This window comes from Lithobates pipiens, unplaced genomic scaffold (genome assembly GCF_037356315.1).
Source record: "Lithobates pipiens isolate NorthernLeopardFrog02 unplaced genomic scaffold, aLitPip1_a1.2 Scaffold_25, whole genome shotgun sequence".
Lineage (NCBI taxonomy): Eukaryota > Metazoa > Chordata > Amphibia > Anura > Ranidae > Lithobates > Lithobates pipiens.
The window spans coordinates 29,936,842-30,513,557 of NW_027507787.1; the positions used below are offsets into that span (position 1 = coordinate 29,936,842).

The window sequence follows — 576,716 nt, forward strand, 5'->3', positions numbered from 1 at the left end:
CTCTGGAGAAGTCTTGAAGGCGAGCATGAGAGGTGGTAACAAGGGATCTAGAGAGCAGGAGGTCCTGGGAGGAGCGGAGGGGACGATTTGGGTTATTTGTGCAGATGAGATTGGTGATGTAGATTGGGTGATGTTGTGGATGGCCTTGTATGTTATGGTTAGCATTTTGAATTTTTTTTATATTTTTTTTTGAATAAAATTTTATTGAAAGAGTTAGAACAGTACATAATATCATCATCAGCAGGTATAAGTATATATTTTTGTATAAAGTACAGTATACAAGGCAAAATAAGACAATAAGACGAGCCTCGCATCATCTTAAAAAGGCATAAAAAAGAAGGAAAAGGATAAAAGGAACTTAATCGAGAGCGGACACTAATCCCCTCCCAAGTATGACTAGAAAAATATGAGGAGGCTATAGCTGGATGGATCTAATGACCATAAGGCTCTAAACTAACCTCATATGGCTAACAAAAAATGCAGTACATAACAAAAGGAAGGATGGGAGAGGGGTGGGGAAGGAAAGGGGGGGGGGGCCTAAATCCAATACTCCATTTGAAGGGAAAACATCCAGTAGTAGAAAGGGTCATGTTCGACAAGGATCTTTGTAGACAAAGGAGAGTTTGTCAAGGTGAGTTCGGTCGTGTGGAGAGAGCTGCGCCCTAATAAAGAGGTCCCATCTGTCGTGGAAGCGTTTGGAAGCCTTCTGTTGGTCCAGGTTGGTATTGATCTTGTCCCGAAAAAGGAGCTGTAGGAGGTCTCTGTCGACCTGGGAGATGGAAGGCTTGGCTGTAGAGGTCCAGTTGGCCAGTATGGCCCTTCTTGCTAACAGGAGGCAGATCAAGGACCAATCTTTCCCCGGAGGGCTGGGAGCGGTGGACCAGGGGAGTAGTGTGGGGTCCCAGTGTCCAAAGATGAGGAGGAGCGGGTTCTTGGGGAGCTTCAACAACGTAATCCGGAATATATAAGCCAGAACCTGGTCCCAGAAAGTAGCAATATAGGTGCAAGTCCAGTATCGGTGTACGAGAGAAGGCTTCGGTTGCTGGCACAATGGGCACATTGAGGGCAAGGTTGAGGCTGAGGAAAGTTTAGAAGTAGGAAGAAAAGGAATATGGGCGCGGTGTGTGATTTTCAGCTGTGTTTCCCTCCACGATTCGTTAGGAACCAGATTGTATACTGAATTGAGGCCTTGCAAGATTTTGTCCACTATGTCTTCTTCTGGAAAGTCTTTTGCCCAATTTGACACAGAGGACGAGGCTAAAGAGGGAGTAGTAAAAAGTAAAGGTTTGTATATGTCAGAAATTTTGCAGGTGTAATTTTGTACGAGTGATTTAAAGGAACGAAGGCGCGAACCTTGTGGGTTCGTTCCTGCAGGTTTTCTGAAGGAAGCTAACACATTGACCATAATGGAAGGCTGAGGCATCCGGGAGAGAGAATCTTGCGGCTAAGGACCTGAATGATGCTACCCGACCAGATTCCGGATCACACAGGGAGAAGAAAGTAACGAGTCCATTTTGGCGCCATTCATCATAAGGCTGTCGTTCCAGACCCGGAGTGAAATTTGGGTTCCCTTGTATCGGGAGGAATTTGGAGATGAAAGGAGACAGATGGAGGCTTTTCCTCACCTCCCTCCAGGCTACGGCAGTGTCTCTCAGCAAGAGGTTGTGTTGGTGCGGAGTTGGTATAGATTTCCACTTGCAGTGAAGAAGGGCAGTAAGGGAGTAGGGATGGACCATTGCTGTCTCCAGACGAAAGTTAGAACATTGGGACTTTTGGGCAATCCAATCTAGGCTTACCCGCAGAAGACAAGCTAAATTATACAGTCTAAGATTAGGAAGACTAATACCGCCCTCGGTCCTGGGAAGATGTAGTTTCTAAAAAGCGATGCGCGGTCTTTTGTTTCGCCAAAGAAATTTTGATATTGCAGAGTTCAAAATTTGGATGTCTTTGTGTCTGATAACTAAAGGTATCGTTTGTAGAGGGTATAGTAGGCGTGCGAAACTGACCATTTTTACCAAGTGGCATCTTCCCAGGAGCGAGAGAGGCAGATCCATCCAGTTTTCCAGTTCCAAAATGATCTTGGCAAAGAGGGGGGGTAGTTCAGATAATAGAGGGAGGAAGGGAGTTTCCCTATCTTGATACCCAGGTAAGTGATATGTGACTTTGCTATCGAGAAGATGGAATTTTGAGTCCAGGCCGGAGGTGGGAGGGGACCGAGGGGCAATATCTCGCTCTTAGAATAGTTAATGCGTAAACCGGAACATTTTCTGAATAGATCGAATGTGTTCTTTATCGTGGGCATATCTGCGGAAGGATTTGCGGAAAATATGAGGACGTCATCTGCAAAGAGTGACGTCTTCAAATGTTGCTCCCCTATCTTAATGCCATGAATTGGGGCTACTGTTAACAAGTACCTAGAAAGTGGTTCCAGGGCCAAATTAAAGAGGAGTGGGGATAAAGGGCAGCCTTGCCTCGTACCCTTATGTAGGCGAAATTCATTTGAGAGCAAGCCAGCTGCAACCAATCTGGCTGCCGGAGAGGTGTACATAGATTTTATGAGCTGTAGAAAAGGACCGGTGAAACCCATTTTGTTCAGAACCAGAGACAGCCATTCGATACTAACATTGTCAAAGGCCTTTTCGGCATCAAGAGTAATAATGGCAAAATCCCCGTTCGGGTTACATCTAGCGTGCTCTAGTGCCATCATCACTTTTCTGATGTTGATCGTGGCCGTTCTGCCCTTCACAAAGCCTGACTGGGCAGGGTGAATCAGAAAAGGGATGACGTCAGCTAGCCTTGTGGCTATTATTTTGGATAAAATCTTGACATCAAGATTTAGAAGCGAGATGGGCCTATAGGAGCCTGGTTCTAAAGGATCCTTCCCCTTTTTTTCCAGAAGTTTTACTATTGCCTGATTGCCCGTAGGTAGGGGCCACCCATCCATATGTGTTGGTAAACCTTTTCAAGCGTGGGTGCTAGGAGCGAGTTCAGGGATTTATAAAATTCGCCCGTTAGTCCATCTGGGCCAGGGGCTTTCGAGGATGCTAGAGTCCGGATCGTGTTGGTTATTTCCGCGAGAGATATGGGGGCATTAAGAGAGTCTAGTTGCGAGGGGGATATTTGGGTCAGAGTCACTTTGTCTATAAATTTGTGTGCCGTGCACTCGTCGATGGGGTCGGCCGCATACAACGAAGTATAATAGCGCAGCATGGCCGAATTTATGCCCTTTTGCGACGTCGTTATAGAGCCATCTGGCTCCCGGATAGCTGGGATAATAGTTGGGCGGTAGGGACCCCTACATAGTCGGGCTAGCAGTTTGCCGGCCTTGTTCCCAAATTTATGAAGAGTGGCATCAAAGTGAGCTCTCTTAATCGATTCCAGGTTGTCGGCCCAAGTGTCAAATGACTGCTTGGCTATTCGCCAAGCTATCCGGTTCTCAGGTGTGTCATGGGTATAGAGTGTTCGTTGAGCCTGGTGAAGTCTGGAACTGGCTGTGTTGTAATTAAGGTGTGCGTTCTTTTTGAAGGAGGATGCGTAGGAGATAATGCGTCCCCGAAGGAAAGCTTTCCCTGCGTCCCATAGCAGATTAGGGTTATCCGTATGATCCGCGTTCGTTTGTGTGTACAGTCGCCATTCTTTTGTGATATAGGTGTGGAAATCCGCGTTGTGTTGGAGGAAAGCGGGGAAATGCCAGAGTTTGGGATTTGGATGGATATCAGGAGTCTCTAGAGACACAGAAATAGGGGCATGATCGGAGATAGCAATATCATGTATCTCTGCGTCCGGGATTAATGGGAGTAGATCATGTGAGCTAAATATGTAGTCAATCCTGGTGAATACATTGTGTGGATGTGAGTAAAAGGAGAACTCCCTATCAGTCGGGTGGTGTAAGCGCCATATGTCATGGAGACGAAGGGATTCCATTGTGTCCGCTAGCAAGGTGACATTGGTAGGAGTCAGTGAAGAGTCAAGTCGTCGTTTCAGTGATTTGTCATCAAGTGGGTGGAACACGGTGTTAAAGTCTCCCCCAACGACTTGGGGTAATGATGGGTAGCGCAGGAGCCAAGTGGTCAGTGTGTTGAAGAACTGTTTCGTGGGACTATTAGGGGCGTAAATGTTGGATATCACTATTTCTTTTGTCCCTATGCGGACACGAATAGAGAGCAATCTGCCCTGAGTATCCGTGTCCGTTGACAATATGGTACATGGGAGATGCTTGTGTACAAGGATAAGGACTCCCGCTTTACGGCCTAAAGCTTCTGAGCCAGCTACCGCTCCCACCCAGAGTTTCTTCATCCGAACAAAGTCGGGTGAAGAAAGGTGTGTCTCCTGAAGCAAAGCTATATCTGCTTTGAGCCGTTTGAGATGTCGAAGAACCTTCATTCTCTTAGAAGGAGAACGAAGGCCCTTCCCATTCCACGAAATTATTCGCAGCATAATGGGATTAGGACTGGGGTATGGTGAGCAAATAGTAAAATCATTGGGATACAGGAAGTTGAGCGCAGAGAGTAGTGGTCGTCTACACTGGAGCATATGTGTAAGGCCCTAGGAGGGGGGAAGTGTGTACTATTAGTACATTTAGGGAGTAGAGGGGGAGGAGTAGAGGGGAAGGGGTAGAACTGAAGCATTAACCAAAGATAGGGTAAGCAGAAGTGAACATTATAGCTAACCAACTTCGCTTTTTTCCGCATGGGGATCACTGTGAAGACCAGTTCCCATAACCAGCCCAGTATCATGTCAGGGGCTCCCGCCCCTCGGAGATGGGGTATAAGATAACAGCTGGGCATGCGGGATAACAGTGTGTGGAAGCAGGTCTGCACAAAGAAACCCAGGGGGAAGAGGGCATAGCTGTATACACAAAAAGATACCATCAAGTATGGTATCATACAGTCATACCATACAGTCATTGAACATAGCATACTACGTTAAGCAATATAACTGTATAGCTATGAACCATTGAAGGATGGTAAAGAGTATAAATAAAATAGAACATAAGGAAATAGTGCAACAGGCAAAAAAAGAAAGAAAAAAGTCAAATCGGTATGTAGGCAAACAGAATCGCAAATCCGATCAAGTAGTAACGGATATTACCTGAGAGGTGTGGACTGTCCAGGAGGGAGAGTCCAAAGTCAGAGCACCTAACCCAGGTATGGAGGAAGGCCAAACAGTGCCTTAAAGAAGGAAGCACTTGTGTGTGGAAACATCGGGGCCAGGCTTCGCCCCTCAGCGCGCGGTCAGGCCGTGTTGAGTTGGACCCGAAGCCCTGAAACGTTTGGGAGAGTCTTTTCGCGGGCTTCTCTGATCCAGGGCTCGGTTGATTGGTGGGGCCTTGGGCATGGGGCTGTGGTGGGAGCCTGAGCGTGACGATTTCAAGTAAGAAGATGCCTCATCCGGGTCTTGAAAGGACAGTTGTTCACCGGAGGGCGTTTTGATCCGGAGGGTAGCCGGGAATGCCAGTGTGAACTTGATTTGCCGCTGGTGAAGTTCTGCACAAATATGCTGAAAGGCTTTGCGTCTTTTGGAGACGTCCACCGAATAGTCGGCAAAAATCTGAATGCAGACTCCGTCTATCTGCAGAGATCTGGATTGCCGGTATTGTTGCAGTATGGTGGCTTTGTCCGAGTAATTAAGATACTTGGCTATGATCGGGCATGGTGATTTGCGTTCCGAGTTGAAGGCACCCACGCGGTGCGCGCGTTCCACGGTGCATGGGCCTCCCAGAGCTTCAGGAATGCGACGAGCGCAAAGTTCCATTAAGGCAGATTGATGAAGCGATTCAGGCAAACCTACAAAACGCAGGTTGCTCCTCCTGGACCTGTTCTCGAGGTCGTCGAGTTTTTCCAGAATGAATTTGTTCGTTCTGTCCTGTGCATGTTCCAGAGATTGCGTCTGGTAAAGTTCCTCTTCAATGGTGGATATGCGATGCTCTGCTTCATTCAGCCTGGATGCATGTTCCCCCAGCTGGGCTTGGACTTTCTGCATGCCTGAGCTGACAGCCTTCTCCACTGATGCAGCTATCATAGGGGAGAGGAGAGCAGCCACAGCCTGTGCCAGGAGTTCCGTGTGGTGGTCCTGTGTCAGTGAAGGCATGAGAGGTTGCTGTATGAAGGTAGAAGTGTCAGGGCTGGATGGAGGAGGGGGGGCCTGGAGCTGTGGCAGTAGTGTGTCTCTGATAGTGGGCTGATGATTGAGCCTTTCTCCTACCTCCATCGCTGGTGCCATCTCCTCAGGCTGGGCCGCACATGCCGGTTCCACGTAGGCCAAAGCCGGGGCCTCGATTTGCGTCGCGGGGCCGGCCGCGCGGCGGCGGCCGCGTACGATCGCGGCCCGGTTTTTTCAACAAACCGGTCCATCTCGTGGCCGGGGTCGTGGGGGAGGCTGCTGTATCGATCGGGGCGGAAACACGCTGATTTTTTAGGCCGATGTGGCGGGCGGTTTGCGGGAGCTGTGAGGAGGACAGCTACTCCATGCGGCGCCGGAACCGGAAGTTCCAGCATTTTGAATTTTACACGGTGGGGTAGGGGAAGCCAGTGAAGGGATTGGCAGAGAGGGGCAGCAGTCACGGATCAATTAGTGAGGCGTATTAGTCTAGCAGCATTCATAATAGACTGAAGGGGAGATAGCCTGCTTAAGGGTAGGCCATTAAGGAGAGAGTTGCAGTAGTCAAGGCGGGAAATAATCAAGGAGTGAACAGGTTGCTTTGTGGTGTCATTAGTCAGGAAGGGTCAAATTCTGGAGATGCTGCGGAGGTGAAGACGGCAGGATTTAGCCAGTGATTGTATATGGGGGCTGAAGGAGAGGTCAGAGTCAAGGATTACACCCAGGACCCTGGCATGTGTGGAGGGAACAATGGTTGTGTTGTTGATATTAATGGTGAAGTCACGGGGGGGGGGGGGGGGGGGGGAATCGTGAAGGAGGAAATATAACAAGCTCAGTTTTAGAAAGATTGAGTTTGAGGAAGTGGTGTGACATCCATACTGATATGTCATTCAATAAGTTTGAGATCTGTGAGGAGAATTCTGAATAAATTCCGAATGTCCATTTTGCTTTGTGGATAAGGTGAAGCTGCATTCTTTTCAGTTATCTAATCCAGTGTTTCTCAACTCCAGTCCTCAAGGCGCACCAACAGATCATGATTTTAGACTTTCCTCCAGATGAAACGGCTGTGGTAATTACTAAGGCAATGAAACTGATAAAATCGCCTGTGGAAAATAATGGAAATCCTGAAAACATGACCTGTTGGTGCTCCTTGCGGACTGGAGTTGAGAAGCACTGATCTAATCACATGCCAGGCAAAATCCTGTGGAGCTGATTTACTAAAACTGGAAAGTGCAAAATCAAGTGCAACTGTGCATGGTAGCCAATCAGCTTCTAATTTTAGCTTGTTCCATTAAGCGTTGCCCCCAACGGCCAAGTGTGAAAGTGCTCTGTGCACACTGCACTTTGAAAGGCCCTGTATGCTGCATCTTTCATGCAGTTTTTTCAAAAGGGCACAAAAACGGCACCTTTCATTATAAGTGGGAAGATGGGAACGCATCAGTGTGCGAGACCTTAGGCTGCACAAAAGCGCATCAGTGTGCAAGGGCCCAATTAGTGAGAGGATAGTTTGTTGTCCTATGAGCAAAAAAATAATAATATTATTCTATTTGAATGAAATTGTAGTATTATTTTCTGTGAAACTTTGTTTTGCCACTACAGGAGCTGTCATCTACATGTGCAGTTAGTGGAAAATGTTATTTTTCCTGTTAAAATAAAGAATATATGATTTGTGAGTACAGCCATTATATCCTTCAGAAAAAATTGACCCAGTATATTACATTTGGTCTCCTTTGTCTAAAGCTTTTAGCCCAGAACAATATGCAGTCTTTTTCTGGATGAAATTATGCCACCTTTGAGAATGAAATGGTAGAAATTCAGCACGTTATCTAATATCACCTTCAATGGAAAACTAATTTTGGTCACTAAACTTAATTTTAAATTGACATAATTGAACTAAAGATTCTGTATAATATGAATTTTGTGCCTAGGAACACAATGTGATAGATCAAGCTAATTATATAAGAGATACACCTATTTATGAAAAAAAAAACTCATACAGATAAAATGTAATTAAAACTATAACATGTATATCTGCTGGGGAAAGGCCACAATTTGCATAGCCTAAAAAGAAGCTAAACTGGATTCTGTCTGCATAGAATCAGTACAATTTCAGGAGAGGTAAAACTTTTTATGAGAAATAGCATACATACAGGATCCCTTTCCTTACACCACTAATTTAGGTGCAAACCTTTATTTTAACATTACACAGCGTGGAACTTTTACCCTGTATAACGCTTCAGAGAGAAAAAAAAATCTCTCTTTGTCATTCCTGTAACTGCTCAAGATCAAGAAAATAGCAAAGAATCACTAAATGGTGGACCAAGTGGTAGTCTTGTCAGGATTGCTGCAGCCCCAAATAGCAAGCTGGGTGTCCTCTCCTTCCTGCCATCAGCTTGTGATATGAAGGAAGGACTGGGATTTAAAGGGTGGGACTATAATTTGGGGAGGGGGGAATGTGAAATGAAAGAGGGAGCACTGTGATGTGGGGGGGCTGGCTATAATATGGGGAGGGGGAGTGTGATATGAAAGGAAGAATATGATGTAAGGGAGGGGAGCTATAATATGGGGTGGGGGGTGATATGAAGGGAGGACTATGATGTAAAGGGGAGGGCTATAATACCGTATGGGGAGAGGTGAATGTGATCTGAAAGGAGGACTGTGATGTAAGGTGGGTGAGCTATAATGTAAGGGGGTTGAAATGTGATATAAAGTGAGGACTGTGATGTAAGGGGGTGGTGGGCTGTGATATGAAAAATTAGGACACTGATGTAAAGTGGGACTGTGATGTAAAAGGGAGAGTAAGGACAATGACTTGAAGAGGGAACTGTGTTGTATGTTGGGACTGTGATGTGTAGGGGAAACTGAGATGTATATTGGGGACTGTGATATCTAGGGTAAACTGGGGTGTATATTGGGGACTGTGATGTGTAGGGGGAGCTGTGATGTATATTGGGGACTGTGATGTTTAGGGGAAACTGTGATGTATGTTGGGACTGTGATGTACAGGTGACACTGGGATGTATATTGGGGATTGTGATGTGTAGGGGAAACTGGGATGTATATTGGGGACTGGGATGTGTAGGGGAACTGGGATGTAGCACAAACATGGAGATTTAGGTCTCTGCTGAAAGAATTTTTTACTGACCATATCTTTGAGAATTTTAATTCAATACCTCTGGCTTAAAGGATGAACATAAACAAGCTCTTGCCCAGGTAGATTTAATGAAACCATAAAAACGTAGTTACTTAACTGGAGCTGCGGTATTTCCCTTTTATAATACTGAGGCTGATCCTGTAATTATAGTAAAGGCAGTTTCTACCACTAAGCTCTCACTTTCATGGGATTGGGATTGTTTTTATTTTTTTTTATTTTGTTTTAGTATATGCAAAATCTAAAATATGCAGTGGTAGCTTGCCTTTCCATGTTTTTGGGCAGTTATATTGTTTTGGATCCTGCCAATTTTAACATTTCTGTTAACTACCCTTTCTTGGCTGACACCACCTTTGTGTGTGCCCATGGAGGTGCAGTGTTGTCACCCTATAATATGCATCTCTGTTGCAATACACTGCAGTCTGATGTGCCAGTGCACATTTAGTTGACAGAAGCTTGACTGAATCACGGTTCAATGCAGGTGCAGTATCAGGACTGCTCCCAGCTCAGGTAAGTTGGATCATTTTTAAAAAATCCAGTTGGTGGTCCAAACGTCAATGGCACCTGTTGTTGTGTAATTAGAAAAGCATTAGGGTCATCTTGTTTATTGTACAGCGAATTGCTGTATTTCACCATAAAAAGGAGTTTTGTGGCTTTAAATTGACACTTTCTCAGTTTTTTTGAATGTGATACACTTACTATCCTGATCTGCTTTGCTGCCAAGTTGAAACAGTGGAAGAGAAAGAGAGCCTTCCAGGAAGGTTGTCTGTATTTACCCTACAGGGTCACCACAACCTCAGCAGCTAAAGTACTTCTGGAGTAAAGATTGTGAGGTAAAAGGCCACATTTTTGCATGCTCATTTGCGTGTCTGTCATTAACACATTATATTAGCCAGAAATTTGGCTATGAAAATGGATTAACACAGGATTTCGGGGATGCACATAAATACATCTAGTGTTAATGTATGTTTAGGTGCTTTTGAGCATTTTTTTTCTTCTAAACACACAAGTTTTTTTGCTTTTTCTTTCTGCCTCTAAATGCTCTTGCCTCTTGCATGGAGGGGCGTTTAGAGGCAAAAAAAAGCTCAAATGCTGGTAAAAGTAGTGTTTTTCTTGTCAATTTTGTATATTGAATTTTAACAATTAGTATACATAAGTACATATGGTGGCAGCAAAAGAAAAGATCACATATATGGTAATAATATTGAGTTGTAGTTCCAACATAAACTAAAAGTAGTTTAACTAAAACAATTTTAGCATGGATTTAACTACTCAAAAAGATTACATCATACGTTGTATAAGAGAGACTAAAACCAACTTAGACCAGGTTAATATAAGTTGACCTCAGATTAAAAAAAAAGGTCTTAATTATTATCAAGAGTATAGTTTTAAAATAAATAAATAAATAAGTTACTATAGAATCTAAAGTCATATACTACATATTGGAACTATGTACAATTGGTATAATGATAACCAAGGAAATAAAAGTTCTGCTACCAGAACTATATACATTAAATTGAAAGAGGAGAGAGAGAATAGGGGGAAAAGCAGAAGAGAGAAAGAATATAAAATAAAATGTAATCTTAGTTTGGAAAAAAATAGATAGGGAAGAAAGAAATGAGAGGTAGTAGGGGTCCCCAGGGTAGTATATGGTAATAAATATATACCATAAATGCAAAGAATGGAAGTATAAATCCAGATTACCAAGGTCTTAGTAGGGAAGCATCAAAATTGGAAGGCAAAAAGTGAGTCACCCAGGATTCCATATATTTTCAAAGTTCGATATTTTATCTTGAGTTATAGCCTCTGTTTTGGCAACGATTATTGCTTGATTGAATATATTGTTTTTTCAGCAATTATTAAGGAAGGGGATTTCCAAGCTTTGGCAATTGTTTGTTTTGCGGCTGTAGTGATCTGTAATAGGAGTTTGAATTGGTGGTAGGAGAGAGTGGCTGTTTTTCAGTTTTAAAAGCACGATTGTAGGATCAGGATTGATAGAGATTTCAAAGTGTTGAAATCATAACAAATACATCTTACCAGACATTTTTTGCTACTGGGCAATCCCACCACGTATGAAGATGTGACCCAAAATCACCACAACCACGAAAACAAGATGGGGACAATCTTGGAGCATATTTCTGGAGCAATTCTGACAGGGACCAAATACCACCGTGTGAGTACTTTGTAATTTGTCTCTAAGGCAGCTATGTTTTGTCAAAATTACCTGGTTGTGATCCAAATCTTATCCCAATTGGCTGCTTCCAATGAAAACCCAAGATTAATCCCACAAATGATGGTGGGTCTGAGTTGGGTTTAGTAATAAGGTGAGTGTAAAGAGTTTAAATAAGTCCCTTAGTGTGTGGGTCACGTTTACATAGATTTTCAAAGCACGTTAATGTATCTAAATTAATTCTTTCTTGTATATAGGGCAAAAAAATGTAATCCGATGATATCGGAAGAGCTCTGAATTAGGAAGTTTGTGACTTTCAGTCAGGGAAAGTTTTGAATGAAGTAGAGAATGCTAGTTCGCAGAGTTGGGTTAAATTAGTGGAGGTCCATGCTTTAAAAGATTTAGGGGAAGACCAAGGAGGAAAGAAAAGTGGATTTTTAAAAAATGATAAAAGGGGAAAAGTAGTGTTTTTAAACTCCAGCATGCACAAGGCCTTTTTCCCTTTTCCAAGGGTCTGCATCTGACCTTTTTGTGGCTGAACCCTTTGGATCCCCTTGGACCACCACACTCCTGTTCCCAGCTCTGCCTACACATTATGGCCACTTTACTGTGCAACAAAATGCACCTACAGTGTGCACAGATTGGAAAGTCAGCTTAAGACTTGCAAAAAATATGTGCATAGTGCAAGGCAAACAAATATCAAGTACATTTAGAAGATCATTAACAAATATCTGTATTAATTAAATATTCCATGCATATATGACGTTTTACCAGGAACTTGATTATATTTTAATTATGATATTGATGCCACACTCAAATACTAAGAAATTAAGATACTTTTTGTGTACATTTCCTCTGCAACCAAATTACTTCTGTTGATGCAAAATCTTTGGATTGGTTCAAATACCCAATCTGTAAATTACACAGTACTAAATGTCTTTAAATAACATGTATCTTCTGGCCTTATTTCAATAGTTTATTACGTTGTGACACATTCTTTTGCTAGAAGGAATACATTTGTTTGTCATGTTTTAATAAAACATTCAGATTCTCTGATACAGGATATTATTTCTCATTGTATCACTGCACCGCCCCAGTTCTGGATTCTATTTTAATTTTGATTTCACAGCTATATCTTATTTTTATATTCCTAAACTAGACCCTGTGTTTCCCTGGTAGTGGTAATAGTGGATTATGCACGTTGCTATGCAAACTAAAGAAACACCAATTAATTTGGTAAAAATGAGAGATACTTAGGTTATATTCATTCTTTTTATTCTTGCATACTCTCCCTAGAAAAAAACAAAAAAGGTTATATAGAAGCAGTAAGAGATTAATGAAAATAAAGCAGCATTTCAATATACATATATATATATATATATATATATATATATATATATATATATATATATATATATATATATATATATATATATATATATTCATGTTCATGTAAAAAAAATGACACAAAGAAAACACTGCATTAAACTCAAATGTGCACATTAATGAATGAAAAAGTAAGCAAGCATAAAGTCCATAAGTGAATGAATCCCAACACCAAAACTGAATACTCTGAGATAAAACCTCTAGATCTTCAACCACGAGTGCTCCAATGGCCACTCAGGAAGGAGCTAGAATGTAAAAAATTACTCCACAGGAGACACGGATGAAAGTTTCATAGGGGGTTATTTACTAAAGGAAAATCCACTTTGTACTGCAAGTGAGTGCACTTGGAAGTAAAGTTGCTGTGGATCCGAGGGGGAACTGCAAGGAAAATAAAAAACAGCATTTTAGCTCAGGATTGGATGGTAAAATCAGCAGAGCTTCCACTCATTTCAGATCTACCCCTTAGATTGAGAGCGACTGCACTTGCAAGTGCACTTGCAGTGCAAAGTGGATTTGCCTTTCATAAATAACCCCTATAGTGTAGTGTTTTTTAATAAAGTAAAAACAGCAGCAATGATAGCAGTTACACTCACATGTAATAGTGCTTGACCTGGCACTAGGTGTAAACAGTGTGTGAGTGGACTTCCTGAAGAACCATTCACAGCAAAACATATGTCAGAGTGGAGGATCCGTCATTTCCACATTCATATTTGATACCCCACACCAGGCTTTGCACCTTCGGAGCGGGACTTGGAACACACACGCTACCCCCAGGGATGAGCTGAATCACATACGCTGTTTACACCTAGTGCCAGTACATGTAAGTGTAACTTCTATCATTGCTGCTGTTTTTACTTTATAAAAAAATACTACACTATGAGACTTTCATCCGTGTTTCCTGTGGAGTCATTTTTTTACATTCTAACCCCTTCCTGAGTGGCCATTGGAGTGAATCTATTGCAGTAGTGGAACCAATCTGATGTTCCAAAGCATTTTTGAGCATCCTGTACAAAGGGGTCAAACAGCTCTGGTGAGTGGCCATCTTCATACTGAGCACTTGTGGTGGAAGATCTAAAAGTTATCTCAGCGTATCCCATTTTGGTGTTGGGATTCATTCACTTATGGACGTTATGTTTGCTTATTTTTTCATTCATTAACCTCCCTGGCGGTATGATTCAGTCTGGAATAAGGTGCTGAAAGCGGTACAATTATTTTGCATGGAAATCTGGCTTTTATTTTGTAGTCCTGTAATTCTTAGGAATAACGCTCTGAAATCTCTTCAAACCAGAGTCTAGCGGACATCCCGGGTATGATAAAGTTTATAATATAATAAAGAATAATAAAAATTCTTCAATAATGTAATCAAATCCAAAAAAAACTGAAAAAGGGACATGTGTTGGTTGCTATGGACAATCTCCAAATTCCAGGCAGAAAAAACAGTATTTATAATATAAAAGTGCATGCAGGGCCTTGCACAGACCACTAGGGACAAAGGGGGTGTGTATTTTTTAATACAGCACTGTAATCTGTAAGATTACAGTGCTGTGTGTGTTTTGTGTGTTTTTACTTTTTTGAATTTGCCGCCGTTCTCTGCTCCCGTGCGTCGTAACGTCGCAGGGAACGGAGCTCGGCGGCATTCGGCACTGTGAATCGAGCGGAGGACAGCTCGATCACACAGCGCGGCGGACATCGCTGGATCCAGGGGACAAGGTGAGTAAGTCTCCCTGTGTCCTCCCCTGCATCGAGTGATGCGATCCCGAGTCTGGCTCGGGGGTTACCGCTCCTGTAATTAAAATCCAAACCCGAGCCAGACTCAGGATTACCGCTAGGAAGGTTAACCTCCCTGGGGGTATGATTCAGTCTGGATTTAGGTGCTGAAAGCGGTACAATTATTTTGCATGAAAATTTGGCGTCTTATGTTGTAGTCCTGTAATTCTTAGGAATAACTCTCTTAAATATGTTCAAACCAGAGTCTAGCAGACATCCCGAGTATGATAAAGTTTATAATATAATAAAGAATAATAAAAAATATTCAATAATGTAATCAAATCCTAAAACACTGAAAAAGGGACAGTTTCTGGTTGCTATGGACAATCTCCAAATTTCAGGCAGAAAAAACAGCATTTATAATATAAAAGTGTATGCAGAGCATTGCACAGACCACTAGGGACAAAGGGTGTGTGTAATTTTGTAATACAGCGCTGTAATCTGTAAGATTACAGTGCTGTGTGTGTTTTGTGTACTTTTACTTTTTTGAATTTGCTGCAGTTCTCCGCTCCCGTGCGCCGTAACGTCGCAGGGAACGGAGCTCGGCGGCATTTGGCACTGTGAATCGAGCGGAGGACAGCTCGCTCACACAGCGCGGAGGACATCGCTGGATCCGGGTGACAAGGTAAGTAAGTCTCACTGTGTCCTCCCTGCATCCAGTGAAGCGTTCCCAAGTCTGGCTCGGGGTTACCGCTCCTACCAGTAAATTCCTAACCCGAGCCAGACTCGGGATTACCGCTAGGGGGCTTAATGTGCACATTTAAGTTTGATGCAGTGTTTTCTTTGTGTCAGTTTTTTTACATGAACATGTATAGTGCCTTATTCTTTATTTTATAATTTTGCACAGTTTAGTGATTTGTTCAATTTAAAGGAGGCAGCTGTTTGTCTACATGTTCTCATTCCTACAAGACGCCATTTTTTTTGGTACGCATTTTTGCATACATAACTTCAATAATATTTGTACACGTCTGCATTTGATTTCTTTCTAGCTGGGCCTGTCATGGGGATCAGCATAGACAGATCACAAGGGGTATGATTGCTGAGCTAAACAGTATTTTTCTCTTTTCATTATGGAAGGGTCAGAACTGTACCTGATGACAATCACTTAGGTAGGAGTAAATCAATGTACAGTTTTAGTGACTCTTCTGGAGTAAAAGTCTCTTATGTCAAATATATCTCAGTGATGAGTCCATGATACCATACTGTGAATACAATCAGCACAGAGGATTCCGTTAAAACCACCAATTTTTCCTAGGACACTTTTGTTGTACTGCACTACTACAGCTGTTTCTATGAAAGCAATCTGCAGAATATTACACCAGATAAGAACCACCATAATTGGCTACCATTTGTGGGGAGAAGAAATACATTTAACAAGAGAAGCTAGTTTTAGATCTGCTATTTGGCTGTCAGTTTACATTTTGGTTCATGTTGCAATACTATTTGACTAAGATACACGCAAACAAGCTTAATTTACAAGAATGATCAAATTTACAACAACCAAACAAATCTTAATTAGAATTCATCTTTCATCAATTTGGTTACAAAAATAGCATCCGATTGATTGCTATGTTTTATTACATGTTATCTACCATCATTTTTATTTGTCCTATTAAAGGGTAATTCCAGTTTCTGCACAAAATATGTCTCTTAAGAGATAATAAATATCATTTTGCTTTTTTTAAGAGCTTTTTATTGATTTTCTTGTATTGTGTATCTGTACTCTGTTTCAAAACAACTATCCTTTACAGCAGTTTTTCTCAACCTTTTTTCGGCCAAGGCACCCTTTAAAATTCAGCACAGTCTTCAGGCACCCCATTCTAACATGTAAAAACTGAACTAATAGTTTACATCGTTAGAGGTGATTTATTTTTGCAAAGCAAATACACCATTGCACACTGATACTGACTAGTATTCCAATCAGTTTCTCTCCCTAGCTCTAACTAATGTGACCCCAATGCTGATGGAAAGGGGCAGGGGTGGAGGAAACAAGGATAGTACACCCAACATCCTCCTTAATAACCGATGATGTCATTGATAGTTAGGACACTGGTGGCTAGAAGGTTGTAATGGTGTACATCAAAAACCTGTGGCTTTGTGTAGCATAAGCAGATTCCCACCCACTGGCTTGTACACAATTTTTAAAGCAATTTTTGGCATTTTGCTAAGGCACCCTGAAGAAACCTAAAGGCACCCTGGTTGAAAAAGGCTGCTTTACAGCCTGGAATCTCATGGTAATGTGGCCTTATTCAGCATCATCTGTGCCTTCTATTGCACAAATGAGAGCAAAGAACAAAGAGAATGAGTATAAGTATAAATCTTGAATAATAATAATAATGCAGCAGCAGGTCAATTATGGTCAGCAGATATAGGGCAGAAACTGCAAGTCAGTATATAGAAAGAGGTAAAGGGGTTGTAAACCTTACACTTGAAATATGAACAAAGCATATCCTTCTATTGTGTATACTTGTCTTAATTAAGATCACTAAGGGTCATTTCTGTCTGCTGCTTCATTCCTCTGCTGCCACGTGAATCACTTTTGACAGGTTTTCCTGACACCGAGAAAAAAGGTGACAGGGGAGGGATCTTCATCTGATTGACAGCTTCGGCTAAGTTCCTGTCTGTTGTGTTCAGGAGGTGTGATGGACGAGGTGTCAGACCTCCCCTCCCCCTTTCTCCAAACTTATGACAAATGACTGGTCAACCTCACACTGCACTGTCACTGGTATGCAACAATGACACTCTCAGCCCCACCCTGTACAAAGATTTTGAAGCTTTAAGTCTTTTAGGCCTATCAACCCTTCACAGTATCAGCTATTACAATTATGAATTTAAAATAGATGTCTGAACACACACTGTCACCACAGACGGGTATATTCAGAGATTTATCATGTAGTAGCCTTTCATGTAGTAGCGTTCTTCAAGAAACAATGATTCTTTAACTTTGCGTTAGGGCAATAGAGACAGTTTTAACACTTTCCAAAATAAGGTTTAATCATGAAACATAGAGAAAATAATGCAACAGAGAAATATAAAGGAGTTGAAAATGAAAATACTTGCAAGTGCTGGTTTCAGCAGACTTCAGTCACTGAACAAAATAATATATTGGCTCTCATAACTTGACAGATTTTCCTTTGTTTGATGGTATATGGGAGCTGTACAAATGTTCTTGCAGTCCACTTGTCTTTGGCATCAAGGGATGTTGACAGAGACCATCTCACCAATTAAGTGGCTGAGGAGGAGTGTCCATGGGATGTCACTGTGTTTATGACTGTATCTCTGCATAGGTACAGGGTACAGTCTGCTAACATGCATATTATCATCCTGCATGAAGTTAGCTTTGAAATGGATAAAAAAGATGGCAGGTTTGGGATGTCTACTTTACCCAGGAGGGATAAGGTGGTACAGTAGTTCCCCACAGACATTTATATAGGCGAGTTTGGACTTAAAAAAAAAATGTCCTTTGGTAAATATGTCCTTATTCCGGCTGTGCTGTTTTTATTTCATGAGTTATGAAATATACTGAAGTTTTAGAGTCTTGGCTGATAACCAGTCTATCAGTCAATGTGTATTGCTACTTTATTTACTATAGGGGGAGAGATAGTGAGTATCTGTTAAAACTCCAGTCACTCAAGGGGGCAAGTGAGATATCTTTATTAACCCCCCTGACGGTATTCCCGAGTCTGGCTCGGGGTGTAATTATTATACCAAGAGCGGTAACCCCGAGCCAGACTCGGAACTGCATCGCTGGATCCAGGAGAAGGTTTACTTACCTTCTCCCTCGGATCCAGCGTTGTCTCCCCGCTGTACAAGTGAGCCGTGTCTCGCTCGATCTATCACGGAGCCGATCTCCGTTCCCTGCGAGCGTTCAAAAAGTGAAACACACAGTATACATACAGTATAATGTAATCTTACAGATTACATTGCTGTATGTAAATATTTCACATCCCCTTTGTCCCTAGTGGTCTGCCCAGTGTCCTGCATGCAGTTTTATATTATGAAAACTGTTCTTTATGCCTGGAAACTGGAGATTGTCCATAGCAACCAAACTGTCACTTTACATCAAAAATGGTTTTAGACCAGCTAGAAAACAGTGGTAATAAATTGGAATCACTCGCAGAATTGAGCGATAGTGATTTGTGGGGAGATCTGTCATCAAATACTGAAAAGTAATGACAGCGACAATTCTGCAACTGAGCAAATTTCAGTGTTTTTGATTTGATTACATTATTGAATAATTTTTATTATTGTTATATTATTATTTGGTACAATTATTTATAGTTATTTATTATATTATAATTTATGATTTCATTTTTCAAACTTTATCATACCCGGGATGTCTGCTAGATTTAAGAGAGTTATTCCTAAGAATTACAGGACTACAATATAAAACGCCAAATTTTCATGCAAAATAATGGTACCGCTTTTAGCACCTAAAATCCAAAATAATCGTACCGCCAGGGAGGTTAAGGTTTCCAGACTGAAGTGTGGATTTGGCTAATAGGCATCTGTCCCAATCTGATAAGGAGGTTCTGGCATGGCTAACAGTTTATGTATTGGATGAACTAAAAGGAGGAGGGAGGGGGAAGGTCACTGCAGCTGTGTCTCTGATTCAATACAGAAAAGACAATGGCAAATAAAATGTAATGGCTGAATTCTGAACAATATGGTTGCCACACACACAGCCTTTTGTATGCCCCATATGCACGATCATTACATGGGATTGTGCTTCTTCCTTCCAATCATCTGTCAGAGCTCCCCTCACTGAGCAATGCAGATTGTAACTTCTATACTTCATCCCTTTTTTTCCTGACAGCTCAGACAAGCTTTATAAATTCTGTACTTTGAATGGATGCAGAGAAGAGAAAACGGCAGATAAACAGTTACAATTTATGTAGTAGGATTTGTTTAATCTTTGTGTGTCACCTAAGACCAGTCAATTTACTGGGTATATGAAGGGATTTACAACCACTTTAAGCAGTAGGTAAGTGGACAAAAAAGGAGCAGGGGAGCAGAAAAAGATTCAGCTGCAGATTAGAGGATAGAATACAGTTGAGGAGGAAGAAGAGGACCAGACAAAGATTCAGGCACAGATTAGAGAGGCAGACATATGCAGGGAATGAGCAAATGAACAAACAGGTTCAGGCATGGATGAAAGGTTCAGATACAAACAAGTGAACCAGACATACAGTACTGTACAAAGGTGTAAAAAAGAAATGCAGAAAAGCAGCCCCAGATGTGCAAGGGAACCTACACCTTGGTTCCCTGTTGCCTGCAGACACTCATTATTGTACCACTCTCCAGCCCTTTGGCAAACAAACAAGTAAGCATGATGCGTCTTTCATCTGCTGTATTAAGTTTTCTTGGCTGACTAATGCATCTACGGTCCTCAACATTGCCCATTTCTTTGTGCTTCTTTAAAAGAGCTTGAACAGCACACCTTGAAACCTTTGTTTCGGAGGCACCTTGCTGATGAAGTATAACTACCTTGTGTCTTCTTGCTGTACTCAGTCTTTCCATGGTGTATGACCTCTGACATGAAACGGTCTTCCACAACCTCACCTTAGTAGCAGAGTTTGAATGTTCCTCACCCAGTCTTATGCTTGCTAAACAGCTGTTTTTGCTTCAGTTAATCACTGTCTTTCAACCTACATATGAAATAGATGACCATTAGCACCTGCTTGGTATAATTGGTTAATCATACAACTGACTCCAACTCTACAAAATCCCTAACTTTGCGTAAGTGTAAGAATTGACGCTGGTTTGAAGCCAAAGGTTAATCGCAGCAAATATTGATTTGGTTTAGATTTTTCATCTCTTCTCTCACTTTACATTTTGTAAATGGATAGAAATAAACAGTTAAAATATATATTTTTGAAAGCATTCTTACTTTACAGCTTTTCCTGCCTAAAATGTTTGCACAGTACTTTATATGCAGATAAGCAGATAAAGGTTCAAGTACAGATGAAAGAAGAAGGCATATGGGAAAGCAACAGGTGAGCAGATGGAACTACATGCACAGACAAGTGAAGGAGACATATGTGGGGCAGTGGCGGCCTGGACATAGACCCCCTGCTGTAGTCACAAAATAAATAAATAAAAAAATCATTTTTTTTTAAACTGCCCCTTTAAGAAAAAAAAAATAAAAAAAATAAATGTCCTTTAACTAATTGCACTGTGTTCAGGCGCTGGACACAGTGCACTATGAGTAGCACCATGTCAATGCAATTACGAAATTGCAGACGCGGAGCATCATTGGCGGGGTTTGGAGATGCTTTGCAGTGCAATGGATCGCGATGAACAGCATCCGCCCGGCCGGGTGCTTTGTTGTGTGAGAACAAAGCCACTTCCGGCGGGCTACAAAAAGATGGCCGCCGTAAGAACTAATCCCCTTGTGTTCAGTGGAGAGGGGAGGCCCCTCCCCTCTCCACTGAGCACACAGAGAAAACCAGGAAGGAATGGACGGGCCGCCACTGATACCTGGTATGGAGAAAACACATGTACCACTGTTGTAATGGACGTCATTCCTGTCTGTTGTGTACAGGTGAAGTCTGGGCTTTATGCAGGAGCTGGTAGCTGTAATAAGATTTTTGCTATTTTGTATTAAAGCCCATTACTTGGTATGGAGAAAACACATGTACCTCTGTTGTAATCAATGTCGTTTCTGTCTGTTGTGTACAGGTGAAGTCTGGGCTTTATGCAGGAGCTTAAAAAACAAGAGCAACCAGTTGGGAGTTAGTGTGAGAACGCAAGGCTGACACCGCTAAGCGTCTCCATCCCTATTAATTGATAAGAAGGAAGGAAAGTGGGACTTTATATGAAGCATACACCCCTGGAGATATCACGATAGACATGAAGATGGGTGGTACTAAGCATATTAGAACTATGGACATTCCATGACAGCATTGCAAAGCAACAATTGGCATTCATTGGTTTATTGATATAAAAATAACAATAATAGTAATACCATGATAAAAAAACATTAAATAGAACAAAGTTGGAATATATAAATAATGACATAATATACTAGTAACATAATGAGTTCATATTGTACACATTGTATAGAACCATTTTCATGAAAGCGTGTCTCCCTGGTAAAAACCTATATATCAAATTCATTGGTAAAATCCAATTGGTAAGTATAGTAATTGATGGTGTTGCAAAATTGAGCAAAAAAGGCATCTATTGGCTTGACGTGTTTCATGGCGACTGCCACTCTTCAGGAGCAAGTGTGGGCTAAATGTCTATAAGTATTGAAACACACAGTTAATTTGTAAAAATAAAATAAAATAATAGGTATTTTATGTAGGAAAAAGTGAGGGGAGATAACCCGAATTTACCAAGACTACTTACAGGAATGCCAATGAAACTGGGTGCAGGCATGGAGGGCCAGAAGTCCGACCAGAAACAGTGTCAGTTAGCATTCCTGTAAGTAGTCTTGGAAAATGGGGGTTATTTCCCCATATAAAGTCCCACTTTCCTTCCTTCTTAAAAATGATTGCAGGAGCTGCTAGCTGTAATTAATCTAGCTGAGCTGTGTAATGTTTTATAGCCAGTTTCCATAGGTGGAATTAAAGAGCAAAGATCCATGGGTTCTGTCTGCTGCCATGTTACTCACATTTCTAAAACTGCATTGCTTGTCATTTTAAAATTTCGATAGTCTGCTTTTTTTATAGCTTTGTAGTAATGTGAAACATGTCTTTTATATATCAGCCACTTTTCATGGTGTTTTATATTTTGTGATAATTTACTATATACAATACTGCTGTATTTAATTTTACATTAAAAAGTGTACAAATAATATAAATTGCTGCAGACAGACCTTTTCGTAAAATCTGAAGATCTCTCTCTCTCTTGCCACACTAGAATAAGTCAACTCTGCTGGGGACACAGATGTAAGAAGAGGCTCCGCTGACGGGGACACAGATGTAAGGAGGGACTCCACTGATGGGGATACAGATGTAAAGAGGGACTCCGCTGACGGGGACACAGGTGTAAAGAGGGACTCTGCTGACGGGGACACAGATGTAAAGAGGGACTCCACTGACAGGGACACCTGATGTAAGGCGGGAATCTGCTGTGGGCACCTGATGTAAGAACAGACTCCGCTGGGGGCACCTGATGTAAGGACGGACTCCGCTGGTGGCAGGCGACGTGGCAAGTGACACGCTCTGGGCTCCCACTGATTCTGCATTATGGTGAATTAAATGATTTAATTTTATATTACAATGTAATAATAGAAATATTGCGCTTCAATCAACCTGACACCATAACAACCATGGTGCCGGGATGATTGAAGTGTTAACGCCAGGTGTTTGGAGTATATTTATCTGTTGATTGTTAAACTTTCTAGAATACACATATTACTATTGCTCTGTAGGATCTGGGCCTGTTGTCCCTCCCTCCCTCCCTCCATCCCTCGTTTATCTCAGATGATAACCACACCACCTTAGAGCCACGTCCACTATTTTTCTGAAACCACAGCCATTTTCACCAAAAAGGAAGGATGGGGTTTGCCACCCCCCATCCTAATAACTTCACCAGCCGCCACTGATGTGGGAATGCAGCAGGTGAGCAGATAGAAGTTCAGGTGCAGACAACTGTGAAACAGACATATGTTAGGAAGCAGCGGGTGAGTAGATGGCTGTTCAAGTACAGGTAAGAGGAGAACGCATGTTAAGAAGCAGAAGGTGAGCAGGCAGATGTTTAGGCACAGACAGGTGAAGCAGACATATGTGGGGAAGCAGAAGGTGAGCAGACAGAGGTTGAGATACATAAAAGTGAAGCAGACATATATAGGAAAGCAGAAGGTGAGAAGATGGAGGATCACATGCAGGTAAGAGAATGCGACATATGTAGAAAGAAGCAGCAGGTGAGCAGACAGAGGATCAGATACAGAGAATTGTAGCAGACATAATATGTGGGGAAGCAGCAGGTGAGCAGACAAAGGTTCAGGTACAAACAAGAGAAGCAGGCATATGTAGGGAAGCAGCGGGTGAGCAGATGGAGGTTCATGTACAGATGAGAGAAGAAGACATCTGGAGAAGCAGCAGGTGAGGCGACAGATGTTCAGGCACAGATGAAAGGAGCATAAAAATGTAGGGAAACACACTCTCCACTGAGCACACAGAGAAAACCAGGAAGGAATGGACGGGCCGCCACTGATACCTGGTATGGAGAAAACACATGTACCACTGTTGTAATGGACGTCATTCCTGTCTGTTGTGTACAGGTGAAGTCTGGGCTTTATGCAGGAGCTGGTAGCTGTAATAAGATTTTTGCTATTTTGTATTAAAGCCCATTACTTGGTATGGAGAAAACACATGTACCTCTGTTGTAATCAATGTCGTTTCTGTCTGTTGTGTACAGGTGAAGTCTGGGCTTTATGCAGGAGCTTAAAAAACAAGAGCAACCAGTTGGGAGTTAGTGTGAGAATGCAAGGCTGACACCGCTAAGCGTCTCCATCCCTATTAATTGATAAGAAGGAAGGAAAGTGGGACTTTATATGAAGCATACACCCCTGGAGATATCACGATAGACATGAAGATGGGTGGTACTAAGCATATTAGAACTATGGACATTCCATGACAGCATTGCAAAGCAACAATTGGCATTCATTGGTTTATTGATATAAAAATAACAATAATAGTAATACCAGGAAGCAGCAGGTGAGCAGATGGAGGTTCATGTACAGATGAGAGAAGAAGACATCTGGAGAAGCAGCAGGTGAGGCGACAGATGTTCAGGCACAGATGAAAGGAGCATAAAAATGTAGGGAAACAGCAAGTACGGTAAGCAGAGAAAAACCTGAACACAAATATGAGAAACACAGCAATGCTGCTGAGCAACCAGAAGTTCAGGAAAAGTTTGGGGGAGCAAACATGGGGGATACAGCAGATATATAAACAGGACTGGACAACAATAAGACAAGTAGAAAAGATGACAATAATGAAGAAAATCATTTAAGCGCTTAAGCCCCAGACCACTTGGCTGGCCAAAGACCAGACCACTTTTTGCGATTCGGCACTGTGTCGCTTTAACTGACAATTGCGTGGTCGGGTCATGCGACGTGGCTCCCAAACAAAATTGATGTCCTTTTTTCCCACAAATAGAGCTTTCTTTTGGTGGTATTTGATCACCTCTGCGTTTTTTATTTTTTGCGCTATAAACAAAAAAAGAGCGACAATTTTGAAAAGAGCGCATAATTTTTTACTTTTTGCTATAATAAATATCCCCCAAAAATATAGGCTCGATATGTATTCTTCTACATATTTTTGGGAAAAAAAATCACAATGAGCATTTATTGATTGGTTTGCGCAAAAGTTATAGCATCTACAAAATAGGCGATAGTTTATGGCATTTTTATTAATATATATATTTTTTTACTAGTAATGGCAGTGATCAGCGCTTTTTATCGGGACTGCGACATTATGGCGGACACGTCGGACAATTTTGACACGTTTTTGGGACCATTGGCATTCATACAGCAATCAGTGCGATTAAAAATGCATTGATTACTGTAAAAATGTCACTGGCAATAAAGGGGTTAACACTTGGGGCAGCGAAGGGGTTAATGTGTGTCCTAGGAAGTGTTCTAACTGAAGGGGGGATGGGACTGTGCAGGGAAACTAACAGATCGCTGTTCATACTCTGTATGAACAGACAATCTGTCAGTTCACGCCTCAGAGAACCGGAAACTGTGTGTTTACAAACACAGCTCCCAGTTCTCCGTGTTCCCCGAGCGATCGCAGCTCGTATCGGCTCGGGGAGCAAGAGGGTGTGCTTGCACGCCGCCGGAGTGGCTGTTTATGTTACCGACATAACATAATGGCGATTCACACAGCCGAGCAATGCTGCTGCAGTACAGCTGCGGCGGCTGGTCGGCTAGCGGTTAAGAATCAGCGGTTTAATCAGTTAAACATCTTGTAATTTTAAGTTTTGAGAAGTGATGGTCAGTGTAGCTTTAAACCTATGTGTAATTCATGCTGTTGTTTTTTTTACTTTCAATTATAGGACAAATGTGTAGCACTGTCCCCGTAGGGCTTGTGTTGAGTGTTGATTTCATTGGTCTCTCCCTGGTAAACTGCAGCTGGTTACCAATGTTTCCCACTTAGGTGCAGATGGTTCCAATTCAGGTGCAGAGGTATTCCCGTTGTTGCTGTTGGCTCCTACTTGTCCCACCCCTTACTCCCGTTTTGCTCATTACTCAAAGGGTTTTTATATTTATTTGGAACTTGGATGGGAGAAGGGATGAGTGGGATACTCCAACAAGAAGTATTCACAAGGGACAACTCTTACTTTGCCTCACCAGATTGGTAGTAGAAGCAGTCACACTGCTTTGATCATACCGCCACATATATGGAAGGGTTAAGTCTTCTTGCTCTCACTAGTAGCAGACTTGATGCACTAAATTATGTTCAGGACACTTTCTAGCATCTCCTTTACTGACACCCGTCCACTTACTGTTCTAGTTAAAGGGGGCAGCCCTCACTCAACGGGCCCCAAAGACACAGAGCTGTGCTCACAATAGGCAGAATCAGATCCTTCTTGGTGTCTCTCTTTCAGTCAGCTTTGCAGGACCTATGGGTTCAGGTTCTCTCTGGCAGTCTAGGCCCCTGGGTCGTACACCCAGGGTGGTACACCTCTGCAGAGGAGAGGGCAACCGCCCCTCTCCCTCCTAGGCTCTGTTTCCTGGCTCAACTCACTCTGAGCACATGTACTTTGGCCTTATATACAGTATCCCACAATGTAATGCAGCACTTTCCTTCTGCCAATTGCCAGGGCTGTAACAAAGCCTGTCCATTCCCACTGTCCAATATGCCTCCCTATTGGACTGGGGGTGGGTGGCACAGTCCAAACAAGATGAACTGCACCTGAGTACAAATGAGTAGACCTAACCAATAGATCCTGCTCCCTGGTAAGCAGAAAGCACACTAAGTTTTACCTAACCATCTTCCTGGTAAGCAGAAAGATTTACTAAAACTGGAGAGTACAAAATCTGGTGCAGCTCTACTTAGAAATCAATCAGCTTCCAGATTTATTTTATGAACGCTTAATTGAACAAGCTGAAGTAAGAAGCTTATTGGCTACTATGCACCAGATTTTGCACAATCCAATTTTTGTAAATCAATACAAGTGTGTCACACCACAAATTCACCTGAAAGACTTCGAAAAAAAAGTTTACCTAGTTTTGTTTATAGACATGGATGAATTGGCACATCAAGTAGCAACAAAATGAGGCTGATATACTAAGGAAGTGGAATCTTCACTGAAACATTTGTGTAAATGTGTACTTCAATTATTCAGTTATATGAAAAGCATCTTCACATGATTGGCTATTCAAATAAACAGGAATTTACTTCCCATGTGATTGGATGAATGAATTGAATATTTAACTTTTTTTTTTACAGTGAAGACTCTCAAGTCTTTAGTAAATCAGCCTAATTGTGTTTGATGATAAATGCGGTTCATGAATAGTCCTTGTTCTAACTAAATATTTAGAAACCAATGTTAAAAAATGTTTGCAATGGGTAACTGTGTTTCTACCATTAGAAGAATCCTTACTTCATTTCCGGTACCAAAAGAGTTTATTGAGGAATAGACAAAAGGCATACAGTATAAAATATAAAATCATAATACATATTAGCTTCGAAAGAGTCTTTTTTTACTTTTAAACTTGGACTACAAAATGTCAGGTTAGATGCTGACTGGTAGGGATGAGCTGAACACTCCCTGGTTCAGTGCGCAGCAGAACAAGCAAACAGGCAAAAAATGCGAACGCCGTTAAAGTCTATGGGACGCAAACATGAAAAATCAAAAGTGCTCATTTTAAAGGCTTATATGCAATGTATTGCCATAAAAAGTGTTTGGGGACCCGGGTCCTGCCCCAGGGGTCATGTATCAATGCAAAAAAACTTTTAAATCTGACTTTTTTTGGGAGTAGTGATTTTAACAATACTTAAAGTGAAACAATAAAAATGAAATATTTCTTTAAATATCATGCCTGGGGGGTGTCTATAGTATGCCTGTAAAGTGGCACAGTTTTCCCGTGTTTAGAACAATACCACAACAAAATGACATTTCTAAAGGAAAAAAGGTAATTGTAGTGTCGGGTCCCAGCAATATAGATGAAAATCATTGAAAAACCCATCAGGGGTTCCTGCCCCCAATCCATTACCAGGCCCTTTGGGTCTGGCATGGATACTAAGGGGAACCTCGCACCCAAATAAAAAAAAGTCCCCCAGGCACTATATACTGTGAACAGCAGTATATATACTATACGGCCTGCCCTATATACTCTGCAGAAAATTGGGCCTTAGGTGCTGGTAAGCCCTCACAGTTACTCTTGGTGAGTGCAGGAATGGGCCCTGCTGTGAAATACAGCAGGCATACCCCACTTTTAAGTACACAATGGGGTTTATTTACTAAAACTGGAAAATGCAAAATCAGGCTCACTTCTGCATAGAAACCAATGAGCTTCCAGGTTTTATTACCAAAGCTTAATTGAACAAGCTGGGGTTAGAAGCTCATTGGTTTCTATGCACAAGTGAGCCTGATTTTGCACTTTCCAGCTTTAGTAAATAAACGCCATTGTGTACTTAAAAGGGGGGCATGCCTGTATATCAGAAATTATAATTACATGCCCCGAAAACAAATTGGGCCTTTGGTGGTGGTGGTGGTACCAGAACACTGTAAGCCCCCACACTTACTCTTGGTGAGCGCAAGGATGGGCCCTCCTTTGAAATATTATATCAAAAATTGTAATTACATGCCAGGGCAGACAAATTGGGCCTTTGGTGGTGGTGGTGGTGGTACCAGAACACTGTAAGCCCTCACAGTTAATCTTGATGGGCGCAGGAACAGGGCACTGTTGTGAAATATTTGAAAATTTGGAATCGCATGCCCCTGTCAAACAGGGGCAGAAAAATTGGGCCTTTGGTGGTGGTGGTGCCACTATAAGTCCTCACATTTATGCTTGTTGGGCACAGAAACGGCCCGTTATGAAATATTATATCAAGAATTGTAATTACATGCCCCTGTTAAACAGGGGTAGAAAAAATGGGCCTTGGTGGTGGTGCCACACTGCAACCCCTCACAGATTCTCTTGTTGGGCGCAGGAATGGACTCTGCGTTGAAATATATCAAAAAATGTAATTATATGCCCCTGTAAGACAGGGGCAGAAAAATTGGCCTTGGATGGTGGTGCCACAACACTGTACCCCTCACAGATACTCTTGTTGGGTGCAGGAATGGGCCCTGCGTTGAAATATATAAAAAATTGTAATTATATGCCCCTGTTATACAGGGGCAGAAAAATTGGGCCTTGGGCGGTAGTGGTGGTACCCTAAACCAAAAATATTGTTGGAAGCTAGCATAATCAAGATTGAGCAGGAATAGGATAGTCACTAAGCACAGGCAGTCTTCAAGGGGTCCCACATCAATAGAAAATTCAATCAGTTATTTCAGCATCAGGTGCTTGATAGCTGCTGATCCAAGACTGATTCATTTTCATGAATATGAGCCTATCAACCGAGTCTGTGGACAGACGCACTCTATAATCCATTACAGACCCTCCAGCAGCACTGAATATGCATTCAGAAAGAACGCTGGATGCTTGAAAAAGGATTGCTGCTATTTTCTTCATCTATAGCGTGAATACTTGGAAATGTGTTGCACATCTCTGATGTCATGGCCCGGCACCACGTTCTACTGTGATTCTCAAGCCTCGTTCTGGCTTCCCATACACGGCCATGCCATACCAACAGCACAGAGGCAATTCAGGCTATACAGATACCACAACACAGCTGGTGGCAGGTTGTGGCGTCAGATGCCCCTCACTCCCGGAATCCACACCCGGCCGGACGAACTCACTGCTGACTTCACTCAAACCTGGTGTGTTACTTTTGGAAGAATTAAAGGAGCAACCGCTGTGCTTTACCACCTCACCTCATCCGATCTGATGTGCTGCCAGCTACATACGGACTTGCTGTGACTTGTAGTCCATCTCCTCTCTTCCAGTCCAGAGACGTGTTTGAACACAATCTTGCAGTCTTTCATGTGAGTGGATATTTTCTGTTTAATAAATGCTATGTTGATATATATTCAGAGGCGCCCCTTTCCTTGTTTTTTCCTCTGACTGAACGAAGCCTCAGCAACATGTTGTCCAGCACCAGGAAATTTTAACCTCCCAGGGTCTGGCAGTCCTATTGCTGTAAGGATGTTAGTCCTGGTTGTTTTAGCAGCTAGTCCGTGTTGTACATGGTGTGGAAAGCTCCACGCGAACCACCCTGGAGCTTCCCACACCATGTACAACACGGACTAGCTGCTTAACCTTTGATGGACATCACCACTTTATGAACCTGCAAACCAGTAAGTTAAAAAAACAATATATATTTATGTGATAGAACTACTGGAGTTGGCACCTCCAAAAACCCCCCTTACTGTCTTCAAGGCCTCCTGAAGATGTTTCACCCTCTGCTCCCTCTGCAAAGGCAGGATGAGTTCAGCAACCTTACCCTTGTAAAGTGGATCAAGAATGGTTGCCAGCCAGTAATGATCCCTCTCCTTTGTACCATGAATCTTAGGGTCCTTTTGCAGGCTTTGCAGAATCAGGGAGGCCATGCAGCGTAAGTTTGCAGAGGCATTCAATTCTGAGTCCTCAAGGTCACTAAGGTTCACATGATCCATAACAACCTCCTCCCAGCCACGTACCGTACAACTCCTTGGGTTTCTGGGAACTGAAAATCATCCCTTTTGAAGACTGCTGCTGAGTGTTATCCTCCACGTCCATGCTGACACAATCCTCCTCCTCTTCCTCTTCTTCCTGTGTGTTTGGTGAACCAGCAGGAATACTATCTGGATAAAGGGGGCCTTGAGAGGTAAGAAAGTCCTCCTCTTCCTCCTACTGTTCAAGTGCCCTGTCCTTTCTTCCATGAAGTGTGTGCTCCAACAGGAAGACAAGAGGGACAGTGTCACTGATGCATACATTGTCGCTGCTTACCATCCTTGTGGCTTCATCAAATGGTGACAGGACAGTGCATGCATCCTTGATCAGTAGCCACTGGCCTGGCGAAAAGAAGCCAAGCTCCTTTGACCCTGTTCTAGTGCCATACTCGCACAGGTACACATTGATGGCCCTCTGCTGCGTGTGCAGCCGCTGCAGCATTGCCAACGTTGAGTTCCACCTGGTGGGCATGTCACAAATGAGGCAGTTGGTGGGCAGGTTGCATTCCCTTTGAATGTCAGCCAGCTGAGCACTGGCATTGTATGACTGGCGGAAATGACCACAGACATTTCTGGCCTGCCTCAGGAGATCCTTTAAGCTTTGGTACCTGCTCAAGAACCGCAGTATCACAAAATTCAGGATGTGCGCCAAACATGGAACATGGGTCAAGTGTCCCTGTCGGAGTGCAGAGGGAAGGTTGGTGCCATTGTCACATACAACCATTCCTGGCTGAGGCTGGCATGGCGTTAACCACCTCTGAGCCTGTCCCTGCAGAGCTGACAGAATCTCTGGCCCAGTGCGGCTCCTGTCCCCTAAGCAGACCAACTCAAGCACCACAAGGTATCTTTTTGCCTGACTATTTCTGGAGCCCCTTGAACGCTTACGGAGCACTGCTGGTTCAGATGATAAATCTGCAGAAGAGGCCATAAAGGAAGAAGAGGAGGGGGTAGAGGAGAGGTAGAGGGTAGAGGAGAGGAGAGGTAGAGGGTAGAGGAGAGGAGAGAGCTGTGGCAGAATCCCCACTAGCATTTTGAAGACATGGTGGCGGAACAAGCTCCAACAATACTGAACCCTGTCCTGCATCCTTCCCAGCTGCCAGCAGAGTTACCCAGTGCGCCATGAAGGAAAGGTAACATGCCTGCTGAACCATGAGTCAGCGGTAATATGCACCTTGCTGCTGAGCGCCTGGTCCAACAAGGCCAAAACATTGCATTCCACATGCCGGTAGAGAGCTGGAATGGCCTTCCGTGAAAATAAATTACGTTTTGGAACCTGCCTCTGAGGTACAGCACATTCCACAAATTCATGAAAGGGGGCAGAGTCTACCAGACAAAAAGGCAGCAGTTGCAGTGCTAGCAATTTGGCCAAGTTAGCATTCAGATGCTGAACATATGGATGGCTGGGACCACATTTTTTTTACAGTTCAGCAACTAGGGTAGGGAGATTTGCCTGCTAAAATCAGATGGTGGTGTACTGATAGCAGATTGGCTGCTCCTCTCTGTGTGGATTTTTTACAGGACTGGAGGTATAGTGGGGTTGGAGAGATGAGGAGCAAGGAGAAGTCAGCGTATTTCATTGATGTGGGTCTTTCAAGTGCTGTTGCCAATGGACTGCATGGCAGGTCGTCGTATGGGCCCTGGCATTTGTGGGAATGGTGCTCTTTGTTATCTGTATGCCTGGGGACCCTTGAGGTGGTGTTACTTTAGATTCAGGTCCATGCTGTCCCCCAAGACACACAGACACATCAGCCATATTATGAATAGTGACTGATTCATAAAGTTGTGGGCTCTCAAATTCAAAAAGTGAAGCACACACATTACATACATCTTACAGATTACATTACTATATGAAATTATTTCACATCCCTTTTGTCCCTAGTAGTCTTTGTCCAGTGCCCTGCATGTAGTTTTATATTATAAAAACTGTTCTCTCTACCTGAAAACTGGAGATTGTCCATAGCAACCAAAACTGTCCCTTTACATCAAAAGTGGTTTTAGACCAGCTAGAAAACAGCGATAATAAATTATAATCACTCGCAGAATTGAGTGATAATGATTTGTGGGAAGATCCGTCATCAACTACTGAAAAGTAATGACAGTGACAATTCTGCAACTGAGCACATTTCAGTGTTTTTGATTTGATTACATTATTGAATATTTTTTATTATTATTATTTGTTATAATTATTTAAAGTTATTTATTATATTTTAATTTATGATTTTGTTTTTCAAATTTTATCATATCCCCGATGTCTACTAGACTCTGGTTTGGACAGATTTAAGTGAGTTATTCCTAAGAATTACAGGCCTACAATATAAAATGCCAAATTTCCATGCAAAATAATTGTACCACTTTAAGCATCAAAAATCTGAAATAATCATACCGCCAGGGAGGTTAAGTGCTGTGTTAATTAACATGTTAATGATCCATGAGACAGCCCTACCTCATTACCCAACCCCTTGTGTTAAAAGTGTATAAAAAAGCTGTATTCTGTCCAATAAACCATTCAAGATTCTAGAAGCTATTTTTGGCTATTCTTGTATTTATTGCAGCTATGATAATATACCTCTCTGATTGTCAGACTGGAGGCAGTGGTATTACTGATGAAAGCACTCAGCGGAGTGTGGGATAGGATCTGTCACACCCACATCAAGGAGCTTTTAAAAGTCAGCAGAGAGTCAGCAGAGCTCTGCACCTCCGGAGTTCTGCAATGTGATGCAATAGGGTGGCTGCCCTTAAGCTGCCCCCTAAAGGACATCTTGCCTCATTGGAGTCATGCCTCCTCCTCTCTTCTCTCAGGCACCCAAGTAGAGTCAGTGACCTCATCATCCCCTCCCTCCTCATCACTGGAGCAACCTTGGCAGTATGCTGCAGCTGGAGGGACATGAATCCCAGTTTCTTGTTCTTCTTTGGCACCCCCTCTCTCTAGGCTCATGTTACTCCCTTCCTCAACCTGGGAACCAACATTGGAGCATTCAAATCGCTGCGCATCCTCCAGCAGCATGTACCAGACATTGTGGTCAAATAGTAACGGGGAGTACTCCCTGCATGATGGTGGGGCTACAGAAGGAGTGACTATGGACAAGGAGCCAGTGGAATAGGCTGCATTGGCAGCTGTGTTGGAAGGCAAACTACTCTGAGCCTGGGTGACAGAGGATGATGAGTATGAGCACGAATTTGTTATCCACTCCACTAATTCTTCTGCATGTTCTGGCTCAATAACATGGCCAGCAGCAGAAAAAAAGGACAAGCGTGCCCCACGGACACCTGGAGAGGATGCACCATGTCCATGACCACCACTGTATTAGAAACTGTACTATGGCTGCACTGTATTGTGTACACCACAAGACGTGTAGTAGAAACTGTATACACTGTATTAGATACTGTGTACACCACCTGCACTGTATTAACAACTATGCTATGGCTGCACTGTATTGTGTATTGTGTACACACCCAGAAGTGTAGTAGAAACTGTACACACTGTACTTGATACCGTGTACACCACCAGAAAAGTAGTAGAAACTGTACTACGGCTGCACTGTACTGTGTAGACCACCAGAAGGGTAGTAGAAATGGTACACTGCCTGCGCTGTATTAGCAACTGTATTATGGCTGCACTGTATTGTGTACTGTGTACACCTCCAGAAGTGTAGTAGAAACTGTACACACTGTATTAGATACTGTGTACACCACCTGTACTGTATTAGCAGCTGTACTATGGCTGCACGATATTTTATACTGTGTACACCACCAGAAGTGTAGTAGTAACTTTACTACGGCTGCAAAGTATTGTGTACTGTGTACACCACCAGAAGTGTAGTAGAAACCATACACACTGTATTAGATACTGTGTACACCACCTGCACTGTATTAACAACTGTACTATGGCTGCACTGTATTGTGTACTGTGCACATTACCAGAAGTGTAGTAAAAACTGTACACACTGTGTTAGATACTGTGTACACCACCTGCACTGTATTAACAACTGTGCTATAGCTGCACTGTATTGTGTACTGTGTACACTACCAGAAGTGTAGTAGAAACTGTACACATTGTTTTACATACTGTGTACACCACCAGAAAAGAAATAGAAACTGTACTACGGCTGCACTGTATTGTGTACTGTGTACACTTCCAGTGTACACAAGTGTAGTAGAAACTGTACACACTGTATTAGATACGGTGTACACCGCCTGCACTGTATTAGCAAATGTACTATGAATGCACTGTATTATATGCTGTGTACACCACCAGAAGTGTAGTAAAAACTGTACTACAGCTGCACTAAATTATGTACTGTGTACACCACCAGAAGTGTAGTAGAAACTGTACACACTGTATTAGATACTGTGTACACCACCTGCACTGTATTAACATCTGTACTACGGCTGCACTGTATTGTGTACTGTGTACACCACCATAAGTGTAGTAGAAACTGTACACACTGTATTTGATACTGTGCACACCACCAGAAGTGTAGTGGAAACTGTACACACTGTTTTAGATACTGTGTACACCACCAGAAAAGTATTAGAAACCATACTACAGCTGCACTGTATTGTGTACACCTCCAGAAGTGTAGTAGAAACTGTACACACTGTATTAGATACTGTGTACACTGCTTACACTGTATTAACAACTGTACTATGGCTGCACTCTATTGTGTACTGTGTACACTACCAGAAGTGTAGTAGAAACTTTACACACTGTATTAGATACTGTGTACACTGCCTGCACTGTATTAACAACTGTACAATGACTGCACTGTATTGTGTACTGTGTATACCACAAGAAGTGTAGTAGAAACTGTACATAGAGAAGGCCTTGCGGTTCGCCCAGCGGTCGGTTTGCAGTGAATTTTGCTTGTTCGCGATTCGCCAAACGGGCGGACTTCTGCCACTGTTCGCGGTGGCCATATTTTTTTACATTGTGAAGAACTTTGACCCATGACACATCCATCATGGGGTACAGGACAGCCAATTGAGACATTTCAGCACAATTGGACATACCCCCTACCTTAAGCCCCATACACACTATCAGATTATCTGCAGAGTTTTTCCTTCAGATTTACCAAAACCATGTAGTAGAAGGGCCTGCCTGATTGCATACACATTGAAACTCCTAAGGTTTGTCCTCATATTATATGGTTTTGGAAAATCTGAAGGAGAAACTCAGCAGATAATCTGATAGTGTGTATGGGGCTTAATAAATACACCTGATCTGGCGGCCATTTTACATTCTGTCTTTTGTCAGTGTAGGGACAGGACGCTGTGTGGAGCAGGGACAGTCAGTCTATCACTAGCTATTACTATTAGGTCCACAAAAGTCCTTTTAAGGACTGGTATAGATGTACAGTATATAGGGTTGTCATACACCTATAATATACTTTCTTTCAAGTATATTATGATGCACTGCTGACTGCTGTGCTGCTGAGTGCTTGCTGACTGATTCTGCAGCTGTCTTTTATCAGTGTAGGGAGGGACAGTTTGGTGTTTGGAGCAGGGACAGTCTGCAAATCACTAGCTACTAGGTCCACAAAGGTCCTTTTAAGGACTGGTATAGGTATACAGTATATAGGGTTGAACACGTATAATATACTTTCTTTCAAATATAGAAAGCATATTATACTTGACTGCTGTGCTGCTGAGCTGATTGCTGACCGATTCTGCAGCTATCTTTTATCAGTGTAGGGACTGAGGGATAGTTTGGTGTTTGGAGCAGGGACAGTCTGCAAATCACTAGCTACTAGGTCCACAAAGGTCCTTTTATAGGTGTACAGTATATAGGGTTGTACATGTATAATATACTTTCTTTCAAATATAGAAAGCATATTATAGTGCACTGCATGTAGTGCTGCTGACCGATTCTGCATCTGTCATAGGGAGGGACAGTTTGGTTTTTGGAGCAGGGACAGTCTGCAATTCACTAGATACTAGCTAGCTATTATTAGGTCCACAAAGGTCCTTTTAAGGACTGGTATAGGTGTACTATTTGGTGTGCAGCATATAGGGGTGTAATACATGTATAGAAAACTTGCACATATAGAAAGCATAGTTTAGTGCATTTCCACTGTGCAGCATTGTGACTGCTGAGCGGTTCTGCAGCGATACTACAAAGAGTGACAAACCCAATAAAAAAAAAGTATTATAACTGGTGTGATAGACCAGTGGCCCCCAAAAACGACAGATTGAAGCAGGGTGTTATATACCTTCTTCCACATACATACTGCACTTCTCTAGAGACTTTTGTCACAGGATCATTTAAAAAATTACAGGCAGAGGAAGAGGCAGGCCTTCCGCAGGGATGGTAGGGGTAGGGCAGGAGCAAAAGACTTGAGCCAAAGTGGTCAAAGGACGCACTAGACTTGATTGAGTGGCTTACTCAGCCTTACTCTTCTGCACCCTCCTCATCCTCTCGATCTGCACCCTCTTCTTCACTCTCTGCTGTGTGCAACCCCAAAGACACTATCACCAACACCACCACCATATACCCTCCGCTTGAGTCACAGGAATTATTTTCCGATCCATCACAAGACATTGCAGATGCACAGCCACTCTTGGATCAGGAAGAGGAGGTAGCAACAACCGCCACTCAGCAGTCTGACGACAGTACCCAGATCAGCCCAAGGAGGAGGTTGGTCCCCGGTGTTGCTGCCTACTCTGAGATCTCTAATTATAGCGGTGGGGAAGGTGACGTTGATGATGACGTGTCTAGTGATGTCATGTGGGTGCCCACAAGAGAGGAAGAGGAGGGGAGTTCAGAGGGAGATATGGACCAGCAGATAGGGAGGAGAAGCAGGCGGAACTTAGATTGCACAGGAGGGACAAAGCAGACTGCTAATGTATCAGGAGTGAGGCATCAACCATGTACGGTCACATCTGGCGCTCCCAGGACGCCGGCACATGGCTCCGCAGTGTGGGCTTTTTTTAACGTGTCCACTGCTGACAATAGTGTTGCCATCTGCAGCCTTTGCAGTCAACGCATAAGTCGCAGTAAGCCCAACACTCACCTAGGGACGACCGCCTTAAGAAGGCACATGAGCTGCCATCACCGAGCCCAGTGGGAGCAACGGAACCCACAAAGCCACACTCTCACCGTCCAGCCTCGTCTTCTGCTTCTCCTCTCTCCTCACAATTGTCCTCCACTCCACCTTCCATCATGCCATCATGCCGTCCTCACGTTTTTGTGGTAAAAGGCAGGCTTCCGTTGGCCAAATGTTCAAGCGTAAAAAAATGATGACGCTGGATAACCCTCTTGCCCAATGGTTGACGGCTGGCTTGTCAGAACTGATAGCCCGCCAACTACTGCCATATAAACTGGCGGACTCGGAGGTCTTTCAAAAATTTGTGGCCATTGGAACACTGCAATGGAAGATCCCAGGAAGGAAGTATTTCTCACAGAAGGGCATCCCAGAGCTATATGGCCATGTTCAGCGGCAAGTGAATTAGGGTGGCACAGTGGCACAGTGGTGTAGTGGTTAGCACTCTCACCTAGCAGTAAAAAAGGTCGCTGGTTCCAATCCCAACCATTACACTACCTGCCATGTTCTCCTTGTGCCTGTGTGGGTTTCCTCTCCTCCGAGTACTCCAGTTTCCTCCCACACTCCAAAGACATGCAGGTAGGTTAATTGGCTTCTGTCCAAAATTGGCCCTAGTATATGAATGGGGACCTTAGATTGTGGGCTCCTTGAGTGTAGGGACCAATGTGAGTGTGCAATGTACAGGGATAGGGGTAGACACTCACTCAGGTTGAACTGGATGGACTGGTGTCTTTATTCAACCTTACTAACTATGAAATGAATGTATCTCTGGCACACAGTGTCGGTGCCAAGATACATCTGACCACAAGCACGGGCAGGGAAGGTATATAACTTTTACTGCCCACTGGGTGAACCTTCTGACGGCCGTCAAGCATGTAACCCATGTAGATTTGGTTTTACCGCCATGGATTGCATGCAGGCCTGGCTCTTCTTCTCCTCCTCCTACTCCAACCTCCTCCCTCTCCTCCTCGGCTGACTCCTCCTTTTCTGCTGCTAGCGTCTCTTCCGCTGCGCCGCCCAAGATCCCCAGAACCTATTCGACATGCCAGGTGAGATGTTGCCATGCTATGCTGCGTCTGTTGTGCCTGGAAGCCAAGAGCCACACTGGCCTTGCACTTCTTTCAGCTTTGCGTTCAGAGGCAGATCCGTGGCTAACACCGCTCAATTTGACAGTTGGTAAAGTGGTGTGTGACAACGGTACCAATCTGCTTAGTGCATTGAATCAGGGCAAAATTACGCACTTGCCATGCATGGCACACATCTTAAACTTGGTTGTGCAGCGATTCGTTGTCAAATACCCTGGGGTCCAGGACATCTTGCGGCAGGCAAGGAAAATCTCGCCCCATTTCAGAAGATCTTACACGGCCATGGCTCGCCTTGCTGACATTCAGCGGCGACACAATCTGCCGGTCAGATGTCTTTTTTGCGATTGCCCGATGCAATGGAACTCAACCTTCTATATGCTTGATAGGCTTCTCCAGCAGAAACGTGCAGTTAACGACTACCTGTACGAACTCTGTGGCAGAACAGGTTCTGAGGAGCTTGGTTTTTTTTCACCGCGCCAGTGGCTGCTCATGCGCGATGCATGCAGACTTCTGCGGCCATTTGATGAGATCACCAAACTGGTCAGTCGCAGCCATGGCGCCATCAGTGAAATCATACCTTATGCCTTCTTTATGGAGCGTGCATTGCATCGTGTCATTGATCAAGCCCTGGAGGAGCAGGAGCAGGAAGATGAGGAAGTCGCAATGCTGGATGAATTTCCAGGGGGGGCTACTCTATCTGAGACAAGTCAACAACAGTAGTCTGAAGAGGAGTCAGAGGAGGATGGTGCCAGGGCGGATGAGGAGGAGCAAGAAGAGCATGCTTTAAACCTTTCTGGGATCCCTGTTGTTGTGCGTGGATGGGGAGAGGAGAACGAGGAGGACGACATTATCCTGGATGATGAGCAGGAGCCAGGCCACCACACCGCTCCCAGTTTAGTGCAAATGGGGGCCTTCATGCTCTAGTGTCTTAACAGGGACCCCCGTTTAAAAAGCATAAGGGTCAAGGACCAGTACTGGGTGGCAAGGTACTTAGACCCCCGGCACAAACACAAAATGACGGAAATGTTATCACCATCACAGAGGGCTGTCAGAATGGAGCACTTACAGACCTTGCTTCGAGAAATGCTGTATTCTGCTTTTGCGTGCGCTGGCAGAGGAGGAATTTCCACTCCCAGAGAAAGAGTTGCGGGTACCAATCCAACAGCGCCTGCAAGAAGAGGCCGGTTTGAAGATGTGTTGGTGACTTCTGATATGAGGTCATTCTTTCAGCCGACCCATCGACAGGTGTCATTCGGATCCAGCATCAGCGAATGCCTAGACCAGTGATGGCGAACCTTGGCACTCCTGATGTTTTGAAACTACATTTCCCATGATGCTCCACTGCACTGCAGAGTGCATGAGCATCATGGGAAATGTAGTTCCAAAACATCTGGGGTGCCAAGGTTCGCCATCACTGGCCTAGACCGACAGGTGTCCGACTACATCGGGTTAACGGCCGATGTGGACGCTCTGAGAAGTGATGAACCCCTGGACTACTGGGTGGGCAGGCTTGACCTCTGGCCAGAGCTTGCCCAATTTGCAATGGAACTGTTGGCTTGCCCCTCCTCCAGTGTCCTGTCCGAAAGGACGTTCAGTGCAGCAGGGGGGATCGTGACCGATAAGCGCACTCGCCTAGCTCACGACAGTGTTGGCTACCTCACATTTCTGAAAATGAATGAGGCATGGATCTCGGAGGAATTCAACACATGTGACCAGTAGACCATGTATATGCATAACTCTATAAACAATTTATTTAATCGAGCACACTGACCTTTTTTCTACCTTTGGCTCACTTCCTTGTACAAAAAAAGCACACCGTACTATATGCCCATACCCTCCTGTTTGAAGAGGTTGAGCGGTGTCCTATTTTTGGGTCCCGCAGTGAGTTGCTGGTATCAGTGCTGCTGTCAGTGCTCGGTGCTGGTGTGGTGTCAATGCTCTCTATCTCGGTGCTGGTGTGGTCACAGTGCTCTCTATCATGGTGCTGGTGTCAGTGCTCTCTATCACGGTGCTGGTGTCAGTGCTCTCTATCTCGGTGCTGGTGTCAGTGCACTCTATCACAGTGCTGGTGTCAGTGCTCTCTATCACGGTGCTGATGTCAGTGCTCTCTATCTCGATGCTGGTGTGGTGTCAGTGCTCTCTATCATGGTACTGGTGTCAGTGCTCTCTATCACGGTACTGGTGTCAGTGCTCTCTATCACGGTGCTGGTGCTCAAGCACAGGTTGGCACACTGGGACACTGGCACAGGACTGCGCTGCCCTAACTGTGGCACTGATCATCTCCTGCACTCCAAAAGCGCTGCAAAGAAGCTGCTTGCAGGACTTTTTTTGACGCCCTGCCAGCGCAGCGCTTTGGTGTGAAAGCACTCGGGCGTTTACATTGGGATTGCAGTTGCAGCTTCTTTCAGGCGTATTTTTTAACGCTGAAGCGCCTGAAAAACGCCCCAGTATGAAAGGGATCTCGGTGTGAAAGCACTCGGGCTTTTACATTGGGATTGCAGTTGCGGCTTCTTTCAGGCGTATTTTTTAACGCTAAAGCGCATGAAAAACGCCTGAAAAACGCCCCAGTGTGAAAGGGGTCTTAGAATTATCCAATCTTCTTGAAATTTAGCATATATATATTTTACAGACTCGGTGCGTAAGTAAAGCAAAAATTTTACAGTTTATTTTTTTTCCATTAGAAAATGAAACACCCATATATATATATATATATATATATATATATATATATATATATATATATATATGTATATATATATATATATATATATATATATCAAATACACTGCCACTAACTGAATAACCTGCCTGCTTAATCCAAATCAAGCTATCTCTCCGTCCACACCAACAACACTACACAGGGCTGCTGTGTAGGCAGCCTTATACAGTGTGGGGCGGGCGTGGACTTAGTCCCCCTGAGCCATGATTGTCCAAATGCCTTTGGCCAATTAGGGCTCTCTTAGCAGAGGGCGCTGGGATTGGCCAAAGCATGCAGGTCAGGTGCATGCTTTGCCCAATCATCATACAGCAATGCGATCTCGCAGTGCATTATAGGGCAATCTGCTGCACTTGATTTTGCTGCGAACACCTCGTACTGTTCGGTCTTCAGCAAACGGACGAACACCCGATGTTCGAGTCAAACGTATGTTTGACCCAAACATCAAGCTCATCCCTACTGAATGGATATTATGGACAACACAAATCTTTAACACTTGTCTTTTTTAGAAGTTAATGTTTTATCAGTAAGATAAAACAATTTCTCTTTGAAGTACTCTTGGTAATTATAAATTAAGCTGTGCTAAAGGGAAGTTTGACTACAGGATACATTATGTACACTGAAAATATGGCAGTGAGAGATCCAAGAATGTCACACTGTAGGCGTCCCATCCATTAATTCATTTCATAGTCTGTCTTTTATCTGAATCCCACAGTATTTGTTATTCAAACAGAATACTGAAAAATATTTAATTCATCCTTCAAATAGATATTGTTCCTGCTCCTTTATTTTACATGAATTCCATCACCCTGAAAAAAGTGCTGTATTGTCATTAGGTGTGTCATTTCTATGCTACATCTCTGTGCTCAAAACTCATAAGAGGTAAACATTTTCATATTATCCTTGAGAATGTCAATTTAGATTTTCTAAAAAAAAAATGCAAAGTGTGAGATGTAGTGAGTCATTATCAATTCAAACATGTTTTTCAAGAGTATCAATTTTAAAATAGTATGATATAAAATATGTTGTAAAAAAAGCCAAAAGTGCATTAAGGAAGCACATATTTCACCTGCTTTGTGTATTATAGTTATCATTGCAGTGTGTATCTAATGCCGCATACACACGATCAAACAATCCGGTGGACAATCCCCCCGTGTGTGGGCTCCGACGGACTTTTTTTACCCGGACTTAGAAAGTAGTTTTGCACCAAAATTTGTCCGCCGGACACAATATGGCCGTGTGTGTGCTAGTCCGCCGTACTTTTGAAATGAAGGGACTTTCCCACGCACGGAGAAAAGTCCGTTCATTTTGAGCTCAGCTCCAGGTAGCCGGGACTAGCGAAGGAAACGTTGCTGGTCCCGTCACCTGGTATGGACTTAAAGGGGAAGCCCTATGCTGAAAAAACAGCATGGGGGCTCCCCCTAGGTCCATATCAGATCCTTATCCGAGCACGATACCCGGCCGGTCAGGAAAGGGGGTGGGGACGCGCGGGGTCTGCGGGTGGGGGGCTTATTTAATAATGGGGCCCCCGGATACCGGCCCCCCACCCTATGTGAATGAGTATGGGGTACAATGTACCCCTACCCATTCACCTGTGAAAAAAATGTAAATAAAACACAACACATAAGGGTTAAAAATAGTTTATTGCACAGCTCAGGGGGTCTTCTTCCGTCTTGGGAGGTCTTCTCGCCGGACTCCTCCGCTATCTTCTGCTCTTTTTCTAGCTCTTTTAGTAGCGGAGGAGCCCGGCTTTCTTCTTCACCGCCATCCGGGGCTCTTCTTTCTGACTTCGGGAGTCTTGTCCCCCTCTTCAGGGGTCTTGTCCCCCTCTTCGGTTCTTCTTGCCGGGCCTCCGTGCCTTCTTCTAGCTCTTTTACAAGCGGTGGCCTGGTCTTCTATAACCGCTGTCTTCGCCGCCTTCTGTTCTTCTCTTCTTCTCTTCTTGAGCTGTTGACTCGTCGCTGTCTCTGGCCATAATGACAGGGACGCTGTGTGCGGCGACTTATATAGGGACATCGCCGGGTGATGTCCCCGCCCATTATGATGTCACAGTCCCAGCATCCAGACATAATGTTTAGGGGGTCTAAAACTTTCTTTTGTCAGATAAGAACTTATGTGGCATGAATGTGAAGCAGATGAACACTGATGTAGCATGGATAAGCATGGATGAGAACTGCTGTGGCATGGACGAGTACTGCTGTGGCAAGGATGAGCATTGCTGTGGCATGGATGAGGCAAGGATGAGCACAGATGAGGCATGAATGAGCATGGATGGACCATGGATGAGCACGGATGGAGATGGATGAGCATGGATGGAGAATGGATGGAGCATGAATGAGCAAGGATAGAGCATGGATGGAGCAGGGATTGAGCATGATAAGTACAGATGGAGCATAGATGAGCTTGGATGGTGCATGGGTGAGCTAGGGATGGATGAGCCAGGGATTGATGGAGCACGGATGAGCCAGGGATGGATGGAGCATTGATGAGCATGGATGGAGCATGAATGAGGCATAGTTGGAGCATGGTTGAACCTGGGATGGATGGAGCATGGGTGGGCACAGATGGAGCATGGCTGAGCCACGGATGGCTAGAGCATGGATGGGCACAGATGGAGCATAGATGAGCCAGGGGTGGATGGGGAACGGATCAGCCAAGGATGGATGGATCATAGATAAGCCAGGGATGGATGGAGCATAGATGAGCCAGGGATGGATGGAGCATGGATGAGCCAGGGATGGATGGAGCATGGATGAGCCAGGGATGGATGGAGCATTGATGAGCAATGGATGGAACATGAATGAGGCATAGTTAGAGCATAGTTGAGCCAGGGATGGATGGAGCATGGATGAGCCAGGGATGGATAGAGCATGGATGGCCACAGATGGAGCATAGATGAGCCAGGGATGGATGGGCACAGATGAGCACCAGGGGCACTGCAGATCCAGTCCACAGCTCTTCTGCACCTGGCTCTCCCCCTCTTCTCGCACACTGTACTGATTGGTGCGAGGGGAGGGGGGGAGCTGCATCAGACCTGCTGCGGTTTGTTTAGAACTGATCATTGAACATCATTGGATGGAGCGATCACGCGGTCACGTGGTAAAGGGCTGCTGTCATTGGCCCTTTACCCCATTCCGTGACACTGGGTCCGGAGCAACAGACAGTTACAGACATTCCTGGGTGGGCACCCCATGGGGTGCATATGAGCACAATTCTGGGAGGGCGTCCATGGACGTCTTTCCAGAATAAGCCAACCACGCTGAAGCCGTCTTTCATCTATGGCCCGGTCGGCAAGTGGTTAAGTTAATGGATGGATTTTTTTTATTAGTAGTGATCTGGAGTATATGAATACATGCATTTCTAAAGTTATCACTGGATTTTTCAATCATGTACACGGATGTGTTATACTTTACCTATATGCACTGGTTTTGAAATTGGTCTCCATTTACTGGGATAGCGTTTTTTTTAATTTATAGTGTTTTATTGGGTCTTCAAGATATTCATGATCAAGTTGCAGCAGTACCATAGCCCCAATTAACTTAGCACAAGTATATATATATATATATATATATATATATATATATATATATATATATATGTATATATATATATTTAACCAATATGTATGTTCCCACAGTCACAGTAATATATGTCCCCAAGGTTACATTTACTTAATATAAGATCTCTTTACACCCCATAATAATAATTTGGATCTCATTCCATAAACTTGGATGCTAAATATTTTATCAATGGCACAAAATACAGACATAATGTTTAGGGAGTCTAAAACTGCACTAAAACAAAACTTAAAGCAGGATTAAACCCAAAACCAAAAAAGTTATATATTGCAGCTTTGGACGGCATTGTCAGTCTCTGATAAGGGAGTGTTGGATGCACTAGCAGATTTAGATACACTAACCAATTGAAGTCAAACTCCAGCTAATACTTTATAAGAAGTTACAGCAAACAGTTTCTTTCCTTTTGGGATAAAGATTTTACATAATATTGTAAGCAGCCCATTTAGTGTTAAATGGTTTGTCTCGTCTCTGTAACTCATACATTCTGCTGGAGAGCTTGTTCTGTTGAAAAATAACAGACTTACTGGCTGGGTTACCAGATGAAAGAAAGCCTAAAAAAGAAAATGAATGCAGCCCTCACATCTAATAAAATTGTATGCTGCAATATAAATAATGTTTGCTTTTGGGTTTAATACCACTTTAGATAACAATAAGAAACACCAGTTATAGTAAGATACAAACAGCTGAGCAAACTAGTCATAGGCATGACCTCTATAAATCACAGTAATTATGGTTGCCATGTAGATGTAGCACCCTGATGTCTAGGCAGGGTTGCTCTTAAATTTACCTTCCAAGTGATAGTTGCCTTGGCCCATTGCTAGGAGGTCAATTGATTTTGCCCTAATTCTGGAATTGCTGCACTTCTCTCTTCTGTCACGAGATGACCGGGTATTTGGTGGCATTAGATAAGACATAGGCAATGCAAGGACAGATTAAGAATGAACGGGGTGTCTCAGCCAATGGGCAGGGATTTTATTAGGTCCCTTGGCCTGCTTGGAGAGCCTATGTATTTGGGTGGGGTCAGGTTATCAGGGTTCTGTGCCACCTGGACAGCTGTATGGGAGGATGTGTGTTTCATGACACCAGATGCATGGCTTTCTATGGTGGGGGAGGGAGGGGTGGTACTTTTTGAAGCACCTGATTAGAGCCAGAGGCTCTAATATGCTTCAAAATAGGGTGGGCTCAGGGTGCAGAAAGTGCACCCTGATCCCACCCAATAGTGTGACGATTTTCACACTAATGCTCCTCCTTGCCAATCAGGGAGTCAGGTTATCAGACCTGTTTCCCGACTGGCCAAAGCACCAGGGCATCCTATTGGATGCCTGCCGCTTAGGAAGAGATGGCACAGAGGAGACATGAGGACGGACATCAGGACTGGCAGTAAGTGACCACCCGTGGGGGGTTCTGCCACGAGCGGAGGGTTTCAGAGCCACGAGGGGGTCGGTGGGCACAGTGGCTGCATATACTGGGCACAAGTAGCTGCATTTTGATGGGCAAAAGTGGCTGCATTTGATGGGCACAGTGAGGCTGCGTTTGATGGGCACAACGGCTACATTTGATGGGTATAAGTGGCTGCATATGATGGGCACAAGTGGCTGCATTTGATGGGCATAAATGTTAATAGGCACAAGAGGCTGCATATGATTGGCACAAGTGGCTACATTTGGGCTGCATATGATGGGCACACGTGGCTGCATTTGATGGGCACAAGTGGCTGCATATACTGGGCACAAGTGGATGCATTTGATGGGCACAAGTAACTGCATATGATGGGCACAAGTGGCTGCATTTGATGGGCACAAGTGGCTGCATTTGATGGGCACAGTAAGGCTGCAATTGATTGACACAGTGAGTATGAAATTGATGGGTGTTCAGTATTTTTTTAGTTTGTTTGCACCCCCGAAAAAAATTTGAGCATCAGCCCCCACTGCTGCACAGGTGCACCAGAATCAACATGGCTCAATCAAGTGAGGACAGCTATCTATATGTTGCAAAACACTAATGCCGTGTACACACGATCGGACTTTTCAACGGACTTGGTCCGGTGGACAATCCGACAGCCTTTGCAGCTGAGGTCCGCCGGACTTTCAAACGAATGAACTTGGCCACACACGATTACTCCAAAAGTCCGACGGATTCGAACGTGATGACGTAGAATAAGGAAGTTCATAGCCAGTAGCCAATAGCTGCCCTAGGTAAGATGTGAACCAAGTTTTATTTCTAGGTCCACCAGACTTTTGGGAAGAAAAAGTCCGCTGGAGCCCACATACGATCGAATTGTCTGACGGATTCCAGTCCGCCGGACCAAGTCCGTCTAAAAGTCCGGTCGTGTGCACGCGGCATAAGGGCCAGTTCACACCAGATGCAGTTCAGTGCAGTTCCGTTTTTTCTGCACCAATACAGTCAGTTCCCGTCAGTTTCCGGTCAGTTTCTGCACCGGAAACTGAATTCATGGTGTGAACTAGAGCCTTTGAAATACATGGAAAACCCTGTGCATGCATTTATAATGCAGAAAATAAGCACACGGAACTGAACCGAACAGCGTCTGGTGTGAACTGGCCCTAATAGCATTTCTTAACGAGCCTACTGGGTATAAATATACACTATCACCATTGGGCAATCCTATTTTTCTTGAAGAATACGTATTGCCTTTCTTTCATGTTTTTCTGAGTAGATAGCTTTGAAGTATGCAATTTTAACAGACTTTGGAGGTTTGGGAGCATGGTAGCTAGGGATGAGCCGAACACCCCCCGGTTCGGTTCGCATCAGAACTTTCGAACGGACCGCAAATTCGTACGAACTAAAGAACCCCATTGAAGTCTATGGGACTCGAACGTTCGAAATAAAAAGTGCTAATTTTAATGGCTAATATGCAAGATACTGTCCTAAAAAGGGTTTGGGGACCTGGCTCCTGCCCCAGGGGACATGAGTCAATGCCTAAAATGTTTTTAAAAATTGCAGTTTTGGCGGGAGCACTGATTTTAATGACGATTAAAGTGGAAAAAAAGTGAAATATTCCTTTAAATATCGTGCCTGGGGGGTGTCTATAGTATGCCTGTGAAGTGCCACGTGTTTCCCGTGTTTAGAACAGTCCCTGCACAAAATGACATTTAACGGAAATAACGTCATTTAAAACTGCCTGCGGTTTTAATGTTATATCTGGTTCCGGCAATATGGATGAAAATCATTGAGAAAAATAGCATGGGTAGCCCCCCCTGCCCATTACCAGCCCCTTTGGGTCTTGTACGGATATTAAGGGGAACCCTGTACCCATATTAAAAAAGGAAATACGTGTGGCCCCCAGGCCCTATATACTCAGAACAGCAGTATACAGGCGGTGCAAACAAGACAGGGACTGTGTAGATTAGTTGTGTTAAGTAGAATCTGTTTGTAATTTTCAACTGGTACATTTTTAAAGTGTAGCTCCAGTCAAAAAATCTATTTTTAAGCTTTTTGGAAAACATAGGGAAGGGTTATCACCCCTGTATAATTTGTTTTGCCGTCCGTCTTTTTTCATCTCACTTCCTGTTGTCTCCTTCCGTTTGCAAGTAGGAGACGTTTGTAAGTTGGATGTTTGAAAGTAGGGGCCTGCCCTATATGCTCTGCAGAAATGGCGGAACAAGGTGTTGGTGTTGCCACAACATTGTAAGCCCTCAAAGTGACTCTTGGTGGGCGCTGGAGCGCCCTGCTGTGAACGATTATATCAAGAATTGTAATTACATGCCATTGTTGAACAGTGGTAGAAAAATTTACCTTTGGTGGTTGTGGTGCTGGTGCCACAACACTATAAGTCTTCACAGTTACTATGGGTGGGCACAGGAACGGGTCCTCCTGTGAACTATTATATCAAGAATTGTAATTACATGCGGGCTGAAAAATTGGGCCTTTGGCACTGGTGTTGGTGCCACAACACTGTAAACTCTCCCATATACTGTAGTTGTAGTGCAGGAATGAGTCCTGCTGCAAAGCATTGCATCAAAACTTGTAATTAAACGCCCCTGTTAAACAGGGGCATAAAAATTGGGCCTTAGGCACTGGTGCTGGTGCCACCACACTGCAACCTCTCCCATATACTCTAGTTGTGGTGCAGGAATGAGCCCTGCTGCAAAGCATTGCATCAAAAATTGTAATTAAACGCCCCTGTTAAACAGGGGCAGAAAAATTGGGCCTTAGGCACTGGTGCTGGTGCCACGACACTGCAACCTCTCCCATATACTGTAGTTGTGGTGCAGGAATGAGCCCTGCTGCAAAGCATTGCATCAAAAATTGTAATTAAACGCCCCTGTTAAACAGGGGCAGAAAAATTGGGCCTTAGACACTGGTGCTGGTGCCATGACACTGCAACCTCTCCCATATACTCTAGTTGTGGCGCAAGAATGAGCCCTGCTGCAAAGCATTGCATCAAAAATTGTAATTAAATGCCCCTGTTAAACAGGGGCTGAAAAAATGGGCTGGTGGCATCACCCAGAACCAAAAATGTTCTTCCAACATATCAGCGGAGGAGGAAGAGGATAGACAATCAACATAACAGGACAGTCACTCAGCATCAGCATAGGCAGTCTTGAAGGGATGTGATATTTCAAAAAAAATTATTCGGTTACATCAGCTTCAGGTGCTTGGTAGCTGTGGGTGATCCAAGACTGATTCATCTTGAGGAAGGTCAGTCGATCAACTGAGTCGGTGGACAGGCGCACCCTGTGATCGGTAACAAAGCCACCCGCAGCACTGAAGGTGCGTTCCGAAAGAACGCTGGATGCAGGACAGGCCAGTAGCTCAATTGCATACTGTGCAAGCTCTGGCCAGTGATCCATCCTCAAGACCCAGAAAGCCAGAGGATTTTTTGTGGGAAAGGTGTCCAAGTCTGACCTTGCCCCTAGGTATTCCTGCACCATGTAAATCAGACGCTGGCAATGGTTGCTGGAACCGATCATACCTTGGGGCTGCAGACTAAAAAATTGTCTGAACGCATCGGACAGACGACCACCTTATCCACCGCTCCTTCTGACCAATGCCTCAGCAACACCTTGTCCAGGACCAGGAGTTTCTAACCTCCCAGTCTCTGGGAACGCGTTGCACAGACCTTTCTGCAAGGCCTCCCGTAGATGTCTCGTCCTCTGCTCCCTCTGCGACGGCAAGATAAGGTCGGCAACCTTACCCTTGTACCATGGATCAAGGAGAGTGGCCAGCCAGTAATGGTCCCTCCCCTCGATCCGAAGAATACGAGGATCCTTCTGCAGGCTTTGCAGGATCAAGGAGGCCTGCAGTGTAGGTTAGCTGAGGCATTCGGTCCGGATTCCTCTGGGTCACTAAGGACAACATGATCCGCAGCTACCTCCTCCCAGCCACGTACAAGTCCACGGGTTTCTTGGGACTGTAAATCATCCCTACAAGACTGCTGCTGCTGTTGATGTTGAGTGCCAGCCTCCACCTCCATGCTGACACAATCATCCTCCTCCTCCTCTTCCTCCTCCTCTTCCTGTGTGATGGGTGGCACAGCAGGAACACTGTCTGGATAAAGGGGGCCTTGAGAGGCAAGGAAGTCCTCCTCCTACTGCCTCTGTTCTGCCCCAAGTGCCCTGTCCATTATTCCACGCAGCCTATGCTCCAAGAGGTGGACAAGAGGTACAGTGTCACTGATGCATGCACTGTCACTGCTCACCATCCTTGTGGCCTCCTCAAACGGTGACAGGACAGTGCATGCATCCCTGATCATGCCCCACTGGTGTTGTGAGAAAAAACCGAGCTCCCCTTACCCTGTCCTGGTGCCGTAGTCGCACAGGTACTCATTGATGGCCCTCTGCTGCGTGTGCAGCCGCTGCAGCATGGCCAACGTTGAGTTCCACCTGGTGGGCATGTCACATATAAGGCAGTTCTTGGGCAGGTTCAACTCCTTTTGGAGCTCAGCCAGCCGAGCACAGGCATTAAATGATCGGCGGAAATGCACACAGACTTTCCTGGCCTGCTTCAGGACATCCTGTAAGCCCGGGTACCTGCCCAAGAACCGCTGCACCACCAGATTAAAGACGTGAGCCACACAGGGCACATGGGTCAGTTGTCCCTGTCAGAGGGTGGAGAGGAGGTTGGTGCCATTGTCGCAAACCACCATTCCTGGCTTAAGCTGGCATGGCGTCAACCACCTCTCGGCCTGCCCCTGCAGAGCTGACAAAACATCTGCCCCAGTGTGGCTCCTGTCCCCCAAACAAACCAGCGCAAGCACGGCATGGCATCGTTTTGCCTGCGTACTTGCGTAGCCTCTGGAACGCCTACAGAGCACCGCTGGTTCTGAGGACAGAGCACTGGAAGAGGCCATGGAGGAAGAAGAAGAGGAGGGGGTGGAGGAGAGAGGTGTGTCACAACCAATAGTAGCATTTTGGAGGCGTGGTGGCGGAACAACCTCCAACACTACTGGTCTTGTCCTGCATCCTTCCCAGCTGCCAGAAGAGTGACCCAATAGGCCATGAAAGACAGGTAACATCCCTGTCCATGCCTGCTGGACTATGAGTCAGCGGTAATATGCACCTTACCGCTGACCGCCCTGTCCAGCGAGGCAAGGACACATGCCGGTAGAGAGCCGGAATCGCCTTCCGTGTGAAAAAGTGGCGTTTGGGGACCTGCCACTGAGGAACCGCACATTGTACAAACTCACAAAAGGGGGCCGAGTCTACAAACTGAAAAGGCAGCAGTTGAAGTGCTAGCAATTTAGCCAAGCTAGCATTCAACCGCTGGGCATGTGGATGGCATGGGGAGTGAACTTCTTTCGACGGTCCAGCAGCTGGGGCAGGGACATTTGCCTGCTATAATCGGACGTGGGCGTACTGCTAGCAGAGTGCCCGGAAGCACTTGGCTGTGACACACCTAATTCTACACCTTCATTCCTCTCAGAGCAGGTTTCAGAAAGGACTGAAGGTCTAGTGGGGTTGGAGATCCCAGCTGATGAGGAGCAAGGAGAGGTCCGCTTTGTTCTTTGGTGTGAGTCTTTGAGGTACGCTTGCCAACGACCTGCATAGCAGGTCAACATATGTCTGGTCAAGCATGTGGTGCCCCACACTGTGCTCAAAGAGTTCAGGAGAGTCCTCAGGAGGATGTGGTGGGTCTAGGGAAGGAGTCACTGATGATGACATTGAGAGGAGGGAAGACAATGCGTTGGCAGCTGCTTTGCTAGTACCCTGAGCCTGGGTGAGAGAGGATGAGGAGGATGAAGGGGGCTTGGTCATCCACTCTACCAAGTCTTCGGCATATTGCAGCTCAACATGTCCACCTGCCAAAAAGAAGCACAAGCGTGTCCCATGGCCACGTGCTGATGATGACGATGCACCGCGTCCACGACCAGCACTGTTGTCTCTAGACACAGAGCCTGCTTGCCCTCTTTTATTGGCTCGTGCCTGTCTGCCTCTCCTTGTTGGCCTTCCAGACATGGTAATGGCCTGAAGGGAGATGGAAAAACCAGCAATTGGTTAGTGTATATTGTACTAGAGGCACACACAACACCCACGAACTCCTGCAGATGGCAGATGGCTCAATTAGAGAAGAGCTATGTAGGTGGATATGACAGTGTATACTGCGGTCAGGGCAGGCAGACAGCACGCACAATCTCCTACAACTGACTGCAAGCTCTATTAAAAAAGAGCAATATAGCTAGATATATAGGTGGATATAACGGTGTATACTGCGGTCAGGGCATGCAGACAGCACGCACAATCTCCTACAACTGACTGCAAACTCTATTTAAAAAGAGCAAGATAGCTAGCTATGTAGGTGGATATAACGGTGTATACTGCGGTCAGGGCACGCAGACAGCACGCACAATCTCCTACAACTGACTGCAAGCTCTATTTAAAAAGAGCAAGATAGCTAGCTATATAGGTGGATATAGCGGTGTATACTGCGGTCAGGGCATGCAGACAGCACGCACAATCTCCTACAACTGACTGCAAGCTCTATTTAAAAAGAGCAATATAGCTAGCTATATACATGGATATAATGGTGTATACTGCGGTCAGGGCACGCAGACAGCACGCACAATCTCCTACAACTGACTGCAAGCTCTATTTAAAAAGAGCAAGATAGCTAGCTATGTAGGTGGATATAACGGTGTATACTGTGGTCAGGGCACGCAGACAGCACGCACAATCTCCTACAACTGACTGCAAGCTCTATTTAAAAAGAGCAAGATAGCTAGCTATATAGGTGGATATAACGGTGTATACTGCGGTCAGGGCACGCAGACAGCACGCACCATCTCCTACAACTGACTGCAAGCTCTATTTAAAAAGAGCAAGATAGCTAGCTATATAGGTGGATATTTTTTTAATGGTTATCTGCTACCGAACATACAAATTTTTCATTACAAATCAAATATCAGTTAACATACACTTTGCAATTTAACAGATAATAAACTATACAAACAAAAGGGAAAAAACAACTTACATGTCATCTTCCCCCTCCTCCTCCCCAGAAGAAAAATTTATAAGTAGAGCATCACCCCTACTGCTAGGCCCTTCTGGTGGCCCAGGATCCACCTCAGGTAACGGGGCCCTTTTTTTCTTCTTCTTCCCCTGCTTTTTCCTAATCGTGACCCAAGCCACTTCACCTTCCTCATCCGATACTTCTTTTGGGCGTTTCTGAGCCCCCTTAACCGAGACTTCCATCTCCTCCTCCCCAGACCTGTCATCCCCAGCCGAAGAATCGGATGAGGAGACAGTGACCAGACGTCTGCCCGGCCTACATCTCCGAGGAAGGGGAGTGGGAGCAGTAACCTGGGAAACAGAACCCTGTGCCCCCCCCTTATCCAAAAAGGGAGGCCCAACTACCTCCACCTGACCAATATCTGGACCGGGCACCTGAACTTCAGTGACAGGGGCCTGGGCAACATCTGCATGCCGTACCCCCTTTTCTCTTTGAGGGACCCTACTTGCCTTTTGGGTTCGAGGTGCACCCTGTGGCTCCGCCGTAGGAGCGCTTCCCTGCCTTTCCCCTCCAGAACTCTGCCCAGCAGGAGGAGGTGCACTATCCCCTCCTGGCCCACCACCTGCTGCAGCTTCACCCCTGTAGGCTCTGGGGCATCTGCTAAAGGGATGCCCCATTTGACCGCAAAGGTTGCAGCAGATCAACCCACACGTGTCACCTGAGTGACCAAACTTATTGCACTTAGTGCAGCGCACAACTGTGCAATCTGCACTCATGTGGGTTGGACACCCACACCTGAAACACCTACGGGGCTGGCCTGGGTAAAACACCAGGATTCTATCTCGTCCCAGGAAAGCACTTCCTGGGACATGTGCAACCGTGTTGCCAGATCTTCTCAAACGAATCCTGGTGTTCCATGCTCCAGTCCATACCCCACGCTCGTCTAAGCATTTATTTAGAGGACACTGCAACTGGCCGTGTCTCCCCAGCCAAGTTGCTATGTCCTCCGGGGGCAGGCTCTCGTTCCTTACTAACACCGTCAGGTTTTTGATCTCCTCCTGCCTACTCAAAGGAATCAGGCGGAACCCTTTCCAGGGATCAGCCCCTTTAACCAACCCAAAAGCGGTTATAAAACGCTCCATAGTCACAGCGTTGGTGAAACTGACATCAAAGTCAGGGGTGCCAGCTGGGTGGATCACAGCAAATAGCTCAGCCACCCTGAACCCCAACGCCAGGACCATGTCAACCACTTGGCCCCTCGTGGGGCACTGACCTTCACCCTCCCATCTCAGCTGGACCACATTCCTACGCTTGCGCTCCGGACCACCTGTCCCCCTAGACCAAGTACTGGCCCCAGGGGTCTGACCAGCCGGGGGTACCCGAAAGTTACTGGCCCCAAACTGGTGGTACAGGTGGTCCAGAGGCACACTGGACCCAGCCACATTGGCGTAGGAACGCCTTTCACCAAGTGCCGTCAGCAACTTTACCTCCGGTGTCCCCCTTAGTACGGGTCCCGGAGGAGGAGCCTCTGCCACAGACACTGGGGGTACAACATGAGAAGCAGCCCCCCCACTCACGGCATGGGAAGTCACACTCCCCACATCGTTTACCCCAGCCTGAACTTTAGGATAGGTCTCATCCTCAGAGCTATAAAGCAAAGCCTCCCAGGCTTCCTGCCACTCCACCTCCATATGGGCCCCGCAGGAATCCACTGACACTTGGCTCGGCCCTGATTGAGAACCCTCCAAGCCGCGAATGAACGTCATTGCAGGGTTCTCACCATCAAGCTCGCCCATTGGGCAGTCACCCCAGGCCGTAGCTTGTTCTGGCACTATACAATTAGACATTTCAACATTACTGTTACTGTTACTGTTTACACTCTCTTGACCAGAAAGCAGACCGGAAGTCCTTTGAAAACGACCCTCGGGGTCAACTTCCGGACCCGCCACCGTCACTTCAGGCCGCGGGCTATTCTCGCCATGAACCAGCTCGCGCACCGGAAGTGCGTCATCACCCCTTCCCGCGCTACTATTGGCCTCGCGGTCAGTAGCACCACCCCTCCTCCCGCGGGAAGACGGCGTTCTCTTATTCACGGCCGCCATTCCCGAACTGTCAGATGCCATGCCGCCGGCCGACACTGCACCGCTGCCCACAGCGGCAGCCAAGCTGGCTTGACTCTCATATACCCTAGTCCCCTTACCCTGAGACCGGCTTGCAGCAGTGGCAGCCGACAACGCAACTGACGGCGTGCCCTGCTTGCAACCACCGGCTGGGATCACTGGGGACTGTACAGGTAAGTCCATTTTTCCTTTGCTTACTATCCTAGCAAGCTGCACCACTGGTATCTTCTTAACAACACTCCTGTCTTTAATGTCCTTTTGCTGCCTCCTTCCCACTTCACCGGGGTCTAACCTGCCCTCTGGGGACACAGCCTCATTCATAGGCTGGCAACCCTTAGGCTTACCTGACCCCTCTGCAGGATTAGTGGAGTTAGCAGGGCTAGCAGTCTTTTCACCAGGAATGCTCTTCACATTTTCAGCCTTCACAGCACTCTCTCTCTCCAAAACTGTTTCTTTACACACCGCTGGCTTTCTTTCCACCACAGTCTTTCCCTCTGGTTTGTCACTGGCCACCTTTCTTTCCACCGCACTTTCCTTTTCTTCATGGCTGGCTTCCACAGAGGGACCCGCCATTTCCTCCTCCTGCGTTGTGTTCGGGGCTGGATACAGTCTACGGCGTCTCCCTGCCTGGGTCCCCTCGTCACACGCAATTCTCATCGCTTTGTCCACGTTAGATAGAAAGTCTTTCTCACCAGAAGCACTGTCAATCAGGTTGGATAACAGCTCACCCAATATGTTGCACTGCTTCTTCAATCCGTCTATCACCGTCTTATACTCCTGTCTCTTTACAACGCCTGATCTGTCTCTCCGGTTCCTTAGCTCCGCCAGGACCTTCATTTTCTTGCAGTAGCTGCGGGAAGCCTTTACAATTAAGCTTTTAGCTTTCTTTCTTCTGTCTGCAGATTTCTCCACATCCTCTCCTGGCTGTCTCAGAGACCAATCTGCAAGATCCAGCTGGTTCTCCAAAAACAACCTCTCCTCCTTGACGAGCTCCAGGAGCTTAGGGGCTCCACGTCCTTCATTAGGCTGAGAAACAGGCACCTGGCCTGGGCTGACTGAAGTCATCAGCTCCCTCTCTTTCTCCACCACTCTGGAAGTCCTCAGAGATCAGAGCACGCAGCCAGCACACACAAGCTCCTACAACTGACTGCAAGCTCTATTTAAAAAGAGCAAGATAGCTAGCTATATAGGTGGATATTTTTTTAATGGTTATCTGCTACCGAACATACAAATTTTTCATTACAAATCAAATATCAGTTAACATACACTTTGCAATTTAACAGATAATAAACTATACAAACAAAAGGGAAAAAACAACTTACATGTCATCTTCCCCCTCCTCCTCCCCAGAAGAAAAATTTATAAGTAGAGCATCACCCCTACTGCTAGGCCCTTCTGGTGGCCCAGGATCCACCTCAGGTAACGGGGCCCTTTTTTTCTTCTTCTTCCCCTGCTTTTTCCTAATCGTGACCCAAGCCACTTCACCTTCCTCATCCGATACTTCTTTTGGGCGTTTCTGAGCCCCCTTAACCGAGACTTCCATCTCCTCCTCCCCAGACCTGTCATCCCCAGCCGAAGAATCGGATGAGGAGACAGTGACCAGACGTCTGCCCGGCCTACATCTCCGAGGAAGGGGAGTGGGAGCAGTAACCTGGGAAACAGAACCCTGTGCCCCCCCCTTATCCAAAAAGGGAGGCCCAACTACCTCCACCTGACCAATATCTGGACCGGGCACCTGAACTTCAGTGACAGGGGCCTGGGCAACATCTGCATGCCGTACCCCCTTTTCTCTTTGAGGGACCCTACTTGCCTTTTGGGTTCGAGGTGCACCCTGTGGCTCCGCCGTAGGAGCGCTTCCCTGCCTTTCCCCTCCAGAACTCTGCCCAGCAGGAGGAGGTGCACTATCCCCTCCTGGCCCACCACCTGCTGCAGCTTCACCCCTGTAGGCTCTGGGGCATCTGCTAAAGGGATGCCCCATTTGACCGCAAAGGTTGCAGCAGATCAACCCACACGTGTCACCTGAGTGTCCAAACTTATTGCACTTAGTGCAGCGCACAACTGTGCAATCTGCACTCATGTGGGTTGGACACCCACACCTGAAACACCTACGGGGCTGGCCTGGGTAGAACACCAGGATTCTATCTCGTCCCAGGAAAGCACTTCCTGGGACATGTGCAACCGTGTTGCCAGATCTTCTCAAACGAATCCTGGTGTTCCATGCTCCAGTCCATACCCCACGCTCGTCTAAGCATTTATTTAGAGGACACTGCAACTGGCCGTGTCTCCCCAGCCAAGTTGCTATGTCCTCCGGGGGCAGGCTCTCGTTCCTTACTAACACCGTCAGGTTTTTGATCTCCTCCTGCCTACTCAAAGGAATCAGGCGGAACCCTTTCCAGGGATCAGCCCCTTTAACCAACCCAAAAGCGGTTATAAAACGCTCCATAGTCACAGCGTTGGTGAAACTGACATCAAAGTCAGGGGTGCCAGCTGGGTGGATCACAGCAAATAGCTCAGCCACCCTGAACCCCAACGCCAGGACCATGTCAACCACTTGGCCCCTCGTGGGGCACTGACCTTCACCCTCCCATCTCAGCTGGACCACATTCCTACGCTTGCGCTCCGGACCACCTGTCCCCCTAGACCAAGTACTGGCCCCAGGGGTCTGACCAGCCGGGGGTACCCGAAAGTTACTGGCCCCAAACTGGTGGTACAGGTGGTCCAGAGGCACACTGGACCCAGCCACATTGGCGTAGGAACGCCTTTCACCAAGTGCCGTCAGCAACTTTACCTCCGGTGTCCCCCTTAGTACGGGTCCCGGAGGAGGAGCCTCTGCCACAGACACTGGGGGTACAACATGAGAAGCAGCCCCCCCACTCACGGCATGGGAAGTCACACTCCCCACATCGTTTACCCCAGCCTGAACTTTAGGATAGGTCTCATCCTCAGAGCTATAAAGCAAAGCCTCCCAGGCTTCCTGCCACTCCACCTCCATATGGGCCCCGCAGGAATCCACTGACACTTGGCTCGGCCCTGATTGAGAACCCTCCAAGCCGCGAATGAACGTCATTGCAGGGTTCTCACCATCAAGCTCGCCCATTGGGCAGTCACCCCAGGCCGTAGCTTGTTCTGGCACTATACAATTAGACATTTCAACATTACTGTTACTGTTACTGTTTACACTCTCTTGACCAGAAAGCAGACCGGAAGTCCTTTGAAAACGACCCTCGGGGTCAACTTCCGGACCCGCCACCGTCACTTCAGGCCGCGGGCTATTCTCGCCATGAACCAGCTCGCGCACCGGAAGTGCGTCATCACCCCTTCCCGCGCTACTATTGGCCTCGCGGTCAGTAGCACCACCCCTCCTCCCGCGGGAAGACGGCGTTCTCTTATTCACGGCCGCCATTCCCGAACTGTCAGATGCCATGCCGCCGGCCGACACTGCACCGCTGCCCACAGCGGCAGCCAAGCTGGCTTGACTCTCATATACCCTAGTCCCCTTACCCTGAGACCGGCTTGCAGCAGTGGCAGCCGACAACGCAACTGACGGCGTGCCCTGCTTGCAACCACCGGCTGGGATCACTGGGGACTGTACAGGTAACTCCATTTTTCCTTTGCTTACTATCCTAGCAAGCTGCACCACTGGTATCTTCTTAACAACACTCCTGTCTTTAATGTCCTTTTGCTGCCTCCTTCCCACTTCACCGGGGTCTAACCTGCCCTCTGGGGACACAGCCTCATTCATAGGCTGGCAACCCTTAGGCTTACCTGACCCCTCTGCAGGATTAGTGGAGTTAGCAGGGCTAGCAGTCTTTTCACCAGGAATGCTCTTCACATTTTCAGCCTTCACAGCACTCTCTCTCTCCAAAACTGTTTCTTTACACACCGCTGGCTTTCTTTCCACCACAGTCTTTCCCTCTGGTTTGTCACTGGCCACCTTTCTTTCCACCGCACTTTCCTTTTCTTCATGGCTGGCTTCCACAGAGGGACCCACCATTTCCTCCTCCTGCGTTGTGTTCGGGGCTGGATACAGTCTACGGCGTCTCCCTGCCTGGGTCCCCTCGTCACACGCAATTCTCATCGCTTTGTCCACGTTAGATAGAAAGTCTTTCTCACCAGAAGCACTGTCAATCAGGTTGGATAACAGCTCACCCAATATGTTGCACTGCTTCTTCAATCCGTCTATCACCGTCTTATACTCCTGTCTCTTTACAACGCCTGATCTGTCTCTCCGGTTCCTTAGCTCCGCCAGGACCTTCATTTTCTCGCAGTAGCTGCGGGAAGCCTTTACAATTAAGCTTTTAGCTTTCTTTCTTCTGTCTGCAGATTTCTCCACATCCTCTCCTGGCTGTCTCAGAGACCAATCTGCAAGATCCAGCTGGTTCTCCAAAAACAACCTCTCCTCCTTGACGAGCTCCAGGAGCTTAGGGGCTCCACGTCCTTCATTAGGCTGAGAAACAGGCACCTGGCCTGGGCTGACTGAAGTCATCAGCTCCCTCTCTTTCTCCACCACTCTGGAAGTCCTCAGAGATCAGAGCACGCAGCCAGCACACACAAGCTCCTACAACTGACTGCAAGCTCTATTTAAAAAGAGCAAGATAGCTAGCTATATAGGTGGATATAGCGGTGTATACTGCTGTCAGGGCACGCAGACAGCACGCACAATCTCCTACAACTGACTGCAAGCTCTATTTAAAAAGAGCAAGATAGCTAGCTATATAGGTGGATATAGCAGTGTATACTGCGGTCAGGGCACGCAGACAACACGCACAATCTACTACAACTGACTGCAAGCTCTATTAAAAAAGAGAAATATAGCTAGCTATATAGGTGGATATAATGGTGTATACTGCGGTCAGGGCACGCAGACAAAAACCACTACAGAAGAGCAAGAACACAAAATCGGCCAATAACGAATGGTGTATACTGTGTTGAAGGTACACAGAACACCCACTAACTACTACAGACACCAACACACTACACAAGGCTGCCACGCTGGCGGCCTTATATAGTGTGGGGCGTGTACTACACAGCCTGAGCTATGATTTGCCACAGGCATCCTGCCTTTGGCCAATCATGGCTCTCCTCGCTGCTTGCGCTGTGGTTGGCCAAGCATGCGGGGTCACAGTGCATGCTTGGCCAGTCATGAGCCAGCAATGCACTGCGATGGCGCAGTGCATTGTGGGTCGTGAGCTCCACACAAATTTGGCACGAACGGCCCATAACGTTCGGTATTCGCCGAACGGACGAAGAGCCGTTTGAGTCGAACGTATGTTCGACTCGAACACGAAGCTCATCCCTAATGGTAGCAAATACTAAACATGATATTGTATGTCAGTGGGTATGTAGGACAGGGATGTGCAGTCATGGGAGGCAGGTGAGTCAGAGCCATGCCTGCTTTGAGCGTAAAAAAAGAAAAACAATCAGCTTCAAGGGTTGTAGCTTGGTGACCAGGGGTCACAGAATCCTGAAATTTGGGGTCATGTGGTGGTTCCTATGGTTCCGGAGATACGGGGCTCCTTGCGCAGCCTGTCAGAAGCTAAATACAGAGCAGCCAGTTTAAATGCAAGCTGGCACACTGTTTGCAGCAGACTGAGAGGATGAGATCATAATGCCTCTCCTCACTTCTTGTCATAAGCACAGAGCCTCTCCAGCCACTGACCTCACCACATGTCCCTGATGTAGGATAAATTGAAATTAAACTCTCAATGCTTGAAGGTAATGATTGCATCAATAAATTATCACCCAGACTTCAGATGTAGCATCAGTACAATGCTAGACTCTGCTGCCAGACTTCTTCAGGATAAATAATACAAAGTTTATGAATTACAATGAATATTAAAAACATTTTAGGGTTGTGCAAAATGTGATAATTTGTATTTGCTTAGCTAATGGTATTCTTTTTCCTCTCTCCCCTTTGTGGTTGACATAACTTCCTTTTTGCTGATTTTTACCTTAAAGAGGAAGTAAACCCCTTCAAACCACTTTGACCTACAGGTAAGCCTAGATTAAGGCTTACCTGTAGGTCCAAGCAATATCTCCTAAACCTATATGGTTTAGGAGATATTTGCCCGAAAATGGGCACCGCTGTCTACGGCGCATGCGCCGTAGACAGCGGCGCGCAGGCGCACTAAATGCGGCAAGTCCAAGAATGGATTTGCCTAATTTGTCGACTCCCGTGCGCATGCGCGGGAGTGACGTCATCGCGGCTTCGCCGAATGGCAGCGGCGGAGCTGCGAGACGCGACTCCCGTGCGCATGCGCGGGAGTAACGTCATCGCGGCTTCGCCGCTGTCATTGGTCGGAGCTGCGAGACGCCACCAGCAAGATGGATGCGGCGGACTACAGGGATCAGCGGCGACTTCGCTGGCTCCTGTGTCAGGTAAGTGACACATAATTAGCTACTATGCGATGCATAGTAGTCCATTATGCTTTACCTTTGCAGGGAAAAAAAGAGGAAGTAAACCCATCAGGGTTTACTTCCTCTTTAAGTCCCCTTACAGACTTGGGTCTTTTGCAGGCGCTACAGTGCAAAAAATTGCACCTGCAAACCGACCAGAAACAGCCGCTGCTGTCTCTCCAATGTGAAAGCCCCGAGCGTTGTGCTAGCAGGATGGTAAAAAAAAGTCCTGCTAGCAGCATCTTGAAATCAATGGGGCATCGCGGCTATACAGAGGCGCTTTGCAGTGGTTCTTAACCCTTTCTTGGCCGCTAGCGGGGGATAAAACCTGAATAGCGCCACAAATCTGACAGTAAAGTGCTGCTATAAATAGAGGCGCTTTACCGCCAACGCTCCTCAGTGTGAAAGGGCCTAACTTATGCCTCGTACACACGTTCCGATTATCGGACCACAAAAGTCGCTTTCGGACAGATCGTGCGATAATCTGATCGTTAGTACGCAGCTTTCGACAGCCGATCGCGACAGTCCGTCCAACCAAATCCGAAGGGACAAACAGGAAAACTTTGGTCGGATGACAGCCCGTCGTACGACAATCGTATAGCCAGTACAGTATGCGTCCGATAAATGTCATTCGACAGACACCACGCATGATCGGAAGCACGAAAATAAACCAGAAGGACACACAGGTCACACGTATTTGACATCATTTAAAATACGTAGCTACGCACGACGGAAGATTGTTCCAGAATCGTACGACAAAAATCTTACACACATTTTGCACTGTTGTATTCGATCTTAGTTGTATGCAACAAAATGTGAACGATCGGTCGTACGATAATCGGAACGTGTGTACGAGGCATTAGTCTTTGCTGTGTTCTTTCTTCAATTAGGCACCTGCTGCTTGTTATCTAACTTTAATCTGCAAGTCTTTCACAGTTGCTCATGGTTGATCCAAAATAGTTCACCTGTTGTTGCTTTTTTTAATCTGGATCAAAAGCATGAATTTCACTTGTTTTGGGGCTTTTACACGGGTGGCAATATTTCCATTCAAGCTTGCCCACAAAGAGATATTATTATTTGCTGTAAAAGTGTTCTATTTTGTGATGATGGGATAACATGATGATTCTCATGCAATTATGACCTGATATTGTTGATCATCCAGCTGGCTAGGATATCTTCTTGTTGTTTAAATTGCCAGCTAAAATAAATGCATTCTCTTAAGCTGTGTATGGACTGATAATTTAGCACAGTTATTTTTTTATATCCCTAAGCTGTGCTGTCAAAAGCTATTAAAAAAAAAGCAAAGAAGTACCCGGAGTGCAGTGCAGGAGGGGGGGGGGGGGTGGAAACATGTAGGTGTTCTGTTGAAGTGGGGAGTAATGGTTTGTAAAGGTATGAAGTGAGAGGTGGGTCTACAGGTGACATGGTGGTAGTAATGGCAAATTGGTGAGAGCAGAGGTAAAGAGTGCAGTGGTGAAAGGGGGTGGTAAGATTGGAAATAGGTGACAGGTGAGAGCATGGAGATGCAGCGTAGCGAGGGTGAACTTGTGCAAGCAAGGATAAGCATGTGTGTGCAGGTTGCCTACAGGGTATGGTTTTAGTTAGTGGCTGGCCCAGTCTGAGTAGAAAAGAGTTAATGTATGTGCTAAAGTTCCCCGGCTTTTTTGATCCAGCCTACCCACCAGTAGTATAAATATGGGGGAAGGCTGGGTTTGGGGTCTTCAGACGGGCCACATCAAGAAGGACATGCCCTAAGTACTGTGGAGGAGGACTGCTGTGCATTTCAGTCCATCAGAGACCCCAGTATTAGACATGTGCATTCGCTTTCGTCCGAATGCATTTTCGTCCGAATTTCAGCTATTTTCGTTTTCGTTTTGACAAACGATAACGAAAGCACAGAATCCGAAAAACGAAAGATCCGACATAAATAAATGCATTATTTTCGTTTTCGTTGTTACAACAGTTCGATATAGAATAGGAGATTCGACGTGACTTTGACAATAACAATCTGTGTCTATAGAACCTGTGGTCGAATGTGCCTAACCTTACCTCTATTAGTCCAAGATTATATAGAGAAAATATTCGACAGAGAAAAAAGATTTGACACAGAGAAAAGATTCTGCAAGTTACTGTCCTAAAAAGTGTTTGGGGACCCGGGTCCTGCCCCAGGGGACATGCATCAATGCAAAAAAAAGTTTTAAAAACGGCATTTTTTTCGGGAGCAGTGATTTTAATAATGATTAAAGTGAAACAATAAAAGTGTAATATTCCTTTAAATTTCGTACGGGGGGGTGTCTATAGTATGCCTGTGAAGGGGCGCATGTTTCTGGTGCTTAGAACTGTCCCTGCACAAAGTGTCATTTATGCAGGAAAAAAAGTCCTTTAAAATCACTCGCAGCTATTATGAATTGTCGGCTCCGTAATACAGAGAGCACTCATTGAAAGTCATTGATAAATAAATAAATAAATAAAAAAAAGCGTGGGGGTCCCCCAAATTCAATTACCAGGCCCTTCATGTCTGGTATGGATATTAAGGGGAACCCTGTGTCAAATTTTTAAAAAAATTGACGTGGTGTCCCCCTAAAAATCCATACCAGACCCTTTATCCGAGCCGCGCAACCTGGCAGGCTACAGGAAAAGAGGGGGGACAAGAGAGCAGCCCCCTCTCCCTCCTGAACCATACCAGGCCACATGCCCTCAACATTGGAAGGATGCTTTGGGGGTCTGTAAGCAGCTTGTCCCCATGTTGATGTGGAGAAGGGCCTCATCCCCACAACCCTGGCCAGTGGTTGTGGGGGTCTGCAGGCGGGGGGCTTATTAGAATCTGGAAGCCCCCTTTAACAAGGGGACCCCCAGATCCCGCCCCCCCCCTGTTTGAAATGGTAAGGGGGTACAAAAGTGCCTCTACCATTTCACAAAGAAAGTGTAAAAAATTGTTAAATAAGACAAACCTTTGAAAAATTCCTTTATTAAAAATAAAAAAAAAATAAAAAAAAGATTCCAGCGGTGGTAATCCACTCTTGCTATCCAGGCAACAATGTAACACAGGCAGGTTTCCATTAAATCAGAGGGGGGCGGGGTCACCCATACGTCACGGGGAAGCCCGGGTTTCCCCTTGCGTCAGAGGAGGGCGGGTCAGGTGATGGGTGGCCCCGCCCTCCGCATATAACAAACGTCAGGCCGCCGGGATCCCGCAGTGTCTCCTCTGTGGAGACAGAAGATGGATAGCAAGAGTGGATTACCATCGATGGAATCTTCTTTTAATTTTTTTTATTTTTAATAAAGGAATTTTTCAAAAGTGTGTTTGTCTTATTTAACTATTTTTTACACTTTCTTTGTGAAATGGTAGGGGTACTTTTGTACCCCCTTACCATTTCAAACAGGGGGAGGGCCAGGATCTGGGGGTCCCCTTGTTAAAGGGGGCTTCCAGATTCTGATAAGCCCCCTGCCCGCAGACCCCCACAACCACCTGCCAGGGTTGTGGGGATTAGGCCCTTCTCCACATCAACATGGGGACAAGGTGCTTTGAGGGGTCCCAGACCCCCAAAGCATCCTCCCAATGTTGAGGGCATGTGGCCTGGTACGGTTAAGAAGGGAGGGGGGCAGCTCTCTCGTCCCCCCTCTTTTCCTGTGGCCTGCCAGGTTGCGTGCTCGGAAAAAGGGTCTGATATGGATTTTTAGGGGGGCCCCCACGTAAAAAAAAAATTTAATTTGACGCGGGGTTCCCTTAATATCCATACCAGACCTGAAGGGTCTGGTATGGATATTTAGGGGGAACCCCTCATCAATTTTTTTTTAATTTGACGCAGGGTTCCCCTTAATATCCATACCAGACCTGAAGGGCCTGGTAATTGAATTTGGGGGACCCCCACGCTTTTTTTTTTAATTTTATTTTATTTTTTTACAATGACTTTCAATGAGTGTTCTCTGTATTACGGAGCCGACAATTTATAATAGCTGCGAGTGATTTTAAAGGACTTTTTTTCCTGCATAAATGACAGTTTGTGCAGGGACAGTTCTAAGCTCCAGAAACAGGCGCCCCTTCACAGGCATACTATAGACACCCCCCCCCCCCCGTAAAAAATTTAAAGGAATATTACACTTTTATTGTTTCACTTTAATCATTAAAATCACTGCTCCCAAAAAAACGGCCGTTTTTAAAACTTTTTTTTGCATTGATACATGTCCCCTGGGGCAGGACCCGGGTCCCCAAACACTTTTTAGGACAGTAACTTGCAGAATCTTTTCTCTCTGTCAAATCTTTTTTCTCTGTCAAACTTTTTTTTGCATTGATACATGTCCCCTGGGACAGGACCCGGGTCCCCAAACACTTTTTAGGACAGTAACTTGCATATTAGCCTTTAAAATTAGCACTTTAGATTTTAAACATTGGAGTCCCATAGACTTTAATAGGGTTCTAAAGTTCACACGAAGTATGCTATATACTAGCTCCATCAAATCTTCTTTATACATTCGACAGACACCATAAGCCTTCAAAGACAGATTCGACCGTAATTCATGTGGATTTTCGGACGAATGCAATTTTTGAATGAAAAACTAAATAAATAAAAACGAATTTCGGGAGTAACTAAATAAATTAATCGGACGAAAACGAAATTCTGAAAAAAATATTTTACTCTGCACATGTCTACCCAGTATCTGGAGATCTACCAGCACTTGGAGGAAGCCAATATGGACTGCTACTTTTTAGAGGTATGCCTGGGAAGTCAATCAGTCTTAATTAGGGTCAGGATATGGACATTGTTCATGTTGATCTGTATTGCAGAGATTCCTTAAGCAAAAGTTGATCTAAGCCTGGTCTGAAGTTACTTAAAGGGGTTCATGTTGGTCCTGGCATATTCCAAAAAACTTGGGTCAGTACGGCACATGTGTGGTATGATGCAAAACTACAACCAGAGGTCTACTTGGCAAAACAAACAGGAGGAGTAAAGCGGTTGCTCTGGGTAACCAAGAACTAGCACAAAGTACATCGCAGCCAGTCATAAAGCATGGTACCTGGTATAGGTGGCGGTTCCTCCTGTTACAAGGGGATAGATATTCTGGCTCCCTCCCAAGCGATTCCTTTTCAGTAGCAATTTAAACTGTACTCATGTTATAGAGCTCCATGACTTGGTCATGTGGCATGGGAGTGAAGGAGCTAACATGAGGTCTGTGTTAGGTGCATGGCGGGACTCCATTCTGTTACTGGGAGTAAGGTAACAGAAGTATGCTGGACTGGTGGAGGGGTTGCAAGCACAGCTGCGTCCCTCCAAATGCAAACATACATTGTGTTACAGTGTGTAGTGACATGGTACAGCACTTTTCAGTGTTTTATCACTGCACAAACTGTTACGGCTCATCTCTAAATTGGGTAACTGCCTTAATGTTAGACTTTCACATGACCACAGTCTCAGGTCCCTGCATTGGTGAGCATGTGCACAGCAAGAGGTACTCCCACGTGTAGGGCAAATAGGCCCCGCCCATACTTGCACTAGTGCAGTTATCAGAGGAGGGTTCAAGCACAGTGGGTGCTGAGAGAAAGGGGGCTAAAGGTGTATTGGGTCCCGAGAAGAGGAAGGGAGTGCAGACACAATAGGTGGTAACAGAAGAGGAGCAGCAGGTGTGGTGGTAGGTGAGAACAGTGAGGTGTAGGCATGGTGGGTGCTGAAAGAAGGGGGTGTAGGTGCAATGAGTGGTGAGAGAAGGGGGCTGCGGGCAAAGTTTGTCGTGAGAAAAACATACTGTATCTGCAACTGCAGTTGATGTTGAGGGAAGAGTGGCTGCAGGCACAGAAGGTGGTGAAAGAAAAATAACTGTAGGCGTTGTTGTGATATGGCTGAACCAGAGTGACTCCATCTTTGTAAGTTCATATAAGATTAACTTGGGTAACTTTGCTAGTTAGCTTAGACTCTGTATCTGCAGACTATGGCAGTTTTTCTGTGGACATGCACATAAGAAAATATAGCTTGCATAGGCAGTTTTGTTCTGTACTGTCTAAATAAAGAAATTGTGTCACAATATGTCTGAGCCACATATCCCATGACTGTGATTCAGAAGCAGATGACATGAGTAATGATATGTAATGATATGTAATGATGATGTGTAATGTACGCCTCTGTATTAACCACACCCATGTTCTATGCAATGATTGGCTGATAAGGGTGCATATAAAATGCAGCCCCTCCCACAATACACCAGACAACTGCTGAACTGTAATCTTGACTCATCACCTTCTTGTGTAGGCCAAGATGTTGTCTCCTTAATACTGCAGTGTTAAGTAAAGGGTTTTGTGAGTATTGTAATTGCGTTAGTTATACCTCTAGCTGGTCTTTGTCAGGTATATAGAAATACCATTTTAATCACAACAGAATGGAGGCACTTGCTGAGATTTTGGAATTTAGGGATTTAGGAATTTAGGACTTGGCAGGGTGTGGTCAATCGTTGAAGCTTTGACAGACACAACCCTGGCCAGATAAATTTTAGTTAAGAAGAGAACTGTGAGACGGACCAGGCTGTTAAGAAGAGGCTCTTGGGAAGCCTGTGTCCTGTGGGACTGTGTGTAAAACGTAATATTACGCTCTTTTTGGGAAAGAGAATAAGAAAAGGATAATGGGGCAATTACCAATTACTACCGGAACCCACAAAACTTTTGCTCTATCTGGCTTTTCTTGTCTATCGCATTTGCATTAAAGTAATAAGATATTTGTTGTGTGAAACATGGTTGTGAGGTAAGGCAGCCCCTGTTTTCACTGTTATATGATGTCTCAAGAGGGGAAAATTAGATTAGAGTGAAGTAAATTTCCCTTGTTATGTTTAGGTATCGTGGAAAGGGTGAGTACTGTTATATGCATGTTCATATAAGTTTGCTAAGGTATTCTTTGAAGAGACAATGGTATAGTATAAGAATAATATGACTTCTCCCCTTTGCTAGTATGTTGGTTATAGAGCTCTGGAATGATAGGTGCTTGATTCTGCTTGAAAAGTGCATAATTTGTTTGGGCATATTTAACATGTGTTTTGGTAACTCTTGGAAGGGTATCGGAATGGTATTTTTTGCAGGTTGTAAAGGGTATGTGTTAGGAAGACAGGTGGTTGATTTGACAGGTGGGTATTTGGTATGCCCAGGAGTGATGAGATTTAAGTAAGTGAGTAGGGTGTTAATTAAGAACATCCTACAATTGTTGAGGGTAAAGTAAGTCAAGTAAGAAGGTAAAGGAGAGATTTGAGTTATTTATTAAAGGAAGGTGTGCATTTTGCAAGGTTTTTCAGTGCATTGTTCTTTTTAGACAAGCCGGGTTTCAAAGCCATTTTAGAACTGACACAGAGAAAGGAAAAAAAAAGTGAAGGAAAGTACATTTAAAAACGGGAAGTTAGCAGAGTTTGTTTTGAGATTTAAAGGGGACATTTTACTTGCGTTGAGGAAACGATTTTAAAGGATAGCTGGGATAGGAGGTCTTGGGCAGGTAAGGAAATTAACACAGAGAGAGTTTTGTTTAGAATAAGGATTTTTAAAGTGTCACAGCTAGTTTCATTTGGATTATCAGATACAAGGTGTTGTTAAAATAGGGATTTTTAGTGTAGACTTACCCTGTTACCTTGTTTGTCTGTTTGTTTGTCTGTTTGTTTGTTTGTTTGTTTGTTGATTTTTTTTTATTGTTGTTTGCTGAAGTTTTAATGAGTCGGTACAGGTGGGTTGGTAGAATGTGCAGATCCCTGTTTGGCAACGGGCACGGGGAAAAGGGTCAACCAAGGGTAAAAAGAGAGAGAGCTGGTGGGGAGGCTAGAAACCTTGTTGAAAGCACCCCACCTCGTGAAATGAGCAGCCCTGGTGCGGGGGTCTCGTGTTTTTTTTGCGGGATTACGGTACCAGAGATTCATGGAGACACCAAAATGTTGGTTTATTGGGCAGTGATTAGATTGCTGCTGGATGCACTGACAGGGGGACATGGTTACTGTTTTGGGGGGTCTGAATGAGGTAGAGGGAGATTATGAATCTTCCTCCTTCGCCCTCGGATTCCCCCAGATTCCCTCATCGCTTCCCGATTCTCCATCTCTGAGCTGGTGGGTTTGAGGGTGTGAATTCTGACATGGATCTCGGTGAGGCGCTAGGGTCGCAGCTTCATGGACTGACTGTTTCTGTGTTGATCAGTGAGGATTCTCAGAGTGCAGCGATCATCGGAGGAAGAACATGTTTAAACACTTCTCCCACGACTGTCTCTGTTTCATGGACTGTTTGTGGACTGTGGTCAGTGGCAATCCTTGGGGTCGCCGCTGTTCGCAGTTTCATAAGACGGACACCTGGGTAGAGGAAACTGATTAATAGAGAGAAATGCTTAATTTTATGTGTATGTGAATTTTTGTCTTGTCTTGGAATTCCAATTTAGAGTATAAGATTGTTTTTGTTTTCTGAATTCAGATAAATTGTTGGGTAAGTTGATATATGTCCTATGATCCTGCCAAGACAGAGAGCTTTGCTAAAGTGGGCAGGTGAAAGGGTCAGAGTAGGGTACTCATCTGTATGTGGTGCTTTAAGAGGATTGAATCGCAGATTTGGACAAGGACAGATTACTATTTGAGTGATCCCTCCTGTCCAAAATACTGTTTAGCACAGTGCAGAGATCTGGTGTTTTGTTTCGGATGGAAGAGGGGAACAAACTATCAACCATACTTTCACCACGGTTTTTGTGGGGAGCATACTTCTATATTTGCATTCCATAGTCAGCCAGTCAGACTTGCTGGGGTGGAAAGTGAATGTTAAAGAAGGATCTGATTCAGAAAAGTTATCTATAAAAGGTGCATGTTTATTGTTAAAATGTTGCAACTAGTGTCAGTCTATTCATGAAATGTGTTGGGCACATATTAAGCCCATATCCACTCCATAGTAAATGTTTAGTTAAATATATTGAAGCTATATAATGAAAACCCTTGCTGAGAAACATTTTCATTCCTGCATGTTTCACTTATGTTTGAGTCAATTAAGAATATTATTTTTAATATCTCCAATGGTTAAGGCCTGAATTGATCAGGTTGATTCTGTGACTACTCATGTCAGATGGGGAGTATCTGCCCCAGCCAGCCTGCATTCACCCACAGCCCTATTCACATGAAGAAATGCCCACCCCAGTCATATCCTACACCCCATCCATACCCTGCCCTATATCCTATCCGGATGAAGTGACGACTGCAGCTTTAACATGGAAATCTTTGTTGTTCATCTTTGTTGTTCAAATACCATAGGAGGTGCTCAGATGACTAAAGGTGGACTCCGGACGGAAAATGTTCCTGCGAATGATACCTCAAGGGGGAGCCACATGACGCAAACCTGGGGTACAAAATTCCTGTGAGCACCACATGAAAAAGATCCAGATGTGCCAGCCGAAAGTCCTCGGTCTCGCCCAACGCATCAGTTCCAGTCTGTCTGTGGATATCAAGTTCTGTCCTTACAAAGAGGCAGTGTTTTGGGGTAGAGAATTCATGTCTGTACATATGAGTGATCACAGAATTGAACTAAAAGGTTTTGGGAAAAGTTGAGCAGAATGAGAGTTATAATGTGGACATTTCCTTTTCCTTCCTTTTCTGCGAATCTAATGGACATTCAGAAGCCATCCAAGAGACTTTTCTTTTTGCGTTTTTCTTTGGGACTATTTTTATTTGGCCTAAAGGCTGTGATGCCCCTCTCACTTGTTTCTATGGACTGTCACTCCCCTTCCTCCCTTTTGCACTCCATGGACAATTGCTATGCAGCTGAGATTACATATTTGTTGTTTTTCTATTTTTGCATGCTTAGAAGGTGGTCCGGGTGAGGGTCAGGGGGTAATACTGGGATTGTTGTTGTAGTGTGCCCAGTACACGCTCGCCATTTCAGTGTATACTGTTTGAAGGGATGCTGGCATAGGCACTGTATTATATATGTACTGTATTGGTTCACATGTCATCTACCAGCCTCTGTGTTTTAGGGGGAGCCTTAAGGTTATATGTGGCCCACCCGATAAAATCACTAGTAACACACTCATTGGACATAGAGGGGATGTGCATTCAGAGTCTGCAGGAACTCTACAGTGTTTGACACCTTAGATCATGCCCTACATCACACTTCATGCATGCCTCTGACCCCAATACTGAGATGGCCAAGCTACTTTCACAGCTTGCTTTTGCAGGATTCTCTGACGGTGCCCAAAGCAGACAGCCACTGGCCTTGGACAACAGCACATACATTTGTTGTGGAAGAGCATGCCATCCATGGATTATGAATGATTCCAAGGGATGGTGTTACTTGGCCTCATTGGTTCCGATAGTGGTTATTCTCGGGGACAGTGAGGAACATCACTTGCTCAAGGCTAGTGTTCATCCTGGATGCCCCCTCAAACACCATTATGCTGGGTCATTGTTTCTGGAAAAGAACATGACCTGGGCATGGTTCCTCTCTAGAGCCTGAGGGGGTATTGACATGATGAAAAAGCAAAATAATTGCTTGAGAGCCCCCTGGGTAACATGGGGGGTTTGATCTCAATGCTGAATCCTGGATTAATCCCGGATTAGGGATATTGCAATGTGTGTTGTACTGATTTTGCTTATGGTATTACTTTTATATGCCTGCTTCAAGTTTATTATGTGCATGGTTTCCGATGTACTTGACCTTCCAACCCAGCTGCAGCTAATAGGATATATCTTAACTTTTACTATGGCCATCGGGATGAGTATGTCACAGTGAGAAGAAGTAAGTCATGTACATGGTTTGATTTCATGACTTAGAGGGGATTGTTGTGATATGGCTGAACCAGAGTGACTCCATCTTTGTAAGTTCATATAAGATTAACTTGGGTAACTTTGCTAGTTAGCTTAGACTCTGTATCTGCAGACTATGGCAGTTTTTCTGTGGACATGCACATAAGAAAATATAGCTTGCATAGGCAGTTTTGTTCTGTACTGTCTAAATAAAGAAATTGTGTCACAATATGTCTGAGCCACATATCCCATGACTGTGATTCAGAAGCAGATGACATGAGTAATGATATGTAATGATATGTAATAAAATGTAATGATTATGTGTAATGTACGCCTCTGTATTAACCACACCCATGTTCTATGCAATGATTGGCTGATAAGGGTGCATATAAAATGCAGCCCCTCCCACAATACACCAGACAACTGCTGAACTGTAATCTTGACTCATCACCTTCTTGTGTAGGCCAAGATGTTGTCTCCTTAATACTGCAGTGTTAAGTAAAGGGTTTTGTGAGTATTGTAATTGCGTTAGTTATACCTCTAGCTGGTCTTTGTCAGGTATATAGAAATACCATTTTAATCACAACAGGCATGATGAGTAGTGGTGAGAAAAGCAAGGTTGCAGGCATGGTTTTGGGTGCAGGTACAGAATGGTAAAGGGCAATAGTGTGTGTTTATGGGGGGGTGGGGCTGGATGACATTGTAGGAGGGGGGTCGGGTGAAAGTGGGGAAGAGAACTGACATTGCCTGAAAAGGGTGGTTGATAGTGTAACATGGGGCTGTCTGACCTTGCAGAAGGGGAAGTTGGGTGATAGTATGGGGGCCTGGCTTTATGACCCAGATAGCAAGCAATTATGCTGCAAGTTTGAAAATGACTTGCTAAGTTTTTGCTAGACTTGCAAAGCTTCACAAGTTTGTTGCACAATTGAAGAAAGTCTGCATTGCATAATTCCAGATTAACTTTCTTTGCAAATATTCTACTGCAAGTTCTGGTTCAGTAATGTTGTGCAATAGTCATCCCCCCACAGGGTCACTGTGGCAGAATTTTCATGCTTTAGACTTACAGAGCTCTTGTTTTTTGTTTCAACATTTTCGGTCCTTTTTTGTTTTATTTATCAAAAACTAAAAAAAACAGCAGCAATTAAATAGCACCAAAAGAAAGCTCTATATGTGTGAAAAAATGATAAAAATTTAATTTGGGTACACTATAGCATGAATGTGTAATTGTCATTCAAAGAATGACAGCACTGAAAGCTGAAAATTGGTCTGGGCAGGAAGGGGATTTAAGTGCCTAGTAATCAAGTGGTTAAATCAAATCCACCCTGGCTTTAAGTGCACAGCAAGCAGGGCCGTCTTTAAGGTAAGGCAAAGGGGGCAGCTGCCCTGGGCCCTGTCATTGTTGTAGGGCCCAAAACAGCTGCCTCATACTTGCCAACTATCCAGGTTTAAATTCCCTTGTCCCTTGAAGTTGTAGTCCTGTGCTGTGTCCCAATATCTCAGTGTGAAGTGATGGTACTAATGCTGCCCAGCTCTGCCCTATTGTTGTGTGCAGATGACTCACCTGCATACCTGTGTTTACATGTAAATAACCCAGCATTCATATGTAAATAGAAGCGTCAATACTAAGTAAATAGCTGCGGCCCACGGCATTGATATGTAAATAAAGGCAGCATTCATATGTATATCATGCTCCCCTGCTGTGAGGAGATGATGTGCTGTAACCTCTAGCAACTAATCAGTGAGCCGTAATGTGTGCTGTAACCTCTAGCAACCAGTCAGTAAGCAGTAATGAAATGCTGTAACTGCTGGCAACCAATCACAATTGCTGCCTGATCTGATACAGTAAACTGATTTAAAGTCTAGCTGCTATTTATTGTATTTCTCAGAGCAGGTGGAGAGTGAAATTGCATGAGGGGGCCCCAAGAAAAATTTTGCCCAGGGTCCAATCTATATTAAAGACGGCCCTGTCAGCAAGTGTAGAACTTGCCAGTGAAAATGTTCAGCAAGTTAACAGACTTCCAATTCAACACTGCCACAAATTTGAGGCAAGTTATTCTTGCTATCTGGGGAGGGTGATCAGGAATTAGTGGGGGAGGGTGCTGGTTAACATTGGAGCAAACGGGGTTGGTTATAGTGGAAGAAGGGGCAGACTGACATTGCAAGTGAGTGGTGTTTGGGTATGAATATTTTTCAACAAAATGGATACATTATAAGTAGTGTGTAAGGTGGTTGGATGTCCCAGAGTAAAAGAAGTAGTTATTTCTACTACCATAGCACAGGATTCCAAATCTCTGAGACACGACGGCATGCCCTGTACTGGCATTGGCACTACTCTTGAAAAAAATGCAATAGGGCAGGGTTTTCCTCCATGTTCCTGCGCCAGAACTCCCGCCATTGTTTTACAATTGTCCCTGGAAAACAAGTGAAACATCTTGGGATAATCAGGGAATCCGAGGCCAGGGGCCGTTACCATTGCTGTCTTAAGGTACAAAAATGCATTACACATTTTATATATCCATTTTATACAATCTGGCATGTCTGAGCCTGTGGCTTGCCTCAGGAGGTTATCATAAAAAGAGCAGTCAAATATTCACTGGCAGCAGTAACCAATCATACCAAGAAAAGATAGCATATCTTTCTTTGTCAGTGGGTGGGGCAGACACACGAGAACTGCAGCTCTCTTGTGACTGCCTCTTTTTTCTCCTTTTGTGAAGGTATTCAACAGTCTCTTGACACCATTGCAATTTCTTTTTAGAGACTTTGGGTCCATTTTCTTCTAACCAGTACAATGCATCTTTACCATCCTCCCTGCTGGCAACCTGGCTCGGACTGCATAACAACAAATCCTCAACAGGGTTGCCTATAGTACAACTGAATAGACTACAGGGGAATCTACATACCCTTTGGCAGTCTGTACCAGGTCACCTGGCCATTTCTAAAACAAAATGCAAGAATAGGCTGTGTGCTAAAAACTGCATTGCACTGCTAAATCAATTACCGTGATACTGTGAAATATTCTACATTGGATGGTATGGACGTCAGGAGTGATGGAACATCAGGTACTATAGGTGCTATGGGCACTACAAGATTATTAAGAAAAGGAACATTTCTCCAAAATTGGGTTTTTAGGCAGCAAAGTAAAATAATTGATGCATGGTTAAATGAAAAAAGTAATTATTTATGACAAGATAGTTAAAACAACATGAGCTCCAGTAGGAAATTAAAACTAAACCGAAAATACACTTGCAGACAAGGAATTTTGTTCATAGCAACATTAATGATAGAAATGTTGACAACTTGAAAAAAAAATGCTGACGCGTGTCAACCCAAAATGCAAGAGGTTTAGTCTGCTAAAAGAGATATATTATAGGTACACATGTCAAAATTATATTCACACAGTAACAGAAAAAGTAGTGCAAGCATGTGATATAGTTACCCAATAGTGTATGTTCCACCGGAAGAGTACTTCCTACATGGAGATCCTTTAAAAACTTTTCCTCTCCTCGGGTAGCTCCAAAGCACTCCACACCCACACGAATCAGACCGGGGTGGTAATTGTGCAATATGGCTTCGGAGAAGTCACACTAGAAATGACCCCCCAGAAAAACAGATCGAGCGGCGATCGAGTGGGGAGCAAATTCCATCTGTGGCAGAGATCCAGGATGAATTAGTCAGCCTGCCCACAGTATGTGTAGCCAGTCAGAGAAAAAATTCACATGGCAGCAACACACTAATTATTTAAAATGGAGGATGCGATAAACGCATGTCCCCACGCATGTAATGCGCATGCGTGTATGGCACTCCATTCATCCAAAAAAGTATATATACTGTAATCTGGGGGACAGGTAGCAGGTATTAAACTCCCTGGGATGAGCAGTTTCTCAGGCACAGATACCAAGTCCAGAAATGAAGTGACCAACAGTGCTGTGTTTATTTGTGGTATATACAAGTCCATATACAGGTGCTGTACAGTGCTCCAAAAAAAAACAACATAAAGGGCAAAGTAGAAAAACACAAAACCTAGCCGTGTCACGGCTCTAGCTATACAGTCTGCAGGCCCTCACTACCAGGCTGAACAAGCCTACTGCTTGTCAGTCTCTACAAAGAACTGCTTAACAGGTTTTACCAACCTTACTCTCTTCACAGACCAACTGTGTGTGAATGTCCCAGGCAGAGAGCCAAGGCTGTCTGCTCAGGTGAGCCTAAATTAGCCTGGGGAAGAGGACCAAGACCCGAACTGGATCACAGATTCCTGAATGTGTATGAGAGGAGCCTGGGAGAAGTATAAACCCCGAACAGGACTTTCCCAGGCTCTCTCTGGGACTCTCTGCTACAATACATATAATAATAAATAAAAAATTAATATGAATAAATAAAATAGGTACATGGAGGGTCAGAGTGACATTATGCGTTAGCTCTAATCCCTTAAAAATATATAGTCTACATAGTGAAAAACAGGTGAAAAGTGGCGAAATTAGATAAAAGTGAGAAAAAAATAAATCAAGGGAAGGTGAAACCTAAAACATGTAACCAAGATACATAAAAATGTGGTAAAGATGTGATGAATAGTGTGTGGGAAGGTGAAAAAATGTGTATGTTAGAATGAAATGACCTCAAGGTTGTGTAACATATAACTATAAGTGAAAAAACGGAGCGGGATCATGTGAGTAACAGCTTGACTGTAAGAGGTTCAGACAGAGAGATCAGAATACAAACGGGTGTAGAGTGAAAGGGACGAGGAATAAGGTGACAAACAATGACCAAGTGGGAGTGATGATCAGTGGAGCATGCAGTAAAAAAGTGAGAGGTATGTGTACATTGTGTGCCCAAAGCACAACAGTGCACCATAAAAAGTGTGTAAACACAGCAATGCCAAATCAAAACAGCAGCAGAAAAACAGCAGAAAAAAAATAAATCAATAAATAAATACATTTTGAGAAAAGGTAGAAGATATAAAGAAAGGGAACATAGATTACCTTAGATATTATTAAGGACATGTATGGCTGCACTTTACTGTCCAATATGAGGAGACTGTGGTCTGTGATCTAACCTAGGATGGGCCAGAGACACTGATAGGCTCTATGGATTAAAATCCAAAAGAAGTCAACCAGTCTAAAAAAAGATTAATTATAACAATAAATAAAATTTAACAAAAGGAAATAATTATTAGATGGTCAGTTTGATAAAACTGACTAATTGTTAAATGTATTCGATCTGACAAGGACGGTACTGAGCCATAGTCCTGTAATGTGTACTTACTGTGCAAGAGCTGCATGTGTCACTAGCCCTCTCAATGGAGATAAACTAACACTCCATTATCACTCTTATTTATACCCAAAAATTTGGGAGTGTGTACCAATCAATATGGATTCCCCATAGGTGTGTGACCCCCCCCCCCCCCCGACCAAGTATACCCCGCCCAACCGATCCGCCATAGGGACCTTGGCCACCTGTCGGCTTGCCTCTTGTGGCTTCCCCGGTGTTCGTGAGGACCTGGCGATCCTGCGATAGCGTCATTCTCGTCACAATAGGGTAACATCCTGTATCACGTGCACGCATGGGGCCCTGCACATGCGCAGTGAGCGGGAAAGGACGAGAATGCTCAGGGACGCCGCCGGCAAGGGAAAACTTCCCCAAAAATGTAACCGGAACCAGCCCGAGTGCCTGGTGGGAAAACCATGGAGAGGCCTAGATGGATGCTGGCTCCTCCCTCCCTTGCCGGGAAGACATATCACGAGAAACCCCTGATTCAAAAACAGCAGGTGCGGAGATGCCAGGAGCCTCCAGGGAGAAAAAAAATAAAAGGAACAACTGCATTTAACCAGTTCCCGACCAGCGCACACCTATGTACGTCGGCAGAATGGCATGGGCAGGCATATTTGCGTACAGGTACGTCCATTCTTTAATGCCGCCCTGCCATTTTTATAGCAGTGATTGCTGTATAAATGACAATGGTCCCAAAAATGTGTCAAAAATGTCCGATGTGTCCGCCATAATGACGCAGTCACAATAAAAATTGCTGATCGCCGCCATTACTAGTATAAAAAAATGATTAATAAAAATGCCATAAAACTATCCCCTATTTTATAAACGCTATAACTTTTGCGCAAACCAATTAATAATCGCTTATTGCGATTTTTTTTTACCAAACATATGTAGAAGAATACGTATCAGCCTAAACTGAGGGAAAAAAATTTTTTTATATATTTTTGGGGGATATTTATTATAACAAAAAGTAAAAAATAATGCGTTTTTTTTTTCAAAATTGTCGCTCTATTTTTGTTTATAGCGCAGAAAATAAAAACCCCAGGGGTAATCAAATACCACCAAAAGAAAGCTCTATTTGTGGGAAAAAAAGGACATCAATTTTGTTTGGGAGCCACGTTGCATGACTGCGCAATTGTCAGTTAAATCGACGCAGTGCCGAATCGCAAAAAGTGGTCTGGTCTTTGGCCAGCAAAATGGTCCGGGGCTGAAGTGGTTAATATCAAGGAAGAAAAAAAAGTAATTTCAATGACATTACAGGATCATGCATATATGAAATAATACATAGCTTACATGGGTAAGGATACCCCAATTTACATAATTAGTAAATACCAATACTGGTCACTATGCATCAGTAAAAAATATTTGATTAGAACATTGCATACAGTAAGTATAGACATAGAATATCAGAAAGCGCAAAATCATCAGTTATACCTAATAGAACTGCATGGTTCATTCAAGCAACAGCAGAGGGGGGGGAAAAGGATATCCAAACACATCTACTTGTATCATTTGTTCTGGGAAAAATTGTATTACTGTGTTTTCCCAGATACAAAGCCCCTCAAGAAGGGAGCAAAAGAAATGGACTCATTAAGGCCTGGGGAGGAGGTGGCCTGTAATTTAAATATCCACCTCTGCTCACGTTGCAATAGAGTTTTGTTCCAATCAACGCCTCGGTCTGGAATGTGAGTCTGGTCGAGCGCAGTGAAGGATACCATGTGCATCTTATAGTTATGCATTTGTACCACATGTCGGCCTAATGGTAGGTAGTGATTCCCAATTTGCATACTGTAGATGTGTTTGGATATCTGGCAATAAAATTCCTGCTTCGTCTAACCGACGTAGTATGCCCCACATTCGCATGACATGAGGTATACCACTCCCCTTGTCTGGCAATTAGCAAAATGTGAGGGCTTATATAAAGGTCTCCCCATTTGGAAGACGAAAGGTTTTTTCATGTCTTATATATCTGGAAAAAGAACAATGTCCACAGGGAAATGACACGCCTGAAAGTAATAGATGGACTGGCTGAGATAAACCCTACATGAGGAGATCCTCGTTGCCTTGGAGGGATTTCTCCCACTCCCCCAGGTACAAATTGGCATAGGCCGGAGCACAGCAAGTGCCCATGGCCACGCCTTGCACCTGGTGGTAGTGGGAGTTATTGAAAACAAAGAAATTATGATACAAAATATAATCAAGCCCATCCACGATAAATTTGTTCAATGCCCAATCAAGCCCATCGACGAATTTATCGTTGATGGGTTTCAGTATATTTTGCATCATAATTTCTTTGTTTTCAATAACTCCCACTACCTACCTAGAGCGGTCACGGGTGGGTGTGCGCCACCGGCAGACCGGGGGATTGATTGTTTGCCACCCCCCCAAAAAAAACAGCCGCCACTGGGGGGGTGGAGCTTGGGAGAGGACTTGGATGTACAGCACACCTTTCAATATTGCACTCTGCACTTAGCACACCCCTCTATTCTGCACTTAGCACACCCTTCAATTCTTCAATTCAATTTCTTGGGGCCCAAGAAAATGTTTGCCAGGGTTTAATCACTATTAAAGATGGCCCTGATCATAGTCCTATAAAACACTAAACTAGTTACCATAACACAAACTGGGTCTATTATCTCACTTTTTCATATACATTCATTCCATTCTTTGGACTGCATCCAACATATATGTAATTCTAAACAATTTCAGGACCTGGTATATTTAAAAATATATAAAATATTTCCAATATTGTCATGCTGCTAATCAGTGGTGGCTGGTGGTATATTTTTTGAGGGGGCGGCAAACAATGCACTCACGGCCACCCCCTCCCCGGTCAGTCGGGTCACCCGCAAACCCCCCCCCCCCCCACTTCAGCCAATCAGGTGATGGATCTCAGGACCCACTTCCTGAATGGCCAGGAGGAGAGTCAGGAAAAAAGCCAATGTTCATTCACTATTGTCACACAAATGGTTGCTCTGCGCCCCAAACCCACCATTATTTGAAGCCTATTAAAACATCTGGCTCTAATCACGTGCTTCAAAAAAAAAACATTGGAATCCATGCATCCAGTACCTGCATGTAGATTAGGGGGCCGGACACATGGATATAGCCTGCATTATAGGCCGCCACTACTGCAAATTTATTAATATGTCAATAGTGGGTACACAGGGGAATGACGGGGGCACTACATACAGAGTACAGGGTTGAGGGGTGAGCTATGTACAGAGTGCAGGGTTGAGGGGTGCACTACCTACAGAGTGTAGGTTGAGGGGTGAGCTACATACAGAGTGCAAGGTGGAGGGGTGAGCTAAATACAGAGTGTAGAGATGAGGGGTGTGCTCTGTATGGAGTGCAGGTTTGAATGGTGAGCTACATACAGAGTGCAGGGTTGAGGGGTGAGCTACGTACAGAGTGCAGGGTTGAGGGATGTGCATTGTATGGAGTGCAGCGTTGAGGGGTATGCTACATTCAGAGTGCAGGGTTGAGGGGTGAGCTACGTACAGAGTGCAGGGTTGAGGGATGTGCATTGTATGGAGTGCAGAGTTGAGGGGTGAGCTACATACAGAATGCAGAGTGCAGGGTTGAGGGGTGAGCTATGTACAAAGTTCAGGGTTGAGGGGTGCACTACGTACAGAGTATAGGGTTGAGTGGTGAGCTACATACAGAGTGCAGGGTTGAGGGGTGAGCTAAATACAGAGTGCAGGGATAAGGGGTGTGCTTTGTATGGAGTGCAGGGTTGAATGGTGAGCTACATACAGAGTGCAGGGTTGAGGGGTGAGCTACGTACAGAGTGCAGGGTTGAGGGATGTGCATTGTATGGAGTGCAGAGTTGAGGGGTGAGCTACATACAGAATGCAGGATTGAGGGGTGCACTATGTGTAGAGTGCAGGATTGAGAGGTGTGCTGTACATCCACATTCTCTCCCCCCCAGTACAAAGCTCTTCTCCCCACGGATTCCAGTTCAGAGCCCTCCCCCCCAGTAAAGAGCTTTCCTCCAAATCCCCTCCACTAGCTAGAAAACAACAGAAGGGTGCTGCAGAAGCTCCTATTGTCCCTGGAGGACAATAGGAGCAGTCAGTGTGACCAGTGTCGGAGAAGGCAGAACTCCGAGCATGGGCTCAAGGGGAAGCTGCTTTGGGCCCCCCAACAATGACTGGACAGAGGGCGGCTGCCCCTTTTGCCCCGCGTTAAAAATGGCCCTGTCTGCAAATTTGGACCATCTCCTGTAGCATGTCTGCAGTCTTTGACCATCTCCTGTAGCATGTCTGCAGTCTCTGACCATATTGTGCAGCATGCTTACAGTCTCTGACCATTTCCTGTAGCATGTCTGCAATCTCTGGCCATCTCTTGTAGCAAATCTTCATTTTCTAATCATCTTCTGTAGCATGTATGGCAGTTTTCTGTAGCATGTTACATGTGTAGCCACTGTGCCATATTCAAGTCTCTTTAAATTTAGTCTTCATGGCTGCAGTTAGCTAATGCAAATTTATAGTTTGTTCTGTTCAGCTTCCCTTAAATCCAGCCTGGCTGCCAGTTTTCTGGCAGTAGGTGACATTGTCATCTCTGGCATTATTGGGATGGGTTCTGAATATCCATTACATTTATCAGCTAACCACTAGGAGATTCTTTCCTAGTGGAGCATCATGCTAAAGGGTATAAATATTTGGGATGAGCTGAAGCAAGCTCTCTTTCCCCCACGCTGTGGCCTGAGAAAGGTACATGTGATGGAGCTACTTCTTTAGGCCTGCTACCTGAGAGGCCTGGAGCTTAGGCCTGGAGCTTTTCCTGTCGGGATACAGGGTCCCATATAAGCTGTGTGAGTCTCCTGGAGAAGACTTGACACAGGACAGAGTCCCAGAGGAGGGGGTTTTGTGCTGGAACCTTGTGAGTTGGAGCTGGTTGACTGTCATAAAGAAAGATGGCTCAGGTTCATGTTTATGGAAAAAAACAAAATACAGGAGTGCCCGATTCAATTGAAAGGTACCCTATTCTGTGTTATGTCATGTAATTTACTGGAGTTCTGCATTTCCTCCTCTCTCCCATGGTGTTGAGAGCAATAAACTCCCTTTTTTGTTTTACCTAAAGTGACTGTTGTCTATCTGTTCACCTTTTCCACTATTGCCTGAGAACTACACCCTGAGGCCCGCCCTGTCTCTAATGGTGCCTCCAGGGGTCTGGGCAGTGCTACATATACAGGACCACACTTGAAGCCCCCTTCATCAAGTAAGTTGACCACTACTGTTCAGCAACTCTAGGATTAAAACAAATAATATGTAAATATTAAAGTGAATTGTCTGAAAAATGTATAATGTAATTGTTTCTGCTTTCCAATCTACATCAAAATGTTGATGGAACAGGTTATTCTTCCAGGTAATATGAAATTAAATAACGCTGCATTCATAAACTCAATCCAGTATGCTTTTCACTATTCGCTTTTCCCATACATTTCCATGTGTTAACCTGCTCCATAGATGAAGAATGACTTTCAAACAAAAGCCTCTTTTTCTATTATGGTGAAATTAGCTTTGCATTCAAATGACTTTTTCAATCAGTAAATTGCCATCAAGAGGCATTAAATTTGTAAATGTTTCAATAAAGCTGCCTTCATCACATACACGATAAAAAATGACCTTTTGGACAAATAATGAAAGAAAGTTTAATGAAAATATTTGAGGAATTCTTTCAGTTTCATTTAAGCACCTTATTCAGCCTTTTGTTATGGACTAAACCTTTTCTAAGGAACTAAAATGATTAAATGTTTCAGGTGGGTAACAAGCGACAAGAGTTTTGAAAGAAATAGATATAGTGAGTGAACAGTTCATTTTCTTTATATATATATATATATATATATATATATATATATATATATATATATATATATATATATATATATATATATATATATATATATATATATATATATATATATATGTAACGGCGGCTCCTGAAGAGCACGCGCTATGCGTTTTTTCAAAAGTTAAAATTGCCTAAACTGCAGTTTGGTTTGGGTACAATTATCTAAATTAGACTTCAGCATCAGTCTGACTGGATTGAGAAATGTTCAGCCTGGCCACAAGGGGCATTGACTCTTCTGGCAGACATGGAACTATGGTCTGGTTAGCTGCTTAAGTTACTCCCTCTCGGAGCCCGCCCAGTGGGAGGGGGGTTCTCACTGTGCTTTCTGGGAGAGGGTATTTAAGATGCGGACGTCACGTGGTTTGGAGTTCCGGTCCAGAATGATGTACTGACCTCCTGACCAGCCCCCAGGAAGGCTATGGCCTGGGGTGTGGATTCACCCGACTTTGATGTCTCGGGGGTTGGCTAGCCCGAGGCAAGGAAACTAAAGGAAGGATTCTGAGGTGGTTGGGTGCCGTCTCCGGTTCGGGAGAGACCCAGTGACTTCAAGCATTCCAGGGGAGGACTCTTCAGAAGAAGGCCACGTACGGGTTGGTTTCTTAGTAAGATCCTGGAAGGGCTGAAGTAACCAAGAGAATCCGGTCTTGTGGATATCGCCAAGCTGGCTGAAAGATCCAGGTATCCTACAAGTGTTTTCAAGCTTAGTTTCCGTACGTGTTCTTGTCAGTACTAGAATCCCTTTAGGACCCAGCACAACTCACCTGACACAGCCTGTGTCTGGGAAACAACAGTGATTGGCCAGCTCACGTTTAAATCACCTGTATCAGCATTCAGTCAGCGCTCGTGTTAGAGTTCACTTGTGTTTGATCCAGCTGATACTTGCTCTGTGACTTTCTTGTTTGACCCGGCTTGTTTGACCTTCCTTGCTTGCTTCTGATTCTGTACCGTTTGGATTCTGATCTACCTGTGTATGACCCAGCTTGCCTAGACTACGCTTTGCCTGATTCTACTAGTACCCACATCTGCAGCAGTGAACCACAAGGTCCAGCAATCATCTATCCTCATCTACAACAGTGAACTACAAGGTCCAGCACTCATCTACCCTCATCTACAGCAGTGAACTACAAGGTCCAGCAATCATCTATCCTCATCTACAGCAGTGAACTACAAGGTCCAGCAATCACCTACCTTCGTCTGCAGCGGTGTACTACAAGTCCCAGCTGACCTGCTCTGCTTAGACCTGCTCATGGTATGTGCTTTGAACTCTTTGTATAATCAGCACACCTGAACTGTTACTTGTTATCTGCACCTAGCCTGACAGTTCTACAACAACGTCTGTGGCAGAGACATTATCTTGTACATTCTACAACAACGTCTGTGACAGAGACTTGTTCTTGAGTAAACAACTTGTTGGCTGCTAGGCCTTGTGAGAGAGAGACTGTCCAACCTGAGTGATCATCCAGTTGCGAATGGCTATTCTCTGGATGCAGTCAAAGTAAGCAAGTTCTTTAACATTTTTGACTTTGACACTAAGCCCTTGTACACACGGTCGGACATTCCAACGGAAAATGTCTGATCGGACCGTGTTGTTGGATAATTCGACCGTGTGTGGGCTCCATCGTTTGTAGAGAATTCCGATCGGACAAAGTGCCACACATGCTCAGATCAAATTACGAGACCAAAGCTATTGGCTGCTAGCCTGAACGTAGTCCCGTCATAATGAATGAACGCCATCACGTTCTGAATGATCGTATTTTCCGACAATTTTGTCCAACTGTGTGTATGCAACACCAGTTTCGGACAAAATCCGCACTAGGGGTCTGATCCTTTTTCTAACACCTTGTGGCTCTTTTTGGCCATCTCCGCTGGGGCGACCACACTAGGAGTCCCTGGAGGGAGAATAGCCATCGGCGATATCTATCCTGTTCTTCTGTCATGTTTTTAACTACAAGTTTCTTGGAATGCCTATTTAACACACTATTTTGAATATACCTTCTTTAAAAATATACATACCCCTGAAGAAGGAGATTCAGTCTCTCCGAAACACGTAGGGTAGTCTAATTAATGAGTGTGTATACAGATCATTAGTGTACTTATGCATTCCTTGTTTTATATGTTTTTCTTTTAACATTATTTCAATAAAAAAAATCTTTTGTACTTTATATACTTGATACTCAGTGTATGTGCCTAAAAAGTCCACCATTAGGGGTGTTCTAACTTTTGGTTTACAATTTTGGATGTGGCACACAAAATAGTAAAATGATTGCCTTCCACTCATATTTTGTTCAGCAGAGACTGGTAGAATTTCGATCAGTGTGTGGCCATTCCAACTCCACAATTTTCAATAATTTGATTGCCACATTTTCAAACAGTTTATTGACCATTGACTGCAGCCATTTAGCTTCAGACATTGATTAGTCTCAGTGGCGGCTGGTGCTCAAAATTTTTGTGGGGGGGGGGGGGGGCGCAAACAAACTGAAAAATTCTGAAAAAAAACCCCATCAATTGCAGCCACTGTGCCATCAAACCAGCCACTGCGCCCATCAAATGCTGCCACTGTGCCATCTAATGCTGCCACTGTGCCATCAAACACACCCACTTTGCCAATTAAATGCTACCAGTGTGCCATCAAACAGCTACTGTGCCATTTAAATGCTGCCAGTGTGCCAATCAATTGGAGCCAGTGTGCCCATCAAAGTCTGCCAGCAGGCCCATTAAATGCTGCCACTGTGCCATCGAATGTGCTCGCAGATCACCGTTTTTGACACCTATTAGAGCATATGGTTCTAATCAGGTGGTTCAAAACACCCCTAGCCACTGTAATTCAGGCCTCCGGTGCCCGAAAAGGGGTCGGACGCCTGAATGGGGGTGGGGGTGGCCACAGCAGCCATGGATAGATTCATGCAATGCACAAATCTATCCATAGTGCACAGAAGGGGTGGCAGGAGAGGGTGAAGAGCCTGTGAGCCCTTAATGCACGGGGCCGCCACTGATTAGTGCATTCTGACAAGCTCCTGGGAAGGGGTGGGGAATCCCTCAATCCACCTCATTTGTGTGGATGGAGAATCTGTGAATGAGCCCGCTGACTGATCAAAAAGAAAAAAACTAACCACACTGTTTTGGTTTTGAAGCTCATTCATTCTTTGATCGTCCTCTCCCCAGAGATCCTTTGTATGTCTTATTACACTCTAAAGGGTAACTCCACATTTGTGGGGAAAATAATAGCAAATAAAAAAAAATAATATAGCGTATGCAATTGCAACAATATTATAATTGAATGCTATTAAAAATGATCTCTCCTATTTTGCAGCTCTGTAATTTTCTGTAAAATGCAATGCAGTATGGCTACATAATTTCCTGCCTGTGTGATTAACTCACCAATTTTCCCAGAAGTCCACCCTAAGATTCAAGTCACATTTCAGGCATCCCCTGCAACAAACATTTTATTTTTGGTGAGATACTTCCAATAGTAAATCACGTCTAAAAGAATGCAGGCCCAGCATCTTTCTTCATTCGAGTCCTGCAGGTGCATAGCCTGATAATTATGAAATCGCTCCCATTAGACTCACTTTCCCACATGGATACAAACAAACAGGGATTTCTTCAGAATAACAAAAGGTAGGCATCTGCAACAAAGTTTGGTAAAATCCTTGAAATATTTTTTATTTTTTGCTATAATAAATATCCCCAATTTTTTTTTTTTTTTAAACAAATTTCTTCTTCAGTTTAGACCTACCGTATATATATACTTCTACATATTTTTGGTAAAAAAAAATCACAATAAGCATATATTGATTGATTTGTGCAAAAATGATAGTGTCTACAAACTATGGGAAAGATTTATGGCATTTTTAGAATTATAATTTTTTTTTTACTAGTAATGGTGATGATCTGTGATTTTTAGTGGTACTGCGACGTTGCGACAGACATATGAGAGACTTTTGACACTTTTTTGGGACCATAGGCATTTGTACAGAGATCAGTGCTATAAAAATGTACTTACTGTGTAAATGTCACTGGCAGGGAAGAGGTTAACACCAGAGAGCGATCAAGGGGTTCATTGTGTGTTCCCTCAGTGTGTTCTAACTGTGGGGGGATAGAATTGACTAGGAGAGGAGACATATAATTTTTCCTCCTCTACAGTGGCGTGCGCACGCCCTCTGGCGGCCACTAAAGGAATGGAAGTACCCATATGGGATTTCACCCAGGGGAGCCATTCTGCCTCAGTATATCTGCGTGAGGCAGTCGGAAACAGGTTAAACCCCATGATTTTACTAAAGCCCAACTCACATTGGTGACCTACATTTTGTTAGCGGTAAAACAGACCACCACTAAAGCCTGGAAGAAACAATTTGTTTCCTTTGAGGAAGTTTGTCAGCGGATTGACAGGTTGTTTAAAAATGAGAAACTAACCGGCATTCTGCTAGACACGCAGAATAAATTCTCCCAGATATGAACCCCATTGATACAATATGCCCATCCGTCACTGTCAATGGAGAGATATAACTCATTATAGTAGTCCAGAATTGGGGTGCTGGCTTTGGGCATTTCTGATGCTTACGCCCCTCCTCCTTACCCTACCTCTCTCTCCCACCTTGCTACTGTGGACATCCTTCCTTTCTCTTATCTTCATTCTTATTTCTATCTTGCAGATATTGATGATTGAGACTTAATGTCTTGATCTGCTTATTGTTTCGCGGCCTGTGGAAATATTACCTGGCTCATCGATACCTACTCTAACTTATAGGCTACAGATTTTGTTCATTATTATGTCATTTATACTGTTGGATGCTTTTACATTATCATTCTAGCTGTTTACTATCTTCTTGGCAATTTCAAAAAGTTCTCATATGCCATGTTTTGTACCTTTAATTTAAATTTTTTAATTTTTAATAAAAATCTATTAAAAGTGGGGGCGTGGCTTGCCGCGAGTGAAGATGGCAGCATAACTCCTGAGCTCCTTCACACCGCAGCTTACAATCAGCCATACGAGAGACAATTACTGCTCTTATTGCTCCCTCAGATGATGGGTACAGCTTCAAGGGGCTCTTCTACCTCCAGATCGAGATCTCCGAGGGAAAAAAACGGCCGAGGAACACAGAATATCTCGGATCTGTTCAGAGCTCAGAGATCCAATATGGCGACGACCGCCCCAGCTCCCTCACAGGACGGGATAATTCTAACTCCCACTTCCGCACCTCCCGCTGCTTCTACACCCTCACCAGCGGCCTTACAATCGCCAAGCCTGCTGGATCTACGCACGGTGGCGGCTGACATTAAGGACACCCTCTTCGCAGCCATCACAGACCTCAGGCATGAAATTCAGGCCATAGCGGGAAGAGTGCTTGAGGTAGAGAAAAGAACCGCCATCCATCAAGCAACGATTTCCACGATGCACCGCGCCATCGATACCCACACAGCTCAACTCAGAGATGTCCAGAGACACGTCAAACTTGGACAACAGGGGACGGAGACACAACCTCCGGGTGAGAGGACTCCCCGAAAGTGTCGACAATGACCACCTACTCCCTGTGATTACAACACTATTTAATCAACTCCTCGATGACACCAGTACGTCCACCATAGCGATGGAACGCATTCATCGTGCTCTCAGACCCCGAGGCCGCGATACAGATCCACCCAGGGATGTCGTCTGCTGCCTTTGTGATTTTCAGATCAAAGAGCAAGTACTAAAACAAGCCAGACTCAAAAAGCACCTGGAATATGAAGGTCACCCCATTTCAATCTACCAGGACCTTTCAGCCATAACGCTTCGTAACAGAAGAGATCTACGCCCTCTATTAGAGGTATTGAAAAATTATGGAATCCCTTATCGTTGGCGCTTTCCGTTCGGGCTCACAGCCTCTTACCAAGGCAGGTCGGCCATCCTAAGAGTCCCAGAAGAGTTAACGGCATTCTGCCGCACATTGGATATCCCACTGGTATCTCTTCCCGATTGGTATGCGGAATTCAATGGCTTTTCCTCCCGCTCGGACCAGAGAATAGAAGACCAGATGGAAACTCTGCCATCACCATATAGGAGACAACGCTCCCCATCTCCTCGACGTTCACTTATGGAGTCCTATCCTCAACAGCAGCTGCGCAGCCCCACGGCTGCACCAAACTCCCGCAGAGCTCGCCGTGACCGTTGATGAGGACATGTCGTCCACACGACCGGTTTGTCCGTCCTCGTTTTAATTACCCAACCTACGCTTTGGATACCCGGATCACAGCACGATCGCAGCTTTACGATACACCCGCTTCATTTACATGGTATCGGAAAGTCGAACACTGATGATGCCTATAGCAGCGATAAACTTCAACCTCTCTACACCGGTACCTTTTCAGTTCGCACGGTATGACCTCCCTTGCCTTTTATGGGCCTGCTACAGGTACGTCTCGCATTCCACGGCGCCCTACTCCTTCCACTGCCTATGGGATTGACTGAGTCCCTACCTGCACACCCCATCCTCGGATTAATTGTTGTGAGCATCACCTCCTCCTCATCAAACTGTCTGCCCCCCCTCTTCTGCCTCTTGGCTTCCATACCCTCCTTCTACTCCAGCAGAGCTGTGCCTATTAATTCGAACGAAATGTATTCATAGCGGAACGAGCTTTCTTCTTTCTCACGCAGGGTCCCTCGACTGATAAGCCAAGATGTTTAACTCTCTGTTACTCCACCGAACCTCCTCCCTTTACAGTTTATGATAAGTTGCAGAGGCACACGCTTCTAAAGGTTAATAATGGTATTACTCAACCTCATGAGTAGGTTCCCGGTTACTGGGTAATTTTGTTTTGTTCTATATTGTTTTTTCTTTTTTTCTTTCAATACTGGATCGATCTGTCAGTTAGCACTGTTGTTGTATTTATTATAATGTGCGCCGAAGGCGAGGGGGAGGTGGTCTGATGCCTTGGCCGAGAACCTTCCTGTCCAACCCTGAGGTATGACATGGGTGACCTGATATCCAGGGGGACACGCCCCTCTAGCTTGTGAGGCTTACACTTGCACTCGTTTCCACCCTGGTATGAGCCTCGCCATCTTGGACGATGCGCCGGCATCGCCACCCCACCACCCTCTTGGTTACGCCAACACAGGCATTTCTTACAACACATGCTCCGGATTATACTTCCGGCCCTTTTGCTTAATGTTCCTAGGTTTAACTTTTAGTGTCTATGTGTTTTCAAGTAAACATGCCGTCTCACCGACAATGATGTTTCAATTGATCTCCTTTCTTGTAGTCATTTCGCATTTGAAAGGAATGTGTTCCCGTTTTTACACATAACACACCCCCTCACTTGGCCACATAAGAGAATACACTCACCCTACATTTTAAGACAAGTATTTTCTTTGTTTTGAAATCTATGACTCTGTCCTCTCTTTCTGTAAGAAGCTGTTGGTGTGTAGGACGTTACCCTTCAAACTCTTGACGACCGACAACCTCTTCCCACTCAGTGGTTTGTAAGACTCTCCTGTGTTTAGTACACAGGCAGTAGCTTACAGACCCCTAACATTATCCGGCTCCCCTCTCCCTATCTTCTACACACACAGGTGAGCGGGTTCTTACCTGTGGCCGGAATACCCACCTCCCACTTCTTAAAACTTTGCTTCCTTGCCAACTTCCTTGTTTCCTCATCACCTCCTGCTTACATATTCTACCCTCAGGACATACTTGTGCTAAATTTTTTACTAATCGGTCATGCCCTCTATGGACAAAGTAACCAACCTTGAGCATCTCAAAATTACATCACTAAACGCTAAGGGCTTAAATATTCCAGAGAAAAGATCGAAACTTTTAGCAGCCATGCAAAAACATAAGACTGACATTCTATTCCTACAAGAGACCCATTTCCGCACATTGAATATACCGAAACTCCGAAGTAATTATTAACCTATTGTCTACCACTCCACCACCGCCTCGGCTAAAACAAAAGGTGTCGCTATCTTACTATCACGCCACTGTCCCCTCCAGATTACCGATACCATGGTAGATGACGATGGCAGGTTTCTATTCCTAAAAGGCTCCCTCAGGAACAAAACCATCACCCTAGCAAATATTTATGCACCCAACACACACCAGGTACAGTTTTTCAAAGATATCACTTCTAAACTGTCCCCATTTCAAGAAGGCACTCTCATTCTCGGAGGGGACTTCAATGTCCCGTTAAATCCCATCCTCGATACCTCTAACGGGGCGTCTTCCCTCACCTACGCTGCCCTGCGCTCGATCAAAACTCAACTACAATCATTGCTTCTACATGACGCTTGGCGTACTCTATTCCCAGACACGAAAGACTTTACTTTCTATTCGGCACCACACGGAAAACACTCTAGAATCGATTTCCTCTTTATCTCCCAAGAGGCCCTACCCTCCCTCACACAGGCATCCATCGACCCAATGTTCTTATCAGATCACAATCCGGTCTCTCTCATGATATCCACCCCTGCATTAAGCCCGCGCACACACTCATGGAGACTTGATCCTTCCCTTTTGACCGATCCAATCATAGCATCTGAAGTGGAGCAAGCTTTAAGACATTACTTCCTTGATAACAAAGTTGAAGATATCTCCCCACTCATTAACTGGGAAGCTCACAAGTGCGTAGTTCGGGGGGTGCTCATAGGAGCAGCTGCTAGAAAAAGGAAAGCACATAAAGCCCAGTTCAACGATTTGGCTTCCAAAATCAGGAGCCTAGAACGTGCACACAATCTTAAAAACACCACTGAACTTCTCGCTGCCCTCACTCAAGCGAGAAAAGACATGCTTGAATTATTAGGAAAACAGACTAGACGCAAATACATACTCTCTCGAAAAACATTTTACGAATATGGAAATAAGTCTGGAAAACTATTAGCAAGGGCACTTCATTCTAAGAAAGCATTGCAGACCATTCACAGCATCTCTGCTCCAACAGGTAAAAAACTGACTTCCACTCCCGACATTGCAGATCAATTTGTTACATACTACTCAAAATTATATAATTTACCCTCAACCAGCACGACACACAACAACCCTACCCAGCAGAGGGAAAAACTGTTAACCGAATTTCTAGACACACACTGCCCGACCCCTATTTCCCCATCCACATACAAAGCACTGGACGCATCGCTATCCCAGGAAGAAGCCACTCGGGTACTTGCCTCCATGCACACAGGCAAGAGCCCGGGCCCAGATGGCTTGACAGTCGGCTATTATAAAGCTTACGAACACATTTTAACGCCCCACTTTCTAGCCTCATTTAACAAGTGTGATTCACCCGGTTCTCCCCCGCGCGACATGCTAACTGCCCATATAACTGTAATTCCAAAACCAAATAAGGACGCCACGCAGGTAACCAATTATAGACCTATTTCCCTCCTAAATGTAGACCTTAAATGGTTCGCAAAAATTTTAGCGAACAGACTCCTGCCCCTTCTCCCCGACCTCGTCCACCCTGACCAGGTAGGCTTCATACCTGGCAGGGAGGCGAGGGATAACACTCTCAAAGCGCTCAATATTCATCACTGGCTTTCGTCCCAAAACCAAAAGGGTTTCTTCCTTTCCTTAGACGCAGAGAAGGCATTCGACAGGGTGGCCTGGGATTATATGTCAGCTACATTGCAAGCCATTGGACTACCACATAGAATGCTTAATTTTATTAATACGCTATACTCAGGTCCCACGGCAAGGGTGAAAGTCAATGGCCACCTGTCGAATGCCTTCAAGATCTCCAATGGCACCCGTCAAGGGTGCCCATTATCCCCGATCATATTTATCCTCACTCTCGAACCGTTACTAAGACAAATAAGAGCACATCCAGATGTTAAAGGTGTGGATGTGAAAGGGAGAACGTTTAAGGTCGCTGCTTTCGCGGACGACGTCCTTCTATCTCTGACGGAGCCCTTAACGTCCATACCTAAATTACTTAAACTCCTTGATCAATTTCACACAATTTCCAACTTAAAAATTAACTTTAATAAATCCCTTGCTCTAAACATCTCCCTGACTGAAAATCAATGCTCCCAATGCCAAGTGAATTTCCCCTTCAAATGGAATCCCTCCAGTATACCTTACTTAGGAATACAACTCCCAAAATCCCTAGCTAACCTATATTCTCTCAACTTCCAACCACTACTACAAACAGTATCTGCCGATCTCCAGAAGTGGTTCAAAGGCCTATTCTCTTGGTTTGGTAGAGCAGCTATCATTAAAATGAATATTCTTCCACGAATCCTTTACTTACTCCAAACTATACCTATCTCGCTCCCTCGATCGTTTTTTGCTTCCTTTCGAAAACTTTGCTCAACGTTTATCTGGGGTGCCAAGAGACCTAGACTGAGTCATGTTAGACTTACAACACCAAAGATGCAGGGGGGTATAGGTCTACCAGACATACACAAATATTATCTAGCGTGCCACCTCACCAGAATAATAGACTGGAATGTCCACCTAAAAACCAAAGATTGGGTCCAACTTGAATCATCCCTAGATCTTATTCCGGTAGCCCAAACCCCGTGGCTACTTCCCACCCATGTCCCTCGCAATTACTCTTCTCACCCGTTGATCGCCACATCACTTTCTGCATTCCGATACGCCTGCAATAAATTTCAGATATCCTCGGTCATTGGCTCACTGACACCTTTGAAACTTAACCCGGCCTTTACACCTGGCATGCCTCACTCTTTCCTGCAAGGGCTATGGCCCCATCCCACAATCCTGGCCAAAGACTTCTATACTCGCAAGCGCCTCTTATCCTTCATGGAATTATCTAATAACATGCTCAACAGCGGATTGTCTCTTTGGACGTATAATCAAATGCGACATTTCCTAACCTCAAATCCGTACGCCCTAGAGGGAACTCGTACCTTAACCCCTTTCGAACATATGTGCACACTTAATGAACCGCAGAGACACTTGGTCTCCTTCTCATATAATCTACTGACCCCAGCTCATCCTACACATGAACACTGGTCCATTAAAGCTTGGAATAGAAACCTGCCATCGACCCTCACTCCCAAAGAATGGGAATTTGCATACTCTGTCGCACACAAGGGTTCCCGAAATGTTTGCGTTCAAGAAAACGCGTTCAAACTACTCTCCAGATGGTACAACACACCTCTCAAGCTGCATCATATCTACCCGTCCGTCTCCCCTCAATGTTGGAGATGTCAGGCAAACCCTGGTACCCTGGAACACATTTTGTGGTCGTGCCCCTTAAAGCGGGAGTCCACCGGGACTCCGCGTTTTTTTTTTTTTTTTTTAAAAGCCAGCAGCTACAAATACTGCAGCTGCTGACTTTTAAATAGTGACACTTACCTGTCCAGCGCGCCCGCGATGTCGGCACCCGAAGCCGATCGCTCGCTCGGCTGCCGGGTCCCGCCGCCATCTTGGGTATGGGAATCAGGAAATGGAGCCTTTCGGCTTCATTTCCCGGTTCCCTACTGCGCATGCGCGAGCCGCGCGGCGCAATCCGGACGGTCCCCGCTGCCTCTGGGAGCTGTGTGTTTCCCAGCAGGCAGCGGGGCACTTGCTGAAGGGGGCGGGCGCTTGCGGAACGGGGGCGTAACCTACGCTCGTTCCGCAGAGAGCTAGCCCGGAAGTGGGTGCAGTTACCTGGATTATCCAGGTAACTGCACCCCCCTCCCCCCTGAAAGGTGCCGATTGTGGCGCCGGAGGGGGGGGGGATTCCGATGAGCGGAGGTCCATTTTAGGGTGGACCTCCGCTTTAATTCAACCTTTTTGGCAGGAAGTTCACAAAATCACCCAAAAATTCTCAACTCGCCCATTGACGTTTTCCCCCACTCAATTCCTCTTTCATGTGTCGGCCCACCCTAAAAAAGCTTACATTGGCTCTTTACCCATGCACATGATCATGGCCGCGAATATGTGCATACCTGCAAAATGGAAAACAAAAAACCCTCCCTCACTAGCGGATTGGTTCCACCGCATAAACAAAACAGCCGAGATGGAGGAATTGATACATCAGGCAAATGATACCCCTTCCATCTTTACTTGCATTTGGTCATCTTGGTTACTTTTCCGTTCATCCCCAGAATACTGTCTTTTGAATCCCTGACCCGATGAATATGTCTGACACTGGCATGAGGCCTGGCTGGTCCAGGTCAGTTCTTTCTTTTTCTTTAACTAGCCCCTTTTTATTTTTATTTTTTTTTACGACTTAATACCTTAGTCCACTTTTTCCTTTTTCTTTTTTTCTTTTTACAGATCACATTACACTATACTTGCACAACTCCCTCCACATATCTCTATCTCTGAAAACGCTTACTTTAGGACGACTCTAACAGACTGGCAAGGATAGATTTACCCAACACCATGTACTGCCTATAAGTTACATGGTGCTGTGTCTACAAACAACATATCTGCTGTTAATTGACGGTTACGATATTTAAACTTATGCTTTTTGGAACTGCTCTTCCTTCTGCCATAGTTTACTCACGTGACGATGCTTCTGTTCTAGTTTTATGTTGTGTATTAGACCATGCTTGTTTCCTTTTTTCGCAGCACTGTACTGCTCAGCAATGTTTCTTCTCAAATTGCTTTGTGCTTGTCATTGACTTAATGTCTGTATACCTTTCATTATTCAATAAAATGTCTTTAACAAAAATCTAATAAAAGTGAAAAATAACTAACCATGTATAGCCAGATAAAATGAAACTAGAAAAATTGTATCCCTCAAAAGTTCTTTTTCCATCTGACTTTGCTGCAAATACCAGTTCAGCAACAATCTGTCAACATAAGCCACCCCATATTTCTTTATTTTTATTCTTATTTCTCCTTTAAGAATAGAAAGAATTTCTGTGGTTGTTTAAAAATTGTTAGTGAGTGTCTTATAAGTAAATCCTCTTAATTCTGTTTATTATATTTATTTTGCTTTGTGTAACCTCCCACATTTTTAGGAAAAAGTAAGCCAGAAATTAAATTTCTGTCTAAAATCTTTATTTGGTACATGGACATTATGAATAGAGAGCCACATGAAAAAAAAAAAAAAAATCTTTATAAATTATAATATTAAACGTGGCAGGGTTTTCATATTCTGAGATTTGTAAGAATGATGTGCTGTAGCCCAGAGTATCATTAAACAGTGGAAAATATAATTTAAAGATTAAAAAGATTACACAGGCCTGAAAGAAAAGGCATAGAATATAAACCAAGATTAGGAGTGTAGCCTGTTGATAAACTGCTCATGTAGGAGATCTTCCCGCAAACAATTTTTCCTGAAAAACACAAATAAAATAAAAGTGGAATGACATCTCAGCGAAATTCAAGTGCATGCAGATATTTCATATTAATATTCCTTTTATTATAAAGAAAATTAAAACTGACCTTCCCAAGTGTTTGTTTTTAAATGTGCTAAGATAATAAATATAATATGATAGAAAAACAAGTTAACGTAACCACTTGAGTACTAGCCTATATATACCCCCTCATTACCTGGCTGATTTTCAATTTTCAAGTGCTGTGATAGTTTGACTGACAATTACTTGGGGACCTCTGAAGATGCATATTGATGCAAAACTGGTCAGTTGGAGCTTACCTGTGATGTCACTGCAGACCCTTGGCAGTTGCGCCATGTTTTTGGTATAATTCTTATCTATGTCTCCTCTTTGTGAGTATAATTGCTGATTGAAAATATGTGCAATCTGTGATACGGGTCATGGAGTTATTTCTGTGTTTCTTTCATGTTATAATGTCATGAAGATTTTGTTGATAGTCCACTGGAGGTGTGGCGAAGTTGCTGGAGCCATTATATCAGACCAGTTTGCTTTGGGATTTCTTCATGCTAGATCAACCGCCTAGAACAGGGATATGCAATTAGCGAACCTCCGGCTGTTGCAGAACTACAAGTCCCATGAGGCACAGCAAGACTCTGACAGTCACAAGCATGACGCCCAGAGGCAGAGGCATGATGGGACTTCCGCTAATTGCATATCCCTGGCCTAGAACATATAATGTGAAGCTGAATAACTATATTACTTTATATTTAGTTGTAGGGCTGCTGCGGTACTGGGGGCTCTCTCTCTCTTTTTTTACTTGCCATAAGGGGCTAACTTAATCATCTGAAGGCTACAAAACAAGTGCAGCAGATAGAGTATACAGGTATTATATTATCAATCATTAATGCTACTAATATTTTCTTAGTTTGCACTGCACTTTCTATCACTAATACTATCACAGTCACATCACCATATGCAGATGGGGTCAGTGGTTTAAGCACACTCCTATGTCAGTTTTTTCAGTCTTTTTAATTTTTTTGTCATCCACAACCTACACATTTTGGTTCGCTCGCACCACTTGTTAATCATTTACGAATAATAGTAACACCACTTCACAATAACGATAATCATCATACTCGTGACTCCACACTTTTTTACTAAATTGCTTTTGTATAAACATATATTATTTGGGCAACTAAGCATTACTTGTAATCCACTTTCTATTTCTTATTTATATATGCACTTATATAATAGTATAATATTGTAACACAACATTTATATATTCACTTAGAATATCTTTACGTGGAACACTTATTTTATATTTTATTATATTTCATTAATTTTAGGTGTGGCCACCTAGGGTGTGCCAAGAACCACCTCTTCTGTTCCTCTGGTTCCCCTGGATAAACTCCAGATACTGTCAATTCTTGCAAGTCAGCGATCGATGCCCCTGTGAAGTCATTTTCCTCTTCCCCCCCCCCCCCCCTTCTTTCCCCCAGTTTGGTGGGTGGATGAAGTGGGTTAGAACAGCAGGGCAGCGGTACCAGGATGACCCTTTGAGAGAAGGCACTAATTTCATTTTCAGATTTTAATAAAAGTCTCTGGTTGAACAGTAACGGTTTGGTGAAAATGGTAAATATTACTGAAATAAGGTATAATAATTAGCTAATTTTTAGGCAAAACTTTTCTATTGAAAGTCTTTTTTCTTTTGACTATTTGCAGAATATACGATATAATCACCCCTTCTGCTTGGGTTTTGTTCCCCCCCCCCGAAGAAGACCCTGACTCCCTGAAGGTCGAAATGCATTGGGGTAGCATGGGTGCTATTTGTAGCTTTTGAAATATTGATGTATTTGTAAATTGTTCCTGTAACTATTTCTGTACCAAATGTTGCATATATCTTTTACCCATCGATATGCTGTAATAACATATATCAGAGTCCGTATTTTAAATTTATGACGGCGATTAAGCCTTTGAACTAATAAAATAAATATATTTTTATAAATTTATTTCTGCTTCTTGTCGCTGCCTGAAAACCCCAAGGGGAACCTGTCCTTTCATTCTTTTTAGAACATAGAGGTCTTATCATTCCAGCAAGAAGTGCTTCTATGAGTGATGGGATATTTCACAAGATTTTGATGGAATTTATCATCACATAAATTGTTGAATACATTGATGAACTTTGGACTTTTTATTTTTTAATTTTGTTTACATTTTTTAAATCCTACTTTTTGGGTATGACCTGCACATTTCACTTTAAGCATTATTTTGCACAATTATTTATTGCACCATATGAGCACATTAATGCATATGAATTTTGGTGATGAATTAGGCAAATATTGTACACTGTTTGCATTTTCTCAGCTTAGAAATTGCACCTATTTTATGAACTGATCATGTATTTATTGATTTATCAATGTATTTTTGATATGACTTAAGGAGACAACACATTCACTTCCAGACAGTTATAAGAATATCCCTTGCCTTCTCTTGGCAACAGATGCTAAGAAGGTTTTTGAAAGAATGAACTGGCATGTCATCTTTTTTGGTCATGAAATTTATGTGTATATTTTATATATATTTATTTATATGCTCGGATAAGGGTCTGGTATAGATTTTTGGGGGGGACCACGTCAATTTTTTTTACATTTTAGCGTAGGGTTCCCCTTAACATCCTTACCAGAGTAGAAGGGCATGGTATGGACTGGGGGGGGGGGGGGACGCACGCCGTTTTTTTAAAATCTATATTGCCAGTTATTATCACTGCAGTATGTTCTAGACATGTGCACCACTTTAGACATACATATGCACCACTTTACAGGCAGACTAAGGGGACCCCCAAGCACGATATTTCAAGGAAGTTTTCATTTTTATTGTTTCACTTTAAATAAGCATCATTAAAATCACTGCTCCTTTCATTTAAAACGACTGTTTTAAAAAACTTTTTTTGCATTGATATGTCCCCCAGGGCAGGATCTAGGTCCCATACACTTTTTATGGCAAATAACTTGCATACAAGCCTTGAATGAGGACTTTTGATTTTGCAAGCTCGAGCCACATTGACTTCAACTATTCCTGCTTATGACGATTTGACAGGCATGTTCGCTGGCAGTGAGATTTTTCCATTTGCATGTCTGCCCAGTTGAAGTCTTAATTGGCTTAATTGGGTACTATTATCAGGTACCACGTGTATCGCCACCCCTGGGGCTGCTGAATTATTGTGGCCCACTTGTCACCCTGCCCAGCCCGACATTCACTTCCAGACAGTCCAAGATAATGAAAAGTCAATCAGCTTTGTTTTTTGTATTTTACTGAGGGATGAGAACTTGGATTCCGCCGGGAGTCCGCGTTTTTTATTTTTTTAAAAGCCAGCAGCTACAAATACTGCAGCTGCTGACTTTTAAAATAGTGACACTTACCTGTCCAGCGCGCCCGCGATGTCGGCAACCGAAGCCGATCTCTCGATCGTCTCTCGGGTGCTGCCGCCGCCATCTTGGGTATGGGAATCAGGAAGTGGAGCCTTTCGGCTTCATTTCCCGGTTCCCTACTGTGCATGCGCGAGTCGCGCTGTGCAATAAGGATGGACCCGCTGCCTCTGGGATCTGTGTGTTTCCCAGCAGGCAGCGGGGGACTTTCGGAAAGGGGCGTAATCTACGCCCCTTTCCGCAGAGAGCTATCCCGGAAGTGGGTGCAGATACCTGTACTGTACAGGTACCTGCACCCCCCTCCCCCCTGAAAGGTGCCAATTGTGGCACCGGAGGGGGGGAGGATTCCAATGAGCGGAAGGTCCACTTTAGGGTGGACCTCCGCTTTAAGAAAGTTCTTCAGGAGCAGCTAGCACATGGTTAGGCCTGGCACTGGTTTCAGCCAAGCCTTAGCAAAAGTGCCTTATTACAGGCAGAGACCGTGGGCCCCTATGGCGTAGAAAAGAAAGTTCTGGTGCTAGTTGCCCTCTTTGGTGGACAACTGATCCCAGTCAGCCCTTTGCAGACCCTGACAGCCCTCCCTGCTGCAGCGGCCGACTTCACTGCCAGTAAAATCACAGTCTCTCCCTCTTGCTCTACATCCATCTCAGAATGCACACTCCCAGTCCATTCCGGCATGCCTCTCCCAGCTCTCCCAACTTTGCCTGTCACTCACCGACATCTGATGGATACCTCCTGGAGACTTGCCCAGCAGTATTCCCCTGCTGTCCTCTCCTGCTCCTGTTTAGAACACCCCTTGGGTTGTGTGGGGTTCCTGTACAGCTCCAAGCCCCTGGCCCAAGGTCAACTCCCCCCCCAGACTGGGGAGCTTCCTTAAAGGCCCCCGACAGCCTAATTAATACTCCATATCCAGCAATGGCAACTGGCGCTCAAATATTTTGGGGGGGCGCAAACAAAAAAAAGCATCAATTGCAGCCTCACTGTGCCCATCAAATGCAGCCACAGTACCCATCAAATGCAGCCTCTGTGCCCATCAAACACAGCCACTGTGCCCATCAATTGCAGCCACTGTGCCATCAAACGCAGCCACTGTGCCCATCAAACGCAGCTACTCTGCCATCAAACGCAGCCACTGTGCCCATCAAACGCAGCCACTGTGCCCATCAAACACAGCTACTGTGCTATCAAACGCAGCCACTGTGCCCATTAAACGCAGCCACTGTGCCATCAAACGCAGCCACTCTGCTCATGAAATGCAGCCACTGTGCCAAAAAACGCTACCACTGTGCCCATCAAATGCTGCCACTGTGCCTCATCAAATGCTGCCACTGCGCATCAAACGCAGCCACTGTGCCCATCAAACGCAGCCACTGTGCCATCAAACGCAGCCACTGTGTCCATCAATTGCAGTCCCTGAGCCATCAAACGCAGACACTGTGCCCATCAATTGCAGCCACTGTGCCATCAAATGCTGCCACTGTGCCCATCAAATAGTGCCATTGTGCCTCATCAAATGCTGCCACTGTGCCCATCAAATGCTACCACTGTGCCACATCAAATGCTGCCACTGTGCCCATCAAATAGTGTCACTGTGCCCCAACAAATACTGCCACTGGGTCCATCAAATGCTGCCATTGTGCCTATCAAATAGTGCCACTGTGCCCCATCAAATGCTGCCACTGCACCCCTCCGCCCACTCGCCGTCTGCCCGGCACTTACCCTGTCTTGGTGGCAGGTCAGGAATGCGGGTGATGGTGGCGAGCGGTGGGACCTTGCAGCAGGTCAGACAGCAACTCCTGTGTCCTCCATGCGTCTCCTCCCCTCTTCCTGATAGGCGTCTAATCGCAGCGCCTGTCCTTTCAGCCAATCAGGTGACGGTAACAGACCCGTGCACCTGATTGGAGGAGAGGTGGTTCAGTGTTAGGAAAGCGAATATTCATTATACACAGAGGGGCTGGCTGGAGAGAGGGGTGGTGCCCATGCACGCTTAATGAACACACCACCACTGATCTCCAGTTCTTCCACCCGAAAAACTCCTCTCTAGCTGGCTGACTCTAGGTATTTAAGGAGGCCTGCCCTCTGGCAATCCAGGTTGGGGATTTTCCAGGGCTCCTTAGAACACCCCAGACAGCTCCACCCTTCTTCCCCACCTTCCTTCTAGAAGCTTCTAGAAGCAGAAAGGAGGTAACCAAAGAGTGAAGCTAGCTGTGAGCCACCAGCATACTCTAAGCCACTCCCACTCCTTAGAGGAAAACAAACATGCCTAGCTTTCAGCTAGGCCTGCCTAAATCTACCCGCACTGACAAAAATCTCGACTCTATCACCTACTTAAGTAGAGGGTGCTACACTCGCAATCGCATATTTGAGCTATAGTATATGACCCCCAAAATGTCTGCATATGCAGATAACATGTTGTTCTCACTCACCAACCCAACTGTTTCCCCACCCAACCTACTTAATGAGTTTGATAACTTTGGCTCCTTATCCAAACGGAAAATGTATTTCACTAAATCCAAGGCGATGAGGGTGGCCATGTACTACAAATGCATTGAAAGACTTGGAGACTCATTTCTCCCACATTGAAACACATTTACTCGCTTATTTCTTACCTCCCCTTGCTGTTGTGAAGAGAATGTTTCAAAAGTCACAATCAGGCCTTTTCTCCTGGTTCTAGGGATTATTATCATTAAAATGTCTGTTTTCCTGAAGTTTCTAAACCTATTCCAAGCACCTCTGATCTTTGTTTTCTTACATTTTTTTTAACTACTTCAGCTCGGATAGGTTTACCCCTTTTCATGACCAGGCCATTTGTTTTGCGATACGGCACTGTGCTACTTTAACTGACAATTGCGCGGTCTTGCAATGCTGCACCCAAATATGTCCTTTTTTCCCACAAATAGAGCTTTACTTTAGCGGTATTTGATCACTTCTGTGTTTTTAATTTTTTTTGCGCTATAAACAAAAAAAGACAGACAGTTTTGAAAAAAAAAACAAATATTCTTTACTTTCTGTTATAAAACCTATCTAATAAAAAAATGGTAAACATCAATTTTCTTCATCAATTTAGGACAATATGTATTCTGCTACATATTTTTGGTAAAAAAAATCCCATTAAGCATATATTGATTGGTTTTTCAAAAATGATAGCGTCTACAAACGATGGGATATGTTTATGGAATTTTTATGTATTTTCTTTTAAATAGTAATGGTGGCGATCAGTTACTTATAGCAGGACGGTGATATTGTGGCAGGCACTAAGTGATACTTTTTTGGGGGACAAGGGACACTAATACCGTGATCAGTGCTAAAAATATGCACTGTCACTGTACTAATGACACTGGCATGGAAGGGGTTAACATCAGGGGCGATCAAAGGGTTAAATGTGTGTCTAGGGAGGATTTTCTAACTATGGGGGTGGTGATTGTACTATAGGAAGGTAAAAATCTGTGTTACTGCTTAGCATAAGCACAAGATCACTACCTTTCCTACTGACAGAATGGCGATCTGCCTTGTTCACATAAGCAGACTGCCGTTCTGCTTCTTTCCTGAATGATCGCAGCCAATTATAGCGGAAGCAGGCCGCCGGTGGCACGCATGCGCGCCCCAGACTCAGAAGTGCAGAATCATATACATGTATGTGATTTTTCCGCAATAAATGTACGTGCGGCGGTCGGCAAGAGGTTAAGCAAGTTATCCTTCTCTTTACCAGTTTTGTTTGTGCATTCTGGAGACCTATATTGCCTTCCTATCCTTACCTAAACAGTTGGGAGAATCTGTCCACAGGACAACTACTAGTTGTGCACTGCACAAATCTGGCCTTCATGGAAGAGTGGCAAGAAGAAAGCCATTGTTGAAAGAAAGCCATAAGAAGTCCCGTTTGCAATTTGGAGAAGCCATGTGGGAGACACAGCAAACATGTTTTAGAAGGGGGGGGGGCAGACTCCGTCCTTCCTTTTTGACCCCTACTACTTCTCATAAGCCTCACCCTTTATATAATCCACCCACTCCGTCCCTTGTATTCCACCCATAGTGTCAGGTGTATACAGCTCAGCATCACAGGACAGAGTATACACAGAGGCGGCTCTAGGCTTTGTGGGGCCTTAGGCAAAACTTAGGCATGAGGCCCCACTCACACCCATAATGGGAAAAATAATTAAAGTGATAAAAAATAACTGTATAAGGAGGGTAATTGGACACAGTACAGGGGGGAGCAGGACACAGCACAGGGGAAGGGTAAGCGGGCACAATACAGGGGGCAGGAGGGTACAGCACGGGGAGGGTAAGTGGGCACATTACAGGGGGTAGGAGGGCACAGCACAGGGGGAGGGTAAGTGGGCACAGTACAGGGGCAGGAGGGTACAGTACAGGGGGAGCAGAAAGGCACAGCACAGGGGGAGGGTAAGTGGGCACAGTACAGGGGGCAGGAGGGCACAGCACAGGGGAGGGTAAGTGGGCACAGTACAGGGGGCAGGAGTGCACAGCACAGGGAGGGAATGCAAGTGGGCACAGTACAGGGGGCAGGAGAGTATAGTAAAGGAGGGAGCAGGAGGGCACAGCACAGGGGGAGGGTAAGTGGGCACAGTACAGAGGAAGGTAAGTGGGCAGGAGGGTACAGTAAAGGGGGAGCAGGAAGGCACAGAACGTGGGAAGTAAGTGGACAGAGTACGGGGGGCAGGAGGGAACAGTACAGGGGGAGCAGGAGGGCACGGCACAGGGGGGATAAGTGGGCACAGTACAGGGGACAGGAGGGCACATTACAGGGGGCAGGATGGCACAGCACAGAGAGGGCAAGTGGGCACAGTACAGGGGGCAGGAGGGTATAGTAAAAGAGGGCACAGCACAGGGGGAGAGTAGGTTGGCACAGTACAGTGGAAGGTAAGTGGACATAGTACAGGGGGCAGGAGGGTACAGTACAGGGGGAGCAGGAAGGCACAGAACAGGGGAGGTAAGTGGGAACAGTACAGGGGCAGGAGGGTACAGAACAGGGGGAGCAGGAAGGCACAGCACAGGAGGGAGGGTAAGTGGGCATAGTACAGAGGGTAGGAGGGTACAGCACAAGGGGAAGGTAAGTGGGCACAGTACAGGGGCAGGATGGGACAGTACAGGGGGAGCAGGAAGGCACAGCACAGAGGGGAGGGTAAGTGGGCACAGTACAGGGGACAGGAGGGCACAGCATAGGGGGAGGGTAAGTGGGTACAGTACAGGGGGTAGGAGGGTACAGTACAGGGGGAGGGTAAGTGGACAATACAGGGGGCAGGAGGGTACAGTACCAGGGGAGCAGGAGGGCACAGAAGAGGGGGAGGATAAGTGGGCACAGTACAGAGGGCAGGAGGGCACAGCACAGGGGGAGGGTAAGTGGGCACAGTACAGGGGGCAGGAGGGCACAGCACAGGGGGAGATTAAGTGGGCACAGTACAGGGGGAGGAGGGCACAGCACAGGAGGAGGGTAAGTGGGCACAGTACAGGGGGCAGGAGGGTAAAGTACAGGGGGAGGGTGAGTGGGCACAGCACAGGAGGGAGGGTAAGTGGTCACAGTACAGGGGGGAGGAGGGCACAGCACAGGGGGAGGGTAAGTGGGCACATGACCGGGGCAGGAGGGTACAGTACAGGGGAGGGTAAGTGGGCACAGGACAAGAGAGTAAGGTAAAGGAGAGAGCTGCAGGGCACAGCACAGAGGGAGGATAAGTGGTTAAGGTACAGGGGGAGTGGAAGGAAAGAAAGATACCCAATTCATCAGAGTGCCCCCCCCCAGAGACCCCTCTTAGAGACCCCCCTTGTCCTCTTTAAGATCCACATCATTTATATTGCCTTACCGGCAGGAATAAGGTACCGTGAGAGCCGAAGTTGGAGGGGGGCGGAGCTGAGAGGTGGAGCGGTTCTACAGAATTCTCCTGTGTTTACAGCAGCTGAGCAGCAGATCCAAAAAGGGTTACCAAGGCAGGCGGGGAGAGAGGCACCGAGCGGAGGAACAGACTGGCACAGCTAAGAATCCTCCTTGAGTGGAGCGCAGTGCCGGAAGTTCGGGACTTGGTCCGACACTGGCTTCATCCCCTGATGGGTCAGCGGGGCAGACAGGAGAAGTGGGCGGAAGGAGGAGGAGCAGCAGCATTAGCAGCTCTCTCTCCTCTCTTGCTTGTGAAGGGAGGATGGAAGTGTCAGCGCTGGCTCTGAGCGGCTGTCCCTGGCTGTGATCCGGAGCTATCAGTGAGCTCCGATCAATCGGTAAACAACCCGCTATCTCTCCATGTAGCGGTAAGTGGAGTAAGCACTGTGCTTATGGCGGGGGAGATCCGCCATCAACACAGCTCTTTAATTAGGCAAACTAGGCAGCCGCGAGGCCCCTGTCAGTGCAAGGCCTTAGGCGACCGCCTAATATGCCTAATTAGAGAGCCGCCTCTGAGTATACAGCCCCAGAATGAAAGGACAGAGTATATAGCTCAGCCTCACAGATCAGGGTATATAGCTCAGCATTACAGATAAGGTATATAGGGCAGCTTTACAGATAAGGTATATAGGGCAGCATTACAGACAGGGTATATAGGTCTGCATTACAGATATGGTATATAGGTCAGCATTACAGATATAGTATATAGAGCAGCATTACAGATCCAGTATATAGGGCAGCATTACAGATAGGGTATATAGGTCAGCATTACAGATAGGGTATGAAGGGCAGCATTACAGATAGGGTATATAGGTCAGCATTACAGATAGGGTATAAAGGGCAGCATTACAGATACGGTATATAGGTCAGCATCACAGATAATGTATATAGGGCAGCATTACAGACAGGGTATATAGGTCTGCATTACAGATATGGTATATAGGTCAGCATTACAGATATAGTATATAGAGCAGCATTACAGATCCAGTATATAGGGCAGCATTACAGATAGGGTATATAGGTCAGCATTACAGATAGGGTATGAAGGGCAGCATTACAGATAGGGTATGTAGGTCAGCATTACAGATAGAGTATAAAGGGCAGCATTACAGATACGGTATATAGGTCAGCATTACAGATAATGTATATACGGCAGCATTACAGATACAGTATATAGGGCAGAATTAAACCTCCCTGGCATGTGTGACTGGCAGTACAACCACTTCCCCCTCGCGGGTAGCTTGCGGCACTGGTTGTACTGGCAGCACCCACCCCCCCCCCATGGTTGGCTCGCGGCACTGGCAGCACACAACCCCCCTCAGGTGGCTCGCAGCACTGGCAGCACTGACCCCCCTCCCCATGTGGGTGGCTCGTGGCACTGGTGGCACTGCAGTTACTGTGCTGTGGAGAGGATCCTGCTCTGGCTCCACTCTCCTCTCCTCCACAGTGCTGGCAGCAGCGGCGGCAGAGGTGTCCGCTCCTCATGTTTCCTCCGCTTGCCAAAGCGCCGCTAGGCATCCAATAGGACCACCTGGTGCTTTGGCCAGTCAGGAACAGGTCTCACTGACCTGTCTCTTGATTGGCAGGGAGTCACTGAAGTGTGAAAAATTGTGAAAATTCATTCGCTATGGTCACACAATTGGGTGGGAGAGAGTGTGCGCCCGAGCCCACACTTCTTTGAAGCCTATTAGAGCCTCTGGCTCTAATCAGGTGCTTAAAAAAAACCTGCCTGCCCCCACCATAGTAATCCATGTATCTGGCGTCCTGAAAGGGGCTGGGTGCATGGATAAGGGAGCGGCGGCTGGGATAGGGGGGTGGCACCCATGCCCCCACAATGCATGGGCCCCCACTGTAAGGTACGCTAGTCACATGAGACCCAAATTGAACTTTGTTGGCCTAAAAGCAAAACACTATGTGTAGCAGAAAATGAACACTGCACATCACCCTGAACACACCATCCCCACCGTGAAACATAGTGGTGGCAGCATCATGTTGTGGTTATACTTTTCTTCAGCAGGGACAGGGAAGCTGGTCAGAGAAGACGGATGGAGCCAATTACAGGACAATCTTACTAGAAAACCTGCAAAGGACTTGAGACTGGGGTGGAGGTTCACCTCCCAGCAGAACAACGATCCTAAACATACTACCAGAGCTGCAATGGAATGGTTTAGATGAAAGCATATTTATGTGTTAAAATGGCCCTGCCATAGTTCGAACCAAAATCCAATTGAGAATCTGTGGGAAGACTTGAAAATTGCTGTTCACAGACGCTCTTCATCCAATCTGACAGAGCTTGAGCTATTTTGCAAAGCAGAATGGGCAAAAATTTCACTCTCTAGATGTGCAAAGCTGGTAGAGACATAACCAAAAAGACTTGCAGCTGTAATTGCAGCGAAAGGTGGTTCTATACAGTATTGACTCAGGGAGGGCGAATACAAATCCACGCCACACTTCACAGATTTATTTGGAAAAAATGTTAAAAATTTTTTTTATCATTTTCCTTCCTCTTCACAATTATGTGCCACTTTGTGTTGGTCTATCACATAAAATCCCAATAAAATACATTTACATTTTTGGTTGTAACATGACGAAATGTGGAAAATTTCAAGTGGTATGAATACTTTTTCAAGGCACTGTATATTCTGGTCCTGCTTAATATTGGCAGAGTAAGAAGGATTTTTTTTTTAAATTACAGATTTTACAGATCCCTCTATCTACCTACCCCATAACTCTTGTATCTCGCTGAATACTTACAGTAGATTGATTCTTCGTCATTTTTATACCGCCAAAGCCTGCATCCCTCTGAAATGGAAAAACTCACAAACCCAATCCCTGTCCATGTGGGTTACAGAGGGGAAGTAACTGAACATAAGGTACTCAGTGCTCTCTTTGCAAAACATTTATGATGTTTATTTTGAAAACTTGGTTCTACTAAATGCATTCCATTTCTCAGATGAAGGTAAGACCCTTTTTGACAGACCTGGGCTGAACATTTTTATTCTCACCATCCTGTGGTCTCAAAAGCTCCCTGTTCATGTTCTTTTATTTTCCTCTGATTTACCACTGTTTGTTTTGCATTCTTCTTCTTTTACCCCCCTGCGTTCTTTTCCACTGTGTTCATAAGGTTAAAGTATTTTTCCCCTTATAATTGAAAATGTTTCTGCTTTCTGATATGCAATGCTTGTGGTTGATATTTCCCAACAGAGGTCACAATGGCGTTATGAAACCATTCAAACTTTATCATGTGGTGTTTTTGTTGCAATTCCACCTAGGTTCCATTTTATTTTAATTTTCTAACTTTGCCAATAAAGAAATGTTAACCTGTCCATTCTTATTGATGGTCTCTTGTGAATGTTGATTACATCACCTGTCTACACTGTGTCCTGTTTGTTGTAGGAGCCACTACTGTTGAATGCAGTCCTATTTCCACTTAAACTACATACAGCACCTGGCATTTTTCTCACTAGGGGTTCTTTTTGGGGTTTTTGTTGGGAACAATGAACTGGGATAGGGAGGGGGAGCATGGGATACCCCAGAAAACTGTAGAACTGAATAACTTGAGGAGACTTCACTTTCTAGCTGCAAAGTTCAAAAATAAAAGTCCCACAGAATCTTTATGTTGATAGTGGTTAGTATTAGCCCTTGTACACACGGTCGGAGATTCCGACGGAATGTTTCCTATCGGCCCGTTTTGTCGGATATTCCAACTGTGTGTGGTCTGCATTGGACTGTTTCCATCGGAATATCCGACGGACCAACTTTTCCAACTTGCCGGTAAAATTTTCAGACAAAATGCTCCGATCAGACATACTCCGATCATGTGTAGCCTACTCCGACGGACAAAGTGCCACGCATGCTCAGATCAAATTCCTAGACCAAAGCTATTGGCTACTAGCCTGAACGTAGTCCCGTCGTAACGAAATAACGTCATCACGTTATGTACAATCGGTTTTTCCGATAACTTAGTCCGACCGTGTGTATGCAACATCACTTCTTGACCTCTTCCAGAATGAATCTGTCGGAATTACTCTGACGGATTTGGGTGTCGGAATCTCCGACCGTGTGTACAAGGGCTTAGAGTTTAACAACTACACACAGGCACTAAAACCTCAGCAATAGGGTTGCTTACTCACTTAGTCACAGGATCATCGTTTGCCTCCTGCTGATGTTCATCTGGCTCTTCCTAGTCAGGGAAACATAGGCTCACACCACCTTAAGACAGCTGGACTCTTTCCCCACCAACTTCCTCCTTGCTCTCTTCAGTGAACTTCTCTAGACCTCAACTTGATCCCTAGACTCAAGCTTCTGAATAGGTCCCCCAGCTTGGCCTAGTTGGGACATTGATGTCTTCCTGGCAGACTGTTTCTTCCACCACCTCCTGGGCACACCTTCCCAGGGATTGGCTGGGGTCCCATACATATTCAGGCTGCTTACTCTGTTCCTCCTCCCACTATAATTCTAGAATTCTCTGGAATACTGGGGGAAGCAATCCAGAGCAGCAGCCTGTGAGACACTAAGCAAGCCTAAACAATCAGCAGTTGCTACACTGATTACAAATGAGTTAATTAAATTTACCTAACAGCCTACACTACTTCAGGAGGATGCTACATATGATACTTGGCATATCTGAAATAAATAATAATAAAAAAAAGCTATGGAGTTTTGGAATAATCAACGTGCTTCACTTATCTTAACACAATTAAATTGAATTTTGAATTAGAATTTTTGCTCACCCATAGTTTTTTAGAGGTAGTGGATCTCCATCTTATAATCTTAAGAAACACAGGTGTTGGGCGCTAACACTTCAGCAAGTGCAATTACACAAACTTCGTGCTGCTAGCAATCCACTGGAGTGTGTCGAAGACTAATTTGAAGAAAAGAGAAGAGACAGCACACTTAAGTTCTGTAGATAAACCCTTCTGAGTTCAGTCTAAAGGGAAGATTAAAACTGTTTTATTTAGTAAAATCAGTAACAACACCTGCAATCAAGAGGATAAATGACAAGCACTATGATGCATTCATGGAAGTTTCACCAAGCCTTTGCACCGCAATGTGTATTACAGCTTTTGGCGTGATAAGGAGGCTGCGATTGGTAAATTCACATACCCATCCATGCAGCAGTGGGATGGACAGGGAGCCGTAAATGTGCCGGGAGAAAGGGAAGCACAGGTCCAAGGTAAGTGATGTAGCAGGGCTCTCGCTCTCGGCACAGCTCTATCTGCGCTTTCGCACACAAATACGAGGCCTCTCAGCTGCAAGGCCTCAGCTCCAAGGCCCAGAGGCCGCATATTTGCGTGTGCTTGACGCCAAGAGGTTAACTATACAAATCTGAAGGGTTTGTCTACAGGACTTTAGTTCTCTTTTCTCCATCTTATAATCTTACATATCATATAATTAAATGCCATTGCTATGTATTTTTTTATGTGAAATTGTATTTAGCAAGATTTGGAATGATTTGTATGTCTCAATCAGAATATATTTAATTTGAGGTTTATATTATTAAATAGGATTTATTAAACATAAGTAGGTCTGCCATTATTGAACGTTATTGTCCCCCTAGATGTATTACCCACTGAAGTACTGGAGTGGATACAAGCAAGAAAACATGATATAAATATACGTATGTGGTACATTAAACATACCCTTTTCTATATACAGATATAGTAGGAAAGTCACAGCACACCTTTTTTCAACATAAATGTTTACAAATTTGCAAGAATGCAAGCACTCAAAGATGTGTAAATGAATGCTCCACCTAATCCAATGGCATCAAAATTGAAAAAAGGTGAAAAGCACCCAAAAAATCTGTAATTCCCTCTTCGTTCTGAAAGTTCCAACAAGTGGTAACTCTTTAGATTCTTCAAGTGATTAAACATCAATATACTGTAAATACTTTTTTTCTAAAGCTGAATAAATGAAGGTTAAAGAACTGGGAAAGGAACTATTGTGCTTCTTGATCTATCCTATTGTTGCACTGAGTTGCTTATGCGACTTTCAGACTCTGAAATCTATACACCTTTACTCAGTCATTTGGGTGTTCAATACATTGGAATTGTTGATTCCCTAATTTCTAAAGCCTTTACACATGGCAGGGACCCCCATTTTTGACAGTGCAATGCCTCAAGTGTCCTATTATTTACACAGTACTGAAAATACACAATAACTACACCCATCCACCTGAATGACCTTTTATTTCAACACGTGGCTCATTGTTACCATTGCCGTCAATGATTATCATATTTACAACCAGTTGTAACAAATATGACTTAATTTCTCTGTGACTCCACTTCAATAATACATTCACTACATGACTGAGGTCCAATCCAATTCCTTCTGCTGCATACCTGTCCACCCTGTGGCCACCAAACCAGTTACCTCCTGTTAAATTTCTAATTGACATACACTGTGCTATACTGCCACTTAAAGAGGAGTTCCACCCAAAAATGGAACTTCTGCTTTAAGCACTCCTAGCCCCCTTACATGCCACATTTGGCATGTCATTTTTTTTTGGGGGGGGGGGGGAGTGGGGGCTTTGTTAGGAGAGGGACTTCCTGTCCCATTTCCTCCTTCCTCCCAGGGACCGCCAAGATGTCTCCTCCTTTGGCCTTAGGCTACCCCTCCCTCTAGGTGATCTCCTGGGACACGTCCCAGGAGATCACCTGTCCCCCCCGGGAGTGCAGCACGACTCGGGCATGCACCGTGCATGCCCGGCCATGAAGCCGAAAGCTGTCATGGCCGGGGCTCAACGTGGCAATGGAGGCGCCGGAGGAGAGGAGGGGTAGAGGAGCGACCCTCCGTTCAGCTGCATCGCTGGACTGTGGTACAGGTAAGTGTCTGTTTATTAAAAGTCAGCAACTACACTTTTTGTAGCTGCTGACTTTTAATAAACATATAAAGCCTGGAACTCCGCTTTAACTACATCTAATCCAAAAATATTTTTTTTTTATCCAAACCTCCTGGACCACCAGAGGCTCCAGTGTTGCTCCTCCCTCCCTCAATTAGGCCAATGCGTCTATTACTCCAGTTGCATTGCCTGTCGTCTGCTCCAACAAAGGTAAACTATCTTGACCTAAATATTTACAAACTATGCATAGGTATTGAAACCATTTTGGAAACATGGCTATACTGTAAGGCAGGGGTGTTTAACCTTTTGAAGAGCGAGGGCCATTTAAGTGACTTGGTAACTGGTCGTGGGCCACAATGGGTGGAGCGGGCGGATGACAGGTCTACGTCTACTCTGCATATGCAGACCGGACATGGACACGGCCCATTCCACTCTATGGGCTCCCTGATCCGATCCACCCAGACGGAAGGGGACAGATCCCCTTTTGTTTTTTTTTAATTGGAGGTAGGTGGGTGTAAATGGACAGAAGTCATAAATCATCATAAAACAGATATGCCCATATATACACTGTGGTTTTAGTAATAAACTTAACTTTAAGAACCTTATTTCATTCAAGTATCACCGGCTGTTGTTGTCCCAGGCAGAGTGCATTTGGTAGCATTCCGTCTGTGACAGAAGGGCTTATGTGGCTCTGCTCCACAGCCACTTGCTTCCTCTATTGCTGGCTTCAATCACAACACTGATGCTCTGGGATAGAGGGTCGGCAACCCGCAATCTGGGCTTGCCGACCTGCCATCCCAGAGCAGGAGGTCGCAGGACACATCAGAGGGCTCTGTGGGCCACATGTGGCCCCTGGGCCCCTGGTTGGGCATCACTGCTGTAAGGAGACTTTAAAACCCTCCTCCATGCCAGGAGCCCACATCCTCCTCTCATTTGTGGGATTCCTCTTGCATAAATGCTCAGAATAAAATGGTACAATTTGCCTACCACTACTGCCAAAAAACAACTGGATGAGATGGTGGACAGATTCAGACAACAAGGTTATTCTTCACAACATCACCAAGTTGCAATTGTGACCTCACATGAATCATTTCTGATAAAAGACAAATTGGTAACCAGCGACCCTTCATTGCAAACTATGCCACTGCCAGCTCCAGGACAGAAAATGTGATAGAAGCATTCTGCCCTTTTAAGTGTAGTGACCAACAAATACTTTTTGCCAATTCCAATCTCTATTATGGGATAGCAACAGGGTCACAATCATTTTGACCTTCTGGTATGTACAAAGTTTTCATTGCCTCGCCTCAACGGTACATTGTTTATTACAGGTCCTGTTCCTAGTTTAAACTCATCTGTAGTACTAAATATGTCACCTATATACTTTGTGCTCTGTGTGCACTGTGCTACATTAGAAAAATGAAGACCCCCGTTGTGTTTATGTCTCTGCAATCACAACTCTGCAATTAGTAAGGCCCTCACCTCTGGTGCACTGGACCAATATGTTACACAACACTTTCTGCAATTCAATCATTCACTTCTGATTCTCTGCTGTATGCTCATTGGATTTAGTCCTCCATTAACTTGTTGCTGTGTTACACACTGTCTTTTACTGCAAAAAAAAGCCTGCTTGATCTACACTTTACAAACTATTGCTCCCAGAAGGCTAAATTGACAAATAAGTTTTAAGCCTCATCAGATTTTCTGCTGATTTTTGTCTTCAGATTTACTAAAACCATGTAGTGCAAGTGCCTGCCTGATTGCATACAAATTGAACCTCCTAAGGTTTGACCTCATATTATATGGTTTTGGTAAATCTGAAGGAAAAACTCAGCAGAAAAACTGATAGTATGTAAGAGTACATGATTATATAATGGCTATCTGTGCACATAAATGTAGTTCAGATGGTGGTACGCCTAATGCTCAGAGTGAGGTGAGTACATATTCATTTGGTTTCCTTCAGTGTTGTTCATACCTCTCATTTATTCCGAGGCTGGGGTGCCTTCAGGTTTCTTCAGGGGTGCCTTGGCAAAATGCCTAAAAATTGCCCCAAAATTGTAAACAAGCCAGTGGGTGGATCAAGGCTGCCTTTTAATTACACAAAGCCACAGGCTTTTATTGTGCACCGTTACAACCTTCCAGGTGTTGGGTGCCTGTACAGCATTCTTGTTTACCCCTTCCCTGTTCCTCTCCATCAGCACTGGGGTCATACTAGCTGAGTGAGGGAGAAGAGAAACATTGGAATACTAGTCCGTGCCAGTGTGCTTTGGAAGAATAAATTACCTCTAACATTAGATGTGTGAATGTTGCTGAGTTATGTAAACTTTTTAGTTTAGTTTTTTTTACATTTTAGAATAGGGTGCCTCAAAAGTCTCCATAATTTTTAAGGGTGACTTGACTCTAAAAAGGTTGAGAAATACTGCCTTATACATTGCACTCTGTGCTACTCATTTCTGTACTGCTATGAGGTTTTGCTTTTGTTATGGTGTAAGCTCTATATATTATCTGTGGTTTAATATCTGCTCTTGACAGTATATATCTCTTGTGATATATTATAGTTATTATTCTATATTTTGCCTTTTTTTATTTCTCATGTTATTTTCCATGATTTGTATTGCTGTTATGATTATTTTCCCCTTTTATTGCTTTTATTGTTTTGTTTTTTTTTGTATAGTTAATTGTTCCACTCAATGTCGCTCTTCTATTTTCTTTTCTTGGGGTTTCTGATATATTGTTTACCACTATGCCTTTGCTATTAAACATTTTCTGTATCTGTGCTCTCTGATTTATCCCCTCCTTGTTCTTTTTGTCTGTTCAACTAAACGTTATCCTTAGTTCATTTATTGCCTCTTTTGCATCACAGTGTATTGCTGTCTACTTACTGGCACTCTGCCTCATTCACACTTATCTCAGCTCTCATTTGTTCGCACCTGCATTTTTTTTCCTGGTTGCTGTCTCTGTTGCTCAGCAACGTCAGGGTACCTTTCTTCACCAATATAAACACTACTGCGCAAAAGATTTAGAAAGGTGTGAAAAAATTCTGTAAATAAAGAATGCTTTCAGAAACAGAAATGTTAATAGTTGATTTTTTATCAATTAACAGAATGGAAAGTGAACAGAATAGAAATCCAAATCAATATTTGGTGTGACCGCCCTTTCCCTTCATAACAACATCAATTCTTTTAGGTACACTTGCACACAGTTTTTGAAGGAACTCGGCTAGTAGGTTGTTCCAAACATCTTAGAAAGCTAACCATAGATCTTCTGTGGATGAGGGCTTCTTCAAATCTGTAGTACCCTCCTAGGTGGCTGCTAGAAGATCGTATCATTTTTGGTCTTTCTGCTTACCAGAAAGATGGTTAGTTAAAACTTAGTGTGCTCTCTGCCTACCAGGGAGCAGGATCTATTGGTTAGGTCTGCTCATTTGTACTCAGGTGCAGCTCATCTTGTCCTGACTGTCCCCCACTGGTCCATAAGGGAGGCATATTGGACAGTGGGAATAGACCTGGCAATTGTGAGTGTACAGGCTTTGTTACAGCCCTGGCAATTGGCAGAAGAAAAGTGCTGCATTGCATTGTGGGATACTGTGTATAAGGTCAGAGTACATGTGCTCAGGGTTAGCTGAGCTAGGGAACAGAGCCTAGGAGGGAGAGGGGCGGCTGCCCTCTCCTCTGCAGAGGCCACGTGGCCCTGGGTAGTCAACCCAGGGGCCTAGAGTGCCAGAGAGAAGAGTGAGCCAAAGTGAGAGTTGTCCTCATTCCTTGTGAATAGTTCTTGTTGGAGTATCCCACTCATGCTTTCTCCCATCCAAGTTCCAAATAAATATAAAATAAATATAAAAACCCAAATCCCTTGGACTGGTCTTTGAGTAATGAGCAAACAGGAGTAAGGGGTGGAACAAGTAGGAGCCAAGAACAACAGCAGGAATCCCTAGCAACATAGTGGGAAAATCCTTAGCAATCCCCCTAGCCACAGCGGAAACTCTCAGCAACCAAGCAGGCAATCCTCTGCACCTAAGTGAGAATCCTTTGCACCTAAGTGGGAACCACTGGCAACCAGCTGCAGGTAACCAGGGAGAGACCTATTGAGCCAACACTCAGCAAGTCCTACGGGGACTGCTACATTTGGTGGACTCATCTGGGATGTCTTTCTGAGTAAAAGACAGTAAGGAAGTCTTGAGGAACTTGGTTCCTCGATTCTTATCTGCAGTCTCCTGGGGAACCTTGGGTTAGGGCAGTGTCTATTTAAGACTCTGGCTCCCGAGTTTGGTGCGCTTTTGATGTTTTGATGAGTGGCTAGTGAGGAGACAGGTTCTCTATCTGTCAGGGACAAAGCATCACGGCAGGGAGAGATTACAGGAGTATGGAAGGTGCAAGAACTATACCATCTCCATGTAGGAAGCCTCCCATTTGGGTGTGGACCAGCCAGGCTGCATTCCCGCTCCTCATTGCAGGAGCTGTTGGCATCATCCCAAGACAACGCTCCACTGCTACAGATTGCAAGTGGCTCTTGTTGACTGTGCCTACCCATTGGGTCTAATTTTGTATTTTTTGGAATTTCTTAATACACTGTTCCCCTTCACCTGAGCCTCTGTGTGGTCTCTGCGTGCCAACACACCATGCTGCACCCTGCTCACATACACTTGACTATAATCCTACAAAATCCCTGACTTGTGTAAGTGTACAAGTGTAAGAATTGATGCTGGTTATTTCATATATATATATATATATATGTATATATATATATATATATATATATATATATACAGTGCCTTGCGAAAGTATTCGGCCCCCTTGAACTTTTCAACCTTTTGCCACATTCCAGGCTTCAAACATAAAGATATAACATTTTTATTTTTTGTGAAGAATCACCAACAAGTGGGACACAATTGTGAAGTGGAACGAAATCTATTGGATTTTTGAAACTTTTTTAACTAATAAAAAATGAAAAGTGGGGCGTGCAAAATTATTCGGCCCCCTTGCGTTAATACTTTGTAGAGCCACCTTTTGCTGCGATTACAGCTGCAAGTCGCTTGGGGTATGTCTCTATCAGTTTTGCACATCGAGATACTGAAATTCTTGCCCATTCTTCCTTGCAAAACAGCTGGAGCTCAGTGAGGTTGGATGGAGAGCGTTTGTGAACAGCAGTTTTCAGCTCTTTCCACAGATTCTCGATTGGATTCAGGTCTGGACTTTGACTTGGCCATTCTAACACCTGGATACGTTTATTTGTGAACCATTCCTTTGTAGATTTTGCTGTATGTTTGGGATCATTGTCTTGTTGGAAGATAAATCTCCATCCCAGTTTAAGGTCTTTTGCAGACTCCAACAGGTTTTCATCCAGAATGGTCCTGTATTTGGCTGCATCCATCTTCCCCTCAATTTTAACCATCTTCCCTGTCCCTGCTGAAGAAAAGCAGGCCCAAACCATGATGCTGCCACCACCATGTTTGACAGCGGGGATGGTGTGTTGAGGGTGATGAGCTGTGTGGCTTTTACGCCAAACATATCGTTTTGCATTGTGGGCAAAAAGTTCGAATTTGGTTTCATCAGACCAGAGCACCTTCTTCCACATGTTTGGTGTGTCTCCCAGGTGGCTTGTGGCAAACTTTAGAGGAGACTTTTTATGGATATTTTTGAGAAATGGCTTTCTTCTTGCCACTCTTCCATAAAGGCCAGATTTGTGCAGTGTACGACTGATTGTTGTCCTATGGACAGACTCTCCCACCTCAGCTGTAGTTCTCTGCAGTTCATCCAGAGTGATCATGGGCCTCTTGGCTGCATCTCTGATCAGTCTTCTCCTTGTCTGAGCTGAAAGTTTAGAGGGACGGCCAGGTCTTGGTAGATTTGCAGTGGTCTGATGCTCCTTCCATTTCAAAATGATCGCTTGCACAGTGCTCCTTGGGATGTTTAAAGCTTGGGAAATCTTTTTGTATCCAAATCCGGCTTTAAACTTCTCCACAACAGTATTACGGATCTGCCTGGTGTGTTCCTTGGTCTTCATGATGCTCTCTGCGCTTTCAACAGAACCCTGAGACTATCACAGAGCAGGTGCATTTATACAGAGACTTGATTACACACAGGTGGATTCTATTTATCACCATCAGTCATTTAGGACAACATTGGATTATTTAGAGATCCTCGTTGAACTTCTGGAGTGAGTTTGCTGCACTGAAAGTAAAGGGGCCGAATAATTTTGCACGCACCACTTTTCAGTTTTTTATTTGATAAAAAAGTTTCAATTATCCAATAGATTTAGTTCCAATTCACAATTGTGTCCCACTTGTTGGTGATTCTTCACAAAAAATAAAAATTTTATATCTTTATGTTTGAAGCCTGAAATGTGGCAAAAGGTTGAAAAGTTCAAGGGGGCCGAATATTTTCGCAAGGCACTGTATATATATATATATATATATATATATATATATATATATATATATATATATATATTGTACAGGATGTCAGGGATGGGTCCTGAATGAGAAATATATATATAATATTGGTTATTATTATTTTTACTATTTTTATATAGGATTTATATAGTGCCAACAGTTTTCACAGCACTTTATAATGTTAGGGCAGACAGTGCAATTACAATATAATTAAATTCAATACAGGAGGATCAGGGGGCCCTGCTCACAATCTAGAAGGGAGGGTCAAGTGATACAAAAGGATAAAAACTGTGGGGGATGAGCTGATGAAGAAAATTAAAGTACAGTTGTTAGGTGGAGGCAGGATAGGCTTCTCTGAAGAGAAAAGTTTTCAGGGATAGCCAAAAAGTGGATAGATTTGGAGATAGTCTGACAGATTGGGGTAGAGAATTCCAGAGAATGGGAGAGGCTTGGGAGAAGTCCTGGAAGTGAGTATGGGAGGAGGTGATGAGGGAGCTAGAGAGCAGGAGGTCTTGAGGGGAACAAAGAGGACGGTTAGGTTGGTATTTTGAGACTAGTATAGTGATGTAGCTGGGGGGCAGAGTTGTGGATGGCTTTGTAAGTTATTGTATAGTATTTGGAATTTAATTTGTTGGGTGAGTGGCAGCCAGTGGAGGGATTGGCAGAGAGGGGTAGCAGATGCTGAGCAGTTTGTAAGGTGCATGAGTCTGGCAGCAGCATTCATGATGGACTGAAGGGTGGATAGCCTATTTAAAGGTAAGCCAATAAGGAGGGTTATGGTCCCCTTTAAGGGGCAATAAAGGGTTAACTTACCTGCAGGAAGCATTTCTATGCAGGTGACTCCACACAGCACATGTGAAGTAGTAGGCGTCTGTGACAAGTCCCTGTGAGAAGCTGTAGTATTTCTGGAAATAAGCAGACTCTATGTTCTATTATTGAGCAGAATAAACGGTCAATTTGTTTGCTGCTGAAAGCATTGTTGTGTTGCCTTTTTGCAAAATAAAGACTTTTAGTTGTGTGGATATATGCCGTTCATGTAAACCAATCAAGCTTATTGGGTATTTTTTGTTTTTTTTTGTTTTTTTACTACAAAAGAAGCTAAATACATATTGGATTACATTTATGAAGAATTTAGACTTAAAAAAATAAAAAAAATATTGGATGTGGTTTATTGCAGAAAGTAAAAAATATTGTTTTGTTTTTCCAAAATTGTCAGTCTTTTTTTGTTTATTGCTAAAAAAAAAAAAAAAAAAACGCAGTGGTGATCAAATACCACCAAAGGAAAGCTCTATTTGTGGGGAAAAAAATGACAAATTTTATTTGGGTACTGTATCGCACGACTACGCAATTGTCAGTTGGCTCCCCTGCGTGAATCGCCGTAGCTGTATGGGGACCGCTTTAAGTGCTATAGTGGCTGCAATGTCCGCTGGCGACCTGCGACTGCTCCTCAGAGAGCCAGAATGGGAATCTGTCATCTGTAATGGAAGTAGAGAGAGATCTGCTGTTCCTAGTCTCTCTACTCCCTGTCAGTTCCCTCCCCCCACAGTTAGAAACACCTCCGTAGGACACAGTTAACCCCTTGATCGCCCCCTAGTGTTAACCCCTTAACTGCAAGTGACATTTATACAGTAATCAGTGGCTATTTTTAGCTCTGATCACTGTATAAATATAAATGGTCCCAAAAGGGTGTCAAAAGTGTCCGATTTGTCTGCCACAATGTCGCAGTCCCGCTAAAAATTGCTGATCACCACCATTACTAGTAAAAAAAATAATAATAAAAATACCATAAATCTATACCCTATTTTGTATTATTATTATTATTATTCAGGATTTATATAGTGCCAACAGTTTGCGCAGCGCTTTACAATATGAGGGCAGACAGTACACTTACAATACAAATCAATACAGGAGGGATCAGAGGGCCCTGCTCGTTAGAGCTTTTTTGTAGACGCTATAGCTTTTGCGGAAACCAATCAATATATACATATTCATTTTTTTTTTACCAAAAATATGTAGAACACATATTGGCCTAAACTGATGAAGAAATTCTTTTATTTTTATTTTTTTGGATGTTTATTATAGTAAAAAGTAAAAAATATTGTTTTTTTTTTTTTCAAAATTGTCGCTATTTTTTTATTTATACCGCAAAAAATAAAAACCATAGAGGTAATCAAATACCGCCAAAAGAACGTCAACTTTGTTTGGCTACAGCATCGCACAGCCGTGCAATAGTCAGTTAAAGCGGCGCAGTGCTGTAACGCAAAAAAAAAAAAATGGCCTGGTCAGGAAGTGAGTAAATCCTTCTGGGGCTGACGTGGTTAAAAAACAAGCATGGTCATGAAGGGGGGTGCATCTTCTGCAGGTCAAGTGGTTAAAGAAGATAGATGTTACTTCAACTGGTGACTGTGCTCCCAAATAGCGGTACAGCGAAGAGAAATTATCCCCTGAATTTTTCCAGGAGTGTTGATCTCCTGGTCCTCTTCTGCACTCAGAATTTAGTATTGATGTTGGGGTTGGAAGGAAGGAACCACTAAGCACAGCGGGGAACCAGGAGATTGAAACTTCTGGAAGTGTTGGCTTCTGAAGAGACTTCAAGGTACGGCAGGATAGGTAACTAGTCACCAGTGCTGGAACAAGGCCATTTAGAGCCCAGGGCGAACATGCCAAACTGCGCCCCCCAACCCAACTCAACCCCAAAATTCCCCTCCAAACACAAATCCCCTCCCCTCCAATCTCCTCGTGGTGTCCCCCACCTCACATGATACCACAGTGTCCAGGGCAGCTGTCCCTCCTGCCCACCCCTTGTCCAGGCCCTGCTAATCACCATCTTCAGGTTGAGCTTTTACAAAGATTTTTAGTTGAATAACAAAGTAACTTTAATATGACAGCATTGAGCAAAATGCAGCTGCCAATATCAATGAATCAGAAACTAATTTTTAGTTTTCCTGTCTTCTCCAAAACAATGAAAGATAAGATCTGATTGAAAACTGTTGGTCAATGTTCATTGCATTTCTTCACATTGTCTAAGGCCTGGTAAACACTACTTTTTTTTCTTCACTCAACCCAACAGACAGCTCAGGTCGGAGCTGCTGTACTAACAATGCATTCTTAGTGTGTGGTTCTCCCCTGCTGTGCTATTGTGTTCTAAGGGGGGGTGGCCCCCGCCAGAACACTCTGGTCAGAGCGCTGATCAGGAGCCGATCGGCAGACCTTTTTCGGTCATGACCCTGTCACACCGGCTGCAGTACACTTGGGCCTAATTTCGTCTGGTTTCTATTGAACTGGCTGATGCCGTCTGACATTGGGCCCCTCGTGTGTACAAGGCTTAATGAAGTATACTCCAAGGTGTTGGTAAGACTCATAAAAACATAATGAGTAAAGTCTATTTACATTCACATGACATATATCAATGGACCTATTGAGAATATAGAATGTCTCTGGCTGTGCATACAAGGATTAGCATATAGAAGTGCAGAGGAGTGTATGTTACATTCCTGTAACACTAAAAGCACATTAGGCAGAATTCCTACTGTGTATGGAAAGCAGGACACACACATAGCTAATTCTGTATTCCTGCATTCAGCTGGCACTCGCTATGTCACACAGAGATGACAAGGAGATGTAAGTGCTGTGATCACGGGTGAAATCTTACAAAATGCTGTGACATTCACAAATGTGAAGAGATCAGGTAGCTGTCAGTCTCACGCGCCTAACTATGTCAGGTCAAATGCATTATTCAAAAGGAGTTAACCATTTAACAAATGACACTGCCATTCACTGTAGGTTATGCTGGACTTTCATCAAGTAAAAATGGCCGCAGCTACAAAAATAGTCAAAGTTAATGTAATTGAAGAATTAATCTTGAGTGGCACAAGTTAAAGTAAATGTGTAATGTATAATCTGTACATCCATAAACATCACAGCCTATTGCTTCTAGCACTATGCAATCATCCATTTACATCCCAGCACACTGCACTCACAAACACATATGGATAGGCTTAGCTCATGGAGCGTGCTTTTTGTGGAAAGTTTAAAGGCTGTTTTGCATGCATAAGTACACTGCTTTGAAATGCCACCGAAAGATGTCACATTACCTTGCCCATATTGATCAGTCATATTTCAAATGATATTTTCAAGGATAAAAAAAAACAGAAAAAAAAAACCTCTATAGAAAAAAAAATACCCATTAAAATGAGAATGTTAAGTTCCAATCTCTTAAAACCTTCAACAAGTTGAGCTGTGCAAACGCTATTGTTTTCTACAGTGGTTTTAAAGGATCGCTAAACCTTTGCAGCTTGCTAGTTCTTAAATATGGTACTCTTCGGTAGGCTTCCTTTAACCACTCACAGCTACAGGTCGGCCACACTGCGCAGGATCACATATATATGTGATCCTGCACTTCCAGGTATCGGATTCTATATAGCGGATCTGATCAGTGGGTTCCACGAACCAGATGTCCACTGGCACCCACTGATCATGTAATGACACTGTATTGCATGTAATGACACTGTACAGCATGTGATGGCACTGTACAACATGAAATGATACTGTACAGCATTTGATGACTCTGTACGGCATGTGATGGCCTTGTACCACATGTGATGGTACTGTACAACATGTAATGATACTGTACAACATGTAATGACACTGTACAACATGTAATGTCACTGTACGGCATGTGATGACACTGTACGGCATGCAGAGGCGGCTCTAGGCTTTGTGGGGCCTTAGGCAAATCTTAGGCATGAGGCCCCACTCACACCCATAATGGGAAAAATAATTAAAGTGATAAAAAATAACTGTATAAGGAGGGTAATTGGACACAGTACAGGGGGGAGCAGGACACAGCACAGGGGAAGGGTAAGCGGGCACAGTACAGGGGGCAGGAGGGTACAGCACGGGGGGAGGGTAAGTGGGCACATTACAGGGGGTAGGAGGGAACAGCACAGGGGAGCAGAAAGGCACAGCACAGGGTGGAGGGTAAGTGGGCACAGTACAGGGGGTAGGAGGGTACAGCACAGGGGGAGGGTAAGTGGACACAGTACAGGGGGCAGGAGGGTACAGTACAGGAGGAGCAGAAAGGAACAGCACAGGGGGAGGGTAAGTGGGCACAGTACAGGGGGCAGGAGGGCACAGCACAGGTGAGGGTAAGGGGGCACAGTACAGGGGGCAGGAGTGCACAGCACAGGGAGGGAATGCAAGTGGGCACAGTACAGGGGGCAGGAGAGTATAGAAAAGGAGGGAGCAGGAGGGCACAGCACAGGGGGAGGGAAAGTGGGCACAGTACAGCGGAAGGTAAGTGGGCATAGTACAGGGGGCAGGAGGGTACAGTAAAGGGGGAGCAGGAAGGCACAGAACGGGGGGAGTAAGTGGGAACAGTACAGGGGGCAGGAGGGTACAGTACAGGGCAAGCAGGAAGGAACAGCACAGGAGGGAGGGTAAGTGGGTATAGTACAGGGGGTAGGAGGGCACAGCACAAGGGGAGGGTAAGTGGGCACAGTACAGGGGCAGGATGGGACAGTTCAGGGGGAGCAGGAAGGCACAGCACAGAGGGGAGGGTAAGTGGGCACAGTACAGGGGGCAGGAGGGAACAGTACAAGGGGGGAGGGTACGTGGGCACAGTACAGGGGACAGGAGGGCACATTACAGGCGGCAGGATGGCATAGCACAGGGAGGGCAAGTGGGCACAGTACAGGGGGCAGGAGGGTATAGTAAAGGAGGGCACAGCACAGGGGGAGAGTAAGTGGGCACAGTACAGTGGAAGGTAAGTGGACATAGTACAGGGGGCAGGAGGGTAAAGTACAGGGGGAGCAGGAAGGCACAGAACAGGGGAGGTAAGTGGGAACAGTACAGGGGGCAGGAGGGTAAAGTACAGGGGGAGCAGGAAGGAACAGCACAGGAGGGAGGGTAAGTGGGTATAGTACAGGGGGTAGGAGGGCACAGCACAAGGGGAGGGTAAGTGGGCACAGTACAGGGGCAGGATGGGACAGTACAGGGGGAGCAGGAAGGCACAGCACAGAGGGGAGGGTAAGTGGGCACAGTACAGGGGGCAGGAGGGCACAGCATAGGGGGAGGGTAAGTGGGTACAGTACAGGGGTAGAAGGGTACAGTACAGGGGGAGGGTAAGTGGACAATACAGGGGGCAGGAGGGTACAGTACCAGGGGAGCAGGAGGGCACAGAAGAGGGGAAGGATAAGTGGGCACAGTACAGAGGGCAGGAGGGCACAGCACAGGGGGAGGGTAAGTGGGCACAGTACAGGGGGAAGGAGGGCACAGGGGGATGGTAAGTGGGCACAGTACAGGGGGGAGGAGGGCACAGCACAGGAGGAGGGTAAGTGGGCACAGTACAGGGGGCAGGAGGGTACAGTACAGGGTGAGGGTGAGTGGGCACAGCACAGGAGGGAAGGTAAGTGGTCACAGTACAGGGGGGAGGAGGGCACAGCACAGGGGGAGGGTAAGTGGGCACATGACCGGGGCAGGAGGGTACAGTACAGGGGAGGGTAAGTGGGCACAGGACAAGAGAGTAAGGTAAAGGAGAGAGCTGGAGGGCACAGCACAGAGGGAGGATAAGTGGTTAAGGTACAGGGGGAGTGGAAGGAAAGAAAGATACCCATTACATCAGAGTGCCCCCCCTAGAGACCCCCCTTAGAGACCCCCCTTGCCCTCTTTAAGGTCCACATCATTTATATTGCCTTACCGGCAGGAATAAGGTACCGTGAGAGCCGAACTGTACGACATATAATGGGACTGAACGGCATGTGATGACACTGTACAGCATGTGATGGCACTGTACAGCATGTAATGACACTATACGGCATGTGATGGCACTGTACGGCATGTGATGGCACTGTACAACATGTAAATGACACTGTACAGCATGTGATGGCACTGCACAGCATGTGATGACACTGTACGGCATGTGATGACTCTGTACGGCATGTGATGGCACTGTACGGCATGTGATGGCTCTGTACAACATGTAATGACACTGTACAGCATGTGATGGCACTGCACAGCATGTGATGACACTGTACGGCATATAATGACACTGTACGGCATGTGATGACTCTGTACGGCATGTGGTGGCACTGTACGGCATGTAATGACACTGTACGGCATGTGATGGCACTGTACGGCATGTGATGGCTCTGTACAACATGTAATGACACTGTACAGCATGTGATGGCACTGCACAGCATGTGATGACACTGTACGGCATATAATGACACTGTACGGCATGTGATGACTCTGTACGGCATGTGGTGGCACTGTACGGCATGTAATGACACTGTACGGCATGTGATGGCACTGTACGGCATGTGATGGCTCTGTACAACATGTAATGACACTGAAGACATGTGATGGCACTGCGCGGCATGTGATGACACTGTACGGCATGTAATGACACTGTACGGCATGTGATGGCACTGCACGGCATGTGATGGCAATGTACAACATGTAATGACACTGTACGGCATGTGATGACACTGTACGGCATGTGATGGTTCTGTAAAACATATAATGACACTGTACGGCATGTGATGACACTGTACGGCATGTGATGGTTCTGTAAAACATGTAATGACACTGTACGGCATGTGATGAATCTGTACGGAATGTGATGGCGCTGTACAGCATGTGATGGCACTGTACAGCATGTAATGACACTATACGGCATGTGATGGCACTGTACGGTATGTGATGGCACTTTACAACATGTAATGACACTGTACGGCATGTGATGACTATGTACGGCATGTGATGACACTGTACAGCATGTAATGACACTGTACGGCATGTGATGACTCTGTACGGCATGTGATGGCACTGTACGGCATGTGATGACACTGTACGGCATGTGATGGCTCTGTACAACATGTAATGACACTGTAAGGCATGTGATGGCACTGCACGGCATGTGATGACACTGTACGGCATGTAATGACACTGTACGGCATATGATGACTCTGTACGGCATGTGATGGCACTGTACGGCGTGTAATGACACTGTACGGCATGTGATGGCACTGTACAGCATGTGATGGCTCTGTACAACATGTAATGACACTGTAGGCATGTGATGGCACTGCACGGCATGTAATGACACTGTACGGCATGTGATGACTCTGTACGGCATGTGATGACTATGTACGGCATGTGATGACACTGTACGGCATGTAATGACACTGTACGGCATGTGATGACTCTGTACGGCATGTGATGGCACTGTACAGCATGTGATGACACTGTACGGCATGTGATGGCTCTTTACAACATGTAATGACACTGTACGGCATGTGATGGCACTGCACGGCATTTGTGATGACACTGTACGGCATGTAATGACACTGTACGGCATGTGATGGCTCTGTACAACATGTAATGACACTGTAGGCATGTGATGGCACTGCACGGCATGTGATGACACTGTACGGCATGTAATGACACTGTACGGCATGTGATGACTCTGTACGGCATGTGATGGCACTGCACGGCATGTGATGACACTGTACGGCATGTAATGACACTGTACGGCATGTGATGACTCTGTACGGCATGTGATGGCACTGTACGGCATGTAAGGACACTGTACGGCGTGTGATGACACTGTACGGCATGTGATGGCACTGTACGCCATGTGATGGCTCTGTACAACATGTAATGACACTGTATGGCATGTGATGGCACTACGGCATGTGATGACTCTGTACGGCATGTGATGGCACTGTACGGCATGTAATGACACTGTACGGCATGTGATAACACTCTACAGCATGTGGTCCTGTAATACTCTATTTTCAATGAAGGAAACATTCTTGCTATAGGAGTACTAAGTAATACTGTCCATGTCTGAGGAGCTCTGGTCTTCAGTATGAAAATACAAGTAGATGTGAATGGAAGGTTTCATTGTCTCATATAAAAACCCAGATAGTCAATAAAAGAATTCATTCACAATGTTAGCTCTGATTTTATTTAATTTTACTATACCAGTTGGACAGAATGCCTTTGTGCTGTCACATCCATTTTCTACTTTAAAAATATATTGTTATCACTGTGGTAGATAGTAATATATAGAGGAGATTTCCATACACAGCACTGTCAGTGACTTCTTCTACCTTAGTCACCGACTGAAGTGCTAATATCTCTGCCATCTCTTCTGACCACTAGGCATATTAGGCAGTCGCCTAAGGCCTCGCACCGACAGGGGCCTCACGGCTGCCTAGTTTGCCTAATTAAAGAGCTGTGTTGATGGCGGATCCCCCCGCCATCAGCACAGTGCTTACTCCACTTACCGCTACATGGAGAGATAGCGGGTTGTTTACCGATTGATCGGAACTCACTGATAGCTCCGGATCACAGCCAGGGACAGCTGCTCAGAGCCAGCGCTGACACTTCCATCCTCCCTTCACAAGCAGGAGAGGAGAGAGAGCTGCTAATGCTGCTGCTCCTCCTCCTTCCGCCCACTTCTCCTGTCTGCCCCGCTGACCCATCAGGGGATGAAGCCAGTGTCAGAGCAAGTCCCGAACTTCCGGCACTGCGCTCCACTCAAGGAGGATTCTTAGCTGTGCCAGTCTGTTCCTCTGCTTGGTGCCTCTCTCCCCGCCCGCCTTGGTAAACTTTTTTGGATCTGCTGCTCAGCCGCTGTAAACACAGCAGAATTCTGTAGAACCGCTCCACCCATCTCAGCTCCGCCCCCCCAACTTCGGCTCTCACGGTACCTTATTCCTGCCGGTAAGGCAATATAAATGATGTGGATCTTAAAGAGGGCAAGGGGGGGTCTCTAAGGGGGGTCTCTGGGGGGGCACTCTGATGTAATGGGTATCTTTCTTTCCTTCCACTCCCCCTGCACCTTAACCACTTACCCTCCCTCTGTGCTGTGCCCTCCAGCTCTCTCCTTTACCTTACTCTCTTGTCCTGTGCCCACTTACCCTCCCCCTGTACTGTACCCTCCTGCCCCGGTCATGTGCCCACTTACCCTCCACCTGTGCTGTGCCCTCCTCCCCCCTGTACTGTGACCACTTATTTTCCCTCCTGTGCTGTGCCCACTTACCCTCCCCCTGTACTGTACCCTCCTGGCCCCTGTACTGTGCCCACTTACCCTCCTCCTGTGCTGTGCCCTCCCCCCCCCCTGTAATGTGCCCACTTGCCCCCCCCCTGTGCTGTGCCCTCCTGCCCCCTGTACTGTGCCCACTTATCCTCCCCCTCTTCTGTGCCCTCCTGCTCCCCTGGTACTGTACCCTCCTGCCCCCTGTATTGCCCACTTACCCTCCCCCTGTACTGTACCCTCCTACCCCCTGTACTGTACCCACTTAACCTCCCCCTATGCTGTGCCCTCCTGCCCCCTGTACTGCGCCCACTTCCCCTCCCCTCTGTGCTGTGCCTTCCTGCTCCCCCTGTACTGTCCCATCCTGCCCCTGTACTGTGCCCACTTACCCTCCCCTTGTGCTGTGCCCTCCTACCGACCTGTACTATACCCACTTACCCTCCCTCCTGTGCTGTGCCTTCCTGCTCCCCCTGTTCTGTACCCTCCTGCCCCCTGTACTGTTTCCACTTACCTCCCCTGTTCTGTGCCTTCCTGCTCCCCCTGTACTATACCCTCCTGCCCCCTGTACTATGTCCACTTACCTTCCACTGTACTGTGCCCACTTACTCTCCCCCTGTGCTGTGCCCTCCTTTACTATATCCTCCTGCCCCCTGTACTGTGCCCACTTGCCCTCCCTGTGCTGTGCCATCCTGCCGCCTGTAATGTGCCCTCCTGTTCCTTGTACTGTGCCCACTTACCCTCCCCCCTGTGCCGTGCCCTCCTGCTCCCCCTGTACTGTTCCCTCTTGCCCCCCGTACTCTGTCCACTTACTCCCCCCGTTCTGTGCTTTCCTGCTCCCCCTTTACTGTACCCTCCTGCCCCCTGTACTATGCCCACTTACCTTCCACTGTACTGTGCCCACTTGCCCTCCCCCTGTGCTGTGCCCTCCTGCTCCCTCCTTTACTATACTCTCCTGCCCCCTGTACTGTGCCCACTTACCCTCCCCCTGTGCTGTTCCTTTCTGCTCCCCCTGTACTGTATCCTCCTGCCCCCTGTACTGTGCCCACTTACCCCCCCCCCTGTGCTGTACCCTCCTACCCCCTGTACTGTGCCCACTTACCCTCCACCCTGTGCTGTGCCTTTCTGCTCCCCCTGTACTGTACCCTCCTGCCCCCTGTACTGTGCCCACTTACCCTCCCCCTGTGCTGTACCCTCCTACCCCCTGTAATGTGCCCACTTACCCTCCCCCGTGCTGTACCCTCCTGCCCCCTGTACTGTGCCTGCTTACCCTTCCCCTGTGCTGTGTCCTGCTCCCCCCTGTACTGTGTCCAATTACCCTCCTTATACAGTTATTTTTTATCACTTTAATTATTTTTCCCATTATGAGTGTGAGTGGGGCCTCATGCCTAAGTTTTGCCTAAGGCCCCACAAAGCCTAGAGCCGCCTCTGCTGGAACAGACTGCAGAGAAGGAAGGAGAAGGGAGTGGGGAGCAGCTTCGCTCTGTGAAGTCTCGGGAGCAAGCAGAGAACAAAGATGACAGGAAAGGGGGTGGATCCAGACTCCCATTGTCAGTATGACGCTTAATGAAAGTCTTTAGACCCTCCCACAGGTATTTAGCTCAATTTTAACAGAATGGGGGCACTTCTGAGAAGGCTGGAAAGATTTTTTTTAGATATCAGCAGCTCACATAGAATAAATATAAGCAAAAAAAAAGGAAACCCATTCTTCTCTTTTAGGTTCTGATTTGTCTCAGGGAACCCCTGCTATATTATTACATTTCTAGTTCATGGCACGTTTGCATGGCCAGTAAGTTCTAAATATAATAATACAGACAAGACTATAGAATGTAGTGTATCTAGCATATTTGACATCCAAAACAGATCATTTTTTTCACTCCCCTGCTCTATAAAAAAATAAAATAATAATAATACTGACCACAACAGAAACAACAATGGTGAAAATTGTAGTTCCCCTTACAATGGTGACCAGTGGAAAAGTGCCTTCCTATTGTGTAGTGGTCCCATACATTGGGGATTGATGGAAGGAGGACACTCTTAAGCCCCATACACGCTATCAGTTTTTCTGCTGAGTTTTTCCTTCAGGTTTACCAAAACCATGTATTGCAAGGGCCTGCCTGATTGCATACAAATTGAAACTCCTAAGGTTTGACCTCATATTATAGGGTTTTGGTAAATCTGAGGGAAAAACTCAGCAGAAAAACTGATAGTGTGTATGGGGCTTTACATGGTTGACCAGTGAAAAGACTGAACCTCTTACACACAGCTAAAAAGATCATTAATATCAGTGGTTACTGGGAATTAGAAACTCTTCATTGCCCAACAACTTTTTGAGGAACCCTGGTTGAAGATGTCTAGTTGAGGAACCCTGGTTGAAGAAGTCTAGTTGAGGAACCCTGGTTGAAGAAGTCTAGTTGAGGAACCCTGGTTGAAGAACCCTGGTTGAGGAACCCTGCTCTAAAGCTTTACATGTCTATTTAGGATTTTTATTATTAACTCCTTCAGAACTTATCTTCTTGTAATTAGTGGTCTTTTAATTTCCATAACAAGAACTTGAGAAAGACAAGAAATTGAAGCAATAGAAAACCATGTATTTTTTTTTTCTTTTGGATCCAATCAGATTGCAGCTTTTATTCTTAACATGACTTTTATCAGAGGCAGCTATCTTGTTAAAGTAGTCAATATTCATTCTCTCCAAGAGCGGTCAATGATAGCGGTCTCCAATTCATAAATATTTTATGCACAGGTACACAAAAACAATCTGTAAATCCTATCTTCTGAAATCCAGAGAAATGGAGTTGTACCTATAATGTAAAAGGAATGTATGTTATGCTCTACAGTGTGAAACAGGGTGCATTATCGAACGTATTCTTACAGGGTATGGTCAGGCCTCTCTGCGAGCTTCAAAGCCTCATGCATCCCTGCAGCTGACAGCTTCCTGTTGATATTTCTGTACCTGCATTGTAACAGATTGCGATATGTTGTCCTCAGGTCTCTGTTAAAAAAGGCATAAATGAAAGGGTTTATCAGAGAGTTTGCATATCCCAGCCATAAAAATGTTCTTTCCATCCACAATGGAATACAGCTGCATTCTGTCCCACAGATAAAAGGTCTGGCTGTGGATAATATAAAAAAAGGTAGCCAGCATACAGTGAAAGCCCCAACGATAATCCCAAGAGTGGTAGCAGCTTTTTGTTCCCTTTTAAAAATAGAAATGTTTTTTCTATCATTTCTCAAAAGTCTTGATAGATTGCCACATTCTTCAGATTCTTTATACATTTTCACAACACCGTTCGCAGTGATCATCCCCTCGCTTTCCTCTGATCGCGGAAACCCCGCAAACTTATGTTTAGCAGCGCTCCTTTTCGCGGCTTTGAATATTCTATAATACATAAATAGCATCACCGACATGGGAATGTAAAAGGCAACAGCTGTGGAATAAATAGTGTAGCCAAAATCTTGACTAATTAAACAGACTTTGTCATCGTTGACATTCTGCGCCCAACCAAACAGAGGAGGCAATGTGATCGATGCAGATAGGAGCCAAACACACAGGATCATTTTGGCCATGCATTTCCCATTCTGTCTTACGGGATAGGTCAGAGGTCGAGTAATTCCCAGATATCTGAAAGCAAACAGAAAATGTAATTTAAGTAGAAATCTAATGGGTCTTATATATAAACATGTCCAAAGAAAACAGTCAGCTGCCCATAGCAACCAATTCAACATTTTATTTTTAGGGTTAAAGTCCCTTTTTAGTTTTGAATCCTTCAATTTATTTGTTTGAGATGTGCTAGGAACAATCAGAAAATCTGATTTATTTTAATAAACATTAAACTGTTAGTCTTTAGTAAACAAAACCTATGAATTTCATTATAGGTACAGTGCATCCGGAAAATTTTTCACAGTTTCACTTTTTCCAATCTTTTTTATTTTTCCACAGCCTTCTTTCACAATGGATTAAATTTATTATTTTCCTCAAAATTCTACAAACAATACCCCATAATAACAAGGTAGAAAGAAGTTTGTTTGAAATCTTTGTACATAAGTAATCACAGCCTTTGCTCAATAGTTTGTTGAAGCACCTTTGGCACCAATTACAGCCTCAAGTCTTTTTGATTATGGTACTACAAGCTTGGCACACCTATTTTTGGGCAGTTTCTCCCATTCTTCTTTGCAGAACCTCTCAAGCTCCATCAGGTTGGATGGGAGGCATCAGTGCACAGACAGGTTCAAGTCCGGGCTCTGGCTGGCCATTCAAAGACATTCATAGAGTTGTCCCGTAGCCACTCCTTTGTTTTTTTGGCTGTGTGCTTAGGGTCGTCTGCTGGACGATGAAGCTTTGCCCCAGTCTGAGGTTCAGAGCTTTTCATCAAGGATGTCTCTGTACATTGCTGCATTCATCTTTCCCTCGATCCTCACTAGTCTCCCAGTTCCTGTCACTGAAAAACATCCCCACAGCATGATGCTGTCGCCATCATGCTACACTGAAGTGATGGTATTGGCCAGGTGATGAGCGGTGCCTGGATTCCTCCAGACATGGCACTTGCTATTCGGGCCAAAGAGTTCAATCTTTGTTTCATCAGACCAGAGAATTTTGTTTCTCATGGTCTGAGAGTTCTTCAGGTGCCTTTTGGCAAACTCCAGGCGGGCTGTCATGTGCCTTTTACTGAGGAGTGGCTTCTGTCTGGCCACTCTACCATACAGGCCTGATTGGTAGAGTTCTGCACAGATGGTTTTCTTCTGGAAAGTTTTCCTATCTCCACAGAGAAACGCTGGAGCTCTGTCAAAGTGACCATCGGATTTTTGGTCACCTCCCTGACTAAGGACCTTCTCCTCTGAATGCTTAAGTTCGGCTCGCTATAGGAAGAGTCCTGGTGGTTCCAAACTTCTTCCATTTATGGATGATGGCGGCTACTGTGCTCATTAGGACCTTCAATACTATAGAAATCTTTCTGTTCCCTTCCCCAGATCTGTGCCTCGATGCAATCCTGTCTCTGAGGTCTACAGGCAATTTCTTGGACTTCATGGCTTGCTTTGTGCTCTGATATACACTGTTAGGCTCCTTTCACACTTGTACGATCTAAAAGTCGCACGTCTTGAAGCATAGTTTGTGTAATCTTGAGGTCTATGGAACTCAAGCTGCATCAAAGTCAGACTAAAGTAGTGTAGGGACTACTTTGAAGTCCCACAGATATGAACGGTACTCATTGGAAATCATGGGGTAGGACTTGTCATGCGACTTTGCAGTCCCAAGCCAGAGGACAAGTCGCACAAGCGTGAAAGGGGCAATAACTGTGGGACCTTATATAGACAGGTGTGTGCCTTTCCAAATCATGTCCAATTAACTGAATTTACCACAGGTGGACTCCAATCAAGTTGCAAGAAATATCTCAAGGACGATCAGTGGAAACAGGATGCACTTGAGTTCAATTTTGAGTGTCCTGGCAAAGGCTGTGAATGCTAATGCACATGTGATGTTTTTCGTTTTTTATTTTTAGATTTCAAACAAATGTCTTTTGTTTTCATTATAGGATATTGTTTGTAGAACTTTTAAGAAAATAATTACATTAATCCTATTTGGAATAAGGCTGTAACATAACAAAAATGTGGAAAAAGTGAAGCGATGTGAGTACTTTCCGGATGCCTTGTATATGACCAAGTAGTGAGTGTAATATTACTTTTTGCTTCTGTTAAATAGAGTGTATAGTATTTGCAACAATTTTTAGATATACACATGAAAGTGATCAATGTGATTATATAATTAGTTGTATCAGTCTGTGTTATTCATTTTGTTGCTGTGTATACTGTACAGGGATGTGCGGTGAGGTCAGTGGCTGGTGAGGCACTGGCTAATATCAGAGCCACATACACACAGGTTACATATTCACAAGTTACGTATCCCATTCTCATTAGCTACCAACAGTCCTGATTTTATTAAAAGAAGTCCTTAAATTGGTTAAATTAGTAAACCATGAGAACTAATGAAAGCACCATATATAAGCTATATAATAAAAGAATGGAACCTGAACCATTCTCTGATTATATAGATTACATATAACATCTTCATTAGTTCTCATAGTTTAATAATTTAACCAGCATAAGGACTTGTATTAGCAAGAGCAATAATTCTAGCACTAGACCTCTGTAACTCTAAACAGGTAACTTGTAAACACTTTTTATAAAGCGTTTTGACCAGTGGTGGGGTAGTACTTTGACTACCTATCCCCAAAATATGGTCACTGAGCTACGACCCTCGAAGCTCAATAGGGTTTTTTTTTTATGTTCATGGCAGGGGAGGCTCTGCCTCACTTGTCTCCCTTGACTGCACTACCCTGATACTGTATATGGGGCAGCCATATTTGTTCATTACATAAGCAGACTTTGCTTCCTGCTATGATTTATACTTCTATATTGTATTATATTATATATAAGCATATGATTTATACTTCTTATATTGCAAGATTATAGTTCAGCCAACTCTCTAAAACCAATGTACTTGTAGGTAATTAATACCTCATGTAAAAAGTTAATGCAGATACTAACCTATTCTGACTCTAGTGGGTAATCTATAAATCTCTACATTTTAGCATTTATCAAAATACAGTAACAATATTATGGTAAGAGAAAGTATTTAAAAAGTGAAAGTCACAAATTACCTTAGAGCAGGGATATGCAATTAGCGGACCTCCAGCTGTTGCATAACTACTAGTCCCATCATGCCTCTACCTCTGGGTGTCATGGGTGTGGCTGTTAGAGTCTTGCTATGCATCATGGGACTTGTAGTTCTGCTGGAGGTCCGCTAATTGCATATCCCTGCTTTAGAGCATACATGCAGCCCAACATTTTTTATAGGGTAGAACAAGGGTCAGAAACCTTTTCCACATTAACTGTAATATTTACGGGCATTCGATAACCAGCGCACCAGGGAACAATAGCACACCATAGTCATAGTGGGGTTGATTTAGACCCCTTTCCCACCGAGGGCATTTTGCAGGTGCTGTAGAATTAAAAATAGTGCCTGCAATCCTCCAGTGTGAAAACCTGAGGACTTTCACACCTGAGCGGTGCGCTGGCAGGAGTTTTCCTCTTTGCCTCTTTGGAGCGGTGAAGGAGCGGTGTGTTTACCGCTCCTCCACCACTGCTCCCCATTGAAATCAATGGGGCACCGCTGCAATACCACCAGCTATTGCGGCGTATTGCAGGTGGTTTTAACCCTTTCTCGGACGCTAGCGGGGGTAAAAGCGCCCGCTACTGGCCGAAATGCGCTGTAAATCCAACGGTAAAATGCCGCTAAAAATAGCGGCGTTTTACCGCCAATGCTATGGGTGCGGCAGTGTGAAAGGGGTCTAACTAAAAAAAGTGCAAAATCTGGTACAGCTGTGCATGGTAGCCAGTCAGCTTCTAAATTCAGCTTGTTACATTAAGCTTTGACAATAAAAAAACCTGGAAGCAGATTGGTTTTCTGAGTAGTGCTGCACCGGATTTTGCACTCTCCAGTTTTAGTAAATCAACCCCAGTGTGTGTTTTCAATTTTTGCACTCATAGTTGTACTTCTAATGATAAGTTAAACATATTAGTTATTATTATATTAAAGAAGAATAAAATGAAATGTTTTCTTTTGTGTGTCACCATATACTTAGCTCTCATAGAGATGGCAGACTCCCCAGAACAAAATTTATCTTAGCAGACCTAAGACAGGGAGGGCAAATACGTAGAGACAAAGGTAATGTATGTCTTTCAAAATAGATGGAAATATTTTAGTGACAGTCATCAACAAGATTTGTGGGAAGCTCTGTGCTACTCCTGGAAGTCCTGCAATCCTAACCAATGTAGACTAAGGATGCCAAATTGGCACTACTGGGTATAATACCTGATGGAGCATTACCAATAGAAATGCATATTATGTGGATAAGATCCCTATACTTAGCACGTAAATTTATTCTACAAAAATGGACATCTATTGATTCTCCAACCCATAAACAATGGCTCCGCTGACATCCGGCCCGCTCCGATACGAAAAAGTGTGACGGAGGAAAAACCTACTTTTCCATCCGTCATCGGATCGGGTGATGAAGGACTGTGAGGGGAGAGTGGCGCTTTATGATATGATATGGACTAATTTGTTATACCTGTTTATATGTTTTTGCAAAAAAAAAAAAAAAGTATTTGATAAAAAAAAAGACTATGCAGTAATCTGGACTTGTTCAATGTGCATCTCTCAGGAGAAAATGTTTCTTACCTGATCCTCTGCTTCCCTGGCAGATGCCACTCCTCCACACTTTGGCAGTGGACTGCCTCTTGGTGTCATAACAGCCAAAGTAAGGCTTTGGAACCTTGCTTTGACCGCTAGAGCATGGGGAGAAGAAGCTGCAGTGAGGAGCAGAAGATCAGGTAAGTAAAATTTTTATTTTTGTTCCTTAGACCAGGGGTCTAAGAGAACTTTATAAACAAAGAGCCAGTTTTCTGGACTGTGGCCATCGGGAGTACAAAATCTCCCAGAATCAGTGGGAGTAAACAATCTCCCATCTTTGGGAAGAACTGTGCTCCATAATTGGTGTCATTGAGCCTCATTATTGGTGTCATTGGGAGGAACTGTGCCCCATCATTGGTGTCATTGGGAGGAATTGTGCCCCATCATTGGTGTCATTGGAAGGAATTGTGCCCTCAATTGGTGTCAGTGAATAAAATAGCACTCCAAGGGCCGAATAAAAGCAAGGGCCGCATCCAGGCCCCCGAGCCACAATTTGGAGACCATTGCCTTAGACCAAAAATACTAAATTAAACCTTGCAGTGCAGGCACAGCCCTACTGCAAGGAATAATTTTTTGGATGCTTGGTATTGGGCTTTTAAACCACAGCCTTATCTTGGTAATAAATGAAAGCAGAACCCCACGCTCTCAATCAACATGAACTAGTTTTAATTCTTATGCTGCTAGCATTAGTAAATAGATTGTAAAGTATATCACGTTTGCTTTTTTTTAAGCATTTTTTTTTATTTCTTCAGTTACTTCCTGATTTCCAGGCTTAGGCAAATGATGTCATCCCAGGAGTCTTTAGGAAGAGAGGAGCGGAGGAGAGATTTTCTCAGCTAAGCACAACCTCCTGCCTGCATAACTGAGCTAAGAGCAGATGGAATCCAGGAGATACATGCTACATTAATCACCTGGCCTTACTCAGGATGGCAACGGCTAGAAGAGCTGGGGAGTGTTTGAAGCGATTTCTCAGGAAATAAAAGCTTGGAGATGTGGATGGATGGATGAGTTTACTTTGAATAATAAAAAATGAATTAAATAGCATTTTTGGTTTGTGGCGCTCAGATGCAGTGTAGTTCTGGTTTAAGGAAAGGTGACACCATCTGTGCATTTCTATTCAAGTACATCTACAGACAAATATCTAACTATAATTAAAATATGTACATGTTTACAATTTCGCCTACCAAAGGATTTGTAATTTTACTAATTCGTTTTTTTGATACACACACTCTCCTAGTCAGGAAGATCGATCAGCTACTAACTGATTAAAGTACTTATACATGGCTGCATTTTCAATCAATCGATTTCACCATTCACACTTATTTTGTCAATAGGAGCTGAATGAGTGAGGGGGTTCGTTAGAAGGAATCATTGGAAAAGGGATACATTCTTCCCCTAGAGACAGGCTTTAATATAGCCATTCAAATAAATGTAAGAACATTTTTAGACAAGGTGATTGACTAGTCATAACTTACTAGGAAAAAGACCAGATATGTATGTCTGTCTCTGCATGCCATTTTTTATTCATCGTGTTCATTTGTTGCAAATTGTGTCCAGCAAAGTTTATTAGCCTTTGATTTAATGTTGTTTAGTTTATCCAGCAATAAGACCTATGAACTTGTAGATTTCCAAATATTTTAAAAAGACTGTAAGCTCTTTTTCTAAACCTTACCAATAATGGCTTCTAAAATGTTATCAAATGTTTATTTAAGTCATATTGCTCTCTCTCTAATAATTATATGGTTTAAATGCATAAGGTCGATGAAAAAAAGTAAACCTTTTGGGCAATGGGATATTGAAAAGAGGATCATTTAAAGCTGGTATTCTAATAAATCAGGTGCTTCAAACAGTTCAGCTACAGTATTACTATTGTTGTTATTTTACAGGATTTATATAGAGCCAACAGTTTACGCAGTGTTTTACAATATAAAAAGTTACAATACAATGAAATACAAGAGGGTTAAGAGGACCCTGCTTATAAGAGTTTACAATCTAATAGGGTGGGGCAAGTGGTACAAAAGGTTATAACTGTGGGGGATGCGCTGATGGAAGTGATAGAAGCTTAGTTGGCTCCCTGAAGAGATGAATTTTCAGGGATCATCTAAAAGCCACCATAGTAGGAGATAGCCGGACAGATTGAGGTAGAGAGTTTCAAAGGATGGGAGAGGCTCTGGAGAAGTTCTGGAGATGACCATGGGAGGAGGAGACAAGAAAGATTAAGAGCAGGAGGACTTGAGAGGAGCAGACAGAACAGTTTGGGTGATATTTGGAGACAAGATAGGTGATGTAGCTCAGGGCAGAGTTGTGAATGGCTTTGCCTGTTGTTGTTAGTATTTTGAATTTCATTTGCTGGGCATTCAAAAGCCATTGTAGGGACTGGTGGAGAGGGGTGGCAGACACTAAGTGTTTGTTAAAGAAGACGAGTCTGGCAGCAGCTTTCATGATAGACTGAAGAGGGGATAGCTTATGGAGAGGTAGGCCTATGAGAAGGGAGTTGCAATAGTCAAGAGAGTGAATGAGTAGCTTGGTGGTTTCATTAGTTAAAAAGGGTTACATTTTAGAGATGTTATGAAGGTAAAGTCTACAAGCTTTTGACAATGATTGGATTTGCAGCTGAAAGGACAGGTCAGAGTCTAGAATTACACCTAGTACCCTGGCATGAGGGGAGAGAATGATGGTTGCATTGAGAATGATGGAGGCGATTCAGTTCACATTGTGCGCTATACAAGTATTTCATTCATTCATTCATTCATTGATCTTGATAGAAAAGTCATGAAGGGGGGCAAGGGCAAGGAGGGTTATTATCAGATCTGTTTTAGAGAGGTTTTGTTTAAGGAAGTGGTGTGACATCCATGCTGATATTTCAGTTAGTAAGTTAGTAATGCGAGAGGAGACTGAAGGAGTGAGGTGAGGAGTAGAGGGATAGATTTGGGTGTCACTGGCGTAGAGATGGTATTGGAAGCAGTGGGAGGTTATCAAGTGATCAAGGGAGGAGATGTGGACAGAGAACAGAAGGGATCCAAGAACAGAGTCTTGGGGGACCCCACAGAAAGAAGAAATGGAGAGGAGGAGGCAGAGTTGTAGGTAACACTGAAGGAGCGATGTGATAGCTGGAGGAGAACCAGGATAGAGGAGAATCTTGGAGGCCAAAAGGAATGGAGCTTATTGGGGAGGAACTGGTGGTCAACAATATCAAAGGCTGCAGAGAGGTCTAGTAGTAAGAGTAGTGGCCATGGTTTTAGCAGTTAGTAAATCATTAGTAAGTTTAAGTAGGTGAGTTTCTGTGGAGTGCTGTGAGCAAAAGCCAGACTGCATGTGGTCAAGAAGGTTGTTTTTGGAGAGGTAGAAGCTAAGACAGTTGTAGACTAAGCATTCTAAAAGTTTAGAGGTGAATGGGAGCAATGAGATGGGTCTTAAATTGTTCAGGTTGGTGGAGTCCAGTGAGGGCTTTTTAAGTATGGGAATGATCTGTGCATGCTTTAGAGGGGATGCAAAGGTGCCAGTAGAGCAGGAGAGATTGAAGATGGGAGTGAAGGAGCATAGGATAGATTAAAAGGGTGCGAGGGAACAGGATCCAGGGAACAATCGGTTAGGTGGGAATCTGAGAAAAGTTTTGCAACCTCTTCAGTAATAGCCAGTTCAAAAGAGGAAAGTGCTGACTGTGCTGTTAGACAAGGTATGTTAAGCGGGGAAGATATCTATACAGTGGAGATGTCCCCACGTATTGCACCAATCTTGTCTTTGAATTGATTGGCAATCTCTTGGGCAGTGAGTGAGTTAGTGGGTAGAGGGGGCAGGGGACAAAGCAGAGTTAAAGGTAGAGAGCAGTCGATCAGGACTGGATGACAAGATATTAGAAAGAGAGTCAAAGTAGATTTGTTTGGCAGAATGGAGGCAGGAATTGTATTTTAGGAGGGCAGATTTACGTGGTGAAGTCCTGCAAGGATTTGGATTTGCGCCACAGTAGTTTAAGAGCATGGCAAGGTCTTTTGAGATTTCTGGTGTTGTCAGTTTGCCAGGGTTGTAACAGTCAAGGCCTGATTCTGTGTGTAGTTAAAGGAGAAAGTGCATCCAGTGAGGATGAGAGTGAATTGTTTTAAACAGAGGTGGGCAGGTCAGGACAGGACAGGGAAGAGATCTTGTCATAGAGGTGGTCAGTGGCAGAATAGAGAAGAGAAGGGTTAAAGCGGCAAAGGTTTCCAAAAGTAATATTTTGCTGCTTGGAGGGATAGGTGGTTGGAGACGAGAATACTGTGTAACTGATGAGGTTGTGAACAGAGAGAGGAAAGGGGGTGTTTGTGAGGTTGCCAAAATTGCAAAGTTGGGAGAATACAAGGTTGAGGATATTAACCACTTAAGGACAAGGCCTCTTTTTCAGACTCTGTGTTTACATGTTTAAAATGAGCTCGTCGTGATGGGGTGTTTTAAAAAAAAAAAAATTCTTATTTATTTTAATTGATTTTATTTATTTTTACACTGTTTTAAAAAAAAAAAATGGATCACTTTTATTGCTATTACGAGGAATGTAAACATCCCTTGTAATAGAAAAAAGCATGACAGCTCCTCTTAAATATGAGATCTGAGGTCAAAAAGTCCTCAGATCTCATATTTGGACTTAAATTCCAAAAAAAAAAAAAGTAATTTAAAAAAATTGACATTAAAAAAATATACCTTTAAGAGGTATGGGCGGAAGTGACGTTTTGATATGGTATAGAGACAAGTGGGGGCCATCTAAGCCTCACTCATCTCTATACTCAGCTAGGAAGAGGACCCGATCGCCTCCGCCACTACCGACGGCTCCGGTAAGTGGCAGAAGGTGCGGGAGGGTGGCACCTCTCCCGCCGCTGATAGTGGTGATCTCGCGGCGAACCTGCCGCAGAGACCACCGTTATCATACAGACAACCAGCACCTGAAGAGATGGCTATCTCGGTTGTGGCAGCAGCTGCTGCCGTTACCGAGATATCCCTCTTCAAAAATAGGAGGTACATCGGCGTGCGCTGGTCGTTAAGTGGTTAACATTGGAGTTGGTGAAGTGTGTGTCCATTGTCTTAGGTCAAAAGATGCCGTTAAGTTGAGAAGTTAAGCTGTAGCCAGGCTGTTAACATTAACAAGGATGTTAAAGTCACTAAGAACGATAGTGGGTATTTCAGAGGAGAGAAAGTAGGGTAGCCAGGCTAAGAAATCATCAAAAAACATGATAATGTTCCAGGAGGCTGGTAAATCACTGCAAACCATAAGCTTGTTATACCCCCCAAAGATAAGATAGAATCTTGTATGAACAATGATGGTAGGTGGAAAAATCATTCTGTATAGTTGGTATTTTTCAAGTAGTTTTTTCCAGATGAGGTTCATTTTTAGATAACTGGTATAGCTTGTATGCAATGAACACGAGAACTTCCTGCACGTGCATTTTGTGAATCACCACTTTACCCATAAGGTGTACGAAATAGTCTTTTCTTATAAACACTGCCTTCTGTCTATGATTGTCTGCGGCCATGGTGAATTTAGATCACTGGTTCTCTTGTCCTCAGGACCCACAGGCCAGGTTTACAAGATAACTGAAATACATCACAGGTGATATAATTGGCTGCTTAGTGAATGCAGTATTCTAGTCTGCATCTCCCCAAGGAAATACATAAAATCTGGCCTGTTGGTGGGTCCTAAGGATGGGAGTTGAGAACCACTGATTTAAATGAATCCTGATATCTAGAGGTATAATAGAGATTTTACACCCTGGGCACAGAGATCTAAGAACCCAATTTCACACACATTAAAAAAAAGGAAAACAGGACTGCACCCCGTTTTGGAAACACAGCATTCATTTTCATATTGCTTTATCCTCCTTGTATGCTAGATTTCCTAGACTAGTATGCTCAGTACTGATATAGTAATAATATAATTCACTTGTCAGCCTCATGGATACAGATTTTTTTTTCCCCCAAATGATATTTCATCCCCCTGTACCCAATACAACTGCTTCTGCTGCACTGCTTTAACAGTCATGTTAATATTCTTATTTATATAAAAATATATATTTTTATATTACTATAAAAGTGTGGATATTCTTATGTGAGTTACTATAGTTTATTTTAAAGAGACACTGGGGTTGATTTGATAAAGGCAAGTAGACCGTGCACTTGTAAGTGCAGTTGCACTCATTTTCCCTAGAGTTTAGTAAATGTGGTAAAACTCTGCTGATTTCAATCATCCAATCACGTACAAGTAACAATGTAACTTTTTTTCTTGCTTCTGAGTGGGTATTCTTACTAAGGAAAATTATAGTGACTGCACGTTGCGCAGTCTAGTTGCCTTTAGTAAATCCACCCTACTTTCATCTTACTCATTCAGGCAAAAGTGACAGTGACTTTGTAAAGGCCTCCTCATAACCCCTAATACTCACCTTACCCAACCCTTCATCATCACTTCTGCCACCATCACATTTGGCAACAATCCTCGGCACATCAATGTATGGGATACTATATGCTTCCTCCCGTTCCCAGGTCATTGCGTTTTCTCCCAGATTACATTCTGTGAATGAAAGGGCAGATGAATGACAGAGTCCCTCCCCCCATTCATAGAAGGTGTTACATTCTGTGAAAACCAATGTCCTTTAACAGGGCCGCTAATATAAATCATGGCACACCATACATCTTACCCCTCGACCCCTCAGCCACGTTTTTTTAATGCCCCCTGAAACACAAGTGTAAACTAGCATCTCGGACTTATGATCATCATAATCAGAGCACAGCAGGTGCTCTATGGCTGTCACAGTGTGTCACATGGCTGACTTTGGTATGGCTGTACTGTGCAACAGTCTGATCTGTAACACACAGTGCAGCCATAAGTTTTTTATTTTTTCCATGAACACCCATAATTTAATAAAGTCAGCACCAACAGCCATGAGACACACTGCGACAGAGCAATAGAGGAAGGGGCCGGTAAATGACGGTCCCTTCCTCCGCTCTCCATCCTGGCAGATCCCCACAGCTGGAGGGAGAGGAGAGGAGGGAAGCCGACTGCGGGAGATGGGGGGGATGGAGGAGGAAGGCAGGGAACCGGAGAAGAAGGGTGTGGCTAAGGACATGAAAGGGAGCTGGAGAAGAACGGGGGAGAAGGACACAGAGGGGGGCTGGAGGAGGAGGATACAGGGAACAGCCGAGGATGATCGGTGCAGCAGGATGGACAGCAGTGATCACCGATCTCCCTGTATAGTTTTTTAGCCATCAGCCGGAGGAGGGAGAGAAGGAGAAGTAGATGTCATTTATACAGGGCGATCTGTGTTCACAGTTGTCCCTCCTGCTGCACTGGTCATCCCCGGCTGTGAACCAGGGGACCATCCAGGATCAACCCCGCAGCCGGGATATTGGGCAGGGATGTCCGTGAGCTGCCCTCGAAATGCTGGAGACTCCTGCACCTCGCAAGACTTGAGAGGTCTGCTGATAAAATATCACAAGCAGGCATGTTCCAAGAGAAAAATTGACTTTTTCACTACAGCAATGACTGAATGCAAATTATTTTGGTGGAGTGTACCTTTGGTTAGATGAATTTCATTGCTTGCTTTTTTAATATTTGTACAAAACAATATGAAAACTCAAAGAACAAAAAAATAATTGTTACATGCATGAGAAGAAAATGTGCCAGATACAAAAGTTAGATTGTCAAGGCTGCATTTTTACCGTATGTAGTTTTCCCAGGTGAATGAACAGGCTGATATACACAATAAGTATGTGAACATATGAACATTTGTTCATGCTCATGTAATTGACAAGCGTAACATCAGCAAATTTATCAAAGTCATGTCTGAATGAAAAGTTCATTACAATGCATATTGTCTCTTTTGTGTCTGCCTGGCAAGATGACGGGAGTCTAGGGAGAAGTAGAAGATATTACTGTATGCTAAATATACATGAATAGAAAGGCAATTTAGGTCGGAGCATGAAAGTCGGATTTTTATTAAAAGGAAACCATATAGGATATATGACTGCATTGCTTGTAGAATGGAAATGCTAGGTTCACAAGCTAACTATAACAAAATGGGGATGATTTATTAAAGCAAAATTTGTTCAACTTTGCCAGGTGAACATATGTTCATGTGCAGAGAAATTTTTAAAAAAAAGTAGACACTTCCTTTGCACATGAGTGGAGGGTTGACGTTGCACAGCAAAGTGAAAAATGTACTCCTATAGTAAGTCAACTCCAGTGTATTTTAGATAAGAATTTCCAAAGATAATAATGGATAAACAGCACTGGCTCCTCCTAATTAATTACTACAAGCTAATGGTAAGTACCTGGGAATCAGGGATATAAACTATTCTAATTAAGTGATACCTAAACCAGTGATTTTTTTCCTTTCTTTCTTGGATACCTATGTGCAAATATTTGATAAAGTGACAAAAGTGTTGGATATACAAAAAATCATAAATTTGATAAAGTAACAATAGAGCAATATAAAGTGCATATGGTGATAATGGTGCAAATAGTCATTTTCTGTGCAAAAGTGCCAGTGCTCCAAATCTCAATGTTGTGATGACCCACTTCTGGGGAGTGGTAGAGATTCAAAACACACCAAATGGGTTGGACCCTTTTGCCATATAGCAAACAGTCAAACTTGCATGTAGGTCTTTATGGGGACCTAACGTGTTTCATCATACAAGTGCAATGTTTTCAAAGTCAATACCTTTTTGGCTTATCTGTATACCATGGTCACAGTTATAAACTGCAGGGGTTGCCTGAGTCCTGAGTGTGCAGGTTGGAGGAGATTTCCACTACAGCCTGTGTCCTTATGCTGTTATGGGAGGCAGATCATCCATCAATCAAGATGTGACATTCCACCTACTGTGTTCTTGTTTAGTTACTGAGCATGGAGGAGGAGGAGGGAGGGACTGGGATGTCATTTAGGATCTGTATACATGCTCAACTGTGTGATTTCAATACCATGGGACCTGAAAATCTCAGCTCAACAAGGAAATGTTCTCTCCACCAATAGAGACCAAACTAAGCATGTGCAGCTTTACTACCATCACGGTGTCTTATCTGGCCTTGCCAAGAGAGACCCTGTAGGGAGGATCTGTCCATACATGATCAAAGAATCTTTTTACACAATACAGAGGATTCACCCCTTAAGTTCCACAGTGAGTATACAAAGCATGCTATTCTGCATATACAGACTGATTTTACTGTTGTGGGTTTAGTAACAACAACAAAACTGTAGAGTGCAAAATCTGGTGCAGCTCCACGTGATAGCCAATGAGCTTCTAAATTCAGGTTGTTCAATTAAGCTGTGACAAAACACTTGGAAGCTGATTGGTTTTTATGTAGAAAGCTGCACCAGGTTTTGCAAGCTCCAGTTTTACTAAATCTCCCCTATGGTACCTGCATGCTTGTTACAGGGCAATTACTCTTTAAAGTGCTTCTAAAGTTTATAAAGTTATACTCACCTGTTCTGTGCAATGGTATTGCACAGATACGTCCCTTGCCTCCTCTTCTGTGGTTCCCTGCTGACGCTGTCTACTCCTCCTCTTCTGAGTGTGCCACATAGCAAGCTGTGGGCACGCTCCCAAACCACGCTCCCACTCTCCCCTGAAGACAAGGCTTACTCTTTTCCAGCTTTAAAGTTAACAACCAAGGCCATCAAGACAACATAGGTCAAGGTTACATGGCTCAACACAAGAGAAAGAAGACACAGACACTCCATACTTCAGCAGGAGTGGCCCATTGGGAAGCCAACTACCTTAATTCTAGGCACTGCCCATTCTCTTCACACAGCCTACATGCATAGGATAACTGCTAAAGGTCAAAACCCATTAGGTTTCATACATTCATACACAAAGAAGTCACGCTATGATTCTGCTTAATGTGTCCTACTCCCCAGGGGACCAAGTTCTCCTATTACTCTATTTCATCTTGCTACATTTTGGCTAAGGCTAGAAATCCCCCCCATCCCGCTCAGATATTTGACCAATCAGCTAGCAAGGAGACAAATAATCAAGGTTTGAATGATGGGCTTAGTATATCATGTTATATAGCTTCCAGTACAAAATATAATTCCAAGATAGTTTCCAGTAAAACAAACCCTCTCTCTTATAGCTTTCACTAAACAAATATCCTCTGTTCTCACATTGCGCTCTGCTGTGAGAGACGATGAGATACCCAGTGTGACAGCCAATGAGATCCTCTAGAGCTTACAGTTACTGAGATTTCCAAGCTTACAGTCAACAGCCAATGAACCCCTCTAGTTGGGTGGCACATCTCACTGCCAGAGTCATTAATATTTGGTATTGTGACAGACCCAACCCGGTAGAGGGGATTTTTGAGGGGACTGCAGAGTTGCCTCTTGCGTACTGACTATGGGCCCTGACATTTGAGGGGGCTCTATTCTTTGGGAGGTGTGTGCCTGGGGGACACTTGGAGTGTTTTTTTCTTTGGATTTAATTCCATGTCTCCCCAAAACATACAGACTCTGGGAACCTAGGACCAGGATACAGATTTGGGGCCCTGTGTTTTGTTGGGGTATGGAATCAGCAGCCCAAGCCAGCCAGTCTTGGCTGCTTCAACCCCCTCCTAGACTGAGACACTCGCTGTAGAAGATTATAATCAGTTCAAACAACTTGATGGTGTCTGTTGCTGCTATGCGTTCTGTTTATTATGATGTCTTTCTCTCATTGTATAATTCCCCCATTGTATGCCTCCTAGGTGTGAATTACCATTGTTAATAGAGTCACCTCTTGTTTCTGTCTGTCTGCGAATCCTCTTGGAGATGTGATTAGCATTGTGTCCACTTTACCTTGTTACCGAACCATTGTGGGATATTTATGTGTTTATGTCTTTGTTAGCTGTTCATTATATGTACTGATGATATTACTGTTTAAAGTTTGCATTGTTTAGGATAATGTGATCAAGCTCTTATCTGATTTTATGTGTTATAAATACTGTGTGAAGTTACAATAAAGAGTTCTAGTTTGCACCTAAGCTAGAGTCGTTTAGTTCTTGGGTGCAATTCTCAGCTATAATACCTGGATCCTGGTTCTATAGTGGAGGAGGCTGTATCTTGGCAGAGGCACCCAGGTGGGGTGCCAGGTGGTCCATCACAGTATCTGGGAACAAAGCTTAGGTGTTCAGTGTTCAGGAGCTGTTAGCACGACAGGGCTGCTATTTACCCGTTGCTGACACCTGCTGTATTGGAGTACATGCTATGCTTACAAAACTGTTTAGTGGTTAGCACTTCTACCTGGCAGCACTAAAGTAGAGTGTTTTCTAAAAGCAGTAGGCCTGTGTGCAAGAGTATAAGTTGGGTCCCCTGGTCTGTGAATAATAAAATGTGGTGAAAGCGTGCTGCCAAAAATCGGCGTGTTTCTAATTGCACTAAATATTGGGCATGGCTTAAAGAGATGTGGTTACATAGCATCTAAGTTGACTTACTGTACATAATATAGGATGCATCACTTACCACTGACCTCTGAACTTTGTGTTGTGTCACTTATTCCTGACTCCTGTGCTGTGCATCACTTACTACCGATCCCTGAATTGTGCATCACTTAGTGTTGACCCCTGAACTCTGTATCATTTACTGCTGACTCCTGAACTCTGGGTCTCTTACTACTGACCCCTGAACTCTGGGTATCTTACTACTGACCCCTGAACCCTAATCCTGGATCACTTTACTTACTCCTTACCCTTGACCTCTGCATCACATGCTACCAACCTCTGAGTCACTTACTACTGACCTCTGCATCACTACTGGCCGCTCACCTCTGCATCACCTACCACAGAGTTCAGAGGTCAGTACTACAGTAGTGACACAGAGTGCAGTAGTAAGTGACCCTCTGTCTCACAGTACAAACAGCTTTTCTCTGCAGGGCTTACCTCTGTAATGAGCTCTTCACAGTGCACAGGATACAGCAGCTCCAGCTCTTCTCCCCTTCTCATATTCCCTGGTACAGTAGGTGGGACTAAATTACAGTTAATCATAGCCCTGCCTACTGGACCAGGGAATAGGATAAGGGGAGAATAGCCTGAGGTGCAGGATGCTGAGTACAGTGAGGAGTCCAGGGAGAAGGAAAACAGAGGTAAGTCATTCCCCTTTCTGTATCTCTGCTGCAGCTGCGCTTGTCACAGGCAGCTGCAGTAGAAACATTGTTGTTTGTGCCCGGGAGGAGGCAGGTGCTAAAGGCTGGCTCAGAGAATAAGTGTGGGGGGGGGGGGCTACGATTGGCTGTGATTGACTTACCAATCACAGCCAATCATAGCTCTGCCTCCTACTCTTTATGCCGTTTGCGCTGCACACATTGCACACATGGATGATATGCCACTCTGTAAAGTGTTGCATAAATTGTTGGTGTTATTTACTTATGTAATATACAAACTGATCCACTGTGCAGGTTTGTAAATGTAGCATTGTTCCTTTCTACCTTTTTTTATGAAAAAACATGGAATCCCTCAGCAGACAGAAGGGAAAATAAAGAGCATTTACAAAATTGGCAGATTTCAGGAATCTTTAACAATGTCAGGGAAAATGGCAATTGAGCTGTGGTGTGGCATGGCGTGTGGATCGTTTTCCACCCTCCCCAAAAAAAATATACCACCAAAAGGCCACTGTGTGTGCTCCCCTACTTATAGGACCTCATATATGGGTCAAAATCCACTTTTACACTCTCCTTAAATGCAGAGGCCTACTGAGTAAGCCCAATCACAGGGCGTAACACTTATAGGATGGAGGAGCAGAGCCCATGATGTCATCCCATGACCATCTTGAAGTCTATGTGGGGAGCCATGGTTATTGCTAATACTGAAAGCCTGTGTGATTTTAAAACATTGCAAGTTTCTATAATCCTTTTTAAGTGGTAATAAAATAAAGCCTAGTATACACTAGTAGTGTTTTTTAGTTTAACCCAGCAGGGCTGAACGAAAATAAAAATCTGACAGCTCAAGAGGAGCCGCTGTACAAACCTCGGGTAGTTAGTACAGTGGCTACTCCTGCTGTTCTATTGTGCTCTGACAGAAGGATGGCCCCCGGCCAAAACACTCCGGTCGGCGCTCTCAGCCATTGCCTGCGAGTGCTGATCGGGAACCGGTACACATGGGCCTAATTAATGGGGACACCTGATATTTGGGACACTGTGAGGGGGGAACCTGATGTATAGAGATGCTGTGATGGGGACACCTGATGTATGGGGATTCTTTGTTGGGAACACCTAATGTATGGGGACGCTGTGATGGGAACCCTTGATGCATGGGGACAATGTGATGGGGGACACCTGATGTATAGGGACACTGTGTGCAATTGTATGACATGGGGTGGATGTACTAAAGGCATGTTGCAAGTGCAGTTGCACTCATTGAAGATTTATGAGTCACTATTTACAATTAGGTGTTGTTAGCAGTGTTGCAGTTATTTGGGACTGTTTTGACACTTTGAGTTATGTGGGACTCGTGTTCCGTGTGGAAGATAATGGCACTGCAGTGCTGAAACTGTAAAAAATGTTTTTTAGAAAATGGTGGTCTTGACATTAGGACCCAGTGCACCCCCACATGAATCAGTGCACATGACTTGGGTGTCTGACACTCACTGGTAACATCCATGGGAAGCACGTAGTACAGGACTAGTGCCAGGGGACTCAAAATAGGCCTGGTCGAATAAACGTTATTGCAATTTTTATGTCATATCTGTTACAATCTATTTATGTACTTCTGACATTGTATTACAATTACACTAGAACTTTGAGACACAATTAGTATCATGGACATTTCATTGTGCTATAAGTACCATCCCGATGTGTGATAATGCAATGCTAAGGACAAGGTGTGATTTACTTAAATGGAGTTATTTAAGGTAGCACATTCCATAATGGTATTTGAGATTGTAAACATGCATGAACACCTGAATAAAAAAAAATCTGCAGAACAATGTCCCTAACCCCATGTCTGTCACAGTGATGTGTAGAATGTTTCTATCCTGAAGTCCCATATCACTCAGTGCCTTTTCTACAATGTACGAACAGGGACTGGGCTACTGGGCTATCCACATATACACTCTTACTGGCCAGTAACAAGTATGGCGGGCTCTCTCTCCTCAGCTTCAGATGCACATTGTCTATGGAGATGCTTCCCTATTCTCTGTAAGCATTGCTTCTCAGTGGATGCCATATTGCTCCTTACCTGGGCATTCCAGGAAAAACCTAACCTAACATTCATTGATTGTGTATAGATCAGCAACTGGCCACAGTCTTCTCTTTCAGTCATAAACGTCATTCTCCACCAGCCGGCCTGGTTATAGGTCTTTACTCTCTGTTAATATTGTTATGCACTTGGAACTCTGCCCAGTAGTATGATTTATTTTGTTATGGTTGCTTAATTTTGAACAATTTTATACATTATAGCAGGGCTGGACTGGGACAAAAATTTGGCCCTGGACTTCATCATGACCGGCCCATTTTAATTTTGAGTGTCTCCATCAGCACTTCCCCTTACATCAGTGTCCTCCCTCTCCCCCCCCCCCCCTCCCACGTGTACTCAATTTTGAAGGCAGCTTCTCGTTCCTCTCTCCAGTCATGTGATAAGTGACAAGTGATAAGGGGAGAGAGGATGGAACGTTTGCCAGCTGTCTATCTCCCCCTGCAGGCTGGAGGGAGCAGAAGGCCTAATGCTCTCTCCAGCAAGTTACGGCAGCTGCTCCACCCAACAGGAGTGAAATCGCGATCACTCACTGTCAGAGAGGAGCGGCTCCAGGACTGCACCTGACTGGCCCACTGAGCCATCAGCCCACCGGGAAACTCCCTGTAGTCCCGATGGCCAGTACATGCCTGCATTATAGTATTAGTAGTCTGATGCTACTGGATAATGAAAACATAGAATAAACCATATTTGTGGAGTCTGACAAATATTTGGTGGTTTGCAATATTCTTTTAATCATGTTAATTCATTCCTGCATTTACAGATTGTTGGTTTAGTTATTACACAGCAATACTAACCTTTATTTACATTTATTATCTAAGGCACACAATAACGCATAAGTTTGGCACCTATGTGTAATGCCCTGTACACACGATCGGAAATTCCGAACGGAAAAGTTCAGATCGGATTATATTGTCGGAAAATCAGATCGTGTGTGGGCTCTATCTGACTTTTTCCGTCGGAAATTCTGACAGAAAAAATTTGAGAGCAGGATCTAAGATTTTCTGATAAAAAAATCAGTTCAGACTTTTTCCGATCGTTTTTTACAGAATTCCGATGGACAAAGTGCCACGCATGCTCAGATCAAATTACAAGACCAAAGCTATTGACTACTAGCCTCTACGTAGTCCTGTCGTACACAACGAACGTCACCACATTCCCGAACGATCGGATTTTCCGATAACTTTGTCCTACAGTGTGTATGCAACACCAGTTTCGGACAAAATCTGTTGGAAAAAATCAGACGGATTTTGTGGTCGGAATGTCTGACTGTGTGTACAAGGCATACGAGTTTGGCTAGCATTGCTTTAGCATAAGGTGGGTTATCAGCAGATAGCCCCCCTGAATAGTGATGGACGAACGTTTCGCCCGGCGGTCGTTTCGCGGCGAATTTCCGACATTCGCGGTCCGCACGTTCGAACGCCTTTTTCCGTCGTTCGCCACGGCGGACTTACGTGTTTAATGTATACAAGAACTTTAACCTTTGGTGACACGTTTATCATGTGATACAGGACAGCCAATTGAGACATGACAGCACATGGACACTTGGACATTCCCCCTAACCTATAAATACACCCGATCCGGTGGCCATTTTACATTCTTTCTTCTGTTACGATAGGGACAGGTTCCTGTGTGGAGTAGGGAGAGATAAACCACTAGCTATTTGGTACACAAAAGTTCTTTTCAGGACTGGTATAGGTGTTAGGTGTTGATAGGTTTGCTGTGCTGCTGATTCTTGCAGCAGCCTGAGTGTCTTTTGTTAGTTTAGAGAAAGGGAAAGGACGGTGTATGCTACAGGGACAGCCAGATTAGTCTTTCATCATCATCATCATCATCATCATCATTAGCTGTTACTATCAAGGTCCACAAAAGAGCTGTTCCAGTAACCACTAATCGTTCTCTTTTTTTGCCAATTTGTATAGGGACAGGAAGGAAGCAGTGTTGTCAGGCAGTGAGGGTAATTTTAAAGACTTGCTGTTATTATTAGTTCCACAAAGGTTCTTTTCAGGACTGGTATCAGTGGTACAGTAATAGGCTTGTACATGTATAATATTCTTTCTTCCAAATATAGAAAGGATATTATACTTGACTGCTGCCCTTCTGCTGCAGTCTGCTAAACATTCACAACTCACTTGTTCCACAAAAGTTCTTATAAGGACTGGTAACTTGGTATAGGGTGCTACGGTACATAGGCTTGAGTGCGGTACAGTCTGCTGTTCTGTAAGGACCGCTATCGGTCCACAATAGATAGGGTTGACGTGCACCACTGCTGACCGCTGCCCTATACTGCAGCAGTCCTTCAGCGGTATAGGGACTGACGTACAGTCTGCTAATCACTAACACACAACCTGCTTGTTCCACAAAAGTTCTTATAAGGACTGGTAACTTGGTATAGGGTGCTACGGTACATAGGCTTGAGTGCGGTACAGTCTGCTGTTCTGTAAGGACCGCTATCGGTCCACAATAGATAGGGTTGACGTGCACCACTGCTGACCGCTGCCCTATACTGCAGCAGTCCTTCAGCGGTATAGGGACTGACGTACAGTCTGCTAAACACTAATACACAACCTGCTTGGTCCACAAAAGTTCTTATAAGGACTGGTAACTTGGTATAGGGTGCTACGGTACATAGGCTTGAGTGCGGTACAGTCTGCTGTTCTGTAAGGACCGCTATAGGTCCACAATAGATAGGGTTGACGTGCACCACTGCTGACCGCTCACCTATACTGCAGCAGTCCTTCAGCGGTATAGGGACTGACGTACAGTCTGCTAATCACTAACACACAACCTGCTTGTTCCACAAAAGTTCTTATAAGGACTGGTAACTTGGTATAGGGTGCTACGGTACATAGGCTTGAGTGCGGTACAGTCTGCTGTTCTGTAAGGACCGCTATCGGTCCACAATAGATAGGGTTGACGTGCACCACTGCTGACCGCTGCCCTATACTGCAGCAGTCCTTCAGCGGTATAGGGACTGACGTACAGTCTGCTAAACACTAATACACAACCTGCTTGTTCCACAAAAGTTCTTATAAGGACTGGTAACTTGGTATAGGGTGCTACGGTACATAGGCTTGAGTGCGGTACAGTCTGCTGTTCTGTAAGGACCGCTATCGGTCCACAATAGATAGGGTTGACGTGCACCACTGCTGACCGCTGCCCTATACTGCAGCAGTCCTTCAGCGGTATAGGGACTGACGTACAGTCTGCTAAACACTAATACACAACCTGCTTGGTCCACAAAAGTTCTTATAAGGACTGGTAACTTGGTATAGGGTGCTACGGTACATAGGCTTGAGTGCGGTACAGTCTGCTGTTCTGTAAGGACCGCTATCGGTCCACAATAGATAGGGTTGACGTGCACCACTGCTGACCGCTGCCCTATACTGCAGCAGTCCTTCAGCGGTATAGGGACTGACGTACAGTCTGCTAAACACTAATACACAACCTGCTTGGTCCACAAAAGTTCTTATAAGGACTGGTAACTTGGTATAGGGTGCTACGGTACATAGGCTTGAGTGCGGTACAGTCTGCTGTTCTGTAAGGACCGCTATCGGTCCACAATAGATAGGGTTGACGTGCACCACTGCTGACCGCTGCCCTATACTGCAGCAGTCCTTCAGCGGTATAGGGACTGACGTACAGTCTGCTAAACACTAATACACAACCTGCTTGGTCCACAAAAGTTCTTATAAGGACTGGTAACTTGGTATAGGGTGCTACGGTACATAGGCTTGAGTGCGGTACAGTCTGCTGTTCTGTAAGGACCGCTATAGGTCCACAATAGATAGGGTTGACGTGCACCACTGCTGACCGCTCACCTATACTGCAGCAGTCCTTCAGCGGTATAGGGACTAAGAGTTTTGTCACAGGGTCATTTAAAAAATGACAGGCAGAGGAAGAGGCAGGCCCTTCCGCAGGGGTGGTAGGGGTAGGGCAGGAGCAACAGGCTTGAGCCAAAGTGGGAAGTTGCAGAAGGTGCGTTCAATTACTTTAAAGGATGCACCAGACTTGGTTGAGTGGCTCGCTCAGCCTTACTCTTCTGCACCCTCCTCATCCTCTCGATCTGCACCCTCTTCTTCACTCTCTGCTATGTGCACCCCCAAAGACACTACCACCAACAACACGACCACCACCACCACCACCACATACCTTCCGCTTGAGTCACTGGAATTATTTTCCGATCCATATCAAGAGGACATTTCTGATGCGCAGCCACTCTTGGTATTGGATCAGGAAGAGGAGGTAGCAACAAGCGCTACTCAGCAGTCTGACGCCAGTACCCAGATCAGCCCAAGGAGGAGGTTGGTCCCCGGTGTTGCTGCCTACTCCGAGATCTCTACTTATAGCGGTGGGGAAGGTGACGTTGATGATGACGTGTCTAGTGATGTCACGTGGGTGCCCACAAGAGAGGAAGAGGAGGGGAGTTCAGAGGGAGATATGGACCAGCAGATAGGGAGGAGAAGCAGCAATGACTTACATTGCACAGCAGGGACAAAGCAGACTGCAAATGTATCAGGAGCGAGTCATCGACCATGTACGGTCACATCTGGCGCTCCCAGGACACCGGCACATGGCTCCGCAGTGTGGGCTTTTTTTAACGTGTCCGCTGCTGACAATAGCGTTGCCATCTGCAATCTTTGCAGTCAACGCGTTAGTCGCGGTAAGCCCAATACTCACCTAGGGACGACCGCCTTAAGAAGGCACATGAGCAGCCATCACCGAGCCCAGTGGGAGCAACGGAACACACAAAGCCACACTGCAGGCTCTCACCGTCCAGCCTCGTCTTCTACTTCTCCTTCTCCTCTCTCCTCACAATTGTCCTCCACTCCACCTTCCATCACGCCAAGCTCACATTTTTCTGCAAAAAGGCAGGCTTCCGTGGGCCTAATGTTTGAGCGTAAAAAAATGATGATGCCGGATAACCCTCTTGCCCAACGGTTGGCGGCTGGCTTGTCAGAACTCATAGCCCGCCAACTACTGCCATATAAACTGGTGGACTCGGAGGCCTTTCGCAAATTTGTGGCCATTGGAACACCACAATGGAAGGTCCCAGGAAGGAAGTATTTCTCAGAGAAGGGCATCCCAGAGCTATATGGCCATGTTCAGCGGCAAGTGAATGTATCTCTGGCACACAGTGTCGGTGCCAAGATACATCTGACCACAGACACGTGGTCTAGCAAACACGGGCAGGGAAGGTATATCAGTTTTACTGCCCACTGGGTGAACCTTCTGACGGCCGTCAAGCATGTAACCCGTGGCACCCGTGTAGATTTGGTTTTACCGCCACGGATTGCATGCAGGCCTGACTCTTCTTCTCCTCCTCCTACTCCATCCTCCTCCCTCTCCTCCTCAGCTGCCTCCTCCTTTTCCGCTGCTAGCGTCTCTTCCACTGCACCGCCCAAGCTCCCCAGAACCTATTCCACATGCCAGGTGAGACGTTGCCATGCCGTGCTGCGTCTGTTGTGCCTGGAAGCAAAGAGCCACACTGGCCCGGCACTCCTTTCAGCTTTGCGTTCACAGGCAGATGAGTGGCTAACACCGCTCAATTTGACAGTTGGTAAAGTGGTGTGTGACAACGGTGCCAATCTGCTTAGCGCATTGAAACAGGGCAAAATCACGCACGTGCCGTGCATGGCACACGTCTTAAACTTGGTCGTGCAGCGATTCCTTGTCAAATACCCTGGGGTCCAGGACATCTTGCGGCAGGCAAGGAAAATCTCGGCCCATTTCAGAAGATCTTACACGGCCATGGCTCGCCTTGCTGACATTCAGCGGCGACACCATCTGCCGGTCAGACGTCTTATTTGCGATTGCCCGACGCGATGGAACTCAACCTTCTATATGCTTGATAGGCTGCTCCAGCAGAAACGTGCAGTTAACGTCTACCTGTATGAACTCTGCGAAAGAAACGGTTCTGGGGAGCTGGGTTTTTTTTCACCGCGCCAGTGGCTGCTCATGCGCGACACATGCAGACTTCTGCGGCCATTTGAGGAGATCACCAAACTGGTCAGTCGCAGCCATGGCGCCATCAGTGACATGGTACCTTATGCCTTCTTTCTGGAGCGTGCATTGCGTCGTGTCATTGATCAGGCTGTGGAGGAGCAGGAGCGGGAAGATGAGGAAGTCGCAATGCTGGATGAATTCCCAGGGGGGGCTACTCTATCTGAGACAAGTCAACAACAGGAGTCTGATGAGGAGTCAGAGGAGGATGGTGCCGGGGCGGATGAGCAGGAGCAAGAAGAGCATGCTTTAAACCTTTCTGGGATCCCTGTTGTGCGAGGATGGGGAGAGGAGAATGAAGAGGACGACATTATCCTGGATGATGAGCAGGAGCCAGGCCACCACACCGCTTCCACTTTAGTGCAAATGGGGGCCTTCATGCTCCAGTGTTTTAATAGGGACCCCCGTATAAAAAGCATGAGGGTCAAGGACCAGTACTGGGTGGCAACGTACTTAGACCCCCGGTACAAACACAAAATGGCGGAAATGTTACCGCCGTCGCAGAGGGCTGTCAGAATGCAGCACTTCCAGGCCTTGCTTCGAGAAATGCTGCATTCTGCTTTTGCGTGCGCTGGCAGAGGAGCAATTCCCACTCCCAGAGAAGGATTTGCGGGTACCAATCCAACAGCGCCTGCAAGAAGAGGCCGGTTTGAAGATGTGTTGGTGACTTCGGATATGAGGTCATTCTTTCAGCCGACCCATCGACAGGTGTCATCCGGATCCAGCATCAGGGAACGCCTAGACCGTCAGGTGTCCGACTACATTGGGTTAACGGCCGATGTGGACGCTCTGAGGAGTGATGAACCCCTAGACTACTGGGTGGGCAGGCTTGACCTCTGGCCAGAGCTTGCCCAATTTGCAATCGAACTGTTGGCTTGCCCCTCATCCAGTGTCCTGTCCGAAAGGACGTTCAGCGCAGCAGGGGGGATTGTGACCGATAAGCGTACTCGCCTAGCTCACCACAGTGTTAACTACCTCACATTTCTAAAAATGAATGAGGCATGGATCTCGGAGGAATTCAACACATGTGACCAGTAGACCATGTATATGTCTATAAACTATTTTTTTAATCAAGCACACAGACCTTCTTAATTCATTTGGCTCACTTCCTTGACCCAAAAAAGCACACCGTACTATATGCCCCTACCCTCCTCTTTGAAGAGGTTGAGCGGTGTCATATTTCTACTGGGGCTGCTTATGATATCCCTGTGCTGTGCTGACTTCCTCCTGGGGGTTCTTATTATGAAGGGATCACACTATCCCTGTGCTGTGCTGACTTCCTCCTGGGGGTTCTTATTATGAGGGGATCACACCATCCCTGTGCTGTGCTGACTTCCTCCTGGGGCTGCTTACGGTGCTGCTGTCAGTGCTGTATGTCACGGTGCTGCTGTCAGCGCTGTATGTCACGGTGCTGCTGTCAGCGCTGTATGTCACGGTGCTGCTGTCAGCGCTGTATGTCACGGTGCTGCTGTCAGCGCTGTATGTCACGGTGCTGCTGTCAGCGCTGTATGTCACGGTGCTGCTGTCAGCGCTGTATGTCACGGTGCTGCTGTCAGCGCTGTATGTCACGGTGCTGCTGTCAGCGCTGTATGTCACGGTGCTGCTGTCAGCGCTGTATGTCACGGTGCTGCTGTCAGCGCTGTATGTCACGGTGCTGCTGTCAGCGCTGTATGTCACGGTGCTGCTGTCAGTGCTCTGTATTACGGTGCTGCTGTCAGATGCCTCTATCACGGTGCATGTGTCATTCCGGTATGTCACGCTGCTGGTGATCATCTCCTGCACCCTCTTCTTTGCCTACCCTGGTCCCTGACCTTCCCTCTCCTCCATTGCCTTCATTAGCTCCATAGTCCTGAATTGTTAGAACAATTTCCCAAATAAAATAAAAATGCTTGTAGTTATCGATCCCAAATTCACCTCATACATGTATTATGTCATTGTCCAGATGGTGGGACTACGTTTTACCCCCTAATAATTACCACGTGGCCGCAAATTCGACATGAAGGTTTGCAAAGTTCGCCTCCCATTGAAGTCAATGGGGCCCGCGGCGAACGTTCGGTTTCGCGAACGTTTGGGTCCGTTCGCATTTCGCTTTCGCGAAACGTCCCGTCGGAAGTTCGTCCATCACTACCCCTGAATATTCTGTAAGAGATTCCATCTCATTTGTTAGCTGGTACATTATGAATGGTGTACTCTATATCTTAATACATAGTGATCCTTGCAATATACAACATGAATAAAACCTGTTTGCACTTGTATTCCAGAATTCGCAAAATATTAGCAGTCCAGTTAAATGTTTCAGTTTTTCCGTTAAAGGCTTGAAGAGCAAATAGTATGAAGTGAGTTAAACATTTACATCTAATCAAGCACATATTTTTGACAGTATCACACAAAAAAATGTAAAATATAGACAGGTTGAATGTAGCAATCGTGCTTACTTTGATTTCTTTCTATTCTACATCAAGGTACAGTTTGACGATAATAACCATGAAGAACAAATTATTTCCAATTATTTCCAAATCACAATTTCTCTAACTGTTAGCAGTAGTTTCCTTTTGAATTTACAGTCTCCATGTCACTGCTGTTTCCATAGCACTGCTAAGTCCAGCAGTTTCAGGCATGCTTGAGATTTGAAATGTAGCAAGGTTTAAGGTCATCTTTTATATTTTATATTTTTTTTTGCATTGAAACTTTAAATGAATGGCTTGAGAAAAATATTATTTATTGTTTTTTTATTATTATTATATTATTTTTTATAAAAGCCAGTGCCCATCAGTAAGGATTTACAGAGAGACCAGAGTAGATGCTGTTTTTTTCAGATTGCCTCCTTCCTTTCACTTTCTCTCGTTCTCCCTCTCTAATTCTACTTATGTATGGTCATGTCTTCTTTGAGCAAGAAGGGAGGGTTTAGGATTAATGTCAAAGGAATCTTCAGGGGTTTTATTTGCAAAGGATTCAGCAAATCATAATGGAAACTTGCACTTAGCATTGGATCCTACTGTCCTACATAAGTCTATAGGAGGTGAATATTGTTAGTCACTGTTGACCATTTTTAGGGCTAATAGAGAAAAAAAAAAAGTCACGCAAAGCTGGGCACTGCCATAGAGGACATGTATCATTGAAACAAAAAAACAAAATGAAACAGCTGAAGAGGGATTTTCATGTGGCTTTGAGGGCAACATTGAAAATACACAACTCTATTAAAAAAACATGCTTAATATTTGGTGTATTTGGTGTTCCTAGTATTCACACTCAGAACTTAAAGACAGCATGTAGAATCAGGAAATTCAGAGGTCAGCAACCGTCAATTTTACATGACTTCTAACCTGTCTCCACCTGAAATAGTCAGACTCGGACAAAGTATGTAATGATAAATAAGGGGGTAAATATATATTTTTAACCACTTGCTTACTGGGCACTTAAACACCCTTCCTGCCCAGACCAATTTTCAGCTTTCGTTGCTCTCACATTTTGAATGACAATTACTCAGTCATGCAACACTGTACCCAAATGAATTTTTTGTCCTTTTTTCCCACAAATAGAGCTTTCTTTTGGTGGTATTTGATCACCTCTGGGGTTTTTATTTTTTTGCGCTATAAATTAAAAAAGACTGAAAATTTTGAAAAAAAACGCATATTTCTTTTTTTCTGTGACAAAATTATGCAAATTATTAATTTTTCTTCATAAATTCTGGCCACAATTTATACTGCTACATATCCTTGGTAAAAATAACCAAAATTAGTGGATATTATTTGGTCTTTGTGAAAGTTAGAGAGTCTATAAGCTGTGGTACGAATCATACAAAATTGATCACATCTGATGTACTGGTGGCCTATCTAATTTCTTGCGATCCGAACAAGTCAGGAAAGTACAAATACCCCCCAAATTACCCCTTTTTGGAAAGTAGACATTCCAAGGTATTTAGTAAGAGGCATGGTGAGCTTTTTGATGTTGTCATTTTTTTCCCACAATTCTTTGCAAAATTAAGATTTTTTTATTTTTTTTATTTTTTTCCACAAAATTGTCATTGTAATAGGTTATTTGTCTCACATGGCATGTGTATACCACAAATGACACCCCCAAACAAATTCTGCTACTCCTCCTGAGCATTACGATACCACATGTGTGGGACTTTTTCACAGCCTGGCCACATAAAGAGGCCCAACATGCAGGGAGCGCCGTCACGTGTTCTAGGAGCATAAATTACACATCTAACTTGTTGACTACCTATTACACTTTTGAAGGCCCTGGAGAACCAGGATAATGACACGTGACACTGATGACAGATGGCACTGATACGTGGCACTGATGACACGTGGCACTGATGACAGATGGCACTTATACGTGGCACTAATACGTGGCACTGATGACAGGTGGCAATAATACGTGGCACTGATGACAGATCGCACTAATACGTGGCACTAATACGTGGCACCGATGACAGATGGCACTAATACGTGGCACCGATGACGCGTGACACTGATGACAGGTGGCACTGATAAGTGGCATCGATGATACCTGACACTGACAACAGATGACACGTGACACTGACAGGTGGCACTGATGACAAATGGCACTGATATGTGGCACTGATGACAGATGCACTAATATGTGGCACTGATGACAGATGACACTATGTGGCACTGATGACACGTGGCACTGATGACAGATGGCACTTATATGTGGCACTGATGACAGATGGCACTGGGGACAAATGGCACTGACAACAGGTGGCACTGGGGACAGATAACACTAACAGGTGGCACTGGGGACAGATAGCACTAACAGGTGGCACTGCGGCCAGGTAGGCACTGGGGGGGATGGCACTGGGGCGGATGGCACTGGGGGAGGATGGCACTGGGGCGGGTGGCACTTTTTTTAACTTTTTTTTTATTTTACTTACGGCCGCTGCAGCCGTTCATCTGTCCCTTCTCACACGCTGTCTGTGTGAGGAGGGAGAGCGGCGCTGAAAGATGATCTCATATGTTTACATATGAGATCATCTCTCATTGGATAGGCCGATCGCGCTGTAAACTGCCGCTGTTATTGCCCGTTTACAGCGATCTGTGACTGGCTGTGTCCGAGGGACATGGCCAGCACAGAACTTCCCCGATGCGCGCTCGCGGGAGCGCGTATTGCGGAAGTAAACAGGAAGACGTCCAGGGACAGCCTCCCGGCAGTTAGCGTCTGCTCTGTAGCCGTCTTTCGGCTATAGGGCGGGCGCGAATCGGTTAATGTAGCACCCTCTACTAATGTAGCACCTTCTAGTAATAGTTTTTACTAGGAACTGTCAGCACAGGCAAATTTAGGCAGGCCTATGCTGACAGCACCAGCATAGGGGGGCACTTGGGAGTTTATCTTATGTAAAAGTTGTGGCGTTTTATACCACCTGTTAAGTATTTTATCGCCATGCTCTTTATATGTGTTTGTCACTGAGTCTGTATCAGCAAAAAAAAAAAAAATGGTGGAGAACGTAATATTCAAATCATGTTCCTATTTTCTCAGGAAGCTTGGATCCCGTTTATGGTCTCTGGCTATCAGCAAGGAATAGGATTGCAATAAAGCATATCTAATCAGCACTGATTCATTACAAATCTTCTCAAATTATGTTAAAGAATGAACAGTATGATATTCCGATGGAAGGGCACATAAACATGAGCCTAACTGGAAGCCAAGTGAGGTCTAAAGCAAATAGAACTTGTACAGTTGCAATGGACAAAGGTTTGTTTTGCAGGGTAACATGGTATAATCTAAATATTCCTTTGCCATGAGAGTGCAGAAAAGTGAGTTTGTGGAACTATGTGGCAAAAAGTTGGAGTTGAAAATTAGCAGAAGCGCACTGGGATACAGTGAAAGAGAAGTAGTCTTAAAAATTGATTTAACCGTTCAGAAAGTGGCCACAATGAGAGGGTAGGTCGTAATGTGTCTATTCAAAGAGAATGCAGGATATGCCCCCCTGATAATACTTTCCAATGGGACAGTGATAGTGGCCTGCTTTAATTCTAGTCTTGGTTTGAGTATCTTCTGAATACACCAGTCAATCACTCTCCTCAAATGAACTGCAGCATAATATTTATTTGGGTCTGAAAAGCCAATGCTCACCTTAATTTGGGAAGAGTCAAAATCTCGTATTCTCCCATTGCTGCACTCCCTGCTATTTCTCAAACACACCCTTTCCTCTCTCTGATCACAACCTTATCCTTTTCACTCTCTCCCTGTCTCCTACATCCCATGCTGCCAACCTACAAACCACTACCCGCAGAAACCTTTGCAACCTCAACCCTTCCCTTTTTCATTCTGCTACTGATGGCCTTTATGACAAAATCGCACCCCTGTCCTGCCCAGACCTAACCACTTCCATCTACAACAACACGCTGTCATCCTCCCTAGACATACTTGCTCCTCTTTCTACACGCAGAACAAGGCCCTGTCTGCCACAACCCTGGCAAACAGAGGACACCAGAAGTCTTAAGAGACACAGCCGTGCTCTTGAGAGAGCATGGCGTAAATCTAAGTCCCTGCAAGACTTTACCCTCAACAAATCTGCCCTTCTCAAATACAACTCCTGCCTCCACACTGCTAAACAAACCTATTACAACACTCTCATCAAAACCCTCTCATCCAAACCACGTCAACTCTTTTCTACCCTTAATTCCTTACTTCACCCCCCACTGCCCCCACCCACCAACTTGCTTACCGCTCAACAGATTACCAACCATTTCAATACCAAAATTGACACAATTCGCAAGGAGATATCCAGCATTCAACTTCCTCCCCTACCCAACACAACAGGTCCAACACCACGCTCAATACTCTCCTCTTTTTGCCCAGTTACCACAGAGGAAGTTAATAAACTCCTCTCCACGGCCCTCCTCACTACCTGCTCCCTGGACCCTGTCCCCTTATAATTACTGCTACCACCTTCCCACGCTATCCTTAACTCCCTAACCCACATCTTCAACCTCTCCCTCTCCTCCGGCACCTTTCCTTCCCTGCTCAAACATGCACTGGTTACCCCCATACTCAAACAACCCTCACTAGACCCCATCTGTTTGAACAACTTAAGACCCATCTACCTGCTCCCATTTGCCTCCAAGCTCATTGAACGCCTTGTCCATGACCAAATGAGTCGCTACCTCATGGACAACAACCTTCTTGACCCCTTACAGTCTGGCTTCTGCCCACAACATTCTACTGAAACTGCCCTACTAAAACTCACCAATGACCTACTAACTGCTAAAACCAACGGCCACTACTCCATACTCATACTTTTAGACCTCTCTGCTGCCTTTGACATAATTGACCACCTGCTCCTCCTCATTCTGCTTTATCCTGGTTTTCCTCCTACCTATCTCAGCGCATTTTCAGTGTCGCTTACAACTCAATCTCCTCCGCTCCCCTTCCTCTTTCTGTTGGGGTACCCAAAGGTTCTGTCCTTGGTCCCCTCCTATTCTCACTCTATACCTCTTCCCTGGGCCAGTTGAAAAGCTCCCATGGTTTCTAATACCACCTCTATGCCGACGACACCCAGATCTATCTCTTCACTCCTCAACTCAGCCCCTCAATCTCCTCACAGATCTCCAACTTACTCAATGACATATCAGTATGGATGTCACACCACTTCCTTAAACTCAATCTTTCTAAAACTGAGCTTGTTATGTTTCCTCCTTCACGATCCACCCCCTGTGACTTCACCATTAATATCAACAACACAACCATTGGTCCCTCCACTCATGCCAGAGTCCTGGGTGTAATCCTTGACTCTGACCTCTCCTTCAGCCCCCATATCCAATCACTGGCTAAATCCTGCCGCCTTCACCTCCGCAACATCTCCAGAATTCGACCCTTCCTGACTAATCACACCACAAAGCAACTCGTTCCTTTCTTGATTATTTCCCGCCTTGACTACTGCAACTCTCTCCTTAATGGCCTACCCTTAAGCAAGCTATCCCCCCTTCAGTCTATTATGAATGCTGCTGCTAGACTAATACACCTCACTAATCGTTCCGTGACTGCTGCCCCTCTCTGCCAATCCATTCACTGGCTTCCCCTACCCCACTGTGTAAAATTCAAAATGCTAACCATAACATACAAGGCCATCCACGACCTTGCCCCATCTACATCACCAACCTCATCTGCAGATATCGCCCAAATCGTCCCCTCCGCTCCTCTGATGAACTTCTGCTTTCTAGCTCCCGTGTTACCTCCTCTCATCCTCGCCTTCAAGACTTCTCCAGAGCCTCTCCCATCCTCTGGAACTCCCTGCCCCAGTCTGTCCACTCAGCCCCTACCCTGTCCACCTTTAAGAGTTCTCTGAAAACTCATTTATTCAGGGAAGCCTATCCCACACCCACCTAACTGTCCCCAAGCCACCCCCATCAAATCATTCTCTGCAGCTATTACCTTTTGTACCACCACCCCTCCCTTTAGAATGTAAGCTCTATGAGCAGGGCCCTTCTGTACCTTTTGTATTGTACTGTAATTGTGTTGTCTCCCCAATACATTGTAAAGCTCTGTGTAAACTGTTGGTGCTATATAAATCGTTATTAATAATAATAATAATAATTTGGGAAGAGTCAAAATCGCCCTCCTAATTCTGGCCCCAAAGTACAGGAATTGGGTCCTTAGGTATTTCAGAAAACTCGGTAGAGAGGGTTTGTAATATACAGAGAAACCATAGTAGAATATTAATTTTCAAGACACTATAGCCCAAACCAGGTTAGGGCTGCTTTGTTCCAGTTACATAGATCTGCTTTAATCTTTCTAGTCAGCGGGCAGAAATGTAATCCAAAGATCTATCTTAAGTTGGCGGGAATTAGCATGTCCAAATATTTAATATACGAGGAAGATCACTTAAAGGTAAATTTACTATGCAAGCTCTCTCTAGTTGTTGAGGAGATAATGTAAAATGAAGGGCTTCTGATTTTGAAGCTTTGAAGTATATTTGTTTTTATTCCACTTTATTTTAGATTTGTGTCTTGACTGCAGTATATTTTATTTTTTCAGTTGGTGTGCTAACAAGGGGAAGGGCAGCTATTTATTTAAATTTCCATTGTCATCATCAACATGACCACAGTTTAATGAGGCACCTGTCAAATATGAAATGCTGAGTGAAACTGAAATCCCTGAGTTTAGTATGCTAGCCCAGTACTGCTCATAGGGCCAATAGGTAAATCTACATCAGAGGAGTTCGTATGATGCTTATACTTGGTACACCTAGTGGCTTTTGAATATATTTGTCTAGATTACAGTATTTATATATCATTGTATTTTCTGCATTTCCTTCGCTGAGAGTTGTTTGTGTTACTCCCCTGCTCACAAAGGCAGGAAAAGCTTTCCATTTATATGTTATTTCCATCAACAACATAGCTACAGTTAAATAAGGCAGCTGTCAAAAATAAAGTACCAGCCATTATGTAATGTAAGGATAAGTGGAAGAGGAAAAAACAAGGCATATAACCAGTAAATTAAAGAATTCAGGTGTTATTTTTGTTCTGGAACTCATTATTTTTATCTAAAACAAAAGTGGCCTTGTGAGCCAAGATAATTACAGTAAACTAAAATCTGATTAGTAGCTCTGGGAAAGTGTGAATACAGTATTTTTCATTACAGAATGCTGAATGATAGCTGCTAATTCTCAAGTCCAGTAAACCATACCAGTTAATTAGAATTCTCTGATGTCAAGCATAGGCCTTTGTATGTGAGCACTCCAGGCGGGAAGGGGTTCCATAGCTACATAGTTGGCAAGGTTGAATAAAGACACCAGTTCATCCAGTTCAACCTGAGGTTAAAGGTGAAGTAAATAGGAGGATGGGTAGAAGAGGTCTAGGACTGACATCTGTGCACATGACAGTATGTGGTGTGGACTGAACACCAGCGCAATGCCCTGCAACCCTGTATGTAGAGGTGGAGTCCAGCTGCGCATGTCAGGCTCGTAATCAATCGATCAAATTGGGTACAATCAGCCTGCCCATACATGGTTTGAATCTCGGCCAGTCCCTGCTGAACCGGCCGAGATTCAAACCATATATGGCCAGCTTAAAGAGGAGTTCCGCCTGCCCCTTTAAAAACTGACTTTCAACATTGGGACACTTATCTGTCCTGGAGTCTAGCAATGTTGGCATCGCAGCTGATGATAACATTGGCTGGACGGGTTCTAGTAAGGGAACCCGGCAGTGTAGCCTTTCGGCTTCATGGTCTGGTCTCTACTGTGCATGCGGGAAGCGCGATGCACTCTCTTACTGGCCCAGCAGAAGGGGAGGGAGGAGGGGGGCTAAGCTGCTGAGGGACTTCACCGCGACCCAGTCTCCAGGAAGTGATAACAGGGTACCTTTACATAAATTATCTCAGAGTACCAATGTATCTAGTGAGATAATTAAATAATGAATCTAAACATGCAGTGAAATAACATAATCCCACAATGAAATGAATTAATAATTAGAGCAAAAAATAAATAATACAGCCCTAGGAAAACCAGTCAAAAAGTGAAAGTCCACCAAATGGATTAAATCCTTAGTGATCTGTTAATCATGACATCACACCAGAAACACTCGAGAAACAGTGATGAGTTCCAAAGGAAAAGTCCCCCACCTCTAATCACACTGTCGCTTACCAGATTCTGAGATCTCTTTTTAGGGAGATCTACAAAAGCCTGCAATTCCTTTCCAGCCAAGGGTTCACTTTAAGAGTCAAGAGAGTGGTCCCCACTGCAAAATCCCAGATGGTAACGAGATATCGAGATATCCTAGGCAGTATTCCTCCCCCATGTAAAAGACAGAAGAGCCTCCATAGTGTAACTTAAAGTGAACCCTTGGCTGGAAAGGAATTGCAGGCTTTTGTAGATCTCCCTAAAAAGAGATCTCAGAATCTGGTAAGCGACAGTGTGATTAGAGGTGGAGGACTTTTCCTTTGGAACTCATCACTGTTTCTCGCATGTTTCTGGTGTGATGTCATGATTAACAGATCACTAAGGATTTAATCCATTTGGTGGACTTTCACTTTTTGACTGGTTTTCCCAGGACTGTATTATTTATTTTTTGCTCTAATTATTAATTAATTTCATTGTGGGATTATGATATTTCACTGCATGTTTAGATTCATTATTTAATTATCTCAGTAGATACATTGGTACTCTGAGATAATTTATGTAAAAGTTTTTCAGCGCAGCTAATAAGTTTGGAATTGTATTGGTGTGGGTATCTCACATTATTTAGTTGCAGCAGTTAATTGCTATTCGTCAATTTTTTAGGACAGCGCAGTATTACACTTTTTTTATGGTGCTAAAACTAATGAGGGCTTGAGTAAGTAAAACTGGGGTGTGAGGGGGGATACTGTTGCCTACACATTTTTTACCTTAATGCAAGAAACCAATTAAGGTAAAAAATGTGCAGGTTTTATAACCACTTTAAATATACAAAATTATTAGGTGGTCCCCTAGTGCTAAGCTAACAATTCCTAGCTCCTAGAGAGATTGGTACATTATATGACTGGTACTTGTATGCTCAGTTGTGAGTTTAACTGGTAAGCTATGAAATTACTATGTGTGGCTGCTGATTGCATGCTAATTAAGGTCAGCACGTGTCCGGTGGGAAGAGTAATCTCGCAAGGAGCCATTTGGTGAATTTGGATTCTTTGATCTCCGCCTCAACTCCAAGAATGACCTCAGCCCCTCTGACAGACATGGTTAAATAAAATGACTGCAAACACATTTAAGGACACATGCTCTAAATACCGTTTTCATGGCTGTGTATTTTCACCAAAAATAGATACACGTCTGGTAGTGGTAAACAAGTTGAATATATTAGCACAGTTTAAATTATATGGAAACTTAAAACACTGTTAAACCTTGCTACAAACAACTACTACCTTAGAAAAGACAACCTTAACTATTTAGCAACTGCATGTATAGAAATGGCAGTAATCTATATGCCCTTAACACAGGCGCTGTGAGGGAGAAGAGAAGATTTGTCAACTTCTCAGCTCCTTCTGGGCCACAAATACCTTTGAGAGGCAAACACAATGAAAAGAAAATGGTTACACAAGTACAGCAAGCACAATTCTGTAATGTTACAGGTCCTGAGGTGAAGAATACTAGTGTCTTCTGCTAGCAAACGGTGGGGCCCTTGTTTTAAAAGAGTAGGTTTAAACAAGCTTGCATGGAGAAGTAATCCTCTAGAATGTTCCGTTAGGTAGGGGTTTAAAAGGACAAACTACTAGAGATGGCAGCTCCAAACAAGCATCCCGTGACACTAAAAAGGGAAATTGGTGTCTGCATGCAGTGTCAGTATGGTGTCAAGAAGGATGTTGGGTTTGCACCCTCTCACCAATCCTCTGTGCGATGAAACAACGATAATCCCAGGTGCTGGTTCAGGCTCCTGATGCTCCTAGCGATGTTGTAAGGCACTGGATCGCCTTCTGAGGGCCGATTAAGATGACTGACAGCAAAACTCACAAGGTGAAGAGGCAGTGGCCAACCCGATACCTGGATGGATATCACAATCCCTGAAATGGCGTGGGTCATCTCCGCTAAGCTGGGTGCTGCTTGGGTCACTGATCAGGGTTCCTGAGCTTAATGATGGCAGGACGTGTGGGTGACACCGATCCTGGCTCCCCTCTATCTTCTTGTAGCTCCCTCCCGGTCATTTCAGGAAAAACGTGTCTCTCTCTCCTTTGGCAATCTCTGGAAAGGCTTGGCTTTCTCTCTCTATGATTACCCACTCTCTGGTGTCAGTGTACATCTCTCTCTCCTTTAGCCTTATGCTGGTACCTTAGCCCGCTCTCCTCAGACAGCTCTCCCTCCTTTAAATCACTCTCTCTCATTTAGATGGCTCTCTCTCTCTTTTAGCCTGATGCTGGTACCTCAGCCCGCTCTCCTCAAACAGTTCTCCCTCCTTAATAATAGGTCACACTCTCTGGTGTCAGTGTGTGTCTCTCTCTTCCCTCAGCTCCAAAAATCCCTCTCACATTGTTATTCTCTCAGTCTCCTCACATCTCTTCTTTTCCCAGGCTTCAGGATCTCCCTCCTCCTCTGTTGGGGCCCACAGTCCCTGGTGTTAGCGTGTGTCTCTCTCCTCACACCTCAGTTCCTTCCCCTCACACACTCCTCCTCTCCTCACTGTTAAGTGTCACTGTGTCCCAGCAAAGGACTTTTTGAGCCTTGGTATGTTCTTCTCTTTTAAGCAATCTCCTCTCCTCTTTCTCCTGTCAGCACTCTCTCTTTTTTTTTTAGCTCAGTACTTCCCTCTCTTCTATCCCCTCAGCACTTCCTGAAACTCCCCTTTTTCTCAGTATGCTCTGTATCTCTGTATTTTTCTGGAAGGACCAGTCAGCATCTCTCTGTCTCCATCTTATGACCAAAATAATAAATTGCATTACAACATGCCTGCTACATCAGCCATCATAAATATTTTAATGCAACATACAGCTCACACCATGGTGTGTTGCAATGCATTTCAGTACACTATAACACATGTGCATTGTCTTGGGGGTGCTATTTAATATTAATGGCAGTACAATATATCAAAGCATTTAAGGTGCATTGCTGTGCGTGTTCCCACAATGCAGAAAATGTAAATAGAACCTTACAGCTGTCACAAGAACATGAGCAGAGGGAAAATTCCACAATGGGGGACAGCTGTTCAGGAAACAGCTGTCAAAGGTAGGCTTGAGCAATTATAGCACTTATTTGGTACAAAGTATCAAACTCCAAAACCTAAATTAACATGGGAAGAGGTAATAAAGGAGTAGCCCTTTGTAGAAAAGTATAACAAAGTTAACTATCATATCTCAAAGTGCATTAAATAGTCCTTGTGGTCCTTTCTTCAAAGAGAGTCTGCATCAGCCCTACACCCCATGTAGTATGCAATCATGTAGTTCAGGTCCTGTTCGGTATTGCTGCCTGGAAAACAACTTAAATGCATCTGGTGGAGGTCAGAGATAGCCTACTATGTGACAAAATGATAACTGGGTGCCTGCCACAGCTATGCAGCACAGGACACAAACTTGAAGAAGGGGACCAACTCTACCAGCTGGAATGGGAGCAGCTGTAAAGCAGGCAGTTTTGCCAGCATTAAGACACTGAGTATGGGGGTAAAGGGGACTTTTTTCTTCCACTCCTGCAACTGAGGAAGAGACACTTGGCTGGTCAGGGATATGGCTAGAGACTCCAGGGGTAGGGTTAAGAGACTTATAGTAAGGTTCAACATACATGCCATTCCACTCAGCTTGGATCCACACTGATCTCCTTCCTGCTTGATGTGCCATAAGATAAGCCTCTCAAACCTCTTGTCAGACTTCTTTCCCTATCGCTTGAAGCTGCAGAAATTGCAGCAAATGCTGATTGAGAATCTTGGAGAGAGGGGGTAAGGAGTAGAAACTGAGAAATGTGAAGGAGTGCAGGTCTTTTGCTGCCTGCCCGTAACATGTAAGTGATGCTCCCACTGAGATTTGTGGTGCAGATTCCTGAGTCTCCCCATACGTGTAGTACCCAAATAACTGGTAGTCCGCTGTAGGAAGAGGCTGCAAATTATAATCCTGCTGTCAGCAGCAGATGTGCAAAAAGAAGTCCCAGATGGCTAAACTATATGGAGTTTCTCTGGGGATAGCAGTGGCAAGTAGCACCCATTGGGGCAGTGCCATGAGATAGAATAGGACAGCGGATCCCTCCAATCTTCTGCAAGCTGCCCCTGGATAAAATCCACACCTTTCCCTCACCTTCTCTTTAAATTGCAGTTTTAAGCCCAAAGTTACTACAAAGATCACGGGTAGAGATTTTAATACAGAAGAGAATGAAGAGATTTGAAAAATTGAAAATCGGTCAGATAGGTCAACAGCAGGTCATTGTTAATCTGGGATAATAATCCTAACTGGGGTATGCCTAACTTTGATTTTTTTCTACCAGGATAGGTGGATGTGCTGAATGTTAGTGATACATGAGGTGTTTTAGGTGCATGCTTTTCTTCCACTTTATTTTTGGCAAAGCAACGTGCTATGAACAAATGGCAGCTCCACAAGAACAGAAGGTCAGAAACAAGTGAATGCTGTGCTTTGAGCACTTCCACAATGCAGTTCTTATATGTAATAACACTCACCCACATTAGTGTTTATATACTGTCTATACAAGCAGTTATATAAACTATATCTGTTTGCTACAATCCCCAATTGACTGCCTGTCTATGAACGTTTAGGTGCACATGGAGTTTTCAGACCATTTTACTTCATTTTTATAGGGAAACTTATTTTATTCCCGATTTACAGTATCTCACAAAATTGAGTACCAAAACACTATACTTGAAACCCGAGAAATGTCTAATGTTATAATAAATATTGTTATTATTTTTAAATTAACAATGTATAATAATATTCAATATTGTCCATATCACCATCTCACAAAAGTAAGTACACCCTCACATTTTTGTAAATATTTTATCATATCTCTTCATGTGACAACACTGAAGAAATTACACATTGCTACAATGTGAAGTAGTGAGTGTACTGTTTGTATAACAGTGTAAGTTTGCTGTCCCCTCAAAATAACTTAACACACAGCCATTAACTGCTTTAAGACCAACCTGCCGCAGTGCAACTAGGCTCTCCTGGGCGAACCACTGTCATTGTACGTCGGCTGCTTTATGAGCACTAAACAGACAGATCCCGTTCTGACAGAGGAGGAAAGACAGATCTGCTGTTCCTAGTAAATAGGAACAGTGATCTCTCTCCTCCTCCAGTCAATCCCATCACCCCACAGTTAGAAACACCTCCCAGGGAATACATTTAACCTCATTGATCCCCCCCTAGTGTTAACCTCTTCTCTGCCAGTGACATTTACATAGTAAGCAGTGCATTTTTATAGCACTGATTGATGTATAAATGTCACTGGTCCCACAAAAAAAAGATATAATGAAATATTTTAAAAAATGTGAGAGGGGTGTACTCACTTTTGTGAGATGCTGATATGGACAATATTTAATATTATTATACATTGTATATTTAAAAATATACAACTATATTCAACTATAGTGGTTTGGTACTCTACTGAATAGGAAATGTGTCGTGTATCAGTTAGTGTTTATTATGACAACACTGTTTATTTTACCGGTATATCATTGCATGGTTATGAAAGGCTTTACAGTGATTCTATTGATGCATTTTGAGATACAATAATAGGCTTTGTTATACTTTGCTACACAAGGTTACTCCATTAGTACCTCTTTATTGTTGGCTGCAAATGAGGTGACTGCCAACAAGTGGTTCTATATCTCAGCAGTGTGGTATTAAAAATCATGTAAGAAGGTCTACCCATTAGTTCTAATCAAATACATCCAGTGCCATGTTTTATGCATGACTTCTTTCTCATGCTCAATCACATTTTTCTGGAAAAAAAAGAAATGAGTACAAAGCAAGCTAGAAATACTCCTTGCTTAATTATAATATACTGTACAGTATGGGACAGTGTAGATGGGGTTTTGAGATCTGCTAGCTCAAAGTTAATTTGTGTTTTGCTTTTATTCATCATTATTCATGATACATTCATGTTAAATGCACGTCTAACGTGAAAAATACAGGTATATGGTGAGAAATGCATCTCAAATGCCTAGGTACACTTGCTCTAAGTAAAACAGAAAACCAGGCACAAAAAAATGAAGACCAAGGAGCCTGATAAGGGAGCCACACTGAACAGCTGCACCCAAACTCAAATGACCAAATGAGGAAAGACAGTGAAAACCAACTAGGGGAGCGCTCATTCATAGTGGCAAATGATCAATAAGGATAAAATCCATGTGTACCATAAACAGTTTATTGATAAAAATTGTTGTTCAAAGAGTACAATTAGCAATAAAAATAATAAATAAAATAAGCCCGAAAAACATAGACTCACTGTGGCCGTGCCAGTCATAAAGCCAAAGGTCGTGGATGGATGGCTGTCCCACCATGGAGGCTGTGTGGGGAAGGGGCAGGTACACCAGGAGACAGGAGAGACGGATGGAATCCTTTCAGAGTGTGGATACAGAGATCGTGGCCAGAATTCCAAAAGGTGTCAGGAGAGGAAGACGTGGCATAAACCTGAGGTTCCAGACCACAGGACACCCAGGGGAAGGGAGGATAGAGCCAGTGCAGTAATCAATGGATCTGGGAGAAGGATGCTGGAGTGGTTTCCAGTGGACCGACGGGAGCAAACACAGCTCGACCTCTGGATGTCCGGACACCACAGAGTTCCTCCTTGACTGCGTCACACGCTCCAACCATGGGCAGATTCCAGCGGACTGCAGCAGGTAATCTGTCTCAGGAGCCGGGGGAGAAAAAGAGAATTAGGATGGTGAAGCAGTGCTGGAGCTTGAGCACTGTGAAACTCTATTTTTCAGGGTTTAACTAAATGTTTGGGGGTTTAACCCAGTGTACATGTGTAAACCTGAGGAAGGAGTTAAACCCCTGAATCATGTAGTTTCACACTGCTCAAGATCCAGCACCAGTTCACCATCTTGATTCCCTTTCTCTCCCCCTGCTCTTGAGACACATAGCCTGATGAGGTCTGCTGGAGTCTGCTTGTGGTTGGAGCATGCGGCGCACCCAAAAAGGAGATCTGTGGTGTCCAGACACCCTGATGTCGAGCTGTATTTGCTCCCATTGGTCCACTGGAAACCCCTCAAGCATCCATCTCCTGGATCAATCAGTTACTGCACTGGCTCTATCTTCCCTTCCACTGGGCATCCTGTGGTCTGGAACCTTGGGTTTATGCAGTTGTTTTGACGCCCTTTGGCTTTATGACTGGCTGTCAGGGCTGGGCTCAGCCCTTCCTTCTCTGAGCTAGCCGCTCAGCTGTGGGCTAATTGCCAGCTCCTATCTCTCCACAGTTACTCAGTTGTTGATGATATCCTGCTCATCAGTGCTGCCTACTTAAGCTGTCCAGTCCAGAGGATCTCTGCCTTCGCCTTGGTCAACATCACATATACTATCTCCTGTATTCCTGTTAAAGACTTGCTTGTCTGACATCCCTTCTGGCTCCAAATCCTGCTTGCTGTTTTACTATGCTCATCTCCGGCTCCCTGATGCTTGGCTTGTCTGACTATCCGTTCTGGTTCCTGAACTCTGGCTATGTTTTGACTACATTTGTTATATTTACTTTTATTATTAAACAAGTGTGATTTAACTGTACCTCTGTCTCGGTCTGATTTCATGGTTTCTGACACTGGCACAGCCACAGTGAGTCTATGTTTTACAGATTTATTTTATTCATTATTTTTATTGCTAATTGTACTCTTTGAACAACAATTTTGTATCTCTTTAAAGATTTTATTGAATTTTAACAAATTACCACAGGGAACAATAAAGACAGTTCTCTTCCATGTTGAAACAACTAGAGACCAGAAAAGAAAAACATTAGTTTTCACAGAACAATGTCAATCACAATCTTACATGTTTCATGTATCCCACATCAAATACAAGCGTGAATTCGTAGGATTACAACTTGGGCAGGGGCACAATAAAAGGGCCGGAATGAGAGGCCGCGTGCCTAGCTTTTAACAATTTTTTATCAACAAACTGTTTATTGTACAAATGGATTTTTATCGATTTGCCACTCTTTGGATCAGCGCTCCCCTAGTTGGTTTTCTCACGCTTGCTCAAAGGCTTAAAGTGATTGTAAAGTCTTGTTTTCTATTCTATAAAAATAACAAACATGTCATACTTACCTGCTCTGTTGCAGTGGTTTTGCACAGAACAACTCTGATCCTCCTCTTCTTGGGTGCCTCTTCTGTGCACCTAGTCCCTCCCTCCTGTTGAGTGCCCCCACAGCAAGCAGCTTGCTATATTGGCACCCAAGCCGAACTGCAGCTCTGTGTGTCCATTCAGACACGGAGCTCCGGTCCCCAGCCCCTAATAATTGGCTAACTGACTTTGATTTACAGCAGTGTGAGACAATGGCGACACTACTGTGTCTCAGCCAATCAGGAGGGAGTGTCCCAGACAGCCGTGACACTCATGGACATCACTGGACAGAGATGGGGCTCAGGTAAGTATTGGGGGGCTGCTGCACACAGAAGGCTTTTCATCTTAACGCATAGAATTAAAAAGAAAAATTCTGCTAGAGGCACGATCGTTCGATTTTCATATAGTGTATATACAAATTTTGACATCCGATTCAGACTTTGCAAATGAAAATTTCCAAAGGCACAAACTCCAGAATTTTTCTCATACACGAACACAATAAATTAATTTAGTTTATAAAAAATCAGATACAAAAGACTGCCCATGATCAGAAACAGTAAACAACAAAAAAAGCCTTTGTCATATGAGAATTTTCATATGTTATCGCCTTCCTCAGTTCCGACTTGATGTAAAACATTGAGGAAAACCAGATGAAAGTTTGTACCCACCTAGGCTAGGTATGTGCCATTGCAATGAATGGGGTAATATTGGACCTAGGGGTTACTGTTAGGATATTAGGTTATTCTATTGGGTGACACCACATAAAGGGCTAGAGAGAAAGAGAAAATGTCAAGTAAATCCTTTAAAATGTGTAACAAAGGTAATTACCAATTCTATATGAGATATAGTTTGTCAATAGGTGAATGCTGAAAATAGGTGGTTGAATAGATGGCAGATCACACTGTCATGTATAGGTTAATGTTTTTAACATAGGACAAATATCACATCCCCATGGAAATCCATTTTCTACCCAAGATCAGTAGATTTACATGAAATAAAGCCTACAACTCTGGAGCATTTTAAATGAACAAATAAAAGAAAGGGTGATATAAAATGTAAGAGGTCAAAACAGTAGCAGCCAAAACGCAAGTAAGGTCAATTTCATGTGAAAGTATATGAACCATTTGTGTATATTTAGCTAATGTCCTGCCGTTTAGGTAGCAACTGCTATGTTCATATTTTGCAATTTGATAACAGCAGCCACAGCTATTTGTTAACATCCCAGGGCAACAAAATATTAGTTAGGTGGAAGTGTAGAGTTTTAGGAGTCTGTCAAAAGTAAAAAAATATGGACCCTCATGGGTGCTATCTATTCCTGAAGGGGACCCTGGAGGAGACGCTAGTGACTCTGGTCAATTGTTTTGCCCCCAACACTAATCAATTCAGCATTCATTGAAATCATTGCTGGAGGTACTGTACAATGTTTTCGAGGGTGTTTTTGTATTGGGGGGTGATTTAAATGTCACGCTGGATTCTCTCCTTGATGTTTCATGCACAGCCTCTCATTTGTCTTATACATTTCTCCACCAGTTCAACGGACTTCTTGGTGCTGATTTGTTGGTTGACGCTTAGCGCGTCTTGCATAACAAAGATAAGGACTATACATTTTTCTCTGCTGCGCATCAATCCTATTTAAGGACTGACTGTTGTTTCCTCTGCCAATCATACTTGACTAGGGCTTGTTCAGCTGATAATAGAACATGTACCCTGTCTGATCACATTCCCGTAATCCTTGAGATAAACCTTTATACTACCACTAACAGGACCTGGCATTGGAAACTCAACAGCTCCTTTTTACAGGAGTAAGTTCACAATACAATTGCGTAGGACATTTTTACAATTTTCAACTTAATTCTTAGCTAGATACTCTTTCATTCATACTCTGAGAAGAAAACAAATGCTATACACGAGGCGTCCTGATCTCACAGCACAACCATTGGATGGAGGAGATAGGGAAATTACTAACACAGATACGCTCTATAGAACAGACTCATAAAAAATTGATTGCAGGACCAACTTTTCAAGAACTGCAGTTACTATATCATTTTTGGATGAGGGCGTTAAAATGTGTCAGATTGATTTTGCACATCCCCTGCATTGATATGGGTAGGGGCAAACTGATTTATTTCCTGCAGCAAATAGCTTACTGCTTCAACCACTTCAAGTCTGGACACTTTTTCCCCCTAACAGTCCAGGCCATTTTTCAGCCCTCAGCGCTTGTCAAACTTTGAATGATAGTTACTCAGTCATGTAACACTGTTCAAATTAAATTGTTATAATTTTTTTAAGACAAATAAAGCTTTCTTATGGTAGTATTTACAATTGGTTATAATTTTGGTTATTGGCCAAGAAGTACAGGAGGTTCAAAAAAGAAAGAACAAAAGGGTTCCTGTGGTTCCATGAGTGCAATTGTCCACAGGAGATGGCTGGGACTGGTGTCTCACAGGAACATAGTAGCAAAGTAGCACATTATGCTTTACCTTTGCAGGGAGACAAAGAGGGTTTACTTCCTCTTTAAAAAAAAAGAGCATATATGCCAAAGCATGGGGGTATGGGTGGAGGGGCGATTTGCTCCTAACATTAGGGCCGGATTGCCCCCATGCTTTTGCATATATTTTTTAGGCACAGATTGCAATAAAAAAATAAGTTGTTTTATTGTTACCATTGTTTGCATTTTAGTTACGCCATTCACCTGCAGCACTGATTTATTTATCTTGACAGCAACAGCGTTTGCTCTCATGATATGTAAATCAGCGACTCCAGTGCTGTAGGAGATGATTTCCCCACCACAGTTAAAAAAAAATGGTGAAAGTATGCCCATCATTAGAAGTAGGTGGATGAAGGGTGGTATTCTAATGGTGGGCATACCCACCGATCAATCTCTTTTTTTTTGTTCAGCCCATAGGCTGCATGAAAAAAAGAACATTATAATATATGCCAAACAAGGACCAGAAATGTACTGGTATGTTCCTGGATTTTAAATGGTTATACCAGAATGATGCCTGCAGATTTAGGTATCATCTTGGTATCATTCTTTTCAGCCAGCGGTCGGCTTTCCTGTAAATGCAATCCTAGAGTCTTGTCTGTCTATAGCTATTTAAGCTTAACCTGACTTTGTGGGTTGGTTTTCTTTTTATGAATTGCACTTTTTTCTACTAATTTCAAATTTATTAAAAAAAAAATTTTTAAATTAAAAATTTAACTATTTATTGCTGTCAATAGTAACCTCTTTGTGACCCGATTCTGTTGGAACACATTTTTTTTCTTTTTTGTGTCTATAGGCTAACTGGTTATGGCAACAACGCCCGACATGATTCAATACAAGTCATATTGTATGACTTTAATTAAATAGGCATATTTGCATTTCTATCCATTTCCACCTTCCCTAAAACTTTTGTTATACTAGCAGATAATTAGCCTCTAGACTGTTTTTACAAGCAGTGGGAGAGAGCCCCCCCCCCGCCATCTTCCAAGGTTTTCTCTGGCTCTCCTGTCCCAACACAGAACCCGAGAATGCAGCCGGTGGTTCCGCCAGCTGATCATAGAGCTGATCGGAGACCAGTATGGCTCCAATCATCTCTATGGCCTAAGAAACCATAAGCTACAAGCATTTTGTGACAGTTTAAAAATAAAATAAAAAAACAAAATAAATAATAAAAAAAAAGAAAGAAAGAAAAAGAGCACCCCTGTTCCACTGTGCTCACATGCAAAGGCGAACACAAGCTTCAGTCTTGTGTTGTATGTAAACAGCAATTTTATCATGTATGTGAGGTATCACTGCGAACGTCAGATCAAGGGCAGTAATTTTAGCAGTAAACCTACTCTGTAAATCTAAAGTGGTAACCTGTAAAGGCTTTTAAAAATGTAGTTTGTCGCTGCTGCACATTTGTGAGCAATTTTAAAGCATGTCGTGTTTGGTATCGGCATAAGATCATCTTTTTTATTTCATCAAACATTTGGGCAATATAGTGTGTTTTAGTGCATTAAAATTTAAAAAAGTTTTTTTTTATAAATAAAATAAATACTTTTTCATGTAAACCAAAAGTGTCAGAAAGGACTTTGTCTTCAAGTGGTTAGAAGAGTGGGTGATGTGTGACATAAGCTTCTAATGTTATGCATACAATGCCAGGACAGTTCAACCCCCCCCCCCCAAATTACCCCATTTTGGAAAGTAGACACCCCAAACTATTTGCTGATAGGCATGTTAAGTCCATGGAATATTTTATATTTTGCCAGTTTTGGGAAAATGACAGACTTTTGCTTTTTTGCACAAGGTTGTCACAAAGTGATATATTGCTCAAACATGCCATAGGCATATGTGTCATTTCACCCCAAAATACATTCTGCTGCATCTCTTGAGTATGGGGATACCACATATGTGAGACTTTTTGGGAGCCTAGCTGTGTACAGGACCCCGAAAACCAATCACCGCCTTCAGCCTTTCTAAGGGCGTAAAATGGTGATTTCGCTTTCTCACTACCTATCACAGTTTCGGAGGCCATGAAATGTCAAGATAGCATAAAACTCCCCCAAATGACCCCATTTTGGAAATATAGACACCAAGGTATTTGCTAAGAGGCATGGTGAGTATTTTGCAGCTCTCATTTGTTTTTGAAAATGAAGAAAGAAAATAAAAAATTTTTATTTTTTTATTTTTTCAATTTTCAACACCTAGTGACAAAAAGCGAGATCTGCAAAATACTCAACAAGCCTCTCAGCAAATAGCTTGGGGTATCACTTTGTCACATGTTTATTCTTGCACTGCAATCAATTTTGTATACTTTAAATTACAGGTTTGTGACTATAAGCCTAGATTACAAGCTGCGTTCAGTGGTTTCTAGCGCTGACTTTGAGTTTTTCAAGTTATAGAAGAGACAGTGACGTCCACCAATGAGAAAGAGGAACAGTGCTGCAAAACCTGGCTCTATTGGAACAATTTTATTTATTCCTTGGCATACCAGATTTGTTTGGCATCTTTGGCCACCTGGGTTCGTTCAAACAATATACTTGACATTGGTATTCTCCTGTTTTGAAAACCCTTAGCCCTTGTACACACGGTCGGACATTCTGATGGGCAATGTCCGATCGGACCGTGTTGTCGGATAATCCGACAGTGTGTGGGCTCCATCGGACTGTTTCCATCGGAGTATCCGACGGACCAAGTTTTCCAGCTGGGCTATAAAATTTTCCGACAACATGATCCGATCGGACTTTGTCCGATCATGTGTAGAGAATTTTCCAATTGAACAAAGTGCCACACATGCTCAGATCAAATTCCTAGACCAAAGCTATTGGCTACTAGCCTGAACGTAGTCCCGTCCTAACGAAATAACGTCATCACGTTAAGTACGATTGGATTTTCTGACAACTTTGTCCGACTGTGTGTATGCAACAGTTTCGGACAAAATCCGTCTGACAAAATCCGTCGGACAAACTCTGACGGATCTGGTTGTCGGAATGTCTGACCGTGTGTACAAGGGCTAAATGGTGATATCCACCTTTGGGGGCTCTTGGTTTTTTTCCCCCATCCTCTGCCCCTCCCCCGACTTTCATCCCATTTCTCCTCTCCTTCTTTTCTGGGGCCTTTGTGTCCCCAACTAAAAGTTCTTCCTTTTTATTCCTACCTATGTACTGGGCTTCTTTCTCAGAGCCTAATTGGTTTTGCCCATATACATTCTTCTATGAACGTTTGTGTAGGTGCATTGTTCAGTTGTGACACCTTGCTACCTTTAGCAGTATTGACTTTTTCAGATTTTGCCCCATTCTCACAAAGTATATTTTCAGTCATCATAAATGTTAGTTATAGTTTCCTAGCACATTGTACAGGTACATTGCTTCTGTTCTTCTATTGACTACACTGATCTGCCTGTCTATGGGTCATTTGATTACTACAGCTTTATCTGAGGCTCATGTGCTCCTATATGCATATACTGCCTTGTTTCTATTGTGTTTTCTACTGTATTTATAAAAGGAAATTTGGAATTTATGAAAAAAAGAAAGTTAAATATATAATTAGTCTTTGGTCGAACTCAACATGGGAAAACATTAAGACATTGTCCAATTATTTGTGGCCACTGTAAATATTAAGATTATACCCTGTTGTCACTCTGTGTATTATGTGAAGACCTACAATACACTGCCATACTGAAGAATACAGGATTCGCCAAACTATATTTTTGATAGCCAAATGTGACTTGTTTCTTTGTATCCTTATGAAAATGTAATTTTATGTTAAACATATACCTAGTCTTGTCCCGATACAATTAGAATATCAGAATCATGGCAGTTATTAACCTATTGAGCAGCCCTCCTTATCAATGTTATTTAGTCAGTTACCGTAAGTTGTAAGCAATTCAAAGGAAGTGCTTCACACTATTTTTTTATGCTACATTTACCTTAACCAGCATTTTGCTTACCATTGCACAGTGCTACAGTATAAGATAATGATATACCCAAAGAAATAGACATATGTGTATTACTTTTTTGGATTACCCTGTTAATGATCTTTTCAAGCTTACTGACAGGAGTCTTGACAGTCTCTGGTAGCCAAACCAGTTAGCCTTGAAGCTAGAAACTGAGGTTTGAATACTGACAGCTATACTCTATGTGGGGATATAATTTACCCACCAAATCATGAGGCTGTAAATTTTCAATACTTTTTTTAACCAACCTTCAGTAGATTGTATTTCTGAGTCACATGAAACTTGATTAACTCATTTGCCAAATGTCTCTTCAACCTTACCTGTCACTAATAATAATGAGTTTTACAGCTGGCTTCACTGCAATGAACCTTTGGCACTAATAAGGTAAAAATACATCTTTTTACCTTCATATTGAAAGATGCATCAACTTGTCAAGTGCAATTTTTGCTAAATAATTCACTTTTAGAATCTCATCACATTTTTCTTTGTACGTTGTGTCAAATTACTACAGCAGTGGTGCTCAACTTGTGGCCCGCAGAGCCCTCTGATGTGGCCTGCGACCTCAATTTAAGAAAGTGCATGCCCATTCTCTGAGATGGCAAGTCCGCAAGTCTAGATCGTTATCAATGGGTTGCCGACCTGCCATCCCGGAGCATCAGAGTACATGGAGCCGGCGCTGGCAACAGAGGGAGCAAAAGCCACATAAGCGAATGCTTCCTTTGTAGCGCCAGCTCCTGTTCTAGGTGGAGTGTTACCAAGTGCACTCTGTCTTGGACCAGCCTGGACAGCAATGCCAGCAAAAGCTGGAAGAGGAAATGGCAGTGTATTAAACATCACATACACTACACTTTTGCAAGGGGCATTATAGCACTTATAAAAAGAGTTATTAGTCTGCTTTCACACTGATCCACAGGTACAGGGTAATGCACCTTCGGCTTTCATTCCAGTTAGCTCCACTGAGTCATAGACTTTAATATATCCTGTGGGTTTGGTGAACTTTCAGAAAGTGCACCACACCCGCAAGATGTAATACACGTCTATAGCTCAGTGCAGGTAACCCGCAAGAAAGGCACCGGTGTACTGGGATGTACCCGTAGTGCGGATAAACTGCAGCGCATAGTGTGAAAGCAGCCTTGAAGGGGGCTCAGGACAGTAAGGGCTGGTTTACATTTGCAGTTTGGGGGGCGGTAAAAAGCCCATAGTTCATTGTGGCCCGTGACCCATTACCAAAGCACTTAAGTGGTCCACGCTCTTTAAAATATTGAGAAACCTTGGCACCATAGGCTCTGATAATTTAGCTATGTAGGAAATAAGATGCCTGAAGTGTTTGGTGAAAAGAGCACCTATGCCTAATGTTCCCTAATTATATATTCTGTGTGCCTAATAAGATTAGCAGTTCAAACTGAGCGCATCAAGAACATTCAGTTGACTTGCTCATTGCCACCATATGTGTTGAGAACCATTTTCACACCCTGCAAAATAAAATGTGCTAAAACTATTGGACCTATAACTTTAAAAACAAAAATAAATAAAAAATAAATTGATACAGTATAACTTGTCAGAATAGTCATCTAGTGACTTACAGTATCTACCAAGGGAACAGGTAATTGTCTCCATGAGTTTGAGGTAGGATTCAGCTATAGCAGATATGTCAAAGGTCCAACAACATAATTCACACATATTTAACCGCTTCTGGACCAGCCGCCACAGTTTTATTGCGGCATATTGGCTCCCCTGCACGAAACAACGTAACTATACGTTGGCCCACGAGGTCTGGATAGCAGACGGGAGTGCCGATGCTCGTGGCTGATGGTTGTAATGACCGCCGGCCACGAGCAATCATGAGCTGGAGACACAGAACAGGGACAAATGTGTGTGTAAACACACACTTCCCTGTTCTGACAGGAGTGACAGATCGTCTGTTCCTATTAGCTAGGAACCACGATCTGTCACTTCCTGTAGTTAGTCCCTCCCCTTTCAGTTAGAATCACTTCCCAGGGAACACAGTTAACCCAGTCAACGCCCCCAAGTGTTAACCCCTTCACGGCCAGTGACATTTTTACAGTAATCAATGCATTTTTAATCGCACTGATCGCTGTATTAATGCCAATGGTTCCAAAAATGTGTCAAAATTGTCTTATGTGTTCACCATGTCGCAGTCACGGTAAAAATCGCAGATTGCTGCCATTACTAGTAAAAAAATATATAAAAATAAAAATGCTCTAAATCTATCTCCTATTTTGTAGACGCTATAACTTTTGCACAAACCAATATACGCTTATTGCGATTTTTTTTTACCAAAAATATGTAGAAGAATACATATCTGCCTAAACTCAGGAAAAAAAATAGTTTTTTTATATATTTTTGGGGATATTAATTAAAGGGGTTGTAAAGAGAATTTTTTTTTTTTCTTAAATAACAAACATGTTATACTTACCTCCACTGTGCAGCTTGTTTTGCACAGAGTGGCCCCAAACCTGGACTTCTGGGGTCCCGCGGCGGCTGTCTCTGCTTCCCCCCACAAGTACTTCTCATGTTCATGAGAGCTCCCTCGCATGGTGAGAAGCACTTACGGGCGTGCTCCCGTGATACAGACGGTGGCTATAGCTTCTCACTGCATCACTCGGCCCCGCCCCCGGCATGCCCCGTCATTGGATGTGATTGACAGCAGCATGAGCCAATGGCTGTGCTGCTTTCAATCCATCCACTCCAGCCAATCAACGGGCAGGCTGAGCAGCGAAGAGGATATTGGGGACGAGCGCGGGACTTTCGAGGGGTCAGGTAAGTAAAACAGGGGGGCTGGGGGGCAGGCACTGTCAGATGTTTTTTCACCTTAATGCATAAAATGTATTAAGGTGAAAAAAATGTTTACCCTTACAACCCCTTTAACCACTTGACCACTGGCCACTTAAACACCCTTAATAACCAGACCAATTTTCAGCTTTCAGTGCTCTCACATTTCGAATGACAATTACTCAGTAATGCAACACTGGACCTATATGAAATGTTTGTCCTTTTTTTCACACAAATAGAGCTTTCTTTTGGTGGTATTTAATCACCGCTCGTTTTTTAGTTTTTGTGCTATAAAAGAAAAAAATACAGAAAATTCTGTAAAAAAATGAATTTTTCTTTGTTTCTGTTATAAAATTTAGCAGATTAGTAATTTTTTCTTCATAAATTTGCACACGCTCGTGGAATGGCGCCAAACGTCGCTACTTAAAAATCCCCATTGGCGACGCTTTAATTTTTTTTTACTGGTTATATGTTTTGAGTTACAGAGGAGGTCTAGGGCTAGAATTATTGCTCTCGCTCTAACATTCGCAGTGATACCTCACATGTGTGGTTTGAACACCGTTTTCATATGTGGGCGGGACTTACGTATGCGTTCGCTTCTGCATGCGAGCTTACGGGGTGCTTTAAAAAACATTTTTTTTTTATTGCTCATTTTACTTTATTTATTTTAGTTTGACATTTTTTTCCCCAAAAATACATTTTTTGATCACTTTTATTCCTATTACAAGGAATGTAAACATCCCTTGTAATAGGAATATGGCATGACAGGTCCTCTTTACAGTGAGATATGGGGTCAATAAGACCCCACATCTCACCGCTAGGCTGGAAAGCCTGAAATACAAAAAAAAAAAGATTCTGGCTTTGATCGTATTGGCGAGTCGGTAGAAGCACCGGAGGGCGGAGGGGGGGATGTCTATGGCTGGGTATTGCAGAGTATCACCGACTATGGCTGGGTATTGCAGGGTATCCCCGAGTATGGCTGGGTATCTCCGAGTATGGCAATTTATGGCAGGGTATTGCAGAGTATTATCAGGGTATTGCAGAGTATTGGCTGGAATTTTACTGCAGAGTATTGGCAGGTACTGCAGAGTATTGGCGGGTACTGCAGAGTATTGGAGGGTAGTGCAGAGTATTAGCTGGTATTTCAGAGTATTGGCGGGTGTTGCAGAGTATTGGCGGGTGTTGCAGTGTATTTGCGGGTGTTGCAGAGTATTGGCTAGTGTTGCAGAGTATTTGCGGGTGTTGCAGAGTATTGGCGGGTGTTGCAGAGTATTGGCGGATGTTGCAGAGTATTTGCGGGTATTTTGGGTATTGCAGAGTATTTGTGGGTATTGCAGAGTATTTGCGGGTGTTGCACAGTATTTGTGGGTATTGCAGAGTATTTGCGGGTATTGCAGAGTATTTGCTGGTACTGCAGAGTATTGGGGGGTATTGCAGAGTATTTGCTGGTACTGCAGAGTATTGCAGGGTATTGCAGAGTAATGGCAGGGAATTGAGGGGTTAAATTTCGGTGAGCAGCGATGTGGGCACTGCAGATGCAGCCCACAGCGCTGCTAACACCGATCTCTTCCCCCTCCGCTGTACCGATCGTTTTTTTACAAGTGATCACTCCGTCATTTGACGGAACGATCACGTGGTAAACGTCCGCGATGAGCGGCCGTTTACCATGATCCGTGATGCTCTCGAGTGCGCGCCCCAGGGGACGCGCGAGAGTGGAATTCTGGGAGGACGTCATATGACGGCCTCCCAGAGTTAAACCACCCCCCTGCAGCCGTCATTCGGCTATGGGCCGATTGTTAAGTGGTTAAAGCAAAAAGTAAAAAATAATGCTTTTTTTTTTCAAAATTGTTACTCTTTTTTTGTTTATAGCACAAAAAATAAAAACTGCAGAGGTGATTAAATACCACCAAAAGAAAGCTCTATTTGTTGGAAAAAAAGGACGTCAATTTTGTTTGGGTACAACATCGCATGACTGCGCAATTGTCAGTTAAAGCGACACAGTGTCAAATCTCAAAAAGTACACTGGTCAGGAAGGGGGTAAATTCTTCCGGGGCTGAAGTGCTTAACCACTTGGGATCCGCGCTATTGCAAAATGACGGCAATAGCGCGGACCCACATTTTCGGGACTACGTCTATTGACGTAGTCCCGGTTACGAGCGGCCTGCGCGCCCCCTGAGGGGCGCGCGCGGCGCGCTCTGTGATCGGCGAGTCCGTGAGACTCGCCTGATCACCGATCCGTGTAAGGGGTCGATCCCGACCCCTTATCACGTGATCAGCTGTCAGCCAATGACAGCTGATCATGTGATAAAACGGAGCCGGTAATCGGCTAGTATTCCTCCTCGCGCTGACAGCGCGAGGAGAAAAAAAAAAAGCCGATCGCCGGCGGCCGTGTTCGGGACATCAGTCCCGATCACGGCCAGCAATTTAAAAGGACACCTGCCCCCTGCCAGTGCCCACCTGCCACCCGCAGTGCCATCCTGAAATAAAGTAAGTGCCCCCCTGTCAGTGCCACCCAGCAGTGCCCATAGTGCCCACAGTGCCACCCAGCAGTGCCCACAGTGCCACCCAGCAGTGCCCACAGTGCCACCCACAGTGCCACCCAGCAGTGCCACCCACAGTGCCACCCAAAATCTGCCTCAGGTGCTGCACCCCAGTGCCGCCCATCAGTGCCCAGCAGTGCCGCCCATCAGTGCCCAGCAGTGCCGCCCATCAGTGCCACCTATCAGAGCCACCTATCAGTGCCACCTATCAGTGCCCATCAGTCCCATATATCTGTGGTACCTATCAGTGCCCATCCGTGCCACCCATCCGTGCCACTTATCCGTGCCACCCATCCGTGCCATCTTATCTGTGCCCATCTTTGCCCATCAGTGCCGCCTTATCTGTGCCCATCGGTGCCGCCTTATCTGTGCCTATTAGTGCCGCCTTAACTATGCCTATCAGTGCCCACCAGTGCAGCCTATCAGTGCCCACCAATGCAGCCCATCAGTGCCCACCAATGCAGCCCATCAGTGCCCACCAATGCAGCCTATCAGTGCCGCCTAATCAGCGCACTTCAATGAAGGAGAAAAATGACCCGTTTGCAAAATTTTATAACAAACTATTAAAACATGATTTTTTTTTTTTTTTTTTTTGCATCTTTTTTTGTTTGTTTAGCAAAAAATAAAACTCCGAGCTGTAACTAAATACCACCAAAAGAAAGCTCTATTTGTGGGAAAAAAATGATAAAAATTTCATTTGGGTACAGTGTTGTATGCCCGCGCAATTGTCATTCAAAGTGCATCAGCGCTGAAAGCTGAAAATTGGTCTGGGACTGAGGGGGGTTTAAGTGCCCAGTAAGCAAGTGGTTAAGGAAGGGACTTTCCAGCAGTCTTCTGTGTGGTCTGCCCAAAAAACACTAAATTTGTGTAGATAAAACCAACATTGTAATCACTCTATAACAAAACCTACCCCCACCCACGATTTTGTCCGCTGATTTGTTCATTCTTTCTCCTGTCAAGATGTTTTCTTGACTGTAAGTGGCAATAATATAACAGATCCAGGGTAATGAAAGGACCGACTATAGACTGGCAGCTCTTTAGGAAATTTAGCAGTTCAAAGCATCACAGGCTCGCAGATCAGGCTCATGCTTTTCAAGCCAGCAGGCAACCATAGAACTATACAATTAAGCACCTGCTGTTTTCAAATGTATCAGACCAAAATCTATCGCTTTCATCTAATATTTTTAACTGCTTCAACATGTTTCCTAAAAGCAGCTGTGGTGCCGTGGATCTTTCATTCCGCTGCATACTGAAAGTGGCTTCAGTCTATCAACATTCAGATAATTTCCTGTCATCCCCTCTGAAGGGTATTTCTTTCTTTATAGGATGATAAAAAAAATTCCATGCAGTGATTACATTATAATATGTATTCACATTCTTACCTTATGGTAGTTTCTCTTTTTAAATCAGCAATCTACTGAGCGACATTTGCACTGCAATCTCATTTATGGGTGCTTTGGTGAAGTGCCAACTTAATTATAAGTAAGTACAATGTATTTGCCATATTTGGGGGCTACTAAGGTATTACATTTGGTCTTAGAAAAAAGCAGTGGTATGTACAGGCTTCATTTGATGCCTTGTTATTTTCATATATATTATTCTTGCCAAGGCAAGTTCTCTTCAAGTACGTCCAAATGTATAGCATTGACAAACAAGATTTCTATGCTTTAATTGTGAGCACTATGTTGCTGGCTTATTTTTTCATACTTGCTTGTTATTCTGCATCTGTAGTTCTTTGTTAATGGATAATAAAATACAAAAATATTAAATGAAAAGCCAGACTATGTAATAAAAATTAAATAGTACAAGGACAGTGAATAGGAGTTCCATTATCTTGAAAATACAAATGTTATTTCAATACCGGAAAGCCACTAAAAGCTTGGAAAGTCATTGTATGACAGTCTGCAAATACCATATCCAGCCAACAGAAGATTAGAGTTGGAAGATTAGTTTTGTATCTTGACAAAGGATGCAGTGGAACATTGTCTTATACACAGATTTTCAATGGGTATAGTAAGTTTTTTTTGCTGTACAAAATGTTGAAAATTTGTTGTTAGAAAGAAATCAATTCTTTTAATAGGAATGCATCTTCATGTTATTTGATGTATAATTAAATGTGATTATAAATATTGCTGCCTTTGATGCACATGTATAACTCTGTTTTCTGTATGGTTGATGTCAAATCATTTGTATCGATTGCCCACACACTGGTAATTTGGTGTTGCAGCACACAGACCTCCGCTGAACATCTGAAATCCCCATTCTTCTGAAGTAAATCCAGGTTTCAGTAACATTCTCTGTATTTATTACATGTCTAATGTTCCTTTTTTTATTGGCCCAGTCTGCATTTAAACACCTGGAGCGGGTAAATTGTTGATTCAGTTAGACCACTACTGGATTTATTACCCCTTATGCTGCGTATACATGTTAGATGTGAGCTTGTTGTCGGAAAGTCCGACCATGTGTATGCTCCATCGAACATTTGCTGTCGGAATTCCCTCCAACAAATGTTTAATAGCAGGTTCTCAAATTTTCATTTTCTCAAAAGTCCAATCATGTATACACAAGTCCGTCACACATGCTCTGAATCAAGCAAAAGGGGCCGCACTGGCTATTGAACTTCTGTCTTCTCAGCTCGTTGTACATGTTGTATGTCACCGCGTTCTCACGTTCAAAATTTTTGGCCAAACTTTGTGTGACCGTGTGTATGCAAGACAAGTTTGAGCCAACATCCTTCGAACAAAAATCCACAGTTTTGTTGTTGCAAAATCCGATCGTGTGTACATGGTATAAGAAGCAATGAATTTATAGATGCTTATCCCCCTGCTACCTTTGCATATTTGTATTATAAATATTAATTGCCAGCAAATCTATGCAGGAAGAATGTGCCTTTATTTGAACCTGTTTATAAACGTGTCTGTACAGGGGCGGATTGACAACTCATGGGGCCCCCGGGCAATAGGAGATTATGGGGTCCCCAGACAATCAGAGATTATGGGGCCACACAGTATACACAAACACACACACACAGTATACAATCACACAGGTTACACATACATGTACACACAGTATACACAGATAGACCAAAAGGACATTGGTAAGGGACATTTCAGAGGCAGATGTAAAAAAAAACACAGATTTTTACATACTTTCCCTGGTTTTACTGAGGCTGGCAACCCTGATGGGGCCCCCTAGTGGCCCGGGGCCCTCGGCAGTGCCGAGTGGCTGAATGGTCAGTCCGCCCCTGTGTCTGTATTGAAAGTGTATCCCCACTATAAGGTTGTCATTCATTCTTGTTTGGCATGGACAGTGACCACTTTGATGTGACTATCCCCGGCAAACAAATGTCTCTGGCCATGTTCCCAGTTTGTGGTGCAAGTCTGGACACTCAAGATTTTTTATATCATCCTATACATACATTTTGCAGCTGCCAGCCTTTGTCCCTGACTCACCCCTGGTAAACCTGTAGCACAATGTCATGGAGGAACTTTTTCCCTGTAAGACCTGTAGCACAATGCCGAGGAGGAGTTTTGCCCCCTGTAAGACCTGTAGCACAATGCCAAGGAGGAGTTTTGCCCCCTGTAAGACCTGTAGCACAATGCCGAGGAGGAGTTTTTCCACATGTAAGACCTGTAGCACAATGCCGAAGAGGAGTTTTTCTCCTGTAGGACCTGTAGCACAATACCGATGAAGAGTTTTTCGACATGTAAGACCTATAGCACAATATTGAGGATGAGCTTCAGAGCACTTCCCTGGGCTTTATGCTACAGATCTGACAGGTGGCAGGTGGTAAAGGAAGGTGGTGGCTGTACAATTCATGTATAGATTGCTACCTCTCTTTTAGTATGACTGTAGAGCATGTATTGCTAGGAGGTTACTTAGTTTGTCTTCTTTAAGGTATGTGTTGTTGTCGAATGCAATGTAAATAGCAACATTGTACTTCTCCAAAGGAATGTTTTTTCCATCAGACAGGCTTAGGGGTTTATTAAACTAAAGTGCCCCTGTTTCTCTGTCCCACAAAATGTTGAGAGTTTGGAAGTTAGGGTGCTTGGACAAATCTATTCTCCAGCTACACCAAACATGGGGGCACCAAAGGGATTCAGTTGGTACTAGAGACAAATCTACTGTGTTTGCCCATAAATAAGACCTACCCCTCTTTCATCACTGAAAGCTGGCTAACCCCTGACTGCAACACCATCCTCACCAAGTTGGTGCCGAAGAACTACAGGATCTTAACCGAGCATCGGAAAGGAAAAAAAGGAGGAGGCCTAGCAGTGATCTTTAAATCTCACCTGGTGCTCACCAAACCAATTTCCCAGAACCAAGTGCCTTTTATGGAGACACTGACGCTACATCTTCAATCAACACCCCATGACACCACTCACATTCTACTATGCTACAGGCCACCAGGACCAAAGTCCAATCTGCTTTCACCCCTCACGGAACTCATTGCAATACACACCTTAAAATCCAAAAACTTCCTGCCACTCAGAGATTTTAACCTCTGGGCAAACAATCCCCAAGACCCTATCGCGACCGCCTGCATCAACCAACTGGAAGAACTGGGGCTCCAGCAACTGATAAAGACTCACACGCATGGGTCAGGACACACCCTGGACCTCATCTTCAAACAAAATATTGACATCAACATACTCGACAACATGACACTGCCATGGACGGACCACCACGCCATCAAATTCAAAATCTGCTCCAACATCTCCCACGAAAAACGGAAACCTGCAACAACAACGCATTGGTCCAGATCACAGAAGAAACTATACTCCGAAACCTTCAAAACCATATTATCCAAGAAGATAACTACACTGAATTTATGCCATTCATTGGAGCGAACACTCAACTCCCTGAACAAGGCATTATTACAATCGGCAGACTCAGTAGCCCCAAATGCAGGACTCTCATCAGGAAAAAAAACTCGGGATGGTTTAATGGCTCCCTTTCTCTACTAAAGCAAGAATGCAGAAGAGCTGAAAGAACATGCATAAAACATCCCACCGAGGAAAACCACTCAAACTTCAAAGGACTCACGGAGAATTATCACAAAGCAATCTTCAAAGCAAAAAAGGATAATTTTTCATATACGATTTCAACGGCCTTAAACCGCCCTCGGGAACTTTCCAAAATAGTCACTCAATCAATGAACCCGGTATGCCTAGAGCCCCCAGCAAACGAAACCCAAGATTACTGCAACAAACTGACTGACTTTTTCGTCAACAAAATCAAAACCATCAGGGAAACAATTTATCAGAAGAAAACAGCCAACCTCAGCTAAAAAAGCAAAAAGATGATATCTACAACAACATCCCACAACCGCCGAAGTTTTCGCTGACCCCAATTACTGCGGACACCACTAAAAACATAATAATTGAAAAACTCTGTGACAGTACATCACCAATTGCGTGTTTTTGGCTGACAAAATTAATATAAGACCCAGGCTTATTTTCGAGGAAACACAGTAATTCCTTTTTCTTAGTCCTCTTTCTATGAATAAAGGTATTATGCCATAAGAAATTTGTTAGCATTTTAAAAGCTTTGATTATCTCTAGCAGTTTATGGAGATGAGTGAATTGTTGCCCCTAAAATGTGTTTAATTCTATCTTTTAACAAATTCACTTTTTCCTGGTAGTGCTACAGTATTTTAGTGTTCAAAGACACCCAGGGGTGGATTTACTAAAGACAAATAAGACTCTTCCCTTTTGCAAGTGCAATTGCCGTCATTTTCCTTAAATAATGTAAATGTGGTAAAGCTTCATTTTTTTTAAAGAATACCCAATCAGATGCAACGAAAATAAAAAACAGCATTTTTTCCTGCACATGGTTGGATGATGGAAATGAGCAGACAGTTACCATATTTTTTTCTCTATTCTCTCTCTTGCCCATCTCTCTTCCCCCTATCTATTCCCCTCCATCTCCTCTCTCGACCACACCCCTTCACCTATCCCCCTCCTCTCCCATCTCTCCTCCCCTCACCCCACCTCTGCCCCCTCCCCCTCTTTCCCTTTACACTCTCTCTCCCCCTCCACATCTCCCTCACCCCCCCCCCCCTTACACCCTCTCCCCAACCTCCCCTTTCTCCCTCACTCCTTTTCTTTCTCCCCCCCTTCTCTTACTCAATCCCCTCCCTCACTTCTCTAGCTCTCTTTCCTCCCTCTCCAATATCTCCCCCTCTCTCCACTCTCTCTCCAAAACCTCCCTCTTCTGTGTCTCTCCTCTCTCTGACTCCTCCTCAACCCCCTCTCCCTCGTCACTCTCTCACCTTCCCCCTCACCCCTTCTGCTCTCTCTCCCTCACCTCCTTTCTCTTTCCTTCACTCCCCTCGGACCCCATTCTCCCTCACCCTCCTCTCTCTCCTCACTCTTTTTTCCCTCACACTCTCTCTCCCTCAACCCACCCCCCAACTCCTCTCTCCCTCACTTCCCCTTTATCTCCCCTCCTTCCTCTCTCCCAATCCCTCTTCCTCATTCTGACTTCTTCACTCTATACACTTGTAGGAAGATGTCGTTTAGTCTTCCTGCAATGGTGGTGCTGTTCAGTGTCCCCATACATCAGGTTCCTCCACCACAGTGTCCCCATACATCAGAGTTGTGCCCCCCCCCCTTTACCCTTGCACTCACAGATCACAAATGCCATTCCCACCTGCAATGAAGGCAACTCCTCTTTCCTCTCTTGGTCTGAGACAGAGGTGAGCTCTCAGTCTCAGTGCTAGCTCTCTTCTGCCCCCTGCAGGAGGGACGAGATATCTGAAGCCACTCTCCTGTCAAAGAAGAGCAAGATAAGCTGCAAAATTGCCGGTGCAAACCCCCCAACACAGAGCCTGCCCCCCCTTTTCCGGCCCTGATCACGGGCCCCCCATGCATCTGGGGCCCCTGGGCAGTGCCCAGGTGTGCCCATTCATTAAGACGGCCCTGTTCATCATTGGGAGAAAACCTTTTAGTCTAAGGTCTTTGAAGAAGACATGTGGCCACACAATGATGTTGAACAAGAAGCATTCAGTCTTAAACTGTGCAAGGGGTAGAGTGGTAAAGACGTGGAACTCCCTTCCATGTTTGGTCTATAGATACACTTAAAAAAACGGGCTTCTGCTTGTAATGTGTAGTTAAATTTGTAAACAGCTATACTTTTTCAATACATTTTAAATGCATAAGGTAGAACAGACCAGGTACAAAACTGATATGGACACAGATTCTTTTATTGCTACAGTATAGGCAGGGGCCACTTGGGCACTGCCCGAGGGCCCTGAGCCACTAGGGGGCCCGTCAGGGTTGCCAGCCTCAGTAAAACCAGGGACAGTATGTAAAAATCTGTCTCTGAAATGTCCCTTACCGACATCCTTTTGGTCTAAAAATCCCAAGATTATAGCTGCCCCACCTCTCCAATACCTTCTCAGCCAATAGAAACATGTCTGTGTATACTGTGTGTACATGTATGTGTATACAGTGTGATTGTATACTGTGTGTGTGTATACTGTGTTGCCCCATAATCTCGGATTGCCTGGGGGCCCCATAATCTCCTATTGCCCGGGAGCCCTATGAGTTGTCAGTCCACCCCTGGCTATAGGTATGGTTCTTTTCTAAGCTCATGATCAAACTCTTGACAGTAATACCGTTTCTTCCTCCCTAAAAATATTATAATTTGGTTACATACACAGTGTGCTTGTAACAAAAATGATAACCTTCAGAAGTCTTTTCTAGGCTGACAAAACCTTCTACCACTTCAAAATATCACTTTAATTTACTTCTAGCAGCTCTTCGCTGTCCAGGATATAGATATTTGTCATGCTGTACAGTAATATTGTGGATAACCTGTAACAACTTTAAAGGATATCTTAATCCAATAACAATAATGTGACTGCATTCGTTTCCTTTTTACGGCTTTTATTCCCTTTAGTTGTACCCGGTGATCCCATCAGTAACATAATTCCTGCCTGAGGGTTTTACATTTTTAGACTGGGTGCCTCAAATTTTTGCATACCTTTAAAATATGCTGTTATTGAAATTTTTTTTTGAAAAGGATTAGGATTCCCTAATAGTAAGATACAGGGTTATGTAGAGAGGTAAGGAGAGGGGCAGAGGATATGGACCAGCACAGAAATCAATTAGACAGTCATTGAAAAGGGGAGGGTCATGATGTGCAAGAAAGGAGGGGTTATACTAAGGAATTTACTTTAGCAGGAAGGGTTACATCGTCTACCACTTTTAAAGGCACATTATAAGTAAAAGAAAATAACAATGCAAAGGAAAACACAGTAAATAAGCATTTAAAATATTTGTTACTTGTTTTAAACTTTATTACACCTCCATGTAATAGGGGTGTGACAGGGTTGTGTCATTTGTCTACATACTTTGTTAATAGATGTCCCATTCCCATCTCAGAAAGTTGGGAGGTATGTCCTCCTGCCATTTGTTGATAATGTAGACCCCTTTCACACTGGGGCGTTTTCAGGCGTTTTTCAAGCGCTTTAGCATTAAAAAAAGTGCCTGTAAAGCGATTGAAAGAAGCCTCATCTGCAGTCCCAACGTGAAAGCCCAAGTGCTTTAAGACCCCTTTCACAATGTCAGCGCCCGAAAAACGCTCGTAATGCGCCGCTTAAACTAGCAGCGCTTTACCAGCATTTTTCGACCGTTATTGGGGCGCTTTTAACCCCTAGTGGCCAAACAAAGGTTTAAAAGCACCCAAAAAACACTGCTGCCAATAGCGTTTTTCAGGCGTTTTTCAGGCATTTTACAGGCGCTTCCCATTAATTTCAATGGGAAGGGCGCTTTAGGAGCGTTGTATTCACCGCTCCAAAAGCGCTGCAAAGAAGCTGTTTGCAGGACTTTTTTTGACGCCCTGCCTGCCTTCAGTGTGAAAGCACTCGGGCTTTTACATTGGGATTGCAGTTGCAGATTCTTTCAGGCGCTTTTTTTAACGCTAAAGCGCCTGAAAAACGCCCCAGTGTGAAAGGATCTCGTTGTGAAAGCACTCGGGTTTTTACATTGGGATTGCAGTTGCGGCTTCTTTCAGGCGCTTTTTTTAACCCTAAAGCGCATGAAAAACGCCTGAAAAATGCCCCAGTGTGAAAGGGGTCTAATCCTTATGCTGCTAGCATTAGTAAATAGATAGAAAGGTATATGATATTTAGTTGTTTTAAACTTTTTTTATTATTATTTCTTTAGTTTAATTCCTGGTTTCTGGCTTAGGCCAAAATTATCTCATACAAACCAGGAGTCTTCATGGACATTTTTCATCTGGAGGAGTAGATGGATTCCATCAGTGGCAGACCGTAATGCAGGGGTGCTGCCCCCTAATCCATGCATCCGGCCTCTAATCTACATGTGGGGTGCGGGGAGCATGGATTTCAATTTATTTTTATTTTTTAGAAGTACGTGATTAGAGTCACAGGCTGTAATAGGCTTCAACCCGTTTTTGTGACAATAGCAAATTAATATTGTCACCCTGATTCTCCTCCCGGCCAGATGCAAATGCAAGCAGGAATACCACTTAGCATATCAACCTCAGGAAAATCAAATATCGTTATCTTCAATGTGCCAACAAACAATGTTTTCCAAAACATTTCAGTTCTACTTCCATTATACTGTATCCACTTTTGAGAGGAACGGTGCCCCAAATCAACAGAAAAGCAGAGCGGGAGACAAATAGCCTATGAACGTCAAGAATCAACATCAATTTTAGGGCCCACTCAGAACACTGCACATTGCCTCTTAATAGCATCAGAGCGGCATATTGATGTATCTTATATATATATATATATATATATATATATATATATATATATATATATATATATACAGTGCCTTGCGAAAGTATTCGGCCCCCTTGAACTTTTCAACCTTTTGCCACATTTCAGGCTTCAAACATAAAGATATAAAATTAAAATTTTTTGTGAAGAATCACCAACAAGTGGGACACAATTGTGAAGTGGAACGAAATCTATTGGATATTTTAAACTTTTTTAGCAAATAAAAAACTGAAAAGTGGTGCGTGCAAAATTATTCGGCCCCTTTACTTTCAGTGCAGCAAACTCACTCCAGAAGTTCAGCGAGGATCTCTGAATGATCCAATGTTGTCCTAAATGACTGATGGTTATAAATAGAATCCACCTGTGTGTAATCAAGTCTCTGTATAAATGCACCTGCTCTGTGATAGTCTCAGGGTTCTGTTGAAAGTGCAGAGAGCATCATGAAGACCAAGGAACACACCAGGCAGGTCCGTAATACTGTTTGGAGAAGTTTAAAGCCGGATTTGGATACAAAAAGATTTCCCAAGCTTTAAACATCCCAAGGAGCACTGTGCAAGCGATCATTTTGAAATGGAAGGAGTATCAGACCACTGCAAATCTACCAAGACCTGGCCGTCCCTCTAAACTTTCAGCTCAGACAAGGAGAAGACTGATCAGAGATGCAGCCAAGATGCCCATGATCACTCTGGATGAACTGCAGAGAACTACAGCTGAGGTGGGAGAGTCTGTCCATAGGACAACAATCAGTCGTACACTGCACAAATCTGGCCTTTATGGAAGAGTGGCAAGAAGAAAGCCATTTCTCAAAGATATCCATAAAAAGTCTCGTCTAAAGTTTGCCACAAGCCACCTGGGAGACACACCAAACATGTGGAAGAAGGTGCTCACAATGCAAAACGATATGTTTGGCGTAAAAGCAACACAGCTCATCACCCTCAACACACCATCCCCACTGTCAAACATGGTGGTGGCAGCATCATGGTTTGGGCCTGATTTTCTTCAGCAGGGACAGGGAAGATGGTTAAAATTGAGGGGAAGATGGATGCAGCCAAATACAGGACCATTCTGGATGAAAACCTGTTGGAGTCTGCAAAAGACCTGAAACTGGGACGGAGATGTATCTTCCAACAAGGCAATGATCCCAAACATACAGCAAAATCTACAAAGGAATGGTTCACAAATAAACGTATCCGGGTGTTAGAATGGCCAAGTCAAAGTCCAGACCTGAATCCAATCGAGAATCTGTGGAAAGAGCTGAAAACTGCTGTTCACAAACGCTCTCCATCCAACCTCACTGAGCTCGAGCTGTTTTGCAAGGAAGAATGGGCAAGAATTTCAGTCTCTCGATGTGCAAAACTGATAGAGACATACCCCAAGCGACTTGCAGCTGTAATCGCAGCAAAAGGTGGCTCTACAAAGTATTAACGCAAGGGGGCCGAATAATTTTGCACGCCCCACTTTTCATTTTTTTATTAGTTAAAAAAGTTTCAAAAATCCAATAGATTTCGTTCCACTTCACAATTGTGTCCCACTTGTTGGTGATTCTTCACAAAAAATAAAAATTTTATATCTTTATGTTTGAAGCCTGAAATGTGGCAAAAGTTCAAGGGGGCCGAATACTTTCGCAAGGCACTGTATATATTTAAATTCTGAGCCGTGCTGTGTTTTGTGAATGGTCCTACAGTCTTCTGGGACCTGCCATGTGCCCAAAAAGGCTGTGGGCAGGAGGAGGGGAGGAGAAATTCACTCAGATTGCCCAGGCGATCTGAGCGGACATGCAAGTGGGTACCTGTCAAAATTAGGTAACTGCCCCCCACCCCCCCCCCCCCCCCAAAATAAAATCCAAATGTGGCAGAGGAGAGGGGGGGGGGAGAGGAAGAGTGGAACTTCTAATTTTGGCTGAGGTTCCACTTTAAGGGCCCATTTACACTTGAACGCCAATCAAAGCACCTGTCACTAAATAAAACAGTTAGCTTACAGTTTTGTTAACACTGTGTATTTGCTTTGCTTCAAACATTTTACCCCACGTCCCTTTAGTGGTGCTTCAAAGCAACTTTAAAGCCTCCATAGAAGTCTATGACAAACTTCACTTGCAGCAGCTGGAGATTTTGAGAGGCTTTTATTCAGCTTTAGCTTTGCTTTGTTTTGGAGGTATTGCAGGTATGAGATATCAACACACACAGGGTATCTGCAAAACTTTATTAAAGCTACAAAAAAGCACCACTGAAGCATCATCAAAGCACTACTGAAGCACTGCAGAAGCATTAAAAACACAAGAAAAGAGCGTGTTGAAGCAGTAGGTGCTTTAATGTGCGTTAAAGTCGAAGCAAGCGTGAATGAGCCCTAAGTAGTACTGAAGGTGAGGTGTTCAAACATTTAGCTCTTAGCAGAAAATCTTAAGTATCCTAAACAATTTCGGGGTATCTTATACCCCTTTTTTTTAAATAAGTTACTTGTTATAACCTTTTTTCATCCATTGTTGCAACTCAGCGTTGCTGATCTCCTGAAGTCACTTCCTGTCTACATGAATTTCTCAGGGGGCTTCCTGATGATGACAGTGATGGACCATGCCTGTGTAATAAGTTTTTAAATAGCTAGTTTTAGTCTGCATAGAGTCCTTCATAAAGGGTGAGAATGTTAGAACACATTTGGTAGATACGGACAGGGTGTTGTCCTGTAACATGAAGTGCTTGAACATGACTTTCATGGGAGGATCACCAGGATTTCATTTATTGAAAGAAAAAAATGATATATTAACACGTTAAAGCTTATATGACATTTTAATGTGTTTATATATACATTAAAATACTTGCATACATACAGTACAGTAAGAGCTGCTATTGTCACATTCAGTACATTTCTAGCATAACCTTTTACAGTGCAACTGCCATATTTGAATATTTGGAGGTCATAAGGAAATCTCATCTCCTAGTTTCTTGTGCCTGCACTGCCTCAAGCATCTTGCAAGTTTTCACCCAGACTGATAGACATCTTTGTCAGGGGAGGATGGAGATCACTGACCTCATAAGTAACACAATCAACAGACCAGAAACTCTACTGGAAATTAACTTAAAGCAAATGTCTCCCTGGACTTTTCAATAATTATTTTAAAGAAAGTTTGTAGTTTGTTATACATTTTAATTGGCTAACTTAAGTTAATAAATACACAATCTTTGGAGACCTTAGGCCCCTTCTTTAGACTACGTGCAATTCTGAAAATGGTTCTATACCCACATATTTCAAAAAAACATAACCATTAATAGAATATCATTTTTTTTTCCTTGAGTAGTAACAACTATTGCAAAAGGTTAGTCTATATAGACAGAGAACAGAATTGAGGAGTGTTTTGGGGTGATTCACTTGGCAATAAGAAGCCTGGGCACACTATACCCAAGAAGCATTGAAATACAACCATTAACAAAAATACACTTTATTTTTCTTGCCACACATAAATAGTAATGGCTATTATAAATGGGCAGAGTATTTCAACAGTAATCAATTGTTATGAGTGTTATTGGAGTAACTAATTGACAAAGGGATAAGAAGTCTGAGCACACTGACCTCCATGAGACACGGTGAGAGAGTCATTTTTATATGTCCATCAAAGGCTTGAAAAACAGTCTCTGCTGTCAGAGCTCAGAAATTCAATTAAAGCGGAGGTCCACCCTAAAATGGACCTTCCGCTCATCGGAACCCTCCCCCCCTCCGGCGCCACAATTGGCACCTTTCAGGGGGGAGGGGGGTGCAGTTACCTGGATAATCCAGGTAACTGCACCCACTTCCGGGATAGCTCTCTGCGGAAAGGGGCGTAGATTACGCCCCTTTCCGCAAGTGCCCGCCCCCTTCCGCAAGTGCCTCGCTGCCTGCTGGGAAACACACAGATCCCAGAGGCAGCGGGGACAGTCCTTATTGCGCAGCGCTACTCGCGCATGCGCAGTAGGGAACCGGGAAAGGAAGCCGAAAGGCTCCATTTCCTGATTCCCATACCCAAGATGGCGGCGGCAGCACCCGAGTACCGATCTAGAGATTGGCTTCGGGTGCCGACATCGCGGACGCGCTGGACAGGTAAGTGTCACTATTTTAAAAGTCAGCAGCTGCAGTATTTGTAGCTGCTGGCTTTTAAAAAAAAAAAAAACGCCGACTCCCGCTTTAACTAGTTTAGCTCTCTAGATGTATGTAGACAGGTTGCCTACAAGTATGCTGGTTTTAGTTAGTGGTTGGCCCAGGATGGTGCGGAGAGATTTAATGTGTTTGCTGCTGTTCCTGAGCTTTTTGGATCTAGCCTAGTCACCAGTGGTAAACATTTGGGGGAAGGCTAGGTTCAGTGCCCTTTTGTCCAGCTGCACTAGCAGGACATGCTGTGATCTCTGTAGGGGAGCACTGCTGGGCCTTGCAGTCCATTGGAGGCACCAGAGATTCTGAGATGAATCAAGACTCGAAGAACACAAGCTATGGGCTACTACCTTACAGGGGTATGCCTGGGTAGCCAGCTAGTAATAGTTACGGTTATTCTGAAGCTAATGTTTATCATGGACTGTAAAGCTGGAAGACTTTTAAGTAAAGTTGTATCAACTGTTCTGAGCCTGGTCTGAAGTTATTTAAAGGGGTCAAAGTTGATTCTGGCATATTAAAAGAACTAAAGAACTTTGTCAGTAAAGCACATGTGGGTTATGAAGCCAAGCCACTGTTAGCCCTTGTACACACGGTCGGAGAATCTGTCGGAATGAGTCTTATCGGACCGCGTCATCAGATAATCCGACTGTGTGTGGTATGCATCAGACTGATTCCGTCCGAATCTCCGTCCGATCCAAATTTCCAACATGTTGGAAAGATTTCCCGACCAACTGGGCCGGACGGACCTAATCCGATCATGTGTAGAGTATTTTCATCGGACCAAGTGCCACGCATGCTCAGATCAAATTCCTACATCAAAGCTATTGGCTACTAGCCTGAATGTAGTCCCATCGTAACGAAATTACGTCATCACGTTCTGAAAGATCGGATTTTTCGCCAACTTGGCCCGACATTGTGTATGCAACAGTTTCGGGCACAATCCGTCGGACTCAATCCGACGGGCAAAATCCGATGGATTTGGTTGCCGAAATCTCTGACCGTGTGTACGTGGGCTAAGAATTTTGCTCACAGAAGGTTTAAAGTAGTTGCTATTGGTAAATATGGTTGAGAGCAAGGTACATTGTAGCCAGTTGTGAAGTATGCTTCCTGGTATGGGTGACAGGTCCCATGGTAGCTATGGGGGGCGATTTTATGGCTTCCTCCCCAGAGGCTTGGTTTCCAGTAGTAACCAGAGCTGAACCTCGTTACAGAGATCCATGACCTGGTCACAAAGTACAGGAAGGAAGAAGTTAACAAGTGCACGCATGAGGTCTGTGCTAGGTGCACAGCAGTACTCTATTCTGTTACTGGTAGTGAGGCAACATGGGTATGCTGGACTGGTGAGAGGGCACAGGCTTTGCAGTGTCCATCCTAAATGCACCACATGTCAAGTTAAAATGTGTGGCGACATGGGATAATCCTTTTCAGAGGAATTCTGTATTTCTGATACTGCACACAGTGTTATGGCTCATCTCTAAGTCAGATAACTGCCTTAATGTTAGATTTTGCATAGATAAAAGAAATGGATGGCTGCACATTGAGGTAGTGATGAATCTCTTTATTGTAAAATCCCTAACATGAATAACACCACAGGACAGGCAAACAGGTACAGGTATACACATTTCACAGAGCAACACTGCGCTTATTCATGAATAGGGATGAGCTTCGTGTTCGAGTCGAACGTACGTTCGACTCGAACATTGGCCGTTCGGCCGTTCGGCCGTTCGGCGAATTCCGAACGTTTTGGCCGTTCGCGTCAAAATTCGAGTGACGCGCGCGCGGACCACAATGCACTGCGTTGGCGCAGTGCATTGCTGCCCGATGATTGGCCAAGCATGCACTGTGACCCCGCATGCTTGGCCAATCGCAGCGCCGGCAGCGAGGAGAGCCATGATTGGCCACAGGCATCCTGCCTGTGGCCAATCATAGCTCAGGCTGTGTAGTGCACGCCCCACACTATATAAGGCCGCCTTTAAGGCGGCCTCCTGTAGTGTGTTACTTTGCATCTGAAGCAGTGGGTGTTCTGTGTACCTTCAACACAGTACACACCAATCGTTTTTGGCTGATTTCCTATCTTGCTGCTGTGTAGTGGTTGTTGTCTGTGCCCTGACTGCAGTATACACCACTATATTCACCTCACCTATATAGCTAGTGATCTAGCTTTAACCACTTAACAACTGCCCATTGCCGATTAACGGCTTCAGGGCGGTTGTTTAACTCAGAGAGGCCGTTAATTAACGGCCTCCCAGAATTCTGCTCTCGCGTGCCCCGAGGTGTGCGCACTCGAGAGCATCCGTGACCGCCGGGTCCATAGGACCCGGCGCATCACGGTAAACGGCCGCTCATAGCGGCCGTTTACCACGTGATTTCTCCGTCAAATGACGGAGTGATCATTGGAAACAAACCGGCGTCATGTTATGACGCCTGTTCCTCCCTCCCCTTTCTGTACCGATCGGTACAGCGGAGGGGAAAGAGATCGGTGTCAGCAGCGATGTGGGCTGCATCTGCAGTGCCCACATCGCTGCTCACCGAATTTAACCCCTCAATTCCCTGCCAATACTCTGCAATACCAGTGCATACTCTGCAGTACCCTGCCATTACTCTGCAGTACCCCGCCATTACTCTGCAGTACCCCGCCATTACTCTGCAGTGCAGTACCCCGCCATTACTCTGCAGTGCAGTACCCTGCCATTACTCTGCAGTACCCCGCCATTACTCTGCAGTACCCCGCCATTACTCTGCAGTGCAGTACCCCGCCATTACTCTGCAGTGCAGTACCCTGCCATTACTCTGCAGTACCCCCCATTACTCTGCAGTAACCCCCATTACTCTGCAGTACCCCCCAATACTCTGCAGTACCCGCCATTACTCTGCAGTACCCCCAATACTCTGCAGTACCCTGCTATCACTCTGTAGTACCCCGCCAATACCCCGCCAATACTCTGTAATACCCTGCCATAAATTGCCATACCCAGCCATACTCAGAGATACCCAGCCATACTCGGTGATACCCTGAAATACCCAGCCATAGATGCCCCCCACCCCTCACCGCCCTCCGGTGCTTCTACCAACTCGCCAGTACGATCAAAGCCAGAATCTTTTTTTTATTTTTTATTTCAGGCTTCCCAGCCTAGAGGTGAGATGTGGGGTCATATTGACCCCCCAGATTTCACTGTAAAGAGGACCTGTCACCCCATATTCCTATTACAAGGGATGTTTACATTTCTTGTAATAGGAATAAAAGTGATCAAAAATATATTTTTGGGAAAAAAAATGTCAAACTAAAATAAATAAAGTAAAATGAACAATAAAAAAATAAAATAAAAATTAAAGCGCCCATGTCCCCATGTGCTCGCATGTGCCACACATGTGAGGTATCGCCGAGAATGTTAGAGCGAGAGCAATAATTCTAGTCCTAGACCTCCTCTGCAACTCAAAACATGTAACCAGTAAAAAAAAAATAAAGCGTCGCCTATGGGGATTTTTTAAGTAGCGACGTTTGGCGCCATTCCACGGGCATGTGCAATTTTGAAGAGTGACATGTTTGATATCTATTTACTCAGCATAACTTCATCTTTCACTTTATGCAAACATTGGGCTAACAAGTGGTTAATAATAGAGCTTGCAGTCAGTAGTGTTAGGAGATAGTGCGTGCTGTCTGCGTGCTCTGTACCCAGTACATACCGCTATAATATAGGGCAGGCCCCTACTTTCAAACATCCAACTTACAAACATCTCCTACTTGCAAACGCAAGGAGACAGCAGCAAGTGAGATGAAAAAAGATGGACGACAAAACAAATTATACAGGGGTGATAACCCTTCCCTATGTTTTCCAAAAAGCTTAAAGATAGTTTTTTTGACTGGAGCTACACTTTAAAAATGTACCGGTTGAAAATGACAAACAGATTCAACTTAACACAACAAACCTACACAGTCCCTGTCTTGTTTGCACCGCCTGTATACTGCTGTTCTGAGTATATAGGGCCTGGGGGCCACACGCATTTCCTTTTTTTAATATGGGTACGGGGTTCCCCTTAATATGCGTACAAGACCCAAATAGGCTGGTAATGGGCAGGGAGGGCTACCCATGCCATGTTTCTCAATGATTTTCAACCATATTGCAGGAACCAGATATAACATTAAAACCGCAAGCAGTTTTAAATGGTGTTATTTCCGTTTAATGTAATTTTGTGCAGGGACTGTTCTAAACACGGGAAACACGTGGCACTTCACAGGCATACTACAGACACCCCGCAGGCACCATATTTAAAGGAATATTTCACTTTTTTTTTTTCACTTTAATCGTCATTAAAATCAGTGCTCCCGCCAAAACGGTAGTTTTTAAAACTTTTTTGCAGTGACCCATGTCCCCTGAGGCAGGAGGCAGGTCGCCAAACCCTTTTTAGGACACTATCTTGCATATTAGCCGTTAAAATGAGCACTTTCCAATTCGAACATTCGAGTCCCATAGACTTCAATGGGGTTCTAACGTTCGTACCGAACGCGGGGGTCGTTCGCAAGTTCTGGTGCGAACCGAACCGGGGGGTGTTCGGCTCATCCCTATTCATGAATATGGTAATGAATAAGCGCAGCGTCGCTGTGTGAAACGCATCTACCTGTACCTGTTTGCCTGTCCTGTGGTGTTATTCCTGTTACGGATTTTATAATGAAGTTGATCAAACAACTGGGTGCAACCAGCCTGCCAGATTCACTTGTGATTATCTTCTCCCGATGGGGATGGCTTTCCCCGACCATTACGGCACTCCCTGCTGGGAGCAGACAATGACTCGGCAGGAGGGATTCCCCTGTCAACACTGTCTGTGTTGATGGGGGAATCATGCAAACTTCTTTCCTGCAATGTACTCCCTCTGTCACCGAAACCTAAAGAAAGGGGAAATCCAGAATTGTGTTTCCAGAATATTAATAATAAGGGAATCTTCCAATGGGATACTTGTTCCTAAGACAAAGGATTGTGGATTTCCCTTGCTTTGGAGAGATTTTCTCTCTCTTCCTGTTGTGTCTACAAAATTGGAAGAGAATGGGAAACTCCCCAATAGGACACAAGAAAAAAACTGACAGAAGATATAAAAATTTTCTGCTCTATCCAAAATAAAATAAAAGTTTTGGTTTTAGTCTAGATATACATACTTTAATAGTTAGCACAGGTTTGCTTTCATTAGAATCATGAAAAAAAAACCTTGTGACTATTTTCAGATTTGTTATACTTTGTTAGTACTGAAAAATAATACTACAGTTTTACTTTAACATACTTGAATATTTGATAGGGATGGCTTTTTTGTAGGATATTACCTCAAGGTGATAATATTCCATTAAATGTCCTCCAAACTCAAGACACTTCTAAAATCATCAGATTGACAGGTCATTTTGAAGAAACCCAGTCCCAGCAATGATGTGTAAGACATGGAGCTGATTTTAACAGATTTTCTTGACAGCGAGTCTTGGGATATATGATAATACATTTTTAGTCAAACATGGTCTACTACCAGATCTGGATGGCAGTAAATTTATTAAAAACATATAAAACTGGAAAATATATGTAACAGTCAATCATAAAGCTCAAGGCCCTAGATACAATCGCCAAGATGTCCTATTATAATGTTCCATCTTCCAATTTTCCTCCATCTGAAAGTCACTTACATACTTAAGAATGGAATGAGACTTCATAATACGATTTAAAAAGGCTTATATCTAGATGCTACAAAATTCAATTAGTTATACATTTTTATTGTTGATATCTATAACATAGTACATGCTTATAGTATAAAAAAATGCGATAGCTAAATATCATTAAACGTCCTACCGAGGTCAGCGTGTAATTGGCAAAGATGAAACATACAGTACTTGTCCTAGATAGATAAAAGTTTATATTTTATTAGGATTTAATAGGACATCTACTCTTGGTATTCCAATGTATGCATTAACAATATATATCTCAATATATATCTCTATATATATCTCAAGCTTAACCTGTATGCTCTTTAGGCAGCAACTATTTGTTTTGCACCTTAACCACTATAGCCCTGGAAGATTGGGCTGCTCAATGACCGGGCCATTTGTTTGCGATACGGCACTGCGTCGCCTTAACTGACAATTGAGCAGTCATGCAAAGCTGTACCCAAGCAAAATTTTCCCACAAATAAAAGCTTTCGTTTGGTGGTATTTGATCACTTCTGCGGTTTTTATTTTTTACGCTATAAACAAAACAAGAGTGACAATTTAGAAGAAAAACTCAATATCTTTTACTTTTTATTAATAATAAATATCCCAAATAAAAAAAATAATAATAATTTTTTCCTCAGTTTAGGCCAATATGTATTCTTATACATATTTTTTGTAAAAAAAAAAAAACGCAATAAGCGTATATTGATTTGTTTGCGCAAAAGTTATAGCGTCTACAATTTTTTTTTTTCAGTGATTTTTTATCGAGACTGTGATATTGCAGCAGACAAATCAGACACTTTTCACACCCAGGGGCGTACATAAAGCGTTTGGCACCCTTGGCGGATCCTACATCTGGCACCCCCCCCCCCCCCCAACTTTTAAATGAGAAAACAGCAAAAAAAAAAATCTCAAAAATTTGCTCAAGAATATTTATTGTATACATATACAATATTTATTGTATACAGCACACGCCTCGATTCTGCACCCTGTATATAGCACATAGCTGCAGTCTGCACCCTGTATACAGCACACGCCTCGATTCTGCAACCTATATACAGCACACGCCTGGATTCTGCACCCTGTATACAGCACACGCCTGGATTCTGCACCCTATATACAGCACACGCCTCGATTCTGCACCCTATATACAGCACACGCCTCGATTCTGCACCCTATATACAGCACACGCCTAGATTCTGCACCCTATATACAGCACACGCCTGGATTCTGCACCCTGTATACAGCACACGCTTGCATTCTGCACCCTGTATACAGCACACGCTTCGATTCTGCACCCTGTATACAGCACACGCCTGGATTCTGCACCCTGTATACAGCACACGCTTGCATTCTGCACCCTGTATACAGCACACGCCTGGATTCTGCCCTCTGTATACAGCACACGACTGGATTCTGCACCCTGTATACAGCACGCTCCTGGATTCTGCACCCTGTATACAGCACGCGCCTGGATTCTGCACCCTGTATACAGCACGTGCCTGGATTCTGCACCCTGTATAAAGCACACGCCTGGATTCTGCACCTTGTATAAAGCACACGCCTGGATTTTGCCCTCTGTATACAGCACACGCCTGGATTCTGCACCCTGTATACAACACACGCCTGTATTCTGCACCCTGTATACAGCACACGCCTGTATTCTGCACCCTGTATACAGCACGCGCCTGGATTCTGCACCCTGTACACAGCACACACCAGGATTCTGCACCCTGTACACAGCACACACCAGGATTCTGCACCCTGTATACAGCACGCGACTGGATTCTGCACCCTGTATACAGCCCACGCCTGGATTCTGCACCCTGTATATAGCACACATCTGGGATTCTGCATTCTGCACCCTGTATACAGCACGCGCCTGGATTCTGCACCCTGTATATAGCACATATCTGCATTCTGCACCCTGTATACAACACGCGCCTGCATTCTGCACCCTGTATATAGCACATATCTGCATTCTGTACCCTGTATACAGCACGCGCCTGGATTCTGCACCCTGTATATAGCACATATCTGCATTCTGCACCCTGTATACAGCACGCGCCTGGATTCTGAACCCTGTATACAGCACACGCCTGGATTCTGCACCCTGTATACAGCACACGCCTGGATTCTGCACCCTGAATATAGCACATATCTGCATTCTGCACCCTGTATATAGTACACGCCTGCATTCTGCACCCTGTATATAGCACATATCTGGATTCTGCACCCTGTATACAGCATGCGCCTGGATTCTGCACCCTGTATATAGCACATATCTGGATTCTGCACCCTGTATATAGCACATAACTGCATTCTGCAACCCCCCCATAAGGTCAGCTAAACTATACACATGGCAGGGAGAGGGGGTGATGGACACAGCAATCACCCTGAGCCCCCCCCCCCCCAGGACCAGCACAGGGGTAGACACAATACTCCAGCCTCTTCTTACATCAACCTCCCCCCCCCCCCCCACCCCCCAATCCGGTCAGCTACCTTATACACATGGCAGGGGGAAGGGGGACACAGCAATCACCCTGAGCCCCCCCTCCCCCAGACCAGCACAGGGCTGGGGTAGACACATTCCTCCAACTTCTTCTTACAACAACCCTCCCCCCCAAATCAGGTCAAACAGCTACACAATACACATGGCAGGGGGAGGGAGTGGTGGACATAGCAATCACACTTTAGACCAGCACAGCGGTAGACACGATTCTGCAGGCTGCAGCCTTTTCTTACATCAATCCCCCGGCTCACTACCTCGGCTCTCAGTCTCGGCTAGGGAGGACTCCGTATTCACTGTGTGGAAGCAGCCGCCCCAGCGGAGAGAGATGACAGACACACACAGGCAGCAGCAGTGGTGGGTGGAGGCGGAGCTAGCAGGAGGGAATACATTCACTCACTGGACAGTCCAGAGCAGTCCATTGCGGCCACTGCGCTGGGGGTGTTCTAAAAAAAACTTACGTGAAAATGAGCAACCAGAGACAGCAGGGATGCCCTTGGGATGATCAGATGGTGTCACCCCAAATCGGGTGCGGAATGCACCCCCATAGCAAAGTCACTCAGCCCACGAAAACCCCCCCAACGTGTGGCACCCAGGGCAGACCGCACCCCCCGCCCCCCTATTGGTACGCCCCTGTGGTCACCTGCTGACTTGGTACCATCCACAAAAAGCTTGAAGAGGAACTGAAATCTGCTCACATAATTTGTAATAAAAACATATTTTCCATTCTGAAGCTTCCTTTCAACCACTTTGCATTATATATATAGAGAGTGAGAGAGACAGCTGTGCATGATGTCATAAGCCTAGGCTAATGACCAGACAAGAAACAGGAAGTGGGCTGTAGTATTTACTGGCAGAAAAAAAAAAATTTACTATCCAAAGTTAAAACAACAAGGACAGAGAATTTAAAAGATAGAAATTTGAAAAAATGACTGAAGGTCCACTTTAAGTTTTCAATAAGCCACAAAAATTTTATCTACCACAATTTTACTTCAATGTATTGCAGTACAGAGAAAGTTTTCCAGTCTTTTGAAGTGTTAGAAGACAATGACTTTCCTGAGCCCTGTCTCTGTGAATGACTAACACTGAGTGAGGGAACATGGTAGAAGTGGGGAGGGTCTAGCTAGGGTGAATATATGATGAATATTTCTCTTCCAAACAATAAAGGAATGTTATCTATGTGCTATGGTGTCATCTAAAAAATGTCCTAAAATATTTTGATTTAGGTGGTGGTAAATGCTTATTTGGAAAGAAAGAATCAAATTTTTATAATGTAAAGAAGAATTACCTCTAAACGGTAGCTAATCACCACAAACTGAAAATGATATTTAATTAATTACTAGCATTCAAAGCAAACTCACCCATCTATCCATCCATATCTCCATGTATTGTTGAGACAACGGCCCACAAGCATTTCTAGCCTAGACTACTTCCTGGAATCCCTTCATCCTTAGCTCAAGCATCCAGGCAGGAGGGTGCACTTAGCAAAGAAAGCCACTCCTTCCCCAGATAAAAGATAACAAAATGCCCATGAAGATTCATGGGATAAATGACATGATTTTGGTCTAGGCCAGAAACCAGGAAGCAACAGAAGAATTGTAAAAAAAAAGTTTAAAACATGTAAATATGATAGACTTACCTATCTATTTACTAATGCTAGCAGTATAAGGATTAAACATAATTATTGATGATTGAGAGAATTTAGGTCCACTTTAAGTGAGAAGAGATTTCGAGCATAGTACAAAATGACTATATTATCAACACATAGAAAGTTGAGAGGTATGTAACCCTTCTAAGGTAGGAAAGAGGGATATTTATTAGCAAAAAGTATATAGGCACAACCCTGCCAAAACCCAATTGCATGGAGAATTGTTACACAATGATCCGTAAAAGTACTATTTTGCCATTTCTATTTATTTTTACTTTTTTATTTTTTTAAGTTTACAGATGCAACAAATAAGAAATTGGATGATAGGTTTAGCACTTTAAAACACTATTTGGTTATTAAATAGTGTTTTTTTTTTCTTCTACAGATGCATACAAGAGATCGGAATGTGGGACAAAAGAGGAGGAAAGAGGGACACAGGGTTTTTTTTTTCCAAAAGAGGGGCAGTCCCTCCAAATCAGGGACGATTGAGAGCTATTAAAGTATTAAGTAATTAGTAAGTGCAAAAGATGTGCAGCGCTACCCTCATAGGAGCCACTGATAGTATTAGGTCCTCAGGTTTTACCCTTTTAGTCAACGTGGATCTTGCAATTTTTCAGAAATTGAAGGTCACCTTTAGATCAGACTTGAGGTCATAAAGGGCCTATTTCCTAAGAAACATGCCCAAAATATAGCAGCACAGTATATGATAATCTCATACAATACACTAGCAATGTACTGTACTCAAATAGAAAATAACTATACCTTGATTCAAACAGCATATGCCGTAGCTTTCCCCACAAGTGTAAAACAAACAGGCAACAGAGTGGTAGATGTAGCCTGAAAATGTGGTTAAATTGCCTGTGTGCACGTATGATGGGTAGGCTAAGCCTAGGCTCTGTTTGCAAATGGAAGCTAGATGCAATGACTAAACCAGATAACAATTTATGTGTAGTCCTTAATGTTGATATTTGCTTGTTTGACACGCTTGACAAGAGTCAATCACCATGCTCACAATAGTGCTGGAAGTAGTAAATTATTCACCGTGAGATGTGTTCCAGGGGAATTGACTGAGAGGTTATGTAGCTAGGATGGAGGACCATGGAGGAGTTAAGCAGATTAAAAGGGCCATTGGGTGCCTTAATTGGCTGAAGGGGATGAGAGTTTCACTTAGTCTTGTTTAAAGTATGTCTTATGCAACAAAATAACAATGAAGTGGGTCAATGACCCTCTCACCAGTTCTTCGGGTAAAGTTGACAGATGGTGGCAGTAGAGAGAGTACACTGATCTCACTATGACAGATTGATGAAGAACTGAGTTGTGCCAGGGTGATGACTGTGGTGTGCTGGCAACTTTGCCCAGACACTCGAGTCGTCCTGCTTGTTGCTGTGCCCAGCAGCTCCCTGAAAAGACCCCTTATTTTCCCAGGCATTCGTTTTTATATTCTTCTCTCAACTCCCCCCCCTAGATGCTCCGTCTGAAGCTTGTAGCTCCAGCCTTCATTCAGTACAGAGTGTTGAAAAAAACAGTCAGAAACCCCAATCAGAAGACCTGGTTACACATGGGAATAATCAGAAAACAGTCAGTCCATAAGTGGATAGCAGGAACTTTTGAGTAATTTATGTATATTTTCCAATGGTGTTGTATGCTTACGAAGGAGTTGACAACAAGGATTTACTTTACTGTATCTGCTACACATAAGCAAAACCTCATCTGTTTAAAGGCGAAGTACAGCCAAATCTTGTTTGGCTGTTCTTCTCCTGTGGATTACAGTAGTGCAGTTCGTTCTGCACTCCTGGGACGCGTTTTCAGCAGACAGCGGGCTGAAGCCCTCTGCCAACTGATGTCACGGAACCAATCCAGGCTCGGAAAAGATCACAACCATGCGGTCGAGTTCTGCCCACCGGCCTGGACTGTCATCCTCCTCAGCGGTGTTTGTTTGCTCGGTTCTCAGTGTTAGAGCCGGGGGGGGGGGGGACACATGCAGCATCGGAGTGATGCTGCATCCACCTAGGCAAGTATTATTCAAAAAACAAAACCCATTCTTCTGCAGCACTACCCCTGGAGTATATTGGGTTCTATACTCTGCCTCTCAACCCCAAGAACAGTCTCAGCCCCTCTGGCACACTTGGCAATAATGTTAGTGCAAACACCACCAATGAAGGTCACACGTTATATAAAAACACAGAAACAGTCTTTACTGTAAGATTTCTTTGAAGTAGTAACAAACAGAAACATTATAGCTGAACAGTAGACAAATATACCTCAAATAAGTCAATTGTGTAGTAAGGGCTGAAATCAGGAGCAATAGAACTTAATAGTACTGTATGGCTGCTTTCAGGGGACTCCTCAAGACGAGTAACCCCAAGAGCAGAGGCAAAACACTTAGCACTTCACAAAAATAGCAAACACTGTACTGGATTGACTACCACTCTATTTGAATTAGGCTCTTTGAGTCCAGGCAGGAGAGCAAAAGAATGACCCTTTCTTATGTCAGATCTCTCTCTTCTGTCCCCTGAAACCACAGGCCCACAAACTACAAACACTGCACCTAGTGCAGGGGTCAATGGTGTAACTCCCAAGGCAGACTACCCCGCTCATGCACTACATATACTGAGCTCTGGGTATGTGTGTGCATGCCCGTATGACACCAGTAACTTTAGTCCATTGGAGGAAGAATGCCTTGAATATTCAGCTAGCCACATTAGCTGGTGCACTTAGAATTCCCATTTGGTAAAGTGTAAATGCAGTATGCTGGCAGTATCCGAATACCAAGACAGATACCGTAATTGCTTAACAGGGCATAAATATGTTCTGGCAAGTGTAGAAAAAGTAAACAGGTTTGCCTGCATACAGTGTCTTTGTTCCCTGCAAATGGGCAAGTGCCCGTTCACCAATCCTGCGGTCAAGGATCAAGCAAAATGTTCTGGAATGGGCAGGCTCTTCAGGTGCCCAACTGGCTTCCTCACAACTGGAACACTTCACATTGTCTGCACAGGTGTGCCTGGAGAATGCACCTGGTATCCTCCTCTCAGACAGGATGTCTCTGACTGGCTGTGGCTCTTAAAAGAACTGGTGCACTTACCTGGGAAGCAACACCTCTCCCCTAGGTCTGGTCTTCTCCCTTGCCTCATGGTGTCTCTCCCATGCCCAGGCAGACAAGATGGTGCCCTACCTTCTTCCCCCTAGAGCATGCTGGAATATGTGGTCCTGTTCCCATACAAAGGCATGGGACCATTTCCTTTGCTGCAGCAACTCTGGTTGGTGATTGGCTTTCCTCCCTCTGCCAGTGAGGATGCAGGGGAGGGAGCAAACCGATGTCTGGGCCAGTGTGAGTGCCACTCGCATAAAGCAGAGAGGAGGAGGGGAGGGGGAGAAATGCCCGCAGAAGCTGACAGGCTCTCTCTCTCTCCCTGACAGCCTATGTAAAGTCTGGCGGCATCCAGCTGGAGATGTGGGCCCATGGGGCACCTGTTACACTTCTCTTTTAACTATGCTCATTACAGGTAACATACTATTAAACAGGATTGTGAACCTGGCATTAGACAAATTATTACAATTCTCTATCCACTTCTCTACTAATTTGCATAACTAATTGAAAGTAATATTTTCTTTGCTATTACCATAAAGTATGCACAGAGAGCTGACAATGGACATCAACTGGCCTGACAGTTCTAAAACCATTCACTTATTTTTTTGTCTCGGTCATGTATTAGTGAACAATGACATCTGCTGTACATTTGACAGAAGAAGGCTTTGCCAATAGCTCAGTATTTATAATATCATCCAGGAGATAATTCCTACAAAACCATTCTTGCAATACAGAGTATATATATTTATTTTTTCTTGTGATTGTATTATCTCAATCTATTCATAATGTATATACAGACATAGTGACATAGTTAGTAAGGTTGAATAAAGACACCAGTCCATCCAGTTCAACCTGAGTGAGTGTCTACAATTGTCCCTATCCCTGTACATTGCACACTCACATTGGTCCCTACCCTCAAGGAGCCCACAATCCAAGGTCCTCATTCATATACTAGGGCCAATTTTGGACAGAAGCCAATTAACCTACCTGCGTGTCTTTGGAGTGTGGGAGGAAACCGGAGTACCCGGAGGAAACCCACGCAGGCACAGGAGAACATCCAAACTCCAGGCAGGTAGTGTCATGGTTGGGATTCAAACCAGTGACCCCTTTGACTCCTAGGTGAGAGTGCTAACCAATACACCACCGTGACATCATGCAACACAAAATACAACACTTCATAGTATCGCAACTGTGTTTTGTTTTTTTACATATACCCAATCTCAGAATGGTTTAAAAGTTGGATGTTGGAAATGTTTTTATTGCGTCAGTCGACAAAGGTGATTTAATGCATACAGAGAGGAAACTAAATAACACAAGCTATAATTAATATTGTTAATGAAGCTGTTTGTTCAAAAAGCAAGTCAGCTTAGATACAATGGATGAAATATATTTAACTACTTCAGATCCGCGCTATTGCCAAATGACGGCATTAGCGCGGACCTACATTTCCGGGACTACGTCTATTGACGTAGTCCTGGTTACGAGCGGCCTGCGCGCCCCCTGAGGGGCGCGCGCGGCGCGCTCTGTGATCGGCGAGTCCGTGAGACTCGCCTGATCACCGATCCGTGTAAGGGGTCGATCCCGACCCCTTATCACGTGATCAGCTGTCAGCCAATGACAGCTGATCATGTGATAGAACGGAGCCGGTAATCGGCTATTATTCCTCCTCGCGCTGACAGCGCGAGGAGAGAAAAAAAAAGCCGATCACCGGCGGCCGTGATCGGGACATCAGTCCCGATCACGGCCATCAATACAAGGGACCACCTGCCACCTGCCTGTGCCCACCTGCCTCCCGCAGTGCCATCCTGAAGTAAAATAAAAGAAAAAGTAAGTGCCCCCGTCAGTGCCCCCTGTCAGTGCCCATAGTGCCCACAGTGCCACCCACAGTGCCACCCACAGTGCCACTCACAGTGCCACCCACAGTGCCACCCCACAGTGCCACCCACAGTGCCACCCAATCTGCCTCAAAGGTGCTGCACCCCAGTGCCGCCCATCAGTGCCCAGCAGTGCCGCCCATCAGTGCCCAGCAGTGCCGCCCATCAGTGCCCAGCAGTGCCACCTATCAGAGCCACCTATCAGTGCCACCTATCAGTGCCCATCAGTCCCATCTATCTGTGGTACCTATCAGTGCCCATCCGTGCCACCCATCCGTGCCACTTATCCGTGCCACCCATCCGTGCCATCTTATCTGTGCCCATCTTTGCCCATCAGTGCCGCCTTATCTGTGCCCATCGGTGCCGCCTTATCTGTGCCTATTAGTGCCGCCTTAACTATGCCTATCAGTGCCCACCAGTGCAGCCTATCAGTGCCCACCAATGCAGCCCATCAGTGCCCACCAATGCAGCCCATCAGTGCCCACCAATGCAGCCTATCAGTGCCGCCTAATCAGCGCACTTCAATGAAGGAGAAAAATGACCCGTTTGCAAAATTTTATAACAAACTATTAAAACATGATTTTTTTTTTTTTGCATCTTTTTTTGTTTGTTTAGCAAAAAATAAAACTCCGAGCTGTAACTAAATACCACCAAAAGAAAGCTCTATTTGTGGGAAAAAAATGATAAAAATTTCATTTGGGTACAGTGTTGTATGCCCGCGCAATTGTCACTCAAAGTGCATCAGCGCTGAAAGCTGAAAATTGGTCTGGGACTGAGGGGGGTTTAAGTGCCCAGTAAGCAAGTGGTTAATAAAAGAAATCTAGTATGGCTATTTAGCTTCAACTATAAAAGGTTTTGAGATAAGTGACGGCAGCTGGTTTGCAAGAAGTGCAGAACAGATGCCATGCATACACTCCGCCTGGATGATTTATTTGAACTATTGACTACACAAAATGGATCAATTAATTATTATTTAAGTTTTATTTTTTGTTGTTTGTTGCTTTGAAATATTACAGTTAAATACTGTAGTAATTAGGCAGAAAAAAAGAGCTGCTCAACCTTCCGCAAACTCCAAAAGTTAATTCTGTTTTTTTCTCAAGCCACCCAATTTCTTTGTTACTCATAGAACATGGATAGGTATCAGATGCGATCAACATCTTGCACTGTAATTGGTCAAATGATTACCTTTAATCTAGTAATAATGTACATTTATCCTATCCCCCATGCACTGCAGATTACAGTCACACAAAAAATAACCTTATGGCAGACACACTGCCCAACTTGGCTTGGCACTGTCTACAAGCACTGGGCATCATTGTATTACATATAACATGCTCACCATAGACTTAAACCAGAGCACATGAAAATCAATCATTCACTGACATCTTTAAGCCTAAGTTGTCTGTGCCCAATAAGCAAAAAACAGGTTACAGACTGTCCAAAATTGGTAGCTAGATCCCCATATAGGGGGACAGTTTGCTGGAGAGTCTGGTTCCTCGTAGAATGTAGATGAAAAGGCAAAGACTGGATAGCTGGATCCCTTGTGCCTGTCCTAGTACTCAAGTCCCTTCTTTAATTTCTCCTGCACCCTCTTTATATATTCAACAATCTCCCTCTTAATTCTAACCCTCTTCCCACCTCCTTGTATGCTAGAACCTCACTTTATCTACCAACTATATACTGTTTTTATCCATACCCTCCCCACTCAAAAGCTGTAACCATTTGTTCTGGTAATGAGGTGGGCTCTCTCTGTAACACTTTACCCCTACCACATTCCTAAACTTCCACCCAAAAATATCCCTCTTCTTTTGGTAGAGGGGACTAAATATAATACTTAATAAATACTTAATATTATAGTATAATATAATACTGCACACCTTTACATAATTCCTTTCATAAAATCCAGAGCCTAAACCGACCTCCTTTTACTGGTATTTGGAGTATCTCTATTACTGCCCTAACAACCATGTACTTATGATATTCCATTTTCTCTTCTACAGGTATCACTAGCCTATTGAGGGTGGAATGGTCACGTGCTATATAAAGCATCCTCACCCTAAAATTTGCTTTAGGTGGTATGATTGTAGAGGGTGCATGTTTCAGATTAGGCATAATAATTTTATTATATTGATATTCAATATCAATGTCATCATCAGCAAGGGGGGAAGAACCAGTGCAAACAAAGTACATCCTAGGAATGTAGATACATTTTTAGAATGTACCTTGTATACCAGAGGTCCTTAACCACTTGCTTACTGGGCACTTAAACACCCTTCCTGCCCAGACCAATTTTCAGCTTTCGGTGCTCTCACAATTTGAATGACAATTACTCAGTCATGCAACACTGTACCCAAATGAATTTTTTGTCCTTTTTTTCCCACAAATAGAGCTTTCTTTTGGTGGTATTTGATCAACTCTGGGGTTTTTATTTTTTGTGCTATAAATGAAAAAAGACCGAAATTTTTTTAAAAAAACGCATATTTCTTTGTTTCTGTGACAGAATTATGCAAATTATGAATTTTTCTTCATAAATTTTGGCCACAATTTATACTGCTACATATCTTTGGTAAAAATAACCCAAATTAGTGGATATTATTTGGTCTTTGTGAAAGTTAGAGAGTCTACAAGCTGTGGTGCGAATCGCACAAAATTGATCACATCTGATGTACTGGTGGCCTATCTCGCTTCTTGTGACCCGAACAAGTCAGGAAAGTACAAATACCCCCCAAATGACCCCTTTTTGGAAAGTAGACATTCCAAGGTATTTAGTAAGAGGTATGGTGAGCTTTTTGATGTTGTCATTTTTTTCCCACAATTCTTTGCAAAATTAAGATTTTTCATTTTTTTTTCTCCACAAAATTGTCATTGTAATAGGTTATTTCTCTCACGTGGCATGTGTATACCACAAATGACACCCCCCAAAAAATTCTGCTACTCCTCCTGAGTATTACAATACCACATGTGTGTGACTTTTTCACAGCCTGGCCACATAGAGAGGCCCAACATGCAGGTAGCGCCATCATGTGCTCTAGGAACATAAATTACACATCTAACTTGTTGACTATTTATTACACTTTTGAAGCACCAGGACAATGACACGTGACACTGATGACAGATGGCACTGATACGTGGCAATGATGACACTTATACGTGGCACTGATGACATGTGGCACTGATGACAGATGGCACTAATATGTGGCACTGATGACACGTGGCACTTATACGTGGCACTGATGACACGTGGCACTAATACGTGGCACTGAAGACACGTGGCACTAATACGTGGCACTGATGACAGATGGCACTAATACGTGGCACTAATATGTGCCACTGATGACAGATGGCACTAATACATGGCACCGATGACGCGTGACACTGATGACAGATGGCACTGATAAGTGGCATTGATCACACGTGACACTGACAACAGATGGCACGTGACACTGACAGGTGGCACTGATGACAAATGGCACTGATACGTGGCACTGATGACAGATGGCACTAATACGTGGCACTGATGACAGATGGCACTTATACGTGGCACTGATGACAGATGGCACTGGGGACAAATGGCACTGACAACAGGTGGCACTGGGGCAGGTGGCACTGGGGGCAGGTGGCACTGGGGGCAGGTAGCACTGGGGGCAGGTAGCACTGGGGGCAGGTAGCACTGGGGTGGATGGCACTGGGGGCAGGTAGAACTGGGGTGGATGGCACTGGGAGCAGGTAGCACTGGGGTGGATGGCACTGGGGTGGATGGCACTGGGGAGGATGGCACTGCTAGGGGAGGATGGCACTGCTGGGGGAGGATGGCACTTTTTTTTTTAACTCGAGGAAGAACGGCTGCCACTGCAGCCGTTCATCTCTCCCCTCTCACACTGTCTGTGTGAGGAGGGAGAGCGGCGCTGAGAGATGATCTCATATGTTTACATATGAGATCATCTCCCATTATACACACCGATCACGCTGTAAACGGCCGCTGTGATTGGCCGTTTACGGCGATCTGTGTTTGCCTGTCCCTGGGGGACACGGCGAACACAGAACTTCTGCGATGCGCGCCCGCGGCGGCGCGCATTGCGGAAGTAAACATTAGGACGTCCAGGGACGGCCACCCGGACGAACGCGCCTGCTCTACGGCCGTCATTCGGCTATAGGGCGGGCGCGAGGTGGTTAAGTAGTTAGTTTCTTATTTGTTATTTCAGTATTTGTTGCTCACCACAACAAGCTTTAAATAGAGTAATTATACTCACAAACAGCCACAACTTGCTGCAAAACACCTCTTTTTTTTATAACCTACGTTGTTCAAATCAACTTAGCTCAAAGCTGTGATTTACACTATACATATATATGTATATATTAAGAATGCTTTCAGAAATAGAAGAGTTAATAGTTTTTTTTTTTTACATTTAACAAAATGGAAAGTAAATGAATAGAAGAGATACCCAAATGAAATCAACATTTGCCTTCAAAACAACATAAATTCTTCTATGTACGATTGCACACAGTTTTGAAGGAACTCAGCTTGTAGGTTATTTCAAACCTCTTGGAGAACTAACCACAGATCTTCTGTGGATGTAGGCTGCCTAAAATGTTTCTGTCTCATCATGTAATCCCAGACAGACTCAATGTTGAGATCAGAGCTCTGTGGGAGCCAAACCATGATTTCCAGGACTCCTTGTTATTCTTTACACCATGGTGCATGACCTGTGACCTGAAACTGTCTTCCACAACCTCACCTTAGTTGCAGAGTTTGGTTGTTCCTCACCCAGTTTTAGGCCTCCTACCCAGCTGTTTCAGTTAATGATTGTGTTTCAACCTACATATGAAATTGATGATCATTAGCACCTGCTTGGTATAATAGGGTTAATCATACACCCAGCTCTACTCCTACAAAATCCCTGACTTTGTGTAAGTATAGAAAGTGTGCAAGTGTAAGAATTGATTCTAGTTTCATGGCCAAAGGGTAATCACACCAAATATTGATTTGATATAGATTTTTCTTCTGTTCACTCACTTTGCATTTTGTAAATTGATAAAAATTAACAACTAAAATATGCATTTTTGATAGCGCTCTTACTTTACAGTATTTCTTCATACCTGCCTAAAACTTTTGCACAGTACTGTGCATATATTACAATTTCTCGAATATACCATGCAAAAATAAAACACCCACATTTTTCTGTCCATAAATAAGAACTGCCTATTTTATCAAAGGGTTATTCATCAAGAAATTAATATCGGACATGGATTAAAATCTTATTAATAACTACTACCGCCAATCTGTAATGTTATTGTTTATTTTATGTTAGCAGATCTATTAATTAAGCATTTTACTTCCTCATAACATACATATATGATGTTGTCATAGCTATTGCAAACATTAGCAGGTGCCCAGCTACTGCCCCAGAGCTGAGTGATTATTACAGCAATTAATGCAGATGGTGTTTGAGGTAGCCACAGCTGTTTCTGTGCCACTTCTACATAACTAATCATTTCTGTGTCCCAGCAAAGTACTTTACGCACTGCACAGGTTAGATTGCCTTCTTCTCATTAGGTCAGCTCTTGTTTTGACTGTTTTACCCTAGAAGCCATCAATTCACCCAGCTGAGATACTGGAGCATTATTTGAACTAACGACATCAGTAAAATATATTTAAAAAAAAGGTTTAAAGCAAAACGGGTTACTGTATTGTATTAAATATATTGTAGATACAGCAGTGAAATAATGAATGAGAATCAATTATCAAACCATGTCGACTCTCAAGCCTACATACATTGTGGAACCTTCATTTGCTAAAGGGCAGGTACAGGCTGTTCATAAAATGCCTGAAATTTTATCAGTGAAAACATAATGAAAGTTTGGATGCAGAACAGAAAGTTTTAGATTTAATTAAGTCATGTAAAAAAAAAAAATTGAGAAATGTTTAACGTTAAAGTAGGGCCTGGGGATCCATATCAGAATCCAAGATATTTCAATTCACGTATTTCTTTATTCCAGTTTTTTATAGTTGTTTCTTACTAAAAACTATTTTTGTCTGAAGATTCTTTTTATGTAGGGCCAAAGGCCATGGGCTGATGTCTCACGTAATATAAATTTTTGGTCATCTCTGCATACAGTATATTAATAGCTGGGAATTTTTGAAAATCAGTGCGTTTAAGAATGGGGGGAGGAGAAGAGCAGCACAGGGGACAGGGCTAATATCAGTGCGCAGAGCACACTGTGCCAAATCGTATATAAAGATTGTGGCATGTGCTGATATAGTGCCAATGGTTGTGGCTAACCACAATGAACTGAAGAATTTGCGCATACTGTCACACAGTAAAGTACGGGCCTAAAAGTGGTGAAGGAGAAAAACGCTGCTGCATCATATAATCCAAAGTCTACCATGCCCTAAGGTGTGTGTGTTTGTCTACTACAGGATACCTTGTCCCTAGATTTGTGTGTGCCATGCCTTACACAGGCTCTCCTGCTATGCCAGAGGACTCCTCAGATGATGTTTCAGCTCATTCACAGTGTCCTGTCAGCAGTGCCGGGACAGAGCCATCTGGTGCCCAGTGGCGAAGGTGGCAAACTTTGCCCCTCTCCTCTCCTGGGTATAAAGAAAAAGTCAGTGTCCTTTCAAAACCAGAAAATACTTAAAACAATACAACACTGTAGCTGCAGCCCCATCGCAGTATATGTACTGCGGCAGGTCAGCAAATTAAAGTATAAGTTCACCTTACAGAAAATCTGTAAGGTGAACTTACCCTAGACCCCCTCCCCATCCCTCCTGGTCCTGATAACCTGGAGTCCAGCGATCCCCTGAACTGACTTCTGGTATTGCAGCTGTACCGATCTGGGGATTTGAAATCCCTGCGGCTTTCTCTCCTCTTTGCCCTTGGTGACCAGACAGGCTACGCGGCTTCTGATTGGTTGGTTCTGCCCATGTGGCGACACGACCTATTAGAATGCTTCTAAACATACCCGCTGACAAGGTACGTTTTGGAGATTAAGCCGACAACCCAATGTCTCATAGCGTGGGATTGCCCCACTCCAAGTCAGCGGGACCGGGGGGGAGTGAGGAGGGTGTCATGTGTAAGTTCACTTTACAGATTTTTCTGTAAAGGTGAACTTACCCTTTATTTACCAATAGTGTTTGTGATATGCAGCATGAGGGGGTTCCTGTATTGCCACTGGTCACTAATGCATTAATGACCAGTGTCAGTTAATTAACCCCTTTGTTCTGCATTAGTGGAAGTGGTGTCAGTGTTATGCTGCAGCATGAAGGAGTTAATGAACACTGATACTGGTGCCAGTATTGCAGCACAACTGACACTGGTCATTAATGCATTAGTGACCAGTGGCAATATATGAACCCCCAATGCTGTATATTGCAAATACCATTGAAAAAACATTATTAATCTCACCCCCCACCACCACCACCACCAGAGTTAGTCGATTGATGCCCATCTGATTATTTTCTTATTGACTGCCTGGTTGGTTCCTCCTGTCTCCCAGAAGTTCTCTATGGACCTCTCTCCTCCCGGCCAGCCTCTTGTGACGCCACGGTGATGTCACGCCTCGCCGAGACTCAGAAGGGCTTATCGGGAGAGATTGTCAGGGAAAAGAAGCACACTCGCCACACTTTGCAAGCAGGCGCAGCTCTGCAGTGTTGTAAGGGCGACCGGCCATAGCCACAGTCACTTGTCCAAAAAGTTTAACAGCACACTGCCAGCACTGTGCCCCCTTTCCTACAATAAATTTCTCCGCCCCTTTCGCCGGCCCCTTTTTCCGGCCCTGCCTGTCAGAATACCCTGACACCTATGATGACTCAGCAGTGGAGGGCCAGCTCATTCATATTGTCCTGTCAGTATACCCTGACACACCTATAATGACTCCGCAGTGGAGGGTCCGCTCATTGACATTGTCCTGTCAGTATACCCTGACACTTATAGTGACTCTGCAGTAGAGGGTCCCATAGCAGCTCCATACCAATCCAGCTGTTTGAAATGCTGCTGGGACTCCACACCATAATTGTCAATGGTTGTGAAAGATTCATGTACCTGTTAGAAATAGGTACATTTATATGTTGCATTAAGGTAGGTGGTCACTCCTTCCATTGTGCCGGTCACACTGACAGACGCTTGGCCAAGGAGTTTTGTTGTGGGATGGGCAGAGCCTGAGGGGAACTTGGAGGGACTGCTTCTCTATCAGATCCACCCTGCTTGTGATTGACAGCAGACGGCAGTGAGTAGATTCCATAGACACTATTCAGAATCAGATTATTTTTGGCTTGTGAGCGGTAATTATATAGTCTTTCATAAAGAGCCATTTGTTTTTTTTTTAAAGATAAAACACTAGATGGAGCTCTTATTATCTTTGAGTGGAGGAACCAGTGGAGAAATACCCCAAAATATTATGGTTCACATTCAAATAAACCGGTTGAAGGGTGACCAGGTGAAAACAGACCAGAGGCATCCTGAGGAGGCAGATAAGACCCCTTAAATGAGAAGGCGCGTGGTAACCTATTTTTTACACAATAGGTCAACAAATTGAGGGGAGCACAGTGTGTTGTTGTTGGTGGTACACACTGGATTTACACATTAAAAGTAGAAGCAGAAGTATTGCACTGAATGCATTATATGTTTTAGGCTTCATGTACACGGGACGTTTGAAAACCTCTTCTGAATGTTCTAACTTGACAGCTAGTAACCAACATTTAACCACTTCAATACAGGGCACTTAAACACCTTCCTGCCCAGACCAATTTTGAGCTTTCAGCGCTGTCGCACTTTGAATGACAATTGCGCGGTCATGCTACACTGTACCCAAATGAAATTTTTATCATTTTTTTTCCACAAATAGAGCTTTCTTTTGGTGGTATTTAAAATCCTCTGCGGTTTTTATTTTTTGTGCTACAAATAAAAAAATACAGAAAATTTTGAAAAAAAAATGTTTTTTTTTGTTTCAGTTTCAAAACTTTGTAAATAAGTACGTTTTCTCCTTCACGGATGGGCACTGATGGGGCTACACTGATGGGCACTGATAAGGCGGCACTGATGGGCACCAATGAAGTGGCACTGATGAGGTGGCATTGATGGACACTGATAGGCGGCACTGATAGGCGACACTGATAGGCGACACTGATAGGCGACACGGATGGGCGACACGGATGGACACTGATAGGTGGCACAAATTGGCACTGATAGCTGGCACGGATTGGCATGGATGGGCGGCACAGATGGGCATGGGTAGGCGGCACAGATGGGCATGGGTAGGCGGCACAGATGGGCATGGGTGGGCACTGATAGGCGGCACAGGTGGGCACTGATAGGCGGCACAGGTGGGCACTCATTAGCGGCACAGGTGGGCACTCATTAGCAGCACAGGTGGGCACTCATTAGCAACACAGGTGTTATACTGTACTAATGGATGCCAATCAGTGCCAAACAATAATGCATGCCAATCAGTGATGCCCATTGTGGGCACTGATTGCCATCCATTATGGGCACTGATTGGCATCCATTGTGCCTGACTGGCATCCCTGGAGGATTACCTCTGCTGGGCATCCCTGGTGGTCTGGTGGCGTCCCTGGTGGTCCAGTGTGGGCATCCTCGGGGGGGCTGTGCTGATAATCGATCAGCACAGACCCCCCCTGTCAGAGGAGCAGCCGATCGGCTCTCCTCTACTCGCGTCTGACAGACGCGAGTGAGGAAAAGCCGATCACCGGCTCTTCCCATTTACACTGTGATCAGCCGTGATTGGACACGGCTGATCACGTGGTAAAGAGTCTCCGTCGGAGACTCTTTACCGAGATCGTAGTTGCCGGGTGTCAGACTGACACCCCGCAACAACGATCGCCGTGATGTGTGCCCCCGGGGGCGCGCAGCGGCTCATAATCCTGATCACGTCATATGACGTCCGGTTAGGATTATGAAACCACTTTGCTGCCGTCTATTTGTAATAGGGCGGGCGGCAAGTGGTTAAAAACGTGCATTTTGCCACATTTAGATGCCGCGTTTAGGGGCATTAGTAAACATTTTAGTTTACAAGTGTTTTCAATGGGAAATCTTTTCTGAGCATTTGCAATGGGAAAATATAGTTTCTCTCTCTCACTCGCTCTCTGAATGTCTCTGAACATCCGTTCTGAATGCATTTTTTGCTTTAAAAAAATGCTTCCAAATTGAACTGCCTAGAAATTACTATAAATAACTCTGTGTACATATACTGACAAGATAATATAGAGGAGAGTTCAGGGGCCGCTGAAAAAACACCCAACTGCTCCTAAACGTCCATTTACCAGCTGCAGTTTACATGATACAAGTGCAGTCTATTCATGGTGGTGGAACTCACTGCATACTTTATATGAAAAGCAAATAGGAAGACACATTTCAGTACTTATTAGGGACTTATTTTATTGAAATGGTTTGTAGCAGAGTATTCAACTGCTGTTGTTGCACATATGAGTACAAATAAGAACTGTAATTGTGAGCACTTTAATTGATTGTTGCGTGGCACTTTTTCGGTTATATTGTATATTTTTGTGAATCGTATGTGTGATGGGACGGCCAGCGGAACCCAGAATCCCTTGGAAAGGTTGGGAAACCCTTGTTTCAGCTTCCTATACACCTCTTATGTCTAAGTCACCCTGTCCGCCCGTTCGCGGCATCGTGCACCCGCGTGCGCCCGATGGTGGCATCGCGCACACCCGCATGCCACCGTTCGTGCCATCACGCACCTGCGTGTGCCCGTTCGTGCCATCGCGCACCCACGTGCGCCCGTTCGTGCCATTGCGCACCAACATGTGCCCGTTCGCGCTAACGTGCACCTACGTGTGCAGGTTAGCTCTTAGGATAGGGGTTCTGCGGGCAGGTCTTCCATATACCGCCGGATTACCGGTCCTTCTTGACAGATACGGTCCCTCTTGTCTTCCTGTTGGAGCACATGCTGCGTGGAATAATGCACAGGGCACTTGAGGCAGAACAGAGGGAGGAAGAGGAGGACTTCCTTACCCCTGAAGGCCCCCTTTATCCGGACAGTATTCCTGCGGGCCCACCAATCTCTCAGGAAGAGGAGGATGAAGAGGAGGATGAGGATTGTGTCAGCATGGAGATGGAGCCTAGCACTCAGCATCAGCAGCAGTCTTTAAGGGATCGTTTTCAGTCCCCAGAAACCCATGGACTTGTACGTGGCTGGGAGGAGGTGGCTTTGGATCATGTCGTCCTTAGTGACTCAGAAGACTCCGGACCGAATACTTCAGCAAACCTACGCTGCATGGCCTCCCTGATCCTGTAAAGCCTGTGAAAGAACCCTTGGATTTGTGGTATCAAGGAGAGGGATCAGTACTGGCTGGCAACCCTTCTTGATCCACGTTACAAGGGTAAGGTTGCAGAACTTATCCAGCCTTCGCAGAGGAAGCAGAGGATTAAAGATCTTTGGGAGGCCTTGCAAAAATGTTTATGCAACTGAGCTACTGGTCTGTCCTGCATCCAGCATTCTATCTGAATGCACATTCAGTGCTGCTGGAGGCTTTGTAACCGATCACAGAGTGCACCTGTCCATAGACACGGTACATCGGCTCACCTTCAAAAAAATGAATCAGTCTTGGATCACCAGCTACCAAGCACCTGATGCTGTTGTAACTGATGAATTTTTTATGAATGTGAGATCCCTTGAAGACTGCCTATGCTGATGCTGAGTGACTATCCTGTTATGCTGAGTGACTATCCTATTCCTCCTCAATGTTCATGTTGATAGCTTCTAAGAACATTTTTGGTTCTGGGCACCACCACCAGTGCCTAAAGCCCAATTTTTCTGTCCCTGTTTAACAGGGGAGCATAATTACATTTTTTGCTGTAATATTTCGCAGCAGGGCATGTTCCTGCGCTCAACTAGAGTATATGTGAGGGGTTGCAGTGTTGTGGCACCAACACCAGTGCCTAAAGCCCAATTTTTATGCTCCTGTTTAACAGGGGATTGTAATTACAATTTTTGCTGTAATATTTCACAGCAAGGCTCATTCCTGCACTCAACTAGAGTATCTGTGAGGGGTTGTAGTGTTGTAGCACCAGCATCAGTGCCTAAGGCCCAATTTTTCTGCCCCTGTTTAACAAGCGCGTGTAATTACAATTTTTGCTGTAATATTTTGCAGCAGGGTCCGTTACTGCACTCAACAAGAGTATCCGTGAGGCTTTACAGTGTTGTGTCACCACCACTACCGCCACCACCGCCTAAGGCCCAATTTCTCTGCCCCTGTTTAACAGGGGCGCGTAATTACAATTTTTGATCTAATATTTCACAGCAGGGCTCGTTCCTGCGCTCAACAACAGAATCTGTGAGGGGTTACAAAGTTGCGGCACCACCACCACTGCCTAAGACCCAATGTTTCTGCCCCTGTTTGACAGGGGCCTGTAATTACAATTTTTGATCTAATATTTTACAGCAGGGCCCATTCCTGCGCCCACCAAGAGTAACTGTGAGGGCTTACAGTATTGTGGTAACACCACCACCAAAGGCCCAATATTTCTGACCCTGTTCAACAGGGGCATGTAATTAAAATTTTTGATCTATTATTTCACAGCAGGGCCCGTTCCTGCGCCCACCAAGAGTAACTGTGAGGGCTCACAGTGTTCTGGTACCACCAACACCTAAGGCCCAAATTTCTGCAGAGTATATAGGGCAGGCCGTATAGTATATACAGGCAGTCCCCTACTTTTAAACATCTGACTTACAAAGGTCTCCTACTTAAAAACGGAGGGAGACAACAGGAAGTGAGAGAAAATCTACCCCTAGGAAGGGAAATTCTCTCCTGTAAGAGTTAATATGAGAAAAAGGTGTCTCCACTGATGCTTTATCACCAATCCTTGTTTCCCTGAAAACCCCAAATTTTCAAAATCCAATTGGGACAGAAAGTGAGGTGAAATATTCTGAACAGGGGCACAGATAGCAAAACAAATGTTACAGGGGTGATGATTACCCTTCCCTATGTTATCGAAAAAGCTTAAAAAGAGATTTTGGTTGGAGCTACACTTAAAAAAATTACCTGTTCCAAATTACAAACAGACTCAACTTAAGAACAAACCTATAGTCCTATCTTGTTTGTAACCCGGGGACTGCCTGTATACTGCTGTCCAGAGTATATAGGTTTTTCTTTTTTAAATTTTGGTGTGGGGTTCCCCTTAATATCCATACAAGACCCAAAGGGCCTGGTATTGGGCTGGGGGGGGACCCATACCGTTTTTCTCAATAATTTTCATCCATATTGGCGGAACCCGACATTACATTACAGCCACAAGCAGTTTTAAATTACTTTTAAAAACTTTTATTCCTTTAGAAATGTCATTTTTGTGCAGGGACTGTTCTAAACATGGTAAACACGCACCCCTTTACAGGCATACTATAGACCCCCAGGTACAATATTTAAAGGAATATTTCACTTTTATTTTTCACTTTAAGCATCATTAAAATCACTGCTCCCAAAAAAAGGCCCATTTTTAAAACTTTCTTTTGCATTGATACATGTCCCCTGGTGCAGGACCTGGGTCCCCAAACCCTTTTTAGGACAATAACTTGCATATTAGCCTTTAAAATTTGCACTTTTGATTTCTCACGTTCGAGTCCCATAGGCCTTTGCGGTGTTCGAATGTTCGCAAGAACTTTCAGTCCGTTCCGCATGTTCTGTATGCAAACCGAACTGGGGGGTGGGCAGCTCATCTCTATCCATGATTTTATATGGAAGGAGCCCAGGGAGTGTCGGGTGCTACTTATACCCCCACTGGGAGTCTTGTTCATATTCTGTCTTTCCTCCTCACACATGCACATCATGTTGCAGACTGCAGAGCATGTCTCTGTATGATGTCACCAGCTAACTATCGCTGTGATTTCCTCTCTATCACCCAGACTACACACCTCCTTGTTTTCCTTCACCCTTACCCCTTTGGGGTATTGCATGATTTTCATGTGATTTTTCACTTTTTCTTTTTTTCTTTTCTCTTTATGTGATTTGGTCTATTTCATACACTTTCATGCACAATTTTCCCTTTGTCCCTATTAAGGATCTCACTCATAGTTATTTAATACTTCTGATGAGTGACATCAAGTCATGAAATACTTTGAGCTAACAGATGTCATGTTCGTATCGTATGCTGTATCCTACCAGGTCATTGTGGATTCTGTCCATACATAATGTATTTGATTATATTCCAATCCAAACCATCGTTCTATCAAATTTTGGGCTTTTCTATATGTATCATGTGCTATCCATTTTTTGGATTATTTATGAATTACATACTTATGTATGAAATAAAGTTTTTCCTTCAATACCTTACTCTATGCAGGTATTTAATTCTATGTCTAGTATATTCATTTTCTATTGAATATGAATTATTATGAGACAAATGTCCTACTCTTTTACACATATTATAGATACGTTAATTATAACTCCACACACCACTTGACCCTCCGCCTACTTCATTTAAAATCCTGCTTCCTTGTTCTCTACAGTATTAAGATGTTTATCAGCTCTCAAAATATGCCAATGACGTTTTATAATCCTTTCCACTTGTTTATATTGCATATTTTATTATAATCCAGGATGATAGGTAATAATTGACACTGTGTATCTATCTCTGATTTTTAATGGATTAATATGGCCCTTTTCATGTTTGCTACTTCACTCATTTTTCTTTCTATGTAATCATTTTTGTACCCTTTATCGATAAATATTCTTCCTATTGGTCTGGCTTCATCCATATAATATTTTCTCTTGTGAAATTGCGTCTTAAGTGCATAAATTGGCTTTTAGGGATGTTGTAGAGCCTGGAATTTTGATGGTAAATATCGATTGGCAAATAGCTATTTCTGTCAATCATTTTGAAGTGTGTATTTATGATTAGTTTATTCTCCTCCACCATTATCTCCAAATCAAGGGAAAAAATTCCCTATCCATTTCCCAAATTAGATGTATACCTTTGTTATTCATAGGGTTTCTAGAGAATTTGGGAGGATATTTTTCCTTCCATTTTATATGATAATCACATCATCAATTAACCTATTTTAAAGTAGTACTTCCTTAGGTGTGTTTGAGTAGATGGATTCTTCTTCCCACTGGGCCACAAACATGTTTACCACACTTGGCACAAATTTTGCGCCCATCACTCTCCCTGTTTTTTGTTTGTAAAACATCTGATTATACCAGAAATAACTGCTTTTTAAACAGAAATCCAAACATTTAATTAGGTATTTTCTTTGTTTACATTTCAAATTACTGAGCTCCTTCAATGCCCATTCTTTTTCAATGCCCATTTTGTTGTCACACATGCTTAATGTTGATTTATAATGATGTGTATAATGATGAAACGTTCACTGTAGACAATATTATCGATGTCCCTTCTACTTGTACATTTTCCAATAGTTGTAACACATACTTTGTGTCGCATAGATTTTTTTTTTTTTGTACCAAGAGTTGCAAAAAATGATCAATATAATCGCCCATTCAGGCTGTTACTGAATTGATTTCATTAACTATTGGTCTACCCAGCGGATTATCTTTTTTTTGTATATCTTAGATACTGTGTAGATAATAGGAATCCTACTAACCTCTGGAACTAAGTATATTGTTTCTTTTTTATTTTCTATGTTTTTCTTCAGACCCAGGTGGATTAACTTTTCCAGATTCTTCTTAGCCCTTGTGCACACGGTCGGACATTCCGACAACAAAATCCATCAGATTTTGTCAAACGGATTTTGTTCGAAACTGGTGTTGCATACACACGGTCGGACAAAGTTGTCGGAAAATCCGATCGTTCGTAACACGATGACGTTATTTCGTTACGACGGGACTACATTCAGGCTAGTAGCCAATAGCTTTGGTCTAGGAATTTTACCTGAGCATGCGTGGCACTTTATCCGATCGGAATTCTCTACAAATGATCAGACAAAGTCCAATCGGATCATGTTGTCGGAAAATTTTATAGCCCAGCTCTAAAACTTTGTCGGTCGGATATTTCAACGGAAACAGTCCGATGTAGCCCACACATGGTCGGATTATCCGACAACACGGTCCGATCGGACATTTTCCGTCTGAATGTCCGAGCGTGTGTACAAGGGCTTATACTTTATAGTGGGGTTCCCGGTCATCTTTTGTATGTTTCTGTATATTCTAATTGTCTAGATAATTCTTCATGATATTTTACTTTTGAAAGGGTAATGATGGCTCCACCTTTGTCTGCTGGTCGCACAACAATGTCTTTCCTACTGGCTAAACTTTTTGTGCCTCTTTCCATCCCAGATGAGGTATGAGGTGTTTTTTAATTATTCACATCTTGTAGTATCAGTTTCTTAAACACTTCTATTTATTTATTATCTTGTATTTGAGGGTTAAAAAGCAATTTGTTGGTGGCCTGGCTGAGCTTGATGGCGTTCGCTTAAGCTCTTAGCTCCGACATCCCAGGACGAAAGCTATTGCCTACCGCAGGTCTTCCCGCCGATGTTTTACATCTAACGATAGGTACAGCCTCCCGATCGTCCTCCGCATCCAGATCTCGCTCCCCGAGGGAAAATTCTGCCGGACAACCGCCTCAAAACATCCCGGAGATGTTCAGGTCACAACGAGGAAACATGGCGCTTTCCCGCCACAGCGCACCTCAGGCCGCGGACGCCCGCTCTCACTCACAGGGGACGATCGTCCTATCTGATAACCTTATAGCTGGGAACGCAGCAGCTCAGAGATCAACTGATCATTCCCCGCAGGCGGCTTCCTCACCGCAATCGATCAGCATGAACGACCTCCGTTCCGTCGCCTCAGACATCAAAGACACGTTATCTGCAGCCATTGCTGAACTCAGGGTAGACATTAGAGGCCTTTCGGATCGTATGCATACTGTGGAACAGATTACAGACCAACATGAAATATCGCTCCGCAAGACTACAAGGAAGCTGGACTCACACACTCTACAAATGAGAGATATTCAGCGACATTTGGAAGATTTGGACAACAGGGGGAGGCGTCACAACCTGAGGGTTAGAGGCCTCCCTGAATCAGTTGAAGCTGACCAAATCACCTCAGCAGTCACCTCCATCTTTAATGATATTCTGGGAAGACAGCCTCAATCTAACATTGAATTTGAACGTATTCACCGCGCTTTAAGACCGAAGGGAAGAGACAATGATCCTCCAAGGGATATAGTTTGTTGCCTGGTCAACTACCACCTCAAAGAGGACATTTTAAAAGCTGCCAGAACAAGACAAACCATAACTTTTGGCTCTACCCCTATTCAGATTTTTCAGGATCTCTCTGGTATAACTTTACAACACCGCAGAGATTTGCGCCCCCTGCTGGACGTTCTGAAGACTCACGGCATACAGTACAAGTGGAAGTTCCCTTTTTGCCTCGCAGCTTCTGACTCCGGCCGTACTGCACACCTTAAGGTGCCGGAAGACTTACCGAACTTTTGCTCTATTCTGAATATCCCCATGGTAGAGCTCCCTAACTGGTACGCCTCCTTCCGCCCGATGATACCTAAAGCGCCCAGACAACACGCGGATCCGATGGATACTCACGATGCCTCTTTCCGCAGACGAAGATCCCCCTCGGGACCGAGGGGTTGGCGTCCACCTGATATCGCCCGCGGGGATCACAGTCCCTCCTCCTCTCCACGCGCCCGTCGGGCGAGAAGAGAATACTGAATGAGTTGCCGTCCTTTACTCTTCACTTTTTCTTTCTGGTCGGACTTTTACGCATAGTTATGTTATCTGTTACTTTCCCGCCAGAACGAACTGTCTTCTCTACTCGTGACTGTCCGCAGTGAGTTGCTTGTTACCTTACGTTCATGATGCATCGGTTTTTGTTATTTTTTTCCCTGTTATGCTCTTTGCTTCAGCACGTTGGCGGTATACGAACACTTTTAGTCCTGCAGATCACCTACCCTAGATCGGGTACAGACTTGGTCCCCACGTCCCTTTTTAGTCACTACTCTGTTTATGACAAAGCGATCTGTGCTACTTCTTCGCAATACCCTCCGATTTGTATTGCTTTCAGGATATAGAATCGTGCGACAGCTCGTATTCTACAAGAGGAACTTTTGGATCCTGCCTTCCTTCGGGACACCGTTCGTTATCGGTTACCGACGAGTCTGTTCCCTGCCATCCCACTTTGGATGTTTACACGATATCATTCTGTACATCTCTCCCTATGCTGTCTGTCTGCCATATGTGACCTAAGCAGACTAATCGTAATGTCTTCCTCGCAGAACTGCTGACTGCTACATATCCTGGAATCTTTCGTCAGTCCCGAACCCACTCGTTTAAGCTTCCCTCAGTGACAATGCCGGATTGAAGAAGATTTCTACCCACAATAGTCCCCACTATACACTCGTCGCATAAGACTGGACTTCTTCTTTCTTTCACAGATTCTCCAGTGGATAAGTATTATTATCCTGATTTGTTGTTGTTATATTGCGGTAATGTTGTTGTGTTTCACGAGCTTATTCTCTCTACTTTACCATTCTCTGCGATCGACTCCGGAAGGCGACTATTTGTTCCTACGTCGCCTGCGGATTCGGACGTGCTCACCGAACATCTTGGGGTTTCTTATGAATGTTGAATATACGGTCGTACCTTTATAACTTGAGTTTGTTTATCCACAACTTTATATATGTGTGTAATTAAATGATCCTCTGGTACGAACTGTGTTATGCAACGACACGCATTTACTTAGTTTATTCGCACATCAGGACCCTCTGTTAACTCTTCTCCCTTCGTTAGTTCATTTCAGTGCACACCACTCATATTGTAGACCTGCTCCCATCACGCACATCTCACAGTCCTGGGATGCCGTGTGGACGTCCACTCGACGAATTTTCTGTGATCCGTTGTTGGGCTGAGACTTGGCCAACCCCACTGTAGGGTGTCGTCTGGGACCCCCTTCGTATAGTATCGGGGACTCCCTGCCTGATCCTACCCTTCTTTTTTTTTCTCGTACCACCGAACAAGTGGTCTGACTCTCTCTGCCCTTCCCCCCCTCTCCCCCACTCATTCCCTCCCCACACACGCCCTTCCTCTTTCCGCAGCATTAACAATTAACCCCTTTGCACTCAGAACCGTTCTAACTACTGATCGGACTGTGCTCACCCTCCTAGCTTCCCTCCCCCCCAATTCCCATTGCTTTGATCTACTTGCACCTCTCTGAACATGTCAGAAGCACGTTCTTCTCGAGACGACCGTACTTCTCCACCTGACCTCACAGCCGGTACTAAATTTTACTCGATCAATATTAGAGGTTTAAACACTCCCGAAAAGAGATCAAAATTTCTTCTTGCTTTACATAGAGCACACACACAAATAGCTCTTGTCCAAGAGACGCATTTTAGGACTGATTCTATACCCAAACTACATGACACAAATTATCCGACGGTATATCACGCCACGACGGCTGAATCGAAATCTAAAGGAGTCTCTATCTTAGTTTCTAAACATTGCCCCCTCACTGTCACGGAAGTCCTGTCGGACCCGATGGGCCGATATATCTTCCTCAAAGGATACCTGTACAATAGACCTGTTACTATAGCTAACATTTATGCTCCAAATTCTAGACATGTACCATTCTTCCGAGATGCACTCTCTCAACTCACCACTTTCCACCACGGGATGCTCGTCCTGGGGGGAGACTTTAATATCCCGCTTTCCCCAGACATCGATACGTCTAACGGTACCTCTTGTATCACTTACAGAGCATTGCGGGCCATCAAAATGGAACTCCAATCTCTTACGCTACATGACACCTGGCGTATGTTACACCCAAGCACTAAAGACTTCACATTTTTCTCCCCACCTCATAATAAATACTCACGCATAGACCATTTTTTTCTTACACAAACCGATGTAGGCTGCTTGATGCAAGCCACCATAGAACCGGCATTTCTCTCAGATCACACTCCGATTACTATCACTCTCAACCTGACGACTACACCCCCACGTCCGCTGATATGGAGACTCGATGACTCATTACTCCTAGATCTTGACCACAAACAAGCCATCCTGGAATGCTTACAAAACTACTTTTCAGACAACTCCGGTGCTGATTCCTCTATAGAAACCATATGGGCTGCGCACAAATGTGTAGTGAGGGGACTGTTCATCTCTTTAGCTGCTAAACGGAAAAAATTTAGAGAAGCTCGTATCGCGGAGTTACATCGTCGCATACGCACGTTGGAGCGGACACATAAACGCACCCTTGCGTCCTCCAGTCTCACCGAACTTACCAAAGCCAGGGAAGAGCTTTTAGAGGAATTACAGTTGTCAGTTAAACATAAATTTGCTCTCACACACAAAATGTTTTATGAATTCGGAAACAAGGCTGGCAAATTTTTAGCGAAAGCTCTAAAGAATAAGAGAATGCTACATACTATACATAAGATTGTGACCCCCACAGGGACTCCTGTTGTCGCACCTGATGCCATAGCTAAACACTTTGTTGACTATTTTCAATCTTTATATAATCTGCCTCGAGCTTCCAACACTGCTGACCCCGCGCCCCTGGCTGACATGATTCATGACTTTCTATCGAAATATGCCCCGTCCCCCTTGAATACCATAGACATCTCCTCCCTAGAGGCCCCTATCTCGCTGCTAGAAATTAAGGAAACCATTAAGCACTTGAAGTCCGGGAAGAGCCCGGGCCCGGACGGATTAACGACGGCATACTATAAATCCTTCCTTGATCTGTTGTCCCCACACTTAGCTGAGACCCTTAATGCCCTTCCACAATCCACGAGAAATAATTCGGACCTCCTAGAAGCACATATTACCTTAATTCCCAAACCAGGTAAAGATCCTTCCTTAGTCACTAATTATCGCCCTATTTCTTTACTTAATGTAGATTTGAAAATATACGCCAAAATTTTTGCGAATCGCCTATCGCCCCTACTCCCTGATCTGATATCCAATGACCAAGTAGGCTTTGTCCCTGGTAGAGAGGCCAGGGACAATACCATTAAAGCAATTAATATTCACCACTGGCTCACCACGTCCCAATCGGAAGGCTTTTTTCTATCCCTAGATGCTGAGAAGGCGTTCGACAGGGTGGCCTGGGATTATATGATCTCCACTTTGCAGTATATTGGAATCCCTCCTAGACTACTACAAATGATACAGCTTTTATACTCAGCTCCGTCTGCGAGGGTTAAAGTTAATGGCCACCTGTCGAACGCCTTCTCTATCACCAATGGCACACGCCAAGGTTGCCCTCTTTCCCCACTCATCTTTGTGCTCACCCTGGAGCCACTCCTTAACATGCTCAGAGACAATCAAAACATAATGGGGATATCGATTAACAATCATACATACAAACTAGCCGCCTACGCGGATGATATTCTGCTCTTTCTCTCCAACCCGGTCATATCGATCCCCAACCTCCTACGAGACTTAGACTCTTATCATATCATATCCAATTTGAAAATCAACTTTGACAAATCTAAAGCATTACCGGTCACCCTGTCGGAACGCCTTGTAACACAATGTAAAGGTAACTACCCTTTCCAATGGGAACGTAACACATTGACATACTTGGGAATTAAACTCCCAAATACGCTCTCCCAATTATATGACTGTAATTTCGGTTCAGCTTTTCTAAACATCCAAGAGGACCTCCTGAAATGGCACAGGACGTCCTTTTCGTGGTTTGGGAGGATTGCTATTTTAAAAATGAATGTGCTCCCGAGGTTGTTGTATCTTTTACAGGCTATACCCATTGATCTCCCCAAAAGATTCTTCAACGCTTACAAACAGATGTGCAGAGCCTTTATATGGTCTCATAGATCCCCTCGTCTAAGTTGGGCGAAGCTAATTCTTCCTAAAACAAAAGGTGGCCTAGGATTGCCAGACATTCACACTTATTACCACGCCAACCTCCTACAGAGAATAATAGATTGGCATTTGCACCTTGATTCCAAAGCATGGGTCCGATTAGAACAAGCACTGAGTCCGCTCCCATTGATTAACCTACCATGGATTCCCAAATCTTGTATCCCCGAATCATGCACAAAACACCCTTTGATTGGACCCTCGCTTAGGGCAGTTCACCAAACCTCCAATACTCTTGGCTTACACCTTCCTAATGGTCCAATGACTCCTTTGTCTACCAACCCGGCCTTTCCACCGGGTGTTATGTCTACCGACCCCTCGACTCCACAGCCCCAACCTTCTTATAGAGCATTCCAATTTTTTAAACGTAAAATGTTGCTCTCTTACCCGGAGATGACAGCTGAATTTCCAGAATTACATTTACCTTTTTTTAAATATTTACAAATCCGACACTTTTTCTATTCCGCTAGGCCTCTTTCGAGTTGGTGCAGAGACTTAACCCCTTTTGAGAATTTATGCAATAGTCAGGAACCCCAAACGCATATTATCTCTCAGATTGTGGCTCTACTCACTACAGACAGTGTGTCACACGCCCCCACTCGACAATTGTGGGAGACTGAACTTTGTGCTAATTGGTCCAATAAAGACTGGGAATCTATTTACTACCACACACATAAGGGATCCCTGAGTGTTTCCACACAGGAAAACAGATACAAACTATGCTCGAGAATGTACCGCACCCCAGATAAGGTACATAAGATATTCCCAGATGTATCCCCAGTGTGTTGGCGATGTGACTCAGCGGTAGGCTCCTTTCTCCACATCTGGTGGGACTGCCCGGCAATACAAACATTTTGGAAAAAAGTTCACGACCAAATCACTCAAATAACGACTTATCAACTAGAAATCTCCCCAGCTCAATACCTCTTACATCACACTCCCATTCCTTTCCGCAGCTATAAACGCTCACTAATTCTACATTTGATTAACGCAGCTACACAGTGCATTCCCAGATGGTGGAAGTCAAAATTAACCCCCACTTTGGAAGACTGGTACCGACAGATTAATAGGACTGAAGAAATGGAAAGACTCATTTTTCAATCACATGACAAACATTAGACATGTGCATTAGTTTTCGTCCGAATGCATTTTCGTCCGAATTTCAGCTATTTTCGTTTTCGTTTTGACAAACGATAACGAAAGCACAAAATCCGAAAAACGAAAGATCCGACATAAATAAATGCTTTATTTTCGTTTTCGTTGTTACAACAGTTCGATATAGAATAGGAGATTCGACATGACTCTGACAACGTGTCTATAGAACCTATGGTCGAATGTGCCTAACCTTACCTCTATTAGTCCAAGATTATATAGAGAAAATATTCGACAGAGAAAAGATTTGACGGAGAGAAAAGATTCTGCAAGTTACTGTCCTAAAAAGTGTTTGGGGACCCGGGTCCTGCCCCAGGGGACATGTATCAATGCAAAAAAAAGTTTTAAAAACGGCCGTTTTTTCGGGAGCAGTGATTTTAATAATGATTAAAGTGAAACAATAAAAGTGTAATATTCCTTTAAATTTCGTAGGGGGGGGTTGTCTATAGTATGCCTGTGAAGGGGCTCATGTTTCTGGGGCTTAGAACTGTCGCTGCACAAAGTGTCATTTATGCAGGAAAAAAAGTCCTTTAAAATCACTCGCAGCTATTATGAATTGTCGGCTTCCGTAATACAGAGAACACTCATTGAAAGTCATTGATAAAAAAATAAATAAATAAATAAATAAAAAAGTGTGGGGGTCCCCCAAATTCAATTACCAGGCCCTTCAGGTCTGGTATGGATATTAAGGGGAACCCTGCCTCAAATTTAAGAAAAAATTTGACGTGGGGTTCCCCCTAAATATCCATAACCAGACCCTTCAGGTCTGGTATGGATATTAAGGGGAACCCCGCGTCAAATTTAAAAAAAAATTGACGTGGGGTTCCCCCTAAAAATCCATACCAGACCCTTTATCCGAGCACGCAACCTGGCAGGCCGCAGGAAAAGAGGGGGGGACGAGAGAGCGGCCCCCCCTTCCTCCTGAACCGTACCAGGCCACATGCCCTCAACATTGGGAGGATGCTTTGGGGGTCTGTGACCCCTCAAAGCACCTTGTCCCCATGTTGATGAGGACAAGGGCCTCATCTCCACAACCCTGGCCGGTGGTTGTGGAGGTCTGCGGGCGGGGGGCTTATCAGAATCTGGAAGCCCCTTTAACAAGGGGACCCCCAGATCCCGCCCCCCCCCCCCTGTTTGAAATGGTAAGGGGGTACAAAAGTACCCCTACCATTTCACAAAGAAAGTGTAAAAAAATGGTTAAATAAAACAAACACACTTTTGAAAAATTCCTTTATTAAAAATAAAAAAAAGATTCCAGCGGCGGTAATCCACTCTTGCTATCCAGCGACGGACGGTCATCTCTCCAGCGATGTCTCATCTCTCCAGCGCAGCGAATCCTTCGTTCTTCTGTCTCCGCAGAGGAGACAATGCAAGGATTCCGGCTGCCTGACGTTTCTTATATACGGAGGGCGGGGCCACCCGTCACCTGACCCCGCCCCCCTCTGACGCAAGGGGAAACCCGGGGTTCCCTGTGACGTATGGGTGACCCAGCACCCCTCTGATGTAACACAGGCAGGTTTCCGTTACATCAGAGGGGGGCGGGGTCACCCATACGTCACGGGGAACCCCGGGTTTCCCCTTGCGTCAGAGGGGGGCGGGGTCAGGTGACGGGTGGCCCCGCCCACCGTATATAAGAAACGTCAGGCAGCCGGAATCCTTGCATTGTCTCCTCTGCGGAGACAGAAGAAGGACGGAGGATTCGCTGCGCTGGATGAGATGAGACATCGCTGGAGAGATGACCGTCCGTCGCTGGATAGCAAGAGTGGATTACCACCGCTGGAATCTTTTTTTTATTTTTTTATTTTTAATAAAGGAATTTTTCAAAAGTGTGTTTGTTTTATTTAACCATTTTTTTACACTTTCTTTGTGAAATGGTAGGGGTACTTTTGTACCCCCTTACCATTTCAAACAGGGGGGGGCGGGATCTGGGGGTCCCCTTGTTAAAGGGGGCTTCCAGATTCTGATAAGCCCCCCGCCCGCAGACCTCCACAACCACCGGCCAGGGTTGTGGAGATGAGGCCCTTGTCCTCATCAACATGGGGACATGGTGCTTTGAGGGGTCACAGGCCCCCAAAGCATCCTCCCAATGTTGAGGGCATGTGGCCTGGTACGGTTCAGGAGGGAGGGGGGGCCGCTCTCTCGTCCCCCCCTCTTTTCCTGCGGCCTGCCAGGTTGCGTGCTCGGATAAAGGGTCTGGTATGGATTTTTAGGGGGAACCCCACGTCAATTTTTTTTTAAATTTGACGCGGGGTTCCCCTTAATATCCATACCAGACCTGAAGGGTCTGGTTATGGATATTTAGGGGGAACCCCACGTCAAATTTTTTCTTAAATTTGAGGCAGGGTTCCCCTTAATATCCATACCAGACCTGAAGGGCCTGGTAATTGAATTTGGGGGACCCCCACGCTTTTTTTATTTATTTATTTATTTATTTTTTTATCAATGACTTTCAATGAGAACTCTGTATTACGGGAGCCGACAATTCATAATAGCTGCGAGTGATTTTAAAGGACTTTTTTTCCTGCATAAATGACACTTTGTGCAGCGACAGTTCTAAGCCCCAGAAACATGAGCCCCTTCACAGGCATACTATAGACAACCCCCCCCCCTACGAAATTTAAAGGAATATTACACTTTTATTGTTTCACTTTAATCATTATTAAAATCACTGCTCCCGAAAAAACGGCCGTTTTTAAAACTTTTTTTTGCATTGATACATGTCCCCTGGGGCAGGACCCGGGTCCCCAAACACTTTTTAGGACAGTAACTTGCAAATTAGCCTTTAAAATTAGCACTTTAGATTTTGAACGTTGGAGTCCCATAGACTTTAATAGGGTTCTAAAGTATGCTATATAGTATATATACTAGCTCCGTCGAATCTTCTTTATACATTCGACAGACACCATAAGCCTTCAAAGACAGATTCGACCGTAATTCATGTGGATTTTCGGACGAATGCAATTTTTGAACGAAAAACAAAATAAATAAAAACGAATTTCGGGAGTAACTAAATAAATTAAGTTTTCGGACGAAAACGAAATTCCGAAACGAAATATTTTACTCTGCACATGTCTAACAAACATGATAAATTTACCCAAATTTGGTCTTGCTGGATACACTTTCGATCAACTTCTACTACATCTCCTTCTCATTCTGACCGGAGACATCCTACACCTCCGTGACTCCGTCACCCCTGGCACTTTAAACACCCCTTTTATCTTCCTCACCTGCCCTCCCTACCTACCTAATCCTTCATAACACGAAATAAGCGGTTTATGACTCCATGCAGTGATGTTCAACAATCCTGTCCTACCTCCGATAGGTCTCCTACAGTGTGTCTTTCCCATCCACAGCGAGTTCCCGTAAGGGGTGGATGGTTGAAAGATACACATAATACTCCCAGTGGTAATCAGGTTCCCGAGACCTTCTTTAGTTAATTCGCCCCGTGTTGTTACCCTTGACCCCCTACTCCACATCCCACCTTAACCTGACTTATATGACTCAGTTGATGAAGATATAAACATATAAATGCTTCTGATAATGATACTGTTTGACTCCGATTGTATTTCTTTACAAACTTGATGTTATTATCTGATGGATGATATTCCCGACTGTGATTGTACTTGGCATATTGTATTGTATCAGTAATGCATGAACCTGGCTGATATTGTAATGTGATACTTCTTATACTTTAATAAAATGTTTGAAACTAAAAAGCAATTTGTTCTTAAGATGACTATGTTGTATATCCATGTCATCCTGTATTCCATTTCGATTAATTTCCATAGAGACTCCTATAGTCGTTTCTATAGTTTGAGTGTCATGATGGTGCCCCTTTACCGTTAAACTGGTGCTGTTTTTATCCCAGTTTGAATACAGTCTCTTCTGTGGGCCCTTCTTATATGGATTTCAGCACTTGTTTCTCTGAGTTTGCATTAGAGATGCATATCCTTGTTTTGTCTTCTGTTCTGTAGGGGTATAATACTCTCTATTATCCCGATTTCCATTATAATTTCTTGGTGTATATTGTTGTTTCTTTTATTTGTTGTTGGGGGCTGTCCATGAAAAATCAGAGAAAGATACAGGCATACCCCACTTTTAAGTACGGAATGGGGTTTATTTACTAAAGCTGGAAAGTGTAAAATCAGGCTCACTTCTGCATAGAAACCAATGAGCTTCCAGGTTTAATTACCAAAGCTTAATTGAACAAGCTGGGGTTAGAAGCTCATTGGTTTCTATGCAGAAGTGAGCCTAATTTTGCACTTTCCAGCTTTAGTAAATAAAGCCCATTGCGTACTTAAAAGTGGGTAATGCCTGTATGCAGCAGAGTCAACTGCTATCATCCTGAATTACAATATGCAGTAAAAAACAAGGGGAAAGAATTATAAAACATTACTGGCACATTTTGAGAGCCAATAAACATCTTAAGTATTGTCAAACTGCCACCAGTCAGAAAGTGTTCTTTCTTCAATATGAAGGGTTTCTTCCCATGTAAAAAGTGTTTTGTATGTAACGATACAAACAAACCTAATACCAAAAAAATAAGGTTTTGGCTACAAGCACTGTGTTGTGAATTCATTAAAAAAAAATAATAATAATAATACATTTAATATTTACTGTCAGAGAGGTGAGATTTGTTTAGGCCTCAAGAACAGATGAACCACGATTTTGCTATCATTGAACTGTTACCCTCTTGGAGAACTTTAACGCAAAATACATGATCTCATGTTTACTACATCAACTATTGAAAACTTTTACAAGGATGCATTGAGACAGAAACTCGCTGGAACAATGGTGTAGCTCGTCACAAAACAAGGAGATATTTACCTGGTGTTAATGGATAAACAGAAGCGACAAATAACAGCCATGAAGACAAAAGGTTAAACTATCGTGTTAGAGTAGCTAACACAACTCATTGTGTGAATTCTTAGGAACTGTTTGGACAAACTAAGTCATCTTTAAACATCCATGGGACTGCTCAAAGTCCATCTCTACACATGGTGTTAGAGATGTGAGAGGAAGATACAAATCAGACATATTTCAAAAATACTTCAAGTAATTTAAATTCTATGTGATATTTGTAGGTCACCAACAGAAACATTATAATTTTAGTATCCGATGAGTTGATGAAATCGGTTATAAAGAAAATATATATAAAAGTATAAGGTTATTAGTAGAATTGTTTTAGGAACAAATTAGTATTAAGACAAACATATGATCATGATATGAATGTATAAGAATTTAACCTATGTTTAGATAAACAAATATTGATTGGATACCCGAATTATACATGTATCCATATAGATAATAATTGTATGTGATATTGTTTGATATATATCTAACCTGTGTCCTTTCTAAAGATTAATAGATATACATTGATATGCATATATATCACCATTTTATGCAAGTGATTAATCAATAATTATGTTAAGCGTATTTTATATTATACTATCATTCCTGAACACTCGAGATATATTCGTTAGAACATATATAAAAATACGAACGCATATTATAGAAATAAAAATATTAACTTAAAGAAATAAAACACCAAACACATGTGAAACACCTGGTGGTTGAAGGTGCTATTACCTTAAAATCACGAGACTACTGGGAAAGGTGATCATTAAGTCTGCCTGCCAATAGGAAAGGGACACATACCCTCTGGGCAGAACTTAGTATAATTTTATGACCTTATTGTTTAAGAAGATATTTAAGAAACTAAAAAGATGGTCAAGAGAGGAAGGATAAGAGAGCTAGGAGAGCTGGGGGGGAGAGAGTCAGGGGGAAGCTTAGGGACCCCCCTGAGAAGGGACACTGGAAGACCCCCAGAGAGACTGACCCTCATGCACCACGCATGAATACACATTTCTACATTCATGAAGATCCCTGCTCCTTGGAACTCGGAGGTCACACAAAATAATTCCTCTGTAAGAGGATCCATGTTGAAGCCACGGCAGCCATATTAAAATTCCTGGTAACCAACACTCCACACTAATAGCCATATTGGAAATGGGTAAATATATATGTATCATCTATTCTATGTTCTCTTAAATATTGATTTTTGAATATTCTATTATTGAAAATATTTCTCCCGAATCAATAACCGCCTTTTAGATTTTTCTCTGAATTTAATCTTTCATTATAAATTTCTTTTTTTGCATAGATGCCAATTTTATTGACAAACTAATGTCCAATTTATTTCACATTGTTAACCACTTACTTACCTGCAGTATAGTAACGGTTGGACATGTGAAATACAGACATTCGGTTTAATTGTCAATTATCAAAAGGTTATTGATTCTACCGAGAAGTGATAATGGTGATAATTGTGTCCAAGGTACTACTACGCCCAATTTGAGGGTGTTTCCATTAATTGTCAAAATGATCAAGTAATGCAATCTGTATTTTAATATTTCATGTAAATATTTGTCTTTTGTCAACCAATAAATGTAACTATTTTGTATGATCACTCGTCTCTGTGAATAAGTTTCACATATATAAACTGTGTCATATAGATTGATTCTGTATCTTAAAAATATCTTCGTTAAAAATTACTTAATAAATATTGTGCGGGAAAATGTCCTTAAAAAGCACAACAACTGGAATTATGTACCTATTAAAGATTTCATAACCTGTAACACCGAAGGAATGGTTTACCTCCTAGGATGTTCATGCGGGTACCAATATGTGGGAAGGACTATGAGGCAGTTGAAGGTTAGAATAAAAGAACATATATGCAATATTAAATAAATAGTAAATGGTGTTGCGCTCCACACAAAATTTATTAAATCTAATAATTAATAAATAATCGCATAAAATCTTAAAGACGCACTCATGCGATTAAAATTACTTTAAATTATAACTACAAACTTTTGTGCTAAAATTTATACCAAGTGATTAATAGAGTGTTCAGAATATAACTTATTCCTAGTGTTGTTCATAAAAAGAAGATCTAAATGATCTATACATTCATAATGAAGTGCAAGTGAAATAATATAGGTAAAAACGCAAATCCTGATAATAACACTTCAAAAGAATCGTGACATCAAACAAAAGTGTGACAGTCCATGAAAGTACATCCAAGTGCCAACGTGCGTACAGAAAACTTGTGTAAGAGAAGAATGAATACACAATAACAGAATATATAAAAAAATGTATATATAAAAATATATATCAAAAAGTAAAAAGACAATAAATCCAAAAAAAGAGGGGTTCCTAAAAAGTGTCTCTTAAATTCGCATAAAAGGCTAATAATTCAGTTCATGCAAAAAAATAAAGTGAATCCACGCTGTGCTATGTGAAGGGTTAATCCTATAAACAACCCCGGGATAGTTCCACCAGTGATCTTGCAGCTCCTCAAACGTGGGTGCTCACACACTGAGTGCAGTGGGTACCTTACCTCACTGCTGTCAGTTAGACAGCCATATGCTCCAATATAGCAGGTGTCTCCTCAATTGGGATGTATGTCCTCAGTAGGTGTAGGAACACTCCAATGATTTGCGGTGTATATCCCAAATACAATGTGGGCGCCCCCAAAGCTTTTCCTCCAGATACTCCGCAAAGGATCACAAGTCGGACCCAAGAAAGAGAAGAAGGGGCTCCAATAGTGAAGTACGTCACACAAATACTTTATTATAAAAAGGACCAAGTCCTGGGTACTCACATTCATGTAATAAAATTCAAACGTTTACAGCTAAAAACAACGAACGGCTTCCTCGTTCGTACCTCGGACGTCACTTCCGGTGTCCTCCTAGGCCAATCCTATGCGTATCGTCATAGATCACGTGACTTCATCAGGGACTAATGCATAGGAGGTGGACGAACGTTTAAATAGGATGTCTAATTCGCGGCCATTTTCTTGTAGTCAGTCCTATCTATTACTATTCGCGGTCGCGACTCTAATTACACGGCCATTTTCTAATAGGCTATAGTACCGACCGGTTCTATACGCTTCCCGGTCGTTTCATCTTATAGGTTCTAAGCCAATTTATTCATCGTTTAGACAGATATATGTCCGCTTACATGGACTAAAGTTCAATTCAGACACCCGGTAGTTGCATTTATTCGGGCAACGACACGGGATTTCTTCACCTCTATGAGTCCAAGTAGCATTCTTGGTGTTGATAGAGGATTAAACACATTGACTTACTGTTAAAACGACGGGACCGACAAAACATTCGTAAACTAATAATTTAAAATAAAGGATAAAAAATTCGAAAAAAATTCATAAAAATGGCTTAAGACAGGAGGTAATATATAAAATATTAAAATATTGGTACTCTCTTTAATTTATGGGTAAAAACATAATTATATCTAAAACAGTGTAGCATGGTATTTTCTAATGTGGAGATAAAATGCCCCCGACAGTTTATTTAGCGATCATCAAGGTATCAAGAGAATTGCATATATATGCAATTTGAGGGATGGATACCGGAAATGAAGTCCAAAGTTCCCATATTTCCATTTTAGTGTATCATCCTAAGTAAAGTAAACCGAAACAAACAGACCAATATATGTCGTGGCACTTCAGATATGTAAAATTCCAATCCATAATAAAAATATCTAAAAGTTACTGATAAAACAGTTAAGATCAAACTCTATGTTGAGCCCTTGGGGTACAAAAGTATCTAAAGTGAAAATCCATTTTGATTCTAGTTGGCTGAGTGTTCTCACTTTATGACCCCCCCTCCAATGCTTCCTGTAGGGCTCAATCCCCCAAAATGTGAGATGGGTAGGATCTTTATTATGGTGTGTCAGGAAATGTTTTGACACACTATGTTTGTCAAATCCATTAATTATGTTTTTGACATGTTCCTTTATGCGAACCCTCAGGGGTCTCTTGGTACGGCCTACATACTGTAAGCCACAACTGCATTGTAGGACATACACGGCCCCTTCAGTGTTGCAGCAAATAAACTCTTTAATGTCATAGGAGTTCCCAGTACTTGTGGAGCTAAATTTGAGTCTTTTTTCAGGTGGGCATTTTGTTTTTGTACACGCAAAGCATCGCTTGCATGGAAAGAAGCCTTTTCCCGTGAAAAAGGTCACACCATTGTATGGTGGGTCAGGGACGTTCCTGACGATCTTATCCCTCAATGTCGGTGCCCTTTTGTACACGAACTTTGGATATTGGGGTAGAAGATCTTTTAGGTGCACGTCTGAGCGTAAAATATACCAGTATTTTTTAATAATCGCCTCTATTTTCTTATATTGGGCATTATAGTTCAATATGATTGGTACTTTGCCAGCTTCCAGCTTGGGAGTTTGTTTGTCTTTAATCATCTCCATGCGATCCATGTTTTTAACTTCTAAGATCTTCATTCTAATTTCTTCATCCTTATATCCTTTATTTGTGAACCTTTGGCCAATCTTCTCTGCTTGTGTAAGATATTCTTCAATTCTTGTGCAATTTCTGCGCAAACGCATCAGCTGCCCTTTTGGGATATTGCACAACCAGTTTTTGTGATGGCAGCTCATAACTGGCAGGTAGCTGTTCTTGTCAACATTTTTAAAGTGCGTTCTTGTGCGTAGGGTTTCATTTTCTTGTAGGATTTCTAGATCAAGAAAAGAGATGGATTCACTATTAACTACCCATGATAATTTGATATTCCTGTCGTTGCGATTCAATGTCTCCAGGAATGCGGTTAAGCTGTCTATATCACCTTTCCAAAATATGAGGATGTCATCTATGTACCTCTTATACAGCATTAGCTCTTCAGGTTTGCCAGGTAGTACCACATCCTCTTCCCATTGAGACATAAAAAGGCAAGCTACACTGGGCGCAAACTTAGCTCCCATCGCAACTCCAGTTTTTTGGTAGTAATACTCGCGGTCGTACCAAAAATAGCTGTTCTTAAGGCAAAAGTCCAAGCATTTCACTAAGTATTTTCGCTGAACGCATGGCAATGTACTATATTTCCTTAGGCCCCACTTCACAGCCTCACACGCTTGGTGGTGCAGGATTATTGTATATAATGACGAGACGTCTGCTGATGCCATAATCCATGGGCCTTCCTCTTTTGGCAGTCCTTCCAGGATTTGCAATACTTGTTTGGTGTCTCTAAGGTATGTTTTTGTTTGCTTGACCACTGGTTGGAGATATTTATCGATATATTCCCCCATTCTTGAGGTCAAAGAGTCGATCCCATTAACTATGGGTCTTGGGGGTGGGTCCACTTTATCCTTATGGATCTTGGGAAGCGAGTAAATAATCGGGGTCCTACATGCCTCAGGGATCAAATATTTCGCTTCTTTTTTATTCAAGATGTTTCTCTTTAATCCAAGGTGTACCACTTGTTCCAGCACCTTTCTGCATTTAAAAACTGGGTTCCTAGACAATTTTGTATAGGTATATAGTACATTGCCATGCGTTCAGCGAAAATACTTAGTGAAATGCTTGGACTTTTGCCTTAAGAACAGCTATTTTTGGTACGACCGCGAGTATTACTACCAAAAAACTGGAGTTGCGATGGGAGCTAAGTTTGCGCCCAGTGTAGCTTGCCTTTTTATGTCTCAATGGGAAGAGGATGTGGTACTACCTGGCAAACCTGAAGAGCTAATGCTGTATAAGAGGTACATAGATGACATCCTCATATTTTGGAAAGGTGATATAGACAGCTTAACCGCATTCCTGGAGACATTGAATCGCAACGACAGGAATATCAAATTATCATGGGTAGTTAATAGTGAATCCATCTCTTTTCTTGATCTAGAAATCCTACAAGAAAATGAAACCCTACGCACAAGAACGCACTTTAAAAATGTTGACAAGAACAGCTACCTGCCAGTTATGAGCTGCCATCACAAAAACTGGTTGTGCAATATCCCAAAAGGGCAGCTGATGCGTTTGCGCAGAAATTGCACAAGAATTGAAGAATATCTTACACAAGCAGAGAAGATTGGCCAAAGGTTCACAAATAAAGGATATAAGGATGAAGAAATTAGAATGAAGATCTTAGAAGTTAAAAACATGGATCGCATGGAGATGATTAAAGACAAACAAACTCCCAAGCTGGAAGCTGGCAAAGTACCAATCATATTGAACTATAATGCCCAATATAAGAAAATAGAGGCGATTATTAAAAAATACTGGTATATTTTACGCTCAGACGTGCACCTAAAAGATCTTCTACCCCAATATCCAAAGTTCGTGTACAAAAGGGCACCGACATTGAGGGATAAGATCGTCAGGAACGTCCCTGACCCACCATACAATGGTGTGACCTTTTTCACGGGAAAAGGCTTCTTTCCATGCAAGCGATGCTTTGCGTGTACAAAAACAAAACGCCCACCTGAAAAAAGACTCAAATTTAGCTCCACAAGTACTGGGAACTCCTATGACATTAAAGAGTTTATTTGCTGCAACACTGAAGGGGCCGTGTATGTCCTACAATGCAGTTGTGGCTTACAGTATGTAGGCCGTACCAAGAGACCCCTGAGGGTTCGCATAAAGGAACATGTCAAAAACATAATTAATGGATTTGACAAACATAGTGTGTCAAAACATTTCCTGACACACCATAATAAAGATCCTACCCATCTCACATTTTGGGGGATTGAGCCCTACAGGAAGCATTGGAGGGGGGGTCATAAAGTGAGAACACTCAGCCAACTAGAATCAAAATGGATTTTCACTTTAGATACTTTTGTACCCCAAGGGCTCAACATAGAGTTTGATCTTAACTGTTTTATCAGTAACTTTTAGATATTTTTATTATGGATTGGAATTTTACATATCTGAAGTGCCACGACATATATTGGTCTGTTTGTTTCCGTTTACTGTACTTAGGATGATACACTAAAATGGAAATATGGGAACTTTGGACTTCATTTCCGGTATCCATCCCTCAAATTGCATATATATGCAATTCTCTTGATACCTTGATGATCGCTAAATAAACTGTCGGGGGCATTTTATCTCCACATTAGAAAATACCATGCTACACTGTTTTAGATATAATTATGTTTTTACCCATAAATTAAAGAGAGTACCAATATTTTAATATTTTATATATTACCTCCTGTCTTAAGCCATTTTTATGAATTTTTTTCGAATTTTTTATCCTTTATTTTAAATTATTAGTTTACGAATGTTTTGTCGGTCCCCTCGTTTTAACAGTAAGTCAATGTGTTTAATCCTCTATCAACACCAAGAATGCTACTTGGACTCATAGAGGTGAAGAAATCCCGTGTCGTTGCCCGAATAAATGCAACTACCGGGTGTCTGAATTGAACTTTAGTCCATGTAAGCGGACATATATCTGTCTAAACGATTAATAAATTGGCTTAGAACCTATAAGATGAAACGACCGGGAAGCGTATAGAACCGGTCGGTACTATAGCCTATTAGAAAATGGCCGTGTAATTAGAGTCGTGACCGCGAATAGTAATAGATAGGACTGACTACAAGAAAATGGCCGCGAATTAGACATCCTATTTAAACGTTCGTCCACCTCCTATGCATTAGTCCCTGATGAAGTCACGTGATCTATGACGATACGCGTAGGATTGGCCTAGGAGGACACCGGAAGTGACGTCCGGGGTACGAACGAGGAAGCCGTTCATTGTTTTTAGCTGTAAACGTTTGAATTTTATTACATGAATGTGAGTACCCAGGACTTGGTCCTTTTTATAATAAAGTATTTGTGTGACGTACTTCACTATTGGAGCCCCTTCTTCTCTTTCTTGGGTCCGACTTGTGATCCTTTGCGGAGTATCTGGAGGAAAAGCTTTGGGGGCGCCCACATTGTATTTGGGATATACACCGCAAATCATTGGAGTGTTCCTACACCTACTGAGGACATACATCCTAATTGAGGAGACACCTGCTATATTGGAGCATATGGCTGTCTAACTGACAGCAGTGAGGTAAGGTACCCACTGCACTCAGTGTGTGAGCACCCACGTTTGAGGAGCTGCAAGATCACTGGTGGAACTATCCCGGGGTTGTTTATAGGATTAACCCTTCACATAGCACAGCGTGGATTCACTTTATTTTTTTGCATGAACTGAATTATTAGCCTTTTATGCGAATTTAAGAGACACTTTTTAGGAACCCCTCTTTTTTTGGATTTATTGTCTTTTTACTTTTTGATATATATTTTTATATATACATTTTTTTATATATTCTGTTATTGTGTATTCATTCTTCTCTTACACAAGTTTTCTGTACGCACGTTGGCACTTGGATGTACTTTCATGGACTGTCACACTTTTGTTTGATGTCACGATTCTTTTGAAGTGTTATTATCAGGATTTGCGTTTTTACCTATATTATTTCACTTGCATTTCATTATGATTGTATAGATCATTTAGATCTTCTTTTTATGAACAACACTAGGAATAAGTTATATTCTGAACACTCTATTAATCACTTGGTATAAATTTTAGCACAAAAGTTTGTAGTTATAATTTAAAGTAATTTTAATCGCATGAGTGCGTCTTTAACCACTTGCCGCCCGCCCTATTACAAATTGACGGCGGCAAAGTGGTTTCATAATCCTAACCGGACGTCATATGACGTGATTAGGATTATGAGCCGCTGCACGCCCCCGGGGGCACGCATCGCGGCGATCGTTGTTGTGGGGTGTCAGTCTGACACCCGGCAACTACGATCTCGGTAAAGAGTCTCCGACGGAGACTCTTTACCATGTGATCAGCCGTGTCCAATCACGGCTGATCACAGTGTAAATGGGAAGAGCCGGTGATCGGCTTTCCCTCACTCGCGTCTGTGAGACGCGAGTAGAGGAGAGCCGATCGGCTGCTCCTCTGACAGGGGGGGTCTGTGCTGATCGATTATCAGCACAGCCCCCCCGAGGATGCCCACACTGGACCACCAGGGACACCACTAGACCACCAGGGAAAAGGTAATAAAATCCATAATCCTCCCTAGACCACCAGGGATGCCAGTCAGCACAATGGGTGCCAATCAGTGCCCATAATGGATGCCAATCAGTGCCCACAATGGGCATCACTGATTGGCATGCATTATTGTTTGGCACTGATTGGCATCCATTACTATAACACCGATGCTGCCTATGAGTGCCCACCTGTGCCGCCTGAGTGCCCACCTGTGCTGCCTGAGTGCCCACCTGTGCCGCCTATGAGTGCCCACCTGTGCCGCCTATGAGTGCCCACCTGTGCCGCCTATCCATGCCCACCTGTGCCGCCTATCTATGCCCACCTGTGCCGCCTATCCATGCCCACCTGTGCCGCCTATCCATGCCCACCTGTGCCGCCTATCCATGCCCATCCGTGCCGCCCATCCGTGCCAGCTATCAGTGCCAATTTGTGCCACCTATCAGTGTCCGTCCGTGTCGCCCATCCGTGTCGCCCATCCGTGTCGCCCATCCGTGCCGCCCATCAGTGCCGCCTATCACTGCCACTTCATTGGTGCCACATTGGTGCCCATCAGTGCCACCTTATCAGTGCCCATCAGTGTAGCCCCATCAGTGCCCATCAGTGAAGGAGAAAACGTACTTATTTACAAAGTTTTGAAACTGAAACAAAAAAAAACATTTTTTTTTTCAAAATTTTCGGTATTTTTTTATTTGTAGCGCAAAAAATAAAAACCGTAGAGGTGATCAAATACCACCAAAAGAAAGCTCTATTTGTGGGAAAAAAATGATAAAAATTTCATTTGGGTACAGTATAGCATGACCGCGCAATTGTCATTCAAACTGCGACAGCGCTGAAAGCTCAAAATTGGTCTGGGCAGGAAGGTGTTTAAGTGCCCTGTATTGAAGTGGTTAAGATTTTATGCGATTATTTATTAATTATTAGATTTAATTAATTTTGTGTGGAGCGCAACACCATTTACTATTTATTTACTATCACTTGAGGGGAGGGTTTGCACCTCTGCCGGTGTTTTTTGCTGCAACCATACCAGTCTTCTTGAATTTACCATTGTAGCGCGAGGATAACCTATTATTACCAATATATGCAATATTATAAAAGGATGCAAGAAACATAATTTCTGAAAACATTTTGCGTAATTCCATAATAAAGACCCGTCTCACCATAAAGTATGGGCAATGTAGGTATGTATACAAGTGAAATTGGTGGGACAGTCATAAAATTCGAACCCTGAGTCAACATGAATCCAAATAGATTTTATTCTTAACACATTAGTACCTAATGGACTAATTGTGGAGTTTGACCTTAAAGTGCTTGTAAAGTCTCGTTTTTTCCCCTATAAAAATAACAAACATGTTATACTTACCTGCTCTGTTGTAGTGGATTTGTACATAGCAGCCCAGATCCTCCTCTTCTCAGGTCCCCCTTCTGTGATCCTGGCCCTTCCCTCCTCCTTTAGTGCCCCCACAGTAAGCAACTGAGTCACAGCTCCCTGTGTCCATTCAGACACAGAGCTCTGATCGGCCCCGCCCCCTCTCTCCCCTGATTGGCTATCTGACTTTGATTAACAGCAGCTATTGCCAATGGCACCTCTGCTGTGTCTCAGCCAATCAGGAAGGAGAATCTCTGACGTCCGAGGGTCTCATGGACATCGCTGGACAGAGAGGGACCTCAGGTAAGCATTAGGGTGGCTGGCTGGGGGGGGGGGGCTGCTGCACACAGAAGGCTTTTTATCTTAAGGCATGGAATGCCTTAAGATAACAAACCTGATGCCTTTACAACCCCTTTAATTGTTTTTTAAGTGACTTGATTTGATTTGATCTAGCAAGAGGGTCATAAGTCAAGGTGAGCTCATAGTTTGAAAGGTGAGGCTCAAAAAAAGAAAATTTGAGACTTTGTTTGAAGCATGCGATAACATGGATAGCGAATATGTCTGACAAGTAGATTATAATAGTATAACCGCTATATATCAAGGTAAACAATGCATGATTTGTGTATAAAACAAATGAATTTATTCCATACATGCAATACATAAAAGCATCATAGCACAATGAATAGTAATACGTGATAATAAACAGACTCATTTGATTTGATTGTAAAACGTAAAGCCATACATAATTTTATCGGCATAATACAAAATGAGTTTGTAAGATGTTCGTGCAGTGTAAAGCATGAACATCTTACAAACTCATATTGTATTATGCTTTATGTTTTACTCACATGGATCAAATGAGTCTGTTATTATCGTGTATTACTATTTATTATGCTATGATACTAATATGTATTACTTGTATGGAATAAATGGATTTGTTTCATACACAAATCATGCTTTGCTTACAATATAGCGGTTATACTATTATAAGCTACTTGTCAAACATATTCGCTATCCATGTTATCGCATACTTCATACAAAGTCCCACGTTTTCTTTTTTTTGAGCTAGCCTTGCAATTCAGTAATGGAGGTTATGAACTATCATGTTTTACACCTCATATAAAGTCTCAAAAATGTTTTAATCCTTTTCAATTTAGCTTGGAAGGTGGTTGAGAATCACTGAAGCACCAGCAACTTTTATTTGGATCCTATTGCTGTGGAGTCACTTAATGCAAACACTAGGACCTATCATCTGGATCACATTGTTGAGAACCACTAAATGAACTGACCTATATGGTTTTAAATGTTTAAAGGACTTTTTTTTTTTAAGGACTATACTTTATTCGTTTTTCACTGAAAATGTTGTTTGAAGGAAGTTATACATGCAAAAACACTTTAACAACTTAAAGACCAGATCTCCTGGGCGAATCACCGTCATTGAACGTGGGCCGCTTTAAGACCACTAGAGTACGAATGTGCCAGCAGCGTGACGCCAGAGCCGATGCTGGTGGCTGGAGACAGCGATGTCCGCCGGGCACCTGCAATTGCTCCTGAGAGAAACAGAACGGGGATATGTCAATGTAAACATACTGGTCCCTGTTCTCTCAGGGGAGGAAAGACAGATCTTCTGTTCCTAGTGATTAGAAACAGCGATCTGTCTCCTCCCCCAGTCACTACACTGCCCCTACAGTTAGAAACACCTCCCTAGGGAACACTTAACCCCTTGATCGCCCCCTAGTGTTAACCCCTTGCCTGCCAGTTACATTTATACAGTCATGCTATTTTTAGCTCTGATCACTGTATAAATGTCAATGGTCCCAAAAAAGTGTCAAAAGTGTCTGATCTGTCCGCCTCAATGTCAAAACCCTGCTAAAAATCGCTGATCACTGCAATAACTAGTAAAAAAAAATAATAATAATAAAAATGCTATAAATCTACCCCCTATTTTGTAGACGCTATAACTTTTGCACAAACCAATCAATATACACTTATTGCGATTTATTTACCAAAAATTTGTAGAAGAACACATATCGGCCTAAACTGATGAAGAAATTTGTTTTTTACATTTTTATGGGGGATATTTATTATAGCAAAAAGTAAAAAATATTATTTTTTTTCAAAATTGAGTTTTTTTGTTCATAGCGCAAAAAATAAAAAATGCAGAGGTATTCAAATACCACCAAAAGAAAGCTCTATTTTTGGGAAAAAGAGACATATATTTTGTTTGGGTATAGCACATGACTGCGCAATTGTCAGTTAAAGCGAAGCAGGGTCGTATCGCAAAAAATGGCCTGGTCATTAAGGGGGTAAATTAATTCAGTCTTTAAGTGGTTAATGATATTGTATGCAAGTCATAGTATAAAGCTTATATGTTGATGGTTTAAATCAGTGGTCTCCAAACTGAGGCCCAGAGGCCAGTTGCGGCCCTTTACAGGCATGCCCCACTTTTAAGGACACAATGGGTTTTATTTACTAAAGCTGGAAAGTGCAAAATCAGGCTCACTTCTGCATAGAAACCAATGTCGCAGTCACAATAAAATTGCCGCCATTACTAGTAAAAAAAAATTATCAATTAAAAATACCATAAAACTATCCCCTATTTGTAAACGCTATAACTTTTGCGCAAACCTATCAATAATCGCTTTGCGTTTTTTTTTTTACCAAAAATACGTAGAAGAATACATATCGGCCTAAACTGAGGGAAAAAAAATGTTTTTTTCTATATTTTTGGGGGATATTTATTATAACAAAAAGTAAAAAATAATGTGTTTTTTTTCAAAATTGACGCTCAATTTTTGTTTATAGCGCAAAAAATAAAAACCGCAGAGGTGATCAAATACCACCAAAAGAAAGCTCTATTTGTGGGAAAAAAAGGACGCCAATTTTGTTTGGGAGCCACGTTGCATGACCGCGCAAATGTCAGTTAAAGCGACGCAGTGCCGAATCACAAAAAGTGGTCTGGTCTTTGACCAGCAAAATGGCCCTGGGCTTAAGTGGTTAAAAGTGGGGTATGCCTGTACTTGCCTTTATCCGGCCCTTTGGGGCACTGACACTCTATTCTGTCAACTGACATCAACCATTTCTCCCACTGACACTGGGGTGCTATTCCTCCCAAAAATACCAACGACGGAGTACTTTTCCTCCAACTAATACCAAATGTAGTGATGCTTACTCCCACTGATGCTCGCAAAATATCCACTCCCGCTACCAACAGTCCGGCCCCTCTAAAGTCGGAAGGACAATACACTGGCCCTTTGTTTAGAAAGTTTGGAGACCCCTGGTTTAATACATACAGCACATGAAAGTCAAGATGAATGCATAGTTTGGAAGGGAGTTGGGAATCATTGAAGCACCAGCACTTTTTATTTGGATCCTATTGGTGGTGAGTTACTTACTTAATGGAAGCACTAGCACCTGTCATCTGGATCACTTTGTTGAGAACCACTACATGAACTGCACTATATGGTTTTAAAAGGCTAGGGACTTTTTTGAAGGATTATATTTTATTCGTTTTGCACTGAAAATTTGGTTTAGAGGAAGCTATACATGCAAAGGCACTTTAATGAGGAGAGGAGAGGAGTGGAGCATCACAGAGAGAGAGTCTTTTCTCTTTCTGAGCATCCATTGCATGTACACGGACACTCTAGCGGGATAGAGAGAATGATCACTACCATCTAATAATGTGGTCATTGCGATTATCTGCAAGCTTAAAGGCCCAGGCTGGGTTATAGCCACCTGCCTTTAAAGCTTGCTGTCTGGTAAGCAGAATCTATAGCTACGGTGGTCGGGCACTCTGTCTGTCTGTGTATGCACATTGTTGTAATTTTAATCTTCAAGTGACTCCAAGTCCCACATGGTTAATTAACTGATTTCCTTGCTAGTTTGCTGGTTTCTGTGGACTCAATACATCGAGACTCTGTAGCGTAGCTTTCCCAATTTTACTTGATTTTCCAGTTATCGCACTGTATGCTGCTGCTTTTCTGCCCGTTTTTATTACTTTTACAGCACGGTATCACTCCCATTTTTTTCACTTTAATGACATGTAAGTCATGGTATAAAGTTTTATAGCACAGAGGGTATAGGTGCAGCAACATTTGCACTTTTTATTCCCTTCTGAATAAACATCCTGGTTTAACATTTATGCTACACTATGGGAGCTTTCTTTTTTGTTTGCATTGTTGGGAGCTACGCAATCTGGCTGTATAAATGCTTAAAGGGACCACAACCCAAACCAGAGACCATTTGGTACATATTTACACTTTGTAGTGCATGTTTAACCTCCCTGGCGGTATGATTCAGTCTGGAATAAGGTGCTGAAAGCGGTACAATTATTTTGCATGGAAATCTGGCGTTTTATTTTGTAGTCCTGTAATTCTTAGGAATAACGCTCTGAAATCTCTTCAAACCAGAGTCTAGCAGACATCCCGGGTATGATAAAGTTTATAATATAATAAAGAATAATAAAAAATATTTAATAATGTAATCAAATCCTAAAACACTGAAAAAGGGACACTTTCTGGTTGCTATGGACAATCTCCAAATTCCAGGCAGAAAAAAACAGTATTTATAATATAAAAGTGCATGCAGGGCACTGCACAGACCACTAGGGACAAAGGGGGTGTGTATTTTTTAATACAGCACTGTAATCTGTAAGATTACAGTGCTGTGTGTGTTTTTACTTTTTTGAATTTGCCGCCGTTCTCCACTCCCGTGCGCCGTAACGTCGCAGGGAACGGAGCTCGGTGGCATTCGGCTCTGTGAATCGAGCGCAGGACGGCTCGATCACACAGCGCGGCGGACATCGCTGGATCCAGGGCACAAGGTAAGTAACTCTCCCTGTATCCAGCGAAGCGATCCCGAGTCTGGCTCGGGGTTACCGCTCCTGTAATTAAAATCCCAACCCGAGCCAGACTCGGGATTACCGCTAGGGGGGTTAATCATTGCTATTCAGCCCAACAGTGACTATGGTATCCACTTACTGCTGTCCACTGTCAATCACAAATAAGGAGGACCCAAACTAGTTTCTCAACATCCCCATCAGGACCTGCTTACTGTCAGTGTTTAGCCCATATCATTGATTGGTAAGACGCTGGTGGCCTGCATCTTAGCAACCACTGAAGTAAGTAAAAATCCCAACAATAAAGTTAAACACATAACGACCCCCCCGATCACCACCATCATAAGTCTGGCCTTAAGTCAGACTCAATTGCATCCAGTTTCATTATCTACAAACTGGGGGTAGTTCTTTTTTAATTTAAAGTAACCTTACCACCAAAAAAAGTGTTGATAACACTTTGGGAAGAACTCAATAAAGCATTATGTGCAGAGAGGAATAAAAATAAGCCCAGCATATTCTCCACAATTTCCCCCTTCCCCTTTTCTCCTAGCAATCAGTGTTGCTGCCTAGAGCAATATCATCTTATCCACTGAAGAACAAAATCCTTCTTTCAGTAGCTATCCCAGTCCCCACACTGCCTGACAGCAGTGACACTACAGTAACTCTTGTCAATCAACAGAAGGCCGGAGAGATGGAGCTGAGCACTGGCAGACTAGGCAACTTAAGCATAGAGCTGTCAGGTTGATGCTGGCAAGATCCCAGGTATGATTATATTGAAACTAAACCAAAACCAGTGCTCTAATCCTAACGATGTTGAAGGAAGAAGTATTCACATGTGATTAGAACTACAGATTGTTTTATTTTTTTCACGAGGATATGGACAATTAGATCTTATAATATCAAGGGAGATGTAATAATTGTATAGTTTTGTGTCTAGGATTAGAGCACTGATTTTGACTTGGTTTATCTACTTATTAAAGAGTAAGTAAACTCTCCCACTCTGATGCTTCTCTTCATTTAGTCCATTATAATAAGTAATTATCAGACTATAGGCACTGTAATCCAGCCCAAATCGCATATTACTTACTGTTTAAAGACACTATAAAAAACTTGTTTCCAGGGGTTAGGCAGCGCCATCTTAAGTATTGTTTTCTGAGTCCACAGTGGAGTGTATTTCCGCTCTTACATTGAGCACTTCCTGTACTGTTAACCAAGCCTCCTTCTCAATCCAACTTTTATATGGCAACCCTGCTTCCCCGTTCATAGCTGACTTGTTTTATTTCATAGTATTTACTTGTGCCGATGTCTAATGTTTCCCTTTGTCAGTCTTATCAGCTTCAGCTGATAAGACTGCAGTAATGGCCACGTTTATACTGCATGCCATGTCACATGGTCACATGGTGTGTAGGAGGAAGCTCTGAATGATTCTGAAGTCTCCTGGGAGTTCAGTGTTGTGCCATAGGAAGTCCTGATAACAGATAGATAAGCACATAGAGAGTGTGCCATGAATCAGGGGACATCTGGGCATGCTCAGTGACTTCATTCTAAAGAACAAAAAGGATTACAACAATACCAAACAAGTAGTGTTCATTGGGGTTTTTTATGCTGATTTACATGGGACAAAGTTGTGGGGGAGGGCTTACAACCACTTTAAGGGGGATAAGGCTGCTTCTTGGGGCATTGCAATTTGAACAAGTGATTATTATTTTTCCCTGAGCACTGGATAATATATTATTTTAAATGGTTCTATTGAAGAGGAACTGATCTTGTGCATAGTCCAGTTCAACAAATAGTAATTTCTGGATCAATTATGTGAACAATATATTTTTGTCTGGACAGGACTCAAAGAGAACTTTCAAGTATTTTAACAGTAAATCAATATACTACACTTTTTTGTTATATTCACAAGTCTTCTTGGTGTTATGTTACAGCACACCTCAATGAACACTGACTGATCTCTACTCATAGCCTGCATGTGTTAACACCCTCTTAGCAGGTACCCATAATGCCAAAGGTGGGTTCCACTGCATCCAGACAAATTAGTTTTTCCAAGCTTAATATATTTTATCATCTGCATAATTGTTTCATAAAAATGCTAATGAGCATCTGTATAATTTTATTCAAGATGGAAATACTGTCAAAGAACTAAATTAAACATTTGAAATTTTTTCATTATTCAATTCAGCTTCAATTTTCATCAAGCAAAAAGGGGAAACATCATCAAAGACTAACTTTTTTCTTTGTTTTACAGACTTTAGAAGACCAATTTTGAAACACTGTGTCCTAGTGAGGCTTATTTACTGAAGAAATTTAGAATCTTCATTAAAATTAATTGGGTTTCTAAATTCTCTAAACCAGTGTTTCTCAGCCCTTTTGCAGTCAAGGCATCTTTTAAAATTATGGACAATCTCAAGGCACCCTTTAAAATTATGGGCAGTCTCAAGACACCCCATTCTAAAATGTGAAAAACGTTTCTAATAGTTTTACATAATGCAGCAGCATCGACACACATAGTACACCCAACATTAGAGGTGATTTATTCTTATAAAGCAAATACAATTTTGCACACTGGTATGGACTAGTATTCCAGTGTTTCCCCTCTCCCTCAGTTTCTCTCCATCACTCATCTAATGTGACCCCAGTGTTGACAGGGAGGGGCAGGGGAGGATCAAACATGGATGCTGTGCAGGCAATCAACACCCTTTTTATCAACACTGATGGCATCAGTGGTTGTTAGGATACTAGTGCCTGGATGGTTGAAATAAAAACAATAAAAACCTGTGGCTTTGTGTAATTAAAATGCAGGCTTGAACCACCTGCTGGCTTGTATATATTTTTGGGCAATTTTTAGGCATTTTGCCAAGGCACTCCTGAAGGTACCTCAAGGCACGCTGGTTGAAAAGGGCTGCACCCCTATTTTTGCACAAAATTTATACAAATGATAACAATTTCATTGACAGAATTAGTGATAAAATCCCTGTATTCTAAACTTTTTTTTTTTTTTAACGATCAAGCAGTTTAGATATATCAACATACATTTTTTTTATTAGAAGTTACTGTGTGTAATGCGGTTCCAAAGTATATTAAATTCCCTTTAAGGGCCAGTTCACACCAGATGCAGCTCCGTGCAGTTCCATTTTTTCTGCATGAATACAGACTGTTCCGGGCAGTTTCTGCACCAGAAACTTACCGGAAACTGACCAGAAACTGACTGCATGGTGTGAACTAGAGCCATTGGAATACATGGAAAACACTGTGCATGCATTTTTTGTGCAGAACAAAAGCGCACGGAACTGAACGGAACTGCATCTGGTGTGAACTGGCCCTAAAGGATATATAATAGTTGAGGCAGGACTTATTTGATCAAATTCCCTTGAGGTTCAGAGGAGGGGGGAGCAGATGGACACACCTTCCCATTGTTACAGGAACCACCACAACATGAAAATAAAATAAAACAAAGGGTGGAGAGTGGTTAGGTCTTGTTAGGATTACAGAAATAAAAACATAATCCAAATATTATCCAACCCTTATCCCCTTAAAGTGATAGTAAAGTCTTGTTTTAAAAAAAATAAAATAAAGTATTATACTTACCTGCTCTGCGCAGTTGGTTTTGCACAGGGCAGCCTGGATCCTCTTCTTCTTGGGTCCTTCTTCGCTGCTCCTGGCCCCTCCCTCCTGTTGAGTGCCCCATAGCAAGCAGCTTGCTATGGGGGCACCCAAGCCGAGTTGCAGCTCTGTTCAGCCCTACCCCCTCTCTCTCTTGATTGGCTAACTGACTTAAACAGCCTTGGGAGCCAATGGCGCCGCTGTTGTGTCTCAGCTAATCGAAAGAGTGTCTCAGATGGCCGAGGGACTCATGGATATCGCTAGACAGAGATGGGGCTCAGGTAAGTATTAGGGGGTGCTGGGGAGGCTGCTACACACAGAAGGCAAACAAACTTTTGCCTTTACAACTCCTTTAAGCTGGCTATAGATGGTTCATGGAATCCTTGCTAGATCAACTTCTCATGAACAGGAACAGCCATAGATGGATCATAATTTGTCTGGTTTCTGCAGAACTGGACATATTTTCGCCCATGTATGGCCTGCTTTAAGGCTGGGTTTACACTATTGCGAATTGGATCTAATTCACATAGCAGAAGATTGACTCTATAGAGCCAGTTCACACATCTCTGGAGTGGCTCCGGAGCGAATTGCACAGGAGTCCTGTGCATCTTCTGGTCCGTTTCAGGCTTAAACTCAGCCAAAATTTCGGGCTGAAGTCGGACCTGAACCGGTGAATGGACCCCCTGCTGTGAGCAACTCCATGCTCTAGTGTGAACCCAGCCTCCAGTTGGTGGCAAAAGAGCTTTGAGAACTGTAGCCTTTTTATCAGTCACTGATTCACAGGCTTAAACCCCCTTAAAGCGGAGTTGCACCCGAAAATGGATCTTCCGCTTTAAGCACTCCTCGCCCCCTTACATGCCACATTTGGCATGTAATTTTTTTTGGGGGGGGGGGGAGTGGGAGCTTCGTTAGGAGGGGGACTTCCTGTCCCACTTCCTCCTTCTGCCCAGGGACTGCCAAGGTGACTCCTCCTTTTGGCTTAGGCAGCCCCTCCCTCTAGGCAATCTCCTGGGACATGTGACAGGTCCCAGGAGATCGCTTGTCCACTCCGGGTGCACAGCGCCCAGAGTGGCAATGGAGGCGCTGGCGGAGAGGAGCGACGCTCCATTTGTCCGCATCACTGGACCGTGGAACAGGTAAGTGTCCGTTTATTAAAAGTCAGCAACTACACTTTTTGTAGCTGCTGACTTTTAATAAACATAAAAAGCCTGGAACTCCGCTTTAAGCTGGTGCATTTTCATATGACTGTTCATACAAAAAATCTTGTCAGTACATTTGATAATTTCTACAGGGACTTGACGAATGACATTCAAAGTGCTTAAAAAAAATGAATGTAATTTTCTGAAAAAAAATAAACTGTTGATTTGTTAATTTGAGAATTTTTTTTCCATCGTGCTCCTTTAACCACTTAAGGACCAGGCCTCTTTTTCAGATTTGGTGTTTACATGTTTAAAACAGTTTTTTTTTGCTAGAAAATTACTTAGAACCCCCAAACATTTTATATTGTTTTTTTTCTAACACCCTAGGGAATAAAATGGCGGTCATTGAAATACTTTTTTTCACACCGTATTTGCGCAACGGTCTTACAAGCGCACTTTTTTTGGAAAAAATTCACTTTTTTGAATAAAAAAATAAGACAACAGTAAAATTAGTCCAATTTTTTTTATATTGTGAAAGATAATGGTACGCCAAGTAAATTGATACCCAACTTGTCACGCTTCAAAATTGCGCCCGCTCGTGGAATGGCATCAAACTTTTAGTCTCAAAAATCTCCATAAGCGACATTTAAAAAATTCTACAGGTTGCATTTTTTGCGTTACAGAGGAGGTCTAGGGCTAGAATTATTGCTCTCGCTCTACCGATCGCGGCGATACCTCACATGTGTGGTTTGACCACCGTTTTCATATGCGGGCGCTACTCACGTATGTGCTCGCTTTTGTGCGCAAGCTCGTCGTGACGGGATGTTTTTAAAAACCTTTTTTTTTTTTATTATTTATTTTAATTGATTTTATTTATTTTTACACAGTTTTTTCAAAAAAAAAAAAATGAATCACTTTTATTCCTATTACAAGAAATGTAAACATCCCTTGTAATAGAAAAAAGCATGACAGGTCCTCTTAAATATGAGATCTGGGGTCAAAAAGTCCTCAGATCTCATATTTGGACTAAAATGCAACAAAAAAGAAAAAATGACATTTAAAAAAAATATACCTTTAAGAGGTATGGGCGGAAGTGACGTTTTGACGTCGCTTCCGCCTTCCTATGGTATAGAGACGAGTGGGGGCCATCTTAGCTTCACTCGTCTCCATACCCAGCTAGTGAAAGGACCCGATCGCCTCCGCCGCTACCGATGGCTCCGGTAAGCGGCAGAAGGTGCGGAAGGGCGGCGGGAGGGGGGATGGCACCTCTCCCGCTGCTGATATCGGTGATCTCGTGGCGAATCCGCCGCAGAGACCACCGTTATCGTACAGCCGACTGGCGCCTAAAGAGATGGATATCTCGGTTGTGGCAGCAGCTGCTGCCGTTACCGAGATATCCCTCTTCAAAAATAGGAAGTACATCGTCGTGCGCTGGTCGGTAAGTGGTTAAACTATTTCATCATTACAGTCAAAAATTACCCTCAATTTGTGCCCATTAAAGATTGGAAAATCAAAAAACTTTCTGAAAATTAACTTTTTCTAACAAAATTCTAATAATGTATTACCAGGTTGCGTTTCTGGTGCTGCTTGGGAGAAAAGAGAGAGAGCAAAGTACCGTAACTAACGTAAGTCATAAAGCATCTTTATTGGCTGGAGATGCTTTCTCCAGTCAGGAGAGAACCCAAACACAGCACTTACAGGCAAGAAAATGAGATACCAAGCCTGCATATTAGTAGTGTGGCTGAGTCCATCTGCCAGACATCTATAACGTGCATAAATCAAAAGGCCATTGGCCACTCTGATCAAATATTGCTATGTGATCCTGTGATTTGTAGCTATGCCTCCTGGTTTTCCTGCTGAAAATGTTAAAGTGCTTGTAAACCCTTACATATACCCAGTGATGTAACTGACCTCAGGTGATACACGGACATGAATCAAATCCTCCTACATAGGTTGCACCTTTTTATCTGCAGTCTTGTCTTCTCTACAACTGTTCACAGTCCAGAATTTTTACAGCCTGTCTGAGCTGTGAAAGGGGTGGGGAGCTGAAGTTACACTTTTCAGAGCTCAGTGAGGAGAGCTCTGAGAGCTGATTGGAGGGAAGGGACACACCTCCCTTCACGCAGAACACAGGAACAGAGCTGAGGCTGTCATACAGCTGGAGATCCCTCCCTTGTCACCATTTTTTTCAACAAAGGGAAGACACATACTAATACAGGTTAGAGAGTGCTGCTCACCCCCAAGATATGAACATTTTTTATACGAGCCACATCATTATGTGGCTGCTATACAGTGATGACGTCCTCGTCATCTGGGAGGGACCCGAGGACCTACTACTAAAGGTTCCATGCTCATCTCAACCAAAATGAGCACAATCTTAAATTTACGATGACATAGGATCATCATAAAATTACCTTTCTGGATGCCCAAATGGGATGTACTCCTGAGAACTAAATCTCTACTACTCTCTTCCGCAAGAGCACAGCAGGTAATACTGTGCTCCATGCGGAAAGCTTCCATCCACCTACTATCAAACAATTCATCCCTTACGGGCAATACCTACGATTGCACAGGAACTGTTCTGATGACTCTCTCTTCAAACAAGAAGCTTATAAGCTCCAGTCCAGACTCCTAACACGTGGATACAGCCGTTCATGTCTGCGTAAAGCCTCCAACAAAACAGCTGCAAAATCACGCAATGAACTACTGTCTAAAGAGAGGACAACGGGTGATACTGGTTTGGATCCAACCAGGATCATTCTACGCTTCTCTAAGCAACGCCATGCAATTAGGAATATCATCCAGAGACATTGGTCTATACTTACGGATGACCCAAAGATCAACCCATTCATTTCAATTAGGCCCTCAATCACTTTCATGCGAGCCACCTCATTGCAAGATAAACTAGTTCAAAGTGAATTTAAAAATGAATCCAAGAGATTGAAACACTGTTCAATCCTTGGCTCTTTACCCTGTGGGCATTGCTCCTTTTGCAAGTATATAAGGCATGAAAAAACTTTTCGCCTCGCCAATGGGGAAAATTTTCACCCCTCGCACTTTGCTAACTGTCAAACACGTGGGGTGGTGTACTTCATGTGCTGTGAATGTGGGCCATACTACATTGAGAAGACAAAGCAGGACTTCCATCGACGCATGTCGAATCACATCTACAGCATACAGATTGGCAACCACTATTTACCACTTGGGTGACATGTAGTGTATACACATAATTATAAAAAGCCTCAAGTCTCCTTCACCGTACTCAATCGGATCCATATTCCAGACCGAGGCGGTGATTGGAATAAGTCGTTACTCCAGCACGAGCAGAGTTGGATTTTTAAATTAAATGCCACCTCTCTCCCTGGACTTAACAAATCAATTTCATTTGCCCCCTTCCTAAAGGGATTTTCCTCTGGAAAAACACAATAGTTCAACCCTGATCTGTCAACTTGCTGGGGATGTGTCTAAGACCTCCTGCTTCTTTCGTCCCCCTGAGACCAGCTATGCCTTACATGAATGCTATCTATTTATGCTATCCACGACCACATATAAAAAATTCCCAGATGTCTCATATATACCTGTATATATATCATATGTATTTATATCTAGAGTTATTGGTACGTGAGTCAGGGTTATTGTACCCCCTTCACATATTCATAAAATTAAAGGAATGACGCAATTGCAGGGCCGCTTTGTGGCCTTCCGGAACCCCGGGGAGGCCACACGAGGCCAGCCACTTTGGCGGCCATGTCCCCCCGGCTAGGTTAGGAATAACAGCCCGATTGAACACACCTGCGGTGGCAGTCACGGGAATCTGATTAGTCTACACCACCTATATAAGTCCTTAACAAATATGAGCACTTTATCCCCACTGTGACAGAAGGAGGATCCAAACGTACACCCAGCTTATACACGGTATGTTTCTACTATATGCTCATGGTTTTCACACAGCTTTGGCAACAAGTTACATGTAATTCTGTTCTTAGGTTGGTCATTAACCACCTATACAATTTTACTCATTATATAAACACATTATTTATTTCTAGATTGAGTGATTTCTCCCTGTTGGATGCTGCTCCTTGGAGTATCACCCTCTGGTGTAACTAACCCAAGGTTCATACCACTGGGTATGCCATTTTATTCCCTGGCGATGTGACACCCAAATATAAGTTCCAAGAAGTTAGGTAATAATTTATTTTTACCACCATGCGCATAGTGGCCCCGAGATATCTTTTGTTTTTATGTTCTCCTTTTTCCTTTCCTCTTTATTTCGCAATTTTCTTTTCCTTACTTGTCTCTTTCCTCTCTCGTTTTATCATAATAGTGTTGTTAGGCTATACTTCTTTGTTTTTCTATACAATACAGTGTCTTTATAAGTTTTATAATACCCTGCTAATCTCTCACCATCAGTTTTGGTCTGCACTATTTAGCACTTTTTCCTGGCCCTTATGTGCAAACACTGATCTACCATTACTTACCCATCTACTTCACATCATCATCACTTTTATTTTATTTTAATCCTTTCGTCACATTTTCTCCTCATCCTCCCCTTACACACTGGTCCCCTCTTTACCCTTAGGTGGGTGTTATTTACTATATATATATATATATACACATACTCACACTATTTCATTTTTTGTCTGTTTACTTACATTTTTGTTTTCACTCTTCCTTCTTGTCACCCCTACATACCCACATCTATACCTTTCCTCACACTTCCTTTTTGTTTTTTTTGCACATTTACACAATATTTTATTTTATTTAAGTTATGTTGTCCCTTGCTCATTCACTTGCTTCCGCATCACTCATATCTTTGCCCTTCACTTGTTTCATATTTTTAACCCGTCCTTTTTGCGTCATTTAGCAATTTGTCTATTTGTCTTTCACCAGTCCCTTTTGCCCTTTACTTTTCTTTTTCACCAGGTGGTGCGGGGCGCTGACCCTAGTCTGTTATATATCTCATTTCATTTCCTATCTTTCTACACACTTTTTATTACCTTTATATATGGGGTCCTTAACATACCATGCACTCTAAATAGATCTGGTGCATTTCTATTCCCTCCTTACGTATTTCCATTTGTGGGAATCTATACAACTCTATGTACACGTGGTGCCATGACATACATATTGGTGGTGGACAGCATCATTTCTAAAGAAAATTTTATATCATACTCTCCTTTTATTGACTTCTGCCGCAGGTGCAATCTGCCTGTACCCTGATTATTGGCACTTTACGTCGTGCCATGAGGGCTTATATATAGTGTGACCTTTCGTGAGTAACGCCGTTGGACTGCTGGCCCCCCTCTTAACTGTGATGGCTAAGGGGCACTTTGGGACCCCCTTATGGGAAGGAAGAAGGCTTCTTTTAAAGGGATCTCCATACAGGAATAAAATCGTCTTTGTCTTTTGTTTTGGATATACATCATTGGGTAACTATACTAAACATTTGCGCTATAAGATATTGCCAATTGCATTCCTTGTGTGCAAGTAATAGTTGATACATATATTTATGATGTGTTTTCCTTAGCAGATTGCCTTTCCGAAGAAGACCCCATGAGTGTGGGTTGAAACGCGTATGTCTCATACTTTAGACTCCTATGTATTTGTTTGTATGAAATTTCAGTCTGTACTGTATATCCATATTTTTTACATTGTTATTGTCCTGCTGAAGCTAATTTTAATCTTTTTAACCACTTGCCTACTGGGCACTTAAACACCCTCCTGCCCAGACCAATTTTCAGCTTTCGGTGCTCTCACACTTTGAATGACAATTACTCAGTCATGCAACACTGTACCAAATGAATTTTTTATCCTTTTTTTCCCACAAATAGAGCTTTCTTTTGGTGGTATTTGATCACCTCTGGGTTTTTTATTTTTTGCACTATATGAAAAAAGATCGAAAATTTGGAAAAAAAAACATATTTTTCTTAGTTTCTGTGATAAAATTACTCAAATTATTAATTTTTCTTCAAAATTTTTGACCAAAACTTATACTGCTACATATCTTTGGAAAAATAACCCAAATTAGTGGATATTATTTGGTCTTTGTGAAAGTTAGAGAGTCTACAAGCTGTGGTGCAAATCATAAAAAATTGATCACATCTGATGTACTGGTGGCCTATCTCATTTCTTGCGACCCGAACAAGCCAGGAAAGATACCCCCCAAATTACCCCTTTTTGGAAAGTAGACATTCCAAGGTATTTAGTAAGAGGCATAGTGAGGTTTTTGGTGTTGTTATTTTTTCCCACAATTCTTTGCAATATGAAGATTTTTATGTTTTTTTATTTTTTTTCCCACAAAATTGTCATTGTAATAGGTTATTTCTCTCACATGGCATGTGTATACCACAAATGACACCCCAAAATAAATTCTGCTACTCCTTCTGAGTATTACGATACCACAAATGTGTGGGACTTTTTCACAGCCTGGCCACTTAGAGAGGCCCAAAATGCAGGGAGCGTCGTCACGTGTTCTAGGAGCATAAATTACACATATAACTTGTTGACTACCTATTACACTTTTGAAGGCCCTGGAGCACCAGGACAATGACACGTGACACTGACGTGGTACTGATGGCAGATGGCACTGATACGTGACACTGATGGCACGTGACACTGATGTGACACTGACGACAGATGGCACTAATACGTAGCACTGATGACACTTGACACCGATGACAGATGGAACTAATATGGGGCTCTGATGACACGTGACACCGCTGTGGCACTGCTGACAGATGGCACTAATATGTGGCACTGATGAAACATGGCATTAATACGTGGCACTGATGACACCTGCCACTGATGACAGATGGCACTAATACGTGGCACTTATGACACGTGACACTGACAGGTGGCACTGATACGTGGCACTGATGACACTGACAGGTGGCACTGGGACATATGGCACTAGGGAAAGGTGGCACTGGGGACACGTGGCACTGGGGACAGGTCCAGGGACGCCCTCCCGACAGATAGCATCCTCTCTGTAGCCGTCTTTTGGCTATAGAGCGGGCACGAAGTGGTTAATAATACAATTATTTTGGATTACTTATATATCGTTGATTCGACACAGTAACTCTGCTGCCTAAAAATCCCACTTTTGGGGGAGCACTTCCCATTTTGTCAGAAGTGACTCAAGCAGATAGCAGAGGAACAAAGCAGCAGACAGAAATTACACTTAGGGGTTTATTTACTAAAGGCAAATCCACTTTGCGCTGCAAGTGCACTTGAAAGTGAACTGAAAGTGCACTTGGAAGTAAATTCACTGTAGATCCAAGGGGGATATGCAAGGAAAATAAAAAACACATAATTTTAGCTTGGGCATGATTGGATGATAAAATTAACAGAGCTTCCACTCATTTCAGATCTACCATTTAGATTTAGAGCGACTGCACTTTCAAGTGCACTTTCAGTGTAAACTGGGATTTACCTTTTGTAAATAACCCCCTTAGTGCTCTTAACTGAGACAAGTATACACTATAGAGGTATATGCTTTGTTCATATTTATTGTCTGAGGTTTACAACCACTTTATGTTCAGCCACTTTGCCATCTATTTGTTTCACCAGTACAACACTGGGGCTAAAAATTACTCCTAACTGTCCTAATTTATAAACAACACCAGACTAATTTTTCATTTCCAAACATTGATAGTATTGTACCATATAGGGGTTATTTTTATATGCACACTTAACAGTATTTATCAAAAAGGTTCTATACAGTGGAAAGGAAAAGTCTACATACCCCTGTAAAAATGACAGGTCTTTGAGATGTAAAAAAATCAGGCCAAGATAAATCACTCTTGAATTCTTTCTGTCTTCATGGCTGGTTCACAGCAGAACGTAGTGCAGGAAAGGCATGTTCTGTGCACTTTCCACACACCAATTTCAAAACATACTGCCCAATGCAATGTTAATGACACCCCATACACAGATTTCGAACACAGTGTGTTTGCGGGCACCAGATTGCATGTTACTGTAGCGCGTTTTTCAAAAATAGTGCATGCAAGCCCACATCACAGGTTCCTGACCCACCATCCACAAGCATTAGTGGTAAGAATAGAGCCGGCACTAGAGGAAGCATGCGGCTGCAGTAGAGAGCAGAGCCGATGCTTCCTGTATAGCACCAACTTCTGTCACAGGCAGAGCGATACCAGATACACTCCACCTCCTGGGACAGCAACAGCCGACAAAATGCCAGGTGTGAGGGCAGCGGTGGAGTTCATGTATCAGGATGTTCTATATGTCTGCAGAGTCCAGGGCCGGGGAGTACAGGGGATGTATTACCATTACACTGGGCCAGTGCAGAAGAGGTTCAGCCCCTACCCTACACCTTCAGGTACTGCATTGGCTCTTGCTGGGGAAGATTTTGCACTTGTTGCTTCAGATAAACTAAGTGAGGAGTATTCAATCCACATTAGGGACACACTAAAAAGCTACAAACTGACAAACAAAACAGTTCAACAGTTCTTAGATGTAATGGATTCCACGGGACTGCCTCACCCTCACCATAATCCTACACCAAAATAATTGAGCCATGTGCCAGCCAGGGGCGGATCCAGAGTCTAATCTCGGGAGGGGCACTGCTATAAAATATGTTTTTTTGGGGGCAATTTATATGGGAAATGGCTGGTATTTGCGCTTCAATCATTACGGCACCATGGTTGTTATGGTGTCAGGATGATTTAAGCGCATTATTTCTATTAATACATTGTAATATAAAATTAAATGGTTCAACTCACCATAATGCAGAATCAGTGGGAGCCCTGAGGATGTCACTTGCCATGTCGCCTGCCACCAAATGTGGATTGTCACTTGCCACGTCACTTGTCACCAAATACGGATTGTTACTTGCCACGTCACCTGCCACACATTGCGGATTGTCACTTGCCACGTAGCCTGCCACACATTGCGGATTGCCACTTGCCACGTAGCCTGCCACACATTGCGGATTGTCACTTGCCACGTTGCCTGCCACACATTGCGGATTGCCACTTGCCACGTCACCTGCCACACATTGCGGATTGTCACTTGCCACGTTGCCTGCCACACATTGCGGATTGCCACTTGCCACGTCACCTGCCACACATTGCGGATTGTCACTTGCCACGTCACCTGCCACACATTGTGGATTGCCACTTGCCACGTAGTCTGCCACACATTGTGGATTGCCACTTGCCACGTAGTCTGCCACACATTGCGGATTGCCACTTGCCACGTAGCCTGCCACACATTGTGGATTGCCACTTGCCACGTAGTCTGCCACACATTGCGGATTGTCACCTACTGTATCACTTTTCTGCAATCTCTCTGCTGCACACAGCTTCCTACACAGTGAGGGCGGAACTGGAGGGATGCAGGGCAGTGAGAGATGATGTCATCTCCCTGCTCCCCTGCCTGCTGGCTTCCTGATTGGCCAGCAGCCCTCCTAAGCCGCCTAGCTGCCCCCCCCTCACCGTCCACTCAGCGCGGGTACCCGCGGAACCGGCCGCGATTGGACCCGCGGAACCGGCCGCGATTGGACCCGCGGACCCGGCCGCGATTGGACCTGCAGAACCGGCCCGCTGGTACCCGCGGAACCGGCCCGCTGGTACCCGCGGAACCGGCCGCAATTGGACCCGCGGAACCAGCCTGCCGGTATTCTCGGGGGGGGCAATTGACCCGTTGCCCCCCCCCTGGATCCGCCCCTGGTGCCAGCCCCTTCTGGAAATTTAGATTTGCTACAAGAACATGCAAAAGAGCACCTTCCTTTGACACTGGAGAAGGCTCTGCAACTTTTCAAATATGTATTTATTTCTGAAGATTAGATTGTGTCTTTCTAATAAGTCATTTAAACCTGTAAGCTTGACTTATTTTCCTTTGATTTATAAAAAAGAAAATAAACACAAATTTGAAAAAAACAGCCGGCGATACCCGCCTGGGACAGCAACAGCTGGCGACACTGGTTATTCTGGCCTGCTTTCAAACTGATCCACAGGTGCAGTGCAGTGCACTTGCAGGTTACCTGCACTGAGCCACAGACTTCTGTTATTACTTGTGGGTTTGGTGTGCTTTCAGAAAGTGCACCACACCTTCAGGATATAATAGTATTCTATGGAAAAGTGCAGGTAACCTGCAGGAAAGCCACAGTGGCACTGCGCTGCACCTGTGGTGTAGGTAAACAGAAGTGCATCAGTGTGATAGCAGCCTCCGGCCCTTTTCACATGATCGGTCTAATCAGGTTCACCTGTCCGTTTTTCAGTGGTAAAGTAAAAAGTGATTACCATCCTTTCATATAGTTAAGAAACTGATTCACAGTATTTTAAACTGGGGTTTAATTTAACAGCAGTGTGTTTCTATAAAAATGCACTGGATCTCAAATTGCCCGATATCATTAGGGTACTGCCTAAGCAAACTAGACATGCCAGAATCTGACAAATTCAGATTTTCTCAGATTAGATACTTTCTCCACACACTTTGAACTGAAAAGTCCACCCCTACTAAATCTACCCTATACCAAAAATGGTGCTCAGGCATTATGGATCAGGGGTGAGGTATCTCCATCATATACTCTTTTCTGGCAGACAATGCTCGATCCTAGGAGTCTGACCTGTAAATGCAGCTGGACCCAGACAGACCCTCCATTCACCTCTATGAAGCGGCAGATGTAACCAGACTTGTGTTAGTTTACACCGCCTACCTCCAATCCAATCAAATCCGCATAAAAAAAACAGAAGAGGAACTGTCTCTTTTCGTTTGGGCGTCTGTGTCCGTGCCTGTTCTGCATATCCAGAGTGGACACAGGCCTGTCGTTTGCCCACTCCAATTATTGTGGCCCAGGACCAGTTACCAAGTAGCTTACGTGGCCCTCGCCATTCAAAAGGTGGAGCACTCCTGATTTAAGGGTTAATAAATTTGGGTGGGGTTAGGGGTATAGTGGGATGCCCACTTGACTTTAGTAAAACTCTTCAGGGACAACTTTCCTATGTACAGTCTCTTTACACACTTCTCAGCTTTTTCCAGCACATCACTTGCTTTTAGAAAAACTTCTCAGACCCAGCTAGCAAACTGTTAGATGATCTGACCAAAAGGGCTCTGTCAGATAAAGCAAAGACCCATCACAAGCAGGGACCACGGGCCCCTTTGGTGTGTAGAAGAGTCCCAGTGTCCAGCTGCCCTCCTGTGGTTACTGATTCCAGCACCGTCTCTTCAGGCACTGTCAGCCCACTAGGCTGCAGCTGCCCCTTTCACTAGCCCTCTTGGCTAATCTTTCACAATCCTCCCAGACTGACTCTACAACCACTCCAGACTTCCACTCCTCAGTCCTCTCAGGCTGCCTCTTAGTCCTCCCCGAATGTCTCACTCACCAGCCTCCCAGCTGTCTTCTCCCTGGGGATCTCCTGGACGTGCTCGCTGGCTTCGGCTGTCCTCACACCTGCTTCCGTGCCACTGGACAGGACTCCTCCTTGTCCTGCCCCAGGCCCTAGGTCACCCCGCCCCCACAGACTAGGGGGCTACTCTTAAGGGCCTCCGACAGCCTCCTCAGCACTCAATCTCCAATCTTCCACCCAAACTCCACTGCCCCTGCTGGTCTGACCCTTAGTATTTAAGAGGTCCCTCCTCTGCCAGCCCATTTGGCTGGGGGGTTGGTTGGGGCCCTCATCAATACTCCAGGCAGTTCCTCCTAATCTCCCTCCCTTCCGATTCTTCTGGAAGTTTTTCAAAATTCCAGCACATAGGGGGAGTTCACAGAAATGCTGCCTGATGAGTCATTCCAGCCTCCCTGTGTCACTCAAACCCTGAACCAAAATAAACCCAGGCTTGGCTGCCAGCCTACACTAAGACCCCTTTCACGCTGAAGGCATCTTTCAGGCATTTTAGTGCTAAAAATAAAAGCACTTGAAAACTGCCTCTCAACCCTCCCCAGTGTGAAAGCCTGAGTGCTTTCACACTGGAGCGGTGTGCTTGCAGGACAGGAAGAAAGGCCCTACAAGCACCATCTTCGGGGCGATTTTGTAAATTGTATATACACTGCTCTCAAAACGCCCTGCCCATTGAAATGAATGGACAATGCTGTTGAAGCGCCTGCAAAACGCTTCGGTAGCACCCAAAACACAGGCGCTTTAAACCCTTTCTTCAGCCGCTAGTGGGGGTTAAAAGTGCCCCTCTAGTGGCCAAAAAACACCACTAAAATGACAGTAAAGTGCTGCTAAAACTAACGGCGCTTTACGACTAATACGGCGTGGCCCCAGTGTGAAAGGAGTCTAAACTATGTACAGTACAACTCCCATTCTAGCACACTAGAGGGTGCTACATGTACTTACAATAGCCTCAAACTCATGAAGCATTATATTAAACAATAAAAATGAACAAAAACTTTTTTTCACATAACTAACATAATAATAACTGACTTAATGCAGATACATTGATTTTGAGATGCTTGACGGTACCATATACCTCTAACATTTTTTGAGGAACCAGCTAGCCGAGTTACTTGCCCAGCCGCAACCTATTGACTCAAGGCCTAAACCCAACTGACCTCAGCCACTAAGCAGTGATGATTCCCCACCGTTTACCCAATGACCAGATTTAGACCTCTGTTAAGGACCCCAAAACGCCACAGTGACGCCCCACCACACATGGAAAGCCTGCTGTAGGCCATCCTCCAACCCCAGAAACCACAGGTCAGTACCCACAGCATTGAGATGAACTCCGTCACCTCTCAGGAATTGCCAAGTATCGGACTCAAGATCTAAATGTCCGATGACCAGGCCCCGTTCCTAACAACAAACCTCCACACCCCCTTATTTACCTTGACCCAAGCCTTATTAAGCTTCTGCACTGATCTGGCCACCCACCATGCCGTTCGGGCCACTATCTCTTTACCACAGTATGATGGTGCCTGTGAAAGAACACCGAAGCCTGAGAAAATCTGATATCTCTGATAAGCTCCCTGGAGGATCTAATGCCCAAATCATTGCCCCCTGCATGTATGATAAGGATATCTGGAGCCCTATCCAACCTGGCAAAATGGTTAACCTCTGGGACCACCTGACTCCCCAGACACCGATCCATCAAATGTTACCCAACTCACGGGGAAGGCCTAACTGCCTAATCTCTGGCCTGACCTCCACCCTTTTCACTCCCCAAAAGACATACGAATGCCCCAGGATCCAGACAAGTCATCACTGACCTGCAAGTAAATCAAAACCACAGTACCACTCACCGAACAGGAAGACCAACTGACAAACAACATAAAACAAAAGAGTACAGCCTGAATCTATTGGACTCCCACCTGCCTATCTGCTTGACCTCCTTGTCATCCAAAGCCCACGAGACGCCTTGGTGGCCACACCAATGTGGAAGGAATGAGACGCGTAATCCGACGGGTCAAAACCCGCCACCGACAGACATTTGCGAAAAACTGCCACAAATTGAAACCTGGATAAACGGGGACAATCAGCATGCACCAACGGGGGGCGCCCATATGCGGTCGTACCAAAGAGAACTTTCCATAGCAAAAACTGGACAAAGACCTATAGTATTGCCCTGGAACTATTCCAATTGCACTCCCCTGCCGCATTGATCTGCTTTTGAATGTTGGGTCCTAATCCATACCGATGAATCAGTAAATACCACATCCTCCCATATACCCCCAGCTACACGTTTTGAAGGGCTGACCAATTTGCCAATCCGGAGGGTCCTAAAAAGGCCAGCAAAAAGGGCGAAATAAAGTCTGTTTGTACGCTGAAGAACAAACCGATTGCAGCCGTTCCAGGATGGTCTGCAATATGGAAACAGACATTGGGTGCCAAGAGTCACAGGAACGGCAATCCCTGCGATACCACTTCATAGCCTGCCTGAAGGCTTTGGTAAAGTCCCCAAAACCCTTTAACTTGAACCAGAAAGCTAAGCCCGCCAATTTAGGATCCACTGCTAACGCTAAAGCCCCCCCAAACAAAATTACGCACCACAAAATACAAAACCAAAGAGGTGACATCTACCCCAGGCTCTGCCTACCTCCAACATCAATGAACTCCATTCCCACCAGGCCTTGGAATATGCTTCCCACGTTGCGACATTCAGGGAATCCCAAATCAATCCAGTGGCGACTCCAACACGCAAAACTTGTCCCACTGAAAACGAGACTAAGCATCCGCTACCTTATTACAAATTCCAGGAATGTGCACAGCATAAATGAAAGCATTCAATTGCAGGCATAGCAACACTAAGTGGTGCAAAATAAGAAGAGGCCGAGATATTATTGATAGCCGAGATATTATTGATAGCCGTTTCTACTCCGATATTGTCACAGTGAAACTTTCTTATTGTGAAATGCATCCCCTAAATTTTTGACCACCAACACAATTGGAAACAGTTCCAACAATACCAGGTTCTTTAACAATCCCGCCAAACTCCATTCCTCAGGCCACCATTCCAGCACCCCTGAAAGTATGCCACAACCAGGCCCGGAAACGGTGGAGAGGAAAAAGTGCCACTCATTCTACCCAGGGAAACTTCCTTATAAAGTTCCTCTGACACCACCTCCAGGTACTAGAGCGACGAACGTAAATTAGTGGACAAAGGTGGAACAACAGCTAATGTGCACGGGATAAGAAAACCCTCAGTAAATCCCGCCCCAAGGAGTCGGGCAGACTTCTGATCTGGGTACCTACTTAGGAAAGGAACTATCCTTTCCACCCTCAAAGGAGTCCTCCCTCTTTCCAGACGCGTCACCGGCACAACCTTTGCCTGATTTAAAGCAGCAGGCGAGGGAATGGCCGCCGCCGCAGCTGGAACATTCGTGTTTAAAATGACAGGTACCGCCGAATTGTCAGGAATCATCGTTAAACTGCCAGCACACCACCCCTTTTCTTCCTGGAGGCCGACGTACTGTTCCGAATCAGACCGAGACAGAAGTACAATTAAATCACACTTGTTTATTAAATAAAAATAAAAAGGTAAAAAGAAAAAGCGTAGTCAAAGCATAGCCAGAGTCCAGTAACCGGATAGAGTAGTCAGCCAGGCCAGAGTTCAATAACCAGATCGGGTAGTCAGCCAGGCCAGAAGTCAGGGATCCAAGTAGAGCAACAGCAAGCAGGATAAAGGAGCCAGAAGGGATGTCAACAAGCCAGTCTTTAAACAGAACCTCAGGAGATGGTTTCTTGTGATGTGACCAAGGCGAAGGCAAATGTGAATTGAGATGGACTGCAGGTCAGACGAGTATGATCAGGAACAGCTGGTAACTGTGGAGAGAGATGAGAGCTGGCAACTAGCCAACAGCTGAGCAGTCAGCCCAGAGAAGGAAGGGCTAAGCCAGCCCTGACAGTTTCCTCCTGGAAAAAACTAACTTCCAACCCTGGCCGGAGGCCGGAGACTGATATCCTTATAATCTCAGCGAATTGCAGGCTGGACGGCCTTGCGCTGCCAGAACTGTTCATCTTATTGGAGCCACACTCCCATAAACCCTGTTGGCCTCCCCAATGGCATTCGGGTAGCAAAAAAGAGCCGAACAATTTTCCGACACTTTTTCTCCAATCACACTAGCCATAATCGCAAAAGCTTGCAACCAATTGGCAAACGTGCAAAGGATGTCCCTGCACTCGGGGACGGTGCCAGCCGACATCACTCTCCCCCGCCGAGCTGACGCACTGACCGGAGCATCAGCTGCCCATTTTGGAATCCTACAGATGGTGGATGGGACCGGGGCCACACGCTGGTGAGTAGCCATCCCCGAGGGCTCTGCCTGAACTAGGGATTCTTTCCAGGCTCTCCACCCGGCGAAGCAAGCATGCGCTTGGCAGGGGGGCCTGAAGGGTCCAAAGGTGGGCTCCCATTGTGGCGCTGAGGGGTCCTGTCAGTACTGAGGCGCTCTGGAGGCCTGGACCTCCGAGCACAGAATGCGGCAGTTACTGGCTATGGGGGACTCTGCCGGACCCCTTGTAATGAAGCCTCTACCTAGCTCTGCACCCTGAGCTGGGCCAATAATTGATCTAACTCGCTCATCTTTTGCAGGGCGATGGACACAGCTGCAAGCTACACGGGATGTTCATCCACCGATTACTACTCTGCAACTGCTGAAGCCCCACCTACCCTGTCACTAATACACCTAAGTTCCCCCCAGCCCATTTTCTCCTCAGCCAATGGGTAAGAGCCTATGTTTAAATGAAACAGCTTTTTGTTAACCCCCAGCTGACCCTTACCACCCTGTTATATATCTTCTCCCCTGAATGCGTGCCTACTCAGCTCTGGTCCTGTCTTTCTTACCCTCCCCGGCTTCTCCATTCAGCCACTAAGACCAAAAACAAAAACAAGAGTTGTAGCTTGCACAGCATTGTCACATGAAATGATTCATATACTCCTCCATACCGTGAGGTTTCAAGTTTTTCCTTCGGCTCCTGTCTCTGAATAGAGCAATGAGGGAGTGAGAGAAAGGTACTCCCATGAATGGTCAGAGCACAGGTTTAAGGTTTTGAGTCTTTGTCAATGCAAGTAGCCTACGTATAGAACAGATGACTAAATCAAAATGTATTACACGTGTTTGTTTTCTTTAAGGTCATTAAGTGAACGTGTAAGCTAATAAAAAAAAACTCTATAAACCGCTCCGTGCCCTTTGCTGATTTTTTTTTAGAAAGCAAATGGAGAGGATTAATACCCTGCAGCAAGAACGTCCTCAAATTTATTGAATGCTAGAAGAAGTCCCATAGGGTTAGTCTTTTACTGCAAAGATTTTTTTTCTGTTGAAGATAGATGTGATGTACGGTAGCTGCAGGGCATTAACAGCAATACTCCACAGACAGCAGACCTGCTACTTCAACTTTAGCCCTGATCTATCTAGAAATAAGACTTATGAAAAGTGTGACACTCTCAATGATCAGGGTGACTTTTTTAACTGCTCTGTGTGGCTTTATTAATCTGATATTATTCCATTATTCTATTACAGAAAGTGCTCTCCTTAGAGTACTACAATAAAATTACCACTCAAAATACGTTTACAGGAAATCGAACTGGCTTCAAAACTAAGAAGGAATAGGAAAAAACACATTTCTATCAGGGCTATTTAACCACTGCAGCTCCAGAAGAATTTACTCCATTCCTGACCAGGCCATTTTTTGCGATATGGCACTGTGTCGCTTTAACTGACAATTTTGCGGCCGCGCGGCATTGTACCAGAGTAAAAATGATATCCTTTTTTTCCCCTCACAAATAGAGCTTTCTTTTGATGGATTTTGATCACCTCTGCGTTTTTTTTATTTTTTGCGCTATAAACAAAAAAAAGAGCGACAATTTTGAAAAAAAAAACACAGTAGGGGGTTATTTACAAAAGGCAAATCCACTTTGCACTGCCAGATTCTCTTGGAAGTGCAGTCGCTCTAAATCTAAGGGGTAGATCTGAAATGAGTGGAAGCTCTGCTGATTTTATCATCCAAACATGTGCAAGCTAAAATGCTGTTTTTTATTTTCCTCGCATGTCCTCTTTGGATCTACAGCGACTTTACATTCAAGTGCACTTGCAGTGCAAAGTGTATATTCCTTTATTAAATAACCCCCAATATTTTGTACTTTTTGCTATAATAAATATCCCAATTAAAAAAAAAACGAATTTCTTCATCAGTTTAGGCCAATATGTATTCTTCTACATATTTTTGGTAAAGAAAATCGCAATAAGCTTATATTGATTGGTTTGCACAAAAGGTTTTGCTACAAAATAGGTGATAGATTTATGGCATTTTTATTATTTTTTTCTTTTATACTAGTAATGGCGGTGATCGTGATTTTTATCATGACTGCGTCATTGCCGCGGACAGATCGGACACATTTGACACTTTTTTGGGACAATTGACATTTATGCAGCGATCAGAACTAAAAAATAGCCACTGATTACTGTATAAATGTCAGTGGCAGAGAAGGGGTTAAGACTAGAGGGTGATCAAGGGGTTAACTGTGTTCCATCGGTGTGTTCTAACTGTGGGGGGATGGGAATGACTAGGGGAGGAGACCGATCGGTATTCGTACTCAGTAAGAGCACACAATCTGTCTCCTCTCCCCTGAGAGAACCGGGATTTGTATGTTTACACATACAGATACCGGTTCTCGCTCTGTCATGAGCTATTGTGGGTGCCCGGTAGTCATCTCGCCCACTGGGCACGCGCATCACCTCCGGGGACATGCTGCGGGTGTGCCTGCAAAAGCATCTTAAAGAGCCAATGTACAGCTATGACGGGTTGCGCAGGGGAGTCACCCTGCCACAGTATAACTGCGGCGGCTGGTCAGAAAGGGGTTACTATAATTGCAACAGTTTAATATAAATGTTCACTCTCATAGGCATGCGCATGGAGTGTGCCGGATGTGCCTGAGATATGCCCCGAAATGTTGATTTTAAGAGTGTGTAGCCTGAGCTGCTAGATAGCCCAGGCAGCAGATCGTGAAACTTGCCAGAGCCACTGAGTGTGTGAATGGTACGGTAATGTATGGTGAATGGTAATGTAACTGCTTGCAGAGAGGAAGGACGGCTTTCAAAACTCAGCAGTGATGTTGGGGGTCAGTAGGGCTGGATAGCTAAAAAACACTAGCCAATGGGATGGAATCTGGGCCAATGATTGGGTTGCTTAAGAGAGGGGGCGGAGACACATTTTTGTGGCCCCCACCCCCTTTCTTAAGCATCCCAATCATTGGCTGGTGTTTAATATCTGCTCGGTCCCACCCACCCACCACATCTCCGCTGAATTGTGACAGCTGGTCTTTCTCCCAGTAAGCAGTTACATTACATGACAGTGTCACATACACAGCAGCTCTTGCAAGCCTCACTACCTCTCCCCTATCAGTGCCAAATGGTGCTGCCAATCTGTGCCACTCTGTGCTGCCAATCTGTACCACTCTGTGTTACCAATCAGTGCCAATCTGTGCTTCCATCAGTGCCACTCTGTGCTGCCAATCAGTGCCAAAATGTGCTGCTAATCTGTGCCAAAATGTGCTGCCAATCTGTGCCACTATGTGCTGCCAATCTGTGCCACTATGTGCTGCCAATCTGTGCCACTCTGTGCTGCCAATCTGTGCCACTCTGTGCTGCCAATCAGTGACCATCAGTGCCAATCTGTGCTGCCAATCAGTGCTGCCTATCAGTGCCCATATGTGCTGCCAATCAGAGCCCATGAGTGCTGCCAATCAGAGCCCATTAATGCTGACAATCAGTGCCCATCAGTGCTGCCATCCATGCCAAACTGTGCTGACAATAGGTGCCAAACTGTGCTGACAATCAGTGTCAATCTGTGCTGCCAGTGCCCATCTGTGCCCATCATTGCTGTCAATCAGTGTCAGTCTGTGCTTCCATCAGTGCCAAACTGTGCTTCTATCAGTACCAAACCATGATGCCAATCTGTGCCCATCATGTGTTGCCAATCTCTGCCCATCAGTGCCAATCTGTGCTGCCAATCTGTTCTTCCATCAGCGCCAATCTTTGCTTCCATCAGTGCCACCATGTGCTGCCAATCAGTGCCCATCAGTACTGCCAATCAGTGCCAATTTATGTAGCCAATCAGTGCTGCCAATCAGTGCCCATCAGTGCTGCCAATCAGTGCCCATCAGTGATGCCAATCAGTGCCAATCTGTGCTACCGATCAGTGCCAATCAGTGCCCATCAGTGCTGCCTATCAGTGCCAATCAGTGCCCATAAGTGCTGCCAGAGCCCATCAGTGCTGCCAATCAGTGCTGCCAATCAGAGCCCATCAGTGCCAAACTGTGATGTCAATCAGTGCCAATCTGTGCTCATCAGTGCTGCCTATCAGTGCCAATCAGGACCATCAGTGCTGAACAGTGTGGCCTATCAGTGCTGCCTATTGATGCCAATTAGTGCTGCCGCAATACCAGTCTCTGTGATATGCAACTTCCCAAATAATACACATCAGACTGAAACCAAGACATAACAAATAAAACTTAGCAGGGATGGTGGAAACCCCTCTACAGATAAATACAAATTAACTTCAAGTGCAACAACTTTTTAGCTGGGAGGTTCACACCATTATATTACTTTTAAATGTTTATTATTTTTTTAGATTGTTACACTTCATTTTATATGTTTTAGTTACTATTATAATGTAAATTATTGCACTTGAAGTTAAATTTTCCACCACCCCTGCTAAGTCCATATCTTCATGGACCTTGCTTTGTGCACTGGTACGCAGTCATTTTGGAACAGGAAGGGGCCATCTCCAAACTGTCCACACAAAGTTGGGAGCATGAAATGGTCAAAAAGTCTTGTTATGCTGACGCCTTAAGAGTTCCCTTCACTGGAACTACGGGGCCAAGCCCAACCCCTGAAAAACAATTGCACACCATTATCCCCCCCTCCACCAAATGATTTGGACCAGTGCACAAAGCAAGGTTCATAAAGATATGGATGAGCAAGTTTGGGGTGAAGGAACTTGACTGTCCTGACCTCAACCTGATAGAACACCTTAAGGATGAGATAGAGCGGAGACTGCAAGCCAGGCCTTCTCGTCCAACATCAGTGTCTGACCTCACAAATGCACTTCTGGAAGAATGGTCAGACATTCCCATAGACAGCAATAGCCTGTGCACACCTATGTTCACTCTATTTTTGGAAAGTTGCATGGGCAAGCTACGTTTATAGAGATCATAAGTAAAAAATCATACACGTGTAGTGAATAATAGGAAGTTTACTTTTCTTGTGCACCTTGGTATATAATGTTATGTGTCCATTTGTACTTTGTACACAATATAATTAAAACATACAACGTACAGAGATCGATATTTTCAGCCTACACTACATTTTCAGCCTTATACTTCCCCCCTGCTGTATTTATTATTACATGCTTTGCTCACCTTGTATTTCCAGGACAACTTACAGCTTCATGTTTTTCAGCTATACACAATCAAAGCAGAAATATTTGGTTTATATTTATAAATGGTGTCTGATTAATACATTTGTGATTATAATTGGGATACTTTTTTAACTTTTCATTTAAAGAGGAAGTAAACCCTGATGGGTTTACTTCCTCTTTTTTTCCCTGCAAAGGTAAAGCATAATGGACTACTATGCATCGCATAGTAGCTCATTATGTGTCACTTACCTGACACAGGAGCCAGCGAAGTCGCCGCTGATCCCTGTAGTCCGCCGCGTCCATCTTGCTGGTGGCGTCTCGCAGCTCCGACCAATGACAGCGGCGCAACCGCGATGACATCACTCCCGCGCATGCGCACGGGAGTCGCGCCTCGCAGCTCCGTTGCTGTCATACGGCGAAGCCGCGATGACGTCACTCCCGCGCATGCGCATGGGAGTCGACAAATTTGGCAAATCCATTCTTGGATTTGCCGCATTTAGTGCGCCTGCGCACCGCTGTCTACGGCGCATGCGCCGTAGACAGCGGTGCCCATTTTCGGGCAAATATCTCCTAAACCATATAGGTTTAGGAGATATTGCTTGGACCTACAGGTAAGCCTTAATCTAGGCTTACCTATAGGTCCAAGTTGTTTGGAAGGGTTTACTTCCTCTTTAACCACTAGCCGATCAGCGTAGGAGGATATACGTTGGCACAATGGCATGGCTGGGCAAATGGGAGTCCAGGTACGACCCCTTTAAATCGTGGCATTGTGGGCGCGCCCGCTGCGTGCTCCATGACCGTGCCCGCAGGTCCCATGAGGACATGTGTCCTCAATGTTAACATACAGAACATACTTCCAACTTTTTGAGGTGGGAATGACGGACTATTAGCAAAAGTATGTAGGCATAGGACACACACCCCTGCCAATTATACAAAAAAAAAATTGTTAAATCTACAAGTGTTTTTTTTTTTTTTTTTTTTTACCAATGCTATACCTTTATACTGGCTTTTGACATTTACAAATGCAGCAATTTAGAAATTTGTTGAAGGTTTAGCACTGGGAAACATTTTTTGAAATATAAAAAGTGCAATTTATATACAACTATATATAGATCAGATCAAAATGAGGAACAAATGAGGAGGAAAGAGGGACAGAGGGACTTTGTTCCAGATCAGGGACAGTCCCTCGAAACCAGAGACAGTTGGGAGCTATGAATGATAAGGATACTGATCACTATCATAATAAAATAGTCTGCTGCTAAAGACAATGGCAATGGTTCTTATTGAGGGCCACGGGCAGGCCTAATCCTATTTCCATATTTGCAGCCAAATTAAGGTATTAGGATTTAAAAAATAAATCTAGGGATTACCTACTGACCATGTCTACTTTTAACTGTATACAGTGGATATAAAAAGTCTAGTCTACACACCCCTGTTAAAATGTCAGGTTTCTGTGATGTAAAAAAATTAGACGATAAATCATTTCAGAATTTTTCCACCTTTAATGTGACCTCTAAACTGTACAACTCAGTTGAACAACAAACTGAAATCTTTTGGGTGGAGAGAGGTAAAAATAAAAAAATAAAATAATATGGTTGCATAAGTGTGCACACCCTTAAACTAATACTTTGTTGAAGCACCTTTTGATTTTATTACAGTCTTTTTGGGTATGAGTCTATCAGCATGGCTCATCTTGACCTGGCAATATTTGCCCACTCTTCCAAATCTGTCAGATTGGGTTGGGAGGCCATCTCCCGTGCACAGACCTCTTCAGATCACCCCACAGATTTTTAATCGGATTCAGGTCTGGGCTCTGGCTGGGCCATTCCAAAACTTTAATCTTCTTATGGTAAAGTCATTTCTTTTTGATTTGGATGTTTGCTCTGGATCATTGTCATGCTGAAAGATGAAATTCCTATTCATGTTCAGCTTTCTAGCAGAAGCCTGAAGGTTTTGTGCCAATTTGAGGGGTAGGTAGTCGAAGTCCTACCCCACCACTGGTTAAATTTGGGGCTCCTGGGACCTATGGTTCTGGAGCTATGGGGCTCCTCATGCAGCTTGTCAGAAGCTACATACAGAGCAACAAGCTGGCAAACTCTGCATCAGACTGAGAGGATGAGCTCACAGTGCCTCTCACTTCTTGTCTGAAGCACTGAGCTCAATGGACAGCTTGGAGCATGGGATCAATGGTAAAGCACTATTGGTCCCAGCTGTTCAATAAAAATGCTGCAGTTGAGGCTCTCCTCTCACTGCAGTGTCATAGAAGGGGCATTTGTCTAAAAGACAAATGCTCCCTTCCAGCCCAGCCCTCTTAACTAGAGAAGGAAAAAACATGGATTTGTGGGTATAAGATTTACCCATAATGCCATGTTTTTCTCACACAGTTAAGAGGTAGAATGAGAATCTTCTACTGCTGAAAAGGTACTGTTTTTAATCAAGCTAAATCATATATTATTATGTTATATGTTATAACATAATTTATTATTTATCTACTGTGAAATTACTTCAAGCTTCAGTAATTTGTCCATTCAGCCACCTGCTTGAGTTTTAGAGATGATGGTAAATTACCTTAAAAAGAATATATAATAATTATTTGTATATTACTTACTTATGGTAATTAACCACTTGCCACCCAGGCCAATTCTGCATGTAACAATCATAATTTTTTTGGTAGAAAATTACTCAAAACCCCTAAACATTACATACATATATTTTTTAGCAGACACCCTAGGGAACAAAATGGAGGTCATTGCAACTTTTCATGTTACACGGTATTTGCGCAGCAATTTTCCAACGCGTTTTTGTTTTTGGAAAGTAATGTTCCTTGAATAAAAAAAGTAAAGAAAAACACTCAAGTTAGCCCAACTTTTTGTATACTATGAAAGATGATGTTACATCGAGCAAATAGATACCTAACATGTCACACTTTAAAATTGCGCACACTTGGAATGGCGTCAAACTTCGGTACTTAACCACTACAATACAGGGCACTTTCGCCCCCTTCCTTCCCAGCCCAATTTTCAGCTTTCATCGCTCTAGCGCTTTCAGTGACAATTGCGCGGTCATGCTACACTGTACCCAAATGAAATTATTATAATTTGGTTCGCACAAATAGAGCTTTATTTTGGTGTTATTTATTCACGACTCCGTTTTTTAATTTTTGCGATATAAGCGCAAAAAAAGCGGAAATTTGGAAAAAAAACAATATTTTCTTTTTTCTATTTTAAAAGAAAACAAATAAAATCTAATTTTGTCATAAATTTAAGCCAAAATTTATTCTGGTATATGTTTTTGGTAAAAAAAAATCCGTTAAGTGTATAATAATTGGTTTGTGTGATCACGGACATATGTACGCAAATGATCATGTACATATGTGTGCAGGTGATCACGTACATATGTGTGCAGATAATCATTGGGACATGTGATTTTAGTGGGACATATGTGAGGGACATGGGGGACATGGTTTTATTATTAGGGACATGTGTTTTTATTATTTGGGGACATGTATGTTTTGGGGACATGTGTGTTTTGGGGACATGTGTGGGGACATTGTGTTTACACTGTGTTGTGTGTGTGTTTACACTAGACTGATGATCAGTGAGTAAAAAGCTGTAAAAAACAGCTCATACTCACTGATCATCAGCCGGCTGCAGCGTTCTGCTCTCCTCTCCTCAGCGATGACTTCCGTGTGAGGAGAGGAGAGCCGATTGCCTAGCAACCGGCTGTTTGTTTACATGTCCAATCACGGCCGTCATGTGATCAGGAGGGCCAATCACAGAGCCCTCCTGCCAATCTGAGATGTGCCGTGTCCGGGTGACACGAGCACATCGAGATTGCGCCGCTGCGCGGGCACGCGCGCGCGATCCCGCTCCTTCTGATGGACGTTCCTGAACGTCCTATCAGAAGTAGACGGCTCCCACCCGGCCGTACATATGCATTGGCCGGGTGGGAAGTGGTTAAAAATCTCCATAGGTGACGCTTTAAAATTTTTTACAGGTTACATGTTTAGAGTTACAGAGGAGGTCTAGTGCTAGAATTATTGCTCTCGCTCTAATGTTCACAGCGTAAGTAACCTGTGTGTATCCGGCTCTGATACTAGCCAGTGCCTCACCAGCCACTGACCTCACAGCACATCCCTGGATTCCATAGCTCCCAACTGTCCCTGATTTGGAACAAAGCCCCTCTGTCCCTCTTTCCTCCTCATTTGTTCCTCATTTTGACCTGATCTATATAGTTGTATATAAAATGCACTTTTTTAACTTTCAAAGATAAAATCTTTCAAAAAGTGTTTCCCAGTGCTAAGCCTTTCATCCAGTTTCCAAATTGCAGCTTTTTTAACCCTTTCATGACTAAGCCTATTTTTGAAATTTGGTGTTTACAAGTTAAAATCCATATCTTTTGCTAGAAAATTACTTGGAACCCCCAAACATTATATATATATATATATATATATATATATATATATATATATATATATATTTTTTTTTTAGCAGAGACTCTAGAGAATAAAACAGCGATTGTTGCAATATTTTATGTCACACGGTATTTGCGCAGCGGTGTTTTAAGCACCACTTTTTGGGAAAAGGGACACTTTCATGAATTAAAAAAAAACAAAACAGTAAAATTAGCCCAATTTTTTTGCAGAATGTGAAAGATAATGTTACGCCGAGTAAATAGATACCAAACATGTCACACTTTATAATTGCACGCACTCGTGGAATGATGACAAACTACGGTACCTAAAAATCTCAATAGGTGACGCTTTAAAAAAAAATTCCATTTACCAGGTTAGAGTTACAGAGGAGGTCTAGTGCTAGAATTATTGCTCTCACTCTGACGATCGCGGTGATACCTCACATGTGTGATTTGAACACCGTTTACATATGCAGGCTCGACTTCTGTATGTGTTTTCTTTGCTGCGCAAGCTCAACGGGGGGCGCTTTATTTTAAAATTAATAAATTGTTTGTTTGTTTTTTAAAAAAAATTTGATCTCTTTTATTGCTGTCACAAGGAATGTAAACATCCCTTGGGACAGTAATAGGTGGTGACAGGTACTCTTTATGGAGGGATCGGGGGTCTAAAAGACCCATGATCCCTCCTTTACACTTCAATGTATTCAGATCGCCTTTTCTGCGATTCTGAATAGTGTATATATTTTTAAATCCGGGCCATTGGCAGTCGAGTAAACTGGAAGTGACGTCATGATGTCGCTTCCGTGTTTACCATTAGGAGATGCTTACGGCTTCATTACCAGTCCCTTCCTAGCCGCTGGAAGCGGCGGATTGTGCATCAATGCTCCCGATTGAATGGTAAGAGCGGCGGAAGGCGGCGGGAGGGGGGGACGTCCCCTCCCACTCCTCCGGCATAACAGCTGAGCAGCTTTTAGCCGCATCGGTTGTTATGGCTGGAAAGCCAATCGCCTGATCTGAAAAACGGTAGCGGGACGATGCCTGCAGGTGCGGGCATCATCCTGGTATAACCCCCGGAAGCCGAGTACACACATCTGCGTACGCTCGGCAGCAAGGGGTTAAATTTCAAAAGCCAATATAAAGGAATAGTAGTGGTATTAAAAAAAACACTTCTGGGTTTAACTATTCATTTTTTTTTGTATAAATCTCCTTTAAGGGGGTGTGTCCTATGTCTACATACTTTTGTTACTAGGTGTCCCTCTTTTCTATCTCAAAAAGTTGGGAGGTGCAAGATCCCAGTGTCCCTAGCAGTGACCGATATAGATCTCATTGTCCCCAGCAGTAACTAGGCAACCAATTAACACAGGGGAGAGGATGTGTGTATGCAGTGCACACAGATAATTTATGAGAGTGCAAGTTATGGAAACTACGTTTTGAGCCGTGATAATTACTGCACAGGCTCCAGGGGATACAATAAGGGATACTTTTAATCCAGGGACAGCTACCTAAAATCAGGGACTGTCCCAAGAAATCAGGAATGTCTGGTGACCCTAAGCCATAGGTGTAATTTTGTTCTTGTAGGTGCTGGCAAAACTGCACATCCACAACAGCAAGTTTTCGGAGGTTTCCTTATATTTAACACTCATTCGCAGAAGCCTCTCATCTCCCTTTTATTTGGCTTTGGACACTTTATATCCAGTTCCAATGTGTTATTACACACAGTAAAAAAAAAAAATTTTCTTGTTTAACAAATCCACAATAGTGTTAAGTATTATTGGATTTTTTGAGAAAAACTCTTGGTAGCTTCTGTACCCATAGAAGTGCATAGTATGAAACGTTAATTAAGTGACATATGAAAGCTCTGATTTAATTCTATGGCAGAAGCATCAAAAGCCTTTTCATTCTCAAGCAGACCAATACTATGAGAGGTGTGAAGCAGTTCAAATTTGTCACTGTATAATTCTTTTCCTTCTGTGACTCACTATTAGCTATTTATTTATCTTTTAGATGTGGTCAGGGTTGTACATATGGCTGGATAAAAGACATATATATATAACTGCAACATTTGTAAACAGTTATACAAAATGATCTCAAAGTTGGTATACAGGACACATGGGTGATTTACTCATGTGGGTCTCATTTACTAAAACATGAAATAAAGTCACATTTGGTAACATAAAATAAAGTAATTCTGTACCCCATTTACTAAAAAGAGTGAGTGTGAACTTTCCATGGGCCCATTGGCGACTCCAGCTTTTATATTTAGGGGCACAGGAAAAAAGTAGGGGGACCAACTATAAAATGCAATATATATATATATATATATATATATGTAAACACACATCGCCTTGAGAAAGTATTCAGTATTCATATCATGTGGATCGTGTGGACAGCTGGACAGCCTTGTGGCTCCTCCTCTCCTCTCCCAGTCCTCTCTCCCCTCTTCTTCCCCCTCCCGCTCGGCATGCTGGGGGCTGCAGTCCACTCCCAGGGAATTGTCCTGGGCCTGCTGGTATCTGGGACTACAAGTCCAATAATCCTCTGGCTGTTAGTTTCCCATTGGCCCTGAATTGTTTGCTGGGCTGGATGAATGAGAGCTGCTGGGCTTAGGGTTGCCACCTTTTCTTCAAGCCAAACTCTTTAGCGGTGCACAGCTTTTTTTATAGTATAAACTATAGGATTGTGGGTATAAGATTTACCCAAAGACGTTTGGTGCCCCAAGGAGAGCAGTAATGCGGCATGCTATGCACGCCACAGTGAACAGTTGGTAGGGCCAGATTGCGCTAACAATGGGAGGGCCTTAAAGGGGCATGGTTACATAAACCAAAAGCTTTCTTGTATTCATAAAATAAGCTAATAAAGTAAGAGTCCCACAGACATGTATAGATGTGCTGAAGTGCATTGGAGGCCCACTTGCAATGCATGGAGTGCCTGAATGCAGAAAAACACCTGCACTGCCACACACAGCTGTGCACATGACTTGGGAACTCCTTTAGGCCCCTTTAACAGGAGTGACTCCGTGAAGTGGAATCTGCTTGCTCAGTGGGGGATCTGACAATTGGATGTAAATGGACCGCCTCTCTATTTTCATCTAATGCCATCTGATCCACCAGACGGATGGAAAATAGGACCTCTATCTGTCTGTTTTTGGCAGATAGGATGAGATTGGATAGCGGTGGGTGTCATTGGACATCCGTCGCTCTATAGGAGAGACCGCTGTGTCCAATCAGGTCTGCCTAAAAAACTGACAGGACCTGGGCCTGATTGGATCGCCTGTGTGAAAGGGGTCATAGAGAACTTGTGATAAGAGGAAGAAGCTGAGGAAACTTCATAGAATAACCATATAATAACTCATAGGCCACTTTCACACTGGAGTTGTGAGAGCGTCGGTGGTAAAGCACTGCTAGTTTTACCGTTGGTTTAGCAGCGCTTTTCGGCTACTAGCGAGGTGCTTGTAACTCCCGCTAGCGGCCAAAGAAGGGGTTAATACTGCCTGTGTAGCGATGCTGCTGAAGCACTTTGATTTCAATGGGCAAATGAGGATGAACGAGGGACAGAGGGACATTGTTCCAAATCAGGGACAGTCCCTCGAAATCAGGGACAGTTGGGAGGTATGCTGCCTGTGTCACAGGAAGCAAAGCAAAGTGTTATCTGAGCCGGCCAAGGTGTCCTCCGTTATCAGGCACTGTCCTCACTACAGAGCCCAGGAATCCATCATGTCAGAGACACAGGCAGCCCTGCTCTCTGCTGGAGGGTGCCGCGTTCTCTTCTCCTTATTAGGCAGCAATCCTGAGGGCACATCAGTTAATTGAGAAGCCATAATTTGGGCTCAAGGAGGAGAAGGAGGGGTGAAAATCTGCCTCAGCTGCAGCTCTGCCTGTGTCACTCCCATCACTAAGCCTGTCATTTTTGGCTCTGCTACCCTGTGTCCTGCTGATGGAATGTACAAGGGGGAGGGGGGTCGGCATCAGCACCCGCTACACATATAGAAAAATGCATTTTAATTGGAGGGGCAAAGTATAATGTTGGTGGGGCCAAGGCCCCCTCTGGCCCCACCTTAGTGATGCCACTAAGCGCTATACAAAGTGAACACCTAATCCCAAACCATGATTAGATGGTTACATTGAACATCAGGCCTAGGTTCACTTCAGTTCATCCTTCACCACCCCATTTCATTTGACAGCTAAATTGGCCCTCATTTTCTTTGCTGGTGAGTTACTCAAACCTTTAGCTGTTACAACTGACTAGTCATTGGCTTGTTGTCTAATTTTAGGAATAATGTTAATGAACACATGAATGTCAAAAGCAGTCTGGGAAGGGTACTTTTCTAAAAAGAATCATGGGTCATCTGTACATTATAACATTAGTTTAGGGAGATCTAACATATATAATTATGTATAACTAACATAAAACCTAACATATACTGTATACATTTGTATATATAACTAACATTTAACCTAACATAGCTAAGTATATCTCACCAAATCTCCATGATCTCCAGATTATAAGAGATTGTGAACAGCGTGAGTTGCAGAGTTTCCTTCAACCTCCCAGGTTCAGCTGTACATCGGCACTGTGTGGAAGTGGATCATACTTTCAATCACAGATGCCTCAATCTCCACACCAGATCTGACGTGTTTCCCTGTATAAGGCTACATCTCAGACTGGAGAGATGTAGCCTCATATGGGGAAAAATGTCGGCAAGAGATAGGAGCTGAAACATTACTGTACTCCATACTTGCGGTGTAAGCCGCAGTCGGACCCCTCTCTCTACCGCTCATTTTTTATCTAATTGCTGTAAGTGCATACATTTTATTAAACAAATATTTTTTTTGGACGTACTGCATGATAAGTCTTCCTTCTTTTTATATATACAACATAGCCCAATACTAAGAATAGATGGCCCAAGGCTCACAACGAGATCTGGTGTGACGATTGAGGCATCTATGGTGGAACATATGATCCAATTCCACACAGTGTGGATGTACAGTTAAACCTGGGAGGTTGAAGGAAGCTTTGAAACTCACGCTATTCATGCTCTGTTATAATCTCGAGATCATAGAGATTTGGTAAGAGGCCACTATTTCTACTTTTGAGCACTGGTAGAACACAGAAGCACTTTATTGGAGGTCATTATTACGGAAAACTGGGAACAGTTCACCTTTACTGTTTGTCTTTTTTGAAAACCTTTTTTCGACACAATTTTTTTTAAATTTGTTTTTGGACATTTATGTTGATATATCACATTGATGTCTTTGAGACCTATTGCACAGTAGACTTTGAGTAATGAACAATATGGACACATTTTATGTGGTTTGTTTAATTTCTTTTTTTGTTTTTATTCACTCTTACTAATTTTCTAGTTTGAGCAAAATCTTTCCCTACGTTGATTTGACTATCACTGTGGTCACTATTGATAGAGTTTAATATCTTTGAACTGATTGCACACTTTTATTTTATTTTTCTATTTTTGCCTACTTTCCAGTATTCAGGGAAATTTTAAGTACAGCAGTTTCTTATAAATTATTTTAGCACAAGGTTGTTCTTATGTATACTTAGTAAAGCTGGCCATACACGGATCAAAATTTGGCCAGCTCAGCAGAGACCAGTTGAATTTCAATCAGTGTGTGGCCACTGTAGTTGAACAGAAATCCATTGATCAGTGCCACAGGCAATAGGCTGCAGCACTGATCAGTATATTCTGATGGCGGGGGAGTCTCACTGTGTCAGAATACAATGGCACAGTGGTGAGGATTTCCCCATCCATATTGAATTTGTGGATGGGGGAATCGTGTCAGTTTTTTTCTTCAACCCGCTGGTTGAACGATAAAACCCATGTACAGGTGATACTCGAAAAATTTGAATATTGTGCAAAAGTTCATTTATTTTACTAATTCAACTTAAAAGGTGAAACTAATATATGAGATAGACTCATTACATGCAAAGCAAGATAGTTCAAGCCGTGATTTGTCATAATTGTGATGATTATGGCTTATAGCTCATGAAAACCCCAAATCCACAATCTCAGAAAATTAGAATATTACATGCAATCAATAAAACAAGGATTGTACATAGAACTATATCGGACCTCTGAAAAGTATAAGCATACATATGTACTCAGTATTTGGTTTGGGCCCATTTTGTAGCAATTACTGCCTCAATGTGGCGTGGTATGGAAACTACCAGCCTGTGGCACTGCTGAGGTGTTATGGAAGAACAGGATGCTTCAGTAGCGGCCTTCAGCTCTTCTGTATTGTTCGGTCTCATGTCTCTCATCTTTCTCTTGGCAATGACCCATAGATTCTCTATGAGGTTCAAGTCAGGCGAATTTGCAGGCCAATCAAGCACAGTAATCCCACGGTCATTGAACCAGGTTTGGGTGCTTTTGGAAGTGTAGGCAGGTGCCAAGTCCTGCTGGAAAATGAACTCAGCATCCCTATAGAGCTTGTCTGCAGAAGGAAGCATGAAGTGCTCCAAAATCTCCTGGTAGATGGCTTGCGTTGACCCTGGACCTAATGAAACACAGTGGACCAACACCAGCAGATGGCATAGCTCCCCGAATCAACACAGACTGTGGTAATTTCACACTGGACTTCAAGCATCTTGCAGTGTGTGCTTCTCCATTCTTCCTCCATACTCTGGGTCCCTGGTTTCCAAATGATATGCAAAATTTGCTCTCATCGGAAAAGAGGACTTTGGACCGCTGAGTAGGGATGAGCCGAACACCCCCCTGTTCGGTTCGCACCAGAACCTGCGAACAGACCTAAACTTCGTGTGAACTTTAGAACCCTATTAAAGTCTATGGGACTCGAACGTTCACAATCTAAAGTGTTAATTTTAAAGGGTAATATGCAGGTTACTGTCCTAAAAAATGTTTGGGGACCCCGGGTCCTGCCCCAGGGGACATGGATCAATGCAAAAAAAAAGTTTTAAAAATGGCCGTTTTTTCAGGAGCAGTGATTTTAATAATGATTAAAGTGAAACAATAAAAGTGTAATATTCCTTTAAATTTCGTAGCTGGGGGTTGTCTATAGTATGCCTGTGAAGGGGCGCATGTTTCTGCTGCTTAGAACTGTCCCTGCACAAAGTGTCATTTGTGCAGGAAAAAAAGTCTTTTAAAATCACTTGCGGCTATTGTCGGGTCCCGTAATACAGAGAACACTCAATGAGTGTTCTCTGCATTAGCCGACAATTCATTCATTCATTGATAAAAAAAAAAAAAAGCGTGGGGGTTCCCCTAAATTCAATTACCAGGCCCTTCAGGTCTGACATGGATATTAAGGGGAACCCCGTGTCAAATTAAAAAAAAAAATTGACGTGGGGGTCCCCCTAAATATCCATAACAAGACCCTTCAGGTCTGATATGGATATTAAGGGGAACCCCGCATCAAATTAAAAAAAAATTGACGTGGGGGTCCCCCTAAAAATCCATATCAGACCCTTTATCCGAGCACGCAACCTGGCAGGCCGCAGGAAAAGAGGGGGGGACGAGAGAGCGCCCCCCCCTCCCTCCTGAACCGTACCAGGCTACATACCCTCAACATTGGGAGGATGCTTTGGGGGTCTGTGACCCCTCAAAGCACCTTGTCCCCATGTTGATGAAGACAAGGGCCTCATCCTCATAACCCTGGCCGTTGGTTGTGAGGGTCTGCGGGCGGGGGGCTTATCAGAATCTGGAAGCCCCCTTTAACAAGGGGACCCCCAGATCCCGCCCCCCCCCCCCTGTTTGAAATGGTAAGGGGGTACAAAAGTACCCCTACCATTTCACAAAGAAAGTGTCAAAATGGTTAAATAAGACAAACACACTTTTGAAAAATTCCTTTATTAAAAATAAAAAAAATAAAAAAAAGATTCCAGCGGTGCTAATCCACTCTTGCTATCCAGCGACGGGTCTCCGGGGTCCAGCGATGGATGATCATATCCAGCGACGGGGGATCTCTCAGTCCAGCGCTGTCCATACATCCGTCTTCTGTCTCCACTCCGGAGACACTGCAGAGAGCCCAGCGCTGACGTTTCTTATATTAGGAGGGCGGGGCCACCCGTCACCTGACCCCGCCCCTCTGACGCTGGAGAGGGAAGCCAGGGGTTCCCCAGTGACGTGTGGGTGACCCCGCCCCCTCTGATGTAATGCAGGTTTCCGTTACATCAGAGGGGGCGGGGTCACCCATACGTCACTGGGGAACCCCTGGCTCCCTTCACCAGCGTCAGAGGGGGCGGGGTCAGGTGACGGGTGGCCCCGCCCTCCTAATATAAGAAACGTCAGCGCTGGGCTTTCTGCAGTGTCTCCGCAGTGGAGACAGAAGAAGGATGTATGGACAGCGCTGGACTGAGAGATCCCCGTCGCTGGATATGATCATCCATCGCTGGACCCCGGAGACCCGCCGCTGGATAGCAAGAGTGGATTAGCACTGCTGGAATCTTTTTTTTATTTTTAATAAAGGAATTTTTCAAAAGTGTGTTTGTCTTATTTAACCATTTTGACACTTTCTTTGTGAAATGGTAGGGGTACTTTTGTACCCCCTTACCATTTCAAACAGGGGGGGGCGGGATCTGGGGGTCCCCTTGTTAAAGGGGGCTTCCAGATTCTGATAAGCCCCCCGCCCGCAGACCCTCACAACCAACGGCCAGGGTTGTGAGGATGAGGCCCTTGTCCTCATCAACACGGGGATAAGGTGCTTTGAGGGGTCACAAACCCCCAAAGAATCCTCCCAATGTTGAGGGTATGTGGCCTGGTACGGTTCAGGAGGGAGGGGGGCCGCTCTCTCGTCCCCCCCTCTTTTCCTGCGGCCTGCCAAGTTGCGTGCTCGGATAAAGGGTCTGGTATGGATTTTTAGGGGGACCCCACGTCAATTTTTTTTTTAATTTGATGCGGGGTTCCCCTTAATATCCATATCAGACCTGAAGGGTCTGGTTATGGATATTTAGGGGGACCCCCACGTCAATTTTTTTTTTTAATTTGACACGGGGTTCCCCTTAATATCCATGTCAGACCTGAAGGGCCTGGTAATTGAATTTAGGGGAACCCCCACGCTTTTTTTTTTTTATCAATGAATGAATGAATTGTCGGCTAATGCAGAGAACACTCATTGAGTGTTCTCTGTATTACGGGACCCGACAATAGCCGCAAGTGATTTTAAAAGACTTTTTTTCCTGCACAAATGACACTTTGTGCAGGGACAGTTCTAAGCAGCAGAAACATGCGCCCCTTCACAGGCATACTATAGATACCCCCCAGCTACGAAATTTAAAGGAATATTACACTTTTATTGTTTCACTTTAATCATTATTAAAATCACTGCTCCTGAAAAAACGGCCGTTTTTAAAACTTTTTTTTGCATTGATCCATGTCCCCTGGGGCAGGACCCGGGTCCCCAAACACTTTTTAGGACAGTAACCTGCATATTACCCTTTAAAATTAGCACTTTAGATTTCTCCCATAGACTTGTATAGGATGTTCCGGCTTTTCGAATTTGCTGCGAACAGCCCAAATTGTTCACTGTTCGCTGAACAGGCGAACAGGCAATGTTCGAGTAGAACATGAGTTCGACTCGAACTCGAAGCTCATCCCTACCGCTGAGCAAAAGACCAGGTCTGGTTTTCTTTAGCCCAGGTAAGATGCTTCTGACGTTGTTAGTTGTTCAGGAGTGGCTTGACAAGAGGAATACGACATTTGAAGCCCATGTCCAGGATCTGTCTGTGTGTGGTGGCTCTTAATGCACTGACTCCAGCCTCAGTCCACTCCCTGTGAAAGTCCCCAACACTTTTGAATGGCTTTTTCCTGACAATCCTCTCCAGGCTGCAGTCATCCCTGTTGCTTGTGCACCTTTTTCTTCCACACTTTTCCCTTCCACATAACTTTCTATTAATGTGCTTTGATACAGCACTTTGGGAACATCCAACTTCTTTTGCAATTACCCTTTGAGGCTTTCCCTCCTTATGGAGGGTGTCAATGATGGTTTTCTGCACAACTGTAAGGTCTTTCAGTCTTTCCCATGATTGTGATTCCTACTGAACCAGACGGAGAGACCATTTAAAGGCTCAGGAACCCTTTACAGGTGTTGAACCTAGAATATTGCACCGTTTAACAATATTCAAATTTTCTGAGATTGTGGATTTGGGGTTTTCATGAGCTATAAGCCATAATCATCAAAATTATGACAAATCATGGCTTGAACTATCTTGCTTTGCATGTAATGAATCTATCTCATATATTAGTTTCACCTTTTAAGTTGCATTAGTGAAATAAATGAACTTTTGCACGATATTCAAATTTTTCGAGTATCACCTGTATGGTCAGCTTTAGGCATGGTGCTAGCATCAAGCCTCAAATTGTCGAAATTTGTTTATTTTTTAAAATTATTTTGTCTCCCTTTTTTTGGCAGCTCTGGTCACTTATTTTTAGGGAAAAGGGGTTGCATGTTAAGGGTCAGAAGAAGACACTAAAGCAAATGGGCTATTCACCTTTCAAGGGAGGTTGCACTTTGCAAGAGAATCTGCTTCAGAGATTAGTAAATGTGGTAAAATGTCACTCTGCAATGAATACCCAATCACGTGCAAGGAAAAAAAAAACAGCATTTTGGCTTGCACATGTTTGGATGAAGGAAGACAGCATAGTGTCACCTCATTCACTAAGATCTGGAGCAAATTCCCTTTCAAAGTGCAACCACGCGGGTTCAACAACACACAACCATCACTCTTTAGTATTGTTTGTTAGTATGTACTTTAAAAAGCAACTGTGACTAAAAAGCAGGTTGCAAACTTGTTTCCTCTAGCATTTATGGTTGCTTTAAAATTAAATGCAGAGGTTGTACACAAGGGATTCACCATTCACATATGCCAAGATAAGCATGATATATAAATACAGCCCTAGGTGACCCCCACAAGTCCATGCACACCAAGCTGAACACATGAGCAATGCTACCTTTTACACAACTTAGGCTTATTACTACCCATTACTGATCCACACAGGCTCAAGCTGCCGCAGTAATTTATACCATTTATACCTTTGTTCCATGAAACTCAAGACAGTAGCAGTAGCCGCTAGACCCTAAACAAACTGAGATAGTGTGACATAAACCAAAGAGGGCTGTTTCAATATAGTATCCTTCAAATATTGAAGTTTTGGGAGCCTGAGTTTCCCTGACATCATGCCTAAGCTCCACCAGTTTCCATTCTACTCTCCAATTATAGTGTCCCTGCTGGTTCCGTTAGACACATTTGTTGCAGTTTGCGACAAATTGCTGCAAATTTTTTACAAAATGAACACACTGAAACACCAATACATTTATAAAGGTGGATTTTGAACTTTGAAGAGGCTCTTAAAATAATAAAGGCCCGTTCATACTTCCTGCACCACATTCCAATGGCACTGCTCTTGTGATCTGCTGCGAGGGTTGGTGCAAAGTTAACAACCCCCCAAGTGTAGGTAGCAAACGCAGTGCATTTTCCCGCACCAGCCCGCATCAGATTGTACAGCACAAAAGTACCATGTGATACAGTTTGGTCTGGTGTGATTTCAAACCATTCAAAATGTCTAGGGCTGAAATCGCACTGCACAGAACTGTATGTGAGACACATGCAGTTCTTAGTGTGAATGGGCCCTCCCTCAGTCATCTGTGACACTTTTTCGAATGTATCAATTCTCAGTGCTTTTTCCTTTTTATGGTGTCTGCAGACAGCTAAAGCACAAGGGATGATATGTAAAGAAAAAGGGTAACAAACTGGAACTGCGGCATTCAGCAACCAAACACATTTCTTAAAATGCAAAACCACAGTGCTATGCTCAAAGGTGTTAAATGAATAAGTAGAATAAAATACTGTATTTATTTTACTCCTTTGGGCATAGCTTCATAATATAGTATTTTTCGCTGTTTTGATGGTTACTTAGTGGATATATTTTATGCACTAACAGTTGAGTTGTCAGTGACTGTTCTGAAACACTGAACACGATCTCTGTCTGTTTTAATCAGAATTCTTATTCTTAAAAAAAGGTGAAATCTTACTAGTTGCTATTGAGAACTGCGATTTTGGGTTTACTCTTTTTTTTTCTCACCTGCTTGTGGTATGTGGCACTAATGATAGCAACAGATTCAACTGTTGCGCATCTTTGTTAGGCTGTCCATACATTAAACCAGTGGTGGCTGGTGAAGTTTTAGGATGGGGGGCACCAGACCCCACCCTTCCTTGTTGACCCCTCCCACTTGGCAAAAATGTGTGTGGCTTAGCAGAATAGTGGGCGTGGCTTAAGGTGGTGGCTCCAAGGGGGTGTGGTTAGCATCTGAAAATGAGGGATGGAGAAAGAGGGAGGGACAGCAGGCCCAGATCCTATACAACAATAGAAATATGTGTATTCTAGAAAGTTTAACATTCAGCAGATAATGATACTCCAAACACCTGGTGTCAGCATATCAATCATCCTGGCACCATGGTTGTTATGGTGTCAGGATGATTGAAGTGCATTATTTCTATTATTACATTGTAATATAAAATGAAATCATTCAACTCGCCATAATGCAGAATCAGTGGGAGCCCTGAGTGTGTCCCCTGCCATGTCACCTGCCACCAGATGCCATCAGGTGTCCCCAGCAGAGTCCGTCCTTACATTAGGTGCCCCCAGCGTAGTCCACCCTTACATCAGGTGCCCCCAGCAGTGTCCCTCCTTACATCAGGTGCCCCCAGCAGTGTCCCTCCTTACATCAGGTGCCCCCAGCAGTGTCCCTCCTTACATCAGGTGCCCCCAGCAGAGTCCCTCCTTACATCAGGTGCCCCTAGCGTAATCCGTCCTTTCATCAGGTGCCCCAAGCGGATTCCCTCCTTACATTTGTGTCCCCATCAGCGGAGTCCCTCCTTACATCAGTGTCCCCAGCAGAGACTGGGGATTGGTGCCCGGGTGCCCCCTATGGACGGGCTGCTACTGCATTATACAATTTTATTATTTAATTTCCTTTTAGTTGTATCTTCAACTCTGTGGTACAAAAGCCTGCCTGATTGCATACAAATGGAAAGTGTCTAGGTTTGGCCTATCTAAAGGAAATTAGTACAAGAAAATTGTATACTGTATGCTTTAGTCAACAAGTTACTTTTCAGCCTTGGATTTTATCCCAGTGCTACTTTCTCTATCTGCAGCACACTGAACAGCTGAACCCTATGATTTTATATGAAGGTGTTCTGAAGTAATCACCCCTAATTATTGTCTGCTGTAAAAGGGGGTGGAAGGAGCTGATGAAAGCCTGGAATGAATTTAAAACACTACACAGTGCCTGTCAAGCACTGAAACATACATACATGGAGGGTAAATGTCTACCATGAGCAAATTGGCCCTACCTGCTATATATGCTAGTCCAGCCCATTTGATTCACTTTTCACAAGTCATTAATATTAAGGAATATTCCAATTTGTGTAAAAAAGAATAATAAATGCACCTATATTGAAAAAAAAAAAAACATGTGCATTTATTATTTGTTATGCATTGGAGTCTGCAAAGCATTGCAGTGTATTGAGGGTATAATGCACACGTTTTTGCAGACTCTTCCCCCAAGCCCAAGTCCATATGGATTTACAGGCCTAATGTTATGGGCCGGAGGAAGTAAACAATTGACCACAAATGCAATGCCATCACTGTACTCATTACCCTGGGTTCCTGCAGGGTTCCAGAACCCTGCAATTTGGATAAAGAGATGGCTGTTTATTATGACCATGTTTCATTTTACACCCTAATTATCAGTGTTCCGTGAAGCATGCTCAGAAAAGCTGAATTAGCCTTTATATGGACTGCTGTTTCTTTTACTGTGAAGGACGCAGTGAATCTTGTTCCTTGTTACATATTGTAAGATATGAACATAATTTATAGATAATGATTTATATACTAAGACTGAAGATGATCCTAGCTCGGAATACTTAGGAAATCAGGAGTTCAAGAACACTAAATATATGTTTTCTCAGAAGGAATCTAATGACAGTATACACTCCTGCAAGTAAACCAATCACCATAGCAATCTATTTTCACTGCTACACATTTTATATACAACCTGTACCAACTAACTTGGTTATTACACTGTTATTACTACAACTGATAGGTAATGTTTCAGGGCTTTTTGCCCACATTTTTATCTAAAAGTCAAATGGATTGATTTACTAAAGGCAAATAGACTGTGCACTTTGCAGTTGCTCCAGAGCTTAGAAAAAGAGTTAAAGCTTCACTTTGCAAAGAATACCCAATCACATGCAAGGAAAATAAAAAAACTGCATTTTTGCTTGTACATTATTAGAGGATGGAAGGCAGCAGAACTTTAGCTAATTTGCTAAGCTCTGGAGCAACTGCTCTTACAAAGTGCAACTACACTTTTCAAAGTGCACAGTCTATTTTCCTTTAGTAAATCAACCCCAAAGTGTCTGTCCAGGCAGAGGTTGATTAACATAGCAACAAACGCAACTGTTCTTCAACCTCATGGGTATTTTGTCGCATAGTTCTGTCTAGTCATCCTTTAAGCAGACCTGCCTCATTCTCAGCCTCTTCCCACTTACCACTAGTGATGGCCGAACGGTTCGCCCGGCGGTCGTTTCGCGGCGAATTTCCGACTTTCGCCGTCCGCGGGTTCGAACGCCTTTTTCCGTCGTTCGCCCCGGCGGACTTACGTGTTTAATGTATACAAGAACTTTAACCTTTCGTGACACGTTTATCATGTGTTACAGGACAACCAATTGAGACATGACAGCTCATGGACACTTGGACATTCCCCCTAACCTATAAATACACCCGATCCGGTGGCCATTTTACATTCTTTCTTCTGTCACTGTAGGGAAAGGATCCTGTGTGGAGTAGGGACAGAGAAAACGCTAGCTATTTGGTACACAAAAGTTCTTTTCAGGACTGGTATAGGTGTTAGGTCAGCAGCCTGAGTTTCTTTTGTCAGTTTAGATAAAGGGACAGAGCGCTGTATGCTGCTATTTTAGGGACAGCTCAGCCAGATTAGTCTTTCTTCATCATCATCATCATCATCATCATTAGCTGTTACTATCAGGTCCACAAAAGAGCTGTTCCAGCTAATCGTTCCAGCCTACTCTTTTTTGCCAATTTGTATAGGGACAGGCAGGAAGCAGTGTGTCAGGCAGTGAGGATAATTTTAAAGACTTGCTGTTACTATTAGTTCCACAAAGGTTCTTTTCAGGACTGGTATCAGTGGTACGGTAATAGGCTTGTACACGTATAATATTCTTTCTTCCAAATATAGAAAGAATATTATACTTGACTGCTGCCCTTCTGCTGCAGTCTGCTAATCATTCACAACTCACTTGTTCCACAAAGCTCTTTATCAGGACTGGTAACTTGGTCTGTCTAGGGTGCTACGGTACATAGGCTTGGGTGCGGTACAGTCTGCTGTTCTGTAAGGACCGCTATCGGTCCACAATACATAGGGTTGCCGTGCACTACTGCTGACCGCTGCCCTATACTGCAGCAGTCCTTCATTGGTATAGGGACTGACGTACAGTCTGCTAATCACTAACACACAACCTGCTTGGTCCACAAAAGTTCTTATAAGGACTGGTAACTTGGTATAGGGTGCTACGGTACATAGGCCTGAGTGCGTTACAGTCTGCTGTTCTGTAAGGACCGCTATCGGTCCACAATACATAGGGTTGCCGTGCACTACTGCTGACCGCTGCCCTATACTGCAGCAGTCCTTCAGCGGTATAGGGACTGACGCACAGTCTGCTAAACACTAACACACAACCTGCTTGGTCCACAAAAGTTTTTATAAGGACTGGTAACTTGGTATAGGGTGCTACGGTACATAGGCCTGAGTGCAGTACAGTCTGCTGTTCTGTAAGGACCGCTATCGGTCCACAATACATAGGGTTGCCGTGCACTACTGCTGACCGCTGCCCTATACTGCAGCAGTCCTTCATTGGTATAGGGACTGACGTACAGTCTGCTAATCACTAACACACAACCTGCTTGGTCCACAAAAGTTCTTATAAGGACTGGTAACTTGGTATAGGGTGCTACGGTACATAGGCCTGAGTGCGTTACAGTCTGCTGTTCTGTAAGGACCGCTATCGGTCCACAATACATAGGGTTGCCGTGCACTACTGCTGACCGCTGCCCTATACTGCAGCAGTCCTTCATTGGTATAGGGACTGACGTACAGTCTGCTAATCACTAACACACAACCTGCTTGTTCCACAAAAGTTCTTATAAGGACTGGTAACTTGGTATAGGGTGCTACGGTACATAGGCCTGAGTGCGTTACAGTCTGCTGTTCTGTAAGGACCGCTATCGGTCCACAATACATAGGGTTGCCGTGCACTACTGCTGACCGCTGCCCTATACTGCAGCAGTCCTTCATTGGTATAGGGACTGACGTACAGTCTGCTAATCACTAACACACAACCTGCTTGGTCCACAAAAGTTCTTATAAGGACTGGTAACTTGGTATAGGGTGCTACGGTACATAGGCCTGAGTGCAGTACAGTCTGCTGTTCTGTAAGGACCGCTATCGGTCCACAATACATAGGGTTGCCGTGCACTACTGCTGACCGCTGCCCTATACTGCAGCAGTCCTTCAGCGGTATAGGGACTGACGCACAGTCTGCTAAACACTAACACACAACCTGCTTGGTCCACAAAAGTTTTTATAAGGACTGGTAACTTGGTATAGGGTGCTACGGTACATAGGCCTGAGTGCAGTACAGTCTGCTGTTCTGTAAGGACCGCTATCGGTCCACAATACATAGGGTTGCCGTGCACTACTGCTGACCGCTGCCCTATACTGCAGCAGTCCTTCATTGGTATAGGGACTGACGTACAGTCTGCTAATCACTAACACACAACCTGCTTGTTCCACAAAAGTTCTTATAAGGACTGGTAACTTGGTATAGGGTGCTACGGTACATAGGCTTGAGTGCGGTACAGTCTGCTGTTCTGTAAGGACCGCTATCGGTCCACAATAGATAGGGTTGACGTGCACCACTGCTGACCGCTGCCCTATACTGCAGCAGTCCTTCAGCGGTATAGGGACTGACGCACAGTCTGCTAAACACTAACACACAACCTGCTTGGTCCACAAAAGTTTTTATAAGGACTGGTAACTTGGTATAGGGTGCTACGGTACATAGGCCTGAGTGCGTTACAGTCTGCTGTTCTGTAAGGACCGCTATCGGTCCACAATACATAGGGTTGCCGTGCACTACTGCTGACCGCTGCCCTATACTGCAGCAGTCCTTCATTGGTATAGGGACTGACGTACAGTCTGCTAATCACTAACACACAACCTGCTTGGTCCACAAAAGTTCTTATAAGGACTGGTAACTTGGTATAGGGTGCTACGGTACATAGGCCTGAGTGCGTTACAGTCTGCTGTTCTGTAAGGACCGCTATCGGTCCACAATACATAGGGTTGCCGTGCACTACTGCTGACCGCTGCCCTATACTGCAGCAGTCCTTCAGCGGTATAGGGACTGACGCACAGTCTGCTAAACACTAACACACAACCTGCTTGGTCCACAAAAGTTTTTATAAGGACTGGTAACTTGGTATAGGGTGCTACGGTACATAGGCCTGAGTGCAGTACAGTCTGCTGTTCTGTAAGGACCGCTATCGGTCCACAATACATAGGGTTGCCGTGCACTACTGCTGACCGCTGCCCTATACTGCAGCAGTCCTTCATTGGTATAGGGACTGACGTACAGTCTGCTAATCACTAACACACAACCTGCTTGTTCCACAAAAGTTCTTATAAGGACTGGTAACTTGGTATAGGGTGCTACGGTACATAGGCTTGAGTGCGGTACAGTCTGCTGTTCTGTAAGGACCGCTATCGGTCCACAATAGATAGGGTTGACGTGCACCACTGCTGACCGCTGCCCTATACTGCAGCAGTCCTTCAGCGGTATAGGGACTGACGCACAGTCTGCTAAACACTAACACACAACCTGCTTGGTCCACAAAAGTTTTTATAAGGACTGGTAACTTGGTATAGGGTGCTACGGTACATAGGCCTGAGTGCGTTACAGTCTGCTGTTCTGTAAGGACCGCTATCGGTCCACAATACATAGGGTTGCCGTGCACTACTGCTGACCGCTGCCCTATACTGCAGCAGTCCTTCATTGGTATAGGGACTGACGTACAGTCTGCTAATCACTAACACACAACCTGCTTGGTCCACAAAAGTTCTTATAAGGACTGGTAACTTGGTATAGGGTGCTACGGTACATAGGCCTGAGTGCGTTACAGTCTGCTGTTCTGTAAGGACCGCTATCGGTCCACAATACATAGGGTTGCCGTGCACTACTGCTGACCGCTGCCCTATACTGCAGCAGTCCTTCAGCGGTATAGGGACTGACGCACAGTCTGCTAAACACTAACACACAACCTGCTTGGTCCACAAAAGTTCTTATAAGGACTGGTAACTTGGTATAGGGTGCTACGGTACATAGGCTTGAGTGCGGTACAGTCTGCTGTTCTGTAAGGACCGCTATCGGTCCACAATAGATAGGGTTGACGTGCACCACTGCTGACCGCTGCCCTATACTGCAGCAGTCCTTCAGCGGTATAGGGACTGACGTACAGTCTGCTAAACACTAATACACAACCTGCTTGGTCCACAAAAGTTCTTATAAGGACTGGTAACTTGGTATAGGGTGCTACGGTACATAGGCTTGAGTGCGGTACAGTCTGCTGTTCTGTAAGGACCGCTATAGGTCCACAATAGATAGGGTTGACGTGCACCACTGCTGACCGCTCACCTATACTGCAGCAGTCCTTCAGCGGTATAGGGACTAAGAGTTTTGTCACAGGGTCATTTAAAAAATGACATGCAGAGGAAGAGGCAGGCCCTTCCGCAGGGGTGGTAGGGGTAGGGCAGGAGCAACAGGCTTGAGCCAAAGTGGGAAGTTGCAGAAGGTGCGTTCAATTACTTTAAAGGATGCACCAGACTTGGTTGAGTGGCTCGCTCAGCCTTACTCTTCTGCACCCTCCTCATCCTCTCGATCTGCACCCTCTTCTTCACTCTCTGCTATGTGCACCCCCAAAGACACTACCACCAACAACACGACCACCACCACCACCACCACATACCTTCCGCTTGAGTCACTGGAATTATTTTCCGATCCATATCAAGAGGACATTTCTGATGCGCAGCCACTCTTGGTATTGGATCAGGAAGAGGAGGTAGCAACAAGCGCTACTCAGCAGTCTGACGCCAGTACCCAGATCAGCCCAAGGAGGAGGTTGGTCCCCGGTGTTGCTGCCTACTCTACTTATAGCGGTGGGGAAGGTGACGTTGATGATGACGTGTCTAGTGATGTCACGTGGGTGCCCACAAGAGAGGAAGAGGAGGGGAGTTCAGAGGGAGATATGGACCAGCAGATAGGGAGGAGAAGCAGCAATGACTTACATTGCACAGCAGGGACAAAGCAGACTGCAAATGTATCAGGAGCGAGTCATCGACCATGTACGGTCACATCTGGCGCTCCCAGGACACCGGCACATGGCTCCGCAGTGTGGGCTTTTTTTAACGTGTCCGCTGCTGACAATAGCGTTGCCATCTGCAATCTTTGCAGTCAACGCGTTAGTCGCGGTAAGCCCAATACTCACCTAGGGACGACCGCCTTAAGAAGGCACATGAGCAGCCATCACCGAGCCCAGTGGGAGCAACGGAACACACAAAGCCACACTGCAGGCTCTCACCGTCCAGCCTCGTCTTCTACTTCTCCTTCTCCTCTCTCCTCACAATTGTCCTCCACTCCACCTTCCATCACGCCAAGCTCACATTTTTCTGCAAAAAGGCAGGCTTCCGTGGGCCTAATGTTTGAGCGTAAAAAAATGATGACGCCGGATAACCCTCTTGCCCAACGGTTGGCGGCTGGCTTGTCAGAACTCATAGCCCGCCAACTACTGCCATATAAACTGGTGGACTCGGAGGCCTTTCGCAAATTTGTGGCCATTGGAACACCACAATGGAAGGTCCCAGGAAGGAAGTATTTCTCAGAGAAGGGCATCCCAGAGCTATATGGCCATGTTCAGCGGCAAGTGAATGTATCTCTGGCACACAGTGTCGGTGCCAAGATACATCTGACCACAGACACGTGGTCTAGCAAACACGGGCAGGGAAGGTATATCAGTTTTACTGCCCACTGGGTGAACCTTCTGACGGCCGTCAAGCATGTAACCCGTGGCACCCGTGTAGATTTGGTTTTACCGCCACGGATTGCATGCAGGCCTGACTCTTCTTCTCCTCCTCCTACTCCATCCTCCTCCCTCTCCTCCTCAGCTGCCTCCTCCTTTTCCGCTGCTAGCGTCTCTTCCACTGCACCGCCCAAGCTCCCCAGAACCTATTCCACATGCCAGGTGAGACGTTGCCATGCCGTGCTGCGTCTGTTGTGCCTGGAAGCAAAGAGCCACACTGGCCCGGCACTCCTTTCAGCTTTGCGTTCACAGGCAGATGAGTGGCTAACACCGCTCAATTTGACAGTTGGTAAAGTGGTGTGTGACAACGGTGCCAATCTGCTTAGCGCATTGAAACAGGGCAAAATCACGCACGTGCCGTGCATGGCACACGTCTTAAACTTGGTCGTGCAGCGATTCCTTGTCAAATACCCTGGGGTCCAGGACATCTTGCGGCAGGCAAGGAAAATCTCGGCCCATTTCAGAAGATCTTACACGGCCATGGCTCGCCTTGCTGACATTCAGCGGCGACACCATCTGCCGGTCAGACGTCTTATTTGCGATTGCCCGACGCGATGGAACTCAACCTTCTATATGCTTGATAGGCTGCTCCAGCAGAAACGTGCAGTTAACGTCTACCTGTATGAACTCTGCGAAAGAAACGGTTCTGGGGAGCTGGGTTTTTTTTCACCGCGCCAGTGGCTGCTCATGCGCGACACATGCAGACTTCTGCGGCCATTTGAGGAGATCACCAAACTGGTCAGTCGCAGCCATGGCGCCATCAGTGACATGGTACCTTATGCCTTCTTTCTGGAGCGTGCATTGCGTCGTGTCATTGATCAGGCTGTGGAGGAGCAGGAGCGGGAAGATGAGGAAGTCGCAATGCTGGATGAATTCCCAGGGGGGGCTACTCTATCTGAGACAAGTCAACAACAGGAGTCTGATGAGGAGTCAGAGGAGGATGGTGCCGGGGCGGATGAGCAGGAGCAAGAAGAGCATGCTTTAAACCTTTCTGGGATCCCTGTTGTGCGAGGATGGGGAGAGGAGAATGAAGAGGACGACATTATCCTGGATGATGAGCAGGAGCCAGGCCACCACACCGCTTCCACTTTAGTGCAAATGGGGGCCTTCATGCTCCAGTGTTTTAATAGGGACCCCCGTATAAAAAGCATGAGGGTCAAGGACCAGTACTGGGTGGCAACGTACTTAGACCCCCGGTACAAACACAAAATGGCGGAAATGTTACCGCCGTCGCAGAGGGCTGTCAGAATGCAGCACTTCCAGGCCTTGCTTCGAGAAATGCTGCATTCTGCTTTTGCGTGCGCTGGCAGAGGAGCAATTCCCACTCCCAGAGAAGGATTTGCGGGTACCAATCCAACAGCGCCTGCAAGAAGAGGCCGGTTTGAAGATGTGTTGGTGACTTCGGATATGAGGTCATTCTTTCAGCCGACCCATCGACAGGTGTCATCCGGATCCAGCATCAGGGAACGCCTAGACCGTCAGGTGTCCGACTACATTGGGTTAACGGCCGATGTGGACGCTCTGAGGAGTGATGAACCCCTAGACTACTGGGTGGGCAGGCTTGACCTCTGGCCAGAGCTTGCCCAATTTGCAATCGAACTGTTGGCTTGCCCCTCATCCAGTGTCCTGTCCGAAAGGACGTTCAGCGCAGCAGGGGGGATTGTGACCGATAAGCGTACTCGCCTAGCTCACCACAGTGTTAACTACCTCACATTTCTAAAAATGAATGAGGCATGGATCTCGGAGGAATTCAACACATGTGATCAGTAGACCATGTATATGTCTATAAACAATTTTTGGAATCAAGCACACAGACCTTCTTAATTCATTTGGCTCACTTCCCTGACCCAAAAAAGCACACCGTACTATATGCCCCTACCCTCCTCTTTGAAGAGGTTGAGCGGTGTCATATTTCTACTGGGGCTGCTTATTATGAGGGGTTCCCACCATCCCTGTGCTGTGCTGACTTCCTCCTGGGTGTTCTTATTATGAGGGGCTCCCACCATCCCTGTGCTGTGCTGACTTCCTCCTGGGGGTTCTTATTATGAGGGGATCACACCATCCCTGTGCTGTGCTGACTTCCTCCTGGGGCTGCTTACGGTGCTGCTGTCAGCGCTGTATGTCACGGAGCTGCTGTCAGCGCTGTATGTCACGGAGCTGCTGTCAGCGCTGTATGTCACGGAGCTGCTGTCAGCGCTGTATGTCACGGAGCTGCTGTCAGCGCTGTATGTCACGGAGCTGCTGTCAGCGCTGTATGTCACGGAGCTGCTGTCAGCGCTGTATGTCACGGAGCTGCTGTCAGCGCTGTATGTCACGGAGCTGCTGTCAGCGCTGTATGTCACGGAGCTGCTGTCAGCGCTGTATGTCACGGTGCTGCTGTCAGCGCTGTATGTCACGGAGCTGCTGTCAGCGCTGTATGTCACGGAGCTGCTGTCAGTGCTGTATGTCACGGAGCTGCTGTCAGCGCTGTATGTCACGGAGCTGCTGTCAGCGCTGTATGTCACGGAGCTGCTGTCAGCGCTGTATGTCACGGTGCTGCTGTCAGCGCTGTATGTCACGGAGCTGCTGTCAGCGCTGTATGTCACGGAGCTGCTGTCAGCGCTGTATGTCACGGAGCTGCTGTCAGCGCTGTATGTCACGGAGCTGCTGTCAGCGCTGTATGTCACGGAGCTGCTGTCAGCGCTGTATGTCACGGTGCTGATGTCAGTGCTCTGTATTACGGTGCTGCTGTCAGTGCTCTGTATCTCCTGCACCCTCTTGTTTGCCTACCCTGGTCCCTGACCTTCCCTCTCCTCCATTGCCTTCATTAGCTCCATAGTCCTGAATTGTCAGAACAATTTCCCAAATAAAAAAAAAATGCTTGTAGTTATCGATCCCAAATTCACCTCATACATGTATTATGCTATTGTCCAGGTGGTGGGACTACGTGCTACCCCCTAATAATTACCCCGTGGCCGCAAATTCGACCTAAAGGTTTGCGAAATTCGCCTCCCATTGAAGTCAATGGAGCCCGCGGCGAACGGTCGTTTTCGCGAACGTTTGTGTCCGTTCGCGTTTCGCGTTCGCGAAACGTCCCGTCGGAAGTTCGTCCATCACTACTTACCACTCCCCACAACTAATTCCTTCAGCCACCGGACTGGAAGACCTATTATCTGCTTGCATACAATCTGCTGCTTGCTTAGATATGGCATATAGGTCTGTTTAGACAGGGACTGTCTATGTCCATTCACTCAGTTTAGCTCAGCAGGCTGTATAGACCAGGCAAACTAGAACATGCACTTCCCAGCTCAGGTTTGGTCCAAAGGTGACAGCTGAGAGGTGGGGAATGCCCTGATCACAGTTGATCGGGCAACAATGGGCGGAAGTGACAGCTTTCTTCCAGGGTTGGTCCAAACCAAAGTATGGAACAATCTCAAGCTCACTCTCTAAGTGTTAACCTTTAAAATGCTCTTGCAGTACATAACAGCCACGAATGACTAGAAAATACTCTCTTTTGTGGGCAACACCAAGCTGACTCTTATCAATTTCACAACTGTGCAGGGACCCTTTCTCAGCAGAAATATACATATTTACATAGTGACAGACATTCTATCTGCCACAAGAGCAAATAAAACTGTAAATGATCAGAACTTTTAAAGCACATGTTTTATAAGAGAAATATGGAAGCTACCATTGCTGGCCTTGTCTACTAAAAAGGCTAATTGAATGAATGTCATGCTCATTTATGGCTTCATAACTTTCAACCAGTGACCTTGAAAAATTATATAAGAACTTTTCTCCAGCTTTCATATATGTTTTTTCAAGTTCTGTGACTCCTAAGTATTGAAGACAGATACAGCCAGTGGATTATCAACTTCAGAAGGAAGTTGAAGGAAAGCAATAGTAACTTTTACATTTTGTTGTGACAGCTACACTTTAGGATAATGGGAGCACAAGCATGTGCTGCATTAGCAGTTCTGTACCAACAGGACAGTATAAAATATTCTCATTTAATTTCTCTAAATAATATTTTAAACATAAATGAGTAATTATAACAGCCACGCTGCTGAGTGAACAGAAATCAGAAGTTTTTGACTGAAAAGATTTGAATAATTTAAGCTGTCAGATCAAAGTGTAACTGTGCAGGTCATTTTAAAAGGAAAGAAAGAGCAGGCTATTTTGAAAGTATAGGCAACTCAAACACATTTTTCAAAAATGTACTTAAATTTGTTAAACATCAAAATAAGAGTGAGCATTTTTAACAGCAGCTTAAGGGGGAGTGATTGGGAGAAAGTATGCATAGGGATGCAATTTCATACAATTTGCTACTGTACCGTATATATGCTTACCTTTTTTCAGCCTGATCAGTTCCACTTACGTGATCATCCATTCCTAGTGGCTGCAGAGGAATATAGAGAGCACGCAAAAACAGCTAGGAAAGCTAGGAGTGATGACGTCACCTATAGGCTCCCATGGTGGTGGTTGTCGATGGTCCCTCCGTTCCTCTGCTGCTCCTGGATGTGACCATACCAGAACGGGCTGAAAATAGGTATGTATATACATCTTTCTTACAAAGGTTAGTATAGGTGTACTGGGGGGGGGGGGGGGGGGGGCATTTGTAATCTAGTAATTCTAGTTTAACAAAGCCAGCAATGTGGGACCAGCTGGGGTGACTCCTCTAGCCTCTCAGATAAATTAACCACTGACAACTAATGATATTTTTAGCTGTCTATAAGAGATATTGTTCTGACTGATCCTGATGTAACAGGGCATTTTTCCTCCCACTGATTACCAATGTAACAAGGTATTTTTCTTCCTGCTGACCACCAATTTAAGAGGTATTCTTCCTTCCACTAATTACCAATGAAAGAGACATTCTTCCTTCTATTGACCACCAATGTTAAACGACCTTCTCTACTGAATATCAGTGTAAGGGGAGTCGTTATTCACTGACCACTCATGTAAGCGCGCCTTCTCCATTGACCACCAATGTAAAGGGGGGCCTTCTTCACTGACCAAAAATTTAAGGAGGCATATTTAACGGACCCCCAATGTTCTGCATTTCTTTTCTTTCTATTATTATTTGGTTCCATTTTATTTCATTAATACTGAAAATAATTGTATCATATAAAGACTTCATTGGGTGTCAGATATAGAGATGGACGAACTTCTGACAGGACGTTTCGTGAACGCGAACCGCGAACGTGGCCAAAAGTTTGCGAACCGCAAAGTTCGTGGCGGGCCCCATTGACTTCAATGGCAGGCGAACCTTAAAAACCTACAGGTCATATTTTCAGCCACAAAATACTTACTAGTTGTGCACACATAGTCCCACCACATGGCCACTGACATAACACATGTATGAAGTGAATCTGGGATTGACAACTACAAGCATTCTTTTTTTATCTGTGAAATTTTGACAATACAGGACTCAGGAGCGCATGAAGGCAATGGAGGAGAGGAAAGGTCAGGGTAGGCTATGAAGAGGGTGCTAGAGAGCACTGACACCAGCACCGTGATATATAGCACTGACACCAGCACTGTGATATAGAGCACTGACACCAGCACTGTGATAGAGAGCACTGACACCAGCACCGTGATATAGAGCACTGACACCAGCACTGTGATATAGAGCACTGACACCAGCACCGTGATATAGAGCACTGACACCAGCACCGTGATATAGAGCACTGACACCAGCACCGAGAAATAGAGCACTGACACCAGCACCGTGATATGGAGCACTGACACCAGCACCGTGATGGAGTGCACTGACACCAGCAGTGTGATAGAGTGCACTGACACCAGCGCCGTGATATAGAGCACTGGCACCAGCACCGTGATATAGAGCACTGACACCTGCACCGAGATATAGAGCACTGACACCAGCACCGAGATAGAGAGCACTGAGACCACACTGGCACCAAGATTCGAGAGCACTGACACCCCACCAGCACCGAGATAGAGAGAGAGCACTGACACCAGCACCGAGATAGAGAGCACTGACAGCAGCACTGATACCAACAACTCGCTGCTGAGCCCCAAAAATATGACACCGCTCAACCTCTTCAAACAGGAGGGTACGGGCATATAGTACGGTGTGCTTTTTTTGTACAAGGAAGTGAGCCAAATGTAGAAAAAAGGTCTGTGTGCTCGATTAAATAAATTGTTTATAGAGATATACATGGTCTACTGGTCACATGTGTTGAATTCCTCTGAGATCCATGCCTCATTCATTTTTAGAAATGTGAAGTAGTCAACACTGTCGTGAGCTAGGCGAGTGAGCTTATCGGTCACGATCCCTCCTGCTGCGCTGAACGTCCTTTCGGACAGGACACTGGACGAGGGGCAAGCCAACAGTTCCATTGCAAATTGGGCAAGCTCTTGCCAGGGGTCAAGCCTGCGCACCCAGTAGTCCAGGGGTTCATCACTCCTCAGAGTGTCCACATCGGCCGTTAACCCGTTGTAGTCGGACACCTGTCAGTCTAGGCATTCCCTGATGCTGGATCCAGATGAGACCTGTCGATGGGTCGGCTGAAAGAATGACCTCATATCAGAAGTCACCAACACATCTAGAAGACGAGGCTGGACAGTGAGAGCCTGGAGTGTGGCTCATGTGCCTTCTTAAGGTGGTCGTCCCTAGGTGAGTGTTGGGCTTACCGCAACGTATGCATTGACTGCAAAGATTGCAGATGGCAACACTATTGTCAGCAGCGGACACGTTAAAAAAAGCCCACACTGCGGAGCCATGTGCCTGCATCCTGGGAGCGCCAGATGTGACCGTACATGGTTGATGCCTCGCTCCTGATACATTAGCAGTCTGCTTTGTCCCTCCTGTGCAATGTAAGTTCTTCCTGCTTCTCCTCCCTATCTGCTGGTCCATATCTCCCTCTGAACTCCCCTTCTCTTCCTCTCTTGTGGGCACCCACTTGACATCACTAGACATGTCATCATCGACGTCACCTTCCCCACCGCTATAATTAGAGATCTCGGAGTAGGCAGCAACAGCGGGGACCAACCTCCTCCTTGGGCTGATCTGGGTACTGTCGTCAGACTGCTGAGTGGCGGTTGTTGCTACCTCCTCTTCCTGATCCAATGCCAAGAGTGGCTGCGCATCGGAAATGTCTTGATATGGATCGGAAAATAATTCCTGTGACTCAAGCGGAAGGTATATGGTGGTGGTGGTAGTGTCTTTGGGGGTGCACACAGCAGAGAGTGAAGAAGAGGGTGCAGATCGAGAGGATGAGGAGGGTGCAGAAGTGTAAGGCTGAGTGAGCCACTCAACCAAGTCTGGTGCGTCCTTTGACGTAATCGCACGCACCTTCTGCAATTTGCCACTTTGGCTCAAGCCTGTTGCTCCTGCCCTACCCCTACCACCCCTGCGGAAGGGCCTGCCTCTTCCTCTGCCTGTCATTTTTTCAATGACCCTGTGACAAAAGTCTCTAGAGAATTGCAGTATGTATGTGGAAGAAGGTATATAACACCCCGCTTCAATCTGTCGTTTTTGGGGGCCACTGGTCTATCACACCAGTTATAATACTTTTTTTTAATTGTATTTGTCACTCTTTGTAGTATCGCTGCAGAACCGCTCAGCAGTCACAATGCTGCACAGTGGAAATGCACTATACTATGCTTTCTATGTGTGCAAGTATTTTATACGTGTATTACACACCTATATACTGCACACCAAATAGTACACCAATACCAGTCCTTAAAAGGACCTTTGTGGACCTAGTAGCTAGTGATTTTCAGACTGTCCCTCAGTCCCTACACTGATAAAAGACTGCTGCATAAACCAGCAGTAATCTGCAGTACAGCCCTGCACCAGCACCCTATATATTGTACACCTATACCAGTCCTTACAAGGACCTTTGTGAACCTAGTAGCTAGTGATCTGCAGACTGTACCTCAGTCCCTACACTGATAAAAGACTGCTGCAGAAACCAGCAGTTATCTGCAGCACAGCCCTGCACCAGCACCCTATATATTGTACACATATACCAGTCCTTACAAGGACCTTTGTGGACCTAGTAGCTAGTGATTTGCAGACTGTCTCTCAGTCCCTACACTGATAAAAGACTGCTGCAGAAACTAGCAGTTATCTGCAGCACAGCCCTGCACCAGCACCCTATATATTGTACACATATACCAGTCCTTACAAGGACCTTTGTGGACCTAGTAGCTAGTGATTTGCAGACTGTCTCTCAGTCCCTACACTGATAAAAGACTGCTGCAGAAACTAGCAGTTATCTGCAGCACAGCCCTGCACCAGCAACCTATATATTGTACACCTATACCAGTCCTTGCAAGGACCTTTGTGGACCTAGTAGCTAGTGATTTGCAGACTGTCCCTAAGTCCCTACACTGATAAAAGACTGCTGCAGAAGGTAACTTGGGAGACATGTATCACATATGGTGGGACTGCACATACATCGCTCCATTTTGAAAACAAGTCTCGGCTTTAATTAAGGAGGCCACTCATTCCTCCCAGCATCTGACCCCGCAGATGGCTCTCTTCGGGATGGACCCCCAACTCTGGCCTACAACTAGCCTGCCACTTATACATCATATTCTAATTGCAGCACGTTTGGTAATTGCCCGAGGATGGAAGAGCCCACTCCCCCCGACCACCAGGTCGCTCATTAACACGCTCAATGAGCACTGTCATATGGAATATCTCTTTTCATAAATGAATCTGACAAGTAACAAATTCAGGAAGCAATGGCCTCTTTGGCTAGCACATCCCAGCAGCATAAAATTGAACTGATCAATCCTTGACATGATACCAGACCACAAAGAAACAACCGCAAAACTTGCCCGGGACAGTCCCTACTATCGCTCAGTTCACTCTCATATGACCCGATGCCACAGAAAGGGTGGACTATCACACCCTACCTCCAGTATCTATAATATGATTGTATCCTTGTATCCACCTGTAACAACACCTTTGTCATTCCATGTTCATATGTAACTTTGTAACTGATGTTGCTCATCATTTGTATGTTCTTCTGATAAATTTCAATAAAAAAATATATAAATTAAAAAAGACTGCTGCAGAAACCAGCAGTTATCTGCAGCACAGCCCTGCACCAGCACCCTATATATTGTACACCTATACCAGTCCTTAAAAGGACCTTTGTGGACCTAGTAGCTAGTGATTTGCAGACTGTCCCTCAGTCCCTACACTGATAAAAGACTGCTGCAGAATAGGGCAGCAGGCAGCAGCAGTGCACCACAACCCTATATATTGTACACCTATACCAGTCCTTACAAGGACCTTTTTGGACCTAGTAGCTAGTGATTTGCAGAGTGTGCCTCAGTCCCTACACTGATAAAAGACTGCTGCAGAATAGGGCATCAGTCAGCAGCAGTGCACCACAACCCTATATATTGTACACCTATACCAGTCCTTACAAGGACCTTTGTGGACCTAGTAGCTAGTGATTTGCAGACTGTCCCTCAGTCCCTACACTGATAAAAGACAGCTGCAGAAACGAGCAGTAATCTGCAACACAGCAATGCACCAGCACCCTATATATTGTACACCTATGCCGGCCCTTAAAAGGACCTTTGTGGACCTAATAGTAATAGCTAGCTAGTGATTAAACTGACTGTATCTGCTGCACACAGCGTCCTGTCCCTACACTGACAAAAGACAGCTGCAATCACCAGCACAGCAGTGCACTGAACCCTATATACTGTACTACACCTATACCAGTCCTTAAAAGGACTTTTGTGGACCTAATAGCTAGTGATTTGTGTCACTACAGTCTCACCCTGCTACACACAGCGTCCTGTCCCTACACTGACAAAAGACAGGCTGCTGCAATCACCAGCACAGCAGTGCACTGAACCCTATATACTGTACTACACCTATTCCAGTCCTTAAAAGGACTTTTGTGGACCTAATAGCTAGCGATTTGTGTCACTACAGTCTCTCCCTGCTCCATACAGCAACCTCTCCCTACACTGACATAAGACAGAATGTAAAATGGCCGCCAGATCAGGTCTATTTATAAGGTAGGGGGAACGTCCAATTGTCCATGTGCTGAAATGTCTCAATTGGCTGTCCTGTACCCCATGATGGATGTGTCATCATGGGTCAAAGTTCTTTCACACTGTAAACACATATGTCCACCGGGCGAACAGAGGAAATAGTCCACCGATCGGGCGAATCGCGAACACGCAAAATTCGCCACGAACCGACCGCCGGGCGAACAGTTCGGCCATCCCTAGTCAGATACTTTCGGTATTCAGTACTTCAGTTTTTATTGTTTTATTGTTATATCTACTACGCACCACTCATATTAATGTAATGTAAGCTATAGCTAATTCTTTAAGAGAAATTATTAAATAACATTATTTCACATTCTGGCATTTGTTAAACTGTCACAGAAATGTGTAACACGAGAGCAGCAGCACATTAGGAAAAATATTACCCACACAATTTAAAGTCTAATATTAAAGGAAATACTTCCCTTTCAATCGTATATGACAGATCAGTATCTACATCTTCTAGCTGTATGATGTACACTGTACAATAGAAAGCATAGAAAACCAAGCTGGAATGAAAGGGTGACCAGATATCCTTGATTAGTAGGGACAGTCCCTGGTTTGGAAAGGGTGACCCCAAATAGAAAAATATCAGAGATAATATCCCTGGAAATTAAAAGCGTGCCGACAGTACCGATGTGATATCCATGTTCGTTTTACCAATATGCCAGGTCATGATTTTTAACCACCACGCGCCCGCCCTATAGCCGAATGACGGCCGTAGAGCAGGCACTTTCGTCCGGGTGGCCGTCCCTGGACGTCCTAATGTTTACTTCCGCAGTGCGCGCTGCCGCGGGCATGCATCGGGGAAGTTGCAATCACAGTGCAATCACAGCGGCCGTTTACAACGCGATCGGCGTGTCCAATGGGAGATGATCTCATATGTAAACATATGAGATCATCTCTCAGTGCCGCTCTCCCTCCTCACACAGACAGAGTGTGAGAGGGGAGAGATGAACGGCTGCAGCCCCGTCAGTGTAAAAAAAAAAGTAAAAAAAAAAAGGTGTAAAAAAAAGTGCCATCCTCCCCCAGTGCCATCCTCCCCCAGTGCCACCCTCCCCCAGTGCCATCCTCCCCCAGTGCAATCCTGCCCCAGTGCTATCCTGCCCCAGTGCCATCCACCCCAGTGCCATCCGCCCCAGTGCCATCCGCTCCAGTGCCATCCTGCCCCAGTGCCATCCGCCCCAGTGCCATCCGCCCCAGTGCCATCCACCCCAGTGCTACCTGCCCCCAGTGCCACCTGCCCCCAGTGCCACCTGTTAGTGCTATCTGTCCCCAGTGCCACCTGTTAGTGCCATCTGTCATCAGTGCCACATATAAGTGCCATCTGTCATCAGTGCCACATGTCATCAGTGCCACATAGTGCCATCTGTCATCAGTGCCACGTATTAGTGCCATCTGTCTTCAGTGCCACGTATTAGTGCCATTTGTCATCAGTGCCACCTGTCAGTGTCACGTGCCATCTGTTGTCAGTGTCACGTGTCATCAATTCCACTTATCAGTGCCATCTGTCATTGGTGTCACGCGTCATCGGTGCCACGTATTAGTGCCATCTGTCATCGGTGGCACGTATTAGTGCCACGTATTAGTGCCATCTGTCATCAGTGCCACGTATTAGTGCCACGTGCCATCAGTGCCACGTATTAGTGCCACGTGTCATCAGTGCCACATATTAGTGCCACGTGTCATCAGTGCCACATATTAGTGCCATCTGTCATCAGTGCCACATATTAGTGCCATCTGTCATCAGTGCCACGTGTCATCAGTGCCACGTATAAGTGTCATCATTGCCACGTATCAGTGCCATCTGTCATCAGTGTCACATGTCATTGTCCTGGTGCTTCAAAAGTGTAATAGGTAGTCAACAAGTTAGATGTGTAATTTATGTTCCTAGAACACATGATGGCGCTCCCTGCATGTTGGGCCTCTCTATGTGGCCAGGCTGTGAAAAAGTCCCACACATGTGGTATTGTAATACTCAGGAGGAGTAGCAGAATTTTTTTGGGGGTGTCATTTGTGGTATACACATGCCATGTGAGAGAAATAACCTATTACAATGACAATTTTGTGGGGAAAAAAAAATGAAAAATCTTAATTTTGCAAAGAATTGTGGGAAAAAAATGACAACATCAAAAAGCTCACTATGCCTCTTACTAAATACCTTGGAATGTCTACTTTCCAAAAAGGGGTCATTTGGGGGGTATTTGTACTTTCCTGGCTTGTTCAGGTCACAAGAAGCGAGATAGGCCACCAGTACATCAGATGTGATCAATTTTGTGCGATTCGCACCACAGCTTGTAGACTCTCTAACTTTCATAAAGACCAAATAATATCCACTAATTTGGGTTATTTTTACCAAAGATATGTAGCAGTATAAATTGTGGCCAAAATTTATGAAGAAAAATTAATAATTTGCATAATTCTGTCACAGAAACAAAGAAATATGCGTTTTTTTTTCATTTATAGCGCAAAAAATAAAAACCCCAGAGGTGATCAAATACCACCAAAAGAAAGCTCTATTTGTGGGAAAAAAAGGACAAAAAATTCATTTGAGTACAGTGTTGCATGACTGAGTAATTGTCATTCAAAGTGTGAGAGCACCGAAAGCTGAAAATTGGTCTGGGCAGAAGGGTGTTTAAGTGCCCAGTAAGCAAGTGGTTAAAGTAGAATTCAAGCCTGGATGTAACTAAGTTTGAAAGTGCTCCCACCCCCTTCTAGCTCCTTTTCTCACTATCCTGTAGAAGGAAGATGCTTATATTTACCTATTCTCGGGGTGCTCCGGTTGGGTCATGTGATCTTTCCACCAGCCGGCTTCAGGGGGAGAAGAGATTTCTGAGAACAGCTGGAATAGCTGGTCAGTGACATTGACATCACCCATAAGCTTACTATGGGACATCTGTTGTTAGCTGTCCCTCCTCTCCCCTGAAGCTGCCTGCTGATGTTATGTGACCAGAGCCCTCTGAGAATAGGTAAGTATAAGAATCTTCTTTTGACAGTGTAATTAGAATAGGAGTTACAGTGCCTTGCAAAAGTATTCACCCCCTTGGCATTTTTCGTGTTTTGTTGCCTCACAACCTGGAATTAACATGGATTGTTTGAGGATTTGTATCCTTAATTTACAGAACATGCCCACAACTTTGAAGATTTTTTTTTATTGTGAAGCAAACAAAAAATAGGACAAAATAACAGAAAAAGTCAATGTGCATAACTATTCACCCCCCTAAAGTCAATACTTTGTAGAGCCACCTTTTGCGGCTATAACAGCTCCAAGTTGCTTTGGATATGTCTCTATGAGCTTGCCACGTCTTACCACTGGGATTTTCGCCCATTCCTCTTTGCATAACTGCTTCAGCTCCTTCAAGTTGGATGGTTTGCACTTGTGAACATCAATCTTAAAGTCTGACCACAGAATTTCTATTGGATTGAGGTCTGGGCTTTGACTAGGCCATTGCAACACATTTACACATTTCCCCTTAAACCACTCAAGTGATGCTTTAGCAGCGTGTTTGGGGTCATTGTCCTGCTGGAAGGTGAACCTCCGCTCTAGCATCAAATCACACACAGAGTGGTACAGGTTTTGCTCAAGAATATCCCTGTATTTAGCACCATCCATCTGTCCCTCAACACTGACCAGTTTCCCAGTCCCGACTGCTGAAAAACATCCCCACAGCATAATGCTGCCACCACCATGTTTCACTGTGGGGATGGTGTTCTTTGGGTGATTTGATGTTTTGGATTTGCGCCAATTTTAGTCTCATCAGACCAGAGCACCTTCCTCCATACATTTTGGGAGTCTTCCACATGCCTTTTCGCAAACTCAAAACGTGCCATTTTTTTCGTTGAAAGTAATGGCTTTCTTCTGGCCACTCTGCGATAAAGCCCAACTCTATGGAGCATCTGGCTTATTGTCATCCTACGTACAGATACTTCAGTCTCTGCTGTGGAACTCTGCAGGGTTACCTTAGGTCTCTGTGTTGCCTCTCTGATTAATGCCCTCCGTGTCAGGTCCATGAGGTTTGGTGTGCGGCCATCTTTTGGCAGGTTTGCTGCTGTGCCATGTTCTTTTCATTTGGTTATGATAGATTTAATGGTGCTCCTAGGGATCATCAAATATTTGGATATTTTTTTATAACCTAACCCTGACTTGTACTTCTCAACAACATTATCCCTTACTTGTTTGGAGAGTTCCTTGGTCTTCATGGCAGTGTTTGGTTAGTGGTGCCTCTTGCTTAGGTGTTGCAGCCTCTGGGGCCTTTCAAAAAGGTGTGTGTCATGGTTAAGCAGTGATCTTCCTGTGTTTGCTTACCTCCCCTCATGTCTTCAGACTAAGAAGCCAGCCACTTCCACCTGGGGGTTTTTATAATCTCTCCTCTAAGCATGGCTCCACCCCAGGCCCTATCAGGGAGCCCTATATTAACCTGTGAACTGCAGGCCTCAGTACTGATCAACCATTATGTATTCTTTGTGTGTTAGCTTCCTGTTTCCTGCCGTGTGCTCTGCTACTGTTTTCCGTTACCGACTTTGGCGTGTCTTGACTATCCTTGTTTGCCTGTGATCCTGACCGTTTGGCGTGTACCCGACTATTCTTGTCTGCTTGTGGCCCCGACCTTGGCTTTGTCCCTCATCCCTATCCTCCTGTTGCCTACTGTGGGTGTGAGCTGGGGGACCCTGGGGTTTGTGACCTGGAGCCAGTTGCAGCCAAGTCCATCCTCACCACTGGAGGCTCTGGTGAACACCTGCTGGCTCTTAGACTCCGCGCCCCAGGGAATCTTATGCTCTAACCCCAGTGGGATCTGTCCCCCATCTGCAGCAGTCAGCCGTAGGGTCCACAACCTTGCGGTGCACTCCTGATCCCTACGGTGTGCACCTGTCACCTCGCCTCAAGGTGACCTGACAGTTTTTTATCAGCCATGGACCCGGCTGACGTGCCGCTTCCTGCAGATGATCCATTGCAGAGCTTAGTTCAGCGACTTGAGACCCAAGAATCGCATCAGACCCAGGTGATGCGATTCCTTCAGGATTTGGCATCCCGTTTTGAACAGGTTCAGGTCTCATTAGGACCCCCAGTTCAACAACCGCAACCGCTATCTGCTGCTGCACCTATCGCATCAGTCGCAGCCACACATTCATTAGTACTACCAGCTCTGGTCCGTTTCTCTGGGGACTCCATGGCTTGCAGGGGGTTCCTTAGCCAGTGCACTATTCATTTTGAACTTCAGCCCCAAAACTTACTGTTCGATCGGGCAAAAGTCGCATATATCATATCCCTCCTGTGCGGCGAGGCGTTAGCTTCGGCCGCCCCTCTGTGGGAACTGAATGATCCAGTGGTTTCTAGCATGTCTGATTTCTTGAAACTTTTTCGGAATATCTTCGAGGAACCGAGTCGTGTCTCCTCAGCGGCTAGCGCTCTTTTACGTCTTCATCAAGAGTCCGCGTCTGTGGGACAGTATGCTCTTCAGTTCCGTATCCTCACAGCTGAATTGAGCTGGAATAAGGCCCTAGTTGCAACCTTTTTACATGGCCTCTCTGATAGAGTGAAGGATGAATTAGCAGGCAGATCCCTTCCTGCTGATCTGGACAGTGTCATCTCCTTGTGTAACCAGATCGATATTCGCTTTCAGGAGAGGGCCCTGGAAAAAAAGACGCCAGCACTCCCCGTTCTTTAGGCAACCTGAGCCCCCAGTCCCTTGTCTTCGATCCGAGGAGCACCCCCTGCCTACCGAGGAACCTATGCAGTTGGGCTGGACTAAGTTATCTCCCGAAGAACGTGCTAGGCGCAGAACTCTGGGCCTATGCCTCTATTGTGGGGCCAAAGGTCATTTCCGTGACACTTGTTCTCTTCGTACGGAAAAACGCTCAGGGCTAATACATCTGGAAGGTGGAGTATTAGACCCTGAAATATCACCTTCACCTTCTCGTCTTCTCCTTTCTGTGTAGCTTCATCTCGGTGCTTCCTCTCGTTCGGTCTCAGCACATCTGGATTCCGGAGCCGCTGCCAATTTCATGGATTGGGAAACTGCATCCTCCATGAGACTTACCTTTTTGCCCCTTACAACACCATTGGTGGTCTTGGCGATTGATGGCACGGTTCTCCCAGGGGGCCCTATCCGCTTCCAGACTATTCCTGTTAAGATGTCAGTAAGGAACCTCCACCAGGAGTGGATATCCTTCCTTGTCTTACCTAAGGCTTCATCTCCTATCATATTAGGTCTTCCTTGGTTTCGGCTACATTCTCCACACGTTGACTGGTTTGCTGGACAGATCCTGGCTTGGGGTTCCTCCTGTTCCTCTTCCTGCCTACTCAAGGGTACCCCAAAGGAGAGACTTCCTGTTACCACCATCCCAGTATCTTCTGCTTTTCCTGCTGTATATAGCGATCCCTGCGATACGTCCTGCAATAGTCGGACTGGTGCACTCTCTGGGTCATGTGGTACTCTGGATGAGGAGCCCACCTATGAACCTGAGTCGATCATTCACTCCAGTTCGCATAACCATTTACCTTTGCCTGTCCCTAATCTCCCTTGGACACACAACCAGGCTAACTTGTCTACAAGTTTCAGAGTCGCTATGCCTTGTGATGCGATTGAGATGGTCGCTACATCTGACAATACTAATCAGTCGGCCTCTGCACCACTTATGCCAGTCCAGCCCATGCCCAATGAGCTTCCTGCTTCTTCTTCAGGACCTTCTGTGACCCAGCCTCACCCTACTGCTACTATGTCCATTCAAACCCATTTAAGAGGCTCGATCCATCCTTTGGATAGAATACCTCATTCGGCCAGGAGGGGTTTTCAATCTTTTTCTCAGGGTTCTCTGCATTCTGTTTCTGTTTCAGCTACCCAGCTTGACTCTTGTGACATGTCACTTTCTAACTAACCTGACCTCAGGGATCCACTGACCTCTGCCCAGTCTGGTGGTCCTGTTATGGATGCCCAACTCATCTTTAAGGGTCTGGGGGACCCTGCTCAGACTCCTGATCTTCTCATGCCCTTACCCATTCCTAAAAAGCCTTTAGTCCTCAAGTCCTCTAGTCCTCTCCCTACCTCTGTTTCGGTCTCTGAGGATAATCTAAAATACGAGGTTAGTCAAGTTTTGGATTCCCGGCTCCGTAAAGGCATTTTTCAATACCTCGTACTTTGGAAAGGGTTGGGTCCTGAGGAGAGGTCTTGGATCACTGCATCTGAGGTCTTTGCTCCCTGTCTGTTAAGGAGGTTCCATCTGGAGTTTCCCTTTAAGCCTGGATCCAGGCAGGGAAGGGGGAGGCCTCGTAAGAGGGAGGGTACTGTCATGGTTATGCAGTGATCTTCCTGTGTTTGCTTACCTCCCCTCATGTCTTCAGACTAAGAAGCCAGCCACTTCCACCTGGTGGTTTTTATAACCTCTCCTCTAAGCATGGCTCCACCCCAGGCCCTATCAGGGAGCCCTATATTAACCTGTGCACTGCAGGCCTCAGTGCTGATCAACCATTGTGTATTCTTTGTGTGTTAGCTTCCTGTTTCCTGCCGTGTGCTCTGCTACTGTTTTCCGTTACTGACTTTGGCGTGTCTTGACTATCCTTGTTTGCCTGTGATCCTGACCGTTTGGCGTGTACCCGACTATTCTTGTCTGCTTGAGGCCCCGACCTTGGCTTTGTCCCTCATCCCTATCCTCCTGTTGCCAACTGTGGGTGTGAGCTGGGGGACCCTGGGGGTCGCGACCTGGAGCCAGTTGCAGCCAAGTCCATCCTCACCACTGGAGGCTCTGGTGAACACCTGCTGGCTCTTAGACTCCACGCCCCAGGGAATCTTACGCTCTAACCCCAGTGGGATCTGTCCCCTGTCTGCAGCAGTCAGCCGTAGGGTCCACAACCTTGCGGTGCACTCCTGATCCCTACGGTGTGCACCTGTCACCTTGCCTCAAGGTGACCTGACAGTGTGTATATGTACTGATAGATCATGTGACACTTAGATTGCACACAGGTGGACATAATTAATGAAATTATGTGACTTCTGAAGGTAATTGGTTGCACCAGAGCTTTTTATGGACTTCATAACAAAGGGGGTGAATACATACGCACATGCCAATTATCAGTTTTTTTACTTCTGAAAAATAGTTTTATGTATATATTTTTCTTATTTTACTTCACCAATTTAGACTATTGTGTTCTGATCCATCACCTATAATTCAGATTAAAAAAAAACATTGAACGATAGGCTGTATAGGTAAAATAGGTAAAAAGCCAAGGGGAGTGATTACTTTTGCAAGGCACTGTAGGATGGGAGCAGTTTTAAGCTTAGTTAGATCTAGCCTGGTCTTCTACTTTACGAGATGCTAGATAGGCTGCAAGACTTAAAGTGCTTCTGACAAAAAAAAGCTGCCTAATAAAAGTGGAGCATATAGAAGAAGGTCAGTGACAATAACAGTAGTGACAAGAAGTAAAAGTAATGGGTCTGGCTGCACATTGGCAGAAGGTTCCAGGAGGGACAATTACATGCCAACACCACTTTAAGGAGACTTGAACAAATTCTCTCAAAACTGGCATAAATTGTACGGTAGATTCACTGTTATATTATCCACAAAGCCAGGATTTACAGTTGTGCTCATAAGTTTACATACCCTGTCAGAATTTATGATTTCGTGGTCATTTTTCAGAGAATATGAATGATAACACAAAAACTTTTCTTTCACTCATGGTTAGTGTTTGGCTGAAGCCATTTATTATCGATCAACTGTGTTTACTCTTTTTAAATCATAATGAAAACAGAAACTACCCAAATGACCCTGATCAAAAGTTTACATACCCCATTTCTTAATACCGTGTATTGTCCCCTTTAAAATCAATGACAGCTTGGAGTCTTTAGTGGTATTTGTGGATGAGGCTCTTTATCTTCTCAGCTGGTAAAACTGCCCATTCCTCTAGGCAAAAAGCCAGTTTCTGTAAGTTGTTTGTGGGTTTTTTTTTTGCATCCCGAACAATTTTCCTGGCAGTTGTGGCTGAAATTTTAGTTGGTCTACCCAACCGTGGTTTGGTTTCAACAGAACCCTTGATTTTCCACTTCTTGATTAGAGTTTGAACACTGCTGATTGGCATTCTCAATTCCTTGGATATCTTTTTATATCCCTTTCCTGTTATTTAAACAGTTCAACTACCTTTTCCCCCAAATCCTTTGACAATTCTTTTGCTTTCCTCATGACTCAGAATCCAGATAAGTCAGTGCAGCACTGGATGAAAGATGCAAGGGTATGTCAGGAGTCCAGAAATTCATTGAACTTTTATACAGACACACTAATTACAAGCAAACAGATCACAGGTGAGATGTTTACCTTTAATAGCCATTTAAACCCATTTTTGTCAACTTGTGTGCATGTTATCAGGCCAAAATCACCAGGGTATGTAAACATTTGATCAGGGTCATTTGGGTAGTTTCTGTTGTCATTATGATTTATAAAGACTAAACACAGTTGATTGATAATAAATGGCTTCAGCCAAACACTGATCGTGAGTTAAAAATGTTTTTGTGTTATCATTTATATTCTCAGAAAAATTGTCAAAAAAAATCATAAATTCTGCCAGGGTATGTAAACTTATGAGCACAACTGTATATTGTTCTGCAGCTATGTTTACTTTATCCTCCTGACCAACAGCTGTCCTATGATGACTGACTGTCCCTCAAATAGATGATTGCCTGGATCTATTCTGGATGGGACAATATTTGAATTGGAAACAGGGCTGTCTTGTATACCCTGCATGATTGAGATCTCCCCAGAGTGGCTCAATGATATTGAGTTCAGGAGACTGAGATGACCACTCCAGAACCTTCAATTTATTCTGCTGTAGCCAATGACAGGTCGACTTGGCCTTGTGTTTTGGATCACTGTCATGTTGGAATGTCCAAGTACTGTACATCCCATGCGCAGCTTCCTGGCTGGTGAATGCAAATAATCCTCCAGTATTTTTTGATAACATACTGCATTCATCTTGCCAACAATTTTGACCTAATTTCCTGTGCCTTTGTAGCTTACACATCCCCAAAACATCAGCGAGCCACCTCTGTACCTTTCATCATAGGCCTTGTTGACTCTTCTCCAAATGTAGCATTTATGGTTGTGGCCGAAAAAGCAAAATTTTGGTCTCATCACTCCAAATGACTTTTTGCCAGGTGGTTTGAGGCTTGTCTCTGTGCTGTTTGGCGTATTGTAAGCGAGATACTTTGTGCCATTTGCGTAGTAATAGCTTTCTTCTGGCGACTCGATCATGCAGCCCATCTTTCTTCAAGCACCTCCTTATTGTGCATCTTGAAACAACCACACCACATGTTTTCAGAGAGTCCTGTATTTCACTTGAAGTTATTTGCGGGTTTTTCTTTGCATCCCAAACAATTTTCCTGGCAGGTGTGGCTGAAATTTTAGTTGGTCTACCTGACCGTGGTTTGGTTTCAACAGAGCCCCTGATTTTACACTTCTTGATTAGAGTTTGAACACTGCTGATTGGCATTCTGAATTCCTTGGATATCTTTTTATATCCCTTTCCTGTTATTTATACAGTTCAACGACCTTTTCCCGCAAATCCTTTGACAATTCTTTTGCTTTCCCCATGACTCAGAATCCAGAAACGTCAGTGCAGCACTGGATGAAAGATGCAAGAGTCTGTCAGGAGTCCAGAAACTCATTGAACTTTTATACAGACACACTAATTACAAGCAAACAGATCACAGGTGAGGATGGTTACCTTTAATAGCCATTTAAATCAATTTTTGTCAACTTGTGTGCATGTTATCAGGCCAAAATCACCAGGGTATGTAAACGTTTGAGGAGTTGAGGAGGGTCATTTGGGTAGTTTCTGTTGTCATTATGATTTAAAAAGAGTAAACACAGTTGATTGATAATAAATGGCTTCAGCCAAACACTAATCATGAGTGAAAAATGTTTTTGTGTCATCATTCATAGTCTCTGAAAAATGGGCAATATACAGCGTATGTAAACGTATGAGCACAACTGTATATTGTTCTGCAGCTATGTTTACTTTAGGCATAAAGAAGTTATTTAATGCAGTAAGAACTGTATTGTAAGTGTCATCTGCTCAATACCTCAGTAGCCTGAATCCTTCAAACTTTGGTCCCACTACAAATTGAAATATTCACAAAAAAGAGCAATTTATTTGGTGGTAACGCAACAGCATGATTTCTTGGGTCTATTTTCAACACAATTCTTTATTTATGACTTTTACCCACCTCAATCAACATTAAAGCCCTGCAGCAAGCATCCTGATGAGAGTGCGGAAACATGAGCACATTACCCCCATTCTCTACTCACTCCACTGGCTTCCTGTCTCTGCCAGGTTTGTGTATAAGGTTTCCCTTCTTACACATCAATGTATTTATAGACATGCCCCCCCATATCTTAAAGAACTTCTTAAGTCACAAAACACAACACGTTCCCTCCGCTCCACTCACTCAAACCTTCTTCATATACCCAGAACTAGACTAAGAACAATGGGAGACAGGGATTTTTGTGCAGCTGCCCCGCGCCTGTGGAATGCCCTACCTGACATCCTGAGGGCTCCTCAATCTACTGAATGTTTTAAAAAAGGCCTTAAGACATTTCTTTTTAGCAAAGCTTTTTGTTCTTTTTAGATGTTCGTTTTATTGTATAAATTGTTAATTTTAACTTGTAGCACTTTGAGATCTATTTGATGTATAGTGCATTATAAATAAAATCTATTATTATTATTATTATACACAGGCCAAATATCAGGAGACATCGGCGGGTTAAAAAAAAAATAAGTCATTCGGCTTGTGTGTATGTCAGTCTGTCAGATAAAAAGCCAGCAGCCGACCGACGACCGATAAGCACTCTCAGCCAATGACAAAAAGCGCTGATCGGATCTTCTGGCAGGGGGGCCATACCCCTGTCAGAACACAACAACTCAGCAAGGGAGATCGCTGGAGTAACTTTGCATAGTGAGTACAACAGCTCTGACTGGAGCTGACAGTTTTTGTTCATTCAACCCTGGTGTAGTGTGTACCAAGCTTTACATGCTCCTGATCGTAAGCATTTTCAATATTCTCAAATCAAATATTTTTCTACACACTACAGGCTCTCCTCACTCCTCTCCAATGACCAGATGATTAAACAAATTGGTCATTAAACAAGGAGCCACAAGTAATCAATATAATGATGTATAGCAGGTCGTTAGGGTGGGGAGAGCTGGTCATAGGTCCAGGTGGTCGTTAAACGGGTAAGTCGTTAAACGAGGAATATCTGTACTCCCTTATAAGTGCCTCTCCTCCCACATTATACTGTATGAAACTATCTGTCTTCAAAATCCAAGAGGCAAAGGTATTATCCCTGATCTATATAATTATATGTTAAATGATGATCTAATGACTAAACTAAGCCATATGTTAAAGTAGGAAAATTAAGGTGGCTTGAACCTTACCTCCAATCGACAAAACCTGTAAGTGAACTAAATCCCTTACGATCAGAGAAACTGCATTGAAACTTGTTTACTCGGTGGCATTGACTCCCTCTAGACTCCGTACTGTTTTCCCCCAACTGTTTTCGAGGTTGCCCTCTTCCTGGTACCCTAACTCACATATTTTGGTTTTGTGATAAAATATTACCAACCTGATGTAAAATTAATGAGCTATCCTCCTCTAAGATAGTTGGTAAATCCATCACGCTATGGCCAACTGCTTACTTTTCGCACCTGTATGTAAAGCATCTCGCTCCTCTGAAAGGCTGATTCATATGGCATGTATAGCTACTCACTGGGCAATTGCCTTTCATTGGAAGTGTACTGATATCCCAGTTAAGTGTATGAAAGAAAGATTAGACTCTGTAATGCTTATGGAGCATATATATCATACATTACCTGACACGATGCCCTTTTTCCATACACAATGGGATCTTTGGCAAGAATGTAGAGAACTGTTTTGTATGAATCCTTTCTACTTTTAGTTATCAGTTGTTTTGATCTAGTACAATTCCTTGGTATAGTTGATAACAACTGAAATGCCCTTTTTCCATACATTTGAAATTAGCATAACTCTGTATTTACATTGTGCTTATAAGGTTCATAACCAATTATCCATGTTTCTCAATATTAGATTTTGCATTGCTGGCTTCACTTATTCTGTTGTATATAAATTATTCTGTGTGCCTCCTGTAGTTATTGCTTTCAGGTGTAATGGTTTGGGGATGATTTTTTTGGGGGGGGGGGGGGGCAACTGCCCCCCGCTCAGAACACCTTGTGTGACTATGACCATTTGAGATTGAGGCAGGAAGTATAAATGCAGCCTAGGATATAGCCTATAATTTCATCACCAGATACATTTCACATATTTCAAATCCTAAAATGATGTTTGCTATGCACAATACTGGCAATAAGGCAACATTTAACTGAACACCCAGCATAAAATGATTCAGCCAGTGCATGCAGCAAACACTATTATTTACATGTAGAATATGGTTAAAAATAACTAAAATAAAACGTCATTGGGATATAAATATGATTGCCTAGAGGTCTGGTCATTTGTAGTAAGAAATGTACTTGATGAAACATGAAACAAAAATGCATATTTGACACCCATGCACAAAACGGATTGAGCTGTGTTACGTACCTGACTAATATTCAGAGCAACACTGTCTTTTATCTCTTGGAAATCAATTTAATCACCGGGACATTTTTCATTCTCATGAGCATTGTCATGTTGTCTACTTTCAAAGGTGATATGTCTGCTTCTGAGAAAACTGACAGCCTAAATATGGAATAGACTGAATTGTCTGTCAAAGTGTATGTATACAATAGATCCTCTTTCATTTGACCTTAACGGTGGGTCAAGATTAAAGCTAAACTATTCTGCATATAAAACCTAACATAAACCAACAGCATATATGGATTATGAAATGATTCTATAATATTTAAAAATAATTTTAATATAGATAAAATACTGATTCTCCACTTACATCATATGCTACAACCTGTATGCAGTATAGTTCGCCGGACACTGATATTATAGCCTAGCCTGCAAAGAGCACTATTACAGCCATATGAACACTATGGGGTCAACAACAGAGGTGACCCATTAAACTGAGAAATGTATAATGGCAACAAAGCATTTATGAAAGATGTGCAACACATATACCAGAACCATCTAGCTGCTAAAGATTTGTAATGCTATCAGGAGTGTATTTACCGCACGGCAGACAAGGCATTGCAGCTGAAGGCATCATCCCAGTATAGTTTATTAGAGCCAGCAGTTGGCTCTCTTGTAATAGTAATCAGAGCAGCTTAATAGCCGCTCAATTGCTATTACAAGCAGCAGGAGGGAGGACGCCCCCCCCCCCCCCTCCCGCCGCCTTCCATGGCTCTACCGTCCCACCAGGAGACCCTAGCAAGCAGCCAAGCAAAGCCAGGATCGGCTTTGCTCGGCTGTTTGTAATAGTAAACCAGAAGCGTTTACTCGGGAACCACTTGGGTTTACTTGGGAACCATCGGCGCCAGTTTTGAAAAATCGAAAGCATTCAAGAACACTGATTTTGGTGTTTTGAATGCTTTTAAGTGCATCTCTCCATAAAGGGTACCTGTCACTGCCTATTGCCATCACAAGGATGTTTACATTCCTTGTGACCGCAATACTGTAAAAAGTGATAAAAAAACAAAACAAAAATTAAAGCAACAGTGTAAAAAATAAAATAAAAAATGAATAACAAAAAAAAAATTAAAGTGCCCTCATCCTCCCGTGCTTGCACGCAAAGGCGAACGTGCGTGTCAGTCCCATGCGTGGGTAAACAATGATCGTCCCACACATGTGAGGTATCATTGCGAACATAAGATCATGGGCAGTAATTCTAGTACCAGACCTCCTCTAAAGTGGTAACCTGTAAAGACTTTTAAACCTTTCACCTATGGATAGTAAAATTTACGTTGTTACGTTGCACAGGTGTGTGCAATTTTAAAGCACCTGGGGTGGGACAAATTTAGATCATGGGACACCGTTTTTAGTCTTGCCTAGGGCAGCAGGGCAGCAGAAAACCAAAATACACCACAGAATGCTACGCATATTTTTTCGTGTTCCACCAACCCTGTGTATGTGAGTACCTGTGTATGTGAGTACCTGTGTAAAAATTAATATAAAAGTAAAGGAGAAGGCATTCAAAAAATACAAGGCTGAGGGGTCATCAGCATTCTATCTTTATATCATGGTTATGCAATAGAGTTCGTCTGCTTACCTGTCTCCATGTGTTCATTTCTAGAGACCAGCCGACCCTCACCTGACTGCTTTTATAATCCATCCTCTGGCATGGCTCCACCCTAGCTCCTATCAGACAACTCTATATTAACCTGTGCACTGCTAGCCAATCCTGCTGATCAACCTTTGTGTGTTAGCTTCCTGTTACCTGCCGTGTGCTCTTCTACTGTTTTCCGTTACCGACTTTGGCGTGTCCTTGACTACCCCTGTTTGCCTGTGATCCTGACCTTTTGGCGTGTTCCCGACTATTCCTGTCTGCTTTTGGCCCCGACCTTGGCTTTGTCCCTCACCATCCCTATCCTCCTGTTGCCTACTGTGGGTGTGAGCTGGGGGACCCTGGGGGACGCGACCTGGAGCCAGTTGCAGCCAAGTCCATCCTCACCACTCAAGGCTCTGGTGAACACCTGCTGGCTCTTAGACTCCGCGCCCCAGGGAATCTTATGCTCTAACCCTGGTGGGATCCATCTTGGTGTTCTGGCGGCCCTGCCTTCCTATCACCTTGACCCCCGTCCGCAGCAGTCAGCCGTAGGGTCCACAACCTTGCGGTGCACTCCTGATCCCTACGGTGTGCATCTGTCACCTGGGCTCTAGGTGACCTGACACTTTACAAAGTATACAATAAGAAATGTAAGGGGGCAATCAGGGCATGTAAGATACAACACGAAAGGCACATAGCGGAAGAGAGTAAAAAAAAATCCCAAGAAATTTTTTAAGTATATAAATAGCCAGGGAGGGATGTCAGATCATATTGGACCCACTAAGAATGATGAAGGGAATCTGGTTACAATGGATGGTGAGCTGGCGAAGGTTTTGAATTTATTCTTCTCCTCAGTCTTCACTAGGGAAACTGGGGGATTCAGTAACCCAGACTGCAATGTTTATCCTCATGACACATCACAGGAAGCACCCTCATGACTAACATAGGATAGAATTAAAAATAGACTTGAAAAACTTAACATTAATAAGTCACTGGGACCAGATGGCTTGCACACAAGTGTCCTTAAAGGGGTTTTAAACCCTTGTGTTTTTTCACCTTAATGCATCTTATGCATTAAGGTGAAAAAACTTCTGACAGGCCCCCTAGCCCCCCCGTTTTACTCACCCAAACATGTTCGTTCCCTCGGCAGAAACACGCTCACCTTCTCTGCTCAGGGTTCTCGGCTCTTGATAGGATAGATTGATAGCAGCGCAGCCATTGGCTCCCGCTGCTGTCAATCAAATTCAATGACGCGGCGACAGGGGGGTGGGGGTGAGTCTGGCATTCTGTGTCTATGCACGCAAATGCTGGACTCGGGAGCGCACATGCAAGGTAACCCCCAGGGAGAGTGCTTCTCCAAGGAGGCTTACCGATGTGAGGAGGAGCTGTGAGCGCCGCGGGGGTACCCTAGAAGATGAGGTTTCGGGGCCACACTGTGCAAAATGAACTGCACAGTGGAGGTAAGTATGATATGTTTAATATTTTTTTTTTTTTAAAACAAAGGTTTACAATCACTTAAAGGAACTCAGTCAAGTAATTGCCAGACCATTGTTGCTCATTTTTTACAAACAGTCTACTGACTGGTATGTTACCAGCTGATTGGAGAAAAGCCAATGTAGCACCATTATTTAAAAAAGGACCAAGAGATATCCCTGGGAACTACAGATTAGTTACCCTAACATCAATAGTATGCAAGCTCTTGGAGGGGATGATAAGGGATTATATACAAGATTTTAGTAATGAAAACAGTATTATCAGCAGTAATCAGCATGGATTCATGAAGAATCGTTCTTGCCGAACCAATCTATTAACCTTCTATGAGGAGGTGAGCTGCCATCTAGATAAAGGAAGGCTCATACGTGTGGTGTATCTGGATTTTGCAAAGGCATTTGATACAGTTCCCCATAAAAGGTCTGTCAGCATGGACCAAAGGGTGAGTACATGGATTGAAAACTGGCTACAGGGGCGAGTTCAGAGGATGGTGAAAAATAGGGAGTACTCGGAATGGTCTAGTATGGAAACTGGGGTCCCCCAGGGACCAATCCTATTTAATTTATTCATAAATGAGCTGGAGGATGGGATAAACAGCTCAATCTCAGTATTTTTAGACGATACTAAGCTAGGCAGGGCAATCATTTCTCAGCAGGATGTGGAAACATTGCAAGAAGATCTGAACAAATGAATGGGGTGGTCAAACTACACAGCAAATGAGATTTACTGTAGAAAAATGTAAAATAATGCATTTGGGTGCCAAAAATATGAATGCAATCTACTTGCTAGGGGGAGAATCTCTGGGGAATCTAGGATGGAAAAGGACCTAGGGGTCTTAGTAGATGACAGGCTCAGCAATGGCATGCAATGCCAAGCTGCTGCAAGCAAAGGCAACAGAATATTGGCATACATTAAAAAGGGGATTAATTCCAGAGATAAAACGTTAATTCTCCCACTCTACAATACTCTGGTCGAGCCGCACCTGGAGTATGCCGTCCAGTTCTGGGCTCCAGTCCTCAGGAAGGATGTGCTGGAACTGGAGATGGTCCCAAGAAGGTCAATAAAGCTAATTAAGGGACTGGATGACCTTAGTTATGAGGAAAGATTACGAGCACTAAACTCAAGAGACGCTTGAGAGGGGATATGATTTCAATCTACAAATATCATACTGGTGACCGCTCAAGGGAACATAAAAAGACACGCGGCCATTTACTAAAATTAGAAGAAAAGAGGTTTAACCCTAAACTACGTAGAAGGTTCTTTACGGTAAGAGCAGTAATGATGTGGCGTGCTCTTCCACAAGCAGTGATTTCAGCAGGGAGCATAGATCATTTCAAAAAACTATTAGATAGGCACCTAAACCATCACAACATACAGGAGTATGCAATGTAATATTAACATAAAAGCACACACACAGGTTAGACTTGATGGACTTGTGTCTTTTTTCAACCTCACCAAGTATGTAGCTATGTAACCCCTGGGGTCAACTCACTAAAAAATAAATACTGCATGAATTTCTGTGTTAAAATAACTCATGCAGTATTTATCTCAGGAGCAGACAATTCGCTAAAAACATGAGTTATATACCGCATGCATTCAGTTTTTTATGTTGCTGTATTTAACATGTTTTTACATCTTATTTTATACGAAATTTCTGGCTGCAGCAGAAAGTGTAATATAAGCATACTTGGAATTACACCCCATAACACATTCTGCTACTCCTCCCGAGAAAGGCAATACTACAATCGTGAGACTTTTCACATCCTAGCCACATAGAGGGGCCCAAAATCCAAGGAGTACCTTCAGGCATTCCAGGAACATAAATTACACATCTAATTTCCTGACTATCTATCACATTTTTTTGGAGGTCCTGGAGCACCAGGACAATGGGAACACCAACCAAAGGACCACATTTTGGAAAGCATACACCCTAATGTATTTTCGAAGAGGCATGGTGAGTCTTTTGAGGATTTAATTTTTGTCACAAGTTTTTGTAAATGCAGAAAGAACATTTTTTTTTCCTTACACAAAGATATTAATTTAATAAGATATTTCTCACCCACAGCATGGTACTCAGAAATACAACCCAAAACACATTCTACAAATCCTTCTAAATATGGCGATACCACATGTGTGAGACTTACTTAGTGTCTGGACTGATTATGTACTAGACATTGTATCTTGTGTATCACACAAAGCAACCAATTGTGTCAAAACCAATGTACTGTTAGTCACCTCCGTATGAATGATCAGGGAATATAGCTTAATGTAGTGTCACCTATAGTATTCCCTTTTCCTATAAGCCTAGCCTACTGGTACATGGCTGCCCCCAGGAATGCCATGTTCACTTTCCAGGAGGTATAGGAGGCTGAAGAACGGAAGAATAAAAGAGTTCTTGTGGTTCCAGGAGTATAGTTGTCCGCAGGGGATGGCTGGGACTGGTATCTCACAGAAACATAGTCAGGGGGATATGCAGACAGGGCAGTTCAGGTGCAGGCAGACACATGGTCAGCAAACAGATCTGTCCAAGCAGCAGGCAGCATAACGGTCAGCAAATAGGCCAGGGTTAGTACAGGCAGCAGGCAGAGGCAACACAGTACTGGCGTGATAGTGATAAAGATTGAACATTGTTGCTGGCTGCACTGGTCTGGTAACAGTGGGACTTGTGCAGTGGTGATCAAGAATAGAGCTCTCCTTTTCATTCACAAACTGAAGCATAGTAAACACAGTTTACTGTGCTTCAATTATGAATAAACACAGCGAGTGATTGGTACCAATGACTCAATGTGCTCATTCAGAAAAGAGGCCCATAAATGTGACATATTTCTATCCTGAACCCGAACCTCTTGTGCCTGCAGCTGCCAGTGGGAGGGAGTGGAGGGGAAGCCAGCAGTGTTGCATGGGGGGGGAGGGGGGATGCACAGGGGATACAGGCAGTAGAGGGAAACAGATTAAGGGCAGGATGGGAGATCTGTGCAGAAAGGAACAATAACTGAAACTGATCCCCCTGTATGGCTCCCTGCAGCAGCAGAAAGCCGGCGGGAGGGAGAAGAGGAGAAGCCAGCTTTCAGCTGCCGCAGTAATAGTCATATGGGTTGATTGTAGTAACTATACCCCCACTGCACCTATCACCCCCTCCTGTCATTCATCCACTTCCCTCTACTGCCCAGCCCCCCCCCCCTGCTGAGCTGAGGGGGTCCGGGCCCTGTAGAGGTGGGCTGGTGCTACCCCCTTATCAGCAGCCCTATTTTAAAACAACACAATCTGACAATCAACATATTATTTAGCAGAATGAAATTATGATTTGTTAGATACCGATTTCAGGTCTTTGTATATTTCTCTTAGGAGGTCTAATATGTCTTATTAGCCTTCTGGACCTTGTAATATAGGCATGTGTGATGTATAACTGATTGAAATCATCTTCTACGTTAATGAAAATATTTATCCGGTTAACTTCATTACAGCATAATTAATGGAATAAGTATAACATTTGGCTCTGGAAGATTACTGATGAATACCAGACTATTTCCAACAGGGCCAATCATGACAAGGCCTCATCACAAGTCCTTTGTAGACTCTGCTAGAGGAGGTTTATGATGCCTTGCATTTCTTCCAAGTAAACTACACTAAGACTGTTCTTTGTCAATTACATCACGTTCCATAAATGCCTAGCACAGACATGAGATTTAAATTTGACTGTTTTTATTTTCCAGAATTCCTTGGTAAATGAGGGTGGCACAGTGTTTGGTACTTTTCCCCTGTTCCTTCTAAATACTTGGGGTTCATCAGACCTAACTATCCTCACAACAAGGTGAGAAGGTGCAGCAGAATCCAATCTGTGCCAGACATTTGTGAACATAGCCAAGAACCGCACAGGTACAAGGATTGTGGCATAGCAGAGGCAGCATTCCAGACCAGAAAGTTGACCTTGGATGATGCATGATCCCTGGACAAAAATGGCACCGTGCTTCTAGCAAGAAAAGCAGACAAAAGCATCAGCAAGAGAATACTGCAATCTTAGTGAGAGGTAATAAATATCTTTAAGTGGTATGCTTACTTTACATGCACTTAACAAGAGCAAATAAATCTTATAATAGATCCACTTTAGTTTAACACAGACCATTGTAATATGATGCATTTTAGGCATTATACGGTAAGTGATATCGAAAGTGAAAAAGAAGAAGGTGAGAGACGGATGTGATGGAGAGGTGAGGGCTGTGGTTGAAATGTGGTGAATTAGATAGAAGCATGCAGCATTAGGTATTTGTTTTAATATTGTCTTCTGTTGCCATTTACCAGCTCTGATGTAGGCTTGCTTCACATCTATGCACTGAAGTAACATGCAGGAAAATCACTGCACTATAAATGAATGGCACCCCAACAAATAAGAACAGTAGCCTGAAATCTCCCTGTTCTGGTCTGTTTTTTCAGTTACCATGCATTGGTAGCCAATTCAAATTAAATAGGCTGACTTGGGGCAACACACATTAATGCACAAAATATTGTGTATACTAGTAGTAGACTGCAACACAACACAGAGGTCTGAAGGGGTCTTTAAAGTGCACAGCTTTTCACAATGGGGGAGATTTACTAAAATTGGAGCACTTAGAATTGAGTACAGCTGTGCATGGTAGCCAGTCAGCTTCTAACTTCAGCCTGTTCAGTTAAGCTTTGGCATTAAAAACTGGAAGCTGATTACTATGCAGAGCTACACCAAATTCTTCTTGCTCCAGTTTTAGTAAATAACCCCAAAAGTCTCTTTGCATGTTGCAGTAAACCCTCAGACTCCTTTCACACTGCCGCAACTTGGGAACCAACTTGTGAGATCCCAAGTCGCATGACATCTGAAATCCCATGCTGGTCAATGAGAGCTCTGTTGATTAGCACCACTGAAGTTGCTCCGACTTTAGAAAAGGTTCCTGTACTTTTTCAAAGCGACTTCTATCCAACTTGTGCCCATAGACTTTAATAGAAGTCGCCTCCAAGTTGGATCCTCATCTATATTGATGTGATTTGGATCGGACATTACAAGAAGATTACCCAGGCATTCCCTGTGGTGTAGCCCCTGCACAGATTGGCAGTGAATGGCATCTTCCTGTTTGCTGTTATCTCCTCAGCTCTTGCTGAGACTGCTGCAGATTTTACAATGGCATCCAGAGCACGCAGAGAAGTGCAAGACAATGAGGATCTGATCGGGCTGGTGAGGAATTGTGTCACAAAAGCTGATGTTCTCAATGGCCACAGGCAAAGTTGCATGGCATGAAAGTCACTTCAAAGTCGCATCAAAGTAGTACTCGAGCCACATTAAGTCACCAGCAAACCATCAGGAAGTCACCTGGCAAAGTCGTGTGACTTTCAGGTCTCAGTAGTGTGGACCGAGTCTCAAGCAGCACAAACATGGTAACACTTCTGCAAGGTAAAATAATGTTAGGCCGCGTACACACGGGCGGACTGTTCGCCCAACTTAGTCCGCTGAACAGTGTTTCAGCGGACAATCCGCTCGTGTGTGGGCTTCAGCGGACTGTTTCAGCGGACAGTCTGACGAACAAAGTCTTACGGAATTTCCGTAAGGCAGTCCGTCCAAAGTTGGTTTCAGCGGACAGTCCGCTCGTGTGTAGGCTAGTTCGACAGACTAAGTTTGGCGCATGCTCAGAAAGGATTTACATGGCGAAGGTTGCATTGCAGTGTATTGGACGTCGAATTTCTCGTCCCTGTCGTACGTGCCGTTCACGTCATCGCGCACGCTTTCAGCGGACTGTCTGCTCATCGTGTGTGGTCAAGTCCGTTCATGCAAATTTTGAACGGACTGTTTGTCGGATTGTCTGACGAACTTAGTTGGGCGAACAGTCCGCCCGTGTGTACGCGGCCTTACACTTGCATTTGTGTTACTCTTTCACCATTGATGATCTCCCCTGGAGATTTTACTTTCCTTTCTCTTGTTGCCTTCAATATTTTTTAAGCTAGAGAAAATTGGGAGTTATGGCTTGCCTCTGAATTTACTGGCTGCATATTAGGCCCTGGTCAGAAAATGAAAAAATATGAAACTGAGAGTTCAACAGAACATCCAGACAACTAGCATATTCAGAAGAACCCCAGTGGTATCCAAAGGAAATGATTCCACATGGCTGCACTTCCAAAAATCCTTTTATTGAAGCTTCAATGAAGGTCTACGACAAGTGCTTGAAAGATGAGCAGGGGACAAAAAGGTAGATGCGCTTTGTGCAAATGTTAGCGCTTAGTCATTACCAGTGGTAGACTGTTTTCAATAAATTAAAAGAAAGTGAACCTATCAGTAACTTTACAAGTGTTTACCTTTATATATATGACATGTAACAATATAAAGCAATAGTGTATTTTTTTTAAAGTGTGCCTTGTTGAATTAAAAAGCAGTTGAAGAGCTCTGATCAGGTGTCTAAGCCCTGGCTGGATAGGCCATCAGTTTTCAGTCTGTTCTACGCAGAAGGATTAATTTGCTTAGTGCCTGCTCTTCCTGTGATCACTCAAACTGTGCATTGTAACAAGGAGTAGGATGAGAAACAGTAAAGCCTTGTACACATGATCAGAGAAACTGTCGGAATGTGTCCTATCGGACCGTGTTGTCGGATAACCCGACTGGTATGCATCGGACTGATTCCGTCGGAATATCCGTCGGACCCAATTTTCCAACTTGTTGGAAATATTTCCCGACCAACTGGTTCGATCGGACATACTCCGATCATGCGTAGAGAATTTTGATCGGACAAAGTGCCACGCATGCTCAGATCAAATTCCTACATCAAAGCTATTGGCTACTAGTCTGAATGTAGTCCCATTGTAACGAAATTGCGTCATCACGTTCTGAAAGATCGGATTTTTTGACAACTTAATCCGACCGTGTGTATGCAACAGTTTCGAACAAGATCCGACCGTGTGTACAGGGGCTAAGAGGCTAGTTTGTGTAAAACATGTAGTCAGTCCTGAACATAAAGGCTGCCATGCATATTTGCACCATCCCTGAGCTAAAAATCTATCAGTAAAAAAGAACCTGACACTGAAAACAACGGATTCATAGAAAATATATTTTTAAAACAGAAGTATGACTAAAGTTTGTTTGGCCATACTTCTCATGTGGGTCAGAGGAGTGCACTTACTTGTGCACTCCTGTGACCAGGAATTAGCTTACAGCAGGCTAAAGTTCCCTGTTGGCTGACATCACAGTGTTGCTCCAGACTCTGAGAGTATCCCAACAATAATGTCTGGATTCACCCAGATGCCTGACCAGAAGCTGACTCGGCCTCTCTTGTTTTTTCTCCCTTATGAACAAAGATAAAAAGTAACAAGGGCTTTGCAGTGGTATATAAAATATGTTCCAGGTTAAAGCATAAGTGCAGTTTCAATTGACATCTGCTGATGTAACCTATAACATACATTTCTAGAATTTCTTGTAATTATATTTTATCCCAACGCCGTTCTGCATCTCCACATCAGGATATGGGAGGAATTTGCTATATATGTGACCTAATCCTGCACTTACCATTGATTACTTAACATGGCAGATGATACGACAAATTCAAAGGATTTTTTGCTCCCAGCCTTCCTCCAGTGCGCGTCTCAATAATCCTTAATGACAGAATCATACATCACACTTACACTCCAGGCCTGCACCATTTGCTCTACACACCCCAGACACATTAACCAACAAAGCCTTTTATTTGCATACATTATCCAAGCAGAAATGTAAATATAATAAATTAGATAAATGTTATATGTGCAGTTCTGAGTTACATCAGTAGATGGAAATGGAAAGGATACTTATTCATTAGGAGGGAGCCCTGTGATAATGATGGTGCTTGGGGAAGAGAACAGGCATCAAAGCCTGATCGCTGTTCACAAACATAAATCTATACTTAGACAAAAGTAAAAAAAAAGAAAAAAAAAAGTGCAGACTCTATGGACCACTTGGCCTTATTTCTGCCGTCACTCAACAATGCCTGTTGGTTTTTTATTGATTAATGTCTGGGAAGCAGCTGCAGACACAACCCGAGCTCTTCTGCAGAACACACTCATATTTAAAGCTAAACTCCGTAGAAAACAAAAATCCTTCCTTGCACCGGGGCTCCCTTGAAGCGGAGGCAGCCCCACTTCAAGGGAACACTTTTATATTCCCCCGGACATAGGCTTTAAAGCTGAACTACAAATCAAACTTTTTTTTTTCTAGCTAGAATTGGGTTAGACCGTTAGAACCTCCACCAGGGCTCTACGTGTGGTCCCCTTAGTTCCTATCCCAGTGACAATGTTGAGTGAAGGCAAAGGGGTATATTTGCTAAAGGCAAATTAACTGTGCACTTTGCAAAAGCAGTTGCTCCAGGTGGGGGGTCTCTAAACTTTCTAAACAGAGGGCCAGTTTACTGGCCCTTAAACTTTAGGGGGGGGGGGGCAGATTGTGGCTAGTGGAAGTGTAAAATAACCTTGTATCAGTGGGAGTAAACAGGTGTCAGTGGGAGGAATAATGACCCATCGTTAATGTCAGTGGGAGGAATAGTACCCCGTCATTGGTGTCAGTGGGAGGAATAGTGTCCCCACGTTAGTGTCAGTGGGAGGTATAGTGCCCCGTCATTGGTGTCAGTGGGAAGAATAGAATCCTATCATTGGTGTCAGTGGAAGGAATGGTGCCTCATCATTGGTGTCAGTGGGAGGAATGGTGCCCCATCATTGATATCAGTGGGCAAACTAATGTCACATCATTGGTGTCAGTGGGGGGAATAATGTCCCATCATTGGTGTCAGTGGGAGGAATGGTGCCTCATCACTGGTGTCAGTGGGAGGAATAGTGCCCCACTGTTGGTGTCAGTGGGAGGAATAGTGCCACATCGTTGGTGTCAGTGGGAGGAGTAGTGCCACATCGTTGGTGTCAGTGGGAGGAGTAGTGCCCCATTTGGGCAGCACAGTGGTGTAGTGGTAGCACTCTCACCTAGTAGTAAAAAGGGTTGCTGGTTTGAATCCCAATCACGACACTACCTGCCTGGAGTTTGCATGTTCTCCCTGTGCCTGCACCTGTTTTCTTTTGTACTAATTTTGACCACATTTATATTCTAGATCATGTGTATACGAGATGTTTGTTATGCCTAGGAAAAAGGACGGATAGTCCGAAACATGTCGGCATTATTCTCAATACTTCATATGTTGCAAGTAGGGTTGCCACCTTTTCTTCAAGCTAAACCCGAACACTTTAACAGCGCACAGCAAATTTTTACCTCTCCTTAGAGACCCCCCATTAGAACAGAGTGCCCTTATATCAGTGCCCTATTAGATTAACCACTTCCCGACCGCCGCATGTACGTCGACAGCATGGCACGGGCAGGCATATGGGCGTACATGTACGTCCCTGCCTTCCCGCGGGTCGGGGGCCCGATCGGGCCCCCGCCCGGTGCCTGCGGCGGTCGGTATTCGTGCGGGAGCGATCCCGGACGAGGGGGCGGCCATTCGTTCATGGCCACCCCCTCGCGATCGCTCCCGACGAATAGGAATCGTTCGTGACATCACTTCCTCTCCTGTAATGTAAACACAGGAGAGGAAGTGATGTATTCTCTCCTCCGTGTCGGTATTTTTCGTTCCGACACCGAGGAGAGAGGATCGGTGAGTTGCACCAACATGTCACTACACAGTAGAACATGCCAGGCACACTCACACCCCCCCGATCACCCCCCCAATTACCCCTGCCCCCCAGTCACAGTGACACCAATGTCATTTTTTTTTTTTTTTGCATTGGTGTCATTTGTGACTGTAATAACTGTTAGGGCAGTTAGGGTTAGCCCCCTTTAGTTCTAATGTACCCCCCTAACCCCCCCAATAAAGGTTTAACCCCGTGATCACCCCCCGTCGCCAGTGTCACTAAGGCTGGGTTCACATTGCAGCGGTTTATGAGAACGAATGTGATTCGCACCGCACTGCAGTGCAAATCACATCCGATCTCTGTGCGATTCGAGTTCAGCCATTCGCCGCACCCGCCGCAAATTCGCACGGGACCCTTTTTTTGGCCCGCAGCAGAATCGGATCGCATGGGTGTTCACACCATGCGATCCGAGTTTGCAGATCGCACTGCGATATGCGAACTGATCTGGGGGTGTCATTAACATTTCACTGACACTCCCAGCAGTTCGCATAGGGCAGTGTGAACTGCCGCCGGGAGGCATGCGATGCGGGAACCCGCCGCGGATTCGTGGCGTTCCCGCATCGCTCCAGTGTGAACCCAGCCTAATAAGCGATCATTTTTCTGATCGCCGTATTAGTGTCACAGGTGACGCTAGTTAGGCAGGTAGGTATTTAGGTTCGCCGCAGCTTTTTATAGCGCCAGGGACCCCCATATACTACCGCATAAAGCCCCCTGATTGCCCCCTAGTTAACCCTTTCACCAGTGATCACCATATAACTGTTACAGGTGACGCTGGTTGGTTAGTTATTTTTTTATAGTTTCAGGGCACCCGCCATTTATTACCTAATAAAGGTTTAACCCCCTGATCACCCGGCGGGTGTCATTTGTGACTGTAATAACTGTTAGGGCAGTTAGGGTTAGCCCCCTTTAGTTCTAAGGTACCCCCCTAACCCCCCCAATAAAGGTTTAACCCCGTGATCACCCCCCGTCGCCAGTGTCACTAAGGCTGGGTTCACATTGCAGCGGTTTATGAGAACGAATGTGATTCGCACCGCACTGCAGTGCAAATCACATCCGATCTCTGTGCGATTCGAGTTCGGCTATACAGATAGTATGGCTGAATTCGTGTCGCACCCGCCGCACCCGCCGCAAACTCGCACGGGACCCTTTTTTTGGTCCGCAGCAGAATCGGATCGCATGGGTGTTCACACCATGCGATCCAAGTTTGCAGATCGCACTGCGATATGCGAACTGATCTGGGGGTGTCATTAACATTTCACTGACACTCCCAGCAGTTCGCATAGGGCAGTGTGAACTGCCGCCGGGAGGCATGCGATGCGGGAACCCGCCGCGGATTCGTGGCGTTCCCGCATCGCTCCAGTGTGAACCCAGCCTAATAAGCGATCGTTTTTCTGATCGCTGTATTAGTGTCACAGGTGACGCTAGTTAGGCAGGTAGGTATTTAGGTTCGCCGCAGCTTTTTATAGCGCCAGGGACCCCCATATACTACCGCATAAAGCCCCCTGATTGCCCCCTAGTTAACCCTTTCACCAGTGATCACCATATAACGGTTACAGGTGACGCTGGTTGGTTAGTTATTTTTTTATAGTTTCAGGGCACCCGCCATTTATTACCTAGTCTCACTAGTGTACCCCTAAATTTAGGGGTGTCTACTTTCCAAAATGGGGTCATTTGGGGGGGGTTTGTGCCATCTTGGCATTTTATGGCCTTCAAAACTGTAACGCCCTTAGAAAGCCTGAAGGCGGTGCTTGGTTTTCGGGGCCCCGTACGCGGCTAGGCTCCCAAAAAGTCCCACATATGTGGTATCCCCGTACTCAGGAGAAGCAGCAGAATTTATTTTGGGGTGTCATTTCACATATGCCCATGGCATGCGTGAGCAATATATCATTTAGTGACAACTTTGTGAAAAAAAAAAAAAGTTTGTAATTTTCCCGCAACTTGTGGCAAAATATAAAATATTCCATGGACTCAACATGCCTCTCAGCAAATAGCTTGGGGTGTCTACTTTCTAAAATGGGGTCATTTGTGGTGGTTTTGTGCCATCTTGGCATTTTATGGCCTTCAAAACTGTAATAGGTAGTGAGAAGTGAACTCAAAAATTTACGCCCTTAGAAAGCCTGAAGGCGGTGCTTGGCTTTCGGGGCCCCGTACGCGGCTAGGCTCCCAAAAAGTCCCACATATGTGGTATCCCCGTACTCAGGAGAAGCAGCAGAATTTATTTTGGGGTGTCATTTCACATATGCCCATGGCATGCATGAGCAATATAAAAAAAAAGTTTGTAATTTTCCCGCAACTTGTGGCGAAATATAAAATATTCCATGAACTCAACATGCCTCTCAGCAAATAGCTTGGGGTATCTACTTTCTAAAATGGGGTCATTTGTGGGGGTTTTGTGCCATCTTGGCATTTTATGGCCTTCAAAACTGTAAGGCCGCGTACACACGGGCGGACTGTTCGCCCAACCTTGTCCGCTGAACAGTGTTTGGGCGGACAGTCCGCTCGTGTGTGGGCTTTCAGCGGACAGTTTCAGCGGACAGTTGGACGGACAAAGTCTTTCGGAAATTCCGAAAAACTGTCCGCTGAAACTGTGTTTGAGCGAACAGTCCGCCCGTGTGTGGGCCTGTCCGCTGTACTTTCGAAATGAGCGGACTGTTCCCGCTCGGAAAGTCCGCCCATTTCGAGCCCGTGTACAGGTAGGCGGGGCCCGCGAAGGAGACGTCGCGGGCTCCGCCGCCTGGAATGGGCTTAAAGGGGAACCCCAACGCCGAAAAAAAACGGCGTGGGGGTTCCCCCCAAGTCCACACCAGACCCTTGTCCGAGCACGCTACCCGGCCGGCCAGGAAAGGGGGGCGAGCGAGCGCGCCCCCCCTCCTGAGCCGTACCAGGCCGCGTGCCCTCAACATGGGGGGTGCCTTGGGGAAGGGGGGGCCGCGCGGCCCCCCCACCCCAAAGCACCTTGTCCCCATGTTGATGAGGACAAGGGCCTCTTCCCGACAACCCTGGCCGTTGGTTGTCGGGGTCTGCGGGCGGGGGGCTTATCGGAATCCGGGAGCCCCCTTTAAGAAGGGGGCCCCCGGATACCGGCCCCCCACCCTATGTGAATGAGTATGGGGTACAATGTACCCCTACCCATTCACCTGTGAAATAAAGTACAAAAAAAAACACAACACATGGAAAAAGTATTTTATTGCACAGCTCCGGGGGTCTTCCGTCTTCGGGGGTCTTCTCGCCGGACTCCTCCGCTATCTGTGTGTAGCTCTTTTGCTAGCGGAGGAGTCCGGCTTTCTTCCTCCCCGCCGCCGGCCTCTTCTCCCGACTTCGGGGGTCTTGTCCCCCTCTTCGGTTCTTCTGCCGGGCCACCGCGCCTGGTCCGGTGGCCCGGTCTTCTGTCGCCGTCTTCCGTTCTTCTGTCGCCGCCTTCGGTTCTTCTGCCGGGCCACCGCGCCTTCTTGTAGCTCTTTTACAGGCGGTGGCCCGGTCTTCTGTCGCCGCCGCCGCCGCCTTCCGTTCTTGTTCTTCTTCTTGTTCTTCTTCTTCTTCTCCTGGAGATGTTGACTCGACGAGCTCTCCGGCCGGAATGCCAGAGCCGCGCTGTGCGGTCACTTATATAGTGACAATGGGGCGGTGTCACATGGTATATGTCACATGGGTTGGTCACATGGTGACCCCGCCCCCTTACGATGTCATAGTCCCCATGTGACATCAACCCATGTGACCAACCCATGTGACATATACCATGTGACACCGCCCCATTGTCACTATATAAGTGGCCGCACAGCGCGGCTCTGGCATTCCGGCCGGAGAGCTCGTCGAGTCAACATCTCCAGGAGAAGAAGAAGAAGAACAAGAAGAAGAACAAGAACGGAAGGCGGCGGCGGCGGCGACAGAAGACCGGGCCACCGCCTGTAAAAGAGCTACAAGAAGGCGCGGTGGCCCGGCAGAAGAACCGAAGGCGGCGACAGAAGAACGGAAGACGGCGACAGAAGACCGGGCCACCGGACCAGGCGCGGTGGCCCGGCAGAAGAACCGAAGAGGGGGACAAGACCCCCGAAGTCGGGAGAAGAGGCCGGCGGCAGGGAGGAAGAAAGCCGGACTCCTCCGCTAGCAAAAGAGCTACACACAGATAGCGGAGGAGTCCGGCGAGAAGACCCCCGAAGACGGAAGACCCCCGGAGCTGTGCAATAAAATACTTTTTCCATGTGTTGTGTTTTTTTTTGTACTTTATTTCACAGGTGAATGGGTAGGGGTACATTGTACCCCATACTCATTCACATAGGGTGGGGGGCCGGTATCCGGGGGCCCCCTTCTTAAAGGGGGCTCCCGGATTCCGATAAGCCCCCCGCCCGCAGACCCCGACAACCAACGGCCAGGGTTGTCGGGAAGAGGCCCTTGTCCTCATCAACATGGGGACAAGGTGCTTTGGGGTGGGGGGGGGGCCGCGCGGCCCCCCCTTCCCCAAGGCACCCCCCATGTTGAGGGCACGCGGCCTGGTACGGCTCAGGAGGTGGGGCGCGCTCGCTCGCCCCCCTTTCCTGGCCGGTCGGGTAGCGTGCTCGGACAAGGGTCTGGTGTGGACTTTGGGGGAACCCCCACGCCGATTTTTTTCGGCGTTGGGGTTCCCCTTTAAGCCCATTCCAGGCGGCGGAGCCCGTGACGTCTCCTTCGCGGGCCCCGCCTACCTGTACACGTGCTCGAAATGGGCGGATTTGCCTCCTCCTTACGTGGGCGAGTCCGTTCATTTCAAAAGTTGAGCGAACTGTTTGCCCAACCTTGTTCGTCAAACAGTCCGCTCGTGTGTGGGCAAGTCCGCTCATGCAAATTTTGAGCGGACTGTTTGCCGAAACTGTTTGACGAACAAGGTTGGGCAAACAGTCCGCGCGTGTGTACGCGGCCTAATAGGTAGTGAGAAGTGAACTCAAAAATTTACGCCCTTAGAAAGCCTGAAGGCGGTGCTTGGATTTCGGGGCCCCGTACGCGGCTAGGCTCCCAAAAAGTCCCACATATGTGGTATCCCCGTACTCAGGAGAAGCAGCAGAATTTATTTTGAGGTGTCATTTCACATATGCCCATAGCATGTGTGAGCAATATATCATTTAGTGACAACTTTGTGTAAAAAAAAATATATATATATTTTTTTGTCATTATTCAATCGCTTGAGGCAAAAAAATAAAATATTCAATGGGCTCAACATGCCTCTTATCAATTTCCTTAGGGGGTCTACTTTCCAAAATGGGGTCATTTGGGGGGGTTTTGTACTGCCCTGCCATTTTAGCACCTCAAGAAATGAGATAGGCAGTCGTAAACTAAAAGCTGCGTAAATTCCAGAAAACGTACCTTAGTTTGTAGATGTGACAACTTTTGCGCAAACCAATAAATATACAATTATTGACTTTTTTTTTACCAAAGACATGTGGCTGAATACATTTTGGCCTAAATGTATGACTAAAATTGAGTTTATTGGATTTTTCTAATAACAAAAATTAGAAAATATAATTTTTTTTCAAAATTTGCGGTCTTTTTACGTTTATATCGCAAAAAATAAAAATCGCAGAGGCAATCAAATACCATCAAAAGAAAGCTCTATTTGTGGGAAGAAAAGGACGCAAATTTTGTTTGGGTACAACATTGCATGACCGCGCAATTACCAGTTAAAGCAGCGCAGTGCCAAAGTGTAAAAAGACCTCTGGTCATTTACCAGCAAAATGGTCCGGTCTGAAAGTGGTTAAAGACCCCCCATTATATGAGAGTCCCTTTATATCAGTGCCCCCTAAAGACTTCCATCAGTTCAGGAATCCCCCTTTCACATCAAAGTCCCCTTTAGATCAGGAGTCCCCCTTCATCAGGTTTCGGGAGTCTGGAGTCCCCCTTTACACTAGGAGTCACCCTTTACATTAGGAGCACTGTACTGAGCATCAATGGTCCCCCTATGAGATCAGAGTCCCCCCCCCCCTTCACATCAGAGTCCTCCCTCACAACAGCAGGGGCCCGTTATATCAGTAACTCCACATATCAAGGGCCCCTTTACATTAGGAGTCCTCCTTAAATCAAGAGACCCTCTTTCAAATCTCAATTTACATTAGTAGTCTTCTTTACATCAGTACCCCGGTGTGAAAGTAGGGGGCAGTAGGGGGCAGAGTGATAGGAGGGTAGCAGAGTGTGACAGGGGGGCACATAGTGACAGGAGGGGGGCACAGTGTGACAGGAGGGGGATGCAGAGTGTGACAGGAGGGGATGCAGAGTGTGACAGGAGGGGGATGCAGAGTGTGACAGGAGGGGGATGCAGAGTGTGACAGGAGGGGGTGCAGTGTGACAGGAGGGGGTGCAGAGTTTCAGGAGGGGGCAGAGTGTGACAGGAGGGAGGAAGGGGTGCAGAGTGTGACAGGGGAGGGTGCAGAGCGTGACAGGGGAGGGTGCAGAGTGTGACAAGAGGGGGTGCAGAGTATGACAAGAGGGGGTGCAGTGTGTGACAAGAGGGGGTGCAGTGTGTGACAGGAGGGGGTGCAGTGTGTGACAGGAGGGGGTGCAGTGTGACAGGAGGGGGTGCAGTGTGTGACAGGAGGGGATGCAGCGTGTGACAGGAGGGGGTGCAGAGTGTGACAGGAGGGGGTGCAGTGTGACAGGAGGGGATGCGGTGTGACAGGAGGGGGTGCAGAGTGACAGGAGGGGGTGCGGCGTGACAGGAGGGGGTGCGGTGTGACAGGAGGGGCCCGTGCAAATACAGAGGAGGGGTGCAAATACAGAGGAGGGGGCAATTACAGAGAAGGGAGGGACAATTACAGAGAAGGGAGGGACAATTACAGAGGAAGGGGGTGCAAATACAGAGGAGAGGGGAAATTACAGAGAGGGGGGCAATTACAGAGGAGGGGGGTGCAAATACACAGGAGGGGGTGGCAAACACAGAAGGGTCAAAACATAAGGGAGAGAGAGGCAGCTGCTGGTGCAGAAGTTTTTAATAAAATAAATGCTTAAAAGCAATCCACTCACTCTCCATGTCAGAGCTGTATATGTCAGTCTGTGAAGTTGGCTGTCCCATTCTCCCCTCCGATCCACACTACTCTTATCACTGAATCGCTGGAGGAAACAGAGAGCCGCTGGAAACTCATGTGAACTGTCAGCCTCTGATGATGGAGGCGTGGTTAAGCCTCTGGAATGCTCTGATTGGTCACAGCATCCCAGGCTGACTCATGTGAACTGTCAGCCTCTGATGATGGAGGCGTGGTTAAGCCTCTGGAATGCTCTGATTGGTCACAGCATCCCAGGCTGACAGCTCACTGCAGTCTCCCCGCAGCTCTGTATCCTTGGCTTTCTCCAGCGATTCAGTGATAAGAGCAGCGTGGATCGGAGGGGAGAATGGGACAGCCAACTTCACAGACTGACATATACAGCTCTGACATGGAGAGTAAGTGGATTGTTTGTTTTTAAGCATTTATTTTATTAAAACCTTCCGCACCAGCAGCTGTCTGTCGCCTCTCTCTCCCATATGTTTTGATTGCTCCCCCCCGCCCGCCGCTCCGATGCCCCTGCTGTCCAGGTCCCCCTGTGTGCTGGGGCTCGTAAAAGGAGGCCCCATGGTACCCCTGTCAGCTGGAAATGGTGTCCGGGTGTGAGGCAGAGGGAAACCCGGGCACAGCCTCCTAAACCCATACTGTCCGGGTCAAAACCGGACAGGTGGCAACCCTAGTTGCAAGCCTTCTCCAAACCAGCTTTGTGAAGTACTCTTTTTTTGTATATGTTGGATATTTTGGTATACATAATATATTAATTAGGTTTTTTCAATAAAAATATAAATATATTTTAACTACGGACTGGTCCATCTTATTCAAAACATCCCTAGGGGTACAGGCTGTGCTTATTGCACTAGGCCGTTTTTTTCTTTTCCTCCGGGTACTCCGGTTTCCTCCCACATTCCAAAGACATGCTGGTAGGTTAATTGGCTTCTTTACAAAAAAATTGCCCTAGTATATGTATGGGGACCTTGGATTGTGGGCTCCTTGAGGGTAGGGACTGATGTGAGTGTGCAATTTACAGGGATAGGAACAATTGTAGACACTCACTCGGGTTGAACTGGATGGACTGGTGTCCTTATTCAACCTTACTAACTATGTAACTATTTGTGTCAGTGGTAGGAATAGGGCTCCATAGTTGGTTTTCAGTGGGAGGAATAGTGCCTCAGCTACCGGACCTATCCTCCCCTCTCCTGCTCAGATCCTATGACCTCCCCTTCCTCCTTATCCCCCCCCCAGACCTCTCCTCCTCAGACCCCCCAGGCCTCTCCCCCCCTCAGATCCCTCCAAACCTCTTCTCTCCCCATCAGACTTCTCCTCTCCTTCTCAGATCCCCCCCCAGACCTCCCCTCTCCTCCTCAGACCCCACCCTCCAACCTCTCCTTTCTTCCTCAGACCCCCCAACTAACCTTCCCTCTCTTCCTCAGACCTCCTTATGCCACGTACACATGACCAGACTTTCCGGCAGAAAAGGTCAGACGGAATGATATTACGATCGTGTGTGGGCTTCATTCGACTTTTTTCTTCAAAAATTCCAACGGACCTAGAAATAGAACATGTTTCAAATCTGTCAGACGAAATCCATTTCTATCAGGAAAACCATTCGTCTGTATGCTGGTCCAACGGACCAAATACGACGCAAGGGCAGCTATTGGCTACTGGCTACTGAACTTCCTTTTCTAGTCCTGTCGTACGTCATCACATTCAAAATGAACAGACTTTGGTACGTTCATGTGTGGGCAAGTCCGTTCGGTCGGAAGTCCGTCGGGAAGACCGTTGGACCTTTTCTGCCGGAATGTCCGGTCGTGTGTACACGGCATAAGTCTTCTCTGTCTTACCTTTGGCTGACATTTGTGTGTTGCAGGAATGTGCACAAAATTGTGTGCGATCCTACAATGCAAAAAAAATACACAGCCCTTTTGCAGGCGTAAAGGAGAGCCATAAATTGTTAATGACACCCCCATGAACTTTACTTTTACCCTCATTCGCCCACACCAAAACGTGTGGTAAAAGCAAAGTAAAAAGTTTCTGGTGTGTTTTTAGCGCATAGGGCATCCGATTAAAATTAATAGGCTGCCATATGTGTGCTGTTCAAAAATGTGCATGCTCTGTCACATCTGCAAAGGTGTTAATGAAGCCTTAGGGCCAGTTTACACTTTCAGCAGCCCTCTGAGCAATTTGCATGTGATGGCTTTTCAGAGGGCATTTCACAGCTAGTGAGGACACATTAAGTTGCTTCTTCACTGCCTATTTTAACCCCCTAAAATCCACATCACCATTGATTGGGGGGGCAGTTGGAAGGCAGTAAAAATGCAGTTCAACCTCCTGGTTTTTATTGCCCCTCTCAACCCCAAAAGTAAACAAGGCCTTAGGGGCTCATTCACGTGGGCGAATGGGTTGGCAGTAAAAGCCAGCAATTGAGCTGCATTTTTATACAGCCACCGCCACCCTCTGATGCAACTGCTCAGGGCTGTACACATGCCATGACCTGATGCTTTTCTTTGTGGCAAAAAATTTAATGGAACTGGGTTTAGGCTGCAACTGCGTGCAATGCACACAGCTGCAGCACATTGCATCAGTGATTTAAAATAGGCAACAAGGAGGTGACATATCACCTTCTCACTGCCTGTCAAATGCCCTCTGAAAGTGATAGCCATATATCTGAATGAGCCCTTTCAGCCCCCCTTCCTCCCTCAGATCCCCCAATAAAGGGAAAATTATGAAATCTGCTGCAGGTACGTCCAGGCATTTTTAGATGCCTGCACTTCATACATGCTAGAAGTTTTTTTGTAAGTGACAGTCATAGCACTAAATCCCTGAATGCTCCCTCTAGTGGCTAATCTACAATTCTGTATTTTAGTTCTAGGTTACCGTTGTTATCTTAGGTAAGCGATAAAATCTAATTGCCTGTGTTGTGTTACTGTTTTCCTCACAACTGTTTTACTGCTGTATTCTGAAGGACCCAACAATGTTTGTATATGTTCACATATGTGTGTGCATCCATGTTCTAGATAGATATCCACTGTTTACAAGGACAGCTTTCCTCTCACAGATTCCTGCCTGCCTTACACGCACATTCACCGTGGGGACAGATGCCGACCAATGATCTCTCTTCAAGTGAGAGATAGAGGCAGAGCCTGCACTACAAGGAGGTACTAGAGCTGAGCCAGGTAGGTGAGATTCGAGGAAGCTTTTGGGGTGGGGTGGGGTGGGTCGAAGGGTAGATGAAGGCTGTGGAGGGAGATGTGTGCAGAGGAGGGGGATGGGGGAGAGTGGTGCAGAGGTCAGAGCTGAGGAGGAGGGGTGGAAGTGAGATGTGGACAGCCTATGAAAATAACTCTGTATTTTACACATTCTTCAACCCTGCACTCTGTATGTAGTGCACTCCTCAACCCTGCATCCTGTACAAAGCACACCCCTGATCTCTACATAGTGCACTCCTGAACTTTGCACTCTGTATGTCGAGCACCCCTAAACCCTGCTCTCTGTACATAGCATACTTCTGAACCCTGCACTCTGTATATAGTGCAACCCTAAGCCCTGCACTATATAGGTAGCATACTCCTGAATGCTGAAATCTGTATGTTACGCACTCCCAAACTCTGCACGCTGTATGTAGCACACTTTTGAACTATGCTTACATAGTCTTACAAATACAACTGGCCCTTTGAGGGCAACCATAATGCTTATGCGGCCTGCAATGAAATTGAGTTTGACCCCCCTGGACTAGAGGACGTCTTTTTACATTTTATTAGCTTGTAGAACTGGTAACATTAGGGGGATTGGGGTGGTGTGGGATACTCTAAATGTTAGGTATTGTTAGCACAGGACACTTCTTGCTCAGTAACATCAGCACAAATAATAGGTAGACTGGGAAAGTGTAAATGTTCCCAGCTGGGGGTCACGAAGCAGAATTGTGCACAAGTAAAGGTAGTCTGGAACAGTTTACAGGTTCACGACTGGGGACTATGAAGTAGATTTGAGCACAAGTAAAAAGACTCTACTCACTGAGTTTGCTGCACGTGCTGATCGAACACAAATTTTCCAGCAGTCCCATTCAAGAAGAGTTGATCACTAGATTGACTCTACTCAAACAGGAACAGCCATAGATGGATTGAAGTTCAGCCAGTTCATAAGGGACTGGCTAAATTTAGGTCCATCTATGGCCAGCTTAAAGCGGTATAAAACGGCAGCTAGAAAAAAAATTATAATAATTCCCTGCAAGTCAATGTCATATTGTGCTTGTATGCATCACATACTAGCACATTATGAGAACCTTACCTTAGAACTAAGCCCTCCAGCACTGCGCTGTCTCCGCTGAGAGGGCTTTAATCTTCCCCTAGTCTTCCTTCCGGGTTCACAGCCCCCAGCCACTCATGAGTGGGCGCTATGACATCACTCCCACGCATGCGTGTGAGAACCACCATTTGCAGCACAGCTCTGTAGGTCCACCACTGTATGCCGGACCTTCAGAGCACATGCGCTGGTGATGTCACCAGCTGTATGCACTCTGAATATCTCCTAAATAGTGCAGGTTTAGGAGATATTCACAGTACCTACAGGTAAGACTTATTATAGGCTTACTTGTAGGTATAAGTGGTATAACAGAGTTTACTATCACTTTAAGGAACCCTCTACAGCTTAATTCCCATTTACACTGTACCATTGCAACACACTACAACACCTGTACACATAGACCTAATCTTATAAATAGGTGGTGTTCACATCTCTGTACTCTGTGCAGCCCAACTTGGAAAATACGACCTGTTCAGTTTATTTTTCAGGGCTTTACCAGCCATATCAAGCAGACTGGTAAATGCTGCCATATAAAAATGTATTTTAAATGCAGAAAAACATGCTTTAGCAGGCATTGACACGTGTGGAATCGTGTAAAAACTCATTACAAAGCAAATTTAAAGTAACAAAAAAATGCAGATGAATCATAGATATAGGTGTTAATGAGCCCTAATACTAACTACATACTACATTGTTTGGGTCCTGGTAATTATAAAGTACCATAGCTTTCAAGGAATGCGAAAAAACAATCTTTTTTAGCCTTGGGAATTTTTGGGTGTTTCACATAAAAAAAATGTATAGTAGGGAAAAACACTAACTGCAGCTAGGTTCACACTTGTGCAGGTGGTTTGCGAGTGAGGGACAGCGTGTAAATTGCAGCAGTTTCTGCACCTGCAACTACCCGCAGCAAAACCGCACTGCCCCCAGGAAAATGTTCAGGGAATACGCAATGCGTTTTCGGTTGCGGGGGACAAAAAAAAAAACCACCATATGATTTCTCTCAAGCTGAATTTTAAAAAAAGGTGCAAAAACCCTTTACTGCAGTGCCAGCGCAAACAAGGCTCAGAGCCACTTAGGTGTGAACCCAGCCGTTGTACTTGGCAAGTATATAATGCATAGATTTAAAAATAAAAAATAAACTTTCAAGGGAATGTATAAAATGAATGTATCATTAAAAAAAGAAAAAAGTATTAGCACATAAAACGTTTAAGTTGCACACGTGTATAATAATTTACTGATGACTACTCAGGCACTTGTTGATAGAAAGGCCGTGAGTGAAAAATCTGTGTGTAAACACTTGAGTAATATTGCGTATAGGTGAGTAACGGTGTGTAAGCATATAGATGAGTAAAATTCTTCTTCTTTGCCAGTGTTTTAATATACTCATTTATATTCGTGTAAACACGTGACGATTAAGCATTTGTATGCAAGTAAATTACTGCACTCAAATTTTTTGTTTTACTGCTCTGTACTAAACGCTGTATGTCATAGACAGCAATGCATCTCATTTCAAATTCGTAAAATATGCTGCGTTTTTTACTCCTGTGTACAAGAGGCCTTAGATTGTAAGCTCTCATGAGCACTGTCCTATTAACCCTCTTGTCTTGAATTGGATTGTGACTGTACTGTCTCCCTTTATTTTGTAAAACATTGTACAAATAGCTGCCAGTATATAAATCCTGTATAATAATAATAATTATAATAAATAATACCTATCCAATGTATAGACTTGTGCACAATGGAAAATGTTGTTTCGTTTTCATTTATAAAATACATTATTTCATTCTGTTATATTCGCTATGTTACGTCAATACGTTTTCAGATCATTATTTCTGTAGAGTATCAATATTTATTATAATGAATCGATTCTAATTCAATATTTATGTATGTATGTATGTATGTATGTGTATATATATATATATATATATATATATATATATATATATATATATATATATATATAATATACGCGATAACGATTCGTAGTTCGGCAATATCTCCTCTCCTCTGCTAAAATACAATACAACACTCTTCTCATTCAGTTCTCAGGAATGCACTTTCTCGGGCTTTCTAAGGGTGTAAAATTTTGATTGCACTCCTCACTACGTATCACAGTTTCGGAGGCCATGAAATGCCCACATAGCACAAACCTCCGCCCCAAATGACCCCATTTTGAAAAGTAGACACCCCAAGCTAATTTCTGAGAAGTCCATGGAATATTTTACCTTTTGCCACAAGTTTCGGGAATTTTTTTTTTTTTCACAAAGTTGTCACCAAAAGATATATTGCTCAACATGCCATGGGAATATGTGAAATTACACCACAAAATACATTCTGCTGCTTCTCCTGAGTATGGAGATACCACATGTGTGGGACTTTTTGGCAGTCAACCGCGTCCAGGACCCCGCAAACCAATCACCTCCTTCAGGCTTCTAAGGGAGTAAATTCTTGATTTCACTCCTCACTACCGATCACAGTTTCGGAGGCCATGAAATTCCCAGATAGCACAACCCCACCCCCCCTCAAATGACCCCATTTTGGAAAGTAGACACTCCAAGCTATTTGCTGAGAGGCATGTTGCATATTTTGCAGATCTCACTTTTTGTCACAAAGTTTTGAAAATTAAAAAAAAAATACATGTTTCTTTTCTTTCTTCATTTTCAAAAACGAATGAGAGCTGCAAAATACTCACCAAGCCTCTTAGCAAATACCTTGGGGTGTCTACTTTCCAAAATGGAGTCATTGGGGGGGGTTGTGCTAACTGGACATTTCAGGGCCTCCATAAATGTCATAGGTAGTGAGGATTAAAATCACACTTTACGCCTTTAGAAAACCTGAAGGTGGTGCTTGGCTTTTGGGGTCCTGTACATAGCTAGGCTCCCAAAAAGTCTCACACATGAGGTATCTCCATACTTAGCAGAAGCAGCAGAATGTATTTTGGGGTGTAATTCCACATTTGACCATGCCATGTTTGAGCAATATATCATTTAGTGAAAACTTTGTGCAAAAAAAAAAAAAAAAAAAGTTTTTAATTTTGTTTGAAACTTATGTCAAAATATAAAATATTCCATGGACTCAACATGCCTATCAGCAAATAGCTTGGGGTGTCTACTTTCCAAAAAGTAGTCATTTGGGGGGTCTTTGACCTGTCCTGGTATTTTATGCACAAAATTAGAAGCTTATGCCACACATCACCGACTCTTCTAACCACTTGAAGAAAAAGCCCGTTCTGACACTTTTTCGTTTACATGGAAAAATCGTTTTGCTAGAAAATTACTCTGAACCTCCAAACATTATATATTTTTTAAAGAAAAGGCTCTACAGATTAAAATGGTGGGTGTTGCGAATTTTCTTTTCACACATATTTGCGTGGCGAGTTTTCAAACGCAATTTTTTGGGGAAAAAAAACACTTTTTTGAATTTTAATGCATTAAAACACACTATATTGCCCAAATGTTTGATAAAATATAAAATATGATCTTATACCGAGTACATAGAGACCAAACACGACATGCTTTCAAATTACGTACAACCTTGTGGCGACTACAAACTACATACATTTTAAAAGCCTTTAAAAACCTTTACAAGTTTACCACTTTGGATTTACAGAGGTCTACTGCTAAAATTACTTTACTGATAGAAGTCACGAGACTGCTATATACTGCTGATGAGAAAAAGCATTTATCAGTTTATATTTACTAAAATAATTGCATTTCCATGGTTTGTGTACTGTGAGAGACCAGATATAGTGAGTGCAGGGTCCTGGGTTTAGTAACACTTTAACTCAGTGAAAAGTACAGCGAAAAGTGCAGTATCCCACAGCCACCAGTCACTTTCCTCTCTATTGAATACAGTCTGATTGTCAACAGAGGAATGCCATACCCAAACTCATTTGGAAGAACTATTTTGTTAAATTTAGCATAGGCATCTGCAGCTATCAATCCACACTTAAAGCCCAACTCTAGGAAATCTGAAAATCTTCCCATGCAATGGAAACCCTTGCACCATCACTGCACAGGGGTAATTGCTTGTTTAGTCTAGGAGAGAGGAGAAGCACTTTAGCTTACCTGATCCTCTGCCCCCCTGGTATATTGTGCCCCTACATTCTCCGGCTGTGAATTGTCCAGCACAGTAATCACCTCCAGTGCTGCACTATGGGCCCCACATTGGTCTTCATGACATCAGGACCTTTGACAGCTGAACCGTAGAGGTGAAGTTGCTGTGGGTGATGCTGGAGTGCAGGGAAGTAGATGCTGCAGGGACTGGTCTGGACTGGCAGTCTAGAGGAGCAGAGGATTGGGTAGTGAATCTATTCAACAAGACTCCTAGATCTAAACAAGCAATTTACCCTCATACTTTGGGCGCAGCCCCACGGCAAGGGATCATTTTAAGTTTACTGGAGTTGGACTTTAAATTGGCCCTCCAGGCTCAGCATTCTTCTTAAATTTGGATTGGGTGGATTTTGTTTGGATTTGGAGTGGGGAAAGTTTGAAAACATCTTCATTACTGTCCCAAGTGGAACATATTTTACAATAAACAATAATTTTTTTTTATTATTATAAGAAAAGGTTAAAACCTCTCAGTATTTAAATTGATCCTCTGTTACTTAGACAAGAAATATGGAGGGTTAGATAGCAATAAAATACTAAGAGGGCGTCTCTGTCTTCCCAAGTCTAACCAAACCTAAAAGAAGTAGGTTTTAGGAGTTTAATCCTATCACCTCCAGACTTTAGCGAGGTGGTGGTGAGTACACAGGGGGAGATTTACTATAGCTGGAGCATTTAGAATCCGGTGCAGCTGTGTATGGTAGCCAATCAGAAACTTCAGCTTGGTTAATTAGGCTTTGGCAATAAATCATGGAAGCTGATTGGTTTCTATGCAGAGCTGCACCAGATTTTGCATGCTTAAGTTTTAGCAAATCCCCCCTATTGTGACTATAGTTGGCACTGGCAGAAGACAAAGATAATGCGGGTACAATACACAGGTGCATGTTGGCACAGTCTTACCTGTCGATGCTAATGACACATAAAGTCATAATAGAAGCTGTGCAGCACATTACATCCATGGCAATGAAGACGTTGCAAAAGACGTGTCCGAAAATCCATTTGCCCCCGATCAGGTCAGTGACACTGACAAAAGGCATGACAGCGATCGCCACGGACAAGTCAGCTAAAGCTAACGACACGATCAAGTAGTTGGAAGGTTGCCGAAGTTTCTTGACAAAACAGACAGAAATGACTACTAGGCAATTTCCTGCAATAGTCAGCAAAGTGATAAGAGACAGGATGGCTCCTATGACGAGCTTCTCAAAATGACCATAATTAAGGATTTGCTCCCAACACTGGGTGTCATTTTCACTTAGGAAGCTGGAGGTGGGCATAGGACTAATTGTGGTGGCATCTTGGACAATCTTCAGCAAAGGCGGGTTCAAAGAGCCAGAAATCATGATGGAGGTGCTCAGGTCCTCCAAGTCTTCTAAAAGATAGGACCTGATGTCACTCTTTATGTTGCTGCTGTTGATGAGGATGACCATTGTGGTTTGTGTTGCCCATGGGTAAACCCCCAATGACTGGGTCCAGCTCTTTCCAGATGGTGACAGTCAACATATAACATAGGAGTTTAACTCTCAGCAGCCCTGTCTCCTGAGTAGGTAGACTCTACCTTTACCTGCTTACATATTCTTGGTTCAGGAACTCACCTTTGATGTCTTCTCAAAGCCATTTGTGGTGACCTCCAGCTTATCTTTAGTGGCTCTTCAATCTTGGTCATTCTTCAGCAGCCTGGTTCTTGTTGCTCAGCAGTTCAGTGAGCTGCCCATCTAAGTGATGTTTCATTCATAAAATATATCCTCAGCTAGTCATCCAATTCAAAGAGAATAGGCTTTTGTCTTTCTTCCAAGTACCAGAAAATAAAAGTAGTTACCCAGAGAGTTCTTATTAGTGCTTCTTTTTGAGATGCTTAAGTTTTCAGGCTGGCAAAAAGAATGCATTTACTTCAGGCTACATTGTGATTCGAGTTATGTCCTTTCATTTCGTAGCAGCAACTCAAAGACAGTGTGTTTAGTTTCTACACTAAAGCAAAAAGCATCAAATCTTTCAGTTCCATCATACTGCAGTGTAGATGAGTAAGCAGGGTTTTTCATTGTAGTAGCGACATCTAGTGGACACAATGCCTAAGTAACACAGACAAGCTGCTGCGAGACAGGTGTACACAAGCTGAACTTGGAGAAACGCTATTGCTGATCTCTTTGTGAAAATGATTGCTGTTTTGCTTTGTTGCCTCTGGCTTCAGGACTTTTAAGACTGTCATCTAAAATAAGTGTTTATATAAGAAAAGTCAAAGTATATTTTCCCTTAGCTTGGTGAATGTGATGAGAATTTATTTTTGCAAGGAATACCAAATCACATGCACAGAAAAAAATAGTTTTGCTTGCACATAATTGGATGATGGCAGAGCTTCACCTCTGAATTCCCTTGAAAATGGTATAAGCTATTTGCCATTAGTAAATAGGCCCAGCTGTCCCTCCTAAGAGCCCCGATAGTGGATGAAGCTGGGTAGAGGGGAAAGAGACCAGCAGAACTCCATTTGCTAATCTTATGTAGTTAGAATGAACATGAAAGCGATATGCATTACATCACTTCGGGTTTCAGCTGTCATGATCTGTGCTCTATTAGCTTTACTGGAGTGCAGGTGAGACATCAGGGGACTAATAGACCCCTAATGTTGCATTAAAGATAACATGTCACAACAAAATGCTATAATATTGGGGACGTTTAGCACCCTATGTGATTACCATTAAAGTTTAGTGGGAAAAAAATTTAAAAAACATTTAAGTTACACCCAAGCACTTAAAAAAATAATTGAGCCCCATCCCCATGTACACGCACATGCAAATGTAAACACATGCATTCAGAAATGTGGATCACACTATACATGTAATATGATGTTGCACATGCTAAAGTAGGAGCAATAATTTAAGGTTAACTCTAAATTCATGACCTGTTGGGGCTTTTAAAGTGCTGCCTATGAAACATTTTGGATACCAAAGTAATACCTCCCAACTTTTTGAGATGGTAAAATGGGACACCTATTAGAAAAAGTATGTAGGCATAGGACCCACATAAACCCACAAGTGATTTTTTTTTTACTACTACTATTGCTATATACTGGCTTTTGAAATTTACAAATGCAGCAGTTTAGAAACTGTATGGAAGGTTTAGCGCTGGGAAACACTTTTTAAAAAAACTTAAAAGTGCACTTTTTATACCACTATATAAGTCAGACCAAAATAGGGGACAAATCAGGAGGAAGGGGGGACAAAGGCACTTTGTTCCAAATCAGGGACAGTTGGGAGCTATTTCATGGGCACATGCAATTTTAGAGCTTGATAGGTTGGTAACTAGGGATGGTCCCCATGTTCGAGTCGAACATAAGTTTGACTCAAACATTGGGTGTTTGTTCGCAGAACAAACGAACATATGGGGCGTTCGTGGCAAATTCGAACACCGAGGAGCGCCCCATAATGTACTGCGAGGTCGCAGTGCATTGACGGCTGCCGATTGGCAAAATCATGCTAGACATGTGCGATTCGTTTTGTACGAATCTCAAATTCGTACGAATTTCCCAAAATTCGTAAGTTCGGGAGGATCCGAAATACGAATTGCCGTGCATCCGAATTCTGTACGCAATACGAACTTTTGTTTACGAATTTCGGATTTCGGATCAGTTGTCGTCGCATCGACGACTCAGTCATTATGCTTATTATGAGGGGCTCCCACCATCCCTGTGCTATGCTGACTTCCTCCTGTGGCTGTACCTCTGCTGTACATATTATGAGGGGCTCCCACCATCCCTGTGCTATGCTGACTTCCTCCTGGAGCTGCTTATTATGAGGGGCTCCCACCATCCCTGTGCTATGCTGATTTCTTCCGGGTGCTGTACCTCTGCTGTGCATATTATGAGGGGCTCCCACCATCCCTGTGCTATGCTGACTTCCTCCTGGGGCTGCTTATTATGAGGGGCTCCCACCATCCCTGTGCTATGCTGACTTCCTCCTGGGGCTGTACCTCTGCTGTGCTCATTATGAGGGGTTTCCACCATTCCTGTGCTGTACTGACATACTGAGCACAGCAGAGGTACAGCCCCAGGAGGAAGTCAGCACAGCACAGGGATGGTGGGAGCCCCTCATAATAAGCAGCCCCAGGAGGAAGTCAGCACAGCACAGGGATGGTGGGAGCCCCTCATAATAAGCAGCCCCAGGAGGAAGTCAGCATAGCACAGGGATGGTGGGAGCCCCTCATAATAAGCAGCCCCAGGAGGAAGTCAGCATAGCATAGGGATGGTGGGAGCCCCTCATAATAAGCAGCCCCAGGAGGAAGTCAGCATAGCACAGGGATGGTGGGAGCCCCTCATAATAAGCAGCCTCAGGAGGAAGTCAGCAGAGCACAGGGATGGTGGCAGCCCCTCATAATATGCACAGCAGAGGTACAGCACCCGGAAGAAATCAGCATAGCATAGGGGTGGTGGGAGCCCCTCATAATAAGCAGCCCCAGGAGGAGCAGGCGCAAACTGGACCAGCGGTGCATGGCAGACAATCCGCTTCTCTCTTTCTCATCTAATGAAACTTCGTATTTCGGATAGGAAATTCTTCAACGGAATATCGTATTTCGGATAAAAACCAAACTTCCATCAGCATTGACTGTCATATTGAGGTATATTTTTGCCTTTAAATTCATCGTAAAGAACGTTCGTACAAGTTAACGTGAACCTAACGACAATTCGTATTTCGTACGAAACGAAACGGAATTTCGGACACGAAATACGAAGTATGAATTCATTTTAATACGAATCGTAACGGAACAGAATGAAACTAATTTATTGAAGGCGCCCATGTCTAAAGCATGCACCTGACCTACATGCTTTGGCCAATCACAGTGTGATCTGCTGTGAGAGCTATGATTGGCCCATGGCAGGATGCCTTTGGCCAATCATGGCTCAGGGGCTAAGTCCATGCCCCACACTATGTAAGGCTGCTGCTTACATGGCAGCCGTATATAGTGAATGAATGGAGATTAGGCAGGCAGCGTAGTTATAGTTCAGCGTTATAATGACTGCATTATAACTATAATCATAGTTATAATGGAGTTCAGCTTATATAGTGTAGTCTGTATAGTGTATATATAATGCAGTTCAGCGTATATAGTGCAGTCTGTATTTTATATATAATGCAGTTCAGAGTATAGGAGAAGCCTATGGATACTGTGATTGTACAGTACTGACTGGCATATTCAAGGCTTTGAATATCTTTTTATATCCTTTTCCATCTAAAAAAAAAAGTTCCATTACCTTGTTACTCAGGTCTTTTGACAGTTCCCCATGGCTCAATATCTAGTCTACCCAGTGCATCCACATGAGAGCTAACAAACTAATTGGCTATTTATACAAAGATGTGGGAAATTAACCTTTAATTACCATTTAACCTGTGTGTGTGTCACTGTACCAAGGCCAAACATTCCAGGGTATGTAAACTTTTGATCATGTGGGTGATTTCTGTTATCATGATGCTTTTAAAAAGGAGCCAAACAACTGTGCCTAATATGATCACTTTCCTTAAATAAAATAAAAGAGTTTCTGGGCATGATCAGTCATATTTTTAACATCAATGCCAAAATGTCATGATTTCTGCCAGGGTATGCAAACTTTTGGGCTCAACTGCATCTGCTCATATCAATACAGCTGCATCTCCTGCCGCCTCTACAGCAATAGGACATTAATACGTGGATGAAATCAACTAAATCCTGTGTTGCCATCATGGTAATAACTTCAGGTTCTGATTTTCTTCCTAATTAATTTCGTTATTATAAAAAGATAGCTACCTTAGGTGATCACTAATATGATGTCCGTGTTACAATTATAATTTTTCATTATGTCTCAATGAATTAAAAGACATTTATTTAGCTTATTTTATTAAAAGCAAATAAACAAATCAATTAAGTGCTTCCAGTCATGTTTTGTTTAAAGTGTTACTAAACCCAGGACCCTGCATTCACTATATATATGATCTCCCACAGTTCACAGAACATGGAAATGCAATCATTTTAGTAAATATAAGTTGCTAAATACCCTTTCTTATCAGCAGTATATAGCAGTGTCTGGTTAAAGCTTGTAGGAGGAGTTTTCATACTGCACTGGTTGTCCTATTAGAATGCCGGACCCCTGACCCTCTGTCTGGACAGTGCTGATTGGCCCTGTGCTGATCACATGCACTCTCCCAAGAAAAAAAAAAAACTCTCTAGCAATACACATCAAACTGAACATATGCAGCCTGATTCCAGTAATTATGTTTTATCCGGACATGTAATGGGGACAATGCAAGGAGAGGAGGATCTGTGCATATAAGATCAAACAACCTTTTTTACACAATGCAGAGGATTAAACCCTTAGATTACATGGTGAATATAACAAGCATGCTTTACTGCATATATAGACAGATTTTATTGTTGTGGGTTTAGTAACACTTTAAAGCAGTATAAACCAATTGACCACTGGGCACTTAAACCCCCTTCCTAACCAGACCAATTTTCAGCTTTCGGTGCTCTCACACTTTGAATGACAATTACTCAGTCATGCAACACTGTACCTATATAACATTTTTGTCATTTTTCTCACATAAATAGAGCTTTCTTTTGGTGGTATTTAATCACCGCTGTTTTAAAAAAAAAAAAATTTGCGCTATAAATCAAAAAAAGACTGAAAATTCTGTAAAAAAAAAAAATTCTTTGTTTCTGTTAAAATATATTGCAGAGTATTGGCGAGTATTGGTGGAGTATTGGCAGGGTATTGCAGTGTTGCAGAGTATTGGCAGAGTATTGCACAGTGTTGCAGAGTATTGGCAGAGTATTGCACAGTGTTGCACAGTGTTACAGAGTATTGCACAATGGTGCAGAGTATTGGCAGAGTATTGCACAGTATTGCACAGTGTTGCAGAGTTTTGGCAGAGTATTGCACAGTATGGGCAGAGTATTGACACAGAGTAGTGCTGTGGGCACTACACATCCAGCCCACAGCACTGCTGCCATCTCTCCGCTCGCACTGTACCGATCGGTACAGAGAGGGGAGGGAGGAACTGGAGTCATGACATTTTTGTTTGTTTACAAGTGATCGCTCCGTCAAATGCTCCATCACATGGTAAATGGATGCTACCAGCGGCGGTTTACCGTGATTCGTGATGCTCTGGGTCTTCCGGACCCGGCTGTCACGGATGTTTGCGGGAGCGCGTCCCTGGGGGCGCGCGAGAGCAACAAAAACACGAGCGTGCTGTAGCCGTCTTCTGGCTATGGCCCGGTCGGCAAGTGATTAAACCCAAAAGCAAACATTTATTATATTACAGCTCACCAATTCTTAGATGTGATGGCTGCATTCGTTTTCTTTCCTTTCTTTTATTTTAGTCTGGTGATCCAGCAAGTAAGTCTTTTGTTCTTCAAAAGAACAAGCTGTCCTGCAGATGCATCAGTTACAGGGATGGGGCAAACCATTTAACACTGACAGGGGTGCATACATCAATCAGCTTTTATTTATTTCTGTGAGTTGAAGATGGATTCAATGTATTAGTGAATGAATGAATGAAATACTTGTATAGCGCACAATGCGAACTGAATCGCCTCTAGTGTATATTAGTGTATTTATATCTGCTAGTCCATGAAACACACCCCTCCCTCAGACTCATAATGCTGCTGTCCAAAGGGGGGCCCTGTGCTTCTTTATGCAGAGTGGGGGCATTATAATACAGGAGGTGTGTTACTGGCCAAATCAGCAGTTAAAAAAATCGGAAAAGCATGTATCATGTATGTAGTGATGGCCTCATGGGGTTGCTACGTGTTTACAGCATCCACACATTTCATCCTGCCCGCCCTCCTGGCTGCAGCGACTTGACACAAAACTCCCACAGTCTCTCCCTCTGGTGCTACATCCAGCTTCCCTGGCATGTCTCTTCCAGAGCTTTCCACTGTGCTTTCCATTCACCGACACCTGCCCTGGATCCTTCCTGAATGACTTTACTCTGGACCCGCTGACCAACTGTCTCCTCCAGCTCCTGTTCCAGGAAAACCTTTCCATGACCGTGTAAGAAGTGGCTCCCTCCCAGCTCCCGAGCTCCCTGCCTGAGGTACACCCCCCCCCCCCCAGAAAAGGGGTTCCCTCAGACACGACAGTCTAACACTCCATCATCCAGTTCACTCAGTTGACAACTCCTCCCCCAGCAGGCTGACCATGGGTATGTGTAAGAGACCTGCCCCCGGACAATCCTAGTTGGGGAATGGTCAGTGCTCCTCACATGCACCCCATGTCACTCTAGCTCTCTGCCAAACCCCTTTTCCAGAACCTTCTCACTGGAAACAGAGGAGGCGCCCAAGAGCTGAAGCACGTCAGTCACCTACTGCCATACTAAACCCCTCCCCTGCCCCCAGATCAAAACAAACCGGCCTAGCTCACAGCATAGGCCTGCTTAAATTTAACTGCACTGGCAGCTTACACAAAAACCTACACTAGCACCTACCTACCTAAGGTGAGGGTGCTACACTAAAAAAGAAAAACAAATGCAGCCATCACCTCTAATGATTGGTAAGCTGCAAAATATTAAATTATTTGGGTTTGGGCTTAATACTGCTTTAATAGACGCAGATATTCAGTTATGCTGTCTCAGACAAGTCAGTGTTGGAGATACAGGGGGCGTGGCTTTGAGTGCAGAGCTTTAGAGCTGTCAGCCTATCAGGATTTGATCCTGGCTGAAGGTTACAGGTAAGGGTGGCTCCAGGGGAGCCTACAAGATAGCGGAACCACAGACAATAATGCAGTAGATCATCTGCAAAGGCTGATTATGAAGAAAAGACAGGCTACAAACAAAAAGCACACAGAAAGAAATGTAAGATTAAGATATGCTGCTACATGTGTTGTTTCACTTGGAGGGTTTAATAACACTTTAACTGCTTTACTGAAAAATCCTGTTGTGTTCATCAAAATTACTTTAAAAAAGAGGCCATTAATCTTTCAGATAGCCCATGATAAACCAGAATCCTCTAATGTGTTATGCCAGGAACAGGGGCAATGACCACCATAATTACAACCAAGCCTAGAAAATTAGCATTTTCTATATCACTCCCCAAAGCCCTGCTGAAGCCATCAGCCTGAAGCAAGCTCCCAGGGTTCTCTTCTTTTTTTTTCTCTGAAGGTGGGAATTCATCAATAACACATCACTAAAATATTAAAAAATTACATTCATTTTTATAAAAGAATACTAAATAATATCAATCATTTCAACCAATATACACTATATGGGTGCAAGAAAACACTGCCAGAGACAGGATGTAGTGCAAATATTTAAATGTAATCTTTGCTTTAAGGGATACACATTATAGTTAATGCCTTCCTTTCCAGCATCTGGTACAGTATGTTAGACATTTGATAAATAACAGAAACAGTCCTCTCATCAAATAACCTGTAATATTAATTAATTGTTTAAATATTTCCAGCTTTAATCCTAAATGTTCAACAAAGTGAAACACATGTAGGACTCTGTGACCTAAAGGCTCAGGAGGTGTCATTTACTCCCCTGTAGCCCATAACTAGGAGTCTTATAGTTAGATCATGTCAGACTAATCTGAATGAATTGTTGACTATATCACTAATGTTTTGGACCAGGGTGGTGCTGTGGACACAGCATATCTTGATTTCAGCAAAGCATTTGATACAGTTCCACATAATGATCTTTCAAAAAAAATGTATACAAGCTAGGACTGAAAGTGGTTGTAAAGGCTAAAGTTGTTTTTTATATTAACCACTTAACAACCGCCCATAGCCGATTAACGGCTTCAGGAAGGTTGTTTAAGTCTGAGAGGCCGTTAATTAATGGCCTCCCAGAATTCTGCTCTCGCGTGCCCCCTGGGGCGCGCACACGAGAGCATCCATGACCGCCAGGTCCAGTGGACCCGGCGCATCACGGATCACGGTAAACGGCCACCCATCGCGGCCGTTTACCACGTGATCGCTCCGTCAAATGGCGGAGTGATCACTTGTAAACAAACCGGCGTCATGTTATGACGCCGGTTCCTCCCTCCCCCTCTCTGTACCGATCGGTACAGCGGAGGGGAAAGAGATCAGTGTCAGCAGCGCTGTGTGCTGCATCTGCAGTGCCCACATCGCTGCTCACCGAATTTAACCCCTCAATTCCCTGCCAATATTCTGCAATACCAGATAATACTCTGCAATACCCCCCAATACTCTGCAATGCCCCCCAATACTCTGCAATACCCACCAATACTCTGCAATACCCTGCAATACCCCCCAATACTCTGCAATACCCTGCAATACTCTGCAATACCCACCAATACTCTGCAATACTCTGCAACCAAATTTAACCCCTCAATTCCCTGCCAATATTCTGCAATACCAGCTAATACTCTGCAATACCCCCCAATACTCTGCAATACCCACCAATACTCTGCAATACCCACCAATACTCTGCAATACCCTGCAATACTCTGCAATACCCGCCAATACTCTGCAATACCCCGCCAATACTCTGCAATACCCCACCAATACTCTGAAATACCCCGCCAATACTCTGCAATACCCTGCCATAAATTGCCATACCCAGCCATACTTGGAGATACCCTGCAATACCCAGCCATACACGGAGATACCCAGCCATACTTGGAGATACCCAGCCATACTCGTTGATACCCTGCAATACCCAGCCATAGACACCCCCCCCCCCTCGCCGCCCTCCGGTGCTTCTACCAACTCGCCAATACGATCAAAGCCAGAATCTTTATTTTTTTTATTTTAGGCTTCCCAGCCTAGAGGTGAGATGCGGGGTCTTATTGACCCCCAGATCTCACTGTAAAGAGGACCTGTCATCCCATATTCCTATTACAAGGGATGTTTACATTCCTTGTAATAGGAATAAAAGTGATCAAAAATGGATTTTTGGGGAAAAAAAGTCAAACTAAAATAAATAAAGTAAAATGAACAATAAAAAAAATAAATAAAACTTAGAGCGCCCCTGTCCCCATGTGCTCGCATGCAGAAGCGAACGCATACGTAAGCCCCGCCCACATATGAAAACGATGTTCAAACCACACATGTGAGGTATCGCTGTGAACGTTAGAGCGAGACCAATAATTCTAGCCCTAGACCTCCTCTGTAACTCAAAACATGTAACCAGTAAAACAAATTTAATGCGTCGTCTATGGGGATTTTTAAGTAGCGACGTTTGGCACCATTCCACGGGCATGTGCAATTTTGAAGAGTGACATGTTAGGTATCTATTTACTCAGCATAACTTCATCTTTCACTTTATGCAAAAATTGGGCTAACTTTACTGTTTTTTTTCTTAAGCACAAAACTGTTTTTTTCCCCAAAAAAACACATTTGAAAAATTGCTGCGCAAATACAGTGTGAGATAAAAATTTGCAACGACCACCATTGTATTCTCTAGGGTCTTTGCTAAAAAAAATATATAATGTTTTGGGGTTCTATGTAATTTTCTAGCAAATAAATGATGATTTTTACATGTAGGAGAGAAATGTCAGAATTGTCCTGGGTGCTCCAGAACGCCTGATGGCGCTCCCTGCATTTTGGGCCTCTGTATGTGGCCACGCTTTGTAAAAATCTCACACATGTGGTATCGCCATACTCGGGAGTAATAGCAGAATGTGTTTTGGAGTGTAATTTGTGGTATGCATATGCTGTGTGTGAGAAATAAACTGATAATATGACAATTTTGTGGAAAAAAAAAGGAAAAAAAATCTTGATTTTGCAAAGAATTGTGGGAAAAAATGACAACTTCAAAAAACTCATCATGCCTCTTACTAAATACCTTGGAATGTATTCTTTCCAAAAAGGGGTCATTTGGGGGGTATTTGTAATTTTATGGCAAGTTAGGGTCTCAAGAATTGAAATAGGCCGTCAGTACTTCAGGTGTGATCAATTTTCAGATATTGGCACCATAGCTTGTGGACTCTATAACTTTCACAAAGACCAAATAATATCCACCAATTTGTACTTATTTTTACCAAAGATATGTAGTGGTATAAATTTTGGCCAAAATTTATGAAGAAAAATTACTAATCTGCTACATTTTATAACAGAAACGAAGAAAAATTAACTTTTTTACAGAATTTTTGGTCTTTTTTCTTTTATAGCACAAAAAATTAAAAAAACGAGAGGTGATTAAATACCACAAAAATAAATCTCTATTTGTGTGAAAAAAAGGACAAACATTTCATATAGGTCCAGTGTTGCATGACTGAGTAATTGTCATTCAAAATGTGAGAGCACCAAAATCTGAAAATTGGTCTGGTTATTAAGGGTGTTTAAGTGCCCAGTGGTCAATGTATTACATAGTTACATAGTTAGTAAGGTTGAATAAAGACACCAGTCCAACCTGGGTGAGTGTCTACAATTGTCCCTATCCCTGTACATTGCACACCCATATCGGTCCCTCAAGGGGCCCACAATCCAACGCCCCATTCATATACTAAGGCCAATTTATATTTTATTTTTTTGGACAGAAGCCAATTAACCTACCCACATGTCTTTGGAGTGTGGGAAGAAACCAGAGTACCTGGAGGAAACCCACGCAGCCACAGGGAGAACATCCAAACTCCAGGCAGGTAGTGTTGTGGTTGGGATTTGAACCAGCAACCCTTTTTACTGCTAGGTGAGAGTGCTAACCACTACACCACCGTGCCACCCCTGCATTCTGTACATGAAGATAAATAACCTTCCATGATTAGCCCCCCCCCCAGGACCCCCCTAAATATCTACCGAACTCGATCCAGCACTGTGCCCGAGAGCAGCAGCTACTCTCTCTACACACAGAACTCAGGGGCAGCAGTGGGAGTAACTGGCTCCTACTGCTGTCAATCAAATCCAGTGAGAAGGGATCGGGGGCAGGGCCAAAAAACGCTATGAGTGTCTATAGGTGGGAACGAGCCCACAACATCTGCACCCATAGTAAGTGGTATGCTATGGGGCAGATGGGGAAGCAGAGATTGCTGGCACCCCCAAAAGAGCAGGTAAGTATGACATGTTTGTTATTAAAATTGTTATATTATTATGTGTAGCACCCTCTAGTGTGTGCTAGAAGTAGTGTAGGAAAAATATAGTTTGGCTCAGGGCTAGGCCTGAGCCATGGAATCTGGGTCAGGGTTCATTAAAGATCTGAGCTGGATAACTCATCATGGCAGCTCTCTGGTGCCTCCCCCCAGTCTGGAAGGTTGGGGAAACTTCTAGAACTTGAGGGCTGGGCTTAGGAGGAGCTACCATGCATATTTATAAAGCTTCAGCCAATCCCCAGTGATGGACTGGCAGTGAGCAGAGAATACCTCATAAATAGACATGGGCCATGACAGCAAAGGGCAGTCGAGTGGAAGATTGAGATGCAGTGTTGAGGAGGCTGTCTTTGGCCCTGAGAAGTACCCCCTAGTCTGGGGGGTGTCTTGCCTTGGGCTGGGGCTCAGGGGAAAAAAAAATTCTGCTAAAATATACAGGAAAAGGTCTTCCTGGAGGCACAGGAGAGAACAGAGTGAGTAGTTCAACACTGTCGAGACTTACAAAGGGGGGAGACATGTTGTCATAGGCTGCGCATTCCCGTGCGCATGTGCACGGGTATGGCAATGGGGCGCACAATTGTGTGCAATAGAGCTGCAACTAACAATTAATTTGTCTGTTGACTAATCTATCGATTATTTTTTCGATTAGTCAACGACTATCTGATTTTTTTTTAATGAATCTAGTGTTTTTTTTTTATTAGCTAATTAATCCTTTGGATAACCTTGAGAGTATTGTATTGCAGAATATTGTATTGCAGAGTATTGGCGGGCAGAGTATTGGCAGGCAGTGTATTGGCGGGCAGAGTATTGTATTGCAGATTATTGGCGGGCAGAGTATTGTACTGCGTTGGCTGGCAGAGTATTGTATTGCAGAGTATTGCATTGGCTGGCAGAGTATTGCATTGTCTGGCAGAGTATTGTATTGGCTGGCAGAGTATTGTATTGCAGAGTATTGCTTTGGCTAGCAGAGTATTGTATTGCAGAGTATTGCATTGGCTGGCAGAGTATAGTATTGCAGAGTATTGCATTGGCTGGCAGAGTATAGTATTGCAGAGTATTGCATTGGCTGGCAGAGTATAGTATTGCAGAGTATTGCATTGGTTGGCAGAATATTGTATTGCAGAGTATTGCATTGGCTGGCAGAGTATTGTATTGCAGAGTATTGCATTGGCTGGCAGAGTATTGTATTGCACAGTATTGCATTGGCTGGCAGAGTATTGTATTGCAGAGTATTGCATTGGCTGGCAGAGTATTGTATTGCAGAGTATTGCATTGGCTGGCAGAGTATTGTATTGCAGAGTATTGCATTGGCTGGCAGAGTATTGGCGGGCAGAGTATTGCATTGGCTGGCAGAGTATTGCATTGGCTGGTAGAGTATTGCATTGCAGAGTATTGCATTGGCTGGCAGAGTATTGTATTGCAGAGTATTGCATTGGCTGGCAGAGTATTGTATTGCAGAGTATTGCATTGCAGAGTATTGCATTGGCCGGCAGAGTATCGGGCTGGCAGAGTATTGGCAGGGTATGGAGGGATGGCTGCTTCCATCCGACCTCTCCCCTCCACTGCACAGATCAGTACAGAGAGGGGAGAGAGAAACCGGCGTCATATCATGACGCCAGTTTGTTTACAAGTGATCGCTCCATCGGAGCGATCATATTGTAAACGCCTGGGTGTAGAAAGATGGCTGCCGCTTCGGAGCTAGGCCGAAGCCGCGGCCTCTCCTAAGGCCGAGACCACGGAGCACTCCGCGGATGGCGGCATTTGCGCTCGGATCACGGATCGGTGACGATCCGTTGCACCCCTAGGGACGGCGGCACGGAGGGGGAGAAGAGAGGGGGAAGGCGGCATGGAGGGGGAGAAGAGAGGGGGACGGCGGAACGGAGGGGGAGAAGAGAGGGGGACGGCGGTACGGAGGGCAGCGATAGATACTAAGCACTGCCCCCACTGTGATGCATCGACGCCCTGCGTGCACGTCGACGTATTTTCTTAGTCGACGTAGTCGATTACGTCGACGCGTCATGGCAGCTCTAGTGTGCAATAGGGATGCGCTAAAGCGCACACGCATGTGCGGCGCTATTGAGTGGTGCAGTTGTGCGCATGCATGCAGGGCATGACCCCTCGCTGACCTATAAAGGAAGTGTTGGCATCCAAACACACTGTTGGTTAGTTTTCAGCTTCCTGTGATTCCCACATCTGCTCTTGTGACCTGTCTTACCCGCTGTGACCCGGATTGCCTTATCGACCTTGCTGATCTTCTCCTGACTCGACCTCTGGCTTGACCTTGGACTCCCGCTCTCAGAACATATTTGACCCTCGGCCTGCATCTGGACTTGTCTGCTATCTCCTGTGATTGACCCCTGGCTTGCTTTTGGATTATCCTTTTATCTCAGCGTTCCTGGTACCTGTTGTCTTTTGATCTGAACTGTGTTTGACCAGCGGCCTGCTTCCTGGATTCTGCCTTTGCCTTACGGACTTACTACTATTGTTCCTGGATCCCCTACAGTCATCACCTACCAACTCTGCTCAAGCTACCTGCTGATCTGCTAGCAAGTGACTGTCCTACTGGTAGCTTGTGCCTCTTGGTGCCAACCACCCTCTGTGCCACCTTCAGGGGTGGTCTGCGCCGAGTTGCAACAGCGACCGCTCTTGGCATCTTGGCCTTGGTGAGTACATTTGCATGATACATGTTGACAGTCTCCCTTGAAGACAGCGGTGTACTTAGGTCTTCAATCCTACCCTGAGAGATCTCTTGAGAGTCAGCCAGGTGGGCTGGTGAGAGTCAGCTTGGTGGACTAGTGTAGAGGGAGCTGAATCCATGGGGGGTTGGTAGGGCCTGAAGATGTGGTGCAGGGTGACTTCAAAGGAAGTGGAGGAGAAAGTTACAACCTGTGTCACTCCATCTGTGCTACTCTTAAAGGACTGTGAGTTCCTGCCTATAATGGGCTGTTCCTGAACTGACAAAGAGACTGTCAATTTCCCCCGGCAGCAGTGGCATAGCATGGGGGGGCAGAGGGGATGGTGACCCCAGCGCAATATCTAGGGGGGGCGCATCCCACGCCCACCATCCACAAAGTCACTATGTTCATCCTTCTTTATGTACACATTGTCCCATCTGGTGGCCTGCCCGGGTCGGGTTTCCCCCTGTCAGGGCTGGGCTCACCCCTTCCTTCACTGAGCTGGCAGCTTAGCTGTCGGCTAATTAGCAGTTCCTATCGCTCCACAGGTACTCAGCTGTTGATGATATCCTGCTCGTCTGTCCTGCCTACTTAAGCTGTCCAGCCCAGAGGATCTCTGCCCTCGCCTTAGTCAACATCACAGAGACACTCTCCTGCATTCCTGTTAAAAGATTTGCTTGGCTGACATCCCTTCTGGCTCCAGATCCTGCTTGCTGTTTTACTACGCTCATCTCCGGCTCCCTGACGTTTGGCTTGTCTGACTATCCGTTCCGGTTCCTGAACTCTGGCTATGTTTTGACTACTTTTGTTCTATCTACTTTTATTATTAAACAAGTGTGATTGAACTGTACTTCTGTCTCGGTCTGATTTCATGGTTTCTGACACCCCTACTGTGGCTGCGCTCTGTCTCTGAGTGCCGCTCTGTGATGCACAGGCGGCAGACTACAGACAAGGGTGCCCTGTGATTTGCTGACATGATCACACGTGTGGCTGGCCTGTGGGTGAAGATCGTGGCTGGCCTATTCAAGGCGCTGCTTGCTCCCGGAGTCCCGCCTCACTTGTTAACTGACTCTCTGCTAGCATGCTGTGTCTCTCCTCCACGAGGCCACAGATCATGGGAGACAGGTAAGTGAGAGTTGGACATGGTCTGGGGAGGGGGGAAGAGCTAGGTCAGTGTAGGTGTCAGGTAAGTCAGTGTAGTGGTCAGGTAGGTCAGTGTAGGTGTTGGGTAGGTCAGTATAGTGGTCAGGTAGGTCAGTGTAGGTGTCAGGTTGGTCAGTGTAGGGGTCAGGTAGGTCAATGTAGGAATCAGGTAGCCTAATGTAGTGGTCAGTTAGGTCTGTGTAGGAACCAGGTAGGTCAGTGTAGTGGTCAGGTAGGCCAGTGTATGTATCAGGTAGGTCAGTTTAGGTGTCAGGTAGGTCAGTGTAGGAATCAGGTAGGTCAGTGTAGTGGTCAGGTAGGTCAGTGTAGTGGTCAGGTAAGTGTAGGAACCAGGTAGGTCAGCGTAGATGTCAGCGTAGGTGTCAGATAGGTCAGTGTAGGCATTAGGTAGGTCAGTGTAGTTGTTGGGTAGGTCAGTGTAGTGGTGAGGTCAGTGTAGTGGTCTGGTAGGTCAGTGTAGGGACCAGGTAGGTCAGCATAGTGTTTCGGTAGATCAGTGTAGTGGTGTCAGGAACCATGAAACAGACAGAGACAGAAGTACAATCAAATCACACTTGTTTATTAATAAAAATAAAAAGGTAAATAGAAAAAAGCGTAGTCAAGCATAGCCAGAGTCCAGTAGCCAGATCAGGTAGTCAGCCAGTCCAAAGTTCATAAACCAGATCGGGTAATCAGCCAGTCTAGACGTCAGGGATCCAAGGAGAGCAACCGCAAGCATGATAGAAGCCAGGAGGGATGTCAGCAAGCCAGTCTTGAAACAAACAGCAGGAGATGGTTCCTAGTGATGTGACCAATGCGAAGGCAAAGGAAAGAGTGAGCTGGAAGGCTTTAAATAGACAGGTCAGACGAGCATCATCGGGAACAGCTGGTAACTGTGGAAAGAGAAGAGAGCTGGCAATTAGCCGACAGCTGAGCGGCCAGCCCAGAGGAGGAAGGGCTAAGCCAGCCCTGACAAGTGGTCAGGTTAGTGTACGTGTCAGGTAGGTCAGTGTAGGAAATTGCAGTGGAAATTGCAATTCAATGTTTCTAAATATAAAATGATGTACCTAGGGAAAAAGAATCACCTGCGAGTACAACACTGGGGGTACAGTCCTGGCAAGCACTACAGAAGAAAAAGATTTGGGAGCACTTATTTCAGGTGGCAAAATGATCAAACAGCAGTAAGAAAAGCTAGGTCCTGATATATAGAAAGCAAGAGGATAATGGTACTTAAATGATGTGCATGATTACATGCACCTCCATCCCTAAATTGGAAATAAAAAAAAGAGTTTTTTTTGGGACTTTGAGTAAGAGACAGGACATGTGCTAGGAGAAATTATGTAAATTGTTTAATTTTCATAAAAACAAAGTATACCTCTTAACATGTGATACATGATAGAACATGAGTATTTTAATCTATATACAAAATGATGACATACAAAATAGAATTCATATATGTATACATGCACGCATCTGAAATCACATAGTGTCTCATGAAAGTAACTGGTATAAAAAGCCAAATGCTTGTTTTGGTAATGAATAAAATTGGGTTATAGGATATCGATGAATCACAGTGAAGGTTAAGCTATGTGTTGGGAACATGATGATATTGAATAGGCTTGACGCGTTTTGTGGCCAGTTGCCACTCATCAGGAGAAAATGCATAGCATATTGGAACAAAATGAAAAAAAGTACAAAATAGGATCTAATTCCCCAATATAGATCTTTTCTAATACCTCAGTTAGAATACTGTGTCCAGTTCTGGATACATCATTAACAAAAATCTATTATTAATAAGATAGAACAAGTCCAGAGAGGAGCAACAAAAATGGAGATCTGAAGGATAAAACATATCAGGAGACAATTCTGCAACTTAACATGTACAGTCTGGAGGAAAGAAGAGAAAGGGGTGACATGACTGAGACCTTTAAAGACATTAACCACTTCCAGCCCAATCACGACATATGACATCATTGACCTTGAGTGGGGATATCTGAATGATGCCTGCAGCTGCAGACATCATTCAGATATCATCTTTTACTCTTTTACGGCAGATGATTCTGTGCACTGTAAGAACAATCATAGTGGCAGTTCAGCTGCTTGATCTTTCTTACAGGTCGCGGGAGGGGACATCCCCCCACACACCGCCCTCCAGGGTTTCTCCAGGCTCGCCCGTACAATCAGCAAACTGGAGAAAGAATTCCCTGCCGCTGGATGTTGATCATAGAAATTTCTGGTAACCAGATGGTGCCCAGTCATCTCTGTGACCTTCGGACACCTGGGTGCGGAGTTATAACGTCACGTCTGGCCGGTGGAAGTAAACAAAGCCGACAACTCGGCTGGAAAGAAAGAGATCATTCATTTTTTTTTATCTCAATCTTTCCAGCCTGGAGGAGAGATGTGGGGTCCTACAGACCCCACATCTGTCCATAAAGAGGACCTGTCATGCACCATTCCTATTACCAGGGATGTTTACATTCCTGGTAATAGGAATAAAAGTGATAAAAAAAAATGTATGAAAGTGTAAAAAAAAAAAAAGGAGTAAAATAAACAATACTTTTTTTTTAAACCGTCCCCGTCTGCTCACGCACAGAACCAAACGCACATGCAAGTCACACCCGCATATGTACAATATTCAAATCACACGTGAGGTATTACCGCATGCGTTAGAGCAACACTTCTAGCACTAGACCTTCTCTGTAAGGCCGCGTACACACGCGCGGACTGTTCGCCCAACCTTGTTCGGCAAACAGTTTGTCAAACAGTCCGCTCAAAATTTGCATGAGCGGACTTGCCCACACACGAGCGGACTGTTTGACGAACAAGGTTGGGCAAACAGTTCGCTCAACTTTTGAAATGAACGGACTCGCCCACGTAAGGAGGAGGCAAATCCCCCCATTTCGAGCGCGTGTACAGGTAGGCGGGGCCCGCGAAGGAGACGTCGCGGGCTCCGCCGCCTGGAATGGGCTTAAAGGGGAACCCCAACGCCGAAAAAAATCGGCGTGGGGGTTCCCCCCAAGTCCAGACCAGACCCTTGTCCGAGCACGCTACCCGGCCGGCCAGGAAAGGGGGGCGAGCGAGCGCACCCCCCCTCCTGAGCCGTACCAGGCCGCGTGCCCTCAACATGGGGGGTGCCTTGGGGAAGGGGGGGGCCGCGCGGCCCCCCCACCCCAAAGCACCTTGTCCCCATGTTGATGAGGACAAGGGCCTCTTCCCGACAACCCTGGCCGTTGGTTGTCGGGGTCTGCGGGCGGGGGGCTTATCGGAATCCGGGAGCCCCCTTTAAGAAGGGGGCCCCCGGATACCGGCCCCCCACCCTATGTGAATGAGTATGGGGTACAATGTACCCCTACCCATTCACCTGTGAAATAAAGTACAAATAAAAACACAACACAGGGGGAAAAAATATTTTATTGCACAGCCGGGGGTCTTCCGTCTTCGGGGGTCTTCTCGCCGGACTCCTCCGCTATGTGTGTGTAGCTCTTTTGCCAGCGGAGGAGTCCGGCTTTCTTCCTCCCCGCCGCCGGCCTCTTCTCCCGACTTCGGGGGTCTTGTCCCCCTCTTCGGTTCTTCTGCCGGGCCACCGCGCCTGGTCCGGTGGCCCGGTCTTCTGTCGCCGTCTTCCGTTCTTCTGTCGCCGCCTTCGGTTCTTCTGCCGGGCCACCGCGCCTTCTTGTAGCTCTTTTACAGGCGGTGGCCCGGTCTTCTGTCGCCGTCGCCGCCTTCCGTTCGTGTTCTTCTTCTTGTTCTTCTCCAGGCGATGTTGACACGTCGCTCCCTCCGGCCGGAATGCCAGAGCCGCCCTGCGCTGTGACTTATATAGTGACAATGGGGCGGGGTCACATGGTATATGTCACATAGGACTCCTCCGCTGGCAAAAGAGCTACACACACATAGCGGAGGAGTCCGGCGAGAAGACCCCCGAAGACGGAAGACCCCCGGCTGTGCAATAAAATATTTTTTCCCCCTGTGTTGTGTTTTTATTTGTACTTTATTTCACAGGTGAATGGGTAGGGGTACATTGTACTCATTCACATAGGGTGGGGGGCCGGTATCCGGGGGCCCCCTTCTTAAAGGGGGCTCCCGGATTCCGATAAGCCCCCCGCCCGCAGACCCCGACAACCAACGGCCAGGGTTGTCGGGAAGAGGCCCTTGTCCTCATCAACATGGGGACAAGGTGCTTTGGGGTGGGGGGGCCGCGCGGCCCCCCCCTTCCCCAAGGCACCCCCCATGTTGAGGGCACGCGGCCTGGTACGGCTCAGGAGGGGGGGCGCGCTCGCTCGCCCCCCTTTCCTGGCCGGCCGGGTAGCGTGCTCGGACAAGGGTCTGGTGTGGACTTGGGGGGAACCCCCACGCCGATTTTTTTCGGCGTTGGGGTTCCCCTTTAAGCCCATTCCAGGCGGCGGAGCCCGCGACGTTTCCTTCGCGGGCCCCGCCTACCTGTACACGCGCTCGAAATGGGCGGACTTTCCGAGCGGGAACAGTCCGCTCATTTCGAAAGTACAGCGGACAAGCCCACACACGGGCGGACTGTTCGCTCAAACACAGTTTCAGCGGACAGTTTTTCGGAATTTCCGAAAGACATTGTCCGTCCAACTGTCCGCTGAAACTGTCCGCTGAAAGCCCACACACGAGCGGACTGTCCGCCCAAACACTGTTCAGCGGACAAGGTTGGGCGAACAGTCCGCCCGTGTGTACGCGGCCTTACTCTAAACTGGTAACCTGTAAAAAAAATTCAAAGCATCGCCTATGGAGATTTTTAAGTACCAAAGTTTGGCTCCATTCCCCAAGTATGCGCAATTTTAAAGCGTGACATGTTAGCCGTCTATTTACTTGGCGTAACATCATCTTTCACTTTATATAAAAAAAAATTGGACTAACTTTACTGTTTTGTTATTTTTCAATTAATTTTCCCCAAAAAAGTGCTTGAAATTTTTTCCCACAAATACCGTGTGACATAAAAAGTTGCAATGACCGCCATTTGATTCCCTAGGGTCTCTGCTAAAAAAACATATTTAACCCCTTAGCATCGTCCATACGCACATATGCGGCCTCGGCTTTAGGAGCTTCAGGCATTACCCCAGTACCATTTTCAATTGCAATCAAAGAAAGGACTGTCACAAGAGATTGACTCCTTGTAGCCTTTGGAACTTGCTACATAAGGGCTTGTTTACACTTTCAGTTGGGGGGCATTAATCACACACGGTTGAGCGGGCCCACCAATCCCTACGCTGCAAAGGCAGTGAATGGGGGTATATACTTGTCATTGGTCATTATGCTTTGCTTTGCGGCTGTGGCAAGAATTAAATATCTGTCGGATTTGGCGGGCACTACCTGCTGAATGGGACCAATGCAAGTGAATGGGGCTGTGCTGCAGCCACCCTGCAACTGCGTGCAATGCACGCAGCTGTGGCACAGTGATGCAGAATTTATGGGGTTAAAACAGGCTGTGAGGATGGACATAATGCCTCCTCACCACCTAACAAATGGCTCTGAGAATCAATCCAGCTGTGGATCACTTTTCAGAGGTGTGGTACAGTCGTATGTGTAAACTATGCCTTATTGCCAGCTTCAGTAACCACTCATGTTATCCAATGTAGCTGTTAATCTTGCAGCATCTCTGCAGCTGCTACATATCTCTGCCACAAAAACGCTAATATGACATGGTCGTTATTCACTAGCTTTGTCAAAGTTGATGTAGCTGGCCCCAGTGTCTTGACTTCCAGCTCTGACTAGCCTGCCAAGGACTTGTTCTCATGTGTGGCAGCCTTTGTCGCCCCTCTGATGAGCGATCTGCAGTGGATTGCTGTTCATAGGGTGTATGACAAGATGGAGGAGGTTATATGTTGCCTCCTCAATGCCTTTTTTAACCCAAAAAAGGATGAACCACTGTACCACAGGGTTGTTGTAGCGCAGCTCCATGTCATGTTTGGTGGCTGTACCGCCCACCAAATGCGGCACGTAGCTGAACATATGTCGTGGGATGTGCACAGTCCTGACCAGCTGCATGTTACTCCTTAGGTGAGTGGTCGGAGGGCAGTAAACTTTAGCTCTACCGCTTGCTTTTACCGCACCCCTGGTCACCTGTGTGAAGAAGCCCTAAAGCCGGGTTACACATGATCAGATTATCGGACAAATTTCTGTCCGTTTTTTGTATGCTGCTAGTCTCATATTGAAAGTGAAGAGGTTATGCACCATACAAAAATCCCATACCTCCCAACATTTTGAGATGGGAATGAGGGACACCTACTAGCAAATGCATGTAGACATAGGACACGCCTCCTGCCACAGGTAAGATAAAAAGTGCATTTTATATACATCTATATAGATCAGACCAAAATGAGGGACAAATGAGGGGGGAAGAGGGATAGAGGGACATTACTTCAATTCAGGAACAGTCCCTCAAAATCGGGAACAGTTGGGAGCTATGAAATCCTCGTAGGACAGAATTCAACATCAGAAGTGACGTAATCTGTTACATTGTTTTGTGTTTGTTCTTTCATTTCTGAGCATGCATAGTCCTCCTCTTACGATATTTTTTTTTCCGTCCGAAAACTGTATTAATTAAACAAACATCGGACGTTGTGTTCACATCCAACAAAAACTTTAGAGCCCTGCACATCCAGTTTTTGTCATCCTAAAATTTGTAATTGGCTGTGGAAAGCACTGTACTAATGACCAGAAAATCGGTAGATCATTAATCGGAGTAAATTTTACTTCCGATTTTATGATCGTGTGTACGGGCCTTAACCACTTAAGGACCGCCGTATTGCCATTGTACGTCATCACAATAGCACAGGCAGGCACAAGCACGTAGATGTACGTGCCTGCCTTCCAGCGGGTGGGGGGTCCGATCGGACTCCCTCCCGCTGGATACGGCGGTCCGGTTCCCTCCAGGAGCGATCCGTGATGAGGGGATGGCCGTTGGTTTCTGGCCACCCCCCCTGGATCGCTCCTGGCCAATGACGAGCTTCCTCCCACTGTGTATTGTTTACACAGGAAGGAGGAAGTGATGTCATTCTCCTCGGGGCGGTCTTTTTGACCGGACTACGAGGAGAAGACTAAAAGTAAGTGCACCAAAACACTACACTGACACATAGGTACACAAATGGTTTTAACCCCCTGATTGCCCCTAGTTAACCCTTTCACCCCCTTTTGCCAGTGTCACTAAGCGATCATTTTTCTGATCGCTGCATTAGTGTTGCTACTGTCGCTAGGTAGCTAGTTATTTTTTTAGGTTCACCGCCAGGTTTTTATATCGCTAGGTACCCCGATATACTACCCAATAATGGTTTTAACCCCCTGATTGCCCCTAGTTAACCCTTTCACCCCCTTTTGCCAGTGTCACTAAGCAATCATTTTTCTGATCGCTGCATCAGTGTCGCTACTGTCGCTAGGTAGCTAGTTATTTTTTTAGGTTCACCGCCAGGTTTTTATAGCGCTAGGTACCCCGATATACTACCCAATAATGGTTTTAATCCCCTGATTGCCCCTAGTTAACCCTTTCACCCCCTTTTGCCACTGTCACTAAGCGATCATTTTTCTGATCGCTGCATTAGTGTCGCTAGTGTCGCTAGGTAGCTAGTTTTTTTTTAGGTTCACCGCCAGGTTTTTATAGCGCTAGGTACCCCGATATACTACCCAATAATGGTTTTAACCCCCTGATTGCCCCTAGTTAACCCTTTCACCCCCTTTTGCCAGTGTCAGTAAGCGATTGTTTTTCTGATCGCTGCATTAGTGTCACTAGTGTCGTTAGGTAGCTAGTTATTTTTTTAGGTTCACCGCCAGGTTTTTATAGCGTTAGGTACCCCCATATACTACCCAATAATGGTTTTAAGCCCCTGATTGCCCCTAGTTAACCCTTTCACCAGCGATCACAGTATAAGTGTCACTGGTGATGCTGGTTAGCCAGTTAGTTATTTAGGTTCCCCGTCAGGTTTTTATATAGTGCCAGGGACCCCCATATACTACCTAATAAAACTTTGAACCCCCTAATTGCCCCTAGTTAACCCTTTCACCACTGATCACCGTGTAAGTGTTACGGGTGACTCTGGTTAGTTTGCTTTTTATAGCATTGGGGCACCCACCATTTATTACCCAATAAAGGTTTAACCCCCTGATCACCCGGCGGGTGATATCAATTAGGTTTTAGGGTCAGGGTCTGCGTCGCCCCAGGCAGCGCTAGGTTAGTGCCAGTACCGCTAACACCCACACGCAAAGCATAAACCTCCTGTAGTGGTATAGAATCTGAACAGATCAATATCTGATCTGATCAGATCTATACTGGCGTCCCCAGCAGTTCAGGGTTCCAAAAAAACGCATTGTTAGCGGGATTAGCCCAGATACCTGCTAGCACCTGCGTTTTGCCCTTCTGCCCAGCCCACCCAAGTGCAGTATCGATCGATCACTGTCACTTACAAAACACTAAACACATAACTGCAGCGATCGCAGAGTCAGGCCTGATCCCTGCGATCGCTAACAGTTTTTTTGGTAACATTTTATATTTAAATCCGGAAGGCAGTGCTTGGTTTTTGGGGTCCCGTACGTGGCTAGGCTCCCAAAAAGTCCCCCACATGTGGTATCCCCGTACTCAGGAGAAGCAGCAGAATTTATTTTGGGGTGTAATTTGACTTATGCCCATAGCATGTGTGAGCAATATATCATTTAGTGACAACTTTGTGCAAAAAAAAAAAGTTTGTAATATTCCCGCAACTTGTGGCAAAATATAAAATATTCCATGGACTCAACATGCCTCTCAGTAAATAGCTTGGGGTGTCTACTTTCCAAAATAGGGTCATTTTGGGGGGTTTTGTGCTATTTTGGCATTTTATGGCCTTCGAAACTGTGATAGGTAGTGAGGAGTGAAATCAAAAATTTGCACCCTTAGAAATCCTGAAGGTGGTGATTGGTTTTCGGGGTGCCGTGCGCGACTAGACTCCCAAAAAGTCCCACACATGTGGTATCCCCATACTCGGGATAAGTAGCGGAATATATTTTGGGGTGCAATTCCACATATAACCATGGCATGTGTGAGCAATATATCATTTAGTGACAACTTTTTGTAAAAAAATTTTTTTTTTTGTCATTATTCAATCCCTTGGGACAAAAAAAAATATTCAATGGTCTCAACATGGCCCTCAGCAAATAGCTTGGGGTGTCTACTTTCCAAAATGGGGTCATTTGGGGGGGTTTTGTGCCATCTTGGCATTTTATGGCCTTCAAAACTGTGATAGGTAGTGATAGGTAGTGAGGTGTAAAACAAAAAATTTATGCCCTTAGAAATCCTGAAGGCGGTGCTTGGATTTCGGGGTCCCGTACGCGGCTAGGCTCCCAAAAAGTCCCACACATGTGGTATCCCTGTACTCAGGAGAAGCAGCAGAATGTATTTTGGGGTGTCATTTCACATATGCCCATAGCATGTGTGAGCAATATATCATTTAGTGACAACTTTGTGCAAAAAAAAAAAAGTTTGTAATATTCCCGCAACTTGTGGCAAAGTATAAAATATTCCATTGACTCAACATGCCTCTCAGTAAATAGCTTGGGGTGTCTACTTTCCAAAATGGTGTCATTTTAGGAGGTTTTGTGCTATTTTGGCATTTTATGGCCTTCGAAACTGTGATAGGTAGTGAGGAGTGAAATCAAAAATTTGCACCCTTAGAAATCCTGAAGGTGGTGATTGGTTTTCGGGGTGCCGTGCGCGACTAGACTCCCAAAAAGTCCCACACATGTGGTATCCCCATACTCGGGAGAAGTAGCGGAATATATTTTGGGGTGCAATTCCACATATAACCATGGCATGTGTAAGCAATATATCATTTAGTGACAACTTTTTGTAAAATTTTATTTTTTTTTGTCATTATTCAATCCCTTAGGACAAAAAAAATAAATATTCAATGGTCTCAACATACCCATCAGCAATTTCCTTGGGATGTCTACTTTCCAAAATGGGGTCATTGGGGGGGGGGGGGTTTGTACTGCCCTGCCATTTTAGCACCTCAAGAAATGAGATAGGCAGTCATAAATTAAAAGCTGTGTAAATTCCAGAAAATGTACTCTAGTTTGTAGACGCTATAACTTTTGCGCAAACCAAAAAATATACGCTTATTGACGTTTTTTTTACTAAAGACATGTGGCTGAATAAATTTTGCCCTCAATGTATGACTAAAATTTCGTTTATTAGATTTTTCTTATAACAAAAAGAAGAAAATATCTTTTTTTTTCAAAATTTTCACTCTTTTTCCATTTATATCGCAAAAAATAAAAATCGCAGAGACAATCAAATACCATCAAAAGAAAGCTCTATTTATGGGAAGAAAAGGACGCAAATTTCGTTTGGGTGCAATATTGCATGACCGCGCAATTACCAGTTAAAGCAGCGCAGTGCGAAATTGGAAAAAGACCTCTGGTCCTTGAGGTGTTTATTGGTCCAGGGCTGTAGTGGTTAAGGCACCACCTGATTGAAGTTAGCACTCTCTATAAGTTTCTTCTGTTGATCTAAAGGCAAATAAAGTGCCTACACCACTAATTCTGTACAGTTTGTACAGATGCTGATCTTTGTAAACTTCTCTCTCTGTGAAGTGAGCCACCTTTTAATATGCATTACAAAAATAACATTGAATAGCGTGAAAAATGCATAATTAGCGTAAAATGCATCATTCGGCATTATTCACTGTTTATTTAAAAGCCAAAGCAAAACCATTCGCTCGCTAAACAGCCATAATATTAGCACTCATCTGTTGTACTCTTAGTATTTTACAACATATTATTTTATTATGTGATGTGGGCCCTCTACAGAACAACTATATAAAGGCTTTCAGACTAATGTTTATTTATGGGTATTGGGCTAAAAGCAATGCCTTTCATCATTACAACCTAATATGATAATTTGCTTCTGCATTTTATGACTTTTAACCTAATAAACAAGTAACATTACTTTTAAATATGAATAATATCCTGGCAATATATAGAACAGGATGAGAGAACATCTAGTTTGAAATGATCTATCTAAAGATTTCAGTTGATCCTAAAAGTGTGAATATGATTAGAACTGATGAACACATTGATGCTTGATATATACAGTGCCTTGAAAAAGTATTCATACCCCTTGACATTTTCCACATTTTGTCATGTTACCACCAAAAATATAAATGTATTTTATTGGGATTTTGTGTGATAGACCAGCACAAAGTGACATATAATTGTGAAGTGGAAGGAAAATAATAAATGATTTTCAAAATGTTTTACAAATAAATATTTGAAAAGTGTGATGTGCATTTGTATTCAGCCCCCCTAAGTCCATACTTTGTAGAACCACCTTTCACTGCAGTTACAGCTGCAAGTCTTTTTGGAGATGTCTCTACCAGCTTTGCACATCTAGACAGTGACATTTTTGACAATTCTTCTTTTGCAAAATAGCTCAAGCTCTGTTAGATTAGATAAAGAGCATCTGTGAACAGCAAATTTCAAGTCTTGCCCCAGACTCTTAATTGGATTCAGTCTGGACTTTGACTGGGTATTCTATATGCTTTGACCTAAACCATACCATTGTAGCTCTGGCTGTATGTTTAGGGTCATTGCTCTGCTGGAAGGTGAACCTCCACCCCAGTCTCAGGTCTTTTGCATACTCTAAGCCCTTGTACACACGGTCGGACATTCTGACAACCAAATCCGTTGTATTTTGTCCAACGGATTTTGCCCGATGGATTTTGTCCGAAACTGTTGCATACACACGGTCGGACAAAGTTGTCGGAAAATCCGATCGTTCAGAACGTGATGACGTAATTTCGTTACGATGGAACTACGTTCAGGCTAGTAGCCAATAGCTTTGGTCTAGGAATTTGACCTGAGCATGAGTGGCACTTTGTCCAATCGGAATTCTCTACACACAATCGGACAAAGTCCGATCGGATCATGTTGTCGGAAAATTTTATAGACCAGCCAGAAAACTTAAACAGTCCGATGGAGCCCACACACTGTTGGATTATCCGACAACACGGTCCTATCGGACATTGTCCATCGGAATATCCGACCGTGTGTACAAGGGCTAACAGGTTTTCTTCTAAGATTGCCCTGTTTTTAGCGCCATCCAGATGTACACAGAACGCTGGTCAGCAAAACCACGCGAGAGTTCAGCGCCCAATTAGAACACAGACTCACACAAAATGGCCATTACATTTTAGCCTCATCTGAAAAGAGCACCTTCTTCCACATGTTTGCTGTATCCTCCATATGGCTTCTCACGAAATGCATATGGGACTTTTTATGTCTTTCCTTTAACAATGGCTTTCTTCTTGCTATTCTTCCATAAAAGACAGATTTGTGGAGTGCACAACTAATAGTTTTCCCGTGGACAGATTCTACCCTACTCTTGCTACCTTCAGGCGATCCCTGAAAACTCATCTCTTCAGAAAAGCCTATCACGTCTCTAACTAATCTTTTACCACTTCCATCAGCTCATTCCCCACAGTTACAACCTTTTGTATCACTTGTCCCACCCTATTAGATTGTAAGCTCTTCTGAGCAGGGCTCTTTTAATCCTCTTGTATTTTATTGTATTATAACTGTATTGTCTCCCTTTATATTGTAAAGTGCTGCGTAAACTGTTAACGCTATATAAATCCTGTATAATAATAATACTAATAATAATATTGACGATATGGTTAGTTCATTCCTCAATTTTTTTCAATTAACGATACTACACAGCTCCAGGCCTTTTTTTGACACTTTTGTTTACATGTAAAAAATCTGTATTTTTTGCTAGAAAATTTGTTAGAACCCCCAAACATTATATATATATATTTTTTAAAGCAGAGGCCCTAAAGAATAAATTGGTGGATGTTGCAATTTTTTATGTCACGCGGTATTTGCATAGTGGTTTTTCAAACTGATTTTTTTGGGGAAATAATTCACTTTTTTTAATTTTCGTGTTCAGAAACAAATACAGAAAGTACAGAAATATCGACAGTTCAGCACATATAAAATAGCATAAATGAGAACAGTATGTGCTCCAAAACAAAACAGGTTATGACATAGTAGATCAGTATAGCAATACAGGGTAGGTTATCCTGTAACCTGCCAGATAAAAGGCCCCCACACCACACCAGGCACCAAGAAAGGCGCCGTGCATGGCGTGACGAGGGCTCTGGCACATTTAGTCAATCAGGGTAAATGACACGTCAGCATACGGGGAACATCATATCTGCTAAACCGTAGCTAGTATAGTCATATGTCACCTCAGTGGTTACCAAAAACAGCAAGAAAGTACAAAGAAAGAAAGAGGCAGTAAAGAGAGAAGTGGGGAAGCTGGGAAGAGAGAGGAAGGGGAAGAGAGAAAGGACCAGAGAAAAGGAGGGTGAGAGCAGGGGGGAGGAGGAGGAAAGGGGAGAAGGGGGGAGGTCGGCCGGCTCACACTAGGTATTCAGGGACCAGCATCCAGTGGCTGTACAGGGGGATGTGTGTATCTATGCCTCCAGCAAGTGCCTGTCAAAGTTTGGTGGTAGGAAGTGGTCAACCCACGGTTGCCAGATTTTAGAGTGCCGGGGGGACAGTGTCCTGGACAGTGGCTTCAATTCTGCTATGGATCATTGCTTGCGTGACCCTATTTTTAACTTCAGCGATATATAGGGTAGGGGTTTTCCAGGCTTTGGCGATTGTTTGTTTGGCGGCAGTAGTGATTTGTAGCGAGAGGCGTATCTGTGCTTTAGTGTAGAAATTTGGGTAGGAGTTTAGGAGGGCCATGGCTGGATCAGGGTCTAGCTGTTCCCGGATCAGGGTGGATAACATTTGAAATATTGTTGCCCAGAAACATTGTACTACCGGACAGGTCCACCAGATATGCACATGGGTGCCCCTTTCTCCGCAGTTGCGGAAACAATTTGGCGAGTATGACGGTAGGAACTTTGCGATCCTATCCGGAACTAGGTACCATTGCATGAGAACTTTGTAACTCGCTTTGAGAGCAACAATATTTTGTGAGGAAATTCTAGTATGATGCCAAACACTAGACCAGTCATCCCCATCCAGGTTCAGGGATAAGTCCCTGGTCCAGTGCTGAGCATAAGGTGGGAGCGCCGTGGGCTGGGAGGTGAGATGTGCGTAAAACTGGGATATGATGCCCGGGGTGTACGGATCAGAGTCGCATACTTTTTTGAATAGTGAAAGTGTGCTTGAGTCCACAGCAGGGCCTATAACCCCTTGTACAAAATGAGAGATTTGGAGGTAGCGGAAACATTCCTTATTGGGGAGTCGAGCTTGGGCTTGAAGAGACAAAAACGTTTTAACTGCACCACCTGTCACCAGGTCACAAATACGGGTTAAGCCTGCCTGAGTCCAGGCCCGGAATGAGGTGGGTGCAGTGTAGGTAGGATAAAACTCTGCGTGGCCCAGAAACGAGAGAAGCGGAGAGTGCGGGGACATTAATTTGAATGGTCTTCGCAGCTTATGCCAGAGTTTCAAGGAGTGCAAAGTTAAAGGATTAGTTACGGGGCCGCGTGCAGTAGGAGAAAGCCAGAGGAGATTTGCTAGGGATGTGGTGTGGAGATCCACTGCCTCAAGACTCACCCATATAGGGGTTTCAAATTTGGCATGGTAAAGTGTCATTTGGGCCAGCTGGGCTGCGTGGTAGTAATGGTGAAAATTAGGCACCCCCAGCCCTGTGATGACGGAGTAAAACAGATCGTGCTACCCTACGTCTTGTGGTTCCCCATATGTAGTTGAATACCTGGCCCTGGATGATACGGTGGAAGTAAGGGGGTACCGGTATAGGGAGAACCCTATAAAGATATAAAGGTTTAGGGAGGAGAGACATTTTGACAGCGGCAATGCGCCCCATCCAGGATATGCAGAGGGGACGCCAGTTGTGGAGTAGGGAGGAAAGGTGTTTCAACATCGGGAGATAGTTCATGCTAAACAGAGCTATTGGGTCACTAGTTAACTTAATGCCTAAGTATGGGATGGAAGAGCTGGACCATTGAAATGGGAAATTTCTCTGGAGGAGTGCAACGGTAACTTTTGGCAGAGACACATTGAGGGCTCTGGATTTGGCCTGATTGACAGCCAAGCCGGAGACCTGAGCAAACTTATCAAGAAGGCTAAGTAGATTAGGGATAGTGGTGTGTGGAGAGGTGATGAACAACAGAGCATCATCTGCAAATAGGCATAGCTTGTGGACGTTCGAGGCCCCGTATATCAGGGTTTGCCCGAATCAGTGCCGCCAGGGGTTCGATTGCCATGGCAAAGAGCAGCGGTGACAGAGGGCAGCCTTGCCGTATCCCCCTCCGTATTAGGAAGCTCTGGGAACAGAACCCTGAGTACCTCACCAAAGCCTGGGGGTCTGTATATAGCGAGGTAATCCATTGGAGGAAATGAGGTCCAAAACCCCAGCGCTTCAAGACAAAGTGCAGGTAAGGCCAGGAGACAGTATCGAACGCCTTTTTTATGTCTAAGGAGAGGAGGTGCATGGGAATTGAGCGTGATTTTGCTAGGTGCTGTAATAAGATGACACGGCGGATGTTATCGCTAGCCTGCCTACGGGGAATGAACCCTACTTGATCTTTATGGATTAGATTACCGATGAGTGGATTGAGTCGTAGCATGAGAACTTTGGATAGGATTTTTATATCCACATTGAGCAGGGATATAGGGCGAAAGTTAGACCACAGGGTGTTGTCAGCATTAGGTTTGGGGATCATGGCTATAGTGGCTGCCAGGGTGTCCCTGCCAAAGGCTTGCTGCCGCAGTAAGGCATTAAATGATCTAGCTAAAAGTGGGGCCAATATATCTGAAAATTTCTTGTAATAGTTACCAGACAGGTCGCCTGGGCCCGGGCGCTTACAGGGTTTAAGGGATTTTATGGCCATGAGTACTTCCTCAACCATGATCAGGCTGTCAATAGACTCTCTGGCAGACTGTGATAGTTCAGGAATGGGCAGATCCTGAAACAGGGACTCTGCTTGCTGAGAGGAAAACTGAGTTTTATCTGTGTATAAGTCAGCCAACCCCTCACGGAATTCTGCCAGCACCTTAACAGGGTTACTGGTGTGGGAGTTCTTAGCCAGCTTAAGTCGAATTGGTCTGCAGATCTTGTCAGGCTGACGGAGATGCAGGGCCACAAAGGTGTCCGGCTTGTTGGCTTTGGTGTAGATTGTGTGGCTAGATCTGCGTAGAACCTTATCCGCTGATTCAGCCAGCAGAAGATCTAGTTCAAGTTTAGTTTTTTCAAAGATAAGTCTATGAGATTCTGTGGGTGAGTTTTGGAATTGGAGGAAGTGTAGGTGGTAGTCTGCTTCTAGTTGTTGCTGTCGGAGTTGCCGGTCCCTTTTGAGGTGTGTGGCAAGTGATATGCAGCTACCTCGAATTACGGGTTTGTGTGCCTCCCAGAGAAGAACCGGGGAGATCTCAGGGGCGGTATTATGTTGCAAGTACTCCGTAAGAGCATGGCGAATATCAAAACAATAGGATTGGTTAGTAAGATGCGCTTCATTCATGCACCAGACCCTATCCCTAGCCTGAGGAATCAATGAGGAGATAGTAGTGAGCAACGCACAATGGTCAGACCAGGGAACTGGGCATATAGTGGATTGGAGCACAACCGGGAAGGAAGCTACTGGGTTTAAGATGTGATCAATCCTGGAAAAGGATCTGTGCGAGTATGAGCAAATAGTATAGTTCCTTTTTAGGGGGTTGCACTCCCTCCAAGTGTCAAGGAGGGATGCAGTCTGTAGCTGCTTACGAAACTGGGCTGAAAGGGAATGATGCTCTGGCGTATACAGTGATTTATCTAGGTGAGGGTGTAGGGTCAAGTTAGAGTCACCCCAGACGAAGAGTGTACCTTTACAGTGCGTTTTAATAACCTGCAGGAGGTGTGAGAAAAAGGGGTTGGGGTTACCATTAGGGGCATAGTAGGAAACTAGTGTGGTTTCAGTATCCTAGAGTAGGCCAACTAGGATGATATAACGACCTTCCGGGTCTTTTAATTCCGTTGTGGGGGTGAATGGCAAGGTGTGGTGAAACGCTATCAGTACCCCTCTGTGTTTTGAGGCGGCAGAAGCCGTAAAGACTTGGGGGTAGCAGAAACTGAAAAATTTAGGGGTATGGGATGCAGCAAAGTGAGTCTCTTGCAAGACTACAATCCCAGCTTTCAGGGATGAAAAATTTCGGAAGGCCTTAACCCTCTTGTTGGGGGAGTTAAGACCTTTGACGTTAAGGGAAAGTATATTCAAGGGAGCCAAATATAATGAGTGAGAGGAAGAATATAGTGTATTGGTGGGAATGTGGGGGCCGACCGACCCAAGGTGAATGGGGGGAGTGTTGCCGAGGAAAGAAAGAAGAAACAGAAAGAGGAGAAAAGAATTAAGGCTCTGTGTGTAGGGCGAGCCATGGATGGGTAAGAACACAAGAAAGCCAGGCTAAATCGCCCAACCAAGCAATGCTCAGTCTCCAGGGCCCAAAAAAGTTGGCCCAGGAGAGAGCGCATTGAAAGACGGGGGAGCAGTGACTGCTCCCCGCCGCCAATGGGATATAATTGCAAACATACAGTATAGTACTCGTGTCTGTAAAGGAACATAACGTATACTTAACACAACCTTAACATAACATTTAAACCGTCAAACCTGTTAACATACTTAATAGAACAGTGCCTCATAACAAAGGCCAGGAAAAGATCCCTAGTAAGGGGGACGAGGGATCAGGGGGATAAAGAGGAGGGGGGTGGGGAGGTAAGAGAGGATGGAGGGGAGCTAGGGGGGAGGAGAGGTGACAAAGGCATGGGGAAGGAGAGAGAGGGAATCAGGGGGAGGAGGGGGAAAAGGTACAGTGGGTGGGAGAAATGCACAAGAAGGGGAGACGGAGGGGGAGGGAGGGGGGGTGCGGGAGGGTGGGGAGGGAAAGGGTCGGAGGGCAGAGGGAGGTTGTGGGGAGAAGGAGGGAGTAGGGGAAGGAAAGAGGTATGCAAAGGTTATAAGATTACCCGTTAACATCCATAATCAGAAAGGTAGGACAACAGTAATACTCTAGATACGGGCATCATAGGAGCCATTCCGTCCAGTAACACTATAAGCAGAGAGTGACTGCGTGAAAAAAAAAAAAAAAGTAAATAAAAACAAAAACAAGAGATGAGGCAAGTGGAAAATAATAATAGGTCTGAGAGCAAAATTGGGAACTCCGAACCGTGAGGCAGAAGCCTAAAATCCTGGTAGCAGGGTCCGGGTCAGAAAACGTAGAAGCATGAGGACAAGACACAGTGCCAAGCTCGATTGAGGCCATCCCAGGAGCTGAGGAGGCTAGTCACTCGGCAGGGAGGCAGGGGTAGACTAAACCGGGCAAAGCAAATGGAGGGGGATCGTCTTGTCCTACTGTAGTCCCATATTGCATGGGGGTTTCTTGGGGGTGAAAGAGTACATACCAAACAGTGGACCCCAAGGTTTCGGTGGAAGGGAGTCCCTAGGGTAGGGACCGATGTCCATCTTCCTCACAGTAGCCCGAAACCTATATAAAGAAGCATGGGGGATTAACTGATTAAAAAGAGAACAGCTCCAAGTGCTTCAGTGTGGCGGACGGGACTTGGGAGTGGAGGCTTTGCCGTCTGTGGATCTCGACGGAGTTCCCCTGCGGATAGACAAGGGGCCCGGCTGGTTGCGTAGCGGCGTAGCCGAATAAGGATGGGCCGCCGATCGGGCTGGAGTGCGAGGCAAGCTGGTCTCGGAGTATTGGTCAGGAGGGACAAGGTGTAGAGTTTCTAGCAGACGTTGTAGAGACTCCGGGGATGTGCAGGTATGTTGCTGGCCTTGGTAGGCGAATTGGATGGCGAACGGGAATCGCCAGGCGTACTTCAGGCGGTGTTGGAGTAAGACCTGCAGCTGCGGTTTCATGGCCCGACGCTTAGCGATGGTAAGGGGGGCCAAGTCTGAAAAGAGTTGATATGTGTGGCCCTGGAACAGTAACGATTCCTTGTTGCGTGCTGCTGTAAGGAGTTGCTCCTTTGTGCGGAAGAAGTGCAACTTGACTATAATGTCCCGCGGCGGCCCGTCCGCCTGGCAGCAGGTGAGGGCCCTGTGGATTCTATCAAATTCTAGGCGCTCAATGGGTACGCCGGGGGCGAGCTCCTGGAACAGGGTTGTTCTGAAGGACTGAATGTCGTCTACTGATTCGGGGATTCCCCGAATCCTCAGGTTGGACCTACGCGAGCGGTTTTCCGCGTCCTCCCAGCGAGAGAGCAGCGTAGCATTCTCCTCCTGGAGGGCTGCATGTTCTTGGGCGTGTTCTTGTAGGGTGAGCTCCATGTCGTAAACCCTAGACTCCAAAGCTGCGGTACGCTTGCCGATATCGTGGATTTCCCTTGAGAGTCTATCCGTGATTTCCTCAGACGTAACTTTTAGAGCCTTCTGGAGCATGGTCTCCATATGTTTAAAGCGGGAGTTCCGCCGTTTTTTTTTTAAAAGCCAGCAGCTACAAATACTGCAGCTGCTGACTTTTAAAATAATGACACTTACCCACCCAGCGCGCCCGCGATGTCGGCACCCGAAGCCGATCTCTCGATCGTCTCTCAGGTGCTGCCGCCGCCATCTTGGGTATGGGAATCAGGAAGTGGAGCCTTGCGGCTTCATTTCCCGGTTCCCTACTGCGCATGCGCGAGTCGCGCTGCGCAATAAGGATGGTCCCCGCTGTCTCTGGGATCCATGTGTTTCCCAGCAGGCAGCGGGGGACCTTCGGAAAGGGGCATAGATTCTGCGGAAAGGGGCGTAGCTTCTGCAAAATCTACACCGGAAGTGGGTGCAGATACATGTACTGTACAGGTACCTGCACCCCCATCCCCCCTGAAAGGTGGCAATTGTGGTGCCGGAGGGGGGGAGGGTTCCAATGAGCGGAAGCTCCACTTTAGGGTGGACCTCCGCTTTAAGAAAGTCACTTGGTATCATACCTGACGGTAATGGGGGAGAGCTGACGGTTTTGAACACATCGTTCTCATGATCTTCCTCACTATCCGATATCTCCCGGCTTGGTGTGGAAGCAGTTCGCTGGCTAGCAAGGGCCTTCACCGCCATTTTGGATGAGGCACGGGCGAGGGCTTCCTTGATTGGCTTCGGCTTGTTCTTGCCCCGGTGTCCTGTCAGCACCATTCCACCTGGTGCTGGGGCAATTGAGGGAGTGTAATGTGGGCGTGAGAGCAGGTTCGGTTTGTTGTAGAAGTCCCATAGCGGCGGAGCACTAGCAGGAAGCGTCCTCCATGTTAGGCTTCGCGCGTGCGCCCCCCCCCCCCCCCCCACTTTTTTTTTATTTTAATGGGAAAAAAAGACAATAAATAACTCTTTTTTTGTAATATATAAAAGATAAAGTGAAGCTGAACAATTAGATACAAAACATGTCATGCTCTAAAATTGCGCACACCCATTTAAGGGTGACAAATTACATAGATTTTACTATCCATAGGCAAAGCTTTAAAGTCTTTAGAGGTTGCCACTTTAGATTTTCAGATGAGTTCTGGTGCTAGATCTGACATTTGTGGGGGATACACCATGTGTTTGGAATGATAACTGTTTGTGTGCATGCAGGAACGACGCACGTTCGCCACTGCACGCTAGCTCAGGGGGATGGGACATATTCAATTTTTTTATATTGATTTTTTTATTTTTTTATTTTTACACAGTTGCTTTAAACATCTTTTGTGACAGCAATAGGCACAAGACATGTACTCTTGATGGAGCGATCTGGGATCTATAAAACCCCAAATCCCTCCTCTGCCCGTAAAAGCATAAAAAAAAGCAGTTAGAGCATTCATGTCCCTGTTGACATCCAGGTAAACTGGAAGTGATGTCATGTCATCGCTTCCGGGTTACTATAATGAACAACCGATCAAAGCCGTCTGGCAAAGGAAGCCACAGAAGGAGGCGACGGGGGGGTATGTCCCCTCCCGCTGCTTGTAATAGCAATCAAGCAGCTAGTTAGCCGTTCTGATTGTTGTTACAAGAGAGCCGACTGTCGGCTCTAAAAGATGGTACCAGGATGATGTCTGCAGCTGTATATAACTACCGAAATTCCTTCGATGCACGGGTACATCGCTGGTCCTTAAGTGGTTAAAGGAATGGACATGTCACTTAACCACTTCCCGACCGGCGCACGACGATGTACGTCGGCAGAATGGCACAGGCAGGCAAATTGGCGTACAGGTACATCCATGTCAGAAACCATGAATCAGACCGAGACAGAAGTACAATTAAATCACACTTGTATATTAAATAAAAATAAAAAAGGTAACTAGAAAAAGCATAGTCAAAGCATAGCCAGAGTCCAGTAACTGGATAGAGTAGTCAGCCAGGCCAGAGTTCAATAACCAAATCGGGTAATCAGCCAGGCCAGAAGTCAGGGATCCAAGTAGAGCAACAGCAAGCAGGATAAGGAGCCAGAAGGGATGTCAGCAAGCCAGTCTTTAAACAGAACCACAGGAGATGGTTTCTTGTGATGTGACCAAGATGAAGGCAGAGGTGAAGTGAGCTGGACAGCTTTAAGTAGGCAGGTCAGACGAGCATGATCAGGAACAGCTGGTAACTGTGGAGAGAGATGAGAGCTGGCAATTAGCTGACAGCTGAGCAACCAGCCCAGAGAAGGAAGGGCTAAGCCAGCCCTGACAGTCCATTTGTATTTGCCGCCCTGCCATCGTGTGCACGCCACCAGTGGCGCGCGTGCCTGCTGGGACCCCCGTGAGTCCTGTCACGGGTCCCATGGACTCAATCGCCGCGGGGATACCCGCGATCGTCTCACGGGGAGGCTGAATGGGGAGATGTCGATGTAAACAGCATCTCCCCGTTCTGTCTAGCAACAAGTGACACTGATCTCTGCTCCATGTGATTGGAGCAGAAATCTGTATTCACTAACACACAGCCCAGCCCCCTACAGCTAGTAACACGCCCCTAGGACACACTTAACCCCCACACTGCCACCCCATGGTTAACCCCTTCACTGCCAGTGTCATTTACACAGGAATCAGTGCATTTGTATAGCACTGATTACTGTATAAATGACAATGGTCCCAAAAATGTGTCAAAAATGTCCGATGTGTCCGCCATAATGTTGCAGTCACAATAAAAATTGCTGATCGCCGCCATTACTAGTAAAAAAAAAATTATTAATAAAAATGCCATAAAACTATCCTATATTTTGTAAACGCTATAAATTTTGTGCAAACCAATCAATAACAACTTATTGCGATTTTTTTTACCAAAAATATGTAGAAGAATACGTATCGGCCTAAACTGAGGAAAAACGATATGTTTTTTTATATATTTTTGGGGGATATTTATTATAGCAAAAAGTAAAAAATAATGCGTTTTTTTCAAAATTGCCGCTCTATTTTTGTTTATAGTGCAAAAAATAAAAACCGCAGGGGTGATCAAATACCACCAAAAGAAAGCTCTGTTTGTGGTTAAAAAAAAGGATGTCAATTTTGTTTGGGAGCCACGTTGCACGACCGCGCAATTGTCAGTTAAATTGACGCAGTACCGAATCGCAAAAAAGTGGTCTGGTCTTAAGCCAACAAAATGGTCCGGTCTGAAAGTGGTTAAATTATTTCTTGTTAAATGACAAGGAATGTTGCCAAGCAGTTTTGACATCTATCATTACCTTTTCAATGGACTATGCCAATGATTCCACCTCCCTACCATATATCAGTGGGAAACCCCTGGATTTATCCAGCGTGGTTCCCTTTTTTTAAAAAAAAGGTCTGTGATTATATCTTCAATCTTAGACTGACTGCAGTTTCTTGAAATCACCCATAAACATGCTCCCACTCCAACTATTCTGCTTAAGGTCTCAGCAACGAGATCTAAACTTCTCAATGTATTCCACAGCAGTGCAAACAAATCTTCAAAAATAGTGAAACAATTATTAGATATATTTACACAAAATTAGGTGTTAAAAAATGAAAATATAGAAGCAGAAAATAAAGAAGTCCAAAAAAAATAACTCCAAAAAAATGGGAGTCCATATGAATGTCACACACCAGTGTAAAATCTTGTAAACAAAGTGACACCTTAAATCCTCAACCAAAGTGATAATGTGTGCCCTTCTCCCTTAAGAATAACACTCACCAGACCAAATTGCCACCCATTCTCATGAGTAGGCAATAGCGCTTAAACAGATCTTATGTCTCCTTTATAAAAAATCCAAATCGCCTTTCCACCTTCCTTATAACTTTAGATCTCATCAAGTATATGTAGAAAGAAGAGAAAGCCTCCAATAGTGTATTACTTCAAACACCAGATTATTTTAAACAACTCATTTTGTGTACATATATCTAATCATTTTTTTCACTATTTTTGAAGATTTGTTTGCGCCGCTGTGGAATACTGTTGGTATACTACTGATGATTGTTTCCCCCATATATATATATATATATATATATATATATATATTGTTTATGCAGTAAACTGGAGAGACAGAAGCGGAGGTCAACAGGCAAGCCGAGATCAGTGCAGACGGAGTTCAGAGAGTAGTCAAGACAAGCTGAGTCAGCAACTGGAATCATAATACAGAATAACAGGAACACAGGATACAAAGAAGGCTAAAGACAAAGCAGCACTGATCTTGAGCATTGGCCAAGTTTAAATAGCCTGTTTTGCTCCAACATCTGTCATAAGTGCACGTGAGCATTACATAGTTACATAGTTACATAGGTTGAAAAAAGACACAAGCCCATCCAGTTCAACCACAAAAAAAAAATAATAATATCATACAATCCCATATACCCAATTCTATACCCAAAGTTGATACAGAGGAAGGCAAAAAACCCCAGCAGACCATGATCCTGTTTGCTAAAGCAGGGTAAAAAATTCCTTCCTGATCCCCCGAGAGGCAATCGGATTTTCCCCGGATCAACTTTGCCTATAAATGTTAGTACCCAGTTATATTATGTACACTTAGGAAATAATCCAGGCCTTTCATAAAGCAATCCACTGAGCTGGCCAGAACCACCTCTGCAGGGAGTCTATTTCACATTTTCACAGCTCTTACTGTGAAAAAACCTTTCCATATCTGGAGATGAAATCTCTATTCCTCTAGACCTAAAGAGTGCCCCGTGTCCTCTTTGTTGACTGTAAAGTGAATAACTCAACACCAAGTTCACTATATGGACCCCTTATATATTTGTACATGTTGATCATACCCCCCTTAATCTCCTCTTATCAATAGTGAATAAATTGAGTTCCTCTAATCTTTCCTCATAGCTGAACTCCTCCATGCCTATTATGAGTTTGGTTGCCTTTCTCTGCACTTTCTCCAGTTCCCCAATATCCTTTTTGAGAACTGGTGCCCAAAACTTAACTGCAGATTCAAGATGGGGTCTCACTAATGATTTGAACAGGGGCAAATTATATCTCTCTCTCTGGAGTCTATACCTCTCTTAATACAAGAAATGACTTTGCTTGCTTTGGAAACCGTAGCTTGGCATTGCATGCTATTATTGAGCTTATGATCTACCAAAACCCCCAGATCCTTCTCCACTATGGATCCCCCCAGTTGTACTCCCCCTAGAATGCATTAGCAAGTGCCCAATTTCTGCAAGTACTAAAGGGGACGTGTATTAGCCTGTGCACAGGAGACATCTTGTCTGTTGGCATGCCATTCCTTACAAGTAGGTTGGGTTTGTTCCTGGTTCGAGAAGCTCAGAACAACACAATTGAAACCATTTTACCTATGCAACATGCTCAAACATTTTGTGTTCCCATGTGTCTCCTAGCAGTTGATATCAAGAAAACGTTCAATAGGATTAGTTGGTTCTTCTTAAAACATAGTTTTAATACAACTTGGTTTAGGCCACAAAATGATATTTAATATTCTTGCTTTATATTCTACCCCATCAGCCAGGGTTCTAGTAAATGACTCTCCCTCTCCTAGATATTTCATCAATAATGGTACCCAGCAGGGATGTCCCTTATACCCTATTCTCTATAGTTTATTGATAGAATAAATAATAACAATATTTCTAAATTCCTGTTGGGTCGACTCAAAATAAATGATCTCTGTTTACAGACGATCTTCTTTTATATGATACTCAACCCCATATTGCAACTCAACCCCATATTGCAATGCCTTCTATTCTTCAAGAATTTATTAAGTTTGGCCTAAGTAAATTTAAAGTTAATCTCTCTAAATCAGAGAAACACAATGTTTCTCTTTCCAAGTCATCTATTCAGCTTTTAAATATGAATTTTCTGTTTCAGATTTGTGCTTCTTTTTTGAAGTATCTGGAGGTTCATATTTCATGTTATTTCTCTTACCTCTTTTCTATGAATATTAAACCCCTCTTTCATAAGACTGTTTTTGATATCAAAAATTATGAAAGGAAGACACTGCCCTGGTTCAGAAGGATAAATGATTTTAAAATGGACATCAATCTCAAATTTTTTGATCTTTTTAATACAATCCTTGATTTGGGTACCATCTTCCTTTTTTTTTAAAGTGCAGAAACTATTTAGTACTTTTGTCTGGGGTTCAAGATTACTTTCCTTGAAAGGTAACACATTGGGGTTTACTTACTAAAGCTAGAGTGGGCAAAATTAGTCAGAATTCTTCAGAGAAACCAATCAGCTTCCAGAAATTATTGCTTAACTGCTTCCTGACCAGCCTCCTCAGTTATACTGCGGTAAGCTGGCTACCCTGGGTGAGCCGTCGTAGCTGTATGTTGCTTTAATACCACTAGGGGGCTCCACACAGAGACAGAACGGAGGTCTGTCAATGTAAATAGACAGATCTCTGTTATGTCAGGGGTGAGGAGACTGATCAGTTGTTCCTAATGCTTAGGAACAACAATCGGGTTTCTCCCCCAGGTAGCCCCATTCCCCCACAGTTAGGATAACTCCCTAGGTAACATATTTAACCCCTTGATTGGCCCGATCACTGTATAAATGGCAATGGTCCCAAAAAAGTGCCTGATCTGTCAGCCGCAGTCCCAATAAGATAGCAGCTCGAGATATACTCACTGAGCGGTTGATTACGTTGGCCATCCTCATTGACTCCAGACTCAGAGAAAGACTCCCTTTTAAGGAGCGCTTGAGGAAGTCTCCTGTACATTTGTCTCCAGACTTTGCAATCCCACCCTTGCCTCCCTCACCTCCCATGTCTCCTGTTACCGAGTCAGTCTGTGAAGATGAACCCATGCACTTGGGCTTCACGCTGCTCTCTGCAGATAAGAGAACCCTTTGCAGTAGGGAGAGATTGTGTCTTTATTGAGGCCAGGCAGGCCACTTTTTGAAGTCTTGTCCTAACCGTCCAGGGAACGCCCGAACCTTGAGATCCTGTCATGGACAGACCTTAGGTGGTGTTGTTTTGTCTCCAGTTATCCAGAAGGATAAGCCCCTGGTTTCGGTTACCGTTTTCTTGGGCTGAGTCATCCACCGAGATACAGGCTCTAATTGACTTTGGAGCTGAAGGCCAGTTCATTGATGACGCTTTTGTATCAAAGCACTTGATTCTGCTGCATCTGCGTAACACTCCACTTGCCATTGAGACTCTTGACAGGAGACCTCTACAGCCTGCCCATGTGACTCATGAGACTGTTCCGTTGTCCATGGCCGTAGGGGCTCTTCACCATGAGATAATCCAATTTCCTCACCTAAGTTTCGCCATTTATGGCGAAATATAGTTTCCAACCTTCCATGTTGCCTGACTCATTTGTTCTGCAGAGTATTCCTGCATCTCAGTGCTCTTTGTTTCACTTGGGCACAAGTCCAAGAGACTTTGCGACATGCTAATGGTACAGACTCCATGATGACCTCAGACGCCTGCCTGTGCCTTCCTACCAGGTTAGGGACAGGGTCTGGCTGTCATCTCGCAACCTCCGGCTTCTTGTTCCCTCTCTGAACTTTGGAGTATGAAGTACAGTGCATTGTTGACTCCCGTAGTTTCTGTGGGCGCATACAGTACCTGGTGCATTGGAAAGGGTGTGGACCGGAGGAACGCTCTTGGGTCTCATCCTCGGACGTATATGCACCTGTCCTCCGTGATTTCCATATACATTTTCTCCTGAAGCCTGGTGGTCCTCCGAGGGGGAGGGGTCATTGAGGATGGGGTACTGTAAGGACTGGGCTCAGCCCTTCCTTCTCAAAGCTGGTTGCTCAGCTGTCGGCTAATTGCCAGCTCCTATCTCTCCACAGTAACTCACCTGTTGATGATATCCTGCTTGTCAGTCCTGCCTACTTAAAGAGGAGCTCTACCCTAAAGTAGAACTTCCACTCATCGGATTCCTCCCCCCCTCCCGTGCCACAATTGACACCTTTCAAGGCGGAGAGGCGTGCAAATACCTGTATAATACAGGTATCCGGACCCACTTCCGGGCATAGATAGCCGCAAAATATTCACAGATACATCACTCCCCCCCCCCCATTGTTTTCTGGGAAACATGCAAGTCCTAGAATACAACGAGCACCAGTGAAGATGCGTGGCGCGACTCACGTATGCGCAGTAGGGAATGGGTAGTGAAGCCGCAACGCTTCACTTCCTGATTTCCTCACAGAGGATGGTGGCAGGGACAGCCGAGAGATGAGCGGTAGCTCGTCTTCTGCTGCCGACATCGTGGGCACCCTGGACAGGTAAGTGTCCATTTATTAAAAGTTATCAGCTGCACTATTTGTAGCTGCTGGCTTTTAATCATTTTTTTTAAGGTGGAGCTCCCTTGAGCAACCACTCAATGTATACATAGCCGAAGATAAAGTGCAACAATGCATGTGTCTGTGTTAGGTCTGTCGGCTAATTGCCAGCTCCTATCTCTCCACAGTGACTCACCTATTGATGATATCCTGCTTGTCAGTCCTGCCTACTTAAGCTGTCCAGTCCAGATGATCTCTGCCCTCGCCTTGGTCACATCTCTAGAGACACTCTCCTGTGTTCCTGTTAAAGACTTGCTTGGCTGACATTCCTTCTGGCTCCAGATCCTGCTTGCTGTTCTACTACGCTCATCTCTGGCTCCCTGATGTTTTAGCATGTCTGACTATCTGTTCTGGTTCCTGAACTCTGGCTATGTTTTGACTATGTTTACTCTGTTTACCTTTTTTCATTATTATTAAACAAAGTTCATTTAACTGTACTTCTGTCTCAGTCTGATTCTTGGTTTCTGACAGTCTGTCAACACATGTAAATGAGAAATCTTGAAAAAGCAGTAATGTGTGCAGCAAAGCAGGAGGTCTAACGATAGCCACACATTGTGCAGCAAGAACAATAAAGGCATCATATGTGCATGCACATAGAACATAGCTCCCAACTGTCCCTTATTTTGATCTATATAGTTGTATAAAAAAATGCACTTGTTATCTTTCAAAAAGTGTTTCCCAGAAAAAAAAAACACTTGATGGTTTAACTAATCATTTCTTTTGCATAATTCTCTTTTAACCCTTTCGTTGCCAGGCCCTGGGCTCCATTTTTACCCTCAGGTGGCCAGACCGTTTTTGCAATTTTTGCTTTGCTTTTTTATTTTTCACTTATAACTTTCAAAGTTTGTACATAGCACCTTTTTGCAAAATGGTGAAAATGAAACATACGCAAAAATGTACATATCCAAATTTCTCTAAAAATCTGAAGGATTTCATTTTTACCTTTTATGAAAGCATATGACCTCTAGAATAAAAAAAAGGTGCTACAAATTTTTTTGACCCCACGGTATTTGCATAAATGTTTATCGAAACCAATATATTCGCAAAAAAAAATACACTGAAACCATAGCAGATAGAAACACAGCTAATTTTACAAAAATCCTACTAAATGTCTACTAAATATAAAAGCTTAACCCGTATGGAGTTAATAAATAACAAATATTTGTAAATTTTAAATTGCATCTTTTTGCAAAATGGTGAAAATCGAACGTTCCCAAAAATGTCTCCAACAATCTGGATGTTTTCATTTTTCATTAATGCCGCGTACACACGACTGGACTTATCGGCAGCAAAGGTTTCGACGGAACGAATCCGTCGGACAATTCGATGGTGTGTGGGCTCCATCGAACCTTTGCTGTCCAAAAATCTGACGGACTTCAGAAATAGAACATGTTTCAAATTTTTCATCTGGAACTCTGCAAGACCCAGTTCATATAGAGAAATCCATTCGTGTGTATGCTAGTCTGACGGGCAAAAACCGGCGATAGGGCAGCTATTAGCTACTGGCTATAAACGTCCTTATTCTAGTCCGGTCGCATGTCATCACGTTCAAATCCATCAGACTTTGGTATGATTGTGTGTGACCAAGTACGTTCATTCGGAAAGTCCATCGGAACTCCGCCGAAAGTCAGTCGGGAAGATCGTTGGACCTAGCCTGTCAAAACCCAGTGGTGTGTAAGTGGCATTACAGCTTTCAGAATTTGTAAAGGAACCCCCAAACCATAAATGTTCTGAAAACACATGACCAGTGGAATAAAAAGAAGGTTCTACTGATTTTCAAGACAGCGCGATATTTGCGCAAATGTTTATCAAATCAATATTTTCTCTAAAAATACACTAAAATCATTAATAGTGTACAAAAACACACCAAAATTCCTGCTAAATTGCTACAAAGCATCGTTCACATATGGCATACTAAATGGTACGCCCGTGGAAGGCCATGGGGGAGGCCATGTTTACCCACACAGGGATGTACAGGTGGTCCCATTTAGGTCAATTGGGGTGCAATGGTTGAAATGGCCTAGCTGTTGTTCCCAATCTGACATCCATGTGGGTGTGGGTACATGACCCCGAACACAGACAGTGTGAGCTCAGAGACATGCATGCAGACCTACATGGATGTACAATTGGGAGCAATGGCTCTGTCCATGCAGGTGCAACATCCCAAATGACATCAATGTGACTGCCTGTACAGAGATGTACGGGATACCCGTGCGTCCCCGTAAAGGTACGCTGTGTATGCCCTGTGTGAAGAAGGCCTTAGGCCCCTTTCACACAAGCAGACCGATTGGGTCTGCCTGTCCATTTTTCAGGTGTGCCCAATTGGATCACCCATTGTTCTCTATGGAGAGGCTGATGTAAATGGACATGTTTCTGTTTACACCCGCCTACATCCAATACAGTCCAGTCCACTAAAAACAGATGGATGGGGATTCCATCCCCCATCCATCTAACAGATCGGATCGGATGGTACTGGATGGAAATGGACAGATGGTCCGTTTTTATCCGACCGCACTATAGAGAATAGCAGGCTGTGTCCGTGTCCACTCTACATCAGCGGAGTGGACACGGACCTGTCATCTGACGCTGAGCAGGCGGATCTGTTTGACAGAGTTCGCTCCACGTGAAAGGGATCTTACCAGGAGCAGCCGGTCCATTAGGGGTGCAGAGGCGTTTGTATGATTTTTTTTTTTCAAGCCGCATGATTAGAGCCTAAGGCCCTAATTGGCTTGAAAAAGGTTGGGCTCAGGGCGCAGAGCATTGCACCAGGAACCCACCCACTTGTGACAATAGCGAAATAATGTTAGCTATTGTCTTCCAGCTTCTCCTCCTGGCCAATCAGGGTGGATTGGGTTGACCGATAGGAGAAGCTGAGGAAGCCATGGAGAGGTGTGGGCTGGGTTGGGACTGTCACTGTGGAGGGGTGAGTGTGGTGGGGGGGCATTCACTGTGGAGGGGTGAGTGCGGGGGGAGACTGTCACCGTGGAGGGGTGAGTTCGAGCGGACCTGGGGTTTCTTTACTACGTTTGTTTTGTTCGTTTTTTTATTTTACTTTTTACAGTTTTTTTGGGGGGAAAGGGGTGGGGGGGGGGGTCTTTGGTGAAATATTAGAAGTCTACACAGACCCCATATCTCTTTTTTTTTGAGACAGAGAAAGGGACGGAAGTTAGTCCCTTTCTCTGTAGCACTTTACATAAAAGCCATTCATGAAATTAAATGATAGTCTGACACTTGTGGTTACAATGTTCAGCTCTCAGTGGATACAGCAGCGATCGCTGCCTATATTCATTGTACGGGGGGGGGTGGTATACACACACATACCAAGTCCCCCAAGCCAAAACTTCACCCCCACCCCAGGGATGTGGGGCAGCATGGGGGTGATCAGTGATTTAGTGGTCCAGATGTTTCCCCCCCCCCCCCCCAAACATCCCATTCAGCACCTGAAACTGGTGGGAGTGGCAGAGGGATGCCGGCTAATGATGGTGGTTGCAGGGAGAGGGTTTACTGGGGGGGGGGTCGGATCAGGTGGAGCAGGGGTAATTGGTGCTGGGGGAGATGAAGGCGGTGAAGGGGATAAAAGAGAAGAGTGGGGGGAGTAGTTATAACTGAAAGTTAGCCACGGGAGTTGGAGAGGCAGGGACAGGGAGGCAGCGGCTTGGATGGGGGGGATGGTTAGAGGTTAACAACTCTGATCAGCGGGTGGTTATCCACTGATTAGAGTTATAGAATTGTTCAGCAGAGTCTGCTGAACAATTCTGATATAAGCTTATGGTCATTAAAGTGACCATAAGATAATAGGAGAGGGAGATATGGGGTCTGTACGGCATACAGGCTTGGCCACCTGCAGCCACTTTTTAGGCTTGGCAGTGAAAGGGTTAAGGGGGCGTAGTAGGGTGTGTGTCCTCTGCCTACATATTTTTGCTAATAGGTATCCCTCATTACTATCTCAAAAAGTTGGGAGGAATGTATAAAATGATGTATAGGTGCTGGCTGTGGTTCCTGCCCCTGTCTTTTTTTTAAAGTAGTTGTAAAGCCACTTGTAATGTTACTACAATCCACTCTGTTAAAGAGGAGCTGCACAAAAAAAAAAAATATTAAAAGCCAGCAGCTACTAATATTGCAGCTGCTGACTTTTAATAATATCACACTTACCTGTCCCAGGTTCCAGCGATGTCGGCGGCAGATGACGAGCGATCGCTCGTCTCGCTGCAGCCACCGCCGCCATCCTCTGTCAGGGAATCGGGAAGTGAAGCAAGAGGGCTTCACTGCCCGGTTCCCTACTGCGCATGCGCGAGTCGCGCTGCGCTGGTTCCCCGCTGTGTCTCTGGGAACTGTGTGTTTCCCAGAACACAACGGGGGGCGGAGCCATGCGGCGGTGGGCGGAGCCATGCGGCGGTCTGGCCGGAAGTGGGTGCAGTTACCTGGATTATCCAGGTAACTGCACCCCCCTCCCCCCCGAAAGGTGCCGATTGTGGCACCGGAGGGGGGGAGGGATAATACTAGCGGAACTTCCCCTTTAGGGTGAAGAACCGCTTTAAGTAACAATATGTGCCCCACTTGACATGTGAAGGACTTATCCCCCCAGTCTGTTCCATCCCCCTAATAAAATCTCCAATCCTTCCCCACAAAAAACGTAACAAGGTATTGGAGTGAATGGCCTTGCCGGCCTTTTATTAACAAAATTAACATAAACATAAATAAATCATTTTTTTTTTTAAATAAACTTTATAATAACCTTCTCTGTACTTTTTATGGGTCTTGGAGGGGAACACACACACTGGTCACTGCGACAAACTTTGTATCAACTTTAGGTCTCCAGTCGCAAACCCCTGACTGTAAGACGGGACCCAACCTTCGCAGTGACCTACCTTTTCCACCCCTTCCTGGTTAACCCCTTGTAACCGGAAGGTACCTGATACCCCAGCTGGGTAACAACCATGTTATATCTCCATATAACATACATCTCCTCCTCCTCCTCACAGACCCAAACCACTGCCACTACTGCCCCTATTAAATACACTCTACATAAGGGAGGGTGGGTGGGAATCTCTCTCCCCGCCACTCACGACTGACGTCACTTCCTCCCCTTGCCTCCTTCCTCTCCCGGCGAACAGATTTCTCTTGCTGAGGCACCTCCCCTTTTCTTAAAGGGAACATGCCTCAGCCTCCCCCCTGACAGCGTGACTGTGCAGTCCGCACATGTCATGCTGTCCCTGCGCTGATGCTCTGCTCCGGGATTCCCTGTATGTCCTTTATTTAAAAAGCTGATATTTACACTATTTCAGAGTGCCTCCCAGCATTCACGTGACCAGCCGCTTCTCTCCTCTCCCCGTCTGACAGCTGCAGTGGGAGGGGCTGAAAACTCCCGCTGACATCAGCCAGGAGGAGAGGAGGAGAGGGGCAGATGGTCACGTGAGCGCCGGGATGCACTCTGAAATAAGGTAGATAGCGCCTTTTTCTAAAATAAAGAACATACAGTGGGGCACATATTGTTACCTAACAGAGTGGATTGTAGTAACATTAAGTTGGTATGAAAGTAGTAGGAGGGGAGTATCGGGGAGCAGACGGAGCTGACAGACAGGAAGGGGAGGGGGGAGAGCACAGAGGAGAACAGAGGAGAGAGCGGACGATGAAGGCATGTAAACTGACCACGATGTCAGGGCTCAGCAGCCATGATAAACTGTGGTCAGTTTTCAAGGGGGGGAGCAGAACCAGGCAGGATCATTCAGTTATTTCAGGTGATACAAAGGGCCAAATTACACAGCACAAGCGCTGTACTGTATAAAATGTTTTTTTGGGGTGGTTACAAACACTAACTTTTTTTACTGATTTTTCACATTTAATATCAGATTCATTCAAATGTAAAATTATATATTAATTTTTAGATTACATTTTAATTATTTCTAGCCTGGTCATATTAATCTGAATACTCTTAAAGTTTTTAAACTTACTTTTTGAAGACCCCACACATTTACTGCCTTGAATTCAATGCCCTGTGAGTAGGCACTGCTGAGTCACACATTTCACAGAGCCTGCCTTCTAAACTCATGAGAGAAGGAGTTTCAGAAGGCAGAGTCAGTACAGAAATCATAGCTTGTAGGCAGCAAGGTACCGTGGGATATGTAGTCTTTAGAAATTAAAAGTAAACAGCAAAGAAGAAGCTGCAAAGCATGCAAGGAATCCAGGAAGTTGTTGAATGAGATGGGCAGCATGAAAGAAGATTTTTTTTTCAAGTAATTGTTTATTGGATTGTCAAACTATTGATTGTATTGTTATTATAATGCTGATGTTATAAAATGAAAGTGAATGCTGTGACCACAGAACTCCTTTAACCACTTCAATACAATGCAGTTTCACCCCATTCCTGCCCAAACCAATTTTCAGATTTCAGCGCTGTCACACTTCATATAACAATTGCACGGCGGTCATGGAAACGAAATGTTGAGAACCATCATTTGTTTACATGTGGTAAGCTGTGATTGGATGCAGGTGATCACATGGCAAAGTGCCCATGTCATCTGCTCTTTACACTGATCGGTGATGCGCTGTGTCCAAGGAACACAGCTTGGCACTGATTGCCGCTCTGTGTGTCCACAAGGGGCACAATGTTAAGGACGTTATATGACGTCCAGTCAGATTGATAAAGCATCCGCCCCGGCCATCAATCTGCTATAGGCAGAGCCAGAAGGTGTTGAAGGGTTAGTTCACCTTTACCAAAACACTGCCTATGCAGCTAAGGGGTATCTATAGATAAAAACACACTGTACAGCTTTGATCAAATAATGAATAATGTCCTTGCTTTAGTTGTAGGCTATTTACATACCTCATAAAGCCTGAGTGGAAAATTCCTAGGATGTTGCTAAGAGACCCAAAGCTGTTCCTGCTCACCTTCACCATCACAGGAGCGAGCTCTCAAACACTGAGCTCACAGCTACTGCATCAGAAGAGAGAAAAGAGCATGCAAAGGGGTTTGCATCAGAGAAATAGCTTGCTTCCATGATGGTGAACATATGTGTCTCATAGCAATGTCCTAGGAGTTTTCTACTCAGGGTTCATTAGGTACATAATTGGCCTACACCTATAGCAAGGGTATTATTCAACTCTGGTCAGAGATGCACAGTTTGTCTTTATCTACAAATGTACCATATCTACATAGACTTTTTTGGTAAAGGTGAACTATACAGTGCCTTGAAAAAGTATTCACACCCCTTGACATTTTCCACATTTTGTCATGTTACAACCAAAAACATAAATGTATTTTATTGGGATTTTTTCTGATAGACCAACACAAAGTGGCACATAATTGTGAAATGAAAGGAAAATGATTAATGGTTTTCATTTTTTTACAAATAAATATGTGAAAAGTGAAGTGTGCATTTGTATTCAGCCCCCTTTACTCTGATACCCCTAACTAAATTCTAGTGGAACCAATTTCCTTCAAAGTCACCTAATTAGTAAATAGAGACCACCTTTTTGTAATTTAATCTCAGTATAAATACAGTTGTTCTGTGAAGCCTTCAGAGGTTTGTTAGAAAATCTTAGTGAACAAACAGCATCATGAAGGCCAAGGAACACACCATGCAGGTCAGGGATAAAGTTGTGTAGAAGTTTAAAGCAGGGTTAGGTTATAAAAAAAAATCCCAAGCGTTGAACATCTCACAGAGCACTGTTCGATCCATCATCCGAAAATGGAAAGAGTATGCCACAACTTGAAACCTACCAAGACATAGCCATCCATCTAAATTGACAGGTCAGGTAGGTCAGTGTAATGGTCAATGTGTGTCAGGTAGGTCAGTGTGGGTCAGGTAGGTCAGTGTAATGGTCAGGTAAGTCATTGTGGGTCAGGTAGTTCAGTTTTTAGTGGTCAGCATTGATGGGCACTGGTAAGCCAGGCATCAACCAGAAGGTGAACTTAAACACCTCCCCCCCCCCCCCCAGGTGTTGGGCTCGAACTTCAGGCTGAAGCCGCTGGTCTTTTTCCCACCTAGCACTGCCCTTGGGCTGAATACAACTGCACGCCACACTTTTCAGATATTTATTTGTAAAAACATTTTACAAAGATTTATTGTTTTTCTTCCACGTCACAATTATGTGTCACTTTGTGTTGGTCTATCACATAAAATCCCAATAAAATAAATTTACATTTTTGGTTGTAACGTGACACAATGTGGAAAATTAATACTTTTTCAAGGCACTGTACCTTTAAATCCTTAGCAGTTGTTAGACATATATCAAAAGCTTGATAGTTATGTCTTTAAAAAACAAAATTATATTTTTGTTTTAGGCATGCCACCACCACTTAGCTGGTCCATGTTCAAAAGTATAGCTACCCATTACTAAATCAAGCAGATTATCTGGATTCTAATCCAATTTGTATTGGAGAAAGTGTCTGCTATCACTATCACATTTTGTCCTTCAACAAGTACTGGAACTGTTGGCTTTCATACTAAAACATACTGCTTTACCTTATAAATTTATAAGCAGTTAAAGCGGAGTTCCATCCAAAAGTGGAGCTTTCGCTTATATGTTTCCTCCACCCCCTGGTGTTACATTTGGCACCTTTCAGGGGATGGTGGGGGGACCTGTTTTTCACAGGTCCCCTTGCAAACTTTTGTCAGACGGGCCGCAGCCTTCTGCTTCCCCCGGGGGCACGAGCCGTCACTTGTAGAAGTGTATAATGTTGCCTTTAATTTAGGGTGACCAGATGTCCCCAGTTTCAGGGGACAGTCCCCAGATTGAGGACACTGTCCCCGGACCAATTCTGTCCCTGGTTTTGTCCCCGGATTTGACTTCAACAGGAGCTGGGGCAATCTTTAAAGACAGTCAGTGCAGAATAAAAACAAAATCTGAATTACACTCCCCGCTCCTACTAGCTTAAGGGGGTGTATTTTTTCCATTATCTGTGTCCCTTTCTGATGATGATGTGCTGGTCGGAGCGGATGGACTATTTTTTCAGTTTCCGGGACATGCCCATTCAGCTCCACTCACATGTTCTTCTGCCTTGGCTCAAATCCAGGCCAGCCGCCTGCCTGCTTATCTCCTTGCCTTCCCTGACAGAATCGTTTTCCTCTGTCCCCCACCCAGTAGTAGCCGGGGACAGAGAGTGAGACCTGAGAGGCTGTGAGGCCGGCGGCGGCGGCGGTCAGAGAGAGGCAGCTGAGCTCAGCTGATGATGTCCAGCAGCAGGAATAGAGGGGAAGCAGATCCAATTGTGGGGCTGCCAGTGCCTTCAAGGCTTCAACACAGGTGTGCTTTGGGGGTGTCTGTGAATAGACTACATTGCACTGTGTCTGTCTCTCTGGCATAATGGATTATTTCAGAACTCACAGGCAGCAGGCACTTATTGGTCATAAGTTAACAAAATCAGCACCCAGCAGCCATGTTATGTGACACACTGTGACAGAGCCAGCCAGAGCCATGATAGAGTGCCCGCTGCCTGTGAGTTATCATAATGCTGATGATCTTAATCAGTTTCCGATCACCTGAGCAGGATCACTTATATACATGATCCTGCATTTCTGGGTGTCGGAGCCAATCATCGGATCTGGCGGACTTGCCTAGTGGTCTGCCTATGTAAACAAGGCAGTTCGCCATTCTGTCAGTGTGGAAGACATTGATCATGTGTTCCTGCAAAGCAGGTACAGGGATCCATGTCTTCTCTTTGTAAAAGCACAGTGAGAAAACCCTTGTTAGGCACACATTTAACCCATTGCTTGCGCTAGATGTTATCCCTTTCCCAGCCAGTGTCATTAGTACAGTGACAGTACATATTTTTAGCACTGATCACTGTATTAGTGTCACTGGTTTCCACAAAGTGTCAAAAGTGTCACTTAGTGTCCAATTTGTCCATCGCAATATTGCAGTCCCGCTACGAGTCGCTGATTGCTGCCATTGCTAGTAAAAAATAAAAAAAAATATGTCCCCAGATTTCATTTTAAAAATCCGATCGCCTTATTTTAATTGGATTTAAGGATGTCCAGCTCAACAAGAATGATTATATTGTGCAGAAATTTGTTGCCCGTTCTTTGGTTGTTTTTTATTTCATTGTGTTATAATCCTCAGCAGGGCCGGCCCAAGACATTGTGCTGCCTGGGACCAAGAATTAAATGCTGCCCCCCACCCCCCCCCTCAAAAACAAATCATACCCACCAAAAGGCCCCCACATCCTTTATTTTATATCATGGTAACTAAAGAGGACCGGACATGGCAGTCTACTTGTATAGGAGTATAAAGAGGACCTTTCACGGCTCTATACATGTATGTAGGAGTATAAAGAGGACCTGTCATGGCTATATAGGAGTATAAAAAAAAACTGTCATGGTATTATACACGTATACAGGAGTATAAAGAGGACCTGTTATGGATCTATACATGTATATAGGAGTATAAAGGGAACCTTTCATGGCTCTGTAAATGTATATAGAAGTATAAAGAGAACCTGTTATGGCTCTATACATGTATATATGAGTATAAAAAGGACCTGTCATGGCTCTATACATGTATATAGGTGTATAAAGAGGCCCTATCATGGCTCTATACATGTATATGGGAGTATAAAGAGGACTTTTCATGGCTCTATACATGTATTGGTGTATAAGGAGAACTTTTCATTGCTCTATATATGTATTGGAGTATAAAGAGGACCCGTTATGGCTCTATACATGTATTGGAGTATAAAGAGGACCTGTTATGGCTCTATGCATGTATTGGAGTATAAAGTGGGCCTGTTATGGCACTATACATGTATATAGGAGTATAAAAAGGACCTTGCGTGGCTGGCGGCCGTAATATCCACCGGCCACCTGCGATCACTCCCGAGAGAGCCAGAATGGGGGTCTGTCAATGTAAGCAGACAGATCTCCATTCTGAAAGGGGAAGAGAGACAGAGCTGCTATTCCTAGTGATTAGGAACAGCAATCTCTCTCCTCCTTCAGTCAGTCCCATCCCCCAGATTTGGAAACATCTCCCAGGGAACACATTTAACCCCTTGATCACCCCCTAGTTTTAACTCCTTCCCTGCCAGTGACATTTACACAATAATCAGTGCATTTTTATAGCACAGATCGCTGTATAAATGTCAATGGTCCCAAAAATGTGTCAAAAGTGTCCGATCTGTCCACTGCAATGTCACAGTTCGCTAAAAATCGCAGCTCACCACCAATACTAGTAAACCTTTACATGCCTTCAGTTGCAGATTGTCACTTACCACGTTACCTGCCTTCATATGTGGATTGTCACTTGCCGCGTCACCTGCCACACATTGCGGATTATCACTTGCCACATGTTGCAGATTGTCACTTGCCACATCCTTGCCACACGCTGCGGATTGTCACTTGCCGCGCATTGCGGATTGTCACTTGCCACGTGTTTCGGATTGTCACATGCCACATCACCTGCCATATGTTGCAGATTGCCACTTGCCACACATTGCGGATTGTCACTTGCCGTGCCACCTGCCTTCAGATGCGAGTAATGTAATCTCTCTGCTACCAGCGGCTGCACTGTGAGGTTAGAACTGCAGTGATGCAGGGTGAGCGGTGAGAGATGATGTCATCTCTCTTCTTCCCAGCCCGCAGACCCGCCGGCCCGCTGATTGGCTAGCCTGACTGCTCACCTGCTGACTGTCCTGTTCTTTGGCTCACCCGCTAACTGGCCTGCCCCAGCTCGCCCACTCACTCACCTGCCAAGCCACCCGCCCACTCACTCACTCAGCCGCTGAGCCGCCCGCTTACTCACTCACTTACACTTAAGCTCCGGAAGGTTTACCAACCTTCATGACCGGGCCATTTTTTGTGATACGGCACTGCGTTATTTTAACTGACAATTGCGCGCTTGAGCGATGCTGTACCCAAATAAAATTGATGTCCTTTTTTTCCCACAAGTAGAGTTTTCTTTTGGTGGTATTTGATCACCTCTGCAGTTTTTATTTCTTGCGCTATAAACAAAAAAAGACCAACAATTAAAAAAATAATAATAATAATTGTATACTTTCTGTAATAAAACACATCCAATACAAAATTTAAAAAAATCAAATGTTTTTATCAGTTTAGGCCAATACATATTCTGCTAAGTTTTTGGTGGAAAAAAATCCCAATAAATGTATATTGATTGGTTTGCATAAAAGTTATAGTGTCTACAATCTATGGGATATTTTTATGGAATAAAAAAAAAATGTTTTAATAGTAATGATGATGATCAGCGATTTTTAACGGGACTGTGACATTGCGGTGGACAAATCTAACACTAAGTGACACTTTTTGGGGACCAGTGACATCAATATAGCGATCAGTGCTAAAAAAATATGCACTAAAACTATACTAATGACCCTGGCAGGGAAGGGATTAACATCAGGGCAATCATAGGGTTAAATATTTTCCCTGGGAGTGCTTTCTAACTGCATGGGGCTGGGGGGGGGGGGGTACTTTGACTGGGGGAAGACAGAGATCCGTGTTAGCAGAAACAAAAGATCCCCATCTTCTTCTCGCACAGAATGGCGATCTGCCTTGTTTACATAGGCAGACCGCTGTTCTGTCTGCCTCGGGAATGATTGGTGGGTCTCAGTGGACATTGGGTCCACTGGACCCACTGATTGACTCTTGCTGTGTCCAATTATTTTTTATATTTATTTTTCATTCGTTCAATTCATCTCGATATTCTGTAACTGCCTTATACATTAGCATTGGGAGTGTGCATGTAGAGGGTGGTGTGTCCAATCTTAGCCTACTTAGAGTGTATGGTGTGTATTATTATAGGGTAGCACTTTATGCATACGATCTGATAGCCTTACTGGACATCATAGTGTAATACAATATACGTAGCGTGTTTCCAGCACTAGAGGAGACACAGAGTAATCTTGTCTTCCTACTGCCTAGAGAGTCTCTTCCTCTGATGGTAGAGAGGATTTTGGAGACCCCTTTAATACTGATTTAGTCCATATAATTTGGGGTAGCGCCCTTCGCCTTATATTTTCTCTTTAATAACTTTGTATATCAACAGCCTTTCTTTGGGGGTTGTAGATTTGTAGGGCGTCAGCAACCAATTTCAAACCTTAGCATGGCTATTTATAGCAATTTTTATCTCTTTATACTGAATTGGCAGTTTTGTAGTTTGATTTGCTTATTGTTTTTTTATTCCATTATGTTATAGCCCTCAGTTATACTTGCCGAGGACACATGCAAGGCTCATATTATGTAAGAATGGGTTGTTTCTTTTTATAATGAAGTAGCAGTTTTCTACTTTGAGTTTGTAAAGGATTAATTAAATCTTTTAAAAACACGTTTCTATATGGTTTTATGCTCTTTTCAGCATGGATTGAGGCTACAATATCAGGGTGTTATTGGAGGCTATTGTGATTTTGTACTCTTACATTTCCTTTTTATTAGCCTTTAAAAAGGAGCTTAGAAAGTAGTTTTTAATGCAGTTGCTGCCACCAAAAGAAAGCTCTATCGTTCTCAAAAAATCATAAAAATTTCATATGGGTACAGTGTTGCATGACTGCGCAAATGTGAAAGCACTGAAAGCTGAAAATTGGCCTGGGCAGTAAAGGGGTGAAAGTGTCTAGTATTGAAGTTGGTAAAGTTGGTTTCTCATGCTTTATTATTTAGAAAATTGTATAATACTAGTAGTAGTAGAAGTGTGCTCCTTGCTTTAATTTATGCTGCATGGAAAATATGCTTGTGTGTAAAAAAAAATACAAAAAAATTCTATACTTTTTTTTGCATACTTTCTTTCTTCCAATTTTTTCATTGAACACCACAACATTAATGTCTCTGTTCCCATGCCTGGGTCAGAAGCACACTACTTATGGATTAGTGTCCCCATCCAAGACTCAGCAGTACCTATACATACAATGTCTCCCATCCCCAAAACAACATTCCATTATTCCTGGAATGCCTCTGTGGTTCTGCAGTATTTTGGACTGGAGAAATTTGCAATCATTTCCTGTCCATATTTACTGCCATTTGGACAGAAAGTAAGGGAAAATCTCCCCAGTGGGGACCCAGACAATATTAAACCAAAAGTGCAGGGACTTAATCAACACGAGCTTATGACCAACACTTACTAGGAATTCCTCGTTCATGAGAAATAATTGAAATCCCCGATCCCTATCATTAACGGGTTTAACGGCTTACCCATGCCTTTCAGTGAAGTGTAGACACACGTTGGTCCACACATCTATGGGCATCATCGACCTGTTCTCGCTCAATCTCGTGTGTCTGAACACCACTTGTCCCTACAAGAAGATGGTCAAGGACAGCCGGGGCTTACCTAAGTAGTTAGTATAGGAGGAGTCTTATTCATTGTCAGAATTAACTAGACAAATTGCTCCACCAACTAAGAATGGCCATACACCACTACCCATAGAATCAAGAAAGATCTATCAATCTGTCAATCCTTTCCATGTTCGGGCCAGGTGAATATTCCCGTGTTGATTCAAATTAAGCTGCAGGCTCCACTCCTGGTGGTGCCCTTCCATTAATTATTTCCTAAAATTTGCTCAGCAGGTCATGGGAGTAAGGCTGCTGCAGCACTAGTTCGCATCTTTTATTTTCAAAGCTACAGTGGTATCTGATCATCTTTAACTGGTTCCCAACCGGCCGCCGCAGTTATATGGCAGCAAGATGGCTCCCCTGCTCTTTAAGAGGATGTGGGAGGCATGCGTGTGCACTGGCAGCATATCACTGGAGCCGATGCAAGTGCCCGGCAGGCACAATGACCGCCAGGCACCCGCGATCGCTCGTGGAAGAGTGAGAACCGGGATCTGTATGTAAACACACAAATCCCGGTTCTGTCAAGGGAGAGGAGACAGATCGTGTGTTCCTACTGAGTAGGAACAATGATCTCTCTCCTCCCCCAGTCAGTCCCACAGTTAGAACACACTGAGGGAACACAGTTAACCCCTCGATCGCCCCCTAGTGTTAACCCCTTCCCTGCCAATTACATTAATACAGTAATCAGTGGCAAGAATTTTTAGCTCTGATCGCTATATAATGGTCAATGGTCCCAAAAATGTCAACCGCTACCATTACTAGTAAAAAAATACTAGTAAAAAAAAAATAATAATAATAAAAATTCCATAAATCTATCCCCTATTTTGTAGATGCTATAACTTTTGCGCAAACCAATCAATATACGCTTATTGCAATTTTTACCAAAAATATGTAGAAGAATACATATTGTCCTAAACTGAGGAAAACTTTGATTTATTTTTTTAAATTTGGGATATTTATTATAACAAAAGGTAAAAGATATTGTGTTTTTTTTCAAAATTGTCACTCTCCTTTTGTTTATAGCGCAAACAATTAAAACCGCAGAGGTGATCAAATGCCACCAAAAGAAAGCTCTATTTGTGGGGAAAAAAAGGACATCAATTTTATTTGGGTACAACATCGCACGACCACGCAATTGTCAGTTAAGGCGACGCAGTGCCGTATCGCAAAAAATGGCCTGGTCAGGAAGGGGGTAAATTCTCCTGAAGTGGTTAACAGAATTTTAAAAATGGGGGATTTTTAACCCCAAAACTACCATAATCACCAAGACTGGTGGCAATTTACTGAGTTAAGTATGAGATCTAGTAACCGGCAAACAGCTACTTAAACTTATTTTATATATTTTAGCTGCCAAAGGATTTGTATCTGTATGTATCTTGCCCTGTCTGACCTGATGATGAGACCTGATTTTTCTGTGCTGCAGTTCAGCATCACTTACAAATTTCCTCCCAACCAATGACTGGACAGCAAAATGTGTAGCAGCAGATTGATGAGGTCATAGCTCTGTCACTCAGCTCTGTCCTCTCATCAGCACACTCCTTTCACTGCAGCACAACTGATTGGCTTCTTGTAATGCTTCTCCCTCTCTCAGTCTGAGCTCTGTTGTAAAGAGATTGCAAGAGGCTGATACCATATCATATTTAGGTGCTTACAATGTTTGCATTTATGAAAACACATTTAATCATGTACAGTATTCATGATTTTAAAGTTGTATTTTTATATCTGTTTTGAGTTTAGCTTTAAATATAAATAATCAGACAGATAAAGTGTTATTAGCACACACATATTAAAGTGTAACTTGCTACATAAGAAAATGCAGGCAAATAATATCTAATAATTACATATATGGCGAAAGTACATTTGTCCTTCAAACATTACACGTGAGAATACGATAATTAATATAAGTAGCATAGTAGTGTAAAGGGAAAATATGTAATGGTCATGTTCTTCTGCCTAGTTTTGTTTGCCATCAATCTTTGGTACTGATCACAATTCCAAATCCTCCTTGACAATTCTTTCTTTGCGTCTGCAAAACAGACCTCGCTTCCTTCCTTGTAATTTTAAATATTAGGACTGTTGGATGTCAAAAATAGGCAGTGTCATGGGAGTAATTAAACATGTGGACATACCTAATCATTTGAACAAGTACACACTAGCATTAATCTGCTAGTCTTATTTTGATTATTTTACAATTATTCTTTGTAGTATTGAGCTTTCTTAAAGTCCAACTCCAGGAAAAAAATGATTTAAATAATACATTGTACATCCATTACCTTAATCCTCAGTCTTTATTGCAAACACCTCTTCCTGAGTCATCCTGCAGTATAATGGATCAAAGTCACAGTTTCCTCTGTGATTCCAGCTAATGTCCTGCCCTGGGAACCAGGCATTTTTCCTGCACATTATCTTCTTGGGCACTGGTCCCTTCATCGCCCACCATGAGCTTGCCTCCCGCTTGGAGAAAGGACCCGGCCACTGGAAGTCTTGCCCCAACCAATAGGAAGTAGGCACATCAAACAGGCTGTGATGTGGATTCCCGAAGAAGGACCCCAGAATGATCAACTTGTGACCGTGTTTTCAGTTAAATTGGAACTGAAGTAAAAAATACTTACCACTGTTCCAACAGTCCAATGGTCGTGAGGTCCGATGCCGGCACCAGCATCTTTTCCCCGGGTTAGATGGAATATACTAAGCTTTTGAAAACCCTTGTGAGACTTCCCTCCCTGTCGGTGGAAGCTGATGATTTTGCAGTGGATGCAGCAAGAGAATGTTGTGGAGGGAGATAATGAAGAGCAGAGCTGGCCTTTTGCTGTCGACTTGTCTCATTGAGTTGCTGCTCCTCCCGAGCTCTTTGTCCTGTACATACTCATGCATGTAGTACCAAAATGGCTGGTACTTTTACCACAGTTATACTGCAGGCAACAATAATGCTGTTGTCAGCAGATAAAATAAAAAAAAACATACTTTTCCTAGAAAACTAAAGCAAATCGGGAGAGAACCTCTGGGGGAATCTAGAATGGAAAAGGACCTTAGGGTCCTAGCAGATGATAGGCTCAGCAATGGCATGCAATGCCAAGCTTCTGCTAACAAAGCAAACAGAATATTGGCATGCATTAAAAAGGGATCAACTCCAGAGATAAAATGATAATTCTCTCGCTCTACAAGACTCGGCCGCACCTGGAGTATGCTGTCCAGTTCTGGGCACCAGTCCTCAGGAAGGATGTGCTGGAAATGGAGCGAGTACAAAGAAGGGCAACAAAGCCAATAAAGGGTCTGGAGGATATTAGTTATGAGGAAAGGTTGCGAGCACTGAACTTATTCTCTCTGGAGAAGAGACGCTTGAGAGGGGATATGATTTCAATATACAAATACCGTACTGGTGACCCCACAATAGGGATAAAACTTTTTCCCAAAAGGGAGTTTAACAAGACTCGTGGCCACTCATTAAAATTAGAAGAAAAGAGGTTTAACCTTAAACTACGTAGAGGGTTTTTTACTGTAAGCCCTTGTACACACGGTCGGAGATTCCGACAACCAAATCCGTCGGATTTTGTCCAACGGATTTTGTCCGAAACTGTTGCACACACACGGTCGGACAAAGTTGTCGGAAAATCCGACGTGATGACGTTATTTCGTTACGACGGGACTACGTTCAGGCTAGTAGCCAATAGCTTTGGTGTAGGAATTTGATCTGAGCATGCGTGGCACTTTGTCCGATCGGAATTCTCTACACATGATCGGAGTATGTCCGATCGGAGCATTTTGTCTGAAAATTTTACCAACAAGTTGGAAAACTTGGTCCGTCGAATACTCCGATGGAAACAGTCCGATGTAGACCACACAGAGTCGGAATATCCGACAAAACGGTCCGATCGGACACATTCCGTCGGAATCTCTGACCGTGTGTACAAGGGCTAAGAGCGACAAGGATGTGGAATTCCCTTCCACGGGCGGTGGTCTCAGCGGGGGGCATTGATAGTTTCAAGAAACTATTAGATAACCACCTGAACGACCGCAGCATACAGGGATATAAAATGTAATACTGACATATTATCACACACATAGGTTGGACTTGATGGGCTTGTGTCTTTTTTCAACCTCACCTACTATGTAACTATGTATGTATCTATGTAACAAATATCTAGGTATCCAAATTCCATCTAATCTTGAATCTGTTTTTGATTTCAATTAAAAATCCTTGTTGTCATTATTAAACAGCAGGTTGAAGGCTTGGCGGGTTTTCAATCACTCATGGTTTGGAAGGGTGGCACTCCTGAAAATCGATATTTTGCCCCGTATTCTTTATATCTTTCAAACTGTACCAATAAATCCTCCATGTTCCTTCTTCAGTTCTTTCAAATCCGTATTTGTGTGTTATATTTAGACCAATTCTCATGCTAGAATCGATTACGGCACCTTAACTAAGTCCAAATATTTGGGAGGAGTAAGTCTGCCCCACTTGGGTCACTATCACTATTCTTTCTTTATAATTTTCTCCTAACTGAGATTTTTTCTGATAAACCTTCTTACTTTGGGGAATGGAAAAGGAAGATAGGAGTCATCTTTTCAGAGGAAAAGGTTTGTAAATCCTGTATATGGACTCATAAATCTTCTGTTTGGAGCAAAATACAGGAGCTAAACTACAAGGTCATCACAAGAGAGTATCACTGTCCCTGGATAATACACAAATTACTTCCATCAGAGCAATGTTGGCGATATCTATCCCATGTAGGCACCATGCAACACATATGGTGGAGTTGCAATGCCCTGTGCCCATTTTGGGACAATACTTTTCAAATTTCCAGCTTCTTTGCCTTTGCCTTCTTTGCCTCAGAGACAGTGCTCCAAACTCCCCAAATAGCACTATTATCTATGTTCCCAGAATCTGCCTTAAAAGTTAAAGCGGTAGTAAACCCGCAAATTTTTTTTTTTTTTTTTAAACCTGCAAAGCAAAAGGCATAATGAGCTAGTATGCACCGCATACTAGCTCATTATGAAATACTTACCTTAGAACGAGGCCCCGACATCTGGCCCGATCCACGCCGAGGGAGCTGACATGCTCCCTCTGCGTTTCTTCCGGGTATCGCGGCTCCGGCGCTGTGAGTGGCCAGAGCCGCGATATTTCAGTCCGGTCGGCCGCTGCCGGATTTTCACGGCGAGAACCCCCTTGTGTGCATGCGCGGCTGCAGTCAGCGGCGCATACCGAGGGGAATATCTCCTAAACCGTACAGGTTTAGGAGATATTTTTTTTACCTACAGGTAAGCCTTATTATAGGCTTTCCTGTAGGTAAAAGTTAAAAAATTGAGCATACAACCACTTTAAGAAGGGGATTTTTTGTTTCTTTTTAGTGGATGCCAGGGCGATAATTCAGAGATTTTGGAAATCCCAGCACACTCCTTCATAAACAAAATGGACAACTGAATTAAATAAGCTCATGAGAATGGAAGAACTATCGGCACAGCTACAAGACAGATATTCTCATTTCCAAGATATATGGCTCCTCTGGATATTTATTATGAAAAACTCACTTTGCAACCTTATTATCCTAGAATTACTCCACTTGACCTCGAAACCAATATTTCTTCACACACTATTGGACATCTTGTTGACAAGCCCATATTGGGGTTTTTTTCCCCCTTTTTTCCCTTTTTTTTCCTTCTCTTTCTTCATCTTTTTCTATACTTATGTATGGCCTTTAATGTTTAATTTTGCAAGAAAACTTGCAAGTCAATTTTAATATTTTTCATAGCAACTTCTGTTAATATTCATGGATTTCTTTCTTCTCTTCTGTAAATATATATTAATTTCTATGATGAAAGCCTTAATAAAAATATATTAAACAAAAAATGCCCATACTGTAGAGCTTTGTTGCATGGCCCTGGTGCAGCCTTCTTTCAACAGCTGCTTCCTGTAGTTGTCTGCATTCTGCCCTCGCCCCTGGACTAACGTAACCCTCGCTGCTATTCTGACTCTTACTCAGAACTTTTGTCCTCCCCAGTTGGTGACCACCTACGGATGGACTGTCACCTCATATTCCACCCCCTCCTCAATGCTTGGAGTTAGTCTGAATTTGTGGGGTTATTTGTTCACCTGTCTCTTGAGGATTAACCACAAGTTCTCAATGAGATTAAGTTCTGGGGAGTTTCCTGGCCATGGACCCAAAATTTCAGCGTTTTGTTCCCCAAGCCGCTTTGTTATCACTTTTGCCTTATGGCAAGGTGCTCCATCATGCTGAAAATGCTATTTTTGGATTGTTGGATGAAATTGCTCTCAGAGGATGTTTTCATATTCATATAAATTCTTTATTCATGGCAGTGTTCTTAGGCACAATTGTGACTGAGCCCACTCCCTTGGCTGAGAAGCAACCCCACACGTGAATGGTCTCAGGATGCTTTACTGTTGGCATGACACAGGACTGATGTAGCGTTCACCTTTTCTTCTCCGCACAAGATTTTTTCCAGATGCCCCAAATCAGAAAGGGGATTCATCAGAGAAAAAGACTTTACCCCAGTCCTCAGCAGTCCAATCCCTGTACCTTTTGCTGAATATCAGTTTGTCCCTGAAGTTTTTCTGGAGAGAAGTGACTTCTTTGTTGCTCTTCTTGACACCAGGCCATCCTCCAAAAGTATTCTCCTCGCTGTGTGTGCAGATGCACTCACACCTGAATTCTGCCATTCCTGAGCAAGCTCTGCACTGGTGGTGCCCCGATCCCACTGCCAAATCAACTGTAGGAGAAGGTCCTGGCGCTTTCTGGACTTTCTTTGGCGTCCTGAAGCCTTCTTCAGAAATGCAGTGGGAATGTTTTTTTTATGGGATTAACCACTTCAGCCTCAGCTGGATTTATCCCCTTAATGAAAAGGCCATTTTTTGCGATACGGCACTGCGTTACTTTAACTGACAATTGCGCAGGCATGCGACTCTGTACCCAAATAAAATTGATGTCCTTTTTTCCCACGAATAGAGCTTTCTTTTGGTAGTATTTGATCACCTCTGCTTTTTTTTTTTCGCTTTAAAAAAAAAGACAATTTTTTTAATTTTTGCTATAATACATAGCCAATAAAAAAAATGCCAAAAAAACTAATTTGTTTATCAGTTTAGGCCAATATGTATTCTTCTATATATTTATGCAATAAGCATAAATTGATTGTCTAGCGCCCTCTAGTTAGGTAGGTGCTAGATTGAGGGTTTTTCTGGAGAGTATGAAAATGTTTGCTAGACCTGTTTTTTTTTTTCATTCTGGGCTGGGAGTGCATCAGGGTAGGGCTGATTGACTCACAGGTGGCATCACTGTCGGCTCCCTCTTCTTTTTAGAAGATGCTAAAAGGAAAGAAGGAGAGGAGAGGTGGGGCTGTCTGGGGCATTTTGAGGAGCATTAACCAATCCCCAACATGGATTGTCAGGGCGCAGGCCTCCTCAAATACCTGGGTCAGCCCAGCTGGGGAGGAGTTGTCGGACTGGAAGAGCTGGAGTGAGAAAGTGTTGAGGCTGTCGGGGGCCCACAGGGAGCTCCCCAGTCTAGGGGGGGGGGGGGGTGAAGAGATCCTGGAAATAGAGGCACATGAGAGAGCAAGGAGAGGACAGTGTGAGAGAACACTTCTAAGAGTCTCCAGGGAGGACAACTGGTCACAGCTGGGAGGGCTGGTAAGTGAGCACAGTCAGGAGCACTGGGGAGGCACGCCTGAGAGAACTGGGAGATTGCAGTTTGAGATGGGTGCAGAACCAGAAGAGAGGACTGTGGGAAAGGCAGTGGAGAGAGATCTTTGCAGCCAAGCTGGTTGGCAGGGCCTGAAGAGAGCTATCTGGGAGTGGTAGCTGAATAGAGGACAGCTAGCACCTGAACTATTTCTACACCATAGGGGTGCGCAGTCCCTGCCCGCAAAAGGCAGTTCGCTGAGGCCTGGTTGAAGTAGTGTCAGGCCTACCCATGTGGTGCTAGCTAGTCTGGAGGAGTAACAGTCTGCAGCAAGTGAAGTGCTGTTGGAGAAATGGTGTGCAGCAAGAGTTTTTTTGCTGGAGAAAAGACTGGAGTGTATATAATGGAGTGTATACAGAAGTCCCAAGTAAGTTTGCACTGAATATTCCTGGGCATTCCATAATTTCCAATTTCCCATCCAAGTTTAATCCCCAGGGGTTTGGCTACAATTGGTTTGTGCAAAAGTTATAGTGTCTACAAAATAGAGAATAGATTAATGTCATTTTTATTATTATTATTTTTTTACTTGTAATGGTGGTGATCAGCAATTTTTAGTGGTACTGCAACATTGCGGCAGACAGATCGGACACTTTTTTGGAACCAGTGACATTATTACAGGGATCAGAGCTAAAAATATGCACTGATCACTGTGTAAATGACACTGGCAGGTAGGGAGTTAACACTAGGGGGCGATCAAAGGGTTGAGTATGTCCTAGGGCGGTGCTTTCTAACTGTGGGGGGAGTGGACTGACTGGGAGTATAGAGAGATCGCTGTTCCTGATCACTATAAACAGACAATCTCTCTGTACTCCCCTGTCAGAATTGGTATCTGCTTTGTTTCCATAGGCAGATGCCCGTTTTGCCTCTCTGTGGAGCGATCGCGGGTGGCCGGCGGACGGTGCAGCAGCCGGACCCAAGCATATGCTCCCCGCAGTGTCTCATGCACATACGGGTATGTTGTTTTGCGCAGTCAGGCCACCCTGCCACAGTATACATGTGGTGGGCGGTCCTTAAGTGGTTACGTTTATTTTCATGGCAAAGAGGGACTTTGCAATTAATTGCAATCACATCAGAACATTCTGGAGTATAAGCATATTGCCATCATAAAAACTGAGGCAGCATACTTTTTGAAAATGTATATTGGTGTCATTCTCAAAACATTTGGCCAGGGCTGTAGTATGCCTGCAGTCTCTTATCATCTCTTGTAGCACATTCACAGTCTCTGACCATCTCCTGTAACATGTCTGCAGTCTCTGACCATCTCATGTAATGTCTGTGACATGCATATCAGAACTTGTTTTTCAACTGTACCCCAGTGGGGCTGATATTTTGTCATGCCATATTGACTTTTTAAGAGTAAACTTGTTATGGGTATTGTCATTGTTTACATATCGTGTAACTGTTTAAATATTGATTGTCTTCTTTTAAAAGGAGTTCAGTCATTTTTCAGGTTGTCAGTAAAAAAAATGTGCTCTGTTAATACCGTTTTCATGTTTTGTCAGTAAAAAAAGTCATCAAGGATTGGCAACACTGGCACAGACACAGGGCATCGTTCTGTAATCCCCCCCACAAACACTGATATCCCTCCCTGTACTGCCCACACCTGATTCCCCCCCAGTGTTCTGACCCCTCCTTGTCTCCGGCTCCCAGCAGTGCTGTAGGCTTCTCTCTCCTGATGGCTGCTGTGGGGACACAGGGTGCTGGAGAACAACAATATTGTAAAAAAAAAACCAATATGTTTTACTTTCTGCTATAAAACATATTAAATGTAGTGCCGGGCTCCTAAAGAGCATGCGCTATGTTTTGCAAATTTAGTTTTTTCCTAAGACTATAGTTTGGTCTTAGGGTTAATTTCACTTGTGGTTTTGGCATCAGTTTGGCTGACTACCCATACCGTCTATTCCCAACTGAGAGACTGTGTTTCTGTTCAACGTTTTATGCAAATAAAAATTCCTAACGGGGTTCAAGTGTCGGTCTCTACAGTTTTTATATATATATTTATGGTCGGAACCCTCCGCTCTAAGAGATATGAACGTCACAAGACTAACAACATAAAATAGACCTGAATTGTGCCCTTGGTCTGCTGTAAGGTAAGCCCCGGTGAGCTGGGCAGTGAGCCCTGGTCTGCTGGGCAATATGCCAAGAAAAGGCTGCTTACCTTAAGAAAGTAAATGGATGTTTCTGTAGAGAAACGTGTTTTAAGTGAAGTACTCTGAGAAGGGAAATGGGTGGGTGGGTACCTTGCACTGGAACCGACACAGACCGTTGTGGGTGGTCTGATTATATACCCCCCGGGCTCCTCCCATAATTATGGGCCACCATACTGGCCCTCTTATTTATGGTCGGAGCCCTCCGCTCTAAGAGATATGAAAGAACACATAAACACGTCACAAGACTAACAACATAAAATAGACCTGAATTGTGCCCTTTTTTTTGTGCTGGGCGGTGAGCCCTGGTCGGCTGGGCGATATGCCAAGAGAAGGCCGCAAAAGACTTGGTTTAGGGAGGTAATTATAAATTTATGTACAACAAGACACTACGGGGCAAAGCTGCTGAAGGCTCAGGACATTTCCACTTGTGGATTGGAGATGTATCGAGTAAAGCAGGTGGATTCCTGCCTGCCCATCTTTGATCGCGTGGACTGGGACCCCCATTTCGTGAGGCTGCTGATGCTGCTCCAATGCGAAAGAATGTCCAAGAAAATGACCAAGGTCCTGGCCTAATTTGCTCAAAAGGAACCTGACGTGACTAATGAACTGGTTGCTGCCTGGGGTACTAATCGGGAACGGTAGTAACGGGCTGTCCTACGAGGGATCAAACATATGGGCCAAAAATTGATCTAGAATGGACACGGGGCACCAGGCTTTGAGAGTTTGGAAAGGTTTGATGTCAACCCCTGGACCGGACTATTGTGTTTTGGACACCCTGAGGAGCAAGATGAAGTCTGATGGCGTGTGAGGTGGCGTCTACGTAACACTTTACAACTGGGATGGTGACAGTATTCACTGGGGTGGTGACAGTATTCACTGGGGCGTAAGAAGCTGTAGAAAGCCAGGTAGATGGCTGCTTGAACGACCAGGCTGAATTTAGCCAAAGGGGAATGTGACAGGATGAAAGACAGGTCTCGGAATATGGCGCTGGTGACGGGTAGCCGTTTGATACTGATTTGGGGTCATTGCCTGTGAATCCCACACAACATGGTCTTGACCGTATGGGCGGCAAACAAGACGGTTTGTTAGGATCTCATAAGGGGATGAAATACTGGATGTCAGCTGAGTGGGGTCTAAGGTATTGTGTGACAATGCCAACTGTGTGTGGTGGCATAATACGAAGACCAGGATGTGATGGAGAACTCTTGGTATTGCTCTGGGGTTTGAGGCTAGTAACCTGACATAGAACCTCTAGGCTGCACGGTAGGCCTTCAGGGTGTTGTGAGATAGTGAAAGATTAATAAGGCAGGTAGCGTTGTGAAAGTGTTGTTTGAATCCGAGGTTAGCTACGACCAGTGTGGGATAAGAGACATGGTCGGGTCGGTTCCAGGTTCCTGCAAAAAATAACGAAGCAAAGTTAACGGGTAGTGCGTCGGCCAAATTATTGCGTTTGTCTGGGATGTGGATGCATAGGACGTTAGATTGGTGCTGTGGGGATAGTGGCACCAGCCTGCGCAGGAAGGCCATGATGGCAGGCTACTAGGACCTCCTTTATTCATAATACTGGCTGTGGCTTGGTTGTCTATGGCGAACGTCGCTGTTTGTCCTGCCCAGTTGTTGCACCAGACTTGAGCTGCTGCGACAATGGGGTAGAGGTCGAACAAAGAGGAGGACTAACTGAACCCAGGAATCAAGAGGATGTCTGATGGCCATGGCCCTATGAACCCAATTTGGCCAAAAATTGAGGCGAGGACCTGTGGAGGCTGTGGTGACCATGACTACCTGAGATGAAGAGAGAGATGCTGAGGGAATGCACATTGGCATGCCATTCCAATTTGTGAGAAATTCGACTCCCATGGGCAGATATGCTATAGCTGGCACATCTTAATTTAAGGATTTAGTCAGGGTCTTTACCTGGAAGAGAAACACTAAGGCTGCTTTCACACTGGGGCGGTATTCAGGCGTTACAGCGCTAAAAATAGCGCCTGTGTAGCGCCTGAAAAAAACCGGCCCCTTTCCCTCCAGTGTGAAAGCCGGAGGGCTTTCACACTGGAGCGATGCGCTGGCAGGACGGTGAAAAAAGTCCTGCTAGCCGCATCTTTGGAGCGGTGAAGGAGCGGTGTATTCACCGCTCCTATACGGCTCCTACCCATTGAAATCAATGGGACACCGCGGCAATACCGCCGGCAAAGCGCCGGCAAAGCGCCGCTGCAGCGGCGCTTTGCGGGCGGGTTTAACCCTTTTTCTGTCGCTAGCGGGGGTTAAAACCACCCCGCTAGTGCCCGCAGACCGCCGCTAAAACGACGGTAAAGCACCGCTAAAAATAGCGGCGCTTTACCGCCGACGCCGCTCCCGCCCCAGTGTGAAAGCAGAATTAAAGATGGGAGGTAAAGGATCCCCTTGAGTCTGGCTGCTGCCTTGGCTGAAAATGAGCGGTGATAGTCAAAGGATGGGCACCCTGCGTACTTGTGACCTGCTGCAGGTCCAATTCTACCCTCCTGTTGGGGTTGCTCTGCCTAACATGTCTCTGATTGTCCCCAAGGTCAGCACAAACTCTGTGACAGTGAGCTTGCGATTAAGTAAAGGGTCTCTGGCCTTCAGGATGACGGAGACATCTCCCCGCGAATATGACTTGTTCTAGGCCAAGTTGTGTACTGCTATGAGGAGGGATGCTAAGTTAACGTCGTTGTCATCCAAGATGTCCTCCTAGATGCCCTGCTAGGACAAGGTGTGCAGGGAAGACGATGGTGCAGAAGTTGGGTGTATCTGTAAGTGAAGGTACGGGAATGACGGTGGTGACTGGAGCTGGTAGAGGCATGGCTGGGCGTACCTCCAGGGCTGTCACTCTGCTTGGACTTCGGCGACTGCTGTTGACAGTGTGGTTACCCAGGAGTGCCGCTGAGTAGTCGCAAAGAAGATAGACTGAAGTGGTGCCTGGAAGGGGTGCCACTGGCGGTGGAAACAGTAGCCTAAAGGCTTGGTTTCCTGGCTGCGGCAGGGTAGGATTTACTCCTGCGACACCGTTCTGCTATGGGTTTTTTTTTTTTATTGGTCCAAGCTCTTGTGAGACTGTAAACCGCCGCTTGCTGAGGCAAAGTCCCCTCTGTCTGCCTGCGACTAAAAGCAAGGGGGGGTGCGTATGTTTGAGGTAAGTTGCAAAGGTAGGAGGGGATAGTTGCGTTGGGTAGATAAGATGAAAGGCAGAAGGAAACAAGAAGAATAGGACAAGGAACGACAGCCATAGTGACAGTTGGTTTGCGTTCGAGCGCTGTTGAGTGTGACTTTAGAAAACTCAAAAGAATGCGTGACAACCGAGGTGAGCCAGGAGGTGACTGGCTAGGTAACCGATAGCTCGGGTGTCAGTCTGTGCTTGGCACAGACTAATGAACCAGAGCGCCCCAGGGCAGACTGGGGTGGGTAGCTGAAGTCTGGTATACTAAGTAGGAATGTTGCAATCTGTAGTTAATTGACGTGGGTTCGGTCTACTAATGCTTGCACTGCCAGCAAGTATGGAGATTAGGCGACCTTGTCTGCGTATTGAAGGCTTGTGCTTCGAAAACAGAGTGAAGTGCACAGAAGTATGTGACAGTTGCTAACGCCTCAGGAGCAGGTCAAATTCTGTATGTGAAGTAAAAATATGTAGTGAAAGAGTGTTTAAGAGAAAGGGGGAATCCCATTGAACTAAACACCTGACTTTATGCACTAGTTGTGAAGTCGACTGGTTGGGGTCGAGAACTGAGTTGACCGGGAGCCTGTAGTAAGGTGACATGAGAATTTCGTTTTGACAAGGGGGATTGCAAAGAGCTCTTTGGGGCAAAGCTGGCCCCCTGGTGAAGATGCAAGCCCTCGACAATGTTATTTATTTTTATTTTTTTTGGGAGATACTGTCCAAACCTGGTGCAGGGTGGACTAACTGGTGTTCTAACTGGCCTAAAAAGGGGAAAGCGACAGAGAAAATGATGAGCAGCCGTGTCGCTACCGGAGACGATGAGTGGCAGTTTGAGCCACTTGCTGAAATGCTTGCAGCGATTGCAAGGAAGCGGCTTTATTTGAATTATGAGGTGAGAATGAATGAATGGATGAATGAGGTGAGCAGCTGTGTTGCTACTGGAGATGAGTGGCCATATTAAGCTATTGCAGAGATGCTTGCAGCAATTGCAAGAAAGCAGCTTTATTTGAATCTATAAATTAAATTATAAGTGTGTAGGAATGAGGAGAGCAGCCGTGTTGCTACTGGAGATGAGTGGCCGTATTTGAGCCATTGCATTGATGCTTGCAGCGATTGCAAGGAGCTTTGTTGAAAGGCGAAAGAAAAGGTTTATAGAGGAAATGTGATTATGTAGGAATGACCGTGCGCAACACTGAGAAAATTGGTGGAGAGAATTGTGTATGATCATGTATGGATAGACTGAGAAAGTCAAACGTAAGTACTGCTGAATTCGTACAGTCGATGTGACTAGTTTGAACTGGGTTATAGCTATGGAATAGTCTGCCAAAGATTTGACTCATTTGAGTCGGAGATACAACAGGATTCGGCTTGGTTGTTAGAGTTGCGTTTGGCAAGGGCTGGAATCGTTGCGCCGATGCTGCGACTAGACTCGAATCCTCCGTAGATGCGACTGAGAGGCTCATATATGGGATCCGACCGTATCGCTAAGGATATGACTGGGTTCGGATTGATTGAATTGTGATGGTGGTTGAAGGGGCTGGTGATTGCCAATGATCCGAAACATAGAAGCGAAGTTGCGACTAGATTCGAATCGGCCATAGATGTGAGGTGACTACAGGGCTCGTATGACAGATCTGCCCGTATTGCCGATGATATAGCTGGGTTTGAATCGACTAAATGGTGATGGTGGTTTGAAGGGGCTTGTGATTGCCGAGGATCCGAAACATAGAAGCGAAGTTGCGACTAGATTCAAATCGGCCATAGATGTGAGGTGACTACGGGGCTCGTATGACAGATCTGACCGTATTGCCAATGATATGGCTGGGTTTGAATCAACTAAATGGTGATGGCGGTTGAAGGGGCTTTGTGATTGCCAAGGATCCGAAACATAGAAGTAAAGTTGCGACTAGATTCGAATCGGCCGTAGACGCGAGGTGAGTAAGGGGCTTGAATGTCGGATTTGACCGCATCGCCATGAAGTGAACGGCTCGAGTAAACCCGTGTTGGGTAGAAAGCATGAAATACATAAAAGATGACATAGAAAGACTTACGGTGGCGTAAGTGCGACTTTTTGCAAAACGAACATGATAAACGAACATGATAACGTAACTACAGTGGTGTGAAAAAGTGTTTGCCCCCTTCCTCATTTCCTGTTCCTTTGCATGTTTGTCACACTTAAGTGTTTCGGAACATCAAACCAATTTAAACAATAGTCAAGGACAACACAAGTAAACACAAAATGCAATTTGTAAATGAAGGTGTTTATTATTAAAGGTGAAAAAAAATTCAAACCATCATGGCCCTGTGTGAAAAAGTGATTGCCCCCTAAACCTAATAACTGGTTGGGCCACCCTTAGCAGCAACAACTGCAACCAAGCGTTTGCGATAACGTGCAATGAGGCTTTTACAGCGTCCTGGAGGAATTTTGGCCCACTCATCTTTGCAGAATTGTCCTAATTCAGTTACATTAGAGGGTTTTCGAGCATGAACGGCCTTTTTAAGGTCATACCACAACATCTCAATAGGATTCAGGTCAGGACTTTGGCTAGGCCACTCCAAAGTCTTCATTTTGTTTTTCTTCAGCCATTCGGTGGTGGACTTGCTGGTGTGTTTAGGATCATTGTCCTGCTGCAGAACCCAAGTTCGTTTCAGCTTGAGTACACGAACAGATGGTCGGACATTTTCCTTCAGGATCTCTTGGTAGACAGCAGAATTCATAGTTCCTTTTATCACGGCAAGTCTTCCAGGTCCTGAAGCAGCAAAACAGCCCCAGACCATCACACTACCACCACCATATTTTACTGTTGGTATAATGTTCTTTTTATGAAATGCAGTGTTCCTTCTACGCCAGATATACTTGGACACACACCTTCCAAAGAGTTCCACTTTTGTCTCATCGGTCCACAGAATGTTGTCCCAAAAGTCTTGGGGATCATCAAGATGTGTTGTGGAGAAATTGAGACGAGCTTTGATGTTCTTTTTGCTCAGCAGTGGTTTTCTCCTTGGAACTCTGCCATGCAGGCCATTTTTGCCCAGTCTTTTCCTGATGGTGGAGGCATGAACCCTGACCTTAACTGAGGCAAGTGAGGCCTGCAGTTCCTTGGACGTTGTTGTGGGGTCTTTTGTGACCTCTTGGATGAGTCGTCGCTGCGCTCTTGGGGTATTTTTGGGCGGCCGGCCACTCCTGGGAAGGTTCACCACTGTTCCATGTCTTCGCCATTTGTGGATAATGGCTCTCACTGTGGTTCGCTGGATTCCCAAAGCTTTGGAAATGGCTTTATAACCCTTTCCAGACTGATAGATCTCAATTACTTTCTTTCTCAATTGTTCCTGAATTTCTTTGGGTCTCGGCATGATGTGTAGCTTTTAAGGATCTTCTGGTGGACCTTACTGTGTCAAGCAGCTCCTATTTAAGTGATGCCTTGATTGTGAACAGGTGTGGCAATAATCAGGCCTGGGTGTGGCTAGAGAAATTGAACTCAGGTGTGGACAACCACAGTTATAGTATGTTTTAACAAGGGGGGCAATCACTTTTTCACACAGGGCCATGATGGTTTGGATTTTTTTTCACCTTTAATAATAAACACCTTCATTTACAAATTGCATTTTGTGTTTACTTGTGTTGTCCTTGACTATTGTTTAAATTGGTTTGATGTTCCGAAACACTTAAGTGTGACAAACATGCAAAGGAACAGGAAATGAGGAAGGGGGCAAACACTTTTTCACACCACTGTACTAGAGTTTAGAGGAGCGGTAACAACAAAGTCCTACCTGCAACAGCGAGTGTGTAGCGGTCTGAGCGTGGGGCATTCGATGAAGATATACGACCGATCTCAAAGGTACAACTACGTGGACACACAGTGAGTCGGCAGAGTCAGCCTGTGCAATGCATTTGACACGAATCAGCTTAAAAAATGTATGAGATGAATCTGATATAAATTGGCAGTAAGGAGTATCTGATACGAATTGGTTGTAGAGTGTATGCCATTCCTTACTGTGAAATCAACCACCCATCCCCCCAGGCTAGTCAAGTGCAGGAAAGACATCAGGTGGGTTTAATTACACCTCAATCAGCCACAGAAACCCATACAAACAATACCTGTTTATCTCAAAAAAGGATGAGAACAGTGAATCTCATAACTAGTGAAGCCTATGGCGAGTGATATTGGAGAACGTCCGACAGCGACTCGGAGGCTTGGATCTATGAATGAATCGTATGTTTGGTAGAAGTAATTTACGAATGTACTATGCCTGTGCCGAAAGATGTCGGGACATGAGTGTCAACAACTCAGAGGTAGGTTTTGCAAAAGGGGTGCAGGATAGTAAGCATGATAAGCCGCAAGTTTGCACATGATATGAAAAGATTCGGATACTACTTATCTGCGACCATGAGCAGGAACCGCCGATGAAGACCACGAATGAAGAAGCCGAAGTGCACCTGCGATTGGACGCACAGATAGTCGACCGTGAGGGAGCTGAGAAGAGTCGGCCCCTTGATGTGCAGTACCTTGCACTGGAACCGACACAGACCGTTGTGGGTGGTCTGATTATATACCCTCCGTGCTCCTCCCATAATTACAGGCCACCATACTGGCCCTCATATATATATATATATATATATATAGATATATATATATATATGTTTTAACCAGCTTTAAAAATACTGTAAGTTTCTAGGAAATCCAGAATGACAGATGTGGACTGGAGATTTTACTTTATTCCTTTATCTTTCACTGTTTAACAGTAAGCAAAATAAAGATTGTTACTTTTCCCTTATTGTGCATACACTATACAGTATATTTTCCTTTACGGGAATAGGACCTTACATAAAGAGGGTCTACTATTATAAGCATTATTTTTATTTTATAGTAAGCCCCTATGTATTTTAATAGATACAAAGAATAAAATGAAAATAATTCATACTTTGGTTAAAATGTAACCCGATTCCACCACAAGGTGGTGACATTGATTAGCAATTAGCACAAAAAAATACAACAGTGTGGAGTATAAAGCAAACCCTGACCTGGCAGATACATTATTATTATTATACAGGATTTATATAGCGCCAACAGTTTGCGCAGTGCTCTACAAGGTGAGGGCAGGCAGTACAGTTACAATACAATTCAATAGAGGAGGAATCAGAGCGCCCTGCTTGCTAGAGGAAGCTGATATTGCTTACCCACTGGGCACTTAAACACCCTTTCTAACCAGACCAATTTTCAGGTTTCGGTGCTCTCACACTTTAAATGACAATTACCCAGTCATGCAACACTGTACCCAAATGAAATTTGTGTCCTTTTTTTTCACATAGATAGAGCTTACTTTTGGTGGTATTTAATCACCGCTGGGTTTATTATTTTTTGAGCTATTAGTCCAAAAAGACAGAAAATGTGGTAAAAAAAAATAAAGTCTGACAGCCGGACAACTAGTATTTCCAAACAGAGGTCAGCAATGGTAGCCTTCATACTTCTTTCATGACAGGTTTCCAGTTCCACACAAAAGTTTAAGTTGAACTTCAAAGGCAACTGTAAAAAACACTGAAAATAAACAAATACATCCTGCATGGTATGCTGGGGGTATCACAGTGCGCATGTGCAGAAATATTTGCTGTAGCCACAGCAAAAATGCTGTAAGAAAGGTCTAGTGCCTTCCAAAGTTCGTATCCGGTGTATTTATGTGCATAGTCACTACCAGACATGTATTAATGCAAATGTATTAGCATGCAAGCTCAGCAATGAATGCATAGGTGCACATACATGTGTGGCACTTCAATTGGCAACAAACTGCCTATATAAGTTGCAATGTGGCATGGACAGATTGCTGAGTGGTCTTTAGCTAGTTCCTGATTTATTTGGGACTTGATCCGCTCTTGCCTTCCTGTGTTTGATGAAGCTTGCCTTTGACCTATCTCTGAATTCTTGTTTGCCTGTTTTGGACTGCTCAGCTGTTAATAGCCTCGGCCTGTATCCTAACACTGCCTGTGCCTTATGTTCCTTATGTACCTCGCTGTCCAGCTGTTGCTGACCCTGGGCTGTATCCTGATGCTGTCCATGCCTTCTGTTTATGTACCTCACTGACAGGCTGTTGATGTTTGGCTTTATTCCTGTCCAGGGGCGTAACTATAGGGGGTGCAGCAGTTGCGACCGCATCCGGGTGGCTGGAGGTGGAGGGTGACTAGCAGAGCTCCATGCTCGACTGGCTGCTCTTTAGTTGTGCATTCCCCGCATGACCTGTGTCCTCGTCCGGCTCCTCAGAGTACCCCTCTCCTGCTCCATGCATTGCCGCTCAGTCCGATGTCTGTTCTCCCCAGCCAGAGTCCCACCCCCCCCCCGAGTCCGGCCCACACTGCACTGCATACTTCTCCCGGATAAACAAACTTTAAGCACACAGATGCAGTGAAGCCCTATGAAAGCTGGCTCCCTGCAGGACACTGCAGGCTTGTCTGCTAGCCCCCCTCCTCCCCCGTCATACACAGATGATGAAAGGTCTTTCTGGGAGATATGATGATCCCCCATCAAGCACACTGGATGGAGCCCAGGCCAACATGGATGAGTGCGCGGCCTGCAGCTTGGTCATGGTGAGTGAGAGGACCCCATCCCTCACACACCATTACATACCCCCTCCATCTCCCCCTGGGGACAGGGACCCCTTCTCACGTGGGGACAGGGACCCCCACCTCCCCTGGGGACAGGGGCTCCTTCTCACCTGGGGGCAGTAACTTAATCTGCCCTGGAGAAAGGGACCTCATCTCTTCTGGGGATGGGGACCCCATCCTGCCTAAGGACAATCCCCCAATGGGGCACCTAAAAATAAAAAAAAATAATAAAAAAAAAATACTGATACCTGTGGTGGAACTACAGGGCTCACAAAGGTCATACCTGTGACCATGCCCTGGAGTTCCACCACCGGACTCGGAGGGTAGGGCCCTGGCTGGGGTTCAGGGGGGCCCTTCATGGTTTCTTGCATCGGGGCCCTGAAGGTTCTAGTTACGCCACTGTTCCTGTCTACAGGTCCTGCATCTGGTTCTTATCCAGTGGTCCAATGCTCGCTGGCCCTCACACCCAACACCTGGGGTTGCCTGCAACATTGGCCCTAATGCCACTCTGTGTCCTCACAACCCTTGTCACCACTACTGGGGCTGTTGGACAAGCGGTTCAAGAGAAGCCCTCTTTTCAGGTCATACTTAACCAGGAATTTAATACATGCTTGCACAATTTCATCTGATGATGCTTGGAATTGAGGTTCCAGTGATAAACATTTTTACAAAAGTAGGTGTATCCACCCTGTCCAAAACATGGGATACTAGTTAAATTTAGTTCTGCGGATTGGTAGACAACCTAGATAATTTATAGTCTATTTGGGTTTTCCCCTAAATTCAGCTGAGTTGTTGCTTTTCCCTTCTGCCAGTAGGTGTCACTTGTACCTCTGGTATTAGTATGTGAAACTACAGTAAAACAAACTTATAAATATTCATGCTTCTGTAGCCCACTGTTCCTAAAATTGGGGCTATAGTGTAAATGTATTTTTTGGCTGAGCTGTAAACAGCTCAGATTGATTGTATATAGTTTATTTGGTTCTGTTCTAAACTTGGCTGAGTTGTGCATTTCCCACTGTTGCCAGTAGGTGTCACTGGTACCACAGGACAGTGTGAGAATTACAACTAGGTTGAGCTGTAATGAATATTCTTTTTCTAGAAACAGCCAGTAGGAGGTTCTTGGCTGCTGTGCATTCTGGGAAGGGGTACTTATGGGATAGATGCCATATGCTTGAGTCATTCATTACCTCTGAGCCCTCCTGGCCTGAAGATATGCTGCTGCAAGTTCTGCAAGTAGGCCTAGAAGCCTGTCTGGGGCCTAATAATTCTGAGGTAGTCCTTAGGCTGTCTTGCCTGTGTGGAAGAAGCCGAGCCAAGCTGAGGAGACCCAGGGGAGGACCCTTACTGGAGAGAGCCAGGATGAAGGCTGGTCTCTCAGGAGGGCCTGATGACTCATTTGGAGGATGCATCTATATCTAAACTAGCCTTACAGTATCGCTGGGTCGGCTTAAAGTTTCTAGTACTGTCAAGCTGTTCTACAATCTAAACATGATAATTAGCTCCTGGCTGCTAAGTGAGAGAGACTTATCCAAGAGTTCTACTGTCTGTGAGAGAGGCTTGTCCAGACATTCTACCTGTTTCTAAGTCTGTGTGCGAGACTTATCCAGGTATTCAAGATCCTATAAAATAAAGCTGTTTTGTCCTTTGAATTCAAGGAGTCTGTAAGTGATCTACTAAAAAGGGTATCTGCAACCTCCCCTAACCCTCTTTCCTACAACCTTTCCCAAGTTCTCATTAAAACATCGAAAAATATCTAAAGTGACTGGCACCTAAATTCTGTTCTAACTTCCCATTATAGCCATGGACTTAGCCCTGGGGTGAATGTAAGCTTGCTCCTTGCCACTGGAGGTACCTCTTTGAGCTACACTTCCTTGGCAAAGCAGTAGGAGTTTATGGCCACTGGTGCATGTGGGGTGAGTATAAATATCTGGGGAGGGCTAAGTGATCACTCTGTTCCACCCAGGCTCTGGCCTGGGTTGGGTGTGTGAGAAGTATTTGAGTTATTAGGCCTGAAGCCTGGGGACTGTACATGTGATTGGAGCAGTAGTCTGCCTGTCCAGTGAATCCTGGTGCTTGAGGCTGTGTCGTCTGGGAGTCTGGCTGAGAACAGGAGAAGAATCAATGATGTCTGAGATTAAGTACCAGAGGTCTCTCTATCATAAGAGGTCCTGGGTAAGGAACTTGTGGGGAGCCTGGGAATTCATTTCCATTTAATGAATCAGGTCTATTGCTGTCAAAAGTAGGAACAGTAGGGCTTATTAAATGGGAGAATTTTCAGTAAAAACTACTTACTGAATCAGCTGTGAAACTGACACTAATGTTTAGTCAAATGTCTTGTCAGAAGTAAGGAAAGTAATGGTAGGTGTAGGGAGACTGGTCTTCAGATTATGAACATTTTACAGACCTGGTAGGTCACAAACATATTTCACTTGAGAGCACAGGAAGTAAACTATAAGAAAATGATTGAGCTTAATGCTCAGTAAATTTAACACAAAGTCACTATTAGCTTAGCGCTTACATCATATTATATAATGTTAGGCACTACAAATTTGTAGCAACATTGTGACCATAAAAAGACCATTGACCCTTGTAGCAGCCTCCTAGGTAGGTGATAGAAGGGAGTATAGTTTTTGGTCTTTCTGCTTACCAGGAAGATGGGTAAGCAGGGAAAATTATAGTGCTCTCTGCCTACCAGGGTGTAGGTTAGGTCTACTCATTGTGGTCAGGTGCAGCTCAGCTTGTTTGGCTGTCCCCCACTGGTCCAATAGGGAGGAATATTGGACATTGGGAGGTGACTTGGCAAGTGAGTGCAGAGGCTTTCTTACAGTCCTGGCAAGTGGCAGAGGAAAAGTGCTGTATTGCATGCTGGGAAACTGTATTAAAGCTCAGGGCACATGTGCTCAGAGTTAGTTGAGCTGGGCAACAGAGTCCAGGAGGGAGGGGACAGCTGCCTCCTCCTCCGCAGAGGTGGTCATGCAGCAGTGGGTGGGCAACCCAAGGGCCTGGAGAGAGAGAGAAGCTGAACCCAGAGGTCCTGCAGAGCTGACTGGAAGGGAGACACCAGAAGGGATATGATTCTGCCTACTATAAATACACATCTGTGTCTTTGGGGACTCTCAAGTGAGGGCCACTCCCTTTAGCTAGAAGAGTCAGTGGACGGGTGTCAGTAAAGGGGATGCTAAGGAATATCCTGAAGATAATATAGTGCATCAAGTCTACTGCTTGTGAGGGCAAGAAGACTTAATTCCTCCATACATGTGGCAGTATGGTTAAAGCAATGTGACTGCTTCCATGAATAATCCGGTAAGGACAAGTGAGAGTTGTCCTTATCCACTGTCAGTGGTGGTGCATCCATTAAGGGCACACGGGCGCTGCCCCCTCCATGCCACCCCCCACTCTATGACTAATGGATAGATTCATGCATTGCTTTATTCAGGCGTCCGGCCCCTTTTTGGATGCCTGAATTACAGTGTCCGGGGTGTATTTTTGAAGTACCTGATTAGAGCCATAGGCTTCAAAACAGGTGAACTCGGAGCGCAAAGCATTGCGCTTGGAGTCCACCTAAGTGTGTTAGAAAAGCAAATGAATATTTGCTTTTCTAATGCTAAACCACCTCTCCACAATCAGGTAGCGTGGGTATGATACCCATCCCCTGATTGGCTGAAAGGACAGGCGATGCGATTGGATGCCTATCAGGAGGAGGGGAGGAGACGCATTGAGGACACAGCTCACCACTGTCACCCGCTGCCTGACCCGCGACCTAAATAAGGTAAGTGCCTGGCAGACGGCGAGTGGTTGGAGGGTCACAGTGGCAACTTTTTATGGGCACAGTGGTGGAATTTGATGGGCACAGTGGCAGCATTTCATGGGGCACAGTGGCAGCATTTGGTTGGCACAGTTGCAGCATTTGATGGGGCATAGGGGTGGCATTTGATGGGCACAGTGGCAGCATTTGATGGGCACAGTGGCAGAATTTAATGGGTACAGTGGCAGCATTTAATGGACACAGTGGCTGCATTTAATGGGCACAGTGGCTGCGTTTGATGTGCACAGTGACTGCGTTTGATGGCACAGTGGCTGCAATTGATGGGCACAGTGGTTGCATTTTATAGGCACAGTGAGGCTACAATTGATGTTTTTTTTTCAGAATTTTTCAGTTTCTTTGCTTCCCCCCCAAAAATATAAGGCAATAATATAAGACTTGTACGGAAATGTCCACAAGTTTCCTGGTGTCATGGTTTCCAACCATTACTTGGTTGTAAACTATCTTTCCATATTGGTTCTGCAGTGCAACAGCAATTTAGTAAAGTGTTTGTTATACGCTTGAAAGACAAGTCTGTAAAACTTGGACTTCAAACGTGTTTGGAAGACATATTTAAAGGCCAGCTTTGGAGACAATCATGGCTTCCTCCAATGATACAGTGGAGACATGAAGTGAGGGTTGACATCCTACTACAGGAGGCATTGCTTATTACAGGATTATCATGTAAAAAGAAAAGAGAGGGAAAAAAACTGTAAAGGAGAAAACAAATGCAGCCACTTCATCTAAGGTAAACTGCAATATATAAATTTTTTTGTTTTGAGTTAAGGTTTAAAGTAGACCTGTATGTAGGCAGGTGCTGTCACTTTTCAGTTATTATGTTACTGTATTTCTGGTGTAGTGTCACTTTCTTGGCTGATAGCTGTGGAGGTCTGCTCATGTGTGACTTCCTCTGCAAATATTTAGATATATTTCAGATATTTCAGTTAATTCATTTCTTTGTTCATGTAGCTAGGGAAGCAGCTAATCAAGCACGATCCTCAAACAATATAGCCATAAACTACCGTATTTATCGGCGTATAACACACGCCGGCGTAAAACACGCACCCCAAGTTTAGGAGGGAATTTTAAGGAAAAAAACTTTTAGGAGGGAAGTTTAAGGGGAAAAAAAAACTTACATTTATATGCCCATCAGTGTCATCTGCAGCCTTGTCCACCATTGCAGCCTTGTCCACCATTGCAGCCTTATGCAGCCTTGTCCACCATTGCAGCCTTGTCCACCATTGCAGCCTTGTCCCCCATTGCAGCCTTATGCAGTCTTGTCCACCATTGCAGTCTTGTCCCCCATTGCAGCCTTATGCAGTCTTGTCCCCCATTGCAGTCTTGTCTATTTTATTTTCTATTTGTTTTTTATTTTTTTTAAATGCCGCCGCCGAGATACAGAGCCGGATGTGTATCTCGGCGGCGTGCAGTAGTTCTCGGCGGGCCTCCAGCGCCTTCGGCTCTTCTTGCAAGCTTTCGGCCGCCTTCCGTCATATCTAAAGTACTCTGCAGATTGACAGGATAAACCAGACATCTTTCAGGAGAAAGTGAGAGAAAAATAGATTGTATTTAATTTTTTTTTTTATTATTATTATTTTTTTTTTTTGTTAATAATTTTTTTCCCCTCAGGTGAGCGTGAAATAGCTCTCTGTTCCAATAGAAGTTCAATGTGGCAATCTAAGAGGGCTAAAATCAGTGGTAGTAATAGTGCATGTCTTCTTCTGTGGTGTGGGACTACAAGTAAAAGTTGGCTTTTAAACAGTTTTAGCTGTGTGTGCATTGTGTAAACAACTGCTGTGTATAAACTGGTTAAGCAACCTTCAGTGTGGACTAATTTGATGGGCACAGTGGCAGCATTTTTTTGATGGGCACAGTGACACAAATTTTTTTTTCAGCCAGTGGCATGTGAAACACACCCAAAATCTCCACCCGATGGCAAAAAAAAGTGCACACACATAAAGAGTGAACACAAAATGTGCAACAGGTGTAACACTGTCCTCCACTAGGAAGGACCTTACCCTGATCCCCCGGGGCTCTCCAAATGGGTACTGAGGTACTCACTTGGTCCATCTGGCCAAGACCCCTAGCTCTGGAAGGTCTGCCGAAACAGACCCCCTGAGAGAGAGTGAACCAAGCCAGAAGGCCTATGTCCACCCCCTCACAAGACGTTCAGGGCAGGCCTGAGGACCTACACCCTACTAATCACACAGTGACAAAACATGTATACACCAAACAAAAAATACAAAAAAGTGACAAACAAAGGGTATAAATAAAAGAAAGTGGGGGAGAGGGAAGTGGGAGAGAGTGAAAGTGACCAGGAATAAAAATTTCTCTAGGTCCTAGCCAAAAGGCTCGGCCCTAGAGGCAAGTGCGAAAAACATGTGTTGTGATGAAGTGACCATGGTGCCATAACTCAAAGTGATAAATCACAGTGAAGGTATGGCACCCCTGAACTGCCACTTCAGGGGCACATTCACCACTGGCTTTTCATTGCAACCCTGATCCACAACCCAGATCACAGTAGCCCCCACCCCAGGCAGGAAGGCATGAAGTTCTGAGAGATTAGTGAGAGCCCTTTGCCATCAGGCTCCACCCTCGCTCCCATCACTCCTACCTAATTACATTCAGGAAGTACTAGCCGTGCGCCCGTTGGGAGGAAAGGGAGCCAGTGTTCTCTCCCGAAAAACTGACCGGAGCTAGAGCTGCCACAATCTAGCCCTGAAGGCCAGGGACCCAACCCTTCAGCACCGACCCAGTGGTTCTCCATCGCCATCAGAAGGCTTCCCTTTTGGCTACAAACCACTCCAGGTTACCTTCTCACCAGCAGGTTTTGCATAGCAATCACCACCCCTGATCCACCTCACAGTAGAGCAGGGATGGAAGCTCCTGGTAACTGATAAGAACAGACACTTGATCTTAGCCAAAAGCCCGAGAATTGATTCAGAAGTTGAAACAATGGAGACTTCTGAGGAGTCCATTTCTAGTGATTTCTCAGACAATGAAAACGTGTAAAGTCTGTTGATTTGCCAGTACCCTGAACCTGGGTGAGAGAGGATGAGGGGGATGAAAAGGGCTTAGTCATCCACTCTACCAAGTCTTCGGCATTGATAGGATCAGAGTTCTAGCTTAAGTTATGACTTGACATTATTTGTACAAAATTGCTGTGTTAAGAGATAGGTATTGTGAAAAGTGTAAAGTCACTCAGACTACGCCCATCTGCTGACCACACGATGGAGAAAGGCTGTTTTCTCCTTATCTGATATTTTTGAGTGTATATAAGAACTGAGAAAACAATAAACGTTTGGGCATTCAGCTTGGATTTGGGCTACAGAAAAGGTCTCCTGTATTTCATTTCTGTCAGAAGCATAAGATGTGAACTCAGCATTACAAAGAGGAAAAGCAATTGGTTTGAGAATTGCACTTAACAATTCTGGCGCCCGAACATGGACTCATCAATGATCCTACTAGAGGTGGATGAACGGAGCTGACGGAACCATAACACTGGGGCACTTCGGGAACCACAGACCACGAAGCCTGGCCAGGTAAGAGAAAGCCTTTATTTCTCTTTATACTCTGAGCTTCCCTGATTTGTGCCTTTAGTCAGTTCTGTCAGAAACGGGTCTCCACGCAGCATATTAACTGCAACCTCTGTAGGGGTGAGTCTTGAACTACAGTGGTGTGAAAAAGTGTTTGCCCCCTTCCTCATTTCCTGTTCCTTTGCATGTTTGTCACACTTTAGTTTTTTCGGAACATCAAACCAATTTAAACAATAGTCAAGGACAACACAAGTAAACACAAAATGCAATTTGTAAATGAAGGTGTTTATTATTAAAGGTGAAAAAAAATCCAAACCATCATGGCCCTGTGTGAAAAAGTGATTGCCCCCCTTGTTAAAACATACTATAACTGTGGTTTTCCACACCTGAGTTCAATTTCTCTAGCCACACCCAGGCCTGATTATTGCCACACCTGTTCACAATCAAGGCATCACTTAAATAGGAGCTGCTTGACACAGTAAGGTCCACCAGAAGATCCTTAAAAGCTACACATCATCCTGAGACCCAAAGAAATTAGGAACAATTGAGAAAGAAAGTAATTGAGATCTATCAGTCTGGAAAGGGTTATAAAGCCATTTCCAAAGCTTTGGGAATCCAGCAAACCACAGTGAGAGCCATTATCCACAAATGGCGAAGACATGGAACAGTGGTGAACCTTCCCAGGAGTGGCCGGCCGCCCAAAATTACCCCAAGAGCGCAGCGACGACTCATCCAAGAGGTCACAAAAGACCCCACAACAACGTCCAAGGAACTGCAGGCCTCACTTGCCTCAGTTAAGGTCAGCGTTCATGCCTCCACCATCAGGAAAAGACTGGGCAAAAATGGCCAGCATGGCACAGTTCCAAGGAGAAAACCACTGCTGAGCAAAAAGAACATCAAAGCTCGTCTCAATTTCTCCACAACACATCTTGATGATCCCCAAGACTTTTGGGACAACATTCTGTGGACCGATGAGACAAAAGTGGAACTCTTTGGAAGGTGTGTGTCCAAGTATATCTGGCGTAGAAGGAACACTGCATTTCATAAAAAGAACATTATACCAACAGTAAAATATGGTGGTGGTAGTGTGATGGTCTGGGGCTGTTTTGCTGCTTCAGGACCTGGAAGACTTGCCGTGATAAAAGGAACTATGAATTCTGCTGTCTACCAAGAGATCCTGAAGGAGAATGTCCGACCATCTGTTCGTGTACTCAAGCTGAAACGAACTTGGGTTCTGCAGCAGGACAATGATCCTAAACACAACAGCAAGTCCACCACCGACTGGCTGAAGAAAAACAAAATGAAGACTTTGGAGTGGCCTAGCCAAAGTTCTGACCTGAATCCTATTGAGATGTTGTGGTATGACCTTAAAAAGGCCGTTCATGCTCGAAAACCCTCTAATGTAACTGAATTAGGACAATTCTGCAAAGATGAGTGGGCCAAAATTCCTCCGGGACGCTGTAAAAGCCTCATTGCACGTTATCGCAAATGCTTGGTTGCAGTTGTTGCTGCTAAGGGTGGCCCAACCAGTTATTAGGTTTAGGGGGCAATCACTTTTTCACACAGGGCCATGATGGTTTGGATTTTTTTTCACCTTTAATAATAAACACCTTCATTTACAAATTGCATTTTGTGTTTACTTGTGTTGTCCTTGACTATTGTTTAAATTGGTTTGATGTTCCGAAACACTTAAGTGTGACAAACATGCAAAGGAACAGGAAATGAGGAAGGGGGCAAACACTTTTTCACACCACTGTATTATACCTTTGTTTTGCTGATAATTTGTTGTCTGTCTGTCTTGTTGAGAAAGTGAATGAGCCTTGTCAAGGATGGTATGAGTTAGAAGGGGATTGCCGAACTAAGCAACGGAATGCGCCCTTTCGGGGGGGTCTGACGCTTATGCTTAACCTCACATCTAATTCATAAACCATAGGCGGGTTGAGAGTAAAAGCCCTGTCTGCTCCATAAAGCAGGGATAAGAGTGCACGAGAGGGATCCCAGATACGGAGGGGAATAAGGTCTCCATAAGCCCGGAGATCTAGTCGGATACCTGGCCACTTAAAGGAATGCTTGTATATGTTGTAGCCGTCAGTCTGGTCATAATATTTGTCAGTTGGCTAGCATATAAAGTAATTCGATTTCAGAAATCTCATCCCGGGGAGGTTTTTTTAGTATTCTAGCATCCTAGGAGGAAGGCAACGAGGAGCTGTTGTAGGGTCCCGCATACACACTTTTTTATTTTTTTATTTTGGGACATATAACAGTGTCCCACACGCTACCTAGGCACGGACTGTTAGAATGGGTCAGAGGTACACAAAACCCCGTCAAGGAACTGTGGCCCACTATACGGTGCCACAGATAATTAAGAACATATATGGGAAAGATGAAGCACAAAATTTAAAAACCATACTTCATAAATTCAAAGTAAAAGGAGCAGCGGGTTTAGACCCAAACGTGTGGAAGGAAATAAAAAGGGACAGACAAGGAGAGGTGTTAGAGAAGCAATGGATGCGTCAGGTTCAGTGCTTAATTAAGGTCTCCAATAGAGCGAAAGAGGAGGGGTGGAAATATAACCCAGATTGTGATGGTTGGGACATGAAGGATAGAAGAACAAAAAATGCTGAGGCTCTGGTTGACCCCAGCTCAGCCATTCCACCCCCATACACTGACATAGAACATAAACCACATAAGATATATCCTTCACTCCAAGGCAGGGGATGGGTTTGTCAGGTTTGTGGAACATAAAACCCAGAATGGGCAATAGAGTGTGTGCATTGTGGGGCACAAAAACCTCATCCAGAAACTGTAGCCCCTGTACGCACTGATACACACATTGTACAGGTAAATAATCCGGAATTTGGACAAATAGCCCATCCAAATGCCCCACCTACTGTTACTTGTAGGATGCAGATAAGGACCTGGGCACCATGGACACCAGACCCCCTTATGGCACTAATACAGAATGCCCCAGACCCAGTAGCGAAACCAGCAGCGTTTTGTAGATTTGTAAGACAGTTGATGGATACACATGATGCAACATGACAAGATGAGGAAGATTTGTGTAGACATAAAATGACTCCCAGTCTGTTTCAGCAATTTGTAACAGAAATAGGTCCGCACCGACCTATAGACCGGTTTGACGCAGACGGCAACCAACAGGCAGGACACGTCAGACACATAGATTCAAGGGCCCCATTTGTTGTTAGGTTGGAAGCTTTCTGTACGGCAAAACAAATAGAGAGAGGGTCCATATCACCCATGAAACAAACTCCAGGACAGACAGTATCAGACTTTTACTGGTCTATGGAAAGTATGATGGCAGATGAAGGATTGGATTTGGCTCAGCCAACTACGATCCGAGCCTTCAATAGACAATTCATGGAAGGATTAATTCCACAGATAAGTGAAAGGCTGAAAGCCTGTACACCGGAGTGGAGAGCAACTAGAGATAGAGGAACATTGTTGCAAACAGCACAGGGAATAGAGGCTGACCTGGTAGAGACGAAAACCCGAAGACACCCTACTGTTAATGCCATAACCACCCCACACGATAGGGAAAAAGGACAGTATCGAAAACCTTTGACTTGTCACTACTGCAACAAAATTGGCCACGTGAAACGCTATTGTAGGAAAAGAATGAGAGATGAGGGAGACGACTTTTCATCTCCAGCCAGGTTTGACACTAGATATGGATCTAGGCAGGCCTCCGGACCTCCTAATCAATCGGAGGATCAGAGGGCATGACTCGCTCCTGTCTTAGGAAAATCCCATACAAAAATGTTACACATCCCAATACAAATAGACAATAAAAATATCTCATGTTTAGTGGACAGTGGAGCTTCGCGCAGCCTGCTTTCAGACTCGGTGATACGGCCCGGTCAGGAGTCCACTGAAACAGTATTAATTACAGGGTATGATGGAATTTTATCTGACGCTCCCCTGACAAAGCCCCTGAAGGTTAAAGTTGGAAATAGGATTTTTCTTTCTCGGTTTTTAATATCACGGGGAGCACCAACAAATCTGCTGGGAGCGGATATTTTACAAAAATTGGGAGCCAATATTGCATATCATACAGATGGTACAGTAACATTAACGATAGATGAGGAACAACACCTCGACATGTGTAATGTGATCCAATATTTTGAGGAGGAACCCGAAATTCTGTGTCACCCTCCTCCAGATATATATCAGGCTCTGCAGACACTCCCAGAAGATTTGTGGGAAAGTCATCAAGCAGATGTTGGTTTGCTACCTGTTTCCCCAGTTAGATTACAGTTGATCCCAGGTGCCGTCCTACCCCAGATGAAACAATATCCTCTTAGTGCGCCGCAAGAAGCAGCTATAGCTACACAAATACAATCTCTGCTTAAAGCGAGGGCATTGAAGGAAGTAAAATCACCCGCTAATACTCCCTTGTATCCAGTAAAAAAGAAGCCCGGCACTGACAGTCAAGTCAAATATAGAATGGTACAGGACTTTCGGGCAGTGAATAAAATCTTGGCACCCATGACACCTTTAGTACCAAACCCCCACACACTGTTGTCACAGGTGCCATCCACCAGTATGCATTTTTCGGTAATAGACTCTTGTGTATTGCTACAATATGTGGATGACCTATTGCTATGCTGTCCAGATAGGGAAACATGTCTCCATGCCACTTTGGCACTTTTGCAATTCTTGGCAAAAAAGGGTTGCAAGGTTAACAGGAAAAAGTTACAAGTATGTCAGGAAAAAGTTGTCTTCTTAGGACATTGCATATCACAAGGAACAAGACATCTCACAGACGAGAGAGTACAGGCGATAAAGGGAATCTCACCCCCACGAAATTTCAAACAATTGCGTATGTTTCTGGGTATTGTGTCATATTGTAGACAATGGATACCCCACGCTAGCTCTTTGATGCAGCCATTATACGATTGTTTGAAAATTGTACCGTATATGCTTACAGAAGTAGCTTATGAGTCGTTTGTCACTTTGAAACAGTTGTTGATTTCTGCACCGGCTCTAGGTATCCCCGATTATACAAAGACATTCCATCTATACATTGCTGAGATCACCGGGCACGCAACAGGAATTTTGACACAGTCACATATAAAACAAAGGCCCGTTGCTTACTTCTCAGCAGCACTAGATCCAGTGTCCAGAGGTTCACCGTCCTGTGTATGGGCGGTAGCAGCAGTGTCAATAATTATAGATAAGTCATCAGAAATTGTTCTAGACAATCCAGTTGTAGTGCACACTACAAATGACATACATGCAATCATGTCTCAAGTACAGCCCAAACACATTTCAATGGCTAGGCAACTAAGGTTACAGTGTACTTTACTTTTACATCCAAATGTCACTTTTCAGCGCTGTACAACTTTCAATTTGGCCACCTTTTTGCCTCTTCAGTCACCAGATTTGACAAGGAGGAATAGGGAGGAAGGAGATGAGGAAACTGACACTCTTCTGTTTAGAGAGATAGTTGAACACCACTGTTTTCAGCTCATGGAACAAGAGACGATGGGGTTCCCTCATGTTATAGATACACCAATTTTAGACGCTGAGCACACTTTGTATATATGTAACCCCAAAAAGTACAGCGCTATTCTTCAATAAATTGTTGAAAAAAATGTATATGAAAAAAGAAAGAAAAAAGAAATTTATATCGTGAGTGTAGCAGCAACTTAATATGTGAGATACCCACAAACCAAATCTTAGTTAATTTTCAAAAAAGCTGCGCTGAGAATGATCCAAAAATTATTTGTGAAAAATAAAGAGCTAAAAAAACAATATTATACCAACTCTAATTAAAAGAATGTGGATATTCAAAAAATTGTTCCAAAAAATTTTTTTTTAAATATTAATTATATTAATTTTCCATATCACCATCTACACAAAAAAGAGTTCATTTCATATAGAAAAAATAGATCCTCTTTGATTGTAGTTCCCACCGTGAAACACACCACACCGGTAAAGGGAAAAGGGTGTCCTCAAAGATGCAGAAAACAGAACTCCACCACCAATATCACTGCCGCTTACCAGCTAGACTGGTCCCATCACAGAGACCAGATATGGCCACACATAAGAAAACACTCCTTCTGCACATGGACCACCAGGAGGATACAGCTCTGTTCAGACGTTTGGACTGGTCATACGGCTACACCACTCATTGCCCGGTACATACAGAAACAAGAAGGGTCGCCATAGTGTAATAAATTCTTAGGTTTAATAAATAAATAAAAGATTGCACTTACATCCAATTAGGAAAATAGGTCGCTGTATGACAAGTAACAATATTGCCGGCCGGCTTCGTGAACGCTGCCCGTTGCTTCCGGGTTCAGCGTGGAACGCGATGACGTCAATACGCCACTCCTCCCTACGCCGTTTCGTCACAACTGACGTCTTCCAGGGGCACTTACATCTAGGCAGAAAACAGCGAGTAACGTCGTACGATCCGAACTTCCGGTCTCGGCCGCGACCGGAAGTGATGAGTGCAACACCACAGCTCCTTCCCTGACGCGTTGCGTCACACCCTCGTGACTTTTTCAAAGGGTTATGGTTATGATCGTACGACGTTACTCGCTGTTTTCTGCCTAGATGTAAGTGACCATTTACCTTATTAAATTGCTTTTTCTAAATACTACACATGAGAGCCCCCCTGTCCTTTTATTCCATACTCTATGTACCGCACACTGTATTGGGAGATATATGAAGAACTTGGGAAAGGAATGTACAGGTGTATATTATCTGCTGGACGGATGAGGATGGAGTAGCTTTTGCTTTCATACAGAGTCTGCTTATTAAGCATTTGAGGTGAGAGGCTGGGGGAAACTGGTGGTGCACCTGTTTGGCACTGAAGTTTGTCGCTGGATTATCACTTGTTTGGAAGTCACTTTTCTATGCATGGACTTTGATATATGTTCACGAAGCAATCACATGGACTTGAATTAAGGGACACGATTTATTGTTTATTGCATTGTTTGCACATTCCATTTTAGCCACTTTTTTTTTTTTTTTTTTTGTTATTTCCTGATTCTGCTATATACATATTTTTGCATGATTGTTTATTTATGCACATTTATCAGACACTATAGTGTATTGCCCTATATTGCACATCTGATCACTTTGTGAGGTGGCTACATGTTTTTCACCTTATTCATTTGTTTAGAGATTTTTTTGAATTTTTAGTTTAGTTTGCTGGCAGCGCCGCATTTTTATTTATCACTTGTATTACTTTTAGTGTTGAGATCACTATTTCTTGCTTGGCTGCTTCCACTTATTCATTTTTTTATATATATTTTTTTATATTTTTTTACATATATGGACTTTACACATTTTTTACATTTTTATATGTTTTTTTGTTAACACTTTTTTATTAGTGAGGTGAAGCGCATTAGCACTTTTCTATTATAATCACACAGGATATGCAGTAGTAACTGATACACAGGTGATTCAAGCACAGCCCTTACCAGCCCACATGTCAGCACAGGAAGCAGAATTAAAAGCTTTAGAACAAGCCTTAGAATATTTTCAAGGACAAGAAGGAAATATTTACACTGACTCTGCCTACGCTTACGGCATAGCGCACGATTTCGGCCATATATGGAGAGCTCGAGGGTATCTGACAGCAGCAGGCACACCAGTAAAGCATGCGGAAGGAATAAAACGGGTTTTGACACATCTTTAAAAAGTTAAAAGGGTAGCCATCTTGAAGATAGTGGCACACACAAGTGCAAAGACAAGGGAAGCAAAAGGAAATGCCTTTGCAGATTTAACTGCGAAACAGGCAGCCCAGAAAGAGATGTACCCTGAGACAGTGGCAGTGGCAGAGGTAAGTACAGTAAAGCCTTCATGGCAACAGTTGAGCAAGCTACAGGAGCAAGCGGCGGACAGTGAAAGAGACAAGTGGGTAAGGATGGGAGCCCAAATTGACCCTGACAATGTATGGAAGGCAGGAGGTAAAGTATGCCTACCGGCGTCTCTGTACCCAGCCATGGCCACGGCAATCCACCTACCTACCCATGTCAGTTCCAATTCCATGTATAGAACTGTGAACCAAGGATGGCTTGCACCAGGATTCAGTAGTATGGCCAAAAACTACTGTGCAGCATGCCAAATCTGTCTCCTGAATAATCCAGGACAAAAAGTAAAAACGCCACGAAAACACCAAGCACGGGCCCAGTACCCCTTTCAAAGGCTGCAAATTGACTACATACAGTTGCCAAAAAGTGGCCCCTTTGAATTTGTACTTGTGTGCATCGATTTATTTTCAGGCTGGCCAGAGGGATATTCGTTAAAATCAGCCACGGCAAAAGCCACGGCTAAGAAACTGATCACTGAATTAATACCAAGGTTCGGATTACCTGAAACAATAGAATCAGATAGGGGGACACACTTTACAGGTGAAGTAATGCAGAATGTGATGACCATGTTAGGAGTTCAACAGAGTTTCCACACCCCTTATCACCCACATAGTTCAGGATCAGTAGAAAGAGTAAATGGGACAATAAAGCTAAAAATACAGAAAGCCATGCAAGAGTTAAACAAGCCATGGCCAGAATGCCTGCCTTTGGCTTTGTTCTCCATAAGATATACCCCAACAGGAAAAACAGGGTTGTCTCCATATGAGATACTTTTTGGGAATGCACCTAGATTAGGTTTATACTTTCCACAGAGTATGCAATTGCAATGTGATAGTTTGACTGCATATGTGATACAATTACAACAGCATCTAACCAAGATCCACAAGAATGTGTATTCTTCCCTTCTAGATCCCAACTCTATAGCAGGTACTCATTCGCTGAGCCCCGGAGATTGGGTCTATGTAAAGAAACATACCAGAAAAGCTTTAGAGCCATGGTTTGAAGGCAGGGCCGGTGCTACCACTAGGCGGACTAGGCAGCCGCCTAGGGCGCACTGCCACCTAGGGCGCCCGCCGGCCGCTGGTTATCCTACTCCCGCACTGTCCATAGAGCTTGCACTATACACCAGGCAGCCGCTCAGAGCCTCTGACATGTGTGAAGCAGCGCCCCAGGTCCCCGGTCTCCGGCCCCACCCCCCGGTCTCCGCGCTGACACATCAGTGACATAATATGTGTCCGCACTGTCCAGCACATCCCCCCCCCCTGACAAGTTTGCAGCGGCCATCCCACCCCCCAGCCCGCTCTCCACTCTGCGCTCTGACTCAGAGCGGAGATAGTTCTGAGTAGTTCTGAGTAATAGTGACATGTGTCCAGCAGCACCAGCCCATCCCACGCTCTGCGCTTTGACGTGTGTGCGGCGGACTGACCCATCGGTCATTCGGTCGCCGTCCGAGGGCCCGGACCCATTAGGGGCCCGTGGCCGGCCCAACGAGAGGCCCCTTAAAGCGTCTGTCATAATACCGCTAACAGCGCGCTGCTTCCCGCCGGCCCCTCCTTCCCTCCCGTCCGTCGCAGGTGCATGCACTGTACACTACATCACCTAGGACAGACGAGAAGAGAGGAGGGGCCGGCGAGGAGCAGCGCGCCATTAGCGGCATTCTTACAGGCATCGGGTGACCATGGTTAGTGAAACTTAATTTTTTTTACTGGAGGGCCGCCATCGGAAGGAGGGGGCACTGCAATGGGGCCTGGGCCAGACTTCAGTGAGCTCTCCCCCCTCCCCACACTACCCCCCCTGTTTGCTCTCCCAGTGTTCCCCTGTGTGCCCCCCCAGTGTGTGTGTCCCCCAGTGTTCCCCTGCCTGTGTGTTCCCCTGTGTGTCCCCCCAGTGTGTGTCCCCCCCAGGGTTCCCCTGTGTGTCCCCCCAGTGTTCCCCTGTGTGTCCCCCCCGTGTTCCCCTGTGTGTCCCCCCCAGTGTTCCCCTGTGCGTCCCCCTGTGTGTCCCCTCCCCAGTGTCCCCCTGTGTGCCCCCCCTGTGTGTCCCCTCCTCAGCATTCCCCTGTGGGTGTCCCCCCAGTGTTCCCCTGTGTGTCCCCCCTGTGTGCTCTTCCCCCCCGTGTGTCTCACTGTGTTCCCCCCCCGTGTTCCCCTGTGTGTTCCCCTGTGTGCTCCCCCTGTGTGCTCCCCCCGTGTGTTCCCCTGTGTGCTCCCCTGTGTGTTCCCCTGTGTGCTCCCCCCTGCGTGTTCCCCTGCGTGTTCCCCTGTGTGCTCTCCCCCCGTGCCCCCTCCCCCCGTGCCCCCCTCCAGTGTCCCCCTGTGTGCTCCGTCCCCCTGTCTGCTCTCCCCCCCACAGTGTCTCACTGTGTTCTTCCCCCCAGTGTTCCCCTGTGTGCTCCCCCCCCACAGTGTCCCTCTGTGTGCTCCCCCCCAGTGTACCCCTGTGTGTGTCCCCCGTGTACCCATGTGTGTCCCCCCAGTGTTCCCCTGTGTCCCCCCCACAGTGTTCTCCTGTGTGTTCCCCCCCAGTGTCCCCCTGTGCCCTCCCTCCCAGGGTCTCCTTGTGTGCTCCCTACCCCCCCACAGTGTCCCCCTGTGTGCTCCCCACCCGCCACAGTGTCCCCCTGTGTGCTCCCCCAAGTGTCCCCCTGTGTGCTTTCCCCCTCCCCAGTGTCCCATTGTGTGCTCTCCCACCCACAGTGTCCCCCTCTGTGCTGTGCTCCCGCCCCCCATGTCACCCTGCGCAGGTGTGGCTTGGGACGCAGGGGGCCCCATGATCTTCTATTGCTCGTGGGCCCCATCAGTTGTCAGTCCGCCCCTGCGTGTGTCTAACGACTACACCCCCCTCCCCCGAAGACGCTCTCCTGGACTGGCCGTGTCACACTGGAGTGGAGAGCATAGCATGGCGCCTGGCAGAGCCTGGAAGAGGCACAGACAGAGGCACGTACAGGCGTACACATGAATTTTAGACAGGTTCATGTCCTCAGATACAAGTTTGCTGAGCCCAATACCATCACCTAGTGTGTGGTGAGTAAACACTGTTGCTGTCTTAGATAATAATGATATTGTATATATTGACAATGACATGCAATTTGCAAATGTTATGTGTGTATATGTATTTATATTCACTGATTTGCCAAAATGCCAAGTATGTACCGAGCCCCCCCCGTGAGGCTGCATTGGCAGTGGTGAAGCAGCATTGATTGGCACAGCTGAGACTGTATTTGATGGACTCAGGTGAGACTATTTGATGGGCACATATGAAACTATTTGAGGGGCACAGGTGAAGGAGCATTAATGGGCATGGGTGTCACTGCGTTTGATGGGCACAGGTGAATTGGCATTAATGGGCAAAGGTGAGTGAGGCTGTATTTGATGGGTATAGGTGAGGCTACGTTTGATGGGCGCTGGTGAAACTGCCTGAATTTGTTGGGCACAGGTGAGGCTGCATTGATTGGCATTGGTGAAGTGGCATTGATGGGCATCCCTTACAGTCACACACAGACACCGAAACACAAAATGCATCCCTTACACACACAAAAACCTCTGGTGTGGTCTGGTCCCCTCATTAAAAAGGTGGGGTGTACATGGGCAGGGCAATGGGGTTGGGATCGGGGGTTGAGCCGGGGGGGGGGGGGGGGGGCGGCAAAATTAGGTTTCGCCTAGGGTGTCAAAAATCCTTGCACCAGCCCTGTTTGAAGGACCATATCAAGTACTGCTGACCACTCCCACATCGGTCAAGTTGGAGGGAAAAGCAGCCTGGATGCACGCATCACACTGCAAAAAGAGTCCTGAACCGAGAGAAACAGAATGACGATCTTTCTAACTATGATAATAGTGCTTATATGTTTTCAAATGTTTGTTTACACATGGACTCCCGGTATCAATGTAACAGTTCATGAAAACAGTACTGATCTTAAATGGATAAATCATGATGGGGGTGTAATGCAAGTGTATACTGTAGGAAATTTCACTGTGTCAGGACAGGAGGGTCCTTTCTATGTAAAAGAAAATGACTATTATCCACGTTCACCAGTGGCCTTCATAAAAGCTAAGTCACAAGCACAAGTAAACATAACTTTCCATTGGAGGGACAATTTACCATGACGCTTTAATAACACACCACATAAATGTCATAAGTTAGGTCCATCTGAAACATGGAGGGAAGTATTTGACAAAACACAAATGTTACTTTTTACCCCAAATTCCCGTAACTTCGAGAACCTACAGAGGGGAAAGGGTCCCAGACCAGTAAGTGGAAGTGAACAATTCAATCTAACAGGTCCTAATAGTACAAATCAATCTGCAACTTATATTTGTGCAGCATGGTATTTTGTACCAATAAGGAAATCAGGTAAAACAACAGGAGGATATATACAATGGCAACATTATGGTTTCGATATAAAGATAGAGGACACTCTACCCACCATCTTCGAATCCTCTGTATTAACTCCTATTCCTAAATCTTGCATAAATGTTTCGGTATCACAACAGAAAACAAAAATCAAATTCAATGTAACTTTTCCCCAGCTACCAGAGTGTAGGTATCGATGAGAATGGTATGATACAGTTCTGGGAGCTGCAGGAACCGGAATGGGAGTAATGAATGGGATACAGATGGTAATGATACAAAATAAGTGGAAATGTGCAGGAAGTCACATAGCTGATAGTTTAATAATCACAAGCAAATGGTTACCTACAACATTTGAAACACAAATTAGCCAGGTACAGTTAACTAAATATCTCAATATTATGGTTAATCACACAGCACTAGCTAGTTTGGAGTTGTGGAAAGCAAATCAGAAGTTCATAAACATTACTCAATGTGCTTTCTCTACACTATCTTATCACATTCAAATTAATAGAGCTCGAGATGAGCTACGATTGGGGAATTATCACACTTGGATGAACTATTTCAAGGGTCTAAATTTAGAAAGTACATGGTTTTAAGTACCAGGAAAAGAAGTTGAATGTGAGGAAAGATGGTGTGCTGGAAGATTTGATGTATATAAAGTAGAGAGGGTTGAGGTAATGTGTAAGTTAATAGTAATGCCACTCCTGATAGGGAAGGATCTACCTGAATTTTGGTATCCTGAGATCTATGGACATTATGTAGATACACAAAACATGACTCATGATCTAAGTCTATGTACTAAAACTAATAAGGGAATAGTTTGTGGAATAAGTTCTCCAGTCTATGAACCTTGCTTATTGAAACATCAGTCTAATATATGTAAGTTTCAGAGACTACCAGTAAGTGTAGGAAACCGATTTATGGAGATAGGACCACAACATATTTGTTTAATTACAAATGATCAGGAAACTATGGAAAGTTTAAATAAAACAGCTCCTTTTTCAGGATGTGTAAAGAATGTTTAAATGGCAGAATGAAACTTTCCTTTTTGAACCAGATGCACATAGAATATTTAATCAAGAATGGACGGTAGATAACCTTACTGATACTACACCTTTCATAATATCATTAGAGCCCTTACAACAAATCTTAAGAGAGTCCGAAATACTTAGAAAACACATAGAGACACAGGAACATACCCTTCAAAATAATCTAATATCTGCAGTTATAGATAAAGGAAAATTAATACATTTATCCTCACAGATAAGAGATGAACTACCCACCATTGGTACGATGTTTTCAGTGGATGGTCTCCTACAGCCACTACTATACTTAATTGGATGTTGAGTCTTATACTAATACTTATGTTTGCTTTTGCTAGAATGACAATTATTAATTGTTGTATATACAAGAGAATGCAAAAGAAAGTTAAAAGAATGAATAGGGGTGCCCTATAGAACTCTGAGTTTGAGATTATGAGTTGACGTCACCCTTCTCTTAGATTCTCTTTGCTTTTGAGATGCTGATATGGAACTGGGGGATGAGGACATTGTTCTCCTCTGACAACCCGCGGTCAGGGATAGTACTCAGGAAAGTATTGGCTATAACTTATAAGTAAGGACCCAGAGTTGGGAGAAGGATAATGTCAAAGAGGGAAAATGATAGGATCAGAGTTCTAGCTTAAGTTATGACTTGACATTATTTGTACAAAATTGCTGTGTTAAGAGATAGGTATTGTGAAAAGTGTAAAGTCACTCAGACTACGCCCATCTGCTGACCACACGATGGAGAAAGGCTGTTTTCTTCTTATCTGATATTTTTGTGTATGACTCAGTCCTTTTTGAGTGTATATAAGAACTGGGAAAACAATAAACGTTTGGGCATTCAGCTTGGATTTGGGCTACAGAAAAGGTCTCCTGTATTTCATTTTTGTCAGAAGCATAAGATTTGAACTCAGCATTACAAAGAGGAAAAGCAATTGGTTTGAGAATTGCACTTAACAGCATGTTGCGGCTCAACACGTCCAGCTGCCAAAAATAAGGACAGGTGCGTCCCATGGCCATGTGTTGATGAGGATGCACTGCAGCCACCACCAGCACTGTTGCCTCTAGACACAGAGCCTGCTTGCCCTCTTTTATTGGCTCGTGACTGTCTGCCTCTCCTTGTTGGCCTTCCAGACATACTAATGGCCTGCAGGGAGATGAGAACACCAGCAATTGGGGTAGCTTTAGGTGCACACTGAGCAGATGACACAGTACACCAACTTTTATTACTGCAGCTGCCTGCCTGTGGTATAGGATCTGAAGAACACCAGCAATTGGGGTAGCTTTAGGTGCACACTGTGCAGATAACACAGTACACCGACTGTAATTACTGGAGCTACCTGCGGTATAGGATCAGCAGAACACCAGAAATTGGGGTAGCTTTAGGTGCACACTGTGCAGATGACACAGTACATCTACTGTAATTACTGGAGCTGCCTGCGGTATAGGATCAGCAGAACAACAGCAATTGCGGAAGCTTTAGGTGCACACTGTGCAGATGACACAGTTCACTAACTGTAATTACTGGAGCTGTAGGATCAGCAGAACACCAGCAATTGGGGTAGCCTTAGGTGCACACTGTGCAGATGACACAGTACACCGACTGTAATTACTGGAGCTGCTGCGGTATAGGATCAGCAGAAAAACAGCAATTGGGGTAGCTTTAGGTGCACACTATACAGATGACACAGTACACCGACTGTAATTACTGGAGCTGCCTGCAGTATAGGATCTGAAGAACACCAGCAATTGGGGTAGCTTCAGGTGTACACTATGCAGGTGGCACAATACACTGACTGTAACTGCTGCAGCTGCCTGTGGTATAGGACCAGAACAACACCAGCAATTGGGGTAGCTTCAGGTGTACACCGTGCAGGGGGCACAATACACCGACTGTAATTGCAATAGCTTCAGAGAAAATAAACACACTGTCTCTCCGTCTATCTCTATGAGCCGCCCGGAACACACTACGCAAGGCCGCCGCGCAGGTGGCCTTATTTAGTGTGGGGCATGTACTAAACCCCCTGAGCCCTAATTGGCCACTGGCATCCTGCCTGGGGCCAATTATGGCTCTCCTCACTGATGGAGCTGTGATTGGCCAAACATTCGGGTCATAGTGCATGCTTGGCCAATCATCCGCCAGCAATGCACTGCAATGCCACAGTGCGTTATGAGCCGTGAGCACCACTCAAATTTGGCACAAACAGCCCATAAAGTTCTAGTTTAGCCAAATGGGCAAACAGCCGGTGTTCGAGTCAAACATGCGATCAACTCGAACACCCAGCTCATTCCTACTATGCATTATATATCATATTTATTTATCAAAATCATCAGTTTAATACACTATATTTAGATGAACTGCCCTTTGGGAATTGTGACTTTCAACCTCTTATAATTAGGTACTTCATTCATTAATTTTCATCAACAAAGACATGCCTCCTGAAAAGTCCCAAATCCATTTCTTTTCTGTATTACCAATAATATGTAATATGTTCCTGACATATATTTCAGCTTCATGGATTTATTTTTTTCATCTGGCTTTTAGATATGAAAGGCAGAGTGATTAAACACCTGTTTATATTTGTCATCCATGTGACTTAAATGAAAAGTATGCCATTTGCAATAAACTTTGCATAAAATATTTAATTTGCATTTAATTTTAATGTTTAAAGAGAATGTCAGGCAAAATGGTTGGCCCTCATGCATGTTCACTTCATCAAATCTGGCCCTCTTTGAAAGATTGGACATCCCTGGTTTAAATAAAGATAATACCAGGCTTTCAACGCATCCAATTTGCATGACAGGAGAATGTGACCGGTTCTCAATGGACGCTGTTTACAAACCACCGGGGGGGGCTGTGGTCCCAGCCTTGGGCCCTTTTCACACTAACGGACCAATCATGTCTGCTGTCAGTTTTTCAGGCAGACCCAATTGGATCATCCATAGCTCACTGACACACACCGGCATCCGATCTGATCTGGGCTGCCAAAAACAGATGGAAGGGGACAGTTCCCCTTCCGCCTAGCGCATCTGATGACAGTCGGATGGAAACGGACAGGTGATCCATTTCCAACCAATTTCCCCATAGATAAAAGCGGGCTGTGTCCATGTCCGCTCTGCATAATGGGGATCCATGTCTGCCTTCTCAGCGGGGATCAGTGGACAGATTCCCCACAGAGCAGGCAGATCTGTTTTATGGAGTCCGCTCCGTCTGAAAAGGGCTTTGAATGTAATTTTTGTTTGGGATGTGCTGATCATTCTGCAACTGATTTATTGTTCAACTTTTTGGAAGGATCTTTAGAGAATTTAGACTACAAAACTGACAAGTGTGGCCCTAGGATTTTCCTGCTAATAGCGGTTTTCCGAACTATATTTGTAGACTGAAGGGATGCAAATGTTTAACCACTTGGGTACCGCGCTATTGCAAAATGACGGCAATAGCGCAGACCCACATTTCCGGGACTACGTCTATTGACGTCATCCCGGATACGAGCGGCCTGCGCGCCCCCTGAGGGGCGCGCGCGGCGCGCTCTGTGATCGGCGAGTCCGTGAGACTCGCCTGATCACCGATCCGTGTAAGGGGTCGATCCCGACCCCTTATCACGTGATCAGCTGTCAGCCAATGACAGCTGATCATGTGATAAAACGGAGCCGGTAATCGGCTAGTATTCCTCCTCGCGCTGACAGCGCGAGGAGAAAAAAAAAAAGCCGATCGCCGGCGGCCGTGTTCGGGACATCAGTCCCGATCACGGCCAGCAATTTAAGCGGACACCTGCCCCCTGCCAGTGCCCACCTGCCACCCGCAGTGCCATCCTGAAATAAAGTAAGTGCCCCCCTGTCAGTGCCACCCAGCAGTGCCCATAGTGCCCACAGTGCCACCCAGCAGTGCCCACAGTGCCACCCAGCAGTGCCCACAGTGCCACCCACAGTGCCACCCAGCAGTGCCACCCACAGTGCCACCCAAAATCTGCCTCAAAGGTGCTGCACCCCAGTGCCGCCCATCAGTGCCCAGCAGTGCCGCCCATCAGTGCCCAGCAGTGCCGCCCATCAGTGCCCAGCAGTGCCACCTATCAGAGCCACCTATCAGTGCCACCTATCAGTGCCCATCAGTCCCATCTATCTGTGGTACCTATCAGTGCCCATCCGTGCCACCCATCCGTGCCACTTATCCGTGCCACCCATCCGTGCCATCTTATCTGTGCCCATCTTTGCCCATCAGTGCCGCCTTATCTGTGCCCATCGGTGCCGCCTTATCTGTGCCTATTAGTGCCGCCTTAACTATGCCTATCAGTGCCCACCAGTGCAGCCTATCAGTGCCCACCAATGCAGCCCATCAGTGCCCACCAATGCAGCCCATCAGTGCCCACCAATGCAGCCTATCAGTGCCGCCTAATCAGCGCACTTCAATGAAGGAGAAAAATGACCCGTTTGCAAAATTTTATAACAAACTATTAAAACATGATTTTTTTTTTTTTTTTTTGCATCTTTTTTTGTTTGTTTAGCAAAAAATAAAACTCCGAGCTGTAACTAAATACCACCAAAAGAAAGCTCTATTTGTGGGAAAAAAATGATAAAAATTTCATTTGGGTACAGTGTTGTATGCCCGCGCAATTGTCATTCAAAGTGCATCAGCGCTGAAAGCTGAAAATTGGTCTGGGACTGAGGGGGGTTTAAGTGCCCAGTAAGCAAGTGGTTAAACAATTTGCTCATATTTTCTATGACCTTCATTTTCAAGTATAATCTTTGTAAAGGTTACAATTTTGCTATTAAAATAACAAACATGTCATACTTACTTGCTCCGTACAGTGGTTTTGCACAGAGCAGCTCCAATCCTCTTCTTCTCGGGCCTGCCACCAGCACTCCGGGCCCCTTCTCCCTGCTGATTGCCCCCAGAGCAAGCAATCCTTGTGCGTGCTCGCTCCCGAGCCCCCTCTGTGTGTCTATGAGACACACAGAGCATGACTTGGCCTTGCCCGTTGATCATTCTTCACTGACTTTGACTGACAGCCATTGCTGCCGCTGCTATGTCTCAACCAAAAAAGAGGGAGACCCAGGAGAGGTTCTGCTCTCGTATGAATTGCTGGATCAGGATCGGGCTCAGGTAAGTATTGGGGGTGGGCTGAGGTACACACTGAAGGTTTGCAGAGAATGCATGAAGGTAAAAAAGCCTTCATCCTTTAGAATCACTTTAAAATGTAAGGTAGCAACTGCAAACCTTTCCCACGCCAGTCTTTATCCATCATAGGACTAATACTGAAGAAAGGAATAATGCTTGACAAGACTGCATTGCTGCATGACAACATAATTTATGTTTAGGTTTCCAGTAGGTTCCAAGAATGTCACAACTGCATACAGAAATGTTTAAATACAGCCAAAGAAACCAGTTGAACCTGCAGAGTGGATTGATATTGTAAACTCAGCCATGGAATGTGGTCCTGCACAGTTAACAGGGCCCAGAGCAGAAAAAAAGTGCTATATCTTATTATCTAAAACCAGCTGATCCTACAGATAAGACATTGTAAAGTCAGTAATGGAATGCCTTCTGCTCATTATATAGAGCCTGAAGGAAAAGAAAAGTGCTATAGTTAGTAATCAGTAACCTTTGTAATCAGAAAAGAATCAATGTCAAGTTACTGGATTAGAAAGTATAAGCAGTTTTTTTTCATAATATTGCAGTCATTTAAAGCCAGTAGCTTTTTTTTTAATATCTGGCTTCTTTTATCACTCCTGTTACATTACATCCTAATGTGAAATAAATAAGTACATAAAAAAATTGGCAGCAGTACCAAAGTTAAAGCATGTCAGTTTTCTGTAAAATCGTAGCAAAGGACCTAACCTATCCTACGAAATCAGTAAAGCCGGCCATAGATGGATCAAAATATCAACTGGTCCACCAGGGACTGGCCAAGAATTGGTCCATGCATGGCATAGTTGTCAACATTGTAAAAAAATGTATAGGGACACTTTTTTATCTGAAGGCAGAGTCTTATTATAATTAGCGAGCGGGGCATTGATTTTTAGGCGTGGTGTAGTGGTGAAAAGAAAATGTGGCGTGCAAAGCGGCAAAAACAGGTGTGGTTTAAGCAAGTGGGTGTGGCTTAAAGGGGCATGGCTCACATGGGGTGTGGCCTGAGTCTGAGAGGAATGAGGGATGAAGGGAGAAAGAAAGAAATAGAGAGGGAAGGAGATAGAAGGAAAGAAAGAAATAATTAGGGAGGGAAGGAGAGAGAAGGAAGGAAAGAAAGAGTAATGAAGCTACAGAAGGCCCAGATCCTACACTACATATAGAAATATGTGTATTCCATACAGTTTAACAATCAGCAAATAAAGATACTCCAAAAACCTGGTGTTAGCGCTTCAATCATCGAAGCACCATGGTTGGTATGGTGTCAGGATGACTGAAGCGCATTATTCTATTATTATGTAGCACCTGCTTCTGAAGAGCAAACGCTATGTGTTTTTCAAATTTAAGGTTACACCTGAACTACAGTTTGGTTTGGGTACAATTGTATAAATTTGGACTTCAGCATCAATCTGACTAGACTATGAGATTTTCAGCCTGGCCACAGAGGGTACTGTCTCTTCTGGCAGGCATGGAACTATGGTCTGATTGGGTGCTTAAGTTACTCTCTATCAGAGCCCGCCCAGTGGGAGTGGTGCTATTGCTGTGCTTTCTGGGAGAGGGTATTTAAGATGCGGATGTCACGTGGTTCGGGGTTTCGGTCCAGAAGGATGTACTGACTTCATGGTCCTGTTCCTCCTGACCAGCCCCAAAGAAGGCTATGGCCTGGGGAGTGGATCCACCCGATCTTGTTGTCTCGGTGCTGGCTAGCCCGAGGCAAGGAAACTAAAGGAGGATTCTGAGGTGGTTGGGTGCCGTCTCCGGTGTGGGAGAGACCCATTAACTTCATAGCATTCCAGAGGAGGGCTCTTCAGAAGAAGACTATGTACGGGTTGGTTTCTTAGAAGGAGCCTGGAAGGGCTGAAGTACCCAAGAGAATCCGGTCTCGTGGATGTCGCCAAGCTTGCTGAATGATCTAGGTATCACACGAGTGTTCTACAAGTTAGTTTCCTACATGTTCTACAACAACGACTGTGGCAGAGACTTATCCTTGTATATTCTACAACAACGTCTGTGGCAGAGACTTGTTCCTGAGTAAGCACCTGCTGGGGACATCTGATGTACGGTTGCTAGGACTATCCAACCCTAGTGAACATCCAGTTGTGAATGGCTATTCTCTGGATTCAGTCAAAGTAAGCAAGTCCTTCAGTATTGAATTTTACACTAAGAGTACCTGAACTTTCTTCCTGACCCTCTGATCCCATTTTAAGAGATCTTAAGGATCTAAAGGATCTGTCATCAGTCTCTCAAGTTACTGAGCCATCTACCACGGGACATCCCTAGATGTGAAGTGAGGAGAAAGAAGGTAACGGTAAGCCCAATCTAACCAGCAGCTCCTTCGGGGGTTAGTTCTACAATTACATAATATAAAATAAAATAATTTAACTCACCATAATATAAACTCAGTGGGAGCCTGAGCGTGTCACTTGCCACATCACCTGCCACCAGATGCCATCAGGTATCCCCAGCAGAGTCCCTCCTTACATCAGGCATTCCCAGCAGAGTCCCTCCTTACATCAGGTGTGTCCAGCAGAGTCCCTCCTTACATCAGGCATTCCCAGCAGAGTCCCTCCTTACACCTCAGGTGTCCCCAGCGGAGTACCTCCTTACATCAGGCATCCCCAGTGGAGTGCCTCCGTACATCAGATGTCCCCAGCAAAGTGCCTCCTTACATCTCAGGTGTCCCTGGAGTCCCTCCTTACATTTCAGGTGCCCCCAGTAGAGTCATTTGGCTCTGCCTCACACAGACCGGCAGCAGGCCAGGGGGCGGAGGGTTAGCAGAAACTCCATGTGTCTTTGCGGGTCTCATTCCCCTGTGTTTGGTGGAGAGTGGTGGGCCTCCAATCTGTGCAGCTAACCAGCTTCAGTGTACAAGAAAATTGTCTACCTGTACACTGAAGAGAGAAGGCCATTGGCTGCAGGGATCGGAGGCCCCTCCCCTCTCAGTCAGGCAGTCCCTCCCCCCACCCTGCTCAGAAATAAGACACCTCTCCTCTCCTCTCCACCTCCCCCAGCAGCTGCTTAGCCTGTCTGTTCAGCTCTGGGTGACGTTTGACAAGTGCCAGTTGTGAGGCATGCCCTCTCCTCTCAGCTGGAATAAGCACAAAGGTTAATCTACAGTGTCAGCACTAGGCTCAGAAAACCAGAGCTCAAGCTGGGTGCTGGTGGGTGAAGGCAGCCATGGATTGGTATCTCTGAGTCACAGGATTTGATATGTAGCACAATGAGCTGCTTCGACTGGCTGAGAGAGAGGGCTAAAGAATGCAGAACACTAACAAATAAACTAGAAAGCAGATGATTCTAAAAAAACAGTGACTACAAATATTCTGGCCTGCCATACCACCCAGCACGATGGCCGGGGAGAGATAGGACGCCATGTCCTGAGGGACACCCTGGGGATTGGCACCTTCGGGAAAGTGAAAAGCTGGGTATATGCGGAGCAGGGAGAGGGGATGTGCACTTTGCATAGCACGGAGCGGTCAGAGCGGGGACCCCCTCTAGGACAAGTGCAGCGACCTCAGTGAATAGCACTGGGAAGAGATACACTGAACACCAGGAAAAAGAACCTGCTACCCGGAAAGAGAACTCGCGGTGGTGGTGGTGGCCATATTTGCGGAGACAGAAGCTGCGGTGCCAAAAACTGTCTGATTCCCAGGACAAAAGCGAAATCTCTGGATTTTAATTGAGATGGCCTCAGATTGGGATGAGGGTCCAAAAATCGGGATTGTCCCAGGAAAATCAGGACTGTTGGCAAGTATGGTATGGGTCATCCATCGATTGACTTTAGTACAACCAGCTTGTTTGATTTTTTTCAAATCCGATTATTGCCAGCGGCTATAGTCACCAGCAGTGAGCATTGTGTTCTGCTGGCCGGGAAGGCTCCCCGACACCAGAACACATCAGCGCTGCAAGAGAGGTTCCCCCATCAACACTGAGGGGTTGATTTACTAAAAGCAAATAGACTGTGTACTTTGCAAAGTGCAGTTGCACACTGCAAGAGCAGTTGCTCTATATCTTAGTAAATGAGCAGAAGCTCTGCTGACTTCCATCATCCAATCACATGCAAGCAAAAATGCTGTTTTTTTTTCCTTGCATGCGATTGGCTATTCTTTGCAAAGTGAAGTTTTACCTAATTTATTGAGCTCTGGAGCAACAGCATTTTGCAAAGCTCACAGTCTTTTTGTCTTTAGTAAATCAACCCCTGACTGTGTTGATGGGGGAATCACCTGTCATGGAAAGAAAAGAAAATTGTATCATCTACGGCAGGGGTCGGGAACCTATGACTCGCAAGCCAGATGTGGCTCTTTTGATGGCTGCATATGGCTCTCGCCTCTCAATCCATGGATCGCGTGGTGTGCCGATCCGCGGATTGAGCCCATAGGAAAGGCCGTGGCTTTGGCCTAGCTCTGGAGCGGCAGCTATCTTGCTACACCCTGTGGCGGCCTAGGTGAGCGGCGCGCTGACGTCACCATCACCCGCCTCGACTGCTCGTGGATCTGCCTGCTTGTGTAGTGGTAAGCAAGCAGGCAATCGTAGGGGAGATGTGGATATTACAGTGGGGGAAGATGTGGATATTACAGTGGGGGGAGATGTGGATATTACAGTAGGGGAGATGTGGATATTACAGTGGGGGAGATGTGGATATTACAGTGGGGGGAGATGTGGACTTTACAGTGGGGCAGATGTGGACATTACAGTGGGGGAGATGTGGACATTACAGTGGGGGAGATGTGGACATTACAGTGGGGGAGATGTGGACATTACAGTGGGGGAGATGTGAATATTACAGTGGGGGGAGATGTGGACATTACAGTGGGGCAGATGTGGATATTACAGTGGGGGGAGATGTGGACATTACAGTGGGGCAGATGTGGATATTACAGTGGGGGAGATGTGGACATTACAGTGGGGCAGATGTGGACATTACAGTGGGGGAGATGTGGACATTACAGTGGGGCAGATGTGGATATTACAGTGGGGGGAGATGTGGATATTACAGTGGGGGAGATGTGAATATTACAGTGGGGGGAAGATGTGGATATTACAGTGGGGGAGATGTGGACATTGCAGTGGGGCAGATGTGGATATTACAGTGGGGGAGATGTGGACATTACAGTGGGGCAGATGTGGATATTACAGTGGGGAAGATGTGGATATTACAGTGGGGGGAGATGTGGACATTACAGTGGGGGAGATGTCAATATTGCAAAAATTTCAACCCGCAGACCAGTTGATTGTCCAAACTTTGAATGCGCTTCCCGTCACATGCCACACACTGCAGCATGTGAGTATTGCTGTACTGACAATGTTTTGCTCTACGTATGCATGTGAGCAGTCTTTCTCACATCTAAAGAACATTAAGACCAACCTACGATCACGTTTAATGGATGATAGTATCAACGCCTGCATGAAGCATAACCTCACCACGTATCAACCAGACTGCAAAGCCATCAGCAAAACCATGCAGCCCCAGAAGTCGCATTAATGGTAAGAAGTACTTTATTCATCATTGATTAGCAACAGCATAACAATGTTATTAAAAAGAATTCAGAGACTTATTGTACTTAAAAAGTGTTGGTCTTTGCACACATTTACTTGTATTTAGTTTTAAACATATTGTATGGCTCTCACGGAATTACATTTTAAAATATGTGGCGTTCATGGCTCTCTCAACCAAAAAGGTTCTTGACTCTTGATCTATGGCCTGCTTAAATAGAAACCTTAATCTCCATGCTGAAGAAGAGTTCCTTCACATGGCGCAGGCTGAATGAGGCCAGAGCCATCCATTCATAAGCTATACCACTTGGGCATTTTGAAGGCAGCAGGAGCCTACTGAGAAATAAAGATAGGACATGAGTTAGCACCAAGATGGTTTATAAAGAGTAATATAAAATGTAAGCTACACCAAGAGGGCTGACATCAGGGCCGTCTTTAATATTGATTGGACCCTGGGCAAAACTTTTCTTGGGGACCCCCCCCCCCATGCAGTTTAGCTCTCCACCTGCTCTGAGACATACAATAATTAGCAGTTAGACTCAAAATCTGTTTACTGAATCAGATCAGGCAACTATTGTGATTGGTTGCCAGAGGTTAGTGTATCATTACCACTCACTGACTGGTTGCTATAGGTTACAGCACACATTACTGCTCAGTAATTAGTTGCTAGAGGTTACAGCACATGATTTCTGCTTGTTGATTGGTTGCTAGAGATTACTGTGGATATGACCTCAGGGAGACATGATATACATATAAATGCCGCCTGTCGCTGCTATTTACATATGAATGCTGCCGCTATTTAGATATGAATGCCGGTAATTTACATGTAAACACAGGGTCTGCAGGTGAGTCATCTGTACACAACAATAGGGCAGAGCTGGGCAGCATTAGCAGCAGCATTTCACACTGAGATATTGGGGCACAGCACAAGACTAAAATCTCAAGGGACGAGGGAATTTAAACCAAGATAGTTGGCAAGTATGAGGTAGCTGCTTTGGGCCCCACAGCAATGACAGGGCCCAGGGCAGCTGCCCTTTTGCCCTGCCTTAAAAAGGGCCCTGGCTGACATACTAAAATAAATAGTCTGTTCTCTTTTTAAGAGAGCTTAGTGAATGCTGCAACATTTTGTTTGCAAACAATATCCCAAAAAATAAAAATAAAAAACAGCATTTTTGTTTACATGATTGGATGATGGAAATAAGGATAGCTTCATCTCATTCACTAAGCTCTGGGGAAAATTCCCTTTGCAAATTGCAGCTTCCCTTGCAAAGCGAACAGTCAATTTGCCTTTATATGTTACTGTTATTAGTAATGTTATTGCACATTACTGAAGGAGTATTAAATGAGTTGGAAAGGTAGAAGGTTTTTTATCTTGATGCATTCTATGCAATAAGATAAAAAGCCTTCTGTGCGCAGCAGCCTCCCCAGCACACCCTAATACTTACCTAAGCCCCCTCTCTATCCAGCATTGTCCATTAATCCAGGACTCTCCCATCTGTTTGGCTGAGACACAGCAGTGGCACCATTGGCTCCCATGGCTGTCATTCAAAATCAGTTAGCCAATAAGGGAAAAGAGGGGGCAGGGCTGGGCCACAGCTCCGTGTCTGAATGGATACACGGAGCTAAAGCTTGGCTCGGCTGCCCCCATAGCAAGCTGCTTGCTGTGGGGGCACTCAACGGGAGGGAGGGGCCATGAGCAGCAAAGAAGCACCGGAGAAGAGGAGGATCCTGGCTGCTCTGTGTAAAACCAGCTGCACAGATGAGATAAGTATAATATGTTTATTTATTTATTAGATTTTTTTTTAAACAAGACTTTACAATCGCTTCAAGCTTACATGCTCTAAATTGCAGCCTGTCACTTTCACTTTCTGCAGTACTCCAAAATACACCACAATGTGGTCAAGAAAGCCTAAACTCTACAACCCAAACATCTGTAAAACAAAATCGACCAGAGTTGAGATGAATGAATTAGTAAGGCCCGGAGTGAGGGGATTAAAATGGAAAGGATAGTGAAGGGCCAGCATGACAGGGTGATAAGGGTTAGCAACTATGGGGTTAAGAAAGTGTAAGTAGAAAAAGGGGAGAGCTGCTATTGGCCAGGATCAACAGGTTGGGGAGGGGCAGAATAGTTAACTTAAGAAGGAGATGGGGTCTCCCAGACATCAGTTGAGGGATAGGTGACAAGGCAAGCAGTTTCACCCTGCTGCTTCTCACATTCACAGAACGCATGGCGGACGTCGTCAGGATCCTGGCCCAGCTACGGGCGGTGGCTGCATCTAAGGGGCCTGAGTGGCTGCAAAGGGTGGGGGGGCGGGACAACCCGTGAGCGGCTCAGTCTAGGTCGCCGGAGTGGATTTGCGCCCGGAGCTTTGCGCCAAGGTAGCAGCCCCATAGAGACCCATCAGGCCCACCAGCAGAGCACTCAACGGCTTCCGTGGGTGGCGGGCCTGGACGGAATCCTCGACGGAGGTGGAGCTCGGCTGGCGGGGAGGCATGGGGTTCAAGACATGGGGACGGTCGCAATGGCAGTTCATGGAGTAGATCCGGTGCGGCGCGGATCCACAGCGGCCAGGGTCCCATTTCCTGGGCTGCTTCAGGAGGAAGAAGTGCAAATGACAGATGTTCGATCGGAGGGTGAGCTGTCTTGCTCAGAGGAGGAAGAATTGGAGAATCAGTCCCCCTACCGAGGGATTCTGGAGCTGTGGGCTACCGGGTTGACCCCAGGTCAGCCCTGTAAGTCTGCTAACTTATTTGTTAATGCTGGAAATGTTTTTGGGAGCTTGTTGGAGGTTGTGGATGGCAACACGTCAGTAGTGGGGGTATTCCACCTGCCACGTCTGGTATGGAAGCACAAATGAGGGATTTTTTGGGGGGCTGTGTGACCTAGTGCAGCACTTTGCTGGGGGGAACGCCCCCACAAGTGTCGATATGGGTCCAGTTAGGTGGTGGAGCAGATACGGGCACTCCAGGTACGGGGCCCAGTGTGGTACCAGCTCTTGTTGGTTACGGTGATTTGCCCTACTACTACAATGGGGTCAGTAGTATCCTCACCAGCGGAAGTGGCTGCAGTTGTGGAGTCAGGGACCAATGCAGGCTTGTTGCAGGAGGTCCTGGGGAAGGTGGATCCGGTTCGGATAGCTGATGCTGCAGAATATGAGGTCTGTGTGTGTTTTGAAAGGCCGTTGGGGGTCCATTTGAAACAGGACATCCAGGATAAGATTTGCAAAGGTGAGTATGTAGAGATCTTCTCCCTGCTGCCGCTTGAAACATTTAACATGGATAGGGTTAAGCCTGATGACACTGAGAAGGAAGATGAGAGAAGGCGGTGGTACAGGTTGATCCCGTGGACTTTTGGCAATTGACTACAGGCGTTTGCCATTATGGTGAGCGTCATTGGGGAAAAGAACCTTGAACACTGTTCAGCGCTCTTTTGTTATATGGTGGGGGAGGCTCATAGAGTCTATGGTGGATCCTCTTGGCTACGATATGATGAACAGTTTCATTAGCGCAGGGCGGTACGTCTGTCCCTGTGGTGGGACTACAAGGACATAACAATTTGGATGCGTCTCATGTCCTCGGCATGGGACCAGAACCAGTCTGTTCCGGGGGGGGGGGGGGATTGGTGGTTCAGCTTCCCCGGTGTCAGAAACCATTAATCAGACCAATGGGTATCGTAGGATCAGGATGTGCCAACACAGGAGCAGAAACAAAGGCAGCCTTGGGACTCTCAAAGACCTTAACGGAGTCCAGAGACCAACTCTGCGGGTTACCGTCCTTTCTGGTCATATCAGTCAGCCGTTTCAAGCAAAGGCAATGAAAAAGTTGCAGAGGATGCATACCCACAGGCCGGAACCACTGTAGGACTGCTGAATGTTTCCCTGGGTCTATCAAAAAAACAGCAGTGGAAATTATATAACCCAGGAATTTAACCTGTTCATGATGGAACTCACACTTTTCTAATTTACAATAGAGATTGTTTTCTCTCAGCTTCTGAAACACATGATAGATATCTGTGTGGTGGCTCTCTATGGACTTGGAAAATGTGAGGATATCGTCAAGCTAAACCAATATACATAGCTGCAGGACATTGTTGATAAATTCCTGGGAAAACTGCCAGAGCGTTGCAAAGGTCAAATGGCATTATGAGGCACTCATAATGGCCTGTTCTGGTATTAAACGCAGTTTTCCATTTGTCGCCCTCCTTAATCCTCACGAGATTGTATGCCCCTCTCAAATCAAACTTTGTGAAAAGGGTTGCACCCTTGAAGGGGTCAAATAACTCCATAATCAATGGAATTGGATAAGCTTTAGATTATTCGTGAGATGATTGAGACCCATATAATCAATACAAGGTCTCAGTTCACCACTCTTCTGCTTCACAAAGAAGAAACCAGCACCAGCAGGAGACAAGGGTTTGTGGATGAATCCTCAAGAAAGTGCGTCTGCAACATACTTCTCCATGGCTTTATCCTTCGAGACTGACAAAAGGTAAACCCGGCCACGAGGGGGTATGGCACCAGGTCAATTGCACAATCATACGACCGGTGTGGAGGCAAACTACTGGTTTGACCTTTGTCAATGACACCGCTAAAATCGCGGTACTCCTCCGGCAGGGAGGAAAGTGAAGAGGTGCACAGGACCTTAGTCACCTTATGAAAACATGTCTTGTTGCATTGTGGTGACCAGGTAAGAACCTCAGCACAAAGCCAATCAAAAGAGGGGTTGTGCCTCTGTAACCAAGGATAACCAATAATCACAGGAAACTTAGGTGAGGAAATTACTTGGAAGTGGATTATCTCATGGTGATGGCCATGGACAGTGGAACAGTCTCAAGAGTCACATGGGCAGGCTGTAGAAGTCTCCCGTCAAGAGCCTCAATGGCAAGTGGAGTGGCACGAAGCTGCAGCAGAATTGAGTGCTTAGATACATCAATGAACAGGCCTGCACCCCCAGAGTCGATTATAGCCTGTATCTCGATGGACAACTCAGACCAAGAAAGGATAACCAGCACCAGGGGCTTATTCTTCTGGATAGCTGGGTATGAAACAATGCCACCTAAAATCTGTCCACTAATGGACCTACAGAAGGTTTGGGCGTTCCCAGGACGAGTAGGACAAGACTTCAAAAAGTGACCTGCCTGGCTACAATAAAGGCACAATCTCTCCCTCCTAAAGGTTCTCTCATCTGCAGAGAGACGTGTGAAGCCCAAGTGCACAAGTTCACCTTTACTGACCGACTTGGTACCAGGAGGAATGGGAAGTGAGGGAGGCAAGGGTGGGACTGCAAAGCTCGTAGACAAATGTACAGGAGGCTTCCACAAGTGCTCCTTAAAAAAGAGTCTTTCTATAAATCTGGAGTCAATGAGGATGGCAAACATGATCAACTTCTCCGGCTCAGTGGGTTCATCTCAAGCTTTTATCTCATCTTTGATGGTATCCGAGAAACCATGAAAAAAGCAGGAGTACAGAATTCAATGTCGTAATTGGCAACAGGTCAACTCAGGACAATGGGTTTTTCTGTCTCCCATAGAGGGTTTGCCCAGGCCAAAGCTCTCTCGGAAAGCAAAGATATCATGAAACCTACTTTGCTTCTGTCCGTGGGAAACGCCTGGGGCAGCATCTCAAAGTATATCTCAACCTGGTTGAGAAACCCTCTGCATTGAACTGGATTGCCCCCAAATCTCTGGGAAAGTGAAGCGGAACAAGACTTACCTCTTGTAGAGGTAATACTCAAGGTGGAGCAGCAGCATGGATGGCCTGCAACACATGTTGTACCAGAGCAGCCACAGTGGGAGATTCCAGGTGAGCCGTGTGATTCAGGAGCATCTGTATGGTAAACTGAGACAGAAGTGCAGTAAAAATCACACTTGTTTAATAATGATAATAGTAAAAGGTGAACAGAGTAAACGTAGTCAAAACATAGTCAGAGTTCGGTAACCGGAGCGGATAGTCAGACAAGCCAGGACTTCAGGGAGCCAGGTATCAGCATACTTCAGGATAAGCCAGGAAATCAGGTAACTGGAGAATCAGCGTAGTGACACAGCAAGCAGGAACCAGAAGGGATGTCAGCCAAGCAAGTCTTTAACAGGTACACAGGAGAGACTTGATGAGCAGGCTATCATCATCACTATGGAAAGATTGGAGCTGGCAATTAACTGACAGCTGAGTGGCCTGCTCTGAGAAGTAAGGGCTGAGCCCAGCCCTGACACTATTATAGCTGGGGTATCAACTTTTGCTTTTTTCATGGGGGGAACATTTTTCCATGGGGGGGTCAATTGTTGTTGTAAATGATCTACTGTTGCGGGAGGGGTCTATTGTTGCTGGCCGGAACTACCAGCCAACCAATGCAGTTTCTGGCTGATGCGTGCAGGCAGGTTGAAATGTATGCGTAGTTATTATGTAGCAGCTCGCCCAGGCTGGGGGAAGGGTTAAACATTTTTGTCCTAAGGCGAGCTCAGGGAGGACAGAAACCTCCCATGGAGCAGAAGGGCAAAAGCTTGCTTCATCTTGATTTTTAGTATGAATACAGACCATGAAAGCGGGGCCTCACGATCCTTCTGACTTTTTGGGTTTTAAGAAGGAGGTGTCAGAAAAGTTACCCTTGGGATAACTGGCTTGTGGCGGTCAAGCATTCATAGCGATGTCGCTTTTTGATCCTTCGATGTCGGCTCTTCCTATCATTGTGAAGCAGAATTCACCAAGTGTTGGATTGTTCACCCACTAATAGGGAATGTGAGCTGGGATTAGACCGTCATGAGACAAGTTAGTTTTACCCTACTGATGATGTGTTGTCGCAATAGTAATCCTGCTCAGTACGAGAGGAACCGCAGGTTCAGACATTTGGTGTATGTTGGCTGAGGAGCCAATGGGGTGAAGCTACAATCTGTGGGATTATGACTGAACACCTCTAAGTCAGAGTACCCCCTAAAGGTGACGATACCGCAGTGCCATAGAGCCCAGGTTGGCCTGGGATAGCCAGCTCCCACTACCCCTTCCCTGGGGCGGGGGCCAGAGCGTAGTGCCGCTCGCCTCGGGACCAGAGTGTGGACCAGAGTCTCTCCCGGAGCGCATCGCATGTTCGTTGGGAACCTGGTACTAAATCATTCGTAGAAGTCCTGATTCTGGGTCAGGGTTTCGTGCGTAGCAGAGCAGCTACCTCGCTGCAATCTATTGAAAGTCATCCCTTGAGCCAAGCTTTTGTAAAGAAAAAAAGAAAAAAGAAAACATTTTTGACCCACCTGTTGTATAAAAAGGGGGAAAGCTGAGATCAGGGACTGACTGGCGGCTGGAGAACGTGAGCGCAAAAGAGCAACACTGCAGAAGAGTGTAATTACGATAAATAACCAAGTGAAGGAACAAGCTACAAGCAACCAGTTGTTAAGTGTACCTGGTAAGATGACAGGTTCTCCAGTAGCGAGAGGGTCAATGTTCTGGCTTCCTCGCTAGTAGGGAAGAGCCGAACACCCCCGGTTCTGTTCGCAGAAGAACATGCGAATATGCTAAATTTAATTCGAACACGCGAACGCTGTTAAAGTCTATGGGACACGAATGTGAAAAATCAAAAGTGCTAATTTTAAAGGATTATATGCAAGTTATTGCCATAAAAAGTGTTTGGGGACCCAGGTCCTGCCCCAGGGGACATGAATCAATGCAAAAAAAAGTTTTAAAAACTGCCTTTTTTCGGGAGCAGTGATTTTAAGAATGCTTAAAGTGAAACAATAAAAAAATAAATATTCCTTTAAATATCATGCCTGGGGGGTGTCTATAGTATGCCTGTAAAGTGGCGCAGTTTTCCTGTGTTTATCACAATATCACAGAAAAAGGCCTGCCCTATATACTCTGCATAAAATTGGGCCTTAGGTGTTGGTGATACCAGAACACTGTAAGCCCTCACAGTTACTCTTGGTGGGCACAGGAACAGGCCCTGCTGTGAAATATTAGATCAAAAATTGTAATTACATGCCCCTGTTAAACAGGGGCAGAAAAATTGGGCCTTGGGTGGTGGTGGTGGTGCCACAACACTGTAACACCTCACAGTTACTCTTGGTGGGCGCAGGAACAGACCCTGCTGTGAAATATCATATCAAAAATAGTAATTGCATGCCCCTGTTAAACAGGGGCAGAAAAATTGGGCCTTGAGTGGTGTTGCCACAACACTGTAACCTTTCACAGTTACTCTTGTTGGGCGCAGGAACGGGCCATGCTGTGAAATATTAGATCAAAAATTTTAATTTACATGCCCCTGTTAAACAGGGGCAGAAAATTGGGCCTTGAGTGGAGGTGGTGGTGCCACAACACTGTAAGCCCTCAAAGTTACTCTTGTTTCACAGGAATGGGCCCTGCTGTGGAATATTAGATCAAAAATTTTAATTACATGCCCCTGTTAAACAGGTGCAGAAAAATCGGGCCTTAGGCAGTGGTGGTGGTGCCCTAAACCAAAAATATTGTTTGAAGCTAGTATCATTCATACCCCTTTCACACCAGGGCGTTTTGCAGGCGCTATAGCGTTAGAAATAGCGCCTGCAATCCGCCCTAAAGAAGCTTCACCCGAGGGCTTTCACACTACAGCGGTGTGCTGGCAGGACGTCAGGGAAAAGTCCTGCCAGCAGCTTCTTTGGAGCGGTGAAGGAGCGGTGTGTTTACTGCTCCTCCACCGCTGCTCCCCATTGAAATCAATGGGGCAGCGCTGTAATACTGCCGGCAAAACTCCGCTATTGCGGCGTATTTCCGGCGGTTTAACCCTTTCTCGGCCGCTAGTGGGGGTAAAAGCGCCCCGCTAGCGGCCAAAATGCGCAAAAAATTGCGGCGTTTTACCGCCGACGCAATGGGCGGTAAGATTGAAGAGGAATATGATAGCCACTCAGCATAGGTAGTCTTCAAGGGATGACACATCAATAGAAAACTCAATCAGTTACATCAGCATCAGGTGCTTGAAAGCTGCTGCTGATCCAAGACTGATTCATTTTTATGAATGTGAGCCTATCAATGGAGTCTGTGGACAGGCACACTCTATGAACCATTACAAACCCTCCAGCAGCACTGAATGTGCGTTCAGAAAGAACACTGGATGCAGGACAGGCCAGTAGCTCAATTGCATATTGAGCAAGTTCTGGCCAGTGGTCCATCCTCAAGACCCAGTAACCCAGTGGATGGTCTGTTGGAAAGGTCTCCAAGTCTGCTCTTGCCCCTAGATATTCCTGCACTATGTAATGCAGACGCTGGCGATCGTTGCTTGAACTTATCAGACTTTGATGCTGAGGACTGAAAAATTGTCTAAAGGCATTGGTCAGCCGGCCACCTTCTCCACAGCTCTTCCTCTGGCTGAACGGAGTCTCAGCAACACGTTGTCCAGCACCAGGAAATAGTAACTACCCAGGGTCTGGAAATGCATTGCACAAACCTTTCTTCAAGGCCTCCTGAAGATGTTTCATCCTCTGAGTTCTGCAACCTTACCCTTGTAATGTTGATCAAGAAGGGTTGCCAGCCAGTAATGATCCCTCTCCTTAATACCACGAATTCTAAGGTCCTTTCGTAGGCTTTGCACAATCAGGGAGGCCATGCAGCGTAAATTTGCAGAGGCATTATATTCTGAGTCCTCTGGGTCACAAAGGATCACATGATTCCTAACAACCTTCTCCCAGCCACGTACAACTCCTTGGGTTTCTGGGTACAGAAAACCATCCCTTGAAGACTGCTGCTGATTGTTATTGTCCACGTCCATGCTGACACAATCCTACTCCTCCTCTTCTTCTTGTGTGTTTGGCAGGCCCGAAGGAATACTATCTGGATAAAGGGAGCCTTGAGAGGTAAGAAAGTCCTCCTCTTCTTCCCGCTGTCAGCCAGCCAGCCGAGCACTGGCATTGTATGACTGGCGGAAATGGCCACAGACTTTATCTGGTCTGGCTCAGGAGATCCTGTAAGCCTGGGTACCTGCTCAAGAACCGCTGCACCACAAAATTCAGGATGTGTGCCAAACACGGGACATGGGTCAAGTGTCCTTGTTGGAGGGCGGAGAGAAGGCTGGTGCTATTGTCACATACAACCATTCATGGCTGAAGCTGGCATGGTGTCAACCACCTCTGAGCCTGGCCCTGCAGAGCTGACAGAATCTCTACCCCAGTGTTTCCCTTGTCCCCTAAGCAGACCAACTCAAGCACCACATGGCATCTTTTTGCTTGAGTGCTTGTGTAGGCCTTGAACATTTAGGGAGCACCGCTGGTTCAGAGGACAAATCTGCAGAAGAGGGCATAGAGGAAGAAGAAGAGGAGGGGGTGGAGGAGAGAGCTGTGGTAGAATCACCACTAGCATTTTGGAGGTGTGTGGTGGAACAAGCTCCAACAATACTGAACCCTGTCCTGCATCCTTCCCAGCTGCCAGCAGAGTTACCCAGTGCACCATGAAGGAAAACGTCCCTGCCCATGCCTGCTAGACCATGAGTCAGCGGTAATATACACCTTACTGCTGACCGCCTGGTCAAACGAGGGCAAAACATTGCCTTCCACATGCCGATAGAGAGCCGGAATGGCCTTCCGTGAAAAGAAATGGTGTTTTGGAAACTGCCACTGAGGTACAGCACATTCCACAAATTCACAAAAGGGGGCAGAGTCTACCAGCTGAAAAGACAGCAGTTGCAGTGCTAGCAATTTGGCCAAGCTAGAATTCAGACGCTGAGCATGTGGATGACTGGGACCGAATTTCTTTTTACAGTTTAGCAAATGGGGTAGGGAAATTTGCCTGCTAAAATCAGATGGAGGTGTACTGATAGCAGATTGGCTGCAATTACTTGGGACACCTATTGCTATACCTTCATTCCTCTCAGTGCAGGTTTTTGAGAGGACTGAAGGTATAGTTGGGTTGGAGATCCCAGATGAGGAGCAAGGAGAACTCTGCCGTTTTCTTTGATGTGGGTCTTTCAAGTGCTGTTGCCAACGGACTGCATGGCAGGTCGACATATGTCTGGTCAAGCATGTGGTGCCCAAGCGGCTGCTGTTCTGGCCACGCTTAATCCGCTTCAGACACAGGTTGTAAACAGCAACAGTGCGGTCTGCTGCACACATGTCAAAAAAGGCCCACACCAAGGAACTTTTCAAAATCAGTGGGGATTCAGCAGCGCCCTGCACCTGTGGAGCTCTGCAGTGTGATGCAGTAGGGTGGCTGCCCTTAAGCTGTCCCCTAGAGGACATCCTGCCTTGTTGGAGTTGTGCCGCCTCCTCCTCTCTTCTATCTAGCCTCCCTCCCTGTGTGAAATGGTAAGGGGGTACAAAAGTACCCCTACCATTTCACCAAAAAAGTGTCAGAAGTTTTAAAAATGACAAGAGCCAGTTTTTGACAATTGCTTTATTAAAGACATCTTCTTTCCGTCGTGTTGTAAGTCGCCCCAAGTCGTGCTGTGATTCATACTCAAGTCGTGTCCAAGTTGCCTCCCAAAGTCACGCTGGCAGTCGCGTTGCCCCTGTGTGAATGGCCTCTTAATGATATGGCATGCGCTATTATCAATGGCATATTATTATCGCATGCGCCGGCATATTATCTGTTGCGCTTATGTGTGCGCTGGTTCACACGCTCAATTAATAGTTTATCTGGCGCACAAATTAAGGTATGAACCGGCGCAGTGCATTTATCTTAGTAAATTACCCCCTATGGCTGCTGTGTGTTCACCCTTCCATAATTTCAAAGGCCATACAGTGCATTATAGCTTAAAAAATTATCCTCAGCAAAGCAGCACAAAGCTTTGCCAAGATTGCAAATCTTGAACCCACAGGAATTGACTCAAACTCATACTTCTGACTAATTGCATAGTGTTGAGCAATGTTTAAACAGTCATTGTGTTTCACTCTGGCATGTCACCAGTTTACATGTTGTTGTATTGCTTAGCTATGTTTTTATAACTCATGGTAAGACTTCTAATGTATAAAAACATGTGTTCTTTGGTGTTGAACTGCCAAAACCCAACATTGCTGTGATCACCTCCTTAAAGACTAGGCACGGTGCCTGGAGTTCATCGCTTCAAGGCCTCAGCCACTCTCACTGTGTCCCTACTTGAATATACTTCTCCAAGCAACTATGCAAGTAACATGGAGCCATTTCTAAACCCCCGGAGCACGCACTTGGGACTGTCCGTGTTTGCCGGGTTCACAGGACCAGGCGCGTCATGAATCGTGGTAAAGGGCCAATGATCGCTCTGTCCAGTGACGGAGCAATCACGATGTAGACACAGCAGGGTCATTCGGGGGTTCAACTCTCTCCTCTCCTCACACTGATACAGCGTGAGTGGAGAGGAGAGCGATCGTGTGCTAAACTGTGAGTCTAATATATATTACTGTGCCTAGCAAGTGCCCAGCAGTGCCATACAGTGCTACATCAGTGCTCCACTGTGCCATCTGTGCCACCAGTGCCACATCTGTGCCACATTAGTACTACATCAGTGTCACCAATGCAACTACAGTGCCAATCAGTGCCTCTACAGAGCCACATCAGTGCCGCCAGTGCCACTACAGTACTCATCTGTGCCATCAGTGCCACATCAGTGCCACCAGTGCAGTGCCACCTATGCCCATCAATGCCATATGTGTCACCTATGGTCATCAGTGCCACTACAGTACTCATCTGTGCCATCAGTGCCACATCAGTGCCATATGTATCCATCAGTGCCACCTGTGCCCATCAGTGCCACCACAATGCTCACCTGTGCCATCAGTGCCACTACAGTTCCAGTCAGTGCAATCTGTGCCCATCAGTGCCACCTGTGCCCACCAGTGACACTAAAGTGCACATCTGTGCCATCAGTACCATACATTACCATCAGTGCAACATCAGTGCCGCTACAGTGCTCATTAGTGCCACTACAGTGCTCAATAGTGAACATCAGTGCCTATAAGTGAGTGCTCATTAGTATCACCCTGGATCATCATAAGTGCACATCACTGCAGCCACAGTGCATTAGTGCACATCAGTGCAACCTCATCAGCACCCAGCAGTGCACCCTCACCAGCACCCAGCACTAGTGGGATGTCATCTCAGCCCCAAAGGATTAGGGCTCATGCCAGTCTTCCCTATGTCCTTCAAAACCCACCTATGGCTTCCCCCTGATTCCAGAGCAGCAAACACCCCCCCCCCCCCCATTTTACCGCCCAGCCAGGTGTCCAGGTTAACATCGATAATTTTGCCCTCCTTGATTTTGTAAATTACATTTTTACTGAAGACCTACTATGTTCTCTGTGGCCCAGTGCAACCTCTATGTACAGCAGTTTATAGTAAGAAACCCTGGTTCTAGTTACACCCTTCCCTTTGAGTGGAGAGAACTTATTGTGGAGGATTAAAACATTTTTTTATGTCTAACTTTTAATATGGGACTCACAAAAAAAAGGAATTATACTCCTGCTGGTCCACCGTCCCATTGTCAAATTTTGTCAATGTAAGCAGCCATTTGGCTTTTATTATGCTTTTTTAAAATAAATGGTTTTACACTATGGCACTTTCTATGTCTTCTTTATAATGGGTGAGCCCTGTGGAGAGGAGGCTGTCATTTGGAAAGATACCCTGGTTCATTCCCAGGAATCATAGAAGCAAGTGCAAAGACCCACAAACAAAGCCTATTTTGACCTTTTCTTAGTTAAAAAGGTCATATTCTTCTGGTGAGTAGGAATTCTTACCACACACATCAGGGTATAACTTGTCATATCTGTTTATGTGATAGTGGCAAGTTTTGGCAATTCACTACAGGAATTTCCAACAGAAGAATTTATGGACTTTTAAATGAAGATCTTTCTATAAAACCAAGTTTTTCTATTAAACGCTTCTTCTCCCTTCTTTTTGTTCACCCTACTGACTGAATACCATTTTAGCCAAGCTGAATAAGCAGGGAGTCTTTTTACCCCCAAACAGACACTGAAATTGCTCAATGAATATCACTGTACTACATTTAATCATTGAAGTAGTCTAAGGTAAGCATAGCTTTATGCACACTATTTGCTCCCATTTCCCACAAGATATAATGAGGTTTATGCTGGATTTTTTTTTCTTTATCTGAGTCATTTTGATGGATAACATTTTAATAAGGCAGCTTAAAACAGCTTTGATATAAGCAATGAGTAAAACAGCTTTCAAAGAAATATACTCTATACTTTATTGAAGCAAGCAAAAACTGTTGAGGGAAGAAAAAATGTTGAGGGAAGAATAGGGTCAACTGTTTTCAGATTAACGATAAAACAGTAGGACAGCTGCCTCAGTGATCTCCTTGGTGGAACTATATCCTCTGTGGGTCCCATAGCCATCCCAGTCCATGGATGCAAAGTCTCCGCACTGACGAGGTGCTCCTTCTGGCATGTATCCAGCTCCTCCAATGCAGTGCTAAGAATACATGATAGAAGCATAACATATTAACAACTGATTAGAAATAAAGCCTTCTAGCACAACTTAGAGTTATAATTTAAAGAAGAGTCCTCCAAACTCTCAGCGGAAGGACTTTTCCTGAGCAAAATATAAAAATAATAATCATGAATTAAAGCTGAAAACATATTTTCTAATAACCACAAGGGATAAAAATCCACTTTGTGTGCCCAAACGCATTTGCAACCCCAGATATCACCTTGTATAAGTAGGGGTGTCATAATTACTGTGCTGAACATAGCCTGTGCACAGGGAAGAGTTGTAGGAGGGATCCAGCAGGCTCCACCCACTACAGGCTGACTGCAGAAAACTACAGGGGGGGGGGGGGCAGAGACAAGACCAGTCATCCTGCACAAGGAAGAAGAGCAGCAGTAACTGGTCTTTGTTACCAGAAGTTTCAAGCTGGATTACTGCAAAGATCAACAAGAAATACATAAAGCACAACAAGATTCAAGAAGATACAATAATACACATGGCTCTTGTATTTAGATAACATTTTCTTATCTCCACATTGAGCTTTAATTAAAAATACAATTTTAGGCAAATAAATTATGAAAAAGTTGCTTAAAAAAGTCCTCTCATGTGGTATGAAACACAAAGCTCTTGATATACTCTGTGAACTGTAGGCATTACCTGCGTACACAAACAGTATTAAATATTTCACCTGTTTTGGATCTTTCAGCATTACCCTGTTTTCCTACAGATCATTGATGATACGATTTGGAAATAGCAGTTCTGCTCTGGGGTCCAAGAGGAATTCAGTACAACTAAACGTGTTACACATATAATATGCAGCCTTCCAAATCACAGATGAATTATTTTTCCATAAATGGTAGTCGATAATTAATACTTCTGTCTTTGTCCCCTTGCAATGACCTCTATTTTCCTCACTCTCATAAGCAAGATATGCAACATAAATATTAATATATAACACATGTATAGAGAGGTCTCACAAATACTAGATCATATAAGTGTATAATGTACAACAAAGGCTTTCTATGCTTTCTGTGGCAAAAATGTGATCCTACATATAAGAAAGCCTTGGGCTTTAATTTACGAAAGGCAAATAGGCTGTTCACTTTGCAAAGGAATTTCTACCTTGCTAGTAAATTTTTCCATAGAATTTCACTTTTCAAAGAATACCAAGGAAAAAAGACCAAGGATAACAAGGAAAAAAGGGAAGTCAGCACAGTTTCACCTCTTCACTAAGCTAAGGGAAAATTCCCTTTCAAAGTCATCAGCTTATTTGCCTTTAGTAAATCACTCTAATTGTGCCAATATTAAAGAATGAATAATGCTTACATGCTCTACATTGCAGCCTGTCACTTTCACACCAGCACACAAAGCCAGGGGCGCTCTTTCTGCATTAATAGCTCGGAATTGGACATAGCCAGCTGTGAACTCTCCTGTAGAGTAAGAAAGGTGCATTAACATTGTGACATCATTTTACAGAATTCCCAGATATAAGGATCCTTGGGTACTTGTTATGATCTTACTTGCTCCAGATGGTGAGTAGTAAGCAGTTGTCTTCTCTGCACTTCCAAAGTCATAAACAACAGGAACAGCGGGTCCATTGTGTGCCAAACAGGCTCCAACATTGTAAACCACAGGGTATTTCTATCAGTAAGGTAAAGACATTGGTTCAAATCATTGATATGTACTTACTACATAAACTAATTAAGACTGTTGTAGTAAATAACACCACACTATCCATGGTGCACAAAGCAAAGTTTGGTATAAATGTCCTAGCGGTGAATTCCTCTGATTTCATTCCCTCGCTTATGTATATCTGTACTGTTTTAATTAACTTTGGCTATTCACATAAAACAAAATACACAAAGAAACTGAAAAATATATATCCATAACTACAATGGTCTTATTTATTAGGACTGAGAAAAATGTAATGACTATGCAGACATTTCATAAGCCATAGAAACCAAGAATTTACGTATACCTAATTTGACTATGGCAGGCGAAAATGTGACAGGTTGCTATACATTACTGCACTATGCATACAGCTTTATTCATTAATCAACTGAAGAAGCAAAGTGCAGTAACCCTTGATAAGACATCACTTTACTGAACCAAATTGCAATAGAATCAATTCTAACTGGCACTATGGATAGTGAGTGGGCTAGAGCTTTGCTCCCTGCCTTGTTTTATTTCATTCACCTGTAAGTTGAAGTTTAGAGGGGATAGGAAGTGTTCAGATTTTTCTAAGAACTTTGGAACTCAATGAATATGCCTTTGTAGTGACAGCTATAACACTTATAAAAACTATAGCAGCCTCTTTTATTGCATAAACTATTTACCTTGTAAAGCTGGAAGAGGTTACCACCCTCATGTGTAAAGAAACTGTTGTATGTACGATATCTCAAAAGAGATGAATTCCTCCACAGAGACAAGGGTGTGTTGTTGGGAACATGCCACAAACCAATATCTTTGGCAGTAATATCATAATATCCTGGATTCTAAAACACAAATTATTTAAACATAGATTTTGTTTTCAGACATTATCTATTATTATTTGAGAGAAGGCACTGTAAAACTTTCCCCAAACATTATTGAAATTAATTAGATTTTCACCATAATGCTTGTTATTTAGCGAAAGTTTAAAACAATAAAAATATTGAAATGAAAATGTATTTTAAAGCTATCTGATCTATAAGAGTATGAGTGAAGTTTTTTTTCCAATTTCGTTTTATATTTTATAATTTATGTTTGAGAGTCTCTGTATGAACAGGTAGGTTTACAATGTTTCCAGATCATAGGAGAATAGTTTAGAATCTGGTGCAAACACAGTAACAATATGCATAGACCTCCAACCACAAAGAAGCAAGAATAAAAAAAAAATGCCTTAGCTTATATGGTATAAGCATAAGCTTAATCAAATATATTAGTTCTACGATTTCCTTAAAATGCATTGTAATAGTTCTATTTTATTTCATAAAATTAATTGTAATACTTTGTAATCATCGCTGGTTGCACCATCTGGTAGCCCAAATGTGGCATAATTTGCCCAGTTTCCTTCGCCAGATGGATTATTGGGGTTGTTTCCCTGCTGGCTGGACCAGCGATCTCCTGGTGTGCATTTCCCATTCATGTTGTTCTCGTGCACACTTGCCACAAGTGTCCAACCTCCACCATTGGTTGTCATATCACAGAAGGTCTGGTAGATCACTCCATTTTCAGTGGTCAGTGTGTAAATTCCATCTGGAACAGCAGTGTAAAAACAAAAATTCATACACATATGAAGGGAAAAAAATGGGGTAAATGTGTTATGTACTGTATGCACTGCAATCTTTTATCATAATAATAAATAGCATTTATTTTACAGACAACTACATTTTATAGGTTCTCTGTCTTTGTCCTTTGCTCAATTCAACTGATGCAACCTACAGTTTCTTTCTCTCTTTTTTATTCACACTTAAAATACCTCCACCATTATAGTTTATTATGAATGCAGTTGCAATACTCTACTATACTGCCAACCATTCTTCATTTGACACCCATTTTTGTCAATTGTTTTCTCCACTGTTCTCCAACTGACCTCTGAATAAAGTTCAGCTGGCTGGCTATATTTTGTCTATAAAACTTTTCCCAGTGCCTGACCTGACTTAAATTTCTGGTACACCTATAAATATTCTAAACCAGTGTTTCTCAACTCCAGTCCTCAAGATACCCCAACAGGTCATGTTTTCAGGATTTCCATTATTTTTCACAGGTGATTTGATAAGTTTCACTGCCTTATTAATTACCATAGCCATTTCATCAAATCACCTGTGCAAAATAGAGGAAATCCTGAAAACATGGCCTGTTGGGGGCCTTGAGGACTGGAGTTGAGAAAAACTTTTCTAAACTATTGTCTCTATCTCTTTTTCTCAGATGATACCACATTCTCTGGATTTATCTTCCCTGTCCAGTAAGACATGTTACCTCTTTTAAAATATTCAGGCAATCCAGGGCGCATGCGTGCAAGTGAGGAAGATGGACGCCTGATCCCCTTGCTCCGCGCCATCGGAACGGACACACAAGCCTAGCCAGGCACAGACCGTGCACCACCACCTCTCATCCACCTCCCGCGGCTCCAGAATGTCCCAGGCTGCCACCGGTTATGTACCGCTCCTCCAAACAGAAACACAAGAACTGGCAGCTCAATAAGGCCTCCCCAGCTTTAGGCAAGGGCAAAGGAAAGATGGCACCCGAATCTCCGGAGCCTGACGACACAACTCAGCTCTCCGCAGCAGATCCAGCATCACCCGCTAAAAGTCTCCAACAATTCCCCACAGATCTGGTGAGTCACTTGCCTGCAGACTCTGATGGCTTACTGCCAAATTCCGCACTATTGTAAGGGACAAGATCACTATGGTCTCTGCAAGCTCTCCTCTGATTTAGTGAGTGGTCTTAAAGAGATAGGGCACCGCACGAATCAGTTGGAACAATGCATGGACTTAGCTACCACTGTGTTAGAAGGTCATGAGAAGGAAGTGGACAAACTGTCAGCTGAACTGGGGGCCATGAGGGATAAATTTGAGGATGCAGAGAATAGAGCCCGCAGGGATAATCTTTGCATCCGCAGTGCCCCTGAAACTATCACTGACCTACAAAGCGCAGCAATTGCTTTCTTTCAGGAACATGCCCCTGTGATTCCGGTGAACAGGAATTTGACTGTATCCACCGATCCCTTGCTCCTAAACCGTCAAATGGCCCCCCAAGGGATATCATCATTAAATTTCACTACTACTGCACCAAAGAGAAACTCTTACAGTCTGCGAGGGAATGGCAGGACCTTTCCTTTCCAGGTAACGCCCTCCAGCTGTTTGCGGACCTCTCCCTGGTAACTATTGCCAAACGTCGGAGCTTGAAGCCCTCTCTCCAGATCCTGCAAACCCAGGGGATCAGGTGCAGATAAGGGTTCCACAGGCTCTCATTCTCACATCTGGGCCACCAATTCCATGCCACTTCTCCGTCTGATCTACAATGCTATTTTCTGGAACTGCAGCTTGACCTACCTTCGTCTCAAGAGGAAGTAACCTCCTCGTCCTCCCGACCCGAACCTCCTCGTCAGCTCTCCCAATCATCCCAAAAATCTCAACCCGGCTCCCTGGCGCTGCGAGACCTACAGGCCCAAAGCTTTCATAAGGCCACTAATGTCTGAAGGTAACTCTTTCATTCCCATGAGCATTCTATTGTCCCTTGATACCTGATCCTGTACTGTACCTGATGAAATTGTCCAACTGTTGGACCGTACACCCGGATCAGAGTTGCACTATATGGAGTGTGCAATAATCTGCCAATACTCTGCAACACTGTGCAATACTCTGCCAATACTCTGCAACACTGCAATACTCTGCCAATACTCTGCAACACTGCGATACTCTGACAGTACTCTGCAACACTGCAATACTCTCCAATAATTTTCCAATACTTGCCAATACTCTGCCAATACTCGCCAATACTCGCCAATACTCTGCAATAAATTTTAAAAGAAACAAAGAATTTATTTTATTTTATTACCAAATTTTCTGTCATTTTTGATTAATAGCGCAAAAAAAAAAAAAAAAAAACAGTGGTGATTAAATACCACCAAAAGAAAGCTCTATTGGTGTGAAAAAAAAAAAATTTCAATTGGGTACAGTGTTGCATTACTGAGTAATTGTCATTCAAAGTGTGAGAGCACCAAATGCTTAAAATTGGTCTGGTTAGGAAGAAGGTTTAAGTGCCCAGTGGTCAAGTTGTTAAAAATGACATTTTGTGCAGGGGCAGTTCTAAGCATGGAAAACACACGCTACTTTACAGGCATACTATAGACACCCCCTAGGTACGATATTTAAAGGAATATTTTACTTTTTGTTTTCACTTTATGCATCAATAAAATCACTGCTCCCAAAAAAAACGAAGTTTTTAAAACTTTTTTTTTTGCATTGATACATGTCCCCTTGGGCAGGACCCAGGTCCCCAAACCCTTTTTAGGACAATAACTTGCATATTAGCCTTTAAAATTAGCACTTTTGATTTTGAACGTTCAAGTCCCAAAGACTTTAACGGGGTTCTAAAGTTTGCATACATTTTCGGTCTTTTCGCAGGTTCTGGTGCAAACCTAACCAGGGGGTGTTCGGCTCATCCCTAATGGCCATCAATGCTACTGTATTTTAAAATCTTTTGTACAAGAAAATAGTCAGGCAACCCATTAAAACTTATATTCAATATAGTCTTCTTCTTACCCTGTTCCCTACTGCTGCAGAAGAAATGTACACCAACTGAAAACTGACACTGCTTCCAGGTTAGAAAGAAAAGCGGACATCTAATTTGAATGAGAACATGGGGTTTTCCAAATGTCCAAAAGAAACACGAATATTTTTTACAGTGAATGCATTATTGCAAACCAACAACATGTCTTCAAATTTGTTGCAAAAAATGTAACCTTCTTAGTTGGTCTTTCTATCATTCAACTAGGAGTGGGACTGTTATTTTTAAAGTTAAGATCAATTACTTTACACTGTATGTACTATTTTCAATATGAATAAAAAATGCTAGATCATTGATGACCCATTGATCATTGTGTTTGAAAATACCTTGATTATGTATGTGTACCATGATTTACAATTGTGTATCTCACCTGTAGCATATCTGTCTGAATTCTTGATTGCCTTACAGCTCCTGTATCTATAGTCAAACCCTCCAGTAGGGTACCCAGAATCTGGTATGATGCCATTTTCAGTATCATCGGGCCAGCATGCCAAAAGGTTAAGAATGGCTTGCTTCTGCTCAGATTTTGAAGCATATTCTAAAATAAAAATATGTGGACAATCAAGGAAACAAATATAAAGTATATTTTCTTCGTGTGTTTCTTGAAATCTACATTGGGTTGTTTGATTACTTTCAACATGCATTTATGTACAAATAAATCTATCAGATTATTTCCATTCCAAATGGCTCCTGACATGATGAAAATCATGATGAAAACTCATCTTTCACTATAGCTCTGTCAATGTAATCCATAGTAACATGCACTATATAGTGTACTGCTGTGCGGTAGAACAGTATAAGTATTATTGAAATACCTTTAAGTAGGCTACGGAATCATCACAGTAAATACAAAAACACAGAATTATCACAACAAATGTAAAAAAGAAACTACCATTATGTAATCATAAAATTTGTCAAAAAACACACATTTAAATGTAATGGAAAACCTTGCATTGTAATTGTTGGAATTGAAATATATATTTTAGAGCTCTATTTTATTTTTTCTTCAGGATACATATTTGTATTCATACATACTGTATCGTCTGCCAGGATTTTTTTATTTTATTTTTAAATCAGCAAGATCTCATATGCTGTTTATAGGTGACACCAAGGTTAAGCTGTTAAATCATTAGAAAGATCCCATATAAATGCTGATGTGGCTTAAAATATCATTTACAGGCATTTTTAGCATTAAAAAATCCCTTCAACAGTCTGAACAAATGTAGAACTTGGAATGGGATCAAATAAGTTGTTTTTGGAGTCCATAGATTGCCAAGTTATTAGAACCTTCTACTCAAAAGCACATCGGGAGTTTCATGACCATGCTAAGGGCAAAATAGCAGACTCATATTTCGGTACCAGAATAAAAATAGCTGAGCATTTCTGTTGTAGATTATAGTACTTTCTACACAAAAAATATACTCACCACATTTGTTAGCCAAAGTTCCATAAAGTGCCAAGGAGAAGACAAGAAGACTGTACACCAACATCTTCACCTGAAAAAATTTGACAATTTCGTAAATTTAGGTTATGCAGCTGTGCTGACAAAATTATATTTCACATACATAATGAAACCAGCACAACAATTCATGGTACAGATATAAAGATAACTTAAAATGATGTTAAATATACAATAAAAGTATTAAAACTAATTATCAGGGTTCTGCCAAAATAAATGATAGACGGAAATAGCTTGTTACCGGCTACACTTCAGAAATACTTCCAATACAGGACTAGTTGCTCTCTGATCTATTCGGCGTTTATACTTTCAAACCAATCCTACTTCCACAGAATATAATAACTTGTTTAAGTTATTTAAAATCGGACTTTGATCATTCAGCCTAATGCCTCCTTTTTATAGTTATAAACCAAACCCACTTCCATGGTAATTTAAATATTTGTTTTCTGGATCGTGATAAAAAATTATCTAGCACATTAAATTGGCATAATAAACGAGGTTTTATATCCAAGGCAAAAAAAAAACATTTCTCAAACAAGGATGGAGAAAGGAATAAAAACTTTTTTTTTTTTTTTTTTGTAGAATGGGGTAGGATTAGGACCCAGTCAGGCTTTTAAAGATGTCTTTATTCTCATTAAGATGGCTTACCCTTGTTTCCTGTCTAGATGTTGGATGAGAGACAGGACAGCCAGTATTTCCCTAGTGGAAACTCCCCCGTAAGGAAATAGACCTCAATTAAGCACAACCAAGGTTCAAACCCTTCATTATGCTATCCAAAACATTTAGCCAGGAGTTGATATTTAAAGCATCTATAAAAGACACAAAATAATGCAGCTCTGCATTTATCAACAAATCATTAAAGAGGAAATGCAGTCTGCTCACATAATTTGTAATAAAACATCTTTGTCATTCTGAAGCTTCCCTCCAACCACTTTACATATTATTTTATATACACTGTTATTCTGTACTTGCCAAATATGCTGCAGAAATCTCCCTCCGTGAAGTCTGGCTGCAACCATTTTAACTGTGGGCAGCTGAAGCTGCTGCCTGTTCACTTCCTAGATTTACACGGACACACACCTCCAGCTCTGCAGCCCTGCAGGTTTCATTGTCCCTTGCCTCTTGCAACCCCCTGTAGAGCAGCACTCAGATTAAGAAAGGGAGAAGCAGCGCAAGTAACCAATTAACTGTGCTGCAGTGCTCATGTGCTAACATAAATATGCTAATAGGAGGGCAAATGAGCTGAACAATTTGCTGCTTTCCCTGTCCCATCATAGACTGGGTGTAGGGACAGAAGGGAGGAATATGCAGCAGAAAAAAATCAGCCTGCCTGCCCTGCCAGACAAATATATATATATATATATATATATATATATATATATATATGTAAATCACAGGACTGGAGGGTCTATTTGGTTTTATTGCTGTCCACAATAGCCTTAAAATCCTTTACAAAGACCACATCAAAGACATCATAACTTTTTCTGTCTTGCTTCATCATTGTTCAGCTTTCACATCGATATATAGAGTGACAGAAATATAATAGCCTGGAAAATTGTCTTCTTTGTTCCTATATAGATCGACCCAGTACTTGAAATGTAAAAAAAAAATTCTAGGTCTTTTATCTTTTCCCTTCCAAGTGCTGTTTCTTCACTGATCCTGGATCCTTTTTGTTCATAAAAAAGGCAGCCCTTTTCAGAATCTGGAAAGATTTTTCTGCTTCTGGGTATTATTTTACCATAAATCAGGCATGCTGAGCCTGTGGAGCTGTGTGATGTGGCCTGCGATCTCAAACCTACAGTAACCCCAGGGCTATATTTAAAGTGGGGCAAAAGGGACAGCTGCCCAGGGCCCAGTCATTTTTGAGGAGCCCAAACCAGCTGCCCCCTGAGCCCTTTTTCATGGGGAGGCCTGGACCAGTGGTGGCGGGAGCAGGGAGAATCGAGAGAGAAGCGCAGCAGGCACAGCATACCTGACATGGTGGTGACATCACCCAGAGCCTGGACTTGTCCAACCTCCTCTCCACCCCCAAGAGCAGGCAGATCGGGACCCCCGGAGGGCCATCAGGAGGTGCAGGCAGCCAAGGACTGCTGCCCACCCTCCTTTTCACCCCAAGTGCTGACAGCGGGCCCCAAGAGAAGGTAGATCGGGGCCCTGAAGGACCGGCGAGAGGTGCAGGCAGCCAGGGACTGCTACCTGCCCTCCTCTCCACACCCAACTTTGACTGCGGGCCCTGAGAGCAGGTGGATCGGGGCCCCTGGTGGACCAGTGAAAGGTGCAGGCAGCCAAGGGCTGCTACCTGTCCTCCTCTTTACCCCCAGCACTGACAGTGGGCCCCGAGAGCAGCCAGGTCGGGCCCTGGAGGGCCAGAGGGAGGCGCATGCAGCCAGGGACTGCTACCCATCCAGGATAGTCACTGGAAGGAGCATGGAAGGTACTGGGCATCACACACACCTACCACAGACAGGAGGGACTGCAGACAGGGCTAGGGGTCTCTCTCTCTCACCCCCACCCTCTCTGACCCCTCTCTGACACCCCTCTTACCCAACTCTCACCCCCTCTCTGCTCCCCCTCTCTCTAACCCCTCTCTGACCCCTCTCTCTCTCTACCCCCTCTATGACCCCCCTCTCTCTCTCTCTTACCCGCTTTCTGACCCTTCTCTCTCTCTTACCCCCTCTCTGATCCTCTCTATCACCCCCTCTCTGATCCCAGTCTCCTCTCTCTGACTCCTCTCTCTCACCCCCTCTCTGACCCCCCTCTCTCACTCCCCTCTCTGACCCCTCTCTCTCACCCTCTCTCTCACTCCCTTCTCTCACCCCCTCTCTATCTCTCACCCCCTCCTCTCTGACCCTTCTCTCTCTCTCTCTCACCCCCATCTCTGACCCATCTCTCTCTCTCAACCCCCTCTCTCTTTCTTACCCAATTTAGCTGCTATTTATTGTATTTTTAAAGCAGGTGGAGAGCAAAATTGCACACAGGGGGGCAAAGAAAATGTTTGCCCAGAGTCCAGTCAACATTAAAGGTGGCCCTGGACAACCCCCACAGCCTTCTTTGAGTGCATGCCATTCTAATGAATGATTGTCAGTCCTCCATAATCCCAGCGTCTGCCATGCACAGGCTGCTATTGCATCTGGCTTCCCACTCTTCTCTTCATTTCCTAACACACAGATATGGGGAGAGAAGCCTTTGACTGGATTACATCTAGTGGCATCCATACTGGGGTTTTGAAGGTGGATTCTCAAAGTTGTGTGATGAGCTTGATGTCATTCCGGTAGCATGTGAGTGCATTTTGTGTAATTTTATCTTTGCATAATAAAGTTTATTGCACTACTATAAAATAGCATCAAATTGCCCTTGGGACTTTAAATGAGGCATGACACACCAATTATGAAATAAAGCATATGCATATTTATTGGTGATTACAATATCACCAGATCAATATGAACAGGTACCATATTGTCAAATAAATTTGTAGTAATTGACATAGTATATTCCATAACAAAGTACAGTATTCCAAAAATTGATCCATGATGGGTGTGAAAAAGCATCTTTATGACCCGACTCATTTCATGAATAACAAGTGTGTATCAGCCCCTGCATGAGTGTGTCTGTATCAGCCCCTGAGGAAGTGAATGGTTATTTACGAAATGCATCGGGTCATAAAGATGCATTATCACACTCATCATGGATCGATTTATGGAATACTGTACTTGGTTATGGAATATACTATGTCAATTACTACAAATTTGTTTGACAATATGGTACCTGTTCAGGTTGATCTGGTGGTATTGTATTCACCAATAAATCTGCATATCCTTTATTTTATAATTGGTGTGTCGCACCTCATTTAAAGTCCTAAGGGCAATTTGATGCTATTTTATGTTATATGTGGATGGAGGCCTTCACGGGGGGCATCCAACCACATTTTGTTATTTTGTTTTATTACACTACTAGGGCAAGCGCTTCCCTGGTTTTCTGGGTTTTGTTTTTATTAGGTTGTCCACATTCCATGTTTTGGCAATCCAATGGATGGCTGCAAAGACCCGAATATACAGTAGTAAAGGCTGCAACAATGGCTTAGAGCTTTTTTGGCTGGTCATATCTGTGCCCGAGAGTGGAATGAATGGTGATCTGATCAATAAAAAATTAGATTTTTGTGAATAAACAGTGGGTAAACATCCAGCAGGGATTGGATCTACAGAATATTAGGATCCTGATTTTCTAAAACCTTCATTATGATATTGAAAATAAAAAATGTAAAATTTGGAAGCATTTAATTTCATTGTGGCCCGTGGCTGGTTACCAAATCACTTAAGTGGCCATTGCTCTTCAAAAGGTTGAGCCTTAGATTACTTCTCCTTTCCCTTTGATAAGGTCAACCAACCAATGGAGTTGAATGGGTTGAAAAATATGGACCTCCTATAATAAGGAAAGCCCTGACCTGTTTCTTTTTTGGGGGACATGGCCATTCCATGGTGGCTTCTGTTTTGTTTAACTGAGATTTTACAATTTCACGGCCAATTGTCTAGCCTAGGTACTTGGCTTCTACCCGGCACATTAGATAAATGTCAACTTTTGTAACTGAATTGAGAATCCTAAAGCCACTGCAAAACCTTTAAGTACCATCTGCATTTGGAACCAAAACAATTGGATTGGATCAGTCACTATTGGACTCTTCAGTTATGCCTAGCTTAAGATTTTTCTTAACTCTCACTGAAGTATTTTCTCTTCCCTTTAGCAATTCAGTAGGGCATGACTTTGACATGCACCCCATTTTCAGTAATAATGTCATGTCGTACAAAAGATGCCTGACCTGGCAAAACCAAAAAAAAGTCTCTGTCTTGTGCCAGGAACTCCCTGAATACCTGCCGATGTGGACTTTGCAGCTAGTGACACTTTGGGGGAGATTTAATAAAATGGAGCGTGCAAAGTCTAGTGCAGAATTGCATAGAAACCCATCAGCTTCTGGGTTTTATTGTCAAAGCTTAATTGAACAAGATGAAGTTAGAAGCTGATTGGTTACCATGCGCAGCAGAACCAGATACTGAGTGCTCAAGTTTTAGTAAAGATTTCCCCAATTTTTTTGGAGTTTTAGCAAATTTATATGGTATATTTGTTCAAGCTTTATTCTTTTATGGTTGATGAACTTTGCGATTTCCCCAACACCCATGAATACTTGTAGAGGCTCTGTGATTTAGCAAGGAACATGCTCTCAATGGTGAGAACACCAGCATCCTATTGCCAGGTAGGCCTGAGCTAAATGTTCTCTTACAATTGGCCTTCGGGGCCATCAGGAGTGATCCACAAAGTTTACAGATGCATCACCTTAAACATTTCATACAACTATTTGGTTACTTATGGCCAATGAACACCTAGAGCAATCCTTGGTTATATTCTTAGCAGATGTATTGCAAAAAGGAATATCCTCAGTAAAAGGAGTGGCATAATCCATAACAACTAAAATATGGTAATGACCCTCACAAAGGGAACTTTAATACTTGGCAGGGGCATCAAGGGACTCTGGAGTGGGTTTGCTGGTTGCAGACTTGACATGATTTACAATAACTTTTCAACAGTTTTGTACCACAGACCAGAAAAACCTCTGTAAAACTCTTTCACGGTCTTCTCAATACTAAAGGCAAATAGATGGTGCAGTTGCCCTCTGCAAGTGCAGTTGCTCCAAAACTTAGTACTTGTATTTAATATTTTCATTAAAAATACTGGAAACTAAAATTGCTTTAGAAAACTTAACGCTTAACTTTCAGACCACCCGCCAACGTTATACGTCGATATTTTGACGTTAAATACAGGGGTCATGGCAGCAGATAGCTGCCATAAACCCAGTATTTTTTTTAAACTGTGGGTGGTCCGCTTTAAGATAAAAGTGGTCACAGTAGTGGATTTGCTGCAAGATCACTTTCATGGGCAGTGGGAGAGGTGCCCCCTCCTGCCGTGTCCTGGGCAGGAGGGGGCCATTGGAAGCGATGGAGACGATTCGGTCCTGTGGCCTGATGGGCAGGAAGTCGAGTGGGGTCATTTATGCTCTTGGAGGACCTGAGACATCTCAAATGTCAATTCCGCCCAACGGCCTTAACTACTTCAGCCCCGGAAGGATTTGCCCCCTTAATGACCAGAGCATTTTTGGTGATACGGCACTGCGTCGCTTTAACTGACAATTGGCATCCTTTTTTCCCCACAAATAGAGGTTTCTTTTGTTGGTATTTGGTCGCCTCTCTGTTTTCTTATTTTTTGCACTATAAACAAAGAGCAACAATTTTGAAAAAGAAAACATTTTTTTACTCTACTATAAAACATATCCAAAAATCTTTTTTTAAAAACAAATTTATTCATCAGTTTAGGCCGATATATATTCTTCTACATATTTTTGGTAAAAAAAAAAAATCACAATAGGCGTATATTGATTGGTTTGTGCAAAAGTTATTGCCTCTACAAACTACGGGATAGATTTAGGGACTTTTTTATTGTGTTTACTGGTAATGGTGGTGATCTGCGGTTTTTAGCAGGACTGCGACATTGCTGCGGACATATATAACCTCAAATTACTATTTTTGGGGACCAGTGACATTATTACATGGATCAGTGCTATAAAAATGCAGTTGGGACCCCCGTGAGTCTGGTCATGGGTCCCGCGGACTCGATCGCCGCGGGGATACCCGCGATCATCTCACGGGGAAGGAGAACGGGGAGATGTCATTGTAAACAGCATCTCCCTGTTCAGCCTAGCAACAAGTGACACTGATCTCTGCTTCCTGTGATTGGAGCAGAGATCAGTGTTCACTAGCACACAGCCCAGCCCCTCACAGTTAGTAACATGCCCCTAGGACACACTTAACTCCTACACTGCCACCCCCTGGTTAACAACCACAGGGGTGATCAAATACCACCAAAAGAAAGCTCTATTTGTGGGAAAAAAGGGACTGAAATTTTGTTTGGGAACCACGCTGCACGACCGCGCAATTGTTAGTTAAAGAGACGCAATGCAGAATAGCAAAAAGTGGTCTGGTCATTGGCCTGCAAAATGGTCCAGTCTGAAAGTGGTTAAAAAAATGGGCTAACTTTACTGTTTCTTTATTGTTTAATTCAAAAATGTGTATTTTTTAAAACAAATTGCATTTGTAAGACCACTGCGCAAATACTGTGTGACATAAAGTAAAGTAAAAACACAATTTTATTCTCTAGGGTGTCTGAAAAAATATATATAAATGTTTGCTCTAACGAGCAGGGCCATCTGATCCCTCCTGTATTGATTTGTATTGTAAGTGTACTGTCTGCCCTCATATTGTCCACTCTTAAACTCACCTATTTTTGTTTACCACACAAAATAATGAATTAGAAAACATGACTAATTAGGGAGCCTTTTGAACTCCTGATAGGCAGGAACAGAGTAGGGATAAGATCGCTCAATAGATATCATTGTGCTACATTTATATAGTAAAGAAACAAAATGTACGGCAAGTAGGATTACTGCATAGCCAATGTAGGCCATAGCCTAGGGCAGTAAGAATGCCAAAGGCTGCACACAGAACCACTCATCACTGTAGCACATTATTGCATTTAATAAAAGATTACAGACGTCCACCCTGCCGGCACAGTTGTTACATTTTAGCTTGGAATAGTATATTGTGTACTGGTCCAGATTACCTAAAAAAGATGAGTTTGAGGGTGCAGGTAATCAAGAGTAGAAACAAATATTCAAATGAGAATGTTGAAGGTGTCATGTGAAAAGTAGCTGAACATGAATTGGTTGGTCCTAAAACATCTCCAGGTGTACTGATTCAGGGTATGTAAACTGTTTCTTTCAGTCTCTGTCCCCAGCTTTGACTTTTCCTATGTACAGTAATTACAAAGTTTGGTCTTGTCAGTGTGCTAGCCAACCGTGGTAGAGAGAGACAAGTGGCATAAAACAGTTGGGCTAGGGAGGCAGGGGGATTTAAATTTGGGCCTGAGTGTAAACATAGCTTCATACACACTGCTTATCTCTTATATAATTTAATGAGAAGTTTAGGTTGATATATTTTTCCTAAATTGGATACTTTTAATACATTTGCATTTAATAAACCTAGCAGCTCAAAAATAACATTGTGTATTGTGTGTAGATCAATGTTTTTTTAACCTTTTTTAGTCAAGGCGTCCTTTACAATGATGCACAATCTCAAGGCACCCCAATGTAAACAACTAAACTAATAGTTTTACATAATGCAGCAACATCCATACATGTAGGACACTCAATGTAAGAGGTGATTTATTCTTCCAAAGCAAATAGACTGGTATTCCAGTGTTTCTGTTCTCCCTTCTCTCTCACTCAGCTAGTGTAACCTCAGTGGTCAGGGAAGGTACAAACAAAGACGCTGTGCAGGTGCTCAACGCCCCCCTTATAAACCAATGACATTATAGGTTGTTAGGACGCCAGCAGCTAGAAGGTTGTAATGGTGCACAATGAAAACCTGTGGCTTTGTGTAATTTAAAGGCAGTCTTGGTCCCTCCTCTGGTTTGTATCCAATTTTTTGGACAATTTTTATGCATTGTGCCAAGGCACCCCTGAAGCAACCTGAAGGCACATGAGGTTGCCTGGGCACTCTGGTTGAAAAAGGCTGGTGTAGGTTTGATGCAAAAATTGTACTTTATTGAAGTAAACAAAAATTGTTAAAAGGAAAAATATGAACAACTGTTTTCACATTAACGATAGAAGAGAAGGACAGCTGCCTCAGTAATTTCCTTGGTAGAACTCCATCCAATGTGTGTTCCATAGCCGTCCCAGTCAAAGGCTGAAAAGTCTCCACACTGACGAGGTGATCCCTCTGGGATGTATCCACCTCCTCCAATGCAGTGCTAGTAAGGAGTGTAAGAAGTATAAAATATTAGGAATTAAAAAGGTATCTTGTACAACGTAGAACAAGCATCAAAATAAAAAGTCCTGTGAACTTGGATTTAGTAGAAAGCTTTATGCTGGGTAATTTGAGAAAATGTGTGTCTTGTGTTAAATGAATTGAATTACTATTTGTTGTAAAAGGGTTATATAAGTTCCCATTTGAAAACAGATCAGAGACAGAGTTTTCATAAAACTAGTAAATAGGAGAGGGGCTGATGCTGCATCCCATCCTACAGCTACTTGTGAACTGTAGGAATTACCTGCTACTGATCTTTATTAAAGTATGCAGATATTCAATGACTTAATATGCACAGCATTTACCTGTATTGGACCTTTCAGAATATGTAGGCTATACTAGTTTTATTTTCCTACAGGCCATTAGGGGTAAGTTTTGGAATTGGTGGTTCTGTGTTTTCTTTAACTAAGTTGTTCTAACTAGTAGAAGATATTTACATATATAATATGCAATCTTACTAATCTTAAAGGGATTCTTGAATGAAAGAGTATTAATATTATCTTCTTTTTTACATTTTGGTTCTTATTAGTGTATGATGTACAGCAATGGCTTCTATGCCTTCATGTTGAAAAAATATGATCATGTAAATAAGAGTACTATAAATGTGCAAGACATTGTATCAATACTAATGAAGCATTAATACTTACATGCTCTACATTGCAGCCAGTCACTTTCACACCAGCGCACAAAGCCAAGGGAGCTCTTTCTGCGTTAATAGCTCGGAACTGGACATAGCCAGCAGTGAACTCTTCTGTACCAAAATAATAGATCATTAATGTGTTAATTATGTCACAGAACTCACATATAGAACACATAAGAATTCATGAATATTTATCATGATCTTACTTGCTCCCAACGGTGAGTAGTAAGATGCGGTCTTATCAGCACTTCCAAAATCATACACTACAGGAAAAGCAGGTCCATTGTTTGCCAAACAGGCCCCAACATTGTACACCAAAGGGTATTTCTATCAAAAAGATAAAGACAATGACTGAAACCATTATTGGTAATAAATGACTCAATACTCTTATTGTAATAGAATCATTTTATCCATAGTACATAACGTAAGGTGATAACACATTTGAGGAAAAGAAAATGGTCTAAATACATATCCTGTCATTAGACTTGTCTAATTGTATCCATTTCCTGAATAAGCATAGCACAAAGACCACAAACAAATATTAAAAAATACACATTCATATTAATCATTCATATATTATGACAAAATCCTTGTTTATCCTTGTTTATTATGTAGAAAATGCAATGACTATACAAAATTTTTAATTTAGAAACCAACTAGAATTCATGGTTTACTAATCCGACTACTGTAGATGGTAATCTGAATGTCTGCTATACATTGCTGAGCCTTGGATAAAGGCCTAAGGCTGGCCATACATTATACAATTTTCTTGTACAATTTCCCTTTAGATGGATCAAAACCATATCATTTGAGGTCAAACCCAGGGTCAGGAGAAGGGGTGGGCAGGAGGGACGGCTGCCCTGGACACTGTTTCATGTGAGGTGGGGGGCATTGCAAGGAGATTGAGGGGGAGGGGATTTTTGTTGGAGGGCGGGGGGGGGCAGCAGGGGGTAATAATTGCTAGGAGTGGTGATTTAGGGGGATTAGGGAAAAGGATTTGTGCTAGGAAGCGGGGGGGGGGGGGTATTGTGCTCGAAGAGGTGATAGGGTTAAGGAGGGAGAAGAATTGTGCTAGGAGGGGAAATTTTTTGTTGGGGGAGAATTTGTGCACAGAGGGGAAATTTAAAGGGGTAGAAGATTGGTGCTAGGAGGGGTGACTTTTTTTTCAGGAGGGGCATTTGTGTTGGGGGAGGGGCAAAGACTTGAGCTGAATAAGAAAAATGTTGAAGAAAATTGTATAATGTATGGCCAGCTTAAAAGCATAAGTTCACCTTTTAAAAAATAAATAAAAGCACATGTTTTTGCAGGAAAAAAAAAAAGTGCATATATATATATATATATATATTATTATTTTTTTAAGTTTTTTTTTTTACAACCTGTAAAGCATTGCACCCGCAATCAGCAGATCGCGGGTGCAATGCAGGACTCCTGTAGACTTGTGAGTGTATCTGGTCATATGGGCAGGCAGATACACACTGACAGGAAGAGACAATGAACTACCAGAGCCCTCAACAGGACCATGGTAGTTCATTGAGAACTACATGCCGACAGCCGCAAAGGCTGTTGGTACTTGTAGTTTACCATTCACACAATGATGTGAATGAATGACACCATTGGGCAGCTGCCTTGCTGTCGATAAAGGCAGCGGAGTGGGCAGCGGCTGCAGTATTGGGAACATGTTACATGTTCCCAAAGATGAATTTATCTTTTAAGGAGCAAAGTGCAATAACCAAATTCAGTAACCCAATTTGTGCCTGTGAGTGAGATTTAAAAAGAATGGCTTTTGACTGATGCTATGGGAAATAACTGGGTTAGAGCTTTGCTGCTTGCCCTATTTATTTAATAAACCTATTTGTTAGAGTTTTGATTTCATAAGAAACTCGCATGGTTCATATTTTTCAAGCAACTTTGACAAACAAAGAAAAACCCTTTGTGTTAAAAGATAGATAAAGTACAAATACCACAGAACGCTTACCTTGTAAAGCTGGAAGAGGTTTCCACCCTCCTGATTAAAGAAACTGTTGTCCGTACGATATCGCAACAGAGATGAATTCCTCCACTGAGACAAGGGTGTGTTATTGGGCACATGCCACAGACTCAGATCTTTGGCAGTAATATCATAATATCCTGGATTCTAAAAACAAATTATTTACATATGTAAACATATAGACATTATTAAGTTCAGAATAAATGGAAGTATTGTAAAAGTTTGCCCTAAAACTACTTTTCAGAGCTATCTGGTTAGTAAGAATCAGACTGAAGTCTACATGAAAAGTGACGATTGTGTAATAGTTTATATTTTGTGGCTGGCAGTCATCACGTAAATGGGTATTTTTCAATAATTCTGGAAGGTCACTGGAAACAGTACACAGGCCTTTGCCAACACCACAGCAACAAGAATTTACTAAAAATATCCTTCAAAATAACACACACACACACACACACACAACAAAAACATTGAACTATTTTCTTTTAATACCTTGTAATCATCACTGGTTGCACCAACTGGCAACCCAAATGTGGCATAATTTGCCCAGTTTCCTTCGCCAGCTGGATTATTGGGGTTATTTCCCTGCTGGCTGGACCAACGATCTCCTGGTGTGCATTTCCCATTCAAGTTGTTCTCATGTACACTTGCCACCAGTGTCCAACCACCACCATCGGTTGTCATATCACAGAAGGTTTGGTAGATCACTCCATCTTCAGTGGACAGCAGGTAAATTCCATCTGGAGTAGCAGTATATTGTTTAGTATATTGCAGTATATTGTTTAGTTCAGAATTTGTATTTGGACTAGAATCCACACCCAGTATACAGCTGACAAAATCATGGTAGAAGATACATATGCATTGCTTTAACCATCATAAAAGCAGGCAATTTCCATATATTTGTTCTGTCTTTGCCCTTGGTCACTCATTTCTACAATTGCACAAATGCAACCTTCTCCTGTTTTCTTTTCTTTTTCCCTGCATATAACAAATTCTCTCCTCCTCTGTAGTCTATTGTGAATGCAGTCATAATACTCAACTACGTTTCCAATCACATCTCATCTGTCAAACATTTGTACCAATTTTTCTATGGGACTCCAGTTAACCTGTGCTCTGCCTTTTAAAAAACACTTCACGATGCAGCTTCCCATCTGAATTTAAGGTCTAAAATTTGCTTCAATCAGTCTCCCCTTTTGTTTCCATCAGGCAATTCTTTGCTCTCTGGAATTCTCTTCACTACCTTAGACATGTTTCCACCTTTATATTATATTATAATGTTTAAGCAGTCCCTCAAAACCCACCTCCTCAAAACGTCTTCCCTTGTTATCATATTTATTGCAAAACTATGTAAGCAACACATACCAGCTTCAACAACTTCGCATTCGAAAGAAAATAAAAGTCATCTAATTTGTATGAGCAACACGGTTACTTCTCTCATGTCCATAAGAAACAGAATTCATTTTACATTGAGCGGTTTACTACAAACCCAAATAAAATAATAAATAATAACATCTTTGGTTGATCTAATCCTCATTTTACTACAAGTTTGACTGTTAGTTTTAAAGTGTATGACAAGTATTTCTTGAAATAACATCAAAATATAATAAATATGCTCTGCTTGATTATTGATGACCTATTGTTTATAGAGTTAGAAAGCATATTTTCCCTTATTATATATGCACCATGATATATGAATGTGTATCTCACCTTTAGCATATCTGTCTGAATTCTTGATTTCCTTACAGCTCCGGTATCCAGCATCACCTCCAGTAGGGGACCCACCTCCAGTAGAGTACCCAGAACCTGATAGTATGCTATTTGCAGAGCTATCATCCCAGCATGCCAACAGGTTCAGGATGGTCTGTTTCTTCTCAGAGAGAGAAGCATATTCTAAGAAAGGACATAGGTACAATTAGAGACATAGACACATTCCTTCCTGAATTTATTACATTTTTGGTTCTTTGATTATTTTCAAACATACATTTATGCACTAATCTATATTATTATTTCTCTCTTTTCCAACTGGTTAAAAAAAAATGAATCTTTTTCTATACTAACTTGTATCATTGCCGTGCTGTAAAGTTACATACAAGTTGCAAATGGTACAGAAGTCTACATCTTCTAAATGTTTTATGTTGCCAGAATAAAGAATGATCACGGTGAATATAAAACTAAAGTTCCTTAATAATATCTTAGAAACTTTAAAAGAAGCACCTTCTCAAATATAAGAAAAACATTTGGTTGTAATTGCCAGGATCTAAATATATATTTCATAGATTTCCATTTTTTTTTTTGCTTTACATGTAATACAAACAACTTACAAAATGCTCTCAATAGTTATGGTATTGTGGTGCACAAGAAATACCATACTGTACATAAACAGGCAACATGTAGTGATGGACGAACGTTTCGCCCGGCGGTCGTTTCGCGGCGAATTTCCGACATTCGCGGTCCGCACGTTCGAACGCCTTTTTCCGTCGTTCGCCGCGGCGGACTTACGTGTTTAATGTATACAAGAACTTTAACCTTTGGTGACACGTTTATCATGTGATACAGGACAGCCAATTGAGACATGACAGCACATGGACACTTGGACATTCCCCCTAACCTATAAATACACCCGATCCGGTGGCCATTTTACATTCTTTCTTCTGTTACGATAGGGACAGGTTCCTGTGTGGAGTAGGGAGAGATAAACCACTAGCTATTTGGTACACAAAAGTTCTTTTCAGGACTGGTATAGGTGTTAGGTGTTGATAGGTTTGCTGTGCTGCTGATTCTTGCAGCAGCCCGAGTGTCTTTTGTTAGTTTAGAGAAAGGGAAAGGACGGTGTATGCTACAGGGACAGCCAGATTAGTCTTTCATCATCATCATCATCATCATCATCATTAGCTGTTACTATCAAGGTCCACAAAAGAGCTGTTCCAGTAACCACTAATCGTTCTCTTTTTTTGCCAATTTGTATAGGGACAGGAAGGAAGCAGTGTTGTCAGGCAGTGAGGGTAATTTTAAAGACTTGCTGTTATTATTAGTTCCACAAAGGTTCTTTTCAGGACTGGTATCAGTGGTACAGTAATAGGCTTGTACATGTATAATATTCTTTCTTCCAAATATAGAAAGGATATTATACTTGACTGCTGCCCTTCTGCTGCAGTCTGCTAAACATTCACAACTCACTTGTTCCACAAAAGTTCTTATAAGGACTGGTAACTTGGTATAGGGTGCTACGGTACATAGGCTTGAGTGCGGTACAGTCTGCTGTTCTGTAAGGACCGCTATCGGTCCACAATAGATAGGGTTGACGTGCACCACTGCTGACCGCTGCCCTATACTGCAGCAGTCCTTCAGCGGTATAGGGACTGACGTACAGTCTGCTAAACACTAATACACAACCTGCTTGGTCCACAAAAGTTCTTATAAGGACTGGTAACTTGGTATAGGGTGCTACGGTACATAGGCTTGAGTGCGGTACAGTCTGCTGTTCTGTAAGGACCGCTATCGGTCCACAATAGATAGGGTTGACGTGCACCACTGCTGACCGCTGCCCTATACTGCAGCAGTCCTTCAGCGGTATAGGGACTGACGTACAGTCTGCTAAACACTAATACACAACCTGCTTGGTCCACAAAAGTTCTTATAAGGACTGGTAACTTGGTATAGGGTGCTACGGTACATAGGCTTGAGTGCGGTACAGTCTGCTGTTCTGTAAGGACCGCTATCGGTCCACAATAGATAGGGTTGACGTGCACCACTGCTGACCGCTGCCCTATACTGCAGCAGTCCTTCAGCGGTATAGGGACTGACGTACAGTCTGCTAAACACTAATACACAACCTGCTTGGTCCACAAAAGTTCTTATAAGGACTGGTAACTTGGTATAGGGTGCTACGGTACATAGGCTTGAGTGCGGTACAGTCTGCTGTTCTGTAAGGACCGCTATAGGTCCACAATAGATAGGGTTGACGTGCACCACTGCTGACCGCTCACCTATACTGCAGCAGTCCTTCAGCGGTATAGGGACTGACGTACAGTCTGCTAATCACTAACACACAACCTGCTTGTTCCACAAAAGTTCTTATAAGGACTGGTAACTTGGTATAGGGTGCTACGGTACATAGGCTTGAGTGCGGTACAGTCTGCTGTTCTGTAAGGACCGCTATCGGTCCACAATAGATAGGGTTGACGTGCACCACTGCTGACCGCTGCCCTATACTGCAGCAGTCCTTCAGCGGTATAGGGACTGACGTACAGTCTGCTAAACACTAATACACAACCTGCTTGGTCCACAAAAGTTCTTATAAGGACTGGTAACTTGGTATAGGGTGCTACGGTACATAGGCTTGAGTGCGGTACAGTCTGCTGTTCTGTAAGGACCGCTATCGGTCCACAATAGATAGGGTTGACGTGCACCACTGCTGACCGCTGCCCTATACTGCAGCAGTCCTTCAGCGGTATAGGGACTGACGTACAGTCTGCTAAACACTAATACACAACCTGCTTGGTCCACAAAAGTTCTTATAAGGACTGGTAACTTGGTATAGGGTGCTACGGTACATAGGCTTGAGTGCGGTACAGTCTGCTGTTCTGTAAGGACCGCTATAGGTCCACAATAGATAGGGTTGACGTGCACCACTGCTGACCGCTCACCTATACTGCAGCAGTCCTTCAGCGGTATAGGGACTGACGTACAGTCTGCTAATCACTAACACACAACCTGCTTGTTCCACAAAAGTTCTTATAAGGACTGGTAACTTGGTATAGGGTGCTACGGTACATAGGCTTGAGTGCGGTACAGTCTGCTGTTCTGTAAGGACCGCTATCAGTCTGCTGTCAGCGCTGTATGTCACGGTGCTGCTGTCAGCGCTGTATGTCACGGTGCTGCTGTCAGCGCTGTATGTCACGGTGCTGCTGTCAGCGCTGTATGTCACGGTGCTGCTGTCAGCGCTGTATGTCACGGTGCTGCTGTCAGTGCTCTGTATTACGGTGCTGCTGTCAGATGCCTCTATCACGGTGCATGTGTCATTCCGGTATGTCACGCTGCTGGTGATCATCTCCTGCACCCTCTTCTTTGCCTACCCTGGTCCCTGACCTTCCCTCTCCTCCATTGCCTTCATTAGCTCCATAGTCCTGAATTGTTAGAACAATTTCCCAAATAAAATAAAAATGCTTGTAGTTATCGATCCCAAATTCACCTCATACATGTATTATGTCATTGTCCAGATGGTGGGACTACGTTTTACCCCCTAATAATTACCACGTGGCCGCAAATTCGACATGAAGGTTTGCAAAGTTCGCCTCCCATTGAAGTCAATGGGGCCCGCGGCGAACGTTCGGTTTCGCGAACGTTTGGGTCCGTTCGCATTTCGCTTTCGCGAAACGTCCCGTCGGAAGTTCGTCCATCACTAGCAACATGTACTGTACATTGAATATTAGGGATAGCTTATCTCTTTCAGAGATTTTTCTTATCTTCTGGGCAGATATACAATAAGTTTGTACTCATATACAGTACACTGTATAGTCTGACATTTTTAGCCTTTTTTAATCAGCATAGCACCATTTACACGCAGATCTAACCCATGTTGTAAATTATAACCCTGGTCAAAAACAAATGCCAAAGTGGTTTAAAATTCTACTTTTACAAGTATTACAGGGGTTGATTCATTAAAACGGGAGAGTGCAAACTTTGGTGCAGCTCTACACAAAAACCAATTACCTTCCAGGTTTTATTGTCAAAGCTTAAGTGAACAAGCACAGTTAGAAGCTGATTGGCTACCATGCTCAGCTGCACCAGATTTTGCGCTCTCTAGTTTTAGAAAATTAACCCCCGTAGTGTTTTTAGCATGAAAGACATATTTAACCATTCTGCATAAAAAGTCAATTTGTAGAGCATTGCTGGCATGCAAACACACTAGACTGAATGGATGGGGTCTTTAGATTACCATATTTCCAAAACCTTGTAGGGAACACAATGAGAGTTTTAGAGTTTGTCAGCACAATAACAGAATGACATTTGAAAAAAAATAGCGGAATACCTCTCTTGTAGATCATAACTTATTCTACTCAAGAAATATACTCACCACATTTGTTAGCAAAAGCTGTAGCAACTGCCAAGGAGAGGACTAGAAGACTGTGCACCAACATCTTCACCTGAGCAAATAAGACAATTTTGTATAAATATATGCTATTGTATAGTGTACTAACATGATCATACTTAACATAAATAACTAAAACCATTAAAAAGAATGCTACAGATGCTAATACATCATAGAACTTTGTTGATTTAGTAAAATTATTAAAAAACACCAAAGCCATGGGGGTTTTGCTTAAAAAGAGTTAAGGACAGACCTAAACTCCTTACCAGAAATACTTCAGAGTCTCTTCCAATACGGGACTGGAGATCTGATACGTTCAGTTTGGTTTCACCTTTTATAGCTTTTTTTTCTTAACCTACTCCACCGCATTCTTCCACAGAATGAAATAACCTGTTTGGTTTGTTTTAAACATTTGTTTTCTTGGATTGTGATACAGAATTTTCTAACACAATTATTTTGACATATTAAGGCTTTGTTTGTATCTCATTGGCCCAATTCCAAGAGGAGGTCTTCAGAGATTTTCAAATGTTCCTTTCTCAATTAGGGCACTATAGATTAGTTAGACTTTCACATGGGAGTGCAGCATGGGCATATTTAATCCATGGGTCCATCCCAGAACTTAAGAATTTGTGGGTATTAGTTGGTATCAGCAAGTAAATGGTTGAGTTTTTCATTGATGAACAGTCCTGCCCTGGCTGGCATAGTTTGAGTTCCGGCCAGTGTAAATGGCAAGTAGAAAAGAGTACAGGGGTAGTTAATATGCAAGGCAGTGTACAGGGTTTAGTAGTTTGTAGGTCAGTGTACAGAGGTCAGTAGTTCTAGGGCAGGGTACAAGGGTCAATAGTGTGTAAGCCAGTGTACAGGAGTCACTAGTTTCTATGACAGTATAGAGGGGTCAGTAGCTTGTAGGGCAGAGTATGCAGTAATTGCAGGGAAGAGTACAGGGGTCAACTTGGCAGAGTACAATGGTTCAGTAGGGCAGAGTACAGGGGTCAGCAGAGAAGAGTACAAGGGTGTAGCAGAGTGTCTCAAAGGGAGCCTGAAAAAGTCTTGGTGGGGGTTTACACATCTCCCATGGCTCCTCTTGTACACTTTTATAGATATCTGATTCTCTGTCCAGTTTGGGTTTTGTACATCTCCCTTTTGGAAACGTAGCATCACCTTCAATTCAGAGTCAGGGCTCTTGAGATTGGGGAACAGACAAGTCATGTCTGTGAGAGCTGCAAGGTGGTTGGAAGGCTTGCTCAGCCTACTAGTTAGGACATGGATTTGTTTAGTTAGTGCCCACATATGGCTAGGATTTGGTTTTGGAGTTTGTACCTTGTTTATTTTGTAGAACACTGTACAGCACTTGTAAATAGCACCAATAACCACACCCATGTTTGTCACTACATCACCAAGTTGGTATCTTTGCCTGAAAGTGGGTTCACCCCAGGGATCTTTGTACCTGCTACCTATCCCCAGATCACCAAGGGTCGTTATTCTGTAGTGCAGAAGCAGCTTCCTCCACATGCAGCGTGGCAGAGTGAAGCAGTGGTGATTGACATACCACTGTTTGTTCCAGCTTGTTGATTCCTGCTGGCCTTCTTCTCCCATCCATCCCATATGATGTTACATACAGATCCCCAAGATGGATGGAAATAGAGGGCCAGCAGGGCTTGGCACACGACACTTAAAGGGGTTGTAAACCTTCATGTTTTTTCACCTTAACGTATCCTATGCATTATGGTGAAAAACCTTCTGTCATGCAGCAGCCCCCCAGATCCCCCGTTTTACTTACCTGAACCCGTTATCTCGCCCCGGGGATGAGCACACCAGCTCTAGCCGGTGTCTCATGTCCTGATTGGATAGATTGATTGCAGCAGGCCAAGTCCTGCTGTCTGTGTCAATAGACGCAGCAATAGACTCAATAGACTCTGTGCAAAACCAACTGCACAGAGGAGGTCCAAAAAAAAAAAATAACTCCACGAAGGTTTAGTAACCCTTTAAGTGTGTTACTTCACTGTGCCACTCTGAATATGGGGAAGGAGCATTTCAAATGAAGGGTTGGGAGGCAGGGACACAATCTACCCATCTCCTGTCTGCAATTAACGAGCCAACCCCCACTATAGAGATAGGGAGAGAAAGCAGGGAAATTACCCCTGCAGTGTTCTGGCTGTGGGACACAGTTCCAATTCGTGGGACGCCGGGTTAAAATTCCCAGCATCCCGCAAACTGGAACTGTGTCCCGCAGTCAAGTCTGTTGGGAAAAGTTCTGCACCTCTGTCAGGACCCAAGCGTAAATTGTGGGAAAAAAACAACAAAAAAACAAAAACAAACAATCAGCGGCAAAATAAATTACTTCCTCCTATAAAAGGGTAAATGTGTGAAATCACCAATATATGTGACTGCACACTTACAGTGATACACCACACCAAATTCAAAATTGTTTTCTATATAGTGCAGCGCTGTGTCTCATTAAATAATGTGCATACAAAATGTATATTAAACATTTCATGATATAATAAAAACAAACAAAAAAAAATCATCTGTGTCAATTCTTCCAGAACAATCACCGCTTTTCTTCCTCAAAAGGACCAACATCCAGTGCACACCTCCACCAGCTAAAGTGCCTGCTCACCTCAAAGATGAATGTAAAAGCATAGACAAATCACTCCTTGTGTCCACCACAATGGATCAACTTTCACTCTCCAATGGTAATCCTACAGTCTCCAGACTGCTCCTCTGTGTAGGCAATCAGCGTTTGTATTGCCGTCAGATGAACCTTCCTTCACTTTCCCATAAGTGCTCAATCACATTATTACTTCTGTAGGTTATAGAGATGAAACAACACACACACCATAGTGTACTCTGTTTGCCTGTTTATTAAAAGCCCCCCAAAACAAATCCACTTACAAGATAAAAACTTTAAAACAGCAAGTCTCAAATCATCACTTCATTCACCACAAATCTACACTCATGAAGCTTCACAGATTCGCCCCCTCCCCTCTAAAACGCATGTCAGCATCTCATTAGCCCTCATCAGTAGATGGAAAAATTATTTTTTTGATCATGAAATGTTTAATATAAATTTTGTATGCACATTATTTAACCACCTCAATACAGTGCAGTTACACCCCCTTCCTGACCAGACCAATTTTCAGCTTTCAGCGCTCTCACAGTTTGAATGACAATTACTCAGTCATGCAACACTGTACCCTTATGAAACTTGCGTCCTTTTTTCCACACAAATAGAGCTTTCTTTTAGTGGTATTTAATCACTAGTGAGTTTTTTATTTTTTGTGCTATAAATAAAATAAAACATACATTTTTGTGAAAAAAATGCCTTTTGTTTTGTTTTTGTCATAACATTTTTGCTAATTAGTAATTTTTCTTCATACATTTTGGCCAAAATTTATACTGCTACATATCTTTGGTAAAAATAACCCACATTAGTGTATATTATTTGGTCTTTGTGAAAGTTATAGAGTCTACAAACTATGGTGCCAATCACTGAAAATTGATCACTTCTGATCAGGCCTTCAGTACATCAGGTGTACCTCATTTCTTGAGACACTAACAAGTCAGGAAAGTACAAATACCCCCCAAATGACCCCTTTTTACAAAGTAGACATTCCAAGGCATTAGGTAAGTAGCATGATGAGTTTTTTTAAGTTGTCATTTTTTTCCACAATTCTTTGCAAAATGAAGATTTTTTTTTGATTATTATTATTTTTTTTACAAAATTGTCATATTATCAGGTTATTTCTCACACACAACATATGCATACAACAAATTACACCCCAAAATACATTCTGCTACTCTTCCCGAGTACGGCGATACCACATGTGTGAGACTTTTACACAGCCTGGCCACATACAGAGCACCAGCATTGATGTAGTACCTTCAGACGTTCTACGAGCAAAAATGACGCATCTCATTTCTCAACCACCTATGACCCAATTTTGGAAAGTAAACACCCCAACGTATAATCTGTGAGGCATAATGAGTCTTTTGAATGGTTAATTTTTTTCCAGAAGTTTTTGGAATATGTGGAAAAAAATTAAAACGCATTTTTTTTACACAAAATTGTCAATTTATGAGATATTTCTAACACATAGCATGTATATAGCAAAAATTACAACCCACAACACATTCTGCTACTCCTCCCGAGTATGGCAATACCACATGTGTAGGACTTTTACACAGCCTGGCCACATAGAGAGGCCGAACATTGAAGTAGTACGTTCAGGCGTTCTAGGAGCATAAATGACACATCTTATTTCATTCCTACCCATCACACTTTTGAAGGTCCTGGACCACCAGGACAGTGAAATTACCCACAAAATGACCCCATTTTGGAAAGCAAACATCCCAACGTATATTCTATGAGACATGGGCTGCAAATAGGTACTCGGGTACTCTGATGGGCTGGAGATAGGTACTCGGGTACTCTGATGGCCTGGTGACAGGTACTCGGGTACTCTGATGGCCTGGTGACAGGTACTCGGGTACTCTGATGGCCTGGTGACAGGTGCTCGGGGTACTCTGATGGCCTGGTGACAGGTACTCGGGTACTCTGATGGCCTGGTGACAGGTACTCTGTTGGCTTGGTGACTGGTATTTGGGTACTCTGAAGGGCAGTGACAGGTACTCATATGGACTGTGACAGGTACTCGGGTACTGAGATGAACTGTGACAGGTACTCAGATGAACTGTGACAAGTACTTGGGTACTCAGATGAACTGTGACAGGTACTCGGGTACTCAGATGAACTGTGACAGGTACTTGGGTACTCAGATGAACTGTGACAGGTACTCGGGTACTGAGATGAACTGTGACAGGTACTCGGGTACTCAGATGACCTGTGACAGGTACTCGGGTACTCAGATGGACTGGGACAGGTACTCGGGTACTCTGATGGGCTGTGACAGGCACTCGGGTACTCTGATGGGCTGTGACAGGTACTTGGGTACTCTGATGGGCTGTGACAGGTACTTGGGTACTTTGATGGGCTGTGACAGGTACTCGGGTACTTTGATGGGCTGTGACAGGTACTCGGGTACACTGTTGAACCGTGACAGATACTTGGGTACCATGATGGACTGTGACAGGTACTCGGGTACTCTTATGGGCCGTGACAGGTACTCGGGTACCCTGATGGACTGTGACAGGTACTCGGGTACCCTGATGGACTATGACAGGTACTCGGGTACCCTGATGGACTGTGACAGGTACTCGGGTACCCTGATGGACTGTGACAGGTACTCGGGTACCCTGATGGACTGTGACAGGTACTTGGGTACCCTGATGGACCGTGACAGGTACTCGGGTACCCTGATGGACCGTGACAGGTACTCAGGTACCCTGATGGACTGTGACAGGTACTTGGGTACTCTGATGGACTGTGACAGGTACTCGGGTACTCTGATGGACCGTGACAGGTACTCGGGTACCCAGATGTGCCGTGACAGTTACTCGGGTACTCTGATGGACTGTGACAGGTACTCAGGTACTCTGATGGACCGTGACAGGTACTCGGGTACCCTGATGTGCCGTGACAGGTACTCGGGTACCCTGATGTACCGTGACAGTGTTCCCGGGGAACACGCCGCCACCGACGTGCACGCGCAGCACGCTCGCGATCGCACGCATGCGCCGTGCACAGCCGGAGTGTGACCATCTGTGATCGGCCATGACTTCATCATGGCCGATCACGTGGTAAACAGCCATAACCAATGGCTGTTCACCCCCTTCGGTGGCGAGCGGTGTCTCCGTGACACGCCGCCACCGAAGAAACAGGGATCGTGCGCGCGCATTCCTGTTTAAACGGGAGGCCGTCATATGATGGCCTCCCACCACAATAGGTGCGCCGCCTGGCCGTCATTTGACGGTCGGCGGTCAGCATCTAGTTAATGAGACACAGCATTGCACCATATAGAAAATAATAAGGACCCAAGAGTACACGGTAAAAAATATTGTACTGGGCCTACTCAAAACAAATTGAGTCAACTATTTGCATCAACTTTTTAAGTACTGTCAACTAAACTTATTTTTGTCTGACTCATTACACTTTTCATGTTTTCTACTTTGTTGTTTTAAGTAAAGCCAACTCATTTAACATTACCTTATTGTTTCAAATATTGTTTTCTAGTTGCTGCTGTCCTTTTAATCAAAGTCTCCAGCCGAGTCGACAAACCTGAGTCCTACTTTAAATGCAGCGGGGTTAAGGGGGGGCTGTGCTGCTGAGATGGTCATTCAATACAACAACAAGGCACAGGATCTTAGACATGCCCACTGTTCCCCTGTCTCCCATGCCTGTGAACGTACACAGCGTCTCCCCGCAGGGATGTAGTCTCAAGGGAGGGGGCGAGCATGCATACTAACCCCCAGCCAGAATGGCTCGAATGATGGGGGCAATCTTACAGAGGAGGAACAAGAAGTTAGAAATTCACACAAAGAAAAAAAAAACATTTATAAAAAAGGAAAAATGAAGGAAAGGGTAAGTGAACCAACAATACACAAGCTTAAAGGAACCTATTGAGAAAATTAAAAAAAATAACCTTTAGTATCACTAACTTGTCTGGAACTATAGTTTTAAGTAAAGCCAACTCAATTTTTACAGTTTATAGAAAAGTTTACGTTAGGAACACATACATTAACTAATTTCAAATACTTAGACACCACTGTCAATTTAGGGAGTGCTTTACGTATACAGTACATTGATACCAGTCCCTGCCCTCAAGGAGCTTTCAATCCAAGATCCCTAACTCGCATTCATACATACACATACTAGGGCCAATTTACACAGGAGCCAATTACCCCATCAGCATGTCTTTGGAGTGTGGGAGGAAACCTACGCAGGCACAGGGTAGAACATGCAAACTCAAGGCAGGTAGTGTTATGGTCAATACTTAGTTACTTTGCTTTAAGTGATATTAACTTGTAACTTACTAAATTTTTTTAAGTTGGTAAAACATATTTTTTTTTTTTTATTATTATTATTTTTTTTTTAACATAAGGAATAGTCTCATGAAACAAGCTTTCAAAACAAATTAACATTTACAAAGTATTACAAATGTAATATTATTAAAGCAGCATCAAATGTAAATGTAAACATTTAACCACTAAGCGTCCATGCTATAGCCGAAAGAAACACAGACACAGAAAATATTTCCCCGATTTACTTTTTCCATTTAATTTTTACTGAGGACATGCTTGCATCGATTGTGTCCCAGTGCAACCTGTATGCACAACAATTTATAGCAAGTAATCCAACGTCCTCTTATGCCTGTCCCTACGAGTGGAGAGCCCTAACAGTGGAGGAGTTAAAAAAAAAATTGGGCCTCACATTCTGTATGGGACTAACCAGAAAAAATGAATTACGTGCATATTGGTCATCCCGCCCCATCTACCACATGCCCATCTTTTCCTCAATAATGCCCAGGACCAGATATCTCATGATTATGAGATTCCTACACTATAACGACAATACCCAGTGCCCTCCCCGAAATGACCCAAATTTTGATAAGCTTTATAAAATTCGGCCGCTAATAAATTATTTTTCTGAGATCTTCCCCCAGTTGTTTACCCCAGACCAACACATATGTGTGGATAAGCCCCTTATCGAATTTTCTGGCAGGCTGGGCTTAAAACAATGTATTCCCACCAAAAGGGCCCGCTATGGGGTGAAGATGTATAAATTGTGCGACCGAGCCACAGGGTATACATATTCCTTCATGATATACGAAGGGCACCCAGCTACATCCCCCTAAATGCCCAGAATACATTGGCTCAAGTGGGAAAGTCGTTTGGGAATTCATAAACCCACTCCTGGAGAAAGGCTACCATCTGTATGTGGACAACTTTTATACAAGTTTACCCCTGTTCCGCAACCTTCACAGAAAGAACACTCCAGCATGTGGCACCGTAAGGACGAACCAGAAGGGCTTTCCTCAAAGCCTCGTCAACAAAAAGTTAAGAAGAGGGGAAGCGGCGAGTTTACGGAATGAGGAAATTCTGGCTGTGAAGTGGAGGGACAGAAGGGATGTGTACATGCGTTCTTCGATCCACAACAATACATTTGTTGAGATCACCAGGAGGAATGGCGCAATCCAAAAGCTAACATGTATCCATGAATTGGTACTTAGTCTGCTGGCGAGATTTTCCACGCATCCAGACGACACCTTTGTTGTTGTTTTTCTTTCTTTGTACCCCTCTTCACTGCGGGCTTGTACATGCATGTATTTCGAATTTTATATATTTTTTAATAAACTTATTTTTTTTACTTTCAAAATATTTTATTTTCGAATACAGCATAAGAAACAAGATGGAGGCCCAAACGGCCAACAGACGACCCAATACAGCACTAGAACAATGCATAATAATACAATTAACCTCCCTGGCGGTATGATTCAGTCTGGAATAAGGTGCTGAAAGCGGTACAATTATTTTGCATGGAAATCTAGCTTTTATTTTGTAGTCCTGTAATTCTTAGGAATAACGCTCTAAAATCTCTTCAAACCAGAGTCTAGCGGACATCCCGGGTATGATAAAGTTTATAATATAATAAAGAATAATAAAAATTATTCAATAATGTAATCAAATCCAAAAAAAACTGAAAAAGGGACATGTTTTGGTTGCTATGGACAATCTCCAAATTCCAAGCAGTAAAAAACAGTATTTATAATATAAAAGTGCATGCAGGGCATTGCACAAACCACTAGGGACAAAGGGGGTGTGTATTTTTTACTACAGCACTGTAATCTGTAAGATTACAGTGCTGTGTGTGTTTTGTGTGTTTTTACTTTTTTGAATTTGCCGCCGTTCTCCGCTCCCGTGCGTCGTAACGTCGCAGGGAACGGAGCTCGTCGGCATTCGGCACTGTGAATCGAGCGCAGGACGGCTCGATCACACAGCGCGGCGGACATCGCTGGATCCAGGGGACAAGGTAAGTAACGATCCCTGTGTCCTCCCCTGCATCGAGCGGTGCAAACCCGAGTCTGGCTCGGGGTTACCGCTATTGTAATGAAAATCCCAACCCGAGCCAGACTCGGGATTACCGCTAGGGAGGTTAAACAAAACAACCATATGCCAAATTGAGTCGGATCCACCCACCAAAGGGTACATGAGGACCAGTAATACTACCTTAGCCAGTACTTCATAAAGGGAGAGAACTGACCAAGGAAGGGGCAAAATTCAGTGGTGCCCACTGACGATCCCTGCCCACGGGGTCGGGGAAGAGCCCCAGCGGCCCCTGGGTCACTCGACACCCCTCGCGGGATCATGCTGTGCCGAGTGAGGGACCCAACCAGAGAGCCTCCGCTCATGGGAGACCATCCCATCCCTCCCGGATCACTTCTGTCACTACTATGTATACTTATGAAAAATTTGAGGTCAACCGTCGGCCATCCGAGCCAAGCATGAAAGTAAAGAGGAGAAAAGCAAGAAGAAGAAGGGGTAGAGAGGGATAAAGAGGGAAGGAAGGGGGACCCAGTAGAGTGAACCAGAGATAAAACAAAGGTCCGAGCTATCTGCCTAAGTGCCAATGTTCTAGACCCAATTGCAAGTGTTCATCGCCCCATTGGGGTGTGAGTCAAGGAGATGCCCATATGAAGAGCCCATGGTTCCCAAACAATGTCAAATTTGGAGCGGGAATCAGAGATACTAGCCATTTTCTCTTGGGCCATTATCCAGGAGATTTTTCTCTGAGCAGCCTTGACAGAAACGGAGGGCTGTTTCCAAGCTTTTGCAATGGTGAGTTTGGCTCCTATCAGAATAAATCATATCAGTTTCATAGTATGTCTGGAGGTCTTGGGAATTGGTTCATTAAGGAGAGCGATGGTAGGGGACCTGGGGGCCCGGCACCCGGCGACCCCATCAATAATTTTAAAGATTTTTCTCCAAAAGGGGCGTAACCTGGGGCACTCCCACCATATGTGGGTCAGAGTGCCTGTGAGGTGACAGCCCCTGAAGCACAGCGGGTCAGCCGAGGGGTACATGCTGGCCAGCCTAGCTGGAGTGTAGTACCAATGTAGAATGACTTTTAGACTGGCCTCTGCTAGAGACGTGTTTAGGATCCCTTTGTAGGACAAAAAGATAGCCGTGTGCCAGGGCCCCAGGCCCCAATTAAACTGCAAGTCCTCCTCCCATTTGAGCATAATTGAAGACTTAGATTTGGGCTGCGTCAGTGAAGAGTAAATGCAGGAGATACCTCCCCTCTGCTCCGGACCCTGACCACACCACATCTCATACTCTGTGAAGCTAGGAGGGAGAGGTTTTTCGGTCCAAATGGAGTGTAGAAAGTGAGAAATTTGATGGAATCTGAATCTCTCCGTCAGTGGTAGATCTAGATTCTTAATAAAGTGTTTGAGAGGGAAGGGTCCTGACCTAGAGAAGAAATGCCCAATCCGGTACAGCCCTTTGTCCAGCCACCATAAGAAAGCTGAAATATTTTGACCCGGGGGGAAAGCTGGGTTATTAAACAGGTGTGCCAGCGGTGTGATAGGAGACGAGATGGAGTTCAAAGTGCGTGTCTTGTCCCAGAGGGCTAGAGAGTGTGATAGGGTGGGTGCTAATATCGGGGGTCTCTCTTTTGGAGAAGACCACATTAGAAAGTCTAGAGTGTGGCATGGGGTGGCTTGTCTCTCTATCCCGACCCAGTCCGGTTTTTCAAACTTTGAGTAAATGATCGAGATCTGTGATAGCCTGGCTGCAACAAAATAGTGTTGGAGGTTGGGAAGACCGAGTCCTCCCTTCCTCCTGTGATGATATAAGATGCTTTGGGGGATCCTGTACCCCTTCTTGCCCCATACGAACTGAAGCAGCTTACTCTGAAATGACTTCATATGCTTTCTGATGATAGGAATGGGTAGGGAACGAAATAAGTATAGTCTGGGCAGAAGGGTAATTTTAATAGAATTAATCTTCCCTAACAATGAGAGATTGTGACCGGCCCAAGTGTTAAGATCTGCGGATAGCTTGGAGAGCATAGGGGGGTAATTGGTGTTGTACAAGGATTCGATTTTAGGTGTTAAGTACACCCCTAGATATTTGATGGCTGTGTCATTCCATTCGAAGGGAAAGGACTGACGCAGTTGGTTAACCATTTGCGGCAGTAGAGAGATGTTCATAGCAAGGGATTTGTTATAATTCACTTGTAGTCCAGAGATCTTAGAGAAATCTCCAAGGGTTTGGAGAAGATTCGGAAGGGAGGTGATAGGGGAGGTGATGAATAAAAGGATATCATCCGTGTATAGCCCACATTTATGTATTTGCGACCCACAGTTTACCCCTTTTATATTTTGGTTTTCCCTCAGAGCGATAGCAAGAGCTTCAATTGCCAGGGCAAAAATCAGCGGGGAGAGAGGGCAACCCTGTCTGGTCCCTCTCGCAATCTGTATAGGCTCAGAATAATGACCCTGAAGCCTTATTCTGGCTTGGGGGGTGGAATATAGGGATTTGATCAGCCCCAGGAATCTATCTCCGAAACCCCACCTTTCCATGAGCAACAGGAGGTAGTTCCAAGATACCGAATCAAAGGCTTTTTTTAAATCCAACGAAAGGAGCATACCCTCTTGTTTAGGACCACCATCCCAATTAGTTTGTAAGATCGAAATAATATCAATGGCCCTTCTGATTTGGTCTGGCCCTTGCCTTCCAGGAATGAATCCCACCTGATTTTTATTGACATATAGGGAAATGAAGGAAGCCAGTCTGTTTGCTAGCATTTTAGTTAGGATCTTAAGATCACAATTAATAAGGGAGATCGGACGATAATTGTCCACAATTTCCGGGTTCTTGTCTGGTTTGGGGATCACGGAGATAAAAGCTGAGTTCAGGAGTGGGTCAAGCGGGTCCACTTTGGTCTTGTAATTACAAAATTTGGCCAAGTGCGGGGCTAAAGTGTTTGCAAACTTTTTGTCGTAGGTGTTAGATAACCCATCTGGCCCAGGGGCTGAGTTCCCTTTTAACCTCTTAATAGTATTAAGTACTTCCTCTTCCGTAAAGGGGGCCTCAAGGATGTCCCTGTGTGCATTAGAAATACGAGGGATTGGTAGCGTGTCTAAGAAGGAGTTGATTTCTTCCTTATGGCTAGACTGGGGAACAGAATAGAGATTCGAATAAAAGTTTTGGAAGGCTTCCAGAATTTTCACTGGATTTGATGATAGGCCGGACCCCGGGAGTCTTATATGGGGCATAGTGTGAGATCTCGGTTTGGGGGACAGTTTGGAAGCGAGCATAGTACCTATTTTATCCTTTTGAGTGTAGAATTTATTTCCACTCCATCTGATACTTTTTTCTGCCCGGGTCGTGAGGACCAGGTTGAGTTCCAGCTTTATTTTATCTATTTGAGGGATGTTTTCTCTTAGAGGGTTTTTTTTATGTTTTGCTCTCAGAACTGCGTATTCCTTTTCTAGTCTAGCTATGTCGGCGGTTCTTTCCTTTTTCAATTGTGTGGCCAACTTTATGAATTCACCCCTAATAACGGCCTTATGCGCCGCCCAAACTGTCTCCATAGACGTGTCTTTAGTAGTGTTCAGTTTGAAGTATTCCTGTATGGATGAATCTATACTGGGGATTCTGCTAGGATCCGTAAGGAGGGATTCATTAAGTCTCCAGGTTTTGAAGCCCGGGGACAGGTTTGTGAGGTGTAAGTACAGCATCACTATCGCGTGGTCTGAGAGAACAGTGTCTCTAATCAGTGAGCGTTCAGCAGAGGGAAGTGAGTGACTTTGAATGAGAAGGTGGTCTATCCTGGCAAATGTATTATGAGGAGCCGAGTAATGTGTGTAGTCCCTGGCGGTCGGGTTCAGTTCCCTCCATGCATCCGTCAAGCCCTGAGAATGTAACAGTTTTGCTATTCTATGGCTGATTTTGCGCGGGCGAATGAGCTGTTGTCCTAGAGGTTTAGTTCTATCTAGTTCCTGTTCAAAAGCAACGTTAGAATCCCCTCCAAAAATCACTTTACCCTCAAGCATGGGGTTGAGGGTGAGGAAGAGTTTCGCAAAAAACTTATCTTGCCCCTTGTTCGGGGCATAGTATGACACCAAAGAGTACTTTTGCCCTTCCACCAGGCCTTTTACCAAGATAAACCTGCCCTCGATGTCCCTGAAAACAGAAGTCAAAGAGAAGCCGCAGTCCTTAGCGAGAAGAACTGCTACCCCTCTTGTTCTCGGCATTCGCGAGGAAAAAATTAGGATAGTGAGCGTGCAGGAAGGACGGGCTGTACCGGATTGGGAAGTGCGTCTCCTGAAGGAATACAATATCTAATCTAAGGGATTTATACAGGCTGAACAGTTTCTTGCATTTAAGGGGAGAATTTAGCCCTTGCGCATTATGAGAGGCCAACTTCAATAACTTAGGAGTGGTATTAGCCATGGGAGCAGAGGATCAGATCGCATGTACATTCACCTTCACTTACCATTGGTAGAAAATTTCTGGGGGAAAAACCTCCCTAACTCGGAGGGAATCGGGCTGTAAAGCATCTCAAGTGGAGGAGCATCTGTAAAGAATACAAAAATTAATAATGGCAATATAGCTAGCGGATAGCACTCTACCTGGGGGGGGGGGGGGGAGTAGAGAAAGGTCTCCCAAGAAAAGCACCGACCTCCGGAGGGGAGAGAGAAGCTCCGGGGTCTGATATCCCTGAAAAGGATAGAGAAATCACCGAGAGAGAACTCTCGGAAGTCCTAGCCTCTGAAAGCCTGAAGGATTACAGGGGATAGGCAAAGGCACATGTGTACCGCCCCGGACCAAGGGGTTCCTGAAAATTGAATTAGCATATTACTAAAACGGCATGAAAGAGACTATACCTATAAAGTCTACCAGGGAAAAACAGATCAATTGGAAAAACATTGTAATGCGGCTTAAGCAAATAACCCCGCTACAAGAATTGTTATCAAAAACAGGCAAAGCCATAAAAAACAAGAAAAAATAAGAAAAAGTACACTATCTGCTAGTGCGAGGACCATATCGATTCTCGCACGTGCACATACTTCTTTAGCTAACAGTCATAAACAGCGTAGGAAAATACAGTGAACCTTGAAAAAAAAAAAGAGTCCCAGTGGCAGAGTAGGGGACACAGGCCCCCTTCAAAAATGGGAAGCCTGTAAGATGAGGCTACCCATGGGAAGTCAACAGGGGGTGGGTCGGGTTGTGCGACCTTCCCCGAACAGGTATGTTGTAGTAAGAGGTCTTTTCCAGGGAACTTCAGGTGTGACCAGTGTCTCCAGAGCGTCTCGATTTGGGTTTGGACCAAAGTGGGATTGAAGGGCTGACTGGGGGAGGTCTTTTCGCAGAGCTTGGTGGAGCCGCTGACGTATCCATTCCGGCGTCTTGGGAGATGATTTTCAAGCGAAGAAGGATTTGTTCTCCTGAGGTAAAATTTGTGAATGAGTAGTTTAGCCCCTTGTGTGTGAACTTTACCGCGAAAGGGAATGCCCATTTATATTTGATGTCCTTCTGTATTAGAGCATTCAAAAGTGGTTTCAAGGCACGTCTGCGTTGAATGGTTGAAGGGGCCAGATCTGCAAATATTTGAATCGCATGGCCTTGGCATGTCACCTGGGGAGCGGACCGGGCCTGCTTCATCACTTCCTCCTTAACTGCATAGTGATGCTGTTTGACTATTATGTCTCTGGGGAGGCCATCCTTCCTGGGGGGCCCCAGGGCCCTATGAGCTCTGTCTAATTCCAGACGTTGAGGGTCAATATTGGGCAATAGCGATTTGATCAGGTCCTGAGTTGCAGCAGTCACGTCCGTGATTGATTCCGGCAGCCCCCTGATTCTGAAGTTATATCGTCTTGACCTGTTCTCAAGGTCGTCAATACGTGAAAGAGCAGTGTCCAACTGGTCCTGCATTGAATGGATCAAATCAGAGTTCTGATTAGCAACTGCGGCTGTAACGTCCAGCTTAGATTCTATTGCCTCAATTCTATGGCCTATGTTTTGTAGGTCCGATTTGATCTCGCCGGTAATTTTTGCTGCTGAAGAGGCCAGACCCCTTTCCAGCAACATAGAAAGTTTTACAAAAAGGTCCGCTGTGGATAGGTCTTGCTCCTGGGGGAACTGTTCTGATGTGGGGGGTCCCTGGAATGAAGGCCTGAAAGCCTCCGTGGGAGACAAGGCCTGGTCAGCCATGGACAGTCCTATCAGGGACTCTGTAGAGGCCGGTGATGGGGTTCCTAGCTGGGGGAAGTTCCCATGGAGGATAGGATTGTACTTCAGGATGGCCGGGGATAGAACTTGCCTGTGATCAGAGATGTGTTCAATGCTGTGGGCTTGAGGCTGCCTGTGTGCGTCGGCCGTGGTGGCCATCTTGGTACACCCCGCTCGAGAAGCCGCTTCAAATTGTGTCACGCCTAGTTGCGGTGGCGGACATTCAGGGGGATTCCCTGGGTATTCGGGAGACAGGGGCTTCGGTGTGACACCTCCCTGGTGCGCTACTTGCCGCTCTGAGAGCTCCGTTGGTCCGGTGTGGTGCGGAGGATCAGGCGTTGGCGGCCATCTTGGATCCCTTGCGCATGCGCACTGATAAACATATTTTTTTACTGGATTTAATCTACTCTATGAAGAGGCCTTTTTCTTTTTTTCTTTTCCCCTTTCTTATTTTTGATACAACTACTACGATATGAGTTCTTCCTACGTTGGAGTTTAAGCTGAGGATATCCTACATTGGACACCCCGTTTTTACAGAGTACGGAAGATGGCTTGGCGGAGTGGAGGTTCACACCATCCCTTTGAGAGGATTGCTGTTCATAACAGCTTGACGCCTAACTGACTCACCACTAAGGTGTGTGGGTCCACACCTTCGGGTAAGAGTATCCATTACTTATCTTTGTTTATCCAGTACGCTGTATTACCTGCATGAGGATCTTTGGAAGGGTGTCGCTATGATGGTACCTTCAGTGTTCCATTTTACATTTACTGGAAGTTGGGCACTTCTGTCAATTTGGATCACTCCTTACTGAAGAGGAACTATTTGTTGCTTAAGGGGACGATTATTTTCTTACGTGTCATAGGATAATTTTTAGTTTTTTGTTTTTCACATTATTTGTTTGATTTACGTGGATCTCTTTATTATTTTTCCACATATATTGTGGGGATCTTTACACATTGTTCACGTGCATTTCTGTATTGTTTATCTATACATATTGCATTTGTGTTATTTTTATTATGCTTGGCTTAAGCTATGCCACTGTGCAAACATTTTTTCACCTTTTTCACAAGTAGGTGATTTTTTCACTTTTAGCGCTGAATTTTTTGTTTTTTGTTTTCTATGCAATTATATCATTGTTGATGCTGACTGCTTTATACATTGTTTCTATTTGGTAGCGCAATTATATATATATTGGGATGTATCCATGAATACAACATGTTTATGGGGGGTGTCGACTTCAACGACCAGATTCTCAAACCCTTTCCACAAGAAGAACATACCAGTGGTATAAAAAAAGTTTCAATGTATTTCTTTAATTTGGCCATATACAACACCTATGTAATCTATCACAAATCCACTGAAAGATCCAAACCCTTCCTTGGCTACCAGGAGGAAATCATCACTGACCTTATATACCTGAACGGCCCACCAGAAAACATTCGATCTGATGTGATTAGTAGAGTCTCTCTTTCCCGATAAAATCCCTCCCAGACCAACAGGCCAAAAACATCAGAAAAAATGCCGGGTGTGCACAAAACGAGGATTGAGAAGAGACACCACTTATCATTGTGCCCAATGTCCTTCCCAACCAGGCCTCTGCATAGGTGACTGTTTCCGCCGTTACCATACTTTAGTGAATTATTAGTGAAGTATGGTAAACATAATATTTATAAAGAAAAACAATTGGAACTCATACCATCATAAACATTTACAAAGTGGTCTTGGTTTTACCCCTATTATGTCACTCCTCATTGTACCGGAGGCTACTGCCGTAGCCAAAAATAGCACACACAAAAAGAAAATACCTCGCACGTACAGCTAAAGATTCGCTATACCCAAAAGGCACAGACAGCTGCTATGGCTTTAACGGACAAATATAGGACAATAATATTTTATAACATTGTCCTATGACCAGATTACATTCGACCCTGCTGGACTTCAGCTAGCTTCACACAATGGAGAACAATGAATGCACTCCTAGTGTGTTCTACAACCAGGAAACAACATAAAAAAATTATAAAAAATCTGCGCTTGGTAAAAAAACTTAATATCAAATCAAAAAACAGCAGCTGAACACCATAACCAGGATACTGGGCACAACAAAAATAAAAAATAAAAGTGCAGCGCTTATCACTAAGTAAAGTATCATGTGACTAAGTATAAATGAATAAACTATCATAAAAAACCAAGTGTTTAGTGAATCCAAATGAAGTGAGCAATTTGTATGAAAAAAATTATTTGTTAGTTGACAGAATTGACATCTTTCAGTAACCCAAAAGTCCAGTGCATTTACATGTGACAAGAAATTCAAAAGCATGAAATAGTGTCCAAATTTAGGTAAACAAGAATGCAGTTAATCCTGTTTGTTCAGGAGAGAGTGCTTGACCACGTGGACACTTCACAGCTACAAATCAAATAAGAAATGGAGGCTTACCAGATCAACGATTAATGTGCACAAATACGAATATCCAAGCGATTCGAAGCGGACAACCGAACAACGACCCAGTCACTCAAACGTTCCACTGTCTCCGAGTTGATTCGAATCTCCTCACCGGACGATTTGCACCGACCGTGTAAACTTTTCGATGTGGGAAGCCAAAAATCAGCCCACACCTTCAGGTGTTTCGTAGTTCCAGGTCCGTTCCGGTCCTTTCGAAAATCTCGGGATATCGTGTCACCATAAAAACAAAATGAACAAGTGCACCCGATCGTGTAATAAAGTTTAAACACGTAGAATTTATTTATTATTCAACCGAATAATGTTGAGCACTACAAATGACTCCAGTGAGCCATACAAAAGTAGACGTAACTTAAAAAATGAACAATTTTGCTAGCAAAACAAATATAAAATCAACGAATGCTAAAAGCACAAAGGGTGAGCGTAACTACCCGACGATCGTTTCGTCAAAATCTGACGTCATCAGGGGTACGCCCACACCCTTGTGCTAAACCCTTTTATAGCCTATGGGTAAGGTAAGGAGCCCGTCCATAGGTGAAAACAAAAACGTCCAATAGTAGATTCAATTGATTTAACCACCGAACTACCAAAACATTCGAACGGGGTCGGAGCCCAGACTCCCGTCCGTTACGCAAAATAGAAAAATTTATAAAAGTTTTTTAAAATATCTACCGAATGGCATACCCATTCGGTCAAAATCGAAAGCCAATTCACTCGAACGAAGTCCTAACCCAAATTTCCACCCATTACCGAAAATAGAAAAATTTATAAAAAGAGATACCTACCGAACGGCATACACATTCGATCAAGATCGAATACCGCAATTGTATCCAATGGTAGAATGTGCGTATGATGACACTTACCATTCAAAGTAACCGAACAGTAATATCACCAACAGCGACGAAAAATTTGAAATAAAACTAGTGGATGTGCATAAATTTAAATACAACCATCCTCAGACAAAATAAAAAATTGGAAACAAAAACGTGATGATATAATGGAAAACCAAACCAGCGTCAGCTCCCCAACTTAACCCATAGTCTATTCACAAAATAGCCTAATAAGTAAGATATGACTGTTAAACTTAAAAATAACAAACTTTTTTACAAAGGATGTGCAACTAATATCACAAAAGTTAAACACGAACAGCAATGATACCTAGAGTTATGTGGTTTAATTAACAAAATATGAGTACTTTAGGGGGGGGGGCATCACCCATTATTAATGAAACAGTTGATGTCCCACTCTATGTTGAGTCCCCCAGGGATGTGTGTACCTAATTTATGTATCCAATTGGTTTCAGCTCTTGAGATGGTGCGTTTAGCATTACTGCCGCGCCAATGTGGTACATATTTCTCAATTGCTAAAAAGGTGGTGCCTCTTGGATCACGGTTATGTTTCAAATCATAGTGCTTGCTCACATTATGCTTGTCAAAACCTTTACAGATGTTGGTTATATGCTCCCCCAGACGTATGTGTAGCATACGTACTGTGCGACCCACATATTCCAAACCACATGGACACCTAAGTAGGTACACAACACACTTAGTGGAGCATGTGGGGTAAATTCCATGAATCTCCTACCCCGTAGCACATTCAACTTACAGGCTCTACACTTTCCACATGGAAAAAAACCTTTTAGATCTCCAAAAAAGGTAGGTCTTGTAGGGGGATCAGGGACATTAAGAGCAATCATATTCCTCAAACTAGTAGCGCCCCTAAAGATAACATTTGGTCTATCCGGTAACTCGGGATCCAGAACACGATCGTTTTTTATAACTGACCAGTGTTTCTTTATAATTCTCTTAATGGCCCAGTGTTGGCTAGAAAAGGTTGTGACCAAAGCCAAGCCATAGTTGTCAGTGTTTACGGTCCTAGGCTGTTTATCGGCTAGCAGCAATTGACGATCTCTACTGTTAACCTCCATTATGATGGAGTCAAGAGAGTCACTATTATAGCCCTTGACCATAAATCTACTCTTTAAAATTGAAGCCTCCCTAAGGAAGTCATCATTACGGGTACAATTGCGCTTTAGGCGCAAAAATTGACCTTTTGGGACAGCCGACAGCCAAGATTTATGATGGCACGAATCTAGCGGAATATAGCTATTCCTATCCGTTTTTTTTAAAAACGTGGTGGTAATTATATTATTGTCCCTGATAGATATGTTTAAATCCAGAAATTGAATATTGTTAGGACTCAGAACATGACTGAGGACTATACCTCGGTCATTGTTATTCAAATGGGATAGAAAAAGCTCTGCCGACGAGCTATCTTCATCCCAGATGAATAAAATATCATCAATGAACCTTTTCCAGGTCACCAGTTCTGAAGGTCTGTTACCCAAGACGATGTCCTCCTCCCATTTTGCCATAAAGAGGTTGGCCATGCTGGGAGCAAATTTAGCCCCCATGGCCACCCCCTTTACTTGCAAAAAATGAGCCCCATCATGCCAAAAATGATTATGAGTCATAGCAAAAAAAAGTAGTTCTAAAATATAGTTACGCTGGGTAACTGAAATGTTGTTATCTTGGGCTAAAAAATATTGTACTGCATCATAACCCAACTGATGGGAAATTGCCGTGTACAACGAAGCTACATCTGCAGTGATCAACAAATAAGTGGGTTTCCATTCCACTAATTGTAGAATATTGATGACATGTTTAGTGTCCCTCAAAAAAGATGGGGTGCCCATCACCAGTGGCTGTAGATAGCTGTCTATGTATTTCCCTATGCAGGACGTTACAGAGTCGATTCCACTGATGATGGGTCGCCCCCGTGGATTCTCCAAAGACTTATGAATCTTTGGCAAAGAGTACATGACTGGCAACCGTGGCGCCAAAGGTACTAGAAAATCTCTCTCTTTTTTATTTAGAATCCCCATATCAAACCCCTTGTTGACAAGCTCCTTTAAATCACGTTTAAACGTAACCGTGGGATCCATAAGTAATGGGGTATAAGTGTCTGGGTCTGACAATATCCTACTCATCTCATTCGAATACATAGCCTTATCAAGAACCACTATTGCACCCCCTTTATCGGCCGACCGAACTACTATATCCTTCCTATTTAATAGTGCATCTAACCCCATCTTAAATTCCTGTGTCTGTTGGACTGGTTTCAACTTCAAATTATTCAGATCCCTTATTACCAGGTCCCGAAAAATATTTATGTTCGGTGCTGCATTATTGGGAGGATTAAATAAAGAGGCGTTTGATAAACCTGAATGGATAATTGTTGTCGATTCCCTAGCTGATTGACGGGTGGGGTTACTCATAATATACCTATTTACATTTAATTTACGAGTATATTTTTGAATATCAATGAAGGTCTGAAATTTGTTAAGATTATGTGGTGGTACAAACTTCAAGCCTTTACTGAGAGTCTGTAATTCATCCTTCAATAACTCTTTGTTACTCAGATTAATAATACCACTAATGTCTAAGTCCTTCTCCTTTTTGGCATGAAGACGTTTGCCCCCTCTGCACCCTCTCTTGTATCTCCATTTCTTTTGTGTGTCCCCCGGGTTCCTTCCTGAAAACCCTGTTGGTAATAGTTGCCTCCTGAGGGGTGAGTATATGATGGTTGTGACCCATCAAGACCACTAGGGGGTCCGGAATATCCTATCCCCTCACCCCTGAGCATATCTATTAAAGGTCTCAACATTATAGTTGGATCCCACATCCCTCACATCCGTGGGAGGTCTCAGATCCCTACTCCCATTTCTACCTTGGGAAAAGGGTTTTCTACCTTGAAAAAAAGGTTTTTCACCCCTGGACCGCCAGGGTGGGGGAGGGCCAACTGGAGTTATGTGTTGATAGTGACTTGATGGAGTTGGATACTGTTGATGGTTAGAATTTCGCTTACCCCCCCATCCTCTAATGAACTGAGGATGTGGCTGCATTGATGGTCCCCTCCCTCGTCCAGCATAAACTGGAGAGGCCTGATGTACAGGCCCCCATGAGGAGCAAGGATCACCAATACCCCCACCTCTTGCCCCCATATCCTGACTAGGGGGTAGAAGTGAGCCTGTATCTGCCCCGGGAGGTGCAGTGGCCGAATTATCAATAGATACCTGCCATTTAAACACTACCTTATCATTATAGTCTTTTTTGTCTCTGTTATATTTTTTCTTTTTTTTGGCTTTTTGTTCAGTTTCCTCCTTAATCAGAATAGTTTTTAGTGCCTCAGATCTTTGCGTATATTCTGGGTCATTCTTAAAAGGGACAAGCTTGGTTTTCATCAAACTAATCTCATAGTCCAATGAGGCCAGTTTCCTCGATTTCTTAGCAATTAGAAATCTCAAAAACTGGACTCCGGCCTCATTGAAATATTTAAACCACTCAGCTATCTCAGTGTCTTCCTTTTGTGGGTTCACTTCCCATCTAAGGCTTCTGGGGACCATATTTTCCCTCACACGTTCTTCCAAATATGCTATGTCCCATTTGGTGTGAACCTCAGATATAGTTAAATTCTTCAGTCTCAAAAAGCAACCTGATAGGTCATCTCTAGGATTATCATTACCATCAAAAACTCCCGCAGTGTCAGTGACCACTTGGGATCTATATTCAAATACATCCATTATGGATGAACCAGCAGCAAATCAATTGTGTCGACAGAAAACAACAAGAAAAATTATAAAAAATCTGCGCTTGGTAAAAAAACGTAAAATCAAATCAAAAAACAGCAGCTGAACACCATAACCAGGATACTGGGCACAACAAAAATAAAAAATAAAAAATAAAAGTGCAGCGCTTATCACTAAGTAAAGTATCGTGTGACTAAGTATAAATGAATAAACTATCATAAAAAAACAAGTGTTTAGTGAATCCAAATGAAGTGAGCAATTTGTATGAAAAAAATTATTTGTTAGTTGACAGAATTGACATCTTTCAGTAACCCAAAAGTCCAGTGCATTTACATGTGACAAGAAATTCAAAAGCATGAAATAGTGTCCAAATTTAGGTAAACAAGAATGCAGTTAATCCTGTTTGTTCAGGAGAGAGTGCTTGACCACGTGGACACTTCACAGCTACAAATCAAATAAGAAATGGAGGCTTACCAGATCAACGATTAATGTGCACAAATACGAATATCCAAGCGATTCGAAGCGGACAACCGAACAACGACCCAGTCACTCAAACGTTCCACTGTCTCCGAGTTGATTCGAATCTCCTCACCGGACGATTTGCACCGACCGTGTAAACTTTTTGATGTGGGAAGCCAAAAATCAGCCCACACCTTCGGGTGTTTCGTGTGTTTCGTAGTTCCAGGTCCGTTCCGGTCCTTTCGAAAATCTCGGGATATCGTGTCACCATAAAAACAAAATGAACAAGTGCACCCGATCGTGTAATAAAGTTTAAACACGTAGAATTTATTTATTATTCTACCGAATAATGTTGAGCGCTACAAATGACTCCACCGAGCCATACAAAAGTAGACGTAACTTAAAAAATGAACAATTTTGCCAGCAAAACAAATATAAAATCAACGAATGTTAAAAGCACAAAGGGTGAGCGTAACTACCCGACGATCGTTTCGTCAAAATCTGACGTCATCAGGGGTACGCCCACACCCTTGTGCTAAACCCATTTGGTGTGAACCTCAGATATAGTTAAATTCTTCAGTCTCAAAAAGCAACCTGATAGGTCATCTCTAGGATTATCATTACCATCAAAAACTCCCGCAGTGTCAGTGACCACTTGGGATCTATATTCAAATACATCCATTATGGATGAACCAGCAGCAAATCAATTGTGTCGACAGAAAACAACAAGAAAAATTATAAAAAATCTGCGCTTGGTAAAAAAACGTAAAATCAAATCAAAAAACAGCAGCTGAACACCATAACCAGGATACTGGGCACAACAAAAATAAAAAATAAAAAATAAAAGTGCAGCGCTTATCACTAAGTAAAGTATCGTGTGACTAAGTATAAATGAATAAACTATCATAAAAAAACAAGTGTTTAGTGAATCCAAATGAAGTGAGCAATTTGTATGAAAAAAATTATTTGTTAGTTGACAGAATTGACATCTTTCAGTAACCCAAAAGTCCAGTGCATTTACATGTGACAAGAAATTCAAAAGCATGAAATAGTGTCCAAATTTAGGTAAACAAGAATGCAGTTAATCCTGTTTGTTCAGGAGAGAGTGCTTGACCACGTGGACACTTCACAGCTACAAATCAAATAAGAAATGGAGGCTTACCAGATCAACGATTAATGTGCACAAATACGAATATCCAAGCGATTCGAAGCGGACAACCGAACAACGACCCAGTCACTCAAACGTTCCACTGTCTCCGAGTTGATTCGAATCTCCTCACCGGACGATTTGCACCGACCGTGTAAACTTTTTGATGTGGGAAGCCAAAAATCAGCCCACACCTTCGGGTGTTTCGTAGTTCCAGTTCCGTTCCGGTCCTTTCGAAAATCTCGGGATATCGTGTCACCATAAAAACAAAATGAACAAGTGCACCCGATCGTGTAATAAAGTTTAAACACGTAGAATTTATTTATTATTCTACCGAATAATGTTGAGCGCTACAAATGACTCCACCGAGCCATACAAAAGTAGACGTAACTTAAAAAATGAACAATTTTGCCAGCAAAACAAATATAAAATCAACGAATGTTAAAAGCACAAAGGGTGAGCGTAACTACCCGACGATCGTTTCGTCAAAATCTGACGTCATCAGGGGTACGCCCACACCCTTGTGCTAAACCCTTTTATAGCCTATGGGTAAGGTAAGGAGCCCTGCCATAGGTGAAAACAAAAACGTCCAATAGTAGATTCAATTGATTTAACCACCGAACTACCAAAACATTCGAACGGGGTCGGAGCCCAGACTCCCGTCCGTTACGCAAAATAGAAAAATTTATAAAAGTTTTTGAAATATCTACCGAATGGCATACCCATTCGGTCAAAATCGAAAGCATTCGTTGATTTTATATTTGTTTTGCTAGCAAAATTGTTCATTTTTTAAGTTACGTCTACTTTTCTATGGCTCGGTGGAGTCATTTGTAGCGCTCAACATTATTCAGTTGAATAATAAATAAATTCTACGTGTTTAAACTTTATTACACGATCGGGTGCACTTGTTCATTTTGTTTTTATGGTGACACGATATCCCGAGATTTTCGAAAGGACCGGAACGGACCTGGAACTACGAAACACCCGAAGGTGTGGGCTGATTTTTGGCTTCCCACATCGAAAAGTTTACACGGTCGGTGCAAATCGTCCGGTGAGGAGATTCGAATCAACTCGGAGACAGTGGAACGTTTGAGTGACTGGGTCATTGTTCGGTTGTCCGCTTCGAATCGCTTGGATATTCGTATTTGTGCACATTAATCGTTGATCTGGTAAGCCTCCATTTCTTATTTGATTTGTAGCTGTGAAGTGTCCACGTGGTCAAGCACTCTCTCCTGAACAAACAGGATTAACTGCATTCTTGTTTACCTAAATTTGGACACTATTTCATGCTTTTGAATTTCTTGTCACATGTAAATGCACTGGACTTTTGGGTTACTGAAAGATGTCAATTCTGTCAACTAACAAATAATTTTTTTCATACAAATTGCTCACTTCATTTGGATTCACTAAACACTTGTTTTTTTATGATAGTTTATTCATTTATACTTAGTCACACGATACTTTACTTCGTGATAAGCGCTGCACTTTTATTTTTTATTTTTATTTTCAAAAGATTTTATTGTAATATAATGCAGTGACAAACATTGGTATCAACCATTGTACATAAGATACAGGGTGTTGACGAAAAAAAAATAAAAGAAGCAAGAAATGCTCAGATACATTGAACAACATGAGTTACTAGCAGAAAAAAGAGAAGAAAGAAAAAAAAAAAAAAAAAAAAACATATGGGCCTGGAGCCCATCTGCTGTATACTACACATTCTGTATCGCTTGATCCGGTAGGTCCGGGGGCATCCCGTCCCCTCCCGACACCCCCTTGGGCTGTGTCGAGTGGGGACGCCACGCCAGATAAAAACAGTGAAAAGTAAGTTAGAGTGAGAGTGAAGTTTAGTCCCAAGGCGGTTGTAAAAAACAAGAAAAAGAAAAGGGAAGAGAAACAGGTAGATTAGAGGAGGAAATTGATTGAAATGCCTGAGTCAAGTAACCTGAGCTGCAGGAGAATCAGAGCTAACTTACATATGATGTATAAGAAATAGTACACTGAACCAGTGACTTTCGCTGCCGGCTCCACTTGGTCTGGGGATGATGTATTACTAGTTAAACAAGCTTAACACAGTTTGGGTGTGATAACCAGGAGGACCACTGTTTGTTGAATCTAGATTCTGTCATGTTTACTCTGGAGAAAAGAAATTCCATGTGACAATGAACATTAAGTGTGTTAATAAGCTCAGTTAGGGTTGGAGGGAGGGGGTTTTTCCACGCACGAGCTATGAGCAGGCGCGCTGAGCTTAAAACGTGGTGTACTACGGGTAGACTGGTGGAGGGCCAATATTGGGAATCCAGACCAAAGAGAGCCATTCGCGAGGTCAGCTGTTGGGGAGAGTTGGTTAGAGTCTGGACCAGAGAAGAGACTTGTAGCCAAAAGGATCCAATAGTCGAGCAGCTCCACCAGATGTGGAATAAGTCCCCGGTGGAGTTGCAATTTCTCCAGCACTTTGAAGAGTGGGTGGGGAAGATGGTCGCTAACTTTTGCGGTGTATAGTACCACCTATGAAACAATTTCATGACCGCTTCCCAATGCGTTATGTTTTTGGAGATGGCTAGTGGGGTGCGAAGTACTCGATGCCAATCTTCCATAGGGTAAGAGCAGTGTAGCAGGGATTCCCAATAGAGTATGCTCGAAGATTTTGAGGACGAGGTAGGACTGGAGAGGAGTTTGTAAATGAAGGATATACCCTTTAAGACCGTAAGAGGGCGGTTATAGAAATGGAGAAGCTCCTTGGAGGTGGGGTCTGGAGATGCCAAGCTTTGAGAGATGATATGTCAAAGCCTTAAGTAGATATAGAAGTCCTTATGCGAGAGACTAAATTCCGAAATCAGTTGTTGAAAACTTTTTAGATCTATTCCAAGAAACAGGGCTCCAATTGTTTTGTTTCCGGCTTCATGCCAGTGCTTGATCGATAGGTCCGGAGAGAGGAGTTGGAGCGCTAGTAAGGGAAGATTTTTCAATGCGTCTCTGTGTATGCCTTGATGATCTTGGCGTATAGCAGCCCATTGAGTTAGGCAGGCCTGTACCGTGGGAAGGATGGATCGTGCGATCAGAAGAGACAACCAAATCGCAGCTAGGGTCAGTCGTGGGTTAGCTGGAAGAGTTGCTGCTTCGATTTGGTGCCACCTTGTGTTGGGGTCTTGCGACCAAAGTTGTCTCCCTTGGTCTAGAATGATTGCCTTGTAGTACTTTTTAACGTCTGGTGAACCCATCCCTCCCATGGTAGAGGGAGTGCGTAGAACAGAAGACTTCAAGCGGGGTTTACGGCCTGCCCATATGAACGAATCTAAAGTATGCTGTAGTTTAGCTAGGTCTGCTGAGAGAGTCGGAAGCGGGAGGGTCCGAAAGAAATAAAGAATATGTGGAAGGAGAAACATTTTGGTTAGGGCTATCCTACCAGCCCATGAAGCTTTTAAGGAGGTCATATTCGAAGATAAATTGTTCAGTTTCAGGAATAAAGAGGCGAGATTATTTCGTAATAATCCAGAGGAGGGAGAGACCAGTTGAATGCCTAGATATTGCAAAGAGGAACCGGGGGCCCAGGAGAAGGGCGATACTTTAGCAATTTCTGCTTTGAGCGCTGGCGAAATCTCTATGCCAAGCATGGCTGATTTCGAGTGGTTTAATTTGTATAGGGATGCTTCACTAAATTTTTGTAGAACTTCAGTCAGGGTAGGTAGGGATTTCACTGGGTCAGAGACAGCAATGATGACATCGTCCGCATAGAGACCTATCTTGTGACAGGTGTCTTTCACATTGATACCATATATATGGGGGTGCACGCGGATGGACTGCGCCAAAGGCTCCATGGCTAGAGCAAAAATCAATGGGGAGAGTGGGCAGCCCTGGCGAGTACCGTTAGTGATTCTAAAGGGATTCGAGAGAATGCCTGAAGTGCGGACTCTCGCAGTAGGCGAGGTATATAGACCTAGAATAGCTCGTAAGAATTCGCCCTCTATGCCAAATTTCTTGAGAACTGCCTCAAGATAACCCCAATGGACTCTGTCGAACGCCTTCTCTGCATCTAGTGATATCAGCAGAGAAGGCGTTCGACTGTGCTCTGCCCAGTGGATAAGATCTATAAACCTGCGGGTGCCATCTGAGGCTTGTCGGCGGGGAATAAAGCCCACCTGGTCCGGGTGTATGAGGGAAGTCATGTGTTGTAAAGTCGGGTGGCAAGAAGTTTGGCATACATCTTCAGATCGGTATTAAGTAGCGAAATAGGGCGGTAGTTAGCTGGGTAATGCGAGGCCTTCCCTGGTTTATGTATAGTGGAGATGGTTGCTTCTAGGGATTCCGAGGGGATCTCCCCTGTGGCCAGCATGTGATTAAAGGAGCTGCATAGATGCGGGGTCAGTACATCTATGAATGTCTTATAATATTCATTTCCAAAACCGTCTGGACCCGGGGCTTTATGTAGGGGGAGACTTTTAATTGCGTTTTTAATTTCCAGCTGTGAGAAAGGTAAGGCTAGGTCAGCAGCTTGAGAAGGGGACAGGGAGGGGAGGGCAATGTTGGAGAGAAATGTCTGGATATTCTCTGCCGTGGGCTGCGTTTCAGTCGTGGAGTCTTTTAAGTTATACAGTTGTTGATAAAATGCTCCGAAACAGTTGGCTATGTCTTTGGGATTAGTCAATCTGTTGCCTTTAGAATCTATTAGGTGGGAGATTGTGGATTGGGCAGTCCTGTGTTTGTATTGTTGGGCTAGAGCTTTCCCTGATTTGTTACCTTGAGAGTACCAGGTTAGTTTAAGTTTTCGGAGATAGAATTCATGTTTATTCTGAAGATAAGTACTCAATTCTGACCTCAGTTTACTGAGTTCTGCGTGCGTAGAGGCAGAGGGCGAGTTCATATTACTCTTCTCTAGAGACTTTATCTTATCTAGATAAGTGTTAAGGGTCGCTGAGCGCTTTTTCTTCTCCTGAGCCCCTAGCCGCAATAGAATTCCCTGTAGAACCGCTTTATGAGCGTTCCAGCACGTGGTGGGCTTGGGGACAGAGTGTTGATTTAGAGCGAAATAATCTTCTATGGCAGTCTTGACCTGTTCCCTAATGCCCTTGGTGCTGATCAAGTTGGGGTTCAGTCGCCAAATTGTGAGCGGAGCCGGGAGTGCATGAGGGGCAATGCCCCAGTTATGTAGCTGTTTGAAACCGTCTTTGGGGGTCAGAAATGCGACTTGTTGTTGCTGGTAGTTTACAAGAAGCTTGGTGGGAAATCCCCATTTGTATGCGATTTTATGTTCTATGAGTATCTCAGTAATTTGGGAGAAGGCCTTTGCGTGCCTGTGAGGTAGTGGCTGAGATATCATTATACAGTTGAATCTTAGCAAAGGGATCAGGGAGGTTGCGTATGGTTCTTACGGCCCTCATAATCTGCTCCTTAGTGTTAAAGAAGTGAATCCTGGCCAGGATATCTCCGGGTATTGAGTCAGGCAGGTGCTGTGGTTTATGGATTCTATGTGCTCTGTCAATAAGGAGATCCTGCGGTGTGAGAGCCGGCATGAGCTCGTGAAACAGCTGGTGCAAGTAGGGGACAATATCGGGGGGCGACACAGTCTCTGGGACTCCCCTGATCTTGATATTATTCCGCCTTGAGCGGTCTTCGAGGTCTGCGACTTTAAGACGCAGTTGGCGAATCGCAGAAGTATGTTCATCTTGAATGTCAACTACAGTGTTATGAGAGCTAGTAGCAGCAGAGAGATGGTGCTCTATATGATCTATGCGGTCTTCCATGTCTTCCATTCTATCCATCAAATGGTTAATGGAGGATCTGAGCTCTTTCTGTATGTCAGCTTGTAGTGAGAGAAGCATGGCTTTCAATGTATGTTCAGATGCAGGGCTGTCTGATGTGCTGTAAGCGGCCAGCGAGGAGTTAGTGTCAGTCAGCGCTGCTGTGGAACTACAAGTGCCAGCGCCATGTTGCTTCTTCATTAGTGGAGGCTTAGAGGGAGAGTGTGCTGGGGAGATTGCTGCTCTCTTACCTCTGTCAGCCGGTGACATGGTGGGCGAACGTTGCTGCTCTCCAGAGTCCTCCATATCAGAGAGGTGATCCTCTATGGGTGCAGGGGCCGCCGAGGCCGCGGGATTCTGCTGAGGAGTGAGGCCTTCATCCCGGACGGCGCCATCTTGGGCCTGCACGCCGGCCGGCTTCATGTAGAAGTCCGTGAGTTTCTTCGCCCCGTGGACGGCGGTTCTGCCTCGGGTCATGTCCCCGGAGGTGCGGGGTGATCCCTGGAGCTCCGTGGGATGAATCGCGATGGCGGATGGCGCTGGATGCTGCGTGTAGCTGAGTGGATGTGTGGAGCTCAGCACTTATGCGGCCATTCCGGTCAGCGGCCAAGCCACGCCTTATTTTTTATTTTTGTTGTGCCCAGTATCCTGGTTATGGTGTTCAGCTGCTGTTTTTTGATTTGATTTTAAGTTTTTTTACCAAGCGCAGATTTTTTATAATTTTTTTATGTTGTTTCCTGGTTGTAGAACACACTAGGAGTGCATTCATTGTTCTCCATTGTGTGAAGCTAGCTGAAGTCCAGCAGGGTCAGATGTAATCTGGTCATAGGACAATGTTATAAAATATTATTGTCCTATATTTGTCCGCTATAGCCATAGCAGCTGTCTGTGCCTTTTGGGTATAGCGAATCTTTAGCTGTAGTGCGAGGTATTTTCTTTTTGTGTATGCTATTTTTGGCTACGGCAGTAGCCTCCGGTACAATGAGGAGTGACATAATAGGGGTAAAACCAAGACCACTTTGTAAATGTTTATGATGGTATGAGTTCCGATTGTTTTTCTTTATAAATATTATGTTTACCATACTTCACTAATAATTCACTGAAGTATGGTAACGGCGGAAACAGTCACCTATGCAGAGGCCTGGTTGGGAAGGACATTGGGCACAGTGATAAGTGGTGTCTCTTCTCAATCCTCGTTTGGTGCACACCCGGCATTTTTTCTGATGTTTTTGGCCTGTTGCTCTGGGAGGGATTTTATCGGGAAAGAGAGACTCTACTAATCACATCAGATCGAATGTTTTCTGGTGGGCCGTTCAGGTATATAAGGTCAATGATGATTTCCTCCTGGTAGCCAAGGAAGGGTTTGGATCTTTCAGTGGATTTGCGATAGATTACATAGGTGTTGTATATGGCCAAATTAAAGAAATACATTGAAACTTTTTTTATACCACTGGTATGTTCTTCTTGTGGAAAGGGTTTGAGAATCTGGTCGTTGAAGTCGACACCGTTATCTTTAGGGGCGCTACTAGTTTGAGGAATATGATTGCTCTTAATGTCCCTGATCCCCCTACAAGACCTACCTTTTTTGGAGATCTAAAAGGTTTTTTTCCATGTGGAAAGTGTAGAGCCTGTAAGTTGAATGTGCTACGGGGTAGGAGATTCATGGAATTTACCTCGCAGGGGACGGGACTCACATACCCCATTCGAACATTTATCACATGCTCCACTAAGTGTGTTGTGTACCTACTTAGGTGTCCATGTGGTTTGGAATATGTGGGTCGCACAGTACGTATGCTACACATACGTCTGGGGGAGCATATAACCAACATCTGTAAAGGTTTTGACAAGCATAATGTGAGCAAGCACTATGATTTGAAACATAACCGTGATCCAAGAGGCACCACCTTTTTAGCAATTGAGAAATATGTACCACATTGGCGCGGCAGTAATGCTAAACGCACCATCTCAAGAGCTGAAACCAATTGGATACATAAATTAGGTACACACATCCCTGGGGGACTCAACATAGAGTGGGACATCAACTGTTTCATTAATAATGGGTGATGCCCCCCCCCCCCCCCCCAAAGTACTCATATTTTGTTAATTAAACCACATAACTCTAGGTATCATTGCTGTTCGTGTTTAACTTTTGTGATATTAGTTGCACATCCTTTGTAAAAAAGTTTGTTATTTTTAAGTTTAACAGTCATATCTTACTTATTAGGCTATTTTGTGAATAGACTATGGGTTAAGTTGGGGAGCTGACGCTGGTTTGGTTTTCCATTATATCATCACGTTTTTGTTTCCAATTTTTTATTTTGTCTGAGGATGGTTGTATTTAAATTTATGCACATCCACTAGTTTTATTTCGAATTTTTCGTCTCTGTTGGTGATATTACTGTTCGGTTACTTTGAATGGTAAGTGTCATCATACGCACATTCTACCATTGGATACAATTGCGGTATTCGATCTTGATCGAATGTGTATGCTGTTCGGTAGGTATCTCTTTTTATAAATTTTTCCATTTTCGGTAATGGGTGGAAATTTGGGTTAGGACTTCGTTCGAGTGAATTGGCTTTCAATTTTGACCAAATGGGTATGCCATTCGGTAGATATTTCAAAAACTTTTATAAATTTTTCTATTTTGCGTAACGGACGGGAGTCTGGTCTCCGACCCCGTTCGAATGTTTTGGTAGTTCGGTGGTTAAATCAATTGAATCTACTATTGGACGTTTTAGTTTTCACCTATGGCAGGGCTCCTTACCTTACCCATAGGCTAAAAAAGGGTTTAGCACAAGGGTGTGGGCGTACCCCTGATGACGTCAGATTTTGACGAAACGATCGTCGGGTAGTTACGCTCACCCTTTGTGCTTTTAGCATTCGTTGATTTTATATTTGTTTTGCTAGCAAAATTGTTCATTTTTTAAGTTACGTCTACTTTTGTATGGCTCGGTGGAGTCATTTGTAGCGCTCAACATTATTCGGTTGAATAATAAATAAATTCTACGTGTTTAAACTTTATTACACGATCGGGTGCACTTGTTCATTTTGTTTTTATGGTGACACGATATCACGAGATTTTCGAAAGGACCGGAACGGACCTGGAACTACGAAACACCCGAAGGTGTGGGCTGATTTTTGGCTTCCCACATCGAAAAGTTTACACGGTCGGTGCAAATCGTCCGGTGAGGAGATTCGAATCAACTCGGAGACAGTGGAACGTTTGAGTGACTGGGTCGTTGTTCGGTTGTCCGCTTCGAATCGCTTGGATATTCGTATTTGTGCACATTAATCGTTGATCTGGTAAGCCTCCATTTCTTATTTGATTTGTAGCTGTGAAGTGTCCACGTGGTCAAGCACTCTCTCCTGAACAAACAGGATTAACTGCATTCTTGTTTACCTAAATTTGGACACTATTTCATGCTTTTGAATTTCTTGTCACATGTAAATGCACTGGACTTTTTGGTTACTGAAAGATGCCAATTCTGTCAACTAACAAATATTTTTTTTCATACAAATTGCTCACGTCATTTGGATTCACTAAACACTTGGTTTTTTATGATAGTTTATTCATTTATACTTAGTCACACGATACTTTACTTAGTGATAAGCGCTGCACTTTTATTTTTTATTTTAGGAAACAACATACACTTAGACAAAAAATAGACTCACGTATATAACAGACAACACGGACAAGGCGCCATTCAGAAAACTCACACACTGAATTCCTTACTGGAATCAATTTTCCATTTAATCAAAAATCTAAATTATTTGTATCGTAAGTATGAATTCAGTGTGTGAGTAGTTACCCAGAGTAACTTTATGACAAAATAATTTATTTTAGATTAATCAAAGTATAAAGCATTAAGTCAATTAATCAGTATAAGATGTTACAAATGGGCTATTATGAGCTGGTCACTTTGTTTTCCTCAAATGATCTCATTAGCTTTTTCCTTTTAAAGTTCAGACATCCCAAGGAACGTATCATTTCATAAGCTATTTTTGACATAAATTGTATCGGATCTGAAGAAGTATCAAGTTCAAATACTGCTGGTGAAATAATATTTTTCAACCAGGGAGAAGAATCTACAGACAAATTTAATTATCACATATCTTCTACCGGTGTCTCATGTATCTGAAATTAAGTCCTCGGTCCCATATAATGTGACAATCTGTAGCTCTTATAGACTACCTTGTATTTGACTCATCTCACATGCAGCAGTTCAGTTTTTAGAAATATTATGCTACATTACCACTTCCTGATGGAGCGTGGATCACTTGATGGTGATTCAACAAATTAGCAGCTGTGAATAAGTAATCCTCACTGTTTGTTCAAACTTCTAGAGGACAGGATAAATATCAAACACTGGACTACTTAATCCATCTGTTGATCAACATGCCAGAGTGTGCTGATAGATTTTGCTTGGCTGATGTTGCCATACACTGTTGGTCGGCCGATCGCTCTTCTTAGCACCTTACTACATCCCCATTCAGGTGGCAATGTCCTCCTCTGTAACAAAGCTCATCAACATCATACAATTCGGCGGGGTACTGACTCACTGTTGTTTTTCATAGAGTCCATTAGATTTCCATGATGCTGCCATAAACACCCGCTCTCCACGCTGATGGTAACACTGCAGGCGCCTGCTGTCCGTATTACGTCGACGCGTTTCGCAACGGCATCTTGCGTAGCTTCAACTGGACGTGGAGGAATCCATAATGCATCTCTCCCTTTATAGTATATCTAGATGCCGTCATTCCTCCTATTTTTTCCTTCATTGGATTATCACTTGGGACGAGCTAGATCCTAGCTCGGATAGGTCTCTTGCTAACTGGTTTCTTGTTTTAACCCTTCATATTCAAGTTTCTTTAGTTGCAGCTGAGTTAAAATGTCATTAGTCTGATATAGGACTGTCATCTAGTATTAGTGATGGACGAACTTCCAACGGGACGTTTCGCGAACGCGGACCGTGAACGCGGACGATAGTTCGCGAACTGTAACGTTCACGGCGGGCCCCATTGACTTCAATGGGAGGCGAACTTTGCAAACCTACAGGTCAAATTTGCAGCCACAAAATAATTAATAGCTGTGCAAACATAGTCCCACCACATGGTCAATGACATAACACATGTATGAGGTGAATCTGGGATCAACAACTACAAGCATTCTTTTTTTATATGTGAAATTGTTGTGACAATTCAGGACTGTGGAGCGCATGAAGGCAATGGAGGAGAGGGAAGGTCAGGGTAGGCAAAGAAGAGGGTGCAGGAGATGATCACCAGCAGCATGACATACAGCAATGACACCTGCACCGTGATAGAGTCATCTGACACCAGCACCGTGATAGAGAGCACTGACATCAGCAGCGTGACATACAGCAATGACACCTGCACTGCGACAGGGTGATCTGACACCAGCACCGTGATAGAGAGCACTGACATAAGCAGTGTGACATAAAGCACTAACACCAGCCCCGTGATATACAGCACTGACACCAGCACCGTGATAGAGAGCACTGACATCAGCAGCGTGACATACAGCAATGACACCTGCACCGTGATAGAGTGATCTGACAACAGCACCGTGATAAAGAGCACTGACATCAGCAGCGTGACATATAGCACTAACACCAGCACCGTGATATGCAGCACTGACAGCAGCACCGTGATAGAGAGCACTGACATCAGCAGCGTGACATACAGCAATGACACCTGCACCGTGATAGAGTGATCTGACACCAGCACCGTGATAGAGAGCACTGACATCAGCAGCGTGACATAAAGCACTAACACCAGCACCGTGATATACAGCACTGACAGCAGCACCATGATAGAGAGCACTGACATCAGAAGCGTGACATACAGAAATGACACCTGCACCGTGATAGAATGATCTGACACCAGCACCGTGATAGAGAGCACTGACATCAGCAGCGTGACATAAAGCACTAACACCAGCACCGTGATATACAGCACTGACACCAGCACCGTGATAGAGAGCACTGACATCAGCAGAGTGACATAAAGCACTCACACCAGCACCGTGATATACAGCACTGACACCAGCACCGTGATATACAGCACTGACACCTGCACCGTAAGCAGCACCAGGAGGAAGTCAGCATAGCACAGGGATAGTGGGAGCCCTTCATAATAAGTAGCCCCAGGAGGAAGTCAGCACAGCACAGGGATGGTGGGAGCCCCTCATAATGAGCATAGCACAGGAGATGATCACCAGCAGCGTGACATACAGCAATGACACCTGCACCGTGATAGAGTCATCTGACACCAGCACCGTGATAGAGAGCACTGACATCAGCAGCGTGACATACAGCAATGACACCTGCACCGCGATAGAGTGATCTGACACCAGCACCGTGATAGAGAGCACTGACATAAGCAGTGTGACATAAAGCACTAACACCAGCCCCGTGATATACAGCACTGACACCAGCACCATGATAGAGAGCACTGACATCAGCAGCGCGACATACAGCAATGACACCTGCACCATGATAGAGTGATCTGACAACAGCACCGTGATAGAGAGCACTGACATCAGCAGCGTGACATAAAGCACTAACACCAGCACCGTGATATGCAGCACTGACAGCAGCACCGTGATAGAGAGCACTGACATCAGCAGCGTGACATACAGCAATGATACCTGCACCGTGATAGAGTGATCTGACACCAGCACCGTGATAGAGAGCACTGACATCAGCAGCGTGACATAAAGCACTAACACCAGCACCGTGATATACAGCACTGACAGCAGCACCGTGATAGAGAGCACTGACATTAGCAGCGTGACATACAGCAATGACACCTGCACCGTGATAGAATGATCTGACACCAGCACTGTGATAGAGAGCACTGACATCAGCAGCGTGACATAAAGCACTAACACCAGCACCGTGATATACAGCACTGACATCAGCAGCGTGACATAAAGCACTCACACCAGCACCGTGATATACAGCACTGACACCAGCACCTTGATATACAGCACTGACACCTGCACCGTAAGCAGCCCCAGGAGGAAGTCAGCATAGCACAGGGATAGTGGGAGCCCTTCATAATAAGCAGCCCCAGGAGGAAGTCAGCACAGGGATGGTGGGAGCCCCTCATAATGAGCATAGCACAGGGATGGTGGGAGCCCCTCATAATATGCACAGCAGAGGTACAGCCCCAGGAGGAAGTCAGCACAGCACAGGGATGGTGGGAGCCCCTCATAATATGCACAGCAGAGGTACAGCCCCAGGAGGAAGTCAGCACAGCACAGGGATGGTGGGAGCCCCTCATAATAAGAAGCCCCAGTAGAAATATGACACCGCTCAACCTCTTCAAACAGGAGGGTACGGGCATATAGTACGGTGTGCTTTTTTTGGACAAGGAAGTGAGCCAAATGAAGAAAGAAGGTCTGTGTGCTCGATTAAAAAAATTGTTTATAGACATATACATGGTCTACTGGTCACATGTGTTGAATTCCTCCGAGATCCATGCCTCATTTATTTTTAGAAATGTGAGGTAGTTAACACTGTTGTGAGCTAGGCGAGTACGCTTATCGGTCACGATCCCCCCTGCTGCGCTGAACGTCCTTTCGGACAGGACACTGGATGAGGGGCAAGCCAACAGTTCGATTGCAAATTGGGCAAGCTCTGGCCAGAGGTCAAGCCTGCCCACCCAGTAGTCCAGGGGTTCATCACTCCTCAGAGCGTCCACATCAGCCGTTAACCCGATGTAGTCGAATATCTGACGGTCTAGGTGTTCCCTGATGCTGGATCCAGATGACACCTGTCGATGGGTCGGCTGAGAGAATGACCTCATATCCGAAGTCACCAACACATCTTCAAACCGTCCTCTTCTTACAGGCGCTGTTGGATTGGTGCCCGCAACTCCTTCTCTGGGAGTGGGAATTGCTCTTCTGCCAGCGCACGCAAAAGCAGAATGCAGCATTTCTCGAAGCAAGGCCTGGAAGTGCTCCATTCTGACAGCCGTCTGTGACGGCGGTAACATTTCCGCCATTTTGTGTTTGTACCGGGGGTCTAAGTATGTTGCCACCCAGTACTGGTCCTTGACCCTTATGCTTTTTATACGGGGGTCCCTATTAAAACACTGGAGCATGAAGGCCCCCATTTACACTAAACTGGAAGCGGTGTGGTGGCCTGGCTCCTGCTCATCATCCAGGATAATGTCGTCCTCTTCATTCTCCTCTCCCCATCCACGCACAACAACAGGGATCCCAGAAAGGTTTAAAGCATGCTCTTCTTGCTCCTCCTCATCCGCCCCGGCACCATCCTCCTCTGACTCCTCTTCAGACTCCTGTTGTTCACTTGTCTCAGATAGAGTAGCCCCCCCTGGGAATTCATCCAGCATTGCGACTTCCTCATCTTCCCTCTCCTGCTCCTCCACAGCTTGATCAATGACACAACGCAATGCATGCTCCATAAAGAAGGCATAAGGTACCATGTCACTGATGGCGCCATGGCTGCGACTGACCAGTTTGGTGATCTCCTCAAATGGCCGCAGAAGTCTGCATGCGTCGCGCATGAGCAGCCACTGGCGAGGTGAAAAAAACCCCAGCTCCCCAGAACCTGTTCTGCCGCAGAGTTCATACAGGTAGACATTAACTGCACGTTTTTGCTGGAGCAGCCTATCAAGCATATAGAAGGTTGAGTTCCATCGCGCCGGGCAATTGCAAACAAGACGTCTGACCGGCAGATTGTGTCGCCGCTGAATGTCAGCAAGGTGAGCCATGGCCGTGTAAGATCTTCTGAAATGGCCTGAGATTTTCCTTGCCTGCCGCAAGATGTCCAGGACCCCAGGGTATTTGACAACGAATCGCTGCACGCCCAAGTTTAAGACGTGTGCCATGCATGGCACGTGCGTAATTTTGCCCTGTTTCAATGCACTAAGCAGATTGGCACCGTTGTTACACACCACTTTACCAACTGTCAAATTGAGCAGTGTGAGCCACTGATCTGCCTGTGAACGCAAAGCTGAAAGGAGTGCCGGGCCAGTGTGGCTCTTGGCTTCCAGGCACAACAGACGCAGCACGGCATGGCAACGTCTCACCTGGCATGTCGAATAGGTTCTGGGGAGCTTGGGCGGCACAGCGGAAGAGACGCTAGCAGCGGAAAAGGAGGAGTCAGCCGAGGAGGAGAGGGAGGGGGATGGAGTAGGAGGAGGAGGAGAAGAAGAGCCAGGCCTGCATGCAATCCGTGGTGGTAAAACCAAATCTACACGGGTGCCACAGGTTACATGCTTGACGGTCGTCAGAAGGTTCACCCACTGGGCAGTAAAAGTGATATACCTTCAATGCCCGTGTTTGCTAGACCACGTGTCTGTGGTCAGATGTATCTTGGCACCGACACTGTGTGCCAGAGATACATTCACTTGCCGCTGAACATGGCCATATAGCTCTGGGATGCCCTTCTGTGAGAAATACTTCCTTCCTGGGACCTTCCATTGTGGTGTTCCAATTGCCACAAATTTACGAAAGGCCTCCGAGTCCACCAGTTTATATGGCAGTAGTTGGCGGGCTATCAGTTCTGACAAGCCAGCCGTCAACCATTGGGCAAGAGGGTTATCCGGCATCATCATATTTTTACGCTCGAACATTAGGCCCATGGAAGCCTGCCTTTTTGCAGAAAAACGTGAGCTTGGCGTGATGGAAGGTGGAGTGGAGGACAATTGCGAGGAGAGAGGAGAAGGAGAAGTAGAAGACGAGGCTGGACGGTGAGAGCCTGGAGTGTGGCTTTGTGTGTTCCGTTGCTCCCACTGGGCTCGGTGATGGCTGCTCATGTGCCTTCTTAAGGCGGTCGTCCCTAGGTGAGTGTTGGGCTTACCGCGACTAATGCGTTGACTGCAAAGATTGCAGATGGCAACGCTATTGTCAGCAGCGGACATGTTAAAAAAAGCCTACACTGCGGAGCCATGTGCCGGTGTCCTGGGAGCGCCAGATGTGACCTTACATGGTCGATGACTCGCTCCTGATACATTTGCAGTCTGCTTTGCCCCTCTTGTGCAATGTAAGTTATTCCTGCTTCTCCTCCCTATCTGCTGGTCCATATCTCCCTCTGAACTCCCCTCCTCTTCCTCTCTTGTGGGCACCCACGTGACATCACTAGACACGTCATCATCAACGTCACCTTCCCCACCGCTATAAGTAGAGATCTCAGAGCAGGCAGCAACACCGGGGACCAACCTCCTCCTTGGGCTGATCTGGGTACTGTCGTACTGAGTAGCGGTTGTTGCTACCTCCTCTTCCTGATCCAATACCAAGAGTGGCTGCGCATCAGAAATGTCTTGATATGGATCGGAAAATAATTCCTGTGACTCAAGCGGAAGGTATGTGGTGGTGTTGTTGGTGGTAGTGTCTTTGGGGGTGCACATAGCAGAGAGTGAAGAAGAGGGTGCAGATCGAGAGGATGAGGAGGGTGCAGAAGAGTAAGGCTGAGTGAGCCACTCAACCAAGTCTGGTGCGTCCTTTAAATTAATTGAACGCACCTTCTGCAACTTCCCACTTTGGCTCAAGCCTGTTGCTCCTGCCCTACCCCTACCACCCCTGCGGAAGGGCCTGCCTCTTCCTCTGCCTGTCATTTTTTAAATCACCCTGTGACAAAACTCTCAGTCCCTATACTGATGAAGGACTGCTGCAGTATAGGGCAGCGATCAGCAGTAATGCACCTCAACCCTATGTATTGTGGACCTATACCAGTCCTTAAGGAATAGCAGACTATACCTCACTCAACCCTATGTACTGTAGCACCCTAGACCTTACCAGTCCTTATAAGGACCTTTGTGGAACAAGTATCTTGTGAATGATTAGCAGACTGTACGTCAGTCCCTATACTGATGAAGGACTGCTGCAGTATAGGGCAGCGGTCAGCAGTAGTGCACCTCAACCCTATGTATTGTGGACCTATACCAGTCCTTAAGGAATAGCAGACTGTACCTCACTCAACCCTATGTGCTGTAGCACTCTAGACCTTACCAGTCCTTATAAGGACCTTTGTGGAACAAGTAGGTTGTGAATGATTAGCAGACTGTATGTCAGTCCCTATACTGATGAAGAACTGCTGCAGTATAGGGCAGCGGTCAGCAGTAGTGCACCTCAACCCTATGTATTGTGGACCTATACCAGTCCTTAAGGAATAGAAGACTGTACCTCACTCAACCCTATGTACTGTAGCACCCTAGACCTTACCAGTCCTTATAAGGACCTTTGTGGAACAAGTAGCTTGTGAATGATTAGCAGACTGCAGCAGAAGGGCAGCAGTCAAGTATAATATTCTTTCTATATTTGGAAGAAAGAATATTATACGTGTACAAGCCTATTACCATACCAGTCCTGAAAAGAACCTTTGTGGACCTAATAGTAACAGCTACTGATTAAACTGACTGTCCCTCACTGCCTCACACACAGCTTCCTGCCTGTCCCTATTTAAACTGACAAAACACAGGCTGCTGGAACAATAACTTGAATAGCACTTTTGTGGACCTAATAGTAACAGCTAATGATTAAACTGACTGTCCCTGCAGCACACAGCGTCCTGTCCCTTTCTCTACACTGACAAAAGACACTCAGGCTGCTGCAACAATCACTAGCACAGCACTGCCTCAAACCTATATCCTAAACTACACCTAACACCTATACCATGATACCAGTCCTTAACCAGTTGCCGACCGCCGCACGCCGATGTACGTCGGCAGAATGGCACGGGCAGGCATAAGGACTTACATGTACGTCCCTTGCCTCCCGCGGGTCGGGGGCCCGATCGGGCCCCCGCCCGGTGCCTGCGGCGGTCGGTTTTCGTCCGGGAGCGATCCGGGACGAGGGGGCGGCCATTCATTCATGGCCACCCCCTCGCGATCGCTCCCGACGAATAGAAATCCCCGGTGACATCACTTCCTCTCCTGTAATGTAAACACAGGAGAGGAAGTGATGTATTCTCTCCTCCGTGTCGGTATTTTTCGTTCCGACACGGAGGAGAGCAGATCGGTGAGTTGCACCAACACTCTACACACACAGTAGAACATGCCAGGCACACTCACACCCCCCCTTTACCCCCCGATCACCCCCCCAATTACCCCTGCCCCCCAGTCACAGTGACACCAATGTCATTTTTTTTTTTTTTTTTTTTATTGGTGTCATTTGTGACTGTAATAACTGTTAGGGCAGTTAGGGTTAGCCCCCTTTAGTTCTAATGTGCCCCCCTAACCCCCCCAATAAAGGTTTAACCCCGTGATCACCCCCCGTCGCCAGTGTCACTAAGGCTGGGTTCACATTGCAGCGGTTTATGAGAACGAATGTGATTCGCACCGCACTGCAGTGCAAATCACATCCGATCTCTGTGCGATTCGAGTTCAGCCATTCGCCGCACCCGCCGCACCCGCCACACCCGCCGCACCCGCCGCAAATTCGCACGGGACCCTTTTTTTGGCCCGCAGCAGAATCGGATCGCATGGGTGTTCACACCATGCGATCCGAGTTTGCAGATCGCACTGCGATATGCGAACTGATCTGGGGGTGTCAGTAACATTTCACTGACACTCCCAGCAGTTCGCATAGGGCAGTGTGAACTGCCGCCGGGAGGCATGCGATGCGGGAACCCGCCGCGCATTCGTGGCGTTCCCGCATCGCTCCAGTGTGAACCCAGCCTAATAAGCGATCGTTTTTCTGATCGCTGTATTAGTGTCACAGGTGACGCTAGTTAGGCAGGTAGGTATTTAGGTTCTCTGCAGCTTTTTATAGCGCCAGGGACCCCCATATACTACCACATAAAGCCCCCTGATTGCCCCCTAGTTAACCCTTTCACCAGTGATCACCATATAACTGTTACAGGTGACGCTGGTTGGTTAGTTATTTTTTTATAGTTTCAGGGCACCCGCCATTTATTACCTAGTCTCACTAGTGTACCCCTAAATTTAGGGGTGTCTACTTTCCAAAATGGGGTCATTTGGGGGGGGTTTGTGCCATCTTGGCATTTTATGGCCTTCAAAACTGTAACGCCCTTAGAAAGCCTGAAGGCGGTGCTTGGTTTTCGGGGCCCCGTACGCGGCTAGGCTCCCAAAAAGTCCCACATATGTGGTATCCCCGTACTCAGGAGAAGCAGCAGAATTTATTTTGGGGTGTCATTTCACATATGCCCATGGAATGCGTGAGCAATATATCATTTAGTGACAACTTTGTGAAAAAAAAAAAAAGTTTGTAATTTTCCCGCAACTTGTGGCAAAATATAAAATATTCCATGGACTCAACATGCCTCTCAGCAAATAGCTTGGGGTGTCTACTTTCTAAAATGGGGTCATTTGTGGGGGTTTTGTGCCATCTTGGCATTTTATGGCCTTCAAAACTGTAATAGGTAGTGAGAAGTGAACTCAAAAATTTACGCCCTTAGAAAGCCTGAAGGCGGTGCTTGGTTTTCGGGGCCCCGTACGCGGCTAGGCTCCCAAAAAGTCCCACATATGTGGTATCCCCGTACTCAGGAGAAGCAGCAGAATTTATTTTGGGGTGTCATTTTACATATGCCCATGGCATGCATGAGCAATATATCATTTAGTGACAACTTTGTGAAAAAAAAAATAAAAAAAAAAATAAAGTTTGTAATTTTCCCGCAACTTGTGGCAAAATATAAAATATTCCATGAACTCAACATGCCTCTCAGCAAATAGCTTGGGGTGTCTACTTTCTAAAATGGGGTCATTTGTGGGGGTTTTGTGCCATCTTGGCATTTTATGGCCTTCAAAACTGTAATAGGTAGTGAGAAGTGAACTCAAAAATTTACGCCCTTAGAAAGCCTGAAGGCGGTGCTTGGTTTTCGGGGCCCCGTACGCGGCTAGGCTCCCAAAAAGTCCCACATATGTGGTATCCCCGTACTCAGGAGAAGCAGCAGAATTTATTTTGGGGTGTCATTTCACATACGCCCATAGCATGTGTGAGCAATATATCATTTAGTGACAACTTTGTGTAAAAAAAAAATAAAAATTTTTTTTTGTCATTATTCAATCGCTTGAGGCAAAAAAATAAAATATTCAATGGGCTCAACATGCCTCTTATCAATTTCCTTAGGGGGTCTACTTTCCAAAATGGGGTCATTTGGGGGGGTTTTGTACTGCCCTGCCATTTTAGCACCTCAAGAAATGAGATAGGCAGTCGTAAACTAAAAGCTGCGTAAATTCCAGAAAACGTACCTTAGTTTGTAGATGTGACAACTTTTGCGCAAACCAATAAATATACAATTATTGACTTTTTTTTTACCAAAGACATGTGGCTGAATACATTTTGGCCTAAATGTATGACTAAAATTGAGTTTATTGGATTTTTCTAATAACAAAAAGTAGAAAATATAATTTTTTTTCAAAATTTGCGGTCTTTTTACGTTTATATCGCAAAAAATAAAAATCACAGAGGCAATCAAATACCATCAAAAGAAAGCTCTATTTGTGGGAAGAAAAGGACGCAAATTTTGTTTGGGTACAACATTGCATGACCGCGCAATTACCAGTTAAAGCAGCGCAGTGCCAAAGTGTAAAAAGACCTCTGGTCATTTACCAGCAAAATGGTCCGGTCTGAAAGTGGTTAAAAGAACTTTTGTGGACCTAATAAATAGCGATTTGGGTCACTCAAGTCTCTCCCTGCTCCACACAGCAACCTCTCCCTATAGTGACAGAAGAAAGAATGTAAAATGGCCGCCGGATCGGGTCTATTTATAAGTTAGGGGGAATGTCCAAGTGTCCATGTGCTGTAATGTCTCAATTGGCTGACCTGTACCCCATGATGGATGTGTCATCATAGGTCAAAGTTCTTTTACACAGTAAACATGGAAGTCCGCCAGGCGAATGGCGCCAATAGTCCGCCAATCGGGCGGACGGCGAACAGCCGAAATTCGCCGCGAAACGACCGCCAGGCGAACCGTTCGACCATCCTTATCTGGTATTTTAAATATGAATATCTTCACACTCGTGTAATAATATAAAATTCACATGTACATACTCAAAATAAAGGCTTATACACACAAATAATGAAAAATTACGAAAAGGGGGAGGGAGTAGAGTAAGAGAAAATTTCCATAATATATTAATAGTGTAAATATAAGTGTAAAGAGTCATAAGCCAATAAGATAACCTCCACACACATAGGAGGAAAAAAGTCCCCCCCCCCCATATTTCAATTAGTTCAACTCTTCTCATCTCCTAAGCCCCTTTAATCAAGGAAAGCCAGTAAATTCAGTTCTGTGTTCATTCCCTGAGGGGCTAGAGATTTCAAAGTAAATAACCACCATTTTTCTTTCTGTAATAAGATATGATCAAAGTCTCCTCTTCTCTATGGTAGCTTAAGGGCATATATCCCTTTTACTTTTAGTCCAGCTGTACTTCCCTGATGGTACTGTACAAAATGTTTAGCAACCGGTCTTTCCTCGTTTTTCTCTTTAATTTCTGATGGTTTATCTCTCTCCTTTTTAATGTCCCTTAGGTGCTCTCCTATACATACTCTAAGAGCTCTTTTAGTCTTCCCTTTGTATATTTTAGGGCAGGGGCATGTGATCATATAGATCACCTTAGTTGTGGAACAGTTGATTAAGTCCCTGATTTCAAATTCTTTCTGTCCCATAGCATCCTTAAATGTATTAGTCCTTTCAACAAAGGGACAAATTTGACATTTCGTGCAGGGGAACATTCCCTTACAACGAGGATACCCTGACAACCAGGTAGTATCTTGTTGTTTAACATACTCTGAATGAATAAGAATGTCCCCCAGATTTTTAGACCTATGTGCCACCATTTTTCACACGAAGTTTAGGTCTGTTCGCAGGTTCTGGTGCGAACCGAACAGGGGGGTGTTCGGCTCACCCTTAGTGCCAGTGTAGTGCCTAAATAACATGTGCGAAAAAATAGGTGGTAAAAACAGGTGGTTGATCTACGCTTTTGCTACCCCCCTTAGCAGTTGCTGGCAAGTGAGGGCTTGGTTAGACTTGCGGTGGAGAGGGGGGCATTAAACCATTACCTTTTTGTCCCCTGCTCCATCTGTCAACCACTTGTCATATGAAGCTTCAATAAAAGGATTTTTGGAAGTGCAGCCGTCCAGAATAATTTTTCTTATATTAAACCATGCAGTTGAGCTATATTTTTAGAGCGCCCTCTATTTACTTCTCTCTTAACCACTTCCAGCCTCCTACATGTAAAAATCTTTATAGATAGATAGATAGATAGATAGATAGATAGATAGATAGATAGATTTTAGCAGAGATCCTAGGGAATAAAATGGCGGTAGTTGCAATATTTTATGTCACACAGTATTTGCGCAGCAATTTTTCAAATGCAATTTTCTTGAAAAAAAAATACTTTCATTTAAAAACAAAAAACAAAAGAGTAAATGGATACCTAACATGTCATGCTTTAGGTGATTGTAGCCGTATTAGTGCAATTATGACATAGAAAATTGAGTACTGTCTGCGATACTTTTTTTATTTGCACTAACCTATAATTTTTTCGGGGCGAGCTTTCACTAGAAGGGATCAAAAAGATAGTCAAAAATTTACAACCCATAATAACAAAGGATGAAACTCTGTCTGAAAGAAATATTCCAACAACCCCCATGACTGCTGAGTCTAGTCTTATCCCCCACTTATTTAAACCATAACAAAACCTTGCCCCCAAAAAGACACATAGGCCACTTTAATTTAAAGTACTGCAAGGCCACAGCTTTATTGAACATCTTAGTATAACAACCTTCAAGATACAAATACCCTGCCGGTCACGGTTACACCGTGAGCATCTATAACCAAACGGTATAGTTTAAGAGGCCTCCACCATCAGAGGCCTCCACCATCAGTGTGAGACAGGCATTAAACTGACCCCATAATTAACTTGAGGGCATAGCCCATAAAGCCCTTCCTTGGCAAGGTAAAACCGCCAAGGAAGCTGTGATGAACACACAACGGGCGGGTGGGTGGGCAACTCTTGTGACATCAACTTCTCTTGAAAGTAGTGGGACGTGCTTCTCTGTAGCCTTTTCTAGAGTTCCGGCTCCACCCAGTCGCCTTGTGCCATTATAGCCAATCCCAACAGAGCCACTACGACTCCCTGATTAGATTGACGCCCCTGCTTGGTTGCCAAGCATCCAGCAGTCAAGACTCGCTTTCCTCAGGGCGGGGTGGATCAAACACCGTCATTATTAGCTTTCGGACAACCACCCAACCTCAGACATAAACTAATCAGCAGGAAACTTCACTCTGATTATGAAGTCACAAATAATGGAAGCAAACCCTGCAATAAAAAACGCTGCAGAGTACTGCGCCCTGAGCTCACCCAGTTGTGTGACAATAGTGAATTCATATCCACTATTGTCTACCTGATTCTTCTCCTGGCCAATTGGGAAGTGGGTCCTGAGACCAGATTGACCAATAGAAGAAGCAATTGTATTGACTGCCGAGGAGGAGGAGGTGCAGGGCAAGCCGCAGAGGAGGAGACATTGAGCAGGAGACACCGAGGAGGAGACACAGACCTACGACCTAGATGGGGTAAATGCGGGGTTTGCCACTCGACCGACCACCCGGATGGAGGGAGTTTGACAGAGGGGCAGACCGATTGACCTGCCCGACTGATCGGGGGGGAGGGGGTGGCGGGTCATTTGTTTTTCGACCCCCCCCCCCCCCAAAGGGAGCACCTGCCACCACTGTCCACCAAAGTAAACCATGCTGCATTATTCCTGCACTGGACTGTACTGGAACACTCTAAACCTCTTAAAAAATGCACTGGAATGCACCAAAAATGCACTGGAATCCACATGTCCTTATTTAAAGTGGTGTTCTGCCTGGGGGAAAAAAAATTTAAAAGTATTTACAAATACTGCAGCAGCATCTTTTAATATATGAACACTATCCTGTTCAGGGACCCTGAAATGTCAGCACCCCAGCCAATTTTCGGATTGGATGTCGGGTGCTTCCGCCACCATTTCTTGTTGTAGGGAAACCCGGCAGTGAAGCATTTTGGCTTCACAGGCAGTTCCCTACTGCCCATGAGCAAAGTACGCTGAGCTTTCTAATTGGCTCAGTGGTGGAGGAAGGAGGAGGGGGGCACAACTTCCGAGGGATGACACCACAGCGCTGTCTCCCAGAACTGGAAAAGGATGCCTGCCAAAAACAGGTACCCAATCCCTCTCCTTCCCCCTGAAAGGTGCCAAATGTGGCACCGGGGGGGGGGGGGGGGCGATAAGCGAAGGGTCCACTTTTGGGTGGAAGGTTAAGAAAAAAGAGGGGGTAATGCACTGGACCACATCAAAAACACGCATGCAGTAAAGCATCTTGAATGCATCTGGACTGCGTTTCTATGGTGTGAACTGGCCCTTATTCTGAAAAAGCTGCTATACATGGAGAATGGGAGAAGTGGGCAAGAGGCACTTTCACTTAATGGCTTGATATCTACTTTAAGTTGCAAAGGCAGCAGACAGCGGACTGCACATACATGCCCCTACTGCCCTTCCAAACACCATCCATTCAAGTGGATGGGAACGCACCACAAACGCCATGTTGTTCCCGCATTGGAGCGGCATATACTGGGTTAAAACAGTAGTGAGAAAGTATCATGTCACTTTGTCACTGCTGTTTCCCAAAACAATCATATTATAGGCATTCCGTGAATGATACCTGTCACAGTTGCTTGTGCTCTCAACTGAACTGTCAAGCTGTCAGATGGCTGTGTGACTAGTTAAGGTACATAACTAGTCTCATGTGCAGCACCATGGCAACTGCAGATCAAACAGAGGCTAAGGTGACAGCTTTTTTGGTTGTAAAGGATAGGAGGGTTTAGCTACATGGCTCTTATTGGCCTCTGAAAAGCTTTCCATTGCGGATTGCTTTTCAGATGTGCTTACAAACCAGGTGTTAGTTATCCTGCACAGACATGGCTGGGCTGATGGGCAGGGAGAAAAAGGGGCTGCCTTGGATGCATTAGTAGGAGGTAATTCAAAAAGAGCAAAACTTGCAACCTGTCTTCCTGAAAAGCTCTTAGATTCACTTTTTTGGGGGGCTCACTTTTTATATTTATAATTGTATTTATACATAATTGATCCTTGATGTTTGCTGTTATGTTACTAGACAATACAGCCTGCACTAAATCATCCTCTGATGAAGGAATTTAACTACAGGTACGTTAGTTTGCCTGTACGAGCCCCTCTGTATATCAGCACGAGGGGGTCGGGAAGCGGTTAACGTGACATGAAAGCCAGAATAAAAGGAAACAAATACCCAACAACAAAACTCAGACAGCAAAACTCAATCTACTGTATATTTATGACAATAGTCCATTAAAGTATTTAATTACAATGTTTAAAAGAGAAGTATGTTTTTTTTTTGTTTTTTTTTTTGTTTTTTTTAAGAATCATATTTACCTAGGTGAATGCAGCATCAGTCCGATGCTGCATCTGCATACCTCTCAACTTTTTTGAGATAGGAATGAGGGACACCTATCAGCAAAAGTATGCAGGCAGGAGAATTGTACAAAAAAAACAAGATTGGTTAAACCTACAAGTGCTTTTTATACCACTACTACTTCTTTATAATGGCTTTTGGAATTTACAAATACAACAATTTCGAAATTGGATGAAAGGTTTAGTGCTAGAAAACACTTTTTGATAGATAAAAAGTGCTTTTTATATACCTCTATATAGATCAGACCAAAATGAGGGACAAATTAGGAGGAAAGAGGGACAGAGGGACATTGCTCCAAATCAGGGACAGTCCCTTGAAATCAGGGACAGTTGGGAGCTATGCATCTGTCCCCCGACACCACTACACTAAGAACTGAGCAATCAAAAACCGCCAGTCGCTCGGTTCTCACAGCTCTCCAAGCAGAGAGCTGGTGACTGTCACAGCTCTCTGCACTGCCCCCTCCTCACTCACTGAAGCACTGGGCTGTGAAGCGGGTGGGGGCGGACGGCTTAGGCTCTCAGGTTGAGCTTAGTGTCGGGCCAGGGATCTGGCGGATCCCGACTCTGTGGTCTAGATGATGAGGAGCTTGGACCGGCTTCTGCAACGTCAGTAGAGAGCGGACTGCAGCCGAAAATGGGCCACAAGAGTGCAAAACGAACTGGACTCCTGAGATCCATAAGAGAATTACAGCCAAACGAGCAAAAATTGGGCACCGATATCCCTAACAAATAATAGCTATGACTAGGAAAGGAAGGGTGGGTCAGGTCAGCTTGATTGATAATTCATCTGCTGACAGATGATACAAGAGTGGAAAATTTTAAAGGTGAGCTGGATAAACAATTGGTTGGCAAGTTTCCACTCCAAAAGTACGCAGCAGATCTGCATGGTGGCAGCCAAAACAAAGGGGGAAGCTAAAAAAGAGAAGAGTTAGAAACTACCAAATATATAAATATGTCGTAACATACTTCTTTAACTTTGGTTAGCTAAAAAAGGGGTGAGCCAGGGGTTTACATTTCTATATAGCACCTTCAAAATGGATTTTAGGATATAATATCTCCTGAATAGTATGGGTTTCTAATTGTTTATCTTCTACTTCCCTGGTTTATCTCTCAATAATATAAATGGCACCCCAAATGTTAAATTACAGGGGAGCATAATAATACACTGCGGTACATTGCTGTACGCTGAAGAAAGGTCCATGTAGTACATACACATAACACTGAAAGGGAAATGATCACTAACACAGCAATAAACAAATAACACAATAACGCTAAAGAGTTTTAAAAAAAATGTTTAATTAAAATAAAATAAGCTCACTGAGGAGTGAGGAAACCTACTTACTCCAAACCCTTAAAAACAAAGAATTTCCCTGGCTGCTGGCGACACAGACTGACAGATCACACCAAACCCCCCCCCCCCCCAGTCTGACAACCCTCCACTACCAACTACTGACACCCTAGACCAGTGATGGCGAACCTTGGCACCCCAGATGTTTTAGGATTACATTTCCCATGATGCTCCACTACACTGCAGAGTGCATGATCATCATGGCAAATGTAGTTCCAAAACATCTGGGGTGCCAAGGATTGCCATCACTGCCCTAGACTGAAACCCCCCCCAGCCCCCCTGCTAACACCCAGACTCAGCCCCTTTCACTAATATATGTCACCCCCAACTAATTACAACACAGACCCATACAGGTCGTGAGATTCTGTATCTATCCACTCTTATAATAATGTAGTCTGAGATATTATGCCCCTCCCCACTGACAGACCACAATGCCACACACTGACATGCTCCAGTCCCAACTGCTGTCCCCTGCCCCCTCCCCCCCACCAACTACCACTCCAATCCCCACTGACAAACCCCCATCCCCCAAACTACTGTCCTACCACTCCCCAGTAACAGATCCCCCCCACCTCAACTAACGCACGCTGGGACCGCGATGGGGCTCAGGTAAGTATAAGGGGTGGCTGCGGGGATCCCAGTCACAGATAGTTTTCTACCTTATTGCATAGAATGTATTAAAGTGGTTATAATGTTTTTTTTTTTCCTTTTTTTAATAACAAGGTAGTCATGAGCTTGTTCTCCTATGAATAGCACATTGATCCAAAAGAAGGCGAAAAACCCCTGATGAAGCGTAGGTCAGTTTGCTCTAAAGGGGGAATATTCCTTCCTGGCCCCCTAAGGAGATCGGTTGCACCCTGGCAATCTACGGGTGTCTATAACAAAATGCCTCAAGCATTCACATTACCGTCATGAATAATTGCTGTAGTGTGTGTAATATGTTCATTACCTAAGATTGTCAGCTCCATCTAGTGGCTACAATGTGGTATTTTCCTGTAAAATTTCAATCAGGAATTTGATTTCCAATTGAGGTCCCAATTTGATAAATGTGTAGGTGAGCGGCCAGGAATGCAGATAGTGTGCTTTCAGGGCTGCTCATGTGCATGGCTGTCAGGTTGGGACAAGCAGCTGATTCCGTGTAGCTGCTTGGTCCCAATAAATGTGAATAGGCTGCCTGCATGCTGCATCCGGCCACTGGAGCTGCATAAACAAGGCATCCATTCATGGGATGCGGGTATCAGTGTCCACTGAATGAGGCCTTACATCTTGGGTTTTTTTTTTTGTCTTATAAATACCTTTCAGTGGTGTCTGTATTTTATTTAAGTTTTTTGTGAAGGAGGTACTTTTTACCCTGTATTCATTCTTGTAGTGTGTGGTGGTGGGGGGGGGGGGCAGATATCTGAAGGCCTCTTTATTTTAACCACTTCAGGCCCAGAGGATTTGGCTGCTTAATGACCAGAGCACTTTTTACAATTTGGCACTGCCCTGATTTAACTGGTAATTGCGTGGTCATGCAAAGCTGCACAAACTAAATTTGTGTCCTTTTTTTCCCACAAATAGAGCTTTCTTTTGATAGTATTTTATTGCCTCTGCGATTTTTATTTTTTGTGATATAAACGGAAAAAGACCAATATTTTTGAAAAAAAATGATATTTTCTACTTTTTTATACAAAAAAAATTTAATAAACCCAATTTTAGTCATACATTTAGGCCAAAATGTATTCAGCCACATGTCTTTGGTAAAAAAAAAAAAGTCAAGGGTATATTTATTGGTTTGCGCAAAAGTTATGGTGTCTACAAAATAGGGTACATTTTCGGGAAAATAAGCTTTCAGTTTATGACTACCTAATTTCTTGAGGTGCTAATTTCTTGTAGGGCAGTACAACCCCCCCTTCCTCCAAATGACCCCACTTTGGAAAGCAGACACCCCAAGGAAATTGCTGAGAGGCATGTTGAGCCCATTGAATATTTTATTTTTTTGTCACAAGTGATTGAAAAATGACAATAAAAAAATCACACAAAGTTGTCACTAAATGATATATTGCTCACACATGGCATGGTTATATGTGGAATTACACCCCAAAATGCACTCTACTGCTTCTCTGGAGTGTGGTGATGCCTCATGTGTGAGACTTTTTCAGAGCCTAGCCGTGTACAGGACCCCAAAATCCAATCACCGCCTTCAGGCTTTCTAAGGACGTAAAATCACCTCACTACCTATCACAGTTTTTGGAGAAGACTTTGGAGAAGATAGCACAACCCCCCCCCCCCCCCCCCCAAATGACCCAATTTTTGAAAGAAGACTCTTCAAGCTATTTTCTGAGAGGCACGTTAAGTCCATAGAATATTTTGTATTTTTCCACAAGTTTTGGGAAAATTACTGTTTTGTTTTTTAACCGGTTCCCGACCAGCGCACGACGATGTACGTCGACAGAATGGCACGGGCAGGCATATTGGCGTATTCAATGCCGCCCTGCCATCAGTAGTTTTTTTTATATATTTTTGGGGGATATTTATTATAACAAAAAGTAAAAAATAATGCGTTTTTTTCAAAATTGTCGCTCTATTTTTGTTTATAGCGCACCAGCAAAATGGTCCGGTCTGTAAGTGGTTAAACAAAGTTGTCACTAAATGATATGTTGTTCAAACATGGCATGGTTATATGTGGAATTACACCCCAAAATACATTCTGCCGCTTCTCCTGAGTATGGGAATACCATATGTGTGAGACTTTTTGGCAGTCTAACCACGTACAGGACCCTGAAAACCAATCACCGCCTTCAGGCTTTCTAATGCCGCGTACACACGAGCGGACTGTATGGCATACTTAGTCCGTCGAATCCCTGGACATTTTCTATGAAATGAGGTTTAACGATCTTAGAAAAGTAACCTCTGAAACAATTAGCTACGGTTATTGCATCTATCACTGACGATCGGTTTATATCTGGCCTCTGTGGAGAGAAAAGACAAGTTATATACAGGAAATCATGATTTTAGATAATGTCTAATCATCGCTATATTAAATATTACATTTGGGCAAGTTCTATTATTTGCTATGTGCTGAGTAAATACATGAAAGAAAATCCTTGTGAATGGACCAGTCACGATTGAACATATACATCCAAATGAATAATCATTATATTGTTATTGCTGCACAGACATGTTTATAAATGATCTTTATACGCTGCACTGATTCTAAAATCGCTGCAAGAACTTGGCAGTTAGAAGTATGAAGCTGCCTATGAAATGTGGAAAGGTTTCATGCTATATAGATGCATGACTTGTAAATGGCCACTGTGAATTGTTTTTCCATCCTATTGGATAGCACCAAAAGGAATGCAGCTCCTCATACATGCCAGTAGAGGGCAGAAAGAGAATGAAAAACAGCAGACATAGCAGGATTACAGACATGATTCAATTTCCTAGTCATAATACTTACACTTACCTTTTCCATGACAAATGGTGGACTTATTTTCCCAGCTTCCAACTCATCCCAGTTTATCCCTGTGAAGAATGGGTGGTGTCGCAAAGCTATGAACGCAGGGGTAGAATCGGCTATAACCTGCATATAATAAAAAGATAGATTATTAACATCACAAAAGTGATAACTAAAAAAATGAATGTAGCCAAATAAACTTGTTCTATCTCTGGCTAGAGTAGAACATTTTCTTACCTTCTGTATGAACTCTGCAAAGTCTTTGATGTGGGTATTGTCGCCAACATATTTTATAACCATTTCATAGATTGCAACCCTTAATTTACTGTAGTCTTTGCAAAATGTTCTCAGTGTTTCCTGACTGACCTAGAGGAAATAAAAAATATTGTTATAAACCAGAAAATAATAAAATAAATACAAAAATACAGTACATTTCCTTTCCTATACTAATTAAAGCTGAATTAAACCCACCAATTTAACAGTTTCCCAAAACAGTTACATTAACCACTTCCGGACCACCCACCGTCGTTATACGTCGGCTGTTTGAAGAGGAATATCGTTGTTATGGCAGCAGCTAGCTGCCATAACCCCAATATCCTCTTGTTCAGCCAGCGGTTTGCTTTAAGCTAAAAGTGGTCTCTGCGGTGGATTCTCCGCAAGATCACTTTTATCGGCGCTGGAGAGGGGCCCCCCTCCCGCCGCGCTCCGGTGCCCTCCGCTGCTTACCGGAGCCATCGGCAGAGGCGACCGGGTCCTTCTTGTGGCCTGACATGGAGACTAGTGAGGGGAAGATGGCCCCCACCCGTCTCCATATCATTTCAAGGTGGAAGCGACATCAAAACTTCACTTCCCCCATAGCTCTTAAAGTGCCATTTTAAAGAAAAAAAAATGTAACTACCGCCTCCTGTATATATACATCGGTATTTTGAAGAGAGATATCTCGGTAACGGCAGCAGCTGCTGCCACAACCGAGATTTCCCTCTTTACAGGAGGCGGCCCTGTTTACGATAATGGTGGTCTCCACGGCGGGTTCGCCGTTATCGGTGGCGGGAGAGGTGACACCACCCGCCGCTCTTTGGCACCCTCCGCCATTTACCAGAGCCATCGGTAGCGGCGTAGGCGATTGGGTCCTTCGTGTTGCTGGGTATGGAGACGAGTGAGGCTAAGATGGCCCCCACTCGTCTCTATACCATAGGAGGGCGAAAGCGACATCAAAACGTCACTTCCGCCCATACCTCTTATGCCGCGGACACATGATCGGAATTCTCATCGGAAAAAGCTCTGATGGTTTTCCCGCTGGAATTCCGATGGAATTCCGCTCATGCTGTCTTGCCTACACACGGTCACACCAAATTTCAATCGTTTAGAATGCGGTGACGTACAACACGTACAACGGGACTAGAAAAGGGAAGTTCAATAGCCAGTAGCCAATAGCTTCTGTCTCGTAGTTGAATCTGAGCATGCTTGAATTTTGGTTTCTCGGAATTGCATATACACGATCGGAATTTCCATTAGCATGTTCTCAATTTTCTCAATGGAAAAACTTTCTATCAATTTTTGGCTGGCAGGAATTCGGACAGCTAAATTCCGATGGAGCATACACACGGTCGCATTTTCCGATGAAAAGCTCTCATCAGTCTTTTTCTGGCCGGAAATTCCGATCGTGTGTACACGGCATCAAAGGAACATTTTTTCAATGTCATTTTTTCAAATTACATTTTTTTTTTATTGCATTTAAGTACAAATATAAGATCTGAAGACTTTTTGACCCCAGATTTTATATTTAAGAGGACCTGCCATGCTTTTTTCTATTACAAGGGATGTTTACATTCCTTGTAATAGGAATAAAAGTGATACAAATTTAAAACAGTGTAAAATAAAATAAAATCAAGTAAAATAAATAAGAATTTTTTTTTTTTTTTAAACACCTTGTCCTGACGAGCTCGCGCGCAGAAGCGAACGCATACATGAGTAGTGCCCGCATATGAAAACGGTAGTCAAACCCCCATGTGAGGTATCACTGCGATCGGTAGAGAGAACAATAATTCTAGCCATAGACCTCCTCTGTAACGCAAAACATGCAACCTGTAGAATTTTTTAAATGTCGCCTATGGAGATTTTTGAGGGTAAAAGTTTGACGCCATGCCACGAGCGGGCAAATTTTGAGGCATGACATGTTGGGTATCAATTTACTCGGCGTAACATTATCTTTCACAATATGAAAAAAAAAATTGGGCTAATTTTACTGACGTCTTATTTTTTATTCAAAAAAGTGATTTTTTTCCAAAAAATGTGCGCTTGTAAGACCGCTGCGCAAATACGGTGTGAAAAAAAGTATTGCAATGAGTGCCATTTTATTCTCTAGGGTATTAGAAAAAAATGTATAATGTTTGGGGGTTCTAAGTAATTTTCTAGCAAAAAAAACAGTTTTTAACTTGTAAACAACAAATCTCAGAAAGAGGCTCGGTCCTTAAGGGGTTAAAAGCATGCCATAAGTGATAGCTGTCATAGTTGCTTTTGCTTCCACGTGAACTGTCAAGCATTCAAATGGCTGGTGTCGTAATTGATCACATGGGCAGCACCATGGCCACAACAGATCAAACAGAGGCTAAGATGGCAGCTTCCTTGGCTGTAAAGAATAAGAGGGTTTAGTTCCCCTTTAATATGTATACATCAAACAGCAGTTTACTGCGTCATGATTCTAAAACTCCAACTAGAGGTCCAACCCCATTCTGTGGGTCTAGGGAAAGTTTCATTTTCACCACCTTTTATTGCATTGTTAATCTATTCAGCCCTTTTGGGCGTATCTGGTACATCCAAAATTGAAAGAAGTTTAAGAAAAGCTCCACCCAAAAGGGAAAGTTCCACTTTCAGCACTCCTCCCCTAAAATATGCCACATTTGGCATGTTATTCTATTCTGGGATAGGCGAGGGAGAGAAGTGAAGGCTCGGAAGGCCGCATTGCTAGACCATGGGACAGGTGAGTGTGTGTTTATTAAAAGTCAACAGCTACACTTTTTGTAGCTGCTGACTTTTAATAAACCCAAAAATGTGTAGAACTCCGCTTTGAACAAGCCCACAGCTGGCTCTGTTTTTACCAGCCGGATTGTGGCCTTTACTATAAAAGTGTTCTGGGCAGCTGTAGACCAGCCTGATCACTTTTACGTGACTCACAGGTGGCTCTAGAGCAGAAGTGGTTAAGAATCTCTTTGTGGCCTGAAAAACAATATAGCAAAGTCAACAAATGGAACGTGTGTACTTACAATTGAGGAGGATTGAGTGTCCGGGCAGGGTGCAGTTTTTGATATCTTTGCCTGTCCAAAATCGATAATCTTGACATGTCCGGTACTATCAATGAGGATGTTCTCTGTATGCAAGTCACTGTAAAGAAGAAGAAAACAAAAAGGTTAAGCTGTCCATTCCAGACCTTTATCAGCTAGAACAGGGGGTCTCCAAACAGAGGCGTAACTAGAAACCTCAGGGCCCCGGTGCAAGAAATCAGGAAGGGCCCCCCCCCGAAAAGCATGATTTTGATACTATATTTTTTTTCCACTGTACAACAAAGTAAAACATTTCTGTGCAGCCTGTGTCCCGAGTGGAACTTGTGTCACCAGTGCAGTGGTGGCCGTGGAGAGGGGTGGTGGTACTGGAGGTGGGTGGCGGTGGTGGTACTGGAGGGGGATGGTGGTCCTGGAGAGGGGTGGTGGTGGTACTGGAGGTGGGTGGTAGTGGTACTGGAGGGAATAGTGGTCCCGGAGAGGGGTGGTGGTGGTACTGGAGGGGGATGGTGGTCCTGGAGAGGGGTGGCGGTGGTACTGGAGGTGGGTGGCGGTGGGACTGGAGGTGGGTGGCAGTGGTGGTACTGAAGGGGGGGTGGTGGTACTGGAGAGGGGTGGCGGTCCTGGAGAGGGGTGGCGGTACTGGAGAGGGGTGGCGGTGGTACTGGAGGTGGGTGGCGATGGTACTGGAGCGGCATGGTGGTTCTGGAGGTGGGTGGTGGTACTGGAGAGGCATGGTGGTCCTGGAGAGGGGTGGCGGTACTGGAGAGGGGTGGCGGTGGTACTGGAGGTGGGTGGCAATGGTACTGGAGCGGCATGGTGGTTCTGGAGGTGGGTGGTGGTACTAGAGAGGCATGGTGGTCCTGGAGAGGGGTGGCGGTGGTACTGGAGGTGGGTGGCGATGGTACTGGAGCGGCATGGTGGTTCTGGAGGTGGGTGGTGGTACTGGAGAGGCATGGTGGTCCTGGAGAGGGGTGGCGGTACTGGAGAGGGGTGGCGGTGGTACTGGAGGTGGGTGGCAATGGTACTGGAGCGGCATGGTGGTTCTGGAGGTGGGTGGAGGTACTAGAGAGGCATGGTGGTCCTGGAGAGGGGTGGCGGTGGTACTGGAGGTGGGTGGCATGGTGGTGGTACTGGAGAGGGGGTGGCGGTGGTACTGGAGGTGGGTGGCACGGGGGTGGTGGTCCTGGAGGTGGGTGGCACGGGGGTGGTGGTACTGGAGGAGGGGTGGCAGTGGTACTGGACATCAGGATCCCCAGATACCCCCCCTTACTTTAGGGTCCCTAGACAGTCACCCCCCTTAAAGAGGTTTCTCTGTACCTTGCTGGACTCTGCTGTGCACCTTGGCCCCCAGCAGATCTCTGTACCCCCCCCCCCCCACCTGGCGGGAGGCAGCGATCAGCAGCTCTATGATGTTGATGGACGGCGGGATCTTCCTGAGTCTACACACACACACTGGAGAGGGGTCAGCATGGCTGTGAGTGGAGAGCGTGTCTCATGTAAACAGCAGCACAGAGACACCGGGACTTGGGAGTGAAGTTTCGTCCGCTCTCGCAAAGCACACAGCTGATCCTGCTCCCCCTTCGGCCCCCCCCTCCCCTCCTCTCCTCTCCTCTCTCCTGTGTTCTCTGCGGGAAATGTGAGCTTGTTCGCTTCACACCTGAATGCCCGCAGAGAGCAGAGAACACACGAGAGAGGAGGGGAGGGGAGGGGGGCCGAAGGGGGAGCAGGATCAGCTGTGTGCTTTGCGAGAGCGGACGAAACTTCACTCCCAAGTCCCGGTGTCTCTGTGCTGCTGTTTACATGAGACACGCTCTCCACTCACAGCCCTGTGGATAGCAACCACGCCGGGGCCCCCCCACAGTGATGGAATTCCAGGGCCCAGTCGCAACTGCGACTGTTGCGACCCTGATAATTCCGCCACTGTCTCCAAACTTTCTAAACAAAGGGCCAGATAACTTTCCTTCAGATGTTAGGTGAATGCAGACTGTGGCCAGTGGGAGTATAAAAATGCCACAGTGTTAGTCAGCATAAACAATGCCTCAGGCTTCGTGGTCATTGGAAACAAGAATATTACATAGAGCCTGTGGTCAATAGGAGAAGGAATAGGGTCCCATCCTTGGTATTAGTGGGAGGAATAGTACTCTATTGCTGGTATCTGTGGAGGGAATAGTGCCCCATCAGTGGTGTCAGTGGAAGGAATAGTGCCCCATTGTGTGTGTTAATAAAAAGAATGGTACACCATTGTTGGTGTCAGTGGGAGGAATAGTGCCCCATCTTTGGTATTAGTGGAAGGAACAGTGTTCCATCGATGGATCGTTGGTGTCAGTGAAAGGATAGTCCCCTTTTTGTGGTGTCAGTGGGTGGAATAATGCCCCATCATTGGTGTCAATTGAAGGAATAGTGCCCCATCCTTGGTATTAGTGAAAATAATAGTGTCCCATTGTTGGTGTCAGTGGGAGAAATAGTGCCCCATAATTAGTGGTAGTAAAAGGAATAGTGTTCCATCGTTGAATCATTGGTATCAGTGGAAGGAAAGTGGCCTGTTATTGGTGTCAGTTGGAGGAATAGTGCTCCATCATTGGTGTCAGTGGGAGGAATAGTGCCCTATCATTGGTGTCAATGGTAGGAATAGTGCTCTTTTGTTGGTATCAGTTTCTGGAATAGTGCCCATCATTGGTGTTAATGGAAGGAATAGTGCCCCATCGTTGGTGATAGTGAAAGCAATGGTGCCCCATCGTTGGTGTCAGTGGGAGGAACAGTGCCCCATCATTGGTGGCAGTGAAAGGAGCAATGCTCCATCGTTGGATCGTTGGTGTCAGTGGAAGGATAGTGGCCTGCTATTGGTGCTCCATCATTGGTGTCAGTGAAAGGTATGAGGCCGTATTGTTGGTGTCAGTGGAAGGAATAGCGGGGCCTGAATAAATGCCAACAAAGGGCCACATATGACTCACAGGTTGCAGTTTGGAGACCAATGGGCTGTAACAATAAAATATGATGAATTGATTCCTTACCGATGTGTGATTCCTCTGGCATGAAGAAATCATATTGCACACAGCAGCTCAGCAGTAAAAATCTGATGGATATAGAAGAAGAAAGAAGAAAATATTAATTAGTTATAAACTTGGCTTGTGGTAACCTAGCTCCTCAATATTTAATATTACCTTATCCTAATGCTAGAAGAAATAGGTATATTATGGAAGACATACTATATATTAGGTAGGTGGGGGTCGTGGACCACTGGGAGGATGTATTATGAGCCATGCCGGATGATCACTGTGTTAATGTGTGTTTTTTGTGGCTATGTATATTGTGTGATTTATTAACGTGCTGTGCTAAATGAAAATTTGCTTTTTTTTTGTATTTATTATCATTAGAGCCCCTGTCGTATACCGTCAATTACATAAATCCCCTGAATAAGGAAAATGCTTGGCGAAACTTGTAGGGATAGCTACCAGTAATTGCCATTGACACATGGATACTCTGGCCAGTATTTACTACTTGGATACTCTGTATATTATGCACCCATGAATGTTTTGTCTGATGTTTTTATGTTATAAAATGTATTTTTATATTATAAACAATATTGTTTTCTATAATATGTTGGGCGCTGCTATAATCCCAAGTCCGAACCCTATATCCACAGGCATACCCCACTTTTAAGTACACAATGGGGTTTATTTACTAAAGCTGGAAAGTGCAAAATCAGGCTCACTTCTACATAGAAACAAACAAGCTTCTAACCCCAGCTTGTTCAATTAAGCTTTGGTAATAAAACCTGGAAGCTCATTGGTTTCTATGCAGATGTGAGCCTGATTTTGCACTTTCCAGCTTTAGTAAATAAACCCCATTGTGTACTTAAATGTGGGGTATGCCTGTATATTCTAATAAATTAAGGGATACATTGCCAAATCTATTGAGGTCACTCAATCCATACCCTACCACATACTATATATTATTATTATATCAGTTTAGCAAAATATTGCTATAGGGGGATTAACATTTTTGATATGCATAGTGTTTTTTTATTTGTCTGTAAGCAAACCCTGCTGTATTATCATTGTGGAGTTATTACTAATGTACTAATGAAATGACTGTTGTCCAGCTTAGAGCACAGCCATGAATGTCTGCATTATACCAATCTCTTATTAGTTAGATCATCTTGAATCTTATCCTATAAGTAATGTCAGTCTAAAGCTACCCATGGATATTAGAGTATAGTTTAGCAAAGGTCAAGCTATAATCTGAGGTCTGTGAGTCCCTCCCATGACTTCTAGCACTATTGTCAGGGTATGAATTCTGGCCCAATAGATAATGTTGCTTTCACCAGTAAGCAATATAGAAGATGTCTGGCATCTCAGCTATCCACCTTACTTATTCCTTTTGCATTTTCTAATTGAAAATGTTGAATCAATCAAACATTGTGTTTAAGAGAAAAGTACCCGACAAATGTACCTGGGGGTGGTTAGGAAAGGCAGGCACGTTCCATCACCCCCTTTAATACAGAAGTCCCATAGCTTAACCACGTTCCGCTTCTGCCTTCCAGCTCTTTAAGAGCTTCTAAGTGCTGGAAGGCGGAGGCAGGCATTTGAGTCAATTGATGACTGTGATTGGCTGTCACAGCAGTCACATGTTTGGAAAGGTTCAGATCACTAGTATGCATCAGGAGCTTTCCGGTCCATGCCAGTGTCTGTGCTGAGTGCTCCGGGCGCACGTTCTCAGCACAGAAAAGTGCTTATATAGGGTCGCATACATGCAGCTTTTCTGCATTAAAGCCCACCCGCCAAAAGGCCGCATATATGCGCCATGTCAGCGGAAAGAGGTTAAAAGTGATCTATCTACAATTGTACATTCTACCTCCTTCCCCACTCCTGTTGAGCCCCATTATAGGACTTACCTTATGGTGTCATTATCCAGAGTGTGTCTCGTTGATATGAAGTGATTCAGGGTCTCGCCATTCACATACTCCATGACATAGCAAAAGAAATCCTAGAAGAAGATAAAACAGATAAAAATTACAATGCATTCATTATTCACTATGGGAGTACATATTCAACCCTTCACCTTTGTCTTCTCACATTTGAAGACTTTCAGTGAAAACTTAGCAATATATCTGTAAAGGGTCTCATTTATTCAGGTTATTTTATAGCTAGAAATAGTCACATTTAACCGGCATTGTTCTGTGATGTTGAAGATGTTATGCTCCTTTTACAAGTAGCAAGAACTGAAGGACCTGCTTGGAAGACCATCAGAGTTCTTCAAGGTTACAGAACCAGTCTGGTTGACTAACATTTACCAACACGAGTGATTGAAGAGCTATACGGGGTAGGAGAATGTACTATTCTAATTGATTCTGACTCTCCTAAAATTCTCCTCAAATAAATAAAAGATAAATCGCTTACCTTTGAAAAGTGGCAAATAATTGTGGGAAGAACCTGCTCCCTTCCGTCGCTTCCATGGCTTGGCGCTCTACCAAAAGTTTGTTGAGAGAAAGTCCAGGTTTTATGGCTATTTTTATTGCCACCAGCTGATCAACGGCAGGATGTGATGCCAGAAGTACCTGAAGGAGAAAGAATAATAGGATATTAGTATTGTCAATTAAAGGTCATCTCACCCACCCGTGATATTTTCTTTTTGGGTTAGATGTAAATATGCCAATTACCCGATGGCTCTTTGTATCTCACATGGTCTCCAATAGTGAAATATACCTACTGGAGTTCCCATCTCCCCTCTCCTTGTAAATCCAATGGAAAATACACCAGGGAGAGTGAAATCCCTTCCCACCCATCCCTATCTTGTGTTACATTAAAACATGGCATCAGAGCTTTTGGCTGGATTCACACTGTTTTAGAGCATTCCATTCCATTCCATTATGTCAGCTCATTCTTTTTAAAGGGCTGCGTAATGCACCAAAAACGTTGCATGCATTATTTCTTGTAATGCAGTGGTAGCTTCATACCGTAAGTTGTGGTGTGCTGGAGCGCACATGCATTGAGGTGCCATTTAGAATGAATGGCACCGCAGTGCCCAAATGCAAATACAGTATAATCCAGCCTTAATAAAGATAAATTATCTTCAGAAAGAAGCTGCTTTTCAGATATTTCCTTGAACTTGTTCTCACACAGTTTCAACACAATTGCAAAGTGCAAAAAGACAGGTAAATCCACTTAACACTACAAATGCACTTTCAAGTGCAGTCACTGTAGATCTGAGGATTGTATGATAAAATCAGCAGAGCTTCCACTCATTTCAGATCTTCCCCTCAGATCTACAGCAACTGCACTTCTTGCACTTGTAGTGCAAAGTGGATTTGCATTTCATAAATAACCCTATCTGTGTTCATTTCTGAGATAGTAAACTAGCCTTAAAAATACTCCCTCGCCCTCCCCAATACCTATTCTGACTAACCCGTGTGGAAAAGATGTGTATACTTACCGATTTTCAGCGCATTTGGTGCATTAATGTGATCTGACTACCCTCTGTCAACCAGTGGTAACTGCAGATAAAAGGAGGGGGCATTGGCAATGGCTGGGACTTGGGAGCCTACGGGTAACATCACCGCTCCAGGGTTTACCAGCTGTTGTTGAGTGCTCTCTCAACTCCCCTGCAGCTGCTGCTGCCTGACACAGCATGGGACCTGAGTGGGCTGCAAACAGGTAAGTATATATGTCTTTCTTACAAAGGTTAGACAGCATGGGTGTTAGGCGGGGGGGGGGGGGTGAGGTGTGATAGGCGGGGGGAGGGGACATTTTTAAACCTAGTGAGGTTTAAGCTGTAATTCTACTTTAATGGCACCCAACACTCCCTACTAATAGTACTGTTATGCACCTGTTATGTTGATTCTTGGAGAGTTAAGCAGCCCATTTAAAAGAAGGGGCTGCCTTAACATGATGCACTTTATGGCACAACTATAAGGCCTCATGCACACTGGACGTTTTTGGATGTTTTTACAACAGCTGTTTTTGGCAGTAGACATTTTTTTCTACAGTCATTAAACTCTCCATCATGTTATCCTATGTGTCCATGCATACATTGGGGGTCATTTACGAAGGGCAAATCCACTTTGCACTGAAAGTGCACTTGGAAGTGCAGTCGCTCTAAATCTAAGGGGTAGATCTGAAATGAGGGGAAGCTCTCCTGATTTTATCATCCAATCATGTGCAAGCTAAAATGTTGTTTTTTATTTTCCTTGCCTGTCCCCCTCGGATCTACAGCGACTGCACTTCCAAGTGCACTTTCAGTGCACTTTCTTTTATAATTGTTTAAAAGTTACAATGCAAAAGTACTAAACTTCAGTGCACTTTCAAGTGCTATTGCAGTGCAAAGTGGATTTTCCTTTAGTAAATAACTCCCATAGGCTGTTATCAGCAGTTTTGGGCAGTAACGTTTTCGAACCGTAACAAAAAATAAAAAAACTAGTGGGTTCTGAGAGACGTTTTTCAGCTGTAAAAACGCTTTAACACTGATAAACGTTGATAAACGCTCAAAAACTTCACTCGCCACTGTTTTTTAACATTTTTGATCCATTGTAAAAAAAAAAAAAAAAAAAAAAAAAAAAAACAATTAAAACAAAAAAGCTAAAAACCGCTAACGTGGAAAAACGATAATAAACGGTAAAAAACACTATTGCAAAAACATTGAAAAAAGCTGAAAAAAGTTTAAAAAAGTTTTAAAAAGTTTAAAAACTCACTGGAAAGCTACTGACATTTAATAACATTATTTTAACGTCCAGCGTGCATGAGGCCTTAAAGTGAGTTATCATGTCTCCCTTCTATACAGGATCCCTATCTGTTATATGGTTATACACAAGATTCACATGGTCTTCACCTGGCTGCTGTCCCTGGTCTGGATTGGATGCCTCACCTCAACCCTGGGCGAGATCATCATCCCTGTCCCCTGTCCTCCCTTGGACATAGGTTGGGTGTCACTATTGGGCCGCTTTTGATACGTCGTTTGGAGAGCATTCGTGCAGATCTGAAGATCACGGGACATCCGAAAGATCTGGACAATCTCCAGCATCTGGTTATCGGGACGTCTATGTGATTTGTAATCAAATCTGCGCAGTTTGACCTTCCCTAACAGGGGGTCACTAGGGATTTGGTAAGCCTCCATCTATTAGTGGTGAAACATCGGACTGGATCTGGCCGACTTCTAAAGAGAAAAGAAAATGTATTAGTTAACCTCCACCTACGTTACTTTCAATGATTATTATTGAAGCTTTTATTATTATTATTATTATTTATTATGAGCTTTTCCAAGTGTAACGTATAAAGTTAACTGAACAAGAGCATGTTGCAAAGTAACTACCGTATTTATCGCCGTATAACACACGCCGGCGTATAACACGCACCCCAAGTTTAGGAGGGAATTTTAAGGAAAAAAACTTTTAGGAGGGAAGTTTAAGGGGAAAAAAAAAACTTTTATATGCCCATCAGTGTCATCTGCAGCCTTGTCCACCATTGCAGCCTTGTCCACCATTGCAGTCTTATGCAGCCTTGTCCACCATTGCAGCCTTATGCAGCCTTGTCCACCATTGCAGCCTTATGCAGCCTTGTTCATCATTGCAGCCTTATGTAGCCTTGTCCACCATGTGTATCTCGGCGGCGTG

At 44.2% G+C, this 576,716-nt stretch overlaps 3 protein-coding genes across 4 annotated transcripts; all 3 read right to left on the bottom strand.

Moving 5' to 3' along the window:
* Nucleotides 1-96,437: 96,437 nt before the first annotated feature.
* On the bottom strand, nucleotides 96,438-363,812 carry HTR7 (5-hydroxytryptamine receptor 7). Its single transcript, XM_077454202.1, has 3 exons — nucleotides 362,731-363,812; nucleotides 132,155-132,904; nucleotides 96,438-96,696 (listed from the first exon to the last, which is right to left on the bottom strand). The coding sequence occupies exons 1-3, from the start codon at nucleotides 363,255-363,257 to the stop codon at nucleotides 96,636-96,638; spliced, it is 1,338 nt and encodes a 445-aa protein (XP_077310328.1). The 5' UTR covers nucleotides 363,258-363,812; the 3' UTR covers nucleotides 96,438-96,635.
* A 121,649-nt stretch (nucleotides 363,813-485,461) lies between these two features.
* On the bottom strand, nucleotides 485,462-493,492 carry LOC143929862 (intelectin-1-like). Its single transcript, XM_077453830.1, has 7 exons — nucleotides 493,425-493,492; nucleotides 492,369-492,536; nucleotides 488,715-488,962; nucleotides 488,062-488,220; nucleotides 487,246-487,366; nucleotides 487,052-487,155; nucleotides 485,462-485,710 (listed from the first exon to the last, which is right to left on the bottom strand). The coding sequence occupies exons 1-7, from the start codon at nucleotides 493,486-493,488 to the stop codon at nucleotides 485,558-485,560; spliced, it is 1,017 nt and encodes a 338-aa protein (XP_077309956.1). The 5' UTR covers nucleotides 493,489-493,492; the 3' UTR covers nucleotides 485,462-485,557.
* An 8,587-nt stretch (nucleotides 493,493-502,079) lies between these two features.
* Nucleotides 502,080-511,480, bottom strand: LOC143930174 (intelectin-1-like). 2 transcript variants are annotated; one of them, XM_077454203.1, is made up of 8 exons: nucleotides 511,348-511,480; nucleotides 511,067-511,136; nucleotides 506,698-506,880; nucleotides 505,483-505,730; nucleotides 504,979-505,137; nucleotides 503,210-503,330; nucleotides 503,011-503,114; nucleotides 502,080-502,307 (listed from the first exon to the last, which is right to left on the bottom strand). In XM_077454203.1, the coding sequence occupies exons 2-8, from the start codon at nucleotides 511,128-511,130 to the stop codon at nucleotides 502,155-502,157; spliced, it is 1,032 nt and encodes a 343-aa protein (XP_077310329.1). In that variant the 5' UTR covers nucleotides 511,131-511,136; nucleotides 511,348-511,480; the 3' UTR covers nucleotides 502,080-502,154. The 2 variants fall into 2 exon arrangements, with proteins under 2 accessions (XP_077310329.1, XP_077310330.1); XM_077454204.1 differs by having other exon boundaries at nucleotides 511,335-511,361.
* Between the last annotated feature and the right edge of the window lie 65,236 nt (nucleotides 511,481-576,716).

What these genes read in the sequence shown, in the direction of transcription:
- LOC143930174 (XM_077454203.1), bottom strand. Translation starts at nt 511,130, where the DNA reads ATGTTGGTGCACAGTCTTCTAGTCCTCTCCTTGGCAGTTGCTACAGCT. An exon ending in AGCTTTTGCTAACAAATGTG is followed by an intron (nt 506,881 to 511,066) that starts GTGAGTATATTT and finishes GTCCTTTCTTAG; the next exon opens with AATATGCTTCTCTCTCTGAG. An exon ending in TTCAGACAGATATGCTAAAG is followed by an intron (nt 505,731 to 506,697) that starts GTGAGATACACA and finishes CTGCTACTCCAG; the next exon opens with ATGGAATTTACCTGCTGTCC.
- LOC143929862 (XM_077453830.1), bottom strand. Translation starts at nt 493,488, where the DNA reads ATGTTGGTGTACAGTCTTCTTGTCTTCTCCTTGGCACTTTATGGAACT. An exon ending in AACTTTGGCTAACAAATGTG is followed by an intron (nt 492,537 to 493,424) that starts GTGAGTATATTT and finishes TTTTTATTTTAG; the next exon opens with AATATGCTTCAAAATCTGAG. An exon ending in CTACTCACCATCTGGAGCAA is followed by an intron (nt 487,156 to 487,245) that starts GTAAGATCATAA and finishes CTTACTCTACAG; the next exon opens with GAGAGTTCACAGCTGGCTAT.
- HTR7 (XM_077454202.1), bottom strand. Translation starts at nt 363,257, where the DNA reads ATGGTCATCCTCATCAACAGCAGCAACATAAAGAGTGACATCAGGTCC. An exon ending in TGTGTCATTAGCATCGACAG is followed by an intron (nt 132,905 to 362,730) that starts GTAAGACTGTGC and finishes GTTTGCTTTCAG; the next exon opens with ATATCTGGGAATTACTCGAC. An exon ending in GAGAGGCCTGACCATACCCT is followed by an intron (nt 96,697 to 132,154) that starts GTAAGAATACGT and finishes TGTGTTTTTCAG; the next exon opens with GAAAAATTGTTTGCGGGAAG.